Source organism: Syngnathus floridae, chromosome 5 (genome assembly GCF_059516105.1).
Source record: "Syngnathus floridae isolate MCC-2025c chromosome 5, RoL_Sflo_1.0, whole genome shotgun sequence".
NCBI lineage: Eukaryota > Metazoa > Chordata > Actinopteri > Syngnathiformes > Syngnathidae > Syngnathus > Syngnathus floridae.
Genome location: NC_142417.1, coordinates 13,892,577 through 14,387,182, shown reverse-complemented (window position 1 = coordinate 14,387,182; position 494,606 = coordinate 13,892,577). Strand labels below are relative to the sequence as shown.

At 41.4% G+C, this 494,606-nt stretch overlaps 35 protein-coding genes and 4 long non-coding RNA genes across 72 annotated transcripts; 21 read left to right on the top strand and 18 right to left on the bottom strand.

Moving 5' to 3' along the window:
- Nucleotides 1-21,508: 21,508 nt before the first annotated feature.
- ncaph (non-SMC condensin I complex, subunit H) lies at nt 21,509-37,134 on the top strand. The gene is made up of 18 exons (XM_088376590.1): nt 21,509-21,671; nt 22,538-22,760; nt 23,600-23,690; nt 23,802-23,894; nt 24,935-25,052; nt 25,207-25,346; nt 26,635-26,824; nt 26,958-27,040; nt 27,971-28,161; nt 28,334-28,479; nt 28,867-28,973; nt 33,219-33,338; nt 33,708-33,815; nt 34,373-34,510; nt 35,064-35,174; nt 35,288-35,364; nt 35,608-35,683; nt 36,592-37,134. Exons 2-18 carry the CDS (start codon nt 22,543-22,545, stop codon nt 36,649-36,651), a joined length of 2,067 nt encoding a protein of 688 aa, XP_088232716.1. The 5' UTR covers nt 21,509-21,671; nt 22,538-22,542; the 3' UTR covers nt 36,652-37,134.
- Nucleotides 37,135-40,007: 2,873 nt separating this feature from the next.
- vamp8 (vesicle-associated membrane protein 8 (endobrevin)) lies at nt 40,008-51,019 on the top strand. Its single transcript, XM_088376591.1, has 3 exons — nt 40,008-40,205; nt 47,852-48,019; nt 49,359-51,019. Exons 1-3 carry the CDS (start codon nt 40,191-40,193, stop codon nt 49,542-49,544), a joined length of 369 nt encoding a protein of 122 aa, XP_088232717.1. The 5' UTR covers nt 40,008-40,190; the 3' UTR covers nt 49,545-51,019.
- Nucleotides 51,020-57,634: 6,615 nt separating this feature from the next.
- vamp5 (vesicle-associated membrane protein 5) lies at nt 57,635-63,320 on the top strand. The gene is made up of 3 exons (XM_088377057.1): nt 57,635-57,851; nt 61,098-61,238; nt 62,761-63,320. Exons 1-3 carry the CDS (start codon nt 57,849-57,851, stop codon nt 62,902-62,904), a joined length of 288 nt encoding a protein of 95 aa, XP_088233183.1. The 5' UTR covers nt 57,635-57,848; the 3' UTR covers nt 62,905-63,320.
- Nucleotides 63,321-64,868: 1,548 nt separating this feature from the next.
- Nucleotides 64,869-86,153, top strand: gcn1 (GCN1 activator of EIF2AK4). The gene is made up of 57 exons (XM_088377166.1): nt 64,869-64,936; nt 65,633-65,735; nt 65,821-65,884; nt 65,976-66,107; nt 66,260-66,368; nt 66,676-66,774; nt 66,873-67,007; nt 67,096-67,273; nt 67,347-67,421; nt 67,503-67,631; nt 67,768-67,818; nt 67,894-67,992; nt 68,130-68,303; nt 68,387-68,539; nt 68,634-68,726; nt 68,816-68,891; nt 70,064-70,223; nt 70,309-70,498; nt 70,591-70,715; nt 70,867-71,045; nt 71,145-71,238; nt 71,311-71,424; nt 71,502-71,700; nt 71,785-71,937; nt 72,193-72,371; nt 72,471-72,551; nt 73,664-73,807; nt 74,002-74,126; nt 74,343-74,532; nt 74,622-74,692; nt 74,810-74,975; nt 75,093-75,287; nt 75,644-75,890; nt 76,296-76,417; nt 76,567-76,681; nt 76,773-76,952; nt 77,601-77,821; nt 77,905-77,973; nt 78,043-78,181; nt 78,265-78,461; nt 78,973-79,115; nt 79,205-79,322; nt 79,457-79,672; nt 79,778-79,942; nt 80,032-80,193; nt 80,332-80,424; nt 80,499-80,642; nt 80,706-80,975; nt 81,056-81,169; nt 81,242-81,472; nt 81,565-81,758; nt 82,480-82,594; nt 83,157-83,253; nt 83,498-83,646; nt 83,845-83,955; nt 84,894-85,115; nt 85,206-86,153. Exons 1-57 carry the CDS (start codon nt 64,919-64,921, stop codon nt 85,329-85,331), a joined length of 8,013 nt encoding a protein of 2,670 aa, XP_088233292.1. The 5' UTR covers nt 64,869-64,918; the 3' UTR covers nt 85,332-86,153.
- Nucleotides 86,154-86,607: 454 nt separating this feature from the next.
- rab35b (RAB35, member RAS oncogene family b) lies at nt 86,608-93,586 on the top strand. Its single transcript, XM_088377246.1, has 6 exons — nt 86,608-86,933; nt 88,578-88,628; nt 88,997-89,120; nt 91,153-91,277; nt 91,814-91,938; nt 92,020-93,586. The coding sequence occupies exons 1-6, from the start codon at nt 86,882-86,884 to the stop codon at nt 92,146-92,148; spliced, it is 606 nt and encodes a 201-aa protein (XP_088233372.1). The 5' UTR covers nt 86,608-86,881; the 3' UTR covers nt 92,149-93,586.
- A 1,577-nt stretch (nt 93,587-95,163) lies between these two features.
- bicdl1 (BICD family like cargo adaptor 1) lies at nt 95,164-113,309 on the bottom strand. Of its 2 annotated transcripts, XR_015858772.1 has the most exons (11): nt 112,488-113,309; nt 111,140-111,355; nt 104,615-104,731; nt 102,699-102,845; nt 102,254-102,433; nt 101,960-102,178; nt 101,185-101,328; nt 100,723-100,853; nt 100,490-100,610; nt 99,928-100,044; nt 99,135-99,283 (listed from the first exon to the last, which is right to left on the bottom strand). XR_015858772.1 is itself a non-coding variant. In XM_088377219.1 (10 exons), the coding sequence occupies exons 1-10, from the start codon at nt 112,860-112,862 to the stop codon at nt 99,107-99,109; spliced, it is 1,827 nt and encodes a 608-aa protein (XP_088233345.1). In that variant the 5' UTR covers nt 112,863-113,306; the 3' UTR covers nt 95,164-99,106. The 2 variants fall into 2 exon arrangements, 1 of the variants encoding a protein (XP_088233345.1); XM_088377219.1 differs by lacking the exon at nt 99,928-100,044 and having other exon boundaries at nt 95,164-99,283; nt 112,488-113,306.
- Nucleotides 113,013-150,643, top strand: citb (citron rho-interacting serine/threonine kinase b). 6 transcript variants are annotated; one of them, XM_088377168.1, is made up of 44 exons: nt 113,013-113,769; nt 116,449-116,501; nt 116,704-116,902; nt 117,573-117,723; nt 122,879-122,971; nt 123,463-123,606; nt 123,749-123,868; nt 127,180-127,350; nt 127,507-127,560; nt 127,650-127,703; nt 128,889-129,029; nt 129,597-129,722; nt 130,118-130,213; nt 130,358-130,474; nt 130,674-130,783; nt 130,945-131,119; nt 131,640-131,837; nt 131,923-131,976; nt 133,645-133,842; nt 135,902-136,095; nt 137,201-137,336; nt 137,427-137,531; nt 137,729-137,869; nt 138,524-138,643; nt 139,153-139,390; nt 139,609-139,767; nt 139,906-139,929; nt 140,746-140,907; nt 141,637-141,805; nt 142,054-142,142; nt 142,226-142,330; nt 142,778-142,947; nt 143,273-143,317; nt 144,264-144,344; nt 144,437-144,572; nt 144,668-144,807; nt 144,887-144,979; nt 145,316-145,424; nt 146,509-146,637; nt 146,913-146,993; nt 147,068-147,146; nt 147,216-147,389; nt 148,545-148,833; nt 149,826-150,643. In XM_088377168.1, exons 5-44 carry the CDS (start codon nt 122,963-122,965, stop codon nt 149,847-149,849), a joined length of 4,959 nt encoding a protein of 1,652 aa, XP_088233294.1. In that variant the 5' UTR covers nt 113,013-113,769; nt 116,449-116,501; nt 116,704-116,902; nt 117,573-117,723; nt 122,879-122,962; the 3' UTR covers nt 149,850-150,643. The 6 variants fall into 6 exon arrangements, with proteins under 6 accessions (XP_088233294.1, XP_088233295.1, XP_088233293.1 ...); XM_088377169.1 differs by lacking the exons at nt 113,013-113,769; nt 116,449-116,501; nt 116,704-116,902 and having other exon boundaries at nt 117,456-117,723; nt 138,536-138,643; XM_088377167.1 differs by lacking the exons at nt 113,013-113,769; nt 116,449-116,501; nt 116,704-116,902 and having other exon boundaries at nt 117,456-117,723.
- A 54-nt stretch (nt 150,644-150,697) lies between these two features.
- On the bottom strand, nt 150,698-174,938 carry mtmr3 (myotubularin related protein 3). Of its 6 annotated transcripts, none has more exons than XM_088377195.1 (21): nt 174,915-174,938; nt 173,622-173,685; nt 172,520-172,579; nt 170,734-170,823; nt 169,914-170,030; nt 167,761-167,843; nt 166,955-167,121; nt 166,771-166,867; nt 166,383-166,496; nt 165,913-166,103; nt 165,006-165,137; nt 164,781-164,892; nt 163,872-164,067; nt 163,550-163,735; nt 162,577-162,747; nt 162,322-162,467; nt 159,243-160,806; nt 159,054-159,164; nt 157,560-157,648; nt 156,644-156,670; nt 150,698-153,032 (listed from the first exon to the last, which is right to left on the bottom strand). In XM_088377195.1, the coding sequence occupies exons 3-21, from the start codon at nt 172,520-172,522 to the stop codon at nt 152,873-152,875; spliced, it is 3,756 nt and encodes a 1,251-aa protein (XP_088233321.1). In that variant the 5' UTR covers nt 172,523-172,579; nt 173,622-173,685; nt 174,915-174,938; the 3' UTR covers nt 150,698-152,872. The 6 variants fall into 6 exon arrangements, 5 of the variants coding, with proteins under 5 accessions (XP_088233321.1, XP_088233320.1, XP_088233322.1 ...); XM_088377194.1 differs by lacking the exon at nt 174,915-174,938 and adding an exon at nt 174,753-174,850; XM_088377197.1 differs by lacking the exon at nt 174,915-174,938 and adding an exon at nt 174,753-174,850 and having other exon boundaries at nt 152,881-153,032; nt 156,649-156,670.
- Nucleotides 174,939-176,275: 1,337 nt separating this feature from the next.
- cux2b (cut-like homeobox 2b) lies at nt 176,276-258,775 on the bottom strand. Its single transcript, XM_088377173.1, has 22 exons — nt 258,373-258,775; nt 225,857-225,967; nt 225,009-225,056; nt 204,262-204,340; nt 196,329-196,469; nt 193,653-193,806; nt 192,228-192,304; nt 191,099-191,165; nt 189,274-189,322; nt 188,604-188,708; nt 187,227-187,415; nt 187,081-187,139; nt 186,946-186,994; nt 186,727-186,826; nt 185,442-186,065; nt 184,482-184,583; nt 183,538-184,367; nt 182,724-182,883; nt 181,481-181,792; nt 181,219-181,407; nt 180,862-181,138; nt 176,276-180,307 (listed from the first exon to the last, which is right to left on the bottom strand). The coding sequence occupies exons 1-22, from the start codon at nt 258,433-258,435 to the stop codon at nt 179,500-179,502; spliced, it is 4,593 nt and encodes a 1,530-aa protein (XP_088233299.1). The 5' UTR covers nt 258,436-258,775; the 3' UTR covers nt 176,276-179,499.
- LOC148398322 (uncharacterized) lies at nt 211,514-212,780 on the top strand. The gene is made up of 3 exons (XR_015858781.1): nt 211,514-211,567; nt 211,648-211,784; nt 212,648-212,780. It is a non-coding gene; the product is annotated as an uncharacterized LOC148398322 (long non-coding RNA).
- Nucleotides 258,776-261,185: 2,410 nt separating the features above from the next.
- LOC148398320 (serine/threonine-protein phosphatase PP1-gamma catalytic subunit A) lies at nt 261,186-265,620 on the top strand. Its single transcript, XM_088377244.1, has 7 exons — nt 261,186-261,587; nt 261,799-261,930; nt 262,046-262,276; nt 262,624-262,728; nt 264,296-264,519; nt 264,607-264,741; nt 264,982-265,620. Exons 1-7 carry the CDS (start codon nt 261,533-261,535, stop codon nt 265,069-265,071), a joined length of 972 nt encoding a protein of 323 aa, XP_088233370.1. The 5' UTR covers nt 261,186-261,532; the 3' UTR covers nt 265,072-265,620.
- A 2,086-nt stretch (nt 265,621-267,706) lies between these two features.
- pptc7a (protein phosphatase targeting COQ7 a) lies at nt 267,707-276,416 on the top strand. The gene is made up of 6 exons (XM_088377247.1): nt 267,707-268,266; nt 269,697-269,876; nt 271,389-271,587; nt 274,002-274,125; nt 274,204-274,333; nt 274,549-276,416. Exons 1-6 carry the CDS (start codon nt 268,065-268,067, stop codon nt 274,605-274,607), a joined length of 894 nt encoding a protein of 297 aa, XP_088233373.1. The 5' UTR covers nt 267,707-268,064; the 3' UTR covers nt 274,608-276,416.
- Nucleotides 271,331-274,138, bottom strand: LOC148398319 (uncharacterized). Its single transcript, XR_015858782.1, has 2 exons — nt 273,816-274,138; nt 271,331-271,607 (listed from the first exon to the last, which is right to left on the bottom strand). It is a non-coding gene; the product is annotated as an uncharacterized LOC148398319 (long non-coding RNA).
- Nucleotides 276,133-280,791, bottom strand: rad9b (RAD9 checkpoint clamp component B). Of its 4 annotated transcripts, none has more exons than XM_088377234.1 (11): nt 280,638-280,791; nt 280,325-280,395; nt 280,110-280,241; nt 279,895-280,009; nt 279,701-279,800; nt 279,175-279,281; nt 278,928-279,034; nt 278,005-278,069; nt 277,774-277,899; nt 277,259-277,412; nt 276,133-276,756 (listed from the first exon to the last, which is right to left on the bottom strand). In XM_088377234.1, the coding sequence occupies exons 1-11, from the start codon at nt 280,669-280,671 to the stop codon at nt 276,634-276,636; spliced, it is 1,134 nt and encodes a 377-aa protein (XP_088233360.1). In that variant the 5' UTR covers nt 280,672-280,791; the 3' UTR covers nt 276,133-276,633. The 4 variants fall into 4 exon arrangements, with proteins under 4 accessions (XP_088233360.1, XP_088233359.1, XP_088233361.1 ...); XM_088377233.1 differs by having other exon boundaries at nt 277,238-277,412; nt 280,638-280,774; XM_088377235.1 differs by lacking the exon at nt 279,895-280,009 and having other exon boundaries at nt 277,238-277,412; nt 279,701-279,768; nt 280,146-280,241; nt 280,638-280,774.
- A 621-nt stretch (nt 280,792-281,412) lies between these two features.
- Nucleotides 281,413-286,616, bottom strand: LOC148398316 (ubiquitin-conjugating enzyme E2 G1-like). Its single transcript, XM_088377252.1, has 6 exons — nt 286,436-286,616; nt 284,797-284,899; nt 284,624-284,721; nt 284,323-284,501; nt 284,115-284,220; nt 281,413-282,949 (listed from the first exon to the last, which is right to left on the bottom strand). The coding sequence occupies exons 1-5, from the start codon at nt 286,476-286,478 to the stop codon at nt 284,134-284,136; spliced, it is 510 nt and encodes a 169-aa protein (XP_088233378.1). The 5' UTR covers nt 286,479-286,616; the 3' UTR covers nt 281,413-282,949; nt 284,115-284,133.
- Nucleotides 286,617-287,280: 664 nt separating this feature from the next.
- Nucleotides 287,281-295,702, top strand: LOC148398315 (uncharacterized). 2 transcript variants are annotated; one of them, XM_088377227.1, is made up of 3 exons: nt 287,281-287,523; nt 293,077-293,180; nt 293,716-295,702. In XM_088377227.1, exons 2-3 carry the CDS (start codon nt 293,084-293,086, stop codon nt 294,972-294,974), a joined length of 1,356 nt encoding a protein of 451 aa, XP_088233353.1. In that variant the 5' UTR covers nt 287,281-287,523; nt 293,077-293,083; the 3' UTR covers nt 294,975-295,702. The 2 variants fall into 2 exon arrangements, with proteins under 2 accessions (XP_088233353.1, XP_088233354.1); XM_088377228.1 differs by lacking the exons at nt 287,281-287,523; nt 293,077-293,180 and adding an exon at nt 293,203-293,594.
- A 789-nt stretch (nt 295,703-296,491) lies between these two features.
- On the top strand, nt 296,492-300,065 carry LOC148398314 (uncharacterized). The gene is made up of 3 exons (XM_088377245.1): nt 296,492-296,658; nt 298,174-298,283; nt 298,366-300,065. The coding sequence occupies exons 2-3, from the start codon at nt 298,181-298,183 to the stop codon at nt 299,181-299,183; spliced, it is 921 nt and encodes a 306-aa protein (XP_088233371.1). The 5' UTR covers nt 296,492-296,658; nt 298,174-298,180; the 3' UTR covers nt 299,184-300,065.
- A 417-nt stretch (nt 300,066-300,482) lies between these two features.
- anapc7 (anaphase promoting complex subunit 7) lies at nt 300,483-305,441 on the top strand. The gene is made up of 11 exons (XM_088377221.1): nt 300,483-300,765; nt 301,210-301,396; nt 301,743-301,862; nt 302,096-302,207; nt 302,311-302,464; nt 302,653-302,795; nt 302,966-303,083; nt 303,333-303,529; nt 303,593-303,817; nt 303,895-304,045; nt 304,631-305,441. The coding sequence occupies exons 1-11, from the start codon at nt 300,665-300,667 to the stop codon at nt 304,818-304,820; spliced, it is 1,698 nt and encodes a 565-aa protein (XP_088233347.1). The 5' UTR covers nt 300,483-300,664; the 3' UTR covers nt 304,821-305,441.
- Nucleotides 305,442-305,483: 42 nt separating this feature from the next.
- Nucleotides 305,484-326,407, bottom strand: atp2a2a (ATPase sarcoplasmic/endoplasmic reticulum Ca2+ transporting 2a). 2 transcript variants are annotated; one of them, XM_088377208.1, is made up of 21 exons: nt 325,861-326,406; nt 325,081-325,098; nt 324,925-325,007; nt 322,612-322,716; nt 322,077-322,215; nt 315,472-315,552; nt 314,913-314,998; nt 314,337-314,801; nt 313,310-313,398; nt 313,118-313,220; nt 312,347-312,478; nt 312,153-312,272; nt 311,859-312,077; nt 311,120-311,455; nt 310,731-310,951; nt 310,453-310,655; nt 310,295-310,380; nt 310,072-310,205; nt 309,888-310,005; nt 309,161-309,281; nt 305,484-306,055 (listed from the first exon to the last, which is right to left on the bottom strand). In XM_088377208.1, the coding sequence occupies exons 1-21, from the start codon at nt 325,976-325,978 to the stop codon at nt 306,042-306,044; spliced, it is 2,991 nt and encodes a 996-aa protein (XP_088233334.1). In that variant the 5' UTR covers nt 325,979-326,406; the 3' UTR covers nt 305,484-306,041. The 2 variants fall into 2 exon arrangements, with proteins under 2 accessions (XP_088233334.1, XP_088233333.1); XM_088377207.1 differs by having other exon boundaries at nt 305,484-309,281; nt 325,861-326,407.
- Nucleotides 326,408-327,017: 610 nt separating this feature from the next.
- ift81 (intraflagellar transport 81 homolog) lies at nt 327,018-340,266 on the bottom strand. Its single transcript, XM_088377214.1, has 18 exons — nt 339,823-340,266; nt 339,609-339,712; nt 339,334-339,514; nt 339,163-339,252; nt 338,924-338,989; nt 338,506-338,616; nt 336,529-336,613; nt 336,132-336,295; nt 335,967-336,062; nt 335,457-335,603; nt 332,355-332,504; nt 330,809-330,937; nt 330,625-330,714; nt 329,915-330,001; nt 329,731-329,802; nt 328,245-328,330; nt 327,935-327,980; nt 327,018-327,812 (listed from the first exon to the last, which is right to left on the bottom strand). Exons 1-18 carry the CDS (start codon nt 339,964-339,966, stop codon nt 327,630-327,632), a joined length of 2,031 nt encoding a protein of 676 aa, XP_088233340.1. The 5' UTR covers nt 339,967-340,266; the 3' UTR covers nt 327,018-327,629.
- Nucleotides 330,314-333,790, top strand: LOC148398311 (uncharacterized). The gene is made up of 2 exons (XR_015858780.1): nt 330,314-330,965; nt 333,377-333,790. It is a non-coding gene; the product is annotated as an uncharacterized LOC148398311 (long non-coding RNA).
- A 743-nt stretch (nt 340,267-341,009) lies between the features above and the next one.
- LOC148398309 (breakpoint cluster region protein) lies at nt 341,010-368,501 on the top strand. Its single transcript, XM_088377189.1, has 23 exons — nt 341,010-342,739; nt 354,945-355,114; nt 355,750-355,854; nt 356,020-356,205; nt 357,213-357,320; nt 357,493-357,553; nt 357,634-357,686; nt 357,760-357,900; nt 360,344-360,465; nt 360,627-360,792; nt 361,051-361,170; nt 361,315-361,390; nt 361,473-361,577; nt 361,667-361,741; nt 362,005-362,102; nt 362,261-362,392; nt 364,666-364,725; nt 364,861-364,970; nt 365,177-365,316; nt 365,530-365,664; nt 365,742-365,847; nt 367,186-367,348; nt 367,424-368,501. The coding sequence occupies exons 1-23, from the start codon at nt 341,434-341,436 to the stop codon at nt 367,511-367,513; spliced, it is 3,828 nt and encodes a 1,275-aa protein (XP_088233315.1). The 5' UTR covers nt 341,010-341,433; the 3' UTR covers nt 367,514-368,501.
- Nucleotides 368,502-369,920: 1,419 nt separating this feature from the next.
- Nucleotides 369,921-389,734, top strand: specc1la (sperm antigen with calponin homology and coiled-coil domains 1-like a). Of its 4 annotated transcripts, XM_088377200.1 has the most exons (17): nt 369,921-370,110; nt 371,617-371,798; nt 374,963-375,122; nt 375,215-375,353; nt 376,508-378,129; nt 378,252-378,459; nt 379,655-379,728; nt 380,767-380,942; nt 381,118-381,281; nt 381,455-381,576; nt 381,721-381,811; nt 382,877-382,966; nt 383,043-383,205; nt 383,288-383,390; nt 384,591-384,707; nt 384,805-384,864; nt 387,021-389,734. In XM_088377200.1, exons 3-17 carry the CDS (start codon nt 375,000-375,002, stop codon nt 387,108-387,110), a joined length of 3,342 nt encoding a protein of 1,113 aa, XP_088233326.1. In that variant the 5' UTR covers nt 369,921-370,110; nt 371,617-371,798; nt 374,963-374,999; the 3' UTR covers nt 387,111-389,734. The 4 variants fall into 4 exon arrangements, with proteins under 4 accessions (XP_088233326.1, XP_088233325.1, XP_088233328.1 ...); XM_088377199.1 differs by lacking the exon at nt 371,617-371,798; XM_088377202.1 differs by lacking the exon at nt 371,617-371,798 and having other exon boundaries at nt 369,922-370,110; nt 383,046-383,205.
- A 1,593-nt stretch (nt 389,735-391,327) lies between these two features.
- On the top strand, nt 391,328-397,307 carry adora2aa (adenosine A2a receptor a). The gene is made up of 3 exons (XM_088377231.1): nt 391,328-391,491; nt 392,587-393,234; nt 395,643-397,307. The coding sequence occupies exons 2-3, from the start codon at nt 392,897-392,899 to the stop codon at nt 396,616-396,618; spliced, it is 1,314 nt and encodes a 437-aa protein (XP_088233357.1). The 5' UTR covers nt 391,328-391,491; nt 392,587-392,896; the 3' UTR covers nt 396,619-397,307.
- A 1,883-nt stretch (nt 397,308-399,190) lies between these two features.
- Nucleotides 399,191-402,536, top strand: c8h22orf15 (chromosome 8 C22orf15 homolog). Of its 2 annotated transcripts, XM_088377250.1 has the most exons (6): nt 399,191-399,313; nt 399,430-399,516; nt 399,819-399,941; nt 400,224-400,295; nt 400,395-400,502; nt 401,825-402,536. In XM_088377250.1, the coding sequence occupies exons 1-6, from the start codon at nt 399,289-399,291 to the stop codon at nt 402,013-402,015; spliced, it is 606 nt and encodes a 201-aa protein (XP_088233376.1). In that variant the 5' UTR covers nt 399,191-399,288; the 3' UTR covers nt 402,016-402,536. The 2 variants fall into 2 exon arrangements, with proteins under 2 accessions (XP_088233376.1, XP_088233377.1); XM_088377251.1 differs by lacking the exon at nt 401,825-402,536 and having other exon boundaries at nt 400,395-401,644.
- A 1,263-nt stretch (nt 402,537-403,799) lies between these two features.
- LOC148398305 (uncharacterized) lies at nt 403,800-409,324 on the bottom strand. The gene is made up of 3 exons (XM_088377222.1): nt 409,149-409,324; nt 406,333-406,442; nt 403,800-406,169 (listed from the first exon to the last, which is right to left on the bottom strand). Exons 2-3 carry the CDS (start codon nt 406,433-406,435, stop codon nt 404,821-404,823), a joined length of 1,452 nt encoding a protein of 483 aa, XP_088233348.1. The 5' UTR covers nt 406,436-406,442; nt 409,149-409,324; the 3' UTR covers nt 403,800-404,820.
- Nucleotides 409,325-410,268: 944 nt separating this feature from the next.
- On the bottom strand, nt 410,269-422,926 carry LOC148398302 (uncharacterized). The gene is made up of 4 exons (XM_088375348.1): nt 422,881-422,926; nt 421,631-421,702; nt 410,792-411,325; nt 410,269-410,626 (listed from the first exon to the last, which is right to left on the bottom strand). The coding sequence occupies exons 1-4, from the start codon at nt 422,924-422,926 to the stop codon at nt 410,310-410,312; spliced, it is 969 nt and encodes a 322-aa protein (XP_088231474.1). The 3' UTR covers nt 410,269-410,309.
- Nucleotides 412,958-417,058, top strand: upb1 (ureidopropionase, beta). 5 transcript variants are annotated; one of them, XM_088377241.1, is made up of 11 exons: nt 412,958-413,371; nt 413,851-413,944; nt 414,466-414,679; nt 414,745-414,832; nt 414,901-414,995; nt 415,170-415,328; nt 415,399-415,568; nt 415,930-416,011; nt 416,124-416,166; nt 416,344-416,498; nt 416,640-417,058. In XM_088377241.1, exons 3-11 carry the CDS (start codon nt 414,491-414,493, stop codon nt 416,721-416,723), a joined length of 1,065 nt encoding a protein of 354 aa, XP_088233367.1. In that variant the 5' UTR covers nt 412,958-413,371; nt 413,851-413,944; nt 414,466-414,490; the 3' UTR covers nt 416,724-417,058. The 5 variants fall into 5 exon arrangements, with proteins under 5 accessions (XP_088233367.1, XP_088233364.1, XP_088233368.1 ...); XM_088377242.1 differs by having other exon boundaries at nt 412,959-413,371; nt 414,508-414,679; XM_088377239.1 differs by lacking the exon at nt 413,851-413,944 and having other exon boundaries at nt 413,002-413,018; nt 413,150-413,371; nt 414,508-414,679.
- On the bottom strand, nt 416,967-420,688 carry gucd1 (guanylyl cyclase domain containing 1). Its single transcript, XM_088377249.1, has 6 exons — nt 420,306-420,688; nt 419,706-419,790; nt 418,876-419,041; nt 418,614-418,705; nt 418,250-418,491; nt 416,967-418,149 (listed from the first exon to the last, which is right to left on the bottom strand). The coding sequence occupies exons 1-6, from the start codon at nt 420,310-420,312 to the stop codon at nt 418,058-418,060; spliced, it is 684 nt and encodes a 227-aa protein (XP_088233375.1). The 5' UTR covers nt 420,313-420,688; the 3' UTR covers nt 416,967-418,057.
- Nucleotides 422,927-424,733: 1,807 nt separating the features above from the next.
- zbtb26 (zinc finger and BTB domain containing 26) lies at nt 424,734-429,610 on the bottom strand. The gene is made up of 2 exons (XM_088377229.1): nt 429,492-429,610; nt 424,734-428,359 (listed from the first exon to the last, which is right to left on the bottom strand). Exon 2 carries the CDS (start codon nt 428,330-428,332, stop codon nt 427,016-427,018), a length of 1,317 nt encoding a protein of 438 aa, XP_088233355.1. The 5' UTR covers nt 428,333-428,359; nt 429,492-429,610; the 3' UTR covers nt 424,734-427,015.
- A 143-nt stretch (nt 429,611-429,753) lies between these two features.
- susd1 (sushi domain containing 1) lies at nt 429,754-439,029 on the bottom strand. 4 transcript variants are annotated; one of them, XM_088377209.1, is made up of 18 exons: nt 438,912-439,029; nt 438,445-438,612; nt 438,204-438,335; nt 436,953-437,108; nt 436,713-436,865; nt 436,453-436,632; nt 435,003-435,182; nt 434,736-434,915; nt 434,448-434,627; nt 433,728-433,907; nt 433,390-433,554; nt 433,219-433,313; nt 432,895-433,081; nt 431,878-431,971; nt 431,043-431,289; nt 430,930-430,969; nt 430,513-430,606; nt 429,754-430,220 (listed from the first exon to the last, which is right to left on the bottom strand). In XM_088377209.1, exons 2-18 carry the CDS (start codon nt 438,497-438,499, stop codon nt 430,202-430,204), a joined length of 2,337 nt encoding a protein of 778 aa, XP_088233335.1. In that variant the 5' UTR covers nt 438,500-438,612; nt 438,912-439,029; the 3' UTR covers nt 429,754-430,201. The 4 variants fall into 4 exon arrangements, 3 of the variants coding, with proteins under 3 accessions (XP_088233335.1, XP_088233336.1, XP_088233337.1); XR_015858768.1 differs by lacking the exons at nt 431,043-431,289; nt 438,912-439,029 and having other exon boundaries at nt 438,445-438,854; XM_088377210.1 differs by lacking the exons at nt 433,728-433,907; nt 438,912-439,029 and having other exon boundaries at nt 438,445-438,847.
- On the top strand, nt 437,232-440,847 carry LOC148398299 (uncharacterized). Its single transcript, XR_015858779.1, has 3 exons — nt 437,232-437,516; nt 439,415-439,506; nt 439,942-440,847. It is a non-coding gene; the product is annotated as an uncharacterized LOC148398299 (long non-coding RNA).
- Nucleotides 440,848-444,772: 3,925 nt separating this feature from the next.
- On the bottom strand, nt 444,773-447,777 carry LOC148398298 (uncharacterized). The gene is made up of 5 exons (XM_088377243.1): nt 447,530-447,777; nt 447,300-447,463; nt 446,477-446,698; nt 445,469-445,681; nt 444,773-445,365 (listed from the first exon to the last, which is right to left on the bottom strand). Exons 1-5 carry the CDS (start codon nt 447,775-447,777, stop codon nt 445,184-445,186), a joined length of 1,029 nt encoding a protein of 342 aa, XP_088233369.1. The 3' UTR covers nt 444,773-445,183.
- Nucleotides 447,778-447,906: 129 nt separating this feature from the next.
- Nucleotides 447,907-449,006, bottom strand: LOC148398297 (immediate early response 3-interacting protein 1). Its single transcript, XM_088377253.1, has 3 exons — nt 448,840-449,006; nt 448,345-448,446; nt 447,907-448,246 (listed from the first exon to the last, which is right to left on the bottom strand). The coding sequence occupies exons 1-3, from the start codon at nt 448,928-448,930 to the stop codon at nt 448,191-448,193; spliced, it is 249 nt and encodes an 82-aa protein (XP_088233379.1). The 5' UTR covers nt 448,931-449,006; the 3' UTR covers nt 447,907-448,190.
- Nucleotides 449,007-449,716: 710 nt separating this feature from the next.
- LOC148398296 (SMAD family member 2) lies at nt 449,717-456,919 on the bottom strand. Of its 2 annotated transcripts, none has more exons than XM_088377225.1 (11): nt 456,727-456,919; nt 455,515-455,880; nt 454,992-455,081; nt 454,632-454,825; nt 453,601-453,735; nt 453,378-453,452; nt 452,555-452,608; nt 452,256-452,468; nt 452,001-452,138; nt 451,407-451,551; nt 449,717-451,162 (listed from the first exon to the last, which is right to left on the bottom strand). In XM_088377225.1, the coding sequence occupies exons 2-11, from the start codon at nt 455,748-455,750 to the stop codon at nt 451,039-451,041; spliced, it is 1,404 nt and encodes a 467-aa protein (XP_088233351.1). In that variant the 5' UTR covers nt 455,751-455,880; nt 456,727-456,919; the 3' UTR covers nt 449,717-451,038. The 2 variants fall into 2 exon arrangements, with proteins under 2 accessions (XP_088233351.1, XP_088233352.1); XM_088377226.1 differs by having other exon boundaries at nt 455,515-455,876.
- Nucleotides 456,920-459,491: 2,572 nt separating this feature from the next.
- LOC148398295 (uncharacterized) lies at nt 459,492-463,102 on the top strand. Of its 2 annotated transcripts, none has more exons than XM_088377224.1 (8): nt 459,492-459,802; nt 460,263-460,381; nt 460,465-460,571; nt 460,791-460,912; nt 461,446-461,996; nt 462,072-462,157; nt 462,337-462,520; nt 462,634-463,102. In XM_088377224.1, exons 1-8 carry the CDS (start codon nt 459,742-459,744, stop codon nt 462,781-462,783), a joined length of 1,380 nt encoding a protein of 459 aa, XP_088233350.1. In that variant the 5' UTR covers nt 459,492-459,741; the 3' UTR covers nt 462,784-463,102. The 2 variants fall into 2 exon arrangements, with proteins under 2 accessions (XP_088233350.1, XP_088233349.1); XM_088377223.1 differs by having other exon boundaries at nt 459,499-459,802; nt 460,263-460,408.
- Nucleotides 463,103-464,392: 1,290 nt separating this feature from the next.
- lrp13a (low-density lipoprotein receptor related-protein 13 a) lies at nt 464,393-471,380 on the top strand. The gene is made up of 21 exons (XM_088377188.1): nt 464,393-464,551; nt 464,705-464,851; nt 465,030-465,242; nt 465,344-465,538; nt 466,086-466,301; nt 466,382-466,608; nt 466,685-466,817; nt 467,025-467,215; nt 467,291-467,477; nt 467,844-468,056; nt 468,130-468,304; nt 468,376-468,577; nt 468,669-468,833; nt 468,989-469,186; nt 469,289-469,838; nt 469,951-470,070; nt 470,180-470,287; nt 470,355-470,588; nt 470,686-471,043; nt 471,139-471,244; nt 471,315-471,380. Exons 1-21 carry the CDS (start codon nt 464,491-464,493, stop codon nt 471,333-471,335), a joined length of 4,020 nt encoding a protein of 1,339 aa, XP_088233314.1. The 5' UTR covers nt 464,393-464,490; the 3' UTR covers nt 471,336-471,380.
- A 1,316-nt stretch (nt 471,381-472,696) lies between these two features.
- Nucleotides 472,697-482,072, bottom strand: LOC148398293 (C-type mannose receptor 2-like). 3 transcript variants are annotated; one of them, XM_088377205.1, is made up of 27 exons: nt 481,115-482,072; nt 479,011-479,207; nt 478,829-478,929; nt 478,572-478,684; nt 478,429-478,482; nt 478,188-478,349; nt 477,994-478,076; nt 477,570-477,663; nt 477,412-477,459; nt 477,145-477,309; nt 476,606-476,725; nt 476,423-476,539; nt 476,326-476,358; nt 475,941-476,143; nt 475,767-475,867; nt 475,531-475,646; nt 475,408-475,461; nt 475,177-475,332; nt 475,013-475,077; nt 474,801-474,903; nt 474,491-474,724; nt 474,272-474,391; nt 474,045-474,158; nt 473,862-473,969; nt 473,759-473,791; nt 473,555-473,689; nt 472,697-473,292 (listed from the first exon to the last, which is right to left on the bottom strand). In XM_088377205.1, exons 1-27 carry the CDS (start codon nt 481,173-481,175, stop codon nt 473,048-473,050), a joined length of 3,135 nt encoding a protein of 1,044 aa, XP_088233331.1. In that variant the 5' UTR covers nt 481,176-482,072; the 3' UTR covers nt 472,697-473,047. The 3 variants fall into 3 exon arrangements, with proteins under 3 accessions (XP_088233331.1, XP_088233330.1, XP_088233332.1); XM_088377204.1 differs by having other exon boundaries at nt 472,699-473,292; nt 477,549-477,663; nt 481,115-482,067; XM_088377206.1 differs by lacking the exon at nt 472,697-473,292 and having other exon boundaries at nt 473,320-473,689; nt 477,549-477,663; nt 481,115-482,066.
- A 910-nt stretch (nt 482,073-482,982) lies between these two features.
- Nucleotides 482,983-494,190, bottom strand: LOC148398292 (C-type mannose receptor 2-like). 3 transcript variants are annotated; one of them, XM_088377178.1, is made up of 37 exons: nt 493,320-494,190; nt 491,207-491,403; nt 491,025-491,125; nt 490,768-490,880; nt 490,623-490,676; nt 490,382-490,543; nt 490,188-490,270; nt 489,764-489,857; nt 489,606-489,653; nt 489,339-489,503; nt 488,800-488,919; nt 488,617-488,733; nt 488,520-488,552; nt 488,135-488,337; nt 487,961-488,061; nt 487,725-487,840; nt 487,602-487,655; nt 487,371-487,526; nt 487,207-487,271; nt 486,995-487,097; nt 486,685-486,918; nt 486,466-486,585; nt 486,239-486,352; nt 486,056-486,163; nt 485,953-485,985; nt 485,751-485,885; nt 485,348-485,488; nt 485,088-485,219; nt 484,849-485,003; nt 484,651-484,780; nt 484,515-484,569; nt 484,376-484,442; nt 484,184-484,317; nt 484,073-484,113; nt 483,837-484,010; nt 483,601-483,746; nt 482,983-483,537 (listed from the first exon to the last, which is right to left on the bottom strand). In XM_088377178.1, exons 1-37 carry the CDS (start codon nt 493,378-493,380, stop codon nt 483,391-483,393), a joined length of 4,212 nt encoding a protein of 1,403 aa, XP_088233304.1. In that variant the 5' UTR covers nt 493,381-494,190; the 3' UTR covers nt 482,983-483,390. The 3 variants fall into 3 exon arrangements, with proteins under 3 accessions (XP_088233304.1, XP_088233303.1, XP_088233305.1); XM_088377177.1 differs by having other exon boundaries at nt 489,743-489,857; nt 493,320-494,188; XM_088377179.1 differs by lacking the exon at nt 486,239-486,352 and having other exon boundaries at nt 489,743-489,857; nt 493,320-494,187.
- Between the last annotated feature and the right edge of the window lie 416 nt (nt 494,191-494,606).

Sequence of the window (494,606 nt, the reverse complement as noted above, 5' to 3'; positions counted from 1 at the left end):
TCTGTCTATCTGAATTCCAAATAATACCGTTATCCTGTATGACATGAGTGGGTGCTATTATGTTTTCATTTCCTTCAATAAGGTAGCAACAAAACAAACGTCGAACCGTTTTCTACGGCACATCAGAGGTGTAACAGTCGAGCTTTAGTAGGAATTATTAGCCTGTCCTTTTTCACCTCTTGCCTACCACACAGCTGTCCTCTCCACATATTGAGATTATTATGGCAGCGTCAAAGTGGTGAAAGGGAAAGTAGCTTTCAACACAACGGGACTACAGTGCTCAACTGAGACTCTCTATTATTCTCAATCAACTCAACCTTATTTATAAAGCATTTTAAAAACAACCACAGCTGCATACAATGAGCTGTAAACAATCAAAACAATAAAACACAAAACAATGGCGAGGCTCATGCTGCGTTGAAAGCCAAAGACTACAAATGTGTGTTAAGACAACAAATGACGGTGGTGTCTGGTGGAAGAATGCTGCACATTGTGAAGGTGAGTTCAATTGAGAATGTAAAGCTCCAGAGTTGTGTGCCCCCAGCGCTTCTCAAGCTTATAAATGTCTAACAAAACATGTAACCACAATGTTACCATAGAACGTATCAATCTGGCTTGTAGGATTCATCTGCCTTGCTGAGTTGGCGATCTGATATCAGGCAGAGGATTTTTTTTTAATTCTGACTGAGCTGTGAAAATTCCAGCATTTTTTTGTGAAACTTAAACACATCACTAGTTGTAGCACAACATGCGCTAAGCGGGTTCCACGTTCGCCCTAACTGAAGAGAAACATTAGTCCTCTGTTATACCGAAAGGTTTTTTTCGCCTTGTGTGGTGGGGATGGCTCGTGCTCTTTATGAAACTCGGGGGTGACCCCTCCTGTCCCAGTACCATCTGCGCCCATGTTTATATCATAGGTCACAGAAATGGTTTAAAAAGTTTGGAAATTGCCAATGATAAAAAAAAAATTCTCAGTCTATTTTGTTTATATAAAAAAAAAAAAAACAAGCAACTTTTTTATATAGGTATTTTTTTTGTACACATACAAATTTGTGATAAGAAATCCCAAGAGTGAGAAAGACAGTGTACATGCATGCATATGTGACATTAGCATACATTAGCTCCAGTATGCAATTGCCTCTTGGGAGGTAGTTCACATACGTACTGTATAAAATTAGGAGAGTGGTTTGTAAGTGAGGCATGATTTACTCTAAGTTCCTTGATATGAAGATCAGTGCCGTGGGGTGGCATGCACCAATGACTTAGTGAAAGTGAATAAAAAAATTATACAATATTTTCAACAAAGTGCAAGAGAGCTGCCAGGTGACAACCGCACAAGCTGGCTATAGCACTAAAACTACCACGGTTCTCAAACGTCGACGTGCTGTACCTATTATCATTGTTCCTGGCCTTTTGACCTTTAAGGTCTCTGTATATACACCATTCCCATGCCTCATTCGGGAGGTTTGGCAAGTACAGGATGTATTACTTGGCCGTGAAGAAGAACTTGAGCAATGAGCATTGGAAGCCATAGCCACTGAAGCTTTTTCACGTAGATGTGTGTATCGCTCAATTTCCGTCTAAGCGACCAAAATATGTCAAATTGTTTGTCAGTCATGTGTTTCCAGTATCAGTCATGTGCTTCCAGTATCACGTAGGGGTAAGCTACCAGCTCATGTTAGTGAGGAAGGTAAGCAAATTGCATTTCGGTTTCATGATTTGTTTAGTTGCATTTAATTACTTTTCATAGTGAGATTTTTCTTTGGGAGGGGGGGAGTGAGGGGGGCTGGTTCAACCTTTTGTTAGATTAACTACAGCTTAATAGTAAAAGGACTAATTGTCAATAAATCATTTTTAGTAGAGACACTTAAGTGTCGCAGTGCCTCCTTGGCAATTGCAGGAGCTGGTGACCATCTTGGAATAATAAACATTGGAAGTAAGTGGAATATTAATATAGACTTCTTAGCACCACTAATTATTGTCACTATCAGCTAGGCAGGAGATAGTGACGGTGCATTCTCTGCAGTAGGACCAGAATAATGGTCAATACTTCCTCTCACTTCATTTCCAAGTCCATAATTTCTGGGGCTCTCTGCCTCCCACTGCTTAGTTCTTTCATTCTGAAGAACAATACAACAATAGAAACAACTTTGAATTTAAAAACTTCTGGCAGAGCTTTGGACATTGATTTGTGCAGTGTGCTTAGTCATCATGACTTTTAAGTGAGTACATTCCCAAAAGAAATGGAGAGGCTAGTAGAGGACATAGGTAAATGTCAGGAAGACAAACTACCACACTCTCAGGGGCATTGCTGAATCTGTTGTTAATATGATGAGACCACAAATATTGAATATTTCCAACATAAAATTTGGCCAAAATAAACTGTGTTTTCAGTTTACTTGTGTAATTTATAGTAAATAATCATGAACGTAAGAATGATGCTGTTTTATGAACACCATATTACTAAATTGTTGACCAGTTTTTATACTGTATCTGATTTTGGATACTGATACAAAAACCGTAGACCATAGCATACATGACATCCTCTATTGTAAAGCTGTTAATAACAACGTTATATAGAGCATTGTGAAACAATGTAATAGATTAAAAGCTTTTGCAACCCCCAGCGAATACAACTTTTCTATTTTCTCAGTGCATTTTATTGCTAAGAAGCACTCTACTATGAAGTTATTCAAAGAGAAATAGTTTTCCAACTGAGATGATAACACAACTTGTGTGGTTGTTGTATTTGTTACGCTACTACTGAAATCCATATGGAATACTTTACTTTCAGTTACATTCGAAAGTACTCGCAAATATATTCAAACGTACTCACAAAAACATTTAAATGTACTCGCAAACACATTTGAACATAGTTGAATGCGTTTGAACGCATTTGCCTGTCAAAAATCTTTAGTCCACATTGATGGTTTCATGACTCTGTCGTATGAAAGCATGCTCGCGTGTCACTTTATAGTGTGTGTGTGTGTGTGTGTGTGTGTGTGTGTGTGTGTGTGTGTGTGTGTGTGTGTGTGTGTGTGTGTGTGTGTGTGTGTGTGTGTGTGTGTGTGCGTGTGTGTGTGTCTGTACGTGTGTGCGTGTGACTTTAGTGTATGAGGTGGGAAGTAAACGTGGGGTATATTTTTAGCTTTATTTATATTTCCAGGTATTAGACATTCTCCATAACCACATCTTAAAAAGTCATCTCGTGTGCTACATATCACTGTCTCTTTACAAAGATATACTGTTTGAAAGATTAGTGGTGCTTACAAGTTATTGGCCCATCAATCTGTTGTCATTATACAACAGCCCATAGTATATTGCCATCCCTATTATTATGCTCTTACAGATTTAAATCCAATCTTGCCTAGAATTGTGAGCTTTGTTTCTGTATTTATTTCAATATTTTAAAATATTAGTCATTTGCTTGCCTGCTTTGCATTGTGTTGCATTCTTATACCAGCAACAAATCCATCCAATAATCCATCCAGTCATCCATCCATCCATTCTAGGTAGTGCGCTCTTATCTGGTGGCAGCAACTTTAGCAGTGAAGCTCCCTCCAGCAACTTCATTCATCTCTTCCGGCGGTGTTCTCAGGCCAGCCAGAAGACGTACAGAGTCTCTCCAGTGTGTCCGAGGTTATCCTTCTGAGACGTGCCCCAGCAAAACCTCACGAGGGAGGCTTCCTGATCGGATTCCTAAACCATCTCATCTGGCTGGTCTCAATCCAGGGGACCAGCAGCTCTGCAAGTAGTGAATGCAGTTTCATTCAGGGTTCTTTCAAGGTCACAAGCAGTTTTGAACAAGTTCCCAACAACAACAAGAGCTGTTTGCAATAAACTGGTGGCGAACAGACTTATAGAGCTTTTCTAAACATGCAAAGAAAAAATGTTCAACTACATTTGTAACAAAATCTTTCTTTATGCCTCATGAATTAAAAATTTGGAACAATGGTTTGTTAAAATAAAAACAAGCGTGTCTGCTATCAAAAAACAATTATCATCTTTTTGCATCACCGTGTTTTATCCAGGCTAATCTGTCTTCATAAAAAATGACCCTAAATAGCACAACGGCAATTTCTAGTACTCCCAATCTCCCATTTAGTTAGTAATTTCATGCAATTTTCTAAAAAACTCTGCCCCAAACATAATTAAACCTTTTGATTGGTGGGACCAATTTGGGCACTAAGATAGATTGTTTGGCTACATTGAGGATACATTTTGGATACATACGTACATTGAGGGATTTGTGCTTTTTTGTTTTCTCCAGTCCCCTGGTCTGGTGGTTGGGCAAAGCCTCCAGGCAGCACCTGCTCATAAATATTGAGGCTTTTAGCACCCTAATTTTGATGAAGGATGGTGCCAGGACAGGCCAGGGAAAAAAGTACCTTCGAACCATTTTGTGATGAGGTCGCCCTTTCATCTCGGGTAGTGATGTCGCTCATGCACTGAGTCACATTTTCAGCCTGTGACTCTCGTGTACATACCAATAAAGAAAGTTGTTTGCATTTTCAAGCTGGAGATACAGTCCCTAGTGAGTTTGTGACAGTTTAAAATACTAAAATGTGTTGTACAGTATGAACTGTAAAGAGTGTTTTTTCTGGAGATTGAAAACAAATGTATAAATTCAAAGAACATTTGCAGTCGCAGCACAGTGCATCATTTAGTTCTACCATGTCTTTTGAAAAAAACACTGCTTTCATTTTATATTATATAAATATAGAAAATTATGTATGTTTAGTGAAGTCTAGAAACATTTTTGTTTTTCAATGAAAACAAGTAGGGCATTTATGTTAAGTGAGATCCAGAATTACTTTTTTTTAATATGAAAGATATTAGGGCGGCTCGGTGGGGCACTGGGTAGCACGTCCGCCTCACAGTTAGGAGGGTGCGGGTGCGATTCCACCTCGGGCCCTCCCTGTGTGGAGTTTGCATGTTCTCCCCAGGCCCACGTGGGTTTTCTCCGGGCACTCCAGTTTCCTCCCACATCCCAAAAACATGCTTGGTAGGCCGATTGAGCACTCCAAATTGTCCCTAAGTGTGAATGCGATTGCAAATGGTTGTTTGTCTCTGTGTGCCCTGCGATTGGCTGGCAACCGGTTCAGGGTATCCCCCGCCTACTGCCCGATGACGGCTGGGATAGGCTCCAGCACACCCGCAACCCCCGTGGCGACTAAGCAGTACAGAAAATGGCTGGATGGATGGAGATCCAGAATTACTTTTTTTTTTATATAAAAGACATTCATGTGTATATATTTATGTAGAAAAGGCTGTCTTTATTTTATATTTACTCTATAATAAAGACCTTATCCTTATAGTGTACTGTTAAAATACAACCTGTTTTCATTATTGTTATGATGTTAACCAGAATTGTTGGCCTCTGAGAAAACTAATACAATAACCTGTAATCTAACTTAGTTTCTGATCAAATCACATGATCAGTAAAGTAACGAACTTTTTCAAGAAAGCTGTAGAAACACTGTTGCTAAGATACAGCCCATTCTATCCATAAGTGACTCTGAGGCAATAGTCGAGTTGTAATATTTTGCTTTCTCATCCTCCCAATTCTAATAATCATGCGGCACATTAAAAGGAACGAGAGGATCCACTTTGGTTGGAAGCAAACACATTGCACAACGCTTTTTTTCACCACTCAGGTCTGCAATTTTGAAACAGCCAGTCCAACCAATCTGCATATAGATTTGCGGTGCGGCTCACGCCAGACTTGCACCGGTCACCAAAGTAGATCTCTCTATATCATCTGGGATCAAGCATAAGATGAGTACACTTTAAATAGCCATCCAATTACCATAGAGAGTAATTGATACATGCTGACCGAGTAAATTAAATGGCTGGAACCTAATGGCTTAGGTGATATAATGGAAGATTTCTCTTGCTGACCGCTCCGTCCTGTATCTTTTAGCAAGATAGTAAACCACCATTCACTTTTCTTGCTGTGTCATCTGTATTTGAAATTACTTTGCTTTGACTCACTCAAGCAGTTTGGAGCTTTTGGAGCAAATTTACTATAATGATATAGGAATGCATTAGCGATGTTTTTGCAGCATCTACTTTGATGGTCAACATGGCCATCAAGGGTTCATTGCAGGGCATACAAAACTGATCCACACGCTGTTGGTTAAGAATAAATAAATCATAGAAACTGACCCAATTATTCGAATGGTAATGGCTGTTGAGAAAAAGAACAAGATCCTGGACACAATAAGGTTGAATGAGTTTACTCTGCAGGGTGTTCGCGCTCTCCAATATTGACAGGGAGAGAAACTCAGTCATCGGGAAAGAGATTCAGAGCAGAGCCACTGCTCCTCCATATTCAGAGGAAGGAGCCAGATGAGGTGGCGTTGGTATCTGATCAAAGTACGTCCTGGAAACCTCCTTGCTGAGGTTTTCCAGGCTTGGTCAACCAGGAGGAGGAATAATCTATTTATAGGAGAAAATAATCTATTTCCCTTATATTACTTTTTTATTCAGAGGTTCTTGTTTTTTCAGCAAAAGGATGATAATCGGCACAAGTGCGCTCGGTATAAAAGTACTAAAATTGGCCAACGAGCATTCAACAAACTACTACTAAACTGAATGACCACAGAGCAAGTGCATCATCTTTAATCTAAAGCTCAAGTACCGTAATTTCCGGACTATAAGCCGCGACTTTTTTCCAAAATTTTGAACCCTGCGGCTTATAGTCAGGTGCGGCTTATATAAGATTTTGTTCGTGATTTTTGTGATGACTTGATCACTTTTATACACTCGTAAAAAGGCTGTGGACCACTGTTGTGCGGTATCTTGAAGAAAAAAACAACAACAAAAATACTATTTTGAAACACTACTATGGCTGCTGCTTATTCTGCCTGTGTTGCTTGTGACTTTTATGAGCTTTAGTAGGAATGCACGCTAGGTGACCTGCGTCAAAGGGCTCTAAACCCTTTCTCTTACTCTGCCATGTGACTCAGAAATTACACAAAGCAGTGGCGCTGTTTGGACCATCTGCATTGTATTAAAACCCAATCAATCAGGATTTAAATTCAATTCTTCTGACATTTTGCTTACCAAAAACAAGTTGTAATTAATGTGAACTTTTAATGCATTTTATTCAGAAGGTTACTTTGAACCCTGAGGCTTAAATGGCGGCGCGGCATATTTATGGATTTTTACGGCTTTCTGTGTACTGTCTTTCTTTGTAAAAAAAAACTCATGTGCTCGTGCGGCTTATAGTCCGGTGCGGCTTATGTAAGAAAAAAACTAAAATATCCCTGAATTTTAGCTGGTGCGGCTTATAGTCCGGTGCGGCTTATAGTCCAGAAATTACGGTAAATGAAAGACTCCTCAGCCTTTGCCCTCTTCTCACCTTTCCTGCCCTCTCCTGGCATACACATTAACGTGAGAACACGACTATCAAGGTGCTGACCTTTTTACTGTCAAAAACGATTGAAGGTTCTTGTACATCACACATATTCTATGTGCATTTTAGTTCAATACTGGCAGAAACATGACCAAGGAACTACAGACAAGCAAGAGTGCACAGCTTTAAGTGTATAAAAATGTTATATTAAGCAATGTTCACAGTGTAATTGTAGATGAGTACCAAAGACCAGGTAGAGGAAGCTTGAATGAAGAGTCTACTCTCCACATCAGTGATTAAATGGCATTGAGATTTCATACATTATGAGGAAATGATTAGGAATAAGATGAGAGTCAATTAATCAACCTATTGAGTTGATGAAGTTCCCATGCCACTCACCTGGCATACAAATGACCGTGACTGTGTTTTTATTTCAGCAAATCAAAGTCCATGTGTTCCATCAAGAACTGTTTAACTCTTGAGGCAGACTTTGCTCCACTTTAAATGTTAAGTTAGTGCTTTTTTTTTTATAATTGACTATATGCTGTGAAAGAATTTGAGTTGATTTTCCTTGATGCAAAACTATTTAACACACTTGCCTATGCCTCTGTTTGTGTCTTGGGAAGACAACTGAATGAAACACTTGGTCTGTAAACAAATTAGATTAAAGTGGAAGTCAATCCTAAGATTTTTTTGTCCACTAATATGCTGTATGCGCCCCCCCACTAGTCTAAACACAGCATTCTGGTGAATATTGTGTTTGTGGAATTTGAGTTGAGCAGCGAAATTCTCCCGTTAATAGCCAGGGCACACCAATCACGGTTTAGCTTCAGAAAAGACACTTATTTAAGCGCACCTCTCCTGTGTCAGTTTTTCCGTGATCCTGCCCATTTACTCACACAGACTGAGTCCCGTTGCCGACCTTGCCCGCCTGTTTTTCCGACCATTCCTGAACTCTGCCCAGCCTGACCCACTACCTGTTCCTGATCACACTTAACAACAACATGCCTGCCTGTTTGATCGATCTGCTCCGAACTCTGCCTGGTCTGACCTCCTGACCATTCCCGGCCGCAAATTCGTCTTGCCCCTGTCTGATTCATCGTCGCATGATGCCTGCTTGTCTACCAATCCGTCAGCCTGCTGGGTTGCCTGTAGCTGTGCTCAGGCACCAGTTGTCCGCCTGCCTGGCTGCTGCTTCATTGCTGCACCTGCTCTGCTAGAGTTCCATTTTCCCCACTTTCCTTTGCCCGAAATTCAATAAAAGCCTCATGCTGCACTTGGTTGCTCTGCCTGGTTTGTCACAGACAGCAAGTGGCAAAATGGCCGCCCTCTGAGAGGGATAAAAGCAGGTGGATTTTGCCTTCAAATTCCAAAAACAAAACACTGATCAGAACACTATCAACTAATTGCACTGCACAGAACGTATGACAAAGGAAAATTTGGAGGTTGACTTCCCCTCCTCTCTATATAAGACTCTCTTGCTTAGCACATAGTAGAGTTGAAATGAGCCATATTCCAGGCATCCATTATTCTTGGCACTGTATGAAATGAATAACCTGCTTCCGTCTGGTGGTTGTAGTGTATTTACCAAACCTCAGTCATGGGAAGTTAAACAAAATGGAAAATCAGGCCTGAAAGCTGGCGTAATCCAGCAAAATAGTAACAAACATACTTTTTCCTGCAAAATAATCTGAGATGAAATGCGAAGAACTCAGTAACGGAAAGTTACACACAGAAAGAATTTTAGTGGTTTTTCAATGCAATGATTCAATTCTATGCAATTTGCTAGCTTTTATTTCAAATTTCCAGTAACTCAACAGTTACTCTAGGTTAGAAAAGAGAAGACTGGACTCACAGTGTGGCCTTGTTGCATGTGAACAGAGAGATTGATATCACACGGCGGCTGGCTTGAACACACTTTCCTTCCGTTTCTATTGTATCAACACTTGTTAAAAAGCAGTGATGGGCTCTGCATGCTCATTGATATTTGTTCCAAACAAACACATTGCTGTAGTACAATAATGGTCTCTCCTGCGGAGAAATTCAACGTTCCCGAGTATACTTGCCAAACACAGTAGTCTTTTATTCTTTCACTGTTTCTGTTCCTGTTGAGCTCTTCAGCAGCATAAACTCCTAGGTTGATGTCAAATGTCAACATCTTTCCGGAAATGTTGAGAGAGGTTGACAAGTTGTTTTAAAGCTAAATGAAAGTATTTATTGGTGTTCAACCATTCACTCAAAACGTTTAAAAAGTTCTGTAAACATCTATTGACAGAAAGCATATGTTATTAGTGTTTACCAAAATCACAGAAGGGTAGCTCATCCAAAATGAGTTTGAGTTCTGATAGATAAAAATGAAAGTCTTTTTTGAAGGGATACAAGTTTGTTTCCTGACTACTACAAGATGCCTTTGAGCAAGGCATTAAAATGCTCAGGGATGATGTTCCACAATGCAAAGTAACATTCTACTTAAGGTCCATTTGGAACTAAAATCAAAAGGCTCATTTTGGTCAGTGAAAGTTTAATATGGCACTATGTGGGAATGTGTCAGGATTGGAAAAATATCATTATTGTTTAACCATGTTGCCTTTTTGTGCTGAAAATCCCCCCTTGGATTTTGATTGATACTGTTTATGTTGATTATTTAATTGATGTAATTATGGGCTAATTTAATCTCAAGTCATATGAGCTTCAACAAGCAACCACCACCTGAAATCATTGTAATAATAATGATGATCCACGGATTATTATTTATTTAGTTTGAAGGTGAACATGATAAATTGTTGTCTTTTAATAAGGTATAAAATGTAACATTTTTATCCCGTGTGGTAGGTAGAGAATAAAGATTTTCTTCAAGTAACTCTGCCATTCAGAAAAATGAATTTAGGATGCTTACTGAGTGTGTTACAGCTCATAATATTGTCTGGCTGTTAATCTCTAAATGCTTGTGTTTGTAATCCGTGTATGCCGATCCTCAGATGTGCTGCCACCTCCAACTGCTCCTCCCAGATTGATGGTCCCTCGTCACCAATTTGAATCGTTGTTAAGGAAAATAGCCTGATGGATGATGGAAGCCGAGGAAGCTGCTCCACCCACAAGCTGCACTTGTTACACACCATTAAGTTATAAAATGACTCTATTTGTGTCTCATGCTGGCTGGTAATGTGAGCAGGCAGACTCTTGCATGTAGATAGTTACTGATGCTTCTGTTGTTCAATGCAGCTGAGTGGAGAGATGGAATTGGTATGAGTATTTAACTATTCTTAATAGGAAGCATGTGTACTGTAGTCTCTTCTGCGTGTCATGAGTCGTCCCCGGGATCTCCTGCCGGTGGGACATGCCCGGAACACCTCCCCGGGGAGGCGTCCAGGAGGCATCTTGATGAGATGCCCGAGCCACCTTATCTGGCTCCTCTCAATGTGAATGAGCATCGGCTCAACTCCGAGTCCTTCACAGATGACCAAGGTTCTCACCCTATATCTAAGGGACAGCCCAGACACCCTGCAGAGGAAACTCATTTCGGCCGCTTGTAAAGGTTTTCATCCTAAGTCACGACACAGCTCAAAAGTATGGTAGGCTACGCTAGCAGCTGCGGGGTTTTGTCAAAAGGGATGTTGACTATTTGGGGTGCATGAGGCGTTACTGAATCTGTGTCCACTGATAGTGTTTCAAACGTGTGTAATCGCCCGGAGAAGTGGCTGCTGTGACAGATGAATGACTTGCTGTGCAGCGGGGGCACATTGCGGATGAACTTTAGTTCCTTCTGTTATACAGGTGAGTAATTAGGCCCATTCATTTTTATTAATTTTAATTAATTTTAGATTTTAATGGCATGTAGCACAAATCTAGCCTGATATAAAAGAAAAGTCAAGTCAAAACATTTCTTTACAATATGTTCTATGTGCCCCCACTAGTCTAAACATGACATTCTGATTAATGTAGCATCTGTGAAATAAGAATTGAGGAGCAAAATCCTCCTGTTATAATCCATCTGAGGGGGCGATCATTTGGCCCGTTGCTTGTAGACTAAAAATGACATCACCATGCTGAAGAACTCAGTCAGTTTACCAATCACAGCTGAAACCCAGAAAAAAGGTGAGCTGTGCTCTGACTATATCTGGCAAATATATATGTGGGGATAATTGCTTATCACCACTGTAAACATCTCCAAAACATTCAAGAAACTAGCTAGTTTTGCTTGACATATTTCTTCCTATTCCCATGTAGAGTTAGAGAATAAATGTTTACATCATAAAGCTGCATCGTGTATCATGTGTGTGTGAGTGTGTGAATGTGTGTGTGTTTTCAAAACAAACTCAAACTCCTTAACTATAGCAGCCTTAAACACCTCTTCAGACGTTTTAAGCCACAGGTGTCAAATTCAAGGCCTGGGGGCCAGCACGGCCCGCCACATCATTTTATGTGGCCTGCGAAGACAAATCGTGCATCAAATTCGTGTGTCATTACTAGAATTGCAAATGTCTTTACTTTTAATAATATCTTTTTTTTTGTAAATATTTGACCAGTTTTCACTCATCTAATTTGAAAACAAGTTATTTGTCAGTCTGTTTTGTAACTTTTACTGTAATATAATATGAGGTGTTCATACATTTATTTGGGTTGACAGTCATAATGGCCCTCCGAAAGAAGCTATGACTACAATGCGGCCCACGGAAAAAAATGAGTTTGACACCCCTGCCTTAAAAACACTCAGATGCTCCTAGTGGTGGTTGAGTGTACTTCAGGCAGTAAAATTCCACCGCAATTAATTAGTTGGCATTTTCATTACAATATGTATTTCTGATGGAACGCTATGCATGATTTTAATGCATTTACTGTAAAATGTATGACTGATGGGCTGGAGAATTATTGCCTACGTCATTTCCAAGTAATGGCAAGCCAACAGCGGCACTTTGAAGATGAAACTCATGCAAATGCACCATAGACCAAGCCAACAGCAAACCAGTGTGAAAGCAGAGGACCTGCAGGTGGGAGACAAGAGAATTTCCGAGACACTTTTTTTTCTCCCCATTGTGAGCTAGTCGAAGATTTATCCAATGCTAAATGAATAGGATTTGGGGAATTTATTGAACATTAGTATAGAGCTCTACTTATGTCGATGTTCTCTTGGTAGGTTAATTCTCCAATACTATGCTTTAGCTCTTAATACAGAAAATCAAAAAGCTTTGTTAAGGATGCTTTCTTTGCGATGAGAGGCAGGAATTGGACCCAAAAATGGACACTGACAACAAAGTCACAATACATAAGACTCATTGCACGAACAACTAAATCACAAGGGTCTCTTTTTTGTACTGCCACTATTATGCTTGCATGTATTAATGACATTACAAAGCCTGTGGTCTAAAAATACCTGAATATGAGCAGGCGCTTCAGTTTAAAACGTTCCCTCCAAACATGGCAGGTCACATTGGGACAGGTCACATACTATTAAGCTCATGCTTAATAGATCTTGAGGGTAGAGCATCCTTTTTTCTCCGTGTTTCTCCTCAGTGTCGAATAAAAACACCATGTCACGACACAATCGAGCCCCACCTGAAATAAAAACATGACATTTAGCATTAACCACACCAGCTCAGTGGCCTAGTAGTAGAGTGTCCGCCCTGAGACTGGAAGGTTGTGGGTTCAAACCCCGGCCGGGTCATACCAAAGACTATAAAAATGGGACCCATTGCCTCCCTGCTTGGCACTCAGCATTAAGGGTTGCAATTGGGGGCTTAGATCACCAAAATGATTCCCGAGCGCGGCACCGCTGCTGCTCACTGCTCCCCTCTCCCCCAGGGGATGGATCAAAATCACATGGGGATGGGTTAAATGCAGAGGACAAATTTCACCACACCCAGATGTGTGTGTGACGATGATCATTGGGACTTTAACTTAACCACACAATTTTTTTTTCCATGATGGGCTGATAGTTGGTATATCATGAAGAAGAGGAATAATCTTCACACCATATCCTAACTTGCAACCAAGTTTTGACAGTTGTCAGCATTCTGAGGTAAAACGCTACTCCTTTGCAACAAGTTGGACATTGTGTACACGCTGACGAGGAGTCTTTGCAAATGTAATGTGCAATATACTGTATTTTGCCGTTCATTCTGTTACTAACACCCCGCCCAAACACACACACACACTACTGATTTAATAAAATAGAGTTTCAAGTTAGGACATACATGAAATAAGAAGGCACAACATCCCTTAGGCCATTATTGGCAATCAAATATGTTGATGAAAAGAAAAGATGGATGGATGGATGGATGGATGGATGGATGGATGGATGGATGGATGGATGGATGGATAGATAGATAGATAGATAGATAGATAGATAGATAGATAGATAGATAGATAGATAGATAGATAGATAGATAGATAGATAGATAGATAGATAGATAGATAGATAGATAGATAGATAGATAGATAGATAGATAGATAGATAGATAGATAGATAGATAGATAGATAGATAGATAGATAGATAGATAGATAGATAGATAGATTTGGTTTTCCAACAGCATTCATACCGCAGAGTGGGTATATAAAAGACATACTGATGACATGAGCGCAACTCAATAGGCTTCTAGAAAAGGCTGCCACTCACAACGGCGCCACAAAAGAAAACCAATAAGTGCGACAAAAAGAAAATGTTGATTTTTGTGATTCCCTGGTTGCAGTGATATAGAATTACAGTGCAAAATACCAAGAGGAGTTTATGACCCTGGAATGATGCATTGTGAAGTTTTCAGGTCGCTAGCTTCTTCTCCTCTTTTCACCTCAGCAATTAATGGTCAAGTATTGTCTTGTGTAGACAAGTCGACAATACCTGCCTTTCTCTGGAATACACAGTTTCAAGTTAGGACATACATGAAATAAGAAGGCACAACATCACTTAGGCCATTATTGGCAATCAAATATGTTGATGAAAAGAAAAGATGGATGGATGGATGGATGGATGGATGGATGGATGGATAGATAGATAGATAGATAGATAGATAGATAGATAGATAGATAGATAGATAGATAGATAGATAGATAGATAGATAGATAGATAGATAGATAGATAGATAGATAGATAGATAGATAGATAGATAGATAGATAGATAGATAGATGGATGGATGGATGGATGGATGGATGGATGGATGGATGGATGGATGGATGGATGGATGGATGGATGGATGGATGGATGGATGGATGGATGGATGGATGGATGGATGGATGGATGGATGGATGGATGGATGGATGGATGGATGGATGGATGGATGGATGGATGGATGGATGGATGGATAGATAGATAGATAGATAGATAGATAGATAGATAGATAGATAGATAGATAGATAGATAGATAGATAGATAGATAGATAGATAGATAGATAGATAGATAGATAGATAGATAGATAGATAGATAGATAGATAGATAGATAGATAGATAGATAGATAGATAGATAGATAGATAGATAGATAGATAGATAGATAGATAGATAGATAGATAGATAGATAGATAGATAGATAGATTTGGTTTTCCAACAGCATTCATACCGCAGAGTGGGTATATAAAAGACATACTGATGACATGAGCGCAACTCAATAGGCTTCTAGAAAAGGCTGCCACTCACAACGGCGCCACAAAAGAAAACCAATAAGTGCGACAAAAAGAAAATGTTGATTTTTGTGATTCCCTGGTTGCAGTGATATAGAATTACAGTGCAAAATACCAAGAGGAGTTTATGACCCTGGAATGATGCATTGTGAAGTTTTCAGGTCGCTAGCTTCTTCTCCTCTTTTCACCTCAGCAATTAATGGTCAAGTATTGTCTTGTGTAGACAAGTCGACAATACCTGCCTTTCTCTGGAATACACAGTGAGGTAATCAGTGTTTTCATTTTTGACAACACTCAAACACGCTTGATACTTGGGTTTGCCTAGCCCGGATCTCTAATATCAATACTTCTATTCTACTAATGTACTTTTTGACACATCTGCAACTGAAATCACACTCGCAGTATCTACTGTTCTGATATATTTTCTTGTGTTAAGAGCGATGAACAAGAAAAAGGAGCCTGCTCTATTCTGAGGAAATTACATTTGTATGTAGCTTAGACATCACAAGCAAAATAAGTCTTTTTAGTTGCTACTAACTGCAGCTGTTTTGTACCCTCATTCTAAGGGAGGAGGAAAAGGTTGCTTGATGGATTATAGTTTTATTTTTCACAAAGGCTGTTAAATGTCAAAAGCGAGGGGTGTGCTTGACTGCACGGAGAATAATTTCGTAAAACTGCGAAGATGAAAGAAAGCTAGGATGCAACAAGAAATTAAAGGTAAGGTCAGCGAAAAAAATGAGATGGCTCAACAATTCATTAATGTACAGTTTACATTTTATTGTAAAACAATAGACCTGTTAAATTTCCCAGTGGCAGGCCCTCTACAGAAAAACTTAATGTACAAATGACTCCAAAATGTATTTCATATACAAAGTACAATGTGTTAATTTCATTCATAGTATAAGTGCAAACCAAACTTCCTGCATGACAAATAGTAAGCCTAACTTTAGCATGTTGATTAGACTGTAGGCTGAATAATTTGATGCTAATGTTCCAGTTTGCGCACAGATTTGGAAGCTGCTTGTTGATGGGCAGATTTCATTGGGCTCAAAGCCTTTCTTAAAATTACACCAGACAATAAAAATCCATGAGAAGCTGGCAAAGGAAAAGAGTACCCAGCAGGACACACAAATGTTTTGCTCCAAAGGTAACACTGAGCAATTTGGGACAGGTTCATTTAAATTTCCAAGCACAAAGCAAAGTGAATAACTATAAAGCAATAGACACATCAAAGTAGTTTGTGTGTGTGTGTGTGTGTGTGCGTGTGTGTGTGTACGTGCGTACATTCGTGTGTTTTTAACCACAGCTCAACTGCCACAGTGCAGAATCAGCTTAACTTTAAAACTGTTAATATACAATATGTATAATGAGTTCATGTAATGATTATGACCCCGTGAGGACGAGCGGTATAGAAAATGAGTAGGTGGGATTAATGCACAATTATAGCACTGTTTTAAATCAAGCAGATGTGTGCCAGGTGGATGATGATGGTCTGCCATGTTTGCCTGATGTTGTTTACAGCATACTGTTGGATGATGTGACCAGCCCCCCACCTTTGAGAGGAAATATATTACCTTCATTGCTGAATGTAATCTGGTCTAGACATAGTTGTAAACGGGGGGGATACAAAGACTGTTAAAAAAAGGTTGCTCCATCTGTTTTTTTTTTTCCTCTGATGCAGTTATCCATACCAGTATTTTGCCAAGTTTGGATGCAGTCCACCTGATGAACACATAATTTGCAGTAACATTTGTGTTCATTTTATCAGAGCAGATAATGACCATACAATTCCAGCTCATAGCAGATCGAAAATGGTAGATGGTTAACAGGTGGTGTTTATACAACAGCATAAAAGTGACATGGCAGGACAGTCCCTGGTGCATGCATTAATCTTTCTGCTTTCAAACCTTGACATACAGATGCCAATGAACTGGATTGAATTCAGGAACATTAAACATGTGATTTTTCGAAATTAAGAAAGAAATGTGCTCAGTGCAAGGTAACACTTCCCATAGGTGGATGTTAACTTGCACAGCCTTTTTTTTTTTTTTAACACATTTCTGAAGACATGCTGATAATCACTTTATTGGAAACTGAAACTGTACAAAGTCCCACTCAATGAGTCAGTGTGTTGGGTTTTGCATGAGCTTATGCAATGACTGATTCCAAGTGAACGTCATATCGTTAAAATTAGCAAAGCTTCACAATTGGAGTACCAGGCCAGCTAGGTGCATACTTTAAAGCGGGGCGGGGGGAAGTCAATGGGGGCAGGTTGGATATAAATGATTTTTCAACAGTCTTGAAAATAAAATATGATTTTCCTCTAAAACAGTAGTTTGAGGAATCAGATCAATATTTGGAACTCCGCCACCTGTTATATGAATATCGATCCATCTATATTCACGAGATCACTTGGGTCATCAAGATGGAGATGACTGAACAGAGTGGGACCAGTATGTAGTGTGTTTGGTGTATTCTCATTTTAGAGGATTCACTTGTCAGATAAGCACGACAGAAAAAAGTTATTCTAAAAATAATGTGCCACCAATCGCATGATTAGTGGGCATAATTCATTTTACATATTTTAGCAGAAGAGAAGTTATACACAAAATGGCAGTGGCACATTGTTAGAAAACCACATTTTGTTTTTGGTTCTTACCAGTTGCGATGCAGTTGCTGTAATATTTAAATGCTTCGTCATTTCATTATGTCACTTTTATTCTGTCATATAGGCCTAATGTCTCACAATACTGGTACATAAACTCGAGTTACAGAGTGAAAAGCTGTCAGTATGTTGACTCGTCGAGATTTCTTCCAGGTAGAATGTCTAGCTGTGTTCGCTATTGTTAGATTTCTGTATATAAAGACTTTGACTTTTCAACTTCCGTGTCATGTCTGCTTCTGAGTCCAAATTCTGAGCCTGCAATAGAAGAAAAACTGTATGACTGGTGATACTGAAAAACAATGCAAAACTAACTACAGTGGGACCTGAGTTGAGATTCAAACACAGAACCCGAAAACTGTGAGACAAGTGTGCTAACCACCATAACACCATGCTGCTTCTTTTGGATCCTCCTCTAAACAAGAACAAACAATTCACAAACAAGAAGCCTGGAGCTTTAAGTCAAATTCACTTTATTTGACACAGATGATAAAAGATCATTCCCAGCCATTGCGCCAGTACTTAACTATTGCCAATCACATTCCCAGATGAAAAATGAACGGTTGTGTCAGGAAAGTGATCCAGAGTAAAAGGTAAACAAATTATGAGAGTAAAGACTGCTTACGGGAAAGCCGTAACAATAACGTACTTTATGTTATTAGTATATTATACAGTGGTGCCCTTAGATATGAGTATCTGGACTTTATCAAGATACAAGATGTCACTTGGTAATTTTTTTTGTCTTGAGACTCCAGCTAAATTTCCGATACAACCGACCGTCTCTAGATGGCGGCAGCAAACTTTACAACACAGAGCCACCATCAATTCTCATTGGTTTTCTTGCAATGGAAAAAGACAACATTGGCTGGGTTGCCAAATGCCAATAGACAACAGCAAAAGAAGAAGAACAGGTGACTTCGGGCTGGACTGGACTGGGTCCAAAGCCCACATGGGTCCAAAATGGATGAGGTGGTAGATTGTTGTGTTTATAGAACTCCAACTCAAAACTCTATTTGTCACATCTTACCTCTTTCACAACATGCTGTATCCGGTTTCAAACAAATTATTCTTTTGGAATTTTACTTAAAATTGTATAATGACAAATTTGTATAGGAACTACTCATTATGGCAACTATGTAGCTGGGGTTTGTGGTTAATTGGCTTAATTAGATGTCTGTTCAAGCACAAAGGTATTGGTAAACATTGTATCCTCATTGAGCAGCTGAAGAGAGTAGTATTTCTCAGAGGAGATCAATAAGGAGCTCTCCTATTGAGTGGATATTGACCTCACATTCATCAAGAGGGAAGAAACATGGTCTCAAAGGCATAGGCCACATATTTTCTCTGTCACCTCATCCACATGGTATTTTGTCATATTTTAAACCTCCTTCAGTTGTCTGCAAGTGCCCAAAATTGACTAACTTTATTAGTTAGGATCATGGTAGTAGTCACTTTGCGTTTACTATAAAACATTACATTTTACATTACCATTTGACATATCGTATGCAGGGGTCATTGGTTGGTAGTGTTGTGGTTCACATCACGACCTTTCATGCAACTGACCTTGGCTCAATTTCTGGTCAATGCTGCACAATCACCCAGTGATTGACTGGTAATTAGTTCAGAGTGCACCCTGACTCCCAGGTGACCTGAAACAGGACAAAAAAAAAGAACAGATCTTGGACAAACAGATGGCTCTGTAATCATCCTTTCTCTTCACTCTCTCTCCCAAAGATCTGGATTTTTTTGCAAGACCTAATTGCAAATAACAATCTATTCAATGTCTCCTGTCTCTAGTCCTGATTAACAACACACACACACGCACGCACGCACGCACGCACACACGCGCGCACACGCACGCACACACACACACACACACAATATGAACCATAATCTTCTGCTGCCATCTTGTGACAGCAATAATCACAACATCATATTACTTGTCTTTCGAGGCTCGCGAGACTGGTCGCTCAAGATATGTAAATTGTAATATTATAAAGCCATCAAAACTATGTATATAATTAATTTTCTTTCACAAGCCTGACGTTTACAGTATTATTTATGTGGGATCCTAATCTTGCTGCTGAAATGTTCATTATCCTTCCAAGTCTGTCTGATCGAATGTACATTTTTGAGGAAATTTGCACTAAGCTAAATTGAATGTTATCAGGAACTATAGGACCTATGCTAGAAATAATTTGTGACTATTGAGCAGAGGTCTAACCAAATAGTGATCAGAGATCACTCCTTGTCTATAGTAAGACAGAGGGTTACTGGCCAGGTCCCAGTAGTAAAAAACAAAGAAAGGAAAACATTGACAAAATGCAGCCACCAGACTTTTATGAAAGGAGATTCCCCTTCCAAACTATGACCACTTCCCCTCGCACCTCATCTCCGCCTTCAGTGCCTCATCAATGTCAAGGTATGTAGATCTTGAATTTACCGTTTTCATTATGTTTCTTTTTTCACTTATATTGCATATTCAACTCTATGCATTCTTACTCCACAATTGTGATATAAAAAGGCAACATTAGGGTAAAAACTTGCTGATTGAGAACGGATTATTGCGTTTTCAGTTATTTCTAATGAGGAAAATTGATTCAGAACTCAACGGTTTTGCTTCTCAACGTTCTTTCTGTGACAAACTAGCATTGAGATCCTAGTCGGTTCCACAGGTAGTTGTATGTAGTAATAGTATGTATGTACGTAATTATTTGATTATTATATTATATATTATTATTTAACCTCAGTACCAGGCCTCTCACCCAGCAGGCCTACTGTTAGTGGTGGGGCAACATGTTTGTCCTTTGTGATGTTATGCTCTCTTTGTATCTTTGATGAATTGTCTCTAGCCAGTAGCCACAGTTGTTGTTGTCAGACATTAATGGAATAGAGACGTGTTCCTCCCTTTTGCCACAATGGTATATTTCTTTGTGTCACTTTTTGTCCTTTCCAGACTATGCGTGAACATGGAATTAAAAATAAAATGTATGTCCCATTTTAAAATGTATATCATTCAAACACGAGTTAAGTTTATATATGATCATAAACGGGGACGCGAGTTATCTTGTTCCACATAAAAAAAAAAAAAAAATCAACAACAGAATGACGTAGCTACGCGTTGTACTGTCACGTAAACACGGACATATATAAATACGGATTTGCTCGCCGTCGGTAAGATTGAAGCCATCGGCGTGCATGTTACGTTGCCAATCTCTACGCTTGACGAACACGATTTTTCTCCGGCGTTTTCACGTTATTCTTTGTCTTGACAAAAAAATAAAAAATAAATAAAATCCACTGACTATGACATGCAAGTGTATGTAAGATGATGAAGAAGAAAAAGGTTTACATGATTCTGACTTTCTTTCTCAGAATTCTAACTTTAAAGTAAGAATTCTGACTTCTGATTTATTAATATTGGAATTCTGAGAATAAAGTCGGAATTCTAAGGGAAAAAGTAAGAATCTTGTCAACCTTATTTTTCTTCACTGGCCCTAATCCTCTTCCATCTATATTTACCGACAAATCTGGGAAAAGCACCGCATACATAGTTCATCAGTGAGGATTTGATTTTAAATTTTCTCTTTTAAAAATTATACTCAAGTATTTGGCCACACCATGTCAGAAACATCAACAATGAAATGAACAAATTCACTGCACAATGTAAACCTAACAAACGCTGTCATGATATCGGGGTAACATACACTGATGTCGATGCAAAGAGTACAGTTGTTGCTAAGAGGCTCTCGTGACTCCATACAGGGATCTAAGCCTGAAATGCGCACTTAAAATTTTTAGCTGAAGGGGGAAAAATGAAGTCAGCGTGGTGGCAACGTAAAATGGCTGCCGCCTGGCTTCAACCACGAGGAGTCTTCCGTTGGTCCATTCATATTTGCGTCCGTGCAATAAACATTTCGGCGCAAAATTCAAACGCTTGGCTGCTAGTAAGCATTGTGGTGTGTTTTTACCATTATCAACCCGCACTGGATTTTACACATTTCAGAATACCGTGAGGAAAAACAACACGTTTTATGGTAAGGTTGTGCGTAAAAGTATGTTCCTTCGTCCAATAACAGAATTTGAACCGTGCATTTGTTTTTACAGTGCTAAGCGTAAAGATTATTGAATCGCACCGTCTGAAATGCTTGAAACGGATTTAGAGTGAATGTAGCATTATGCTAACGCTTTTTGTGTTTCTCCGAAGTCGCTATATTAGCTCCATCACGTTTACTATATCGTGATTTCTCATTCTGTAATCTTAACATAACCACTTTTTTTTCCTTTTACAATCCTGTTTGACAACGTTTACGTCGCGTTCAGCGAACTGATTTTTTTGTCAAGTATGCCGTCAGTTATACCTTGCACCAACACTACAATTTTACATTTTCAAAATAACCCTCGACATGAATTAGTACAAGACATTATTGGTTAATGTGTGCAAAGTAAATTACTTAATACGTGACTCTCAATCAGTGGTATTTATAAGTACTGTGCATTCAAGTGCAATAACAAGTAGGAAACAGATGAGCGTGGTGTCGTCTGTATAATACACATGAAGAAAAACTCTATGTTGCCTGTACAGTACTGCATTCAAAAAGAAAATATACCTTACTTACTGCATTTAATATTGTTATAACATTCTGTTTTAAAACATTTTGGTAGCAACACATTAATAGCACAGTCCAGTCATTAATATAAACGTACATGGACTTATCGAAATTGCATCCTAATTGACACGTGAGAGAGTGAACGAGGATACAGTTCATACATAAAAACAGTCTGTCAGCCATTCATATGGGCATCAGTATCAGCATCTTACAATGGTGCCCGATACATCTAAATAAGTCTGGTATCGGACTGATACAATGTACATAGTTTCTAATTTGCTCTCTGTATTTAGCCAAGATGAGTGCGGCCAGCTCACCTGTCTCGCGGTTGCACCAAGGATGGATATCGTCATCCATGAAGCACAAGGGCGTATCGCCAGCAGCCTGTAGCACACCATTACTTGCAGCCTTCCCCGGCAACGATGATGAGAAGGAGCGACGTCAGCGCCGACGCTCAAGAGTAATTGACCTTCAAACTGCTTTGGATTCCTCTTTGAATGACTCTGCACAGCACAGGTAAATTCCAATCAGAAGTGAAAGAATCTCCTTTCCTCGGGGCTCAGGGTGTTCTGCAAAAATCAAATGTGTTCATTCTTATTTTTAGAAAACTGTTTTATCCATGTATGCCAGCAATCTTTGATGTTCAAGTGAGAAGATTACATTTTGCGCACCCCCAAGTCTCTGTCATGACTGTAAACAGTATTATTTGTCTTGAAAAGCATTATTGTTATGAGTATACTTCTGCATAACATTAGTCTTTATTAACATTAAAGAAAAGAAAAAATATAGATTGATTTAATTGAACAAACTGCTATCCTTGACTTCTGATTTCAAAATTAGTAATCTATCAATTTGTTGTGTATTATGTAATAAGGCTTTGGGACAATTAAGTATTTATTTGCTTTCACTGTCATGATGGTCCTAATGAGTTTGAAACCCCTGCTCAAAATTGTCCTTAAGTGCTCCGCCTCTTGCACCAAGTCAACTGGAATAGGTAAACACAATGGATCGATTAATTCACACATACGGCCGCCAGTCTATTATACAAAGCATGTGGGCGAATGTTATCACTCGAAGTAAGCAATGTTTAGCTCCTTTTCGTATGGCCCAATAATTCCTTTGGAACTGTTTTTGCATGTTTTTATAATGCAACAAAGTACTGATCAGAAAAATCCAACTCAATCAGCTGCACTTTATTTGTGTCCTAATCAGCGTCTGTTAGTTATTCCAGAACATCAAATCGCTGTAGAACACAGGGTTTTTTTTGTTCTTGTTTGGATGATTAGTGGCTATCACATGAGTTGCAGAGAAGGTATAGAATGCATACTAATTGAAGCTGTCAAAATTGTGTCCAGTGCTGCGGGGACACCTGCCGCCGTGCCAAAGTTGTCCAATGCTCAAATCTCAGAGCATTACTCCACCTGCATCAAACTTTCCACTGAGAATGTAAGTGGAGCATATTTTTGCGCAGACCTTAAAAAGGCTCAATTACAGAGAAATCGCTCAGTAATTGTTCATGTTTTCATCACTAACGCACAGTGTTTCTTGTTTTGGTAGAAAATTACAACAAAAAATGCCTTCGGTCTACATCTTATTGATTACATGGCTGACATTCTTAAACAGAAAGATTCGGAGCTCACTAACTTCAAGGTATGTTCGAGGTTTGTCATCTTGTTCTTACATTGTGTGTTTTGAAAAGTAGTCTTTAACTTATTCAATTGTTTGTATTTGTCTAATATGATGATTAAAAAACTGCTAATTTGAGTTTAGTCACATCAGCTGCAGTAGTAATACTGTACTGCAGTGTTTGTCAAACCTATTAGCGTCTCAAAAGTTTATAAGGATAGAGCTGCGTTTAACAGCTCATTTATTACGCCACCAAAAAAAAACCTGATGTGTTGCCCATAAAAGGATTTAAACGGTTTACCCTGCTGCTCCACTAGCCGTATTAAAAGGTGTCATGATGGGCTCGTTTTATTTAAAAAGAAAGCTTGATGGCCAAAAATGAAACATCAATTTAGGGGGAAAAAAAACCCACTGTATTATGTAATATTTTATTAATAAAGTTGGTGAGAAAATTGACAAATTTCTGTCTACCGGTGTTTAATTTTTAGGTTTATTTGTGATCTCATTGGATGTGTCAACATTGAGGAGGTTCTTTTGTTTACAATATGTAGGACATTCCTCTCTATGAATGCGATATGTAACTTGCAGCAAAAAAGATGAATAATTTAAGCTAATAGTTACTTCAAAGTTGATTTTAATTGTGATTGATCCAGCTGGAAGTGAGAGGAACGAGATGACATAAGGAAATGTTGTTGGTTGGTATCCAATTGTGCTAAAAACTAGTTGGCTACAAATATAAGACCAAAATGATCACACACCTGAAAAGCCTTTTTTTGGGGGGCTCCATATCACAATGGCTTGGAGGGATGATTTGTGCTTCGAGCTCCTCTGTGGCAGCGGATGAAGCAACTGTATGTGTCATGTGGCTTTTTCTTAAAATGATATGTGCACTGACAAAAGGGTTTGGCTAAATTGAATCGATGAGCTTGATGCATTGGTGTTGCCAGACCCATTACCTTGATAATGCAATCATACCCAATTTACAGAATTCCATTCATTTTATTTTACTCGTCACGTGTGAATATGTATATGACACACAAGCACTGAGTGTTTTTTGCTTCTAGGTGGCAGCTGGGACACTGGATGCCAGTACCAAGATCTATGCTGTGAGGGTGGATGCAGTTCATGCTGATGCCTACAGAGTACTCGGTGGCCTTGGGGCTGAAACCAAACCCGGAGATGGTCAGTGCTTCATTGCTGTGATTACATGCATTTTGAATTATTTTTAAACAAACAGCTACTCCCATAGCTGTCTGCTTATGATTTTTGCCAGAGTAAAAAAAACAAAAAAACACCTAAAGTAAAACATCTTACTGGTCTATGTGTGCAACCATAGACAATGGACTCAAAGAGGAAGAGCAAAATGAAGATGCTGAAGTAACAACCAAGCAGCCAAAGAAGAAAAGGCCCCCTAAGAAGACAGTGGAGCAGAATCTGAGCAACTTAAATAGTGCTGAGTCGGAAAGGAAGTGTGAGGTACTGCCATTTGCTGAATCTGTTCAAATGGCATTCATAACTGGAGATTTTTCTTGTGTACATCTTGTCTTTGGACATTAACCAAAGATGTTTTGAAGTTATTATCGGTACAGAACAACACTTGCACACAAAAGCAAGAAACGCTCATAGCATAAAATCATTAAAGCAGAGTTGCACAATGTTAAGTCAAAGTCAGCTTTATTGTCAATTTCTCCACATGCCAAAGACACACAAAGAAAACAAAATTTCGTTCCCCCCTATCCCACGGTGACAAGACATGGCCCACAACAGACAAACATGTATAACAACAGTGTGTTGAATAAAAAATGAACAAATAACACAACAAATAAATAAATAAGAGGAGCAAAAAAGGAGCAAGTGAGCGTACAGCAGACATTCCAGAAAATAGCGCAACAGTGCCGCACGCTACGCAGAAGGGGGTAGCGAGTTCAGGGTCCTAACAGCCTGGAGAAAGAAGCTGTTGGCGAGTCTGGTGGTGCGGGAGCGCAGGCTCCTGTACCTCTTCCCAGAGGGCAGAAGGTCAAACAAAGAGTGAGCCTGGTGACTCACATCTCTCGCAATCGAGGTTGCCTTGCGGGCGAGACGGGAGGTGTAAATGTCCTTCAGGGAGGGGAGCGAAGCACCAATAATCTTACCAGCCGTATTCACTATGCGCTGCAGGGCCTTCAAGTTCTGTTCAGTGCAGTTACCACCCCAGACAGCGATGCAACTGGTGAGGACGCTCTCAATGGTGCCACGGTAGAATGTAGACAGGACTGCCTGAGGAGCACATGCACGCCTGAGCTTCCGCAGGAAGTACAGGCGGCGCTGAGCTTTCTTTGCCAGTGACGAGGTGTTTGCGGACCAGGAGAGGTCCTCACTGATGTGCACCCCCAGGAACTTGGTGCAGCTCACCCTCTCCACCACAGCACCGTCGATGATAATTGAATTCTTTTGCATTCATCAATAACGTTAGTGTTGATGACTGTCAGTAAATTCAAATTTAAAGCTGCAATTTCCACATCCTTTTGATTAGTATTATGCTTTTTCAAAATAATTATATTAAAGTTTTGTTATCTCATTGTCATCGTTAAATGCCTTCCTTTCTTAAATGCTCTCCTCCGAACTGGAGCTCTTAAGAGGGAGCACACAATTGCTGATGTATTTCACCAGTGAACTACTCACCCTAAAGTGATTTCTAAATATTTTTTTGTCATTATTATTAGAACAATGACTTTTCTTAGCTTTAACGTTTTTTTGTCTTGACTGTTGTATCTATCCCCTCTAGATAGACCCCATGTTTCATCGCATGGCATCATCCTTTGATGAAAGTAGCACAGCTGGGGTCTTCCTGTCAGTTCTCTTCAGTGAAAACAATCGCTGTGAGCTGCTCTTTCCATCCCTCATGACCCTTTTGCAGTCTACATCCTCCTACTCTCCCCCACCTGCTATGACGGTCCCTACGTCCCCATTTATGGGTAAGAAAGAAGAAAAAGAACTAGTTCAACCTTAGTAATGTTTCTTTGCCGCGCTTGTATGTGGTATTTGATATGTTTCAATTGTTGTGTAACCTGCGGTTCAAACCATATGTCTGTGATGTGATTTTGAAAGCTGGACTGCAGCGGTCTCAGGAAAAAAGCGACATCTGCCCCTCTCTGAAGGACTTTTCCTTCACAAGCTGGAACCCTGAGCAGGTCAGAGAATCGATTATCGACCATTGTAGTTGTAGTTTGCAGTGAAGTTCAAGTCCACTACTAAATACAACCACAATAATAATATTGTTGACAAGCAAAGAATAATTTTGATACCTGTCATCATTTGTAAATCGCTTATTTAGGACAGAAATAAATGAAATAGAAAGTTTATTTAGTGTAACTACCAATATAATAGCATATTCAAGAGTTCCTGGAAAACTGTACCTTTTTCCGTGTCAATATAATGGCCCAAAATAAATATCCAGGTCAGCAAAAGAAGAGTGTTTTTGAATTCTGTTGAAAATCTTTAGAAGACCTGAAGAAAGTTTTATACATGAGATTCTGACACCATTTTCACAGAAAACTGGACAGATTTTACCAAGTCAAGATATGCCACACTGACTGTTTATCAGGGGTGTTAAACTCCAACACATCAATGCGTACTCAGAATGGGGTGTAACATCTTGTCAACCAGGCTTGAAATAAGAAATTTTGGATTCCAGTTATTAAAGGGTTATGCCATTTTCAAGGGTGTCCGAATGTCCAAGCAAAAATGTTGGGAACTCACAATGCACTTGGAAAAGTAATGACCATTGATGTTGTTGATGTTCACTCAAAAGTTGAAAATAGACCACAATGCATTCCGAGCAGGAAAACAACACGGTGCAAGCGCCAATTGTGTTTGGGAATTGGGCAGACCACACCACACCCAGGTTGTTTTCTTCTACCCGGCCTCGGTGCACCTGACAATTTGGTATATGAAAGCAGACTAGACTTTAGAGAGGGTGAAACCAGCTAGTGGATAGCAATGCTCACGCAGTAGTGAAGGTATTATTTTTCAGAAAACAAATGAATAACTGAATATTGTTGGAGTGGAAGTTTACACATCCAAGCTGCAATCGTGATTCAAGCATTTTTGTCCTCTTATAGACAATGAACCAACTTTTGGAGAAAATGAAGCAGGGTGAACACGTTTTCGACGTCAATGCTGAGCCTGAACCAGAAGCTGATGAAGATTGCCCTGAATTTGATGGAGACTACGAAGAGGAGCAGGGCGACTGTGAGGAGGGGCCAAAAGAACATAAAGACGGTTGCGAGCCTTTCGTCTCTGGAAGAGGACGGTGAGAGCAACAAGCAAGCAGTTTTGTCTTCTATTCAATGAAATCTTGCTGCTTACAGAATTCTGTAAATGTCACTTGTTTCAAGGAGATTGTTTCACCAGATACCACAAAATATTTATTTCTTCTCTGAAAGAAAAAAAAAAATCCCATTCACTTTCTTTTGGTGTTATAGCGGTGTGATACCAATTGGAGAGGGAGATATCACCACTATGTGTCTGCAGCTGTCCTCTCAGCCCAGGGAGTATTCGTACTTCAGCCCAAGGACAATGGCCGCGTGGGCCGGACCGGGCTACTGGCAATTCAAGCCAAAACACAAGTGTAAGTAATTTCAAATCAGAGAAAAACAATTACGGTTATGCAACCCCCCCAATAATTGTCAGATGAAACCAACTTTCTTTGGTGCAAATTAGCTTAAGTTATTGTTTTAATTTGTCCTTTTAGAGATCGTTTGACTCTGTTGGCTGCAATCTATTCTTACCAATGGATTTCAACTGTACAGTAGTGCGAATGACACGTCAAATGTGCAATATGTTCACAATATAATTTAAGACTATCTTTTTTTCTTGCATGCTTGTCAACAAGCTGGTTTGATAAAGTTGATCATTTCCTTATCATAGATGTCAGTGTTAGAAGAGTTTGTCATTTATACTTTTACACGTTTGTTTAAAGCACAGATTAACTACTTTATTTTATTTGTCCCACCAGTGGACCATTTACCTGACAAGGAGACACGAAAAAAGAAGCCCAAAAAGGCCTTTGAAATAGACTTCAACACGGATGTCAACTTTGAGACCTACTTCCGTACCACAAGAGTAACTATTTTCTCTATACAGTATTTTCCTTACAAATGTTTCTTGTCAAAAGTTACCATTTGTCTCATCGTCAAACTGCAAAAAAATGCAGCAGGCTATGCTTAAATGTTATTAAGCTACATATTTCTATTATAACTTGTGAAATGCAAACATATACCTAAACAGTTGCAAGGAAAAAAATACGTGAACCCTATGGACTTGCCTGTATTTTTGCATAAATCTGACATTTTTTTAAAATATAGTTTTCCTAAATAACTAATTACTAATTACACAACTAATTACCAATGTTTCTACTGAACACAATATGTAAACATTTGGACCAGCACAGCGGTTCATCACTCTTCCACTACTAAGCAACCATTAGCAGACAAATAGTTTTGAGCTCTCCTGAAAAATAAACTGGGATTGTAACTGTTCTATTAATGATAGTGATGCGTCCAGGTAGTGTGGTTCGACGACTTTCCAAACTAATCTTAGAAGAAAAATCGCTCTTATTTTGACTTTAAATGCAAAGGAGGTAAATTTGGCTGAATGCATGTTGTATGTGTGTACTCAGCTTTCGTAATACCTTATTCAACATTGTAAAAAAAATTATATATATATATATATATATATATATACGGCTGACTAGCTCAATCAGTAAGTGACATGACTTACAAACGGAAGACCCGGGTTCGTTTCCCGGCAGGGGCACAATATGAGCAATGAGCGATTACCTTACCAACAGTCAGTGTGGGTCCTTAGGCAAGACCCTTAACGATACCGCCTACCTCAGAGATAATGAGAGTACAAGAAACGAAAGACATGCCGGCTCAGACGTCGCCCGGACAAACAAGGTCTGCGTCAGGTGCTGGGGAACCAGAGCACCCTGATGAAAAATGGGCTACTGGAACAAGACACAAATGGGCGAGATGCGAGAATAAGGATCTGTTGGAATGCTACTACTCCAGCAACCCGAGCGAGAGGGGTTACATGCGGAGAATGCGGGAACAATGGCAACTTCAATACCCACAGTCAACACTATCGGCCAAGCAACTAGTAGCTCAATGTTCCAATATCCATAAACGGCACCTGCTATCACACCTCGAGATTGATGAGATACAACACAAATGCCATAGCGAAGGCCAACCAGAGCACCAGGTCAGAGAAGAGTTAAATCCATGTAAAAGCCCAGAGATTGGGTACGAAACCCCAATAAGCACAATCAAGCTGAACGAGGCAGCAACTGACCTGAAGAACAAGATCACGGTGAGAATGAATGCTCGGGAACCTAGATACACACTGCAGAGGCTAAGTGAAGTACCCTCAGAAAGTCTCCTAGAAGATGTGAATGCAGCATTGACAACAATTCCTACGGCTACCATCACTGAAACCAATGAGCTGATATACGCCTCAGCAGCAGTGATCCTAGAAACGCTTGGCTACAAGAAGAATGACCATATGCGACCACAACAGTGACCACCATGGAAGAGAAGGCTGGAGGCCAAAATCAAGATAGCACGGAGAGAAGTGAGCCAAATGACAGAGGCCCAGAAAGGTGCAATGAAAAAGCAAGTTCCCAAGAAATACAGCCAGATGCCCATACCTGAAGCACTCGAAACTGCCAAACAAAGACTCCAAGCCTTGGCCAGCCGCCTAAAGAGGTACACAAGAGAGAATGAAGCCAGACGAATAAACAGGTTGTTCACAACACAACCAGCGAAAGTGTACGCTCAGTGGCAGGGGAATAATAGCAGAGCAGACCCACCAAGGCTGGAAACTGAACAGTACTGGAAGGATATATGGGAGCGGGAGGCATCACATAAGAAGGATGCACAGTGGCTGGTGGCTCTGAGAAAGGACCACAGCAAGCTCCCTGAACAGAACCCAGTAACCATCACAGTGGCAGACATCCAGAGAAGAGTCTCAGGAATGAAAAACTGGACAGCACCAGGCCCTGACATGATCCACAGCTACTGGCTCAAGAAACTTACAACTCTCCATGAGCGCCTGGCAGCACAAATGAACCAGCTGCTAAGGGATGGGACTCACCCTGAATGGCTAACCCAAGGGCGTACGATCCTGATCCAGAAGGATCCATCAAAGGGTACAGTCCCATCCAACTACCGGCCAATCACCTGCCTCTCCACAACATGGAAGCTGATGTCGGGCATAATATCAGATAAGATCAGCAGGCACATGGATCAATACATGAGCACTGCTCAGAAAGGGATTGGTAAAAATACCAGAGGAGCAAAACATCAACTCCTGGTGGATAGAACAGTCACCCAAGACTGCAGAACTAGACGTACCAACCTGAGCACTGCCTGGATTGATTACAAGAAAGCATACGACTCAATGCCACATACTTGGATCACTGAATGCTTGAGGCTGTACAACATCAATGGGACTCTGAGAACCTTCATCGCCAACTCGATGAAACTGTGGAAAACCACACTTGAAGCCAATGGCAAGCCACTTGCACACGTGACCATCAAATGTGGTATATACCAAGGAGACGCTCTGTCCCCAATGCTGTTCTGTATAGGACTGAACCCCCTCAGCCAAATAATCAACAAGACGGGCTATGGATACCAACTCAGGAATGGGGCCACCGTCAGCCACCTCCTCTACATGGATGACATAAAGCTGTACGCTAAGAACGAGCGGGACATTGACTCCCTGATCCACACTACCAGGATCTACAGCTCTGACATCGGAATGTCATTCGGACTTGAGAAATGTGGCCGCATGGTGACTAAAAGAGGAAAGGTAATCCACACAGAGGGGGTCTCACTCCCAGAAGGAACAATAGCAGACATTGAGGACAGCTACATACAAATACCTTGGAATTCCACAGGCAAATGGCAACCTTGACGAGGAAACAAGGAAAGCAGCCACAGCCAAATACCTCCATCGAGTAAGGCAAGTCCTAAGAAGTCAGCTCAATGGCAAGAACAAGTCCCTAGCCATTAACAGCTACGCCCTACCAGTAATCAGATACCCTGCAGGAATCATACGGTGGCCAAAGGAAGATATACAGACCACAGATATCAAGACACGGAAGCTCCTAACCATGCATGGAGGGTTCCATCCCAAGTCCAGCACCCTGAGACTGTACACTAGCCGTAAAGAAGGAGGCCGAGGACTAGCGAGCGTGAGAGCCACTATCCAAGATGAAACATCCAAGATCCATAAGTACATCAGGGATAAGGCCCCAACGGATCACGTGCTCAGTGAATGTCTCAGACAATGGGCATCAAAGGAAGATGAGGTGCTGGAGGGACCATCATGGGAGGACAAGCCCCTACATGGGATGTACCACCGAAACATAGCTGAAGTAGCTGATATCCAGAAATCCTACCAATGGCTAGAAAGAGCTGGTCTGAAGGACAGCACAGAGGCACTGATCCTGGCTGCACAAGAACAGGCCTTGAGCACCAGAGCAATAGAGGCCCAAATCTACCACACCAGACAAGACCCCAGGTGTAGATTGTGCAAAGAAGGTCCTGAGACAATCCAGCACATAACTGCAGGGTGTAAGATGCTGGCAGGTAAAGCATACATGGAGCGCCATAACCAAGTAGCTGGAATTGTGTACAGGAACATCTGTGCAGAGTATGGACTGGAAGTCCCAAGATCCAAGTGGGAAACACCTCCAAAGGTGGTAGAGAATGACCAAGCCAAGATCCTCTGGGACTTCCAGATCCAGACAGACAGAATGGTAATGGCGAACCAACCGGACATTGTGGTGGTGGACAAAGAGCAGAGGAAAGCCGTTGTGGTTGACATAGCCATCCCAAATGATGGTAACATTAGGAAAAAGGAACATGAGAAACTTGAGAAATATCAAGGGCTCAGAGAAGAGCTGGAGAAGACCTGGAGAGTTAAGACTTCAGTGGTACCTGTGGTCATTGGAGCACTAGGGGCAGTAACCCCCAAACTGGAGGAGTGGCTGAAACAGATCCCAGGAAAAACATCTGACATCTCAGTCCAGAAAAGTGCAGTACTAGGAACAGCAAAGATACTGCGTAGAACCCTCAAGCTCCCAGGCCTCTGGTAGAGGACCCGAGCTTGAAGGGAAAAAGAGACCACCCACGGGGGGTGAGGAAAAGTTTTTTTTATATATATATATATATATATATATATATATATATATATATATATATATATATATATACATACACATACACACACACACACACACGTATAGAATTGTAACGACAGTAAGTGTGAAGTCAATCTAATGTCGTCTTCCATTTGTAGGCTGCTACCACTATCACCAAGTCTGCCCTCAGTTCCAGCAACAAGAAAACAACTCTCCCTGCCGACTTGCAGTTTCATCCAGAGGCTCTCTCCCAGCTCAACCTTAAACCGTCCATGTCGGTGAGGCCATACTGCTAGTCTCAGCCAACACACATACAGATATCTTATTTACAGTATATGCAAAAAATACAAGCGAGGTGTGTGTGTGTGTGTGTGTGTGTGTGTGTGTGTGTGTGTGTGTGTGTGTGTGTGTGTGTGTGTGCGTGCGTGCGTGCGTGCGTGCGTGCGTGCGTGCGTGCGTGCGTGCGTGCGTGCGTGCGTGCGTGCGTGCGTGCGTGCGAGGATTTAGAAAAAAATTATTTGACCAGATTTAACATAATTTTTGTTTTTATGAGCATTATTCAAATGTATTCCAACCATCCCCGTGATGGATTTGAATTCTCATTAGTACCTGAGCATAATATTGCATTGAATTTTGTTTCATTGTAGTTATGTCAAGAAGCACAGAAGAGGCTCTCGGGGGAGCTTGGAGAAGGCATTGGAGATTACGACTACAACAATCCCAATGATACAACCAACTTTTGCCCTGGTCTTCAGGTATGAAGTCCCATTTTGAGTTTGCTTCTCCAAAACGTGCCCTGAACTTGTCCCGCTTCCAGCAGTATTGCATTCTCATCTATTTTTAGCTTCTATTAAACTCATCAAATAGTTTTTTTTCTATTCATGAAATGTCAGATGACCTCCATGTTCAGGGTAAACGTTAACATTTTTAAAATAAATCTGCACAGTTAGGCATTTGAATTGGTATTTAGCTCTGCTGTGCTTGTGCACATAGAGCACTCAATCTAAACGAAAACGGGACAGATTTTTTTTTGTACATATATGTTCTTGTTCCATCAGTATGACTGTTATTTTACTTAATGCTGTTTTTTTGTATTTTACATTATATGTGAAAAGAATACTATATTTTGTGGGTGCAGCTTATTTTCAGGTTCATTCAATAGACTGAATTTTCCAGTAATACAAGAAATGTGACCATGATCAGTGATATCATTTACTTCACATCTTAGGACTGTCATGTCAACATTTGTCTTGCTACAACAAATGAACCCTCCTAGTGTTTACATGCAGTCTTTAACCATCATCCTCTTCAGGCTGCTGACAGTGACGATGACATGGAAGGGTTTCCCGACAGTGACGATACCCAACCTTCAGGCGAGAATTTTCCACCGCTCTCACAAGAAGACATTTCAACTTATGGCGATGGAGATCTTGTGCCTGAACCACATAGAGTATGTGATTATCAAGCGTCTTCTCACAATAACTAACTTTCTTTGTTGACCTAAGGTTTCATTTTACAAAGGTGAAATGGTACGAATCATAGAATCAGAATCATAATAAGCAAAATGATCATGGTACTATTAAAAAAAAAACACACACACAAAAACTATCAGACTGCTGTGGTGTCTGACACGACAGGTTATCCATTAGCAAAGACACTCGTATTTATCAGTCACACACTTGCACATACAGACAGTCCCCCATTCCCACGTACACACACTGTGAAGTTTTATGTTTTTAACCTTGCGAGGCAAAACAGATCAAATGTGTTATTTAGTTGCCTCAGGGTCTCGTAAGACGGAAAAGTAGCCGAAAATTCCATGCACCGTCGACAGCAGGCTTTAGTTCCACCGATGACATCTCTACTTGCTCGCGCCTCCTTTACCCTCCGTGTTAAATCGCAGTTTTTGCAGTTAGCAAAATGTTGTGTCAAATCGCAATTATATTGCAATGATGGTGTATACTGCAAACAGAATGTAAATAATAATTTCTTTCTCCATGAAGGTCAACAAGATAGAAATCAACTATGCTAAGACAGCCAAGAAAATGGACATGAAACGACTCAAAAGCAGTATGTGGACTCTTCTAACTGATAGCCCAGAAAATCCCACTAAGGTAAAGTTCCCTGATAGATTGCCAATGGTTCACCTTTTATGTATTTTTTTTTCTCCACATTAATCATTTTGCATGTTTGTTCGCCTGGTTATATTTAAATAATTTCAATCTAGAAAGTGGATGTTGCAGAGAAACCAGAGGTTTGTGGGGAAAAAGTCTTCAGCCAGACCACAAAGACATTGCTTCAGAGGTAACAGACCTTTCTTACACAGTTTACCTGCCTTAAGGAAGGAAAAATATTCACTGACTAATGGTTCACAAACTACTTTTTTATTACTCTTTAGTTTTTACTGAGTAACACGAGTCAATGTTAAATGTGTTGTTTGTACAGTAGTGAAGAATACACACAGTAAGCAATTTGCTCTGATGTAACTAAAATCAGCAATTTTAAACATACTGTATTACTAAAGACTGAATCTTTCTGCTGGTCTAGATTACCCAATACAATGGCTCAGAACTTGTCAGTACCTTTGGCGTTTGTTGCTCTGCTCCATCTTGCAAATGAAAAGGTGAGTATTTCTTCCTAAAACTGACCTTGTGATTTCTTCCTAAAACTGACCTTGTGGTGACTTGTCAATTGCGGGGTCTATTTTGTATTTAATCCACACATAGGGCACACCACATTATAGGGCGCATGCATGCCTTGACTTACAGTAAACCAAAAAAAAAGTTGTGGGAGCAAGACAGTGAGTTTGGTTGTACTCTATTCTACGTTAACTATGTACTCTACTGTATTCACGTTATTGTTAATCGATATTCATACGCAAATCTGCCCAAGTCCTCATCTTCTGTATCCAAATTAAACAGTTGGGCAAGTCCGCCATTAAACATGCCAAGTTCGTTCTCGTCGTTGAGACGTTGCTCTTCTGCAATGATCCTGGCTTTCCAGAAATCTCTAATTGTGCCTCGTACGCATGTCTCGTTGTCTCTACTATTTTAGAAGGTCCTAATGCTATTTTCTTTGCACAAACAATGTTTATTTATCAATGGCGGCGGAGGTACATACTCTACATGGTACGCACAGAATTCTTATTGGGTTTTTTTGCCCCTACTTAGTACATAAAACACAATGTCCTCTGATTGGCTCATGTGGCCTGTATAATACGGAAGCCACACAAAACAACAACTTTACAGATTTTAGAATTTGGGCACACAAAAGGCTCACCTTATTAAAAGGCCGACCTTCATTTTTGAGAAAATTAAAGGCTTTTAGCTGTGCCTTATTGTGCGGAAAATACGGTTTGCTGTTTGTAAACAATAATTGTATGTATTAAAAATAATATAGAAATCAGGGCCTATTTTATAAATACTGGCCTAGAATGGATCTGCTGTTCTGGATTTGTCTCAAATTTCCCAACTATTCTATGCCCCTGTTCCCATTTGACAAAATGTTTTTCTGTATGTTCTGTCTGTGCAGAATTTGGAGCTGGAGAAGGTTGATGACATGTCAGACATTATCATTAGGCAAGGCCGTTGAGGAGAAACTTATTTGGAGATAAAAGGTTTTATGTTGAATTATTTTATGCTTTTATATAACGCTTAAAGTGTATAACTTGTGTTTTTCAGCAGCAAATATATTTTGTTGGCTTCCATAGATTTCAGAGAAATGTAACTAGTTTGGATGATGTGTGTTCTCTTCAGGAGAAAAAAAATGGGTCACAGTATTCATTGAATCAAGTTTCATTAGTATTGCGGTTGGCGGTTGATAATCGTCATTATAGTAGAGACAGGCTTTGGCTATGAATAGCATCGGAGTTCATGCTTTGTATAAAATTTGCGTAAGATCTTCAAGGCCACTTAACTGCCACCATGTTGCAATCAATTTGTGAAAACTAAAAATCTTAACATTTTAATTTGGCCTGTATCCTCATCTCAATCGAATACTGTACTCGGGCTTGGAAGTTTAAGTTCCTGCAACTTATTGAATGAATAAACGAAGTTGTTTCTTTTTTCAATCTGATATTTTTAAAAATTGGCTTTTATTCACTCAATTTATTTTTTGTTTATGCCTTGCTACATCAAATGTCAAAAGATAGATAGTAACACATTACATTCACTGCAACAACAACAAAAGTAGAAAAGGGGGTGCTCACATTAGTGTGGCAGTCAGTGAGTTCGTAAATTTTGTGGAGCAAACAAGTATGGATCAGGTCTCCCCTATTTAAGGATGAAGCCAGCACCTGTTGAAACATACATGTTTCTTTGAAAGCCCAAGGAAAACATAACATTTGATTAAATCGCCGATTGGAGAGGAGCAAAAATAATAGGCTGTTCATCTACAATGATCTCCAATGCTTTAGAATGGACCAAAGAAACAACAAAAAACAACCATCAGAATGGATTGAAGAATAACCACCAGAATAACAGAAAGATCAGCTCCAGGATGATCAAAAACAGTCTCGAGCAGTGGTTCTTAACCTTGTTGGGGGTACTGAACTCCACCAGTTTCATATGCGCATTCACCGAACCCCTCTTTTGTGAAAATAAGATTTTTTTTTTTCAAATTCAAGACATAGATGTTTTTTACTGGTGCACAAAATGAGCCGTGCATGGACATCACCTTGTTCAATGAACGAAACCAACACAAACTCACATGAACACAACAAATGACACACCTGCAAATCAGTGTGACTTCTGCTGTTGCCTTTGCGAGACCAGTTCAGATATGCGTCATCACGAATTTACACGATAAATTAGGTGTGTTCCGACATCTGCAGTGGAGGCTCTGCCGAACCCCTGAGACCAACTCACCGAACCCCTAGGGTTCGATCGAACCCGGGTTGAGAACCACTGGTCTAGAGTTACCTGTAAGCGCTGTGACAGAAGACACCTGCGAGAAGCTAATTTATTTGCAAGAATCTCTCGCAAAGCAAATTCAAGCCACAGTTGACGGTGAAGACAGTGAAGCATGATGGTGCAAGCATCGTGATATGGGCATTTTTCTCCTACTATGGTGTGGGGCCCATATATCACATGCCATGTATCAGTTTGAATATGTCCTCATACTTGACGAGGTCTTGTTGTCTTATGCTGAAAAGGACATGAAATGCCCTTGAAATGGGTGTTTTAACGAGACAGTGAGCCCAAACAAACAAGTAAACCAGCAAAAGCTTGGTTCCAAACTAACAAACTTCATGTTGTGGCCTGCCCAATCAGCAAACCTAAATCCAGTCCAGTGGGGTGACATCAAAAAAGGAGAAATTTGAATGAACTGTGGAATGTCGTTAAAAATCTTAGCTGAAATGTGTGACAAGACTCCATGCCTTGCAGATGATAAGAAATCTAAAAAAATAAACTGTGGTTATACAATTAAATTCTAGTTTAGTGATTCACAGGATTGCTACTATTATGTATTGTGAACACCCAGGTATTCCATTTTCTGGCTTTAAGGGGACGTTTTTTTCCCCCTGCTTCGAAACAAATAGTTGGAATCCTTCCAAATTCTGAGTTGACAACCCTCAATTGTGGAATTCGATATCCAAGTAAATTATCACAGTGTCCATTTCCAAAAATGTGTCTGAGTAATCAATTTTGATTTGAGCAACGGTCAAATGATGATATCTGACAAACCATCAAAGCTAAAAGGTAAGCAGAGCTGTAGAAGGTTTCGTTGAACGTACAGATTAGCATTAGTCATCAATATAGCAATGAGAAACCATATTCTTCATTGGCCTCCTGTGGGGACAGGGCGGGTCATGCAGTGGTGCATTTGCATGAAATGACCCCATCCTCAAAACTCAGTGATGTCAACCCAGGTTAAAAGTCTGTTTTCATTCTTGATCCTTGGGTATTTTTGACCGACGCATGTTACCAAACATCTGGAATCTGTTTTACTTTGGGGAGTTGCAGTTACAAAATATTTGTATTGACTGGAAAATAGCAAAAAAATAAAAATGTTAATAATTTGGCAGCTTGTAACATATTGTGTTAAGATCAGCCTGAAGCGGTCGAGAACAAATTAACTAGTGAAAATCCACCAGCACCTTCCTACATCGGTAGAACCGGTTTGTCTGGGCAGGTGCTAGTTGCTGGGTGGAATGTGACATAACGTCAGTGTGCACAGGTACAGGAACTGTTGTAATGAATGTCCAACATTCAACAAGACGAAGTTGTGAGAGACAACCTGGTGTAGGGTTATTTTTAGCGGCTATTGGGTCAAAATGTGTAGGCTACCCATTAGAGTTCTGTAAAGAATGGTACATCTCTTTTTCAATAGTTAGTCCTGATTTCCCATAGCTGGAGTTTTGAGTTTTTCCTTGCCCTCTTGGGAGTTTAAGATCTGGGGATGTTTGAGAATATCTTTCGTTCTTCACATGTGCTGAGTGTTGTTGTTAGTCACCTAAATGTTGAACAGAGGCTGTGATTTACCGAAGTCAAATTCCTTGTTTGGCACGCTCAAACATGGCGAATAAAAAACTCTTGAATCTTGAATCTTGATGATTGTCATAACGCACGGTGGAAACAGCGTAGTATGACGTCATTGGGTTGTACCCCTGACGTCAATAAAGGAAAGCCACAACAGTGCCTTCAAAATAAAAAAAATAATATTCTTTTACTTGCAGCCAAGATAAATTGATTTATCGTTTAAAAAATGTGACGTGTGACAATGAAGAAGTCAGAGAAATGTTTTGGAATTTGATGACTGAAAAGCTGCTACTTAAATGCCAGTACTGCACGTTGCAACCAGACGAAATAAAATGGGGAAATGAACAATATGAATTATCTATTTGATTCAGGGAGCAGAGAAGCACTAAAGCGGACTGTGATGCTATTTTCTTTCAGTAATAACACACAAACAACCAGTGTCAGTCAGTGCGTAATATTGCAAACTTGACAGTCGGGTCGAAGGAATGAAGTTTCAAATGAGACGGAAAAAAAATAACACAACCAGGAAGTTCAACAAGGGGAAGGGTGCTGTTCTTTCGTCAAGTAATTCTGCCGCTGAAGAATTAAAGCTAGTACGAACTGTGTCAAAGTCTCGCTTGTGTTTGGTGAAAACTGCGCTTTTGCTACAAGATGGACTATGATCCGGTAAGGAATATTTGACGCTTGACTACTCCGGTTAAGAAATTGGGTTTTGTACGTTGGCGTTATCTGCAATTGTGTGTGTTTGTTTACAAACGCAATAGTTTATTTGCTTAACATGTTTAACAGTTTGTTCGAAACAAGTTTCCGAGCCGATCTCTTTATTCGCACTCAAGTGAAAGGTCATCAAAATAGCTGCGTTAAAGCGCCTGTTGAGCGTCATGTTCTCATTTCCTTGTCGAGAAGCAAGCTATTTATTTGATCGTGCTAAACTGACACTAAATTAGTGTTCTGGACGTGGTTACGTTCTAAGAATCGTTGCCCGAGTTTCATTTGTCGTCTTCATGTATGATTCTGACATATAACTTTTGTTAAAGTTTGTCTTTTTGATTAAATTGTTTGTACTCCCGTACCTGGGCCTCAGGACGCTTCACTACCAACCGGAGCATTCAATTCTACCCGTTAAACTGCACGTCGGAACTTTTTTTTTTTTTTTTTTTTTTTACTAAATTGTTTTTAAAACATAGCTTCCAAGTAAACACTATCATCTTTTTGTTTTTCTTGAAAACGTCCAATAAGGGTCGATAATCAGTATGGAACTAAGTCAATGGCATTGTTTTATTGACTAGTAAACAATTTTGTCATTTGGGGAAAGTTGCAGATGCACCCTGGGCATATTTTTTAGGCCTTTTTTAAAATTTTTGTAATAAAGAAACTCATAACATAGTGAGCCAAACTGGTCGTTCCATGATGCCATTGGATGATGATGCAGTGTGTCCTGAAGGCATGAAACACTGGGTGATGGATGGCCCAATGATTTTCAAACTCAAAATGCCTTTTGCCTTTTGTATCACTTCTACAGCAGCACATGACTCAGTCTGAGAGGCATGTGCTGTTTGAAATGTTTCACATTACAAAACTCTTCAGAGAAGAGGGATTGAGGGAGAAAGGAGAATGGCAGATTCCTGTCGTCCCACATACAGTATGTGCTATCTGCTTTGTTTTGCTGCCTTTTGCAAGCTGTACTGGATGTGCACTGACAGATGGATGTTGACATGTGCTACCAGGGGTTTCAAACTTATTTTTGTTGCGGGCCGCATCGTCATCATAGTTTTGTTCGGAGGGTCATTATGACTGTCAACCCAAATAAATGTATGAATGCCTCATATTATATACAGTATAGACGACACAACAAATTGATTAACTCGTCTTCAAATCTGAAACAAGTAAAACATGTTCAAATAGTTTGCCAATATAAATGCTAGCAATGTCTATTTTTTTTTTAAAGTGAAGACCATTTGCAATTTTAGTACTGACATGAATTTGATTTGTCTTCGTGGGCCACACAGAAGGATGTGGGAGGCCGTATCTGGCCCCCAGTCTTTGAGTTTGACACCAATGTGCTAGGTCAGGGGTGTCAAACTCCTTTTTTTTCGCGGGCCGCATTGTAGTCATAGCTTCTTTCGGATGGCCATTATGACTGTCAATCCAAATAAATGTATGAGCACCTCATACTGTAAAAGCTACAAAATAAACTCATTTTCAAATCAGACGAGTAAAAACTGGTCAAATATTTTCAAAAAAAAGATATTAAAAGTGAAGACGATTTGCAATTCTAGTAATGACACACGAATTTGATGCAAAATTTGACTTTGCGGGCCACATAAAATAATGTGGTGGGCTGTATCTGGCCCCCGGGCCTTGAGTTTGACATCTGTGTGCTAGGTGATGAAAAGCAGGGTTGCGATTAGAAACACCGACAAATTGAAAAAAAATTGGGCATTTACAATATACATTCATCAAATTTTTGCAGAGCTTGTCCTCAGTTGGGTGGGCCTATGTCCAATTCTAAGGCTGCGTTTTCGACTGCATGATGTCAGTTCCAGCGCGAACCACTCCCACCTGGTTTCCAAATTCTGGAAAAACAATTAGCAGGCTGGGACTTACAACGGCTTCAAAGGCTCCTCTTCGTGTAGCCGCCGCAGACCGCATAAACCGTGGTCATTTTGGACGGGCTTTATGTATTTTGACACTAATCACCAGCCGAAATAAACGACCATTGCAGGACGCAGCCTGTGAATTTGCACACAGAAAATGCTGCACCCTCGATGAGATCTTGTTTTTCATTTTTCACGTGGCAAAAACCAGTGCACACCCTTAACTTGCTGCTGACAGATCACAGGAGTGGAGTTGGGCGTATCATAATTACATTAGGCTTCCAAATAAGTAGAAATACTTGTGATTATGCTGAAGTACCATCTCTGTGTATGTACCACGGTGGAAATTATTCACAAAAAGTATAGTGATACTTGAATTTTAGGTGACGTTAGGATAAACAAAATGGTACCTATACATGTAAACATAATTTAACTTTCTCTAAAATTTCAATACATGTCTAGCTGTACAATTCTTCACTAGGTTTTGCCCAACTTCTCTCAGAAGGAGCCTAAAGTCGTAATGTACATGTTTGATTGACAAACTCACCGATATATTTCCATGTTCAATTAAAATTGGTATTTAAATGGTCCTCATTGTCGTTCTGTTCACATTTTGATATGAGACCATCTGACAATTGATCAACCTTACCATACATATATTCAGCGAAATGGTTCAAACAGGATATCCTCACAGAGAAGTGGCGTCTGACCTTAAGGTGTCAGTGTGTCATCAGCATGATGCAACAGAGAGACAATGAATTAAACAAGTCTTCACACCACTGTTCACTTACGGCATTTTGTATGAATCAATAAGAGACCATTAAGTCACTTGACTTCACAAACTGTCTTCACTCCGATTAATTAATGGCATATTTAGTGCCTCGGAAATTCATTTGTGCCCTACTCTGACTGAGACCTTTGATCAAAGCCCTATGATGCTGTACACGTTTTTGTACTGTAAGATGGGAAGTATAAGCATACTAGAACATTAGAAAGTGAATTGGGTTTATCAATCAGTTTATCAGTCACTAAAAATGGTGGCAGTTATGAGTTGACTCCCATTTAACACAAGTTTCAATCGGAAAAGTCTGAACTCAGCCATATTATCTCAATGTTTTATTTTTATCTCCCTTCTCTCTTTTTATGTTGCGTATGATAGACTTTACACAGATCTGATCAGATTGGCAGATATATTGCATTTTCATGCAAACCATCTATGATTGGTTGTAATGTCATTATTTGCAGATCGACTCATGATCATGGATCTGTAAAAATATTACAGCAAACAGTCTTCTTGACTCCAGGGACAGGGACGTTCTGTGCTGCTATCATAAATAATTCAAGGCAGGGGTCTTGAATCCTGGTCCCCAGGGTCCGGTTTCCTAGATGTTTTCTATAACAATCTTGATCATTTGAATAAGGTGTGTGTTGCAGCAGGGAGACATAGAAAACATCCAGAAAACCAGACCCAAAGGACCAGGATTCAGGGCCCCCTGATCTAAGGTTTTTCAGTCTTGAGGGCTTTTTTCTCCTAAATGTTTCAGGTTTCTTTTTTTTTTTATTTTAAATAATTTAAAATATATATATACATATATATATATATGTATATATATATATATATATATATATATGTATGTATGTATGTATATGGCATGCCGTTCAGGAAATTAATATTTGAATATATTGAATGAACCTTGAATATATTGAATGAACTTCGGAATATATTGAATGAACCTTGAATATATTGAATGAACTTCGGAATATATTGAATGAACTTCGGAATATATTGAATGAACCTTGAATATATTGAATGAACTTCGGAATATATTGAATGAATTTCGGAATATATTGAATGAACTTCGGAATATATTGAATGAACCTTGAATATATTGAATGAACCTTGAATATATTGAATGAATTTCGGATTATATTGAATGAACCTTGAATATATTGAATGAACCTTGAATATATTGAATGAACTTCGGAATATATTGAATGAATTTCGGAATATATTGAATGAACTTCGGAATATATTGAATGAACCTTGAATATATTGAATGAACCTTGAATATATTGAATGAACTTCGGATTATATTGAATGAACCTTGAATATATTGAATGAACCTTGAATATATTGAATGAACTTCAGAATATATTGAATGAATTTCGGAATATATTGAATGAACTTCGGAATGTATGAATGAATTTCGGAATATATTGAATGAAACTTAATCCGAAGTTCATTCAATATATTCAAGGTTCATTCAATATATTCAAGGTTCATTCAATATATTCCGAAATTCATTCAATATATTCAAGGTTCATTCAATATATTCAAGGTTCATTCAATATATTCAAATATTAATTTCCTGAAGGGCATGCCATATATGTATATATATATATAGATATAGATATAGATATAGTATGTATATATATATATTTTTTTTTTTTTTTTTTTTGTTATGGAGTTGGTCGTAAAATATCATGTCTGCTGTACAAGGAGACCGGTACAGTCACCCAAAAGCATAGAAGTTGATGTTTATGGAGATGTATTATTTGATTCATAGGTCAAACATTTTTGTCTTTCTGAAATCTCTTGGAATCTGAAAAGTAGTGTAGGTGAGTTTTCCATGGATAATTCAAATGTTTGTTGTTCTGCCCCAATGGCACTTCAGTGGAAAGCAGTAAGAGTAAATATGCATTTAGACTGTGGAACTTTTGACCATGTAGAATTGTTCTCGACGGAGTGTAAAAGTTGACATAATGACTAATAAATGAAAGGACATGAACAAGAAAACTGGGCGAGTTGGAAAAATCATTGACAGGGAGGTAGAGAAAGCTGTGGAGGACAGCAAGTGATGCAGCAAAACCTGTTTCCTGGAGACGTAATGTTTACGGTACAATGGAGACTCATGAGACTTGGTACCTGTCTGTATACAATGGAACGCCAGACTGCTATCATATTTCTGCTCTGTAATCGCTCCATAGTTGTGTGAGGTCACTGCCTTACTTGCTGTCGACCCAACCTGAGATGGCATCAGCATGTCTACATTGTCTACATGCCAAATGGTTCATTTGAAAGTGTTTTTGTCAACCAGTTAAAACAAAGAACGAGCTTGCCAATACAGGGTTAAAAACCCTGTTGTGAGATTGATAAAGTACAAAACACACATTAACCTCAAAGGTAGAGGGCAATCCGTTCCACGATGCTAGTGGACCTTTGTTTTGTAATTCTAAACAATGTTTCTCATGACAAATACAGGAAAATAAAATACATCCTTGAGACAAACTATCTCAATAATAACTGTGCAGTTCTTTTTTAACATTCATAAAGATTATTCAAGTGTAACAATAAGTTAACCATTGTTGGCATTAACCCAAAAAGAACCAGTTAGTGTTAAGTTTGATGACGAATGACAAAGTGGCGCACATCCGTTTTTGGGATTAACATTATTGAAACGCAAGTGTAGTTATGCACTATAGAACGTAAAACTACTGCTGCCTTAAGTTGGACTCTGATTAAATACCAAACCTCTGGTCTATAGTTGGACCTGCCATATAATAGATTTTTTTTGCTGATGTTAATACTTATTTGGCAAAATATCTAATCAATTATGATTCATAAAAATAGATACCTATATACTATGTAGTATGTGCTGAGTTATAAATAAAGTTAATAAAAAATACAAGATAGATTGTTGAGAACACTGCAGTGACCAAACCCGAATGACCGGTACAGGCCCAGACAGTGACCTCGGTCCATTGTGAAACTCTCTGCCGTGTTTGATGGTGGAATGAAACTAGCTTAATTTTATTTTGTCTATGCCCAGTGTGTGTTATCAGTATCAATTCATTCACCCTTGATATTTAAGTTTTCGTGCCATCCATGAACATGGAATATGGCAACAATTTGCCTGTATTTGTTTTAAAATCACTGTATGGCATAAGCACAGGAGTGGCATATTAGCTCTGTTTATATCCATGCTAATGATGTTAATGCCAGTCGATTTCTTGAATGCATTGCATGACGCAATGGAATTGATAAGGAGCTCGTCAAATAGTTAATTCATGCTGCACTTTATTTTTGTTTTTGTTTTTTTCAACAAACCGTGACTTCAGGTGATTTTTTTTCCCCTTGGAGTTGCAATCTCACAAGAACATTGCATGTGATAAATATTAGTTCAAGACTGAGCAGACCATTCAATGGCTGCATTTAATTAAGATTCTCTATGTACAATATTGTTAATGAATATTTTGCAGCAAGGGGGAAAATGGCAACTTGCCAATGATAATAAAGGGCTCGTCTTCTTCTAGTCTTCTCAATAAATAGACAAATTGGATGGTTAAAAATTGTTCAGACCAAATCAAAATCATATGCATTTATTGATGCATTCTCAATACTGCTTTTGCTCATTCGAATTGTGGCTGGAAAGGCAGGGTGCACAGCAAATCACCAGGCATAAAAGGACAAACAACAATTCAGCCTCACATTCACACCCAAGGACTATTGAGGTTTCACTGACCCTTATCATGCTTGTGTTTGGAATGTGGGGGGATGCCGGAGTACCCTGAGAAAAAGCATGCAAGCAGTGAGAACATACAAACTCAACCCATCTGTCTGTCTCAGTCGACAAGTATAATAACACGGTTGTATAAGTTCCCCTACTTTAGTTGGACTTTCGTCTGTACATCGCTAAGATCGACGCAATGTGCTAAACTCCAAGTATCATGAAACTTTAATTTAGGTCCGGTTACAGATTGTAGGTCTTCAGAGGGATTTATTTATTTACTTGCTTGCTTGCTTACTCACTTACTTACTCACTTACTTACTCACTTACTTACTCATTTATTTGTGATGCAATATTCAATATGAGGGGAAAAAACATTGAATGGAGAACCATTCTCGCAGCATCAAGTGTTAAAAAAGACCTTGTTTGTATTTGAGTTAAAAAAAAAAAAAGTTGTAATTCTTCTCTTACGAATTCTCCGGAACTTTTTATTTCCTTTGATTGCTTTGAAAACATCAAACAGACAGTTTTTTTTGTTTTGTTTTTTAATTAAGAAGCATTGTGATTTAAGGCTATATAAATAAACTTGACTTGACTTGACTTGACTTGACTTGACTTGAAGCAAACATGATTTAAAAAGCCATGCCATTACTTGCTCCATGGCTGAGGTCAGAACACTCTTTAACACTCCTTGCATGAGTGTAATTTATAGAAGCATCTGCATACATTTAAAAATTCACGTTATTACATGTTTTGGGAAGATCATTTATGTACAGGGAGACTAACAGGTGACCAAGTATTGATCCTTGCGGCACACCAACAGAGACATCCAAGACTGATGATTTTACACTGTCAATATATACACATTTTCTTGAGGATGATTTAAGCCACTGAATTGCCTCGGGCGAGAAATTGAAGTCTATTAAGAATTTCATGGGTAACAGTATCAAAAGCCTTTTTCAGGTCAAGGAACACTGCACCAACACAGGGATATAGTATATCCAATTTACGTTTCAGGTTCCATTGTGTTGAGAGGTGGTTCTTACGAGAAATCATCTGCGAACATAAATCAGAGTAACTATGACCTAATTGGCTGGTAATATGGAGATAGTAGAGCTTGGGTGTGAGAGCATTTTAACATCAGCACTCAAAACATGATGGGCCAATTTCAATGTATGACTAACTTTTTTTCCTACTCTGTGCTTAGGAGCGAGGGGGTGATGTTCGAACACCAGAATCATTGGATAAAATGGCCGTCTTAAGAAATGAAGTAGATGGCGTGAAAAACATCATGACACAGAATGTGGACCGAATCCTGGCCCGAGGAGAAAGATTGGATGAACTTGTGGGCAAGTCGGAGGACCTGCAAGATGGGGTCAGTCTTTTTAGGATTTTTATTCTAGAAATAAATTGATGGGTAATTGCTTTGTGGACTGTATTCACAAACAAAGAGGCCAGTGACGACAGTGATTCTTATCAGCCAAACCTGAATTACAAGTCAACAGAGCCACATATAACTGCATTTGCATAGACCTTCTTTGTTTTTGGTTGTAGAAGCCGCTGAACACCTTACAAATTAAAACTATTCAGTGCCTCTTTTCCTGCACTTTTTATTATACGGTATAGAATTGAAACCGGAAGTTTACTGACGTGAAATCAGACTAAATCTTTCCAATTTTATATCAGTTAGGAGGACGAAAATTATTTGCAAAATGCCAGAATAACGATTTTTCAGACAATTTTTCATTAGGTTTTTCGGCCATCAGAAAGTTACATAGATTTCATGAGCATTTGGTGGTAATTATTTCTATTTGCTGAATGCCAGAATGATGATTTGAGGATTTTTTTTTTTAAAGACACTTTTTACGGAAGAGGGTTAGGGCCAGTGAAGAAAAAAAGGGGGTGACAGGATTCTGACTTTTTTTCCTCAGAATTCTGACTTTAAAGTGGTAATTTTGACTTTAAAGTCAGAATTCTTTGAATAAAGTCAGAATTCCACTTTCTGACTGTAAAGTCAGAATGACTTTAAAGTGAGAATTCCCACTTTCTGACTTTAAAGTCAGAGTTCTGAGAATAAAGTCAGAATTCTGACTTTAAAGTCAGAAAGTGGGAATTCTCACTTTAAAGTCAGAATAGTGGGAATTCTGACTTTAAAGTCAGAATTCTGAGAAAAAAAAGTCCGAATAGTGTCACTCCACTTTTTTTTCTCATCACTGGCCCTAATCCTCTTCTGTACTTTTTCATTACTTTTGTCATCAGTCAAAACTTTACATACATTTCATGAGTATTTGGTGCCATTGTCATGTAACTTGTTGATACGCACCATTTTGATTCATGCTTTGTTTCAGAAATATGAATTAAATGGGCAAAATCCACCTGTTTTTATCCATGTCAGTAGGTGGCCATTTTGCCATTCTCTGTTGACTGAAAATAACATCACAGTTGCCAGATAACGGGTTACAACCAATCACGGCTCACCATTCATCCATCCATCCATCCATCCATTTGGATGGATGGATGGATGGATGGATGGATGGATGGATGGATGGATGGATGGATGGATGGATGGATGGATGGAATATTTTTACTGTCCATGAAAACAGTGCATCAATCACAATTTTAATTTTAACTGTGATCTTATTAAAGGAATTTCATACACGTAAACGTAGACGCTGTCACAGCATGAAATGTGTGGGGTGTCCTCCTGTGTGCAGGCTAAGCACTTCAAGCACACATCTCATAAAGTGGCTCGCTCCTACTGGTGGAAGAATGTCAAGCTGATCGTGGCCATCGTGGTCGTCGTCCTCATCATCGTGCTCATCATTATCCTCCTGGCCACTGGTGTCATCCCAGTCAGTGCCCCAGTGCCGCCTATCATCGAACCCACGCCCAACCCATAAAAACATACTTGAAGTAATTGTACATACTGATATAATTTAATCATTGAGCACATTCCTGTTGCACGATTACAAAATGATAGGACATATTAAGCAAATTGCTTGCTGTCTGTTGAAATGTTTGATATTTTTTTAGGCTGAGTCTAACAGTGACTTTCAGTTTTTATTTGATTGTTCTTTTATTATTTGGTGTTAGTAACTTTATTGACCCTTTAACATATGTCAAAGTATATTTAATGCGGTTGAATAGGTTCAGCAGAGAAATTGTTCAAACCTGAATGAGCTCGACCCAGTATTTGTATCGAAATATCAATAGGGAGTCCTTTGCTTTCCTGATAGTTGTTTGACTTGTTGAATGTATAGATGTCATTTTACTGAAGGTCACAGTGAAGGAAGGCTGAAATATTTTCAAATGTTGTAATTTTGAAGCCAGACAAAGTTAGTTTTTCAAACTAAATATCCATTTAAATAGTCTCCAAATTACACTGGGAGTTTTTATTGTTGAAACGAGCTCCTCTGGTTGGTGAAAAGCATGATGTGACACTTGCGTTATTGAAAAATCACATCAGTGTTGAAGTGGTAGCTTTTCTTACAAACATCTATTCATTTTAGCATACACGGAATCGTAAGCTTGTGCTTTGACGCTTGGCAGTTCTTGCCTATTTCTGTTCTCATTTTTGTTGTATTCACACTCTCTCTCCACTCATAGCTGCTATCCTGACTTGTTTCTTTGCCTACTAACCAAAGAAAAGGAGCGGTTTTCACTTAGCCGTGCCCTCCGTCAACATCGTGAAGCATGAAAGCCCAAACTTGGTTCACAATGCCAATCGGTGGACCAGCAGGGTCAACAACTTAGGCTCCTCTTGCTCTGCTTATGCTAAACTGATATCTGTTTGTCTTAAAGCTTGTAAGATGATTTGTGAGAGATGACACCCAAATATTAATGTGCAAGTGTGACGATGGAAATCTGCCACCCCACTACACTGTAAATCTTGAAGGTCAATTTAATTCCCTTTAACTGTATATACTCGAAATATTCCTCAGTATATACGGATGACTGTCTTTCAGCTTTATGTTAATGAGTGTCTATGATTTAGGGGTATTTATTAAATACATTATGTTGTCAGTCTACTTTTTTTTAAAATAAATTTTGAGCTGCGCTTGTATCAAAGACAATTAGGGTCATACATTTATTTCTAGAAAAAAATAGGCTGCATATACTTTTTTTTTAGTCTTTTTTTTTTTTTTTACCCTTGACCTGTTCCTCTTGTAATTTTTTTTTTTTTAATTCTGTTATAATGTTACCGCGTTCACCTGGCTCAGAGTATGTGAGTCTCAGAGGATCCAGCCTCACCTGTTACTGTTGTGATGACCTCTTGAGCGTTGATCAGCTAACCAGCTTTTTCAACTCAACATTACTTTTATGTATTGGTTTTAGTTTTCTTATATGAAATAAAGACATTTTCTTCTGAAAATTATTATGTGTTGTCTTTATTTCTTACAGAAAATCAATACAGGTAAAACGCTTGTTACTTTTCAATCGAAAACAATTTTCACAGCTAGCGGACTGGGGTGGTTCATTTGCCAATGCACTGTCAACCAGTTAGTATCCCCCCCATGGTCTCTCTCATTGTCTTCATTTAGAAACCATTCATGTAAAATGTGCATCACCCCAGGATTATTATTACTGATGGGGATTTGATTGTGTTCATTGTTTAGTGTAAAAACATTGCCACGTCTTTCTGAAATGCATTTGATAACACAGTATTACACTAAAATGCATGACAAGCCTTCACTTTGTAGTCCACTAGCTCCTAGTGATGCAATTTTTGAGTACTTTTGTTGACTGACAATACAACATTTCAACATTAATAAAGCATTACTTGCTTTTGAATTTATGTCTCTCCATGAGATTTGCAGGGAAAGAAAGTCTTATTTAGGAAACGGGCTATTCTTTGGCTACAGACCTGAAATAAATTTTGTTCCACTTTGTTTGTGCAATGAGCAAACAATGTAAAAAAATATTTTCAGTACCATGTTTTTCCCCCTTACACTGGCTATGAGCTGGTATTTCTACTGGCAATCAAGAAAGCTTCCTCTTATAAAAAAAAAAAAAAAAATCATGGTCGACCGAAGGTATTGTATTTATCCATTCGTCCATCCACTTCCTCTATTGGTACTGCTCATGTAGCAAAACTGTCATTCATAGTTGAGCAGTAATGCATTAAATGCCTCTTTTGGAAAGAAATATTACATGAAATTGTTCGTGGAAAAATTTAAACATTTATGAAATGTGGTGTGAATTCCAAAAAGTAACATAAATGGTTGCATCTAGATTCCCACTCATTACCTCTAATTAGCTGTTTGGATAATTGATGGGTGGCTGTATGACAATGAATTTAAACATGTATTTTCAGTAGTTAAGTTTTAAGTATATTAAGTAACTTCAGTAATCCCTCGTTTATCGCGGATAATTGGTTCCAAAAACCACCCGCGGTAAGTGAAATCCGCGAAGTACGGTCACCAACAAGAAGTACTGAGCAGGCTAACGAATTAGCAGAAAGATGCTAATTCGCAATTGTGCTAACACGCGAAAACGGACTTCTAAAGGAATGTAAACGAACATTTGGAGCAATGCTACATTGTCCTGAAGGTTAGACACATGTTTCCTCAACTTAGAAGTTTTATTTTGACTTTTAAATTTGTTTTTAATTTGGAAAAAAAATCCGCGATGTAGTGAAGCCGCGATAAACGAAACGCGAAGTAGCGAGGGATCACTGTATGCCTAAAATGTTCACTTTGATGTAAGCAGCATATTATTGATTTTGTGTATTGAAAAAGTTGAGGTTGGAAATTACAAAATCAGAAAAGAAAAAGTTCCCAGCCTTGAGAAATTGCATTACATTTGCATTGGAACATCTTGAATAGTTCATGAAAAGGAAGTGAAGTGGCCACATGGCCAGCGTCAAGCCTGGAGTGTGATTTGAATTTAAATCCATTGAGCGACAACACTGCTCTTCAAAGTAGAATAAAAATAATAATAACACACGCCGCTAATCAAAACATCTGCACACACTTGAGTTAATTGGCTGTTTATTAACATTCACACAAAAGCAGCATTGATGTGAATGCTTGTCTTACAGCAATGAATGCATGAGTGGACAGTCAGTAAAATAAGGAAACTGAGCATGATTGTATGTTGTCTTCACCAAGCTGCTCGACACTTTGAGTAAACTCTTTTGTAAAGTGAATTCCTCCCAGTCAGAGGCAGTGTTTTTCCTTCACTGCTTTTTGACCTGGCCAGTATCAGCACCCTCATGACTTGTGGGAAACACATCTTTTGGCTGTTCAAGCTGAGAGAGATCATTTTCACCCCGCCAATGCCACCATCGTGCACTGGGATAATAAAACAGATATACTGTAACCCAAACAATAATGGAACGCATGCAGTGCATATAGTTCATGTGAAAATGGACAATGAATGTCATGGCAATGATTAGATGCAATGCTAAAAAAATCTGTTGAACCAAGCTCCCCTTTGTTCAATCCATATGCAAGAGACACTGTGTAAAATGACTGCACATTTGATGACAGGTTTTTTTTTTATCCATAAAAGACCTACAGTGTGTGTGTGTGTGTGTGTGTGTGTGTGTTTTAACTATTAATGTTACCTATAACTTGTAAAACTCAATTTAAAAAAAGAAAAGAAAAAGGACTGTGTGACCCTGCAGCACAAGATCAATATTGGAATTATTATTCCATTATTAAGAATTAAACGATCAGCTGCATGGCTGTGAGAGGCTGGGCACTCCCTGGCCTGGTCACTGGACGAACAACTATTTACACAAATTTTTCACGCCTATGAACTATTTGGAGTCTTCACTTGATCTATCCTGCTTGTTTTTGGAGCGTGGGAGGAAATTGGAAGCATGAGGAAGAACATTCAGTTCTATTCAGAAGATTTGAAATCCGGACTGAATGACAGTGGCAAGTAATCTTTTTTTATATATATATATATATATATATATATATATATATATATATATATATATATATATATATATATATATATATATATATATATATATATATATATATACATATATATATATATATATATATATATATATATATATATATGTATATATATATATATATATATATATATATATATATATAAGAAATGATTGAAAGTGTTTAGTATTGTTATGCTTTTACAAAACACAAGATGGAGACAGACTCCAACTGAGAAGACTCACCATTGTTCCTCAAATGACCAACCAGTAACCAGGAAGGAAATATGACGGAAATATTTTGCCATATTTTGTTTTCTGTTTAGTGTGGTACTCACTAATAAGTCCTCATATTTTCCCACAGCACAGAAAAAAATCTATAGGTTATGTCTTAAATGTTACATGTATTTTAGAAAGGGTATTAACATGTGAGGATAAGTTTAAAGAAAAAAAAGTCATGTGGCAGAGGTGGAGTTCTACAAAATAATGGCCCATAATAATTTGGAGCCAGCATGCCAAAACAGTGAACTCATCTACAAAGATTTTCAAACTGAGATAGATAATGTGAATGTTTTTGTTTACTGCCAGTCACCATCTTTTCTTGGATGTTCTATTTTTTTGTGGGGGGGTGAACAATAATTTTGCATATTTTATTTTTTCAATTCACTTGAGGGGAAAGCATATCAAACCAAAGAAATAGGATATCACAAACAGGAAATCCCCCAATTGCCCCAGTAAGCTAATTATATTTCAAGATCACATACCAAGCAAACAAAAAAGGAGGAATCTGACCAAATTTGGAACAGGCTATAAAAGGCCAACCAGTTGTGTTGACTCAACAGTGAACCACTACAGCATGTCCCAAATGTTTTGTCAACAAATGATAAAACTTAAGGTTTTAGCCTGGAACAAGACATGAGATTTTGGGATAACACAGGCTCTTAGCGGGAGGAAAATGGCTCTTTTGTTTCTGCGAGAGCTCAGACTGTCATGCGGATGCCAGTCAAATACCCATGGATGACAATTAGGCAATTATGGGAAAACACGGTGGTCGGAATGCTGACTATGGGCCTTTGTACTTCTGTTGCTTTTCCCAGAAAAAGCCTTTTGTATGCTGGGTCTTTGACCTGCTCGGTTCTGGGCAGACTCATGTTCGTCTTCTGTTTGAATGATAATCAGCCTCTAATTCACTGTGATGACTGCTGTATATTGTCACACTTGTTGACGTCATGGCCCAAATATTGGGACATGGACACAATTCTCACCTTTTTGCCTCTGAACACCACCACAATGGATTTGAAATAAAACAAACAAAATGTGCTTGAATTGCAGACTTCAGCTTTAATTTAATGGCATTTACATTCAAATTATGTAAACAATGTAGGAATTAATGCAATTTTAACTCAATTGCTTGGTGACGCTTTGCCAGGCCTTTACTCCAACTATCTACAGTTCCTCTTGGTGTTGCTTCCCTTCTGTTTTCTCTTCATCAATCAGATTCAGGTCAGGTGACTGACATAGCCATTGTATAACATTCCACTTTTTCTCATTCCAAAATGCTTATTAATGTAACAAATTAATCACCTTTGGTTGGGGCCTCATCATGCCCTAAAACTCACAATTTTTGTAAGAGGTCCTCAACACAACCCCCAGTTCAAAACTCCAACCCCTGAAAAGTTAGAAAAAAAAATAGCCATACTGCTTATCATAACAGGTCACACGGAAATATTTCAGTCGCTAATGCAGAGCATTGAACAAAAAGTTGGCCATTTTTGTTTTGGGTGAATTCCACTGCAGGTAGTAGTATAATGTCTTCCATCAGCCAATACATTTTCTGTCATGCTTGACCTCATAGGTTTGCGAGTGAGCTGGAGCGGATCACAGCTGACTTTGGGCGAGGGGGTTGAACTTGGGTCGAAGTTGTGTGGAGAAAACCCACACAAACATGGGGGAAAATATGCAAACTAGGAAGGCTGGAGACAATATTCAAACCCAAAATCTCACAACTGTGAAGCAAATGTGCCGCTTTGACAAACCCAGATGATTTATTTCCTTACTTACTTATATTTGATTAATTTGCTATCACATTGGGACTGCAAGGACCTGTTTTCAGCTTTGTAATTGTTACTAAATCAGAATGCTTTGGATTCACAATGGCATTTCATAAGAGTACCAAATGTGTCCTTCATAGCATGTGTTTCTGCTTATCCCTCAACCCATGTTGGATAAATCAAAGACAGCAGGAAATAATTTGAATTGTTTAGATGAGTGACAGAGGTGTTCAAGGGTGCTGCCAGGGGGTTTGGACCCCAAGAAAAAATATTCTTTTTTGGCAACTTCAGAGCCACAGATCAATAGTATTGTAGTGCAGTACAGTTGAGTTGTGTGTGTACTTGATCAGATACTAACTTCTACTCACAGTTATTGTCAAAAAATGTTAAGTGACTTTACAAGTTGCGACAAGACAATAAATGGGAATTCTAAATTTCTACTGTACGATTATTGCAAATAATCCCACGCAGTCACCAAAATTACAACTCAAAACAAACACAGTATGTGTCCGTTAAGTGTAGCAGTAAGGTCAAAGTGAACTCATCATTTTTCTACCATGGACGCCGTGGGTGTTTATATAGGGAATTTGTATGACTCTAAAGGGAGGAGAGGCAGCCCCCTTTGGCAGTCACGCGCTGCACATAAGTGGGGAACACCCATTAGTGGTCACATATCATGCAATATTCAGCAGAAAGTCAAAGAGGTCTGCTGCATTTCAAGATTCATGGCATGTTTTAGCGATTTGAAAAATGCACGTAGCCTATATAATGCAAACATCGTATGCACTCTCACAGTAAAAAGTTTCGAATGTTTCATGAGTTATCCCCCTTGATAAATTTTCAGCTATATGACAGAATTATGCAAAACTGTATTTCATGTGGCGGCTCAGTGGAGCACTGGGTAGCACGTCCGCCTCACAGTTAGGAGGGTGCGGGTTCAATTCCACCTCCGGCCCTGCCTGTGTGGAGTTTGCATGTTCTCCCCGGGCCCATGTGGGTTTTCTCCGGGCACTCCGGTTTCCTCCCACATCCCAAAGACATGCTTGGTAGGCCGATTGAAGACTCCAAATTGTCCCTAGGTGCAAGTGCGAATGGTTGTCTGTCTCTGTGTGCCCTGCGATTGGCTGGCAACTGGTTCAGGGTGTCCCCCGCCTACTGCCCGATGACGGCTGGGATAGGCTCCAGCACTCCCGCGATCCCCGTGGGAACTAAGCGGTTCAGAAAATGGATGGATGGATTTCATGTTGGACAGAAGACCCTTAATAATTGAGCAATGAATGTCACAAATAACCTTGAAACTAAAAAACAATTTGCTATATAGGGCATACTCAACCACTATAACACATTTCTATTATTTTTACTATTTGTATGTGCAGAAGTTATGGAAAATATTGGGATTTGAAAATAAGAAAGGATTTGAAGGAGTAATTAATCACATTACTTGTAAAAGGTTTTTGAAACATATAGTCTACCCAAAAAAAATAAATAGGACGAAACACGAAGTAGACACACTTTCTTTGGTGGACGATAAAAATCATAAAGTGGTCCATATCTGGCCTCCAGGCCTGTCTGCTGAAGGAATGTCAGACTTTTCACTGATGCGTTAAAGTACCCCTGGAAATATCGAAGGCAACATTGTCTTTGGCTTCATAGTGGTAGACGCGCAGTTTTCTCTGGCACGTTCGTCAGGCTGTTTATAGGTTGTTTTCAGAATCCATAAATCCGCAGTAGATTATGAAAGACTGTTTGAAAATAAATCTTACCCTGTGGTAGCCATCTTGAACAGACCCTCATTTGAACTACCTTTAGCTATTTCACCTATCTTCAGTCGTATCACAAAATAAAACCGTCATTTCTCCGACCTAATTATATGTACTTCTATATTTATGTCACGAAAAAAATGTTAAATTATAAAAACAAAACAAACGAAGGAACGACCAACCTCTTTTGAGTGTTAGGCCTATCGCAAGAGAATATCCAAATTTCCGAGGTTAGATGAATGCATCCAAACAGTCTCGGGTGTCAGCAAGGACTACTGCCCGAACAAAGTTAAGTAGGCAGACCTCCGAAAGAAAGTTGAGCAGAGGGAAGGGGAAGTCGTGCGGTCTTCGTAAAACGCGAGTTTTGTGCGTTACTTCCTGTTCCCAGGGCTGTTATAGAGCTCCTCGCGAGCAATAAATGCAGTGGATCCGGTGACAGCTGCCGCATCGCCCCAGCCACCACGCACAGACGCGACAGACGAAATGGTGAGTGGCTGTCAGTCGTTTACAGGTTGCTGTACCTGTCGTCTCACGCCAAGGACACTTCCGTTTGTTGGGGAAAAACTGAAAGGCTTCCCAAGTCCCTTCGATGGCTATTAATCTTGATCTTAATCTATTAAGAGTAACATAAATTTTAAAAAAAATTAAACTTGTTTTTTAACAATAGCGTCATCGTTTGGTATTTAAACTCATTAAAAAGAGAGGACTTCAAGATTCACTGTAAGTGTTCGTTTTGTATTTCTAATCTTAATAGTTAGTTCTCAAGCATTTTTACACCAATCGTCACCTCAAAAATACTCAGTTCTTCAACTGTCATAATAGTGGTCACACATATAGTAACGTAGTAGGCCTAAGTGCTCGTCATCTAAACAGTGCTCTTATGATTAAATTCAAATTTAATTAATGTAATTTAATATTTTAAAACAACCCGTTGTTAAAGGATGTTAAATATAACTCGACATGTTAAAAACAATAGCAATTATCTAAATGCTGCAGTAATGATTTAATTCAAATTTAATGAATATAATCCAATATTTTAAAACAAACCGTTGTTAAAGGATGACACATTAAAAACAACAATAACAATAATCTCAACAGTGTTGTCATGATTAAATTCAAATTTAATGAATATAATTTAATATTTCAAAACGAACCGTTGTTAAAGGATGTTAACTAAAACTCAACGACACATTAAAAACAACAATCACAAGAACAACAAAAATACAAATACCTGCATTCTAATGAATTTGATTGAATTTTATGTTTCAAAAGTTTTACATTTGATTTGTATTTAAATCAGTCATTCTTTCTCATACCACTGGAGAAAGCCACTTATGGTACACACACCACACTTTGATATTAACTGTTCTAAAAGGATAGAAAAAGTTGGCTTGCAAAGTCTGATGTGCTTACTTTCAATGTTTTTTTTTTCTGGCATTTGTACTTGGCTTGAGATTTTTTTTTCTGATTACTTTTTTCCCCTTGTAGTCACTCATTTGAAATCATATATGTATATCATATCTCAAAACAGACTTGTCGCTTTTTTCAACTAACACAATGTTGGAAAACAAAAAAGTAAATAGCGAGAGGTAAAGTCAATTGTAGTTGAAATCTTGATTGGTTGCGTTTGAATGATTGGAATCTTGGGAACAAGGCAACAGATACGATGATCCAAGATGATCCCAACCATAACCTTTTGAGGAGAATGGTTTGACGTGTTCGGTGAGTTATCCGTGACGACAAATGCAAAAATTCTCTAATCTGAAAAAAAAACAAAATTACAACTTTTTTTCCCAATTGTGATCATTGGCTAATTCAGCATTTCTTTGTTACTCGTTAACGTTAGCAAAGCTATGTCTTGTGTATTGTGATGTTTTTTTCTTCTCGGTATATGACCTGTTTGAAAAGAGAGAAACTATTTTGCGTACCATTAAGTTGGAGCAAGTTATCCAACTGGTTGTTGCATATAATTGACAGCAGAAATTCATTTTTACTTTCGATTTTCTACTTTGTTTTTTACACAAATACCATTTACTTCTACTTTAAGTCGCATGTGCGTACTTTTGCCACCTCTGCTTTCATTCAAGAATGAGTCTTAATACTGTTAAGTTATAATACTGACAATACGAGTCACACTCAGATAGTCACATTCCATCCCGTCAGAGGCATGAAATAACATGATGTGGGTGTGGTTTCCCCTGGACTCACAGAATTATATCAGGTAATGTTGGCAGAATTGAGCAAGGGAGGAAGGAAAGGAAGGAAGCAAGGAGGCGAACTGGAATGGGCAGCAGTTCCCATGTTAAGATGCTGCCAGCTTCAATTAAAACAAACTATTGTTCTTTTACTGCCGCTATTTGGCTACGGTAACCTAATGGGGAAAAATGGCAACATGTGGGCTTGGATTCACGCCATCCTGACAGTCGTAAGCGTCAGGTTTACTTGTGTTGGCCGGTGCCGTCGTTTTTTTGCAGGAAATGACACTGAATTATGAACTGTTTTGCTGCTCTAGTTTCCTGTCACTGTCAACTTCTAAGATGTCAGCTTCCTGTCTTTCTCACAATGCAAATGTCAAAGGTTCCTTGTACTAATTACACTTTCAGTGCAAGTTTTTGGGAAGACACAGCAGCCCCTCACCTGTTGTTAACATTGTGCAGGGGTGTGAGAAAACTAATTTGACTTCATTTTGGTTTGATGACATTACTAGTTCCTTTTAAGCTTTACTTTTTAATCAACATTAGTAAGGCCCAACAGTACCTCAACTTAATTTAAAACCCAACACGGGGTAAATAAAGTTATCTCAGTCTGAATCTGAATTATGATTGCGGCTAAGAGAATTCCATCCATCCATCCATCTTCTTCCGCTCATCCGGGGTCGGGTCGCGGGGGCAGCAGCTTTAGGAGGGACTCCCAGACTTCCCTCTCCCCAGCCACTTCATCCAGCTCATCCCGGGGGATCCCAAGGCGTTCCCAGGCCAGGTGAGAGACATAGTCTCTCCAGCGCGTCCTGGGTCGTCCCTGGGGTCTCCTACCGGTGGGACATGCCCGGAACACCTCCCCAGGGAGGCGTCTCATCTGATGGATGGAGCCTAATTTAGCGACATCATTGTCTGGAACATTCTTGAACTGTTAAAGAATAAAGTCTTTTTTTTTTTTTATCACACATTGGATGTTTCAAAACGGCTTCACAATCTAAAGGTTTGAATCCCAGCTCAAGCCTTCATGTACAGAGGACCAAAAGTGCTAAAATTAAGTAACTAAATACACCATGAAATATTTAATTAAAAATCATGAAGTCATTAATTCATTAAATGTTTCATTTCTTAATTAAATAGGGAATTAAATAAATTGAGCAAATAAATAAGTGCCATTAAATATGCCATTAATTAATTAGATCGATGTCTCATTAAATAAATGGTTAATGTCAATAATTCAATTTAATTAAATATGGAATTAAATAAATCAAAGGTGTCATTAATTAATTCCATTTCCAATGATTATAGGGAAATGTGTGTGTGTGTGTGTGTGTGTGTGTGTGTGTGTGTGTGTGTGTGTGTGTGTGTGTGTGTGTGTGTGTATATATATATATATATATATATATATATATATAAAATAATTTCTCTATTTCATTAATAAAATGTTCATGTACCGTGTTGCAGTGTGTTATTTGTCAAGTGAGAAGACTAACCTGCTGTGTGTCTCTATCGCCCACATTGTGTGTTTGCAAAACAGAATGGGAAAAGCCGATTGCAGCAGGCCCAGGAGGATGCGGAGGAGGTGAAGGACATCATGCTGGACAATTTGAACAAAGCGGATGAGCGATCTGAAAAACTGTGTGACCTGGAGGACAGAGCTGATGAGCTGCTAAGAAAGGTTGGCAGGCTGTGTTCCCAAAAGTCGCCACTATTTATTTTGATTCCACTTTTCATGTGTGGAATCCTATTGGTTAGTGACAGGGATCCAAAAGGGGACATGTCAAATTGATTGTTTATAAATACACCTTAGGTGGAGCAAGAGAGGGAAAACAAATGTACAATTTACATCCTGATTGTGCTTTATGGTGCTATTTTTGGAGAGGTATTTCCTTTTGTTGAGATGAATGAAGTGACCGGGTCTCCCTGGGTATAACCGAGCGAGTGCAGGACATGCCATGAGGCCGGTGTTTGTCCGGGGGTCAAAGTGAGGGTCACATCATTCCCACATAACCATGATAGATGACGTTATGTCACAATATAGGACGAGGTAGATTTGCTTTTACACTTAAAGACTCCTGGGGATCTTACCCCCCTTCAACTCTGCAGTGGCTCCAATAACTCTTGTTCACTGGTATTATTATTTTAGAATAATCTCAGCACCAGGGCATTGCAGTAACTTTACTCAACACTTGTGTTTTTTTTTTTTTTTTTACAACTAAAATCAGTTCACAATGTGTCTTGGTAACGTGTGTGAAGCACCATATTTCTTACTGACTGGAATTAGCCCATTTGAGAAGGTAGCCCTGTCTCATGCCTGGAGAGCTTGCTCCTTAAAGTTGTCAGCCAATGGCAAGCCCGGATATTGTTACTATGACGACCAGGGTTGGGGCTCGACAACTTTTTGTGGTCGCAAAGCCAAAGATATTAAAAGCTGTTTCACATGTGGAGGTATCATCTCACATATAGTGTGGCTCTCCTTGCCAAACAGGTCAGGGCATTTCAGAAGAGAATAAAAGAGAGCTCTTGCCTATTAGTTAGTAGATTTGATCAAAAGCCTAACTTTGAACGAGTTACGATGATGATTAACCTCAAACTGTATAATGACTTAAGATAAACTCAAGTTGCTCTTTAATCTGTTTCAGACTTTTTAATTTAGAAGAGTTAATCATTTCTTTAAGCATGTCTGTAAAGGCAAATCTGTTCTGGCCCTTCTGTCCATTTTTGGTTTTATAATTTTTGTCTAATATGAGTAAATTTGACAGTTGTCTTCTGTGCTCATACATCAAATCATTGGCCATTGGTATGATATACAAGATGAACAATTGATTCCGGGATGGGTGGGTCTGTTGGTTCAACCTGCTGAGGGATTGGAGTTGGTACAATGTGATTTAGGGCTGAAAAACTTGCATTGTTATTCATGCATTTGTTTTTGAGGCGGGGGTGGGGGGGTATCGTATTGATCTGTAGCCTATCGTCATCTTCAACTGCTGCGCCCGGTAAGAAAAAAATTCCCCGGTCGGAACATCTTTCATTAGATTTCCCTTCAATTGTGTCAGACTGTTTCTGGTTAAATGTTGCACCATTTTTTGGTCAAAAGCCCAGTTTGTGTGCTTTCCCAACTCTTCCAGCAACAGGTCTTTGTTTATTAGCCAAATGCAAAATAAATGTAACATATTATGTCTCTCTCTGTTTTCATCCAGAGTAAAGCTTTTGAAAAGAAATCCAACCAGGTGAAGGAAAAAACAAGATGGAAGAATAAGAAGGTGAAAATAGTGTTAATTGCAGTTCCTGTTGTGGTGGCCCTCATCGTAGTTGGACTCATCATATACTACAGCACAACATAACACACGCCTGCCTGGCTAGGCAGAAAGTGACACCGTGGGACTGCATAACCTGAATGTGGACTAAGATAAAAAGTCCAGAAGCTTTTTACCTGAATGGTGAAGTCTGCTTTTTTTTAGCTTAGGTGTATTTATGGGACTGTCTATCAGTCTCACTGTTTGGTAAGAGATTATGGTACCATTAAGAGCTGCTTCTTTTCTTCTTCCACAAGTTGTTTCGATTACGTTACATCCAGTCCACATTGAAAAGAAAAATGCCAACCCTCATTTGAATAATTTAAGCATTTTTTTGTTACAGGCCTGCCTGTTTCAATTGCCCACACTTATGTAGAAAGCAGATTTGTGTTTTGAATTAAACACAATTAACTGAGTTTTTGTAAGGTATCAAATGACTCGCTGCATAAATTGTTGACAGCAAACTCGTAGCAGTGTTTTCATTTATTTATCCATTTTTTTATTTAAATATTGAGGCCACTGTTTTTGGGACATCATGACAGTGACTCCTGGTGGCAGATGTTCATACTGTAATTTATTCAAATGTTAAAAAAAAAAAAAAAAAAATCGTAATCTGTTTACGTGAATTAAATTAGAAATGTTTTTGAAGAGCGACTTGTGCCAGGGTGTATACAGGGCTCAAAGACCAAGTAAGGATCAAAAGTCACATGTGATAGTGCCGTCTTGCATAACTTTCAGTTTTCAGCTGTTTGATTATCTGGGTGATTGTGGTTGAAACCAAAAGCATGTACATTGTAGTATGTTAGGTTCGAGTTAAGAAAGCTTTAGCTACACAATACTGGTAGATGATGAGAAAATATGTATGTATTGTGTTCATTTTCAAGTGATTAAGTAGTAAAGTTTTTAGGGTTGACTGGCATGTACTATTGATTGCCACCATCACTTTTTCCTTCGCATGCACCACAATTGGGTGAAAGAAACGAAGCATACATGCTGGAAGTGTGAACAATCAAAGCTGCTTCAATAATTTATTTAAGAAAAAAATAAGGAGGTTATCAGGCTTCTGCCACAAAGTTAAACATTGTGAGGGATTTAACACAAAGCACACATCCAGAGTAACCAAATAATGACTCCATCAGAGGATTTTAGAAAGTGCTGTTTCCACTCCATACCTAAATCTGATTGAACATCTGTGGTGTAAGTTGAGGATGGCTCTGTACAAAAAAAAAGACTGGCTAAGTATTACAACATCAAGAAGTGTTACACTGATACATAACCCTGCCCCAAAAGACCGACCGCTGTAAAAAAAAGTGCCGCAACTTAGTTTGGGGGTGTCTATATATGCAACTTGTACCCTCCCTTAAAAGTTTCGGTTTGTTTTTCCATTGTAATGTACACTTTATAGGTCAGGTAGCACTGTGGAGCACTGGTCAGCATGTCCGCCTCACAGTTCAGCGGTTGTGGGTTCAATTTCACCTCCGGCCCTCCCTGTGTGGAGTTTGCATGTTCTCCCCGTGCCTAATACTTTGACATCACAGCCACACTGTAGAACTGGTGAGACAAACACATATATAAACTTCGATTTACAAAACGTACACATTAAATACAATAGTAAAACATACATACCAATTTGGCCTGCCAGTAAATAACCGGGTACTTTACTTAACCTATTCAACTTATTATGGCAACCAGTACGGAACGGAAAATGAATGTTAGGTCGTTATAGGTCCCATTGTTTACCTTGGTTGTCTACTTTTTTTTTTTTTTTTTTTTTTGTATATCACAAATACTGACTTTTGAACAGTATACTTTTTTGGGGGGAAAAGTAAACTTTAAATAACATTGAATTGGAACCAAATTTAATTCAAACTTGTCTCAGCATTGAAAAAAACACAAAGCTTGCAAATCTGTTATATAGCTGGGCTTAATATAATAATAATTATCATCATTGTCATTATCAAAATGTAATTTACAAGAGAAATCAAGTCGAGGAGCGACAACCAGAACGAGTCCTCAACCGGTAGTGACGTCACCAACTTCTTCCGCTGGTGAGACCGGCAACATGGCAGCGGACATGCAGGTATGTGTGGCTGGCATTTTGCAACACGATTAACTATTTGACAATGAAATGTAAGTCGCTCATCCGTCAAATTTGGTATAGTCTTAATATTTTTTTGTAATTTAAAAGAGTGTGTTGGCCCTTAAAGTGACACGTGGCCAGAATTTGTTTAGCTTAATGGCTAATCGCTAAGTGCTACGTAAGCTGAGAATGCCTGGCTTCTATCAACATCTGTCCTGCGAGTAACAATAGGCAATTACTGTCGGCCATGCAACCATATTTTTTAAGAATAAAAAAAGACAACTGTATGAACAGGGTATTTAATAATAATAATTTTGGGAGCAGTATGTTAATTACTAGACACAAATTAGCTGACTTGTATACACACACACACGCTCCGTCTCTCTGTCAATTTTATTCAGTCGATTACGTAAAGTGTGCCCCCGTTATCTGCCAGAGCTTGGAATTATTTAGCCCCAACAAACGAGACGATGTAGAAATAGGAATTCTTTTCTTGAATTTCAATGACATCTTTGGCGATCACCAGTTGATTTCGCACACGGCGAGGAATTTAGCATAGACTTCCGTTTCTCCCTATTAAAATGTGTAAAATGCAGATGGACCTTTGTTGTGTGAATTTGACTTTGCAAATGTACATCTACAAACATGTTTGATTTTCTAAAGCACAAGAAATGCTAAATGTTATCTGTTCTCCAGGTTTCCGAGACGCTGAAGAAATTTGCTGTAAAGGTGACTACAGCTAGCGTGAAAGAGCGTAAGGAGATTTTCGGAGAGCTGAAACAATGTTTAAAGGGTAAAGGTGAGTCTGGGTGCTTGTGTATGTGTTGGTTGTAATAAATAGAGATCCAGTCACGCTGATGATTTTGGGGTGCTATTTATTGCAGAATTACCAGAGCCTGCCATTAAAGGCCTTTGCAAGCTCTTCTGCCTCACTCCTCACAGATATAGGTAACCTTGTGGTCTTATGAAAGATACCTGCATTCTTGGTTTTAACATTTTTTGTATTTTCTGTTAACAAGTAATTGTTTGTATTTGTCAGGGATTCTGCATCCCGCCGAGAGATCCTCTCTGCCATCGCTCAGCTGGCTGAACGCCAGCCTGACATTCTGGTGATGAGCCTCCTCCACTGCCTTCTCAACAGTGGGGTTGTCAGTAAAAATGGAGAGCCGGGGTATGTATTTCATATAACTGTTTTTCATTGTGTGTGCGACGGAATTGCCGCTTGTATTTTGTTGAGTTGCAGCAATGGATGTATAATTCTTCAGATGTCAGAAATACCTGACATTAACTGAGTATTAATGATGGTGTGTTTGTTTCTTCCAGGAAAAGCACAGGCTCTGCTGCCTTCATTGCCCTATCTTGGACCTGCCTTTTAGTCCCTGCAGTCTTTTCTGCTCCGGAGAAGAGACAAGGACCAACCTGGAATAAAATGGTAAGTAATTTTAGGTTTGTCATTTTTATACAGTTCAATTGCATGTAATTTATCAAAAATACATTCCAGATTCATTTGTGATAGGTAAAGGCTGTGATTTTTTTTATGTAGTTTTACCCCTCCAGCACACTTTTTAGTACCTATTTAGAACATATTTGAACTGAATAAAAACCCAATTTCCAAAGTATTCTTTAGTGAAAGATAAACAGAGATATAACAATAGTTTACTGTAATTTTCTGAAAGGATTTGCTATTGTTGTTTGCCAACTTTGTCACTTGAGTTTGTGAATTGGCTGTTGTCACTCAGGTTCACGTTCAGAGCCTGCTTGTGGCCGGGGTTGTAGGTGGAGCCAAATCTACTGCTCAGAAGTCAAGCCTGAAGAATCTCACCCATCTTTGTGAGGAAGTGAGTATAAAGCTTGCAGAAAGGAGTCAAACGTCATCATTTATAGCAACTTGTACACTGGCATCTGGAGAAATCTGACATTTTGGCTTCTTTCGCAGAATCCGGGTTTAGTTGAGCAGTACATCAGCACATTGTTGACTCTGGACCCATGCTCTACCACCCTAGCCATGCTCGGTGTGTGTTTGGACTTCTGCACAGCTCACAAGGACAAAGCCACAATTGACAAGCATAAGGTGAGTTCTTTGCATCACACCATGGAGTGGAGATTCAGTGCTTTCTGATAAAAAAAAAATCTTGACTCTCAACCTTGCTGCTATCCAGAGCGCCATGTTGGACCTGTACATAAAGACGGTCCTTATGAGCAAGACAAAAACACATCAGCACATTCTGGACAAAAGTGGCTCCCTGTTGCGCCACGTCTCTCACTCTGAGTTCAAGGACTTGCTTCTTCCCAGCATTCAGAAAACAATGCTGCGAAGCCCGGAGAATGCCATGCAAGGTGGGTGTCATGAATAACCGCGCACTTATTCCTCAATTCCTAATGGAGTGTCTTCTAATTATTCTCTCACCAGCAATTTCCTGCCTTCTTTCTGCACTGACTATTGATCTCAGTCAGTATTCTATGGATATTGGAAAGGCTATATCAAGTAAGGAATTTGTACAATGGTCTGCTCAGGTGTATTTTATTCATGGAAAAAAAACTAAGTTACCAGTATTTTTATTTTAAGGTCAATTGAAAGCCAACAATGCCCAGCTTATGGAGGAAGCAATCCAGGCATTACAAAACTTGGCTCAACAGTGCAGTGACACCAATGCTGTACAAGACATTGTCACGCACCTTTTCAAAATTCTTGGAGGTGAAGTAACTATTTGCACTCCAATTTGCTACATTTGATGTAATAATAATAATCAATCACTTCCATTTTCTGAACCAGGTCATATACCAGTAATATTAATAACGTTGTTTTAATGTTGCCACGCTCATGCTTACAGGATCTGAAGGAAAGCTTACAGTCGTCACCCAAAAGATGAGTGTTTTGTCAGGTATGAGACATTTTATTTCTGCTAAAGTGAGGAAGGGACCATTAAGTTGTAGTTTATTGAATTTTCTGATTTCAGGGATTGGCAGCTGCAGCCACCATGCAGGCTCAGGAGGCTCAAGCCAAACTCTGAGCTCTGCAGTCACAGTGATGTTCATTCCCTTTTTGCAACAGGAAGGTATCCTTCATTTTGTCTGTAATAACTTAAGTGTGATTGCTTAATCATCCTCAGGAAATTGCCAAGACAATGCATGTATTGGAGCAGTTTGAAGGACTCCAATTTAAATTTATTTTTTTGCTACCCCCTCAATTTAGTTCACGAGGGCACCTTGGTGCATGGAGTGTCAGTGCTCTCCCAATGGAGCAGTCGCCTTACTGTGCAGATTCCTAGTGCTCTGCTAGCTTGGTTCCAGAAGGCATTCACCCTCAAAACCTCCACCTCTCTGGTTCGCCACGCCTACATCCAGGTCATGCTCGGGGCCTTCAAAGGTCAGTCCTCACAAGGCAAATCCCCGACAATGGTCCCCATATCACACTTATTTGTTTGCGTTTCTTCCGTATTCTCTTTTCAGGTGACACTCTGGCCCAGGCATCAGAACTTATACCCTTGCTGCTCCAAACAGTAGAAAAAGCTGCAGCACAAAACACACAGAATGCTCTGCTTTCTGAAGGTGTGGCAGCTTCGGTTCTTTTGAGTCGACTGTCCCTGCTTGAAACAATGACTGGTGATGTTCACTTTTTTGTACCCACATTTTATTCATGGAAACTGGTTAAAAAAACAATTGGCTGTAGGATTAACTGTTGACACACTTTCTACAGAAGCAAGATTTTCCAGCTTTTGGAACTTGATCTTGGATGACAAGAAACCACTTTTCACAACAGAGAAGTTCCTCTCCCAGGCCAATGATGAAAGTGAGGCAATCGTTATCGATTACTGTCAGTCATCCTGATGAGTAAATTCAATATGTGAAGCAATGTTCCTTTTGTTGGTCTGTTTTTAGCTCAGCTGACTGTGCTGCTGCTCTGTGAAAGACTTTTCTTGGATCATGCCCACAAGCTTAACACCACCAAAGCTCAGTGAGTTTATGTTCCGTAGCGTAATGAATGAGTGGTGCGTTGGCTTTAAGTTCCGCATGTGCTAAACCAGTGGTTCTCAAGTGTGGTCACCTTGTGACCTGCATTTTTTTATTCTAAGTGGAGACCCACTTTTGTATAAGTTAAAAATATTAGTTACTGTTAAAATATTAATTCATTCTTCTGAACCGCTTATCCTTGGGAGCGCCATCCCAGCCGATTGCAGGGCACACATAGACAAACAACCAGCTGTTTTCACGCCTACAGACAATTTTGAGTGGTCAGTTGGCCTGCCATGCATGTTTTTAAAGATTAAAGTCCCACTATTGTCACACACACAACTGGGTGCGGTGAAATTTGTCTCTGCATTTAACCTATCCCCGAAGGGAGCAGTGAGCAGCAGCGGTGCCGTGGCCGGGAATCATTTGGTGATCCAACCCCCCAATTCCAACCCTTAATGCTGAGTGCCAAGCAGGGAGGCAATGGGTCCCATTTTTATAGTCTTTGGTATGACCCGGCCAGGGTTTGAACCCACAACCTTCCAGTCTCAGGGCGGACACTCTACCACTAGGCCACTGAGCTGGCTTTGGAATGTGGGAGGAAACGGGAGTTCCCAAAGGAAACCTACACAGGCACGGGGCAAACACGCAAACTCCACACAGGAAGGCCGGAGCCAGAATCGAACCCCACACCTCAGAATTGTGAGACAGATGTGCTAACCAGTGCTACACTTTGCCACCTTGTTAAAGAAATTATTTTTGAAAATTAGCACTAACATAGCAGTAGTCATAATTACAGTAAATACAGTATTTATATGGAAAAAATACAAATGTAAAACATCAAATGAAAAGCAAAAAGTCGTATGTAGTTACTGTCCTAAACCAAGGACCTGTTATAATTTTTTCCTACCGGTACTTGTCCATGACCCGCCTATGATGGAACCTTGACCCAACATGTGAAAATCACTGTGCTAAACATAAGAAAATATTCTGACAGTCAAGGGCAAATGTGTGAATTGCCGTGTTTAACCAATGTTTAACTTGTCCAAGCTTAAGTGCCACAACACGAATGACTACTGTTTTTTTTTTTTTTTTTTTTTTTTTTTTTGCATGCATGCATGAACATGATTCTTAAAGAAATAAGTTCATCTTGGTTATATCTAACCACTCTTACAGGATGTATCACAGTGCCACTGTGGCAGTCCTGCTGTCTCAGAGCTGGCGTGTGAGGAAGCGGGCAAAGCAGACAGTCAGAAAACTGCTTTCTTCATTGAGTGGCTCCAACTTCGCCCAGGGCCTTCTAGGTGAACTCCGAGCTGTCATCAACAAACACAAAGTATGGGCCACAAAATAGAATTACTTACCATATCTTGGTTCTGCTTCGATAAATAGGTCTGAATTGCTTTTGGTTGTTTCATCAGGTTATGCCCCAGGATGTCTTGGTGTTGGAGTCTGGAGAGCTGACTGAGCTTGGTCGCTACTACATTCGTCCACGTGTACTGCTTGATGCTCTGCACGTCATTTGCACCTCAGCCAGTCAATGGAGTGACCCTAATGAATTGGAGAACTTGGCTATGGAGATCCTCATTGTTGCTCATCATCCATCCCTAGGTACAAGGAGGAGCAGTCTTGTGTTATTCACTGCCCTATTTAAATGTTTCTTGTGATTTACATCCGAGCTATTCTGTCTGCATCTCTCTAAGTTGAGGCTCGCAGTGGTCTGTGGCCATCCCTGCTCTCGTCCATGAACATAAAAGCAGAAGAATTTATAGAAAATAATCTGGAGGCTATTCTGCCACATCTGTTGGAGGTCAACACTGATAACCAGGTGAATACCTAATATTCCTAATAATATCCTGATTTTATTTCAGAAAAATAAAGAGTTAAGTCAGTAAAAAGATTGTTTAGAGTCCATGAATGCATAGCATTAATTCTAAAAAAAATTATCCTGAAGAAAATTATAAATTGTTTTTCCTCAGGCAGTGAAAAATGCTGTTGGTGCCCTCTGCGGGCTTTCTCCTGACAAGCTGCTACCTCGTGTCATCAGTCACGTAACAAAAGAGCTTTCCCAACCTGCTCTAGTTCTTGTCACCAAGGAGGAGTACGCTATTATGCAGACTCCTGAGGGGGAACTATATGATAACTCCATCATTGAGAGGTAAAAAAAACAAAAACAAAAACATTCCAATAGGTTTGTCATGTCATTGGCCTGTGGTAGTTTAATGGCGCACCTCTTCCTATCACTTTTTCCCCGCAGTGCACAGAAAGAGAACATCAAGAAAGGGAATATCAAGAAAGAGAACAAGGTCTACTCCTACAAGGAACAGATTTTTGGACTTGAGTTACAGGAGGTAATTTAAAACCAATTTTCTATGCTATTTTAATTACTATATCTGTATCTAAATGTAATTTTGATTTCACAGGAGATTAAGAAGAAACGAGGCATCAAGGATGACGTGCAGCTCACCAGCAAACAGAAGGAAATGATTGAATTGCAACGTGTGAAAGAGCATTCTATTCGCAAAAGACTTCAAGGGGTAAGAAAACAAAGCAGTTACGTGACTTTTATTCTTCTAACCTTGTTGACTTTTGACATGGTTGTCATTTTGTCCAGCTCAATGAAGAGTTTCAAAGTGTGGTGGGTCTCCTAGCAGCTGCTCTAAAAGAGAGACCAGCTCAAATGACCAGAGAGCTACCATCAGTCCTCCAGGTTTTGTTGCCTCTGTTGCACTCACCTCTGGCTGCTCCACGCATCCAGCAGATCTTCTTGGACATCGGAGAGTACCTCATACCCCATCACCTCCATCATCTCGGTACCCGACCTGCTTCATAGTTGTAGCTGTAGATGCAGCTGTTCAATTTCAGACGACTGTATTGCAATGTATGCTTTTCTCAAGGTGCTCTTGTGGGACATGTGACTTTACGATTGCTGAAGCCTGAGTGTGAACTGGATGCAGCCTGGGAGCAGGAGGACCTGGACAAAGCAGTTACCCGCACTGTACATCTGCTACATCAGCACACTGTCCCTCAGAAAGCTGGCAAGACTAGTGGTAAGGAGAGTCATCATTCTCTGTCAAATCCAAATCAGAAATGCCTCCATGAAAACAGGCAGATTATATTTGTGTTCAATCATAATAAAACATTTGTATTTACTTCGGAAAACAACGATGAGCATTTTTGCCTGTTTTCCAAGATGTTACAAACCAAAACAGTAACTGAATGAAAATACTTCATGGGATTTGTATCACTGACTGTGATTTGGGCCGTTCTATCTTTTGATTGTTTTATATCTTATTTTCTTCCAGGTGTGAGCCCACTACCTGCCCCTGCTTTTTGCTTCTGCTTTCCTTTCCTTAACGCCACTCTCAGAGAGTCCTCAGGCAGTACAGACGAGGCAGAGAGCAGAATGACTAGATCTTTGCAAATCATCCATGAGCATTGTCAGCTACGGGCTCAGACAGATGAGTCAACCATTATAGATGAGGTACAGTTTGCTTTTCATGCTGAGCTTCAACCTATCTTATTTCGTTGTTCTTGCTTACAAATTTGGCAAGACTACTTTAATTTTTTTATACCTTCTCAGAATGGCCCTGAGCTGCTTCCACGTGTTGACATGCTGATACTGCTGACCAGAATTATTTCCACTGCCGCACCAAGACTTCAGGTAAACTTTGCCAATCCAAGCATTATCCTTATGCCTGATTAGTGTACTCGAAGAGAGTTTACAAGTTAAAACTGAACTCTGCAGGATTTTGCCCCCAAATGTCTTTACAGTAGCCTTTCCATTTGACCGTTCATGAATCACACTTTTTATAAATAGCAGATTAACATTAGCTGTTTATAATGGGTATTCTTGCAAGCCTTTGTAAAATAATTTTCACACTTGAATCGGGTTTGAACTTCCTGTGCTCTTTTTGTGGATACGACACCATGCACCTTCTCGTGTTAGCTCACTGTCACAACCGGAAGCTATTATTTTGCCATAATGGATTCTATATTTGCTCAGAAGAGATTGTCCCCACCCACAATTTTTCAGAGTACGTTAGTCCCCAAAAAAAAAAAAACATGCACGGGAAGAAAAGAGCGTTTCCAATTTATTTTTACAGCCACAAGTGGCTGTAGCTATTAGAAACTCAATATAGTTCTGCGGCTTGCTTGAGGCCAGTGGTTCTTAACCTTTTTGGAGGTACCAAACCCCATCAGTTTCATATGCGCTGTCACCGAACCCCTTGTTAGTGAAAAATATATTTGGTTTTAAATTCAAGGCATACATGTTTTTTACTGGTGCACAAAATGAGCCGTGCATGGACATCATGTTGTTCAAAGAACAACACCAACACAATGCATGAGCTCACAACAAATTACATACTGGCAAATCAGAATTTACACAATGAATCAGGTTTGTTCGGACCTCCTCAGTGGAGGCTCTGTCGAACCCCTGAGACCGACTCACTGAATCCCTTGGGTTCGATCGAACCCAGGTTAAGAACCACTGCTTTAGGCATAAACAGCAAGCCATTTTAGTTTTAAGTCTTTGACTTCAGACAAAAATCTTTTAAACAAAATGATCACAAAACAGCAACTGAACAAAACAGTCTCTATATGAATGTAAAATTTGTTGTACATTATTATAGTTGAGTGTATGTAAACCTTTGTGTACATAAGTTGTAATTTCTTCAATATTTTGAGCCAAATGTGATGATAGCATTCTTTTCTGTATTGATGTAGTTGTGGACTGTGCAGTTGTTTGACAAGCAATTCCAACTTTTGTATTAGGTTTTGGCGTCTCAGTGTCTAACAGCACTTTGTAGCAGTGCTGGAGGAGGTGAGGGCTGCACAGTAGCAGAGCAGTCAGAGATAGATGTCCTGCTCAACGCCCTCCTTTCACCTTGCTTCTCTGTCCGTGATGCAGCTCTCAGAGTGAGTTTCAAATAACCCCATTCCATTTTAAGTTTGCTCTTTGCCTTATTTCCTTGTGAAGAAGTTCAATTATTCACCAAGAAGCCCACAAGAATTGGACAAATGCTACATTGAATACAAACTAATCTTTATAGTTTGTCCTATTTATTTGTTTGTTTATGTGTTTATTTTATTTTTCTGACGCCGTTGTGCAGGGACTGTCAGAGATGGAGTTTGCTTTGTCGACGGACCCCACAGAGCAAAGTGGACTGAGTTTGCTGCGCAGACTCTGGGTCGCAAGGTTTGATGTTGAAGAAGAGGGACGGGATTTTGCTGAAAAGTATGTACTCTGAGTTATGTGTTTCATTTTTCTGTTTGTCTTTCGAATCCTGACGTTACATTTTTTTTGTCATAGTATGATACTTACACGTAGAGAAAGCAGTAATTACTAAGTAGTATAACCATGTTTGTCAATTGCAGTAAAAACAAGTTTATTATTGTTTTAAGTGGGTGATTTTGTGAAAAAAAAGATAAGCAATTTTTTTTGTCTTCTTAGACTCTGGGAGTCTCTTGATCTGGAGTTGGTCCCAGAGCTCTGCTCCCTACTCATTGGAGACATCACTCACCATGAAGAGGCTGTTCGTTCCGCTGCTGCTGAAGCACTGTCAAGTGCAGTTTCTCACTATAGAGAGCAATCTGCCCCTGTTCTTGGACAGCTAACGGAACTCTACCACAAAAAACTTTATGTAAGAGACTACATACACTATACCAATTATCTAAACAAGACCAACAACTAAAGCAAACAAACATGTATTTATCCTCATCTTTATTAAAGAGGCCACCCCCTGTGCTGGATACATTGGGCAGAATCGTCTCTGAATCTCCACCGGATCAATGGGAAGCAAGGTATGAGAGAGAGAAAAAAAATCATCTCACCATTGTATAGGTCCAATGTGGCAAAATCAAAAAGTTCAACTCAGTTCACTCATTCATTTAGCACTTGTTTGTCATTCATGGCTCTAGGTCTGGCATTGCTCTCACTCTAAACAAGCTGGCCCAGTACTTGGACGAATCACAGGTGACTCCCCTCTTCCTCTTCTTTGTTCCTGATGCTCTGAACGACCGTCACACTGAGGTGCGGCGCTGCATGTTAGAAGCAGCCCTCTCAGCCCTCAACACTCATGGAAAGGTGAGGCTCGCCTCTTTTTTTTTTAAACATTCCCTGTGGTTTTCAATGCATGTGATATCATTTGTGTTTAAATTTTCAAAAGTTCACAGGTCTCTCTGAATGTCATGTGTGTTATAGGACAATGTTAGCTCCCTGCTGCCAGTGTTTGAGGAATTTCTGAAGAATGCCCCCCAGGATGCCAGCTACGATGCTGTCCGTCAAAGTGTGGTCATTCTTATGGGCTCCTTGGCCAAACATCTGGATAAAGATGACCCAAAGGTCAAACCTATTGTGGCCAAGCTCATTACAGCCCTTTCTACACCAGCTCAACAGGTAAGAAACTTTGGCTAAAAACTCTTAATAGTTTTAATTATTTTTGTTTTGTGGTTGTTGCTTAGATTTAGTATCATTCAAAAGACAAGTGACGGTGAGACTTTTTTCGTCACACGGATAACCTTTTATCCCACTGGAATGTGTCTTGAACAACTTGAAACAAAGAATGAATTGTGAACAAGTGTGCTGCTTTCTTTCAGACTTTTTTGTTATCTGAATTGTTCACCGATTTTCAACCAAGACTTTATAACACAAATCAATAGAAGAAAAAGATGAATTGTTATTGAATCTTTCAGACAATAAAGGAGACATATTGTGTTCCTAGATATAACGGTTTTGCGGTCTTTGTTGTGTAGGTTCAAGAGTCAGTGGCCAGCTGTTTGCCTCCTTTAGTGCCTGCCATCAAAGAAGATGCGGCAGGGATTGTAAGGAATCTGTTGCAGCTGCTGCTGGAGAGTGACAAGTATGCTGAGAGGAAGGGAGCCGCCTATGGGCTCGCGGGCCTGGTCAAAGGGCTTGGTATCCTGGCTCTCAAGCAGCAGGAGATCATGGCAACGCTGACTGATGCCATTCAGGACAAGAAAAACTTCAGACGGAGGGAAGGTGAGTAATCACTCACCAAAGAATTAAACTCCCCTCTTGACAAGCTACTGGGCCTCAACCCCACTAAAACTCCATATAGCACAAAAAGCACACAAGATTGTCTGTTAGTTTCTCTTTTTAGAAAATGGCAGTCTTCAACATTTGACTTCTGTGAGATTTCTTCTGCTTTATCCATGCGTAATAAGTAGACTTTACACAATCTGGAAAAAATCTGATTTGAATAGAAAACATGTATTCATTAACAAATTAGCAGAACTTGATTGTGGGGTTCATTGCCTCCAACAAATTTAGGAGCCAGTTCATTAAAGTCGAACCAAAATGCTAGTTGGTTAATTTGTTTTTCTTTTAGTTAATTAATCGATTAGTGGTTGCACCTTTAGAATATTAACGTTTGTTCTTTTCCAGGGGCACTTTTTGCGTTTGAGATGCTGTGCAACATGTTGGGCAAACTGTTTGAGCCATATGTTGTCCATGTACTGCCACACCTCCTGCTCTGCTTTGGAGACGGAAATCAGTATGTAAGAGAGGTGAGCGAGAAAATCAATTCATAATGTGTTTTTTTTTTTTTTTTAATGTTTTATTTATTTATTTATTTATTTTCATTTAACATCAAATCAGTTTCACAAACAAATGCACAGAGTTTTGTGAGTTAATGGTTCTTTCCTCACTGCACCAGGCTGCTGATGACTGTGCGAAGGCTGTGATGAGAAACTTGAGTGCACATGGTGTGAAACTAGTTTTACCTTCTCTGCTAGTGGCCCTCGAAGAGGAATCATGGCGGACTAAAGCAGGTCTGCTCAGACAACATACAAACACAAGCCCTGAGGGTATTGAAACAATCTGCATTTTCCAACATCTAATCTTCCAATTGTGCTTTTCAAGGCTCTGTGGAGTTACTTGGTGCCATGGCTTTCTGTGCACCTAAGCAGTTATCTTCCTGTTTGCCAAGCATTGTCCCGAAACTGACCGAAGTGTTGACTGACTCTCATGTGAAGGTGCAAAAAGCTGGTCAACAGGCTCTTAGACAAATTGGCTCAGTCATCCGTAACCCTGAAATTCTCGGTAAGAAGGGTGTTGTTGTTTTTTGTATGTTTTGAAATATACAAACACATTTACAACAGCTAGTTCTGCAATCCTCAAGACTAGATGATTTAGAATGCTCATCGGTTTACTAGGCTTGGCATATTACTTAACTGTTACTGTTTTGCTGTATCAAATTAAGATAATTTATTTACTTCCAACGCTGATTTATGTGTTTAGTCATGCAAAACACAAGTCCAGTTCCATCTTCGAGCCGTTCTGTGTGGAGTTTAAGTGTGCTCACCAAGGATAAAGGACACTTTTGGGTTCTTTGGTTTCAATCAAAAACTTCTCTCAAATGAATTTCCTCTTAACTTCCTTTAGCCTAAGTCCACTGCTCTTTCAAGTTCAGCATCTGGTCCCAAGGTGTGCCACTTGGTGGCTTCCTGGTCCAGAAAAATGCCTTAAAAGCTCACAACATATTTCACAGTACAAGTGCTTATAAAAAATAAAAGTACTGTCCTAGGTGTCCCCTTATGTGCTTAAGCGGGGGGGTGACCATTTTTTTGTTGAGGTCTCCCATCTCTCGGTCTCCCATCTCTCGAGGTTGATAGGTAGAACTGCCAGCTGTTAGTGGTATGTTGTAACATCTCATTCATAATGACTTTTCATTCATGATCCCTTTCCCAGCTATAACGCCCATCCTACTGGATGCTCTTACTGATCCATCCCAAAGAACGCAAACATGTCTTCAAACTCTTCTGGACACCAAGTTTGTCCACTTCATTGATGCCCCCTCCCTTGCCTTGATCATGCCTATTGTCCAGAGAGCCTTCCAGGATCGTTCCACTGACACTCGCAAAATGGCTGCTCAGATTATTGGCAATATGTACTCCCTTACCGACCAGAAGGTATTGTTTATCGCTATACAATTTAAGCTTGTCTGCATCATATTCTATGAAACAATCTGTGGAATGTTTATGTTGGGTAATAGGATCTGTCACCGTACCTGCCAAGTGTCATTCCTGGACTGAAAACTTCTTTATTGGACCCAGTGCCTGAGGTGGGATAGATGAACAACAAATAACAGCAGTGTATGTGTGAAACTGATGCAGTAGCTGCTTCTCTTCAGGTGCGTACAGTGTCAGCCAAAGCCCTGGGAGCCATGGTAAAGGGAATGGGTGAATCCTGTTTTGACGACCTTCTGCCGTGGCTCATGGAGACGCTGGCCTCTGAGCAGAGCTCAGTAGATCGTTCTGGGGCAGCTCAAGGTCACTAACCTTGCTTAGCATTTCGGTCGTTCTAAATCAAACGAATCAAATTACTGACAGAGTTCCATTTCTGGTGTATTCAGGACTGGCTGAGGTGATGGCCGGGCTTGGAGTCGAGAAGCTGGACAAATTGATGCCAGATGTGGTGCAGACAGCTAGTAAAGTGGATATAGCCTCCCATGTCAGAGATGGCTACATCATGATGTTCATCTACCTGCCTCTCACATTTGGAGACAAATTCACTCCCTATGTCGGACCCATCATCCCCTGTATTCTAAAGGTAATTGCCCCTCTGGTTGGAATGTTAAGATTGGTCATCACATTATTCTAGTTGTGTGATCACTACAGTTGGGCGCAGAGTGTGAAAAATCGATTGAAACCAGGACGAACGTTCCGGTTCTCCTGGAATCGTTGTCATTTCAAAATTCCATTTCCTTCTTTCGGTTCCTTGTCCATCAACCCAAAGAAGTGTTGTGTAGAAGTTAATGGAATCCCATGTCTGACAACCCCCCGATGCAGCATAGTTTTTGTAATTTTTTTTTTCTATTCAAAACCGAATAGGAATGACCCAATTACCTGCAATACTTAGACATAACATAGTTAATACAATAATCATCTAGACCTTTTTAATTCTGCAATGCCATCTGTAAAACCTTTACTCCTTAACCTCACTATATGCCTGTATATAGTTTTTTTTTTTTTTTAATGCAAATACAGATTCAGTCTTTGCACAATACTTTTAGCGTTTTATTTGACTAGATTGTCTTAACTTTTGTGATGTGATTCACTAGGCTCTGGCTGATGAAAATGAATATGTGAGAGACACTGCGCTACGAGCTGGCCAGTGTATCATCAGCATGTATGCAGAGACTGCAATTGCACTTTTGCTTCCTGAACTAGAGCAGGGGCTGTTTGATGACCTCTGGAGAATTAGGTCAGCAAGACTTTCTCTCAATAAAGTATTTAAAGATTGGGTAGACGTAGCTTGAATAACTGCACGCCCATGTTTGTGTTGCTTTACAGGTTCAGTTCTGTCCAGCTGCTTGGAGATCTGCTATTCCATATCTCTGGCGTGACAGGAAAGATGACCACAGAGACTGCATCAGAGGATGACAATTTTGGAACTGCTGCATCAAATAAAGTATGAACATGTATTTTAACCAGCAAATTACTTGTGATAGGATCAGTGTATCCTAGTGTGTTTTGCATAAAAATCTCTATCTTTTAACATTTGATGTTTTTGCCAGTGGCTAACTAGAATTGTCACACTTCTAGGCCATCATTTCAGCACTCGGCGCTGAGCGGCGTAACCGGGTTCTTTCCGGCCTCTATATGGGACGTTCGGATACCCAGCTGGTAGTTCGCCAGGCATCTCTTCACGTGTGGAAGATAGTTGTGACCAACACACCGCGAACCCTTCGGGAAATCCTCCCGACCCTCTTCAGCCTCCTGCTCGGCTTCTTGGCCTCCACCTGCCCTGACAAGAGAACTGTAAGTACCTGATGCCTTTTCTTTTTGTTTTTCTTCCTTTTTTTTCCCACCCAAAAACCACCTTCTCATTATTTTTTTAATCACTGCATGTGTGTGTGCTTTCAGATCGCTGCCCGGACACTGGGTGATCTAGTGAGAAAGCTGGGTGAGAAGATTCTTCCAGAGATTATTCCCATTCTGGAACAGGGTCTGCGTTCTGACAAGAGTGATGAAAGGCAGGGCGTCTGCATTGGCCTCAGTGAGATCATGAAGTCCACCAGCAAAGATGCTGTCAGTCATACAAATAAATACATTTTCCTCATCATGGGTCAAGCAGGTCATCACTATTAAATCACCGAACGTATGGTATTGTTCCATAGGTCCTGGTCTTCTCCGAGTCTCTGGTCCCCACTGTAAGGAAAGCTCTGTGCGACCCACTGGAAGAAGTCAGAGAGGCTGCAGCCAAAACATTTGAGCAGCTCCATGTAACCATTGGTCACCAGGCACTGGATGACATCCTGCCTACTCTGCTGAAACAACTTGTAAGTTCGAAAACGATGGAAACATTCTATGCAACATTAACAGTAGATTTGCCATGGGTTGGTTTTTTTTGTTTGTTTTGTTTGTGTGTTGTGAGTTTTTCCCCCCCCAACTCAAGCTGTGCTAAATTATTTTCTCAGGATGACGAGGACACAGCAGAGTTTGCTTTGGATGGCTTGAAACAAGTCATGGCAGTGAAGAGTCGATCGGTGCTGCCCTATTTGGTGCCAAAGGTAGCAGTCGATGACAACAATCGCCATAAGAAGTGGAATAATGTGACTAATGAAAGCAAATCCTGTTCTCCCAGCTGACCGCTCCTCCTGTCAACACTCGTGTATTGGCCTTCCTGTCAGCTGTGGCTGGTGATGCCCTGACCCGACACCTCGGCGTCATTCTCCCTGCCCTTCTCTCCTCACTTAAAGGAAAACTAGGAACAGAGGATGAACCTCAGGTAACGCATTTGCTGATGCTGTTGCTTTTTTTTTACGCTGCTGATGAATGCTATTTGCATCAGGAATTATGCAGTTGTCAAACAGTGATCCTCTCCGTGGACGATGAAGTGGGCCAACGCATCATTATTGATGATCTGTTGGAGGCAACTCGAAACTCAGACGCTGGCCTCAGACAGGCCGCTGTTACCATCCTCAATGCCTACTTTGCCCGCACCCGCCTGGACTATAGTGCTCATACACGCAACCTGCTGTCAGGCCTCATCCACCTCCTTAATGACACCAACACAGAGGTTCTGTCTCAGAGTTGGGACACAATCAACTCCATCACTAAGGTGCGTTCATGTGAAGGGGTGTTTCCATTATATTCTGCTTCTAGGGTCATGAACTGACTCTGGGTTTTTTTTCTCCCAAGAAACTGGACGCAAGCAGCCAGCTGGCTCTAATTGATGACCTTCATCGAGACGTTAGATCAGCAGCTGCTGATGTAAAAGGTCAACACTTACCTGGATTCTGTCTGCCCAAAAAGGTAAGAAGTTTCTATTTCACAATTGGAATGTGAAAAATAGAACCTACTCTCACTCATCTTTGTGCTTTCCAGGGTGTTACTTGCATCCTGCCTGTCTTGAGAGAAGGCGTCCTTACTGGTAGCCCTGAGCAGAAGGAAGAAGCAGCCAAAGCCTTAGGAGGAGTTATTAAATTGACATCCCCCGAAGCGCTGCGGCCCTCTGTGGTCAACATCACTGGCCCCCTTATTCGTATCTTGGGTGACCGCTTTGCCTGGACAGTGAAGACAGCTCTGTTGGAGACTCTTACTCTTCTGCTGGCAAAGGTCTGTTTAAAAGGTTCTCTTCTTCAATATCAAAATTTCTTCGAGATGGAGATGCAAAGTTTCACTCATGTATGTGATGTTCCACCTTGCAGGTGGGTATTGCTCTGAAGCCCTTCCTGCCACAGCTGCAGACCACCTTCCTAAAGGCCCTGCAAGACTCGAGCCGTGCGGTGAGGTTGAGGGCCGCTGAAGCTCTTGGCCAATTGGTTTCCATCCATACCAAGGTTGATCCACTTTTTACAGAGCAACTCGCTGCCATTCGCAATGCAGAGGACCCTGGAGTCAGGTGGGTGCACTCGTTGGAGATTACGGTTACTTAAGTATCATTGATCTCTATGTGACGATAGGTTCTGACTGAGAAATTAGTTTGCTTCCAAGTTACTGTGTACATGTGACTGTACATGCATTAATGTACTCCACCAGGATACTTTGTATGTGTGGTATAGTAATTCGCCCTGTCTGCTCAGGAGCATTTTTGTGTATCATAATTATGTTCATAAGAATACTTGGGATCTCAGCAGTGGCTTTTTTGTAGAAAATGAAGGGTAAATGAGTTCCCTAACTTCACCACCAGGTGGCACAGCTACACTGTCGCCGGCTGTTATGTAATTATAGGTTCTGTTGCTTTTTTTTTTTTTTTTATAATTGCAACAACAAAAAGGACAAAATGGCACATGGAAACTGTAGTCACAGTCACTGTAGCTTGTTAAGCCACGGCACGTTTTACTTAATTCCATTGGTCAACAGCAAATTTAAATCAGCAATCTTAAATACACATGTATTTACACGTGTACGTGTTTATATGTACATATGCATATACGTATGTACATGTAATATGTATTTTCTAGTGAGATTACTATTTAGTCTGTAAATGTCTTTGCATGTTTTGTGGCACAATGGTACTGCATTTAATTTCTCACACACAAATACAACTATTACCAGCAGCATGTGATTATATTGTTTTGGTGTTATGTTTTACATTTGTTATTACACTTTGTCTTTGACAGGGAGACAATGTTACAAGCTCTAAGGTTCGTCATTCAAGGGGCTGGGTCAAAGGTGGACCCAAACATCCGCAAGAACATCACCACCACATTACTAGGCATGCTGGGACATGACGAGGTATGACATTTGGAGCGTGTAACTTGAAGCATTTAGCAAGGTTGAGAAGATTTCCTGGAGTGAAAAGCCTTTGCCTCCTAATTTAACAATTCAGTTAAATAAAGTGTAACTGTCAAAGCTTTCCCAAACAGTGTTTTGTGGTATTAGTATTTTTCCTGTGAGCACTGTGATGAAGCGGACGTCTGTGGTAGACAATGTCGTTTGATCAAAGGTGGTTTTAAGCAAATAGGGCAGCAGTCTCTCATCTTGGTCTTAGAAACTGCAAGGGGTACTGTTCAAGTCTCAAAGAAATTTGAAGTAGTTGATGCATACATAACACGCAAGGCCTGGACCTCAACAATTTTGGGGGGCCACGTCACTTCGACGTCTCTCCGTGCATGCCAGCATGTAAGGTCTATCTCTATGTGTGGTGTGCAACAAAAATTTATTGAAGATTGAATATGATTTCCTTTTGAATCATTTATTTAAGCATAATGCATTGTTTGATTAAAAAAACAAGTCAATATCTTCTTGTCTCTGTCTGTCTGCTCTCTCATCTCTCTGTGCGCGCTTACACAAATAGGATGCAACTCGGATGGCTTCAGCTGGCTGTATTGGTGAGCTCTGCCCTTTTCTGTCAGAGGAGGAGCTGAAGAGTGTGTTGCTTCAGCACGTCTTGGGTTAGTATCTGCTGGAAAAGGCAAAGTTTGTCACAAAGTTGGGATTTTTAGTTTCTTAAAAAACAAATTTGTGAATAGCAAATTGTATGCAGGGGCTCACTGTATTGGTGAAGTGATACATCTCAATGTAGAGACAGACTTCTTTGTTTGTGAGGGAGTGGACCTTGTCTGTGTCTTTTTCTAGTCTATATGATTAGTAATATGGTGTATGAGAAAACTAATACCTGTTTTTCTCCGGCTGCAGCTGATATGTCAGGGGTCGACTGGATGGTGCGTCATGGTCGTAGCTTGGCGCTAGCCATAGCTGTCAAGTGTGCGCCTGAGAAGCTGTGCGGGAAGGAATACTGCGACACCGTGATGGAGACCATTTTGAACAACGCCACTGCTGATAGGGTGAGCAGAGAGTTTGCTGCCTGTCTGCATGTTCTACTTATGCTTTTTGTTGTTCCGATATTTCCATAATTTTTGTATCATGTAAAGCCTTGATATTTAATACTGTATTGATATATAGAAAGCATCTTGGGTGTTAATTACATTCTATACCACCAGTGTAGTGTATGAGTCAATTATTTGACCTGGTTCCTCTTGCAGATCCCCATTGCTAGCAGTGGGATAAGAGGAATGGGATTCCTGATGCGATATCAGCTTGGCGTGGATGGAGGCAGTAATGTTTCCCAGCGCTTCATCACACAATTTGTCAAGGTTTGTTATGCCGTACATAATCAGTCAGGAATTTATATATAATCCCGTTTTTTTAGGCTGCAATGGTTTCAAATGACATAGATTTCCATATGAATCTGATCTCAATCCAGAAAAAGAAAGAAGCCGTTTAGTGTAAACTTGAAGCGTCTTGAAATGGGGAATTTTACAAAGCATTTACAGGATATACTATACTGTATATTTGATTACATTTTTTTTTCCGTCTTTATGCTATATGCATATTGTTTCCCTTTTCTCACTTGAGTTGGTATACCATTTGACCAAGCCTTGCTACAAAAGCCAAAAATCCATGAGTAATTAATGCCCCTATAGGCTTTTAAAATTGCATATGGAAGGCCCAAGATGATGGCAAATGACTTTGTTTGAAACGAAGCATCCCAACTGACTTTGAATTTTTTCCTTGGCACCAAGCTGTCACTAAATGGCACCAAGGTTATATTGTTATTGCTTGGGCCTGAGCACAAACACTGCGTATAGGTGAGTTTTTCAGTAAATAGCAGAGAATAGGTGAAATAATGGGAGTATGTGGAGGTCACTTTACTAGAATGCCTCATCATACTGAGAAACTACAGTCTCTACATAATTTGTAGAAATAAGAATCACTACCATAGAGGCTGAGCCTAATGTGATTTTTTTTCTCAATTACCCTTTCAGCCAAACTCTACACTTGAGGAATCTTAAATTATTAACCCTTCATATTGTACAATGCAAGTTGTCAGAAGAAATTCTGTGTGGTATGCCATCTTTACTTAACACATCTTTACGTTTCACAAGTTGCGAACACGTTCTAAAATTCCATAATGAACCTGCTGGATTACCATAGCATGTATGGATTGTCAATCATAACAAATTTGAGGTTTGAAATGTGTAGTAGGATTGTAGTGTTCCTTGTGACACCTGCTGTCTGTGTGACCTCGCAGTGTCTTCAGAACCAGTCCAGTGACATCAGGCTGGTATCAGAACGGGTGCTGTGGTGGGTCTTCAAAGAGCCCGCGGCACCCACCATGGAGGCGAATCACATTAAGGCCCTGCTGAAGACTCTGTTGGACAACACCAAAGACAAGAACACCAGCGTCAGAGCTCAGAGCGAGCACACCATCGTCAACCTACTACGACTCCGCCAGGGAGAGGAATGCATGCAGGTCAGACCACTGGCACTTAATATGGCGTGTTAGGGATGGTGCAAGTAGTTGACGCAAGAAGTCACTCCTGTTGTACATTGTGCGTTTCAGACGATTACAGCCATTCTGGACTCCGCAAGCAACGACCTTCTCTCAGAGTGTCATCGCCGTTCTTTGAAGAAGATTGCCAGTCAGCAAGACTCCAATGAAGAGATAGATGACACCATACTCGTGTGATTGAACAGACTGAGCTATTTAATAATGTCAGCCCAAAAATTGATTGATTAATGTGGTCTCCATTGTATTCTATGAGAGCTCCACACACGATCACCTGCTCATGTTGCTCTGTTTTCCAGCATAGAAACTCAGGGTACTTGCCAGCTGACAAAAAAAAAAAATGCAAGACCAGACCTGTATTTCACCCAGTCAACTTTTTCACTGCCCCTTTTCAATGCATATTCACAATTTGAGAACAGTTATGCAATTACATCAATTTCAGCATTAATTCAATGTTTTTGTCTCCCCCCCAACTTTCAGATGATGTTTTCTGATTTAGCAAACTCTAAATTATTGTCATTTTGGTAATAGTTGCACTGGATTACTGAGAAGTATTTTCCAGTCTAATCTGGTAGTGTTTTACAGGGATTTATACAAAAGCTGCATTTGAGTCTGCCACAAGTTCCTGTGCTGAGAAACAACTACTGGTTAGTATTCCAATCCCAAATCCACCTTCCAACAAATCTTACTTAATTATTTTAAAGGAATTTAAACCCTAAATAAAAAAAACTTTTAAGTGATCACTTTTTTCTCATTTTTTTTTTTTTATGACAGTGAGGCCAATTCTTTTGCAAATTTTCACATTTGTTCTCCTACGGTTTTTACTAAAATGATTTGTGATGCCACTGTGATGGCATATTGCACAGATCCTTTATGCTTTGTTGTTGATTTTTCATCTAAGAGATTTGGGGGAGGGCAGTCTCTACGGCAGCAGATTCTTACCCCATTGATGTGGCTGTAAAAAGGAAAGACACAATAAAATTGTAAAGAAAAAAAACTTGATTTCATACTGTAGACTGAGTGAATTATTTGAAAGCATTTTTACACAAGGCCATGATAGGGTTTTTATGGTCTTTGATAACTTTATTCTGGCATTTGGTGTTAGTATGAAAATTACCATTTAAATGTGTTGAACAAATTTATTTTCCCAATATTCCATGTTTACAGCTTTGTGGACACAATTGCACATTGTACTGTTCGAAGATACTAACATGGCCTAACATGCATGGTTGGGTGAAAATTAAAAACTTTAGAGTTGACCTCAACCCCATCAACCCTTAAATTTAAGCGACTGAGATCTCATAAAGTGGGAAACAACGGCAAACGTGAACCTTTACCGATTGTCGTCAACCAAGGGACGGTATGTCTTCACGTTGTATTTATCAGCTTTATACGACAAAAGTGTGAGGCAATGTTTTTGAATGATACGAGGCGGGCGGGCTTGCTGCTGGAGCCTGCGCAGTGCGGCCCGATCGGAGAGAGTCGGGTGGACCAGTAGAGGAGGAAGCGCAGTTTCCGGCCGCTGGCAGCAGAGGGACAGAACCCCCGAGAAGAAAAAAACACGCCGGCTCGGGAAAACGCTTTCCAGCACCGGTAGTGGCTTAGTTTCCCCCCGGCAAAATTGGGGGGCCCGAGATCGTGCCTTTTTTTTCTCCTTAAGAAACAAGGGACTTGTGCCACAAACAGTGCAAGAAGCGACACAAGGCGGGGGTGAGCCACAATCCACCGGCATGGCCAGGGACTACGATTACCTCTTCAAGCTGCTCATCATCGGTGACAGCGGTAAATCGACGTCGGGGATGTAGCACGGGCAGTTGGCCTGTCCTGTTTTTACACATGGCTATGTGTGCTAGACCCGCCATGCCACCATGTTTTGTTTTCTACTCCTTGTGCATTGATTTTAGAAAACATTTGTCAAGTGTAATTTACTCGGCCGCCATGTTACTGTTAGTGACAGGGCGGAGGTTGTGCGTCCGGGCTCGGCATGTCTGTCGATGAGGCCGGATATCGCCCCCACAACTGAAGAGTTTGTCCCTCGAATGTTTTCCTCTTCTGTTCACGTTACAGACAAAATACGTAAAACGCCTAAAGTCGACCACACATGATTCACTGGAGTGTTACAGGACCCAATTAGACCGCGTTACCACTTGTTTTTGTGTCATTAGCTGCGGCAGCTAGCATGAAATTAGGCTAGCATGTTTTTGCACGGGCCATGAATCTGTTGTGTTTGCTTGCACTAGCCGCAGGCTAAGGTGATATTACAACAAGGTTACCACAACGCTTAACAACTGCTGCAACAACTTATTGTTATTTAGATTAATGTAGATTGGTATCCTGATTTGGTTAAAGGAAAGCTGCACTGCAGTTTGTTTAGCATTGCGAGGCAGTCACGTTTAAATGAAGTGTTGCTGTTTTACCGTAACTCCGTGAAATTAATCGTTGAACTGCCCAAGGTCAATGACTATTTCTTTGGAGTTATTTATTCGTTGAATCCACAAGTTATCAAAATCTTGTTATGCACCCCCCACGTTAAACACTCTACTCTCAGTACTGGACCGCTTTGTGGGGTCTGAGTCTCACATCCATTGTCCATCCAGACACTAGCACAAGCGCATCAGGGGCAGCACACTGATACCAGTGTTCCTTCAGCTGCACTGGGGAACCCCAACTGACTAACACCATGCTGTGGTAACGAGACCAAAACGCAATGACTGCTGCCTATTTTCAGAACAGACACACACTAGCGCCCTCAAACTTCCACTGTGGTGCTGCTGTTGAAAAGAATTGGGTGACTGGTCAAGGATGACTGTTCAATTCGCTCCTTGTTTAAATACTGCTTGCTTAAAGTGCTGCGCGTTAAAATAAAGATGTCTCGTTGATGCCAGGACAAACATTTTGGAGCTTATCAATACGTATTCTTCAAGGCCTCTCATTGTTTGGAGAAAATAATGGGAGGCCGAATGAGTCTGATAACTTTTACGACTAGAGCTATAAAACACCACCTGACAATGCACATTAGGTAGCCGATGGCTTGAACCCACTCCAGATTCAACAAAGGAATTTCATAGCCGACATCTCATTTTCCTTACTCTTCACTCTCGCTTACACACCCTTCTCTTCTTTCCTATGGTATGACGGCCTCACCTGATTGGTCATCAGTTTGTTTTCCACCCATCCATTTAATCAGACTTGTATTTTTTCGATTTGTTTTAATAATTCAACACGAGAACACCTTGTGTGCATGACTTTTAAGTGCAGGATTACTGCAGTTATTCTTATCGACATTATATTTTGGGTTTGTATTTGTGCCATGCTGTTGTGCTCGGATTCCCAGCCAATGCGATCAATGGATGTTTGTTATGAGCTCACAAAAACAGTGTCGTTGACTCCCCTGAACCTCATGCTGTCCTTCCGTTTCTTCGGCAGGAGTGGGGAAGAGCAGTCTCCTGCTTCGTTTTGCAGACAATACATTTTCAGGTGGGTGACTCTAAAGTCAAGTACAGTTTCGGGCACAAATCAACTGTTGTTAAATGGAATCTAATTAAATAGTTAATTCTAGCCCCATCGGATTGCCACTCTTAAAGCTTGTAGTCATGCTGCATTTTAATTTGAACTTTGTGCTTGTATAAAAATAGGTTCCCCATTGTATGTTATGGTAAGAGTAAATTAAACTAAAATTGCTCACACAGCTGACTGCGGCGTGTGCTACACTTTACAATAACTGTGAAGTTTAGCTGTCATTTTAGATGCCCACTAAAGTGAGCCCCCAACATCATATTTTGCTCCTCACAAAATTACAGAGGCTGGTCATAAAATCTGATGCAAGGCTGCATTCATTTTTGCAGGTAGCTATATCACCACAATCGGCGTGGACTTCAAGATCCGGACGGTGGAGATCAATGGGGAGAAGGTGAAGTTACAGATCTGGGATACAGCAGGACAGGAGCGCTTTCGCACTATCACATCCACGTGAGTCAATGAACACACAAACACAAAAATGTCTCCGGTGAGGCTCTGGTTTTAAATAAGAAACCAAGAAATGGCTTTTGTGGTCTTCAAATTTAATCCAATTAGATGAAGCAGGCATCCTCATGTCTCAGAAAAGTTTTTAAACAGTTTCAAATATATATATATATTTTTTTTGTAACCTGTTAGAAAAAAAAATGTGACAAAAAAAAATGACGTGATTCATTTGTCTGTCAGTTGCCTGCGTTTCACTACTACTCACCTTTTCTATACTTTAAACAATGTTATCTAAGATTGTATTTAATAAAACCAAGTGGCTGCTGGCAACCACATTCCTCTCATAATGTGGCAGGAAATTACTAAAAAAATTAATGCAATGCTGAAATTTTCCCCTATAATGATTTAATTTCTGGCTTTGCTAGAAAATTGATAATAAATAAATCAATAAAAGAAAAAGAACACAACTCTTTGGATTTTGTTTAAGGTTTGGTGTGACGTGGCTCAAATGACATTGTACGACCTGAGAGTATTCCACTTTAGAGGTCCCACTGAACTGAGTCGTGTTTCTATGAAATACTATATTGCAGTTTCACTATAGGACTACTCAACCTTCACTTTAAGGAAATGTGTCATGCTATTTTAAGACTTCTGCAATTAATTAGCTGCATGTATGTGATTATATATGACTTTTGTTGCAGGGACAGCTGCTCTGAGAACATAAAGAAGCTAAAAATGTTTTGATGGATCAAATTTTTTTTTTAATTCATAATACATGAGCAACATATCGACATTTTATACATATTTACAAGTCACTCCAAATACACGCGGGGCTGCGTGAGACTTTTTCTCAATAGACCACTGACGATCGTATTTGCATCTGCACAGTTATGAAGAGTAAGAGTTGATCATTTTTTACTTCAATTTAAACCCACAAACAAAACACAAAGTGGACATATGTATGTGGTGCTAGTAATAACTGAGCCACTCAGACGGTTGATGTGTGACATGAGTCAATGGCCTGGCGTAAATCTTTAATTGCAGTCTTTGGGAAATGACATCAACAATGGACAGTGGTCTTATTTTTGCAAACATGTCTCCCTTCAATTTTTTTCTGTCAGTCTCCTCAGTGGTGTCTCATGTCAAAGGCACTAACATGTAAGCAGGGGCACGACAAGTGAGGAAGTTGCAAGTTGAGAAATGAAATGAGCTCCTACACACAAGACCACATCAAAAGAATATTTGGAGTGATTCACTCAGCAAATATTATCAGACGAGCACATGCAAAGTTGTTAACGATGTAACCCGGAGAACGAGCGTATAAATCGGAATTGTGTTATTTGATCTGTTAGTGTTGCACCGCCAGAAAGACGCGAATGAAGTGGTGGCATCATTGTGCCGATGAGATTAACTTTCAACAATTGATGACATTTTGAGGTATCGTTATGTGACGATCATGGTTCTGAATATGAGAGCAGGCTCTGAGATGACTTTTGGACACTGGTTTGGTCCATGTGTGTATATTTGTGTGTCAATATGTGTGCATGTGGGCCGTTCAATGGTTCCTCATTCGCGTAGCTCTTAACAGGCTGCTGACAAATAGCCAGTTCTCTTTCCTTTGCGGTTGTCTGCACCACTCGAGCTCTATATTGTAGGCATGTTCAGACAACTCTGTATGCCCTCCGCCGCTGACATGCCACACACATGCGCGCAAACATGATGTGGACAAAAGATTCTTTGTGCTTGTTTGGCGCTCTGCAGCGACACTGGGGCCGGCTTTCCGTTTGAAGCTCCAGCTGCAGGTTTACTTTCGACCGGATTGGACTTGACTCTAATCATTTGTATACCACAGATGCTGTCACTCTAATCATTTGCATACCACAGATGCTGTTCCAAAAGTCTTGTTGTTTTTCCTGGCAATACACATTACGTGTGTACGTGCACTGTTGGTGAAGTACACTTTGAACATTTGTTGTATTTGTTGTCAGGTGGGGTTTCATTTTCTCCATGCTATAACTCTCCTTTTCTGTGTGTTCAGGTACTACAGAGGAACACACGGCGTCATCGTGGTCTACGACGTCACGAGCGCAGAGTCCTTTGTCAACGTCAAACGATGGTTACATGAAATCAACCAGAACTGTGATGATGTGTGCCGAATATTAGGTGAGTGTTAGCATCGAGAGAATAATTGTTGTTTGTCCAGTGTGGAGACCGCATACACCCATTGGCCGTGACTTGAAATAATGTCCTTGTGATGGCCAATACAGGAGCTCTATAATAAGAATTCTATACACATTTGAAATATGTTAACCCATAACATGCCATGATTCCTCTGAGTATTAAAACAATAAAAAAGTCATTAGATTTGCTGCTACGAACAAGGGCCTTAGTTTTTCCTCCACTTCTCTCCAATATTCGGGATCACGGAGTCCGTGACTTTGCTGAACTCAAGTGTTGACATATGATCTGATTCTTTGGACACGTTTGACTATAAAGATTGCCTGCCCTGATAAAGACCCTGCAAAATGGAAACATGTCTTGTAAATTTGACACACCATAGAGAGTTTTTAACAAGCTTGTCAAATTTGCATAAAAAAATCGCCTAGTACTCAAGATGAAATCAGGCTTTCTTTCAGTATTGTTGGATGTTAGAATGTTTGGCGTATTGTTAGAAGACTTCTCGTGTGTTGGCTTTTCAGTGGGAAACAAAAACGACGACCCCAACTCCAAAGTGGTGGAGACCACCGACGCGCAGAAGTTTGCCGAACAAATGGGCATCAACCTATTTGAGACGAGCGCAAAAGAGAACATCAACGTGGAAGAGGTAACGCCAGAGGAAATAGTTTGTGGGAAACGGCCCCCCACTCAGTGCACCTTTGCTTTTTTTTTTTTTTTTTGTGCGCAGATGTTCAACTGCATCACGGAGCTGGTGCTCCGAGCCAAGAAGGAGGTGCTAGCCAAGCAGCAGCAGCAGCAACAGAACGACGTGGTCAAACTCACCCGGAATAGTAAACGGAAGAAAAAGTGCTGCTAGCGATCGTCGCGCCTTGATCGCAACCGGATGGGACTCACAAAGTCAAAATTAAAGATTTACAAAATATACGCTAAAGATTAAAGAGAAAAATATGCGTCCCTTTTGGACTAAGTAATGATGAAGAAATATATGTACAGATTTTATTATTGAAAAGGTCTGATCAAAAGTCTTATTTGGAATTGAGCGGCAGCGCCTCCTTTATATCAAGGGTCTGCAACGTGACAACTGACTGCCACAACGCTCCTGTGTACATCCCCTTCATCACACCATTGTCAGACAAGTCCCGCGTCTCATCCTTCCTCTTTCTCTCACTGCACAGGACATTAAGCACTTGAGGAGAGGGGCTTTTTCTTTATGACTTTTTGTTTCTTTTTCTAGATGCATTCTTTTGGGCTGGGGGAATATTGGGAGATGACGATGGGCAGGGGACTTCGCTTTAGCACAGATCACGCCAAGAGATCAAGATGAAATTGCAACATGTCTGATGTGACGGCCGTCAAATCAAATGATTGCTAGTCTGATTCATCGGACAAAGCCAATTTTTTGCCAAGGTTTCTTCTAACCGGGACTGAACCGACAATCCTTTTGATTTGACTTATATCTCCTTTCTCTCTCTCTCTCTCTCTCTCTCTCTCTCTCTCTCTCTCTCTCTCTCGCTCTCTCTTTTTTTTTCTCAAAGTGCAGCAGAGGTGTCAAGCGGCTGCAGTCTTAATCCACTTTCTGGTGTCATTTTGAATTTTCCTCTCTTTTTTTTATTTTTTAAAACCGTGATACAGTTCAACGGTGGCGGTGCGCCTCATTGTTGCCATAGTAACGCCTAACGTTTTCTATGGCAAGTAAGTTTGAGAATATAATATTCTACTAGTTCACTGAATTATCCTTGTACTAGTAAATCCATTGTCTTCCCTTGTAAGAAAATTTAGTGCTTTTTGTCCAGTCACCCACTCATCAGCGCCTCCTATTGGTCCGTCAGAAGCCAATCAGTCCCCTTGCCTGTTGGCTGCTAGCCCATCATTTGTGAGGGAGTCAGTCCTCCTTGTGCTTCCTCTTATTTTTCGGAAGATGGACAGAGGTGCAGCCATTACGTTCATCTGACACAATGCGCTCAAACCCCCCCCCCCCACTCTATTATTATTTCATTAAGTATGTATATATAAATATTTGTGTTTATATTCAACATCACGGGCATGCGCTTAACCATGCCCCATGTGTTCTTTTTGAACACACATCAGCTGTGGTTTGCTGTACACTGGAGAAAAAAAGACATACCTACTATTCAGTTTGCCCTCAATGAATCTAATCTGTAATAACCATTTGAAAAGGAATGAATATTTGACACGTAACAACTGAGTTCATTTGTCAGTGACTTGTGGCCTGACTTCATTTTCAACCTGTGTCTATTTTTGAATTCTGTGAATAAAGTGTGGGAGGAAGTGGACTCTGGTCTCTTATGGGAGGATCATTTGTAGTTTCTTGTCATGTAGTTTTACAGTGGGGCAAAAAAGTATTCAGTCAGCCATTGATTGTGCTATTTCTCCTACTTAAACTTGTGATAGGGCTCATAGATACACTCCAACTGTAAGAGACGGGATGTGTTAAAAGAGTTTCGGAAAATCACATTTTAGGATTTTTAGAGAATTATTTTGTAAACTATGGCGGAAAATAAATATTTGATCAATGACAAACATGTAACGTAGGGGTTGTCCAACTCCAGTCCTCAGGGGCCGCGTTCCAATATGTTTTCCAAGTTACCCTCGTTATACACACCTGCGTGAAAAGATGAATTCATTTTCACGGTCTGCAGGAGCTTAACTTTTGACACAGGTGCACTTAATGAGGGAATCTTGGAAAACATGTTGGAATGCGGCCCCGCGGACTGGAGTTTGACACCTGTGACCTTTGACCATGATATTTCCCTAATAAAGTGGCCTGTTATTAGGTACACCTGAAAATGGCGGTGTTCCTAATGGAGTGTCCGAGAGATGTCACAGATCAACCAGCCGATCAGAAAGTGGGGGTGAGGGCGGGTGTGGCACTTTGCACTTTCAGTTAAACCAGGGTTGTCGAACTCCAGTCCTCGGGGGGCCGCGTTCCAATATGTTTTCCAAGTTATGCTCGTTATACACACCTGAGTGAAAAGATCAGTTCATTTTCACGTTTTGCAGGAGCCAAACTTTTGACACAGGTGCACTTAACGAGGGAATCTTGGAAAACATGTTGGAATGCGGCCTCGAGGACTGGAGTTGGACACCCCTGATGTAAAGGCTTTTTTGGGGTTTCACGCAAGATAACCTCTATGGGCTAGAAATTATGACAGTGAGCAACATTTATTACATATACATTAGTTCTCCAAACAACTCATTTTAAATGGAAAGTTTTGGTTCATTACTAAAATACACTCCCCACTATTTTAATTCTAGTTTTCAAATGTAGCCTATTTGTCTGAACACAGTGCCAGCTTCATCATACTAATGCCTAAAATGGTACCATTGCTAGTAAATATGCACAGACATGGATGTCATGGGCTCTGATTGGCTGACGACAAATTGAAACGATATAGAAAATGGATTGCTAGATGACTTCATAGTGGATTCTGTTTTTTGTCAATTTGTTATCCTTTAATGGCTTCATGTAGACCGGCAAAAAAAAAAAAAAAATTCCAATGGAACACTGTGTTTTTTTATTATAGGCAGACTATTTTGTGTTGATTAGAGGAAGAAAATTCTCTGAAAATTTCATGAGAAATATTTGGAATAGTTGGAAGTGTTCTCCAAGTGAAAGCGATGCTGTTCGTGGGTAGTGAATGGAAAGTCTCATAGAGCACAATAGACCCAGCAAAATCTCAATGGTGCGCCTGTGTCACACACACAATTACCCGATTGGTTACACATCACGCAAAATACTTCGTAAACAGCTTTTGAAAGGGATAAAAATTCAATAAGGAAATGACTCAGAAACTCACCAATGTTATAATTAATAACAACGCTACCAAATCAATTCACAAAAGAAACATGACAAGAGTGACTGGCATTTATTCTTTGAATGTTCCACCCGATGTCAAATGTTCAATGTATTGTAACATACATGACTATCAACAACAGTGCACTTTTTTTCTTTTTTTTATAAGGCACTCTTCATATAGAGTTATTATGAATGGCTTTATCAACATAAACAGAGCAGACAGAAACCAGTATTCCATAAGGATGATGCTACCATTGTCATTCTGAACCACTAACATTATATCACACCATTAGCATAGCACACTAAAACTCCAACTTATAAAAAAAAGGACAAAAAAACTAATGAAAAAACAAACAATGCAGGATGATTGTAGCGCAAATTACATTCAACTTTGAGCTATTTTTTTCTTTTATTCCAGTGTGCTTCGCTATTTTGTCATTCACTTCCACACTGCTAATCTTATTCCCCAGCACACACACATGTTCTCAGAGCACCTTGACCTCAATGCACATGCTGACTCAAGGAAGTCAACAAGCAGCTTTTGTTGACAGAGGAAGAAGTCAGGGCCTTAGAAAAAAACTTTTAGAAAAAAACAACTTGTGTTCAACAAAAAAAAAACATTGGCCAACATTTTTTTTTTTAATTATTCAATCAGAGATGCAAGTTAAGTTATTGAGAGAATTTTTTGGGGGGGATGCTCCTTCCAAATCTGCCCTCATTTTTTTCGATCGCACATCAAGCTTTAATAATAATCATAACATTATGATATACTAGCAGTAGTGTATTTAGTAATAGTTACGAATTAAGGGTTTGGTTCAGAAACAGGTGGATTTGCTTTTCTAAAATGTCATAGCTGTAAATTACAATGCATGATAAACACCGTATTCTACAAGATTTTATAGGTCAAACTTCAACACACAAACATGAGAATACCTCAAACAACCCGATGCGATAGAAAAATAGACTCGATTAAATCAGCATCCAAATACAGAATAATAATGACTTGAGTTGTTGACATGACACTTTTAATGTCAATGTTTTCTTTCGAATAAACATTGACTGGCGCCCAGTGGCTAAAATGATTGAGATCATTCGGATTGGTATTGAAATATCAAATTTTTATGAGGCCATGATTGTGACTATAGTTCCTCTTTCTGCAAATCATCAGTCCCTCAAGGAAACACAAAACATTAGAAAAAAAAGTTTTACGTAAAATGTTTTGTTGTTGAAACAATATAGAGTTTCTCTTTAGAAATATTCACTTCATCCAGACCTAACGAGACCTTTTTGTTTTTAAATATAATTAAGTATACTATATATACTTAAAAATAAAGAAATCCTTCTTTGGGTTTCTCCCTCAAACAACCGCCTGAGATGACATGACGTCTGCATAGGTTTTGCACAGCTGTTTGAGCTCGCGGCTCAAACTCACTCTTACACACACATGGACAAAGAGGAACACGGTAGCGCATAGACATTCACATCACCACACATCACCTCAACGGAAGCCCAACAGCTTAGTAAGAACTCAAAGTGCTCATAAAGTATTGAAGCAGTGAGAATGGAGGTAGACTCCCATGCCCTGCCCCTCCCCTCCCTAAAAAAAATAGTAGTCTATGTAGGGTCTTTCCATGATATGAAATGTAACATTTTGTTGTCCTCCTTCTCACACTCATGTAAACATTGGAAGAATTTGGTTACCTAGGAAAATGTGTCAAATAATTCGAGAAGAGTGTCTTCTCATCAATAAATACATGATTGGGGATATGAAACTCGCAGGTTCATACAGACCGACATCAAAGCCTCCCTTTGAGTACTGACAATGGAAAGTAGCCAAGCTTAAGTGCTGAAGAAGAACCTGTTTGGATTAGCTCCACCAAGGAAAGCAGTTTGTCTTGTGGCAGGTTAACACAAAGCTTGGTTGGAAGTATTGTCATCGTAAATGTAGGTCAATCAAAAGACAGAAAATGACAAAGTGCACTAGTGCTAATGAGAAAATCATTTGTGGAGCTTTCCAACCAGTACGTTGAGAGAGATCATCAGGTGTGCCACGGGGAAAAAACCCAATTTGATTTGTTTTCACAAAAATGATCATTTACGAAAACTATTTTTTCTTTTTTTCATCCATACCAGTGGTGTACAATGACAGGCAGAAAATTCAATTATCTTCCACTAGATGACCGATAATACATTTAAATCAGGGATGGTCAACTGGTGCCCCGTCTACACTCAGAGTGGTCCTTGATCAATATTTGAAAACAAAAATGGAGGTGAATCGTTTCAAATTGTAATAAGATAGCCGCACCCCCCAAATGTGCCAAATTAGGTCCAGAAAACCTTTCTTTCTCTCTATCTTGATATAGAGAGAGAGATACACCATATGTAAGTTCATTTATTTTCCAAAACATGCACAAAGGGATATTTGGCCATTAGTATCGGTTGAAGTAGCGATGAATTCAAGTTTGCTTCATGAACCAGTTGTATTTTTTGACGCCTCTAGATGGCACTCTGTTTTACATTGGCCTGAAAAGCACACTGATTTGTCATTTCTTTCACCCAGAGGATTCAAAAAGTACATCAACAGGTTTATGAAGCAAAGTTAAAGCTTTGTTTTGCCATCACGACGCAGCTTTTGTGCCATGTTTGAATGGGAATTTTTGATGCTTGGGGGAGAATAAAAAAACAGTATGTGGTTATTCTTGGTTTGTTTCAAAGCCTTTGTAGTTGATGTGTGGATGCATTTGAGTATGAAAATATTGTAAGGTATGTTTCTGTGCTTGAGTGGGGGGAAAAACACACACGTTCATACGTTCTCCTTGTTTAAAATGGCATTTTTGTCATTTATACTGGTCAGGAAGCGCGTGGCCCTATACATTAGCACTAATGAGAAATTGTGGCCCCTGCAACATTTAGGTTGCCCATCCCTGTTGCTATTCATACAGTATAAGGATGGGATTTGTTTTGATTACCAGATTTCATGCTGAGCAAGTAAACTGAGAGGGGATCATCATTATTAGAGTATATGGGGAACCCCCACTTTCACAGCAAATCACTATTCAATGTCCACCCATTGCCTTTAGATGCCTCAAGATGATGGCAAATTATTCTGATTAGAAAAGGCAGTGGTCTGAAAATGAAGCTCCTCTCCTCACTTCAACATAATTCCTTGGCTCCAAAATGCCATAGGATGGTACCAAAGCAGTTTATTTATGTTTTTTATTTACACAAGAGCTTTGGCTTGAGGTTTCTCGGAAATACCATGTTTCAACCCCAAAAATCCACAAATAGGTGAATGAATGCCCAACCACAAATATGCCAGGTTGGGGATCACTGTATGTATACATGTTTTGGAATAGTTTTGTTTGGTGGCTTGCCTTCATATTTTTCCAATGTAAAACAGAAATTGGAGTGGCTTTTTATTCTAACATTTCTGAATGAACTCCTAAAGCAATCAAGTAACAATTTGGGTGCTGTCACGGAAGCATCACCATGATCCAGCTGCTCCGCTATGGCGAACATACGTGTCATTAGCTGGACACAATGGGTGCAAACAGTGACCATTGCTGCAGCATTTAAGTTCCTAACAGGCTCGGCAGTGGGAAGAAGCGATGGGTCAGAGGCACTACAAGGAAACCTTCCTCAGTAGAAGTAAACGTTTGGACCCTGATCATGTCCTGCAAGTGGCCTTTTAGAAGATCTGCTGTATGTGGCATTGGGAGCCAATCATCAGAATTAGACAAGGAGCATTGGGAAAGATAAAGTGCAAAGTACAAACCAAGCTCTCCAAACCGCTGCATGTGTGTGTGTGTGTGTGTGTGTGTGTGTGTGTGTGTGTGTGTGTGTGTGTGTGTGTGTGTGTGCGTGTGTGTGTGCGTGTGTGTGTGTGTGTGTGTGCGCGCGTGTGTGTGTGTCCCACTGCCTGTCTTTGGCTGTGTCGTATGTTGTTGTGTCGCCCTTTCTTCTTCACGCAATCTGTTGTTGCTTCTGTTTCCTGTGCTCAGTTCTTTTTGAAAAAAGAGAAAAGTCTTCGGTCCCGGTCGGAGAGGCGGAGAGCTCGTCTGGAGGACTGAGCTCCGGGAGCTCTGGACGACCTGGATGCGGAGGATGGGGTGGTGCGCCACTCATCCTGGTGCTTGTCCATTAATTGCTGGTCAATCACTCTGTGCATGTCGTCCTGCAAGAACAAACAGGATGGGCAGTGAGCAACAGAAAGCACTCATCATTTAAATTGTATAAACTACTCACAAATAGTGACCTTTCCAGGTGAGCTTGAGGTGACCTTCTCTAAAACTTTGAATGCCAAATTGAGAATTACTTTTTCGATTCCTACCCCTAATTATTATAATTATTTCTGTGACAAGAACCACTGCGCAAGACCTTCATGGAGCTTTGAGCGGCAGTTTTCTTCTAGAATGACATGGAACTATTGTTGAAATTAATCTAATTAAATTAATTAATCTAAACTAGGGTTGCAGGCGTGCTGGAGCCTATCTCAGCTGTCGGGTTGTTTATACCCTGCAAATATTTAGTGCTCAATTCCTGATAAACTATTGGTGCAACCCCAGGATCTGGCCACTAGGAGGCTCTTTACACAATAACGTGTCATCGCTGGAAGTGAAAACTAAACAGTCAGACTGATTATTCAACCTTTTTTTGTGAAGATTTGCCTTTGTTTAAGACAATCTTGATGATGTTTGAGGTCAAGGGTGCAGGTTCACTTAAAGTGGTGACAGGTGAAGACAAAACGATGGGTTACATAGTTTCAGCTGGGTGGCGTTAGTGCAGGTTGGAATGATGGGATGGTGCAGGTGGGCTCACCTCTAAGGCAGGAGAGGGTGTGTACCACAGGGGAGAGGAGGGTGGTACGGAGTCTGAGAAAGGCCACTAGATCAGAAACCACAAGAGCCATACTGTAAAGAGCCCTGAGGATGCAAACTGTGGGCAGGAGGGTGAGAAGAGGAAAGAGCCAGTAGTTACAGAAGAGGAAGGAGTGGCCAGGGACAGAACCAGTGTGACCACAAGGCAGGGTTTAAATGATTAAAAAAAAAAATAAAAAAAAAAAAATAAGGGAGGGGAAAGTGCTTCTTAAGCAGGGTACACATATTAATAATCAGTCTTTTTTTAATCTCATCTTCTGCTACTACTTTTATAATCTTTCTTCTTCTTGTTTTTGACAACTCTAACAGTCTTTATACTGAATAGTTTTGTTGTTGTGAGGCGAGTGTTCGTTCACAAAAATCATTGCATGTGTACCCAACTTGAGTGAGTTCCTGTATGATTCTTACCACATTTTTACCACAGAGCAGGAAGAGACGTCTTAATTGCGGAGGTGATGGAACGCAAGGTTTTTAATTGAAACATCTCTATTATGACAACTCACCTGCCAGGCCTCCAGCTGCTGTGACAGATTGAGTTTCTGCTGGATGGCATCCAGAAGCTGACTATTCAGAGACATGATGTCTATTTTACACTTGGCCAGCTCCATCTCCACTGCCTTCTTCCTGGAAGACACACATAGTGACAATATGGTGATGGTGACAGACCAAAATACTGAAAATAATATTTTCAAGTAAAATTGTTTTGTTGTAATTGTTTTGATCTGGGTAAGCCTACTTGGCTATGGCATCATCTCTGTCTTTAATGGCACTCTGAAGCTGCTCGCTGGGTTCTCGGACCTCCGCCATGGTCCTCATCCGCTCCGATTCCTCTTGGAGGGAACATATTTCTACTGAAAGCAGCGCCATCTGTAGGTTTGATGGGGAAATGACATGGACATCAGTGGGATTCTGCTTTGTTTTTTAATAGATACTTGCATATGTGCTGTACATGATTAGGCATGAATACAGGGTGCTCAGAATGTCTATTATTTAAAAAAATGAAGGGTTGAGATATGTTTATCAGGTTTGTCTAGTACAGGGGTCACCAACTCCGGTCCTCAAGGGCACCAATCCTCACCAAAATGAAAATGATTATTGGAAATTTGTAATCATTATGTTTGTTTGTTTTTAAGTACATAATCGTGTAATTAATCAACACTAGTGTGAACAAGTAATGGGCCTGACTTTTCACAAATACCTGATTGTGCAGCTGTAGCAACTCTTCTTTACTATTGTGCGTCTTGTCCTGCTCAGCTTCATACAGCTCTCGAACTTCTCTCAGCTCTTCTCCCATCTTCTTTACTTGTTCCTCCAGAGCTTCCTCGTCACTGCGCCGAGAACCCTTTCAAAAGTAAACGCAAAAATATGGGACTCTGTTGTAATATATAGCAATGATGTGACCCACAAGGTTAATTACTGGACTTTAACATTGCCTTTTCTAAAAATCAACTTTAGTGTCCAAATTAGATCCTTTCTCAGTTTCTATTGGACCGCTAACTGACAGTACATAATGCTACAATCCATTTTAAACATTGTCAACCAGGAAGACATTTTCTTGGCATAAGGTTTTGTTGTTGTAAATTAAATCTCCCAAGGCACCACATGAATAATTTATAGTATATAGCAATAAATATCCAAAATGTAGACGGTAGGGTCTGGGAAATTAAGCTTCAAATTTGCTTCATGAATCAATTTCGAATCCTGTAGATGGCACTCTCTGTTCTACACACCACATTGCCATCGAAAGGAGTCAAAAAGCACATCGACTGGTTCGTGAAGCAAATTTGAAGCTTTAGTTACCCATCACTACAAAATAGTACGAAGGATCGAATCCATCTAACCACCCATATATCGTTCTTATACTCATTAAGGTTGAGGATAAACTGGAGACTCTCTCAGCAATCAATTACAGGGCAAAATATACTACCCATAAATAAAAGCTGGTAAACCATTGGTAAACTCTCCATAGGTACCGTTGACTCGTTGCCATCTAGCAAGTTCTGTGTTAGTCTGCGTAGTTCTAGCAAGCTGGCATGAAGACTCCCAGTTGGCACATCCTTGGCAGAGGACGTCTCCGAGGATTCGTCCATGGAAGAATCTGTGGATAGCGCCGAGTCTGTGACATCATTCCCTCGAAGATGGGAGCACAGCGAGCGCACCTCACAATAAGCTTCCCACAACTGAACACGCAGCTTTGGATGGAGAGACAAAGAGACAAAGTAAGAATCTCAATTGTTCTCGGCATCTGATATTGGAGTTTGCTTTACCTGCTCCCGCTCCTGCTCCTGCTCCTCTTGCTCCATGCTTTGCTCTATCTCGCACATCAGGCTGGACTGGTGGGGGGTGAGGCTATGCAGGCTGGTCTCCTCCGTTAGCTCCTCTAGCCGAGCCGTTAGCTGCCTGTGCGACAACTGAACTTCCTGAAGCTCCACTTGACTCTGCCGCAACTGAACATACATAACAACAACTAGGCTTAAAATAGAAAAAAAGGATACGTATCTTATAGCAAGTACAGCGAATCCTCCAAAGTCAAACCATTGCATGTTGCAATGTTTTGTTGTCTCAAGTGAAAGCATGCTTGATCGATGATTTGAGGAGTATATAATCCACCAAATACTGGTTAAATTCCAAATTTGACAACTCTTTGGAAAGTCCAATGTACAAACACAGAAAGTCAGTGCAACGCGACTCGGGTGTTGTCGAGCTTTGTACCTGTAGGTCCTTTTCGTGACACTGCTTCTCCAGCACTAGCGTCCTATCTCTGAGGTCTTCCACAGTATTCTTGAGCACTTCGTTCTCCTCCAGCATGGCATGCACCCGCCGCTCCAGCTCCATCTTCCTCTCCGACAGCATCGTAATCTAACGCGTTCGGCATCAGTGATTAGAAATGACGCCCCATTTAAAAGGTCTATGGGTACAACAAGCCAAGGATTGCCTTGATTTTCAGGGTGAAAGCAGCGAAAAGCGTCGTCAGCAGACTTGATTAAAGGCTAAATATTGTGCTGTCCCGTCTGCGGGCAAAGCGGGATCTTACACGAGATTAAAAAGTACTCCCACCGGTCTTAAGAACGCCTGTTGCCTAGCACAGGCGTAGGCGGTAGCAGCCACCCTCGTCTTAGGAATGTCTTCCTGATAGGGTAGCGCCTACACAAAGCTTGAGATCAGCTTACTCAGCAAGTAACGACCTTCAACATATTCTTCACAGTGGGATTTGGATTGTTTTTGCCTGAGCAGATATAAAACCTTAAATGAACAACAGTATGGGATCATTTGATGCCTTCTGGATTTGACCTACATCTGATAACCTACTTTACACTGCGGCAACACTTGCTTTTGCTACTTGCGATGTTCTAAACATTTAGAGCCACAATAGTCTTTTAGTCACAGAGATCGAATTCCAGCAGTTGTCCTCATGTAAAATCGAAGCGGTGGAAAAGTGGAAGCAACCAGGCATTGCAGCGCCTCAGGTAAAAAATAGAACACACTCTTTCTCCCAATTACTGTACAGGCTTTGCAGTCAGGGTGTTTTCCCTGCTGTCACTTAGGGATTGACAATCCTCAAGACAAACTGAAATTTCATGCAAGTAGTGCAGAAATTCATCCTTGGCTCCTTCCCCCCTCAAATTCAACTCAAATTCAAGCCATCATTCAAACCTTGTTTGTATACTTTTAAGGAAGATTCATGCAGCATGCAGTAAGGCCAAACAACACTTGCTAACCACTCACTTCGAGTCCTTGCTGCTCCAATCAGGAAGGAGGGAAGAATAAGTGAGCAAGATACAAAGAGAAAGAGGAAATAATGAGAATTACCTAGCATGAGTTTTTTTTTTAATTGCATTACTGCAGTCAGTGGTTACAAACCTTTTTGGACTTTTGTACCCCTAAACCTTTTTTGTCATACCATCAGCAACCGCTCACTCATACGTGTTGATGATTCTCCGTGTAGAGTGTAACAACTGAACTGATTTTAATTATTTATTCATTTTATTTTATTTGTGTTTCCTCATTTTGAACATTTAATTCTTCGGCATTGTCTTCTTTTTAACTCAATTAAACACAAATAAATAAAATAAGTGCTATAAATAAAAAAATACGATAGATTACTCTTAGCTTGAAAAATAATGTCGGACAATATGTGGCCCTTGAATCCTTCAATTTGTGTGGCCTTTGAAAGAAAATGTTTGGTCACCCCTGTCCTGATTGGGAATCCCTGACATAAGTGACAGCCAATCTCTGACACAGAGAAAATTAGTTTCGCTTTGGTGGCATTTTCTTCATTAAAATCACCAGAAACAAATTGTGCCAAATCATGAGCTTCATATATGGTGTGTCAAATGACTCCTACAGTGAGTTAAACGCATAGATGGTTTATAAAAAACACCAATCCAATCTTATGTTTTTAAAACTGGCTCACAGTAGCTGGCCAGAGCTTCAAGTGAGTTAGTATTACAGACAGTTTTATGGGTGTGGGTGGAATAAATGAGGTTCACATCCTAAATAGAAAAAGTAGAAATGACTAAGATAAATAAAATGATTTTTGACAGTATTGTATAGCTTGGGCGAGTGGAACAATACATGCCAAGTGTAATTTTCATTGAGGTACGTCGCCCGCGCTGATAATGGCTTACTTCAGCTTGGAGCGTTTCTAGTCGTGTCATGTGCTGGCTTGTAGACGTACTCTTCTCCCTGAAGTCGTCCCGTAAGGAATGCACCTGAGTGGATAGCTGCCTCTCCACGTCTGCAGCCTGATCAGACAGAGATTATTAAAGTGAGAGAAAAACTAACAATAATTCAAACAAATACACACACACACGCACACACACACACACGTACGCACGCACGCGCGCGCACATTGCACGCAATCAACAACAACTTGAGTTCTTCCCCCTGACGGGAAACTCGCTGGGTTGTTTACACTATGTGTCAATCCTCCCACCTAAGTCTGTTCCTGTAAATGTTATAACTATTCCTATGAAAACAGTTTCCCAAAATGTCAAACTGTAGAGTGAATCTTTCCTCACTGTGACCAAGTTGGGCGTAGCTAGAGGCTTTATCAGTGTTGCCAGTTAAGCTTCCACTTTGGATTTGGTAACAATGCCAAGGAATTTTTGTGCATTTTCTTGTTCAAATTCTAGAGCTGGAAATGTTGAACCCTCTTTGTCGAGACTGCAGGCTTCACTAGGGCAATGCAATTAATTAAAATTCAATTACAATTATGAATATTACACTGCACATTTACAATATGGCATAGTTATGAAAATGAATTATTAATTACAAAAAACGAATAATATTATTAATCCAATTCACTATTTTTGTTCATACAAGGAAACTATACTTGAATTTTGTATTTTGTAGATTGTTTTTTTTAGCTAAAGAAACTTACATGATTATAGCCATTCAATGAAATGTGTTATAATATTTTAGTTATAACATTTTCTTGTTTTGTATACCACGCAAAAATTAAATGATCGTTGGAATCATTACCAAAATAATCACGATGAATATTTTTTTCATAATCAAGCAGCCAGGCTTTGCCATAAAGCTCTCGCTCACCTCCGTAAAAATTTCATTGTGGGAGGAGCCAAGGTATGAAATAATGCATAGTCAACTGCTTTGCACTGGCAAACACTGGTTTCACGGCGATTAGCATTAATATGTGTGTAGCAAGTGTCACAATGTATAAGTTTGATTCATGATTTCCAATCATTTTTACAGCATTCTACTTCAGTCATAAGAGCCAGCTACTGAACAGTTGTGTTCAGTCAGCTACAGAACTGGGACATAGGCTGCTGCGGCGACGGCATCTGTGACAGGCTGACAGCTGCATGACGCTCTCTGCTTTATGGAGCAACCAGATGTGCAATCTGTCATGGCCACTTCAGGGTCAGATCACGGGAATAAACTTTAATGACATGGTGACAGACGGAGATCATGGCTGACTGACACATTGTCTACTCACTTAATCTGCCAATTCCTCACATTGCTCGTTTTCATCATGATGCGGAAAACATGGTGAAAAAAAAAGTGGTAGTGAGGTGGTAGGCAGGATAAAGAAAAAAAAGTTGGATGGGTTCATTTTCCAGTTTTGGACTGTACTCAAACTTGCATTAAATGCGGATCACTTACAAACATAATGCTTCAAAAATTCACACTTTATTTTTTGGTAACATTCCTTTGAAGAAAGAAAATCAGCAATGGAAATAAGTTGGAACTGACAGAAGTAATAGTAAAAAAAGACTGCAATGGATTTTTGTCAATCAAGAAAATTATTTCATAATTCAAACAGGCATGGACAAAATGTATGTTACTCACAACGAGAAACACAATTCACTCTGGAATGTCTGAGAACAGGGAAACTCGATAGAATAAATTTCCCATCAGTTTTCAGTTTGCACGGTTCTGCAGTTGTTATAGCAACCAGAGAGAATTAGGACTGATCAATGAGTAGTGACCTCAGCTCTTTTGGACTTTTCTGGATGGGAAAATGGACCTTATTTTCATAAGTGGGGGCTGACTGATTCACTGAAAGTGCTCAGCTAAGGCAGAAAAATGAGGGCAAAGTCATTTAGAGTGCAGTGCATTATCACCATGTAAGTACAGTACACTACCAATGGAGACACAGGCATTAAAAGCGTAAAGTTATGTATCTGTCCTGTATTATTTGGGAACTTAAAGGAGAAGTCAAGCCCAAAAATGTCTTAACAATAATATGTGGTATGTGCCCCTATTAGCCTAAAACACGGCACTTGGATTAATATTGCGTTTGTGGGATAAGAGTTATGCAGCAAAATTGACCCGTTTTTATCCATTTCTGGGGCCGGCCATTTTACCACTCGACTGAAAGTGACATCACAGTTGCCAGGTCACAGGTCACAACCAATCACGGCTTTTGTTTTCTGAAGCTGATACCTAGCAAGTATGATGTCATTTTCAGCCGATGGCAAGTGGGAAAATGGCCGCCCCCTGAGATAGATAAAAACAGGTAGACTTTGCCTGTTTAATTTAATTCATATTCCTCAAACGAAACATCAAACACAACACGGTATTTCTTACTTGCTGGGTTACACAGAACATATTATTACAAAGAACATTTTGGGGTTGACTTCCCCATTAAAAACGGGTTCAAAACCAATAAAAGTAAAAACAGATACAATACTTTTGACTCAAACAATTTTCTTCTTCACCGAAATCTCTGACGTTTGCCTGCAGACATAGACAGTGTCAGGGTGACAGCTGTTGTGAAAGCGTTATATGAATAAAGATGTACTGTTCTGGTACCGGTCCGTGGATCATTTGGCATTGGGTAGCAAAAGAAAGAATATATAACTTGCATTACTTCTGTTTTATTTATCTGAGTCTGACCGATCTTTTATTATGAAAAAAGGACTGGATTCTCTCCTACACCTCGGTGACATGAACATAACATTACTAAAGTTATGTTGTTGGTGCGATGTTAAGAGGACGCTGCTCAGTAAAGTTGCATTGGAGTACAATAGTGGATTTACGTTTATTATTATATTATATTGTGGTTTTCGCAAACAGAATTCCCCATGGAATTAAGGGTTGAAGGATGTATAGACGATATGCACTGACGTCACAGATCGGGGCAGCCATTATTGTTTGGGTGGCAAAAGCCTCGTCCGCTGCCACTTGACTCGTGAGGATGGCGGCCTGGGTGGGTGTTGTGAGTGTATATTTCGTCCAGTTGGACCAAGAAAGCCGCAATAAATACATCGAAACGTTGAATAAATATAACATTCGTGTTGATCCGCTGTGTAAACCAAGCAAGAACGCCACTAGCTCAAGCGTAGCAGGAGCTGGGACAGCAAGCGTTTGGTCCTCTGATAAGGCGACTTTTCCGCCAGTAACATATCCAGACATTTACAACTATTTGATAGATTGTTCAAGTCCATATACCAAGGAAGACCTCAGAGCCTACAAGAGTTTGCAACGATATCGCTACCTGACTGCTGGTTATGTCCATTCGGTTGAATCACAGCCAGTGGAGCGAAACGGAGACGCCAGCCATGGCAGTACATAATATAATAATAATATATTATAATTGTAGATATGTGAACAATTTAATTATTAGAAACTAGCAATTGGACAAACATACTGTAGTGAAGCTGTGTAATTATGCATTCCTTAGGTCATGGCCGAGTAGCAGCAAGAAAAAGGGAATATCCGAGCAATACCCCACAGATGAATGTTGACGTCAATAAAACAAAATTACGTACCTCCCACAAAGTGATCTGAGCAGATGTAAGAATAATAGTTGGCTTCCAAAGGTTGGATCTGTTGTGGCCATGTTCCGCCCTACGAAGCGCCGCCACCCAGCTATCCTTTCTGGTCTGGTACCCAGGGAACTGATATAACTTCTTGGTATCGCTTTTTTGGAAGCGATAGGCGCACCCTATGGCACAACAGCTCTTCACCATTGTTTAAGTTGCCTACGAAACAACTCTGCCACGATCTGCCACCGATAAAATGCTAAATAATGCTCCAGTACCAGCCTTGGCCCTATTAGCGTCCGCCGCTTTTTGCCACCCAAACAAATCGTCGGCCGGTCTGTGACGTCACGTGCATATCCCCCATTGGGACCGTGGCATTTACGTGGTAACGCACTTCCGTTGTTATTCTTCCTATTCCTCGTTCTACGAATATGTCCATTAAAGTCTTTTGCGACACACCACCTGCGTCTACTTTCCTTCGGCACCACAATACTATTTTTTTATGCCTGTCGTATCATTTTATTTTGTTGCATTTATCCACCACACTATAAAAGACGGCCCTTGAAAATATTCTGTCAATAATCCTTAGTTCTAAAAAGGTTGCGGATTGCTGTTCAAGCACATGTGCTGAGGTCTTTGATGAAGCTATTCATTCTGCCAGTTCCTGTTTAGCAATTCATGTGGTCTACACACAAACACACACTTATTTGGATGAAAAGGCTATTCATTATTTCTCTGCAGCTATTATGAATTAAAGGACAAGTGGTTTGCAGAATGTATTGTGAACTGCATAAATGCAGCACACGATTTACCAAGACTGAGTATGAACGCGTTCAGCAAGGAAAGACCGGAGTGGGATTTAGGCCGACCAAATCAGGCCAGAAATAAAGGCAGAAAAGTGACTATTTAGATGTTTCCCCCTCAATCTATACCTGTTGATAGTAACATGAGTGAGGGGCTAAGTTGTTTTGCTTCCCAACTCAATGCATATGGCAAGGCTATTACCACAGATTATAGCCTAATCTCCTTCTGTGTTGCATTTTCATTTCCTTTTGAGTGCTCTGCTTCCAAGACCATCCATTTGGAGCCACCATTATTCTAGGGGTCTCCCTTTAATTATTGCCAAATATTTACCAAAAGGAGGTTCTAGTCATTTGATCGCCAATGAAAAAAAATGATGCTTTAGCCTATTGTTTCAGAGATGGAACTTAATTGGATCCTGATCAGCAGATGTTTTTAGATTGTTGGGACAAAAGAAAATAGCATGTTTCCATCAAGCAGTTCCCCAGGGGGAGTTTATGTCGCGCCATCCAATCAGACTTGTAAACAGTTGACATCACTTACTGACAGCCCATTGCTTAGTAATGAAGGACAGGAGGGAGGCAGGGGTGCGGTGTAGCAAGCTAATTAGAAAAGTAGAAAGGAGGTGGAACAAGCGAGTAAGCACTGTGATTGACCTCATTTGTTCTAGTAAGCGAGATAGTCATCTTCTTGCGCAAAATGAAATGGATCGTGAGATCTGAGTCGATGGAGTAACCAACTCTTAGGAATGCCACAACAATAACATACAATATGTTTCCCCCACATCATCAGAAAAAGGCGTTGAGTGCATTGCTTGAGAGCTTCACAACAGATTGTTCTTGCACTCTTCTTCTAATTAAAATATGATGATGCCATTGGGGCAGGTGCTGATTATTATAATAATAATCTGATCAAGATGAGAGGAAACCCAGGAGCAAGACGCAAAATATCGGTCATCTCTTATCAGCATGTGCGAAGCAGCAGGAGGGAAAAGGATCAATGTACACCATTGCAAAGGGAGATTAAGACGTGCATGTCAGCTTTTAGGTGTAAAGCTAGTCTGAGGCATCGGGCCATGTGGCATTTGTACCCTTTACTGGCCTCACTGCCCTGCTAAACTATTACGTTAAACTATGACATCACTCCTTTGCTCTGTGATAGATCTCTTTGCAGAGTATTTCGACACATAAAAACACATGACCACTGACTAGACAGCAGCCTGGTGTAGATTAGACAGCGTAGGATTACAAGTATAGTGAAATGCCCCTAAAATGTGACAGCTGAGAATTCCACCAATATTTTGCAGCATGGTGGTTAATACATGTGGCTCACAGACAGTTGAGGTTCAGCATTTACGTCTCGGCTTCGGCCTTCCCATTTGGAGTTTTAATTTTATCTTTGTGCTTGTGTGGGTTTCCTCGAACTATTGCGGCTATAACATTCGGCATTACTGCATGAGGGGTTACTGACTAAACCTAGTTTAAAGGACACATATGATGGAAAATCGACTGTTTAGGTGAGATGCAAATTTTAGTACTTCTCCTAGCATGTCATTACAGTCATTGTTGATAAAGATTTTATGATGGCCACAGCTTGACCCTGAATATATGTTTCTCTTTTTGGCCTGGTATACGCTTCACTCTAGTATATGTTATCTCGAGCCGGTCATTAAATAACACCAATTACTGTCAGTGTCCGGGTAGGGACCATTTCCCACTAATGCAATTGATAATGACTGCCTTGAAATACCTGTCAATTATGCAGAGTGGTATTGCAGGGTATTCGCTCGAAATTATTCAGCATGAGAAGCTTCAAAAGCACACCTTTCACATTGGTGACTGAGTGACGTATGACCCAGAGGCTGAAGGCAAATTATCACCCAGTGCAACTGGCTGAACATCGTATTATGCAGGCAGACTTGAATTCAACCGAGAGACCTAGACAAGTTACAAACCAAGGAAGAAATGAACACGTGTATTTTGTTTGCATGCGCTTTTCTGTAGCGTGGAAGAACACTTAAGGCCACGTGACACAAAGCCCACACTAATTAAATCCTCTTTCTATGCTGCCTGAAGCTTTAAACACACTGAAACACACTCACACGCATGCACTGTTTCTCACCCTTCTAAGTTGTTCCAGCAATCTGTGGTTTTGTTCAGATAGCTCACTAATGGCCTTAGTTTTGTCCTTGTCCGCCTCCCTCAGCTGGACCTGATGTTGCTCCAGTTCTCCCTGCAGCTGCTGGACGTCGGACTCCAGCTCGGCTACGCGGCACTCCCACTCCCCCTCTCGATTTTCCAGACGCCAACGCAACTCATGCTTCTCCTGCTCCAAGTGCTGCCGGAAGACAAGTGGTACAAGATTAGATATTCTATCAGTACTGCCAACATTCATCGAAACACTGCATTAAAGAATTAAAGATGGGATATCACAGGAAAGAGAGGTACATCACCACTGGAATATACCTAATAACTGCACTAGAAGTACAGTGTTATTCAGTTTGACCTTTTTTTTTTTTTTTTTACAAACAGAAGTTTACTTTCAAAACAAATGCTAAACACTCATTTCATACACAATTAATGTTATATGACTTGGCTTGTAAGGAGAAAAGTGAAGGTTTTTCTTCCTTTAGCCATTTCTCAAGCCTTTGTATTGCGTCTCTTTGTTTAATTTATTCTTAATTAATCTTTGATTGAGATAAAGATAATCAAAAGCAAATTTCATGCTTGTCTCCTAATAGCTGTGACCAGTAGGTTAATTTGCAACTAACAATGGCTATAATCACACTTTAATTCCATCAAGTTGCTTCTTGGATAAAATTGAGTGGATGGTAAACAAAGTATTTTAAAAGAACAGGCACACCAACACAAGTTAACACCAGAAACAACATCAATGGGTCTGATATTGGGAAGCAGCTTAATTCTGAGCTGCATCATGAGGATGAATATGGATCAAAGGCCTGAACAGATGTACAGTAGATTCAGGCAGCTTTATACGGTGAGGAGATTAGTCTCGTGTTTTTTCTCAGGCCACATGTTGGGTAGTGTAAAGGACTTCCTAAAAAAAAAGCAACATGGTGTTTATTGTCTACAGTCGTCTAGAGTTGGGCAATACAATTCAGTACAAGATTGACCAGAAGTTTGACCAAAGTTATTATGATTTATTTCCTGCAAGTTAGGCCTACTAGTAAATTAAAACAGCAAAGCACACCATGAAAAAGTACCTTGAGATAACTTTTGTTGTGCACTGGATGAAATTGAATGACTCGAATTAGGAGAAACTTGAAAAGAAATAATCCCATTGGCCTTTGAGATAGTTTAACTGTCCTGAAAAAGTACAGTACCACTTAGAGGACAATAATTCCATGAGGCCTGAATGATACTACCCAATTGTTTTACGTTACAACAAATCTTTGCCACTATAAGTACATAAATCTAAGAACATTATTTCTTGATTGATAGCTTCTTACCTCTAATTTGTTGTTGAGGTCTTTGTGCATTTTTTCATATTGCTTCGTCAAATCTTGGTTTCTTTCTAGTAAAGCTTTGCCCAGTTTGGCAGCTAACACCAAATCCTTTTCCTTCTGGCGGAAGAGAGACAGCAAGTCGGCGTTATGGTCCAACGAGAGCTCTCCCGCTATATCCTGCTCATCGCTGAGCATGGCCAGTTCCTCCTCCAACGCCACGCCAAGGCCTCCGGAGCCGGCATGGTGCAGCGGGTGAGCCGGGCCGCCTCCGTGTTCGTGAGCTGCGGGTTTATAGCACGGGTCCATGGAGTCGCTGTCCAACTCCAGTGGTGCTGAAGCCACGCCAGACGTGCTCAGGTCGAGGCAAAACGCAGACATGGTTCAACTCAAGGACGAGTAGCCAGATAGAAGCAAACGGCTTTTCTTTTTTTTTCTTTTTTCACACCGAATGAAGCCACCCCGCTCGGACCGGGTTGGGCTGACCGCACCGGCCTGTCATGGAAAATTCATCCATCCTTCAACGATTCTCCTTACTCGTCGTTAACTTCCAGCCAGCTCTGCTTCGGACTGAATCACAGCGAACAACGCCTCCCTCCTCTGCGGCTCACTCACCGGCTGTTGTTAACACGGACGTGGTTGCTAAACGTGAGAAACAATCAATGTTTAATCATGGTATAATCCACATCAATGAGTTCTCCACTGCGGTCTGTCGGTGAGCGCCACCCCGTTGCAGGGCTTTGGGTCCTCCATTTTACTGACGCTCGGTTACTCAGGAGACATTAGTCTGGCGATAAGAAGATCTGAGCGCCTGCTCAGTCGCGTCTCCTGCCCTTCTTAAATGCGCGCTCCCGCCGCGCCAGTGACGTCAGATGCAACCTGTTACAAGCGAGTATCTCATTGGCTGACACTGATAGCGCCATATTTTGGTGCCTCTTCTCACACATTTGTATATGATTTCCTCCATTAATGAGCACGAGGAACAAATGACGCGGACCGCTGTCCGCCATAACAGCATGGGATACATGCGTCTGAAAAGTAACGGGACTCATAAACAATTTATTTCAAGTCCAAATAACAGTTGACATGGTTTTAACCCCCCTCAAGTATAATGCACTTCCCCATCCTTCTCTGACACGCTTCAATGCACTGCTGAAAGGAATCTTCTGGAATGCTCTTCATCTCCGTCGTGACTGCCTTCTTGATGGCCTCCATGTTTTCAAAACCGATCCTCTTCTTGATGACCCCATTAAGCTTGGGAAAAAGAAAACAAGTCACATGGAGCAAGGTCAGCTGAGTAGGGATGTTATTCGGCCATGTTCTAATCATCATTCAGGAGCCTTGGCACCATTTTTGCACAGACTTTCTAACCTTTTGTGATAATCTTCCAAACACTATCCTTTCTTATGTCCAGCTGACTTGCAGTCATTCGAACAGTCAACTGACGATACTCACGCACAATCTGCTTTACCCGCTCGACATTCATTTTAGTCCTGTTCGTTGAGGGTCTCCCATTCCAGGAGTCATCTTCCACCTGCTCGCATGATGGGTTATCTTCATACATTTCAAGTGCTTTTGACACTTTTCTCCAAGCAGACTAAAAATGTCAGGTTTGTCCGTTGCTCGGTGTTCATCGTCTGTTTCTCAGTGCTCATCTTTAAAAACGAAACATAAGCAATGAGTTGTATACAAAAGCTTTTAAAAAATTTAAAGTGTGTACAAATACTATGAGTTTAAAGTTACAGACTCGAAAGATTTCACATTACATGATAACACAATTTGCTAATCCCATAGCTCATACAGCACACACAGTGCCGTTACTTTTCAGACGACCCCGGCTTTGCATATCAGGTCATTTTGAAACTTTGTCGTGAAACATACTTTTTTTTAGGCTTCTGCAAAAATAGGAAATATTGGCCTCACTCTTCCAATACTTTTGGAAGGAAGTTTCGGTTGTGATTAGATGAAGAATATGCTATTGTGACAGGTCCTTAAAAATATACAAGTCAACATAATGGTTGCTAAATTTATTGACAGAAAAGTGATAAAAGCACCAATTGCAGTGTGTGTGGGTGTGTGGATGAAGGGGTAGGGATGAGGTCAGAATGTGGTGGGTGAGCACTGTTGAATGATTACAAACAAAGCCTTTTGAGCTGATGAAGATCACACAAAAGAAGTGGGTCACTGCCTGCTGGTCTCCCGTGGGGGGATAGACACAGAATGGGTGATTTCCTCTGAGCTCATCTAACGCACACATTATACTCATTAGTTTAATGCTTGATGTGCTATGTAGATTAAAGTAAAGGAGAGAAATGTCAACAAAAACAATGTTGATTGCACTTTATCCCGAGCAGATCTATACCAACAATTGAAAAAAAAGGGCAAATACACACACACTATATTTGATGTCAAGAAAAAATATGTTTCTATATAAAATGTGATCTTACTAAGTCACAACAATAGGCAAAAACAGCCTGCTTCACACAAAACAAAAGTTGGTTTAGGACTGGACGGTTTGCTGTCTGAACAATTATTTTTTTTCGATGCAGTGGCATGACCCATCTGAACCGAACAATTATTTTTTTCCGATGCAGTGGCATGACCCATCTGAACCGCTTATCCTCACAAGGGTCGCAGGCGCGCTGGAGCCTATCCCAGCTGACTTTGGGCTGTAGGCGGGGGGCACTCTGAACCCGTTGCCAGCATAACACAGGACACACAGAGACAAACAACCATCCGCACTCACGCTCACACCTACGAGCAATTTTGCAGTGCTCAATGCATGTTTTCGGAATTTGGGAGGAAACCGGAGGAAATCCATAAACATGGAAATGTCAGGAGTGAGTGGATTAGGGTGACCAAATGCAGCTTCGACCAGGGTTTATTGAAGGGACAAGGGTTGGGGGTGGGGGCGTGGGGGACAAAGACACAGGCTCATGGACAGCGGACAAAAAACAGAAGTCCACTGGGACCAGGAACAGATACAGGACACTGGTTCTTGCTGCCAAATGTGGATGGAAAATGAATGTGTATAATTCCAGTCCAGTTCAGATATTTTTCTTGCCATTGCTATTATACTGTGCACTGTCAGATCTCATCACATAGAGTGTGCTCCTTCAAAAAGAAAACTGCCTTAATAATGGTACAGATTATAATGTTGATGTTTACATTAATACATTAGTAAAAAGAAATGCTCACAGTATTTTTCACAAAGTGCCTGAGGAGTTTCCTGTTTGTGTTTGCAGCTTGTTTGCAATATCGAAATACTTTTGTAACTTTGTGTGGCCGATAGTCATTGAACAGCAAAAAGGTCCCACGTAACATAGAGCAGTGTTCCAGTGCTTTGTGCTTATGGAACAATAAGCCCCTAAAAATAATAAAAAGTTATTCCTTTTTGGGGGTCTGTTTTATGACAGAAGGCCCCTTACAACTGATTGTCCAACAAAGCAAAACAACACAACATATAGGTATGTTAGTGTCTTACCCTAAGGTGGCAGTGTTTCCATATTAGTAATTTTGGTAGATACAATTTTGTTGGGTGTGACGCTGCAGAGCATTTTAATAAAAATACAATATGTATCATATTTGCCAAAACTGAGAGCGTTAATAGCTAACATTAAAAAATTGAAGGTTCCCAATGAACACCATCCCCCAAATTATTAATCGAGAAAAAACAGTATAGTAAGATTTTTTATTAACACTCAACACAGCTTAATGAAATAGGGTAAATCAAACTATCAAAATGAATAAGTTGATTCATAACAGAAAAAATGAAAGCACTTAATGGATGCTTATTTTTTCTAAACTCTAAATAATTGAAATAAAAACAAAGCATCAAATCTATCTGACAAATACAACCATTAAAAGGAGATGACGGGAGCAGGACTGTTCAGCTACAGTAGAGCAACCCTCTTGTCCATCTCTTTGAACGTGACCTCACTTTGGTTTATTTGTATCTCTTTGTCAGTGGCAAACGGGAAACGGTCAGAAAATCTTTCACAAATCACTAACCCACTTAAGGTAGGTAACACTTATCGTTACAATAACATTAAATTGTCATTTTAATAACTGTTTTTCATTTATATACAATTTTCATATGCTGCTCTATGTCATATTTTGCTTCTGCATACTGTATTAGTTTGTAATTACCAAGCAAAAGTATTCCTCATTTGTAAACTTAACATTTTATATAATTGCTTAAATGAAAATATCTCCTTTACAGCTCCCAATAGTGAACTTTCCGGGTTTTGTTGATTATGGCGTCGCCGTGTGGACATAGGCGGCAGTGTTTTCCTTGAAGTCGCCCGAATTTGCATGAATGCCAGCACGCAGTGTCGTGAAAACCTGCTCCCGCTTGCCTGCAGTTGGACTGAATCACATTTCTCTTTCCAGTGGCTGTGTGAAGGGTGAATAGTGATGAGGTGATGAATTTAATTTTGGTTTCGTACCGTATTCGCCCACCCCCAATATGTAGAAATTGGAGGTAATAATAAAATCAAATTCTTTGGTTTTATTTAGAAATTCTGAAAAAATGTGTATTTTATTTAAAAAAACAAATACTGTCAAAATATTGCATTATTATATTACAGTAGTTTATTGAATAGCTTCCCTAAATTACGTTTTACTGGCAGCAGTGATTCAGCAAAATACCATTCCAAAAAAAATGCAATAACTGGATGTAAATTTACAGTACTATCACACTGAGATGCTGTAACATACTATAAAAAAATATATCAGTGCTCTACTGGATCACTGCTGTCACCAAAATCAAATTTTCTACAGTAGTTCGCAACTCATGGTAGCTTGCAGCTCACTCAGTTTCAAACTGCAACATGAATATGAAATTATATTCATGTACTGTATGCAGCTTGAAACTCTGAGTGACGGGTGCTGCAGCATGGAGAGCAACCAAGTTGTGTGACAGGAGGAGGTGTGAACGGGTGAGCCAGTTGACAGGAGAGAGAGTGCGATCCACCTCTGTGATCACGGATCTGCTGCATTTCTCTACAATGCAACCCCCCTCCTCTATATCTCTCTGAAAACGGCGCTCACCAGTGGAGCTCACTCTCTCCTCTCATCCTCTCTCCTCAGTGAGGATGTCATCCACAAATTTGATGACCCAGCAAAGCTTTCAGTCTAGCTGGTGGCTTCTGACAGAGACCCCACATGATCGGGTGTACCGGACAAGGAGGTACCGTGTTTAAGGAGCACCGGGGAAAAGATTTCAGCTGCAGCATTCCAAGTAAGTGCTGTGCTGTTTTGCTTAAAATAGACAGCTGAAAAGCAAATTCATGTTCATTGAATTCAGCTGCAGAGCATTGTCTTGTTTACCAACCCAGCATGCCGTATCTATTGCCTGATGGATTGAATGACTGACACCACTGTTTATTGATCACTTAGTGCCGCATCAGCCCTGTTGTTTGAAGAGCGTGCTCTCCTTTTTGGTCACGACTGAGATGTGCTTCTTAGCTCACTGCTCAGCTTACTGTTGCGTGCACGTACACAGATTGCCATCACTCCCGGAGGCGGCATTTAGACTGCCTCCACTCTGTCAGTTGGATCTCAAATTACACCCAACAATGAGAAGACGGTAGAAGTTTTGACAGGAGGTGAGAATGGAATCTGTCTGTCACACAGCAAGATTCCAAATAAGTAATTATGTACAGTTATTCAGCTGGCTTTGCAAAGTCTGCAAAGTGACATGCTGAAGACTGCTGTTGGAGGAAAGTATCTCTATGGTAACAGTGGGATTGCAAAGGGTAGTGGAGATCGAGCTTGCTGCTTCTCTGATGCTTATTCAGCATGATAACAAATCAGTACCTTTTCATTCTGAGTGAAAACATTTGTGTGGGAAAGTGACACGTGTCGATATAATGATGAGATGTTACCGTACGTTCACACATAGAGTTCCTGTATTTTATTTAAAACACGTTTATTTGATTGTGCATTGTTTCGATTATTCCATTCCATGTTAATGGTATGAGACATTTACTCCTGCGAGATGAAGGAGAAAGGTTCTTTGTTATTTTCTCCAGCGTGTATGGTAGAAACCAGGGCTTGTCCCATTTTCCATTGGATCTGCTGGGTCTTTTTTAATTATGTACTTTGAAGTGAATGCTGAATAGATAGATAGGTAGAGAGATAGGTACTTTATTGATTCCCGGGGATAAATTCAGGAATAGTGGTTCATTATCTCTGCAGAAAAAGTGTTTGGTCAGTGTAGTTATTCAAAAACTAAAAACGCGCACACACGCATACACGCACCCATGCACACACGCACACACGCACACACGCACACACACACGCTCGCACACAACGACACACACGCACACACACAGCAGTCAAGCAAACAACCATATATTAGAAAGCTCGTAAGATAATTCATTTCTCCTGTCTTGCTATTTGAGTATGCCATGCCATTAACACTGACTGGATCACATAGAATGGATACGAAACAAGTCTATAAAAGTCTCCACTTGCAGGTTTGTGTGACGTTGGCACTCTGAGGGTATCGAATCAATCACAACTGACTGTTCCGGGTGTCTTAAAAAATGTTTTAGCTCTCATTTGAGCAGCCTTTTCGATTCAAGCATGATAACCTGAGTGCTGATGTGGAAAACCAACTATTAATTCTACAAGTTCGAGGCAGAACCCCAAAAAATGCAATAACTGATATCACTCTTTTGGGATACAAAACAACTACTAGATGCGTTGCGGAGAGGCCTCTGCCTGGCAAAAGAAGTTGTTTGGGTCAGGGGTAGGCAACTCCAAATTAAACTCAATGAAACTCAAATGTTCGGCTCATCAGCTAGTTTGATAATGATCCTGATCATTTGGAACAAGTGTGTTAAGGAGGATAACTTTTGGACCGGAGTTGCCTACCCTCGTTTTGGGTGGATTTTACCTTTGTCAATATTACATCAATTCAGTTATTGTTGTTGTGGTTTATAAAAAGGTCAACTGTGGCTGTGATGTTGTTTTCATCTTGAGGTGTCATAATTACTTGATTAATTGATCATCAAATGAATCAAAAATTATTCTAATAATTAATTCGTCATTTAGGGTCACTGCCCGAATATTTAGTAAAAATGCTCAGATCTCAGCCTCTCAGAAGGAAATATTATCTGCTTTATGAAATCCTCCATGATAACAGGCAAATGATCATTGATGTTCAATAAAAACGATACATTAATAAACACCTGCTTGAACTTTGGAAAACAATAATAAAAAACAATAATAATCAAAATATATTCTAATATGTTATTGACCTAAGCAAGCAGTAACTGAATCATTATCTATGGCTAAAAATGAAAACGAAGAGGGTGTGCACATTTGTGCAACCACATTATCTCACTTGTTTTTACTTCCCTTTTTCAAAAATGGCATTGTAAAGGTTAGAGGTTATGCTGGTGGTGTATAAAGTTTTGAAATGATTTATCGGTCTTAAATAAAAAAACTGGCATTTGATGAGGAGTGTGTTAGATTTTTTAAATCCACCTGTGGCCATAATGTGTGGTAATTCGGGCATGGTAATTGGTTTGCATATAATAGGAGTGAAAATAATGTCCGTGTCAGATCTTCCCTAACTAAAAGGTATGTGCAGAGGGCGAAGTGAAAGATCAAACTTGAGTATCCAGCAGGGGGGCTGTTTGCACAGCCTTTGGTATCTATCAGTGCAAACTACAGTATTCTTCGATCGACTGTTGCCTTTACAGCCCAAACAGAAACACAGGACTTGAGCCACACAGCAGAATGGGATGTAACCCTTTTCCACTTTCCTCCTCCTCGCCATCTCTGACTCACACGCCAACACATTATTCAACCCACCAAAAAGACCTCCTCATCAGAAGCTACGGTGAATGTATTTGTTCAGTTGTTGATGGGATCTCATAAACAAACTGAGGAACCTTTTATGTGCTGCAGTTACATCACCTGCATATCCAGTCAAGTAACTCTATCTAGTCTTTTTGCAACAAGGCTAGGCCACAGTCAAGCCCAAAATTATTTGTATTGTTAGGAGATTAATATTTTTGGGCTTGAATGTATATTACCGTATTTTCCGCACTATAAGGCGCACCGAATTATAAGGCGCACCTTCAATGAATAGCCCATTTTAAAGCTTTGTCCATATATAAGGTGCACCGGATTATAAGGCGCATAGAATAAATAACTCAGCGTTACTCAAACGTTAATGCAATCACAATATAGTAACACTCGAAATAGTGAAAACAATAACAATATATCAATAACTCAACGTTGCTCAAACATTAATATCACACAACACACAAAATAAACACGTAAAGCTTACTTTAATAAATTAGTCCTCATCCACAAACCCATATTGGTCCATATATTAGGCGCACCGGATTATAAGGCGCTTTATAGTGCGGAAAATACGGTACATAAAAACAATCAAGACAAATGGGATGCATGGGCCTTGGTCCCAGTCAAAAAGGCAAACCTAAAATCTCACGATTGTTTGAACCATCATCCATTAGCAATTTAATTTCTTTCTTATTGGAAGTGTTATGTAATGAAAAAATCATCCTAATCTATTAGTCAAAGAGGGATTGTCCCCATTATACCAAGACAACTGCATTTCAATTGCCCTTCTACAGCACATCGTTATGGGAAGAAAGTTAACCTGCAGCAGAAAAGGTTCTTTAGTGTTCGTCAAGATGTTTAGCAGCGGTGAATGTATGCTTTTCTGTCGCATGTCATACATCTTTAGCACGTTTTGTGATAGTATTACTGATCACCAATTCATTCTGCAAAGTGCATCTAGTCTTTTGTTTTGACACAGAGGCCACTGCCTGTGATCGTCTGGACTGCATGTTGTTTATCTCCTGCTGGTCACAGACGGCGCACAGAAGACTGAACACATGCACTCAAAGAACACGGTCAAAAACAGATACATTGCTTTGGAACAGCCAGCAACAGCAAGGACAAACGTGTCAGTCCATTTCTACAATGTCCTTGTACTTTCTCGAAGACTGAGATGAGCATGTTGCTGTTGGGAGAAGTGGGTGGAGAGCGTGTGCTTATAATATTCTGTTCATCATTCCTCTGCCTTGCTCTTGATCACGCATCCTGCTAAATATATCCAGCGGTGGTATAAAACGCTGTTTTGTCAACATGAGCAACCTATTCCTAGCATTTCTGAGCTAAAAATAGGAACTTGTTTGTTTTGCCAACTCAATAGGGATCTCTTACAGAACACCAAGCATCACTAACCAATGTGAACAACTTAACTGATGTAATTATTTTAAATATGTCTTAAAGCTAATAAATGAATCCATAAAAAATACTTTGTTTTTTTCAAATATTTTTTTAGGGGGTGTCAGTGCTGAATAGTGAATATGTTGTTTGGGACATAGTCAATTGTAACATCTTTTTCAATCAGCAAATCACATGCGCTATTCATTGCAAAAGTGCTCAAAATCTGTCATATGGACTCTACTTTGTGCAGCAGTTTGGATTTTGTCTGTGTTTCGACTGGGTCGTCCCAAAATGATAATAAGCAATTCTCTTCAAAACAATATATATGAAAATATCCTTTGAATTTGCTTAATTTGAGCATCAGTTGGATGTGATTAAAATGTGTCACTCCTGCAGAAGATGATCAGCGGGCAGCCAGCTGGCCGAATCCAAACCGTCCAATCTGGGCCACAACTGGATATTATAATCATAAGAGAAAAAACAGCATCACCTGAGATTATAAAGGGAAGGGGGGGGGGGGGCACTTTGAGGTGGACTGACCAGTGTGAGACTTTGGTCTCAAGCTGGTTCTCAATTGAAGCGGTGTACTTGAAAAATTAGTGAACAGTTTGAGCCATAAATGACAGCAAATTCAGATTCCTTGAAAAGACTTTTTCATGCAAACAACAAACTGCATGCTGTCTAACTTAAATCATTAAATCAACCCTTTTTTATTTGTTATGCATTAACCAGGGCAAGATTGGGATTTTGATGGCATGGGACCTTTAAATGAATTGTCTTGATACCAAAATAATTCTTTGGTTATGTAATGGTCAATACACCAGTGGAAGTTCAAAATGCTTTTTTGCAAAAAAAAAAAAAAGCAAAAAAAAAAAAGCTTTTTGCTAAATATTTTATTGCTAAAATCTAATCCACTTTATTGGTGATTGGTAATCTTCAGGTTGCCAGTTTGTTTCATTTTATACATTTATTTCAAACTTTATTGATATAAATAAATAAATAAATAAATAAATAAATAAATAAATAAATAAATAAATAAATAAATAAATAAATAAATAAATAAATATTTTTCTTGGTCTTGTCTATTCAGAATAGCCTTGCATTTTAACAGGCTTTTGTAGGCTTGGTTACTGATTGCCAATGTTTGTTCTTTTGTGTCTCATCTTCCTCTCCATCAGAGCAGTGACAACAACTACCGGGTCTCCATAACAACACCCCCTTTGGGACCATCTCTAAACAAAACCATCAGAACTACTGGACACATGTCACAGGTATAGTTTTTTTGCTTGATGTTTCAGAGAATAAAACTCTCCAGTTATACAAAATCTCTCTATAATAACCAGAAAAATTAATGGACCAGCCGTTTTGGAAATTCCCGTTATCTATATACTTTATGATTGTATGACTTCATAACTGTTAGTATATGGACAAAAATAGTCAAAATGCATACTTTTACATCTTACCACAAATGTGCTTTCCAAAGTTAGACATGGAGCTTTTGTAGGCTGAAATTTCTATTTTTGGGCAGACAGACAACAACGACAGAGAGCAAAACTGCCATATTTCATACACTTAAATGTAGTCGTTGCTTATTGTGCCTATAGCTAATGGAATCTTTGGAATAGCTGTCTCCTATAATGTTAGTATTCTGTAGCTATCAACCTGTAGGAGCCAAAATCATTAAATGCTCCACGTTTCAATCAAAATGCATGAAATGTAACTCTCATGGTAGATTATTTGGGTGTCCTTTTCTTATTTTCAGGTTGAGCAGGAAATCTTACTTGTTCAAAGGAAGATGTCTGACCTTGAGTCAGTACTGCAGCAGAAGGACATTGAGTTGAAGGCCTCAGAGACTCAAAGGACTATCCTAGAACAGGACCTGGCCACCTACGTTACGGAATGCAGTGTATGTAGATAAAACGTCACTGTATAAACTCTCTCTGCATGAGTGTACATGAACAGTAGTTTTTGATAATGAGTGTAAGTCAAAATTTATTGATTTTGTTTATATCTATAAGTCTATCTTCATTAGTGTGTCTCACTTTCAGAGTCTAAAGCGTAGTTTGGAACAAGCTCGAATGGAGGTGACACAGGAGGATGACAAAGCATTACAGCTCCTCCATGACATCCGCGAGCAGAGTAACAAGCTTCAGGAAATCAAAGAACAGGTCAGATATTATCCAGTCATTTTGTCAATGTTTATACTATTGTGGGTTTTAAATGAAGTACAGTCCAGAAGCATTTAGAGGTTTTAGGAATTGACCTTTAGAAGCACCTCCTCAGTACATTTGAAATAAAATTAAAGACTGCAAATTCAGATTTCGCAATATTATGTCATTTACCATTTTACAGTTATGTACAGTCATTTTATGCAGATTAACTCAATTTCCAGGGAATTATTTAGAAAATGTGCCTATGGTTGTCAGATGTCTGGAGTTCACAGAAACCAAATTCTGAATTTTATCTGCAGGCATCTTAAATTGCAGCTGATTTGTGGGTCATTATTGTCCAATGATTTGGGATCCAGGCAAGACGACCAAATTGATATGACTGTTGAAACAGAACATTAACTCAAATTAACTGACTGCAGTACTTTTTTCAACTGCTTACATAAGTATTTATGCTTGGGCCACTCAGTGTGCAAATCATTAGGACATTACTGTGTGATACACATTACGTGTAATATTTATGAGGCTTTTAATTATCAAAATTAAATGTCTTCAGTATGTGTCATGTACGTTGACAGGTTTATGTATCTACGGATGAGAGCAGAAATTTAGTTGGCACACTGACGATATAAGGGTATAATAAAATCCCTACTTTTTTAAGGGTCAACAGTTTTAGAAATAGCAGCCTTTTTTCATCCAGCTCGACAGCACTGCACCGAATACATTGTGCAGCGGTTGCCATGGTGATGAGAGCCCTATACCGACGAGTGAAGAGAGCTCTGATGCAGTGGGCAGGCCGGTCGTGATGAGATGCTGGGTTTTAGTTCATACTTTTTCAGAAACATAATTTTCAACCACTTCTTCATCCTTAAATCAGCCAAGATATTCAGATATGACTGATAAAGTGTGTCTCACATTTAATCTGTTGTGCTGGGCATATACCACTGCACCACAGTCAAGTGAAGCTTTGTCAGTATTAGCAACATTTGCATTTTTTTATACTACTGTTGACACATTTACCTGGAGTAGTGTCATGCTTACAAATGACTAATTTTTAGAATTTGTTGATGATCAATAGATGCTAATATACTGAATATCGTGTCTAACCAACACTGTTGAAAGTCAAGTATCACTTCTCATACTAATGTCAAAATTAAATTGGAAGTTAACCCCCAAATTTTCTTTGTAATAATATGCCCAACTAGTCGGAACAGAGTGCTCTGATTAATGTTTTGTCTGTGGAACATGAATTAAAGAGGCAAACTCCACCAGTTTTTATCCATCTCAAGGAGCCGCCATTTTGCCTCTTGCTGTCGACTAAAAATGACATCGCAGTTGTCAGGTCACAACCAATCACGGCCCATCATTTCTCTGCGGCTGAGCCGTGATTGGTTGTGACCTGAGACCTGGCAACTGCGATGTCATTTTCAGTCGACAGTAAGTCGCAAGATGGCCGCCCCTGAGATGGAAATTCCACAAGCATATATTAATCAGAATGCCGTGTTTATACTAATGGGGGCACATACAACATATTATCCATCCATTCATTTTCAGAACCGCTTAAACTAAACTTAAATGTCTTAAATGTCATTAAAGAAATAATATCTTTGCCAGTTCAAGAGAAGAAGAGAAGATGTGAGCAAAAGTTACAGACTCCTAAGCTGCAAGTAATCTAAAAAGTACTCCACATGGTGGTGTCATATCATCAGCAAAACTGTGACTGAATAAAATGGGATGTTAGAACCAACCCTCTTTAAACAAACAATAATTTGTATTCAAATATATGACTCAATCTTTCTGTTCACTCAAGTGCTACTTTGCATCGTGTACCCATTAGGGACTCTTAGACTGCAATTCACACCTGCTAAATTCAGCGTCTCAACTTGAAAAGCAGCTGTCTCCCACGCATGTCATTTGACAGCAGTGTTTGGCATTTTCATGCAAAATCCATGCAGGATTGCATCAACAAATAGTGAGGATAGATTTATTGCAAAAAGAAAAAAAAATGCAGTGTTCACTGAAGCCACTAATATCTGTAACATGAAAGACAGACATCGTTTTATTCTAAGTTTAGCAGGTCCATCATGTGTGAATAGATTTGTCCATTCATCCATTCATTTTCTGAACTGCTCAGTCCCCACGGGGGTCGCGGGTGCGCTGGAGCCTATCCCAGCCGTCATCGGGCAGTAGGCAGGGGACACCCCGCACCGGTTGCCAGCCAATCGCAGGGCACACAGAGACAAACAACCATTTGTACTCGCACTCACACCCAGGGACAATTTGGAGTCTTCAATCGGCCTACCAAGCATGTTTTTGGGATGTGGGAGGAAACCGGAGTGCCCGGAGAAAAACCACGCGGGCCTGGGGAGAACATGCAAACTCTACGCAGGGAGGGCCGGAGGTGGAATCGAACCCGCACCCTCATAACTGTGAGGCGGACGTGCTACCCAGTGCGCCACCGAGCTGCCTTGAATAGATTTGTTTTTATTGTAATTGTACGCTTAAGTGTAGTTTGTCAAATACCGTTACTTAAGATGCATTAACAGAAAAAAGTGTGTAGACAGAAAGACAACAAAAAGTATCCCCAAATATGAGCTGGCTGTAAAATCATAAAGGATCAACAATATCATTGAAACTAGCAATAATATTTGGTTTTCTCCTCAACTTTATTAGCAATTTTATCATCTGCGGTTGCCAGCTTCATTCGCTCTATTCTGTGTTGAGCCTCTGAGTCAGGAGATGCTACTTTTTATTAGTGGGATGAATGTAACAATGTGCCATGTAACCTGATAAGGAGAATGTGCCACTTGTAATTAGATCAAGGCTGTGACCAATCACTTTTGAACAGACATGTGAGTTAAGTGACTTTGGCGCTTCCTATTTACCCCCAACATTACTTTCTATCAAAATGTTTGACATAAACAGCCTTGAATTGAAGGGTTTCTACTGACTGCAAAATGGCTGAATGATTACTTCCCCACTGCCTGTTCAGTAAGAACGTAGTGTGCAGCATCACTTATGTATGTATCTGCTAACATAAATGATGCAGAAGTATCTAACAAGAACTTTTATTTCCAGCTGGATTCAGGTCAAACAACACTGGGACTCCCAGTAATCCATTTTCCAATTCTATTTCATGTTACATAAGTACAACTGTGAATTTTGTGACATTTTACAAGTAACCAGACCGGACCATTATAAAATAGTGGACGGGCTACTAAGTATAATTATCTTATATTTGGACATGTCTAATTTTTCTGGACATCTTTAAACACTTGCTATTTTTTGACACTTATTTGGTTCTGATCCAGGAATATCATGCCCAGTTGGAGGAGATGCGAGTTTCCATCCGACAACTGGAGGAGGACCTGTCCGCTGCTCGTCGTCGTAGCGACCTGTACGAGGCAGAGTTGAAGGATTCTCGACAGAACAGTGAGGAATTGAAGAGAAAGGCAGGAGACTATCAGCATCGATTGCAGAAGGTGTTTCATTCTCAGTTTGGACCTTTCATGTCCGAAGAGTTGGGTTGAGAAAAATGTTGCTATGACTTGCCTTATTTTTTTCAAATGGTAGTCTTTTTTTGTTTTTTTACAAGAAGCTCACTGACTCTTATACATGTTTTTTTTTTTTTTCAACAGGCCAAAGAGCAAGGAAAAGCAGAGGCAGATGAGCTAATCACCAAGTTGGAAAAGGTGCTTTCACAAGTCTATATACATCACAAGACTAGTTTTGGAAGAAAGTCAGAAAATCTGCTTATTACTAACTGTGATTTTGTTTTTAGACTAATTTGGAGCAGCAGGCAAAGCTCCATGATCTTCAAGAGAAGCTTGCCAAGGTAGAAATGTTTTATTTGGAAATTAAGAATTCATGCACCGTAAACAAAAGAAAGAAAACATCCCTACGGTCTTCTTGATGACTTTATAAATGCTTTGTTTGTTGTAACTGACTCCATTCTTTCTCAGGTTTTCCCTTAAAATGTGTCCTTTATGTCAGATTTGGAACATTTTTGCAATCAGAAAGCTCTCCCGTTGCTCATTTCTCAACCAGAATCAATATCTTATGCTGTGTTATACCAGCTCTAATTCAATCAGTTATGAACCAATATAGAAAATGAGCAACCTGTATATTCTCTGTGTGCTCACAAGTGTCACAAGGAATCAGTGTCTCAAATGGTTTGAGCAGTTTGTTTGAGGGCAGTGTTCGCTGTAAAATGCACAGAAAATGCCCAGGCTTCTGGGAGATATTTTTCCACATGCATAAGAGGGAGAGGTGCAGATTCTGCCATCAACTTGAAGCTGTAATTTATGCATCTTTATGAAAGCGCTGCACTCTGACTGGAGCAAGCCTAAAATATGGCCGTACCTTGAGAAATATTTCTGTTAGTTCCCATCTTTTGTAGACTTTTGTGTGGGGGAATGTGTAAAAGGAAAGTTACAGTCAAGGTGTCTCTAAAAAGGACTTCCAAGTGAACAGGAGAACACGACCTTCTGTCCCTAGATACCTCAGAGAAATAGCCAACCATCATAAACCACATTTAGTGTTATCTTATCTTTACCCTCGTGCTGCTTCCTGTACTCTGAGTGACACCTTGCTATATGTTAGCATACCAAACACATAGCATGTTCGCATTTCGGCTATTCTCTTAAAATAGCACCTGACCACAGGGTAGAATGAACTTGTGGATCCAGTGTGAGTGCTTATATGCTCAGGTTGCTATCAGGTACTGTTATTTTTGTTGTTGTAATGTTAGTATGGCAACGGTGGCATTTTCACAACTGGTGTTCAAAATTGGACCATTGTAAGATTTTACTTTTTGTTGACACCAAATTCTAAAGCCCAACTCACAATACATTCTTCATAAATGTGGGTTTCGGACTTGTGAAAGTTAGCTGGCCCATTCAAAAATTTCTTGGTATTTTTTCTAGTTATCATGTGAAATGTGCAATGATTTTTTTGTGCTCAAAGTACTCTATTCACCATAAGGAAACAAAATTAATTGAAATTGAGCATTAATTCCTAGGCATTAAAATCCAGTTCAGAAGCTGCAGACCATCTCCATAGCATGAAAATGGCCAAAGAACGTATGGAACGAGAGCTAGAGAGGCTACAGAATAAGGAGGAGTCCAATGACAGTCTCCGAAGACGTCTCCGTGAGACTGAGGTACACAAACAAACAAACAAACAAACAAACAAACAAACAAACAAACAAACAAACAAACAAACAAACAATATATATGAATATTATATTAATATAAGAGAAAGTGGTGTAGTTTTAAATTGGATAATTTTACTTGATAAAGATGAGACCAACGACCCCAAAACTGAAAAACACAGTACAATAAAAATCATAAAAGAAATTGTGATTTCAGCATGTAAACCTTACAAGATTTTTTTTAGCAGATCTTATCTCATGTTCAGCTATGCATGTCAAACCCAAATATTTCGATAATAATCTCCTGTAAAAGAAAAAATGTGGCCTCACTGTTCCAGCCCCTTTCAGAGGTGTGTCTTGTTGGCTTCTTGTCCCATTAACAGCACATGAAATACAGTAACTTACATATGTTAAATATCAAACAATTAATCTCCAATAATTTAGTTTGAACTGTTCATTTAAAACAGGCTGATATAGTGATTTTGTACAAATAAGGATGCACCCAAACTGCAAAAACTGCTCCAACCTCTGTGCCAATATGTGAAATGATGTTTGCATTTGTGTGGGTGTATACAGGATGGTAGAAAGACACTTGAGAACCAAGTGAAAAGACTTGAGATTGTTGAGCGCCGCGAGACCAAAATGAAGGATGACATCCAGAGCAAGGGCCAGCAAATTCAGCAGATGGCAGATAAAATTCTGGTAACCCATCTTTTATCTCTAAAATAATCATAGGAGGTGTGAGATTTATTTTTGTCTTTTTGCAGAGAGAAGGTGCACATTTCCATTACATCTCCAAGAAATCATTTCAGATCAAAAAATTTGACATACAGTATGTCCTTAAAGCTTTTTTGTTGTAACTGTCACACCGTAGAAGGACGAATGTGCCTCAACAGCTCAACAGATTGACGGTTAGCACATTCTGAATTGGGGTTTCAAAAGAGGGCCCAGACATGGTCCTAAAAATTTAAAATAGTTGTAGAAAATGGATGGATGGAGGTATAAGATATTCATTTTGTCAGAATGACTCCGAGTTAGCCTTTATCTGTGTTTTGCAGTTATGTGCACTGACTATCTAATCCATTACTTTTGGATAGGAACTTGAGGAAAGTCTGCGAGATTCCCAAGCCGCAGCACAGCGGTTGGAAACCCATCTCAAACAGAAGGAGAAGCTCTATGAAGACAAGATTAAGGTCAAACCCACTGTGCAATGAAACACAACCATAGAAAACATGCCTAGTCAAGTCTTGCTTTCGTCAGTTGAGCTGTGGGTGTGCGACTTCTCACCATCCTCTGTCCAGTGAAGTGACATTCTGGTTTTGTGGGTTGCATGGCAGGTACTGGAATCACAGATGAAAGCAGACATGGCTGATAAAGAAATGTTAGAGTCCAGTCAGAGCAAATATGAGGAGGAGGTGCGGGAGAAATGCAGCATCATCAGTGAACAGAAGGCGGTAAGAGTTGACTAGCTAGGAAGTGACATTATTTTGGCCATATTTTCATATTTATCACACTGGCCTGGATTTTTTATTCAGATTATCTGGGTTTGTTCATTGTAAAGGTGCAAAACAGTCCAGTCCTTAGGTCCATGTTTATAAATATTTGCCTCACCGTTATTATTTTAAGTTCTATTGGTAAATATTTTTCATCTAGACCATAAATGCAATGGATTCAAAGATGAACAGTCTGGAGCAGAGAATTGCTGAGCTGTCTGAGGCCAACAAACTAGCTGCCAACAGCAGCATCTACACCCAGAAAAACATGTGAGTAGCTAATGCTGTCTATATCCCTCAACTGTGCTCTGTACCATAGGCCCTCTTTCTTGAGCATTTTATTTCTAGATTGTTTGTGTATGAAATCAAATCTTTCAGAAGCTCCATCTTTTACTGAGCTTTATATACCTTTGGATATGTTGTAATGGCAGGAAAGCCCAGGAAGAGATGATCTCAGAGCTTCGCCAGCAGAAGTTCTACTTGGAGTCTCAGGCTGGCAAGTTGGAAGCCCAGAATGCCAAACTTGAGGAGCATCTTGAGAAAACAAGCCACCAAGAGCATACGCACAAGAGTCGGGTCTTAGAGCTGGAAACCAGGCTCCGAGAGGTATGTATTGAATTATTCTATCATCAGCTTGCTGGTGTATATTTTTCAGTCGATAAACTTAAATATTAGCAACTGTTAAAGATTTGCCACAGGTCAGAGAATAAATGAACGAAAAATAGATTTTGGGATGGATGGATGGATGGATGGATCGATGGATAGACAGACAAACAGATGGATGATAGATAGATGGCTTGTTGTGTCAAAATATTTACCTAACAGTGCTAGAAAAATACTCAATGCGCTGTGTTTAAATAACCCAGCATTAGCTCTGTCCCTTTTGGACAAATTTGGGTGACTTTTGACCCAGCAGTTCTAGGAGTACATACAGACACTGGGCACTTGGCAGGTTGCCAAAAAAATAGTTCTGTTTCTACAACCACATTACTGATGTTTAATGTCTTGGAATAATTGTAAATGCACAGTAACTATTAAAGTTAATGCAGTGAATAACATTTCCAAACATGTTCCGGAAACCATGCTCTTTCCTAAATGTGGATTTTCCCTCTCTCTACCTTCATAGATTGGACTTGAGCATGAGGAACAGAAGCTGGAGATCAAGCGTCAGGTGACAGAGGTGACATTGTCATTGCAGGAACGCGAAGCCCAGATCACCAACCTCCAGGCAGCTCGCCGCGCTTTGGAGAGTCAACTGCAGCATGCCAAGACTGAGCTGGAGGAGACCACTGCTGAGGCTGAGGAAGAGATCACTGTGCTCAGAGTGAGGAAACTAAAGCTAAAGTTTTCTTCAATGCCATGTGAGGCAGGTGCTGAAATGTGACTGTCTCTTTTGTCAAATCTGTCAGGCTCACAGAGATGAGATACAACGAAAGTATGATGCTTTGAGGGACAGCTGTGCGGTAAGCATCCCAAAATATTTCAGTGTTTGCATGAATCTACTAATCAAGGTTTTTGTTTTGCATTTTAATGTGCATAAAATACTACACAGTGAATATCTGGAATGGTACTACACTGAGGAAAGGCTATAGCCCCAACAGAAATCTGTCCAGACCAGCTAAGCCTCGCTAGCATTTAATTTGATATTTTAAAATATATAGAATTATTTTCTACCCCCCTCCCCATTGTATTGGTCAAGCCACTCTTTAGCCCTGGTAGAGAGAAAATCCTGGAGCTGTCCGTACCTGGTGGATATAAAAATATGGCCTTATTCTAATGCCTTTTGGAGCTTTTCACACCTTTCCTGTGATCTATAACCCGTATATAATACAATTGGGGAAAAAAGAGAGAGAAATGAATAACTGATACGATGTGGTTGTACAATTGTTAGTGGCTGTGTTCAGAATTTGCGTAATTTCTGGACTATAAGACGCACCTGAATATAAACCGCACCAGCTAAAATTGGGGGGGAAATCCTCTTTTGTTCATGTAAAAGCCACACCGGACAATAAACCGCAGGTGTTTTAAATGAATGTCCACATTTCTATTACCTGTGTATCAAAACAAATAGTTAAAAATAATCCATAGATAAGCCACAGGATTCAAAGATTGTGCAATAAGTAGCGTCTTATAGTCTGGAAATTATGGTAATCAATCACATTCAGGGCCGTGATAAATGGGAATCAGCTCGCCGGCCACTTAAAGTGCCTTGGACTAACCCCAAATAGAGTTCAGCATCTCGGAGGCTTTTCATTACATACTATTTGTAGTCACATCTTTTAGCCCAAGCAATGGTCCATAGAGTGCTTCCATGGCATCAGAGGGATTTTTTGTTCAAAGTTTTTTTTATTTTTTGTTGTCTGTGCTCCCATACCTTTCCACAATTGTGAGTCAGTCGTATGTAATCGGCGCTGGTGAGGATGCATGCCAGGGGAAGGAATTTAAATGAAAGATTCTGCAGATCAACAAAGCATCCAATTCACTTCTACACCAAGACTCAAGTATTCAGATGCTGGTGTCAGTCTCCTGCCTCAGGGGGAAAGATGTTCTGAGTCAAAACACAACAGTCAATTCATTTATGCACATAAAAGTGTTTCTTATGCCCTTCTCCTGCCCGTTTGAAGATATGCATGGTTTGTGGTCCCCTGAGAGTTGAGGGTTGTTAGCATGCCCCCTCATCAGACTCGAACCATATCAAGAGGAAGCATAGTGAGCATGGATGATTGGAGTAGAAAGACATGATGAAATGATTATGCTATTAGGCTATTATGATTCTCAAACCCTGGATACTGGGCACAAATGGTACATTTTTGTGTTACTGGTAATCTGAGTGTCAGCTCAGTGGCCTAGTAGTAGAGTGTCCGCCCTGAGACTGGAAGGTTGTGGGTTCAAACCCCGGCCGGGTCATACTCAAAGACTATAAAAATGGGACCCATTGCCTCCCTGCTTGGCACTCAGCATTAAGGGTTGGAATTGGGGGGTTAGATCACCAAATGATTCCCGGGCGCGGCACCGCTGCTGCCCACTGCTCCCTACGGGAATGGGTTAAATGCAGAGCCAAATTTCACCGCACCCAGTTGTGTGTGTGACAATCATTGGGACTTTAACTTTAACTTTATAACTCCCTTCAGGTGATCACTGACCTGGAGGAACAGTTGACCTCACTGACCCAGGAGAATGCTGAGCTGAACCGCCAGAACTTTTACCTGTCTAAGCAGCTGGATGAAGCATCTGACGAGCGAGAGGATCGACTGCAGCTCAGCCAGGATGTGGACCAGCTGCGTCGCGAGGTGGCTGACCGTGAGATGCACCTCAACAACCAAAAACAGGTAAGGAAGACGCTGGCTGTTTTCTATTGGTAGCTATTCATTCATTCATTCATTCATTCATTCATTCATCCATCCATTCATTCATTCATTCATTCATTCATTCATTCATTCGTTCGTTCGTTTGTTCGTTCGTTCGTTCCTTCATTCCTTCGTTCATTCATTCATTCATCTTAGTGGGGTGCAAGGCAAATATGTTTCTTTTAAAGGGCATCTTAAAGCTAAAAAAATAACACGTTTTACAAACAGTAGTTCACTGTTGCAAATAAAAGATATAATCTGAAGACGCATTTTCTTTTTTTTGCTGATGTACTCTTACTGATGTGCTACTGCTACTTTGCTGACTGCTGCTCCTGTGATTTATTTGAAAGCACTTTTAGTGAAGTTTCTTGCCATTTTCTCCAAGCATCCCACCCACATTCTCTAATGTATCACAATACAATAATTGCATGGACAATCTCGCAGCTTGCTGTAAAGCGACAACTGTCGGAGTCAGTCAAGCAATTATTTAGTCTGCAGGTTTGGACTATTCTGTGCTGAACTGCCCCAAAAAATGTGTGTATGTATTTATATCACCCAGCAATAATTTTTCAGTTCAGTCTGCTTTCTCTTTCCACCTCCCACTCAAAGCCAGTCAGACGTTGGGTTTTCGCAAGCATGCATTATGTGATATCTGCTCAACCTGTGACAAGAGACCAAGACACCTCTCCCAGCTCTGACAGTGCAAAGTGTAAAACAGGCACCAGAAACTCACTGAATAATTCTGCATTGTAATGTGCAATATTCTGGTTGGAGCTAAGCAGCAAGAGAGCGAGGAGGCTGTGCGATGTGTGCTCGGCTCCTGTGGGAGGATGTGTGTGGGCGTCCAGTAGCGCTCTCGGTCCTGCCGGTTGTGTAACCGGCAATGGAAGGGAATAGACGAGGGATGGGGTGCTGTGTGGGAGGGAGGAATGTGTCATCCCCATCACTCCCAGGTCGTGTCAGCTGCGGAAGCGTTGGACTACAGAGAGCTGCGGTGATGCTGCAAGACCAGCATGGGCTATATTTATATCACGACATTTAAGAACAGCTCTTTGTGTGGGCCTTATGATGCAAAAAGCAAAATGCCCCGTGTCAATATGTGTAATTTAAGACACCACACAGGTATTGATGCTATTTCAGAACATCTTTATGACTGCAGTTTGGGGTTGTTTCATTATGTTAATGGCCTTGAGCTTTTTGTGTTTGTTAAGAATTTATTTTAGGCCCCGTGTTTTATTTTTTAACGGAATAATGGAATGGAAAAATACCTTCTGTTGAATAATCTCGAAAAATCATCATGTTGATGCCTCTGCGCATACAATTTTGATGTTATCACGGCGTCGGCATGGCACAGCTAGACTTGGTTTCTTCATCTTTCCTTGTCTCTGCCTAGTTTGTTTTCATAAATTTGCTCTGTAGCAAATGTTGCCCTTAATCTTACAAAACCGACATTTACAAGGGTTTATAATTCAATTTGATGCTTTTTATGCTTTTAGAGAGTGACTTTGTTTGAGATATGCTGGATGTGCTCCACTCATCTGTGTCAGCATTTTGTTTTTTTACTGCCCCAGTGATGGCAGCTGTTTCCACCCTAAAGGTCTTAAGGCCCACTGAAAATAGCATCGCTGGACTTCTTTGGCACCTTATTAATTAATTGAGACCGACCAAAACAGATGACCATAACTCAAAAGCACACGCAATGATTGATGAAGTCATGACATGATGGGGCCAAAAGTTACCTTAACTGTGCCATCTTCTCAAACTGCTGCCCCTCCCTCACCGGACATTCCAATTTGTAGTTCAACCAGTAGGCAGTCATTAGCGATCAAATATGTAAATGTTACACCATCTTTTCATCCAACATGAAAAATCCTGAAGATTAAAAAAGGTTGGGTGAAGGGGGGTAAAAAATAAAGTTCAGGTTTTTATTTTTGGGGTACAACTTACCTGTTTGAATTTTACAGTTCTCTCAAAAGTCAGCTTTATCAAAGTGTAATAATCAAAGTGCCTATGTTGACCTTAATCTCTCACTTTTGTTTAGAACCTCGAAACACTGAAGACCACATGCACCATGTTGGAGGAGCAAGTCCTGGAACTTGAGACGTTAAATGATGAACTTCTGGAGAAGGAAAGACAGTGGGATGCCTGGAGGGCAACACTTGAAGATGAGAAGAACCAGGCTGAGAGGAGGACAAGGGAGGTCCAAAGAATGCTGGACACTGAGAAACAGAACAGGTTAGTTAAAATTTTTTTGACAGTAATCATCATTATATATTGAGGCAGTGCATCCATTATTTAGAAATGGATTCAGTAACAAAAATATCCAAAAGGAAATAATGCAAATTCCACGAAGCTTGATTCAAAGGAACTAAAGAAAGAACAATCACACTCAACTGACCAACAGAAACTATGATCTGACAAAGACTGAAAGGAAGCAGGGTACCAATGCTGCATTCACGGAATGTGGGAAGTTGGATGGATCCAACATGGATTTTCCCACCTCTCATCTCCAAGTGCTCAAGGCGAATGTAAACAACAAACATGGCTGATTCTGATAGATTGCTTATCTCATTTATTATGATGACACATTTGACCTCCAGAAAACCTTCAATTTTTTTTTATATAAATAAAGGAATGTCTTTCCTTCAAAGCATTTCATCCATTTCACCATAATATCGTCTTCATGCAGCGGCACAGTCAATGCAAATCATGCTGTGTTACATAAAGTTATTTTGAATAACTGAATTGGTGTAATAATAAATCAAGCCAAATGAATCTTTATAGTCTTGTAAATGAAGTTTTGAGATTCCCGCATTGGTCTCCATGTGGTTGCCGTTTTTGAGTGATGTCACATTGTAGTTCGTCAATGAACTCAGGGTTCTTTTATTCCCTAATTTTACAATTCGGACCATGAATGCAGCATAAATATAAGCAATCGGAGGAGCAAACGAGGAATACCTGGAGTGGTATGAGGGAGCTAATTTGTTTACACGAGGAATGAGAACAGCCCTAACAGGGCAGATAAGATATGAAAAATATGAAAATGTAATAAAACTAAATCCAATCAAAACCACATAAACACAAATCATGACACCAACTTCAATAGGCCATGATCTAATCTGATCACAATACCTGTTATATATTTTGAAAGAATAATAAGTGACCTCCATCTTGGTAGGTCGCGCTTGCTCTTACTGTTGCTGCTTGCCTCCACCTACGTACATTCACTGGATACCTATGGTTTATTTGCTCAAGGGATTATCTCTTGGTTTTTTAAGTCTAAATAAAAAGCTGCATATATATAAATGTGGGCAAATGAAGGCAAGGCTGTTGTGCCCAGACTCCGTGCTGAACAGCGCAGCTCAGAGTCTCGTCAGGCTGTGGAACAGGCTGTGAAGGAGCACAAAGCTGAGATGTTGGCGCTACAGCAGATTCTCAAAGACCAGAAACTCAAAGCTGAGAGCCTTGCAGACACTGTGAGTGTTTCTGCACTGAAGCTCAAGTGTTTAACGCCCTCGGCGGTTCGCGTATGTTGCAATGAACACATCTTGTTTTCTGTCCTTCAGTTGAATGATTTGGAGAAGAAGCACGCCATGCTGGAGATGAATGCGCGTAGCTTGCAGCAAAAGCTGGAGAGTGAGAGAGATCTGAAACAGCGGCTGTTGGATGAGGTCCATTCAGTATTTTCACACGTTGTGATCACAGCTCTTTGATGACATATTTACGTTATTACCATAACATATTCTCACTGCATTCTGATGATTTTGCCTTATTCAAATTGACAAAATTAACACCTTTGGAACCTCTAAAGTCCTCATGGTTAAAGTATTGGATTCAGATAATGTGCCGTCTGTTTTTTCTTTTGTAGCAAGAGAAGCTTCAGCAGCAGATGGATGCTCAGAAGGCGCATATCTTCCGTCTGACCCAGGGCCTGCAAGATGCCCTCGATCAGACTGACCTTCTGAAAACTGAGAGAACTGACTTGGAATATCAACTGGAGAACATCCAGGTGCTGCTACATAATCTGTACTGGACACACTCTTGCAAACTGTATGTTGCTGGTGTCATGTCAAAAGTAATATTTTGGTGAATTGGATATTTTTTCAAAAAATGATTACTATTGGTCAGTCCACACGTGTGGGTGTTATTTTAACTTACCACTGATCAGTTTAAACAGTTGAAAATGACTTGCTTAATGGTTTGAGCAAACTTTTTTGGGTCAATAAATTGTATCCTTTGTTAATGTGTATATCTTCACAAAATCATCCTCGGGTAAGGTAGTGATCACCACTAGTGAATTAGACTGAAAGAAGAATATTTCTGTGTTCAATTTTATAATGGCTCACAAATTATTTAGTTACGCGTGTAGCACTCCTATTGGAATTCAAAAAGGCCCTCCAGACAGTACGGAATAAGCAAACGTTGGTTGCCGTACAATCTTTTCACTTCAGTGTTTTTCTTTTCTCTAGTGTTATGTGCTGTGACTACTGCACAGGTCATTGAAGCATTGTTACCTGCTTTCTATGGTGTCCTTGTCCTTGAACGTCAAAAGCATGTTCTGTGTCACACTCATTGTTGATCTTGGCCCACATTTTGCTTTTATTTCTCTGAATGACGCCAAGTATTTGAGGAGAAATTCATGGCAGTAGTGATGTTCACTTAGCTCCACCTGCAGGCTGTGTACTCCCATGAGAAGGTGAAAATGGAGGGGACTATCACCCAGCAGACAAAGCTCATCGACTTCCTCCAAGCCCAAGCTCATGGTGGTTCGAAGAAGAAAAAGGTCAGGTGACATTGTTTCTTTACTTAAATGATGTACTTGATGTAAAAGTACATTTTATCCTGTTCGAAACACAGTGTGTTCATTTTATGTTCAGGGTTGCCAAACTTGCATGCCTCTGAATGTTTCCGCACATAAGTAACCATCGTGTCAAACTTTCACAGGCCGGATAAAAAAAAAAAAAAAGAAGGTAAAAGAACAAATGTATTCTTAAATTATTAATTGAATTTGAATCAACAGATTGATTGAGTAGATTCTTTTTCTGTGCTCTCCACTTATCTGATTGTGCATGCATAATTTTTTTTTTTTTTGAGAACTGGTAATTACGTTATTATAAAGGTGAAATCTGGGGGCAATGAAAAATGAGTCATCCATTGCATAAATTGCCATTAAAACTCCCACTAACCTCTCTGCACGTTCATAATAACTTTTAATCAAAGGCTTGGATACAACCGTTGCCTCTGCTCTCTGGTCTCATTCTACACGTCCTTTCGCTGTGTTTATCCTTCCAGGGACTCTTTGGGCGTCGGCGTGAAGATATTTTGGCTGCCATGGCTGCTCAGGCCCAGGCGCAGACCCAGGCCCAGGGACAAAGTCAAGGCCAGGTCTCCCCAGTGTCCTCCATCCAGCCAGTTCCCCTGCAGTACAGCGACATGAAGTTAGCGCTGGACAAAGAGCGAACTCGCTGCTCTGAGCTTGAAGATGCGCTTCAGAAAATGAGAGCAGAACTGCGATCTCTAAGAGAAGAAGGTAAGAACAGTTCATCGGCTCTTGTTTTGGAAAAGCACAAAAAGTCCATTAGACAATTAGGTCATTTCTTTCTGCGCCGTACTGTTGCCGTAGCAACTGAGAATGCAATTCTTATTTTCATGATAAGAGCAGAGAGGCAAGTCAGCATGAAAAAAAAAAAAGCAAACACTGTAGTTTTCTGCTCCAGGATGATAAAAGCAATGTGATTTCCATCTCAGCACTCCAATACAAAGATCACAGCAGTTCCACAAACCCAGCCGCAGCACGACAACAGATGATGATGTCTGCCATGGTGAAGTCTCCCGATCACCAACAAGTTCCAGCCAGCCTGGTACCGTCCAACTCGGGGCGCAGGAAGGAGGTTGCAACACCTGAGGGTGAGTGAGGAAGTGACGATATCTTTGTTCAAGAAGCCACTAATGGATTACAACGCTATATTGAAAATATACCGGCCCTTTCCTACACACAAAAGGATGCTCTCTTACCATCCTTTCTCTTTCACACACACCTTTCAGAAAGAAGGAGGGTCACTTTTGAAAGTAAGTTTCCCAAACTCACGGTTCCCGCAGTCTTTTATCCCTCGTCTCCTTTTGCCTCACCCATTCCTCAGAAGGCCAGGTTTTTTTTCAAACTTGTGCATGTCTACAAAGTGACCACATCTCAGCAAGTCAAAAGAACATCTTTGGTTTTGCAGTGCACAACTTTGGAAATCTGAAGCATGGTTATCTTGGTTGCTGAAGCTTAGCCAGCCTCATTTGCGGAACTCCACAGTGTTTATCAACTCACCACAATCCCATTTGCGCTTCACATCGTACACTTACTCACCAGGTTGATAAACACTGCAACCACACTTTGTGTCACGTAATGAATCCCAATCTAAAGGTATTATTCAGTCACATCATTGGGCATCATTAAGTCAAAGTTGCATCATTTAAGATGCGACTGGCTTAATAGCTTAATATTGCAAATGGACACAGACACAAGCTTCAGAAATGAAGAGCAAAGCCTTTCGGGTAAAGCAAAATTCAAAATTAAAGCTGCAGTGAAACTGTTTTTTTTTTTCGTTGTATCATTGTGACAAATTCTTGTCATATGCTCACCAAGGTATGCAAACTTTGTGGCGTCTTTAAAATCATAACATTGACTGCATAATGCCTTTAAAATTCATCAGCCAATAGCCACAATCACAGGGATGACCTAAGTTGCAGTTTTATGCCACTCATGTCCTCAACATCCTTTGCAACCACTTTTTTGTTGAAGTGACTTCATAGATGGTACGGCATGATACATCGAGGGTTTGACAGAACAAGAAATAATAACGGAGCAAACTGTGACCCTGCCCTTATTGTATTCAGAATATAGCCGGCGAATGAAAGATAGTCAGAGGGAAAGAGAGAGGGAGAGGGTGCACCACCACACCGCTCACCGCTTCACAGTGGGACTCAACATGCGTGCCGCCAAGTGTACCGTTTGCCTGGATACGGTTCACTTTGGTCGACAAGCCGCCACCTGTCTGGGTGAGTGCCACTTCCATCACACGAGCAGTATTTGTTTGTCAGGATCACTCTCTTGTCTATTTGCATCTATACAAACAATCAGTACAAAACAAATCAATGGGTCTACCTCTAACATGGGGGGGGTGTAACGCTGCACCCTTAAAACTGCTGGATTAAAAGTAACCCAAATTGGGTGAAATAGATAACCTGGCACTGGGTCCAAAAGAGACAGAGCCAATACAGCATATTCAGAATTTTAGCATTCAGCATTGTTCACTCGTTTGTTTATCTTCTCAGATGGAAAAAAGAAATATAGTCTAAAATCCATCATTATGCGCAGTACAGTGCTCAAGTCTTCTGATTTGAAATCAAACTAGAAAATAATCATTTTAAACTAGTATCTGTAACTGGTCTCATACCTTTGTCCATATAGTGTAAACTACTAACTTATTATTCATAAATGGTCAATTGAACGTGCAGTTAGTAAGATGTTCGCTAGTTAATTTCCTTTCTCTGATCACAGGGGGGAAAAAATATGCCATCTTAAGCCATCATGGCATTTATTTTATGACATAGTATATAATGAACCTTATAATTGTTCCTGAGTGTCTTTAATAGATATTGACCCCAAAACAAGATTATAAAAGACAATGTGGCAAGTTTATATCACTATTACACAATGCTGGTCTATGTTGAGGAGCCACAACTTTATAGGCCATTGCTATTTTTGTGATATTTTCCCTCTTTCAGAATGTCACGCCCTTTGCCATCCAAAATGCTCCCCGTGCCTCCCAGCGACGTGCGGCATGTCGAGCGACTGCTCTCTGCATCTGTCCGAGGGCTTTTGTCGGGAGAAAGGCCAGCAGCTCAAAGACGCCAGTGGACACATGCACCTAGAGGGATGGATGAAGCAGCCTAGGTTAGCTGTAGTGTCACTCACTCACTCACTCACTCACTCACTCACTCACTCACTCACTCACTCACTCACTCACTCACTCACTCACTCACTCACTCACTCACTCACTCACTCACTCACTCACTCACTCACTCACTCACTCACTCACTCACTCACTCACTCACTCACTCACTCACTCACTCACTCACTCACTCACTCACTCACTCACTCACTCACTCACTCACTCTCACTTTGTGCTACTGGCTTTGCAGAAATGGAAAGCGAGGCCAGGGCTGGGAGCGGAAATACGTGGTCCTTGATGGAACTAAAGTGTCCATCTACGAGATTGAACCCAGAGAAGGTTGCTTGAGTGTTCGCTTACTTTTGAGAGTGTATGTCTTTTGTTTATTGAGCTTGAGTCTGGTAACTTGTGTTTTGACTCAGATTCAATCAAGCCATTGGAGGAGTTTGACTTGTGCATGTCTGATGGAGAGGTTGAAGTTCATGGAGCAGTAGGGGCCACTGAGCTACCCAACACAGCCAAATCAGGTATAATTTAACTATTTGCATGCGTAACAGCAACAATATTTAAGGGAGACCAGAGCTTGTCACATGGGTAAGTTGTCACGTTGCAATTATCATTTCCACTAGCGGGCAGAGGTGGACATTCCGCCAGACGAAAGGAAATGGCTGTCACTGTCGGATGTCCATTTTGCTAAACGTTGAAAAAGTTTTTAAAAAAATGCCAGACTATAAACGGACTGGTGAAAATTACTGATGGACGCGCCAACAGTTCCCAAGGACTTTAATCCAGTGAATGTCGCAAAAATATTTTATGTTAATATTTTTTCAGTGGCTATATTCAACCGATTTTTCAAGCTCAAACATTTTAGAACCACTGTTGTTATTTTGTTTCCTTAATATTTCCTAAATGTTATTTGTAGTTACTATTTCATAGTTATTAAAGCCATTGTGATTGTCCTCCTTCTATATCAGATGTTCCATACGTCCTGAAGCTGGAGTCGCGTTGCCACGCCCCTTGCTGGCCTGGACAGTCCATTTACTTCATGGCTCCCAGTTTCCCAGACAAGCAGCGCTGGGTGGCAGTCATGGAATCTGTCGTCGCTGGGGCGCGAGTCTCTCGGGAGAAGGCTGAGGCGGACGCAGTGAGTATCTCTGCACTCTGCTGACTTGTACCCATCCGCTCTTTTTTCTGGACGTGATTGGTACTGTGGGGCTCATTCACCAGAGTAAATTGACTCTCTCCTTTTTAACATTTTGTCTTTTTTGATAATCTCTTGTTTCACTTTTCTATATTATTAATTGTCATCTTCTGTGCTTACGTCTCTCCCTCATTCTTTCTTTCTTGGTCTTTTACAACCTGGTTTGTTCTGTTTCCATCATTCTCATTACATATATGTCTGCCATATGGGCATATTTTGTTGATTTGCTGGATTTTGCCCATTTCATTGAGTATCTTTGCAAACATAGGCTGCTGTGTCCAAAAGACAAATGCTTCTATCACCTTTGGTCCAGGTAAAAAAGTACAGACATAAGACTTCCTGACTTTCCACTTCCTTCCCTTTCCTTTCTGAGCCCACAATGATTTACCAGCCTGCTCACCCCCCACCCCCCTCACGCTTACTGCAGCACTATAATTTCTTGTGAAAACCAATGGCAAAAGTTTTGATTTCATCTAAATAAAAAGGTGCCCTTGAGTTGAGAAGTTACCAGAATTTCACTCCCTACACTCTCCCGTTGCATGTTTTTGATCACATTTTTGTCACAGTGATATGTGTGTGTGTGTGTGTGTGTGTGTGTGTGTGTGTGTGTGTGTGTGTGTGTGTGTGTGTGTGTGTGTGTGTGTGTGTGTGTGTGTGCGTGTGTGTGCGTGTGTGTGTGTGTGTGCGTGCGTGTGTGTGAGTGAGATGTAGCCTGTACACAGTTGGATCACATTTTAATTGGAGGCAACAATGCATTATATTAAAACTAAGAAGAATAGATGTTGTTCAGTAAATGTAGTTCCGATCCTTGTGTTGGTTTTTTCTTGTTAACTACTTTTGTTGCTTTTTGTTATATTTCCATAAGCATCAATGACAACTTGCCACAACGCCAAAGAAATAGGCTAAAAAGAGTTCAACTGCTATCAACACTGTCAACAATGACAACCTCATTCTGTTCCTCTCTCTTTGATTGATGTGATTTAGTTTCAATGCTGGTTGACTATCAAATGCAGCTCCCGCGATATTCTTGACCCTTGAACGATGAGAGGAGAAAATGAAAAACTGAGCGTTTTTCTATTTTTTCAAAGCAGTTTTGAAAGCAGGAACTCTCAAATCTTGTATCCAGCCGACATATGTACAGTGCGAACTTTAAAATCTATGGAAGAGACACTGCAGGCATCGCCCTCTTTCCTTTGCGCCTCCCTGACCTCATATTAGACGAGTGACCTTGTTGACTGTGAATGTCTTCTTGATTTTAGAAGCTCCTAGGAAACTCTCTCTTGAAGCTGGAAGGAGACGACAGGCTTGATATCAACTGCACACTTCCACTTACTGATCAGGTCCAATAATTGTCTCACATTTCCATTATATGGTCACATGTTGTGTATTAAAACCCCGCATGGTGATGGCATGCTCTTGATTGCGCTTGCAGGTAGTCCTGGTGGGCTCTGAGGAAGGTCTGTATGCCCTCAATGTCATCAAGAACTCCTTGACTCACATTCCTGGCCTTGGATCCGTCTTTCAGATCCACATCATCAAGGAGATGGAGAAACTGCTGATGATTGTTGGTGAGAACTGCTCCTCTGCTAACACCTGTATGGACTAGTGAGAAGCAGATGCGTTTAGCATCAGTTGCCGCGTGACACCGAGATGTGTGCTGCAGGGGACGAGAGGGCCTTGTGCTTGGTGGAGATCAAGCGAGTGAAGCAGTCTTTGACCCAATGTCACCTGCCCAGCCAGTCCGAATTGACTCCATACATTTTTGAGACGGTGAAAGGATGCCATCTGTTTGCTGCCGGCAGAGTAAGTCTTCTTTTGGATAAGTTGGAGAAAAGTGACTGGACAAGTTGAAGACATGCTTGTGTTTGTGTTGTCTTCACAGATAGACAATGGCTCCTGCATTTGTGCTGCAATGCCAAACAAGATCACCATCCTACGTTATAATGATAATCTCAGCAAATACTGCATTCGCAAGGTGATGTGTGACCCTTCAGTCCTCCAAGCACTTACTTCACAAAGCATGTTGAGATCCAAGTGTGCATCTAGCATGGCACATTTAAAAGGAACAAAAAGAGCCAATTTGATCTGCCATGAAGTCGGTTGACTCTGACCATTCCCACAGCAGCGCAGCCCTCCCTCCCCTAGTCAGATCTGATGGCTGAAGTTACCTAACCTGCCTCAGCACTCACTCTATGATTTCACAGAGAACTGACTAGTAGTACTATATTCTGGAGATCTCTGATATTGTTCTCATTATGCAACTGTAAAATGATGTCATTTAACCTCCCCCCAAAATATCTTCAATCCACAGGAAATTGAAACTCTGGAGCCTTGCAGCTGCATTCACCTGACAAGCTACAGCATCATTCTTGGCACCAACAAGTTCTACGAGATTGAGATGAAGCAGTTTGTACTTGAAGGTGTGCTCATCAGGAATTCTTTCTTAGGTTGCTTGCATTTCAATTGTAATTTATTAACCTCATTTTAAACACTCCAAACTGGGCTCACTTTTTGAAACAGAGTTACTGCTTCGCTACTAAATAATGCAAAAGGCTGCCAGTTGGATATGAACTTCTAAAATAAATTTCCTTAATTTACCTTAATGTATTACTATTAAAAATTAAGTATATGCATTTATTTGGAAACCCTGATCACGTTATTTCTCACAATAATCTCATGAATCTTAAATCTCTGAATGAAGATTTTCAAATGATCACTTTTACAACATTCTTAGAAAAGTACATTGCCCCATCACTGATGTTTTTCTTTTTTTTTTTTTAATCAAATCCATTCCAATACAATGCAACTTTATTTATATGGTGCATTTTACAACAGGGAAAAAATGGTTTCCAACAGCTCTGATTTCATATTCATCATGAAGTTTTAATGGTTCATTTTCCCAACATAAACGTATGATATCAACCACAGCTTCATGTAAATACTATACATCTATAGTTAAATGCCAAGATGTATTTTTTTTATGACATTATGCTGTTATAGATGATTGAGGCAATTGAACAAAGAATTCAAGAAAAACAAAACCACTTAAATTGCATTCTCTTTCTTGAAATGTGGGCTTCCTGCTCAAGCAGTTGGGCTACCAGTCCTTTTCCTTTGGGAGCACAGTAGATGACGGAGAAAACAACGTTTATTGGCTAATGGCCTTTATTGTCAAAATACGAGTTAAAACAGGCCCGTTTTTTGGCCACTCTGCCGTCGCCAAGGAAACCAACATATCCAAGCTACACCACACAAGAAGCGCCTTAAACGAGATTTGAATGGCAACTGCCTTGCTGCCCTTGTTTAATGATTTGAAATACTATGTAGGCCTTTTATTACGTTTGTTTTGTTGTATCACTTACAGTGCGGTCTATGAATTAAATCACAAGACTAAGCTCAATTCTATTTGAGTGATTCAATATTCATGAATCTTGAAAACAATATGTAATATTGAGAGAAGTAGACATCTTTTGTAGGCCATGTCCTGTGTTTGGTCTGGCGCAGAGTTCCTGGACAAGAACGACATGTCGTTGGCCTCCGCCGTGTTTGCCGCCTCATCCCACAGCTTCCCCATTGCCATCATGCAGGTGGCCAGCAGTATGCAGAAGGAGGAGTACCTGCTGTGTTTTCACGGTAGGTAGCGAAAGCCTTGAGCTCCAATGGGAACACAAACATACATTAAATCTGGTTTTCTTTTTTGTGGGACAGTGAGCCCTACCAATTAATAACTGACACCTTGCACAAACTACATAAAAGGAACAACTAGAAATACTCCACAAAGTAAATTTAATAAGTGGTCACGACACACTTCAACCACTGCCAATGCCATCATGAAATCGTAGCTGGGATTGGACGTGACCCTCCACTAAACTTTTGAGTTGGCATTCTGGCCTGTCTTTGTCTTGCAGAGTTTGGTGTGTTTGTGGACACGTATGGACGAAGAAGCCGCACCGAGGACATCAAGTGGAGTCGCCTGCCTTTGTCCTTTGGTGAATATGCTTTCTGAAGCATTATTATTATTATCTTTCGCAATGCCTCCAATTGTGTGTGTTTTGTGGCACAGCGTACAGAGAGCCCTACCTTTTTGTCACCTACTTCAACTCACTGGACGTGATCGAGGTTCAGGGTCACGCCGCTTTGGGGTGAGCCTCACCGGTGTTGACTTGAAAGTTCATGTCAGACCTTCATTTCTCACACTGTTGTGTTTTCAGTCCTTCGGTGCTGGCCCACCTGGATATTCCCAGCCCTCGCTATCTGGGCCCAGCCATCTCCTCCGGGGCCATTTATCTGGCTTCATCTTACCAGAACAAGCTGCGGGTCATCTGCTGTAAAGGGAGCCTGATCCGAGAATCGGGAGAGCTGCAGAGGACCGGCTCCAGCAGAGGGTCAGCCCCTCCTCACTTGTCTTGTGACATTTTGCCCTGGCAAGTCAGCATGTACTCACATGTGTGTGTGTGAGACACAGCTTTGCCAAAACACCCCAAGAATGATCCCATATTTTACAAACTATCTTTTTGTCTAGCTGAACTTAAACCGTTGAAGCAGGACGGCCTGTCTTATGCAAGTGAGCCGGCCCTCCACCCCCATCCACCTTGTACTTCTGTGCCAATGGCCGTATGGATTCCGTTACCATGACAACTAGGAGCAGGTCTTGGAGTGGCTGCACGTGGAGCCCTGAATTAAGAAAACTGACTCTAACGCACACGTGAACTCACTCCCCTCTCTGAAGACAGCATAGATTGGAATTTCCCACATGGAGTCGGCACCGCGAAGCTGACTTGAATTGCCAATTGCTGCAGGTGGTGCAGGAGACATCGCCAAACATGAATACGCTCCCACGCCACCCACTTCACATACGTAGCAATCGTGTATGTGTTGCTTCTCAGAAGCCAAGCAGCTCTTAATGTCGCAATACTCGTGCGCAAAGCCACTAGTGACTTATTTAAACACAATTGGAGTCTGGATATTGCTCGACAAGTGGCTCTGAATCCTGCTGTGTTATATAAATTAGCATGTCTTGTAGCGACGCAATAATCGGGTGTAAGCGCTGTGCTAGAGCGACTTGCTCTTCAATTTTACACTTGAAAGGTGGGCAGGCTCGTCAGAGATTCAACCATGTGTATATGAGCAAATTACGTAATATATCCCCTTTCAAGTTTGAGCCTTCAAATAGTGTAGGGAGAAGCTTAAGTTGAAAGTAGGCGCGCGTTTGGTTTTGACAGACCTCTGCTGTCATCTGCTGATCATAAGATGGACTACACAGTCATAAAACATTCAGTGTAGCTTTGAATTTTGTGCAGATTACGAATCACCTGATATCAATTGCTACAGTCCAGTTGCGATTAATTCAGTGACCTGCATGACTGAGGAGATTCACAGGTCTGCATTGCAGAAAAGTGAATCTAAAGAAATCTGGGCACACGCTTTCATTGGCTATTTTTTTTGCAGTCACTAAGCAACCGTATTATAAACCCCCTCCACTAAATGACTTTTGTATTCAACAAGATGACTCCTGCTTGGCCTTGGCTTTGCTTTTCCAGGAGTCCCAGCAAGCGAGGCCCTCCCACCTATTCGGAGCACATCACCAAGCGCTTGACCTCGGGCCCCGGCAGCCATGACGGTTTGCATCGAGAGCCGAGCACCCCTCACCGCTATCGGGAAGGACGCACCGAGTTCCGGCGAGACAAGTCTCCGGCGCGCCCCTTGGACAGGGAGAAGTCACCCGGCAGGGTGCTGGACAGCCGCAGGGAGAGATCTCCCGGACGATTCGGGGACAACAACCGACTCGTTGCCGGTTCTGTGCGCACACAGCTGGCTCCTGTTAACAAGGTAGCGTTGATATTGTCTGACCAACATACATGTTCTTCTTGCATGATGAGGGTCATTTGAACCAGCACATGAAAGAGCAATTGATTTTCATTCCGATTGAAGTTGTATTTTCAGCATTGCAGACAATTTCACACAAGGTGAATGACAACTAATGAAAAATGAAATTTAAATTGAAAACATTTTTGTTCATGAAATAAAAACAAGAGTTTTTTTTAATGAATGATAATTGAAACTATAATTTACATTCCTAAAACTACCAATAGAGAATATTCCATATTCAAATAACTAATACTACATAATACTAATACACAATAACTACATGACGCGCCTTTGGGGAAGAAAACTAACAAAACAAACAAACCCACTCTAAAAAGGAATAAACCCGTATTGACAAAACAAATGCCAAAATGAAATATAAAAAACAGAAGCTATGATAAAAAAAAAAAAGTTGCTCTTAAAACACATGCTCAGTAAAGCATATAAGTAGCCTCTCAATTGAAAACATTCATTGACATCAGCTGGGACCTTTTTCCATTTTCACCCATGTTAGGAATTCAACACTTCCCCAGTCACTCCCAAGTTTCAGAACTTAATAAGAAATCTCTCATCTTATCAGCTAAAACAGAAAGTATTGCAAAAAATACAGCGACATTTAACAGTTGAATATGTGCATTAGAGAAAGCAAAATGAAATTTATTTGTAGAGGTTACATAATAGTGCATTTAGGTTTTGTTTTTGGAGTAAAATGTCACTCAGTATCACTCATTTTACGAGTAACACAAATAGCAACCTATTAAAGCATGCCAACTGAATATCTTACATAAATTGATAGATTACAATTAAAATTGGTCTTCTCCTTTTGGAAAATTAAGAGTCCATCCTGCTGAATATAATAACTGGATCATCATCATGGAAAACCAAGCCAGGGTCACATGTACATTGCTCCTCTTACCGTAATTTCTCATCAACGTTGCCTGTCATTTGTCTCGCAGGTGTGGGACCAGTCGTCTGTGTGAGAGAGAGTTCATCTGCGCTCCTTTTGAACAGGCCAGTGACTCACACTTGACTGACAAACGGCCATCTTGCCTGTAACAGTCACACACCTTCAATTTGACAGCACAAAGCCAAAATGTGCTTTTTTGGGGGAAGCGTATCCCACAGTAGAATCGGTGGCAGGGAAACCGCGTCGTGCATCTATCTTATGACAGATCACCGGCGTCCATGTAAATAGAGTTGTGAGTTTTTATAAAGGGAAAAGTCGGCCAGTGAAGCCATGTCTATTTTTTTGTAAAATGAGAATTTCTATAGAAGTTGCAGGGAGCCTCACGCCATATTATTGTCTTGAATTCACGGTAGTGAGGGACAAGTTGAAGCAATTTGCATATCAGTTGGATTTGAACAGGATGTAAGAAAAACTTTGTTTTCCACACCAAACGTGACGTCCTCTTTCTTGTTTGTATCTCCTTTGATATACTGTACACCCATTGCGTATAGAAGTGCTTCATTGAGAACAATGTTGCCTTGTGTTTCTTCAAAAGCTCAGATTGCTGCCTCATCTTGCTCTTGTTGGTCTACAGCATTCCGTGTGTGTGAAGTGACCTGCAGTGGATGTCAAAGGTGTTTCTTTTGTGCCCGTTCGACTTCCTCATCAGTGAGCATGGCATGCGGTATTTAGAGCAGTTTAATTCTTTCTCTTGCTTATTTTCTGTCAAACTCGCGTTCAATAATTAGACTTCAATGTTAACGCTAACAGAAAAAAATTCTGATTTTTAGATATCTGCACAAGATATTAAAACAGGATTGAAGCCTGCTTTCTCCCTTGTATCTTTTCAGAGCAGGTCACATGCATGCACACACACACAGCTGGTTTGTCTAGTTTATTTCTCCTTAAATTCTACAACAACAAAACGCCCTTAAAATAAAAATAAAAAAAAAGAAAATCCAATGAACAAGGCGCACTTGTAATTACAGGAAATAGCTCTATGTACAGCTACAAATTCGACTGACAAGCAGTTTCAAAGTGCTTTTCCAACAGGAAGGAAACAGATGGGGGCGACGACAAAAGCACATGTGATCTTGTGAGATCTGAAATAAAACAGCTTGGCACCCATCTCTCGCGGGAAAAATATGCACACACGCACACACACAGCCCCCAATGCCTAATCCATTCTCATTCTCACAAACACGCTCTCACGTGTGGAAAAAACCCAACGAAAAGATGCCACCCTGTCAGACTTGAGTAGTAGGGACAACAGCTCTCCATCTTTGTTTTGGTCACGTGTGTGTGGCACGGTCTTGCGGCTGTCAGGCAAACCAGTGTCTCCTCTCATCAAGTATCAAGTTGATACTTGATGAGATGTGCACTGTGCGTGTGTGTCATAGAATTTTGGTACTGCTCAGTTCGAATAATGAGCTGTGTCCAATAGAACTTAAATGACGGATGGGTACGCTGGTCATCTCCGATTTAATTCGCAAGGATCTACCTCTATTGCAGTGGACAATTGTGAATAGGAAGGTGATGTTACAGCCATGATCAGACTTGTGTTTTTAGTGATAGTCCTTTGTCTTGTTCGCCCTAACCGGCCTGCTAAAAGAATATGACTGAAAGAGTCAATATGCTCAAAAGCAACAACCAACAATGGTCTTCATTGAAGAACAAGGTGCAGTTGACAAAGGGAACCCTGAAAGCCAAAATTTTGAAGCAACTACAAAGTGTGCGTAATGAGTGTCTGGTAAGAGGTAGCGTTTGTAGGTGAATGGAGTGTGTGCATCATTGGGGGGAGGGGCTTCTTTTGGACCTCTGTTCCGTCTGTGTGTGTGCGTGCATAGACTCGTCACTCCACTGCCACAAGCATGTCCAAAACACTGATTATCACGTGGCAGCTGAATTGTCAGAATCCCCCAAAAAAACTCCTTAAATGAAATAAATTATATCATCTCATTTAAAACGGAAAAAAAAAAAAATCAAACACTACAGCATCCAAACAGGACACCCTGCGCTTCTATAATCCATATTTTAAAAAAAAACAAAAACAAAAAAACCTGTTTTAACGTGTTGAAAAATATAGGTACATTTCTGCAATCCCCCCCCAAAAAAAGTTGGAAAAAAAAAAGAAAAGATTTTGGTGACTAATTTACAGAGAAACTAGTCTCGCTTCTATACATTTTGTACTTAAATGCTATAGTTGTATCTGAATATATTATTGTATTCTTTCATTTTACAAAACAATGACTGTGTGCAAGAGGAGGTCATTGAATGACTGACAGGCAGCAAGGACCATTCTGTGAGCTCAGAGTCAAAAATAGAAGGAAAATCAAAACGGTGTCTCCAACTTGTCCAGTCAAAGGTAACAAAGGCAAATGCCATAACAGGTATTTTAGGGGAGGGCAGCAATGGGAGTGACAAGTGTGAAAAGATCACACTTCATCTTCATCCATAAGTGCTTATGTGAGAGGGGGAAAGTCACTTCAACCGTACTTTTGTCAATTGAATCTGCTGCCAATAAAAGGGCCAATTCATCCAAGTGGATGATAATCTCCCATTGAAATTGTTTTCAAAGGTCATTTTGAGGATTCTTGAATATTTCACATCACATCTTTACCTCTGGGCACACAGCAGTAACCAAACTCAAACAGTCCAAGCTGGGCCCAGAAAAGTTGGGAAGTGTGCATCAGCGGCATGGGCAGGGGGCATGATTGAAGTGGATTGAAGCCCCTTGACTAGAGAACATGCAGCAAGTCGGGCTTCCTCCTGGTTCGAAGCACCAGGAAGTCCATTCTCGCTCCTCAGTGCACGGCCATCTCGCCAGCGCCACCGTGTGGCCGACCAGGAACTTACTCCAACACGCATCTTCTTTGCAAAGCTAAGCGCGCCGAGCAAATGCGCCATCGCATGGACACGTTCCGGTCCACTTGTGCAGCACATACACACTCACACACACATAGACACACACACACACAGTCTACAGGACATTCTGTGGAGATTCTGTTGTGGTGGTGGTGCCCTCCTTTTTGTCAATGTCCGCCTCCTCTCTGAGGCTCAGTTGGAGCTGGCTGCGATAGGTTTGTCCAGGGGCGACGGGCCGAGCCGGAGGTTGCCGTAACAGCTCCTGCACACCCGGCTGGGTTCAAACAACTGCTGGCTCGGCACTGGGATCTTCTGGTCACAGCAGCTGGCGCAGAACACATTACCGCAGTTCCTGTGGGGACACACCAAAGATCAGCGTTGGATTCTCTGCATACACACAAATTATGCACATTTCACTGGTCAGGATTATTATTGCAATTTCTGTCATTTATTGAACTGTATTACGCCTTCACACCATAAACTCTAAAGCAAAACCGTATTGTAACAACAAATTATTTTCTGACATATTAAACAAAATGATCATTTCCTATGCCACTCTGATTTAATGAGCTTCACTACAAAAGCATTCTCAAACATTGTTTATCCCCTTTAATAAGGAAGTCAGTGCAATAATAAACACACTCACACATTAGTGCCCTAAGATCCCCTGTTTTAACTCATGTTGCATGCATCATCAAGTTGAAAATTAAACACAGGCGCAAATTGTCTCAGAGGTCTTAAAATACTAATGATATTAATAACACACTAACAATGTGCTATCAAGCAAACACAAGGCAAAGAACGTAGCCTTGACTACAAAGCGTAATTCAAATTAAATTGGGAACATATGAAAAATGTAAATAAAAACAGAATACAATGATTTGTGAATCATTTTCAACCTATTCATCTATAAACATACAGGCATTGAATATTCGAATTGAGGAATGCCTCCCCAAATTTTGTTTCTTTTTGAATTTGATTCCTGAACCCAAAAGAGCTGAGACAGAGGGCCAACAGGGGAAAGTTGAGGAAAGCTCAAAAAACACCTAATTTGAATATTCTACAAATATCATTAGTGACCGAGAGCGCAAAGTTCTATTCCCCGCTTTTAACAGTGCCACGGGCGATTTGGAGGAACATCATGGAACCGATAGTTTTAGAACATTTGTCAACGCACGATTGCAAATAATTTAGGGATTTCGGTCCATAATGTCAAAAGATTCAGAGAATCTGAAGAGACATCTACATAAAAGCGGCAAGGCCCCAAAACCAAAATTGACTGCCCTTTGATCCCTCAGCTGGTACTGCAAAAAAAGGCATGATTTTGTTACATTTGATTTACTGATACCCGTTGCAAAGATTGAACCCAGAAAGCTCTGGTTACCAGCCAGCCGTGACCTCCGGCATGATTTTTGAAATGAATACCACAGTTAGTTCCTACATCTACACATGCAAGTTAAAACAACCATGCAATGCAAAACCCATAGCAAAACCACCAAAAAAAAACACCGCTGGCTTCACTGAGTCTTGACTGCGCATTGTAGAAGAGTGTGCTATGGTGTGTGTGATGAGTACATTAAATCATTTTTGGACATCAAAACTGTTGTGGCCTCCAAGACAAAGTGGCACATGCCGCCATTCAAGCAACGTCTTTTTCAGGGACGTTCCTGATAAGACGTCAGGTCTCACAACGAAGGATTTTATTGTGGTAGGGGTGGAAAGTTGCCGAGTCAATCGCCTGACCTTAACTCACTAGAGCAGGCATACCTTCTGGAGAGGCGGCGGAAGCAAGAAACCCCAAGAAATATACAATAACTGAAAAGGGCTCTAGTAAAGGCCTGGAAAAGATTATATAATAAAATGAAGAATGCAGCCGTCTAGTTGTGTCAATGCCACCAAACATTAATGTTCACATTAAGTTAATTTAATAATGCGTGTTTCAATACTTTTGCTCACTGGCAAAGTGGGTGGCTTATAACAAAAGTTTCTCTGTCAGGAGTTTAATATTACATGTAAATACCATGAAATAAAAGCTACAATTCTGAACTTTTATCTCCTAACCATCCTTTCATCAACCCAAATGTCTTCAGTATATGACAGCAACAAAGGAGTAAAGCTTTCTGTTCCAATACTTTTGGCCCAGCTGGAATTCAGGGTGTACCCTGCCTCTCGCCCTAAGCCAACAGGGAAAGACTTCAGCTAACCTATTGTGACCCTAATAAGAACAAACGCAATATAAAAATGGAGGGATTGTTTACTTCCATGTTGTAGCTGCCTCGTGCAGCCTGCGCATGCGAGATATTTTCACGTGTGCAGTATCACACAAGTACGACACTCCGCAGTTTTTTGCACATTTTTTGTTCTACCTTTAAATGGCACATCAGCGAAGAACTAACACTTTGCTTCAGCTTGTATGATGATAAGGATTTACATACTGAGGCTACCATAAACGACTATGCTATCTAAGCTTAATTGTAAATCCATCCAAGAGCTGAATGTAATTCTTTGCGATGTACTTGAATAAGAGCTAAGCCTGCAGCAAGCCTGATGGGTCAAACCAAATCGCAGGTGAACCTCAGTGGTGATCATGCTGACACCTCAGTGCCACATGCCAAGGTCGCGGACGGCATCAGAGGGGTTATTTTGTCTACTATAGAAGCCGATAAAACGTGTGATGGCCCACTGGGCGGGATAGACATGCCGGCGTCCAGATGGAAGGCCATGCTTACACCAGGCCTCTTGACTGCTCTGCTCATCGGCGTGACACAAAACCTATTTTGCTCTCGTGATTATTGCACACCGGCATGGGGACCGGGGATAGTGAGGTTAGAGCACAGCGCCACAGCTGGCTGAGTGGCAGGTGGGGCAGCATGCTGCCAGGGTGAGAGAGGTGGCGGAAGGGGTGTGGCAGCCTTCAGCCAATCACAGCTTATAGACAGCACAATTGCTCACACTCATAGCCAATGAGTAAAAAGACAACTTCCCCGCAGTAATCACACTCGAAATGATCTTCAAAACAAAGGATTTATCTTAGGAACTGCACACAAGGGCAAATAGATGCAGGGAGGGGTGGAGGGAGGGAGGGAGGGAGGGAGGTGAAGGATGGATTAGGACCACAGTGAACTCCCACTAGATTGCGGTTCACCTTTGGCATCCCCAACAATATATATCGCTGCTTTTAAGCCATCGTTTGTTTCATGGGTTTTTACAGTACTGCATAGAGACCATGAACATCTGAATTTAATTAGTCTGAATTTTAGTTTGTCTGAATTTTAGCCTTCAGTGCAGTACCATGTTCAGCAACTGAACTCTATAATAATTAAATGAGGCAAACAAGCAGAGAAGGACCCTGACAAAGCAGCAGTGATTAAATCTTTGCTTATGTGTGATATTGCTGCATGTGTGTATAACTGGCATTTTTGGAGGAATTATAAATAATGCAACATTGATACTACACTCATCTCAATTAGCCCACCTAGGGCGTTTGGAATTAAAAGGGAAAGTCAGAACAAAAACAAAAATCTATACAGTATGTTGACCTGTCTAAACGCATTTATTGCCAGAAAAATCCACCCATTTTTAAATCGGTCTTAGTAGGCTGCCAATTTGACGCGTACTGCCATTTGCTATCGACTGAAAACGATGCCACGGTGCTTAGAACGTCACATGACCCAACCCAGAAAACAGGTGAGCCATGATGCTAAGTGAGTGCCGACGTAAAAATATTTTCAAAACTGTTTTTTTTTTTTTTTTTATACCTTTGAGTATGTTAAAATAACGTTAAAATTGTGTGGGAGAGGAAAAAATAATGTTTTTTTTAAATAAATATGGACATGTACGTGGATGTGTAACGTATTCCCCGCAATAAATGGGGGTTCACTGTTGCAGGGAAGGTGCAACAATGCCAGAGTAGGGTGGAGTGGAGGGTGTGGGAGGGGAGGGGGCAGAGGAGCCGGATCTCACCAGACCTCCTGGACAGGCTCTCTGCCACTGTGGAGGAGAAGGGCAGACAATAGAGAAGAGCTGCCTGAACAGGGAGGACAACATGACACACCACAAGTACAACTTCACTCACGTAACAACTTCCTACCACAGATATTCTAAGACAACATGGCAAGTTTTGGAACATGCTGTCAAACGATTTTGAAACGGTGTCCAGATAGTGTGTCAAACACAGCGTGCATGGATTCCACTGTGAACCTCACACCAAAGGTCTTCCGTTCTTACGGCAGACTAAAATCCAACCTTATGGCGCCTGTGCACTTCAAGAGTTCACCATCTCGGTCAAACTGATGGGCACCTTTGAAATAACCACGTGACAACAAGAGCAAACAAAATATGTACGCCCCTATACTCAGCATTTTCAAAGAAAGTTGATCAGGTATGTGACCATATGAAAAGCTCCACTTTTACGGCTCAGGTTTGACCCAATTAAGCAATTCTAAATAATTTCATTGTGTTATTAGAAATTTTTTGGGGGCTAGGGGTAAATTTCACCTATTTTTTTTTTTTTACAAATCCACATTATTGGTCACATGGGTGTTATTTTTTTATTTTTTTTTTTACAAATTATTAACCAATATAAAGTGATGAACATGGCTTGCTCGCTTAAACAATGCAATGTTATTGGTTGAACAAACATGAAAATTTTGTTTCGGTTGTTTCTTCATGTTGAACAGCAACAAACCCTCAGGAGAAATAATCTACTGACCCCAAACATTTTTTTTATCTAACTTCTATACACAATCGTTGGCTTTAAGTTTTCGAGAAAAAGCAATGCTGTCGTATCAATATTCTGTCATCCCTTTGTAGGATTTGCAATATCTTATTCAGTTAGAAAGTGAACAAAGGTCAAAGCAGCTTTGTACTTAGTGCTTACCTGCAGTGATGCTTCCTGGTAGCGAGCCAGAACCTGCTCTCACAGCCGTAACACTGGGCAGCCAAATGATCAGGGTACCAGCGGGTAACCTTGAAAACAATCATAGCAAATGTTCTTTTTTTTTTTTTTTTTTTGACAAAACTAGGAATAGCGGAAATTTGTTGTTCTGAAGTGTGTGCAGTTCTGCAACAAGTTTTCATGTTATAAGTTCAAATGGACGGCATGGGATTACCGCAGGGGTGGATGGACGGTTTTGTTATGCACTTTGCATTGCTTTTGAAGTGTGAAATGTTGCTCTGTAAGTAAAAAAAAAAAAAAGGGGCCTCATTTATCAGACTGCCGAGAACAGGTTCTAAATTAAATTGTGCGATTGAAATTTTAAGAGTGTGAGTACGAATTCGTACAGACAGCTGTTGCGTGGACACCAGGCGGTGATGTGTGTTGATAAATCCCATCTGTTCTAAACCGCCAAGCTCGCGCACGTCTAGCCTCATTTGCGCTGAGAAACACCTCCTGTTGACTGTATAAAGTAGCAGCAAGCCCTTTAAGGAATCCAAAAGCATTGAAAATAGGCCAGAGAGCATCTCTGAGACTGACATTGAGGTACTTAGAAGTGGAAACAAATAAATACTGTTTGGAACAATTAATGCAAGTGTTAAAAGAAAAAACAATATATATAATATTAAAAGAAAAGAAAAAAACAAATTGCCATGAATTATGACCCAAAAATGCAGAAATAAATGAATGACAACAATGTTGTATGAAAGGGGACGAGCAAGTCTTTTTTGATCACCGTTTTACAAGCTGGCGAAACGTGACATCACTACTCTATACGCACGGCCAGCCCAAAGCTTCTTATTGGAAACGCACATCTACAGAGATTTTTAGGTAGAATGAATGAATCGTGCGTTAATTCCTCCATGTCATGTCCAATTGGGTCACGTTTGCCCGCATCACTGTGGGCCTTAAAGAAAACGTTGTATCATGGGGTTGTGATAACGTTTGTGTGCACCTCGGCCACCACAGGGTGGTACAATAGGAATTGATATAAAACAGCAGATTGTCTAAGCAGGAGTATTATAAGCTATTTAAAGCTTTTCAACTGCTACATTATCCTCGCATGTTTCATTAGCCAGTCTGTGGCATTTACCCTCAAATATTACCATTACGCTAGCCGACTAAGAACCGTTATTGTGTTTGGGTTAATACACAGCGTATAATTATCTTTATTTTTTGTTTCACACCAAACGTCAACTGGGAGTGTCATTAGATAACGAAAGTGATTTCCTAAAAGCGTTATTGTCCAAAGTCTCATATCTTGACAGTGAGGAGAGGCACATAGGTATACTTTAAAAGGTGTGTTGCAGATTTGTGTAGGTCAGTCTGGAATGGATTCCTTGTGATAAAGATTTAGAATTTAAGTCAGGAAAAAGTAAGGCGTTAGAATAGGCTTAATGGGCTGTGTTAGTCTAAGCCAAATGTGGTGAGACCCACCTCAGTGTCCTGCTTGTCCACCTGCTCCCAGCTGGCTTCGGAGAACAGCTCTGTGCTGCAGCGTGACAGGCAGTTGGGGTCCACGTTGTATTCAGAGTCTGTCATCAAAGTCTGTGAGAAAGAAAATCAAGCCCATTTTTTTTTTTTACTGGTCAGGTAATCTGGTGATTAGTCGCACTAGCTTCTTACCATTTCATCTCCCCCGTTTCCATTGACCCGATGCGAGCCGGCGTGCTGCTGATTTTCCAGGCGACTCCACAACTCCTGTACCTGCTTCTTCAGGGTCTCCACTTCCATCTGGTGGCCAGCTTCAATCTGCCTCAGCCTTTGCTGGATGGCATCTGTGTGCAGCATCAGCCCGTCGTCATCCAGGTGGCTGCGAGACGGCTGCTCTGGGCTGGCAGCGGGCCGGCCCAGTTGCGCGTGGCACCAACGTTGTTGTGAGCAGCTGCCTCGATGATGGAGATTTAGGGAGTTGCAGCTTGCTAGGGATACCTGGCGGCTCAGCGGGGCCCGCTCGCCATTCGCTTTGACCGAGTGAGGTCCTCCCATAGGTTCCCCGTCGGAACTGTCACCGTTGCAAAGTCCGTCGCGGGTGAGGTCAGCACTCGCACACTGAAAGGCACTGACAGAGGATCGCTTGCTGCCCTCGTTGAAAATTCTGGTAAAGCTCTGTTCAACAGTCTCCAGCACTTTGTCCTTGGAGGAATGCGGCGGGCCCTTGCCATTGCTGCAGACCCGATAGCTCTGACAGAGAGGAGGAGGCTGTGCGGGGAGTTCAAACCTGCTGCAGACCTCCTCTGTTAATGTCTCTGTGGAGCTTTCCATCAGGGAGGCCCTCTTCTCTGCCTGTTCCCCTGACTCCGACAAACCTCTGTCAGGGTCACAAGCAGAGCAGGTCTCCTCATCTGCCTCAGTTTCCTCAGGTGACCGGTGAGCAAAGCCGTTCATCAGAGTTCTTTGAGTTGCAGGTAACTCCGGCTCACCTGAACTTGATTCAAAGTATTCATGAGCATGCTCCAGCTGCTCAGAACATTTCTCCAGAACCTGCTTCGTCACATCTTCGGGTATTTGGGCTTCAGCATCTCTCAGGTGCTCCAGCTCAACTGCTGTCTGTACAGGTAGAGCAGAAGACTCACTATTCTCTTCAGCCTCTGCATAACCATTTTCTAAATGGTGTCCATTAGCAAGCACTTCTCCTGTGTCGTTCTTCTTGACAGACTGATCACCGTTGCCATCAGTAACATCATCATCAATATCATCATTAGTGCTTGAGCCTGTCACCTCCTCCCCAACAGCTGCGTTAATGACGTGGGTGTCAGCACCACTTCCAACTCTCTGAGCATCTGCTCCCATGTCCTCCTTGGTAGCTTCTTGAAGAATGTTTTCCATCTGGCCTTCGGCCACACCCACTGCCACAGACAATTCGGCCTCCTTGGTTTCCTCTCTTGTGGTCGCAGCGTGCATGAAGGCTACCTCTGCCAACTCAGAGGGTGAGTCCCGTGGATGCGGATTGGCATCCATCTTAGCGTCGTCCACTCTGTTCGAGTGAAGGCCCAATCCATTACACTGCGCCTCATGATTCTGGTCCCCGTCTTCATCTGGCCCGACTGCCATGTTGAGATCCAGAGAGCGCCGGTGGTCCTGCCACTTCTCATTGAGGTTTGGGTCGCTGGAGCGGCGGTTAGGAGCCAGTGAGCTTCCCAGCTCACAAGCACTGGGCAAATTATCGAAGGAGCGTGTCTTCGTACATCTAGAAAGTAATAATGGAAAGAAAAGTTATTTTTAATATAACTGTACATTATAATTACTCATGAAACTTTTTAAAAAAAAATCTATTTACATCACCATGCACCAAGCTACCCAATGGTATTTGTAGCAAGCAAGCAAGCAACCCCAAACAGTGGGATTAAAAAGACAACATTTATTACAGGTCAAAGTTATTGAAAAGCCTAGTTTAAAAAGCAGACCCTTTGAGTTCCTGTGGTCTTTCCAATGACGCTGACACATAGATGGTAAGCCATCACACAGTTTTGAAGTGCCTATTTGGAAAGGACAATCACCGCATGTATTAAAGGGGGTGTGCAAGACACTTAATAGACCTTAAACCACCATGCCACAGCATATTAGGATGCTGTAAAAAATCTTCAGGTGTTGGGGGGGATTAGCCAGTGTAAAATTATTGTTTATTTTCTACAATGAATGTATATTTGCTATTTTTCTTCCATTAGATGGCACATGATACAATAATTGCCCTTTATGAAACATAATAAAGTGGGAGGAAAAGTTGGAGGAAAATCTTTTCTTAGATTCTCCAAAAATTGGTCAGAAAATATTATCATCTAGAACAAAAGAACAAAGAGCATTTGGTTAAAAGGTAGAGTGTGCAGTCTTTGGTGGTTAGCGGGGGGTGGCCAAAAGCAAAAGTTGTCATTAAAGTTAGAACTGCCTGTATAAGCAAACAGAAAAATATTAAAATGATTTAAAAAATCATCCATCGGGCCCCACCTTATGCCTCTAATTTTAATTTTCAGTATCACCCCACTAGTATATAATATTACAAGGAGGCCTGTGCCAATTAAGATTATTCAAATGTGAGTAAGACAAGATAAAATTGATAAACAATTAATTAATTAACATGGTTACAGAAATCACCAAGCGCAGCAAATATTACCATATTCTCCAGACTATAAGAGGCTACTTTTGCACAAAATTTGAACCCTGTGCCTTATAGTCAGTCTAGTGCAGCTTATCTATGTATTTTTCATGATTTTATAACATTGTAAGAAGATTTGTTTTGGTGATACAAGTAATAGAAATGAGCACTTTTAATTTAAAACACCTACGGCTTGTACGTACGTATATGAACAAAACTGAATTTTCCACTAATGGTTGCGGTTTATAATCAGGTGCATCTTATAGTCCGGAAATTATGGTAGTTGTAAAGTAAAGTGGGGCTATATACTAGCTAGGGCTACGGACTCTAACAATTTAAAAATCCAATCCTATATTTTGTTTCAACGATTAGGGGTCAATAGATACACGACATGCAGAAACAAGTTAATAGTATAACATATGGAACAAATCCCAGTTTCATTTTCCCACTACAGATGTCATGAGAAATGAACTAAGCATGCAGTGTACAATTGTAAATGCCCAATGAGAGCAGAGTGTGCAAAGAAGACCAATTGGCTTTGGAAGCTCTCGACCAGAGTTTGTCTTACATTAGAGAGGAAGTGGGGGTTCTGTGCCAGCGTGCCAGGCTCACCTGCCCAGAGGGGCCTCCTCAGGGTTGCTGCCAGGTAAAGGATATGGCGCACAGGAATCGTCAGAAGGGGTGGTGGGGGAGGAGCTGGGCAGGTAGACTGCTGTCCAGAGCATCAGATTGCGCACATGACACACTGGGTGGAGAACCTGCAATAACCGATGAGGTAGGTTTGAAGGTCATCGAGTTTAAGGACTAATAGAGACAACACGACTCTTCTCCCTCAAGACCAAGGGGTGCGTCAGGTACTGTACGTACAGTCTCGGAGTGTGAGGAGTACAGCATGTTCCGCAGTGTGCGGTTGGCTGGTCTCAGAAGGGACCACACTGAACAGGTCCTCTCTTGAACATGCCGGTCTTCCCTCTCTTTGCCGCTGTTACACAGGAAGGTGCCGAAGAGGCAGGAGTATGCGTGTTGCACCAGTTTCACCTGCAGACACACAAGCACATTAAACGTGTTGAGACTTGTGACCACAAATTAGAAATAAGAGCAAGAGCTACAGAAGAGTCCGTGGGTTATATATCAGTGTTCGACGTTTATGAAAGTATTCTCTGTGCTATACTATACGTACCTCCTATGACTCCCAATTTCACACGCACAATGGCATAAAGGACTAAGCATGGATCATTTCTGTTTGGGCGGGATGGCGTGCTAACCTTTGGTGTGTGCTATCGATGGCCATGACATACACAAAGTCCCAGACGAGCTACCATCTTAGTAACAATGCAGGCAGGCACGCAGCTTCAAAAGGAGCATGTCGTATCTCGCTCCAGCAAATGGTATCCATATCTGTGGGCTCGTGTTGACAGCCCATACTATTAGCATACCAACGTAAGAAAACTTGCCTTTACACAACATGAGAAGTCCCAATCTATCGAAGTACTATGCAAATAATAGTTTTTATATCAGCAGATTGCGGGAAACGCATTATACACGAGTAGAGAGGGAAGAAATGCTTTTTAAGGGTGATGGGGAGGGTATTACATTCCAGTTCACATTATACCTGAGAATTTATGGTATGCTGCGTCCAGGCACATTTCATGGCTGATGACTTCGTTGTAAGCTTTCACACATGAAATTTTTGGCTTGTCAGCCAATCACGTAACGTAATAGTCTTAAACTATTCAAGTTAAAGTACTCACATTGGGAATAACTTAATTGAATCTACATATAACTCACCCAGCTATCTATGAACTTTGACTGGAATAATTTAGTTGGACATAGTACGCACCAGGAAGGCCTCGTTAAACTCAAAGGAGCAGGGAAATTGCCTCTGCAGCTGGTGAACACAGTCCAGCCATTGCAGGAAGACGGGACAGCGTTCATTCACATCCTCAGAGTTTTCTCCGTGGCCACATCGGTCAGCAAACTTGTGGCCAAAGTCCAACCAGTCCATCTCAACCAAAACTTGGAAGCCCTACATCAAAATATGTGCAGATAATGGAGCTTACTACACACACTTTCTTGAATTATATCAGTCTTAACAAAATATGACCCTGGGAAAAAAACTAATGTAAGCCTTTCTATTGCAAGAATAACATTTCCAGTTGTACCTCTATGGTGCGGTAATATGGGTCAAGAAGCAGCTTGGACAGTGCAACAATTTGAGGTGTCCGGTCCCAGCCGTCAGAGCAATGCACCAAAACAGGCCTTTGGTCTCGATCCACTGCGTTGACCACCAGCAGGGCCGCCTTCAGCAGCAGGGACAGGTGCTGCAACCACTTGGTGCTCTCCAGCGCAGATAGCCAGCTGCAGACAAGCAAATAAGAGCAGAAACGTTTTAACACATGGCACAATAACAACATGCGTCACGTGAATTTTTGCAGCTTTCCCACTTCAATGAATACGATCATCAAACAAAGGAACATATCAGACAAAGAACTAAAGTAACCATAAAATGCAGTTTTTTAATGGTGACTTTAATTCATAAGAGGAAAAAAAAGTACAAAGCTAACTGGCCCTGTGTGGAAAATGTACTTGCCTCCTACAACAAATAACTATTTTGTTTTTCCTATTTTGGCCCCAAAAAAATTATTAGGCAGTTGATTCATGATTTAATAAAGTTAATGGAAAGGGGGTTGCGGGCAAATACTTTTTTCAATACTGGTATGAATAAAATGACTATTGAAAAAGTGCTTCTCACATGGCCTTGTCACATGGGTATGATTACTGTGATTGTTACATTACAGAAGTTTCAGACTTTATAAGACACTATTTTCAGCTGTATAAATGTTAAAACAAAAAAAAATCTATAAATAAAACAAATTGCTTTTATCCAATGAGTTTATAGAGTGCATTAGATATCCCAGTCTGATTAAACTCCTCATTGTATGACTTATTCTGAGAAAAAAGAAGGACGGGACACAAAGACAGACATATGGCAGAGATGAGATTCACAGTTAAAGTTGGGTTTAGAGTTTGGAAGCCACCAGGTGACAAAGATGTGACAAGGACAATCGTACTTTGCTGGATCCGGCATCTGAGTGCAGAGGAAACGTAGGGACTGGAAACTCTTGCGTATGGAGTGAATGTTGGCCATGCCCATGAACACCACCTCACAGTTGGGATAGTATTCTACAACACAGGAAAAAATAAAAACAAAAAAATGAAATCAAGATTCAAGGCAAGTTACGCAATCCACTGTACACACGCATGCACAGAAAAAGTAAATAAAAGACAAGGCCTACCAGGACATTCACAGCCTCCCCCCTTTGCCCTGTTGGCTACAGCTGCAGCGTAGGACCTGGCATCTAGAATCAGTAACTTGTGTGGCTGGATGGCCAATTTTTCCACCTCTGAGCTGTTGGTCATTGAAGACTCTGATACAGTCATAAACACATTAGAGTTACATCTCTGGACAAATCAGAATATACTGTATTAAACGAGAAAGGGGGTTGGGTCAGGTAGTTGGACAGTATGAAAAGACTAACACGAAACTATTCCGCCAAAATCATACGGTGGCTTAAGAGATGGATATATGTAGCTTCATTTCTACGGGAAAAAAAAAAAAATCCAACAAAAGTGTGCAGCACTAAACCTGACTTATTACTAAGTAACAAATTCTGAAACTGAAACACTCTCTCGCTCTCTCTCTGCCTAAAGATGTTAAATGTTTTGTGTTCAAATGTTCTGAATGTATTTTAATGGTTTCATATGTATTCTAATTAGTTTTATTCTAGTAATTTTTTGAACTAATAAAAATCTAAAGAATTTGAAAGCTTACTGTTTTTTACTGACGTTTTGAGTCTTTGCCATCGGTACCGGTAATTAGGAAAATACAAGGTCATTTAAAAGGTATTGTCAAATCTTTATTGCGACAGCACTAGTAAGAGAGGTGGACATACTGTGGTAATCCAACTTCCCTCCACTAATGTATAGAGTAAAATGTCCTAAATGAATGAGGGTTTGTTTCGAATGTATGTCAGCCTGTTGCTTCAGGCCCAGACAGGTTGGATTGCACAACTTTGCCTACTCCAAACTCATTCACCTCAAGAGTCGAGGAATCTGCGTCGGTTCAGATAAAGGTCAATGTGTGTGTTTTGTGTCTGGTAGTGATTGTGACAAGAAATTGTCGCAGGCAAACTGAGTCCTCACCAAAATCAGTGTCAGGCAGTTCAGACCCATTGATGGAGGTTCCATTGGACAGGAGCTTGTGAGAATTGCTGTCCACGGCACAGGCCTTCCCAATGGATTGAACTAAGTGCTCGTCATCAGCATTCCGCCAGCCCCACCAGCTGACCTCTGGCTGACCGCAACGGGCGATCACAGCCCCTGTGCTCAGGTGCCTGAATGTATGAATAGTTATATGAACAAACAAGACGCTAAAACAATTTGATCAATGCCGCTTTACTGTGCTTCTTTACTATAATTACTTCAAGGTCAAACAGTCATTAGTAATCGCAAGTCTTGGCGGTGGTCGTGAAACTTTTATATTTGTCTACTTGAATACCGAGCCCCAACCATAGAAATGGAATATTTCTGGCCAAAAGCAAATGCGGTAGCTCAATAAGCCCAGGAAGCTAGAGTGTGCAGTATGTCATTGAAAGAGAACCGAACCAACTGACCGATATACCACTGCAGGAAACCTTTTCCAGGAGCGGAATGCTGCCACATTGTCCAGCTCCTTGTCAGTGATCCAGGCTGGTACAAGAAGCTGCTGGGGATAGCTGGGGCAAAGCCTGGCAACACCGAGGGGCACAGAGAGAGGTGGTTCACGCATTGCATAAAAGAAGGCTTCGGACCTGACTGAATGCATTAGCGAAGGCTCAACAAAACGCTCTGTCGACAGACATCTAATCCTGGGCGCAGCACTGGTGGAGAACAAAACAACACTCCGCAAAAAACCTCTCACACACTGATCTGCGCTGCACACCAATGAAAGCAAAGGCTCAAATCAGAAAGACAAAAGCATCAACAGAGCAAAAGGGGATCTGTGAAGCAAGCTGCCCTCACCTAAACTTGCAGTTGATGTCAGATATTCTCCAGGCATTTTGGGTGTCAAAGCCCATCCTCTCCACCTCATTCTTGAACCAGGAGGTCACATGTTCACCTAAAGATCAAAGGAATCCGATATGATCAGAGCGCCTACCTAGACTAATGCTGTTATTTGAGGGTTTCACTTTCAAGTCTAGGCTACCTGGTCTGCAAAGCTCTCCGTGCTGTTCCTTCTCGCCAGCGTACACATCCATGCACCAGGCATGAAAGGCGAAGGAGAAGAGATCTTCCAAGCGAGAAGGGGGGCGCACCACTGCACTGAGACGCTTTAGCCATTCCTGACATTGCTCAAATGTGGAGAATTGACACCTGGGAATTAAAACACAACAAAAGCATACTTTTCAGTTGGTTTCCTTGTGGTAACTGCACAACAAAAGTGTTTGCTGCTTTGGTGCTCCTTCAAATAATCAAGAAATGTATAATGAATCCATGGTTCAGGTCTGTTTTCTTTAATGTTGTCAAGTCCTATTTGTTCAAGTACAGTCATACCTCAACATACAATTGCCTAAACATACACATTTTCCAACATAAAAAGTGATATGTATATGATAGTAATAGACACGAGAGAAAAATGTGCATTTTAGCGTGACTGTATTCTTCCTGGTCCCTGACATCATCTACAGGGCACTTCCTCCTGCTGCTGGGAATACCACCACCAACTCTATAACAATGTGTGACGTTGGAAACATTAGTTTTCTTGAGCAAAATAGCCATTTATTGAATAATTATATTAGCTGGAACCAATTAAATCATTTTACATGTATTCTTATGGGGAAAAGTGTTTCAACGTACCGACTTTTCCATACGAACAACGTCCCGAAACAAACTAATTTCGTATGTAGAGGTATAACTGTATGGCCATAAATGGTGAACTATTGTTTTGAGAAGCAAGTGTTACTGCTCACACTGGTTTTGGGTTACATATGGGTGTGTCAGCTCTTGTTTTACCTAACAACTTTACAGTCTTTGCAGGTGACATGCAGCTGGAACATATCACGACACTCCACACTTTCAATGAGCTGCAGGGGCACCTATAGAAACACATACAGTCAGAGTGCACATAGAAGCCTACAACTAATAAATAAACAATGTAAAAGCTCAGAACAAAAAAACAAAACAAAAACAATGATCTGTAAAGTCATTCACCCACTTGCATTAGAAAAACTCATAGATTAGTTGTCACTTTGCATTTCCATTATGTTTCACATACCAGTTCCCAAAGCACTAACACACAGTCAAGCTAAATATGGAGGCAATAATATATCCCGACAACCCTGTGTGTTGATTTCCATTTTAGCCTTCAGCCATACACAGAGTTCGAATAGATCAGAAATACACAGTTGTTGCACTGACTGTAGCACATGCTGTATGAAAATACCTAGCCTATTTTGAAATACAATTTGTAAATTTATTAAAAGTACTTTTCGGCCGCACAACGGGCTCAGGCTGCTCTTTTGCATGCGGTCGGGAGTCATGCATGACTGACATGCAGTCATCAGTTGGCCACATTTCTGCAGCTACACTATGATGACAGGCTTTTAGTCTGATGGAGGCTTTGTTGATCTAAATTATTGTTCGAGACTTGCATGGTTAGAGTTCCCACGCATCAACTGTCTCCTTTAATTAAGTTCTTGGAGCAAAACGTGGTCAATAACAAAGTCAAGCAAGTCTAGGTAGCCAGCGTATTTCATAAAAGGCACACAAAAAGGCAACCACCCCACACCGTGCATCTTGCTTTAATACTTACTGACACCTCACAACAACAACTCTGATCCAAGACAAGACAGGAAAAAAAATGTAAGCAGTGCTCGATTGTTTTGGTCAGTTACGATTCACCAACTACAAAGGGCTGTAATCATGCCACATACCGGATGTCCTTGCATCATGAGGTCACAATTTAATTCCAGCTCTCAAATCTAAATCGCTAATCTGGACGTCATCAAAATTCCAACGCTGCTTGCTCTCTTCCAGCACTTCCTACCGCAAGCTCAACAGTGATGCGGACTAAAACACATTTTGTCTTTGTGTCTGGAGACATTCAGCATGTTTCATTATTCTTTCACAATTTTTTCCTCTAATTTCAGATAATCTAGCCACCCTCCATATAGATTTTGAAGCACAGTGAACCTTCGTAAATTTGTGGTTCAGAACCAATACTAGAGTAATTCAACATTGGTTTTCACAATGCCTTTTGTTCTCTTTAATTGGGAACTAGTTTTCGTGATATTGAGAAGGAGAAGTGCAACAACTAAAAAAAAAAAAAAGATGTAATTGCACAACTTTCCGGCTGTGACAAGTTGGCGGGAAGGCAGGCGGGTTATCTGAATGTAGCATATTTGCTTATCTTGTATGCTCACTTGCTTCACACTACAAGTGTGGACAAAATTTTAAAAAAAATTAGAGTTGTATGTGCTGCCAGACAAATGAAATGAGCCCAGTCACAGAAAAATAACGGGTATAAAATGTCGACATACATCTTTGTAGTGGCACAAGAGGATGTATTGTGGAAAGTTTCAGTGATTTGGTAACAAAGTTAGGTCTTGGTAACTGTTGAAGTGAGAGCGAGAGAAAGAGAGGGTGACTGTTATAGATCCCCTTTGGCATGACTTCCAGCCCTGGAGACAGCTAAGCCAGAGAGTGAATGTACAATTTGAAGTGAAGCTGCTGCTAGGACCGATCAGCTCTGAGCAGCTTGGTCACAATGGGCCTCATTCATTAATAGATTCCTCGGAATATAATTTGTATAATACCGATGTCATTCATTTTTAATTATGTCGGAACTTAAAATAACGAATGCTGTACATAACAAATGCTTGGACAAATTAATTGAGCTAATTATTGAACAACCACTAGACTGTACGATTTTAAAATAGACCGTAATGAATAAATATGGCACAGCTAAGAGACATTTGTGGTCAAAAGAATTCATTAAATTAGTGTTGGAACTCGCGACAGAAAATACACGCAGCATTGGCAGTACTATATTTGAACGCTGCCTAATGTTAAACAAGGGAGACTTTTTTTTGTCCAGGTATGGTACTTTGCTTATCAACTATCAATTGAGTATCTTGTCAACTCCTGACTTTTCTGGAAATACTTACATTGACAACAGACTGTTTGAACTTGATGTGTAGGCGGTAGTTGGATATTGCAATGATGGCATCCTCTGCCCTCCCCACGTACTCTGTAAACTCCCCGTGCAGCTCAGGAAAAGGCACCTAGCGACGGCAGGAGAGTCAGCATTTCAAAGACTGCAGATCATAATGCACACGCGCACAGCAAGAGGACCGTTAGATACAATGACACTTGATTATTTTGCCACACTTGTGTACGTGTTTGAATTCAGGTCATTGCATTCTATTAGTTCATCACTAGATGACACTAAATAATAACAATATCGGTCAAGAAAAACTTCAATTTCATCTTTTCCTAAAAACGTTCAACCCAGGTTAGAAGCAGAAGTTTGGTATCCAACCAGAACTAGTTTGCTGCTGACATGATTAGGGAATGGGGATTTTGTGTGCTAGTCTGAGTTCTTTCATTCCTGGTCTATGTTTCTGCAAAATTAATATCTCCCAGAAATGCCAGCTACAATCCAGTGGGAGTGATGGGGTTTTTTCCTCTTATTTATGATGAATATTTGGACATTTGCCACCCTGGAGCAACTCCTAGTATGAAATATGTAAATTTATGTATTGTATTTTTCGGAGTTGATATTTTGTTGCAAATTATTTCCTTACGATAACAACATTTCAACTAGCGACCACCGAGATCACCAAACTTACAATTTTCTTTTGCAATGAATTTCCGTAGTGGTTTATATAGTCCCCCCTTTAGCATGTAAAATGCATGCTCTATTGAGTTTAAGTCTGGACATAAGACTTGAGCAGAGTTGATCTGGGCTGTCAAATATCTATTTACCTGCATGTTTTCTTCCTCCAGGACAGGAGATTTCTTTGGGAAAATTTGATTGGCCTGGATACACTCTGATGTCTTCTGCCCCTCCTCCTCCTGTACACAAAATACTTGCGCTTACTAAACGGCCGCCCACGTAACAGGCACAAGCTTCTTTCAGATATTTATTAGGTTTTAATATGGCTTCTGAAAGGCTTCCCACTGAACACCTGGCAGACTCACTGACAAAACTGTTGGGGCTCATGAGGTTAACTCAAAATTAAATTGGCCATCACTAATTTGGAATGGAAAGGGGAGCATTATTACACCAAATTCTTTGGCCTTGATGTTTTTTCAAGATGCGGCTAAATGCAACAATTTTGTTATCTCATACTTGTATAGTTGTATTTAGTTGAATGTTTGTGGTCACTCAGTGGCCTTACGTCAGGGGTAAACTTTCAAATAAATAGCCTGTTGACATACAGATGCAGCAGAGAAGCCTTTTCATTCTCGAGGACAACAAAAAGAGAGGCAGTGTGCTCTTGTGAATAGAACTCATGTCCCTCATTTATCCAGCATATTGTGAAACAAAGATGAAAGGAGTCAGAAAGTCAAAGCTAATGGCCTCCGTTTGCTGTCTCAGCATAAAATGTCACCACATTTGAACCATACTCCGGCTCGAGGATCAAGAATGCTGAGACTGGAGTAACTGCAGAGAAAACAGGAGCCCGAGAAGCCACCCAAACAGTTTTATCACGCACATGTGCTCTTGATGTGACGAAACTATGCTTACAAAAACCAGCAGTAGCTTCTTCCACTTGACATTAACTTGCTCAATAGTTGACTCATAATTCCATCATGGCATTTTGCCAATTTTACAACACTATTACCATGATCATCTTTGTAGTCTTGGCACTCTGCGTTATTTACATATCTAACTAGTATTGTTGATGACTATTCCACAATGCTTTCCACATCATTTGCAAAATTGCCACTCGATCATAGTTATTACAATGCTGCTCACTTATCATTGTTTAACAACTCTCTGCACTTATGTCCTAAAAATGAATTTTGTTGGAGTTGTTTGTTGCTAGAGTGGCTAAAAGAAAAACAGACTAATACTGTGTGTGTGCGTGTATGTATTTGTCATTTGTGTATGTGTCATGTAGTCTTTCTTGTCCTACATGTGGGCCCTTTGTGGACTTTTTTTTCGAGCTTTTAGGGCGTGACATTCCTCGAAGGACCAAGATCTGTGCTTGAGTGGCAAGGGAGTGTCCCTCGAACTGCGAGTCAGCACTAGGAATTGCCACCTTAGTCGTGGCAGACGTGTGTGACGACATGCATGCTGTGACCGTGGTGCCTCTGACCCACTGGTGAAAGGAGACTTTGAATGTCTCCGCTTTCATCTGTAACCGCTTCAAACAACAAGGCATATATAGGAATAGTTGTTTATGAATGTATTATTACAATTGATCGATGTTCTGTAAAGTGCTTTGTTACAGCGAAAAGCGCTTTGTTACAGCGGCAGCTTTTGTGAAAGCGTTATATAAATAAAGCTGTATTGTGTTGTATTGTATTTGGCCAATCAAGATCATTCTGATTCTGAACAGGATAACAAATCACTGCAATAAAAAAAAAAAGAAAGTTGCCCAGCTTTGACAAGAGCCTAAGGCAACCTTTGACCCAGTCGTAGCTGACATAACTGTCTGGCTTTGTGGTAAACAGCCAATAAGTATTGGAAATCAATAGAGTTTCCAATTCTACAGACTGGATGCAGGATCTTTCACAAAGCAGTGAAGAGAAGAAAGGGTACCATGGCCTCTGTGAAGGAGTGCAGGTCACCCGACTGGTAGGAAGCCTGGCCTGGAGCAGCCTATAGAAAGAAACTACATGAAATCATTGCGCAATATGGAACAAACAATTAAAAATAAATAAATAAATACACATCTGTCCTTTTACAAGCCTTCACTCGGTGGAGGAGTTCTATTTCTTCCTTATCTTGCATCATGTTTTGGTGCATGTTAATAGGGGCGAAGTGAGAGTGTAAATTGACTTGACACTGAGATGTTAGAGCTAGGAGAATTAATTACTGTGAATGGTTGTCTCTGTTATTCCTCTAATTGACAGGTGATCAGTCCCGGGTGTTCCCCACCTCTCAGCCTAAGTAAGGTGGGAAAAGCTCAATCTTAACTAAAGTATTTGACTTTTTTTTTTTTTTTTAAATCAAAAAGGGGCTTGGTTTGATTTTAAAACTGTTGACTGTGCTTTGCTAACTTGACAATTAGCAGAGCCACAAATGCTCATCCTCTAAAAGACTCTAAGGTGGTTGAGTTACACTTTATAAACACTGACAACTCGTAATTATTATTATTTAGCCTTTTAAACTGAGAAATTAAAATAACAATAATGTGCATATAAATATGTGATCATGTTCAATGTGGTATGACGGCAAAGGTAAAAGTGTAATCATTAATCTAAAAAGGCAATAAAATCTGTCTTTCACTAAGTCACATCCTATATTATATATGATAGAGATATGGGCCAAATTCAATTTGAGCAGAACAATTGTAATAGAGTAGGAGACAATTTTAGGAATGAAAACTAATATCAAACTGTAGTTGCAATATTAGGTGCGTGTGTGTGGGGTCACAAGTTGTTTTGGGGGTTTTTTTCTTCAAAATTGCTCTGCTCAAGTGGCAATGGGTACAAAGATTTTATGAGGCTACAATTTTTAACTAAATACAGAGCATTTTTCCATTCATTTCCCCAAACTACTTATGTCGTGGGCATGCTGGAGCCTATCCAAGCTGTCTTACTGCGGGCGGTAGGTGGGGTACACCCTGAATTGGTCGCCAAGCAATCACGGGAAACACGGAAGCGAACAAATACAATAACATTATATTGTTTGATCTTACCACAGTCACTTAATGAGTAGCCCAGATGATCTTTTTCTAAAGTTCACAACTAAGACATGGAAATCTATGGAAAGAAAGGCAAACATTCAATTGGATTAGTACAAAATGTTTAAGCAACTAGTGGACTTTGTGATACCACAAGCATTACATCTTAAAAGCTAAATGGCATCAATTTCATGACAGCAAGCAACATTTTCGTCTGAGGAAGTTCATCACAGATTATTTTGAAAGAGCCCTACAAATAGTTATTGTGGGTAAGAGACTGAAATGTGATCTGCGGAGGTCAGTGAGAGTAGATCACGCCATCCAATCAGAAAAGCAAAGGAAGAGCACGAGCCACAAGGCCTGGTGGTGTGAGGTGGCCAACGTAGGCCGGTCAGTGCTACTGGTGCAACCTGATAAAGCCTATCTGTCCGGCCCAACACACACGACTTTGTTTACTGCATGGGCTCATGACCCGTGGCTGCGGCTCAGTGCGGCCCGCGGAGTTCAGTCACCCAGCTAAGCCCCTTAGAGCCTTAACGGCGCTGTTGTCCCGTGACATGCCACAGTGCATCACAGGCTGCGAAATTAACCAACAAACAGGCCACACATACCAACTAGTTGGAGAACTTTCGGTAAAACTGTTGATCGAGGCGATTGAATGCACATTGCTTTGCAACGTTGACAGCTCGCCTCAGTGAGTCCAGCGGCAGGATTAAATCACGCATATAGCTCATATTCAACGGAGGCTCATATTACAAGTCAACAAAACATTTACAATAAGAAAACAAGACCGATGCACTGTAGCGTAACATTACCATTACACGGGAAAACTATTTGTAGGCAAAAGAAGTAATCGCTCTGCTTGGTTCTGATGAAGGCTTGTGCTGAGAGTTCAGTGCAAACTACTCGTGTAAAAAATGGCTCACAACAACAACATTATACCATTCCTGTAGATCTCGTTAGTTGATATTTACATTTATTCGGAAAGTAAGCGTCGCCGGGCAAGCTGGGATACGACCGTAAAATTGCTCATGCTAATGAGCTAATGCTAACGCCCATCTGGCTACGCGGATCTTAACAAGACAGCCGCAAAGACAACTTTAGAAACAACATTATGTCATATCGGCCGGCGTTTGTATTTCTTACACGCGGCTGTGTTCCGCCAGTGAGCTGCTTCGCCTCAAATAGCTACTTGTGCCAACGCAGCTCCGTGCAACTGTTATTGTTGTTGTGAGATGGAGGGCGGACCCCAAAGCCAAGGCCTCCGTCAAAACACACCGCCGAATCACCACAAGCCGGCACACTCACCAGTGAAACGAGTAAGGAGACGCTTCAATGCCACAAAATCATCCGAAACCCGTGCAGTTGATGAGCAGAAAATAAACCCGCAGGGAATAAACATGAGTCATGTCCGAGCCGAGGCTAGCTTGACTGTGCCCCTTTGCAGCGCCGAGCCATCGTCGCCATTATCGCAAATTCTCCAAGCCCAACTTTACGTGTTTGTGACGTCATCACGCTATAGCAATGGCAATGGGCGGGGTTGAGGCGCTCTCTCGTACCATGTGCTGCAATAATGTAAACAGTGACAATATTCTGCCGGATTTTCAAAGATCATGCTCGCCGTTGATTGACAATGTCAGAGAGCTGTTTATGAAATAGAAAACTATTGCGCTGCACTTTGCGGTGGTGTGGATGTAGTGCATTGTAATGGAAGGTGCCCCTAATATTTGGCTACCCCAATTAGTTAGCGCATTCGAGAATATCATATTTTATCATTTCAATTTTGTAGGCCTAAGCAAAGCATCACCATAGGCCCCCAGTGACCACTAGGGGGCACACATAGCAGCTATATCAAAAGAATAGTGTACATATTTTTTTTTTTTTTGAGGAAGAACACCATAACTTGGAAAAAAAAAGTTGGATTAGAGTTCACCATTATTTGCATGACAATTTGTTGCTTATTTTATTTAATGGTCGTTTTTAAGATGCATTTTCATATATCAAAGTGATTGTATTTGCTCTTTCACTTTATCATTCTGACTGTTGTCATGTGGCGGACCTCAGGACCAGCAGGCCTTTCACCCAGCAAGCCTGCAGTTAGGGGTGGGGTGATATGTTGTCCTTTGTTTTCTTTCTTGCTTTGATGACTTGTATTTAGCCAGAGATGTTGGCAGACAGTCATGGAATAAAGACGTGTTCCTCACTTCAGCCACAGTCATTCTTTTAGGCCTCAATATTCCATCTAGTGCTTTACATGCTATGTGAATCAACCAGTCAATTCTCACATTGTATTTTTTATATTTATTCCTTATTCTCGTCACTTAAGTGGAAATTTAACAAGGAATTATTAATAATCAGTGTGGCAGAAATGGGGTGCCCCAAAATCAAATTTTGCTTAGTATGGCTAGTATGATGCAATACATTTCTACACCACTGGTTGGTGTCAAATACAACATACCAAATGAAAGATGCTGTGTGACGGAAGAGCGATAAAAATGACCAAAAGCCACTTAAACAAGGCCATTAAATTTACAGACCACGTGTCGTAAAAACAATAGCAAAATAATTCTGCTATTCTGGAAATTTTATGGTGTTCTGGAAATAGAATATGTGCCGATTTCTGAAGGGTATCTATTTGTTTTTACAGAAATAAAAACACGACACGGCAGTGTCTTAAAACAATTATGTATTGAATGATGGCTTACAACTTCATTGCAAGAAAGTACCTCATCCACTCTTAACATTGAATAGCATGACGTGAGTTCTTCTTGACACATGGTTGACTTTCAAGGGATTTTTCAACAAACCTTTAATGTCTTGTCATTATCATCTCCATATCGATAACTGGGTGAAGTATTACATTTTTGAGGACCAATTCCATCCATTATCTGTACTGCTCATCCTCAATCTATTCTTCATTCATTTAGTGACTATTGTCAGTTTCAATAAAAAAACATGAGTAAATACTGTTTTACAAAAAGCTTTGCTTTTGTAAATAACATCGTTAGAAGCCCAGACGCTCTTCAATCACACCTTTTTACCAGGCATTACTCCTCTGAGGATAATTCACTGGGTACGTAGATGATATGTCACAAAATGATTTAAATATTTATATGACAGCAATGTTAAGAGGGTAGCTAATGATTTGTTGTTAGAGTGGATTCATGATGAAATTGTGCACCAAATGTATCAGCTGCACCATGCATGGACTTCACTATAGTAAAAAGACTGATAAAATGTTGCTGTGCAAGAACAACACAAAAACACAGCCTACTACCCCTTTGCCATGTGACCTAAATGAAATATTTGCATGCAAAACTGAGATTTTCATGAGAATAACCGCCTTGTTAAATACATTTCTTTTTCTGCCACTTGCCCATGTTTCACCACAACCCCCCCCAGCATAACTATACATTATTTTATGCAAAAAAAAAAAAAAGACGGTATGAAGACCAGAAAACATTTTAGCGGCTCAAGAAATATAGAGCGCAAAGTCGAATGTTTTCCAAAACGCCAGCCATTCACGTCACACCGGTAGTTTCAATCTGAGATTTTTGATTCATCTGTACACAGAATTTAACTGCAACAACCGCTTCCTGAGAAAGTTGCCATTCCATATTCTTACAACTTTAACAGGTCGCATAAGTTATTCCCAAAAAGACATATTGTATTTGTTTGTCAGACACAGAGGAGGAAAACTGTTTGAAGAAAGACTACCCTGAGAGAATGCCTTAAATGAGGGTGAGCTTGTTAGACCAGCATTGGCATGGATGGGTTTGGTTTATTAAACCTCTACACTCTAATTAGAATCAGCACAGTTTGCTCCAAGAATTTAAGATGTTATTCAGAGTAATTGTGTAATATAGTTCTCTACATAATACAATCCAAGTCTTCTGACCTGTGAAGACATGTGCAAGTGTTTACTACCAACTTCAATAATACAGTCGAGGCAAAGACTTGCAGACACTAAGGATAACGTTGATATTTGACTTTTTTTTTTTTTGAGTCCTCACAATTATCAAAATCTAAGTGCTGTAAGTAGTTCATACACAGGGTAATGAATATCTAATTATGGTTCAGAGTATCAAATAGAAGCAAAATACATAAAAAAAAAAAAAACATTTTGCAAGCATGACCCAAAAAAAAAATTGACTCACAAAATACAAGTGGGAAAATATAACATACGGGGATAACTGTAACTGTGTGCGTCCCAGGATAAAATGTGCTAAGAATTTTTTCCCCCAGATTAATGAGGTCATACCAAAATGATCATGCTCTCTGTAGTGTCATAACATGCGTTAGAGGTTGTGGTGTTTCATCAAGTATACATTATTACTCTAGCTACAGTACAAGATCCATTTTGAGAAAGTGCACTCAGTCAGGTGTTGGCTGTGAAGAGGATCAACGACAAAAAAATGAGCTCCTTCCATTAAAACAAAACTTGATACTTGTTTGCATTTCAAATACACAAATAAGTCAAATAGGTTGTTCCCCTCCATTTAGTCATACCAGCGTGCGTTATGTTCATATACGGCACATGTCAGAAAAGTTCCAGGACCGGTGTCACAAAAGACATTTCTCAGCTGGTGCGTCTTCCACCTATACATCTTCAAAACGAGTCTTTAAATTTCTTTGGGTGCTCCTGGTTGCCTTGTGAGGCGTGTTGTCAAGGAGAAGTAACCACAAGCTGTCCAGCCACAACTCCAGCCTCTTTTCTGAGCGAGGATGTCGCGATAGCAAACACTGGTTAATCTCGCCCAGGAGGAAAAGAAAATTCATAGCCTGCATTTTGGTTGGACTATATATCTTTTGCGACACTAGTCCTCTAACATTTCTAACCCACCTTGTATGAGGATTAAGCACACGGTCCTGGCATGGTGTGCATTTAGATAATCTGAGGTCAACCTTGTCTCGTGTGTCTTGGACACTCTTACGTCTGAAAAAGTGTGTCTTGGATGGACAAAGAGGGCATTGTGAAAGAAATAATTGTGTAAACTGTGCTTGTGCGTAGTGGATGTCAAACTGGCTACCCTAAGCACCTCAACAATAATCTCAACAGTCGTTTGAAGAAAAAGGGGAAAAGAAAATAGTCAAAAGTACTCGACTCGTTACATTTGTCACTTCCTTTGTTGTTTTTTGAGGTTTTCAACATTTTTCTCTCGTTTTCACTCAAGTATAAGCAGCGCACAGGAGGACTAACTACAGAGAATAACAGGGTCAAGTGAGTACCATGCTACATCAGGTTTCCAGAAGGCTATTGCAGACAATTCTACATCATGTACAACCACATTTTATACGTGTGTTACAAATAGTTTAAAACATCGCTAAGGAATTAATTACAAGGTATTGAATATTTAGAGTCTTAAGGGACTATTTCTCAGTCAGTGAAAGGATTACATGTTGCTTGACTTATCAGTCCAGTCTTAAAGACAAAATTTGAAAAATTGCTATTCAAAAAGTAGCAAATTTGGTCGATGTATCTTTTCAAATAGTTATAGTGCTTTTAATGGCTTTAAGACAGGGGTCTTTTTAATCTCACCCAGTGGCAATCTACAGGATTTCAGCGTACATCTTTATGACACCATAGCTGCAAAAGTCTCCACGTCAAGTCCAGTAGGTAAAAGGACAGCTTGCTGTCATACATAGCTCAAAGTAGTACGCATTAAAAAAGAATGAAAACAAACACATATTTAGAAACGTTTCGTCCCCCACATTCAGGTCTTGTGGGGAATTTAGCATAATGTTTGTTTCCATTTTCAACAAGTTTTCACTTGGGAAGGGCAGGACTTTCAGGAGCCAAGCTCCATTCCAAGTCTTCAGGGAAGCTCTTATTTGTTATGCTGCAGCACAATTAAAAGCTCAACAGCAGCACTACAAACAAGTGAGCGGAGACCTAAAACTCCCATTCCAGTGTTTCCTCTCGATTGGCTGCTCTCTCCAACCTGTGGATGATATTATTGAGGTTTGCCATTTTCTCATTGCGTCTCTGAGTGCTTCTGTTGATCTTCGGGCTTTGGAAAGGTGGGGGTGCATTCGGGTCCAGGCTGTGACTGGTGCTTGTTGAGGGCGGGTTGGGCAGCGAGGGGGATATTGGAGCAGAGGAAGAGGGCACAGGAGAGACTGACATCATGAGACCTGGCGAGGACGCAGCAGAGGGCGAGTTGAGGGAGACCTCCAAGCTGCTGCGGCAGGCTTCCGACGAAGCCTTGAAGCTGACCGGGTCAACGGGCGACTTTCCAGAGTTTTCCCCCTCGTGCCTGGACTGATTCACTCTCTGGGGGGCATCAAGAGAGGTGGTGCTAGTGTACACGGCGTCCTGACTGCTCAGCCCCTCTTCCTGCCCCGCGGTCTGGCCGTCTAAGAGGGGCCCATGACAGCCAACGGCGGGGTCCTCATGTTCACTTTTAAACGGTGGGAATTGCACTGCAGTGGAAAAACACTGAGCTCTCGTTTGTCTCACGGAGCCCTCTTCCCCCACTTCCGCCACGGTCTCTCCGTCCGCTGCCTCCTGTTTGATGTGAGGAAGTGCAGCGTTGCTGAGAGGAAGGCTGGAGTGGTTGTGTCCTGAGGGCTGCTGCAGCCTCCTCTCCTCGCCGTCAGAGCGAGGGCTCCTTGTTAGTGAAGGCGAGTAGCTGTGATGCTCAGCATCAGTGTCGTTGTCCGGCAGACCCTCCATCAGCACTTCACGTCTCATCCTAGACCTGCATAAAACACCGCAATTAGTCTGGAAATGTTTCCCTTGCTGACAATTTGGGTCTTAAAATGAAAACGTTTGGGAACCCTACTAGGAAAAATAATATCAAACAAACAAACAAACAAACAAACAAACAAACAAACAAACAAACAAACAAACAAACAAACAGCATTGATCAGCTGGTTTTTGCTCCGAGCAGGACAGATTCTTTTTGTTGCCTGGCTGGTAGCTGGTGAAATCAGAAAGACTCCAGCTTGTCACCACCTATCGCCAACTCCTCCATCAACACGCTGGCCCTACTCGTGGGCAGGCTGCACAGTGACTAAAAGTTCGAATCTGGGCTGTTTTGTTTGTTTTGCTGGCAAAGCCAAGCAAAACACAACAAAGCCATACAGGGCTTTGCTTTTTTTTTTTTTTCAAACAGAGAAAGACCTTTTCAACAGACACCATCCAAAATCTTGCAAATCCATATTTTTGTCCAGCTTTCCTATATCCGCTTGTGTAGTTATGACAAGTACATGAAAATAGCAAAGGTCATCAGAAAGAGTTGCATTGACTGGCCTGTAGTTGTGAAACCAGTTGATAACAGTGTTGGTTTTGAGATGGAGCTGGGCAGCTAGCATCTCAATGGTATTCTGAGAAGGGTATGGCTCCAAGAGGTAGACCTTCCTCAGGGCTTCTTTCTCCTCTGCTCCCAACACCACTCGAGGCTTCTTCACCTGACCATAGGAACACAGGTCCAACGAGGCTAAGGCTGGACTCACACACTCGGAGCGAGTACTGGGTGAGTCACTATCTGAGCCTGTACTCAGTAACCCATAACGCCTCTTCAGGTAAGCTGCGATGGAAACAGAGAGAGAACATCAACAAAAAGAGACGTCATCATGACATAATGGAGAGAAGGAAAAAATAGGTAACCTTTTTTTTCCATCTTCTTCATAGCCCTCAACTTTTCCACATTGTGGGGATCATTGAGCCACAGTTGCATGCGCACAAATGGCTCTCTTCCTTTGAGGCTAAGTTTGTGCCAGGGTTTGGGCCGAGACAGGAGGTCAGACACAGAGCCTTGAGTGAGACCCAGAATTGTCTCCCCAAAGAGACGTTGGCCTGTAGGGAAACATAAAAACATACCTTTGATAACTGCAGTACTTTGGATGAGCTGACTATCTAATAGACTCACCTAGGTTATTGTCTGTTAACACCTCTTTTACTTTTTTCGTGATAGCGTAGGTGTCCAGCTCAGAGGACATGGCTACCAGCTCCTGGATGCCAAGTGGGTTAGCGGGGTGATGTAAGGCTATGAGGCTGGAGGTTGACTTCCCGCCCTCGGGCTGGGGAGGTAGCCCCAGGACCAGACTCTCAGGCTGCTGGTTCTCCTTGCTGCTCTCAAGAGAGAGGCTCACCGGTTCAACCAGTGGACTCGGCTGACCCTCTGCTGGACTCAAGGGTGGGGACGGTGAAGACTGCGTGGTGACTGGACTTTTATCCGAGGCTGATAGACAGCAGATGTAAAAAAAAACAGTTATTCAAAGATGCTAAATATTCTGATTTGTCTGTAGTTTGTTACAGCCAATTGCCATATATTTCGGTGTTACGGCTAAGTCGAAAATGTTCCAGAGATCTGTGACAGAGAAGGTATCACACGTGTAGTCCAAAGTATTGTGGGTAATGGTTGATGGACAATATTTAGAATATACAAACTAAGTGCGTTTTTGTTGATGATGTCATCATGTTTTCAAGCGAGTGTAACGACTCACTTATCATCGCCCCGTGGTGGCGAATAAGATATACTTCACACAAGATTCCTTTTTACAAAACGAGAACAAGTAGTAATAAACAGGAGAGGACTGCTAAGCCATAGTTAAAAGTAGTCTTGAGATGCCAGAATAAGTGCCTGGTGCAAAAGTGAAATTCTCACTGAATTATTGATAAAAGCACACACACAGGGAGTAACCAGTAACAGTATATTAATGTGTCTGGAACTAAAATATAATACACAGACATTTGCAAAACAGTCTGAAAAACGGAGATAAACGAATACATTATCGCATATGTCATCCAAGGGGAGGGGCCTCATACCTGAAAAGTACATTAATACATAGTATATTAAATATTTATAATATTAGTGATGTTAATTATTACATTTCCAGGGAGGAATTTTGATGTCTTTTGCGTATTCTCAAGTGGGCCTGAAAATGTCTATCGCTGACTGAGGTGGTTGTTTTGCATTTGACTTTTGAGATACACACAATAAATGTTTATTTAACTCTAAAACAACAACTATGGTTAGCTCAAGGACCATACTACGCATAACAAAATCAAAATGCTCCCGACAAACAATACAGAATGTCTCTGATTGCTGATGATATGGGCACATTCACAAGAGCTGTTCAATTGAAACCGGTCTTTGAATGCAGACTTACCTTGACCCTGGTGCGGGGCCTGGTTGAGGGTCTGACCTAGCTGGTCAAGTAACCAGAGTTGCATGCGGATGAAGGGTTCTCTGCCTTTCTGAGTCAGCTTGCTCCAGGGTTTGGGCCGTGATAGCATGTCACTCACGCTCCCCTGAGAAAGCCCAAGCACCTGTGCAACATATAATTTTTTTTAATATATGACTCCACACACTGTATGAAAGAGTAAAGACGTGCCAATTGTGTATGTAGCGCATCGTTTAAAAGTGATGCAGCTACAAAAGCAGCCACTAGAGGTCAGCACAACACCAGAAATACGGAAAAGCGCTTTCTAATTAGGCCATCAAACTTGGTATCGAAGTAAGAAGCATTGAATAAAAAATATCAAACATTTAAAATGAGAGCAACAATCAATAAAGGTCTTTGTACTAATAGGCCAAGTTCAAGTTGAGGGTTGAGAAAAGTTTTTTTTTTAAACAGTGATAATGATCTAATTTGCCACATTCGTAATTAAAGACTGAATAACCCATTTGATTGGTGTTTGGGGCCAGATGAGTGAACATGTGCATCTTTTATTAAAGTAAAAGATCTGAAAATGGTACAAGCGTGGGGAAAAATAAAATCTTCATTTAAAAAATCTGTCCATTTGCAGTAACAATAAAAGTATAACAATGCAAGTCTTGCTTAGACCGTAAAGTAAATCAAAACAGCTTTTTAAAACCGTTCCAAGTGTGTAAATCCATGAGCAAGCGAACAATCAAGCAGCTGAAATGTATGTGAAAAGAATATAAGTTTTTGGATTTTTTAATGATTCATGTGAACTGACCTTTTCTCCAAAGATCCTCTGGCAGATGCCATTCTTTGCCAGCTTCTCCTTTACTTGCCTGGTCAACTCGATGGTATCCACCTCCCGGTACATGTACAATTCGTACTGTTCTGGAGTCAGCGGTGGGACGGTGGGCTTCAAAGCTCGTGGAATGTACGCTGGATAGTAAGAAAGGCGGCCGGGACTAGGGCCCGGGGACTCGCCACTGACTGAGGTGTCCGACTCCACCTTCACCTCCATGGGCCGGCCCAGCCCGAGCTCTTCTTCAGCCGCAGAGGCCTCTTCGCTGAGACAATCACCGTTCTCCAGGCGAGGCCAGGGCCGGGTCAATATGGAGGGACCGGAAGAGGAGGAAGACACGGAGGGGGAAATGGAGTTAAAGGGCCGGGAGCTTCCCACCCCGAAGCCCATCGACCCCCGCTCCTGGGACCAGTGCTGGTCAAAGTAAGTGCCAACCTCTCCGATCTCTGATTTGACTTTGCGGATGATATTTTGAACAAAGACAGCTGGGGAGAGAACGCTGAGGGGTGTCTGGGGACTGCTGATGGAATTGGCCATGCAAACAGTAACGCAGCCCCCCTCCTCTTGTTTAATGGAGATGGGCAAAGGCAGGCCTTTGGATCGCTCATGGGGCCCCAGACGTTCCACTTGGACTCCTGTGCCAACTGTTGAGACTCTTGCGCAGCCTTCCATATCCATCAAGACCTGTTGCTGGGACTCCATCTCCCTCCTAGCCTGCTGTAGGATGTTCTTAATGGTTTCGTCAGAGCTGTTGCCTGCCCCGTTACTGCTTCTGCCCAAGGAGGTGTTCACGGGTGTCTTGCAGTCCCCTGACGAAGAAAGGCAGTTGTTCAGACGATAATACAAACTCACTGCATCACTGCATTTTCGCTAAGATAGGTGAAATAATGAGTCTCAAGCCTGATTTGTGGTTCTAGACTCACCTCCCCTCTGGGATTGGATCTCCTTCTTGGCCTGCTCCAGGATATTCCTGATGGCGTCGTCTGACCCAGTTTCTGGAGTTCGGATGCGTGGAGTGATGCTCCCTGCCATAAGGGGTAGGAGGAGAGACAGCAGAAAGGAGGGGTGAGTGGGATGGTTGATCAGAGAGCAGTTTCAAGGCTTTACTTTTGACTGGTAGATCAATGGCTGCCTTTGAGTGTGTGCTGTCTGAAGGTTCTGTATACGGGAAGCTCAACTTTCAAAAGCTATGAATCTAGGGAGAAAACAAAGTTGAAAAGCAAGACTACAAACATGGCACAAGAAGTCAAGGATGAGGTCCAAGTTGATTTTAAGTATAATAAGCCACCAATTGACATTTTGGGTATAGTGGCTGGAATCTATCTTGCAATCATTGAAATGATGTGGACTTCTGCTAGACAATAAGCAAATTATTTTTTTAAGGGAGGCAATCCCTGTTTTTATGTGGAAAATGCTTATTGGTGGCATATTTCCACTTATTCAAGAATTTGGCGGGGGGGTTAAAAAAACAGATCGATCTATAAATTAACTGATGAATATTTTTAGATTCCATGACACTGTTTACATATTGTTTAGACTGAATATACAGTACCAAATGGTGCAAATTCTAATCTTTTTGGATAGTTACATTGATTACCTAGCATTCCACGTCTCAGTAGCTCTAAGAGTTATAAGGGTTGGTCACGTCTGCTTTGGTCTCCTGATATTCTGGGACTGGGCTGGCCCACAAATACTGAATCTGTGTGTAACAGACAGCCATTGCCGTGTGTGTGTGTGTGTGTGTGTGTGTGTGTGTGTGTGTGTGTGTGTGTGTGTATGTGTGTGCATGTGTGTGCGTGTGTGTGTGTGTGGGGGGGGGGGGTCTTAAACAACATGCTAATAAACAATGTGTTACTGTTCATTATGTGATGTCTTCCACTCACCTCTTTGACGGACCTGGATGGTCCTGAGTGCCAGGATGTTCTGCTCATCAGAAAGGAACTGCTTCATTTTAATGAAGGGCTCTTTGCCTTTCACAGTCAACTTCCTCCAGGGTTTGGGCCTGGCCAGGATCTCACTGACTGAGCCTTGCGAGAGGCCAAGCACATAGTGGCCAAACACACGCTGGCCGATATTATGCTTCAGCAGCTGCTCCTTCACCTGGAACGCGATCTCCGCTGTGTCGACTTGGTCGTCGTCCCCCGCAGTCGAGCCACCACTTTCGGACTGGTCACTAGGCAAGCCTGCGTCACTGCTGCCGGACCCTTGAGTGGCTGACATGAGGGCCACCTTGGCTGCGTAGAGTGCAGTGGGAAAAGCCATATGGCCTTCCTTTTTAAAATGTGGGGAGAGAAGATGCTTGTGGAGGAGGTGGTCTCCTGAAAGCCGGTCACCAGAACACGGTGACATGGAGAAGGGACGAGGCAGATCGTGGCTGGAGGATGACCCATCCAGTGTGGGAGCACCAGGACTAGGGGAGGCGTGACCACCATCCACCTGAGAGCATGACGAGTTGGAGCCGGGCGGCCTGCCTGTCTCGCGGGCTCCATCCTCCGACTGGTCATCATCTACAGATTGACAGTGACATGTTCTGCTTTTATTGTACACTGTAGTATGTACATCTCATTATAACAATCTCTTAAAAATGCTAAAAATGGCTTATAGGTTTTTTTAATGACCCAAAAATGTTTTCGACCATCTTATAATTATACATTTTTATGAGCTAGGTCATTTTTCAATAACGTTTTCTTAGCTAAAAAGTCTTTCTACATTTTACAGCATAGACAACTTAAATATTGTTGACTGTAGACATTAGTCAAAAACAAAAATTATTTGACTTATTGAAAAGGTCATTGAATTTTTTTATTTTAAGTATGAGTGATTTCTAAAATTGTATAATATCAGATGTAAATTACATTTTATATTCATGGTTCCCTGTCACAGTACTTGTAATTTTTAGTGGTTGTAATTATGATGTTTGGGAATTGACAAGATGTAAAAAAAAAAGGTTAATAACATATTGACCATAGAATAAATTAAATACCTAAAAAGAAAAATCTATTTAACCAGTTCAGAAAAGTGTTCAATCTTAATTTGTAGTTTATTGTGCCCATGTGGTATTTCTAGAGTGCTTTGATTTTGCATTTTGCAGAGCAGAACAAGGTTGGCCAGTGGTCACCTCTGGTTTGCCAGCTATGAAAACACTAATTATTTAAACGGCACATTTACCAGTGCTGTGCGATAGTCTGGCCTTTTCCATCAGATATTTGTGGGAGGGAAGAAACGCCTCTTTATCCAGTAGAAGTGCCTCTGTGGCCTTGGCAGAATCCTGTACACACAAACAGATCGAGCAAAACTGTAATTAGGTGATGTTTTAAAATAATATTAGAAAGACAACAAAAAGTATTTGTAAAGGCTGAGTGGAATATGTGAAAAAAGAACCCATACCTGGGATGAGCTGCCATTTGCAGAGGCCAGCTTCATTACCTTTAAGATACTATGGGCAGAGACACAATAACTTCATTAATTCATTCATTTATCCAATAAGCAATGATGTGGATTTGCTCCACAATAAATTGTCACCTGAGTTCAGTTTTAATCTCTTCATAATCCATTTGGGATTTCAGTTTAGCTTCTAATCTCTGAAAAGAAAAGAAAAAAGATTTTATTACTATAAATATAAATAAATTATCAGCAGGACAATCATTTAACATGTCAGTGCCACTCACCTCAATAGCTTCGGTTTTGTAGGCCAACTGTCTTTCTAGCTCTATGATTTGATTGGCTGAGGTCTCTTTAACCTCCTGTAGCGTGAACTGAAGGCGCTGAATATTTTCAAGGAGACGAATGATTTCACGGTCTTTCGCAAGGAGAGTGGCCTCCAGTTTGGAAGGCAACGCTTCACATCGCTCATTCTCCTGCCAAGTCGAGGTGATATGAGAAAAAAAAAGAGATGTGGATATGCAAGAGTGAGATTAACAACATCCATAGTTGAGTTTACATTGGAAATCATGGAAGTATTGTCTACATTCAAGTCAAACGGGACTAGCTCCACCGATGGTGACTCCGGGAAGCATTCGCAGTGCTGTACTTTTTCCACATTTTCTAGTTAGAGCCGGCATAACGTCCTCATTGCAAAGAGTATTGATTCCCCCCCCTCCTCCAAATTCCCCAAACAACATATGACCCCAACAACATGAGCATAGGGATTTCTATATTGTATCCAAGCATTGGAAATGGCTTTGTACCTGTTTACAGATCGATAGCTTGAGATCACATCATTTCTCACGTGTTCTTGAGTTTTCTTGGATCATGGCATGATCTGGTCTTTTTTTTTTATTTTTTAGATCCTCTAGTCTATTTCACTTAGTCCAGTGATTGTCAACCGGTAGTCCGCGGTCCTCTAGTAGTTTGTGGTGGTACTTCAGGTGGTCAGCGAAATTGGAAACGGAAAATTTACGGTAACATTTTTAAAAATAAAATTGATTTATCATTTAGACTTGATTTAGTTTCCATCTAATTTTGTGAATCATTTACCCATCTAAATTATGTCAAATGTAGCTGAGATTCCCAAAATAGACATACAGATGCAAATAAATAGCCTGTATAGGTCTATCCTGCTTCGGTGCAAAATAAAATAATATTCCGCCAAAGCAGTGGTGCCCGAGTTGCTTCTTGGTTATAATGGTGGTCCCTTGAATAAAACCAGTTGAAAACCCCTGACTTAGTCTAATAAGTACAGTATGAAGTATGTATTTAAGTGATTTTTTTATTCAACAAATCTGGCAGTAATAATGACAGAGCTTTGACTGACTTAACAAGTGAGGCAATTACTTTTTCACTTAGGGCTAGACATGCTAAGGTTACACTTCGCTAATCATATCAAATCACAATCGCCTTGCGGTCAGTCCAGGTTTATTCCGCCTTTTGTTCCATGAATGTGAAGACGCTAAGCGAACACTGAACTACAGAAATATAATATAAAAAATGGATGAACCCATGTTCAGTTGTTTTAAGTTTTTTTTTGTTTGTTTATAGTGAAATACAATAATGCGCATTGTCAGAAGCTAGAAAAGAAAGTCAGACAAACAAGATGGAATTCTTACCTTACTAGTGCCATCTTGTTGTTGACAGCTCGCTACAGAGGCATTTGGCCCAGTGACTAGCTGCTCCTTTAGCCTCTGCACTTCCTTCTGGGCCACTTCTGCTTTCTGTGAAAACATTTGGCTCGGTTACAGTTGTCAAGCATCTGGATGATAATAACAATATGATAACGGGGGGAAAGAGAAGAGCCATCTGCTACAATCGCTGCCAAGTACAGTGCAGTGTAGTCATTGGTTGATTCTGCTAATGCAGCTGTTGAGTCTGCTGACTTGATATTGTGTTTGCTGCTTTGTCACACCTTTCCAATTATTGATCCATTTTGAAAATGCAATCAGTAAAGACATTCAACAGAAGCCCAAGTAGTAGAAGAAAGGGGGCATCACCAGGAAACCAAAGCAATGAAAAAGAGTAGCGAGGAACCCCGGTGTTCAGAGCTCCGACATCAATCGAGCTCCGCGGTCTCCTCTGTTGAGTGCAGCCATGCTACTGTAGCGCGCCCACCAACGGGGGTTTAGGATTACATTCTCTAATCACACGCTCAGGGGAAGGGAGGAGGGTTTGGGCAAGGGGGGGCAGGACAGAGGGTGTCTTAATTAAAGCCAAGGCATGATTACGGACGAAAGTGATTACCCTAACAAAGGAATGTCTCAATCAGGGACGGGAACAACTTACCTGGTTTGCCATCTCAAGTTTGGCCATGATAATGTTGACTTCTTCAATCCTGGTAAACACAAAAAATATGTCGTTAAGAATAATATTAAATGCTCAAATCTGATTCTACGCATATTGTTAAATGTGGAAAAAAATTCATTTGGAGGATGCCAACAGTGTACTTAAGCTTGCCTGGATAGTGTCTGCCCTTGTTTTTATTTAAATATGTTTTTCATATCACCAGTAATTACCAAATTGAGCCTACCTTGAAATCATTAAGCTGAATGAAAAAAGTCCTGCAAAATTTTCCCAGGTGACCAGAAATATATATTTCTCAATTTTGCATGAGCTTTTTAACCTGACCACATTCAACTACAGTATCAAACAGACTCATGAATTGATGATTTTCTTTATCATTAGCACAGGAAAATGATTAGAGAGATTTTAATTGCATGTTACAGATAATAAAATGTAACCTCCAACTTGTCTCCCTATATCTGATAATTAGTCTAATTTAACCAGGATCTCAGCAGGGTTATTCATGAGGTTTGTTTGAAGTTCAGTTGTTTCTTTTGCAATGTAGAACCTGATTTTCAAAAGGTAGATAAGAATGGATTAATATCAAGGATCCTGCAAGGGAATTAACTATGCACAAGTCTGATGTTCCGACATATAATGCTGCTAGCCAAAGATAGACTTGCTCAAAGATTTCACTGAATTGACCTAAAATGTATTCTTGTGCTCAATTGAATGTTTGCAATTCTGACTTTTCAAGATTTAATCCTTTAAGGACCTACTATTTATAATTGCCTACGAAATCCAGTGCACTTATTAAGTGAAAAGTACACAACAAACAACATGGAGTTTGCTAGACCCAACAGCCATTCTTGGCGTAAACAATCAGTGTTGTGTGGCAAAACCCCGGTTTGCGAAAGTAGCGGTTTTGTCAGGGTCCAAGAATAAGCTTGGGAAAGACAGCACTTGGCTGACAGCAAGCACTAACAGGTGTCAGCTCCACATTAAATGAACTTGTGCAGTGCAGAAAATGTTTTGTATTGATTGGCTGCTCAATTACTCAAGTTGGAGCAGACGCATAGTGGTTTGTACGTACAGAACTTGGCAGTGAGAGGAATAGAGGCAGGGCCAGAGTTTAGAGGCTTTTGTTCATGGAAGATGAGGGTCAATAGCGCTGCTGTCATCTAAAAGGAACGTGAACCCGGAAAACAGCCGCACTATGTCCACACACGTGAAATACTACCAACTACCTGCTGGACGCCATAAAGAAAAAAAAGTGCCCAGTCCAAGAAAATAGACGGCAGTGGGTCTTGAAACATCTGTACAATTGTGCCTTGGATTAAGCCTTGGAGAAAATCCATTAGCAGGAGCTGACTGTGCTCTGGAGCACAACGTGAACAAAAGAGTGTTTACTTTAAATGTCTATCGACATCCTTCATACAGGCTCAGATGCTTTTCAGGCAGGCATGCAGTGTATACGTAGCGTTCAAAAACCAAGACATTGTAGCGGTTTTCTGAAGCAATCTTTAAATGGAGCAATTCTTCTTGAGGGCTGTCAAGGCCCAACTGCCGGTGAAGGCAAACACAGAGCTCTCTCATCGACCTGCCTTAATGGCTGAGTCACTCTCTTGCACAGCTGCTACAATGGCATTCCTCAGCTTTACACACCAAGTGAATTTATGTAGGCAAAATAAAGTCGAACCGTTTCAGCACTTAAATTGCTTTAATAACCTGCAGTCACGAAGGACACAGAAATGGCAGTGATGGTGGGCTCCAAGTTGGATGAAAGGAGATTCCACACGGAAGTGACATATTAGAAGCTGATTCTTACTTGTTTGTCATCTCTTGGTTATATTTACACCGCAGGTCCAGCAGCTCAGTCTGTGAAGTATCCAAAGCTGTTCGGAGGCAAATAGTGACAAGCGCATGTTAACTTTTTTTTTTTTTAAACTCTTTTTACCCAATTTACTGGTATCCAGGCACAAATATTTAACTATTATCTGCATGGTACTTTGATAGATTGTGATTTCCCATGTTGAGAAACAAATATTTTTAGTGTTAAGAGAAGTTGTTTAACCTTGCTAAAGGTTTTAACACTCGAGGCCTCTGATACTATAGTTTCTGAACAGTAGCTGGACAAAAAAAAAATGGTCTCCCGCTTATTACTTTTATGAAAACCATTCAGACATTGACAATCTCTGAAAAAAATCAAACCAATAAACTTTAAAAGTATGAACTTTGCCTTAATTATGTGCTGGCTTTTAACAGTTTTATTAATAAAAAAGGCTAACGTCACAAAATCACTTAAAGGCCATGAAAATTAATTGGCATTTTGATAAAGTATCTACTTAATTAGCGTTTACTCTGTATTAAATCCAATAGTTAGTATTGCATACCACTAGCAAATAACTCCCACACATTGATACGACATTAACCGGTTGCATCTGCGAATGCGTCTAATCATAGATTATTTTTTAACCTATCCTGTCTGCAGAAAAAAAAGCCTATTTGTGATTTTTATAGCAAAAAAAATAAAACAAAATTGAGAAACAGTAAACAAAATATAAACAGGATGTCTAATATTAATTGTGCTGTTGCATCTTTTTGGTGGTCAATGAACAACCTCTTTAATTTAGACAAGTCTAAACCAGATTTTAGCATGATGGATTGCAACACTGCAAACCATCCAAATATGAAACCTTGTGTTAAATAAATATCTCTTTGAGAGTATTCAATTAAAAAAAAAAATGTATCAAGGGATTGGCAAATGGAGTGATAAGGCTTATTTTGATGTGTAGGTGTAATTCATGTGGCTGGTGGGTGTAATTACTTTCTATTTGAATGACTACTTGTATTAAGGAGTTACACACAATGCTGGTGCTCATAAATTAATATCTAATATTAATGTTTCATAAGTTGTAATTAACATTACAGGATATGTCAGTGTTTCAAGCACTCACATGCATGCAGAACCTTGATTTTCTCTTCTGCCTCTGACAGCTTGCCCGCCAAACTAACGCCAGCATTCTCCTCCTCCCTGAGAGAAGAAACCATGTGACACATTATCACTTCAGCGTGTGTACACAACTTTATGCCTCAATATGTAAAATGTTAATAACAGAGTAGTTCCATCAATAGACAAAAGTGCTGTTAAGTGCCATTCAAGCATTTTAAGAGAACCTTTGAAGATCCACCTCAGGTCATTTATTTAAATGAACATGTGAACCACTTCAATTTCTCCTGTAAAATCTCATTCTCACTGGGAATATTATCAATGAGGAAGTCTCATCAAAGTTTTCATCAGTACTATTTGCTCCTAATCAATAGTTTTGTGTTGTTTTTGTAATACCCAAAGATGCCATCCATATGTCCTTCTCATTTTAAATGTAAGAAGGTTATAATGCTCCAGGAAACAGTAAATCTCACTTTTCACCCATACGAGACGACAAGGGACAATAAAACATCGTTTTTGCTGTAGGCCTATGCAAACATTTGAAAGGCAAACAGTTCACCCTCGCCCTCACTTGGATTATTAGACCACGATCTCGTGCTGTGAACACCTCAGTATGTTCCTGTGGTTCAAAGGCTTCCTGCAACCAACCACAAGGGTCATTAGGAGATGAAATCAGGAATCTAGTGACACATTAAGCAGCTGCTTCGAGTGCACAGGAGGCAGACGTGCTCTGATTCACATAGGGACGACATTGAAGTTCTTACGCACTGCATCATAGGATACATTAACTTCTGAGACCACATCATCATTCCAGCCAGGAGTGTTTGCCGTTTCCTCAACAACACTCACATTCTTTGAATTGTACAGTGTCTCAAATAGCATCCAACCTTTTCTGGCTCATAGAATATTTATCCGACATGCCCCAGTTTGTGGGCTTGTGGAGCACCCTGTCGGATGTTGAAGTCAGTTATGCTGGGACACCACAAGGGACTGTCTTGTCTCAATTTCTGTTCACCTTGTACACCTTTGACTTCCAAAGCAATTACGCAACATGCCACCTGCAGAAGTTCTCTAACAACACTGTGGTGGTGGTGAGGTGTATTCAGGACAAACAGGAGGCAGGCAGGTGGACAATTCAGAAATCATTCAGTCTTAACACGGGCAAAACTAGTTGTGCACTATCGGGATAATCGGACCCACCACTCAGTCTATTACCAGATGCTACAACAGTAAATGGGGCTTAATCAAGTACGCCTGATCACATTCAAGAACTCTTTTAAGATGAATTTGCAAAATGGAATTGCCTTTCACAATCTTAAAATAGGGGAAAAAAAATCTTTTTTTGATGGGTACCCTTCAGGCTGGTTCAAGTACAGACAGCTACCGAACATTTTGTGTTTCTGGAAGATACATGATTATTGGCGATCCTCACCCTTGTCCCTCAGTTTGGTCCTGGTAGATCTCCTGTGGAGAGTCTGGCGCTCCGGGTGCTGGCGTGCTATTGGGGGTCATGTCAGGGGCTGGAGAGGTCGAGTCAAAATGGTCTCCAGTCTCTGCTGCGTTTGCAAAACCGTTGTCTGTGGGTTCTGTGTTGAATAATAAGGATATGAAGAAAATGGGAGAAAATGATTCACTTGTAGCAGAAATAACAGTATTTGAATGTGGCTGTCCCAACCAGGTGTATATGAGTAACTGAACCATTGTTAGAAGCAGACAAGGGGTCTGAATTAGTAAATGTCTGTGTGTGCAAAAATAGGCAAAAAAAATATTGTGTACACAGACAGACGTGGAAGCTGATTTGCACAGAGGATTGCGTCTGCCAAATGTGCACAATTTCTGTTCAGTTCATTTGGCACGTTCCGGGAGGAGTATGTGCAAATAGAATTATTTAGCACATGCAATGTAGTTTATCCTCCCTGAGACAAATTGCGGAGGCTGACTTTGTGTCTTTGAATAAATGAGAGGTGACATGGAAAATTGATCTTTACTACTCATGTAAACATTATTTGAAACTATCACGACCAATTCGCGTTTCAGCAGTGTAATTTTGGAATATGTGGAGGATTTAAAGGAAAGTCAACCCCCAAATCTTCTTTGTAATAATATGTTCTGTGCAGCCCAGCTAATCAAAACACTGATTTTGTTAGTGGAATATCAATTAAACAGGCAAAATCCACCTGTTTTTAGCCATCTCAGGGGGCGGCCATTTTGCCACTTGCTGTTGACTGAAAATGGCATTACAGTTGCAAGGTCTCAGGTCACAACCAATCACGGCCCAGCTTCAGAAAACTTGGGAGCCGTAATTGGTTGACACCTGAAACCTGGGCAACTGTGACGTCTTTTTACCTAAACTCAAAACCATCTATTAAACATAAATCTCCACCACATTAACACCTATCATCAACAACTTAAGCAATCTGTTGTAACAAGTGAACTCGCAATTAGCGCCTGCTATTTAGGATTTTAGTCCATCAGGCCCAAAGAGTTATCACCACTATCATCATTATCATAATTTTACTCATTTTAATTTAATTCACACCGTGTTCTATATTTTTGTTGCAGTCCACGCAGAAAAACAGCAAACACACAAAGGGCATGCAACAACAAATTACTTTCAGAGAGGTTCTGCTTTGTCCCAGGGCCACCTTGACAGTGGCCATGGTGCGGAGAAGCACCTTTGCAACACCTAATTTGATCTGTTCACAGTGGGATTTAAATCATGAACCTCTGGTTTCACAGTCCAAATGTTACCCATTAACACTCATGTAAAGTAGCTTAGTGGAATATGAAAGCATGCATTACCATGTTCAAGGTTAGTATACAAGATCTTGAATGATCAGACACCAAGGTCCTAAACGCACCTCAATCAAGGAGTCTTGTGCACTGTACTGATCAAAAAGTGTTTGGCAAAGCACTTCATAGTAAAAATTGGATTTGTTATGGGCTAATGAGCTCTCAGTAATAGAATGAGCACTTCAGCAGCACATTTTATCACTGGGAATACGTTTCAGAACCATCCTGTGATAAAGAGAAATTACAGAGTAAAAAACACACACAATGACTCACACTTTTTAAATGAACACATGATAAACATATTGCTTTATTTGTCTTATTTGTCTTATTTCTGTCACCAGGGCAGCATCCAATCAGCCAAGCCCAGACTTCCCTCTTCCTACCTATTTCATCCAGCACTTTGGGAAGGACACCGAGGTGTTCCAAGAAGAAAGAGTAGGGTGTCTCGGCTCGTTCACAGGGCCTCTGCCCTGTGGGTCATGTCCAGAACACCTCATTAGCGAGTGTCCATGGGGCATCCTAACCAGATGCCTGAGCCATCTTTACTCTGAGCCCATCCCAAGCTTCTCACCCTCTAAGGGAGAGCCACACACCCTGCAGAGGGAACTCATTTTGCTCGCTTGTATCTATAAACGCATTTGTGTTAAAAAAAAAAAATGCAAGTATAACATGTATTGAAAACATAGAGTAGGGTCTGTGTTACATTGGCCAGAGTTGGTGGGTGAGTGTGTGACATCAGCAAGTTTGCGTGTGACTGTCTGGGTGAGAGCTGTGACTGACAGCAGCTCCTGTGGGAGTGTTTTCACTCTTAATGTTTTCGATTGAAAAGGGGAACTAAAAAGTAGTGATGTTCGGACCAGGATTTTTTGGGCTTCCCATCCATTTTTTATAGTGCATTCTTTCTGATACCACACCACTGCCACTTTTCTTTTTTTTAACTTCAGCCCTAAGGTGTGGAAGGAATCAAATACGGATTAAAAGGATGAGTTATGTATTTTGCTACACTTACAACACACATTGAACTGAAGTGTTTAGCTGTTTTTAACAAGCCTAAATCGAAAGCCCAAAACAAAATAATATATTTGAATCTTTTGCATCGTAAGCCTTAGCAAAACAATTTGAACTATACATTGATATGATTTACGCCAGCCGCAAAGAGCGTCAACGCCGGACAAAACACACGAAACAGGATCAGCCCTATCCTGTGATTGAATCGGATTCTGTCCGATACTCACAAAAGAGCCGGATCAGGAATAATAATGATATTGGAGGGGGGGGTAAGATGAATCCTAATCATGCATGTTTTTAGTCTGACCTGTCTTTTCAAGGCACTCCAGGTGTTTCTTCCAGTGCCTACTGATCTCCTTCACCAGTGCCCCGCTGTTAGGGGCTGAAGTTTGAAGCTGCTGCAGCCTCTCCTCCAACGTGTGTGAGGCCTCCAGTACAGGAGCTGGATCTGTGAAAACACACACAAAGATGTGAAGGAAGAACTACAACTAATCACATGGTGTTGATACTTTTTGATTCCCAAGCATAAGACTGCACACGACTTTTCTCAACAGAAGTAGACTATACCGATGTTTTTTTTTTCCCCCCCAGAAAAGTAACTTTTCACACTCGGGTGCCTTTGAAAAATATACAGGCTGGACATAATGCTAAATACCAAGTTGGAAGCCTTCCCCTTCTAATGAGTATTCGTATAAGCGAGTAAAGGACAAAGACAGAGATTGTCACAAAAAGGTGCCAAATATACACCTAAACAAAGTGTTGAAAAAGTACGCTCCTGAAGAGGGGGGTAAAAAGAGAAAGGGGGGGGGGGGGGAACAGGATTCTTTAGCACAACAGAGGAGCTATTTTGCAATGCATGCGCGGCAGCACTGGGCCCATGGGGCCAACTAGGAGGCTGCTTCTCAGCTAACAAGTCTCCTCTGTATCATTTGATCATTTAAATTATTATGCCAGGAATTCTCAGGAGGCAGCTCGGCACTCCACATCACAGGGCTGTTTTTAATCTTCGCCTTCCCTTTCTTCCCCTCCCGAAAAGTTCAACAGCTCAGAGAGAGTGAGCTGCTCTTGTTGTGTACCTGCCTGCTGAACACCAAAGGAGGTGACTTCTAGTGCCAAAGCACAGAGAAGGAAGCTCAGGGGAGCTCCTTGACAAGGGGGGCGAGGTGGGGGTGTCGAGATGAGGAGCCACGCTCGCGCTCACTCACATACACACACATACACACACACACACACACACACACACACACACACACACACACACACACACACACACACACACACTTGAACGCATGCCTTTAAAAACTCTAAAAGAGGAAAATGGCTTCTTTGCTCTACACAAACTTTTTTTCTGGCAGCTTTCATCCGCACATCTTATACTTGTGTGTCTTGCGTGGGGCCCGGACTGCCGTGACATTTTATGAGCGATGGAGGCGCAACTTTGCCATAAACTCCCAGCAAAAAAATAAATACTCATCACAGACCTCCAAACTTCTGTGGTGTGCAATTTTTTGAAATTCTGGCTGTGCATTGCAGCGCCTTCTATCCCCTTTTTCATCAGACGAGCATTTTGCACCATTTAATTGATCGAGCTATTTTTCCCAGGACCGTTTACAGTCAAACATTGTCTGCATTCATTGTTGCACCAACTGTGGAGATATTGCATCAGTCACAAGGGACATCACTATTAAGGGAAAAGCTCTTCTAAGACAAACAGGAAGCGCTGCTATGCTATCGACCCACTGTCACAGAAATCACTTTATCTGCCTCTTTCCCATATATCCTTTCAACTTTTTGTGATCAAAGGACAGAGAGATTATACTCGTACATGGATAAATCAGGATTATCAATCATTGGCACGGGAGGCAGTAGGCAAGTCCAATAGAAAGCCACGGGAAATAACCCAAGTCTGTAAACAAAAGTAACTTGAGTTGAAGTAGAGATGAGGGGATCCGCTCAAAAGGCTGAGAGATTTACACTTACTGAGTCCGGAAAGTCAGTGGATAGCTAATTTTGTGAAATGTACCTAGTAATTGGTGGTATTTATGGACGACGACAATGTGATGGTAAAAATCTTCACATTAAAACAAGCTCACATTTCCATTCATTAACACCACCAAGCCTTTTAAAATACGGGATACTCGCCCTTATATACACAGCATACTCAAATGTTATTTTTTTTCTGCAGCTCTTATATTAGTTTGGAGGAAAAGGCATTTCTATTTGAGGAAATGAAAAAAATATATATATTTTTGGTTAAAAGCGCTCTAACCAAGAAATCTATCAGTCCATATCATTTTATATTATCTTGGCATATGATATTGATAGTTTTCCTTTAAGTCATTTAATTTACTGTTCGTACCCATTTCATGTTTACAACCTGTGAATGAAATATTGTTGTTCTCCTTTTTTGACGTTACATGATGTCACCCCGTTTCCATACCTGAGCAATAAAAAGTTGCTCGAAGAAGTCATTTAGCAGCTAATTTCATTGTAAATTAATTAATGATTACTGATATTAATATTTTCATGTAACCTATTGATGCATCATTCTAACCATTAGTATGAATAATTATTTAATAATAATATTCATTTTAAAATGTCCCCCAAAAAATTTTTCAATCACTGAGTGAGGGTGTGGAGTCTGACTTGCAAGCTCATTTCAAAAACCGCACTGACAAATAAATGCGGACTTTAGCCTGAAGAAGGAAACGTAACAGAAAACATTTTTCGGGTTTTGATCTTGACAGCCTCACACTGCTACTTTGACTTTGAAATTTATGAATGCGAATTATTGCAAAAGAGGTTAAAAGAGTGTGTGTGTCTGGATATGTTTTATCTCGGTAGTGCTTCAAGCCTATGTAGGTACTCAGTCTTTTAATTATGTTTTTGCACAATTGCAGCTGCATTGATACAGAGTTTCATCATTTTGGATGCGCAGTAATGAGGATGCCATGATGTACTGGCTGCTTCCCCGTGATCACTGGGTTACCGTTTCTAGGCTATTGCATGCCAAAGAAAAAGGCGTTACGAGACTCAAGGAGCAGAAGAGAAAAAAACACAGGTAGACACTGCCTTTGGGGTCTAGGTGGGTACGGGAAGGGCGAAGAGTTTGCGCTGCAAAACAAGCAGGTGTGTCGGCTGGTTCGTCTTTGCCACGTCAGCGATAGACTATCATTAGGTGGCGTGGGCACAGTAGGGTGTACCATTTTGTCTCTCAGGGCCCTGTGTAATTACGCTCTGACATAATTAACCCAGCAAGCCCATTAGCCAAGCAGTGGCTGGCTGAAGAGAAGGGGGGGTGGGGGGCTATAATTATTTGTTGTGCACATGTTAATGAGGCCAGCTGTGTTCCCATCATACAACACGAACAAATTAATTTACAAGGCTGCGCTCAAGTTTTTTTTTTTCATTCAAAACAGTGTTGTTGTTTTTTCTCTCCGGGAGTGGACTTCAAGGTCCATAAACATCTTCTGCTGCTGCTGCTGCAACAAACAGTAACAGTGCTGTAATAGTGCTGTCAAGGACCAAAATTAGGCTGACTCAATTTTGGAGCTCCATTTTCACCTTCACAAATGTAAATTGATGTTAAGCATTTACTGTAATTGCTGCCTTCACCCCGCTATGAGCACACAATTTATTTTGATTGGAAAACCATAACACGGCATATTCACAGAGAGGACTCGATTTTCTGTGGTGCATTTGAAGCCAACATGCATGATATGGATTTAGTTTAAATGAACTTGACTTGCGGAACGATTGGCCGTGCATTTGAGAAAGAAATGGAAAGCAACATTTTTTGAAAGAGAAATGTCTTCTTTTTCCACAGAAGTACAGAGAGGATCGAGAGGATCCTACAAGAAACACACAGCAGCCAGAAGAAACAAGTTCAGACGCAAACTAAATTTGACGGAACAAAATTATACAAGCTACACGTTTGTTTTTTTGTGGCGTGCAGTGAAGTCGTAAGAAATAAGACTCATCCAATTCTTTTGTCTTCACATTTGGGAACGGCACATGCACACAAACCTGCATTCCTACAGACACACTTGTTCTCTCTCCTGGTCCCTCTGGGTGTCCTACTCCACAGGGATCAGTTGGAGAGGCCCAGCTCTTTTATGAACATAATGCATTATTAAGCACCTCAAACATCTCCTGGGCCTTTGTTTATTACTGCTCTTATTAATCACTTGTGCATAATCACGTCCCACCCAGAGAGCTTTCATTCCCCATCAGCTTTTATATGCCCTTATTTTCCAACAGACTGCCACAAACATTTACAGCATTCCTCCTCCTTGCCTGACTGTAGGTACTCAGCTGCACAATTACAATAAAGGCAGCTTGCTGTGCCTTGCAGGCCTCTCTGCATGTGCCTGTTTATGTTTGGTGGGGGTTGAAGAAGGACAACCATTCTTAATGCATTTGAATGGCTTTGAACTACTGAGGTCAGTGCTTTCTGATTTGATAATTTCATAGCTGGAGGGAGCGTTGGCTGTGAATATAGAAGAGATTTACAAGCCTCGTAGAACAGAAAACGGCACGCAGCACATCGTAACAGCTGACCCCAAACATTAGCAAACGAAGCGGCTGCTTGGGGTTCCCTGGCCACTAGAGGCTCGCATGAGGACTATTTTTTCTTATTTTTGTTTAACAAATTCAACACATAAACAAGGTGGGAGGGGAGCCCCAAACCAAATTCCACTCAGGCTTGTAACAAAATTCTGCTCTTTGCTCTGCCCTGCAGTTCTATTTGTCACCACTAGCAAGCGCTGTTGCATTGTCAACTTACCTTTGTGCGCACACGCATACACACGTTTACACACTTAGTGGGGTGTATTCGGAACAGAATCTTCACAAAGTCTGATGAGCTCCCCGCTCAGATGAAAGCAGCTCTGTTCTAAAAGAGAGGTGGTGGGCTGGACCCTGAGGGAGGCGCGCGCGTGTGTGTGTGTGTGTGTGTGTGTGTGTGTGTGTGTGTGTGTGTGTGTGTGTGTGTGTGTGTGTGTGTGTGTGTGTGTGTGTGTGTGCGTGTATGTGTGTGTGTGTGTGTGTGTGTGTGTGTGTGTGTGTGTGTGTGTGTGTGTGTGTGTGTGTGTGTGTGTGTGCATGCATACATGCGTGCATACGTGCGTGCATACGTGTGTGCATACGTGCGTGCATACGTTCCGTCATGTGTGTACGTGGATGTGCTTGCATGTGCGTGAGAGGAGGCGAGGAAGAGCAAACACCTGGAGTGTCAGTCTCTGGGCTACGCCCCTGGCGACAGGGCCTCGCTGATCTCACAGAGGCGGCAACAAACGCTGACGTTCAAACGACAGCACACACATTCCAGGAGGAAAGAGAAGAATGAGACAGCAAGAAGGAAAGGTAGAAAAAGACGTGGGAAAAGTTAGATGCCTCTCTGCGAAACTGATGAACTCCGGCAGAAGCTGACAGAATTTTTCCAGCTCTGGGTGATCACAACGTGTTTATCAGGACTGATCAAAACAGTGCGGAGGTGATATAAACATTGTTTGGGAAACACTGTTAACAGGCCCCTTTCAAGACTCAGACTGGGTTAGTGTGCACAGCATGAGAAGATGTCACAGGCAGATCAAAACATAGCACACTAATGAAACGCTCCAGTGGATTGACATCTCAGCTTAGGGGCCTTCATAAAAGGCAGGAAGGGATGGAACAAAAACAAAACTCAATAGCTTTCTCCAAGAAGTTTTCCTGTCGAGAGGAGCTGATTTCTGCTTAGCATTTACCGCTACATTCAAGGTGTGATTGCACTGCAGCATTATTTCCAAAGCATATCATTATCTCGCTCGCATCAAACAAACCAACGGGATCGGTATTCAAAGAGTGAAAGAGCTGCAAAGTGGATAACTCATATGTGACCAGATGCTAATGATGGCCACGTAGAACAGGTCACATATTGAACAGATGTTGTCCCCTACCTCCGTGTTGTTCATTAACTGCGGCCTGCTCTGATTGGACCGACAGCACACAAATGAGCGCACAAGCAAATACACTCTAGGGGAGAGACACTGTCAAATGAAATAATAAGAAAGGGGGGGGGGGACATCCAGAGTTTCGATTAATGAGCATGTCGAGTAAAGAATGATTACATCTGTCAAAGAATCAGAAACACACGAGCTGTACAGCGTTGAAGCGAGGGGGGGACGGGTCGCTGAGTTGTTTTTGAAAGGCAGGGAGAAATGAAGTAAGGCCATAGCCAAATGACTGGCCTGCAGTAAACCTGGAGCCATCCATTCTCAAGTAGGATGGGACTTGTGACCTTGGATACCTGTAGCAGTGACAAACAGGCACAGAATAATGTAGGCAACATCGCACACCAAAAACAGGAAGAGCTCCCTGCAGAAAGACCTTGCTCTGGATTCCCATTGGTCATATGACACAACCGTCTGTGTGTGTGTTTGGCATGGTAACTGCTCGTTTTAGGGAAATCCTGCGCCCAGTGATTGATGGGTGATCAGTCCATCCATGATTAAATCAACCGGGCAAGGCTTCAAGCGGTCCCGTGTCCCTAAATATGATGAGCAGTGTCAAACCTGTACACAGACTTGAAATGAATAAATAACCATGATGATAATTGCCTAAACATTTATGTTATATTATAGCCGGACTTGCATCTGAATGTTGCTCACACCCAGAGAAACAGGATAACAACACTAAGGTTACAGAACGAAAGAAAAAAACGAATCCGCCACTGTTTATTCTATTCGGTGATTCTCTAAGCGTGGTACAAAGGGTGGTTAAATGGTAAAAATGCACAATGTTGCAGTTAAATGAAGTTATTCGATGGAAAGAAAATTACAATTATATTATAAATACCTGAATTGGGATTAGAGCTCAGAGAGCACGCAAACTCCCCGTTCACTAATAGCGTTGACTGTCTGTGCATTACCACCAACAGTTATGCACCAAAGGTCTTTGCCAACTGTTAAAAAAAACCTGAAAGAATGGAAGGAGACAAAAGGAAGAAGACAAAGAAGAAGTAGTAGTCCACCTTCGTAGCATGTGAAAGAAGGTGGCGGTTATATTTATATCCTATGCCTTCCGCCAAAAGAAAGTAGAAGAAATATTTTTTTATCAAAAATGCAACTTTACATCTGGGGCAACTCACATGTTTTATTCTTCTTTTTGATGCATTTTTGACAGGTACAACTTCTACTCGAGAGTGTCGTATAGTCTAAAGAAATACGGTAATGGCGTGGTGCATCACGAAAAATGTATTTCACTGTAAAATAACGTTCCACTTTTGACTTTTTCTAATGGGACCTTTCTTTTCATATTCTTCTCATCTCTAATGAACTATTTACTAGGTTACTTGGCAAAATGTGCTCCTGTGTTTAATCCAGGGGCTTTGACTTTCATATTTATATAGACAAAAATGAAAGTTACTATTAGGTGAAAAATAATGCAATGTTAAGGAAATGGCTTGTGAATGAATTATTTTTTTTGGGACGGTATCATGTAGCCAGTGAGAGCGAGAGACAATATTGAGCTGGAGACCTTTTAACGTCAGCTGCAGACTTTATCTTTCATTCATTGAATTAGTGACCAGCTTTCTCTACTCTTGCCACACGTGTTTCTTTGATCTGGAATAAGATTGGACCATATTTTGCCGCAGTATCCGGCGTACATATGGATGGGCACTGAAATTAAGATCTGCAAAAAGTCTTTCCTCCTCTCTAAGCCTTCACCCCCTCTCTTGCTTTTCCCCAATTGGCCTCATCAGGCCCCCGTTCCACACGAAGCCAGACTTCAGTGGGGATTTTAATTGGCCCTCTACAATCATCAGCCAAACTCCTCAAGGATGTGTTCGCTCCTCAGCCATGTTAAGCAGTCTCAAGGACCTAGGCTGGGTTTTGAAGTGGCCTCACGCAGAGTTTTGGAAACCACTCAGATCATGGACTTGACATAAAAAATAGATAGAAGCCACAGGGTGTGGAGCTTTATGCATCTCATATCAATGTGCAAGCTTACCCCGTCGTATCACTTGAGCAATATTTTGGGATTTGTTGATTCCCCATTTGTTGATGTGTTGATTGCTTCGTAGACTTGACATGAAGTAACCATAGTTCCCCACATTCGAGATAAGAGACGATGGGGAATTAATTGATCTTGATCGAAGAAAAGATATTTGCCGAAATGAACCATTTCAGTGTGGGACTACTGCTTCTGCTGGTATTGTTTGGGAAGATAAACATCTACAGTCTTGGTGGGAGACTCACCTGGGGCCTCAATAAGCTGTTTGTAGATTCCGAGGAATGCAGACTCAGCTTCCTTACTTCGCTTGTTCAGAGCAACCACCTGCAGGGACAAAAAATGCCATTAAGTATCGGTGGATATAAATTTGCGGCGCATGATAAACAAGCATGGGTGGACTTTGAATACTTTCACTAAAAGAAGAAGAGCCACGTTTTGAAGAGCAATTTCTATAAATCAAACATTCATCCTCATACAGCAGGACAATACTCAATGCCCCAAATCAAAATGCGACTGAAATGATGTCGAAAAAGATTCCAGTTTAGCAATTCTCAATGTGACGAGCATCTAAGTATCAGCTCAGGGTGTGCTTTGATAGGAGGCACTTTTTGGGCGTTATGTGAGGATGGTAAGAAAGAAAGTGACAAAGTACTTTCCAGCATGCTTGACACGGTTTCTGCGTGTAATAAAGGAGATGTACGAGCGAGGATGTGGAATTGTTGTTGAGCAAGAGTAGTGATATGGAAGATTGCAGTCCCATTCCAGGGGTTGACCATCGGTAGGCAAGGGAATGCGTGGCTCAGAAGCGAGTTCAGACTATGGATTGGAATGTCTCTTGTGCTTAAAGGTATATTGCATTTATTGGTTCTTCTTTTTCATTTTTACTGTGTGACACAAGTGGATCACAGAGCCACTTTGCGTGGGTCATGGGCAGCAAATGAATGAATGAATGAATGAATGAATTCATTAATCAGTAAACAGCGATTTGAGATTATAATATACACGTGTTTTTAGAGGATAGTTTTTAAAACATGATTGCAGCGGCAAGACAATTGTGAATTTTGCGCACATAGAAACTAATTTTGTTCCCCATTCTTCCTTGCAAAAGAAGCTCTAGCTCAAGTAGATTAGATGGAGAGCATTTGTGAAGAGCAGTTTGTGGATCCTCCCACAGATTCTTAAAGAGGAAATCAACTCAAAAATATCCATCCATCCATTTTCCGAACCGCTTAGTCCCCACGGGGGTCGCGGGCGTGCTGGAGCCTATCCCAGCCGTCATCGGGCAGTAGGCGGGGGACACCCTGAACTGGTTGCCAGCCAATCGCAGGGCACACAGAGACAGACAACCAATCGCACTCACACTCACACCTAGGGACAATTTGGAGTCTTCAATCAGCCTACCAAGCATGTTTTTGGAATGTGGGAGGAAACCGGAGTGCCCGGAGAAAACCCACGCGGGCCCGGGGAGAACATGCAAACTCCACACAGGGAGGGCCGGAGGTGGAATCGAACCCGTACCTTCCTAACTGTGAGGCGGACGTGCTAACCAGTGCGCCACCGAGCCGCCACTTAAAAATATTCTATATAATAATATGTTGTATGTGGCCCCTCCACTGGTCTGAACCCGGCATTATATTGTGTTTGTGGAATATGAGAAAAATTTAATGGGCGGTCTTTTTGCCACTTGTTGTTGACTGAAAATGACATCACAATTGCCAGAATTCATGTCACAACCAATCACGGCCCAGCTTCAGAAAACTGGTGAAGCGTATGAGAGGGGTCGTATTTTTTTTCTTCTCTAAATCACAGATGATTGTGGTACATTCCATGACTTCCAACAGAAAATATTTTTGTTTAATCAACTATTAGTCATCAAAAAAGCTATGTCCTTATCCTCAGCATTTTTTGGGCCAACAGACACCTTGCGAGCTGATATTTGGCCGAGTTCCTGTCGGCCTACACAAGGCAGCTCACGAATCGGCGCGAGTGACGGTGGCCATCCTCAGCAGCACCTGCTATCCACTCTGCTCGGCGGGTGACGCAAACCAATTAACAATTCATTAGGAGGGACAAAGAAAGTGAATTAGCTGCCACCTGGCTCCATGGAAAGAGAAGCTGCACTTGTGAATGTGGGCTACACTGCGACTAGCTCCTGCTTACTAAGTCAAAAGAAGAGCAGAAGGTGCTGCCTCCAATTCAAATTGGCCTTTGTATAGTAGTCGCATTTCTTACTGTTGATTACAGCCCTTCCACAAAACAAAAATAATAATAATTTCACAATGTCTGTAGACAATAATGGTCATGGTACACAGGGACTGTTTATTGGGGTCATAAATTAGATGTGTGGGATGAACAAAAAGGCATCAGGATCCTTTGATTTACTGGATATGGCTGCCGCCTTGTCTGGGGAGGCATAACGACAACATAATGTTTAAAGAAATATCATGACGATCAAGCAACCACTTCCTCCCCATCACTTCCACTCAAAGCAGCAGCTCAGAGGAGTTCATGGAAAATGTAAAAGGCCGGCGCCCAATCAATACCGATGCAATAGTATGTTGCTTTCAGCCATCTCCCAGCCAATACATTGTGTTGTTTCTTTTCTCCGCTCTACCTCCATTTGAATCTTTCCCACCTACCAATGCCCTCCAGAAAATGGTGTAGATGTGTCAAGCTGCTCTACAAGTACTCCAGAATTGGGAGGGGTTTTGTACGACAAAAATACACACTGCGCAAAACAAAAAGGAGGACATAATTAGCAGAGTGTAACTTCAAGTCAGTCACACATCCAGGTTATCAAAATGTTTGGTTGGAAAGCACTAATGAGTGTGAATCGAGTTGTTGTCCAAATGAGATGGACAAGTGGAAAGGAGAAAAAAAAAGAGCAAAGCGCTCGATGAACGTTCTGATGATAATTTTGTTGGTGATGTCTTCAAAAAATGTCTTTCTTCTTGCGCCCTTTGGCTGATAAAAGGCCATTTTGCTTTTTTTTTGTCTTAGTGGCACGAGTAGTTTGTTGAGGAGGTAGTTACACTCATTTTTGGATGACGAAACAAAAGGACTGACTCGAAGACCTGGATCTTATGGATTGTCTTGCACTTTGAATTGTAATATACTTCTGAATGGAGTCCTCACTGGGTTCATTATTTGGGTTTCGACTGACTGTTGTTACTGACTTGTTATTTCTCATTGTTACAATAAAATCAATGCAGATTTTCATATGGATTTAATTGATCAAGATTTGCGATGTGTGATTTGTATAAAAGTTTCTGATGTGTAATTGGTTCCTCTATGGTTTGTCATTTCAAATTACATCATAATTAAGCAAACCATTGTTCACTTTACAATTGTGAATGCTCATCCTCCACAGGTTGCTTGATGGCCCTGAGAAGAATGAAGATCATGTCACTGAGATTCCCAAATGTATAAAAAAAAAAGCCTACAACCATATTCTAGTCCCTCCATCATCGTTTAACAAGCAGCAATCACACCATTAACCTGCTTAGAGAAGCAAGTAGACACATCAATCACAGGCAGCATCCGCTATGCGTGTAGATACCACACCCATGCCATCATCAAAGCACTCCGAGGGGTTGATCAGGGAGTCATTGTCATCCCCGTGATAATCCAGCGCCCGCCAAATACATGGGATTCCCCAAAAAAATAAAGTCTCACACTGAGACGCACATATGGTTGCTGATGAGAGAGGCACGGCTCTAGGACCTCCGATGTTGCCAAAGCTCGTCTGCCATTTTGGCTACACAACACAGCTCTGGCGCTAGCTGGGGCTCAGAGCACATTCTGTGCTTTTCGCCCGTTTTGTGATAGAGGATGAAGCCACCAAGGGAATGGGCTTGAACACAATTGGAGTTTACAAGCAAGAGTGAAGCCTGGGGTAGAGCACTGAGAGAGAGAGAGAGCCAAAGAAAACCTGTTAGCACTCCCCCATAACTCTTCACACAGCTAGCAAGTGGGCAGTGTTGCAGCCCCTGGGACAAGGCTGCTGGGAAATACATACGGTTGTATAAACCTTTGAGAATACCACCCTTGAATGAGTCTCTGTGCATTTATCTCCGTTTTCGGACAACCTACAGTAGCATGCTTTGAGCAGATTAAAAGGAAGCATGCAAATGATCAAAACTGTACAGGGAGCTTCACAAATGGCTATATCCGAATCCCAGAAAGAGCAAAAGCAATTATGCAGTCATCAATTAGAGTTATCACAACTAATGATTATGTAATTATCGCTTTAAATTATCCCCCTTCTGCCTTATCAGTTGGGCACACACATTTGCTTGCATGAGGCAGGGTTGGAATGTTCCAGGTGATTATTGTGTGACGTGACGTCAAGGCCAACCCTTCCTCATTGTGTTAGCGAGTATGCATATGGAGGCTTAGATCGTTTTGAACTTCATTTGCCGCATGTGCGGGTACACTCCCACCTGCACAGCGTGCACACAGACATATTTTACACCTCAAGGTGAATGTGGTCGGTGCTGTGGCTAGAATGGGGACCGCAATTGTATAGTTCCACATTCCCTGAGGTCTCTAAATTACCTGTCATCTTCCCCATGATGCAAAGGTCAGTGCACAATCATAGGGAGTCCATCCTAGTGTGGCGCTTACAGAGCGCCGGTCCAGCCCACAGGCTGACAGCATGTCACAACAGCCCCCGTCGCACTCCATGCTTATTAGACAAAAACTGTGTGAAGTCCACTACTACCCCCAGTCAAAACACCTTAGAGAGAGGAATCGACTGGATCTTTGCTCTTGCATGTTAATGTCAGAGGCACAAAATGAGCATTCACTGTGGTTACGGATAATGTTTTGACAAAGACTAGAGCTGATTAAAAAATATATATAGTAGTCCATTTCCCCCCCCCGTAAAATTACAAGAACCCAAGGAAAGCATGAATGTCAGTAAGCATAATAATACAGAATTTATTTGTCAAGGATCTCTTATTTTCAAATGTCATTGCTTTATAATGGTAAAATGTTTTAGATTTTAAGACTTAACTCAAGCCCCTACAGGAGTACATCCTTATGTACGCCAGTGTATTTTACACATAACATGCAAATGGTTTAGCATTAAAACATTAAAGACACACATTTCTCAATGCAAGCACAAAAACACAAGCACAAAATGAAAAAAAAATGAAAAAAACCCTTCCTGTTCTCTCACACATGCCTAAAATGTCCTTCACAAAAAGGAAATGCATTAACGTTTTTTCAAAGAACGGCTGTCGCCACTGACTTTTGTTTGTTTGACTGTAGGTTCAAAGGCGATGATGAGTTGGTGTGGATTGACAATGATGTGGGTGGAGGAGCGGGCCAGTGGTAAACTCTATTGCAATATACAGTAGTCTTGATCGTGAGAGGCCTTTGTGTCCCGCTGCACACACGCACACACTTGAATCTGGGAGCATACACACCCACACAATACACAAGCGACGTTTGAGGGGAGATTTAATCATGGTGACATGCATCGCAGAGCAGGAGTAGCAACATGGCGGTGGCTGTGCCCATCTCTGGGTGCAAAGTGAGATGAGCAGTCAGCACCCTGACACACATCTCGTCACTGCGTCAATTCAGATCAGCCCTGCCTGTCAATCAAAGCCCCACTCTCACAAGTGGCTGATGCCACTTCCACTCAGTCACAGGAGAACCGGCCCCTCAGACAAAAGGCAAAGCTGACCACGTCACTATTCCTTTGTAGAATAATAGCAATCCACTCGAATACAAACACATGGTGCCATGATAGCAGCGGCAGAATCTCCTTTATCTGCGACTTTCTTGGTTGTCGAGCCCCAAATCTGTTTGTGTCTTCTCTCTTCTCACCAGTGATGCTATCGAAGACTCAAGAAGCACAACAGAAAAATGAGGAGGGGCAAATCAAAGTCAAAGTCTGCTTTATTGTCAATTTCTTCACGTCAAGACACACAAAGAGATCGAAATTGTGTTTCCTACTATCCCACGGTGACAACAAACATTCAAGTAAACAATACAAAAAGTACAATGAATAATAAGAGCAATGAATAAATAATAAATAAATAAATAAATAAATAAGAGCAACATGGTTGAAATGGCTGTTACTCTTCATAACTTATATTGTGTTTGTGGAATATGAAATCAAAGTATTAAATTAAGGTATTGGTTTTATCCATTTCAGGGGATGGCCATTTTGCATCTTGCTATGGTTGTGTTGCTCAGGACTCTGGTAAAGACCAATCACGATCCATCTTGCAAACATCACATGACCAAACTCAGAAAACAGGTGCGACGTGATTGGTCGTTACCTGAGCCCTGAGCAACAATGATGTCATTTTCAGTCGACATAAGTGGCAAAATGGGTCCCCACTGGGATGGATAAAAGCTGGTGGATTCAGCTGCTCAACTCATATTTCACAATGCTGTTTTTACACAGGCAAGGGCACATAGAACACAAAATTGTAAAGGAAATTTGGGGGTTGACTTCCCCTTCAAGTCCTGATCCATTTACGATCCAGCTGGGAGCTTATATGGCCGTTTTTATACATCAGAGTTGAGGAACTAAAAGTCTTGTGCAGAGGATACACCCCTGGTTGCTCATTATAGCTCCTCTGTGGAGGCTCCTTGATACTCACTTCTCAATGCTCCTTTAAGATAATCTAGATGCTCCTTGATGCAGCAGCGTGAGAACAACCTCCGGGTCACGGTTGAAGAACTGAGGCACGAGGAGCTAGGAGCATTGCAATTAACAGTCATGAGATCCACCCCATGACATGTTAAGAGTGAAAATACAACTTGATCCATGGAAGTCTCATGAGAATGGTTTTTCAGGAGCTTTTTCCATTGAAAGGACCCTAAGATTTTCAAGGCAGATGGACGCCAGAGAATACAGGTTTCTGATCCCACTAACCCTAACTAGCACTTTACAAGTGAAGGAAACAAATAATCAACAACTAAATTACCCTTAGAGAATATAGACTGTTCTGTTGTTTTTAGCTTAATATTACTTTTTTATTGCAAACAAAAATAAAAAACGTCACTACGTATTTTGTTACCTACTTCACTTATTTTGTGATATATTTTCTTTCTTTGTAGTGATTAAAACATAAGTGGGCCACAGTCAACCCGAGTTGTACTACGCTGGTCTCTCCATCAAGCAAGAGCAGTTTCTAGGTACACCTTTCAAAAGAAGAGACGACAGAAATGCTATGATACTCTCTTGTGATCAAAACCCAAAGTCACAGCAAAGTCAACAGCTGAGAAGATACAAATGGGGGTAGTCAATCAAATCTTTTCTGAATGTCTTTGTAGTTGAAAAGACAAAAGTTGTCATTTTATTTGAGCGCAAACTTTCAAGTGTTTGATGCAGCAAATGACCTATACCTTGAGGAAAGTGCGTCTTTCATACATATCTCGCTTTGGCAGGATGGGAAGGAATGGGGGAGGGCTGAAATTGAGATAAAGGCACAAGCTGATGATCTGAAAGAGTGTGTAGCGAAAAGTATCGTAATGAGAACACCTGCACTAGATTTCATGGCTGGGAGAAGCATTAAAAGGAGAAAGGTAGGTAAGGGCTAATTATAAAAATAAAGTGTCCCCGTTACCTCGGCACCGTACAACCCAAGTGAACAAACCTCCGACAGATGGGGTGTCATGGGTAACTGTGCCAGAGTGAATCAAAGCCCTCCAGAGTGATCAGAGCCTGGCAAGCGCAGATCCATATCTCAACCACAGACACGTGTTGACACTGCTTCTCCAGCTCTTCCTCATACCAGTCAAGGTGAGACAGCGTGACACGAGCAAGGGGGCTCCACAGTGATGGATAACTCTCCCCACCCTCTTTTCCTTGCGCTCGCTCTTACAAGCCTGGTGACTTTCCAGTGAGGCAATTATCATTGTGAATGCATAATAGCCTAATTAATTACACGTGTCAGTGCTGCCTTTGTTTCAGCGAGGAGGAACATTCCAAAGAAGCGTACGCGAAATAGAACAACACCACTGAACGATTCTTTGACCGCATCCAGAACACAGCTGAGAGAGAACTGCGGAGACAATGTGCCAGACAATGTGCCGTTTTATGCTGAGAGAAGCAAAAGTAATTAGGTCAATAATCGCTTGATAAATAAGTCAGTCTCGATTGTAGTACTCTCAGTCAAGCCTCGCTATGTATCACACATCACAGACCAGAACGTCTCAGGTGGCAGTAGATTCAACAATGGCAAACTTTTCTTACGCGGCCTCACTGACAAACAGGGCATATCATTTGTCCTGTCAGATTTGCCAATTTTTATTCATTGTGGAGCAGGAGAGTCGAAAACAATTGCGAAAGAGGAAGAAAAAAAGACCTGCAAAGGAGGGGAGTGAATGATGGGCTAACCAGGGAGGAGAGACAGCAGATATTCCAGCTATCCCCCCTGAAGAAGACAAGCATGCGTTGCATTGGGACTGTACGCGTGTACCGTTCAGCATGTCTGTGTCTTTCTGTATGGGGCGGGGGGGCCTCATAGCGGTAGGCTGATAATCCCTCCACGCCTCCAGGCAGTAGGGGCTCGTTGTAGAGTACATTGAGTCTAATAAGAGCGGGCGCCACAGTCGTGCAGCTAGGAGAGTTTTACATAATTAATGACTGTTGATGTTTTCCAGGTAGTCGCTCGGCAAATTCACTCGAGTCCGCTGCCACCGTCATGGGCTCCACGGAAAATGAGGGACAGAGGAACAGACAGCTTACATTTCAAACTTGAGTGAGGCAATTTTGTAGTGTCCTCAGACATTACAGAGACAGGGGGTTCCGGGCCAATCATTTGACTTGTGTTAAAAATATGCTCAGAAAAAGCTTTGCAGCGTCGACAGAGACTTTGCGCTTTAATGTTCTTTTTTTTTTATGATTCTTTATGTTGTGAGAGACACAAAGACCGAAGCGCTCAAGATAACAGCTGATGGCTACTGATGATCATTCATGTCTGTATGAATCAAAATGTCGATCTTAATGTGTGAGCTCGGTGGTTTGGGTTTGGATGTTCCAGACGGCTGATGGCTTTGGAATATTGGAATATCGCTGGGAGGCAGTCCATATTTATACTAGAGCATGTTAAATTAAACATTTAAACACGGTACCCAGGGAAGGCTATTTTTTACTGCTCTTAGCCCACAACTCATTATTAATTTGTAATAACCTTTAAGGCTTTTTGATGTCATGCATATTTTACAGAAAAATATCACTCCCAGTCAGGCTCGACGCCATTGACAGGTCAGAGCGCCAGCCAAATGGGACCTCGTTCACTGTTGTAAGAGACCAGGTGAACGAGACGGATAATAATGGATCCTTATTTAATGCGTGCTGACTTCAACCCCTGTCATTTTTGAAGCAAAATATATTATTTCTCCTAACTGAAGGTTCCCACTTCAGTAATGTCCACAAATAAGCCTGAAACCCAAATGCTCCTGCTTCCTTTGCTATCAGTGCACGTCATATAGTGAGTGATCAGAACAAGTTCTTGACTCATAGCTTACGTATTTTTAGAAGTGTTGCACTTTACCATGAGATTGTCCTCATTAGAGTCACGGCTGAGCTGGATACACAAAAGGTTATGAGGACACAGCACTGGTAACCATCCAACCACAGGGTTCTTATAGACAACATGATCCTGATTCTTGAGTGAGTCCTGTAAGCCAAGACTAAAAACCAAAGGTTTTAGTTTTTAAGCATTTTACCACCTATACCCACCCAACACCGCATGTTAAATCACATTGAAGGTGCTAGCTGTAAATATGATTTACACCGATTGGCACGTTAGAGTCAATTCACCTCGCGTGCTTGCTAACAGGTACGCTCCACACAGGAAGGCCTGCGCAGATTTGAACTCAGAATCTCAGATCTTTGAGGCAGATGTACAAACAACATGTCCACTGTGCTGCCTGCATTGAACCAATTATTATTATTATTATTATTAGATTGTTTAGACCGCAGGGGTGTCAAACTCTTTTTTTGTCATGGGCCGCATTGTACTCATAGTTTCCCTTGGAGGGCCATTATGACTGTCAGTCTCTTCTATATTTATATACAGTATAGGCTACACAATAAACTGATGAATAACTAGTTTTGAAACCAGAAACTTGTAAAAAAAGAATGCTCTAATAGTTTAAAAAGATGAATGGTAATAAAAATTGCTAGCTATATCTTTAATTGCAAAAAGTGAAGACAATCTGTAATTTTAGTAATGACACACAGTCAATGCAAAATTTGTCTTCTCGGGCCACAAAAATGATCTGACGGGCCGCTATCTGGCCCCTGGGCCTTGGGTTTGACACCCACTGTTAGAGTAAAGCAGAAAATTTCAGGTCGGTGGGAGGGAATTAAGGGACACCCGTTAGTCTCCTTATTGCGCTCTTAGAGGGCTGGCCAAGTCCCATCTTGATACGCAGTCTGCTGGGAGGCCTTCCATGCCCGCTGGATGCCAGCCTAAAGCTCATGTACACTGGTGCCAACACGCCACTAAAGCTGTAAAACAAATGAGCTCTGTTTGGTTAATGTACACTGATTGACCTCTGCTGCCAGGCAGTTGCTGGCATGATTGTAATGACCTGCTTTCATGGTAACTAGACAACGTGACAGATGTGAGGGGCCATTTCAATTTGAGTTATGGGTGAATGCATTCTGCTGGGACAATACAAAAACGTGGTGCAATTTGGAATTGGAGCGCCATTAAGGCAGTTTTGAATTCCCATCATGCTTCACGTAATGGAAGACAAGCATGTGCTACAAGACTTTGGTGCTTCTCCCTCGAGACCTCAGTTCATCAAACATTTGCATGCGTTGCTTTTTTCCCCATAGTTTAGTCATCTAGTACAATGAATATAGAAGTAGCTATTTATATCCTATTTTTGTATGATATTTAAACATTCTGGGTGGGTTGTTTGCAATAAGTCAAAAGATTTACTTGTGATTTATATGTGATATGAAATTCAAAATTTTCAAAACGCAAGCACCACGAACAACTGTCTAACATATTTATTGTTAACTTTGATGAAGGAATACACCACATAGCTCTTCATACTGTAAAGTCGTAGTGATTTCTCCCAGTTGTAGTTATGTCATACGTTGGATAATACTTTTTTTCAATTGATTTATACAGCTTAAAGGTCACATGGGATTTAAAAATATATATATTTATCTTAGTCTCCATATTTCTAATACCACCAAACACTGGGGTTTTAACAAAGGTGTGTCGGTGTAGACTTATACATATAAATATATACACACTTATGCACATATCTATATGCAATAGCGCCAATAGATTTCATTTAGATATTTAAAAAAAAATAGATTTTTATGTTTTGTTTCTAGGGCTGAAACTAATGGTTAGTTTAATAATTTATTAATCTGTCAATTAATTTGTTAATCAATGAATCAGAAAAAAAGATGACATTTCCATCCTTTGCTGAAAAAACAGACTATTTTTTTCAAACTGACATTGCAGAAAATGCAAACAAGTTTTCCAAAGTAAAAGCAAATGTTTTATTTATTTACCTTCAGAGATCCCTACAAGAATTGGAGGATATTTTCCATTGAGTAGCTGAAATTTTGATCATTTGGGGGAAAAACAATCATTAAAGAATTTGTCAAAACAATTAATTAATTAGCAAAAATAATTATTGCTTAAAGTGATAATTAATTAAATGTAAAGATGCACTCTCAAATGTATTTTGGGGGGTAAAAAATGCAATGTTGCCAACATGATAAAGAAGACGTTTTGAAGCACTAAATCAATACAAAGCAGCTTTGGAAACAACTTTTCAGCAAGCTTATTTATAGGATCTGACTTTATCTCTTGGCTGCTGATGGTTACATAACGTACCATATGCACAGAGTGTAGGACAATTCCGTGAGGGTTATAAATAAAGAAACCTGACGCACTACTGCAGCCACTGTGGTTTGGGCAAAGTCTCACATGGGATGTCATAATTCTGCAGCGTTAGCCCCTGTGCTATTTAAGGGTCTGCCTCGTTAGAACATCCGCTGAAAGCTGAAAAAAATTAACAAACGACATTTTATTTAGGGGAAAAAAAGGGAAAATGTTCATGGAGGCGCATTGCATTGCTAAACCCGATGCATTAGCAACTTTAGGGGTGAAGCGCAAACACACAACTCAAAAGTGGGTCGAGGTTGGCCGCCGTGCTACTGCTCACACAAGTGTGGTTGTGTGTTTGAGCAAAGAGGCCATAAAAAGTACACATAATATGTTTGCCTATCATGGGGATTGTGCGATTTTCTGTGCATGCTTGCAGAGGCCCTCTAACGCCACAGTCGCTGGCTGATTTAGTTAGGGAATAACTGCCTGTCCTTCAGGTGAATGGGCAGAGATTGGTCTCAATATTAGATGTAATAAAACAAGCCCATCGTTGAATCTCATCACACCTTCAGCTGTCCTTCATATGTCACCCAGTGGGAGAGACATGCTCACAAATAACTGTACTGTACACACACACACACGAAGAAGGAGAGGAGGGGCATTTATACACAAAGCTCAAGAAAGCCTTTAAGATTTCATTCATTCATCTTCCAAACAGCTTATCCACCAGTGTTTGAGGTAAATAAAGGTTTACAAATATCCATCTGTGTGACAGCTTTGTTTGAAAATAGTCCATGTTATAACGTGCAGACCTGCAGCCAATGTATGTATACGTTTATTTTTATGGCTTAATCGGGTGCATTTTGTACTTGTAGTCCAGAACTGATGGGAAATACAATGCCATTATGTAGCGTATATATTAATGTTCCCTTGGCTTCTGAAGAACATCTTTTAGGTAGCTTCTAGCGAATCGCTTACTCTGCATGATTGGTCGTTACCTAAACCCCGAGCAACTGTGATGTCATTTTTAGTCAACAGCAACTGGAAAAAACAGGTGGATTTTTCTACTTAATTCTTATCCCGCAAAAATATAATACAGTGCATAAACAAGTGCGGGTACCTAAACACATTATTGTAAAGAACATTTTTGGTTGGACTTCCCCTTTAAAGAAGGTCAAATGAAGCTGACCTGTAAATGTTTTTTCTTTTAAGATTGATCTGGATATTTCAGATATTTTGCACGATTCATCTTTAATTTTTACAATTCCAATGAGTAGCCTTATTAAGGCTCCATTTGTCCTTCATGACAGTCCAAGCGGAATAAAAACAGACGGCATATTTACCAGTAAGGATAAAGTACACATTGCAATGTTAAATCTTTCTCTATAAATCTTTGGTAAATCGATGGGTAGAACACCAGCAAATTGATTATTACTGATGTTACCTGCCTTAAGTCTCTGATGGATTGCAAACTTATACATACTGCACATTTAATTCAAACATTATTTTGGTGGAGTCAATGGCGAGAGAAGATTTCTCCCTCAAAACGGGAATTTGGATTCATCTTATTGTGCCTGTGCCGTATGTCTGATTTTATCTGGTTATCACATTTCCCACTACTGGATTGTGTTCAACGGGGAGACCATATTTTGCTATAATATACATGTGATCTATTTAGTTATTACATTTTTGAAAACGTTTCCATCTTTTCATCCATTTATGTTACAGCATATCCAGGGCTAATGTGAGAATTCTCAATGTCAATTATCACCCATTATAAGAATCAAAGTTGCAAGATTCAATATTTTGATCCACCTGCTCATCCTATTTGGCTTCAGTTGACCTTTGAACCTTCCAATTGTTAGCATCCAGAAGCAGGCAACTAAAGTGCTTTAGCTTGCAGCGTCCCCTTGCTCCTCTCCAAACTGAGTCCCCTTTAGATTAAGAGCCACAGTCCTCCTGCCAAATCCAGTGAGACCCAATTACAGGGACTTCAGCGAGCACAGATGTAAAGTTACTGCTTTAATTGAGGGTGTCTTTAACACTCTCCTTAGGCCACTATGACCACTTTATGGCTCTGAAGAAGAAAAAAAAACAGAGGGCTCAGCAGTGGCACTCATAACGCACGTGTTTGAGACGAAAGCAAAGCATACTCTGATCTGTGGGCTTCCATCTTAAAAGGGTAGAGTGTAATTTAGAACATCACATGTCCAGTGGAGAAATTAGAATGAAAACGAGCGGATGTCTGAACAAAGTAAAAAAAACTTCGGTGATGAGTATGTCAGTAGAGTTTTCGTGCTCTTGCAGTGTCTTGTTATAATGAAGACACATGTTAATTAGAATTGCAGTTAATCCTATATTAGAAGAGACCCAAACTGTCAGGTCAAATTATAAAGAATGGGCCCTAATGTTGGCGCATGTGACATTTAGAGCTGCTATCTCTTCAAGCAAAATGCTCCCTAGGTAGCTTGGCCTACTTCATGCTGTCTTTATTTAAATTCCCAGTTTCTTTATTATTTAGGAAATGAGCCTCAACAAGCACCATTTCCATAGAGCATAAGCTCACAGAGGGGGGAACGCTACGTGTTTTTCTGCAGTGGGACAGCAAAATCTGACAAATACCACCATCTGTAAGATGCCGGACTCATGGCCTAAAAAATACACTGTAGAATTTGAAAGAACAAAAGTTCAGAGACTTAGCCAGAAGCAAGTTTAACTTTTTTCCTCGCATTATTAAAGATAGGCTCCATCATTTTATCAATTCATCGATCACCCACAAGGAAGATGAAAATGGAAAAATAATGAGGCCGATGAATGCGGTGCAAAAACACAGATGTGGACAATTAAATTACCTATCCTGGAAAGAGGAGAAAAATAGCAGACTGTTTTATAAAATAAAATTTAAAAAAAAAGAGAAAGCGAGCAGTTAATTTTACTCGCTGCATATTTTTAATTACCAGATCAATCATAACTACATACTCCAGCTCAGCAGAAATAAAATTGCAAGTCTCAATGAAAGACAATAGATTTGCTTTAAAGTCACTCTATTGAAGTCTAAATTAATATTCCAGGTGCTTTTGTGAGAGCTTTCTTTAGAAAGTTTGGAGATTTAATTAGCCGTGTTTAGATTTCACTACAATGAGAATTTCAGAGCCGAGACCCGAGAAAAAAAAAAGTCCAATTCTGCGTCAGCACCAAAACAACTCCTAATGCATCAGCTGTCCTCGCATTCCGTTTTGATATCGGAAAACAGCGCTGGAGAATCAAAGAATCGGCTCCCCTGTTCCATCTTTTCCTCCTTGTGCGAGTTTTTCCTGATTTTAGGAGCACTGACGTTTATTTCTTTTGGCATGTGGTCGCCGGCACCGAGCCACCGATTTCGCACATTTATAGTGGGTAATTTGACTGTGCTCTTGCCAGAAGCGGAGCGTGAGGAGCAGTGCGAGTGACTAGTGTCTTTGCATGGATGGCAGCAAGACGATCGACGGAGGCCAGCTACGTCTGAGATTAGTTACTGTCTGATGTCTGGAGGTGTTTGGTGAGAGGTCAGAATGGGGAGGGGGCGTGATTGCATGTCTCTTAAGGTGACGGGGGTTTAGGAAAGCAGATGTAAAACAAGTCCGATAGCCAACAGGAGCGGTGCAGACAGCAGCGTGCGTGCGTCCATTCTGCAAACATGGCTAACATTTGCACAGCAGTGGCAGTCAGGCGTGACGTCTCCAGGCTCTGAGGTTTGTGCTGTCAGGACGGTAGAAATTAAACCTGGCACTGCCGAGCACAATGTGTTGAAGCTCATCAATTCCACATGGCTTGAGAGACAAGTGCCTATTTATAACAGCCCTGGCTTCTTTACCTGGTGTGCATCGCTGGCTCTAAACATGCGTCCATAATGATGAGCACACCAAACTGGGACACTTCGACGGGGCATCACTTAGGACAGAAAAACAAACAGGCCAATAAATACTACATGCGCACACACCGTCAGATCACACAGCACTGCAGAGAGCGGATAAGATGATACTAGGAAAGCTGATGTAAAGCTTGACAAATCTTAGCACAACCCCCATCTCCAGACAAATGACAACAATCAGTCACCACAGGTAAAAAGAAAAAAAGGAGTAATCTGAAATAATAAATTACGACTTTTCAGGCCCAATCTGAAGGTGGCATCAGTCTGCCAGATGGATTATACAAAATTCATCTGATTTTCACACAACTTGACATCTTGCAGTTGCAGTGCATTGGCAGTGGATGATGACACTAAACAGATAGGGTCAACTTTGTCAACTCGTACGACTAAAAATATGGCAGGTATGTTAATTCAGCATAGAGCACTGTAGTGTACAGTAAAAGTTCAGGGAAACCATGTTAATTAAAAAGTACAAAATTCTAATAATAACCGCACATCGACAAAAGCACAATATTAAACCAGTAAATAACGATAACGTTTTTCTGCTTGGACTCGGGTGATTTTCTTCCCACATTCCAGAAACATGCATGTTGGGCAAATAAAGGCTCCAAATTGCTCGTAGGTGTGAATGTGAGCATGAATGGTTGTTTGAATGTGTCCTGTGGCTGACTAGCAACCAGTCCAGGGTGTATGCCACCCATCCCCCAAAGACAGCTAGAAAAGGCCCACTCTCCCCTAATGAGAGTTATGGAACCGAAATAGCTGGGTAAGAAATGAAATTGACAGGTTAGTTGTAAAATCTTTGGAAGAGAAGCACTGTATGTGCAAAGTGTCGGTGTAGCTTCTATCATCAAGCGCACAAGTCGATATGTTTAACTAGAATCTCTGGATGCAACTGAAAAAAGCATTAACTTTGGGGGGAAAGTAGCTTTGAGTACAAGTTAATAACAGATGAAGACATTCACCCTCTGGAGAAGATGTAAACGGCTCAAGGAAAGTATTACCTTAAGTCCAATTACCCTCCTCTGTTCTGTCTCTCTCTCCCTAGTCCTTACTCTGAAGAGGGCGCTAGTGATGAAGCCGGAGCAGAGAAATGATGGTTTACAAGGCTCAGGAGCCCATTATGTTGCCCACAATAGGCTGGAAGCCTGGACGTGCTTTGATTACGTAATGAGCTGAAGAGCCTGGAAGTGGCTCGCTGCTCATTGAGCACGAGACAGTCGGTCGGTCAGGACACGAGCATTAGCTAGACCTGAAGCCTACCGGTCTTAGCCTGAGAGAGAAATGGGACGGCTGGTGTAAATGTCCCTCTTAAGGGACAGGATACAACATGAATTAAAAGACAAAGGGAGCATTAAGGCAAGGACCTGGTTTAACGGTGCAAAAATATGGCATTGAAACATTCAGTCTGCTTTGAAATGGATTTTGATGCTCACTCATTGCGAGCCCACCTTCCCAGGTTTGCCATCCACTTGAGCAATCTGTGGCTAATAACCGCAATGTTTAGGCCATCATGAAGATCTGTCTTCATTGAGCTGGAAAAGCTGGTGTGCATCGCCAAGCATTTTACCTAACGGCGCAGTCCCTCATCTATGAAAGTGCCATAGAGCCCCTCAGACAATTAGGCACGGGAAAGCTTTATGACCGTTGGACTCACTCAGTGCGCACCGCTCTCACCGCCAGCATCGCCAGGAGCACTGGCTTGTGCAGAAAGGTAATTACGGAGCCTCTCATAATGACACGGAGGAAGCTTGCGTCATAACACCCACAGCCTTTTATCATAGCACTGTAATTAATTATCATTCCTCTACACTTGGATTCATTCCACTCTTCATACCGTATTCATACATTCAAGAGAAATGATCATTTCCTTCAGGAATTAATCAAAAAGAAGGAAGAACTGTTCGTCTCTCGATGGATGATCAAAGATGGTGTTTGTCTGCCTCACCGCACCGCACCGCATCGCATCGCTTCGCACGATGGGGGCAAGCTCAGGCCAATGCAACGCAGTTCTCTGAAACACTTTCCGACATCAAGACTCAGGTCAAGTCAATAATCTGCACTCTCCATAACAAGAATCATCCATCATCCATCCATTTTCTACACTGCTTATCCTGGTCCGGGTCAGGCGGAAGCTGCAGCCTGTCCCAGGTGTACGCCCTCAACTGATCATCGGGCCATTGCACGCCTGACACACAGGGGATGTTTACACAATTGACATGAGTGTGTGTGTGTGCGTGTGTGCATACGTGCGTGTGTGTGTGTGTGTATATACACACATACATATGCGTACAGCGTATAGATAGATTTCAATCGCTAAACAATACCAAATAACAATTGGTTCACATTTTGTGGCACACTTTATTGCAAAATGGAATTGTATTCCATTAATCAATGATATAATCAATTTTAAAAAAATGTTTAATAGTGACGACCCTACAATGGACAAAGCCATCATTCACTGTGTGCCTATTACCCAGAAAAAATAAATCTTAAATAGTAAGTAAAGAAGACTATGATTGCCCATAACCATTTAAAAAGCCACCCATTCAATTATTTGAAAACATATTAATATATTAAAAGTACCAAATGTGTTAACCAAAGTTTGGCTTCTTTGTCCCTTTTCCAACAGCAACTGAGTCCTTTTGGGAAGTTGCTAAGTAGCTCTCGTGGAAAACAAGCAACAACAAAATACAGAAAAACACTGCCCCCCCCCCCCCCCCCCCCCCCCCCCCATCCTTCCCCAAGCCCAGGGGAAGAAATGGCACAGTTAGACTCATCAACAGGTGTCCACCAGCCCCCACCGCTGGTCGCAGAGCCTTAATAGCACTTTGATGTTTTTTGATGTGTACTCAGCTCCACGGTACCTTGCTGGTAGATAATGAAGGCCAATAATGATTCCTGAGCTTGAGGGGGTTAATGGTATGTAACCAATAGATCTGCTAATTACATGTTACAAACTATTTATCAGACTGTCCATCTGCACAACTCTCATTATGAGCTCTAAAATACAACACACGGATTATCACCGTAAAGCAAGTTTCCGTGATTACGGAGCCATGTACATTTTTCTGAGCGTGGACAAGAAAAATGAAACACTTGTTAATTTGAGGCTGATATTCACATTGCTGGCAATAAAAAAAAAAAGAGAGAGAGATGAACGTGTCATTGTTCTGTTTCTACACCTAACAAAGGTTTTTTTCCCGAGGGAAGCTTACACTCAAAAGTGTGAGGAAGGTGTAAATTGTGTTGAGAAACCTATACGTTCTTGTTGAATCTTGGGTGTGACTGTACTTTGGGCCAAGTTGTCATCATCAAGAGGTCCAGCGGGCTCGAGTCTCCCATCATCGGGTATTTGATAAATACAGTAACTGTCATATCGTATAGCACCCAAAGGTGCACCTAAGACTAGAGAGACAAGCACCATGTATTCTTCTCAATACATTTTTATTAAACTTACCTTAATTATAAAACAGTGTTCATTATAAATCCAAAAACGCCGGCCTCCAAGGGCCCAGTGGATTAATAAGGACCGCGGTGTATTTTAAGCCGTAAACTCAGCTCCTCACTGTCCTTAATCTCCTTCCTACTTCACAAGGCCAAATTAACACCTCTCCTCAGCTCTGACGGGACCTCATTAGCAAACTTCTAGGGAAAGAAAGAATAGCAGAACGAAAAGAGGAGAAAAAGGAGGGAAGCGACCAATGACAGTCACCAGCTCTGGGATTAACCCTTTCTCCTCCTCCACAGAACTCTACAGAAAAACTAGGTCGGGTTTCTAATCAGTCGCCTGGTTAGCGATAATTAGACGGCGAGATTGGACGAGAGCAGAGAGAGAAAGTGGGTGGGGAACACTGAAATGAATAAAAAAAGAGAGAGAAACCTGTCATGTCGCAAACACTTCAAAGGAGTTGACTTTTCCTTTAGAAGTGGCATGATGAGGGTCCAAATACCACGAGGCGTTCCTCTGGGCTTCCCAACTGGGAAGTGGCGGGTGTAGAAGCCAAGGACCCAGTTCTAGATTCATTTTCACAAACACTCCAGGATTTTTATGTCCTGGAGCACCTGTACGGTGCAGCTGCGGGGGAGCATCCGAGCGTCCCTAAGCACGGAGCCAAACAAGCCCATCCGGCTCCACCCTGTCGTCACAGTCTGCCCCTGCAGCAGCAGGTCGAGGTCCCAGAGCTGACGCCGAGGTCGCAGACTACCGCTGGGTAAAGTTCACAAGCCTCTGCAAGCTGTTTGACATTACCAATACGGTCAAAGTGTATCAGACAACACTTGAGGATTATGGCATGGCACCTCATCATCAAAATAACAGCTGAAGCCGCCTCTGTCAACAAGCAGAATATAAGCCAGTGAAAGTTAAACAAGAGAGGCACCAAAGGAGGCCTGCAGCAAACAAGCAAAAAAAAAAAAAAAAAAAAAAAACGGGGGGGTCATGGCTCATTATCAGCAATTTACTTTATCTACTCTGGAACAAAACCAGGCTCTCAGTTGTCAGACATCAATGGCGCTTATTGCTCAAATTAATCCTATGGGTTCCTGTTTTCACAATAAAGATATAGAAGGCCGCTTCTGATATTTGTGCAATGTTGTGGTAATTCAATCAGCAGACAAATCATCCAACATTGCCGAATATAGTAGTATTGAACGTGATAGCTCTTGCCAGGGACCGTAGTGGTTTGAACATCGGCAATTCCAAAGAATCAAAAAGAAGCTGCTTCCAAGAGTGGCGGACAAGGCAAGTGGTATGTTGTCATGCTGGCGATGGGGCTTTCAGGTTAGCAACCAGCTGGAGGAAAGCAACACTGGAAACATATTTGTGGTATCATTTCCATAAGTGTCTGCTTTACGGACCATAACGCAGCACACAAATGTGATTTATGACCTTGGTTTAATGGCTGGAGCAGAGACATGGTAGGTATCAGATGACTTTTTCAATATGGCACCGTCAGACAGGGGGCACAGTGAATGCAGCATCACAACAGGAAATGAGGCCTTGTCTCGGCAAGAAAATATGAGAAGCAAGATATCTGATCATCTAATGGCGGATAGATGCTACTTCACTTTGACAGAAAAGGCATCGGTCAATAAGCGCCCACAGTACGGCATGGATTCGACCATTTGATTCAATAATTTGCTCTAGATGGTGACGTTCAGGGATGATTTTTTAATCAATTTTCCAGGAACAAGTAAAAACATACACAACGTTTGTTTTTGTAAACTGGAAATTTTGACTCACCTGGGCTTGGAAACTCTTGAGGACTGGTGCCACCATCTCCCGGACTTCCTATGTGCAGAGAAAAATGAACGCGTTTTCATCACGGTATATTGTCAGTTCTATTTTCTTTTATTATTTCGCCTCACGACATGTGTGAGAGTGGTGTGCTTATTGGTGGCTGAATTTACAGGGTTTGAGCAAACGTTTCAAAAGTGAGGCTTTCCAGCTACTGCTTGTGTTAAAGCTCAGGACCCAGACTGTGTGAGCTCCCACAACACCAGGTAAGGGGATTGGACTGCCAGTGACGGCAGGCTGATCCCTTCTTAAATGCCTGTATTTTACTGAAAAGATTACGGTGCAACACCAACGTATTTGGTCTGAAAACGGGGCGTGCGGTCGAGTGGAACCACAGCATACAGTTCTATGTAAAAAAAAAAAAAAAAACACCCACAGACGCACACAAAAGAAAATAATGAAAAATCTTTTTTTTAAACTGTTTTATATATATATATATATATATATATATATATATATATATATATATATATATATATATATATATATATATATATATATATATATATATATATATATATTTATATTTATATATATATATACATATGATTTTATTTTTTAAACTGTTTTATTATACATTCCTATAGTTCTTTCTTTGTTTAAATGTCAGTTCTGCCTGGTAGAAGAGCTATGGATTAGGAGGGCACTATGGGGGTTGCCTTAACCCTTGTTGCTCACTAGTATCGCTAAGTGGCAATAAATACTGAATTAATGCATCTTTTACCAAAAAAAACCTCCCCGTACAAAAGAGTTCGTGTGGCACTGACATCGAATTTCGTGTGTTTGTGTCTCACCTCAGGTACATTTCTCCTGAACTCTCTGCTCAACTCCAGCAGATGCTTATGAGAATGTTCACTGTCCTCTTGTCGACCCGCCAGCTCAGATGCTACAGAGTTTAGCTCCCTCTGCAAACAGACAAAAGACAAGCGCAATGGTGAATAGAACAAAGTGGAGAGAGCGAGCGAAAGGGCAATTTAGCCTGCCAACCCTCGTCCGGTAAAGAGCGTACATAAATCTGTAATGCAATATGAAAAGAGAGTGAATATTACTATTGTAATAATAATCATATAGTAGCATAAATACTTACAGGCAGCCCTCGCCCATAAATAATTAACTGAAATAAATCCGAAGTAGTAGCACAAGGCCTTTTAGATAATCAGTATTTGAAATAATCAATATACTTGCAACCGCTATAGAGCAAGCGCCAGTGAGCGGCTGGGCAGAAAAGAGACGGTGGGGGTTGAGTCACGTGTGGAAACCAAATAACCTGACAAATACCCTTATCGAGAAATAAAGCTTTCTCCTCAATTGAAGGACTGTTTAAAAGCCCAACTAAGATCTAATTCAAACAACACACCAATATGCTAACGCAACACATATATCAGCACAAAATGCTCAATTATAAGTCAAATCTATTTTCATCTCCGACCCACCAATCTTTATATTGATTGTGAACAGATTTTCAATACTTGGTAGCCACTCCCATCACTTTACCCTCCAGCTACGACTGCCCTTGCGATAGATATTTGATTATTGTCCCTGCGCATTGCTTGTTTACATGCCAGTGTTATAGGAAAGGAGTGCTCCACGCAGGCAACATGTCCGATCCACTATTCAAAGTTGTCTGTGCAGCAGGCCCTTCATCAGAACCTTGCATTTATGCTGGACTCGGCTGCTCTGCACACCATCCGCAAATCCAATATTATCGACCAGTCATCCAATTCCTGGCTCTTTCAGCAAAGTATAAAAAAAGAAAAAAAGGCAATTCTGAAGTCTACTCCCCTTTACTGAGTATCGAGTGGACAGACAGCTGTATGTTCACCTTTTCTTCATTTTTAACTGTGATTCATTATAACTGATGAGGAACTTTTCTTGTTACTGCTTGGGTCCAACAAGCGTAAGGGATCCTATTAACTTTGAATTTATATATGAAGCCAGGATAATAAATTGACAGTATTTTAATTAATGAATCCACAGTCTTACTTAAAGGCAATTTAATAAATCATCACACAAGGAAAAGGGGAAGAAAAGGACGGGATGAGACTTGAACTTCAGCAGCCTCTTGAGATAGTAGCAGAGTGCCGGTCAGAGCTGTTAATTGAAGGGCTACTGGTTCAAGTCCCTGGACTGACAAGTCACTGAGCAACTTGGAGGACTACGATCTGCGCTACAGCTTTTAACTCAAGTTGTCACTTTTACAACTTGTCAAGTGAGTTTCTTGAGACCTCTAGCAATTGTTTTGCACAATGCCAATTTGTGAATTTGTTGCTAACAATGGTAAACAGCACAAGATTGAGCATTCTGCTGTTTGCCAACATGTTAAAGTTGCAAGATAAAAACATTATTTCAGCTTTTTAAAATAACATGAACATTACAATGGTTATGTTAAAGCTGTTGTCTGACCAATTGAAACTCCAATCTACTAATTTAGAAACGTTATAGGAAACATTTTCCAGCGACTTTGCGTAAGACTAGCAAACAGGCAGAGCAAAGATCAAATACGAATCATGCTAGTGACGATTCAGGAGGGGCTCATGTCAGCCTGTTTACAGCGCTAATGCTAGCGTTGATATTGCTAGTGCTGCTGTTTTGTAGAAGCTGGATATACATTCTCTGTGACAGTTAATCCTGACTATGCACTGCTCATAGTTCGATGCCATTATGAATGGTCATGCTTGAGACTCGTACTAGTGTACGTCAGTGGGTTTGATAAAAAAAACTTAAGGATTTGTGAGGTGAGGCTACATTCAAATAGTGCTACCATTTTTAGTACCAAATCAGGGGTCCGCAAGCTCCTGAAAGTGATCTGTGTTTGACATCAGAGGCTCCAATGTACATCCAAGATGGCTGAAGGACAGTCGTGTGATTTGATTTCATGGTAATACAGGAAAATGTGGACAGAGGAGTAAAATAAGAATGGTATGCTTTATATTCTAAAGGCCAGACCATACGTAGATAGTCAAATTGATTAATTTCTCCATAATGTAGGGGACATTAGTGAGAACATGAGTGTTTTTGTATTAGTTGTACGTAATTAGGATAAAGACAAGTACTAGAAGTTCATACACTACTGCTACTCTTACTCTACACCAAGTATGCTTCACATGCATGAATTTGGCCATTCCTGGAAAACTGTACTGTAGCTATAATGAAGACCAAAGCCATAAAGGATAAGATGACAAGAGTTCTAAGGTTCTGTTGGTTATTACAGCCCATCTGGGATGAGCTTTTTTGAAGATTAGGGAGTCTTTTAGAAAGTTGCGAACCTTCACTAGATTTCAGTGGCCCCAGACCAACTAATCTTGCCAAATGTAAATTCTTCATGAAGTGATTGACTGGATTTTATAAGTATTTCAGATAGATGATCTTAGTCCACCAGTGCGCCTTCAGTGGTATATTAATGGCTTTGTTGTATTAAAGACAATGATGAATAGTCACACTGCATGGTCAGAAAATAGTCCAATGACCATGAAGCTGCTTTTGTTGCTCATTAGAAGGGAAGCGGTATAACAACCCATCAAATGAAACTTTAGAGCTTTTTTCTTACTCTTTGTTGAGGAGAGCAGTCTCAGTCAGGAATCATACAATATGCAATACAGTACAGCGATTGTGAGTCAACTCAAAATTTTTCTTGACAATAGTATATTGTATATACGGCCCCGCTACTCTAAACATGGTTTTCTGCTTATCATTGCTGTGCGAGTTGAAACTCAACTACTTGCTTTGACTCGCTCGTGTGTTATTTTGGCCACTTGTTGTCGACTGAAAATGATATCACAGTGCCTAAAGGCTCATGATTGGTTGTTACCCGAGTCCTGAGCAACTGGGATGTCATCTGAAGTCAACAGTGGCGAAATGGCCGACCCCTGAGATGGAATACAGAGAGTGGATTTTGTTGCTCAACTCATATTCCACAACTGCAATATTAATCTGAATATTGTGTTTAGACTAATAGGGCCGCATAGAACATATTGTAGTAAAGAAAATGCTTGTCTTAACTCCCTTTTTAAGATAACCCTTTGTTAAGATATTTCTTTATTGATCCTCACAGAGGGCCTTCGAGAATAACATGTTAAATTACAATTTCAAATGATAATTGATAATAAAATGGAAAATTAACTTTTCTATGTGGGCACAGTCACACTTGGTGCAATAAAATGACTTCTTTAGCATCGGAACATTTCATTAATTGTTCCGCATTATTGGCCTTTACAAGAAACAATGATTAACTCCTCTCTTAGCAATGTTGTGACTCATCACACAAACAAAAGGAACCCAGATGCATCAGACAAAGCAAAAATTATAAACACATTATAAAAATGTTTTGATTAGCCATTTAAATGGGCTGTTTTAAGAGCATAAAGGGTCGAACACAAAGATAAAAAGTGTTACTTAAAATACATTGGGACATTATCAATACCTGTTGTTGAGAAATTATAATAATCATTGTTATAATAATAATAATAATAATAATAGTAACAGCTTAGATTTATATAGTGCCTTTCAAGTACCTTGATGATAAATATTTAGTCTCACCCCTGATAGTGATCCTTTATACTCTGTGGGGAATTGCAGAATTTGTCACTAGCCCGAATTAAACAACTACGGGTTGTAATCTTATAGAATAGTCTAAAATAGACCTATATGCTTCCAATGTCATCTAGGATGAAAACGGAATTCAGCATGCCATAAAGTTTCTCTTTAATCATTTGACAGGTTTTTAAAAAGGGCACGAGGGACCAAATTTTGAGTGTGTGGCAGTCGGGTCAATACAGAGATCCTGTCATTAAGCCTGTGCCAGTCAAACATCCAGCCATAATTGATGAATGTCCCCCTGGGAGAGGAAAGCTGTCATCGGGGCTGAAGGGACAGGAAAGAGGGAATTTGTGCACAGATTCAGCGCTCGTGTCCTCAAGTCAATCTGTGAGGGGATAGCGCAGTGACTTCTGACTCTGAAACAAAGACCAAGAAGCTAGAAGCTTATTGGCTTTAGTAAGATAGACCTGAAGCCCACTGAACATCCGGAAAGCAGGAAAGTATAACCAAATTTAATCATGAGACGTGTCCTTTGCCTTAAAAAGGAAATGTGCTTCTCGCAGACACTGTCCAAGTATGGACCCAACCTGCACATAAGCAAGCTCAACTTGAACTGACTGAGCTGCATTCATTAAGGAAGAGCACATTTACACGCTTAAGTGTAGGGTGTGGTCCCTACTACAGTGTACTGAGAGAACTATGGACCAGAGTGGTCAAAACGTATCGACAACAAATCATATTATTTGACAACTATCTTACTAATTAAGTAAACACTGTTGTTAAACTTGAGATTGTCAAATTCCCTAATGTCAGCCTCTCAACATAAATGATTCTCTGATTTCTATAGTCTTTCACAAAAATAGGCTGATCAACACAAGATGTTTTCAAACATCTTCTTTTACTTAGGAAAACAATTATTCAACCAGCAACTGGATCAGTTTCAAAAGGTTTGGTGATTATAATACCTCTCATTTAATATCGCTTGATTGTTATTTTGTTATTTTCTGTTTTAATCATGAAACAACACCAAATAATAATTGATTGAACATTTTGGAATACACTTAATTGCAAAATAGAATTTTATTTGATTAATCAATAAAATAATAAATTCTAACAAATATTTGATAGTGACAACCCTACTATGGACAAACCGCCCCCCAAAAGACAGACAGACAGACCAATGCTTGTATGAAAGCTCAGGCTTGAAAGATTATGACATCAGATGATGGTGTCTCATGTTGCACCAGGTATGATGGATATATGTTTTGTCTCAGGGAATAATCTAATTTTAAAACGGGCAAAGAGGACAGTATGATTTTCTGCAAGTGGAAGAGTTTTAGGCAAATTACGGAATTCACTAATGAATTGCATAGAGGGGGTTTGACATTGATTCATTAAACTAGGTTTGGCTTGATTACATCTGTAGTAGTAAGCTTTTTTGGGGCCTCTCACAAAGACAAAGCATGGTGGAAAATGTTGACAAGTGAGAAAAAAAAATTCTACCAAGGTACTGCGCTGAGGTGGACTGAGTTAAAATCACTATTGTACGCACGGCTTGGACAGCACAAATTAAAGAGAGAAAAAGGGGAGGAGGAGAAGAGAGGGAAAACGCAGATGGGGTATTATTTTTCTTTTTGTATCCCATCTAATTGCAATCATAGGCAGATGTTGGAAAGTGTGACAGCATCAGCAGAATTGCTGCTGAGAGCACAGAATCTTTGTCTAAAAATAATCAGACATTCTGTGTGCTGCTGTTTGTTATAATGGTAATCGATGCTGGAGGCTTTGAATTCCATCAATTTATAGATCCACTCTGTTCTGCCTGGTGACTGTACCGCTTCACAACCCCCACCGCGGCGAGTCCGAACACACAACTGCACGTTAAGGTCTCGCACAAAATAGCGCCTAGGCACTCGCTTGTGCAGAGACGTGTGCTGGCATCTGCACATGCAGCAGAGGGAAGCGGAGACCAGTATGTGATTTAGATAAGTGTATTTTCCTTTCATATGGGCCTTATCACTAGCCATCCTCTGTCAGACACATGATTGTCCGTAGCTGCCCGAGATTAGCCGTACATCTCAGACGCCAATTTTAGAAGCAGGACTGATCAATAAATCAAAGTGCCACAATCAATGGGCCCAATCATTGCAGTCTAGCCTGGCCTCAACATTATCACAGGCAAAAGCCCAACCTCGCCACCCCACCCCCAGGCATTGGGCTAGGAGGGGGCAGAGTTTTTGGTTGTTGTCAAGGCTCTGCGGAAGAGTGCGTACATTTGTGTCTGTATGACTGAACCATAATTAACTCTTATCTTTTCTTGCGATGCGCACCCATTTTGAAAGAAGAAAAAAAAAAGATAAACAGTGCGAGGGTGTGCGTGCAGACGAGGAGGAGGGGTCTGTGACCTCTGTGACCTGGTGCTCACGATGTGAGCTGAGCATGCGGCTTCTGATAGGGAAGGACTGGGGCGCTGCTATCACCTGCCATCTCCCTCCATCTGTTTAGCCCAGACTGCTGTTCCTTCAATTTCAGTCTCTGTCAATTTGGCTCGAGCTGCTCCAATTCACACGAGCATCGCATGAGCAGACTTTGCAAAACTTGCATTAACGCTTCTTTTTTCTGTTCTGTGGAGTGGGAGCTAAGCAGAGATACCACCATAAATTTCCAGTCGGAATAGAAAGAGGAGAGGGTTCACCTAAGACCGAGCCACCGTGATGCAACACACCAGCTACTGTTGGTATTACCAAAACCAATCTAATTCTGTGATTAACGAGACAATGACTTTGTGGTATCTCACTAGCTTCGTCTGCACACGTCTATGTTCGAGTGATTCAAATCACCTATAGGTGGAAACAAGTTCAGAAGCCGCCTCCCACCGCCAGTCCTCAATTTTGTGGACTCTGGACTGCAATGTCTGATGAATCATCCAAAACAATTAATCCGAGCTACGTCGGAACGTCTTCAAACCACATGCTAAATCTTACAGAAGGAAAGAAATGTGGATGAGCGTTTTGAACATCAGCAAAAGGTGTGACCAGTGTTGTCAGCCATTATTTGTCATACACTGCTTCATTTAAGAGATTTTTTGGCACCCGGCGCGGCTGACTACAGCCGACTTGTCAACAAGTCTCTCAAATTCAATTCCAAATAACGATTCACATGCACATGATCATGCGGTAATAACACCATTAATAATTGTGTAGAGTCTAATCTAGGCCTTTTCAAAGATGAGGCAAATATTTTCCAGAATCCTGTACCTGTTCCGAATTTAATGACTGTTGTACATCGAAACGTCCCCCCAACTAGAAATTGTGTGCACTCCATACAATTTACGACATGAATACTCCAAATGAAGGGGCCCAGTAGAACAACTTATCATCATTAGCGCCGACTATTGTTCTCCTCTTTTACAAGTGTGCGGTTACAATCAGTGTGGCTGTTGTCATTGTGTGGTGGGTGGATTCTCTCGGACGAACTACACAGTCTTATGATACATTCGCAAACTAGTAGGGTGATACCTGAGAAGACAAGGAATTAAGTCGTAACAGACCAACAAAAAACACAAACTGATGAATGCAATAAAACCGGTAGCTTGAGGGGACAGTAGGCGGGTGGGGGTGGGGGGGGGTAGTGTGTAGCCGGTGCTCGACTTGAACAGTTAAAGACAAGGTTTCTTTTTTCCTTTTCCTATTCAAGTGTGAAAGAGTATATTGGGGTTGGTTTCTCTTGCTCCACCATTCAGGTCACTTGGTAAGAGAGGCTGTGGAAATGCAGTTGTCACTGCGATGGCCCACTTTCACCAGCAACCAACGGTGAGCTGGGGCAATTCAACACAGCTAACCTGCAATTGTTTATTCTCTCTTAAGAAATGTCAATCTGTTCACTCTCAGGTGTGCTGCTCTTCCTCTTGTTTTTGTTGTTTTCTCCCCCGTACTCTCTCAGTTTTCCCCTGTCGATTGCAGCGAGATCAAAGCTCCACTGCTGGAAGAATCTGAATATTTCAGGTACGGAGAGGCGGCCACGTTTCGCACCACCTGTGTAGCGCCGAGAGAGGTCCCTCCTCTCACTCAGACTCAGTTATGGGGCCCTTGGGGGCCGGCGACATAAAACTGAGGCCACCTGTCTGAGAGATAGAGGGAATGTTACTTTACCCTGCTTCTCTCTGTGGTACTTTCATTTTACAGCATTTGAGCCAAAAATAAAATGAATCTAAATAGAGCGGTGAGAGTGGGAATAAAACTAGTGCTGACAACAAGCAGCTTGGTGCTTTTGAGTCCTGTCACAAAGGCTCCAAGATCTGTACCAGTGCAGCAGAATGGGAGCAGACACTTAAAAGGGCAGTTTATACATGAATCATTTTGGAATGTGCCCAGTTCTGTGGCATTGAGTAGTGTTTTAAAAAAACGAGCCAAGTCAAGAGAATATGTTATAATATTTTACACAGTGTTCAATAAAGGTTTGTACAAATTATGTATTATCAGGGCATATACGTAAAAAGCTATTACCGATGCCATACTAACGTATGATGCACTTTCCTGACACAAGTGAAAATGCTATGTGTGTGTTTAAGAAATGACTGGAGAGGATGCATACACACGTGTGTGTTGGGGGTGTTACTGGCGCACGTTCCACACTACCAATTCGTAGCCTTGTCTCTCAAAAGGGCCGTTAAGTCTTTACAGCAAATTCCTTACATTCATCTGTGTCAGGGCACTCGGCGCACATTAGGCGTTTACACAAGAGGAAACAAAATCTATTTGATGCTACACTGAGCACGCGTTGGCAACCCTCCTCCCCGTGCTGGAGATTCTGTGTTTAACTTTCATTTCATATTCTGAACAGGCAGGCGGACAAGCAAGCGGGTGGAGAGATTGGACTCCATTTTACTGTAAATCAGCATTTAAACACTCGCCTCAATGTAATCTGGGAAGAGTCAACAAGCAGCCTCGATTACGGTGCTCAAAATGTTTGTTATGATTCACTCTGGAATGTGCCATTGATTTTTGTGATTCTTCCTAATGATCTATGCAAACGGAAGACCAGAAAAGTCACACTTCATCTTTTTGTCCCCGACTGCTGCTGCTTCCCATATTTTTTACTATCAGTGGTGCTTATGAGAACAAGTGGAGGTTAATCTGGAGCAGGTCATTTGCCAGTCTGCTCATTGGAAATGTCAGCCAGGACACGCAGGTATTTCTTAATACCACACTAAACCAACAAGGGTGACGGGACCAAGATGGATGGGTGACTGGGAGGTGTCCTTCCCCCACCTCTCACCACCATCACCCACCCAGCCTGCTGCAGAATACCGTATCAATCAATCGATTTATCGCCATAAATCAGGCTAGGATTTGATTGTATCAGCAAGTCGCGCGATCAATCAATTAGCCGAGACCTAGAAGCCCAATTTGCCTAGGGAAAGATGAATGCTCCCTAACATCACTCATTTGGTTGTCCGTTTACCCATCAAACACCTGCTGTTGAGTCTCAGACCCAACAAACATCCTTTTTATTGATTTCTGCAGATTAAATGTGCAAAGGAATCAAAGGACCCTTAACTGACTGGGAATAATTCTGCCTTCTTCATTTGTAGAGAGCTATGTCCTGTGCTCTCCTTTTATAGTGCTGGCTCATATCATCAAAACAAGTACAGTACATAAACATTAGGATCCGAGATATTACTATGACTCAACAAGCACACTGAGGGACAAGCACAGACAACTCGAAGGAAGAGCATCCAGGCAAAGAAACATGGAGTCACACGGAACAAATCACAGTTTATTATAAGCCACCCCCAGCTAGGTTTTGATGACGAGACATGGGGGACTAGCTAGGAAACAGCTGGGTGAACAAACTGTGAAAAGCATACGTATGATGGCACATTTGTTTCATATTTCATCCCAACAGTGAATTCCAATCCACGTTGTGACACTGGCTTCCTCGGTCCAGTGCCTCCCATCTGTAACTCTGGTGTCAGGATGTCTCCCAGGACAAACTTGAAAACTACAGGGACAACAAAAACCGTCAGGAGCAAGTAGAGCACAACAGAGTGTGCTGCCGGAGCCTCAGCATGCCTCAGTATACCCAGTGTGGCAGCCTGCATAGCAGCCATGCATTGGAACATGCAGGAGAACATCTCTGTTGGGATTCCAGACTGGTGGTTGTTTAAAACCTCCAGGCCCCTGCAGTGTTACAGCCACCCACTTCTCAAAACCACTGGAAAATGTGAAAAGACACCCTAAAGTGGTCGGCAGTCAGTCACAGGGCACGCGAAGGGACGAACAACTAGGAACAGAACCTAATTATGTCAATAGGTGATTAAAATTATAAACAGTATCAGTTTTAAACCTAATCAATAAATCCCACAGACAACTAAAACACTGTCCTGGATTTGGATTTAATTAAAAAGCAAGCTATGAGTAAATGCAGACACTTAAAAGACCTGTAGTTTTGACGACCTACAACCTCATTGTACCAAGTAGCTCCAAATTAGACATTTTCGTCTCTCAAACTCCATCCAAGCAAGCAAAGGAAATTCAGAGAAGAGCAGAGAAGGGACTCTACTATATTCAAGACACACACAATTATACTATGGAGGGGATCCATTATTCATCTCTGAAACATTTTTCATTTAAGAGTGGGCTGAATATGAGCAATGATGAATGCATTGGCCAGAATGCAATTTGTATGTAAAATAACAGAAGATTACAGACTATGTTTTAAGAGCAAATGGAGTTTGTTGCCATTTTAGTGCAAAATACATTCCTACAAATGGGAATAAGACCTGAACCTCCTAAAATCACTTAGCCCATAGCAATGTTGCCTTGCAAGGTTTTATGAAGGGTCACAATGAGAAGTTCAAGTGATGAATGAGCTGACCAAAATAGATTTTTATTCATTCAATACACACCATCTTGCAGGGCTGGGTGATTATGGGGGAAAAAAAATCACAATTATGTTGGGTTGATTTTGACATCAAGAACAATTATGCGTTGGTTTTATTTCTATTATTTTTATTTTAAACTTTATTTAACTACCAAAACTCAAACCACGCAAGCCCTTTTGGGGTTTTCATTCTGCTGCATCCACACCTTTGTTGTATTACATTTTTCCACACAGTGAAATACGCATGCCCCTTATTTCTTTATCGAATTTAAGTTACCTTATTTTGTTTCTATATTTCTATTTTTAGTATTGGCACCTACTAGGCTAACCTCGGACCTCATTTATCATATTTCGTGCCATATTGTGGAAATGTGTGTTGATACGACAATAAGAATCCCGACAATTTTTCAAAACTCAACTGGAAGAGCAAGAAAGAAATCAATATAATAATAATATACATAAACGAAAATAAGAGCAATAAAAACAATAAATAAGAATAAATACCATCTGTTCCTGCTGTGTGTTCATTGGCCTCTCTGGGACAGTGTGGTGTCGGTCATGCATGGCGTACACACAATGAGATAAGAGTAGCAGAAGAGAATCTTAAAATATCTTAATTTTCACAAATTAGGAAGAATATGTTATTTATACATATGTGCAGGAATATTATTTGAGAGAATATCACGCTCTTAAATTGAGGCTAATTTCCATTAGCATGCCAATGGGATTCTACACTGACTTTAGCATTAGCACTGGTGATGTTTCTAAAACAAAGCATGTCTTGGATTTAAATATATGTGTGTAATTCTTCTTGCTGTGTGTTTTTCCAATTGGGGGTCATTAGTGATCTTAAAGCAAATTTAATAAAGTTGTAGGCTGTCACATCCACATAAGACGCTTGCTGCGCAAGTAACATTCAGGGCACTTTCACAACATTGGAACTTCCATACACACAGCATTATTTGGCACATTAGGTTTTTCTTGGATTTATGTTTTTAAGAGCAAGAGAAACCAAAATCGAAATCCAGATTAAATTTTGAATAATAGACCAACACGACTACCGAGGCCAATTAAAGATGTGTGATGATTAAAATGGACAGGCAAGGTCAATTTTAGCCTAGGAGCTCACCCATTTGCAGCCAGTGAGCAACAGCAGACGTACAATCAGATACATGTCCGCACAAGAGCCTACAAACGTACCATCAACAAGTTCGTCTGAAGGCTCGCTCCTCTCATCAGCTTCGCTCGGTGCACCCCGTTTCAGTCCAGTGCCTTTCAAGACAGACAAAGTGCATTCCCCGTTCCCTCTATTCATAGCACAAAGATTGAACACAGCCTGCTAACACAAGACATTCCCACCACAGAGCGTGTAATACAACTCATTACAGGGCTTGGAGGGTGCAGAGGGCTGTGATAGGAGTGACAAGCACAACAGACCGAGCATGGGGGGGGCGCTACACATACATCTCAATCATTCCTTCCAACCAGCAGAGCTTTAAAACCAGCCTTAAAACTAAAGCAAAGCAATCGATTTTTGAGGGTTCGCTTGTAAATCCTCTTATGGTAGAATTGAAGAGAAAACAAAACACACCATTAACACATTGATTTGAAAGTGCCTTGAATCTTCCCAAGGATATTGCTACTTATGATTGATAGCATACAGAGAAATATTCATGTCCTCACTGAAACATCTTCTCCTCGAAATTTTATTGTTCCACTAGTAAACTGTGGCTAATCACTAAAGTGAGGAGGGGCAAATGTATCTGGGTCAGTCACATTGATCTGAGCTGTACAGCACCGCTCTGGGGTCACACATTTACGGGCCGACGTTGACCATAGGTTTTGTTTGGTTCTGGAGAAAGCAGTTGGTAGGGGTCTGTAATGGTAGGTGAGGAAATAGGACTGAGCTGCAAGTGGCCTTATAAACTTTTCTGAACTGCAGGGCAAGTGCATCACTTAAGGCAAACAATGTTTAAAAAGACAAGAACTTCAGAGTGCTGGAGTTTCAAGCATGCATTTCTTTTTTTCTTCTCAGCACATAGAGTTCATTTTCCTCTACCGGGGATTACATGGACATCTGTTTTTCAATTGTGTTAATGTCAACAAAAGGAAAGACCGGCAGCACAAAAACGATGAAAAAAATGAACAAAAGTTTTAAGACAGCATTTGAAGGAAGGCTAAAAACAGCTTGGGGAGTCAAGAGATGGGAAAGGTTGTGAGGGGTTGTCAGCATCTCCCTTTCCGTCCGTGTGTTCAGACTGAGGGGAGCAAATGGGCCTAATTCACACAGGCTGTGCTGCGAGTGTCTCTGCTGTCGAGCAGTGTGAGCGGGAATTAGATCTATGGTTTGCAGCCTTCATCCCTTCCCAGACAGACTTGTTCCGGCTCAGAGGCGCTGCCTAATCCGCACCTCTCTCCCGCTTGCACTCCCGGAAAATGACTTCACACAGCTGCCTCAAACGCCGCGCAGCGATCCTCGACTGACTGACTCACCCCTCCCAAAAAAAAAGCCTTAGCAGACCTCCCCAAGCTCGTTTAACATACCAATTCTTCCCAAAAGCTTACCCTCGGAGACGAAAAACACCAAGGAAAACAACTACAGCCTCACTTGATGATTTCAGGGGCTTTTTCTTCCAGAGAGGTGTCAAAATATGTATTATGTAGTACACTGGGAGGAATTCAAAGAACAAGGAGTTTGTGCAGTAGTCGTAGGATTCCGTTCAAATTATCACTATCAAGGTACTGTGTGACAGGTACAAAAACAACATTTGGCATTTATAGCGTTTCAGTCGTCCAATTAAGTTGGATGTCAATTCATCGCAGGGTGCTGGCTTCCTGGTCTTTATCAAGGACAAAAACTACACACATCTGGGCTTCATCTGGAGTACTTCTGCCTTTTGGGGTCAGAGAGGTTAATTCCCAATAATGCTGTGGTCACTTGACCTGGGATTGAGTGGTGACTAGTCCAGGTCAGCTGGGACACAAGTGAGCAAGCAAAACGGTAGAAATGGAAAAGGATAAGCGGTAGAAATGGGATGGATGGATCAATTTTACCCAATAGACTGCATATCTTTGTCTATCTTTTCCCATTTACACCTACCAAGTCTGCTGAAGTAAGTGAAGATCATATGATTTGAAGAAAAGAAAATGTGTGTCCTAAACATAAAACAGGTGAATAATGTCATACATGTGTTCAAAGTAAATCATAATCAGTCAAGTGATGCTGCAAGAAATGCACTGTGCTTCCCAAGTACTCCTTGGGCAGCGGGGAGGAAAGAAAGTGATATTTCTAGAAAAAGGGAATGATTAAAGCCAAATATGGCATGGAATAGCAAGAGGGGAGAGGGGCGATTTATCCCTTCACGGCCTTTTGACACTAAATTAAACTGTTGAGTTCATCCCCCCCGTGCAAGCTAGTTATCTTTCCGGGCTAATTTAACACTATAATTTACATTCCATATAAAATAGATCCTGATGGGGGGCTGTCGAGGCTGTACATCATTTGCAGAGCATGCTCCACTTTTAGAGAAAAAGACGGAATTAGATCATATTCATGATGCAATTAAACACTTCAGTGGGAATCGATGTAAAACCGATGAGCCCTGAAAACAATGCATATGGCTGGGAACATTAGAACACATTACCTACCCTTGGTTCCCTCAATCTGCAGATGCAATTTAAAATCCTCCACTCCACTCTCCATCGCTCGAGATTCATAACACACGGTGGTAATAAAATCATTTTTCTGAAAATTATTCAACAACTAAATTGCTCATGCTAACTGAGTATCAAATGAATGTGATGTGAATTATTGAGTAGGGAAAGTGTTTGTTCTCACCATGGGTGTAATAATTGGCCAAATGAGGAGCACGGCACAAGAGAGGCGGGTTACGGTTCAAAACAGATCACACCTTAGACATTGGCGTTGGTGTAAAAAACGTCAAACCTCCATCTGCTGCTTGAGTGTCCAGCTGAGTTGATGTTATCGAGTCGACCAATTTCCCAAGATATTTGGGGGGGTTTCTTATCCGCACAGACATGAGAAGATTATTTTGCATTGTTGCATATCCACATGTACTGTAAACTTCAGACATTCTGGAAGACAAACCACCGCAAGAGCAAACTGAAAAACCACCTTGCTGCATTTTGCATAATCCACAAGACAACGTAGCAGACCACATATGGATCACTTCAACTACCTGTCACAGTCCTCTGCACAGCCATCAGACTTAACTCAGGCTTAGAGAAAGCTGACAAACAACAAGCAAAACAAATTAAAAAAAAAAAAAAGAATCCTACCTAATTCAGACTTTTTTTTTTTCACCGTTAGTCATCATTTGATTTTGCCATCGAGGTCAAATCTTTTTTTTTTTAAAGGCAAAACTGAATAATATTTAAACGAAAAGACCCATACAAGTGCCAGAGGGGCAATCATTTCTAGCAATTTCTGAAAGTAAGAGTTGGCATTTCCTACTGAAACAACAATTACACCTAATGGTCTTTTAATCTAGCCATCAGCTGGGAAGGTGAGCAATTGGGTCCGCCTATAAGCTTTACTCTTCTTCAGGAAACAATCAGGAGGGTAAAAAGGTACATCAGCACCCCAGGACACGAGCTATGTTACAAAAACGTCAGACTTTCACAAAAAGACAACTTAACCATAAAATTAACATCAGAAATTCAATCGCAAAAAATTCTGAACTTTAACAAGCTTTTCCGAGCATATCAACTGTTCAATACTGTTAAATAATTTTAAAAGGCATGTATTAGGGGTGGTTCTCAGAAAGTGTGGTCCAACTACATGGTCAAAGGCTCACTCACTTTGACTTTCTTCCCTTGACAATCAATTACCAGATTTGCAGACATACTGCAGAGATAAAATAAACAACTTGATTTCAATGTGTGCTGTCATTTATGTGTTCATTTTTAGTGGTGAAAAATAACCATTGTGGCCACTTCCTGTACGTAACATGACAACACATGCATTCAAGAGCTCTTTCTACCCTTAAAATGCAACAGCTTCAAAGACAGTTATTACCAATTAATCAAGTCCCACGCTGTCCATAATTGATGATATGTCGCCATTAAAATAGATGGTGTCCACCCATTGTTTCCACAAGGTGGCATTCATGATCTACTACTGTATATTTCCAGCGTAACATCTTCAGTAATTCAAACCAGGGGTTCAAGTCATTTGCTGCGAAATATGATTTAAATGTTTTTTTTTAAATACAAATATATAAATCTATATTTTTTTGCTTCATTTTATGAGGACCAGGTACGCCATGTGTCAAGTGTCCTTTTTTGGTAACGAACATGAAACAAAATAGATCGATAATTGTTTTTACGCTAGTTGCACGTGCTATTTTATTAGTCTATTCTTGTGCGAGTCAGCAGGATTTATACCACATGGATGGAAGAAAATGAGCAGTGGAGGAGCTGGGTCTATGGCAACTGAGATGATTAAATAAAGAAAAAGTGGACTGAGCTGAGAATTCTGCATATTCATGCCTGGCAGCGTGCCATCAATGGCATCTGTAACTAGTGGGTACATTTACTAAAAGTGTGTACACAAGGGAACCCCTGGGTCAATTCCTATGTATCTTGACAGAACGTTACGAATTGTCTCAATGACCGGCACTCCAAAAAATCCAGAGGGAATGAATGTATGGCACGAGGCCATTTCCAGTCGTTATAGCAAGGATACAGAGCTCATACCAAAACAAGAGAGAACAAATGCCAATTTTGTCTACCCCAGTGTCATTTGTACTCAGCTCAGGCAGGTGTGGCCATTTCAGAACACAGCAGATACAAGTCCTAACTTCAGCTATGCATCTTGTGTATTTATTATCATGGACCATCGTTCTCCTTCACCATTTCATAGGCCCCAGAGATGAGGCGGGGTGGAAATTCACTGCTCGACCTAGTCCTGCTGTCAACACTCCACACAGACTTTACCTCCACCTCGTCACATCGATACAGAGAAGTGACTGCCGTTTGCTTTATGATTGTCTTGGTTGATTCTTGTAGCTGCACTTTTTCTCCTCTACTCACAGCTCTAATCAAACCGCCAAGCTTGGACAACAGAGCCATTGTCTCTGTAAGCGGAAGACGTAGTGGATCAGTGAATTCTTCCTTTGCCCCACTTAATTAGCCTAGCAGCACTTTACTGTTTATAGCTACGAGCGGGTATTGTATGTTTGCTGAGAACAATTACAATGTGACAAATGATCAGTCATTGCCATCTATCAGGTCATAACTGACAGGAATCCTATAGACAGGGCAGCCATTCGTCCCCTGCTCCCGATCTCTGGGGGTCCCATGCCTTCGTATCCATGACAACGCGCAAGCCACTTGCCACGCTTGCCACTTCACAGTGAGAGATGAGCGCCGTGAGTGGCTTTGAAAATTAGCCTTTGACACAGTGTTCCTCTGCTCTTCCACCCTTCTTGCCTAGAGTCCAACCCCTTTGGGGGGGCCTCACAACATTCATGGTCCTGTTTCACATTCTGGCCTACACAAACACAAAGGCAGACACACAGTTAGACTCTTGCATAAAAATATCTTTCTGCATCCACGAGTATCAAATTTATTGAGCCTTAGATATACCATTCAACAATACCCCGAGATAACGTTACAAATCCGGCACTGGAAAAGGCATGGCCCACATAGATAAAAAAGTATATATAAAAAAATAATGCCTTGAATGCACATGACCTATTTGAAAGTGATTCCACAAAAGATTTTGTGCCAAACAGCAAAATATGTACCGTCAAGTTATATTCAGTTCATCATGTCTCAACAGTTGTCTTGGTGATTTTGTGTGGTTAAAAATCTATAAATCTTGGACTGAGGCAGGAATTAGACCTTTGTAAGTTACTTTGAAGACAGATATCATTTCTTGCACACTCGGTTTTATTCTATTTAACCTCAGACGCACCTCTATGGGGTTGTGCTTATACCATAAACTGCACTTGGCAGCTTTGAATCGGGATTGAAACAAACAAAGCTGTGGAAATGCAGTACTCTGTCAGAAGCAATGGGTTCACGGTGTGTGATTAATCATATTTGGAGAAACATTAAAGGGAAAGGAGGTAAGGGTGTCAACTGATATAACCCACCACTGACATCAAGCAGAGCCAGCTCGCTCATTGATGTGGCAGCGTCTCATTTTCACCAAGCAGACAGTTTTGCAGCGCCTTGCGGTTCTTAATTATCCCCCGACTTTGTCTAATTCAATCAACACAACTCAGATCTGGGTGCGAAATGGCACTCACATCCCCTCAAGCTCAGCAAGTCAAAAAACACTGAATAAGTGGAACAGGCAAACTGACAAAATGGCATAGCACATGAGAAATTTGAGCTATTTTGTCTCCGGGGCTGAGACTTCATCCACAGCGGCCGGGATGAGGGGGAAGTTGACAGAGGGACCAATCAGCTTTTTGTTTTAAGCTACAAAGCTGCGTTCAGCGAGGGACACGGGAGTCAAGCGCTTTGAAGGAAATGCAGAGGCTGCTTTACTCAGTGAGCAGCGTGGGGTCAGCTGGCAGAGTTTCCTCTTCAGGTCCCCCCCTCCATTGACGCTTGCTGCCGGACCGTATAACCCACAACGCAATGGTCTCAAATTGGCTGCTAAACATTTTAATAGCCCACAACAGAAGATTAAACGATGAGCCATAGTGTGAGCATATGTGTAATGAGGGATTAAACTGTTTGCCAATTTGGAGTTGAAAAAGTACCGTATTTTCCGGACTATAAGGCGCACCGGACTATAAGGTGCACCTTCAGTGAATGGCCCATTTTAAAACTTTGTCCTTAAATAAGGCGCACTGGACTATAAGGTGCACCCTTAATGCATCATGTCAGATTTTTAATCCAAATCAAATCATTCTCCATTTTATCTTTTTCATTTCAACTTCAGACGCAGCAAATGACTTTATAATCACAAAATAATGATCCATAGTCTTTTTGATTCATGATTCATAGTCTTCAGCGGGCCACTTATGATTGATTTCATGACACAATGCTTCAGGCCAGTTTAAATTTAGGAATTTGGTCCATATATAAGGCGCACCGGACTATAAGGCGCACTGTCGGCTTTTGAGAAAATCTTCGGTTTTTAGGTGCGCCTTATAGTCCAGAAACTACAGTAAGCGACATAATGAGAAGAGGTGGGATGGCTGGGCGAAGAATCCCTTATCCACTGGTGCCTCCACCTAAATCCAAGAACCACTGCATCATTACATTTAGACAATAATAGCTTAAACAACATGGAAGTCCCAGTGTCATTCTAAACCCTTTACTTTGCCACTAACTGCCGGATATGTTTTGCACTTGATACACACTGCCAAACCTAACAATGGCAGATTAGTGAAGCCCGTCTCCTGTTGCAGCAGAGGTTAATTTAAAGTGACAGGGCTAAGTCGGCTACAATTATGCATGCAGAGAGATATTATGGCACTTTGTTACATCAGATCGTGATTGGATTAAACTGTTTCCACAACAATGAAAGTTTGATTCTCATTTTAGGCAGTGGCTGATAGCAATCCTGTCAGAACAAAGGGAGTATTACAATGCATTTTTGTTTTTGCTCTTCCCATTGATATTAATGGAAGAGGGCATGTACTGTATAATTCTTGCTGATGATGTCAGCCCCCCCACCACTACTATCAATACAGGATATTAAAAACCAAGAAAAATTCACCAGCAATATCCATGAAGGCATTGAAAGTTGTTCTTATTGATGCTGCTTATTGGTAGCTCAACAAATCTACTCCAAAATAGACTTGTTAGCTGGTGTTCTATTGGCCCTGCACAAGGTCACGCCGTCTGACCAATAAGCTGCATTTAATTCTTACAGTCATCCATTAGCCCGTGCCATTTTTATTGCCCTTGTTTTTATGAGACAAACGAATCGACTGTCTATATGTGCCTGAAATATAGATTTCTTGATCCGAACCCCGGGCCGGGCTGGGCCTTCCCTCCACTCGGTATATGTCGAGGGCCAGGTAAAGTGAGCCCAGGCGCTGGAGAAGGGGGTGGAGTGAATCTGCCAGTCTCCTGGGGTATTCCCCACTGTCCCGTTAACTTCGATAAATCTCAGTGCTTTACGATTAGGTACATAAAATGAGTCATAGATCTAGACGGTAAATAAGAGCTTGTCAGTATGGCTGACGCCAGGTCCACCCCCTCCTCTGCCAGAGAGTCCCTCTGTACACTGACCATCAGGCTGCTGCTATTGAGCTAGGGTTAAAAAGGTTCTCATAAATAACGCTAATATTTCCCTCAGGGCAGATATGGTGCCACCCAGAGTCGTGCTTGCATCAACCGATCAAACCAAATTGTGCAGAATTATAGGAAGAGGACTGTCTAGCTAGAAGCAATATTTCAGGTCCTTTTTTTTGTGTATCTTTTTTAAAACTGCCAGTGCACTCTGTGTTTCCAATTACTTCATCGAGACAGGAAAGGCAAGAAGTTATCAGATCAATCCATCTCACATATCTTCAAACTGTATGCTGTACTCCAAGACACTGATGTCTTTTAATGGACCTTCAATCCATACTGGCAATTAAGCATGCAAAATCTCCCATTAAGTAACTCCACTTACAGTATATTTACTCCAGTTGTTGTTTAGGTGCTTTTCAGAGTCAGTTCTCGACAAGATGTGAGCAACAATAAGACTTGGGGCGTGGGAGCGTCGAGAGATGAGCACGGCTATGCTCCCGATGTACTAACAAAATGATGGACACTTCCTCAGCAGCGGCAGATAATCATTGCAGCCGATTGGTTTACACTGGTCCGGAATGACTCCCCAAATGACCACCTTTGCATATTAAATAGACAAACAGACAACCCAGATACACAAGGTCAGAGGACGAGAGAACAGCGACATATCAGCAGTGCCGTCATAGAGAATAAATGAAACCACAGCTGGTGACTGGCTCCTAATTGTTCATTCCTAATTCGACATAAAAGCTAAGCGCTGATTGATTCAGCATAAGTGCGTGATAAAGTGAACTACATGTGTTTGAACCCAAAACGAGGCTATTAGAGGAAGGGAGAGCAGAGGTCAATTGACACCCTTGAAACTACCGTATTTTCCGGACTATAAGGCGCACCTTCAATGAATGGCCCATTTTAAAACTTTGTCCTTATATAAGGCGTACCATTAATGCATCATGTCAGATTTTTAATCCAAATCAAATCATTCTCCATTTTATCTTTTTTATTTCAACTTCAGACGCAACAAATTACTTTATGATCACAAAATAATGATACATAGTCTTTTTGATTCATGATTCATAGTCTTCAGCGGGCCACTTATGGTTGAGTTCATGACACAATGCTTCGGGCCAGTTTAACTAAAGGGTTTCAAGAAACAGAATTATGACTACTTGCATTATCAAATGATATCTGAGATCATATCTAAGTGACTTTACATAAAATGTTGACAGAAGTGAAATAAATTTCACAATTGCAAAAGTGTGACTCCGGTGCTATATACAAATAGAATACCTCAATACAACAATTCGATAAATCGTAACATCTGTATTTTTCCCATCTTTGCTAACCATTATTCAGCATCATTTTAGCATTTTCTTACACATATAATTTCAATCTCTGACTTTTGAAAATCAAGACAAACTGTGTTTCAGATTTTAATTGCTTTTTTGCAACATGCTAATGGACTGCAATTTTCAGTGTCACTGATTCAGTGTCCCCAACAATATTTTTGGACAGTTTTCCACATGGAGATGACATGGAAATATTTTGAATATTTAGGATGGCTTGTTTTCTTATTTCATTATTTAACTAATGTGCTTGTGTTATGTGTTGTGATATTATTGATCTATACTTTTGACTTTGATAAATGATTTACTCCCATCAGGACAGAACAGTATTGATTTTACACCATGTTGCATTATTTGACCTTGCTCAACATTTTAATGCTTAAAAGGACACCGTTTTGTTTATGTATATATATATATTTGCAAATTCATTTTTAAAAGAAAATTACATATGTGAGAGACATAATTTTGATTTGCTGTATAATATTGCCCAATGCATACACATTTATTACAGTGTGAGACTTACCTCAGAAATGACTTGGTTGTAAATTCAGGCGCTCGTCTTTATTTACAGCGAAGGGGTATTCTTACAGCCGCATGAAAAAAGAACATTGGCACTACAGCTGGTTTAGCGCCTTACTCATATTACAGATGTGCATGCAAATGGAGAAGCCATATCTCTTTAGAGCAATGCACAATTGCACAGGAAAATACCATGAGTAATCTTCTAAATGTCGTCAGAGAAAAGCACTGAAATTGGCAGATGTGATGTCACATAAAACTAAATAGTAATTACATAATGGCAAAAAGGTAAAGCTCTCGTGGTCTGAGCTCACTGTTTCTTACCTCTGCCGTTCTGAAGTGTAAAAAAAGCAAACATTCCAGCAAATAAAGACAGCTGTCCAGCAACGGTCTTCCCAGCCACGATAGTATTGACCATAGTCAGATGCTCCGCTGATTAAAAATTGATCCATTTTGAAAAATCTAATCAACTGAATAGGGTTGTTTCGTAGGTGGGGAGGGGGTTGGTGTATGGTCGGAGATGGGGGGGTTGAGCAGCTACCGACAGACCTGTTATTAACCCCTGTGCCTCGGTGGAGCCCCTGCACCCCAGTTCACATCCCCCTGTGCCCTGGGACTAGACATTGCCCAGACGTTTTGAATTATTCAGCAGTCTGAGAGATGCTCCGGCCACTCGGCCTATTAAAGCCTACGGTAGGGGCTAGTGGCGCTAATGGACGGTCCAGAGGAGCCCCAGCTCCCTGTGGACAAGAGGAGCTTCTGAGGCTAGACTTCAGGGGATGTGAGAGCCAATTCAACAGTGGGAGAGGTCGCAGCAGGTTAATGACGCCGCACGTCTAGACGGACGCTGGACACACAGCCGTGGCCAAGAGGCAGTGGGGGTACAGCAATATAATTTTTGAATGAAAACCAGTTCTGTATTATTATGTATCAAAGACCAGCACTATAACCTGAGGCCAAGATCTGCAAATGACATGACAATCCTCCCTAAATGAACTAGATAAATATCCAATCTTTAGATTCTGGGGTCAAACATAGCAGAGCGGCAAGATCGTCCATACAGCACAACTTTGATTTGTGCAGAACAATACAAACAACTGGAGAGGGCCCTCAACTCCAGCACAAAGTCACTCAGTAATCAGGGCATCTCCCCCAGAGAGAGTGGATGGAAATCAGGGTGGGACTCATTTGGGAGCAGCTCAGTTACCATGTGTTCAATCGCCTTGGTGATCATGCGCATCCGCCCGAGGTCTCTAATGATGTAAACACCATAGGAAACACAGAAGAGAAAAAAAAAAAAAAAATGACCCCCGGGGTTTATCCCGATTTAGTCAGCAGAAGCAGAATGCACAAGTTGGATGTCTACCTGAAGGACTCCTCAAAGCAGAAGCTCATATATATATATATAAAAAAAGGTAAACCACACAGATATTGTGAGATTACCCTATAAGATTATCCTTCTGTCTGAGGTATGTTGAGAGTGCATTTATCCCAGTAATACAGACCCGAAGCAAGTCAACCCGACCCTCATAAATATTAAACATTTAAAATTTACAACCAAAACTCTTCATGTGTGTGGGGAAAGGCAACTACTGTCGAGCCAACTGAACTATGACGCGAATGGAATGTAAGCCAATAAAAGAAGTGCTGACTTACGAATAAAGTAGCAGCAGTAAATAAAACAAATTAAGCCCTACCTAACGTTTTTTTTAAACAGATGGCAAGAAGTATTTTCCAAAGAAAGTCTTATTGAGGACCTGGCCATTTTACAACATTCACACCTTTGGTTCTTTTCACTCGGGCAACATTGTCACATATCCTGAAGTGTCTGCTCTTTGCCTTACAGAGATGAGGTGCAAAAACGCTGCCTCTTTCGAAATCAGTGTTGATAATGGTGATCTGTTGAGATGATCGGAGCTCGCCACAAAATATGACCAAAACTGTTAAGTGCATTTGGAGCCCGTAGCAGATAAACAGTCTTTTGTGCATAGAGCACAAGAACATCCAGTCATCATTGTCGAAGAGGACAAACAGGCAGAGGCAGGACCATATTCTTATTACCAGCCAATGGAGATTTATGCACTTCAAGGTTGACTTCTTTGAAAGCGAAGGCTCGATAAGTTTGATGAAGCGGAATGAGTTTAGCCTTCAATAAGTACTATCTGTGCTGGACTGAACTGCCACACTCTTCCTTATCCGTGATCTGATGCCAAGCACATTTACTCTTGAGGTCAAAAACACTGCCATGATTGAACAGAATCAAGGGCATCCTGTGGAAGGCCACTGAAGGGACACAGACACGCCCCAAACCTTTTACACAAATGTAATCTCTGCAGCTCCCTTAACTCAAGGTGACCAGGCACATAATTTACAGATCGTCATGAGATGATGCTGCCCATGTTTAAAAAGACAGCACAAGCAACATCATCCATTCAAACCACAGAGTAAAATGCTTCCAAAAGTTTGGAGGAAGCAGAAATCCACATGAATAGCAAATTACTTTGGCTGTACGGAGCAAGAGTGTCTACTTATCATACAGAAGTACTGAGCACAGTTTAAATCAGCAATTTGAGGCCCGCGTGCCACATGCGGCCCAGAACTGACCCCCGAGTGGCCCAGCCTGACTGAATTGAATCACATTCTAATATTGGAACCACATGAATTGGGTCATTTCAAAATATAACATCAAGTTTGAATTAAACACTGGAAGGCTAAACATTCCAATGAGATCTGTTCAACGCTATCAAATTTACATGACTTTCCACTGCCTAACCTGTTGTTTATATTTTAGGTTGACCCCCACCCCTCAACTCTCTCCCAAATTTCAGTTACTTAGGGCACACCGCCACAAGCCTGGAGCAATGTTTAGCTAAACCTGCTGTCTATGTAGGCAGGGAGAGTCCCCGGAGGGCTGAACAATCAGACAATTTCAAGATCATGAAGCATTAAACCAATCCCGGCAGGGTACACTAATTAAACAGCCGAGCCCAGCACAGCCAACCAATCCCCACAGAGCAATTAAATCCATCCCCTCTAAAACACTGTGGAACCTGTCTGGGGAAAACTGCTGAGGAGTGAGAGAGCAAGAAATGGGAGAGCGGGAGAGGGAAGAAAATATCATAAAATTCATCTGGAAAAGACTACAGGAGGATTGCAACAGGAGGCTAACGAGGGAAATTGGGGGTGTGAAAGGTCTTGAATTCAGTTCTTTGTTCCTTTTTCACCTTTTGACAAATATATAAAAATGTCTTAACAGTCATTCATTTGTCTTGGAGTGTTTTTGTGTATGTGATGGGCGCCTCTATTACCACACTTAAAAGAGAAAAATAGTGACCCGCTTACAGTCTTCCCCTGCATATTTAATTAAGCTTACAAGGTCTAGAAAGCACTCATGAGACCAAGCAGGACTAAAGAACAGCCTGGAGGTCTATATTACACGCCGGCAAAGCTAACAGATTCAAACCCTTGTCAATATACCATAGCCCAAACGAAATGAACAGGTGACAATGGAGACATGACATTGGTGTTGTAGATTTGAGGAACAACAAAATGTATTCCATTGAAAAGCTAGGGGAAGAGATTCATTATACTCCTTTGCATACCATCTGTTAGTATTCACCGACAGAATTGCTTACAATGACTACATAATGTATTTGTGCATTTTTGCGAAATCCTGCGTGGCAAAATTCTCCCATTCTCTCCGGGAATTTTTTATTTTTTTTTTAGATGAAACAAAGGGGTAATTTGGTGGAGAGGAAGCAAGAATGTGGAAGGGCAAGAATTTGAGTGGGAGTGCCTCATAACAAGGACGCAAGAGATAGTGTGGACTTGCTCTTTTCTCCACCAAACGAGTCGACATATAAATCACAAAGCCCCGCTTCACGTCTTTACTTCCTCTTCCTCTCCATTAAAAATGATAAACTATACCTCTTGAAGCCACTCGCTCGCTTTAGGACCCCAGTCTACACCTTTCTGGTGAAGCAGCACGAGTGCATGACTCAGATTTATTCTATGCCCTCACATTGTTGGAGATGAATAAAAGAGTAATTAGCTGTGTGACGGGGTGGGGGGGGACTGACACAACCCCGACCCATCCATCAGTTTTTCGCCGTAGCACACTTTCTGTATTATACTGTAGAAATGCAGCTTTGTAACAATAATAATAATAAGTGGACTACACACAAAAGACCATCATGCATCTTGCATACATGGCTGGCACGCACCGGTCTGCTTCTCCTGTATGGGAAAGGAAACACACTCCAGCACCAACACATAATGAGAGCAGCCGAGGTCCCCAAAGACAACCTGGAGAGGGTTAGAGAAGCATTGATCTCATGAGTGCACTGGGCCCAGGAGTACCCATCACACTATGCTATCATGCGTTACATGACAAGCAACATAAGAACACACGCAGCCACGACTCCCGTTTTCAGTCAGAAAGAATGAAATCGCCTAAAATGAAAATCAAGTGGAACACGGTCAGATGAGGCACGGTAGGTCGTGATGTGGCGACACAATGCAGGTGGGGTGGGGGTGGGGGGGGCTTTTGTTGGAAAGCCTGTGATATGAACAAGAAAGGACTGGTGCTCAATATGTGTGCACTGGCGTCAGCTGGTAAAAACAAATAAAGCCAAGGCCGCGGTGGAGAAACACAGCTCGATATGAACTCGCCGGGCAGGGGGGCCGGCTGTCGACAGGGAGAGAGGGCACAGCTTTATACTCATGCCGATGAGCCATTACCTCTCTGCTGATGCTTCCTACTGCCCGTGTGTGAGGGAAGAAGAGGCCGCCCTACCACTACAAAGCAATCCTCCCGCAGACTAATGTGTCCCCTAAGTTTTGTTAAAGCTGGTTATTTACTCCTGCAGAGCAATCGCTTCCGCCTCAGGGCAGCAGAAGACTGCTATAAAAAATTAGGCATCTCAGTGAACCACCGTCATCTACCAAGGGTACGCTTGAGCTGGGCGGGGGTTGAGCTACTGCTTTGAGACATCGGAAAATATGGCAGACCATTCAAAACCAGATCATCAATGTATTCAAATCAGTGATATGGAATGTAAGAGTATGCCAACTAGTATGCTCTTAATTATTTTTTAAATTTTCAAGTCATTAAACAGCAAAGTAATGGACGGTCATATTAACACATTCCAAAAACCTTAAATAATCTTGATGTAGTGTATATTATATAACAATCTTAAGCCAGACAGCCGAAAATACTTATGAAGATGAAAAAGATGTAACCTTTAGTAAACGTTTAAGTATACGGTATTTGTAACTAGGTTGTTCTCAGAAATAGTGGTCAGCTGCAGATGGTGACCCAATTTGAGAGTCAATACTTTTTTTCTCTTTAAAATCAATCACCAGATTTGACTGATTTTGAGGATCTGCCACAAGAAATTCTCAATTTGCACACATTGCAAGACGCTTTTGTACTACCTCCAGCTTCCACATTTAAAATATTTCCATACTGTAGACATTATTGTTACATGACGCTAGCTGCATGTTAGCTTCCTACAACAACGACCGGAATATTGCCCCACTGGCTGTGCTTACTCTTACGGTTCCGGCTGTGTTGCAATGTTGCACAGATGAGCATCAACAAAACAAATATCGTTCGTTGCCAGGAAAAAGGTAATGACAATAAAGCTGATTGATTGATTGATTGATTGATTGATTGATTGATTGATTGATTGATTGATTGATTGATTGATTGATTGATTGATTGATTGATTGATTGATTGATTAATTGATTAATTGATTGATCGATTTCCATGGCTGTGCAATCAAATGTTCATTGTTCAACTGATTGCACCGCAAGAGCAATTGTTCAACACCATCAACATCATCACCATAACTGTAACTGTATGAGTACTACATGTTGTGTATGTATATAAGGGTTTGTATGTTTGAATATGATTGCATGCATTTGAAAGGCTATTAAAGTGACATATTTATGATAGACAATTCTGGCTTTAAGGGAGAGTATCAATTATTTGCATAAAATCACAACTCACAGTAAAGCTCAGTCCCAGTCCCCCTTATTTATTGGTGAATTCATGAATAGCAAACAGCAGATACTTGGGTATACCGGACATTATATTGCAAAGCGGGAGCTATACCTTTTAACAGTCTTTGCTGAACTGAGGTGTTTAAAACTGTGTTTAAACATGAACTGTGTAAATATGACTTGTGAGAAATGTGGCCAGTACGATTTCAGAAACAATAATGTCACAGCGGAGCTTATCAAAACACCGCACATACAGCAGCGTGAAGACAGGAGTAGAAGCATGGCAAAAAAAAAAAAATGGATAGGTATGGAAATCTACTTGAAGGAAGGTCAGAGTGATTAAGCTGACATTAATGACAGGCCTAGTCTTCAAGTGTGAATGCTGAGCGTAGCTCTCTCTAAACCCATTTGTCATTCGTCTTCCAACGCTCAAGCATCTGCTTTGAAGTCTCTACCACTAATGCTACACAGTGAGGTTAAACAGCTTAACGCTAAAGTCTGTTTCACTCCTCTCACGCTCTAATGTTCCCAGTTTTATATATATATATATATATATATATATATATATATATATATATATATAGAGAGAGAGAGAGAGAGATATTTAGATATACTGGGGTTATTGCTCCTGGATTTCACATCTCAATTTGCCCCAGATGGTTATGTAAAACTCCACTTCCTCGTTTTCCTTTGTTGGTAATGTCAAAAGAAAAGAGGGCCAGCCCAAAGGATGCCAGATTGTGACAGACATGGCCCACCCTTGGAGTCAAATAAGTAGTGATGATAGTGAGGGGCCTACATTTATAAGAGGACTCGAGCCAGTGCGTTTACATTTAAAAGCAGCATTTAATCTGCGACACATTCGAAAGACCTGCCAACATGAGACAGTTGTGAAGGATGGATTAAAAAACACAGTACGGTACCCACTTTGAGGCTTTTGAGAGCCAGCTCAGCTTCGAAACCAAACGATACAGTCATTAGGACAAATAATACACGATCGGAGGAGCTCAGACAGATTTACTCCCCACTACAATGAGATTACACTGAGACATGTGACATTAACAGTATCTGCAAACAAATATTTAAAGCATGAATGAATGAGAGACAGACAGTGATTTTCACAGCCAATTTGAGATTGGGACATTGTGTGTGTGCATGTGTGTGTGTGGAATCTACTGGCAAACAGCTCACAGAGCGGGCTGGCAGCCGAGGCATCCAAGCTCACAGGCAGCAAAGCAATTTCACTGTTTGGCAATACTGTTGTCTATGTGTGTGGATTAGAGCTGACACCAGAGCAACTGAGTCATGCTGAACGTAGTACCTACCGCTTTTGTTTGTGGTCTAAAAGAACCCCCCCCCCCTCCCCCTTGCCACCTCTTAAATTCATGGAAGAATGGAAACAGGGTCAAGAAATGGTAAGAAATTATTGAGGCATTATTTCGCCAAATGAGCACAGCAGGGCACACATCAGGAGAAACAACAGACGGCTGGATTTGAGTGAAAATAAGGGCAGGTACTGAGCGCAATGCGTTTTGAAATAAATGCTGTATTTCAAATCCTTTTACTATCTCAAAACAATGTAAATACTGTACATGAATGCAAACAGAGCCAAAAAGTCATCAAAAGTAAAATGGACCACACCCTGTCAGCTTTAGAAATGACTCGCTCTCCCGCTACCGCACTGGCCCAGGGTTCTTCCCTCGGCCTGGCAGGAGAGACCCTGACCTGTCCTTTTCATGCCCGCCCACAGAAATGCCATCTGGCCGGTGTGAATGATTACCACAGCAACGGCCGGGTGACCTGAAGCCAGCGGGAACCAAGGTCACCCCACCTCAGAGCTTCTCACTCTCAGTGCCCTCTTTTCATCAGCCTGCAGGTGAATTATTCATCCTAAACAACTCAGAGGCACAACTCTACTGTGCCAACACTTCATATAATGAGAAAGTAAATGTTGCGGCGTTAACTGCTGATATAAATAGCCCCAACTGTCATGCGATAAACGCAAGAATGGCATTTGGGGTCGTGCAATTGCTGTAATGATTATGCATGTGGTGAAAAAATAACAATAGACTCAAATTTAACTGCAATAAAACAATGTGCTCAAATCGTACACTGCCTGAGCTATCTTCAAATGGTTTGTGAGAATAAAGTCTTCAAATTGTTCACGCGTCAGTGCAAGAAAACAGCTCAGTCATGAATTCAATTTTAACAAACCTTAAAAGCTGATTGTGACAAGGGCAACGGTTATTTTCATTCCCAAGGGCACAGAGTGTTTGAATTGCACTGCACAAAAGCTTTTTAAACTAGTTTAATTCATATTATACTTCCACAGCACGGACTACAATTTTGAAACTCTCCTGACTCATAAAATGATTAATAAATACGTTTCTGAATTACAACCGACACTCAACAGTTACAAGTGAAAGTCCACAATTCAAATTTACTATATTTGTTGTCCTTTTACCATGCTGCTTTTACCACTTAAAATGATAGTGACTAGTAAATGTTAGTATTACTAGCCTCTTCTTGCATCAACCATATTAATGAGTACATTTCTCTACTTGGCAAAAATGAGAATAATAATAATCCTAAATCATTTGTAAATCTGGATTCAAACAGTTTTACAGTGGGGATTTTTTTAAAAACAATAGTAGAAGGACACAAGATACTGTAATCATTTTGCACTCGAGTTCCCGCTTTAGCAGTTACAGTACTTTAAGTCTGTGAAGGGAGAGACAGATGTCATGCATTACAGTTGCCGCTTTGGTTGAAAAATTTCAGTGATTTTATTTACAAGAGATGTTCATTGAACAATATGCTTATTATTGCAGTTATTTTTTTACAGTGATGATGATGAGTACAACTACTCTGCATCAAAAATGACATGCGACAGGGGGGAATTACATGTGCCTCACAGAATGGAACATAGTTATTTTCCACTGCAATCATTCACGTCTTAAATGTAAATATGGCTAACGGTGTAGAAAAAAAAACAAGACTGAGGAACGCTATAAGACTTTTTTATACATTGGCATAACACGAGGTGCACAATGTTGTTTAGTAGAGATGTATCAAAAAATATCTTTGCAAGAACAATAACGCTATGTTTTCAAAAACACATTTGCTTATCAATGGTTATTATTATGGTTGTAGTTTGATAGTGCAGTATTTCTAATTTTGGTTTGGCCACTTCATGAGACAACGCATTTAACACATCTCCCAGTGTACCAGAGTAATTTCTGCAAACCTTAACAAAGATAATAAACAACCTAAAATAAATTTGCATTATTATCATGGCAAGGCAGATTGTTTGATGCAATTTTTGTTTTTTGGTGTTTTATCTATCTATTTAGATGCTGCAAATGCAAGCGAACATATTTTGGCCGATAGGTGAAGCTCCTGTACAGGATTAGGTAATGTATGTTTTGTAGGGATAATTAAGGTGATACTATTTTTGCAGACTGTCATGATAGGTTGGGGGATCTGGGGCAGCTGGGAATGTCGCTACGAGGCTATTCTGTGTTTTTTTTTAAAAAATCGTAAATGCTGATGAATACTTCTTGGTCCTGTTAGGTGAGAACCAGCCACAATCGTGTGACGGTGGCCCGGAAGAGAGGGCGGTCCAGCGGCCAGGAGCTGCAACAACACTCGACACCAATACACACCAGATGTGATTGTTTCTGCCCGGTAGGCTTTGGCGAGGGGGCGGGCTGCCATGCTCCTGTCATTTGTCATGATACACGACATCAGTCAGACGGCGGAGATGGTGCCCTTGCGCCGGCCGAGGCTGATTTACAAACATTAGCAGGGAATACGATTACACAGCCCCCACCGACCCCCCGCACGAGCAGCCCTATGCGGCTTCGGGGGAGCGGGGATCGAGAGGGAGGGCAGCAGAAACCACTGATGATTTCAACCAACACTGCTTTCTTTAAAAAAAAAAAAAAAAAGCATAAAACAAAACCGCCTGGTATTGTGGTTCACCAATTCAACTTTGCGTCTAACGGTGTGGTCAAGCTATAACGATATGTCAGTCTGCAATAAAACAAACTAGTGCTCACCTGCCACATTCCCCACGCTAGCCGATAAGACACATTTCTGTGCCGCAAAAGTCCACCAGATGATCGTTTGGAGGCTTCAAAGACGATTCCCCCAAATCGTGTTTGTTTGCTTATTGATCAATGGCAAACCTCGATGTCCAGTCCTCGCGTTACGACCAACGTGCTTCCGTCAAATGTAACAGCACAAGCAAATGCCTTCGTAAAGACAAAAATAAAACTTGCAAAAAAAAAAAAAAAAAAAAACTTGTCAGCTTGTAGGCTGCAAGGAGCTAAAACGACGTTAAATTTGGGTTAAAGCTAAAGACCGGTGCAGCCACCAGCACCGCGACGTCCGTCAACCCAAACTGCATAAAACACGAAGCTGTGTGAAAAGTTACCATGCAAGGAAAGCGACTCAACGGCGCATTAAAAGTTTCCATACATGTGAGCACGGCGGTGCAAGCAGCTCACGGTCGAGATTTTAGCAAAAATAGCAAAAATAACAGTGCTGTCCACGGTGCTGATCCCAGATCGGTGTGGCTCGCTGAGGCTGTGCTGCTCCGCGGTCGCTCCACGCTGATCAATGATTGAACCGAACAAAGGCAGAACACGGATCAATTTCTAATAAGTAGCGATGCAAAGCACGCTGCTTTCACTCTCACGGTCACCTAAAAAGATCCGTGACACTTCCATGCACAAAAGAATAGTTGCCACCGGAGAAATAAAGCGAGAATGAGGAAAATAGCACTAACCTGAAGCCGCCGTAGATCAAATTTCTTCCAATATTGAAACATCGATCCTACATCGGCGGCCATCTTGGGGGATATTGAGGAGATTTTTTTCAGTGGCTGCAATAAATATGTGGGCTGGATTCCCCCCAGTTAAAGCGCCTTTATGGGCACGAGTGCCACTTTGACAAAAACACACAACACGACTCCGCCGATACGTTTGTCATCACGTCTGATTCGAATGTTTGGAAGTCGTACGAAAGGGGGGTAAAGTAGATTTTGGCAGCACCACTTTAAAAGTAAACGCCGACTGATTGGGCTAAGCCCCCGTCCGTCCACAACATTAACTGGACAATTGAACTTGATTTTGCTTTGGCAAAGTTATCAATACTGACGTAAAGCCCGTGGTTAATCGATGGCGTCTGAAGAAAGGAGAGAAGGAGATGATGAGTAGATCAGTGCAGTTCAGGGAATTTAGCCAAGCCCACTTGTTTCTCTAGAAGCTCACTTTCTACATGGGAGTAGCCAATAAAATACATTATTGACCCGTCCTATCAAGTAATAGCCTATAGTTAGCGTAATTACAAAAAAGTATTAGTTTGCTTATCAGTTTAATTGTATTTTACAGAATAGTGTCCCTCCACAACAATTGATCATTTATACACCGTATATCCAAAATTTCAATTAAATAACATGACTAAAATGTTGATGTGAGTTTTCATCGTGCAAATCTTCGAATTTGAAACTTCTGCTTAAAAATCAAGTGCAGATCTGTTCATGGATTGCAAAACAGACACGCACGCACGCACACACACGCGTACACGCACGCGCACAAAGACTTCATATTTCCAAAATCTCCCCTGTATGGGATGAAATGTTTTGCAATCTGATCACTTATTTAATGTGTATTAGTATTAATGGAGCATATCCGATGTTTGTATTTATTAGCTGAATTCACACCCTGGCAAATAAGCCTGATTGCACAGTTAAATTATATGTTAATTGTGAGCATAGCCGGACAGCTAACGTTTTGTCAAATTATTCACTTAGGCTACAGGGGTTTCCTTCTTTATTGCTCTGGACATGCGCTGCACAAATGATAGGTGCTCCCCCTGCTGATACCACAGGGTCAAAGGCAATGAAATGTACATGACGTCTAGTGCCATTACTTTCATTAAAACTTCAAGAGAATATTCATACTAAAGTTAGTTTTATTGATTTACACTTCCTGCCCATGTTCTGATCACCAGCCACGCAGTTAACCCTCAACTTCTACTTGATATCCCATTTGAAAATAATGTCCTCGTGAGTAATATTTTATTATCTTGAGCGACATGGGATCAGATATTCTGCTACAGACAACACCAAGGAAAGACGTGAGAGGAAATTGTTAGTATTACATGTTTTTTCCCCCATTATTATTTATAACTCCAGGGCAAAGCTAGAGTGAAAGATTTAAAACTAATAGGCAATTGATGCATCAGGGACGCTTACATTAGTCTTAGTAAAATGACTGTCAGCAATTTGGCAAAAATGATAATTGAATTGGTTCCTATAGTATGTTTTGATAAGTTCTGCTGAAAACAGCTGTCATTCAAAGTCAAGCATTAATATCATTTATGTTTTAAAATGATATGCAGTGATTTGTATGAACACGCAGTGTTTCTTTGTGAATATATATATATATATATATATATATGTCCCAGAAAACAGTCCAACAAAGGGGTGAAGGGGCCATGTCAGATGGTAGTGAAGCAGATAATAACAAACTATTCTAGGACATTGCGTTCTCTCTCTTCTCACTGTCTCTGCTCGGGACACCCTTTTCAGCAAAGTGGCTGTTATTGACAATATTTACACACTCTTCATAGGAACATTAAGTTCTGGAAATGGAAAATAGAGCAAATTAAAGTTCAACAGCATCGGTTTTCAGAGGACATAACCACTGCCCACATTCAGAAACATGAAATTATTCCAGCTTCTTACACTATTGATGAAAAAAAGGCAAAGCAACCAAGCATTGGTGCATTGTTCCTTTGTAATCTGCAAAAACGTCAACTTTTCTGTTGTATGCTAGGACCCAATGGTATATGTAATGTTTTTTATACGTTCAAGCATGACCTCTGATTTTAAGCAGAGGTTTGCATCCCTACTCTGAAGTACTTTATTGAAGAAAAAGAGAATTTTCTTTCTCATGCAGATTTATTTAATTATTGTCTAACTATACATCCTATCAAAATAATGTTTCGACCGTTTTCGACTGGTGCTAAATACTGTTGGCTGGCGCTATCTAGTGGCCAGTATAGGTACATTTGAAACCTACCCGACTGAACGGGCTCACGTTTGAGTATTCATGTAGAGTCCTCAATCATGTAGAGTCTTCAAAGATTTCACTTTAAAGTAAACTCCTCCAAAGTTTAAAAATGTGCAAAGATATTCAAAATACTTTTTAAATGCTCAAATTGGATGCATGCATCAGCATGTATCATTGTGGAGAGGGCAGGGGTAATATTGAGGGTGAACACTGCCTTTTGTCGGTTTACATTTCACCTTGTTTATAGTACTGTGCTGGTCTGGGTAGATGGAGACACTATGTTGAAGGTTCATGTCCATGCTCCTGTTTTAATGGGGCCTCTCTGATTTGCATTAACAATAACAAATTGGTTGTTCACGTAAAAAGCAAGTGTATTCTTTTTCTGCACTTTTTTGGGAAGTTTTATGTCACTCCTGTCATTAGCTAAACATATAATTACAGATACAATGGTTTTACCACATCCTACCCCGAATACCTATCGTTGCATGTCGTTTCCGTTTTATGGGCTCCGTTCCAGTAGGGGGCAGCAGAAGATTGGCTTGCTTCTCGAAAACTGCTGTCTGGCACTTTCGACAAGGTGCGGCAGTAAAAATCAGTCAAGGGATCTTTGCGCAGTCAAATAATCGTACACAAAATTTCACCTTTCCCAGTGAAATTTAATAGTTAGATGTAGACATTTTGAGAGCTACGCGTATCGGTAAGTTGTTCAAGGGTGTTCGAGTGGCTACTTCGAGACAGGCTCAAACCAACGCATTTGCCCTCCACCGGAAAACACACAGACGCTAACGTTTAGCGCTAATGCTAGGAGAGCTCGCAGTTACCCCTGAGACCTAGATTCTATACCGTCGATATTTTAGCAGCAACACCACGATGGCCGATGTCGACAAACTCAACATAGACAGCATAATTCAACGTCTCCTAGAAGGTAAGTCTATTTTGTCAAGAACTGTGTTAACCTGGTCGATGATAGTCGCGCCGTTTCGGCTAGCCTAGCATGTTTGCCAACAACTGGAGAAGCCTTCCAAATCAATTATTTTGCGACATCAATGTGAACCACTACACACTTCTAACCACCGATGCGTTTGTTTCATATAGCGAGCGCGTCATATGATGTTTTTGACATATTTGTGTACCAGTGAGAGGAGCTAAACCTGGGAAGAATGTTCAACTGCAGGAGAATGAGATTCGTGGATTGTGCCTGAAATCCAGGGAAATTTTCTTGAGTCAACCCATTCTTCTAGAGCTTGAAGCTCCTCTCAAGATCTGCGGTATGATATCCAAATATATTTTCTATCAGAAAACACATCCATGCTCAACCTAAGGATGCGTTGTTTCTCACTATTAACTCATTCCAATATTGATCATTGTCTGTTTCTCTGTCAGGTGACATCCATGGGCAATACTATGATTTGCTGAGGTTGTTTGAGTATGGAGGCTTCCCCCCAGAAAGCAACTACCTATTCCTGGGAGACTATGTGGACAGAGGGAAGCAGTCTTTGGAAACCATCTGTCTTCTGCTTGCCTATAAAATTAAATACCCCGAGAACTTCTTCCTGTTGAGGGGGAACCATGAGTGTGCTTCAATCAACAGAATATATGGCTTTTATGATGAGTGTAAGTCATCTTGTATATTGTCGTCCACATAACATATAATTGTCCAAGTCATATTTTAATATTTTTCAAGAAATGAACACAATTTTTTAAAACACACTATTTTCCCCACTCGCTTGTCAATATCAATTTAAAAAAACAACAACAACAATCTCTTTGCTATTTATTTTCTTCTTTTTCAAGAACATTGGAATATGACTTAGGCAGTTATGCCATGAGGTCAACAAATGTTTAGTGAGGTTAATGTATTGTTTTTTTCTCACAGTGGAATCACCTCACTGAATTTTGTGTTCTGATTTACTCATTTGACTTAATTGTTAGTTGAATTTGCTTGCTTTTCTTTGTTCTAGGTAAAAGAAGGTACAACATCAAGCTGTGGAAGACTTTTACAGACTGTTTTAACTGCCTCCCGATTGCCGCCATTGTGGATGAGAAGATCTTTTGCTGTCATGGAGGTGGGTTTTTGTCATCTGAGCCAAAGAAAATATTCATAGAGCAGACTTGGATTCAAGAAATAAAATGACTTCCAGATAACAGGTCCTTGCAAAGTATTGACCTTTTTACAGTGAGGAAAGTTTGGTAAAAAAAATATTCTTCAGGGCTCTTGTTTTGATAGCGTTTAATAATTTGGAATGCACCAAACATTCAGCCTAAATATGTCTTTAAAGGGGCATTTCGGCGGGCAGAAATAGAATATGGTGATAATGCTAACAAAAACTGTTATGCAATGTTGCACCAACCATCCTATACGTTCCTACAGTGCTTTAGTGTCTCCCTCTAGAAATTGCATCATATCCGCATCTTCTGATCAGACTTTTGACTCGGTGGAACATCTGCTTTAACATCTGCCATCATGGCCACCGCGGGTCCTTGGCTGAATATGGCATTATCATAATACAAATCGCCCTGAGGAGTTTCCTTTTCAGAATGATGACTCGCTGTTCTGCTGTGACCCTGTTAATGGGCATTCAAAGGTTTTGTAAGCTGGTGCTTACACAATCAAATACCCTGAGAACGTCTTCCTGTTGAGGAGAACCATGGGTATGCTTCATTTAACAGAATAGCTGGCTTCCATGATAACTGTTGACTCCATTCAGGGAAGTCATACTTGAATTGCTGATTCCATTGTTCGTGTAGTCCCAAGGCTCGAAATAAGCGATTTCATATTGCTGGTTTTGCCTCAAAATTAATATTTTGCACTTCTTAAATACATATTGAAGACCAAAACTGAGACTCAAATGCTGATCGTTAAAAGTGTACTGCGAGCATTTTCACGCTCACTTGAAAGAGCAAGCACGTGTTTGTCAATAGTCACAGGCTGCACGGAGCCAAGTCGCACCAGTAAGAGCTCGCAGAGGAGAGACGAGCGATATAGGAATAGTGAAGAAAATGAAGACACACAGATCAGATGCTCAAAGAAGCCGCACTTAGTGTTTTTTCTCGTTGCCAATTTTAACTAGACACAAGTTATATGAATGCTGTTTTGCTTTTTGAGTTTTTTGTACTCTAACTTGTTTTGTAGCTGTACGAATAGTAAATAAAGGAATGATTAAAACTTTCTATAATTACATTACAGCATAAATCATTCTAGCTTTGCTTCGAGACAAAGTAAAATAAAAAAACACAAAGTAAATTTAAAAAGAAAACTGTTGAGTTTACGTGCGTGTCATATCGCTGGAACTGGTACACGGTGCTAAACTAGCCTGCACTCTTTGCCAATCAATCACAGGGCTGAATTGTATTCCTCCTTAGTTTTAAAACTGTTTTCTGAATTTTGTTAAATTGTTTGGACATAGTCAGCTGTCTCTTCTATGGAAAAGAAGCAAAGCCTTTTGAGTCCACCGCCTTGGCTGTGACAATTTCTTGCAGTGTGGTTTTAAAGCAAACAAATTTGGTAGGTAGTTTGACGTCAGTCTTTCATTTGTCCTTGACTGAGCTCTGTGCAATTTGGCAACTGAAGTTAAAAAAGCACATTGGCAGTATAGCAATGTTTATTTGTGCTGGTCTGCTCTTTTTGTACAGGACTTTCTCCTGACCTGCAGTCCATGGAACAAATCAGACGCATCATGCGCCCCACTGACGTCCCCGACCAGGGTCTGCTCTGTGACTTGCTCTGGTCTGATCCGGACAAGGACGTGCTAGGTTGGGGGGAGAATGACCGAGGTGTATCATTTACCTTTGGCTCAGAGGTGGTGGCCAAGTTTCTGCATAAGCATGACCTGGATCTGATCTGTCGTGCCCATCAGGTCATTTTAAGACTGTACAAATGTGATTTATTGTTTGGCGTAGTGTATTGAACAAGACTTTAAAATCTCCATTTGTCTTTGTTGCAGGTTGTTGAGGATGGCTATGAGTTTTTTGCCAAAAGGCAGCTTGTCACTCTGTTCTCTGCACCAAATTATTGTGGGGAGTTTGATAATGCTGGCGCAATGATGAGTGTTGATGAGACCCTCATGTGTTCTTTTCAGGTAAGGTGCTTTGGCATTTTATATTTATTTTAACCCCCCGCCCTGTTTTTTGTTTAGTTTTTCAAAAATTTTCTACAATACATTTTTTTATATAATGAATTGATATTTTTCTTCATTAACAAGATGTAACAAACCAGTTGTGTTTTTTTGGGAGGGGTGGAATGCACTAGTGCTCTTCTAAATGCCGTAACATGCCATGTTAAATTTGCCCTCATACTTCTTTCTCTTTTGAACTGATAGATTTTGAAACCAGCTGAGAAGAAGAAGCCTAATGGCAGCCGCCCCGTCACTCCTCCTCGCAATATGGTCACCAAGCAAGCAAAGAAATAAAATAAAACGTAGGCTGTACATGAGGCAGCCACTACTATTCTTTTGTCCTTTGCATTTGAGAGATTGGTTAACCTTAATGTTGCCAGTACTGTTAAGATGTCCACTCCCACCCTTTGAAAGCAAAATATGTTGTTGTTTTGTCCACAGGGGTCAATTGATATGTCACCATGAAAACCTCAGGTGTTTTGCACTCCATTTTGCAGCTACTCTTTGCCACATATGACTGTTGACTCATGAAAATCATAACAAAAATGCTACGTATGCACAGGAATGCCTTGTTTATAGCTGTGCACAATTTTATCAGTTTATTCTTGTCATGTTCCCCCTCTTGTTCTTTTCCATTAATGATTATTAAAGAGCGTTAACAATATAAGCAGCCACAAACACCACTTTGCTGTAAAATTCAAAGTCTATTTACAGTCAGTGTCTTGGAACATTGACTCATCGTATCACCTCACATTTTTATTGAAGTCTTGTGCTAAATGACATGACTAAACAAGATCTCTTTTAATGTAAATCTTTCTAATAAACTGAGTGTATTTAAGGGGATATTGATGTGATTGTCTTTTTATGCATTCACTTTCAGATGTAATTACACAAGTGTTATCCATATACATCATCTGGAGCAATTAAAAAGCTCCTGCTCACCAGAGCTGCTGATTATTAAATAAGTTCAAATATGCAGAATGCTACAACTGTGTTTTGCTAGGCATGCTCTGACCAACCAGAGGATAGAAAAATGTGACATTATCAAGGCATGAGTTTAAGGAGGGATTTGAAATCACATTGCTAATGTATAGGTTAGGTTACATCAGATGATTCTGAAGGCCTGGCCAAATTGATTTGATAGATTTTGCTCTGTAAGATGGTGAAATCAGATTGGGAAAATGAAAAAACAAATGGACAAAAGTACTGAAGCAATGCAGCCAAGAGAAAGCATGAAATGAAGAGAATAGGCTCATGAAAAAAAAAAAATTTAAAGAATACGTATTGGAATTTACTTCCGATAGAGTTTAGACCAGCTGAGGCCTTCATAAAATTGAGCAATAGGGCCTCTCCAGACTGACCAAGAGGCAGATGCGGTCTTTAAGAAAATTCATTTCATCCATTAAAACATTTTCAAAGAATTCTTTGATGAAATTCATTTCCATATTGTTATGGATATATATAATATATACAGCGTTTGTAATGTAGCAGTTTTCATCTGTGTGTGTTACATTAGTATATTACATTGCATAGGAGAACAATACACACTTTATAATAGAGTTCACAATTCAATAGCATTGTTTCCAATTAGATTATAGATGTCCATTTCACATTTTTTGATACGATGAAAGCTGCATAATGGAAGGAAGGAAGGGGGCGGGGTGTTGTGGGGGACTTCAACCTTGTATTTATGAAACATCCTCCATCCTCTATACCGCTTATCCTCACTGGGGTTACAGGCTGGAGCCTTTTCCAGCAGATTTTTTTAGGGGGGAGGCAAGAGGCGTGGTACACCCTGAACTGATCGTCAGCCAGTCGCATGCACATAGGCCATGGATAAACAACGAGTTAAACTCAAATTCAGACTTTTACAACAATTTAGAGGGCACGTCCAGCTCGGGTCTCCAAGGGCTGCTGTAGATTCAAATGATCAACTCACCAGCAAGGTCTGACGACACTTGATAATGATCCTGAAACAGGGGGGACAATGGGCCTTGAGTTTTGATACTGTTGCGTGTTGTTTGAGATGTCCATTGTTGAGCAAGGAAAACAAAGATGTGGAGTAACAGTTGGTTCTTTATTGGCAAGATCTTGGGTTGTTTAATGGCGGCCAGTACATGAGGCATGGCAGCAGATGAAACAACAACCCCCATTCTCCAAGTCAGAAGGTTTTATACTGTCCGGAAAAGGCGGGAAAGCGTCACCTGACCATTTGGTACCTATGTGTATTGGGAGGTTACTGCCCCTATGTGTGTCTCTTGATTGAACAGTCATGTTTATATATAAAATAATAAGAGGATTTACACATACCTGAACATGAAAAAGTATATGAGTTTGTCTAACCTAACAGAATATGTACACATTGCTGTTTCACCCACTTAGCGGCCCGGTACCAAGTAACCCACGGAGCGGTACCGGTCCGCGGACCCGGGGTTGGGGACCACTGGTCTGAACGACAAACTAATGCGGAGTGTGATGTGGAAAGATATAGTACACGTATATTTAATTGTTTTTGAGGTGCTCATTATGAAGGTTTTTATGATTAATAATCCACAAATAGTTTTTGCACCACTTCTGGTTTGAATAATAGATTACTGGTTTGATTTGATATTGTTGGGGTTGTCCAATTGTGACAACGCTCTTTGAGACTTCAGATGGGGGCAGCACCTGAGACGGGAGCGCGGGGGGCTGTCCTCTAAACTGAGGTCTGTTGCTGAATTAATAGACTAAAGAGTAAGCCAACTTGAGTTACTTTAGTTTAGTTTTAATTAATTAATAATAATGAATAGAAAAGGAATAAAAGCTCTCAGCAAATGCCCCCCAGGTCGAACTTTGGACAACGCAGAATCAGACAAGCTCAAAAAAATAATGCGGCTGTAATGACTCCTTATATGGCATGGAAGGTTGCGTAAGGATGATGACGTCAAAGAAGTCACAAGACCGCGTGGGTTGAGCTGTGTGCGCGAGGCCACAAAGCAGCTGCATACACTGTGTCTAACGTCTTCAAAGACACAAGTAGTACCATGGCTGCGGCGGCCAACGACGGACAGCACTTTTGGGGCGGAAAGGACAGCGCTTTCCTGTGATTCCCTTTGCGTTCTCGTCGCGGGAGGAAAGCGCCGCCACACCGAGCTCATTCTCTCCGCTTTGTTTGTTCTCCACGCGTGCAGCTCGCATCTCTAGCAGCCTCCAACAGGTCAACATTCGTGAGCTAACGTCGAAGCTAAGCTAGCGCGACCGCTAGCTTGGCTTGGCCGCCTCCGAGGTTGGCAGCTGCTTCGTGGGGAATGTTGTCCGTGCTGTCGTACGGGAGACTGGTTGCCAGAGCTGTCATCGGCGGACTCTCTCAGACGGACGGCCGCGACTACAGCCTGGTGACAGCGAGCTGCGGCTTCGGCAAGGATTTCCGTAAAGGCATTCTGAAGAAAGGAATGTGCTATGGGGACGACGCATGCTTCATCGCCCGACACAAATCTGCCGATGTTTTGGGTGAGTCACGGGCTGCATTGTCTTCCTTTCTTTCTCTACCACTTTGCTACGCCACGAACGCTTTACAATAATGCAGCACGAATGTTGGAGTTGTTTTCAAAAATCCTTGTGGAAATCAGGAGCACAACCCACGGAACCCTTGTCACCTGCAAAATCATAACAGACCGGATTGGCCCACTCAACGATCTGAAGCTTGTCACTTTGGAATTACAATTGCAATTTACATCAGTGATTTCCAAACTCTACTGAGCCATGTGCACATACCCCAAAGTAATATGTTCCGATACGGATAAAGATTTAAAAAAAAAATGTGTACACTTAGTGGAGACCAGAGTCCAAAGCAAACATGGTGAAGCGGCATGTAACTGTTATGCTGCACGCAAATGGAATAAGATGCCAAAACAAGTAAAGGGAAACCCAAGTAAAATGCTTTTAAATTTACGTGATAAATGTTTTTGTCCCACATTACGTTTGGGTTGAGGTGGCGAGAGCGCTTTGAAGGACAGGGTTGTTACCACGAGTAAACAGGATAGAGGGGTTGAGCACCCAGCAGAGGGACGAGAGAACAATGGGAATACCAACAACCGTGTTAACCTTCAACAATCATATGAAAAAAAACAAAGATCGCTAATGTTTTTGTGAAGATGCAGCCTACATTGGACCAAGTAGCACCATGAAGGCAGATGCAGTCGTACAATTGGAGAGCTGAACTTGAAACTGCAGATTGTTTCTTTTAAAAAATAAAATAGTATACTTGGTCAAAGGATTATGCCGTCTTGATACTGAGTGTGACAGATGCAAATGCATAACCACCTCTGTGAACCTTGGGTTGAATCCAGAGAGCCCCCAACCCCCCTCCCCGAGCCTGCAAATCTGTCTTGCTTCAACAATGAGTTGTTCACTACACAAGACAAGTTGAGAGTCAGGAGGTCCTCTCAGAAAGATGTGTTGTTTTTGGCACTTTGTTGTAAAACAGACCACTGTCTGTTTCTGGCAAACTCTGAGCAGACTTGAGGGCCCTCCATGTATGGTCAGAGAAGTCACTTTTGGGAGTAACAAGACTCCATCTTCCCTTCTAAGAAAACTGTGAGCCGCAAACATAGTAGTTCAGTGGAGCCTCTCAAGTTCAACCAATCCGCTGCAGGATGCTATTTTTATTGGACACTTTTTGGATCAAATTATGAAATATGGAAACTGAACCAATCTGTTTGAGACTTAAATATAATAAGACATGTATTAATGGTTCAGATAATTGCTCAAGTATTGTTTGTCACACAAGTGTAAAGAAAACATGAATTGTTGATTGACGAGGTGACAAACTTGCAAAGTTTACTTTGGTAAACTAGATGCTCACCAAGATTTAGTCTCACAATATTTTCTCAAGTCTAGCCAGATAATGAGTTGACATCTGTGCGTGCGTGTGACTGTAGGTGTGGCTGACGGAGTTGGAGGCTGGCGAGACTACGGCGTGGACCCGTCGCAGTTCTCCAGCACTTTGATGAAGACATGCGAGCGCCTGGTGAAGGAGGGCCGCTTTGTTCCCAGCAGCCCCGTCGGAGTCCTCACCACCAGCTATTATGAGCTGCTGCAGAACAAAGTGCCGCTGCTGGGTGAGCGGAAGCACACAAACTCAAGGCAGTGATGAACATCTCAGAGTCCTCTGAAAGGGATCCGTCACTGTAATGACATGTTTGCTTTGTAGGATGGATTTGGTCGTAAGATCAAATCTTATCTCCCCAGACGTTTGTGAAACTTGGTGAAAAACAACCGAGAATGGACTCCCTGATGCCTAGCAAGTCTTCACTCTGTGGAAGCAAGCGGCATAGGGTCGCCAAAAACGAATGAAAATGACCAATTCTGCTGTTGCCTTTGCAAGACCAGTTAGGTTACGCATTATCGCGAATTTACACGACATTCAGGTGTGTTCGGCCATCTGCGCGGGGGTGGGGGTGGGGTTAACATACCAGCTCTGCGGAACCTCTGAAGCCGACTCACCGAACCCCTAGGGTTCGATCGAACCCAGGTTAAGAACCACTGGTTTAGATGGTGGTGATTATTTTTTTTCAGTCTATGACCTGTTCCATGTCCTTGTTCAAGTTGACGTCCACAGTTGCCGCTTCCTGACAAAGATTTGTGTCAAAACATGTAATATCGGATGTTGAATAGTAGTACTTTTCCACTCCATTTTCACATGGGCAGTCTTGTACTGTTCAATGTTCTTTTTGGGCTACAGTGTGCCTTGTATTGTGGTTGGAAAGAGAATGCGGGAGTGAGTCATAAGTCCTTTTTGAAGGTTGGTCCCAGAGAACACATTTCAGTGTGTTCGTCAATGAGTCACCAACGGGGTGTGGCTTCGTTTGTCTCCACCACAGACTCATGTTTCATTGGATCTCTAGAATAGTGGAACCACCACATTCTCACATTGGACTGATTAGTGTTGCTAAAGTTTATTCCAGTGAAACCTTTTTCTGGACAAGGAGTTACATGGCAATGTTAAAGAATGCAATAGCCAAAGCTGCAGTTTTTTTGGGGGAGGGGCTTGGTTTTGGTTGGTCAGTCGGCTGTTTTTTTTTTTTTCCTTCCTCCACAGTTACTGCTAATAAATATTTAATTTGTCATAGGATATCTTACTGAAAATTTTATCAAATAATCAGGTATTTAAAAAAATCTTGGCTAAGTAACAATTGTAAAAACAAAAGGCAAAACCACACTTCCACATTATACTAAACATTTAGTACTTGCATAGAAACTGCAAAAAAAAATTGTTGCTGCAATGAGCTTGACTTACTTGTTCCGACAGTGTTACACATAAATAAATACTCGGGGCGGAAAAAGCGAGGCACCCGTATTACTGGAAGACTTGTTTCAGCCCTATATATTTTATCTGTTCGTAGATATAGGCTCTATAACTTGTTTTGGTTGCATTAATATTTCAAGGATGATAATTAATATTTTAATATTTATCATAATGTTGTTGCCTCATAAAGAAAACATTGTATTCATCCTGCTCAGCTAAGATGTGGAGAATCTTAACTAAGACAACAAATACAGATCATGTTGGTTCTTGTGATGTTTGCATTGTAACTATCTTTTCTTGGTATGTGTGTTTTGTGTTTCTGCAGGCAGTAGCACAGCCTGCATTGTGGTGTTGGACCGCCAGAGTCATCAGCTGCACACAGCCAACTTGGGGGACTCTGGCTTCCTGGTGGTTCGTGGGGGGGAGGTGGTCCACCGCTCCGATGAGCAGCAGCATTACTTCAACACGCCCTTCCAACTGTCCATCGCTCCTCCCGAGGCCGAGGGGGCCGTCCTCAGTGACAGGTATGCCCAAAGAAGTGCACCTTTGGCAAAAATCCCAACAGTACTTAATCAATGAATTCAAAACATAGAAATAATATACGAAATACCTTTCCCCTTGGTCATTGTAGATGTAGCCTTAAGCCTAGTATTAAGGTTAGCCTGTCAACCTATGGTAGATGTTTTTTAAATAAAAAAAAATAATAATTGAAACAGAAATTTGCATTTATAACAATAACAAATTCCCACCAAAATGTCCAATTTCGTCTTTTGATTGTTATACACGAGCTTACAGTCGTTTGTGTACGTTTCTCCTGTGTTCTTTCTGACCAGTGCTTAGCAAAACAAGTTTGTTCCTCATTAGTCAATGTACTGTAGTATCAGAGTGCCAGGGTCCATGGACTGCTGTCTCTCGTTTGCCTGCCGAGCAGGCTTTGGATGATCGCCAAGCTTTCCCTTTCACTGGGTCAAAGTCTGGGCGATTAAAGGCTGGCAGGCCAAGTTCACAACCAATCCAGCCTTAAATCACTCTGACTGTTTAGACACAAATGTCTTCCCCTTGCAAAGGCGTAACTTTTTTTTTTTTTTCTATTTTTAATCATCATTTAACTTGCGATACACATTTTGCTTCCTTGTGTCCTACAGCCTACGGCGTCCATTTGAGTGACAGTGTTTTTCATATAAAAAAAACCTGAACATTAAGATTGTTGGCAAACGTTTGCGATCTAGAACAAACCTGGAGGATAAAACATCTGCTACCTGCGCGCACACTTGGGTGGGCTCAGGACTTTTCAGGGCTGAGCAGTTACAATAGAAGAGTTTTTTAGAGCCATCTCAGGGGTGGTTTTAAAGCACCGGCCGTCATGCAGCTAGGAACTGTCCTTTACCAAAAGTAACATAATTAACCAAGCACAGTACCTACATTAAACACCGTAATGTTTGACAGCAACGCTGAATCATATTATACATTTCATATTTACTGATGGATGTATTTGGTGAAAATTTTCATGAGCAAACGCACCACTTGCTTGGTGGGACTCATTCTTTAGAATGGGAGATCTCCAGCAGCAGGACAGAGGCTCACCATTCGCCTTGCCCGACCGTTGCGTCAGCACATCATGCACCGGCAATCCTCATTTTGAATCGCTCCAAAAACAGTGGCAGAAACACGCCACTTGTTAAATGTTATGACACGCGAGTTCGCACAGTTCAGTTGATCCCACAACGCGCCTGTTGTAATCTGTTGTGGAAAAAGCAAAAGAGGCCGTGTAGTGGCAAGTATAGCGTGCTTTGCTGCTAGTGGAAAAGCGGCAGATCGGATTCTGAAACTTAAAGGCTCTCCTAAGCGCTGGCACACCAGACACTTGTTCTCGCTTTAATGGTTTGGCCTTCACACCGGCTCAATTGTGCAATTTGGTGACATCAGGATTTTGACACTGTAACTTCTGACCTCACATTAGGCATGGGCTGATTACCAGTTTACCGTGGAAAAGTCAAGGTTTCAATCACCGCTAAAGCTGGCTATCGCCGGTAATGAGCTCTTCTCTTCTATTTAGAGGGAGACTTCTAAGTAGGGCACAATATAGCTAACTGGCTGCTTACATTGTCTGTTAAAGTCCCGCCTATTTGCCTTCATTGACCCCCCCCCTCCCCCCAATTCTCAGTTAACACTTATGCACGGAGGAGAATGGGGGATGGCGGTCCTGGAGCAGTTACTTTTGCATTATTTTGATGCTGTATGTGAAGAGTTTTCTTGATGATTAGTTAGTGGTAAAATATAATGACAGCAGTGTTTTGAGACAAAAGTTTTTGCAAGGGTGTGTTCACACTAGGAAAGTCGTTTGCTCTGCTTGTTTTGTCTGAAACAAAAGCACACTCGTATTTTTTCCCCCCCCCCACTTGATGCGGTTCGTATTTACTCTGTACTCTTTTGCAAGTGAACTTATTCTATCATTGACGCGTGTGATGACCGGTGCCCCCCATTGGGCAGAAATGAAAAGGGCGGCATGCAGAGCACCAAGCAGGAAATAGAAGAAAACATGCAATTCCTTGCAATCTTCGTGCTGTTGTTAGAGCTGCAAAATAATTTGGTCAATAGCAGTTCAGTCAATGCCATTTTTGTGAGTCTTTCTAAATTTTGAAACGTCGTCGGTGAAAGTTGCTAGCAGGAGCATGTGCTCTGCATGTCCTGACCCACAACATGCTGGCAGCGGCGTGGCTAAACTGAAGGGTCAGCTATAATAAATATTTACCATCGGTTTTGGCTGTGGTATGAATTCAGACCTGAAGCGAACCAAATCGAGGCTGAAGAGAAGCGGAAACAACTGTGATGATGATGTACAAAAGAGGAATAACTGAACACTGAAAATAAATTAGCAATGCACTGTTTTCCCCTGCCTGACTTAGCCGTTTTTGTGTGTGCGCGCGCCCCTCTGCAGCCCAGATGCAGCTGACAGCTCGTCCTTTGACGTTCAGCTGGGTGACATCATCCTCACCGCTACCGATGGCCTCTTCGACAACATGCCTGATTACATGATCCTGCAGGAGCTGAAGAAACTCAAGGTGACTTGCCTAAACACGCAGTTCCGCAAGTGGGTAAAGAGGCCCCGCCTCTAATTCTTGGTTTCTCTTTGTGTTCAGAGCGCCAACTATGAGAGCATTCAGCAGACTGCCCGCAGTATTGCAGAGCAGGCTCACGACCTGGCCTACGACCCCCACTATATGTCACCTTTTGCACAGTTTGCCTGTGACAACGGACTCAACGTACGAGGTGAGTGCATCCGTAACAAAATGCCACACAAACCATAGCCGTGGACCAGCCTACTGTGGACACACGGTAATGGGATTTTGTCATGTAGTTTTCAGGATGAAAAATATCATGAATTGACGCATTTTGTGGCCCTGCGTCTAGTTTTATATGATTACAATTGAATTTGATGAGTACGTTTTTAATTTTGCATGAATATTTTTGGTGTGTGTATCCAGGAGGGAAGCCGGATGATATCACAGTGCTGTTGTCCATAGTAGCAGAATACACTGACTAGGTTCAACATAAGGCTGTGACTGGATGGACTGCTTGGACTCCTGCTGGACAGGATGGAGGACTCAGGATGACATCAGATGTTCATTTTTTTTCCCCCCTCCCAGCATGCTGCAGCTGTTCTTTACACCCAAACATAAGATGACCAGGTGGATGTAAAAACAGCAGCAGGTCCTGAAAGAAAAAGCAGCAACTTTGCAAACCGCAATGGTCCCTGGGTTATTGCCAGCAATAGAAGCTTTCACACGATTGAACGTCTTCGAGTATTGGGCAAACAGGGAGGGCATGTCCATTCAGTTGAGTTGTTCCACTCTTGTAAATGTTAGAGCAGCTTTGTTCTGGGCTGCCAGAAGGAACGGATACACTTCCTCAGTCGTGTTGAGAAAGGAGCTTGCACTCTATAGGCTGGTTAAATGAATGTGTTCGGGTGGGATTTGTGTACTGTTGGGAAAATGAAGTTTCAAGATGCTTCATGAACCAGTTGTTGTGCTTATTGATACATTGAGATGTCACTCTGTTCACCATAGCACACTGATGACATTTTTTAAACCCCCTTACAATGTTATGCAGAGGTGTACTTAGTACAATTTTATAGACAAATGTAATCACTGAGGAGAGTTGGTCAGAGGGTGTAAAATATAATATAATAATGAAATAACACAATTGACAAGCACTGCTTTAGTGAAATCTAGGGTCAATTACAGTGAGTCTAAAAATACAACTGGTTCATGAAGCAAAAATGAAGCTTTATTTTCCTATCACTAGTGTTGCTTTCAGTGGCAAATTTGTCCATGGATGCAGGGAGCAGATATTTTGGTTGTTGTAACTATTCCCCTAACCCTTCCTTCCAGGTTGAGGTTGAAACAATCTGATTTTGTGAAGAAGCAGCCACCTTTTGTATTTGTAACATTTAACACTGCAAGGTTCCGACATGCGTACGTTATAGTCCATCAAGGAGGTGGTTTCCCTTTAATCTCATGGCTGCTGTGTTTGTGTGTATGAGGAGAAATTGTGACAAACATGGAAGAGGATGTGAATGCCGAAGGCGCTGCAGGGCAAAAATCGTGTGGCGGCTTTCAACGCACAAAAGCTGAAGAGAAAGTGTATTTTTTTTTATTTTTATTACTTTAACCAAATAGTTTACTTTAAACCGACTCAAAACATAATTGGCATTTCTGATTTGTTGCTGGAGCACCATAATATGCTGCTTCTTTTTATATGCATCACATATTGCGTATCGTGACGACCACACCTTTTTAGTCTAATAATTTTCCGTCGTTTGGTAATGATGTGCCTTGTATCCAATGTTGATACTGGCAAACATAATTCTTTAAATTCCTGACAGTGTGCCAGTTGGTGAGCTCAAAGCCTCAAACTGCAAGTAGCCATGAGTTAAAATGTCCCCATCTTGCCCCGCAGTCTTGAAAATTAGTTTTACCTATACTTTGCTGAAATTATTTTGCTCAAGTCAGTCACAAGTTCTGAGTGACAGTGATAAAGCCATCCATATAAGATTCCAGTTTACAAGATTGCACTAAAGAACTGTTTCTTTAATTAAGAGAACATTGGAAGACAAAAGGGAGGCAGAGAAAATCATGGAATGCTATATTGGAAAGCATTATTACATGTCTGAGGGCAATCTTAACGTGACTCGGCAATTTCCTGCTTGGGTGGTACGGCTACTCTAGACTACTTCCACCAAGAAGAATTTCTTCGTCGTCCTCCAGACAAGCAAGAGCATGTCTGTATATTTTGAGTGTACACTTCAATGCAGATCTGCTGTACAATATTTAAATAAAGATAGTATTTATTATTCTCTTGTATGAAATGACTAATGCAATTCATTTGCAGACCAACTCATATGCTAAACATTTCCTTTTACTGTTAAATGATTTGAATTACAGATGCAATAAATAACCCAATACTTCCTCTTAAGAATTTGAGTGAACAAGCGGGTTTGTAATTAGATAAATGAGGACTGTGAACAAGTAGACAAAGTAAGTCCAGATGTAACTAAGTCCAGATGACCACTAATACCGGGGGGTCCTTCTATTGTCTCCATCTTCCTCCTCCATGTCACTGTCACAAGCCAGAACAGTTGCTCCCTCATCATTCTGCTCTGATGACAAAGCCCGGAACAGGAGGGAGCAAACCTTTGGAAGCAAAAGTGTGTTAGCTAATCCAACTCATGCAAATGAGTTATTATAAAGAACTCAGTATTAAAGAAAGAGAGCGAGAGATTGCACTCCTGTTGTCTGGATGGCATGTTGATGTGGAACATTTAATGTCACCTTGTTTGCCTCCTTAATAACTAACCCAACAAGATGTCAAAAGCACTTCGCACTAACACACCTGTTAAGTCTGCAAAGCATGGGAAAACCCATATAATGCAGCAATTATTACTATGAATTTATAGTATTATAGTATTAATTTATTCATAGTTTCAAGGTACTCAAGGCACTTCACAACAGTTAAGTCATTCACACATGGCAGCCTCTCTACCACCAGAGTCCTGAATCATGGTCCCCAATCCCAATATGAGCCCAAACCAGATGAGACATAATTTACATTTGATTTTTAGTGCATGGTTAAATATGCTGCATTTTTCACTCATGTGCTGTTGGGAACATTTACCATTGAGGAGGCGCCACTCACAGTCGCATCGGGGGTGCCAATTGTAAGAAGGGTGCGCTTGTGAAGCTCCACCAGAGGAGTTGATGGGTTGATGGGGCTACCCTGGCTGGATGCAACCACTTCCATGCCAGCGTGACGATTCGAGGGTTGATCTCGAGCTGCAACATCTGTGTGCCTGTCAACTCATACATGTTTCATGTGTCCTGGAGTGTAAATCCAGTGGAAATCATAGTGAGGGATTATGGTACATGCAGTCAAGTGAACCTTACACCACAGGTCCCTCAATGTGCCCCACATCTCAGTCACAGACGCAAGACTGACTGTAACAAGACACCAACTTAAGAAGCTAAAAGGAGCCAATGAGAGCCCAGTAGGAGTGAGTGCCAGGAGAGCGGCTCAGGTGGAAAGAGTCAATTAAACCTGCTAATACGCAATCGCAGCAGACCAGGACCAGAATGAGCGTAATCACTTTTAAGTACCACAAATTATCCGTCGCACAGAGAGGTTCACGGCTGCATCTCTTCGAGTGAGGTTACCTGGTCTGTGAAGTTGGGTCTGGGGTATTTGTTGGTTGGGACTGGGAATGGGCTCCACTGTCTGTCAAAGTAGACAACACCACAGTGGCCTCCAGGACCATGTCCGCCACAGAAAAGCACACAGGCCTACAGACGCGGACGGGGCAATGGCCGTTCTCAGAATTACATTCATGATAATTTAGCCAGAGTGTATTTAAATGTGTGTTGCAATGTGTTTGTCTTGAGACTTACATTCCTGCAGCACCAAACTGCACAGAAACTGGTAGGCAGTGCATCTCCGCAAAGGACAGCAGACCCTTAAAAAGATGGAGATATACGTATGTCATTCGAGAGCTCGTAGTTATATGTGATGAATCTGACATAGAGAAAAAGAAAGACACAAAGCAGAAGGTTGGCAGCGGCAGTGCCGCACAGACACATTCCGAGATTACATTCGGGATGCAAGTTGTGGCTGTTAATGCAGGTCAAGTCCGCTTAATTGGACTAACCCCGTGGCCGTTTATCCAAATTTCCAGAAGGCCAATCAAAGTGCTTTTGTGTTTTGATTCTGTTACAAGTGAATCCCTCTGTAGTAGGGTTGAACAATTAATTGAATTCAAATCGACATCACAGACTAGCAGAATGCAAATTTAATTTCTCCATCCATCCATCCATCCATCCATCCATCCATCCATCCATCCATCCATCCATCCATCCATCCATCCATCCATCCATCCATCCATCCATCCATCCATCCATCCATCCATCCATCCATCCATCATATCTATCTATCTATCTATCTATCTATCTATCTATCTATCTATCTATCTATCTATCTATCTATCTATCTATCTATCTATCTATCTATCTATCTATCTATCTATCTATCTATCTATCTATCTCCCACTGAAATAAGTTAAATGTCAAAACGGGCAGCGTACAAAGAGAGACTGGAACAAACAGTGTCCAGATTTTCAGAATGTGAGCCAATCACATGCACATACCCCACCCGCACCCAAACATTTTCTCTCTCTCTCTCTCTCTCTCTCTCTCTCTCTCTCGCTCTCTCTCTCTCTCTCTCTCTTTCTCTCTCGCTCTCGCTCTCTCTCTCTCTCTCTCTCTCTCTCTCTCTCTCTCTCTCTCATGTGACGGGCGTCCGCAAATAGCCACGTTACCCTCAGCTCCTTCAGACAGAAGGTTATGGCCGAGTCCCCTCCGCACAGAAAATTGTCAAACTCGTCGGGGTGTAAGGACATCTCAGTGAACATCATCTTCATGTGATCTGTGACGGAAGCACAGTGGGTGGCAGTCGGGCTTTTGTGTCAATCGAATCTCTCACGAGGTCATCAGAAAGTGATCACGTTACAATTTGGCTTAGTCGAGAGGGCCACAGATAGAGCACAAAATGTAACATTAGCTCACCATTTCTTCCATCGTGGTAATTTCTCAGAATGACTTGGAGAGGAGTTATCGAGAGGGTGACTTCCTCCTGGGATCTTTGGAAGTGCATCACCATATTTGCAAGAAGCCTGCAGAGAAGAGCAGAAGAAACTTATTACAAATGCCACAGCTTTGGACATTTTGCTTAATGCTGTTACTGACCGCCACAGATAATTCAATTACGACTTCCCATTTGGATTCTCTAAAAGTCAACTCAAAAATGCTTTTTGCAATATGGTCTTTGTGCCCCCACGCATCTAAACACGGCGTTTGGGATTAATAATATGTTTGAGGAATATGAATTAAGATGCCCATTTTTATCCATCTCAGGGGATAGCCACTTTTGCAATGGTTATTACAAACGACACAGTGAACTAGTTTTTGTCCCTTCTATACAATAATGACTTTAATAATGACTTTACTCCCATATTAGCTTGGTTATTATTTGGTGTCATATGAGTGGAATTTGTTGGTTGTAATCTGAGAAAAACATGTATGTATGCCTTGCCTGGCAGGACCCTTTAGCACATTGGGACAGAGATGTGAATCAAACACTGCCCGCAGAGCTGTACTCTCCTGGTAACACAGGTTATGGGTTTTGGTGATGCCTAGGGAAAAAGAGATGCTGTGTACTTTACAAGAAAACACTGCCACCCCGTGGTGAAAACTTTTAATTGCGGCATATAAGAGACGATATCCTACCGTGCCGACAGACAAACTTTATCATTATTTTGTCATTGGGAGTACTGAATGAGATCTGACATCGCTCCACATTTCGTTCAATAGAAGTCAAACATCGGAAAAGTGGTAGCAAAGACTTCAGAGCAAATGAAAAACAACATAGAATTTGTATTAGTCTTGATGGGGGGAAATATATGAATTTGTTTTCTATCGATTCTCTCGCGTAATTGCTTTACCTTCACGTAAAGCTTGCATTTAATCAATTCACTCGCCTGCTCTGATGCCAGGCTGTAGTTGTGGAAGAACATCGTTGAGAATAAGAAGCAGCCATATGCAGACTGAGAGGAATTCACTGATCTCAGAGCCAGCTGTTAAAATAATAATTTAAAATATATATATATACTTGGAGGAAAAAGATGAAACAGGCGAACTGTTAAGGAGCCGCACTAACCCCTTTGACGGTGGGATCCAACCACAGCTCATCTCCAATTCGTGAAAGTGCATGAATGGCCTTTCCAAACACTGCAACGTTACATACAATATAATTTTTTTCACAATTACAATTTGTTGGTGTCAACTAAGTAGTAAGCTTTACACCACAAATTTGAATGAAACGGGTTGTGCTAGCATGTTAACGCTGGAAAAGGGTTAAGTTGCTAAACTGAGGACAGCTCGTATTAAAGAGAGCTTCAAGACAGCGTTAAATCCACGTTTGACAACTGTAGTCATAACATTTCACTCGTTTTGACAAAATACTGTATTACCTTTTATACAGTTTCCATCAATGGTACAATTCATCCTCACAAAATGACTGCTTGTAGATTCACGAGGCTATGCTAACATTAACCAAGTGTGAACGCGTGCTCAATAACTATGTAATAGGGCATCACGTAATAATCTATGCTATTAATTTAAGTACATCTAAACAAGCTCTATTGTGACATAGTACGTGGAATTTGCTTGTTGAGAACAATTTTGAAAGGATTTTCAGCATTTAATTGCATTGGCAAAATCAGAAACTATTTTTAGTCCCAGAATATTGAAGTTAGTAACTAAAACACATTCACTGTCATTTTAAATGATTAAAATTGAAATATGATTGAATAGAAAATGTTAATACCCAGTTTATAGTCATGCATTCCCCCAGACGTCATTGCATCATCTTGCAAAGCATCAACATTTGTAACACAAATAATTACAATAATATTGAAAGTGGTATTTGAGTTGATATCCTGCAATATTGAGACATAAAATTACTGACAAATCCTGCAATATTGAGACATAAAATTACTGACAAATAACATCTTGAATAACATTTTTCTTGAAAATGTTTCATGAAAATATTGCTAGCGTTGGGTGAAAACCTCCTACCTGTATGTCAAAGTCTCACATTTGCCACTAATCTATACTACAAGTCATTTTGTCAAGTGTTGGAAATGACAATGCAATGTTTACAGTTGAACGAATTGTTTCCCTTTTTCAACAGTACTACAAATAATGCAGGCCAAAGCCTCATCCAAAGGTTTCAAGAAAAAAACACTCATTTTACATATTTTATTGAGCATCATGTCCAATATACATTGCATTGACACAAAATGGAAAACAAAACAAGTAGTAGCAACGTTAGAGGGTGGATTACCTGGACACCATTTTCTACACGTATTGCTTGATGACATTTGAAGGACGCACCAAATCTGTGCAAATACAGTGAACACCGGTCGGCGTAGGTCAGAAAATTCTGACGTAAAACATTGACAGCAGTGACATGATCAACTCATTCAACTCTGCTTGGATGTGTTAAAAATCAGTTCATATTGGTATTGATGCCATGGCTTAATCATTGGCAAGTTCATTATTTAGGGGGAAACAGCAGGTTTTTTGGTTTTCAAAGTAAAAGGAGTAAACAGGATGATGTCGTTATCCAATGACAAAAAGTGTTTGTGTCAACTTCACACGAGAAAAGAATAACAGCCCAGATCCTAACCATAACGTGATACATGTTGGCTAAATGTGCACCGGGAATAAACTGAAGATGGAAGGTTTTACCTGTCAATCTACCTACAGTCCTCAGCATTTCTAAACCCAAACAAATATGAAACACATTACCCACAGAGAACACCAGATGTGCAACAAAATACTAACAGCTATTCCGAGTCAACAATGGAGCTCCGAAACATCCCCGCATTGAGAACTCGACAACCAAATTGAGGTAAATTCAGATGTCACAGCAAAACGCACTAGAATTATCACAGCTTGAAGACCTTTCTCCATCCTCCATGGATCGTTTTTGGTTGCAGTAGTTGAAAGAAATCTTAATTGACTAAGAACGGCCATGAGGAAGTCCATCCCACCAATTGCTAATTGCAACATTGCAAGTTTAATCCTGAGAAGTTGGCACAAACCTCGTGTTAATGTTCACCATGCATGTGCAAGTCAATATATGAGGGGATGGTGGCTCCCAAAGCAGAGTAAGCCGTTCCGTTCACAACAACAAATTGCAACAAGAGAGATTAAAGGGATCATGCACGTTTGAGCCATTGCTAGACCCTCGCATAGATAGCAAACGCTAGCAGGTGGCAAAAAAAAAAGGTGTTTAAGTGCCACAAAAAATATCTTATGATCGCTTTTTAAAAGAAGTTAAGCCAATAAAAGGCAATAGAGAATCAATGACGGTGTTGAAAACCACAAGCACATTTATGATGGGCTGACATGTACAGTATGTAGTTGATTTGGCAAGGGGGTGACGTAAAGGATTTCATTTGTTCGACTCAATCCACCACTAAATTGCATAAGAAACCTGGTCGTATAAAGTAGAAACTGTTCAGCAGCTGATTAAAAAAAGCAAGTTCATTTACAGTAGTGACATATTTTACATCATTAGTTTTCCAAAATAAATAAAATTAAATATACAATTCCAGGTAGGAAGAAAGGGAATTTCGCTGGTAGTGTTCTCAAATTTGCTCTTCTTGTGACAAACGATTGCAGAAACCAGGTTGAAGGTCAACCAAGTCCTTTTGTCTTGCAAAACAAGGGGTGCACAAGTCGCAACATTTCCCTCTGGAGGTTTTTCCTTAAACTGGGGAGGGGGGGGAAGACAAATTACAATCATGTCCTTAGTTACATCACACAGGATTTTACACGTCATATTTTTTTTGCTCCCTCATTCCAAAACGTGTGATTGATTAAAGGCTCTAAATCACGGGTGTCAAACTCAAGGCCCGGGGGCCAAGTACAGTCCGCCACATCATTTTATGTGGCCCGCAAAGACAAATTGTACATCAAATTTGTGTCATTACTAGAATTGCGAATTGTCTTCACTTTTAATATCTTTTTTTTTTTTAAATATTTGACCAGTTTTTACTCGTCTGATTTGAAAACGGGTTATTTGTCAGTTTGTTTTGTAGCTTTTACTGTATATAATATGAGGTGCACTTTCATTTATTTGGGTTGACAGTCATAATGGCCCTCCGAAAGAAGCTATGACTACAATGCGGCCCGCGAAAAAAATTAGTTTGACACCCCTGCTCTAAATTGTCCATAAGTGTGATTGGAACTGTGATTGGTTGTTTGTCTCTGTGTGCCCTGCGATTGGGTGGCAACCAGCTCTGCCTATTCCTTGAAGATAGCTGGGATTGGCTGCAGCACATAAACAGTTTGGAAAATGGATGAATGAAATCACTGCAGTGACACAAAAAGACCACCAGATGGTAGTATATTATAGGATTTGGTTGACAGTCTAACTGAAAAGAGTTAATTGTATTTCTGTCAATGTTCTCTCATAAATGGGGTTTTAGAAAAAACACTTGAATTCAGTCTCCTTTGCCACTTCCAGCATTAAGAACCAAACTTGTTTTTTCATTTTAACATTCACATTCAGTCTGAATGTACAACACATGCGAGAAATGGAAACCCCTATCTTTGGCAGACTTCCACATTAGCGTGCTGAAACGATCAGTCGGAATGGCCCTTGAGAGAGGATTACAGGGATGGATGAAAACCCACTTATGTCAGTCCTCAGTCCGTCCTTTTTTTAAATAAAAATGTCTCCTCCCCTGTCCTTTGTCGGCAAAATGGGCATCTGTCCAGGACAGTGCCCACCTCTAAGTTTTACAAAACGTGAAGCATGACAAGGTTTTCATCGAGCGACGATTAGTTTTAAATGGCACAAACAAGGGAGATTCAATTTAACTACAAAAAAACAAAAATAACAACAAGTAACTTGAACACTTTTTCATTCTTACCCTGGACTTTACGACGCTTCTAGTCATAGGCCATCTCTTGACTTTTTCTTACACAACGAGCCACTTTTCTCTTGAATTCACCGTTCGGGTCCTCCCGCCACTCTTTCTGTAAACAAAACAAGTTTAATAACATGGCAATGCCGAGGATGACTCAAAGCAAAGGGAAGATTGCATTTCCAGTGTGAGGAGTGTACATAGTTCAACTCACCGCAGCATCTACATTAGCTGGCGAATCGCTGTTGGGGTCTGCCAACATGGAGATGACACTAATCATGATTGTCTCAACTGTGTGGATGGGGAGCCAGCGCTCTTCGGGTTTCTCATAGCCAAACTTATCCTCTCCGGGCTCATGCAGAATTGAGATGCACACGTCCCCATTTTTTGCAACTGTTTGGATCGGGTACACACATCGAAACAGTCTGTGTAAGGTTGACTTAAAAGCTTTAGTGTGACGTCATGGGATGATATCATTCAATGTTAGTGTGCATTTGTGTCTACTGAGCATCTACCGTTCGGGTGCCAGATTTCAGTGATGAACTTCATCTTTGGCGGTCGAAGAGGATAGTCATACGGGAAGGTTAAATGCGCTTTAAAAAAACCTCCTTCGCTGCAAAAGACAAGAGGACAAAGTTAAATGTTTTAAGAAAATAATGGCAAAGGTGTCTTGGAAGTGATGGCTTACAAAAGGGTATCTTGGGGACCAATGATCACAACTTCCCATTTATATATGTCGTCGTCATCTATTAGACCTGCCGAAAAGCCCTCCACGGGGTTCTTGTTGAGCTCTGAAATAAGAGACCAGGGATGTTTTAAATGAATAATCCAGATAAACAACACATTTAGGACAGTTGTAAAAATGGCAGACACCTGTCATAATCTGAAGTGGGTCAATTTGCACAACTTTATACGGGACCGTGGAATTGTCAATGTGGAGTAAGCGTTTGGCAAATACAAACATACTCACTAATCAAAAATATTTACTCCACATTGGCAGTTTCAGGCTTGCGTGATTGTACCATGACATGCAAAGAGCTGTGCGTTTGCCTCAGTTGGGTGCGAACGGTTTTTGATTATGATTAAGAATCAGGCAAGGCCAAGTTATGGCTCCCATATGAGAATGGTTGGCTGACAAATACAAGAATAGCTTAAATTTTTCATATTTTTCATCAACAAAAGTAAGCTTGTTGGTGGTATTGCAGTAGGGGAAAGGTATATCTGGAACTGGCTTTATTGTTTTGCATTTGCGATTTTGAGTACAGCAGTCCAATCACACTAGACTAGACTCAGTGTCCACTTAATGTTCTTATCTTTGTTATCTTAACCAAAGGGAAAGCATGATCTGCATTCAGTCAGAACCAGTTTAGTTGTAGTCCAGACGTGAATCTGATTGAAACGATGTGGCATAATCTTTAAAAGGCTGTGTATGCTCAGACAGCCTGCAGTGTTGCTGAATTAGAGTAATTCTGAAAGGGTGAGCCAGGATATCTCCAAAGAGATGTAAAAGACTCACTCAAATGGCTTCCGTATACAACAAAAACAAAGGAATTGAGCTTGCTGCCAATTTTTGAAAAGGACAGTACATACACACACACACAAACACACACACGCGCGCGCGCGCGCACACACACACACACACACAAACATCAAAATTAATTAATTTATCAACAAATAATTTACATTCAAATTAATACAGTCTATTAATTAAAGATGAGGACTAGCAATAATTTAAGGTTAAATTGAAGTATCCAAATCCTCTGATTTAAGTCTTCAAAAGTACTTCCTCTAGTCCTTTGTGAAAGCAGAGTGATTAAGACATTTGCAAATACGTATACTGTTTAACTTTGAAAAAATAATGACCAAAGCAATTGTTGCGCGTGCACACACACGCGCACGCACACACACGCGCCTAAATAATTGGTTAATGTCATTTGAAAAATGGACACTACAAAGTTCTACATTTAGAAACGCAATGATTTGTCATCCTATGTTACGAAAACATGATAAAAGTTAATCGTTCCCTGTACTGACAATTCCTTTGTTCTGTCAGCTACTAGTGACGAAGTCGCTAGCCCGTTAGCAAGACTACATTAGGATTCTGGTTGTTTCCTAAATCATTATTCAGCCGATGTTGACTAGGAATTTCAGTTTCTCAACAGACGCCAATAGCTACAATTGTATGCGTCGCTGCAACCATCGGCCAGCGCGTTGAATTTACCTTTCTAATCTTAACCTGATAGCTTTGCATGGCTAAAACACAAACGTAGCTCATAGCTACGTAAACTTTACATTCGACTACTTTCCCATAGCGATAAACATTTTACCTGCAAGTTGTTTTCGAAGAAGTAGAGCTGATTGTTCGGTCATGGTATGTGTGCGTTATTGATAACTCTGGTTTTATAAACACTCCCACACAAATTTAAGCTAGCCCCAGATCTGCTGCCCGCTGCCGATTTCCCCCTATGTTTTGACACAAGGTTCAGCTGCTGGCTTTGGGTGAATGCGCATGCGTGCATATTACTGACAGATAGCGAGTGCCCAACCGTACAACACTACTAAACACATATACATCCATGACAACAACCTCGTGATTTTTACATGGAGTAACAATGCTAATAAATAATTCAACCCCAGATTCTTTGGATTTAACATATGGCATCCAATACATTTGTAAAAAAAAAAAAAAAAAAAAAAAAGACGCAAATCAGATGTATGTCGCTGTATTATACTTGATTTGTCGACTTTTACATTGTTTTACTTGAACACAAACAAAGCCAGTCAATCATACTTTATCCTGAATGACTCACGTTAGGTCAAATCATTACATTTGAAAAGAAAGTGAAGATCACTGCTGTAGAATTGTTTTGAGTCGAGATTGAACGAATGAATGTCTGAATGAATGAACCCAGACGAAGAAAGTCGGATACTTCTAAGTGTAAGTAAATGCACCATTCCCATTTTGCGGAAGAGGAGCCGTATCGCCTTGTTTGCTGAGCAACAGCAACTTTAAACGTCCCACAGTCCTTCGCTAGAGGGCGCCCGGGACCTCACTCAAATGACATCATAATTACGTGACGGGAAGTAAAGTGACGACAACAAAACCGCGTTTGGTATAAAAACTCAAACAGGAGCGGCTGCATCATATAAACACGCAACTTATGTGGTGAATCAGTAATATCAGCTACGCGACGACCGCAACGACGAAAGATGTTGTGTATTTTGGGCTAACTCATGTTCCGTAATAGGAAAACTCAGGAAGTGGGAGGGGCAGCTTTGGGGGACGTTCAGTGTTGTGATGTACGCCCTGTGAACTCACTGTGTGGAAGGAATAAAGCAGTAATCCATTACGTCATTGTCCGAACAATTCTTGCTACATAAGAACCTGGAAAATAGTAAGGATATAACAAAAGAGGTAAGTTACGACAATGGACCTAAGTTATCATGTTTGCAACGTTATTTGTTGTACTGCTTGGTTGCAGTACCGAAGTGCGGGCCGCTTTCATTAGCATGATACTGAAGAACAATGCTAACTTTATGATATCTAACTTGATTATCCTCGACGATTGTTCGATCTCAAATGAGCCATCATCACGTGCTGGTTCTTGCCTGTACCAAGAGTAATACTGTACTGTGGAAAACCTCAAAGTCGAGGATTAGCAGTGATGCTTGCAGGCAGGCATGCTCCCGATTTTAAATCTCACAGTTGGTTACAGTTGGTTCGTTATTGGCAAGATCTTGGGTTGTTTAATGGCGGTCAGTACAAGTGGTACTACAGCTGATGAAACAACAACGCCCACTCTCCAGGTAACAAAGTTTTGTACTGCCCAGAAAAGGCGGGAAAGCAAAAGTCTACCGAGGCCATGTGTGGCCCACAATGTGAAATGAGTTTGGCACCTCTGATCTAACAAAACACTAAATGTCCATCCATCCATCTTCTTCCACTTATCTGGAGTCGGGTCGCGGGGGCAGCAGCTTCAGGAGGGACTCCCAGACTTCCCTCTCCCCAGCCACTTCATCCAGCTCTTCCCGGAGGATCCCAAGGCGTTCCCAGGCCAGCTGAGAGACATAGTCTCTCCACCGCGTCCTGGGTCGTCCCCGGGGTCTCCTACCGGTGGGACATGCCCGGAACACCTCCCCAGGGAGGCGTCCAGGAGGCATCCTGATGAGATGTCCGAGCCACCTCATCTGGCTCCTCTCGTGGAAGAATAGCGACTCTACTCCGAGTCTCTACCGGATGACTGAGCTTCTCACCCTATCTCTAAGGGAGAGCCCGGACATCCTGCGGAGAAAACTAATTTCGGCCGCTTGTATCCGGGATCTCGTTCTTTCGGTCACGACCCATAGCTCGTGACCATAGGTGAGGGTAGGAGCGTAAATCGACCGGTAAATTGAGAGCTTTGCCTTTTGGCTCAGCTCTCTCTTTACCACGACGGACCGGTACAGAGTCCGCATTCCTGCCGACGCTGCACCGATCCGCCTGTCGATCTCGCTCTCCATCCTCCCCTCACTCGTGAACCCCAAGATACTTACCGTATAAGCCGGTGTATTAGTCGACCTTTTTCGATCCAAAATCGACCGAAAAAAATCGACCTCGACTTATACACTGAGTCATAAAATTTAACTTTGTATTCATCGCTTCAAATGTGATTCAAGATTCAAGAGTTTTTTATTCGCCATGTTTGGTAACCAAGGCCGTTTCTCATGCATCTCATTGTGCGTGGGTGTGCGTCCGTCAGGCTCATCAAACAGCGAGAAACTGAATCATTATAAAGCGTTCGTCGCATTAACACGCATCCTCAGCAACAATTTCAAATATTCTGACCTCAATAACGGACATCGAAAGCCAGGCAGCGACGATGACTGCTAGGGGGAAGTACTGGGTATTGAGCGAATGTGCGAGTCATCGCGCGTCAAGCAACGACAATAACTACCGGTACGTAAACATTCAATCGCCATGTCTAAGTGAATGTCGTTGGCACTTAGAAAATATTCGCCAGACTTCCAGGGGAAGAGGCCGAATTTTCAATTGTTCTGGCCGACCGGAGGAACCAGCCGAGGCGGACACTTTACGGCGGTTGAGTCGTTGGCACTTAGAAAATATTCGCCAAACTTGGCCGGACTTCCAGGGGAAGAGGCCGAATTTTCACTTGTGGTGGCCGACATGGGGAACCAGCCGAGGTGGACTCTTTATGGCGCAAGAGCCGTTGGCACTTAGAAAATATTCGCCAAACGCTCTCGATGGGACAGAAGACGACCTTATCTGGGAAGAGGAGGAGGAAACTGAGGATAGAGAAGACCAAGAAGATGCCCTTTATGACGACAAACTAAACGAAAACGAATGGAACGAGCTTTTCGGAAATAGCGAAGATGAAGACGAATTTTGAACTCTAAGTACCGGCAATCACTTTATTATTATAATTTGTTGTTCCTTAACTAAAAATAAACCAGTTTCTAAGAGTGTTCATTGTTGTTAGTCTCTCTCGGCGCGTAGTATCACAGGGTCATGAAGTAAATAATATTTAAAATGGCGTATAGATCGCTCGCTACAAACTCGCGAATTTGAACACATTTCGTCAATAAATTTCGCATATTTCTGATTGAATTTTGAAATTTAATATAATGCAACAATTGAGCTCGACTTATACAAAGGATATATCATAAAATCGTAAATTTCCGTCGAATTTTAGGGGGTCGACTTATACACGAGTCGACTTATACACCGGCAAATACGGTAAGCTCCTCCACTTGGGGCAGGATCTCATCACCGATCCGGAGAGGGCATTCCACCCTTTTCCGATCGAGGACCATGGACTCGGATTTGGAGGTGCTGACCCTCATCCCGACCGCTTCACACTCGGCTGCGAACCGCTCCAGTGAGAGCTGGAGATCACGGCCTGAAGAAGCCAACAGCACCACGTCGTCTGCAAAAAGCAGAGACGCAATGCTGAGGTCCCCAAACCGGACCCCCTCAACGCCTCGGCTGCGCCTAGAAGTTCTGTCCATAAAAATTATGAACAGAATCGGTGACAAAGGGTAGCCTTGGCGGAGTCCAACCCTCACTGGGAACGAATCCGACTTACTGCCGAAAATGCGGACCAAACTGTGGCATCGATGATACAGGGACCAAACCGCCCTTATCAGTTTGCTCGGCACCCCGTACTCCCGAAGCACCCTCCGCAGAAGCTCCCGAGGGACACGGTCGAACGCCTTCTCCAAGTCCACAAAACACATGTGGACTGGTTGAGCGAACTCCCATGCACCCTCGAGGATCCTGCTGAGGGTGTAGCTGGTCCACTGTTCCACGGCCAGGACGAAAGCTACACTGCTCCTTCTGAATCCGAGGTTTGACCTCCCAACGGACCCTCCTCTCCAGCACCCCTGAATAGATCTTACCAGGGAGGCTGAGGAGTGTGATTCCCCTGTAATTGTCAGGGTCGGGTGGAGCATGGAGCAGGACGACCAAGTGCAGCTTGGACCAGGGTTTATTGGTGAACTCAAAAAAGGCAAACTGACACGACGTAACCACAATAACATGGATGACTGACCGGGACGTGAAACCAGACGACATCAGGACATGGCGACAGCAAGACCGGACGACAACAGGAACCAAAAAAGACCTCATGACAGGAACACACAACGTAAGTCCAACACCGAACAACCACAACCAATGATCCGACAGGGAGTGAGGGGCAGACAGGACTTATATACACGACAGGTAACGAGAGGCAGGTGGGAATAATCACACTGATCATGGGCACACAGGAGTGGAGGGGCGAGCACACAGACAGAAACCAAGACAACAGACACATAGTGGAGCAGTTGGGGACGAGACGTGACAGTAATTGGAACACACCCTCCGGTCCCCATTCTTAAAGAGGGGAACCACCACCCCAGTCTGCCAATCCAGAGGTACTGTCCCCGATGTCCACGCAATGTTGTTGAGGCGTGTCAGCCATGACAGCCCCACAACATCCAGAGCCCTTAAGAACTCTGGGCGGATCTCATCCACCCCCGGGGTCTTGCCACCGAGGAGTTTTTTAACTATGTCAGTGACTTCGACCCCAGAGATTGGAGAGTCCGCCTCAGAGTCCCCAGGCCCTGCTTCCTCAATGGAAGGCGTGTAGGTGGAATTGAGGAGGTCTTCGAAGTATTCTCCCCACTGACTCACGACGTCCCGAGTCGAGGTCAGCAACACGCCATCCCCACTGTTAACGTTGACGTTGCACTGCTTCCCCCTCCTGAGACGCCGGATGGTGGACCAGAATTCCAGACCAGAATTCTCCATGGCCTCGACAAACTCCTCCCACGCCCGGGTTTTTGCCATCCGATACCTGTCAGCTGCCTCTGGAGTCCCGCAGGCCAAAACGGCCCGATAGGACTCCTTCTTCAGCTTGACAACATCCCTTACCGCCAATGTCCACCAGCGGGTTCGGGGATTGCCGCCACGACAGGCACCAACGACCTTACGGCCACAGCTCTGGTCGGGCGCCTCAACAATGGAGGCACGGAACATGGTCTACTCGGACTCAATGTCCCCCGCCTCCCCCGGGACGTGGGAAAAGCTCTGCCGGAGGTGGGAGTTGAAGCTCTTCCTGACAGGGGATTCTGCCAGACGTTCCCAGCAGACCCTCACAGAGCGTTTGGGTCTGCCAGGTCGGACCGGCATCTTCCCCCACCCTCGGAGCCAACCCACCACCAGGTGGTGATCAGTTGACAGCTCCGCCCCTCTCTTCACCCGAGTGTCCATAACATGCGGCCGCAAATCCGATGACACAACTACAAAGTCGATCATCGAACTGCGGCCTAGGGTGTCCTGGTGCCAAGTGCACACATGGACACCCTTATGTTTGAACATGGTGTTCTTTATAGAAAATCCATGTCGAGCACAGAAGTCCAATAATAGAACACCGCTCAGGTTCAGATCGGGGGGGCCGTTCCTCCCAATCACGCCCTTCCAGGTCTCACTGTCATTGCCCACGTGAGCATTGAAGTCACCCAGTACAACGATGGAGTCCCCAGAAGGAGCGCTCTCCAGCACTTCCTCCAGGGACTCCAAGAAGGGTGGGTACTCTGAGCTGCCGTTTGGTGCATAGACAACAGTCAGGACCCGTCCCCCCACCCGAAGGCGGAGGGAGGCTACCCTCTCGTTCACCGGGGTGAACCCCAATGTGCAGGCGGCCAGCCAGGGGGCAATAAGTATACCTACACCTGCTCGACGCCTCTCACCGTGGGCAACTCCAGAGTGGAAGAGAGTCCAGCCCCTCTCGAGAGGGCTTGTACCAGAACCCAAACTGTGCGTGGAGGCAAGTCCGACTATGTCGGAACTTTTCTGCCTCGCACACCAGCTCGGGCTCCTTTCCAGCCAAGAGAGGTGACATTCCATGTCCCAAGAGCCAGCTTCTGCAGCCGAGATCAGACCGCCAAGGTCCCTGCCTTTGGCCGCCGCCCAGCTTACACTGCACCCGACCCCTTTGGCCCCTCCCACAGATGGTGAGCCCATGGGAAGCGGGACCCATGTTTCCTTTTCGGGCTGTGCCCGGCTGGGCCCCATGGGTGAAGGCCTGGCCACCAGACGCTCGCCTTCGAGCCCCGCCTCCAGGCCTGGCTCCAGAGCGGGGCCCCGGTGACCCGCGTCCGGGCGAGGGAAAACGCAATCCATTTATTTTATTCATCATAAGGGGCTTGTGAGCCGTGCTTTGTCTGGCCCCTCACCTAGGACCCGTTTGCCATGGGTGACCCTACCAAGGGCATGAAGCCCCAGACAACATGGCTCCTAGGATCATAGGGTCACGCAAACCCCTCCACCACGATAAGGTGACGACTCACGGAGGGGAAAAAACACAAAATAATATTGCAAAAATACAGGATAACCTATATTCAATTACTTCAACAAATGGCTCGCTCGCCGCTGCCCAGGAGGCACTTTTATTAGCCAAACATCGTTGAGCAAGTGTTGTGATTGCAGTGTGAAAATGTCTGCAAGGACCATAGCAAAGTGCGTGGAGGAAAAGGACCGTAGTCGTCTGGAACATCTTTGGCTGCAGCCTTATGTTGTCTTGTGCAGAGAAGGTGAGTACACGTCTAGTTTCTGTTATGAATCCTCTTCCAGTATTTATGTTTAGTAGAATTCAATTAAAATCATGTGTGATAGGCAGATTGAAAAAGTCCTTGTATCCAGTATTTATTTTTCGTAAAATTCGATGAAAATCATGTGTGATAGGCAGATTGAAAAAGTCCTTGTATAGATTTGAGTTTTCAGCTCAGTGGCCTAGTGGTAGTGTGTCTGCCCTGAGACTGGAAGGTTGTGGGTTCAAACCCTGGCCGGGTCATACCAAAGACTATAAAAATGGGACCCATTGCCTCCCTGCTTGGCACTCAGCATTAAGGGGTTGGAATTGGGGCGTTAGATCACCAAATGATTCCTGAGCGCATCACCGCCACTGCTGCTCACTCTCCCCCAGGGAATGGATCAAAATTACACGGGTATGGGGTAAATGCAGAGGACAAATTTCACCAAACCCCGATGTGTGTGTGACAAAACATTGGGACTTTAACCAGTTTCTCTTCAACTGCAACTTTCATATGTGTTTGTCTTGTTTTGCAGACATCAATGAAGGTATTCGTCGTCCTAAGCAGCCGGAGCGCAGTTGCATTAAAGAGGAAGATGTAGGCAAAGAGGTCCATCACTTCAATGAACAAATGGAGCAGAAGTTTCTTTGCACCATAAAAGAGGAAAAAGAGCCTGAGCGGCCTTGTAGTAAAGAGGAGGCTGAGGAGTCCTGCGACATTAAAGAGAAGGAGGAGGAGGATACCTGCAAGATGCCATTGACTGGTGTTCCTGTGAAGAGTTTAGATGAGGGTCAACAGGTGAGCAAAGGGGCGGAGCCTCCAAGCTGCAGCTCAAGTCAACCAATGACCGGAGAAGGTGATAGAGACTACTGTGGAGGATCACGAGCAGCTCCACCATTAGATAGATTAAATGTGTCGTCACATGTTCCTGCTGCTGCTGATGATGAGTCTCAAAACAACCACAGGCAATGTTCTCAGTGTGGGAAGTGTTTTGCTAAGAACCATCTTTTGAAACAACACATGAAAATCCACACAGGAGAGAAAAACTTTTGCTGCTCAGTTTGTGGCCGAAAATTCTCTTGTAAGGGAAACTTAAAAAGTCACACAAGAATCCACACTGGCGAAAAACCTTTTTCATGCTCAGTTTGTGGCCAAAAATTCAATCGCAAGCAAAACGTAAAAAGGCACACAAGAACCCACACTGGCGAGAAACCTTTTTCATGCTCAGTTTGTGGCCAAAAATTCAATCGCAAGCAAAACGTAAAAAGGCACACAAGAACCCACACTGGCGAGAAACCTTTTTCATGCTCAGTTTGTGGCCAAAAATTCAATCGCAAGCAAAACGTAAAAAGCCACACAAGAACCCACACTGGCGAGAAACCTTTTTCATGCTCGGTCTGTGGTAAAAAATTCTCTTATCAGGGATCCTTGAAAACTCATACAAGAAGTCACACTGGTGAGAAACCTTTTTCCTGCTCAGTTTGTGGCCAAAGATTTTCAGCGAAGGGAGCTCTAAATTTGCATACAAGAACCCACACTGGCGAGAAACCTTTTTCATGCTCAGTTTGTGGCCAAAGATTTTCATTGAAGGGAGTTCTAAATTTGCATACAAGAATCCACACTGGCGAGAAACCTTTTTCATGCTCAGTGTGTGGCCAAAAATTCTCTCAGAAGGGAAACTTAAAAAGTCACTCAATAGTCCACACTGGCGAGAAACCTTTTTCCTGCTCAGTTTGTGGCCAAAAATTCAGACAGAGGGTAAGCTTAATCAAGCACACAGTAGCCCACACCTAACCCTGTTGCCTTCTCAGTCACTTGTCAAAGAGTATCTATTGAAAATTTTGAGTGTGTTGGGGAGATGAGCAAAGATCTGTGAAGGTTTCACCTTGTATTTGAGCAGACTTCATGAGTTTTTGCGTCGATGATGATATATAGTTAACTGGCTTCCGGATATCTTTGTAGTTTTATTATACATGGTGTTAATTTTGGTTTTGGTTGTGGTTTTTAACAGTAAATACATTTAATTCATATTCAAGGCAAGTTGCTTAGTTTTTATCAGTGTAAACACCGGGTTTAGTTTTGTTCAGCATTTCATGCTCACATATTTGTCAAGACTTGTTAGGAAGAACAATAAGAAGCAAGCAAGACATTTTTTCTTCTTCTTCTTGCGCTTGTGTGGCGATTCAGCCCTGCGCTCTGCACCGGAAAAAGCTAACCAATCAAAGAGGGGCCTGACAGCATATCTGAGCTGCACAATGATTTAAACTCTCCTCCTAAAGTGAGGCCAACTCCTATCATTTTGCAGTAAAAATAGATGAAGCAATTTGTGAATGACAAAATACGAAAGCATGTGGAATGCCATGGAATCATTAAATAAAATGAGTGAATTACGACAATTGAATTAATGATAATTCCGCAATTTGTGTAGAAATGCTGAATGACAAAATATGAATGTGGAATCATGTGGAGAAGTATTGAATCATATGGAATTATGTGGTATGATATTAAACGATGACGAATGACGACATGCATTATGTGTATTCTTAAGGCTTGAGAAATCGAGATCCATGAAATGTGAGTATTTCCCAACATTTTTTGACACAAGTAAGGTAAGTATTATAAACAGCATATCATGTGTGCATTTGATACCACGGCATTAACTTCAAAATAATCTAACAGATCAAGTACCAAACCTCATTTTGACCATGAAGGCTTTGGCCGTCAGTGTGCGTATGAAACCTCGCAAGCTTAACTTTTTTGTGAAGCACGTGGATGGAAAGCTTCGAGGCTTCATCTGCGATGTGTCCTCTCTGCATCCATTGCAGCCTTGTCATCCTGGAAGAGGGATCCTGCCATCTGTGGTCTCTTCTCAAGGTTTCTCATTTTCCCTAAAATTCGTTTTGAGTTTTTCCTTGCCCTCCTGGGAGTTTAAGTTCAGGGGTTGTTCGAGAATATTTGTCAATTTTCGCAATTGTCCTGTGTGTTGTTAAATGTTGAACAGAGGCTGAGATGTACCGAAGTCAAATTCCTTATTTGGCATTCTCAAACATGACCAATAAAAAAACAAAATCTTGAATCTGGCATCAATGACGGGCGAGCGGCTGATAGAGTTCAGGTTAGTTAACGCTAGTGTTAAACAACACACATACGACAAACGCACGCCGTAAGTATGCTATTAAAATCTAGTCGAGTTTTTTTTTTTTTTGTCTGTGTGGAAAACTTCGACTTTTTTTTTTGCACGCCACCTTGGTTAGTTTGCTGGGCAACAACAACATTAAACGTCCCATGGTCCTTCGCTAGAGGGCGCCCAGGACCTCCTTCAAATGACGACATCGTAAAGCGACGACAACAAAACCGCGCTTGGTATAAAAACTCAAATGGAAGCGTGTCGCCTTCCATTTGGCTGTATCAGATAAATATGCAACTCATGTGGTGAATTGGTAACATCAGTTACACGACGACCGCAACGACGAAAGAGGTAAGTTACGACAATGGACCCAAGTTATCATGTTTGCAACGTTATATATTGTACTGCTTGGTTGCAGTACAGAAGTGCGGGCTGCTTTCATTAGCATGATACTTAAGAACAGTGCTAACTTTATATCTACCTTTTTTTTTTTTTTTTTTTTTTAATTTCAGCTTGTACACAGACATCATCAAAGTCACACTTTCTTTACAAAGCTTAGAGTTCGTTTCGTACTTGCCGAAAACAGAACGGGTGGAAGCAGTCTTGCTTATCGAGTCCCGTCCCAAAACTTTCATACAAAGATTTTTCGTGTTTTCACAGATACTTATCACACAGCAATTTCATGAGAGTCTTCACAGATATTATGTAACACATTAATTTTAAAATAGTCAACATAAAAATTTCTGGTTATGTATGATGCTAATATTTGTACATTAGTGCATTTACACATTTAGTTTCAAAATAGCCAACATCAAAAATGTATGGTTATGTATGATGCTAATATTTGGAATTTGAATGATTTGTATCGAGTGTAACAAACAGCTATCAATGCTTTCGTCCCAGGGTTGCCGCGGACTCAGCTTACGTAATTTGATATGAGAGAGGCTCTCAGTTTTTTCTTGAAGTCCTTGAAATTTTCGGATAGTTTTAGGTCAGAGTTTAGTTTGTTCCAATTTCTTACACCGACAACCGTCAGCGATTGCCCTCCGAGTGTACTGGACACTTGTCGTTGGTCAAAGTTTAATAATCCTCTGAGGTCGTGTTTTGTGTCCCTCAGGGTGAATAGGCTTTGAATATTTGCTGGTAGCATACATCTAGAAGCTTTGTACACATTTAACAGTCCTGCAAAAGTGATTAAGTCTTGGAGCTTCAGTATTCCAGTGTTTATAAAGAGGTTGTTTGATTATCCTCGATGAATGTTCGATCTCAAATGAGCCATCATCACGTGCTGGTTCTTGCCTGTACCAAGAGAAATACTGTACTGTGGAATTAGCAGTGATGCTTGCAGGCAGGCATGCTCCCGATTTGAAATCTCAATGCCACCAGATGGTAACGCGTAAGCACGTTTGCTAAAACAGGTCCGATGTGTCGTTTTGTGTATTGGGTTAGTTTAAGTTCACGTTGTAAACCAAACAAGTTGAAGTTGACATCCGTTGCGTGTTGTTTGACATGTACGTCGCTGAAGAAGAAAAACAATGATGTAGAGTTAGTTGGTTCGTTATTGGCAAGATCTTGAGTTGTTTAATGGCGGTCAGTACACGTGGTACTACAGCTGATGAAACAACAACGCCCACTCTCCAGGTAACAAAGTTTTGTAGTGTCCGGAAAAGGCGGGAAAGCAAAAGTCTACCGAGGCCGTGTGTGGCCCACAATGTGAAATGAGTTTGGCGCCTCTGATCTAACAAAATACTGTTGCGTAAAGATGGGATAACATGTATTCAATTACTTCACCCAATAGCTCGCTCACCGCTGCCCAAAAGACACTTTTATTTGCCAACCATCGTTGAACAAGTGTTGTGATTGCAGTGTGAAAATGTCTGCAAGGACCACAGCAAAGTACATGAAGGAAAAGGACCGTAGTCGTCCACAAAGGGAACATCTTTGGCTGCAGCCTTATGTTGTGTTGCGCAGAGCAGGTTAGTACATGTCCAGTTTCTCTCATGAATCCTCTCCCAGTATTTATTTTTAGTAGAATTTTATCAAAATCATGTGTGATAGGCAGATTGAAGCTGGAGCGCACTTGCATTAAAGAGGAAGATGTGGGCAAAGAGGTCCATCACTTCAATGAACAAATGGAGCAGAAGTTTCTTTGCACCATAAAAGAGGAAAAAGAGCCTGAGCGGCCTTGTAATAAAGAGGAGGGAGAGGACTCGTGCGACATTAAAGAGGAGGAGGAGGATACTTGCAAGATTCCATTGACTGGTGTTCCTGTGAAGAGTTTAGATGAGTGTCAACAGGTGAGCAAAGGGGCGGAGCCTCCAAGCTGCAGCTCAAGTCAACCAATGACCAGAGAAGGTGATAGAGACCACTGTGGAGGATCACGAGCAGCTCCACCATTAGATAGATTAAATGTGTCGTCACATGTTCCTGCTGCTACTGCTGGTGATGAGTCTCACAACAAACACAGGCAATGTTCTCAGTGTGGGAAGTGTTTTGCTAAGAACAGTGTTTTGAAACAACACATGAAAATCCACACAGGAGAGAAAAACTTTTCCTGCTCAGTTTGTGGGCAAAGATTTACAGGAAAGGGAGCTCTAAATTTGCATACAAGAACCCACACTGGCGAGAAACCTTTTTCATGCTCAGTTTGTGGCCAAAAATTCAGACAGAGGCAACATTTACAAACTCACACAAAAAAACACACTGGCGAGAAACCTTTTTCATGCTCAGTTTGTGGCCAAAAATTCAGACAGAAGGCACATTTAAAAAGTCACACAAGAATCCACACTGGCGAGAAACCTCTTTCCTGCTCAGTTTGTTGCCAAAACTTCTCTCACAAGGTAAGCTTAATCAGGCACACAGTAGCCCACACCTAACTCTTTTGCCTGCTCAGTCACTTGCCAAAGAGTCTATATTGAGAATCCCAAGTGTGTTGGGGAGATGAGCAATGCTCCGTGAAGGTTTCACCTTCAATTTGCGCAGACCTCATAAGTTTTTTGCATCGATGATCATAGTAGTTTTTATTATACTTGGTGTAAATCTTGTTTTTAGTTGCATTTGATTCGTATTCAGGGCAAGTTGCTTAGTTTTTATCAGTGTTAAGGGTTTAATTTTTTTTCTTCACCTTTTCATGTTCATGTTAAGATTTTTGCCCACATATTCCCAAGTGTGTTGGGGAGATGAGCAATGCTCCGTGAAGGTTTCACCTTCAATTTGCGCAGACCTCATAAGTTTTTTGCATCGATGATCATAGTAGTTTTTATTATACTTGGTGTAAATCTTGTTTTTAGTTGCATTTGATTCGTATTCAGGGCAAGTTGCTTAGTTTTTATCAGTGTTAAGGGTTTAATTTTTTTTCTTCACCTTTTCATGTTCATGTTAAGATTTTTGCCCACATATTCCCAAGTGTGTTGGGGAGATGAGCAATGCTCCGTGAAGGTTTCACCTTCAATTTGCGCAGACCTCATAAGTTTTTTGCATCGATGATCATAGTAGTTTTTATTATACTTGGTGTAAATCTTGTTTTTAGTTGCATTTGATTCGTATTCAGGGCAAGTTGCTTAGTTTTTATCAGTGTTAAGGGTTTAATTTTTTTTCTTCACCTTTCATGTTCATGTTAAGATTTTTGCCCACATATTTTTCAAGACCTGTTAAAAAGAAAAAGCAGAAGCAAGCAAGACTTTTTTTTTCTTTTTTAAGCGGTTCAGAAAATGGATGGATGGATGGATGGATGGATATTAAACGATGACGAACGATGACACGCATTATGTGTATTCTTAAGGCTTAAGAAATGGAGATCAATGAGATGTAATTCCCAACATTTTTTGACACAAGTAAGGTAAGTATCATAAACAGCAGCATATCATTAGTTCATTTGATACCACGACATTAACTTCAAAATTATCAAACATCACATTTACAAATACCAGACCTAATTTTGACCATGAAGGCTTTGGCCAACAGTGTGCGTATGAAACATCACAAGCTTTACTTTTTTGTGAAGCACGTGGATGGAAAGCTTCAAGGCTAAAATTTACTCGAGGTTTTTTCCTTTTTTTGTTTTGAAAACGTTGACAAAACTTGCATGGAATGTTGATTTGTTTGCTGGACAACAACAACATTAAACGTCCCACGGTCCGTCACTAGAGGGCGTCCAGACGTCACTCAAATGACATCACCGTTACGTAGCAGGAAATAAAGCGACGACAACAAAACCGCGCTCGCTTAAAGTCGAGGACCATCGGGCGCCATTTTTAATACACCGGAACTCGGCTAGCAAAGTAGCATTAGCTGTTTATCAGCTGAAACTTTTAAATACGAATCGTAAGCCAAAATTGACTCCTCGGCTTCAACAAAAATGAATGTTGTGGATCACGTGCGCGATATGGCCGCTGCTGGTCTCCACTCCAACGTCCGGATATTGAGCAGCTTGATGCTGACGATGAGTAATAACAACCCGTAAGTATCGAAAATTTGGTTCCGTCTATTTACTGAATTGCCGCTCTCTCATCTTCAGTTATGTCTCCACTACTATAGTGCGTTGCTGATTGGTTAGCATCTGACAACTCAAAATCGCAAATGTTGTTGATTAAAGCCAATTAATTACTCGGTAGCAAGTCCGAAATGTAAACATGTCTAACGAAACAAATTATGTGTTGCAAGACTTGCATGTGAGAATATATCCGTATTACGTACCGTTTATAAACATGAGTGTCTTCGGTGACGTGACGTTAAATCTCAAATATGATTTTAAAAGGCTATTGCGCAAAAGGAACGGTGTATTTTCTACTACTGTATTTGGAATTTTAATCAATTAATTTTCAATATTATTTTCACTGTTGTGAGGAATAGGGATGTCCCAATCTCAAGATGTTGACTCGAATTTGTCTGTTTGACTCCAAGAGAGCTTTTCTCACCTGCTCAAAAGTACCAGCTGTTGGTTTACCATGCGGATGCCATCTTCCACGATAAAGAGTATCGTAATGCTGCCTGTAAATACAGTATGGCACTGCAACAGAAGAAGGTGCTCAGCAAAACATCCAAAGTTCGAACCTCTGCTGGTGGAGCTGCGGCAAACGTCCAAGCACAGGTATTGGAGACAGCATGTTACTGATACAGAATTACTTTGGCTGGATTCCCCATTTGTAATTTTTTTTTTTTATCTTAATTTTGTGCAGCACACATTTCCAATATGACTGTTTACACTCGCTGGACATATGAGATAACTGCTCAAGAGCTTGCAGAAAATACATACAAAATAATACAAAAATGCTTTATCACACAAGAATCACCTCTTGGATCGTAACTGAAAATAAATAGTAATTATTTTTCATTTAATGCTCATGAGAAATGGCAATTGCTATTTCTTCATAGTAGTATATTAAGCTTCTCTAGTACCAATGTAGAATTCTAATATTTCCTTTTTTTTTTTTCAGAGTCTACCTTCAGAGATTGAAGTGAAATACAAGATAGCTGAATGTTATACTATTTTGAAACTGGATAAAGATGCCATTGCGGTGCTTGATGGGATCCCATCTCGACAGAGGACTCCAAAGGTAGGCTTCTTGTGTAAGATTGTTCAAAACACTTTCACATAAGTGAGACAGCGCATATTGGTAATAAAATGAAGAAGAGCCACATAATACAGTAAACAGAGCTCACCATCCCATCATACTGCAGTTACCCCTGATTGAAGGGTACCAAAAGTGGCATTAGTTAGGGTTTGTGTGTGTGCAAAATTTTGTTCTGGATAGTCTTTTAAAAATTGTTTGTTTCCATCGGACCCCAGATCAACATGATGCTAGCTAACCTGTACAGGAAAGCTGGCCAGGAGCGCTCTGCCGTGACCAGCTACAAAGAAGTTCTCCGACAGTGCCCCCTCGCCTTAGATGCAATCATTGGTATGCGTGACCACCTACCGTCTGCCCTCTGCCACCCTGTGCGTGCGTGCTCACCCAACCACCAAAGTTTGCTTTGTGAAAATGGGTGGACTTGTTTTTGCAGGTCTTCTGTCTTTATCAGTCAAAGGAGCTGAAGTGGCATCCATGACCATGGATGTTATCCAGAGTGTCCCCAACCTGGACTGGCTTTCTGTTTGGATCAAGGCGTACGCCTTTATACATGCAGGTGATAATCAAAGGGCCATCAACACCATATGGTAAGCAAAGATTACTTAAACTGATTTTGAAACTAATTTTTCCCAAATGGGTCCCCATTAGCAAAACTAACTTAAGAATAGGCAGATATTGTGTGGCTGTCATGCAAGTGAATTTATTTTCACTTTATGCACTCATTTGATCACTAAGCAATACTGCTTGTCCTCTTCTCCCTTCCTTTGACTTTCAGTTCTCTTGAGAAGAAATCTCTGTTGCGGGACAACGTGGATCTCCTCGTGAGCCTAGCAGACGTCTACTTCAGGGCAGGTGACACCAAGAATGCCATCCTCAAATTTGAACAGGCCCAGATGCTGGACCCGTATCTCATCAAAGGTACTGCTAGACATCATTGCTTTCCCTCACGTATAGACACCTTTTAGCTTTGAATTGTGAAGTGGCCATCTGTCCAAATTCTGAACAGTTCCATTACAGACACATTTTTGTAACTAGGCAGCTACGAAAAGTTTTACTCGGTTGAACGGTGCTGTGATGCAACCTGACAGGGATGGATGTGTACGGCTACCTGTGGGCCCGAGAAGGACACCTGGAGGATGTGGAGGTCCTCGGTGGACGACTGTTCAATATCTCGGACCAGCATGCAGAACCTTGGGTGATTTCTGGGTGAGCATGTGTGCGGCAGGACGGCTAACTGGATGTTGCATTCATTAAAGTAGGAGCAGAATGTTCAAAAATACCAAGTCCTCCATAGTTCCACCATAATGATCAATATTAACTTACAGGTGCACTGTTGGCAAAGTAGTTGTACCTCAATCAATTTCTTTAGGATGCGTCCTTTAGAAGTAGAAAAGTGCCAGTCTGAGCCAGGAAGCATTCTGCATGCTTTCTACTGATGCAAGTGTGTGTCGTTAGCTGTCACAGCTTCTACAGTAAGCGCTACTCCAGAGCCTTGTACCTGGGCGCCAAGGCAATTCAGTTGAACAGCAACAGCGTGCAGGCGCTCCTCCTGAAGGGGGCGGCGTTGAGAAACATGGGCCGTGTCCAGGAAGCTATCATCCATTTTAGAGAGGCAATGCGCTTGGCGCCCTGTCGCCTCGACTGCTACGAAGGTACTTTCATTTACTGCCGTCGGTAATCGCCTCAGCCAGCTCGTAATAGCCGCTTCATCACAGGTCTGATTGACTGCTACCTGGCATCCAATGGCATCAGAGAGGCTATGGGGATGGCCAATAACATCTACAAGACCCTGGGGGCCAATGCTCAGACTCTGACCATTCTTGCCACTGTGTGCCTGGAAGACCCCGTGACGCAGGAGAAAGCCAAAACCTTGCTGGACAAAGCCTTGGCTCAGAGACCCGACTACACTAAGGCTGTGGTCAAAAAGGCTGAACTACTGAGTACGTGCAGCTTTCAAAACAGGATCATCATTGGGCTGTTATGTTGAAAAGTGACACGTGTCCTCCTTTTTGTGAAGGCCGGGAACAGAAATACGAAGAAGGAATCGCGCTGCTTCGAAACGCGCTGGCCAATCAGAGCGACTGTGTGCTGCACAGAATGCTTGGAGATTTCCTAGTGGCCGTCAACGACTACCAGGAGGCTATGGATCAGTACAGCATCGCGCTCAGGTAGCCTTTAGCTGTACTTGCTCTTATTTTCCTCGACTGTTTTATAGTCATGGCCTCAAAGTGGTTTTAATTCAACTATTTTCTGTAGTGTTCTTATGCATATTTGCAGATTTTTCCCTCGGGGGCAACACTTCATCGTTCACTGAAAAACTCAGATATCTTTATACTCAGGCCAAAGCCTTGTCAGATATTGAAAGAATACATGAAAATATTGCTTTGGTGTTAAGACTGGTGAAGTGAGGGGAAGCTCTTCATTGATTCATGCCATGGCCTTATAGAAAAGTGTGACTTTGTCTGTATGCAGTTATATACCATGGGTTCCAATTATTATTTTCAAGTTGTTTACCTGCATTTGTTAGAACTCACATTAGATTGGGATTTTATTACTTCGAAGCAAAAACCCAAGTTTGTGCTTCTTGATGAGAAAATAATCTTTATTAAACGGCATCCAGTATTTAATGAGTGCAAATATACTGTGCATTACATGTTGTGGTATAATTGCACATTTCAAAGCATATTTTGAGCGATTTGCAAATGTTCAAATGGTCACTTCACATCTAGTATTTCCTCTCATATCCCCACCAGTCTAGATCCCAATGATCAGAAGTCCTTAGAAGGCATGCAGAAGATGGAAAAGGAGGAGAGTCCCACAGACGCCACAGTGGAGCTGGACGGCGATGACATGGAGGGCAGCGGGGAAGACGGCGACCTGGAGGGCAGTGACAGCGAGGCCGCCCAGTGGGCTGACCAGGAACAGTGGTTTGGTATGCAGTAGCCAGGGCAATATGATCAGTGCCGCCCCCTGGGCTTGCACACAGCAGGAAGGCCTTCGGTCACCTCAGCATTGAGCTGTGGACCAGAACGCTTCCCTTCGTGCTGTTCGAGACTGATCAAGTCAGGATCACTGACCCGCAGTGTTTTGTTTGTTCCTTCTTCCCAACTCATGAGCCCGTACCTCCCCGCCAAGGTTAGATGTATTTATTTTTGTTCTGGAATAAAATAACATTTAAGAAATGAATTCTCGGTTTGCTGAAATAAAGCTTACATCGTCAATTTGTTGAAACATCGGATGAAGCTGTTGCAAGATTGGCTGGTGTCTGCTTCAGTCCAGGGCTAAGACTTTTCTTTTTAATTGTGACTGACTAAAGACGAAAGTGGACGTGGAAGTATTTGAATTCATATATATAAAATATTACACATTCAATTTCCCATGACACATTTAATGGTATCAAGCAGTCGATGATGGTCTTTATTTTAATGTTGTCTGTAAAGCCAGTTTGTAACAGTGCCATGTTGGAATGCATCGTGTAAACGTTACAAAAATGTCTAAAGTGTATTTTGTAAATATTTTTTAAAATGGACAATTAAACTCAATAAAAAAGTTTGTTGAAGAGCATGCAATCCAGTTTCTGTATGGTTCACTGACAGAGAGAGAGCATTCATTAAATCTATTTTTATTTACCTGAATCCAAAGGTCATGTGACAAATTGAACAATTTGACAAAAACCGGTACAGAAGCAAAATGACTGACTTGCCGATGCTCCTGTTGTACATCACTACATCCGCTCCAAATAGCTTTGATTTGTAATCATCCCATAAAAGCATTTCCTTAGGAAAAAAAATCAACTGTTTTTGAGCTTATCTAACACTTGTATCGGGTAAGTAACCTTTAAGCAGTTCTTGACAATCTATTACACAAGTCAGCAGCTGTAGCGGACATGCACCAAGGAATATTATGCAACTGAATGTACACAACAGTACTAAGATCTTCAGATAAAGCCTGGCATGAGAGCTGTTGTCATTTTTGGCTCTTCATGCACAAGGGTGGAAGGAGCGATGAGGAATTTGATTTATGGCCATTCTGTCGAAACAAACGAACAAGCTGCGCTGTCTTCTCTTAACTTTTCTGGACATGCAGCTCTTCAACTTTAAGTGTGCTGTCCAAAACACATGCACAACACTAAACAAAGCCGAGGAATTTGGAGACGAGTTGAGCCTATATGGCCTTCGCTGGGAAAAGAAAAGAGAGGGAAGAGAGCCATTAAAATCATATTCTACCTCGTCAAATGTATCCACTTTCCATTCCAGTGTGTTAAACATATTTGAATGTACATTACAGCATACAGACGAGCTGCACTGCTAAGGATTACTTTGAGTGAAAGTTAGAAGGCAGAATAACACGGCATTTGTTATGGGGTGGGAGAGACTGTCAAGTCTGCCCACTTTCCAACAAATACATTCTGTGCCAGTTTAAAATGTCAACCATCTGAACATCCACTGCAATTTGCATCCAAGAGGCCATTTGAAGCAACCCCACATGCTCACTGCCTGATTCAACTCAAGTAGTGTTGATACCATGGTTTGAAAAGCTTATTAATAAAATCTTGAGAAGCTGTTGTATAAGCAAGCACAAAGAGCAAAAAATTGGCAAGTGCTGATTGGCATGCAGATCAAAGTGTAATCACGCTGCATCGAAACGCACAGAAGGCCTTGAAAGACAAGCTGAACGGCACTCGGTGGCAAAAAGCACTCATGTCAAATATTTGAACAGCAACAATAAAATCTAGAGATTCTACTTTGTGTGCTATGTACATATACAGTACACACATCAGGCCCACAGAGGTGAAAACCAGGCTGTTCATGTGATGCAACATATACAGTGTTTTCAAGTACAGTATGTGCACATTTTACATGATGTATATATATATATTTCAAAATAATTAACAAATAAACAGAAAGTCATCACTTCACTAAGATGAAAAGAAAGTGTGTATGAAGGCTTTGGGTGCTTCAAACCATGTGTTGGTCGTGGAGACAAATATGAGTCGTAAAGGTTCTAGAACAGCGGTGAGGTAGCTGTGCTCTGCCTAATGCAGAAAATAAGAAACGCAGACACCTAAATCCTAAATTAGCATTCTTCTTGTCCCCGGAGACCCAAAAAGACACATGACCCATGTTTATAAAAGTTGTAAATTCTCTCTTTAGATCAACACACATGCAGAATCATAACACTGGTCAACTCTTTTTTTTTTTTTTTAAAATCAGAGGCTAGTAAACTTTGCTAGATTGTTTTTTTGTGCTGATTCCTAATCTAATCCTTGTTTTCTCTCCTCTAGCACAGATTTTTAAAAGAAAAAAATATAGAAGACATCTATCCATTCTCTGAACCACTTCATCCTCACCAGGGTGCTGGAGCCCATCCCAGCTGACTTTGGGCAGTAGGTGGGGGACACCCTGAACTGGTTGCCAGCCAGTTGCAGATACAAAATATTAATTGAACTTTTTGACACATCAGGCTTCAAACAAAACATATAAAAATTGAAAAAGTCCAAAAAAATTATGGGTGAATAATCAACACCAAGTGTGATCCACTCATGAAGTGGGAAAAAATTAAAACTCAGTATTTCAAACTTTAGGTTTTTTTTCTTACAACCAAAAACCAGGGGCACAGTGGTTAGCACATTCACCTCACAGGTCAGAGGGTGCGGGTTCGGTTACACTTCCGGCCCTCCCTGTGTGGAGTTTGCATTTTCTCCCCATGCCTGCGTGGGTTTTCTCCGGGTACTCCGGAATCCTCCCACTTCCCAAAGGCTGATTGAGCACTCCAAATTGCCCGTTGGTATGAGTGTGAGTGAGCATGGCTGTGTGTGTGCCTTGCGATTGGCTGGCAACCGGTTCCCCCGCCTACTGCCCGAAGTCAGATGGGCTACGCTCCAGCACCACCTCAACCCTCATGAGGAAAAAAAACATTTCAGAAAATGGATGGGAAAAACAAAAACCCATTAATTGGAGCCTTCAGCTTCCTTTACTGTCAGCGCAGTCAACTGACTTCAGATGTTCTCTGATAATTTCGGAATGATCCAGTGTTGACATATACATATGACTGATGATTATACATAAATAGTTCACCTATGTGTAATCTTGTCCCACTATAGATACACATGATCTGTGATGGACCCAGCGGGCTGTTAAAAAATATATGGAAGCAAACAGCACCATGAAGCTCAATGCACACAATGCAGGTCCGGTGTAAAGTTGTGGAGAGGTTTAAAGCAGGATTAAGATATGAAAAGAGTCCACAAGCTTTAAACATCTGCCGGAGCACTGGTTGATCACTCGTATTGAATAGAGAGACTGCCTCAAACTTACTCAGACCGGGCCGTCCCTTTTCTTTTAGTTTATATGAGAGCACAGATCAGCGATGCCACCAAAATGGACCCCATCAACCCTCTGGGTGAAGTGCAGTGATCCACGACTTGAGTGAAAGACTCCGTCCATAGGAAAACATTTACTTGCACTGCACACAGCTATCCTTTATGGAAGTGTGGCAAGAGAAAAGCCATTTTTGAAAGACACCCTGAAAAAGTTCCACTTGCAGTTTCCCAAGCTAGGCCCGGAAGAAACGACTGCTCTGGTCTGATAAGACCAAACTTGAACTTGTTGAAGAAAAACTTTAAAATATCATATGAATTTCATTCCACTTCACAATTGTTTCCCAATAGTTTCACAAGCCACTCTAGTATAGCTATGAATTGAGTTAGGCTCGGCGACAATTGGATTTTTTTTTTCTGAAACATCATAGCTATTACAATTACAATGCATGTTAAAATCTGTATAAGTCAAACCTAAAAACAAAACAATGGAATGATCTCAAAAAGATGATGTGCTAGAAGAAAAGAGATATTTGAAATCAGCCTCAAAGATATGTTTTGATAAAAGCCATCTTTGATTAAAATTTGTTGTTGACCAGTGTAGTAATAATACATATAAAAACCTGGGTTATGGTGATTGCAGCCCCCCCCTCACCCCCCCACAGAAATGCATTGCTAAAAATGTCCTAAACATCAAAGATGGGTCTTTTTATCAGACCAGGAGCAAGTGTAGACTGGAAGTTAATGTTTTTTTGTTAGATATGTGCACGTTAATGTCCACTCCACAGCGGTGCCCGGGAGGTCAGTCAGGGCCACAACACGGCAGCCACGTTAGTGTCAGTGCTGTAGATCCACAGCACCAGAGGCAGCGAGATGGCCACAAAGGGCCACGAGATGCCCTCGGCGCATGCGGAGAGAGCGCGTCGCCCTTTGTGACCCGCCACCGGTTTCTCCAACTGTTTACCCAAGTCCAAGTGGTGCCTGGCTGTAAACTTCAGCAGCTCGTCCAGCAGAATGACTGGCACAGAGATCTTCAGCACCATCAACCACTGGGTGGCATCCAGAGGGGTGATCTGGAAGATGACCTGAGAAGCCGCATCGAGCCATTAATTTTAGAGCGTGATGGGGTACAGTTTTACACAACTGCAAACTCAGGGTGTATATAACTCAGGATAAAAAATAAAAAAAAAACAGAAGGGTATAGGAAGGCCCTCTGCACCCACGAGAGTTGCAATGCGGTGAAATGCGCCATCAATTTATTGGCTTCTTAGGTGTATGCTGAAAAAATTTGGGTTTCAGATCAAATGAGGTATTTGAGACAAAAGTTCATAATTCCAGATTTTATTTCATGGTATTTACATCTAGATGTGTTAAACAACCCAGGATGAGAGGCCCTTGAAGCCACATACTTTTAAAGTGAGTTAAAGTATTGGAACAAACATTATTCAATTAACTTAAAAGATATTTACACTTAATATTTGGTGGCATAATCTTTACTTACTACGTATAATTGTATCAACCCTGCGACCCATTAATTATGAATACCACAAAATCCAAGCTTTTGTTTCATATTCATCTTTTGATCTGAAACCCAAATGTCTTCAGTAGACAAAAAATAAAGGAAGACTATACTGTGTGCAGCGTTTTATGACTCATCCGGTGTTGTTGTTTTTTTTTTACTTCAGACTTACTGGCAGAGGTTCCACATAAAGGATTAGGAAGTGTAGAGACATGGAGAGGCAGATAGCCCCCAGTAGCCAAATGTTTTCCCAAGGGGGCATCCGCAGCAGGGACTGGTTCTCTGACAGACTTTGGACAGAAAAAAAAAAAGAGGATCAAATGTTGTTTCTCCACCCTCGCTAGAAGCTTTTGTACCTATTGAGAGCGTTGCACATCTCGATGGTGACAAGGACAGAGAGTGCCATGGTCATGGGGTAGGGTGACTCAAACACCTCGCAGTCCAGGTTGTCAAAGTCCGGGTTGTCTGGGGTACACTGGAGGAAGTGACTCTGCAGAGAAAGATGAGGTAGATCAGCCGTGGACGCCAGAGTGGAGGTTCGGGTCAGGGGTGCGGCTATTGATTGTTGCGCCCGCCTACCAGCTGGTACAGCGTGACCTGGGGTCCATCTTCCGAGAGTGTAAACCACCAAGCCGCGGCTCCCACCGTGGCGGCGCCAACGTAGCCTGCGAGCAAAGCGCACGTGCGGCCTCAGACGATTTTCGGCGTCTCAAACCCCCCACGGCCATGACACCTACCGCCAATGGCCAGATATCGGAAGAAGAGCCATCCAGAAATGAGTGGCTCTTTAGCATTGCGGGGAAGCTTCTCCATGATGTCGAGGTCCGGAGGGTTGAAGCCGAGGGCGGTCGCGGGGAGACCGTCGGTCACCAGGTTGACCCACAGCAACTGAACTGGGATCAGTGCCTCGGGAAAGCCCAGTGCTGCAGTAAGGAAGATACTAGCAGGAAAGGAATGCAACTTCACCATGGCTGAATAGACGACAAAAAGTTGAAATGGGGCGTTGGCAACTCACCAGACGACCTCTCCTACATTGGAGGATATCAGGTATCTGATGAACTGCTTCATGTTGTTGTAGATGGCGCGGCCTTCCTCAACAGCAGCCACAATAGAAGAGAAGTTGTCATCGGCTAGGACCATCTCAGAGGCTGACTTGGCCACGGCAGTGCCAGAGCCCATGGCGATGCCTATCTCCGCCTTCTTTAAGGCAGGGGCATCGTTCACACCATCTCCAGTCTGTGGAAAAACAAGATATGGTTTCATTCGGAAGGTTTGCGAGAAACAAAGTTGAAGAATGTGAGAAAAGAAAAAGCAATTACGGCAGACAAACCAATAAACCTCTTGCTATGGATACATGTCATTTTGTATAATTCATCATGTTAGGTGACAGTTTTGAGAACGTACCATAGCTGTGATCTCATCAAATCCTTGCAGGAACTCGACGATCTTGGACTTGTGTGAAGGCTCCACACGTGCAAAGCAGCGCGCGTGGGTGACGGCCTCACGCTGTTTGTTGGGCTCCAGGTCGTCAAACTCTCGTCCGGTGAAGGCCATCTGCTCCACGTCGTCATCCTCGGAGAAGATGCCGATCCGCCGGCAGATAGCCACGGCTGTGCCCTTGTTGTCCCCAGTGATCATGATGACGCGGATGCCAGCCTGGCGGCACAGCTTGATGGACGCCGCCACCTCTTGTCTTGGAGGGTCCAGCATGCCGACGCAGCCCACAAAGGTCAGGTCCGACTGGACATAAGGTGACCACAATGTTTCTACTGTGCAGCAATATTTTTGCCAAATTTTCCTCTCACTTTATTGGGGATGATCATCAATGAATTCTTAAGATTTTGGCAGAATTCTTAGCAACAATTGTGGGTTTGCTGAAGCTAATTGTAGTTCCCCACAAGAAGAATGATGCGGGTATTCAGGATATTCCAGATAACCCTGAACCTCCCAACATTGAGTCAGACAGCTTAACTGCTGGTCCACTGCTAGCTCATACACTAGATTGAATTTAATAAAGTACATACTAACTTGCAACCACTTGAAGAAATACAATTGAGTGAATTCAACTATTTTTTTCCATTCTGGTCAATCCAATAAATTCAGTTAAATGTTCATCCCTTGTTGCTAAGTTTCTAGTAGTTACCTCATATTCGGAGAATTTGGAGGGCTCGGATAATATCATGTCGTCCATCTTGGGCGGGCTGTCTCGTGTGGCCAAAGCCAGACATCTCAGCGTGTCCCGACCGGTCCCGTATTCACGAATCACAGACATAATCTTTTCCTTGATGGCTTTGTTTAAAGGAACCTTGCTGTTACCCACTCTGACATGGGTGCATCTCTCGATGACGCCCTCTGGTGCTCCCTGTAAGAGAGCTTCAGATGTTTGCAATGTGGAAGAAGACATAACAGGTTATTTGCATGCTATGTGAAAGTATACCTTGACAAACATTTTTCCCAAGGAAGAACGGGACTTATTGGGGGTGCAGTAAACAGACATGGACTTCCTGTCTCTAGAGAACTCCAGAGTGCACTCTTTCTTCATCAGTTGTTTGATCACCTGAAGTCCCCGAAAAGATCATAAGAAAACCCGCTGCGTACACCGTGAGGATGGAAGAAGTTGGTGTCACTCACTGAGTTACAGGCATTAGCCCTGTCAATCTTGGACAGGGTGTGGATTTGGGTGTCAAAGACGTTCATCTTTTCAACCAGACAGGTCAATGCAGTCTCTGTCGCTTCGCCGACCTTTTCATACACACCTTTCACCTAAAACATATTTAATATTCAAATGAGTATTTTTCCAGAGGATAGGTCACCTGCTTAAAAAATATTCCAAGAACAAGAATTACAACCATACTGCACCACAGAAAGCTCTGCCTATATATATAAATCCAAATTTCAATTCAGTCATTTGACTTCCAGGTTTTGCTGTACTTGCCACTGCTCTCATTCGATATGAAACTTTATTGGTCTTATTTACACCTAATATAAACCTGCCATTTGTATAGGCTTGCTCTCTGTGTGATCACAGGAATCAAGGTGTAGTGTGCCAAACAGTAGTTTTACTTTAGGGAGGAAAAAAATAATGAGCACAAAAGTGTACATAAAGTTTACATATTCAACATCCGGGAATAATTTGCGCTGCTGGCAACCAAAGGGAGAGGGGCGGTATTTTTTGTTTTGAATCAATTCTGCTCCATGTTTGACATCAGCGGAGATCTGTGTGCTCACATTGAGAATGTCGCTGTTGAGGAGAGGGATTCCACAACACACTTAACGCACTCAGATTACAGATAGATGGCAAAAAGGGAAATATTTTTTTTTAGTTGTCGCCAACATGTGTGCACACAGCAAGCATCGTCTGAATATTACACATTTAAAAGGTGAGATGGATGCATTTCAGACCTCATTGAAGTCCAGCGACGAGTCATTACACAGGGCACAGATGGTGGCCAGTTCCACCAGAGCATCATACTGAGAGGATTTCACTTGTTTACCTTCCTGGTATCTTTGGAAAATTGCAGTACATGCACATCAGTCAGCACATTCATTCTGTCATCGCTGGAAATTAATTTTGATTTCCCTTGTAATACTCACACTTCCCCCTCTGGTGCATAAGTAGAACCTGTGATGGTAAACTCAGATAGAGAGCAGCTCTCACCTTCGGCTTTGTCGATAATGAACATCTGAGAAGTCAAAAGACTGCATTAACATAGCACAAACACACAACACAGCATTTCACTTGACACGACACAGGAGCTGGCTGGTTTCAAAGTCACAGCAGGTGGCAGCAGAAGCCTCACGAATCCCAAGTGCACTTCAGAAGCAGAGCTTCTTTGAGTCTGTAATGTTACAGAGTCAGTCTCTTTTCAAGATGGCCTGCTGCCAAACATGAGACAGAAGTAAACACAGCCTTATGGCAGGGACCCCGCGGAAGGAGAAATGGCCTTGAGAAAGGTACGCCACGCAGAAAGACATATCATCCTCCCTCTCACACAAACATTATTCAAACAAAAAGATAAAAAGAAATTGATTATAATAATAAACTAGACATACCGGTTGTTAAACTCTATCATGGCACCTGGGAAAACACACACACGCATGCGAGTGTGTGTGTGAGTGTGTGTGTTTGTTTGCATGTCATATTTTATTATCGGCAGTGGCTTCATATGAAGTTTGTTAGGAGTAATTTGCAGTTAAATGTTGCTAAATGTTTGCACAGTTCAACCGCTTTTTTTGGTCAGAGAAGCAAAACAACTTCTAATGACAACATTTGAGCTAAAATGAACTACTGAGTAAGCAAGTGGTGTTCTTCAAAATGACAATGATGAATATCAATGTTATCCCATAGAGACAACGGAAGCACTGTTTGGCTGCTTTTCAACTTGATGACGCAAGGTCAGTTATATAAGAGAAGCAAGTCATCCAACTGCTTCATGTCAGCAAGACAAGTGCCTGCATGTTGCCTTACGGCTAAATAACCTGCGGCATGATCACAAGGGGAACAGCATTTGCACGGTGTTACTTGAGCAAGCCATAACGGTCAGGCAACTTAGCATCTTGTTTAAACATCAGAGAACAAAACACTCCTAAACCAGTTTGTTATGCACGGTGTGATACTTACTCTGCAGACAGACATCTGATTGGTGGTCAGAGTTCCTGTCTTGTCAGAACAAATGACAGAGGTGCAGCCCAGAGTTTCCACAGATGGCAAGCTGCGGACTATGGCATTCTTCTTGGCCATGCGGCGGGTGCCCAGAGCCAAACACGTGGTAATGACAGCAGGCAAACCTTCGGGGATGGCGGCCACGGCTAGTGCCACCGCAATCTTGAAGTAGTAGACAGCTCCGCGGATCCAAGAGCCTCCGTGCACAGGGTCATTGAAATGGCCGATGTTGATAATCCACACCGCAATACAGATGAGGGAAATGACCTTGGAAAGCTGTTCACCAAACTCATCCAGCTTCTGTTGCAGGGGTGTCTTCTCCTGCTCAGTAGCTGCCATCTCGTCACGGATCTTACCGATCTCTGTATTAACACCTGAGGCCACCACCACACCCACGGCCTTCCCGGCAGCAATGTTGGTACCCTGAAATAATAGGTAATATCGGGTCAAATAGAGCAACCAAGAGAGATATTTTATTTTCAGGGACGCTTACTGACAAAGGATGTTTCATGGATGGTAAAGAAGGATACTCACAGAGAATAACATGTTCTTCTTGTCTTGATTGACAGCACGTGGGTCAGGCACAGGGTCTGTATGTTTGATGACAGAAACAGACTCTCCTGCAAAGACACACGGCTTTTATTAAACCAGCAGATAAATTGGAATAAAACATGGGATCACTTATCCAAACGCAGCGGGCGGTGAGTTCAATTTATGTATATGTCTACTCTTCTATCTATTCCCTCTGCATTTGTCAAATTACATTAGAATGGCCCAAAGATGACTCATCAATAATTACAACCAGAGAGGTGTGGAGTGTGACTAGATTGCCTTGAGCCAAAATACAAGAGTAGAAGAGATCAACAGTGCCAACAGAAACTTAAACTGCTGCAACGGGAATTTAACAGATGGAATGCGATCTACTTCAAAACAAAACTAAAAAATGAAAAACAAAACAGAGTCTACAAGAGTCTTGAATTCAACAGATGGAATGTGATCTAGTTCAAAATAAAACAGAGTCTACAAGAGTCTGTCGATAAAATTTCAGTCAGACGTCTCCAATTGGATTGATCAAAATAGTTTGTCAACTTACCAGTTAGAATGGACTGGTCCACTCTCAAAGTTGTTGATTTGATTGAACTTATACGGATATCAGCAGGCACTTTGTCTCCAACTGAAACCAAACAAAACATGTCTGTAAAGAAAACACCAAGGACATTTCCTGTAGAATAAAAACAAAACAAAACACTAGTGGTGATTTAGATCACTCCACAACAACTCTTATGTAGTGCATGCAGCCTTCTGTGTGTGTACTAACTAAATAAACCAATTACACAGATCTGAGCAATATATTTCAGGTGGTAACTTGGTGTTCATGTAATCTAATTGGAGGAAGTGGAAGCTAAATGCAGAGGGGGCTGTCAGAAGGCCTTTTCTGCAGTGCTGACTTCAGTACAGGAAAGGAGATAGAGAGCCAAAGAAAGGAGAAAATGGAGGGCTTGAGCCATAAATGGCTTGTCCCAAAGGAAAAGACCAATTTGGCATTGTGGTGACCCAAATCATCTTCCTAATGCTGCATAACATGAAACTGGGGAAATGGCTCAAGTTCAAACTATGCAAAGCATAAGGCTATACTGGCCCCATTTCCAACAATAAATACAAGACCTAAACATTTGCATGAATGCCTTGAAGGCATGTAGACATCAAGACAGTGCTGTGAAGAAAAAAAAAAAGGGCCAGATCAATTAATCGTTTATGTTAGGAGTTTTTAATGATATCCCCCTGGCAAATGACACTGAAGAATATGTGTGTGTCTTGTTTTGTTGGCTCTAACAGCAGCGTTCAGTACAATTGCTGGCTCGTTTGATGGACCAGGTTGGCAGTAGTGGTACAGTTACCTAGTGGTTAGGATCTTTTTGGCTTGCAGGACTTTTTATGTTAGCCTAGGTCACATTGAGTCCTTCCATTGTCCATCACCGTTCCTTTCTCAACAGCACTTAGAAACAGTAACCCACACCTTTGGTACATCTCGGCTAGACAACTGGAATGCACTTTTATTTTACAGTCAGCCAGTCCTCCCTCAAAAATCTCCAGTTTGTCCAAAATATAGCTGCTCGCTTCTTAACTGGAGCTCGTAAGAGGGAGCACATAAACCCAATTGTCACTGGCTCCCAGTTCATTTTAAAATACTTCTATTTGTTGTCAATCTTTAAATGGCCCCGCCGCAGTTTACCTCTCTGCGCTCCTCCACCTCTATGCACCTGCCCGGTGCCTCAGGTCCGCAGACGAGACGCTACTGGAAGGGCCGAGGATTAAGCGAAGCCTCAGAGGGGATTGGGTGTTTTCTCTTGCCAATGTTAGACATTTTTATTTGCTTTTTGGCCCAACATAAACTGACATTGTTCTATTGCTTCCTGGTGTCTTATTATAGATGTATTTGTGCCATTAATTTGTGCTTTCATTTACTGTTTTCACTGTCACTGTTATATGCAAAGCCCTTTTTGTCAGCCGCAGCTATTTAGTTGTATTGCGTACATCCTGGATGCATGGTGTTGGTGCTTGCTGATCATCTTGTGGTATATACGTGCAATTACAAACCCATTTTGGGGAAGCAAAAATTATTTGGAGGTTCTCTGTATTTGTGGAGCTCGCATGACCCCCTTCAATAGATCAGGGTTCACTGGACTTGGGCCGTGTTTTTGAGATGTAAGAATTGGCTTTGAAATAATGTACATGTGCTATTAAATAAATAAACAAATAAAATCAGAAAGGAGGAAAGTACGCTGTTGCATATGATGAGCCTATGGAAGGAAAGCACGACTGTAATATCAAACCAATGTGACCTTTCGAAGGAGGGAAGGGCCCAACAATGCACAAAGCCAAAAATGGAAAAAGTATTCCAATATCTTTCCCAATGCTCTGATCAGGTTTAACTGTGGCCGTATGATGGCAGCTGTCTCCACATCATTGCGACAACACAAGAAGAGACAAAAGGACAAGCCCTCCTACTTGATACTGTACTTAGAATACAAACCATCATAATACATTCTATTAAGAGGCCGGTGTTTGTTTTCACTGTTGTCACTGTCTGTTTTCAGCCTTTTTACAGTTCCGTGCACTTGAACACATGGGGGCTTGGTGCTTCAGTTATGATCCTTGGAGAAGGTGGCTAGTGACTGGCAACTCATTAAGTGCCCTCAAACTGGTGCCAGAGAGGTTGATCTGTCAGCAGCAGCCATTGTTCAATCCAGACAGACAGCGTTTCTTAGAAGCACTGACGTCTAACACAGTAGCATCCAAACACAGAACCACGGGAACAATAAAAGCTTCACTTCTGAGAAGGTCACTAATCCTGGCACGTACATAGGTCGGTCACGCTACTGTACCAACACTCCAGGTTGTGACAAGGATATACCGTCCCAATCAATGTCACTTGCATACAAAGTTCCACTTTCAATTTCAATGTATACTACCTTGAGCTTCATCACAGAAACTTAATGTTTCACTTATATGCCATTTTTTGCTAATTCTCTGTGGTTATGCAACACTTCCTGTCTTCGAGTCATTATTGACGAAAAACTGCTTCGACTGACTTTCTAACAATGGTGCCTGCAGCTGAGCTTTGGATTTTTAAGAAATACTGGGATTGTCCAGGGGCTTTGTTACACTGCAGGCCTGCTTTAAGTAAGTGCGTGTGTAAATCAGCTGTCATTTTGTGTCAACATCCTGCTTGGGAGCGGTCCAAGCATCTCATCAGCCATCCACACTTTTGCACCTCCGTGTTTGCCAACAGGTGATGAGGTCCTTAGAGTTCAGGCTTGGTGATGAGACATTGTACCCACTATGACTCACAGAGGTGCCTTTTAAATAGACCTTTCGACAGTAGCACAACATAAGCTGGCAGCTTTAACTGGCACCTGCCCCTGCCGTGTGTTAGGGTACAGCAGGAGGTTTAGCTGGCCAGGCTTCCTCAGGGGCAGCCAGGAGGGTCCATGTGCTGATGGCAGCGGCACAAAAGGTTGACATCCTGTCAAGTAAGAGGGCCATTACACAAGAGTCAACATGACAGCCCTCCAAAGCAGCCTTTCTTAATAGTCACCTGAATAAAACTGCTTCACTTCATTTACGAACAGAACGAGCTGTTTGTAAGTGGATTTTTTTGTAAATTGAGAGACATTAAAGTTTGATTTAAAATGACATTTGTTCTAAAAAAGATTAATGACAAATAATGAAATACATTAAATTATATACAGTATATACCGATTACACGCATATGGTATTAACAAAGTAAAAAAAATAAATGATTTTTTTTGTTTGTTTACACAGCACAGTAATGACCACCTTCATTTTCATGGAGATTACCTGACATTCCTGGCATTTCTTACCGCGACCATTATCATCACTTGTCTTGCTCTTTTTGACGGTGCCACCATCACTGATCATTAGCTCTTGCTTTATTGATATCCACTTAAAAATGTAATATGGCATTTTATGGAAATTAGTCAGTCTTTGTTCATATCTATGAACGTTTGTAATTTGAGGACTATTTGTAATTATTTCTTGAATTTACATTGTGCAGAGCAGCAACATTTATTTCCTTGTCCAGGAAAAAAAAATGCCAGAGAGGCAATTACAACCCAAAATTTACATCTCAGTTTAAGATTAGCATATTTTGTATCAAAATATGAAATTAACTGACACGAGCATCCAGCATTTTGGCATGCTACATTATACGGTACTTTCAGCTTAGACCAAATGTCTACCGGAATAAGAAAAAATATTAATTTTCCGATTAGAAGTTTTGCAAGTGTTCAACTTAAAATGAAGACACTCAAAACCAGAGAGGAAACAATTCAGTATTTCCTTAACTTGACCAAAACCTACCTGTTTTGGCACACAGCCCATTTTACTTTTAAATCCTCTCTGACTGCCTTTGTCTCATTTTTCATCCACATGACATATAGCTAAAAATCTAATTATTAGCCCATCCAGTTTACAACTTGATGGCTCTTAAGTAGCCTGAATGGTCAAAGCACAAGAAATCTGTATTTTGCTAGATAGATTGAAACCATATTGAGGAAGGTAGTACGTATCATATCTGATTTAGACATCATTCTGAATTGAACCAAACACAAATCTGTTTTCGACTGTCCGTGACATCACTGTAAACGACGCAAGACCCAATCCGACAATCGAAGTGCAGAGCGGTACAGAATGGAGCACGTGGAAGAGCCCAGGGCAGAGGAGACCTTAAATGGTCTGTGGGCCGATAACGCCATACAGTCATGCAAAGCTTGGGGGTATGCATCAAAACAAGTCTATTTATGAAAGTATTTTGTGTGCTTACGCTGTTTCTATTAAATGACGCCGAACACTGCGTGTCGGACGATGCCTCTGTTATGACACATTTGATTTTTGACTCGCAAATTGTCATGCAAACTTGCTTATTTTGAGCCTTGAGAGAGCATGAAGGAAGAGCAGATATCTTTATTTGCTAAACAGGCGACAGAAAATGTGGAATTCCAGGTAACTCATGCATACCAAACATTTTGATTCACGTTATATTAAGCATCCCCTATTGAGTAAGCGGGACCATGTCTCCAAGGAAGGTGTCCAAGGAATATAGTGCACAATGTGGAAGACCAAATTAGCTCATGGCCAAACCAATTGCATCTAACACTAGCTATACTTTAACAACTCCCCAGTAAAACCTAGTATACAGCTGATAATATGACTGAATTTCATCTCGTGTTGACTCTCCTACGGAACTGATCAGACTTCTGTTATGCAATAACAGCACAGTCTCCTTGAGATCTCTACTTCGCCTTTTGCCGTTATGAATCTTAAGCAGCCGCCAGCTCAGCCTTCACATAGCATGCAACTGTGTTGCGGTTCCCATGGCAACAAAACCTAAGACCACAGAAGCTTTTGTCAAAATTAACTGGGTTTTTGGCAAACTAAGGCAAACATTGTGCAATCCAGTATACAAAATGTTAAGCTATTTGGACTACAGATATTTAACACACATTTAAAATGACGTGACTAGGGAAAAATCCAAAGAGGTTCGCGTCTACATCTACAAAAATATTATCATTTTAATAGATAATTTTATGGCATGAAAAAGAACATCAGTCTTGTTTAAGTGAGAACTCCCACTTTGATTCTCATTTTATATTCCTGTTATGTAATAGTAATACAGCATACACCCATAAAGTATTTGCTAATTTCATGCAACTTGTACCACCTTTTTCCACTCATTTTGGCTGATGCCTACACAAAGTTTGAGTTTGTAACGCAGACAACCCCTTTCAGCAAGATGTGGTCATTTATCTCAGTCTTGCTGACAAGTCATGACTATTTGCCAAAAGGCAGTCCCTCGGTGACACTGGACGCTTGGCAGACCACACTGAAGGCCACATACTATCCACGGTGTCTGGAATCCGAGTGGAGGGTGCAGTGCTGATGGGTAGGGTCACTGTGCATTGAGCAGGCCGGGGTAAGCTTCACCACAAAGTACTTCCGTATAAGGCCATCTATCTCTCTTGGATACAATAGGAGCAGATGAGAGCCTCCCCCTTGGCACCCTTCTCACAGAGCTGTACCACCCACCAACCCAACAACCTCACAGCTACCTCAGAACAAATCTACTGTGATCTGCTGCTCTGCAAAAGGACTAAAGCCACCACCAACAGCAAAAAATGCAACAAAGTGCAACCTGTGTTATGAAATGACCAAATTCAATTAGAAACATTATCAGCTATTTTCTCCAAGCCTTGTAATATAGCATAATTTATTGGCTATGTTTGTTAAAAAAAAAAAAAACATGGAAAGAATAAATATCAAATAGAAAAAAAAAAAATGCAGGGCAGCGGCCCTCAAGAACCGAAGCTGGACATGGCTGGTGTACCCCAATTTCTTTTTGCCAAAGGTTAGCTGGGATAGGCTCAGGCCACTTAAAATATTGACAGTACAAGTCTGGAAAAGTAAGTCGTTACCTTGGCTTGGAAGCTATCTGAACAATTGTCAGACAAGGTCCAGGAAAAACACTATTCATGAAAATGAATGTTGTAAATATCTTGAAGTCAGCAGAGCTCTGTCAGTTGTTCTGCGTTTTTATTATGTCTTAAGTTGCTAAGAGCAAAGCCCAGTGTTTCTACATGCATCTACGTACATCTAACTGTCAGCCCAAAAGCAAATGAACTGGATCACACAATAATGTACAAAACATTTGCCCTTGTCAAGGTTACGACAGATTCATGTAACCCGCCGTGTGTGCCAAAAACTAAACAAAGGGGCATATAGTACATGGTTGAGATCAGACACCTGTCATCTTCACCAGTGCCTGCTATAAATATGGCATTCCATAATCCAAACCATCTATGACTAGCTATAAATAAAAGCAAGCACTACACACAGAGGTTCTGCATCACTTCAGAGGCGAAGGGTTAAAGGCATTTCCAAGATAATACTAGCGCTCAAAGACTCCAGCATTCCACATCAGTCAATTGATGCTTTTGTAAGAACTACGGAAGGGTTGCCTGGACATCAGCAGTTCACATTCAGCACAAGGGTTACGAGGTCTTGTGAGCATGCAGAGTCATCACGTGACGTGAACGCAAACAGACAAACAAAAACTAAGAATACGGGCACTTTTTCCATACGTATTGTACATGAAGGTGGAAGGAGGTGTTTCCCTACCAGCAACTTCCACAATATCTCCAGGAACAATGTCTCTGGCCTTGATCCTCTGGACTGTCTTTCTGTCCTGCCGGTACACTTTCCCCATCTCAGGCTCATACTCCTTCAGCGCCTCAATGGCATCCTCTGCATTACGTTCCTAAAATCAGCATAACCTCAAGTTAGTGCACAAACTTCTTCAACACTTCACAACAGTCTGGGCTGACAGATTTAAAATTTAAGGAGTTTGTAGGCTGACCACTCAGGCATCCATGACATTATAATAAACCAACAATTTACAGCTATTTGGTCAACATTGTCTTTTACATCAACAAACATTTGGAAGTATGTTTACGTTTCAGCTGATATTCTTACTAAATTGTTAGTGTTTTAGAGTGCTAATGTTCACAACAGTATTAATCAATATCGCAGTGCGGTGGAGACGGTAGCATTCAGTTGGTGGGGAAATTGTCATCTTACTAAAATGACGAGACGAGGTCATGTGGGATGCCAAATTGTAACGCGATTGAGAAGTGAATGTGTGAGAACTACTTACCTGCCACACCCCGACGATGGCATTGGCAATGAGAATGAGTAAAATTACAAAAGGTTCCACAAATGCAGTAATAGTTTCTTCCCCCTCCTCAAACCAGGCCAGGACCTAAAACCAGCACACAAAACATATCTTAAAGATACAGATGATAACCAAAGGTTAAACATTAGGCCTGAACACTCTCAACAGCAAGGACCCAAATTTGGTCTTGAGCGGGACTCTGTCCCCTTGTCACAGAACAACTACTGACACCTCCATATCACCTGTCTGGCTGCTGTACACTGCATACCAGATCCACACACACACTATATAGACATCATCCTATGCATGAGGTATTACTATAATTTTTGTTTTGCACACCTCTTACTCTTACAGAACACTACAGTTTGCATTGACATACACCTGCAAAAATTACTTAAAAGACTTGAATACAAAGTGCATCTGCCTGCACCAACAGTTTGTCCTCCTGGGCTAGCTTCGTTGGGCAGGTCAATCCCAAATTTCCATCAGATTTTTTGTCCATGCAATGTGAACAGGCAGCATACTTCGCATTGTCATGTAAGACCCAAGTCTCTTTGGATATGTATCAGACGCCACTACAGTGTGGACGCGTAGGTTGTGCGTTCGAGAAAACAGGCGGCGTGAAAAGGAGAAGAAAATAGTCAGAGGCAAAAAAAAAAAAAAAAAAAAAAGATGCTTTATCACTGATCAAAATCAGAAAAAGGGGTGGAGAAAATTGGGAATTCCAACAGTTTGTATACATGGCTCCCATTTTTAAGGGGAGGGGCTAGCTGCATGATAGCATTGTCAAGTTTCTGTGATAATCAAACACCTTTACGACATAGTGATTTCCAGTGAGTTGTAATTCAGAGTTGTCAGTTTTATGTATCAGAAATCTTGTAATGGAGATATTAAGACTAGTCCCAGTGTCCCAGTGAAATATCCGTGTTTGATGACATGTTGGCATTGAACTCACATCAGATCCCCACGAGGGTGGCTTATGATGATGATGCTGCTGCTAGGTCCCTACGAATTAAAAAAAAAAATTCCAGGCAGGACACGCCAATATGCAATATGAATGGGTGCGTCATTGATGGAAGAGTATGATGTCGTTTTCTGCCTAGAAATGTGAATCATGACATACTGCTGAAACTAGGGATGTCCTGAGCCAATATTGGATATTGGTATCAGCTCCCAATTCTGACTTTTTTTTTTTTTAAGAGTATCAGACAGAATCTGATTCACTCACGTCAACGCGCTTTAGGGCTGCCGTAAATCCTATTGCCAACATGCCAACATGGCTGTTTTCACCACATACAACAAAATGATAGTCAAACAGCCTTCACCATTTTTTTCCAAACATCTTTTACCTCCCCGTAACAGCGTAACAGAATAAACCTGCCCGTAACAAAATATGGCCAAAACAAAACACTTGGCAACCTGCAGAGATGATACCAACCAAAAACTACATCTTCTACCAAAAGCTTTGTTACAACATATAATCAACAGAAACACATTTCTTTACTATTTGTGCTATTTTTCTGTACAATCAACACTAATCAATCTGCTGTTGATGTTTAGCAATGCCAACATTGGCGATTGCTGATTACTATTTTCTTTGTTTACATGATGAATTGAAATGACCCCTTCAAATCAACTATCAAATGTTTGCTAATTCAGGCCACAAAATTATGTTTGCAATGTTAAAGAATGGCCAAAAAAAAGGTTTTATGTTTGCCTCCCCAAAACTATTCCCATTACATGAAATGCATGCAAAAATTTAGTTAGCTTAAGAATTTACATCCAGACCTAAAAGACCTGACCAAATAAAGTGATATCACTTTTGTGGACTTATTAGTAATTAATTATATTATTAATTATAATCATTATTACATTTACATCTTGAGACTGGTGTTTTCCATCACCAAGTTAACTCAGACACAACTCAGCTGCTGTTGTCACTATTCCACAGAAGGATTGCAAAAACCTTCAAAGGTTTAACTCCCCGACATGGCTATGTAACTTCAGACGAGTTAAGCAAACTGAAGACGTTCAGATGTCAGCACCATGCGGTGCCTACACCATATCCCGGGCATTCATCACACAGGGCTCAACGCTAATACCATCTGAAATTTTCACTGGCATATGGACACGGCTTCAATAAGACACGGAAAGAGGAGGCTATTTTCAGGATGCAAGGCTGGCTCCTGTAAGTGCTTAAGACTACAAATGTGTGAACAACAGGCAAGGGTTAGGATGATAAACATCAGAAGGTCATGACTGGACTCAAGCAAGGAAAAGAACTGATATACTTACAAAAGAAATACAGGCAGCCAGCAGAAGAATTCGTACGAGTAAGTCTTCAAACTGTTCAAGGACAAGCTCCCATAAAGATTTCCCTGCAGGTAAGAGAGCATAATTAAACAATCATTCAAAGAATAGAATATAGGAGTAGAGTATTGATGAGATTACCTTCTTCTGCTGGTAATTCTTTTTTGTCAAGGGGAGTAGGTCAAGGTTGGAAAAGGACAAACAAAAACAAAAAAAAAGAAAGAAAGAAATATGTCAGATATTTAGCCAGATGGACATGTGACTTTTACTCAACCTAAAAAAAACAGGAACTTCAAGTACATCTTAGGGACATTATGGCATAGAGAAGTGACACCTAATGAAAGTGAGCTGACAAGACTGTCATTTAAACAAACTACTTTTGCTTGATTATATGTATGGCCATGCATTACAATAGACTATTTAAAACGACACCAAATAACACATATATTACTAGATATAACACTGTGCCAACAGTTTCCAATAACATTTAATGTCACAATGGAAATTATGGCCAACTTGCTGTATTAAAATCCATTCCTATCAGAGACGTAAATTGATTTGGTACCTATGAACTTAACTGCAATAAAATGAACCTGATGAGACATATTGATGCTGTGACAAGTACTGTCAGATGCATGCATTGCTGGGGGCCCACGCACGTGGACCAAGTTTCACCAGAAACACAATGTATGTGACTATTTCCACGTGGCCATGACCAAGCGAACACAAATCTTGCACAATATGAATGCGGTGATTCCTAAGTAAGAAGCGGGGAGCCCTCAGGTCACCTGTGATTACGTCGCTTGGGTAACCCGGCCGACCGACCAACCGACCGGCTGATGTTGACTTCTAGATCACATTCTAACCCGATTCAATTCATTCACGGCACCATAGTGGCATTAGAAATGTCGAAGGACGTACCGTTCGGGCCCCATTTCTCTCGCTGCCGTTTCACTTCGTCCAGAGAGAGTCCTGTGCTCTCATTGACGCAGAAATAACTGTAAACTTCCTCCACACTCTTGGTGTGAGCGTTCTCCATGGCGTACTTGTGGCTCCTTCCCGTACAGCTTCACACTTCACGCCGCACCGGAGTCACGAATGGACAATTGGGAAATAATGGAATAACTAGTTTATCAACTAAGAGCGGCGCGTGTGGGCAGCAACCGAAAGGGTAACGAATGGATTGTCCCCCTTTGCCCTTGTACGACGAGTCTCTGTCACGAAAATTGTTAAGGTGAGCCAAATTGTCGCTGCCCCGGCGGGATGAAGATTAGTCTGAGCGTCCGGTTATGTCCAAAAAAGGTGGGAGGCTGTCTACTACAGTGTCTTGCGTGTGGCACCGCATTCGCCCAGACTGTGCCTGTGTGTTTAGTGGCTGTATCCCGCCTCGGTTTGGCGCAGCTTCCTGTGAGAGTGTGAGTGAGCCATTGCGTCGCTGACAGCTTGCCTTTATCAAAGCGCTGCTCCGCGGTTCTGCATGTGGACTCGTCTAATTGGACGGGCGCAGTCACCTGACTTCAAACCAGGGAAACACAAAAATCCGGAAGTAAAAAGTCACGACACATTCACGATCCAAAATGTGTTGCTAAAGATGACATCAATTTTCACACCAACACATTAAATCTGTAAACACACCATGTTGATGATGAACATTTTAGATGACCCTTTGCCTCAGATGTGCTCTTTAGTGGCTTCCTAACTTGACAGGGATGACGTGCATCACCTGTTTTCACAGCTCAATAAGGCCCTTGAACGAAGATGCTTTAAAAATAACATGATACTCCACAGTTGGACGTCAACATGCACGCAGTCTGTTTGGCACGAGAGCCTAATACGCTGTCAACAGCAGATTAGAAAAAGATACCCTGAAACCTCGCTCAAGACATTACTTGGAACATGAAGCATAAAAGAACAAATCAAGCTGGACACCTGAATTTAGTCCAGCGAGTACTTTAGAATGATAGATGATAGGTGTGGATGTCAGTGTGAATGAGCTCTGACTGGTAATCATTCCAAGATGTACATCAGCTCATACTCAATGTCAGCAGAGATGGTCTGGATGGATAAATTGAGAGAAATTATTGGATCTTGAACATTTTAATTGCAAAACCATTATGGTTCCTCATTACAAAAGTCAAAATCTAACATTCGTTGACATTATTCTTGCACATTGTAATTTTAAAACACACATTACCAGTCAGAATTAACATGACATTATAACATCCTATAAAACACAGAAAAATAACCTAGTATAGCTTACATTTTCAAATTTATGAAAACAATATTTCTACAAAAAAGAATAACTAGCTAATTGCATACACAGCAACAGTTACCTCCAAAATTGGCAAGAAACAGTCCAAGGTCATGCTCTTCCTGCTAAAAATAGTTGACCATTGCCACCGGTACTCCATTATGTGTGCCGTGATAATCACGAGACACTTGGATCGAAAGTACATTAATCACGTGTCAAAACGTCTGGTGGCTCACAGAGAGTTAAAACATTGTAAATCTCAAACCTTGTCATGGACGGTTGTGCTCATGTAAGAAAACTGTCCCCCAATGTTAAAACATAGTTATTCAATGATTGATGAAATTGTGCTTTTAATACGTTTTCATAAAGCCATTAAACTAAATAAATTAAATAACAAGACAGTGGGGTTTAAAAGGAAGTACTGAAATCATGTGAGCTCTCACAGCACCAGCCTATCCTCTCCTCCTTCTTGGATAACCTGACCGACAGATGCCTCGCTTTGCACTCTTATGAAGCACTGCCTCTTGCACTCCATCAGTTGCTCCAAGTCTTGCCACATCTTCATCTGCTCCATGTTAGTAGTGTGGCTCTCCCGCACCAGCTTCTGTTTCTCACGCAACTTCTGCAGTGCACGTGGGAGGGGGAAAAAAAAGCTAACATGGCATATTCATCTTTTCAAACATCTCACCTCATGTATCCACTGAAAATAATTTCTCGAAAAAATGTACTGAGTAAATAACTCACCTTGCCAAGTAGCTCCTGCTCTGCAATGTTCTTCATGTACACTTCCCTACAAACAAGGGTATTATTCACATGCAGGCCATAGCAAATTCAAAAGAGCTCACACACTGTTTTCAAAGTGGTTTCTCATATACCCTTAATCCATATTTTGGTTCCATCATAAGTGATTAGGAACTCTCAGATGCCTCTTTGTGTGAAATGAAATAATGCGGGTGCAGCAGCTCAACTGACTATGACGTAAGAGGAGCTCCCAGAGGGTATAAAAGGTTATTAAACTTTCAAGCGGCTGTTTGGCCAGACTCAGCGTGCTCACCTGATGGCCTTTTTCCTCTCCTGGACATCAGAGGACACGTAGGCCTTCATCTCCTCAGCCGCCCGCTGTATTTGCATCTCAATGACCTGTGAAAGACAGAGATGAACTCATGAACTAGCAGGAGCCTAGTTGAAGAGGCTGGGTTTACCTTCTCACACAGCTGTTAAAACAATCCGGTTCATTTTTAACATATTGCAACATGTTTTCTGGGCTAACCTTAAAGGTATCAAACAGTCGCTGCTCAGATGACCAATCACATAGACGATACCAGATGAGAAATGTACCGTATACTAAAAGAATGTTTGAGCAAACCAGTTTGCAAGAGGAAATAAAAAACTCAAAGGTTTTTACAAAAGAGCAGTTTAAATGGAGTCAAATTGTTACATGATAATAAAGTAACCAAATTATAAGAAATTGATCATATTTTATAGATTACAAAATTGAAATGAAAGGATAATATGGAGCGTTGTTAAAAGACCACCTACTGATCTCTTTGGACTCACATGTCCATCTTATTAGTGCTGCCAACAGCCCTTTCAAGAATTTTAATAAATACAACACCAGAAAGCATGAAAAACCATATGCCCTCTTCTAATTTTTTATTGTGGGTTCCCCACTTTAATGTTTAAGATCATCAAACAAATGTAAATAGTGTATCAGACAATCATAACCTAAGTCAAAATTAAAAAAAATGTGGATTTTAAATAGTGATTCATACTTGCCCCCCTAAACTCCTTGCAGAATTTTAAAATTTAGAAAAAAAAAAAAATCAGCAACACTCGAGGGTTTTTGAGCATGAACAGACTTTTTAAAGGCCATCTCACAGCATTTCAATCAGATTCGAGTCTTGACTAAACTTTGACTAGGCCACTCCAAAACCGTCACTATATATTTTTAAAGCCATTCAGAAGTTGACTTGTTTGTGTGTTTTGGATTGTAGTCCTGCAGCAGAATCCAAGTCCACTTCAGTTTGAGTTACCAAACGCGCTAAGGATTTACTGGTAAAGAATGGGATTCAAGGTTCCATCAATCACAGCAAGTCATCCAGGTCCAGAATTAGCAAAGCAGTTCCTGAACATCACAGTACCACCACGAAACATGATTGTTGGTATGATGATCATTTTTTGAAATGCTGTTACATTTATGGCAGATTTAACAACACGAACCTTCCGACCAAAAAAAAAAAAAAATCCTCCGACATGTCTTGGCAATCTTTATTTTTTATATCTGTGTGCTCATGCTTTACTGTCATTATGTTTCATGTTGAGAAATGTTTGACAGTTTGTTTATCTAGTTCTTTTGGCCACTTTGAAGAGGAGCAGTTGAATCCAAGAGAATTATCATTTGCGCCTAACACTTGGCTTACTCTTGACTAATTTGGCTATGCCGCAGTTTAGTGAGTGGGCAGGCCTCAGAAAAAGGCTTCAAATTTACTGCTGCAAGAATTGTGGAAGTCGACATTTGGCTGCCTGCTCCTTATTCTTACCTCAGACTTGCAGTTGATGTAATGATATCGATTTTCCTCCTGTGCCGTCTCCTCTCTCAACGCTTTCACCTCCTGTGAAGAATACAAATGTTATTTGCAATACCCAGTAAAGAAACACGAGTATGACTTTGGAAAAAGAAAAAAAAAAAAAAAAAAAAAAAAGCAACGACAACAGAAACAATACCTGCTCCAATTTTGACCTGTTGCTCTCTAGACCAGCAGCACAACTTTCGTATTGGGATTTCTTTTCTTCATATTCCTGATTTAAAACCTGGAAAAATATTGGAGCAGAGAGTCAGTATTCCTCTCACACAAAACAAAGCTCACTTTTCTGTACAAAAATCATTCCAAGACAATTTCAACACTGTCCAATTATAGTACCACTCGAAACACAGAATCACTTTGAGCAACTTAACCAACAATGGCCTCTCTTACAAAGTCTATTTCTGTCCTTCGGTTGCAGTGTTTCATTGGTAGACATTAGCCACTGAAGAGGAAGATGGAACACATGTAGGAAAATTTAATCCTCTGCCTTTACCGAAGCAATGTGGGGGGCTTTCCCTTCAAGCATTTTATTTCTGGAGCGCGTAAAGGATTGCTAAAATACCAGAGTGTCACAATAATAGACGATACAGAAGTCCAACAGGAATCAGTAATAATTTTATCCATTTGATCTCACACTTAAGATGGACTAATGTCTCATCACAGTGGCTACCTTGATGTACAATGTTTTCCGATATTTCACATTTACTACTGCATCAAGTCATTGCAGTATTTTGTATTTTTAAAGAGAAGATGGATAGTGTTTTTTCCTTTTGTAAAAATTAATTATTCAAAATAATGATGATAATAAAGAATGGCATCATAGTTGCATAGTAAAACAGCTATGCTCACCTGACACTGCTGCCTCAATGACCTCAGCTCCTTGATAATTGGAGCGAGAGCCGACTTCTTTTCCGCTATCTGTGAATTTAATTGCTTCGCCTATGAGAAGAGAGACAACAGTCACAATGAGGATTATTTTTTTCTCTAAAGTAAAATAGCAAGATTCATCAAATTCTATCCTGAGTAATGTTACCATTTCAGACATGTCACCCAGTTTGCGGCCCTTCTTTTCATCTAGCTCGCTCTTGATGGCTGACATCCTCTCGAGTTCCTCCTGAGTATTGCTGTAGCCGGAGATACCCTTCTCAGCTTCCACAGTTTGCTTCCAAAACACAAGGGAGAGAAATCTGGTAAGTTAATGACCCAATGTAAGGCGGAAATAGCCAGAAAATGTTCAACTTACTATTGTACCGAGTATCTTAGTTGGAAAACAATTAATTTTCTCAATTACCATTTATTCAGAATTAATTGTGGGTAATAGATATAACACATGCTGCATAGATTGTGTGCAGCTTTTGGATTTAATTAGAAGACAAGAGTCAACCTTGATAAAAAGAACACAAAAGTAAGTTTTTCACAAGTGCTTGGTGTTGGGTGAAAAAAAAAAAACACCCTCCAGGGTAAGTACCAAACCAAATGGATCATGAGGATATCAATGCAACCATGAATAAATAAATAAACTGCAAATAAATAAAATGGTACAGCCTGCCAGTCGCCACCATCTTATACTCAGTTTAAACTGTCTAATATCATGAAGTAGGAGGAATGAACAAGGAGGTGGAAAACCATATTTTCACACAGTTATTAATGTTTGAGACTTGGCATAGGTCTGCCATATAGATTCATCGTAGTCATCGTCAACTATGGTATGAAGCAAATGTTACTCAATCTGGGAGGCGTTAAACGGGACATACCAAAGTTGAATTGCTTTAACTCAAACAAATGGGTCTTAGTAACTCTAAAAGTGCACAGCTAAATAGACGTTTTGTTAGCTTTTTAAAAAATGTTTCCACAAGTAATACGCTTCCGCTGTCACAATTTGTCTTTGGTTTGATAAATCACAATACTCATGCTGAATTCCTCTATATGCAAACACTCCTTCGACAAGATGCAAAATCAACTGCGTAGCAGTTAAATATTTGATTGTGGTTGCACCCTGTAGTTGATTTTTGCACAAGGCCCACTGTCTTCAAGGGGGGAACAGTTTCCATCTGTAGCTTACAAGAACTACTAACCCGTCACATCCAAAGGATGAGACTGAAAACTGCCATAGCTTAACAACTCCCAGTGAGAGATGCAGAAAGAGCAGGGGCGGCAGATGCAGCTGTCAAAAATAGCAGCTCTGCATGGCTTCTTTCAGACAGCCTATCAACAAGTCAGGCGCTGGGACCACAAAGAGGTGTGAAGCAATTTCTAGGAAGCTTCCAGAACGCCAGTGTTAACACGGCCAGTGTGAATGGGGAGATCAACTGAAAACAGAGCGATTGGAGGGAGCCAGCCGATGCGCGGCACCGAGGGAACGGCTACTTGAGTGCCTTGCTCAAGGGCAGTTGATAGAACAGTTCTCGCACTGCTCCATTCATATTTTACCCTTAATGCTGTGTGCCGTACTAATCAGTAGCAAAAAAAGACATACTGTAAAAAGGACTTTACATTCATGTGCAGTCCTTTGCAAGAAATGATGGAAGTTACCCAAAAACAAAAATTTTGCTCGGGTTTTGAACTCATTTGTAGTTTACCAGTTTCTCTTGGACAGCCTCATGCCTCTGCTTGAGAATCTCCTCAGTCCGTTGTAGAACGCCATACTCAGCCTTCAGCTCTGCAATTTCCTGACGTTTCTTCTTGTAAACTGTACCCTTGCTTCGCAGTTTCACCACCAAACGTTTCAGCTAGGAGGGAACAGAAGACAATTCAAGTCAAGAGTTGATACCAGCCAGAATCTTTCAGTTGGAAATAACACAAGGGTCAAATGAGGTTAAACAGTTTCGAAATATATTTAATCTTTGATTGTGTTTTTTTCAATGATTCTCATTCCTGATTTCAAAACTCTGACAACAAGTACACACAATCTTCTGCTGGTTCCTGGTGTCTTCTATCACAATATAGACGCATGCTGTCCAATGCCTTGCTCAAGGTCAGCAGAGGAAAGGATTTCGAAAACAGCAGACGGGGGGCCCCAGGGCCCGTGCCCTGATCCAGCACAGTCACTCGATCTGTTCAGGCATGCTACGTCCAGCAAATAGCTCCATCTGGCAGAATCTCAGCTGCAAGTGGACGTGGGCTCGGGCCCCAACCCGAGGGTCTTTCTGTCTGTCTGTCTATCGGGACACACTGAAGCTCCTCCACAATGAAGAGCAGCTATAAATGAACAAGGACACGAGAGAACAGTCCCAGAAAACACAGAATGTGCTTCACGTCCTTTGGGGACCCGAGAAGCTTGATGTGAGACACAGTGGGTGGAGGGACGGTTCAGAGAGTATATTCTAGGTGTATTTTAGGACATCAAGGGCAGTCGTAGCTGAGAGAGGACTTAACAGAGAAGAATAATACTCCATAGTGTTCCTGACAGTGTGTTCCCACAAAGGAATCCTGTTACCAACAAGCAGCTCACTCATAACACGCTTGACCACGCTAAAGTGAAGTACAAATACGAGCGGAGCAGTGACACTGAGAGCAGAATATAAAATGGAGATCCCCTCTTCACTGCAATAGTACTACTATATTTAAGCTGTGTGATGTGCTCAGTTGATAAACTTGACAGGCCAACAAGATGCAGTCGTCCCTCTGCAGCTGATGGGTGGCAGGTGATGCGATGACACAACAAGCAGAATGGAAAATACCGCTGATAAAGTGATCATCTCCACTGTGACTGAGGAGGAGCCTGCTAAGCAGTGCTGGACAAGATATTTTCCATTAACTTATACAAGCAAAGGACCCTCTTTGTTACTACAACTGATTGCTTATCAATACTCAAGCCATAAATGGAAGAAGGTTGCATACTTGATGAGTCCTGTATGACACTAACCAACTAGTGCATGTTCATATGTACACTTGTAGCTGAATTCCTCTTCTGTATGAGTGAAATAAATGGGGGGAAGAATTATGGAGTCCTTTTTGTCCACTGGATTGTTCAATTGATTACTTTCTTATAACAAAATAAATGTAACGAGACTCATTTCAATCGCATTTGTATTTTTGTCAAAAGTGGAGACAGCAGCTGTTTAATTCTGAATGCCAAAGCATCTGATTTGTTCCAGTATGAGTGATGTAATGTCTCAGAGATTGCTGAAACGCATGCTGTCCATCAGCTGTGTCTGTCAACTTGTGACAGATGCTACACCTAAATGTTTACCATGCCAATTTAATGACAGCAAATCACCCTCTTCTGCCACAGTAGCAGGTCAGAGAGGTCAAGGGTCACAACAGTGTACAATCAACAAGTAGTGACAGCATCCTCTCAGCCAAGATCTGTGGACTCCTGAAGAAAGGATAAAAAGTACACTTTGGGCTGTACCACTTCAATGTGGCAACAGAAAATTCTAGGACCCCTATGGCCTTCACTTTTCTTCTGTTTACAGATCACAGAGAATATCAAGAAATAGCTGTTGCTCTTTAAAGGGGAAGTCAATCCACACATTTATTTGTAATAGTATGTTCTATGCAACTCAACTAATGGAAACACGGTGTTCTGACTTCATTTGTGGAATATGAATTGAACAGGCAAAATCCACCTGTTTTTATCCAGCTCGGTGGATGGCCAACCAATCACGGCTCACCAGTTTTCTGAAGCCAAGTCATGATTGGTTGTGTCCTGAGACCTGGCAATTGGAAAGTTATTTTCAGTCGACATCAAGCAGCAAAATGGCCACCTCCTGAGATGGATAAAAACGAGAGAATTTTGCTCCTTAACTCATATCCACAAACGCAATATTCATCAGAATGCCATATTTAGACTTGTGCGGGCCCACACAATATATTACTGAACAGAAAATTTTGGGGTTGACTCCCCCTTTAAGATTTATCAGACAGACTGTAAAATCGCCTGCCACATTTTGGCTGCAGCGCCGTCCGTTTTCATCTGTCGGTGGCTCTCTGCTTATAAACAACATTCTAAATAGAGTCGATAGATCTGTCAAAGCTGTCACGGCATATAAAGCCCGTTATCTTATTCCGCCAGTTCCGTTGACATGATTGGAATCCACTTGCTGACCGCTGCATGCACCATTATGAGTATGTTTGTATATGAGTTAAATGGAGAGAACACGAAACAATATTGCACCTTCCCTTTTGTGAGATTACAGAATGAAGAGACCAAAGCTACAAAGATTACCTCCTCAGGTTTTAGTTTCCTTGTCAATAGGAGTATTTCTCAAGAAGACATCAAGAATGTTTGGAAGTCCCTTGCTGTTTGATCAAATGAAGATCAAACCTTATAGGCCTCTAAAAGTGTTTTGTTGAATTAAGTGAGTACAAGGGAAAAGGCAACTTCCAGGCATTTTGGTCAGTCCAATTTCTTGTTCTGGTTCTTCTCAGTTGGCTTCTATTAATAGATCTTCATGAATATGCGGGGGCGAGTGGGGGGAAAAGGATGAGTACTGTTAAGACAGTAAGCAGTCTGTGTTTGGATAGGACCATAAATAGCATTTTGTGGGTTTTTGTGTGGTTTGAATATATACATAAGCACAAGAAAGTGAGTGATCTTAGCAGTCTATGTCAACAACAGAGACTGATACAGATTAGTTGATTTAGTATATTGCGCAACTCTAGCCCCACAACATTGGGATTGTTTTTTTGAATGAGTGCATGAACTTGTGACTGCAGCAAGCAAACAGACTTGGTACCTCATCACCCCGGATGATCTCTTCCCCATTGGAGGCCAGTGCCTGGTTTGTCCTATGTTTCAGTTCTCGCTCTGCAGCCGCTAACTCCTCCCTTGCTTCCTGCAGCTCTTCAGCTTTTGCTTCCTTCTTACGGATGATGATGGAGGCCTGCGAGAGTCAGATTAGAATTGTTCTTGCAAATGAGCAATGTTCAAGGGAAAAACTTGAGGCAATGAAGATGAGCGAAATGACATCACATAATTAACAAATGCTTCAGGGATTTCCTCTGAATTGGATGTCTTTGTGGAACACAAGACATTTTGGAGTAATTTGTTTCACAAATTTTAGCACTATGAAAGGTTTTAGGCTCCATTGGTAAGTAAAGTGAATGTTTCAATGAATAAAGAACCCAAGACATGAAGACACAGAAAACTGGCATACACGTATTTGGCATTACATATTAAGAGTACCAGGATAAGTCCACATTAAAAGAATAGAGTCAAAGCCTCCAGAAAGCAAATCAAATCTCACCTGCTGCCTGTATAGAGTCAGCTTGTCATCTATAGGGTCACTTCTCATCATCTTCTTCTCAATCAACTGATTTATCTGAGAGTCAACTTCCTTAATCTGGAAAAAAAAGATGTGAAACTTAAAAATAAAGTTAAATGCATACAGACTTGACAGTGGCATCCTGACCTTGTTCCCCAGCTCAAGGAGATCACCATGACCCATGGCGGGCTCTGATGCCACTTTCTGAAGGTACTGAACTGTACGTCGGAGGATCTCCAACTCTTTGGGGAGTTTTTCAGAGACCATGTACGAGTTGATCTTGATCTCCTCCTCGAGCCTTTTCATTAGGCCTGGGGAAGACAACCCTCAATACATTTGGAAAATGATTGCATTTCAAATGAAACCTTTCTAAAATTGGAAAGTTGCTCCTCTCTTGGGACCACGCTCACTCACAACAAACACTGTGACAAGAACAAAAATAGAACAAGGTATTTGGACACCAGATCATCTTATCTTATAGCAATTGTTTTGATGATCCTGTGACCCTGTTCTGTGTCCTGCTGAAGCAGAGAGCAACACTTACTATCTGGACTGGAATCAGCTGCAGCTTGCCGCATGTCCTTTAACTGTTGCTGCAACCTCTGCAGCCTCTGCTCTGCCTGAAAAAGCTAAAGGCAAGCAGCTGATTATTAGCACAGGCCAAGGACAAAATTGGTATAAATTACCCTAAATATACACTACCGTTCAAAAGTTTGGGATCACCCAAACAATTTTGTGTTTTCCATGAAAAGTCACACTTACTCACCACCAAACGTTGTGAAATGAATAGAAAATAGAGTCAAGACATTGACAAGGTTAGAAATAATGATTTGTATTTGAAATAAGATTTTTTTTACATCAAACTTTGCTTTCGTCAAAGAATCCTCCATTTGCAGCAATTACGGCATTGCAGACCTTTGGCATTCTAGCTGTTAATTTGTTGAGGTAATTTGGAGAAATTGCACCCCACGCTTCCAGAAGCAGCTCCCACAAGTTGGATTGGTTGGATGGGCACTTCTTGCGTACCATACGGTCAAGCTGCTCCCACAACAGCTCAATGGGGTTCAGATCTGGTGACTGCGCTGGCCACTCCATTACCGATAGAATACCAGCTGCCTGCTTCTGCTCTAAATAGTTCTCACACAATTTGGAGGTGTGTTTGGGGTCATTGTCCTGTTGTAGGATGAAATTGGCTCCAATCAAGCGCTGTCCACTGGGTATGGCATGGCGTTGCAAAATGGAGTGATCGCCTTCCTTATTCAGAATCCCTTTTACCCTGTACAAATCTCCCACCTTACCAGCACCAAAGCAACCCCAGACCATCACATTACCTCCTCCATGCTTAATAGATGGAGTCAGGCATTCTTCCAGCATCTTTTCATTTGTTCTGCGTCTCACAAACGTTCTTCTTTGTGATCCAAACACCTCAAACTTGGATTCATCCGTCCACAACACTTTTTTCCAGTCTTCCTCTGTCCAATGTCTGTTCTTTTGCCCATCTTAATCTTTTTCTTTTGTTGGCCAGTCTAAGATATGGCTTTTTCTTTGCCACTCTGCCCTGAAGCCCAGCATCCCGCAGCCGCCGCTTCACTGTAGATGTTGACACTGGTGTTTTGCGGGTACTATTTAATGAAGATGCCAGTTATTAAATTAAATTAAATTTTAAATTAAGTTATTAAATTAATGCCTCATTTGTACAGGGTAAAAGGGATTCTGAATAAGGAAGGCTATCACTCCATTTTGCATGCCATACCCAGTGGACAGCGCTTGATTGGAGCCAATTTCATCCTACAACAGGACAATGACCCCAAACACACCTCCAAACTGTGCGAGAACTATTTAGAGCAGAAGCAGGCAGCTGGTATTCTATCGGTAATGGACGTTGCAACGTATTCTTAGCAATAATATGCTCTGTCTTGCCCCCACAAGTCCAAACACTTTATTCTGATGGGTTGTGCGTTTTTTGAAAAATAATTAAGCAGATTCAAACCTTTTCATCTGGCACATACGACAGAAGAATTTTTGTACCATTTTTTGTACCACAACTTGTGGGAGCTGCTTCTGGAAGGGTGGGGTGCAATTTCTCCAGATTACCTCAACAAATTAACAGCTAGAATGCCAAAGGTCTGCAATGCCGTAATTGCTGCAAACGGAGGATTCTTTGACGAAAGGAAAGTTTGATGTAAAAAAAAAATCTTATTTCAAATACAAATCATTATTTCTAACCTTGTCAATGTCTTGACTCTATTTTCTATTCATTTCACAACGTTTGGTGGTGAATAAGTGTGACTTTTCATGGAAAACACAAAATTGTTTGGGTGACCCCAAACTTTTGAACGGTAGTGTATATATACATATATACATATACATATATATATACATATATATACACTATATATATATATAAACATTACAGCACTTGTTTTGCATAAATTACAAGGAAAATAAAGGAAAGACAGATCACACCATTAACTGATGCATGATTTAAAGTTGATATTAAACAGAGCAGTGAGTGTTTTACTTGGTTCTTTTGTTCTTGCTTCTGATGGGCCAAATGCTCCTCTCGCTTCTTCTCAATTCTCAGCTGTCTGGCCTGCTCCAGCATCTGCTGATGGTTGGACACTGACTCCACCTAGTGGAGGAACCAATGCACACTGTCATGATGGAACATTATCTGAAGGTGGACAGCGCCTCTTTTCCATATATAACCGTGCGACATAGGGAGTCTGGTTTCACCTTTTGGAATGACTTGGGTGCCAGATCAACAGCTCGTTAATTTGCTGGTGTGTCAAAACATCTTTACAAGCTGTCACATACCTGCTAGGCCTTCCAAAGCAGGTGCTAATACGACAAGGGTTATGTTTTCATTCCTCTGTGAATCTTAAAATCCTCCGAGCATTACAAGAGCAAATGGGCCCCTCTTGAGGGAGTTGACTTACCCGCTTCTTCAACCTTTCCACACGTTTAATAAGTGGACCCTTCTCCTCCTCCATTGCACTGATGTCCTGTTGTGAAACAACAAAAATACAGTTAAAAAAGTTCAGCAGGTATAGTGTTGATTTCAAAAAGCTATAAACATAAATAAATACATTGAAGATAAGAATGCATTTATTTATTTGACAGTTACAATTTCTATTAAGAGATGGGTTTTTTTTTTTTTTTTTTAAATGTTGTTTACCCTTCTGATTTCTGCTGTGGAAAACCCTGATGTCCTGAGCTGCTCACATTCCTTATGGTTGGTCTTAAATCCTTCCACCAGTTCTTCATACTAGCGCCATACATGTATGTGTGCATTAGTACATTTGCTGTCCTCATACATAAGTCAAGTGAAGTTTGGTGCATAAAAAACCTGGTGATATGTATCACTGATGACATCATCTGCCAAGAACTCTGCAGGAACATCAAGTTTAACAAGAAAGCGAGCCAAGTAAGCTCTCTTCTTTAGTTCTGGGACCCTCTGCAGAAGCCAGTGCAGGATGGGATGCACAGCAGGTTTGCTGCCAACCACAAGACCCTGTCTGAAGTTGCTCCTGATAGCAAAACATTGAGTCAGAAATGGCCCACACAAACACAAGAGTGCTTTTATATCAGTTATTTCATTTTACGGTAAACATAGCAACTTACAGCTCTGATTGGTTGCCAGGTGGTTTGTATTTCAGCATTCCAAGCAGAGTGCACATTCTCTTGGCGGTTTGTTCGGGCATTTCCTCGCGAATATCAATAGCTTGCTGAAAATAAGATTGTTGACTGATTGATTGGAAATTGTCATAGCATGACAATCGTGTTTGGAGTATATTAATATAACACCAAGTTGGGTAGGAATCTGCACGTTGCTTACCTTTGGGTCTACTTCAGCTAAAACGTCATTTAAAATCTGGAGCAGCTGCATCGGTTCGAGGGAGTCAAACGTGATTAGATTAAAGTTTTTCCTAAACGGATCTTTGTTCAGTTGTTCGACAATAAATTTTAGTTGCTCGCTCATCGTGAAGTGATTCTTAGGTTGTTTGTATAGTCAATAGAAACCCCTCACAAATTAATACTCAGTCTTTTGCTAACCTAACTAGCATAGAACATCCGCCTCAAGACTGACGACGCATTTAAATGGCGTGAATAAATCGGAAATTCAAGCTTTCTGGTACCGGAGCTATCTTACCTAAATGAAATAATCCCCTTTGTCCTCATAGACCATTTTCATTTCAATACCATACGTTGAAAGATGCTGCCTCCCCTTTGGAAAGTCTTTAGAAAGAAGAGTTCACGAAATACAGGGTTGTTCAGACGCACAGACAAACCAACAAGGTCGTTACAATGCATATACAACATACCAAATGCCGTAGAAATTACATAGCTATATATGAACAGAGCTCTGATATCACATCTAGATATACTGTAGTTACAGTTTTCACAAAATCTGACGAACAGGCGCCCGTTTGCTTTTCTATTTAGTGCTCCTGCAAAATTCCCGACTTTCAAGAGTAACCTGAATGCATCGTTAGCTGTTCGCGTTAGTGCAGTTGCCGTGGCTACACGAAACGATTTCCGGGTCAGTAGCCAATCGGATGGAACCTCCAAATAATTTTAATGCGCATAATGTATTTGAAAAAACCTCGCAAATAAAATCAAACCATATGCAATCCGTACACTACATATAGTATACAATAGATAACTGAGACTTCTGCATATTGTTGAGGTAGTCATTGAACACTCATGCTGTTTCCCTCTGAACTCTTAAACCGTCAGGTGGCGATGTTGGAATTTTTTTCTTGGTTTTTATTTGGAAAGATAAGCTTTAAAATTGCAACACAATGACCTTTGGAGTACCAAGAGTAATCCGCATGATGTGATGTTGTTTCCAAATCACTCGAAAAACTTTGGAAAAGGGTTATGGGAGAGAAGGGTTAGGTGAAAAGTTACTTTTTCGACCTCGACTGATAACAAAGGCCAAAACAACACACTTTGCCTCTGCCACACTGCTCAAAAACTCGCGTGGTGTTTTAACTGTTTTCCATAACGGTCTTATTTGTTAAGAAAACTAACTTTAGCATTCTCGTCTTTTTTAATGTGATGCGTGATTTGTACACGGTGCAGCAATCACACACGGATGCCCCGCCTCTTCTGCTGTGGTTGTTCTCGGACGAGGAGCCAAAACACTAGTGTTGCCAGTCAGTCTGACAGCAAATACAGAGAACAGAGGCTCTCGAGAATGAACGAAAGAATGAGCACAAGGACAACGATATATGCTTTTGGACTTGGATTTTACCAGTGATGTTTTTTGGGTGGAGTGCATGAGTCTGTAAGTAAAGACTGAGAAGATTTTCTCAATTGGAAAGTGGAACTAGAAAATTTCCGCTCTTTTCACAGGATCATGGAGATTATAGAACATACAAAATTTGCTTCACATTTTGTTTTCGGGGATTTTTCTTGTGAATAGAATTTGTCTAGCTTAACAATGGTCGAACCAATTGGATTTATGGAGGCTTGGAAAGCCCAGTTTCCTAATTCTGATCCACCATGCATGGAGCTGAACTCAATGGGAGATATTGAACAGGAGCTGGACAAATGCAAGACATCCATCAAACACTTGGAGAAGGAAGTAAACAAAGAACGCTTTAGGATGATTTACCTGCAGACTCTTCTTGCAAAAGAAAGGAAGTCTTATGATGGACAGCGATGGGGATTTAAAAAGATTCCTCAAGCAAGTGATGAACACCTTCACAAAGAGGAAGTATCTGTAGTGCAGCCACAGTCAGCACCTGGCAAGACAGATAAGTGGGCACCATATTCAGAGATTGTGGGTGCCAAACAGAAGGGCGAAGATACACCTGTTGTGCGCCAAGAGTCCGACATTACCGAATTTCCAGTGGGGCCGGGTTCAGTGGCGGCTCTGAGATCCAACTTTGAGCGCATTAGGAGAGCCAACTCAAACACAGCTGGAGATTGCAGAGGGTTGTCTGCGATGGGAGGACCAGACAAACCCTTCTATGTGAATATGGAATACCATTATGAACGAGGACTGGTCAAAGTTAACGACAGGGAAGTGTCAGACAAGATCAGCACGCTTGGCTGTCAGGCCATGCAGATGGAACGCAAGAGGTCTCTTCATTCTGTACCAGGGAACCTGTCAGCCACCACAGGGGACTTAAACAAGTGTGTTCAGCGGGGTCGATCCACTGAGGGGAACTACAGTTATAATGGGTCATATGCCGAACCAGAGATCACCTATCGCTCCCTGAAAGACAGCGTGATCCATTCCACAGAAGGAAAATCTGAGACACAGGCTGAGTGTCAACCATACACCAGCGTGTATGTCGGGGGAATGATGACGGAAGGAGACACTCGAGTGATCCACATAAGAGACCACAGCATTGATGAGAACACGCATCTAACATGGCCTCGGCGCTCCTGTTCCCCCGGCAGCTTTGATGACGACGGAGGAGGAGGAGGATACACTCCAGACTGCAGCTCCAATGAAAACTTGACATCCAGCGAAGAGGACTTCTCCTCAGGCCCGTCCAGCCATGTCTCCCCCAGTCCCACAACCTATCCAATGTTCAGGGACAAAAGCCGCTCACCTTCCCAGCAATCGTTTGATAGCAGCAGCCCACCCACACCTCTCTCCCAAAAGCGTCTGAAGGAGCAGGTGGGGGTTACTGACCAGATCAGAGTACATAAAGCAGGCCAACCTTGGCCCAGTGATGGGGAGTCCACCACATCAAGCAGGACCTCCCATGACAACAGTGTTCAAGGCGATCTGGGTAAGTGTGGTCCTGGCATACGCTCTTTTTTTTTTTTTTTTTTTAAACAAAGAGTAAGTGTTTATAAATTGGATTTGTGATTGACCTTTTACTGGGAAATATTATGGTTAATTTAGTGTTCAATGTGGACCATTTAATACCTTATCATTAGACAGTGGACCCACGTGATTCCTCTCACATATGATAGCAGTCAACATTTTTCATGGAATATAAAAAAATCACATTTTTGACAGAGGCATCAAATCATGTCATTGTGTTTTTGGATTCACATATTACACTAATTTTATTCATTTCTTTTCTATGAAGGTATTTTCTTTTATTGTTAATTGTAAATCAACATAAACAAATTCAACATTCTCCATAAAATATGCAATATGAAAGACGTCAGTTGGACTGTCTATTTGTTTCTTTGGTACGGCTTTGTAGAAATGTTCTTACATTATTACTACTACTAAAAGTAGAATTTGTTTTGCATAAAAATGTGATTTTTATCAGGATTTCGTCCCCCTCGTTGATAGAAAAAGCAAATGGCATTGACAAATTAGAAACAAGTTTTGCTTTCTGGGATTTTCCTTTTGAGATTTGCTTTATCGCTCGTGTTAACAAACAAGCTTTGAAAAATCTATTCCCTCAGCAGTAAGTTTCAAACACACTTAGCAAGATATAAATGGGGCACCATGTTTTTAACAATGTTTAGCGTGATTGACTCTGTGACTGCCTTCCACTGGGCTCCTTATTTGTTATAAACAAAACAATGCCAAAATTATTCTGCTCAAGTTGTCCAGAGGAATTAAATTAAAATGTATTACTTGATATACTCTATTACTCACCCAGCTTTAAGTAGTAATCATAAATAATAATGGCAACAAGAAAATCTCCTTTTTTTTTTTTTTTTTTAAGTTACTTGGTTTTTTAACACAAACGGTTCTTAGGGGAACAGACTGAAACAAAATTACACATCACATGTTGGTTGAATCTGTGTCAAATGTCAATTAATCAAATGATTACCAATTCACTTTCTGCTTCTAGTATCCATGATAGTAGGTGCAGCAACTAACCCTTACCGGGCCCGGTAGGAGGGGAATAGAGCTACTGGCAAGAATGTTAAGATAAAGTACTAAAGAGTACACTAAAGTTGCACAAGTGTCCTACTAAGTTGCATTATTGCCTAATGTAACTTAGTAGAACACCCGTAATCTGTTTAAAGAAATCACAGCCCAGCACACTAACTCCAAACCAATGATAACCTTTATTTTTAACACATGATGAGTTTAACCTGCAGAAATATAATGAGATGACTGACGTGACCTACAAAAGCTAGGCTAGAAATAATGAAATGCATTTTCTTCACACAATAATGAGCAGTAAAAAAATAAAAATCTCCTCAAAGCTTGGTAATGAATGTTAATTCTTTGCAGATTTAATCAGCTTTTGCTAAACACAACACAATGCAGGAAAAATGTTTACTTGGTTATGTCTTGCAAAAAAGGTGACGTGCTTGATACATGCTTGATCACTAATGTTGATAATTTTTTTTTTTTTTTGCTGACCTCCACGCTTTTCGTCCCCCCTGCTTGTGGCCCACTGAGTGCTAGAATGTGGTCACAGGAAGACTACGACAGAGGCACCTCCTGCCCCCGGGCTTCCCACTCACTTCGGCCTTGTCCACTCTGAGTGTTTTATGTGTCAGCGCACATCAGTGTTGTTGTCCTTAGTGCCGAGTAATTAACCTAAAAGCGGTTTGTCTAGCGTGATAAATTTAGGGAGTCTCTTTTGTCATGGAAGGTGGGTAGAGAAAAGACTTGACTACTCACTCAAAAAAGAGGATTGAACGACTTAAAAACACGTCACACGGCTTCCAATCGAAATGCTGCCCATCAGTGTTTCCTGTTGTTGTGTGAACACAATAGCAGAATCTGTCTTGACATGGTAACAATATAACACCGTTAAGAGAGATAAGCAGAGTGGTTTGGCCAATTTGGGAATGTCGGGAGTCAGGAGATAGTTAAGGACTTCTGTTGTGGCGTTTCTGCAATTCCCCTTATATCAGGGTCGAAGCCAAACTTCCTGCAAAGAGGGATTGGGATCCAGGAAATTGTTTGCCTCTGCCCCTTAAAAATCATCCAATGTGAGTTGGATTAGGCAGATGCACAGAATGTGGTGTTATGTAAGGTGATTCAGTCCAAAGCTCTTTGACACAAAGCATGTGACAAACAGCCCGATCGTGCGTGACGTAATCGTCATGAAGTGTATGTTAGCATGCCTCATGGATGACTGCAATGTCGCATCCATCAATCTTCTTGTGTGTCTGTCTTCACTCGCATTTGTCAGTCAGTGCTGTAAACACAAATAATTCATTTTACAATGGCAAGTTAGTTGAAATGATTTGTAAGACGTAAAGTAGTCTAATCTTGCACATGGAGGAAACAATGGGTCAGTCGAGGCCAGATTTGGTCTTATCCGGGCCACCCCCAGTTTGGCAAAATAAAATGTAAAATATCTGTAATGGTGCTTTTATTTTGAAAGTGTTTTTTTTTTCTTTAATCACAAAATGCAACTCTGACTTAAGGGAGTAATGTGAGGGTTGTCTTGTGTGTTTTTATAGAGTTTACTTGTGTGGTTGGGACAAGCGTGCATAAGGAAGAGCGCTTTGTTTGAAAGCAATTGCTTGTGTCCTCATGTTAGCAACATCCTTATTTCTTGCATGAGAGGAAATTTGCCGTCAGAATGATTTGATTTGTAGTTGGTACTCAAAAAAAGTTAAAAATTGCTGCACATGCTAAATGTGTTTTTTTTAATGTTGTTTGGTGTAATACAGTACATGCACATACTGTATTAACAAAACTGTATGCCATTTAAACAAGACGTGCTTGTAATTTTTGTTAAGGTGATCTTCATTGGTCCTACAGTGGGGAAATGTGCAATTATTTCTCTCTCCAAACAAAACTTAACTAAACTTAATTTTTAGAGATATTGTCCATTTTTGGGTTATGATCAAGTGATCAACATATGTTATGACTGGGAAAGATTTTATAACTTTACTTACAACTTGATTGAACAAAGTAATGACTTTGCTTGCCTTGCTTGAACCTTGACTTGACTTAACTTGCTTGATTTTTTTCCCCCCCTCTATTACTTGGTAATAGTCCATACATGCTGCACCACGCCATGCTTCTCATTAGTCACTCAGGGATGATAAAACAATTGTGAACCCTCACCAGTCAGCTGCAGTAACTGAGACTTGAAGATTACTTGAGATTTACATATGACTTGTACACGTGAATTACTCCCACATCTGTCAGATTGTACGGAAGACAACTGAGTTTAGCGTGATGGAGTGGCCCTCAAAAACCATTTCAGTTTCACACATGGGCCCATGGAAAAAAAAAAAAAAAAGAACTGTTAATCTGTAGTTTAATTGCATGTTCCTAATGGCACCATGTGGCTTCTGTACACCTCAGCTGGAAAACGGGCTTTTACAGCAATAGTTTCATTTAGCAGCCTGTTTTCCTTTTGAAAATTGTCACCTGCAAGTCGGAGCAGCCCCCATGACATCACTGAGGACATCGCCTGTGTTGTTTTTATTAGCATTCTGTAAAAGGGCTCACCTCCCTACCTTTTCTAAGCGTGTTCTGCTACATTGAGTCTTTTTTTCTAATCTTGCAGAGGTGATGTTGGACTTTTGAGTGCTTTATTTGTCTGAAAACGATTTCTAGGCGAGCTACAGTATAACTTTATACAGTGTGCTTTATTCACTGTAAGATGCTTTTGTACAGCTAGAGGAAAGTTGTGACTTGTAACTCAACCACACCTTATTTGACACTTACTATTGAATATCTTGGCGCTACTAGCTTGGTGGGTAGGGTAAGGGGTTGACCAGAGGAGACTAAGTGCTGACATAGTAGCACAGCTGTTTCATGTCAGCCTTGTATGATGAATTACCAGATGTCTGGATTCACTTTGTGATGTTGTAATATTATTTGTGCACACGTTGCTTGATTAAGATTTGGGCAGGAGGTTGGTGTGGGCACGTTTCCAATAAACTGGCCTTTGTTGTGGTTAGGGACTTGCAGAGAGCAGTCACAGAGCTTTACTGTTGCTCTTAATTATTGTGGTTAAAATGCATGACACCCTGCAAAAAAGCATTGCTACCTTGATCTCATTGTTGTAAAGACTCTTTGTATCTTGCTTAGTTGAGCATGATGTAAGTATTAGATTTGCCTGCTTGAGGCTGTCAAGGGTTTATTGTGGAACATACATAGGCCATGCTTTTTAGTAGTCACTCAGGGATGATGAAACAATTGTGGTCTGTCACCTGCGTTGCTGTGTAACCTTGTCACACCTCTCTGGGCTTTCCCAGCTTTTCTTTTTTTGTTGTTATCTCCTTGTTTCTGGTTAACTGGGGCAATTGTTCTTCCAGGGTATAGATGGAGTTTCTGATTAGCTATGGGCCCTTTAAGGAGGTCAGCTCACTGGTGGCTCATTTTTGCCATAATTCATCGTCATCATGACTCTTAAATGCGGGTGACAAAAGCTTTATGTATGGCGGCTTGAAGAAATGTCTCAGTGAGTGGACTTTTTTTCAGTTCTGATTGCTATGGGGCAAACACTTCCATAATTGCAGTTGTGTGTTAATATAGTGTACAGTATCTCATTGCCTCTGCCAAGTACAAATGTGCTATTGTTTGCTGTTGCTTTGTTAATTGCTGGGATTATAATCGATTTTCATGAGAATTTGTGGATGGGTAGCATATGCACAAAAAAACGTAATAACGTTTCATCCCAATGAAAATCCGGTTAAATTTGTTGCTATACTTAAAGAGAAAATCAACCCCATTTTTTGGGGGGTGGAATAATGTGTTCTGTGCAGCCCAACTCGTCAAAACACAGTGTTTTGATGAATGTTTTGTTTTTGGAATATGAATTAAACAAATAAAATCCACCTGGTTTTGTCCATCTCAGGGGGCGGCCATTTTGCCACTGTCTTTCAATTGAATATGACATCACACTTGCCAGGTCACAACCAATCACGGCTCATCGATTTTCTGAAGCTGAGCCAGGAATTATCTTAGATGTACTTGTACATGCATCTATTATATGATAGGAGGATAGCATACCAGTAGAAGTTTGACCTCAGTGTGCGTTGAAGGAGCCACTGCCACTGGAATGTTTCCAAGTCATGTTAGATGATAAATACTGGGGATTCCCTTGTCTAGTCTTCATTCTGTGCTTCATTCATAGCCCGTAGATGTGGGCCATGTCAGTCATCTGATTGCAAGATCCAGTGAGTCATTGAATCAAGCTGTTGTTAATACTGTGTATGTGCGTGTATGTGTGTGTGTGTGTTTGTGATTGTGTGTGTGTGTGCATGTGTGCGTGTGTGCGTGCGTGCGTGTGTGTTTAACAGGCATATTTCAGTATTCTCATGAAATTTCTGGAAGAATCGATCATGTTTTTACTGCGATTAATAACAGTGTGTCATTGCCATTCCATCAACTAATTGCGATTTGGATATTTGTGATACTGTGGAATAATTGGAACTGCAACTGACGATGAGTCTGACGTCAGCGATGTAGCAGAGGAAGCCCCACATCTATTTCCGGAGTGACCGGAGTTGTGTATAAGTGACACAGAGGATGAAGATTTTGATGGATCTAATGATTTGGAATGACACAGATGGTTTGATAAACTTGTTATTTATGTTATAGTTATTTGAATAACTGTTAATATGATACGTCAGGCACGTTTTCAGTTCCTCATTTATGTGTTTATGTAACGTTAGCATACCGTACCGTTCAGCCTGTTGTTGCCTACGTTCTTGGTGTTGAATTTTGTCAAATAAATTTCCCCCAAAAATGCCACCTATACTCCGATGCGACTTGTATATGTTTTTTTTAATTCTTTATTATGCATTTTATGGCTGGTGCGACTTATACTCCGGAGCGACTTTTAGTCCGGAAAATACAGTACAATTGTTATACAGTAAATACGTATGTAACTCATCCAAGCCATTCTTCACCATGCAGGAAATCAGAATGTTGCTAAAATTATGACCACTGTTGTCATTTTTACCATTTTCTTTTTTGGAAAAATATTTTCTAGAGGATTTGGAAAAGACACAAATGATGCAAAATTGACAACACCACAGAGAAGACAACAGTCACAGCTATCGCTTGCTCGCTACCTGTACCAAATTCCACATGTGCACACAGAACAAAAGCACTGCCTACGTTTCCTGTTTTATTATGATTTTATGATCACTCTAAGGACCAGTCAGAGGCTGTAGGCATCCTGGCCGCACAGCTCTGGTCTTGAGGGTGGCACAAATATTTGCTGCATCAGCCGGTTTTAGACCGATTCTGATTTCCTGTCAAATGCACTGTCATTACTATTTGAGGTCCCTCAAAATAGCCCAGACAGACCTATCATTGTACCAGGTCACCAGCACCTTACGTGTAGTGGTGGTCATGAAAGCTAAAGAATGCAGCCTCTCCCTTTCCTAGAGTAAACGTTGGCGCACCGGAGGAAGTGCCCGTCGCAGTAAGTAAGATACACCTGTTCCTTTGTGCAGCGTGTAGTGCACAGTAGTCAAAAACTGGCAAGCCTTCACGACAGCAGGTCCGGCATCGCCAGCTGCTCTCAAAGAAATTCCATGAATAGGCTCCTTGTGCTGCCTTATCTGGGAACTTGTAGAAAGGAATTGTCAGGTTGTGTTCCTAAGCCAGCTCAGTACTTCTTAGCTCACTCAGTTTGCTTGTTTATTCAAACACTTTGCTGTAGATAATTGCAAAAAATCTTCGGCATGTTTATGAGCTTGTGGACCCGAGTCCCCTGGCTCAGTGGTCCTTCCTCGTGCTCCGCCTCAGCGTCTGTAGTCCTGCAGTCTCAGCGCCCCTCCTTGGTAACACTCAAAGGGCCCTCTGTGCTGTTGGCTAATGGCAGGCAAGTACCAATGGAATGTCTCAGCTGCTCGCAGGGTGTAGGGGGCAACGAATAATGAAATGTTAAGTGTGGTATGAGTTCACCTCTCTCACGACAGCCTGACCTGTGGCGCTTGTTGCATTACTAGTCAACACAGTTTGTTTTCGACGCTGTTTGGCGTGAGGAAACGGGGAAACGAGTGCATGCAAAACAAGCAAAGGCAAACTCTTCATTTGTTCAGAACTAACAACTAAACTACCATATTTTCCTGACTACAATGCGCACCGGACTATAAGGCGCACCTTCAATGAATGGCCCATTTTAAAACTTTGTCCTTATATAAGGCGCACCGGACTATAAGGCGCACCATTAATGCATCATGTCAGATTTTTAATCCAAATCAAATCATTCTCCATTTTATCTTTTTTATTTCAACTTCAGACGCAACAAATTACTTTATATTCACGAAATAATGATCCATAATCTTTTTGATTCATGATTCATAGTCTTCAGTGGGCCACTTATGATTGATTTCATGACACAATGCTTCGGCCCAGTTTAAATTTAGGAATTTGGTCCATATATAAGGTGCACCTGACTATAAGGCGCACTGTTGGCCTTTGAGAAAATTTTAGGTTTTTAGGTGCGCCTTCTCGTCCGGAAAATACGGTAATGAAAAACTAGCAAAAAAGTGTGCAATAAATCAGATGGAATAGTCAAGACAAATGTATTTATGTTACCCTTAATCACAGAAGACTGTCAAACAAGTCCACAATTGACAAATAAATTCCTTCCTTTCTCTGGCTCAATAACACTGTTATATCTACTTTTGTGGTTCAGTTACCATGAGCAAACTATCATATATTTATTAGGAAGATTGTTTGCTAATTCTGTTAATTGTCTTTTTAACATACATTTTTATTCAATGGGACCTCTGAGGAAAAACATGTATTTTAGTTTAGTTGAGGACTCCAAGTTGTCTGTGAAATGTGAATAAAATGGAAACCATTCCAGGATGTGCGCAAACTCTTAGCTAGGAGAAGCGACTATTCTGACTTGTAAAAAAAAAAAATGGAAAGGTGACTGTATTTCAATACATTTTTTCCCTTTCAAAACTAATTCAGCGTCTTTATTGGTAAGTTAATGTGGTGTACTTGGTAGCATTCCCCAAGGGAACCCTACCAGGTTGCATTTACTATAATGTAAACATTAATTTGCTCTTGCCCCCCCAAAAAAACACACTCATACCCAGCGTGTGTTTTGCTACAATGTTTTCACAAATTGGAATTACTGGGTTTAATTATTTGTCTTATGCAGCACATTTCAGGCAGTGGTCTCACCACTGCGCTATTTCTACGCACTAATTAGTAGGTGCGCTGGGCAGAGCGGCCTAGTTCTAACCGATACTGTTCACTGACTGACTGGCACTAATTTTAGAGTAGCAGTAGAGTGGCGTTTGCGGGTGGCCCTCGCTGCTTCCCCAGGCCATGTGGCTAAAAAGCCTCATACTGACGTATTGATGTTTTGGTTAATATTGTAAGTTTGCCACAGCACATTGGAGACTATTGCATTTGCGGAACCTCCAGCTGGAGGACATTCTAGGTACACTCCAATTAGTTTCTGTCAGATTCCATTTTACTACCCTTGGCATTGCACAGCTTGTAAAAAAAAGTTAATCTTTCATGTCTTCACAGACTGGTCATGTCTCATATAATGATTCAAGTGACATAAACAGTTGTACAGCGGTGCTAATTCTGATGGCCTTTGCTAGCCTGGATAGACACAAAATTCACTTTTCATCTGTTTGCAAGGTCACAATGGAAAGATTGGAAAACTGTGAATCTTCAGAAATTTAATTCCCATTCTTGTGTAGAGCATATCTTCATAGATGCTCAGATGATTTACCACAAAAGAGATCTGTCTGGTTGTAGGTCAGCATTGCTTAGCCAACGTCATGTTGTTTTTCAGGTTATAAAAATAGTCAAATAATGCACTCTTTTCCCCCCCCCCCTCAATTGCTTCAAGGCACCAGTAATAATCAACCATAAATTCCACATAATCTGCAGAATTTTCAACAATCCATCCATTCATTTTCTCTTGCGCCTGTCTTCATTTGGGTTGTGAGTGAGCTGATTAGCTGAAGCCTAACCCGGCTGACAGTTCGACCCAAATGGACGGTTACCAATTGCAGGGCACATTAAAACAACAACAGTCATGTACACTTTGCTACATTCACACCTATAGTCAATTTAGAGTCTTCAATTAAACTAACACTCATCGTTTAGCAATGTGGGGAAAAAGCAGGAATGCCTGGAAAAAAAAAAAAAACACTCAAGCTCAGGGCAAATACATGGGAGGAATGGAACTGAGATCTGTACCTTGGCACTGTTGAGGCAAAAGTTCTAATCTCTGGTGCACCATGCGGCACTTTTTAATGAACAATGAGTAAATTAGATGTCTAGTCCTGATAAATATCCATAAAACAACCACAGTGTTCTATGCTAACAAAGATTTCAAATATTTTTGCTCTTTTGTATTGATTATTCAGACAATCAAATGAGCTGACAAGCAAATTGTTTGAACGTATCCACTTCCTGTCAGCCATTTTGAAATTGACATTATCATTGGATGCAATGGCAAAGCTAGGATTTTTTTCTCCTTGGTGGGGCTATGGGATCACATTTTATTTTTTACATATACATACACACACACACACACACACACACACACACACACACACACACACACACACACACACGCGTGTATATATACACACTTCCATCCAAAAAAGCTGATTGCACTTTTGTTTTTTTTCTCAGTTTGAACTCAACAATGTGTAGCAAGATGTCTGCATCTTTGTCAGCACCCATTTCACTTTCAATCCAAACGCTGAAAGACTGTGAAACTGAATCTCTGATTTTGTAACAGTCTCAGATGTACATCTGTCGCTGGCCGCTGCCGTAGTTTATCTCCATGGATTAGGATTAGGGATTTCACTATTTTTGCTTTGTCATCAAAAGCCTAAACTGAAATACCACCTTTCATTCCTTTTTTTCCACATTCTTAAGAAAACAAACCTGTTTCCTAATGACTGATAAACTTCCAGAAAGGGGAGTGGAAACTTGGGTTTCTGATTTAGCCTTGAAGACTTATTTCTGGCATACTCAAGGAGGAAGTGTGGGAAAATCAGCAATGTCCCGGAATAATTTAAAGCAAATTGCAGTCCTATGAAATTCTTGAAAAACATCAAATTACAGAGTTCAGGCAAAGCCCGAAGCAAATACGGCTTCACTCTGATCCACAGCTGGTCGGATCAGCGCTTATGTAAGGTCATTAGAGCGTATTTATTACAGCTTTATTGCATGGTTGAAACTATTATGAGCTGCTTTAGGAAGAGACAGGGAAGACCTGTCTATCCAGCTTTGTGATCCTGTCACTGCAGACCCTGCTAAAATTGCCCAATATAGACTAGCATAAATGCTCCCTGCAAAGATCAGCACAAAAAAAAAAAAAAACAGCAAAGGTATTTCGTATTTTTTAAGTAGGGGAGTGGAATCTGGGAAATGTTTTTCTTCAGTGTTATATCTGTTACACATCAGTCAGCATTGAGATTTGTAATGTTAGCCAATATTTTTTACAGATTAAAAACAAAATTCCTCAGGCATGAATAATTTTCTATGTTAAGTAATAAATAAGCCTTCTCTCATTTGGAAAGGTTCACAAAGAGCAAAAGATAGGTAAATTACAAAAAAAAAAAGATGGCAGAAATGTTTTAGGGGAAACAAAACTGAACTACTACGATGTGCAATTTGCACTACAATGTGGATGAAATTATTGAGACGGACAAAGTTTTTTTTATGGTGGGGATCAAAGTTAGCTGTACTGTAAATGTTGTACTTGATAGAACACGTTACAGGAGTGCCGCCTGTTTATTCAAAGATGACCTTGCGCAGAAGGCCTGTTTCCGCTTTAATGTTGACTTGCCCGGACACTTCCTCAGTTGCAATTCTTGTTATCCTGACTGCAAATAAAATCCTTTTTTGTTTGATTTCTCAAAATGTCACATTAGAATGATCCTGAAGTTTTTAGAAATGACCCTTTTAAACCTCAGTTTGGGGATGATTGAATCTCTAAATGTCTCCTCTTACTTAGTGTGGAAGAGATGCTTTTTGCCTCTGAGGCCGCTGAGAGGATGTGTTATTCATCCATTGGCAGAGCTGATGTATAATCTTGCTGGAACACAGAGTGGCCTTTCACACAGGACTTCCCCTGTGTACTAAAGCGAGCTGCTTGGCCGGTACTCATCTCTTCCTCAAACACTCAATACATGTCTCTCCCTCTCAGTTGGGTTTGCTCTGTTGGTTGGAGTCCTTTGTCACATTGTCTCTGTAGCTGCCACTGTGTTAAATGCGCTTGGTTTCCCCGATCTCTCCAGGGTGACTCAGCTCTGTCCTCTCTAACTTTTTGGAATCCTCTCTTTCCTGTTTTTAAGAATTTTTTTTGTTTTGTTTTAATTAACTTCCCTTTACAAACTTGTCACATCTTTGCTGGATGCACTTTTTTTCTTTGCTTCATGGGATCCCCTCATAGAGACATCAGCTAATGTTGATCATTCACTGATGGCGACTTGGTGACTCAGAGACGGCTGTCAGTGATTACAATGTCTGTTGCGCTTCATTTTTCGGGTGTCCCACAAATGGGAAATCACATTTGAGACACGTTCTTCTTCCAGGTGGTCACTGTCAGCCTGTTCTTTATTTTCAAGTCGCACCCTGTATACTTAGAAGACCATTGTAACCCTACGCTGTACATAGTTTGGATTCGGTAGCTCTTGAGCTGATGAAGTACTCGACACCCGGGCAACTGAGATCATTGTGTATTGTGTTTATCCACTATCCGCAAGTTCTCAGTGCCTGGCACAGACTTTGGGTAGATTTGTGCTGGGCACAGGGTTGTGGAAGGTTAAAGAGGTGACATTACCAAGCCAAAGCACTTCAAGTACAGTACCTTCCATCATCATGAGACATGGTTTGACTGTTTTGGTTACCACGTTCAGATAAATGAGAAGGATATTTCAGTATTTGGGTTCTCTCCATTCTGGAGTAGGTTTTCTCTGGACACTACTACAGTAAATTGCCGATAAGTGTGAATGTGAATGATACTGGAATCTTCAGTTGCATTTTTATGTTATGGCTAATGTATCGAGTACATTATTTATACCCCATCACTTATTAGCTTCTGATGAGAAATAACATGGCTTACATTTGTGTTTTGTTTTTGACAGATAACGAGGCCCCGCCGTCATTTACGTATGACTTGGAACACTCGGAAGAGCAATCCTGTCACGATGCTCTGTCCCTCACTGGCTCTCCTTCTTCATCACCACACCTGCGTCCCAAAAGTCGATGCAGCCGAGACACACAATCGTCTTGTTCCTTGGAGTCGACGCTGTCGGTAAAGTTAATGTTAATTTTATATAACTGTAGCTTTTGTAGAAGTGCCATTTGGTGCCTTTAAATGTGGGTGAAGTACAGTACCTTATAATACTCTGAAAACCAAATGAGGCAGATATAGAATCCCTTTGTGGAGTTTGCATGGTCCCCCCGTGTCTGCGTGGGTTTGTTTTGTTTAACTGGCTTTGGGACAGGCCATGTGTATTAAGGCATTGATGTTAAGAGACCCCACTCCTCTTCTTATTTCTGTTTTCATCCTATGTGTGTGTTGTTATTCTCTTCTGCTGTGTACTCTTGGTGGTCTTCAACACCAATGGAAGGAATGTAATTGGTGAAACTGTAGCTCCAACATGATAGCCTAAGCTGAGATGACTGATGTCTTTGACCTGTTGAAATAATAAGACCTGGTCTACAAACACATTTATCTTCTGGAAGATACCGTTAGTGTCTGACTAAACCCCAGTGGAATGTAAAACTCCTACAGAGTGTAATTAAATATGCTGTGCAATTGATCTTACAACAATCTTTGTAGCCACATGTGTGCGGTCAGCTCATAACACCACACATCCGTCAACAGGAGACTTGCTTTATCCCAAAATGACTGTTTTCTCTCGGTCATGTCCATGTTTGTGTCAGGTTGAGCTGGATCAGGAAAAAGGGGTGGAGATGCGGAAGTGGGTTCTGTCCGGAATCCTGGCCAGTGAGGAGACCTACCTCAGCCACCTAGAAGCACTATTGATTGTATGCACTTTTCCCTTTACTGCAAACTGTTGACATCAGTTCAATGTGTGGCCGGCACATGTATTTGTTTATCCTTCTTTAATCTCTGAATGACAAATGATTTGAATTTAAAACTCTTGTTTGTTTACAGTTTATTAGTTAACGTTTGTTTTTTGTTCTTTAAAGCCCATGAAGCCGCTAAGGGCCGCCGCCACAACATCGCAACCAATGCTGACCATCCAGCAGATCGAGACAATTTTCTTTAAAGTGCCAGAGCTCCATGAGATCCATAAAGACTTCTATGATGCTTTGCTTCCTCGTGTTCAAGACTGGAGTTACCAGCAATGTGTGGGAGACCTCTTCCAGAAACTGGTATGATCTCATTTGGAAATTTGCCAATTTTGCTTCTGAACTACTCTATTTTAAAGTCAAGATTTAAAAGATCATAAACGTAAAATATCTGTCATCGAATAGGAAAATAGTCAAGTCAAACATGTTCAGGCACATTATCTAAAACCTGTTTTTCTCCTTCTTGTAATTTAACATGCATGCAGTTGAAATAGAAAACAATGCAGTCTGGAAGTTAATTTTGCAGAACAGTTGACTTTGCGCTTCCTCTGAATAAAACCATGGGAATGAGAATGGCATTCCTTCTCGCCTTAACAAAACTGAGCCCTTCCATGGAATAAGACTGCGTATGGTTTGAAATGCACACGTGAGTCGACTGCCTGGGGCCATCTCTCAGCCCCATAAAAGCATCGTCTCACCATATGACACGCAATAAAGGAGAACATAAGGTTCTATAGGAGGTTGCTGGATAAGAGCTTGTTTGGTGTTGTCGCAAGATGAAAAACATTCATACATGGTTTAAATATAGACACGGAACAAATCACTGAGTCTCCCTCACTTGCTTTGCTTTTTCTTGCCAAATCAAGCTCGCATGCTCTGACATGGCAAATTTCCAGTGATTGTCATCTATCTGGTTTTAGAGGAAAGTCAAGTTTTGTAATGCATGCTTTGTAATTGAATTCCCCCCAAAATCCTGTTTACCCTAAATTTACTTTGCTGCTCCTTCCTTTGTTACTTTGTTGCTTGTCTGCCTCACACACCATTTGACAAAGGTTGACAGCGCTACCCTAAACCTGATAAAGGCAACACATTAAACACTGTCAATTGATACTCTTGCTTTAATCAGTGACCTCTGATCATCATCATCATCCAAGATTTTATTTTAACCATAGCTTCCTGGAAGACAAGGCTGTAAATTAGAAGCTGGTGACGACATCAATCCTTGCAGTGATTATTAAAGAGGAAGGTTTTTTTGTTACCTGGAGTATTTGCTTAGTTCAAACTATTTGGATTCTCCTCATGTCCTGCAGGCCAGCCAACTCGGAGTGTACCGGGCCTTTGTGGATAACTATAAGGTTGCTGTGGCGACAGCAGACAAATGCTGCCAGGCAAACACACAGTTTGCACAGATATCTGAGGTATGCAGCCACACTACATACAGCAGTCGAGCGTTTGATGTGGTGCAGCTGCCCAGGACAAGTGATGACGGAGCACTTTTTTGCCGAAAAGAGCCACAAAGCTATTTGTGGTGTTTTAATTGCACAATGCTATGGGGCACTTGCTAATGTTGTAATTGTGTCTTACTGACAGAACCTCAAGGTCAAAGGCACAAAGGACAACAAAGACCAGTCAGCAAAGAAATCCCTAGAAAGTGAGTGCTGAATAAAATGACTGGCACTCACAGATGGTGCTTGAGTCATAACCACTTTTAAGCCGACTTTTTCTCAACAGCTCTTCTCTACAAGCCTGTAGACCGAGTCACCCGCAGCACGCTTGTTCTGCATGTAAGTCAACTTGTGGAGTGGTAATGCAGATGGTTGTGGGCATGCACTAAAATTTTGTTTGTTTTTGTTTCAGGACTTACTGAAGCATACGCCGTCCAGCCACCCTGACTATCCGTTGCTACAGGATGCCCTGCGCATCTCGCAGAACTTTCTCTCCAGCATTAATGAAGAAATCACCCCTCGCAGACAGTCAATGACAGTTAAGAAGGGAGAGGTCAGTTTATCACTTAACATAATAATAAAGATAATCTAAAGGTAACTTTGAAAATGCAAAATGAATATTCAATAGTGAGCTGCGGGCAAGGGGTAGAGGAGCCTGCTCTGCTCCTCGACAGTGGATATTTGACGCAACGCTGGCTAATAACTACGTTAAAGCTTTTTTAAATTTGATCCTAAAATGGTTGAGCTTATCTAGAATTCAGTGGAGCATTTCAGTCAACAATACAATCAAACGACTTTAACCGCTTATGGTCATTATGAAAAACTAAGGTCGGTGGCAATGACGGCTCCTCTTGCTGCTTCTTTTTCTCTTGGGCATCGTCATCTTCTCTCTTCTATTATGAACAAGAAGAATTGCCGACAGAAGTAGTCATGGCAACATAGGCAACTTACGCTTTGAACAAGAACATCAACGAAGAGTGCATTAATCCACATCAATTGCACTTTTGGCTAACGATTACAGTTAAAGTAAGATGCCAAATTTGAACCAAAACTTTAACATAGATATTTGCCGATGTTTCATCGTTCTTGTCCTGCTGTCAGTGACTAAGGTCTCCCCTACTCCTGAACGCAACTGTTTACTGTGTGGCTCAACTGACTGACTCAATGGCACATTTGAATACCGTTCTGAGTTTCCGAATTAAACTTTGTTCAAAAGTGCCCTTTGGTTATTCTGAGTGCACCAAAAACAGAGGCTCCGCTGTAGGTGCTCCAGACGAGGACGCGGTGCACTCCAATGGAAACTGTTCAAGCAAGAGCTGTTGAAGAACACATTGCGGGAATGAATGGATGGATGTGAGATTTCTATAAAATGCTTTGAGCACCATGGTGTAAAGGGCACGTCGCTTGCCGTTTACCATTCCAACTCTGGATAAATAAATAAATTATAAAGCTAAAGCCATTCTTATATACGTACCCATTGGCCACAATATTAGGCACGTCCACTCGTCCACAAATGGATTCTTACATACGAACTATATCAGAAGATGCTCAGCAATATTCAAACATACTACTTCATTGTCATGTAGTATAGATTTCATGCTGCTTGTTTGATTTTGATTTTTGGAAAAACCTTACAAATACAACTTGTTCACACAGCTTGCTACTTTTCCAAATTAAATGAGTGGAATATATTCCACTGACGCAAACGCCTACGAACCCCTGACACCTGCTCCATTTTTTTTTCTATTTAGCTACCTTTCTTGCACGCGCCCCTTGTATGAATCAAGCTAGACTTCTAAAACTCTCAAATGTAAACATAATATGGAAAATACTCCTAGCAATAGGCACACCTTAAAAGGACTACACAGCCACTTTTGTAGCTCTGTCAAAATTATTTGGCGCAGTGCTAAATGTTGAATTTGTAGCTTGTTAGGAAAAATGACCTTACAGTATTCAAGATTGCATCATCTTTTTGACGGTAACAAGGCAAAACATAAGGTGTTCGCAAGCTCTCATAAAAGCTGGCCACTGAGTCATCTCTGCCTTTCTGCTTTAGTTGTGAAGGAAGTGGAGCAAAAGGAAGTGTGTGACTAAGCAGTGCAAACACAGGAGGTGAGGGTCTCTTGTGTTGCAAACGAGGAAGGCTTGTTGATTAGCTTAGCAAAGAGTTCCCTCCCATCCTTCCCGGCTGCCCTGTCACGTTTGTGCCCTGGAATCAACCTGGAGTAGGTCTCATCATTGTACACGAGCCCAATGTCCTGAGCTTGTAGCACCTTAACCCTGCTTGCTGGAAGCCAGCAGAGCTGAAAGTACGCATTGAATGGTGCTCAATACTCAATGTCATTGTAGCCATTGATTGAAAACTAGCAGCTGGTTTTTCCATTGGATTATTGAGCAGTTGCCCTCCCTTTGAGTCATCAAAGCAATAAACGGATGTCATCCCACAACATTTGGAAACCGGGACAGAGCCAGACATAGATTGGAGTGCTTCTCGTCCTGCATGGATTTCCTTCTTTCTTTTCAGGCCGCAGTCACTCACATGGGGCAGTGTCACAATGTAAACAACCTCCACCCAGAGGTCAAAGTGCTGAGAGCTAACAGCCGTATAGTTCTCAAACAAGAAGAGTAGGCTCTAATTTTAAGATTCAGTGCCCCACCAGAGCCAACAATATTTTTGTGTCTAAATAAGTACTTGTGATTTCTATGTGAAATAAATTGTATACATAGTTTCAAACCGTCCACGAACTGTAGTGCTGCTTTAGTTTGCCTGTCTTACCTCCTGTCCTTGATTTTTGGAAGAGGATTGGAATTGAAATGGTAATTTTCAAAAATCCTTTCAAATTATTACAAGTTTTGATTTTCTTTATATGAAGGAATTTAGTATACTTTATTTTATCAGTACTGGCAGACAGATGTAAAGGTATTTATTCAATTATGAAGTCCCACTACTTGTTGTAACTTGTGTAGCTTTCGTAACAGTAGCTTCTTGTTGGTAGAATCGCCAGCTTCTGAGGGACCGCTTCGTGGTGGAGCTAGTTGAAGGTTCCAGGAAACTCCGTCATGTCTTCCTCTTTACTGACCTGCTGCTCTGCACCAAGCTGAAGAAACAGGCTGCAGGGTGAGTCCGACTCAATACCTTGCCTGTAACTTGACTATTCCACTGGTTTGTATATTTTGAAAAAATCTAAAATGAATGTTCAAATTCAGGTTCAATTTGTAAAAATATTACAAAACATATGGAGGTGAACATTACTGCATTTGTATTCTGCTTGTTCACAGGAAAGGACAACAGTATGACTGCAAGTGGTACATTCCTCTAGCCGATTTAACCTTTCAGACCATTGAGGACTGCGAGTCGACCCCCATCCCTCTAGTCCAGGACGAGGAAATCGACGCCATGAAGATCAAACTGTCCCAGATTAAGAATGAGATCCAACAAGAAAAGGTAATGATTCCCAGAGAAAGACGTGGGCTTTACTTTAGGAGCACAAGGTTCAAAAGCAGACCTGCTTTCATACACTGCCATAAGTGCTGTTGAGCACAGCATGGAGCCCTCTCAGTCATAATTCTTCTCCATGCATATGCCTTTGTATGCATGTTAACTAAGGTATACTCGAAACATTGATTGCACTTTAGATGGTAGTAATTTGATCACGCACCAATTGTTAAAAGCAATAACCCCTGCCTTTTGTTTTTTCTATAGAGAACCACCAAAGGACCCAAGGTGATGGAGCGACTGAGGAAGAGGTTATCAGAGCAGGAGTCTCTGCTTCTTCTCATGTCACCCAACATGGCTTTCAGAGTGGCCAACAGGAATGGCAAGGTCCAAAATCCCTGTCAAACAAATTAATCCCTTGTGTTTTAGCTGAAGTATCGTTGTAATCGCTTTATGCTGCCCTCTGCTGTTGAAAGCTTGTCATTGCGTTATTTAACCACATTAATCATCAAGTCCGTTTGTGCCGTTCAGGGTTTTACATTTCTGATCTCGTCAGACTACGAACGTGCTGAATGGAGGGAGATTATTCGTGAACAACAGAAGAAATGCAAGTTATCAAATCACAATTTAAAATGAAGCCATAGCCTATTTGTACCTGATGTAAATGTGTTTGAACTTTTGCCTCATAGGCTTCAAGAGCTTCTCTCTGACATCTGTTGAGCTACAGATGCTTACTAACTCATGTGTGAAACTCCAGACTGTCCACACTATTCCAGTGACCACAAACAAAGAGGGTGAGGTCCACAAGTAGTTGAATTTGTCGTAACCATCTAAAACACACTTGCAGACTTTTAACGAACGCTCATTTTTGATCCCGACACAGATGACGAATCGCCAGGATTGTACGGCTTTTTGAATGTCATTGTACACTCTGCATCGGGTCTCAAACAAACCTTAAGTGAGTGCCGCCGTCTTCTGTTTTTGACTTTATTAGGTCCACTAATGTGATGTAATTTTTCATGCAGTAATTTCTTCTGTGTCACTGAGACTGTCAGATGGAAGAACAGCTGTAGGGGGGAGGGAACAAGAGGGATTAGTTACTTTCTCTTCTCATTGTTTGCTTAAACAACACATTTATTGAAATGATACTAGTAGAATTATAATAGAGATTTGCAGGAGTGTTGCATCTCTAATTCCAATATTTGGGCTTGTATCCATCAGACCTTTACTGCTCTCTGGAGGTGGATTCCTTTGGCTATTTTGTCAACAAAGCCAAAACGCGTGTGTACAGAGACTCTACTGAGCCCAGCTGGAACGAGGTGAGAACTTTACAGAGGAAAACACTTCTTGGCAGACGGCTTTTCCATTTCACGCTAATTTGTCATGCACTAAGTCTGTTGCATTCCATGTGTATAGTATGTGCATGGTTTGGCACCATATGGATTTTGACCGGGTTGTCCTCTTATTTCCATGCAAGGAGTTTGAGATTGAGTTGGAGGGCTCCCAGACTCTGAGGCTGCTCTGCTATGAGAAGTCTTGTAGCAAAGCCAAGCAGAGCAAAGAAGATGGAGAGATGACAGACAAGATTATGGTCAAAGGGCAGATAAAGGTACTGTATGTTGCTTCAAATGGAAAGCAAAATGAACTTTACAACAACATCCAGACCCAAATAGTTACATTTTTTGAGTGCTGTAAATTCTTGTTAAGATAAAAATTCGCCAGTTGGCCAGCCTTTACCTCTAGATTTCAGTCACATGCTGTCAAGATTTGACCTGAGCGTTCATAAATTATGTCCCCATTTGTAAGCAACACAAATGGGGACAAGTAAACTTATAATTGTCATAAAAAGAAAAAAAAGTATATATTTTTCCCTCTAATTAATTCTGTAAAATAATAAGAGAGAAAATATATGCATTATTGAATCCCAAATGTCCAGTTTAACTAATATTATGGATTATACAAAAAAAAAAAAATTCCTTTAACCCTTTATTTATTGCAATAACATCCTATGGTGATCTCCATTGCTGCCCACTGGCCCATTTTTGCCTAATCATGCCGGTGGGACATTCTTTTTTGCTGTTCATAAAGAAGTGGGGTGTGTGTTAGCTCATGGGTCACGTCGGCTTGACCTCTGATAGAGTGTTGTGACAGAGGGTGGATTAGACTTTGGGTTGACCAAATGTAGCTGTTGGTGTTAGTATGCTAGAGGGAGGAAGACACACAAAGCAGTCTTTGATAAACCAGTGAAAGGCTTTCCCTGCTGCTGCAGAGAAGGGTTAAAACACTTCAAAGCTCTGAGGTGAAAAAAAAAAAACGCCATTACTAAAATATACCCATTCACTCAAATGGAGCTCAAAATGTGGCTGGAGTTAAAAAAATAAATAAATAAAAAGTGCTTTACTGTGAATTGTACCCTAGGATATGCTGCAGCACCCCCATGACACAAGTGAGGACAGTACCTGTAAAGGTCAAGTGTCAAAGGTGCAGACTTTAAATGTACTACATCTCAATAACAAACTAGTTTTGCTAAAAAGTTTAATGATGGGCTTGTGGGACTATCAATTCAGCGTGAGCGTTATTTATCAATATTGAAACAAGGTGGCAGAAAACTGAATAATTGCTTTTTCACATATATAATTAATCAGTGGACAGTCATTCTGTTTAGTTTATTGCCAAAGTGGCATTCAGTACTTGCGGCAGTGAGAAGTAACAGCAGGCGTGAGCACGTCGATAATGAGGGTAGGAGGGGATTCTCGGGAGTTAATCCCTCAAATCCAGCAGTAAAGTAGAACAACACAAAGGCAGCGTGGTCAGCAGGCTGCATGGCTTTGTTGCTTTCTCGGACTCCTGCTGGAATAAGCATGTATTTAGAGAGTTTGAGAAGAATTTGCCAGCAATTCATTGATGAGGATTTTCAAGACTGTCCAAGCCAAAGGAGTCAGTGGATGTGTGTTGGGCCAAGATGGAGCTATGACTTTTGTTAGTGTCTCTTTGTCTTTAGAGCAGGCTTGTTGTTGTTTCTTGTCGTTCTGCCCTTCCTTCGTTAAAGGGACGTTTTAGAAAGGGTTCATGTCAGAAAAGATGAGTGAGTGTAATTCCAGTGAGGATGGAGTGTGTGAAACAATCAATGCGTTGGAGGAAGAGGCCCCTGAGAAATCCCCAAGCACGGGGGCCCGTCTTTGGGACAGAGTTCGTAGCAGTCTGCTAAGACCAAAGGTATTTACAGAATATACAGACAGAAGTCTCAAGGTTTGAGTATTAAAGCAGATTTTATTTCATTAAGTGGTACATATTTTGCTCTTTTGAAATTTGGATTTGGTCTTTGAAAAACGTTTTTTTTTTAAGAATGATAGTCTTTACAAAACCCCAAAAGTAGTATTTTGTGTTAAAAAAAATCATCATTGTCCATTGTCATTTAGCTAGCTATAGCATACGAAATTAAAATATTTCCTCCTACAGTTGATATTCTCTTTATTGTTGACAGTGAAAATAACGAAGTAACATTTTGCATACTGTTTACAATACAGTGATCCCTCGCTACTTCGCATTTCGTTTATCGCGGCTTCACTACATCGCAGATTTTTTTTTTCCAAATTAAAAAAACATTTAAAAGTCTAAATAAAACTTCTAAATTGAGGAAACATGCGTCTAACCTTTAGGACAATAAAGTATTGCTCCAAATGTTCGTTTACATTCCTGTAGAAGTCCGTTTTCACGTGTTAGCACGATCGCGAATTAGCATCTTTCTGCTTACTCGTTAGCCTGCCCAGTACTTCTTGTTGGTGACCGGACTTCGCGGATTTCACTTATCGCGGGTGGTTTTTGGAACCAATTATCCGCGATAAACGAGGGATTACTGTATATGCATTATCTTTTTTACAGTTGGATCCTCAGAACTTGCAAAACAAAGACTGGCAGAGGACGGTCATTGCTATGAATGGGGTGAGTAAGGCAAGAGGAGCAAAAATAATACAAAAACGTACAACTGCCACATGAACGTTGTTGTTAATCTGACATCAGACTTCTTACGCTAATTTAAAAGTGTGTTCCTCTCCCTTCTCTACTCTGCTGTTTCAGGTCGAGGTCAAGCTTTCCATGAAGTTCACCAGCAGAGAGTTCAGTCTCAAGCGCATGCCTTCGCGGAAACAGTCTGGCGTGTTTGGGGTGAAAATTAATGTCGTAACAAAGTGAGTTGATCGCACGCCACGCATTTCGGTAAAGGAGTTAAGAAGTCGAGGGTGGAATGAACAGTTGAGACTGAATCAAACTGTTTGATCTTGTGTTTATACACTTAATGTTAGTCAGTCTCTTAGGTTTGTTGACTTCTCGTACCTACTTACTGGTTTGCTGATTGTAGACTGGACTTTGCTGTTGTTTCCACATGTTTTACCAGACGGGAGCGCTCCAAGGTTCCCCTGATTGTGAGACAGTGTGTTGAAGAGATCGAGCGACGAGGGATGGAGGAAGTGGGCATCTACAGAGTGTCTGGTGTCGCAACTGACATCCAAGCTCTTAAGGCCGCCTTTGATTCGAGTGAGTTTCAGCCTGACTTGGTTGGAACGGAAGCCATCGCCAGATTGCTCATTTAATGGGGGAATCTTTACATCTTCATCTCGCACATTTTTTTACTCGTTTCAAGTTGAGATGCATGTATTTAGTGACACGTGTTTTCCTGCACTGGTGAAGAAACGTTTCCTTTCAAAGCTGCTGAAGTCACCGATCAATTTTATGTTCTCCTCCTGACAGACAACAAAGACGTGTCTGTGATGATGAGGGACATGGACGTGAACGCCATCGCCGGCACGCTGAAGTTGTATTTCCGCGAGCTACCTGAGCCTCTTTTCACTGACGAGTTGTACCCCAACTTTTCCGGAGGCATTGGTCAGTCACAAATCCAACTTGATGTGAATATTTTTCTGTACATCTTCTGTAATCCACAATAATGTGTCGCCATACAGCGCTTTCTGACAGCGTGGCCAAGGAGAGCTGCATGCTCAACCTACTGCTGTCTCTGCCAGAGCCCAATCTGGTCACCTTTCTCTTTCTACTTGACCACCTGAAAAGGTAAAACACGCTTGTTGTGTTCTATGTCAGGGGTGGGCACATCTCCATTCTTTAATCAGGCTCTCAGAGGCTTTCGATATGGTGTCACCAACATGTTCAACAGCTTTAACCACCACATAGGTAGCCCGTTGGCCTTTTCTAAATTTAGCTCACCAGTCATGGGACATATTGATGTACTTGATATACTTTTCAATTGTTACTAAAACAGCGTCAAAATCCATTAAATGAGATAAAGCGCCGCAGTCACCTCAGTTCTTGTTCCAGTCAGTGGGTGCATAATCCATACAGCATCAGGTTCTGTTAACGCCACCTCGTCCCCTCTCCAAGGAGGCAAGGAACGGTTGAGAGAGGAGAAGCGGCAGTAAAACGGGCCTTCAAAGAGTTTAATGAAATGCCAGAGTGTAAAAAGTACCGCAAGTGTTAATTCAAGTTTGAAACATTCGGACTGAAATAAATGCTCCAATTTCCTCACTAATTTGCAGAGAACTGAAGCCTGGATAGAGAATGCTCTTGATTAGAACCAGCAGACTTCTTTTGACTTCATTGACATGATCTCTGTCCTCACATTTATAAATCTTATTAATTATTGAGACAATACTAACGAAAAGTAATTTGAGTAAATGTGTTGTTCTAGAAAGGTGTATCCAATTGGCAACCCTTCATATTATTCAGTACCCAAAATGTCAGATATAAAAAGGTTCGTGATTGATTTGGATTCTCATATAGCAATAGAAGTTACTTTATTGGTATTATTTGTTGCATTAATGTAGCCTTTTCCTACCTAAAATCAGTCAGGTAAAATGCATTTATTGATGTTATCTTTATTTTTATTTAGTTATCTCAGTCCTCAGTATAATTGGTTAATCAATTCATAATAATAATAATGTAATCAATTTATTGATAAGATGTAAAGATTTTATTTGGATGTTATTAAAATGGAGTTTTACTGAACAATTGGTTCATGTATTCTGATTGAATTACTTATAAATGAGAAATAAAATAATATAGATTTGTTTTAGTAATGTGCCTAATTAATGCTTAATTATTTAATTCAGTACAATTCAGCAAATATTTTGTGACACCCTTTGAGACTCTTGTGATTAAGGGTGATACAAATAAACTTGACTTGACTGGAATTTCATTAGTTTTAAAATGATCGGCTATAAAAATGAGTGAATTATTTAAATATTTAACTCAGTTTCACATTTTTTCATGCAAATATATATATTTATTTAACATATGCAAACATCTGGTCCAATTTTCTGTTTAAAATAAAAACTGCCATGTGCTCAATCAACACAAATATGAAATCTCCATCTTTCTCTCCTGTACTGATAGGGTGGCTGAAAATGAGGGCTTCAACAAGATGTCTCTGCACAACCTGGCTACTGTTTTTGGTCCCACTTTGCTTCGACCGTCTGAGAAAGACAGCAAAATCACAATCAACAGTTCACAGCCGATCTCCATGAATGACAGCTGGTCTCTGGAGGTCATGGCTCAGGTTCGAACTTGGCAGCACAGAGTAAAACCTCGACTGCCGGTTAATGTGTGTTCACTTGTTCCTTTGTCTTCTCAGGTGCAAGTTCTACTCTACTTTCTTCAGCTTGAAGGCATTCCAACACCTGATAGCAAACGACAGAGCCTTCTATTTTCTAGTGAAGTATAACAGGATTTTCTTTACATGATAAAAGCGGTGTTCAGAACGAGGAATGGATGATGCGCAAACTTGCCACTAGATGGCGGAATCACCTCATCAGTCATAAAGCGCAAGCTTTCAGAGGCTTAGTTTGGATGAACATGAGCGTTTATTATTGCCTAGAAGGTATATGCACAAATTGTATCTTGACGAATTGTATCTTTTCCAACACGTTTTATAATTCAGTGACGTTTTTTTGATGCCGTTTGCTGCCCGTCATCGTGCACAATAGTCGTATGTTCACAGAGGGTGAATTTGTTACATTTGTCATTGTTTTAAGCATTTGTCACTGGCGACTGTGGATTGTTGGAATATAAATCACTCAAGGTTTTCATGTCTACTCTGTGTTGCTTGTGCCACAGGTTCATTTTGTGTTTACACAGAGATGGAAATTTGCAGGTTGATTCCAACATGCAGGCATGTTGACCTGAAATAAACTGGAAGGTTTTAGTATTATGTGTAAAACATCAGTATGTTTTGGTGGCATCTACACCGTCCCTAGTAGAAATATTTTCATGTTTTCATTAAATGTCAGCATTTTTTCTTAAAGTTCCTTCATATTTTGTCCCTATTATTTTTGTTAATTTCCATTCCGTTTGATTTGTGTAACTAGAGTTGCTGTTTTGGTGTTTCTAATTGCGTTCCTTCTTTGGGATCCTCCCTTTAACTTGCAGTCGTTATGAGAGCAACTTAATGGGTTCCCTTAATCGACCCATTTTCAACACTCCTGGGGTATTAACAGGGTTATCACCCTCCTGCAGTATTCATTTAAAGATGTGTGGAAATACAACAGTGGAGTTACTTTCCAAATTATTGCAAGTATTGAAATGCTTGTTAACACAAACTGAAACACTTTATTCTTGTGATTTGTGTGTAATACACCATTGCTTCTGGTAAACACTGACCAAATCTGTTATGTATGATTTCTATAAATAAAAACTTACTTGACAACCAAAAATCATTGTCACAATATATTTTTGCAGATGTGTATAATAAGGGGTGGGCGAACCAGTGACGCACTGGTCAGCATGTTTGTTCAGAGGTTGTGAGTGTGACTCTGGCCCTCCCTGTGTGGAGTTTGCATGTTATCCCTGTGCCTGCGTGGATTTCCACCGGGTACTTCGGTTTCTGTCCACATCCCAAAAACATGCATGGTAGGCCGATTTAACACTCAAAATTCTCAGTCGGTGTGAGTGTGAATGGTTGTTTGTCTCTGTATGTCCTGCGATTGGCTGGCAACTGCTTCAGGGTGTCCCTCGCCTAATGCCCGAAGTCAGATGGGATACGCTCCAGCACGCCTGCGACCCTCATGAGGAAAAAAAGTTTCAGAAAATGGATGGATGGATAATGAGAGGCAACATTCCCAACTTTAAAGGGAAAAACTATGTATATGGTCTACCAGAGAACTTGGTGTACCACTAATTATAACAAGAGCGTATTCCTCTCAACTCAGCGTGGTGGTCCAGTCTCACTGATCCTATACATTCACCGTTGAAGCCACACATTCCTGAGAATATAATGCTGGTTAAAAAATAGGGAGCAAGGCAGGAACACTAAGAAGCCTGAAATAATACTGTAAATATTTGATAAATAATCAAAAATGTGTGAATTACTAGCACGAGAAACCAAAAATACATATTGGTTCATACTGTTTTCAAATGTTTAAAAGCTAGGTTGGCTTGACTTGTGCGATCAAAACAACCTACACTGCAGTGATTTAAATCACAAAAATGCTAATTTGTATTAAGAAACTTGTATATTTTGTCTATAATTGTTTTTTTTTTGTGAGAAATTCCTTCCATCTCCAAATACAGTTCGTTTTCGTTCCTTTATTATTTGTCTATAAATGCTGTTTATTTTGTCGGATTAGAAGAAACATTGAATGAGAAATTCCTTCCATCTCCATATACAGTTCGTTTTCGTTCCTTCATTACGCGCTGTACCTATTTTTATTTATTATTATTATTATTATTATTATTATTATTATTATTATTATTATTATTATTATTATTATTATTGGGGGGGCTCATAAACGTCCAAATCTCATTCAATCAAGACGTCAACTCAGATCGATGTGACTTTTCTCCGAGTTCTCATCTGTTTGCAAATATAGTCGGTAAAAATAAAACGTTGTCATAAAAATAAATAATGAGAGATGCCAGAAAAAATGATCACTTGTACTTCGTTACTTCCTACCACTGCATTTGAGACCAATCTAGTACTGTTATATAGTATAATCGTGAGATGCAGCGCAGACTCGTAAATGATTAATATAAACAAAAAGCCAACGTAACTACAACAACACTGATTGTATAAATCTGAAGAAATGCAGACAGGAGAAGCGTACAATGCACTTTCCCATCCGGCGAGGCGTGATGCTGAGGTGATGCAGATGCAACCAGAAGAGGGTGCAGAGGATCATGTAGCTGCTGTCAGCAGAAGCGACTTGACTTCCAAAACTGATGCTGCCCGCCTGCCTACTCGCGGTGGGATTAACAGCCGGCGTGCCACCACCACCCCGGAGATATTTAACAATCCATCAAATTGGAAAAATAGAGGAAACGCAGGTGTGTGCATTTTCTTTTCTCGTGTGCAGTGTGCTGCTTGTTTGCCGGCTATGCTAACATGGTTAGCTTCGCGATCGCTTTAGCAACCTTAGCATTGTCACAGTTCTGCTCACAACGAAGATAAAATTCATGGCTGGGTGTACACACTTAGTTCACGTTTTACTTTAAGCATAACCAGATGGATTCTCGTGTGTACGTGCTGTCCGTTTCAAACAATGTATAAGTCAGTTTTTCCCCAATATTTTTCCAGATTTGTAGAACAACTGTCTAGTTCGTGAAAGTATTTTAGATGTGTCCTGAGGATTATTTCAAAATAAGCTACGCGACCCATTTCTGGGTGAAAAATGTGGTATGTGTATTTTGTTTTATGATCTGCGTCGATGCCCAATTGTATGGCGTTAACTTCACCTTGTTTCCGTCATTCGTAATGATCGCATCACTCTATTAGGACAGTAAACCTTTAGGTTTTAGTTTTAGTCCAACTTTAGGTCATTGTCAGCTCTACTACTGCTCAACTAGATGTAATGCATTTTTTTTATATATAACCAGTGTGCACATATTGGTTACAGCTACAACCATGACTACGTAGCAGTAGTAATACTTTATATGTTGCATTTCAGCCACTTTGTGCAACTGTATGTCAATATGGATATTTAAGACAACTTTTCAATTCAAATGCTGTGGAAGCTAATGACTTGCTTTTGTTTTGAAAGCTATTGTACAAAAAGGAAGCTAAATTACTGAAATTCTCTGCATGCCTGACCCTGTAGCTAACTCGTTAGATGGGGGTCCCTTGTTGGCTTTATATGGTCATTTGGCTTGAAACTATTAAAATGTTAATACTGTGTCGACCGTGGTGAACTACTGGAAAGTAAGTCGTTTTTCTGTGTAACTCAAATATTCAAACGCATGCTTTAAACGTTTGAATATTTCAGTTACACAGAGTTAATAATGGGCGTTAGCTGTGGTGCTAATGTTGTGGGTGTGCCAAACGCAAATGTCTGCCTGCTCCCCATCTTGAAATAAATCAGCAGGGAACTGATGTTGCCTAGGATCCTCAGGCCATTTGACTGCTACCCCTGTTTAACACACTCAGATCCCTTTTTATATTCATCCCCAGGATGTTTTGGAAGTTTCCTTGTAGTCTAAAATGAGTTTCATTTCTCAGCATTCTCAATGACTTTACCTGATTATTGCTTTGCTGCAGAAAGTGTGTGCATGTGCATTGCTATCCAGGGATGTGTAACAAGAGAAAAATGAAATGTTATTTCCTGGCAACCTTAGACATAGCACATCAATTTCCAGTACAGCGCTGCAATAGGGGAGGGGGTGCTTTAAAGTATGGGATGTTCTATGTTTGAATAGGGGTTTCATTCTTTCCTTTTTTTTTTGTATATTGTGTTCAGTCAGGAATAATTTATGGTTGCTTCGTCTTTTGAATCAGAAGTCGAGCATATTTTAGCATGTGACCTGAAGCTTTAATAGTGTCTGTTCTCTCTCAAGCAGACTGGTGCCTGCTTGTCCACAAGCACACAGTCTGCCTTGTAGGGTTGTTTCTTTGGAGACGCCATCACAGGAAGCTCTTGTTATGGCAAGGAAGGGCCTCCCTGCTGTTGAAGCTTCAATAAGGAAAGAACGCAGCAAAAGGGGGTCTTTATGAGCAATTAAATCACTTCTATCATTAGCAGGTACTAATTTATTTTTTGCCACTCATCTTTGCCACTCAGTCTCTTATTAACGACTACCAAAATCATGGCGTGGTAATCTCCACAATAAACTTTTAAGTTTTTTAAGATTTTAGTCCAGCTGCTTGTTGGCTTGTTTGTTGGCCAGTCAATTTTCAACTATAGCTCCAGAGGTTTTCCACTTTCAACAATATAATATATAATATAAAAATTTAAGTTCTTATGATTTTTCTGGGCAGTGTTTGTAGTATGTTGCTAATTTTGCTTCTGAAACATTTTGGGGATATTGGGATATAGTCCAAGCACAGATACAACTTGCTTATTTGTTTACAGCTCGTTTCCAACTTAGACAAACAAAGCAGAGAAAGAAGAAAAGAGCATGGGACTTATTTTTTTATTTTATTTGAATATGGGGAATTTTATAATTTATAGAGGAAGCCAGGGAATTCCTGTTTCCCACGCTAATCTTTTTCCATGGCGTATTTGAAGGTTTCAAACCTGGAGCGTCTGTTAAACTCTCTGCATGCTAATATTAACAGAAGATTATGGAGAACTTTGCAAATAATTGTGTAACTCAGCTGAAACAAACTTGAGATGATAATGTTGCATTTTACATTAAATGAAAGTTGGATGAAAGAAAGTTTATACAGTTACTTCCAAATGTGTTGCGATTTTTCTTTTTTTCTCCTTTATATACCATGATAATTGGTTTGAAATAATAAAATATGATTTTTGTAGACAGCTGGAGGACATCATTTTCAGTTTCCTGTCTGAAATTTGCTTGAAACCTCACTGCCTGCCATCCATTTATACATTTATACAAATTGTAAAGCTTTTTTTTCTTTATCAAATTCCATCATGTGGAAGTTTTTCCAACCTTAGGGAATTTCCATTTTGTAAGCGAAGAGGAAAAAAAAAAGTTGTAGAAAATTGTTTTGACCCTAACCGGTCAACTTCAATCATTAACGAAGTTGGTAGTTTCAATTTCAGTTAAACACCAATCCATGTCAAATCCAGGGGACACCCTATTTTAATCATGTAAGAGTGTTCCAACCTAGACTACACAGGCTGTTTTTTTTTTTTTTATTACCGGGGTGTGTTGATGCATTGTCTTTGACACTGTCCCTGAACTTTTAACACTGGCGGATTTGCAGTGTAGCTGTGGTCAGGTAACTAACATGTAATCAGTACTGTTCTCTGAAACCATAGTTTTTAGTTTCATCAACATAACAGTACTTTTGCTTCTTTAGAATATTCAAATACTCGTGCTATATTTTTGTTTTAAAAGGTGCAACAATTAATGGATTAATTGGTGACTAATTGATGAACAAATTAATCAACAACCATTTTGATAATCAAATCATTGTTTGGAGAATTTATGTAACTTAAAATTGTCAAAATCCACTGAATTGTAGCCTCTCACCAGTTCATATTCTCTTATTTCTGTCATTAAAGAGAACAGATTGATTATATTTATGTCTCAGCAAAATATATATTGTTTACATTGCTTTTACTTTGGGAAAACAATGATCATCATTTTTATGGATACAACACAGAGCAGTACAATAAGTAATAGTAGTTACTGAATCACAATCAATTCATATTTGGAAATTTTATGTTACGGGAAATTAAAAGAAAGGCTTTTTATTCGATTCATCAAACAATTGAAAAATAATCCACCGTTTAGTTGATTATTATTGTTGTGGTTTTAGTTGTTTCATTTCTAATCTATTGTATTGCATGAGGGAAGAAAATCATCAAAATTCTACCATTGTTCAAAACCATGCAACTTTGTATACACGTGCCACAGACGAGAAACATGGAACAGAAAGTGAAAAAGAGTACAGTATTTGAATTGCCTGACCCATGAGGTCATGAGGATTATTCCCTCTGTTTGCGCTGTAATCCCACACTCAGTTGTCAACAATATGGTGCTGTGTGACTTGTAAAGTATTTCGTGTCAGCAATAGTTGAACAATGTTTCCATGCTTTATAATTTGAGCATTACAGTTTTCCTCATCACGTTCTTTGTGTTATGTTTGGTATGTTAACCACACATGCTCCTTTTTTGCTTGGATTTCTAATTTTGTTTCATTTTGTTTGCGGGAGTTATGGCTAATACAACTTCCAGTCAGTGAGTCTTATCTTAACTGTTTATTAAACAGTTCAAGCTGCCTGCAAAACAACAGAGATTGATTGTTGAGTGACTTCCTGTGTAAAATAAATCACTTGGACACACTTTTTTCCCTTTAGAAAGGCTTTGTGCAAAAATACATCCAAGTTTGTGCTAAAGTACTTATGCTATGCTTCCAGCTGTGTCCCAAATAACTTTTCTGGCTATCGTGGCATCAAGAGGTTCTCCTCGGACTTGGATGAAAATCCTGCTTAGCACAAAGTCTCGAGTTTTCCTGCAAGACTGGTTTTCTCAATTTGGCCAGGATCAACATTTGAGCCATTGCCAAACGTTACTCCTAACAACTTGTTGCCTCATCTTGGTTCTAATTTATTAATGCCCATTATTTGCTACCATTCAATATAATAAATGCTTCCTTTAGTTTCAAGCAAACTTTAGGCCCGGGGACCAGATATGGCCCTCCACATCATTTTATGCGGCCCGCGAAGACAAATTGTGCATCAAATTCGTGTCATTGCTAGAATTGCAAATTGTCTTCACTTTTAATGATATATATATTTTTAAATATTTGACCAGTTTTTACTCGTCTGATTTGAAAACGAGTTATTTGTCAGTTTGTTTTGTACCTTTTACTGTATATAATATGAGGTGTTCATACATTTATTTGGGTTGACAGTCATAATGGCCCTCTGAAAGAAGCTATGACTACAATGTGGCCCATGAAAAAAATGAGTTTGACACCCCTGGTTTAAAGCAATGCTCTGCTTAAACTAGGATGCAGACTTTTGTTGATGTTCATATCATGTTTGTATTTTCTATCGAAAAAAAAAAAATATTCTAGAGAAGAGCAAATTTTTCTAGTGCGCAAGTTAGAGTGCAGTTCTTTTGGACCTGCTCTGGTTTTTTTTTCTTTTTTTTTTTTTTCTTTTTTAGGAATACCTTTTATGGAAAGAATTCTCCTCCTATGGAAAAGTGTGGCGATACCACTATATTCTGACATGTATTACCTTTCTCCCCCCTCCTGTGTATGCAGACTGAGCTGTAAATGTTTCGGCACCAGAGAACTCAGTATGAAGAAGTCAGTCCGGCCTGTGGTGAGTAAGGTGAGTACTGATCGAGGGAAGGCAGAGGCCGCCGCATCTACCACTGGAAAGCCTGCAGCTAAGACCAATAGTGCCGCACCTCTGTCCAAGGTAAGATGCATCATCTTGCTTCATGACAGCTTTTGGCAAAGTCGCTGTGTGATCCAGATTTTTTTTTTTTCTTCTCATGTTTGTATTCTCAGGTGAAAAGCAATGATGATCTTTTAGCGGCAATGGCTGGAGGGAATCCTGCATCAAGTAATGCTGTTAGCAAAACTAAGAGAACTTCCTCAATCGGGACCACTGCTAGCAGCGGTGACAACAAGCAAAAAGGAGTTGTGGGTGTGTACTGTAATGTGCTGCTGTAGTTGTTCACAAGAGATATGTGTTTACTGCTTCCTCACGTTGCACGTCAATTGGTCTTCATCATAGTTGTCCTTTTAGCCGAGGCGTCACAAAAACTGTCATGGGGAGAAAAATTATGATTATTCTAATTGACAATTATTGACAGGAGGCCTTGAGTACTGCTTGTATTTTCAATTTATAATTATAATTTTTTAGTATAATTTGTATTCGTAGAAGTGTAAAATAAATTTCAGTATGCTACGTACATTGATTTTAAGTTTGGGCTCTCTTCACATTATGTACAAAAAGGTGAACAAACTGCTTTTCTTGCTGGAACAAAAATTGATTTAATGACATTTGAAATGAAATCAGCAGCTAAAATCTTGTCACTTTAGGAAAGTTTTCGTTCTATTGGAAAAGCCAGCTGGCAACTATTTGGGTCACTCCTGTTTCTCTAGTGTCTAATTGGCTATTTTTATCACGCTGTGACAAGTTTAGAAATAATAATTAAATGTGAAATTACAGGCTTAAGATAGGGACACCGAGTGGTGATTTATTTTTTTAGATCATTTTTATAATGTTCTACTCTCAGGCCATTATGACAGTTTGAACATGTATGACAAAAAGTGTTTTGGTAAAAATGCCAACTCTCCCTTTAACAATGCAGACCAGGATAACAGTAGCCAAAGACTATTATTTGTTATGCTCTAAAAACATTGATAACATTTTTAAGAGCTTTATTTAAATAGCAATTTTAGACCATGTTGTTAGCTTGCCAGAAGCTGAGCTTCACTATATTTGTCTGCAGGAAAGGTTTTGTGGCAAGTGTGAGGCAGTTGCACCATTTTTTTTCTTTTCTAATATGTTCTGTGTTCTAATTATTGCCCCGGTATATTGCAAAATTGCCCCCGCTTGACATTTGTGCTTAACATATTTCCAGTACTGATGTATGCTGACATCGTGTGTCGCATCATGTAAAATGATGCTAGACCTTATTTTGTTTTGGTTTTTGAGAGGCTCATTTTTCCTAAGAAATGTAGCACGTGTCAGCGAGAGATTCTACTCTACATTGATTTTAGTACAATTTGCCTGTTTTTGTTTTGAGAAAAATGTAACAATATTATGGGGTTTTTTTTTTGTCTCTGAATAAGGTTCCTCAACCAAGCGTATGACATCATCAACCCCAAAAGAGCCAAATTCTTCACGAGACCGTCTTCGGACATCCAGGACATCAGCTAATAAGAAACAGCTGGTCTCAGGGACAGCGGCAGGCGATGCAGCCTCAGGGAAGCGCTCTCGCAATCAGATCCCGAGCGAGCCCGAGAGCCGTATGAGCAAGTCAAGATCCGATGGTCAGATCAGCGATAAGGTGGCACTGGAGACAAAAGTCAACGACCTGCTAGGTCTTGCTAAGAGCAAAGATGTGGAGATTCTGCACCTTCGCAGTGAACTGAGAGACATGAGGGTCCAGCTCGGCATGGAAGGAAAAGACTCGCCTCCTCAGGAAGGAGCAGAGGAGGGGGAGAAGGCACACGTCTCCGCCATCACAGCAGCTGACGTAGAGTCCACGCTGCTTTTGTTACAAGAGCAGAACCAGGCCATCAGAGAAGAGCTCAACCTGCTGAAAAGTGAGAATCGAATGCTCAAGGACCGTCTCAATGCGCTGGGCTTCTCCCTAGAGCAGAGGTTGGATGGCTCTGACAAGTTGAGCTACCTGTCGTTGAGTCCGGACTTGGCAGCGGGTAGTGGGCAGAGTGAGGGCGGAGCCACTCTGACTTCCTCAGCGGAGGGGTCGGCCCCCGGTTCCTTAGAGGATCTGCTCACCGGTCACCAGCACGGCGGCTCGGCGGACAATCTTGATAGCGAATCCAGTGAGGTCTATCAGGCCGTCACCTCTAGCGACGATGCGCTGGACGCCCCCTCGGGAGCCTCTTCGTCCTCCGAATGCGAGTCTGCTCCCAGCAGGGAGCGCTCACGGAGGGGCAGCAGCGGAAACGCCAGCGAGGTGTCAGTCGCCTGTCTCACAGAGCGCATCCATCAAATGGAGGAGAACCAGCATAGCACTGCCGAGGAGCTGCAGGCCACGTTGCAGGAGCTGGCCGACCTGCAGCAAATCACCCAAGAGTTGAACGGGGAGAACGAGCGGCTCGGCGAGGAGAAGGTCATCCTCATGGACTCGTTGTGCCAGCAGAGTGACAAGCTGGAGCTCTACGGTCGACAGATTGAGTACCTGCGCTCTTTGCTGGACGAGCATCATATCTCGTACGCGCTTGAGGAGGACATCAAGAGCGGCCGCTACATGGAGCTGGAGCAACGCTACGCCGACCTGGCAGATAACGCCCGCTTCGAGAGAGAGCAGCTGTTGGGGGTGCAGCAGCACCTGTCCAACACCTTGAAGATGGCTGAGCAGGACAACGCTGAAGCCCAAGAGGTTATCGGAGCCCTGAAGGAGAGGAACCACCAAATGGAGCGCGTCCTGGACTCGGAGCGACAAGAACGAGCGGCCATGGCAGCTGCGCTTGACGAATACAAAGCGGCAGTGAGCAGCGACCAGGCGGAGCTGAGCCGCTGCCGAGCCCAGTTGGACCAAGAGAGGCAGAGGGTTGCTGAGCTGTACTCGCTTCACACAGCAGGAGACAAAAATGACATCTGCCAGCTTTTGGAAAGTGCGCGACAGGGGAAGGAGGAGGCTGAGGCCAAAGCTGCAAAAGTGCAGGATGAGCTAGAACAAGCTCACAATGACCTTGCCCTACTGCAGGACGCTCTCAGTAAGGTCCGTTTGGGAGAGAAACTCTTTGTGGCTCTTGTATGAAAGCTCAAAGTAGTGAAGAAAATATATCTAAAAACTCTTTGTTGCTGTTTGAATGATTGACCTCCGTTCTTCTGTGCAAACAGCTCGACAGGGAATATCGAGACTTCCAACAGCAGGTGCAGCAGCAGATGGCTGAGCAAGCGCACATGCTCGAGAAACAGCGTGTGGAGCTGCAGGAAAAGGAGACGGAGATCGTCGATATGAAGGAAACCATCTTTGAGCTGGAAGACGAAGTGGAGCAGCACCGAGCTCTAAAGCTGCATGACAACCTCATCATCACCGACCTTGAGAGTGAGCAGCACGCACGGCCACATGCACACGCGCTGAACTGCAACGTCATGTTTTTTTTTTTTCACCGATTTTACACAATGTGCTGTCTGTAATCAAGGTCCAGCCAAGTACAACATTAGCCTTGACAGTAAGTATGTGTTGCTGATTGCAGAACTTGCTGCTTGCCATCATGTGATAAGATAAACACAAGTACATGGCAAGTTACAAGTCTTTTACTTCAGGTTGAATGAAACCTGGCAGTATTTGGCTTTCCACTGAATAATATTCCAGTTTGAAATTTGACAGCATTTTATAGAGACAAACCCATAAAAACACCATTTTCTCCATTAACGTTCTTTTCATGAAAGCAGAATTTGGGATCATTTCCACCGTTGTCAATTAATAAAAAAACTCATGCTTTCATCGACCCTCAAACACACGTCAATGAACGGATGAAAGGACAAAGCAAATATAGTTCAGAACTTTTAGAGGACATGATTCCGTCCATAAAAGAAACGAGACAAGGTCATAGGAAGAACCAATTGATGAGCGGCGAGGGTAATCAGGCTAAAAAAGGATACCATAAAACAATATTGATTGTAAACTTAAATGCTGTTTTCCTTTTTTAAAACTGAAATGAAAAGTGGATTAGCTGCACTCTCTATCTGCAAGAATGAAACAGAAAATCTGGAAGTTATTTCCTAACTTTCTATAAGAGTCCGTGTCGGGGCCAAGCATGTGGTAGAAGGCTGTCGTCAGACCACTCAGCGAGACGCAGCGTATTGTTTGTGCAAAGAGGCAGCTTGTAGCTGCGAGGAGATAAGGGTGGTCCGTTTATGTTACATATTAGCTGAGCTGAAGTTGTCGCTAAATTCCTTGGCTGACTGCAAATGAGCAGGACTTTCGCATTTATTTGATAAATAGCTTCAACTAGACACTCACTGTACTGTGACATTTACAACCAAACAGGTTTTCTTTTAATACACTGTTAAATCGTATTGATCCACCCTAATGTTACACACAATTTACAAGTTAGTCTTTAAAGCAATTACTATGTTCAAGTGCACTGTGATGATGATAATAAATAAAAAAGAAAAAGAAAAAAAAATCCCGTATGATAGCACATCAAAATGACACACCCTCACACTGTCGCGTTTGTCCAACTTTGAAGATCTTGTCTACCAGCTCATTGAATGCATCTACATTCTTTTTACAGACTCTGTAAAGAAGCTGCAGGACCAGAAACACGACATGGAACGAGAGATAAAGATCCTTCATCGCAGACTCAGGGTAAGTCAGCCATGGCTCCACTTTGAAATGGCCAATAGTCATGTCAAAATAGTCCAAGAATAATGTACTGTTTTGAGAATAAACTTGTACTTTTATGAAAAAAGGCCATCATTCTTTGGGGATAGTTTTATTAGTATAGTTTTATTTATTAGCTTAAAAACATGTTCAGAGGAGAATTGTTGAAGAGCTTGTCAAGTCACGCTTTAGTTTGGCTTTCACAAACAAAAATGATTACTTTCCCCCTTGTTAAACACGTATTTAACAATATCCCATATTAATCAATAAACATGAATAGAGAGACACTCGACTGCTCGTCTGTTGCGCTTCGATTTGTGTTAAATTAATTTACACTTTCTCTGAAAAAAAAAATAGAACATGAAACACCATTTTCTGGTGATTTTTAGATTGAACACTTTGAAGCTGAACTGTGAGGAAATTTACTTATTGATTTTAATTCCTTAGCATGCATTCCATAATACTACTGTAATTACTAGAGTGCTGTAAATTTAATTCCCTACTCTGCGGTTGATTTTAGTAATCAGTAAATTACGTCAGATTGCAACAATAATGTAAACAAATCTGTGGCTTTATCACTTCAACTTCTGAAGTGTCATGACATATGAAAACACACTTCTGCACTTCTTGCAGCTTTTGCAATTTGAAAATTGCATTCTACAAAATTGCAACGTGGATTTTAATTGGATTAATTGTAAGGTTAATTTGCAGTCATTACACACTTGTGTCATCACACAAGATCTGGATGCGGTCCCCGGCTGTGATACAGTTGCTGTCTTATCAACAGTGATGGTTAAATGTTGAGAGGGAATGTTCTAATGAGAGAAGGGCAAAAAAAGGGAATGAATGAACAAGTATTGCTATTCAATGTACCTTTTGCGTAACTTGGTAATCAATTTTGAAAAAGTATGCATTATCTGCATCTGTGAAGTATTAAGCAGTATGCGTTCTAGAGCTGTAGTTCAATCTATCTGCTTTTCTAGACACATAATGCCTAAATGTTAAATGTCACTTGCCTCACAGGAGGAGTCAATGGAGTGGCGTCAGTTCCAAGCAGACTTGCAGACGGCTGTGGTCATTGCTAATGATATCAAGTCAGAAGCGCAGGAGGAGATTGGAGACCTGCGACGCAGACTGCAGGAGACCTTGGAAAAGAATGACAAGCTGAGCAAGGAGCTGGATGAGGTCAAAAGCCGCAAGTAAGGCACACAAACTATTTGGCCAGATTTGGGCTTCTTGTATGTTCAGCTTCTTTTGGGTGACACTGTCACAAGATGTTAGGGATAATGGTTTATGTACTAAATCTTTAGGTCCATGTCTAGTTTCCTGTTGTTTGAGTACATGGTTGATACTAAGTGGAATATTCTTTCCCAGGCAAGAGGAGGAGAGAGGCCGAGTGTATAACTACATGAACGCCGTGGAGAGGGACTTGGCTGCACTCAGACAGGGGATGGGCCTGAGTCGTCGATCTTCCACCTCCTCTGAGCCTTCGCCAACTGTCAAAACACTCATCAAGAGCTTCGACAATGCCTCCCAAAGTATGTACCGCAATTTAATTTTGCCTCATTGTTTATGTGTTGCTCTAGAAACCCCTTTAAATTTTCGATATCGGGGACTGCAGTTTTGAGGAGACATTTCCCCACATCTGACATATTGCACTCGAATGAAATTCAGTCGCATTCAAGCAGAGCTGTTTCATTTGTTCTTGAAGCACCACCACCCTCCAGTACTGCCACTGTGACTCCAACAGCGCCAGCCACCCCACTACCACGCACACCTCTCAGTCCTAGTCCGATGAAGACTCCTCCGGCTGCCGCTGTATCACCTATACAGGTATGGGATGAAAAGCGATGTTGTGTTTTCTGTAAATAGAACTTGAAGCCCAAACGATAATATTGAATAGGCTTCCTTGCTGGATAGCCACTTTTGCAACAATTTAACCAGCAATTAATTTGACAAAGACTCTTTCTCTTGCAGCGTCACACTGTATCGACGTCACTGTCAGCTTCCAAGCCGCTATCCTCCCTCGGTGACAAGAGGACCAGCTATTCCGACATCTCCATGTCATGTGAGGCAGTTAAGATTTTTTTATTTTACCATATTTTGAGAATCTGTTGCGCTCAAAAACTAATCATGTGACGTTCTGTAATCTTGTTTAAGCCTGGAGGAATCAAAGTAGCACAACAAATTGTTGCAGTACTTAGTTGAGAATTAAAGATTAATATTAAGAGCAAACAGCATCTTAATCATCTGTTAGGATAAAAACAAAGAATGATTCAACTTTATGAGAAGCTGCTCTTGTAATAATAATGTTTACAGTTTCCCTCCAGTAGCCAAATGTTTTATAAACAAAAGTGACACTGTCCATGTTATTGGTGATTTGATGTTTCCCTCTCGTGCTTATCATATACAGTTTGTGTTTCTGTGGTCAGGATATCCTGACACACTGCACATGGGGTTTTGAAACACAACTACAGGTTTAACTATTGCTCATTTTCTCTCTGTTTAAAAATACTGAATGATGCACCTGTGTCAATGTGTTTGGGTTTGAAAAACAGCCTTCACATAAATTAGCAGTGTAGTTTTGATCCTAAGCTATCTATTTGGAAGGTAATTTCTCAGCAAGACATTCATGGTAAACGTGTATTTGATAACAGACATACATAACTAACGAGCCAATAATTCTATCAAGCACTAAACTATGTGACCATGGCAATGACTTCAATGCTGTTTTCTATCATGAGCCAAAATTATTTTTTTAAGTGCATATTTCAATGTGAAAGTAAAAATCATACTGTGTTATTGCTTAAAAGGCCATATAGTACTTAAATAAGTCGACTTATGTTCATGATGTTGTTTATGTATGAATAGCGGGTTTGAATAGGGCAAGTTACTTCAGACTGACAGAGTTAAATTATTTCTAGAGTGGTATAACGAACCTCAACATTCTTAGAATTTTGCTCAATGAGTTCAAATGTTTGATGTGAAGATGTGTGTGCAGTGCCAAAGCCGGTTTGATTTGGCCCAACATTTGCTACTAATTTGTTTTTGTTTTTTTTACACACCTGAATGTGACTTTTTACTGAGCTTGTAAACAGTATGTTATGTATATAGTGTAATAATGTATTTACAGCTGAGCACCTCCTCAGAGGAGCCCCAACCAGTCGACCACCTTCTGTCCTCCAGAGGGTCTCCAACATGGATTCCACCAAGACAATTTCAGGTTGAAGAATGTACATATTAACCTTGTTGTAATTGTTCATTTTCCACATATCACTCTTTTTCCCCATGTTCTTAAGTAGTCTCCCGCCGGAGTAGTGAAGAGATAAAGAGGGATATGGCAGCCCAGGACGGAGGCTCCTCATCGTCACTGATGGCCATGAGTGCCGCCTCCTCTCCGCTTTCACTGCCCTCTTCCTCTCCCACGGCCTCAGTCACTCCCACGGCGCGCAGTCGTCTAAGGTAGGATCCTAACCACCCCTTATTAAAGGTATAAACATTAAAGAAAGGTTATTTAGCAAGCATGCTCATTTTTTCTTTAAAGAGAGGAACGAAAGGACCCACTGTCTGCACTGGCCAGAGAATATGGAGGCTCCAAGAGAAACGCTCTGCTGAAGTGGTGCCAGAAGAAAACTGAGGGCTATCAAGTAGGTTATTGTCCCGAAACCATGTCAAAAGCAAAATATGCTGTCATAAATGGGTGTTGTGCTGTGACATAAATGAACACGTTAGAACAGATGACCTCTTATGGCAAGCAAGACGAGATCAGAGCATAATCCAATCTGTTGATGCACGTAACTTTAGTGTTGCCAGATGTGCAGCAGATACTAGAACGAGCATTTATCTATTCACCTACTTCTTAAGTGAGGTCATGCTTAACTGAGTTATGATGATCTCTGGTTGTCATGGTACCTAAAGTCCTTTCCAGGAAGTATGCGACATTGAACAAAGTAAACAAACGGACGAGGCGAGTACAGTTTACTGTATAGCACCACCAGTTTTTTGCTTTGAAATTACAAGTAATATAAAGTGCATTTTGTTTTCATGAGCTTTTAATGTTGACTTGACCCAATGAGGGAATTTACAAATCCAGAAACAGTTGAAAAATATAATGATGCAAAAGAAAAGAAAAAAAAACCTAATTTGTACATATGTATGTTCTACACCCGCACCTGTTGAGCCTTGGACTATTGCTCTAGGCATTCAGGAGAGAAGCCAAAACATCCCCTCCATATTAAAGGCATTTTTCTTTCATGTGTTGTACCTTATGTCGGTTTTTTAATGAGAAAAATATCTGGCACTCATAAAATTGTTCCTATGGCAACATTATTGATGCATCTTGTTTTACTTGGGGCACATTACAATACAGTGCTCAGAAGAAGTTGGGGATGGTTGGCATTTGGGTGAAATCACAATATGAACTTAAAATGCGCTGCGCTTATTGCCTTTAGAGGTGAACCTCTCTCTAAACTTAAGAATGCACACGCCAAACATGTTTAAGATTAGGTGTTTGTAGCCATATTATTTTTGATTAGTGTGTAACTGACTGATCAGTCTGTTTGGAAGAGAATAGAAGTGCAACGATTAATTGATTAACTAACAATGAATCGATAACCGTATTAATCTATAAATATTATGAATAGTCAAATAATCATTAGATATCATTTTAAATTTAAAATTGTACGAATGTTCAAAAGTTTCAGCTTTGCAGAAGTAAGTATTGTCCAATTTCTTTTCTCCAACATGATCGCAGACTGATTATCTTTGTGTTGAATCAAAATTTGATTCAAATGTGACACAACCACTACAAGATTTGCTTTATATTGATCTGATGCCATACGTTCCAGAACATTGACATCACCAATTTCAGCAGTAGCTGGAATGATGGGCTGGCATTCTGTGCTGTGCTTCACACCTACTTGCCGGCCCACATCCCTTATCAAGAATTGACCAGCCAAGACAAGGCAAGTACAGATTGGAGGGAAAGCCTAACCTTAAAATCAGTAAATGCCTAAATAAAAATAGTTGGTCTGTCTTTTTTTTTTTTCTTTTCTATGACAGAAGAGGAACTTCACCTTGGCGTTCCAGGCTGCAGAAAGTGTCGGGATCAAATGCACTTTAGTAAGTTTTGATATGAAAAGCAAAGGATTAAAACAAAAAAAAAAACAAAAAAAACCATTTTGTGTCAAGAAAAGTGAGCCTCTGGCATATACTGTTATATCAGGTATTAAGTCAATCCCAATAAGCATTTTGGCTACAGGAAATGTCACCTGCCATTGAAAATATTTTACATGAAATACTGTTTAATAGTGACAAAGTCCCAATTACAATACAAAATATTTTTAGTGAAATTACTCATAGGCCATTTAAAACAACTGAATGAAAACCATGAAGCACAACAGCAACTGAGATTTTTAACCAACATGACAACAATTTTTTTATGCCGCTGAGCGAACTAGATCATTTGGTGCCATTTGTCAAGTTGGTACCATTGTAAACCAAATTATATTCCAAACCACAAATTGTCTTTGTACTAATCTGTTCTCTGCAGCCCCATTAGTCTAAACACAGTGTTCTGATTAATTTTTTGTTTAAGGAATATATGAATTAAACAAGCAAAACCCACCTTATCCATCTCAGAGGGCAGCCATTTTGCCACTTGCTGTTGGTTGTGGTTTAATTTTTTTTAATATATTGGACTATTGTCAAATCTTGACATAATTAAAGAGAAAACATATAAATTTGAGTCTATGTATGTGTATTTAAGTATGTATATGTAAACATATGTAGTTACAAGGGGTAGAGGCTGATAAGTTTAGGCTTCTTTCTACTCCTTTTCGAACAAATATGAGTTTTTTATAAAGGGGAAAATTATAATGCAACATCATTCTTTTTTATGTTCTATTGTACTATTGAGTTATCATTTTCTGTATTTTACTTTTTTCTTGTATTTCCTTTTTTTTTTTTTAATGTTCAAAATGAAACATTCATTCATTCATTCAGTCATTCATTCACTGATAATGACATCACAGTTGCTAAGTCACAACCAATCACAGCCTACCAGTTTTCCGAAGCTGAGCGGTGATTGGTTGAGACCTGGCCACTGGGATGAAATTTTCAGTTGACAGCAAGCAGCAAAATGACCGCCTCCTGAGATCGATAAAAATGGATGAATTTTGCTGCTTAATTCAGGACCAACAGACTGCTGAACTTCTTTTTTGTCCCTCAAGCCATCAAACTGTATAACTCCTCACTTGGGGAAAGGAGGCGATAGGAAGAAGGGAGACCTCACATAATTGGCATACCCAAGTGCAATGACCTTCAATTATTTATTACTCAACACTTTATTTATTACTCAACACTTTATTACTCATGTGCAATATTCTCTTTGTACTATTTTCTGTATAAGCTACTGGAACCAGAATTTCCTTAAGGAGTAATCCCAAGTGATAAATAAAGTTGAGTCCAAGTCTATTCCACAAATACAATATTAATCAGAATGCTGTGTTTAGACTAGTGGGGTCCCGTACAACATATTATCGTTAAGAAAATGTTTGGGTTGACTTCCTCTTTAAGAGTAACTCAGTCCACTTATTCTTTATTTGATCATTTGCCCTCAAGTTGCCATTTTTGGCGACGTGCCTAATTTGGGAATTACTTTTTAAGTCTTCGAAATGGTTAAAAACATGGGTTTTTAGCGGTCAGACCTTCATCTGGTGATTTGGAATGCTGGAGTTGACAAGCTCCAAATGTTTTCTAGGTGTGGACATGGACTGAGATTTTATTTGGAAGAAAAAAAAAAAGTTGAAATTGCTTTTCAGCATGTGGTCTTAGCCAGTGTTTCCCAACCTACTGAGCCAAGGCACATATTTTACATTTGACAAATCTCACTGCACACCACCAAACAAAAATGTTTAAAGAAAAAAAAGAAAAAGTGATCCGCTGAAAGAAAACTCTTCTCGTCTCAATTTACTCACAAATACTCACTGCCCATGCAGTCTGGCCTTCTTTCTTTTTTGTGTTGTATGATTTTCTGCCGTTTTATAGAAGAGCCATTCTTCCTGTCACAATATCTCCATGGCATGTGTAGGTGAACAAACATACATTTGTCAATCCAATTAAATGAAGCTGGATTGCTTCCTGTGGCACATTTGACAATCTTTCACTGGTATGCTGTGGCAAAGTAGTTGTAAATCACTGGTCTAAGGCCAACTGCCTAGTATTCCCAGTTTGACAAAACCACTGACTCACAACTGTCCATTTTGTGGCTTTTATAGGACATAAATGAGATGGTGCACACCGAGAGGCCAGACTGGCAGAGCGTCATGACTTACGTCACAGCCATCTACAAATACTTTGAAACCTGACCAAAGTCTCCTGCTACTAGTTCTGCACCTCAACCCCAACATCACAACCGTACCTCACCCTGCCCTGCATAGCATGTTCAACATCGTTTTCAGTAGCTCGCGACAGACCTCAACCTGAGAGGAAAGGCACACGAGTATTGCTTGTATGCAGTGTCATGATGAAGTCAACCAAGTATAAACTGACTGCTGATGCTGAAGAAATGCGCCTCAGTGCCTTCTACCTGGATTTTTCTTTCACAAGCAATTCATTCTCTACTTTGTCCTGATGTCTGCTCATTAGCAGGCAACAAAACAAGTGTAAGGCCCAGCTCTTCCCTGTTTTGACAGTGAATGCTTTTAGAAAACATCTGTTACGGATCTCTGACATATCAGTACAGTTTGAATTCCCTCAATTGTTTGATGAGAGCTCAGGCAGTTTTTTTTTTTTTTTTTTTGCAATGTTCCAGATGTTCATATATGCTTCAGATGCCTTTGTTTGAGAGGATCAAGTGCCTGTGTGATGATTGATGCCTGATACCAGCTCAGCTCCCCTGAGAGCCCAAGCTTGAACAGTGTCTTTTTACTACAGCATGTGAAAATGAAGAGCAGAAGTTGTCCAATACTGTATACTATGTTGCAGAGCCTTTTTTTTTAATTTGTTTAATTTATAATGGTTGCCGTGTAGGATGGGCTTCTGTCTCATTTTAAAGCATAAAAAAAAAGACATTCAAGCGCCAATTCTCTTGCGGGGTTTTTTTTTCCCCCCATTATTAGGGTCATGAAATATGTTAATGTGTGGATTTTATTCTAACGTTGACACTGCATAATGTTTGGTTGTGAGCTTTGAGATGTGATGTGAATGATGAGATTAACTGTGCTGAAAGTACTTATGCAAGATCGTGGAAACCTCGATTGAACTTAATGGGAATATATTTGGAATCTCATTTTGGCCTTTTCTGTGTGGGGATTTCATGTTCTCCCTGCGCCTTGGTGGATTTTGTCTGGGTGCCGACTTCCTTCCACCAGTTGTGAGCTGGGATATGCTTCATGTTATCCAAAATCCCAATGAGGCACACATGAAGAAAAATACATGGATGTAAGAATTTACAAAAAATTGGACATTGGCAAACTTGAAGGGCCATAAATAAGAACATTTTTAAAAAATTAATTGATCCCAGTAGTGTCCCTCTCTTCCCCAGATAAATTTTCAGTGGAGAATTTCCAGAAACTTTATATGAATAATTTTTTCTTTCTCCTAACCCACATATTAAATGTTTAGGTACCTGGGAAAACGCATGTAAAAATGAAGTTAGAGCCAGAGGGTGTTTCAGCTAGTACATAGCTTAACCACATTACTAAAACGCTAAGGAAACAAAGGAGTGCAAATTTATGAAAATCCAAGGGGCAGTGACACTGATCTAATTTGTGTTGTCTGCACAAAAACACCAATTCAACAACATTTTCTTGAAGGTGTAGAAAGTAGCTGTTTAACTGTGCTCACTGAAAGCTAAGCTAATAACTCATTTTGATGGATGAATTGTCCACGACTAGCTCATTTACACACCTTGATGTTCGGCGTGTTGGAAAACATTTTGTTTGTTGAACTTCCTACTGTGACTTAACATTATTCTTAAGATGCTGAGTACACATTGGTGTGGCAATGATGTCCATTTCGCCTGCGACATGACTGCTTGGCTGCTGTGTATCAAGTGTGCCTCAGTTTACATGTTGAGTGTATTTATTTGGATGTTTCCAATCACTGTATTATTATTTTCATTGTATTATATTTGTTGCAACTGCATAGATTTGTTACATATGAGGCTACACCTATAGCAAACCATTTGCGCATTTGTCCTAATGTCCCACCTTAACAGTCAAGCTTTTGACCATGTTTAATTAAACTTGCAGTTTTCTTTCGCCTCAGTGTGCAAAATGGATGACCGTGCCTCTGGGAGAAACACTAATAAGGTCTTTTTGCAAGGCACGTTGATTTGATCAGTGTGTTTGGTGTGCGTCACTGTACGCTGATTTGGGTCGGATGAAGCTGCCAGCATTGTTTTTATCTGGGATGCTTTTGTAAAATCCACATCGCTGCCATCTGTACAGCTGCATTATTCATCCAGTCATTTAGCACAAGCAACTTTTTATGTATGTATAAATATGGAGTATTTAAGTGCATTTAAAAGCATCAGGGGTTATCGGCCAACACTTTAATAGTGTGCTGGTAAATTCCATTGCTTATTATTCCCACTTGGACTGTCCGGGAGCGACAGGAACAATTGGATCCTTTCTCTTGCTTTAAGCGAAATATGTTTGGTCTTGCTTATTTTCGGCAACTGATGAACATTAAATCTAGCCAGCAAGGGCGCTTTATTCCACCTCCACATGTTTCAGCCACAAAAAAGAGAGAGCGTGAGAGAGACTTGATATCGCAGGGCCTTTTGTGTGTAATGGCCTCGAGGAGTAGGAAAGCAAATGTGAACAGTGCTTTATTTCTTTACAGTATCTGCATCATGTTTTGCTTGCCTTGGTTTACTTGAAAATGCTCTGAGAATGCCACTGAACCTACTTTAAGTTTTTTTTTTTTTTTTTTAAACTCCATGTTTCCAATAAATCGAATATTTTCTTTTCCAGTTCATACCTTACCCTTTTTAGTGTGGAATATTTGTTATTATGAAGAGACACTGATCACACTCCATGTTGTACCTCGTCTTTTGTTCACGTGTGAGAGAGAAAGAGAGAGAGAATACAGGGCACAAGTTATATATTCATGCTTATTTTTTGTTAAATTAAAACAGCCATTGTTACTGTATCGTCACAATAATGTGGCCATTCAGGTATGGACAGTTTCATGATTTTGCTATTCACCATAAAGTTTAAATTTTAAACTTTATGGTGAATTTTAAACTTTAAAATACTAAAATGGACATATTATATGAGGATTCATAAAATGATTTTGTGGTCATTTGAATTAATTTGATGCCACTTTGGAATTCCGCTTCAAAGAATGGATGTATTTTTATTTTTTGGATCAAGGGTATGAAACCCATGTACAGAAACACATTTTGAGATTCCTCTCTGAAGATGCTTGTAGTACGTTTAATGAGGAACCCAGGTTAAAAAAAAAATCTTTACCATGTGTCGAAACATGGCAATCTGATAAATAATGCATTTATGCAATATGAATTGAGCAATAATATCCAGACATTTTTTCTATCCATCTCAGGGGGCGGCCATTTAGCCACTTGCTGTTGACTGAAAATGACATCATAGTGTTTCAGGTAACGAGCACTTGTTTTCTGGGTTTCGCCATAGGGCGCTCACAAATATTTTGGTTGAAAATGAGCAAACAGACAGTATAGTTATATAGTTACTCATGCATCACAGCTCATCTGGATACTTCTGTCAGCAGTGACATCAATAAATTCCATTAAATACCAATGCTGTCAAGTTGCCTCCCCATTGGTAAAAAAACAAAAAAGATGTATGTTTTGGATCTTAAGCATATCCTTTTGCCATACATTTATTTTCCCATGGAAGCTAAATTGACCTGTGTCGCCCTTGAATCTGAGTCCAGAACATTGGAGGCTTTTAAAGACAAGGATAATCTGTCTTTCATGTACTTCACTGTTAATGGTGGTTCTCATATTTGTCATTTTAAGAGAAAAGTGAAGATGACAAGACATAGCTTGGAAGGCCGAGCAAAGCATTTACAGGAAGAAAACTCCATCCACGTTTTAAAATGAAGTTATATTTGTCATTTTGCCCGCATATTTAGGAGTACCTGAACATACAGTCAGCATAAAATAGTTATACCTCCTCAATTGTAAATGTCATATTGTTGTGACATTTAAAGCTTGAAATCAACTTCAATAACATCTTGACTATTGTGTTGTGTCGAAGAAAGCAAAATAATAAAATCTGATTCACTGACCAAATACTTGTGACCTAAATTGTATATTTGCCATGACATAGTATATTTGTCCATTAAGGATCTTGTAATCCATTTAAAGTAAAGGTCAACAGATCTCAATGATCCCAAGCCATGAGCAATTGTAAACAATGAGATAAAATTTTCTATTATGGTTTGGCGTCCTGGGTAAAAAGCATGTCTGCATGACTCGCTGCCCGTCTCAGGTGTCACACTTTAATGTGTCATCAAGAGATAGGCCTACATCTGTCCACAGAGCAGGCTTTTAGCTGCTCCTTGGCTGAACAACAAACAGCCACTCATCACGCTGCATGTAAAGAGGGTGTGCCTCTTCTGTTCGAGTGATAAAAAAAAAAAAAAAAAAAGCAAAAGCTGACGCTATTGAACAGTAATATTCACGTTGAGAGCAGGAGTCGGCCGAGATAAAGGAGACAAGAAACTGCATGGACAAGAATTAAAGAATTAAATCAGGTATGTCGCTTTTATTGATAGAAATTTGGATGAGGAAAATCCATCAAGGCAAAGGCTGAACATGAGTGTGATCAAACAGACACTCAGACAATTTGAGGGACACCAAAATTCATGTTATGTTCCAAATACTCAGTTGGTTCATTCAATCTGTTGGTTAAACTTTCACAGCAAATACAACAAACATGATATTTGCAGCTTCAATAACACCAGCAACGACGTGCTATTTTAATAATTCATTTTTAATTTAATTTCAACAATAATTATTTTGCTATTTTGTGCTATGAGGATTGGATGAGCATGTGAAAATGTACCTAATGGAGTGTCCGAGATACGTCTTCTAAATTTAGTTAGGGATTATTTATATATATATATATATATATATATATATATATATATATATATATATATATATATATATATATATATATATATATATGTACATATATATATATACGTGTATATATTGTCCGTAAATTCCCAATATTGCACAGCCCCAACTTTATTTTATTCTAAATTACGACACTGTAAATTCAAAATTGAGACAGAGTAATTGTTAAGAAGAGCATGTTTCACGGATAAACCGACAAAAAAAATACAATAGAATGAAAGAGTGCTTATCACAAGTGATTGTGCCAAAAACATTTGCATTTATGGTGTGGTGAACCACAATGAGAGGCAGCTTGCTTTTGTTCCTATCCACTTCCTATGGTAGACCTCTTGTTTCATCTCTGTGCAACTCTGCAAGCTGAAGTAACTTTGCTTGCCATCCATGTAGTTGTTTTTGACTTGTGTCCATTTATATGTATATATATATATATATATATATATATATATATATATATATATATATATATATATATATATATATATATATATATATATATATATATATATATATATATATATATATATATATATATATATATATATATATATATAGTACATATATAGTACATATAAATGGACACACACACACATTTGAGTATTTGTAACTATCATCATTATGGTATTTCTCTCCATACTGTATATGTCATGCAAGCTCATGTGGTACACTTCCTTCATTGTAAGAGCATTTCTTCCTTCTCTTCTCTGCAGCAACTGAATGTTCCATTGCTGTGCGTTGCTGGTAACATCTCAGCCCCTCGAGAGATTCATGGGAAAAATCCACAGAGGGGAAGGACCTGCACAGATCTGGAGAGCAGAAGAGCTTTTGGTGGGAGAGGATGCAATTGATGCTGTCTCATGTTTTCAGCAGTTTGAATTGATCAAGCGGGAATGAGTGTTGGCGTTAGATGCCGAAGCTTAGAGGTCAAGATGCTGAGCTCAGTGGTAGCCAGGCCGTAACTATGGTAGTTGAGGTGAGGCCTCCTCCCTCCTCACTGGTAAAATATCCTCTTTTCTCATCATGCTGGAAAACCCCGCCGCCTCTGGCATTTACATCACGGTGGAGCTGCTGATTGCCATCTTCTCTGTGTTGGGCAACGTGCTGGTCTGCTGGGCCGTGTTCCTCAACAGCAACCTGCAGAGCAACACCAACTTCTTTGTGGTGTCGCTGGCTGTGGCTGACATCGCCGTGGGCGTGTTGGCCATTCCCTTCTCCATTGTTATCAGTATTGGCTTCTGCTCCAAATTCTACGGGTGCCTCTTCATTGCATGTTTCGTGCTCGTTCTCACCCAGAGCTCCATCTTCAGTCTGCTGGCCATTGCTATGGACCGCTACATTGCAATCAAGTTACCTCTCAGGTCAGTTTTGGTTCATCTCCTTGATACTAACACGGCCCCAATTGCTTGAAAAGCTGCTGCGTGTCTATGTTGGTTTGGAAGCTCTGAATGTAGTGATCACATTTCTTTAAATGTAGCTATAAAGTGAACATTATGATGGTAATATATGAAATAAAGTTGAAATAGACAAGGAGTATTCTCAAATGAACACTTCTTCGTTTTCATCAATTAAGACTGGCAATCAACCTGGTTCAGTTTTATTAATCACAGTAAAAGTCAAAGCCAAAATATGAACGATATTTTGTATATTGTCAAGCATGTTTTTGACAAAAGGATTTTTGGTTCACATTTGTCGTAGTAAATGTGTTAGTTACATATCATGCGTTTATCTGAAACAATGATCATTAAAACAAAAGGGGACCAACCAGCATCACAAAGTGCTTTAATGCCGACTTTCAATTAAATAAATAAATAAATAAATAAATAAATAAATAAATGAATAAATAAATACGTTCGAAAGGATGTAGAGTTAAACCTAATTTTTAGTTTTTTTAATTTGGTAAGTGGTAACATCTTTATTTTAGTTTTTTAAATGTAGAGTCTATTATAATATTAAGAACATGATGCCAAAAATTACATCCATTTTTCAGAGTTGCATTTTAGGACTATGAGTACATTCCCAAATGTTACCAACAGGTAAATTGTCAAAAGCACTTTTTTTGGTCATTATCTTGTGTCATGTTTAGCTGAAAAATATCTGCTCAACAATTAGGAACAGTATTCATTTCAACAATATTTATTCAACATTTTAGTCGTTGATGGTGATGTCTGCCCCAGGCAGGAGTGTCAATAACACATATGTACTTGACAGCGCAGATGTGACATTTGAACCCTAAAGTCACAGCTGAGTGTGGCCAGAAATGGCACCCCCCAGGAGGCCGTGTCTCCTCGGAGCAGTAAAATGCATTTAACTCTAATTGCTTCCACAGACTATACTAAAAACTCGTCCCTTTGCATGTCAGTGAAGGTATTGTTGGGACACATTTCAACTGTGACCTTTGTAACGTCTGAGACCACATTGTGTTTCCTGTTTCCAGGGCACACGCATGCATGCACGCACTGTTTCACACAACTGAAACCACTTGACAGCATCTCCTCCTTTGGCTTTTCTTGCAGCGGAGGAGGGCTGTTGTTTTGACATTTTGCACTTTAACATCTGCAGAATGTGATCGAAACAAACCGATCGTTTCAGCTGCTCTCCCACACTGCGGCATGCACCCTGAAAATAGAAGTACTTACAGACTTGTTTGTTTATCCCCCTTTCCCCCTCTTTAAGCCCAGGAAGAGACCTTATTGTGATTCATACCAAACTTAGACATTTGGAATGACAGTGCTGTCCTCAGCAGTCCAGAATCAATATTTATCAAATAACATGACGCAAGAGTAAAACACTAAATGATTAGAGACGCTGATGATTAAACAGACGCTGAAATACTACATGAAATACAGTTCCCTCAGAAAAGGAATCATGGTTTAGTTTATTATTATGAAAAATTCTGGGCAAGATTTCAAGATGCATTTAATGGTTTTAAGTATCTGAAATGTACCTAAAGTTTATGCATGTCAATTTAATAACCTATTTTAAATACCTTTGATTTGAGTAATTAATGATGAATGAAAACGTACGTACTATACTCGTTCAAAAGTACTTTAAGCACATTGGATTTATTAATGCCGAATACATAAATCTGTCATTGTTTATTCAAAACATATTTTGTTTATTAGTGGGATTTATTAATGCCGAATACATAAATCTGTCATTGTTTATTCAATACACATTTTGTTCATTAGTTGTAAACTGTCACTTGTAATTGTTTCATCTACTTTGGACTGGCAAATTTACAGCAGCACATAAAGTTTATTGTCATGTTACTTACGAATTTCTGTGACTGTGCGGCCAAGAGAAATTCCACAAAATTAAGAGACTAGACCTTTGTGTGTGCAACACATTGACAGAAATCGTATGGAACACATATTAGAATGTTGGTTGTAGATTTTGATCAGTCCTTCATATGCCTAGCCACTCGCGGCGCTAGACAGGCAGCCGCGGGGGCTACGACCCCTCCCCCCCGAAATAGGCAAAGATGCAAATAATAAATCTTTATCAGTGTTTTCTGATAATTTTTTTAATGGTTTTTCAAAAGATTTTTTTTGTTTTGTTTTGAGGACCACCAAAGAAAAAGATTCTAGCTCCGCCACTGGACCTGGCTGTTCCTGACTTCCTGCAACTCTTCATCCATGCAGACATCTGATGATGATGATGATGATGATGATGATGATGATGATGATGATGATGATGATGATGATGATGATGATGATGATGATGATGATGATGATGTTGCTTATCAGGCTGTTGTCTCCCATTGAAGGTACAACAGTCTGGTGACGGGCAAGCGGGCACAGTACATCATCGCCGTCTGCTGGGTTCTCTCAATTCTCATCGGTCTGACTCCCATGATGGGCTGGCACAAGTTGTCTGAGAAGGAGGACAGCGAGTGCCCACCGGGTCTGATGACGTGCCTCTTTGAGGAGGTGGTGGTTATGGATTATATGGTGTACTTTAACTTTTTTGCCTGCGTCATGATTCCCCTGCTGCTGATGCTGGCCATCTACTTGTGTATCTTTATGGCAGCTCGCCACCAGCTCAAGCTCATTGAGGTCAAAGCGGTTCACGGTGAAAAGTCACGCTCCACTCTCCAAAAAGAGGTCCAAGCTGCCAAGTCTCTGGCCATCATAGTGGGCCTGTTTGCCGTCTGCTGGCTGCCCTTACATATCATCAACTGCTTCACTCTTTTTTGCCCCGAGTGTCAGCGTCCGCCGCTCTTCATCATGTACGTGGCCATTATCCTGTCGCACGGCAACTCGGTGGTCAACCCGTTCATCTACGCGTATCGCATCCGGGAGTTCCGGCAAACCTTCCGGAAAATAATCCACCGCCACATCTTGGGTCGGCAAGAGCTGCCGGAGAGAAGAGGCAGTAAGCGCAATTCGCTTCACAGCAGCTTCACCGACTCCATCAGGCTCAAGGCCAACGGCCTCAGCCTTGACCTTTGGTCTGAGCAGGGCGACAGCATTTCCGAAAACTCCGCTCGCGTCTCTCCTGTCGGAGGCGGTCTGTTGGCGGTATCCCAAACACCACTGTCGCTTGTCGTGCCTAATGGTCCCAAATTGGATCCCATCAGATTGACTCAAATACCCACGTGTCATCAACGGCATTATTTGGCGGCATCGGCGGGTGTGGAGGAAAGTAAAGAAGCAGGGAACCAGAGTGTCACGCAGGTGGAACCACAGTTTAACAGGCTGAACAGAGAAAGCAGCCTGAGCGAGCTGACTAAAGTGTCCTGACACGCACAGCGCAGTCATCACCATTACTCTGGTCAAATGTTTTTTTGAAATCCTTGTGTATGCCGAACAGCTCTTGAAACCAGCCACTGATGTGCCGTGACAGGTATTAGTCATCATCATCAGGGGTGGTGCAGAAAATTATTGCGAAACATATTTATTTTCTATAAATCGTGTATCTTTGTTCAGTTTATCCTTGGCAGTGATGCATGGTGACAGGCACAATAATGAAATATTAAACAATCTGTGTATCCATCTTTGTGTTGTCTTCCTCTCTTTTCTCTAAAACAGCTCTGCTCTTTTTCTTTTGACAATGCATTTACAGATTTTTTTTTTTTCGAGCCATAAAAGCAGTCTGAGGGAGACCTGTGAGCAAAATTACTTGGAAAGCTGTGGTTTAAACGCAAACAAAAAACGCATGTGTGAGTGACGTAGAAATAGAAAGTGTAGTCACTCAGTCTGATGATCCAATATATAGTAACATATTCAAAAATCCAAAGTGGCATGCCCAGCTGGTAACTGTGTAAATTGTTTTGAGCCTCTCTAAAGTGTGTTTTCTTCTAATTTAGGAGTGAAAGACATTTTCATACCACAATTAGGCAATTATGTTCTCGCAAAATGTTCTTGTCATGTTCATTTCATGATACCTTACTGTTGTCTTGAAAGCAAAAATAAAAAAATGACAAACACTCTCATATTAAATGATTACATTTGTTTCGGGGGAAATGATCATTTGCAAAATATGGCACGGTTCTTTTTGAGGGGAGAGTGACTATGAAAAGAGACACTGGTTTTTATTTACATTACATCACGCAAGATCCTAACTTTATTGAAATTAGGGTTTGCAGTTGGACTCATCTCTCATATTAGATTTGGAAAATCTGGTTTACTCATCCTGGGAAAATCATATTTAATCGGTCAGACTATCTTTGGAGCTCTTTATTTTCCCAGCGTTACTTTCGGATCCCCTGTGAGTTCCGGTTAGAGGAGTCAGGACCTACTTCTGTTTGAAATGTTCCCCGGGGGGCAAAAGTACTTTTCAAACATTTACCACACAGACTACCAGGGTCTTTGTCCTCGGTTTCTATCTGGATGGGGTTGCTCAGAGGGGTAAAATGCATCTCATGTTGCAACAGTAAAACATAAGGACAACATTTTTGCTTGCTGCTATTCACCATTCAGACCAGGGGTGTTAAACTCACTTTTGTCGCAGGCCACATCATAATCATAGTTTCCTTGGGAGGGCCATTATGACTGTCAACGCCATAAATTATACACAGTATAGGCCACACAACAAACTGATGAATATCACATTTTGAAATAAGAGACGAGTAAAAACTGATCCAATATTTTAAAAAGATGAATAGTAATAAAAATTTCTAGCAATACCTTTATTTTGTGAAATTAAGACAATTTGTAATTGTAATATTGACACGTGACGTTGAAGCACAATTTGTCTTTGCGGGCCACAAACAAATGGGGCGGGTCATTTCTGGCCCCCGGGCCTTAAGTTTGATACCTATGATTTAGAACTATATCAGACAAGCTCTCAGTCGTTCAACACATTTAATAAACATGCTGTAAAATGCAATGCGTGATTAAATTTCACACTGCCTGCCCTACTCTCTTTTAATTTCAAGATATCATGATTTGGGTCCTCTCTCAAAAATTATAATGGTTTGGCCACCACGCAACCTTCCACAATTTTGTTAATTTGTACCATTTTCGCTGAGGTTCGTCATGGAACAGTGCTCGTGTACATATTGTGAACAACGACTGCAACCTCGCCCGTACTTTCATTACAACTCCCTGCTGAGTTCAACTATTCATTGTCAAGAGGGGAAACCGCCAAGCAAGACTTCCCCTCTCACCTCCCAACACTGACATCTGCTGGCAAATTTTGCAAAGTACACCTGATCTGACACTGATCAGTATTTAATTAAAAATAGAAGTTGCACGTTCATGTGTGAGTGATTTTTTATTTACTGAATCCATTTTCTACACCGGTTCAATTCAACGCACTCACATCTTTTAAATCAAAATTGATTTTCCGATTGAAGTAATTTTTGGTACACTAAAACACAATTTTATTTATTTCTATATGAAATAACTGTTGCCAATGTTGCATATGTGTCAGTATGTTTCATTACACTTCATCCTCTGTATTTTAGGTTTTATGACATTACTTACAATGATTGTTCTGTGCCGGAACAAGGAAAGTGGGCACTACAAATTTAGACACATCAATTTCTATGCTTAAGAATAAGATTGCTCAACTAGATGAAACTTTTTTGTTCAGAATTTTGTGGCAGACCATAATATATGGCTCTTTCAGAGTGCACAGTGCCTTTCTGTCTCTGTGTAGAAAATCCATGGAGACCGACCACAGTGATCCCCCCTTTTCACGCATTTAACAAGATCTGGATTTTACGGGACGCGATGGCGCAATGCATGTGTGTGTGTGTGTGTGTGTTTGCCATCTTTGTATCTCATTCATACAGTGTCTCCTTGCAAGCTAAGTCTTTGTGTGGACCACAAAACCGATTTAACAGCCTCCATTGTTGACCTCTGCATGTTGGTAACTCCCTGGTCCCTTTGACATAAGCACATGAGGCTGGAACCTGACAAGATCTCTAACGACGGAGGAAAATAAGCTTTGAATCAGAAGGAGAAATGTTTGTCACCGTCCTGTTTGGAGGTTAGAAATATTCACATTGCCTATATTTTAGCCTACTGTAGTCATCATTATTTTATTTGTGATTCTGTACATATGTTGCGTGTACCACTTACAATCATCTTTTTTGTTCCTTCTAGAAAGCAAAATGGAATTGTTTAACATCAACTGCAAACTGATACACTTTGTCCACAATTTAAAGGAGCGCTGTGGTGTGGGCTTGAATGGTATTAATTAATGCTCTTATCAGTTGTGTGACTATTTTCTGGTTCTTGCAACAACCATTTTAGTCATTTGTAAACTCACTAATTAACTTTATTTGCATTTTGGGCTTAACAATGAGTAAAGGTACACAGTACAGAAAAAATACTTGTGACCCGATAGTACGTTTCTTCTGTTTTTACAAAACACTGCATGACATTCGCAATATGAAACGTGAAAAGTAACAGCATACAGGGAGAAGACAAATATAGAGATTTTCAAAACCAATGGGTGTATTTCACAAAGACGGTGCTGTTGTGTCCGACAGAGTGTGTGGACCTGATGAGCCGCAACGGGAAAGTAGTGAATTTAGAAACCAAGCAACTCAGTGTGGATCTGGCAAGCGGCCTGCTGGCAGAGAGACAGCATTATGTCCTCCTACAAGTTTGTCGTGAGTCCTCCTCACCCTCCTGTTCCTTTCTGAAGAAATACAACCTCATATCAGAATCTGGAAACATATTTGGCAACATAGTTTGAGATGTTACACAAAGCGATTAAATCCCTCTGGGATGCATTAAAATGGGTGAATTTAACTGTTTTACTCAGTTTCACAAATTACAGTGTTGGGTTGACCTCCCTTATAAATTGAGATGTATCTTATCCCTCCCATTGATTTTGAAGGACACAGTACATACTAACACGACTCAAATGTACGTGTACTTTTTCACTTTAGGAAATGATGATGGAGACCAGAAGTATATTTCCCTCTTACGCAATGTCGGCCAGAGTCATCCGGAATTAAAAGGTGATTTAAGCTAGCAAGTGATCGCCCCCTCTCTAAAAAAAAAGACAAAAAAAATCGTATGAAAAGTACAAACTGAATTTGGAAATGATTTCTCTGCAGAGCCGCTGAGGAAAGTGTGCAACCCTGGCCAAGAGCCAGCCAAGAAGGTCAATTCTGTACAGAGAGGGCACGCACGCAGGAGAGCTGCAGCAAAAACATCTGTCAATCGTGAGCACGGCCAACATTCATCCAGCACCCGTCTCACCTCTCTTCATATCTGAGCACTTATCCTGCTCAGGGTCATGGATGAAGCTAACTCTTACACTTTTGTTTGTAAATGTTTGTAATGTTTTGTTTTCATTAGTGATGCGTCGGCGCATGTGTCGAGCTCATAGAGCGAAGCCCCGTTTCGGTGCGCGTATCGTTTAAAAAAAGTCACGTGACCGAACGAACAGCAGCGTAGTCTGTCACGGAAGCAAGCCAAAGCTCTGTTAAAGGAGGCGCATTTCCAACGGGACGGATCTGTCAAAACAATATCTAATCTTTTGCCGTTCATCCTCGAAGTTATCAAGAATTATGGAGCAGCCTCAAGTCAAATACTGGGGCAATCAAAAGACCCACTACACTGCACTCCTGCCTCATCTGATGTAGACAAACGGAAGGCGATACGCTTCTGATTGAGTTTTTAGACCAGGGGTGGGCAAACTTTTTGACTTGCGGGCCGAATTGGGTTCTAAATTTTGACCAGGGGGCTGAACAAGGAGCAGATGGATGTAGTGTTTGTGTGAAGTAATATAAACGACTTGTAAAGGTCATTGCATAAAAGGTTTTGGCCTTTAGTAGGTAGTAAAGCGTGGATATTCAAAAAAAGTTTTTTGAAAACAAATGCATTTATTAACAGCATTAAAAACAAAATCCCTAAAAAACTGCTATCAGTGATTCTCATAAAATACGACACTGTTATTATGAATAACAGTCTCCATCACTTCAGTGCCTGCAGGTCAGATTAATGAAAGATGTTTATCTTATGAGATCACATCAAACGGCAAACATTCTGACCAAATATATTATCTTGAAGAATCGGTGAAAGCATACATCTAAATAAAGTAATCAAAACGGCAACACGGTGAGGGGTATCTGAAAATCAGAGCAGAGTTTTAACTCACAAACACCTGGTAACAGAGGTGAGGAAACGGGAAACACTTCCTTAAAGTAAGCCTTAAGAACTTTACAGGTTAAGATTAGTCACAAACAGGTGGTGCATCAATGTCCTTGAGCATCCTGCATTGTTTGAAAATGAAAATGGTCGCTAGTTTCAATCCCTGCTATTTGTACAGATCATATTCAAAATGCATTTTTTTAACAACAAACTTGAAAGCCTCCCCTTCATTTTAAAGGGAAATGTGCTTTCGGCAGTTTGCAAACATATTTTTAAGGTTGTGTTAAACTTATAATCATATTAATATAATATCTAGTATTGGAGTGCTCGTGTGGATTGGTGGGTGGCGAAGAATGTGGAGGCAAACTGCATGAACTTGTTTTCTTCGAAGTGTTGTGGAATAGGCCCAGACAGGGAGTACCGGACGAGAACACCTCAAGGTCGGTGAGAAACGAGAACAACAGCACGTCTATGTGGTCGGGCTTCGCGGGGAAAATCCAACCGCCTGACCTCAGCGATAACACCGACACGGGGAGGAGATGGCCATCGACCAATCATCTCACAATGTTTTGCATGCTTTAATATTCATATTGTGTTTCTTTAAAACTGGGCAACCCGGAAGAATGTGTCGTCTTTTGGTGGTCACAAAAACGCACGAGTTTTAGTGTGAGGGACCCGGGACCCAGGTCTGTATTAGTGCGCTTTGTCAGGAATAAACAATTGGTAAATTTGGTCTGATTGATCTACTGGTCTTCTCTTTGACAGAACAAACTCGCAAAATTGTTAGGTGCGCCAGTGTGTGGATTAGGACATAGCAATTTATGTTTTAAGTGTTGATCGCAATTTGGAGTCAGATCAGCTCAGTGGCCTAGTAGTAGAGTGTCCGCCCTGAGACTGGAAGGTTGTGGGTTCAAACCCCGGCCGGGTCATACCAAAGACTATAAAAATGGGACCCATTGCCTCCCTGCTTGGCACTCAGCATTAAGGGTTGGAATTGGGGGGTTAGATCACCAAATGATTCCCGAGCGCGGCACTGCTGCTGCTCACTGCTCCCCTCTCCCCCAGGGGATGGATCAAAATCACATGGGGATGGGTTAATTGCAGAGGACAAATTTCACCACACCCAGATGTGTGTGTGTGACGATGATCATTGGGACTTTAACTTTAACTAAAATCCGTAACCTAACAATTTTCAGAGGGAACAGTGTTGTTTGTCTCCCTTTTTTGCTAGTGTGTCATAGTCTGGAGTAAAATTTGTTGTGGCAATTCTTAGGAGAGATCCGAGGTGTTGGTCCGTTTACCTAGATCTGTGACGGGTTGATGTTGATGTTCATGTGGCTGAACGTCACGTCGCGTACGTCGAGCCAAATTGGCCACTCTTTTTAAACACTCGGCACTCAGTGTCCACCTTGCTTTTCCTTGGGCGACTCATTTTAATGGAAGGATTCCAGGGGAAGGTTTGTGGGTGGCTTTAGCGTAAAACTGTATCCGAAAGCTCGGCGCGCAAATTACAAGAATGCTGTCGTCACAGCCCACGCTCTAAATTTGGCAGATACAAATGAGCGCGAGTGCGCCATTTCCGTACTACTGAGTACGTACACGCACTTGTGCGTACCGAGCTTTCTGACACGGCTTCCGGTAGTAAATGCGCAGGCGAGTGGTTCCCCATCTACTTGGGAAACGCAGTCATTGCAGGCAAAATGACCGAAAAAAAAAGTTTAATAATACAATTTATTTAGGGTTGGCGGGCCGGATTAAACGGGTCGTAGTTTGCCCATACCTGTTTTAGACCAAGCGCGGGTTGTCGACGTTGTGATGATGTCATTTGAGTGTGGTCCCGGACGCCCTCTAGCGAAGGACCGTGGGACGTTTAATGTTGTTACCCAGCAAACAAACCAAGGTGGCATGCAAAAAAAGTTTTCCACAAAAGAAAAAAAAACTCCCAATAGATTTTAATAACATACTAGCGTGCGTTTGTCGTGTGTGTGAACACTCGTGTTAACTAGCCAGAGCTCTTTCAGCCACTTGTGCGTCATTGAGGCCAGAAGCAGCCTTGGCGCTTTCCATCCATGTGCTTCACAAAAAAGTAAAGCTTGTGATGTTTCATACGCACACTGGCGGCCAAAGCCTTCATTATCAAAATTAGGTCTGGTATTTGTATATGATCTGTTTGATTATTTTGAGATTAATGTCGTGGTATCAAATAAACAAATGATATGCTGTTTATGATACTTTACTTGTCGTAAAATGTTGGGAATTATTCACATCTCAAGGATCTCCATTTCTTAATGTCAGATTCAACGTGCTAACTGAATATCTGAATAAAAGAAAAGGATCAGCGGACAAAAAACAAGTGAGGCAGAATATTGAGTTTTCTCGCGAGGAGTGATATACAGATTGCTTTCTACAATCTGACTACACTAAAAAATCTGTTTACACTCCTCGCTCTTTTTGTTTGGAATGCCCTACCCACAGTGTGAGACGATTAGCCCCTGAGGGTAAGGGGGAAAAAAGATTGCGGGCTTCGTCTCGTAAGAAAAGAAACAAAAAGTAATGCACAAAGTGTTGCGCGCAGATATGGCTATATCAGCAAAACAGTTTAAGCAATATTCCGAGAGATAAAGAGAGAAAGTGACGTTCTTTAAGGAAGATCAGAAGGTTCATGACGCATCGTTTGACGTGTTGCTCTGTTCTGGTGGACACTGAGATGTTAGTAATATCTTGTTTGACACAACCGTCATCTCGCCCCTGACCCAGCCGTAATCCTTCTGTTCTGTTGCACAAGATAAGAATAAGCAAGGCAAAGCAGCAAGCATACTGAGCAGTAACATTATTAATAAGCACTCATTAGAGAATGCATGATAACATATATATACAATTTTTCTAACACTTAAGGTGCATCACATAACGTCGTCATTTGTCATCGTTCAATATCATTCCACATAATTCCATATGATTCAATACTTTTCAACGATTTCACATTGTTCAATGTCATTCCGTACAATTTACTCTCATTGTATTTCATGATTCCAAGGCATTCCACATGCTTTTATATTTTGTCAGTCAGCATTTCCACACAAATTGTTTCATCTATTTTTACTGCAGAATGAAAAGAATTGGCCTTACTTTTTCCAGTGCAGAGAACAGGGTTGAATCACCGCACAATCACAAGAAAGGAAAAAAAAAAGTCTTGCTTTTTTCAGTTTTTTTTAATTTTTTTTTAACAAGTCTTGACACCCCAGTTAACTATATCATCATTGATGCAAAAACTCATGAAGAGTGCTCAAATAGAAGGTGAAACCTTCACGGATCATTGTTCATCTCCCCAACACACTCGGAATTCTCAATAGAGACTCTTTGGCAAGTGATTGATTGAGCAGGCAACAGTTAGGTGTGGGCTACTGTGTGCTTGATTAAGCTTTCCTTGTAAGAGAATTTTTGGCCACAAACTGAGCAGGAAAAAGGTTTCTCGCCAGTGTGGACTCTTGAGTGCCTTTTTAAGCTTCCCTTCAATGAAAATCTTTGGCCACAAAATGAGCATGAAAAAGGTTTCTCGCCAGTGTGGATTCTTATGTGCGTTATTAATTGTCCCCTCTGTGTGAATGTTTTAGCACAAACTGAACATGAAAAAGGTTTCTCGTCAGTGTGGATTCTTGTATGACTTTTTAAGGTTTCATTCTCTGAAAATCTTTGGCCACAAACTGAGCAGGAAAAAGGTTTCTCACCAGTGTGGTTTCTTGTGTGCCTTTCTAAGTTTTTCTTGTGACGGAATGTTTGGCCACAAACCGAGCATGAAAAAGGTTTCTCGCTAGTGTGGATACTTGTGTGATTTTTTAAGTATCTCTTTTGCCTGAATTTCTGGCCACAAACTGAGCATGAAAAAGGTTTCTCGTCAGTGTGGGTTCTTGTATGCAAATTTAAAGCTCCCTTCACTGAAAATCTTTGGCCACAAACTGAGCAGGAAAAAGGTTTCTCACCATTGTGGATTCTTGTATGAAGTGTTAGACTATGATTCGCTGAAAATCTTTGGCCACAAACTGAGCATGAAAAAGGTTTCTCGCCAGTGTGTTTTTTTGTGTGACTTTGTAAATGTGACCTCTGTCTGAATTTTTGGCCACAAACTGAGCATGTAAAAGGTTTCTCGCCAGTGTGGACTCTTGTATGAGTTTTCAATTGTCCCTTATAAGAGAATTTTTGGCCACAAACTGAGCAGGAAAAGTTTTTCTCTCCTCTGTGGATTTGCATGTGTTGTTTCAAAACACTGTTCTTAGCAAAACACTTCCCACACTGAGAACATTGCCTGTGCTTGTTGTGAGACTCATCTCCAGCAGTAGCAGCAGGAACATGTGACGACACATTTAATCTATCTAATGGTGGCGCTGCTCGTGATCCTCCACAGTGGTCTCTATCACCTTCTCTGGTCATTGGTTGACTTGAGCTGCAGCTTGGAGGCACCACCCCTTTGCTCACCTCCTGTTGACCCTCATCTAAACTCTTCACAGGAGCACCAGTCAATGCTATTTTGCAGGTATCCTCCTCCTTCTCTTTAATGTCGCAGGACTCCTCAGCCTCCTCTTTACTACAAGGCCACTCAGGCTCTTTTTCCTCTTTTATGGTGCAAAGAAACTTCTGCTCCATTTGTTCATTGAAGTGATGGACCTCTTTGCCCAGATCTTCCTCTTTAATGCGAGTGCGCTCTGGCTCTAGGTGCTTCGGACGAATAGCTTCACTGATGTCTGCAAGACAAGATAAACACATATGAAAGTTACAGTTGAAGAGAAGCTGGTCAAACCCATACAAGGACTTTTTCAATCTGCCTATCACACATGATTTTGATCGAATTCTACTAAAAATAAACACTGGGAGATGATTCATAATAAAAACTAGACGTGTACTAACCTGCTCTGCGTAACACAACATAAGGCTGCAGCCAAAGATGTTCTTGTTGTGGACGACTACGGTCGTTTTCCTCCACATACTTTGCTGTGGTCCTTGCAGACATTTTCACACTGCAATCACAACACTTGTTCAATGATGTTTGGCTAATAAAAATGTCTTTTGGGCAGTGGCAAGCGAGTTATTTCTTGAAGTAATTGAATATAGGTTAACCCGTATTTTTATCCCTTATTGGCCTAAATAGATGACCCCCACTTTTTCAAGACTCAAGTTTGAAAAAAAGACTTATTGAACACCAAATTTAATTTTTATACAGAAAATAATCACATCTGAAACTAGCTATAATATCAATATATTCGAGAGAAAGCACGTTATTTTGCCTCATTCAAATCGTGCAAAAACTGTCTATCACATCTTAATATTTGAACATTTAAATATGTAAACTAAAGTGCAATCACATTTGTAAATGAATGGCTTCTGGTTTTTGAAATGTAATTAAACCAATCTACTGTTATAAGACAACAAAATTGCAATATCTGCATTAACCATCAAAGTGAAGTCTAACTGTAACTTTCTGTAGTCTTGAAACAAATCTGAATAAGGAAAAACATTCCAATAAAATAATGCAAACTGCTACGGCTATTGTTGGGGAGCCTGAGGACTGTATAGGGGGTTGGCTTGGATGGTTATGCTCTTTTCGCCCCCGGGTGTCGGTCAAAATACAGGAGGGGAAGAAGACGTGGTTCAGTTTTGATTGCTTTACTAAATTATTGGCAAAAAACAAAAAAAATACTCTCGGCAACACACCAAACACATCATCGATCGTTAGTTTGAGAAACATGATAGTTTACAGAGGGCTCATTGGTTATTGGCTAGTGGATGCATACCGCAACCCTAGTCAACCTCAGTTTGTTGCAGTACAGCTTCTATTTTATGCGCCTTTTAGTCCGCTGCGCTAAATACGATTAGACATTAAATCGCTCGCTGGAATGAAGAGGAGAAGACAACCAGAACAGGTTTACTCACGAGGAGAATGATAGAGAAAGCAATCTCAGTTACAACCTCCATCAGTTCTGAGTCCTTACTCCACGTGCCCCTTGTTGGGTTGACAACATTTATCTGAAATCAATCTCAGAGACGGTAGGTCTTTTTGGCTTAGCGTTTTCTTCTGCGCAGAAGGACGCACCCCAGACGCACACAGCAAGTGTGGCTGAGATCCGTGCGTGCTCTTCTCGAGTTTAGCCGTGACTTTTATTGAGAAAGAAACAATTGGGCAAGTGTACATGATCGGGTAGGTTCCCAGACAGGAAGGACATAATTATATCTCATTACCACAGAACAAAGGGGATACTCTTATGGACGGAGCAGTATGGACGTCTCATGACCATTAGCTTAACAAAGACGGAGTCTTAGTGCCCCTGGGAATACATCGCTGTGCCGTACTCATGACTTCAACTTAAATAAGGCCTTTGTCTGCTTCAGCCATTCCATGACAATCTCATGATCTGTACATGTCTAGCTAACTGTGGGGCTTATTGTATAGCGCGGCTAATGACTCCAGTCATTAGCCGGCCATATGCCCCCAAGTCATTATCACGAGGCCAGACTGTCACATACTGCGGAGAATCTTGCACACAAAAGTAGTTACATAGAATCCAATGATAAAGAGTATATTTCTCCCAACACCCCTCTTTTTAATGTTATGGTTGCCCTGGTTACAGAGGCGTTGCTACACTAAGGGAGGGGAGATTGTGTCTGTTGCAACGCTGATTAGCTAAAGAATGTAGTGTGGTGTGAATTAGCACTTCATTGTTGGCTCGTCCTCGACTGTGATCAAATACCTTGAAGCACATTGATTGCCGCTTTGCTGTGGAACAAATGCAACTAAACCTTTGCTAACTTTATCTACTTGGTAAATTAACACACAATAACAATAAGTAACTTGTCCTAAACACTTCAACACACCTTAAGCAAACGTGAGGTAACTGGTATGCAGTTCCTTAAACAAACATTGAGTAAATATGGGATAACTTTTAAGCAACTACTTCTAACTGTATATAACCCTTAACAAAGAAAAACAGGTCTGATAAACTACAATCTATGAACCAAACCTACAGGTAAATGAAAAGGAATGAAGTTCCTGTGAATCAAACAAAGAACATGTCACCTATGCAAATAAGCCCTGCCCATTGTTAGTGAAGGCCTCTTACGGGTACAAAAACACACAGACAACATAAGGGCAGGAAGGATACAAATGGCTGACAGGGATCAAAAGACATCCCTATCACTAAAAAGGAAGAACCTAGATCAAAGGAAAGATAAACTCGTAAAGGCGAGGCCTCCAGGTCTGGCAGGCCAAAGCTTCACTTAAAATTATTCCAACACTAACCAACTGTAATCCCGCATCTTTGTTCATCGACGGACATCTCAAACAACACGCAACGGATGTCAACTTCAACTTGTTTTGTTTACAACGTGAACTTAAACTAACCCAATACACAAAACGACACATCGGACTTGTTTTAGCAAACGTGCTTACGCGTTACCATCTGGTGGCATTGAGATTTCAAATCGGGAGCATGCCTGCCTGCAAGCATCACTGCTAATCCTCGATTTTGAGTTTTTCCACAGTACAGTATTACTCTTAGTACAGGCAAGAACCAGCACGTGATGATGGCTCATTTGAGATCGAACATTCGTCGAGGATCAGCTAATATCTACCATGCGAATGAAAGCGGACTGCACTTCTGTACTGCAAGCAAGCAGTACTACAAATAAAGTTACAAACATGATAACTTAGGCCCATTGTCGTAACTTACCTCGTTCGTCGCTACGGTTGTCGTGTCGCTGATGTTACTGATTCACCACATAAATTGCGTGTTTATCTGATGCAGCCGCTCCTGTTTGAGTTTTTATACTAAGCACGGTTTTGTCGCCGCTTTACTTCCTACTACGTAACGATGATGTCATTTGAGTGAGGTCCTGGGCGCACTCTAGCGAAGGACCGTGGGACGTTTAATGTTGCTGTTGCCCAGCAAACAAACCAAGGTGGCGTGCAAAAAAAGTTTTTTTTGTTTTTGTTTTTTTTACGTTTACACTGTTGGCCAAAGCCTTCATTATCAAAATAAGGTCTGGTATTTGTATATGATGTGTTTGATTATTTTGAGATTAATGTCGTGGTATCAAATGAACTAATGATATGCTGCTGTTTATGATACTTACCTTACTTGTGTCGTAAAATGTTGGGAATTATTCACATCTCATGGATCTCCATTTCCTCACGTGCATCACGCGTGTCGTCCTTCGTCATCGTTTAATATCATTCCATATAATTCCATATGATTCACTATTTCTCCACATGATTCCACATTGTCCAATGTCATAATTCACTCATTTTATTTTATGATTCCAAGACATTCCACATGCTTTTAAATTTTGTCAGTCGGCAGTTCCACACAAATTGTTTCATCTATTTTTACTGCAAAAAGTATTGGCCTGTTAGAGTGGTGCTCACTAACTTATTTTTGCAAGAACCATACGGGAGACAGTATGCTCTTTTACGACGTTGTGTAAGACAGGACAAGCTAGGTTATTTATTACATGTTACATTCCAACATAAGCATACTACTAATCTAGCTAGGTTATTTATTACAAGTTACATTCCAACATAAGCATAGGATCAAACTAATCTATCAACCGTGACATATATCAACCCTAACATGGCCTCACTTTTTCTGGTGCATAGAGTAGGGTTGAATCGCCACACAAGCACAAGAAAGAAAAAAAAAAGTCTTGCTTTTTTCTGCTTTTTCTTTTCTACAAGTCTTGACATGCCAGTTAACTATATCATCATCAATGCAAAAACTCATGAAGTTTGCTCAAATAGAAGGTGAAACCTTCACGGATCATTGCTCATCTCCCCAAAACACTCGGAATTCTCAATAGAGACACTTCGGCAAGTGGCTGAGCAGGCAACAGGGTTAGGTGTTAGTAGCCACTATGTGCTTGATTATGCTTGTCTTGAGAGGGAATTTTTGGCCACAAACAGAGCATGAAAAAGGTTTCTCGCCAGTGTGGACTCTTGAGTGCCTTTTTAAGGTTCCCTTCCTTGAAAATATTTTGCCACAAACCGAGCATGAAAAAGGTTTCTCACCAGTGTGGATTCTTGTATGCAAATTTAGAGCTCCCTTCACTGAAAATCTTTGGCCACAAACTGAGCATGAAAAAGGTTTCTCGCCGGTGTGGACTCTTGTGTGACTTTTTAAGTTTCCCTTTTGATGGAATTTCTGGCCACAAACTGAGCATGAAAAAGGTTTCTCACCACTGTGGTTTCTTGTGTGGCTTTCAAAGCTTTTCTTGCAACTGAATTTTTGGCCACAAACTGAGAATGAAAAAGGTTTCTCACCAGTGTGACTACTTGTATGAGTTTCCAATTGTCCCTTATAAGAGAATTTCTGGCCACAAACTGAGCATGAAAAAGGTTTCTCGCCAGTGTGGGTTCTTGTATGAAATGTTAGACTTCCCTTCCGAGATAATTTTCGTCCGCAAACTGAGCAGGAAAAAGGTTTCTCGCCAGTGTGGGTTCTTGTGTGCCCATTTAAATGTTCCCTCCGAGAGAATTTTTGTCCACAAACTGAGCAGGAAAAACGTTTCTCGCCAGTGTGGGTTCTCAAGTGAGTTTTGAAGTTTCCCTCCAGAGAGAATTTTTGGCCACAAACTGAGGAGGAAAAAGGTTTCTCACCATTATGGATTCTTGTATGAAGTGTTAGACTATTCTTCACTGAAAATCTTTGGCCACAAACTGAGCATAAAAAAGCTTTCTCACCAGTGTGACTTCTTGTATGAATTTTCAAGTATGCCTTAGAAGAGAATTTTCGGCCACAAACTGAGCATGAAAATGGTTTCTCACCAGTATGGGTTCTTGTATGAATTGTTAGACTTGCCTTCACTGAAAATCTTTGGCCACAAACTGAGCATGAAAACGGTTTCTCACCAGTGTAGACTCTTGTGTAAATAGGCTGCTCCGTTAAGGTTTTGAGTAAATTCATGGATCGATATGGAAGGGAAACACAGGTAAGCAGTACCAATGTGTCCGATCATTTTATAGGAGATTGTTTGAGAAATGCGATCGTTTACACTTTGCTGAGGTTCATGGGAGTCTGCGAGCTGAGGCTCATGGGACTTTGCGGGTGGCTAATGCTATAGTGAAAGCTGCTACACGCACGAGGCTATTTCATGTCAAAATAGGCTGCTCTGTTAATTTTTTGAGTAAATTTACGGATCGATATGGAAGGGAAATGTTGGTGTTGTGCTCACTCTAACTTATTTTGCAAGAACCACACAGGAGACAAGTAAGTTCTTTTAGACACCTGCAGGTAGAGAGTCATCCGTCGCTGTGCATACAGCGATGATCAAATGAGGTCTGACTCAGGCCTATTGCAGGAGCATTTTTATTGAGAGAAACAGAGTGGGGGTGAGAGTGGGGGTGAGAGTAGACAGGATGAGGTTGAAGCCCCTAGCCTGCTGATCAAAGCATAGCAGGGGGTCTTTTACAATGTTGTGTAAACAAAACAACTTTGATTGCTTCCTCTGCAGCTAGTCAATCAGTTCAAAAGATCTTAGCACTTTGTTCTACTACTTTTGTTAAGACAGGACAAGCTAGTAATTATTAGTTAATTATTACAGGTTACATTCCAACATAATCATAGGATCAAACTAATCTATCAACCCTAACAGGAAACATAGGTAAGCAGTACCAATGCGTTACATTGAACTTCAGTCAGTTCTGATCATTGTATAGGAGATAGTTTGAGAAACACAATTCTTTACAGAGGGCTCATTGGTTATTGGCTAGTGGATGCATACCGCAACCCTAGTCAACCTCAGTTTGTTGCAGTACAGCTTCTATTTTATTCGCCTTTTAGTCTGGTGCACCCTATATATATGAAATAATTTCTAAAATAAAGAAATTCAATGAGTGTGCGCGTTATAATCCAGTGCGCCTTTTGGTGCAAAAAATACGGTACTCACTTCGTGTCAAAGGCGCACACAATCCCAGCAACATACTGAGTTGATACGAGCAACCTGCGCACAAGTGAAAATGGATATAATGTTGCGTGTTTATCTGATGCAGCCGCGCCTGTTTTGAGTTTTTAGACCAAGCACGGTTTTGTCGCCGCTTTACTTTCGGCTACGTAACGATGATGTCATTTGAGGGAGGTCCTGGGCGCCTTCTAGCGAAGGACCGTGGGACGTTTAATGTTGTTGCCCAGCAAACAAACCAAGGTGGCGTGCAAAAAAATACCTTTCACCCACGTATGCGTCATTGGTGCCAGATTCAAGAATTTTTATTGGCCAGGTTTGAGCATGCCAAACAAGGAATTTGACTTCGGTACATCTCAGCCTCTGTTCAACATTTAACAACACACAGGACAATTGCAAAAATTGACAAATATTCTCCAACATCCCCTGATCTTAAGTGTTTTTCTTTTCTTTTGTGTGGTAAATATCAAATATCTGCCAATCAAAAGGCTGCATGTCACAAAGGGATAGTGAAGCTTTTTGTGACTCAAGCATTAAAGATTAAAGTCCCAATGATCATCATACACACATCTATCTGCGCGTGCTGAAATTTGTCCTCTGCATTCAACCCATAAAGTCCTAATGGGTAAAGGAAGCAATATTGAAAGGTTTGACAAATGTATTGACGTCAAATCATTAACTGGGTCGTCCCTTGGACCCACCACTTGCTGTTTAGTAATACGCCAGAATGCTTGCTTATGAGTTGAAATCTGTCTTTTATTATTTTCTTTCTAATTAGGAGGGGACCATAGGGTAGGAGGGGAAAACACAACAAAAAAGCAAGCCAAGAGTGAGATGTCGGATGGATTTATTTACTTTTCATCAGTATCGACTCTGGAAAATTGTAAGAGTTATGCCTATTTGTCAAGATCTGACCAAGAAAAGCCATCTTAAAACTAGTAGGTGGCCAAACCAAGATGGCTGTCAACACGCTACGTGCCCAGGGTGTCTCTACAAAGAGGTGCGTAGAGCTCTTTTTTTGCTTGAATAAAACCAAGGTAACCAAAAGTGCGTTTGGATACAGTTTTTCTTAATGAACCATCCATATTCTGCCTTCTGTGAATCACTGCTACACGTTAATCATTAAAAGTTAAATAGTCTGTTAAGTTTGTTTGTGCTGGCTGGATCATCTCAACTGTAAATTCTGTTCCAAAACCCAGCACAAGATCAATCATTTGAATTGCATAACATGCAGGAGTGATAACAAAATCTGAATAATTTTTTCACTTGTTGAAACTTTGCAGGGCCAATTTTAACTTATTCCAATGATTGTTACTGCATATGAACTAAGAGACTCCAAGTCAGTTAATAAGCAACTTTAGCAAACAGAAGTGGGAAGAGTCAATGTGACGCAGTACTGGCAATGATACATAAACTAGTAGAAACTGACATTTCACTATACTGAATCCTGAAAAACCAGAGCCGCAAAAATGTCTGCAGGCCAATTTGAATCGTTGGAGACCACTTTGGAGACTTACATCCCAAACGATGAGCTGAAAGAGGTTAAACGCATCTTATTTGGCAAGGAGACCAAGTGAGTTAAAAAAGTTTGCTGCCGTCATTTTCTTGGTTTGCTTGTTTTTTTCCTCCTCTTCTGTTCGTGGTCAGCTATTTATTCAGATGAGTAAAGTGGACTTTGCTCAGTTGGATTGTTGTGCTGCAGTGTGACCTTCACCCATTTCTGCTAGATTAAAAAGTTTATTTTGCACAAGGCAAACATGAAATGTCCATAGTGAAGCTTAAACGTTAGCAAAACTTCCAAGAATATCTATCCTACTCAGTATTGGCTCAAAATAAAGTCAGAATTACTCTCTGTACACCATAAAGGAAGCCAATTCGTAAGATATTTTTAGATGCCACAAAGTTGTTGTGATATTTTAGATGTCTCTCTAATAGTAGTTGGACATCCATGTTGTATGATGCAAAAGTTTGTCCAAATTCAATTTTAAGCAACATATCAGGGAAAATATGACCTTTTAGAATCAGTATGAGAATACGTCCACAGGTTCTTAACCCAATCACTGTAATGTTGCCTTTGTCATAAATATGTTACAGTTGCATAGTGAGTTTCCAATGAGGAATGTCATCAAAATATAGGATGTTGGAGCTCCCGTCGGACGCCCTGGAGGCTGCACGGCAAGGTGACTTTGAGCTGAAAGGCTATAGCTTTGAGGCAACTGAAGAACAGCTGAGACTGCCCAGAAGGATTCGAGTGGGACTGATTCAACAGCACATTGTTCTACCCACAGATGCGCCCATCCTGGACCAGGTCACAGAGCAAATGGGAAAAAACATATTTCCCAGAAATAACACTAAACTGATCCTTGCCAACAGGTCAATGCTATGCACAACCGGATCGGGCAAATAGTGGAAGTAGCGGCCAAGTGCGGTGTGAACATTGTCTGCTTCCAGGAAACGTGGAGTAAGTGTGAATATGATTTTGTCATTGGAAAAAACATTTCTGACTAACCTGCATGTTGCTGATTGCAGCCATGCCATTTGCCTTCTGCACCCGTGAGAAAGAACCATGGACGGAATTTGCAGAATCTGCCGAGAATGGAAATACCACACGTTTCTGCCAGAAGGTGAGCACACAGATAGGGCCAAAAGTATTGGGACTCCTAATTTGATTCATCAATCAGTGAAATTGAAACATGAACAGTTAGAGGCTCTATGAACGAAAAGACCCAGTGGAAGCGCTATTTAGTAATGTTGCTCATGCATGAGCAAAATGAATGATATTGTGATTCTCTCGCTAGTTGGCCAAAAAATACAACATGGTGATCGTTTCTCCAATTTTGGAGCGGGACGAGATGCACAACACTCTGTGGAACACGGCGGTGGTGATATCCAACTCTGGAAATGTGCTGGGGAAGAGCAGGAAGAATCATATCCCGAGAATTGGAGATTTTAACGAGGTCAGAATGCCATTTATTTTCAATTAAACTGTCCATTTTTCCTGAGACGGTCTTTTTCCTTTGCTCTCAGTCGACATATTATATGGAAGGTGACACTGGCCACACAGTGTTCCAGACACAATTTGGGAAGATAGCCATTAATATCTGCTACGGGCGCCATCACCCCCTCAACTGGTTCATGTACAGTATGAATGGAGCTGAGATCATCTTTAACCCTTCTGCTACCGTTGGTGCCCTAAGGTAAGCACTGATGGAAAGCTGTACTTAAGAAGATTATTTGTATATCCATGAATACAAGATTTTACACACTATAAATGGGTGAATGGATGGAAGGGTGCGTGCCGCTATTCTAGTATGCTTTTTTTCAGTGATGGGAAAATGAAGCTTCAAATTTTATCCATGAACCAGTTATATTTTTGACCCCTCTTTCGGGCATTGTTGGTTTAAATATAAGGGTTTACGAAATGGCAAGGCAGTGTACTTTCAGCTCAATGTTGAACAGAGATTGCATCTAGACTAGTGAAAAAAAAAAATAATCTCTTGAATCAATTTTGAAGCTTCATTTGCCATCAATTAATATTTCTATCTATTCTTTTTCTAGCGAACCCATGTGGCCTATTGAGGCCAGGAATGCAGCCATAGCAAACCACTGTTTTACCTGTGCAATTAATCGAGTTGGGACAGTAAGTCAAGTCACCTGTCAACTTTTCTTTAACTTTGTATTTGATGTGATTTGCTCCATATTACTGTTTGTAGTTAGGGCATGATCAATAATACACCTTATAATTCATGCAGGAGCATTTCAAAAGTGAATTTACATCTGGTGACGGACAAAAAGGTAGGATTTGACTGGCATTTCAATTTATTTACTATTTCACTCTTTCTCAACCGAAGAATGAAGTCCAAAACATACTCGGTCTTTATCACTCACAACATAAATACAACCCTGAGGTCATTTCAAAAGAATTTTGCTTTTTTTTTTAAACCTCAATAAAAGCATTGGTGGTGTCTGCAGCTCACCATGACTTTGGACACTTCTATGGATCGAGTTATGTGGCCGCCCCCGATGGAAGCCGCTCCCCGGGGCTTTCTCGAACTCGTGATGGACTATTGGTAGTTGAAATGGACCTCAATCTGAACCGTCAAATTAGTGACAAATGGAGTTTCAAGGTAAACTATCTGTGGATAACCACACAGCTTCTTTTAAGATGTTTCTATTTTCTTTAAATGAACACAAGGTGGTTATATGGTAACAAGTTTATCGTAAACTTCTGGAAGTCATCCTCTGATATTAATTTTTTTTTTCTGTAGATGACTGGGCGTTACCCTGAGTATGCTGAGGCTCTCACCAACGCCGTCAGACATGACTTCCAGCCAAAAATAGTGAAGGAATAAATGAAAAGAGAAATCTAAAAATTTAGGATCAAAATCGAAAAACTTTTACCCCTTTTTTTTTTTTTCCAGAGGACATTAAGAAACTGAAAATGAGCCCATTTCTGACTTGACAAAATTATATTTTCTCAAAGTATAAGACGAGCCTGACATCTGATGCACGTAAAATAGTTCTATTTTCATTTCTGGGACTTATAATTACAATTACAACATATGTTCTCTTAAAAATCACAAGCATCACAAATGTAGGATTAAATGTTTAATTTAAACAACATAATTGTACGTGAAAAGTGTAATGCAATGACATTCGCAAGAAAATGGCAATGCAAAAAATCTAAGCATGCTCCAGCTGATTTGTTTCCACAAAACAAACCTTCTACTGAAGCTTATCTTAACAGAAAACATGAACAACACAGGTAAGTTACGGATCTTCAAGCATGTTCTTCTTAATGGCAGTTTCTGTTTTGGATCATTTCATGGAATCTAGTTTCCCTTTAGAAGGAATAAAATCTGAGATTGGTTCATAATATATATACTCAGAGGACACCGCATTGAGGACACCTGAATTTCCGTCGCAAGATTCAATCAATGCAATTTTATGGTCTCCTATACATGTGTTATGAGAGATACTTTCAATGCTAATCATAAATTAATGCTCAGTTTGAGTTTATACCACTAATGAGGTGTTTTTTAGATGAAAAAAAAGACAAAATATTAGAATAACAATTTGTCTTATGATGAAGTGCAGTTTTACATCAGCACTGCAAATAAGAATTTATAAACATTGTTAAATGAATAGCCCACTGACAGCATCCTTCAAAACTGCTTTTGATCTTTGTAAGGCTATTTTAATTACCTGAGACTTTCAAAGCCCAACTAGTTTCCTTGTCGCATGTGAACAAAATGACAGAAGTTGAGTTTGGACTTCAGATAATACTGGTGACTTAAAAACACAAATATAGGAATAAAAGAAATCCCCAAGACCTGAATGATGTGCACACCACTTCGTGAATACTCCTAAACTAGGTCAGCATTAACCACAATACCGTCTGTTGTTTTCTTAAAAAAGCCAGACATTCAAAAATCCAAATATATTCTTAGTAAAATGATTTACTCATGTAAAAAAATAAAGCATAATTAAAAACAATTGAGCATCGCCTGTTGAGTACTTCCCAAACAGGCTGAGTGGTGTTGGTTGTAAAAGAGAAAATCCAAGTGATGAAGTCTTTTTCACACGAGCAGCTAGACTCATTAGCACCAATGAGGGGAGGTGGGGAGATGGGGCCAAAGCAGGATGGGGACCTGCTGAACAAGTCCACGGTGAAGTCAAATCCACATCAGCTCGCTTTAAAGATGAAGAGAATGTCCTCATCTGTTCCGTAGCTCCGACGTGCCTCCTCGAAGTTACTGACAGTGCTGCAGCACACCCCTACATTCACATGCACACAGACACAATGTAAAATGTATGCCACATATGCTCTAAGGCCACAAATTGTTCTAATTCCTGAATTGAAATAGCCATCACTCACGGTCAGAATATGCAGGGTTATTGTACAAGATGCAGCCGGTGGTCCTGTTGAAGCCGCGCAGCACGACAAAATGCCCTTGATACTCTGGTTTCCTGCAGAAACACTTCTGCCCCACAGGAAGGAAGCAGCAGTATTTGACAGGTGCAGAGCAGAGTTCGCAAGTGAGGATGACAGCGTTGATGAGCACGATAGCAACGTGGCTCTCTTCTAGATGAGACTCGATTTCCTGAATGGACACGGAGCTGTGGGCACAACAATCCAGAATTACTCTTGATTTTGTGTGTGGAGCTTCAAGGTGAAACCTTCCATTTTGCTTGGCCTGAACATCGGTTTGCATTTTTTGTATAAATACTAAGTTACATACCATTTCTTCACAACCACACCTTTGCTCTCTGCTTTAAGGAAAAGCTCATTCACTCGATCTTCTTCAGTATCAAAATGCTTCTTATAAAAGGACTGCAATGAAGAGAACAAACATTACCAAGTCAGATCAATGAATGACTGCAAATGCAATTTTTTTTATTCATTCAATGCCATTGATGCGTACAGATGTCAAAGGTCTACTTTTAACTGGGCTGGCAGTGAATTGAGTTAATTGGATTTAATCCCCATGTGAAGAAAGGCACCTGATTCCTAAAGCCCTTATCAACTCCCAGCGTCTGTGTGCAGAAACAATGCTTGATCCCTAGATGGCACATGAGGTAGGCCAGGTCAATCGTCCACACGCTCTCAGTCATTTTCAGGTCCCAGCAGGCTCTCTGAAACTGCTCATCACTGATGAGCTGCAGGTACCTGCCAGGCCAGAAATACACAAGCTCAACCATATGGTTCTCAAAAACAATCTTTGTGCGTGCTTGCAGGAGTCTTGCATTTTGAGTCGCTTTCAGTGTTTTTTATGATCATCGCTAGGCATGTTGTAGAAGTGCATGATGGGTTTTTTTAGCATCTGATTTTTTAAACTCTACAAAATAAAACATATTTTGGAAAGTATGCTTAATATGATCGTTTGCAATCATTTGACACCATACTAAGAATTCTAAATATAATTCAGAGAGGCTGTAATATATTGTTTGTGCCTTCTTGTTTTTACTTTTTGTGTTGTTTACTTGTATGTATATTGTGTACTATGTCTTGTCACCGTGGGATAGTGGGAACGTAATTTCGATCTCTGTGTGTCTTGACATGTGAAGAAATTGACAATAAAGCAGACTTTGACTTTGCCTTACAGTAACCTAATATAAAAGCCAGGAATTAGTATTTATTACATTTAGAAGTGACTCATCCAACACAGTATTGTAATCAGCTCTTTTTATTATGCAGATGTTACCCTCCTGTTTAGCACCCAGTATACATCGGATATGGCTGATTTTCAATCCCAATCAAAAGATTCGTTCAGATGCGATGTTGGTTTCAACTTGTAAGGGACAAGCAGAAAATGATGGCATCTAATGCTTACTTGAGTACCATCCTGGAGCAAGCTAAACCACAGTCCCAGTGGTACAACTGCTGAATGACAGGCACATCCAGTAGGAGGGCATCATCTGGGGAAAACAAAACAGACAAAAGTCTTGAATTTATTGACAATGTGATGCTAGGGTTGCCATCTGCCCCCAAAATAAATAGGAGACACCTGATCGGCAGAGACCGCCGGCCTGATTTCCTTCACCCTTCTTGAACTTGCAGAATTCCAAGGAGTTTTATTTAGAGTAGCAATATAAGATGTTTGTAAAAGTACTTTGGTCGGGGATCTGGGTTGGTCTACTGTCCCATGGAAGTTCAGCACGTTTCTGTGCGCATTTCTGAGTGAGTTTGCATTCTCCCTAGATAAACTGGTTGGCAGACCGCAAAGAAGCTATTTTATTATTTGTGTAGCTTTTATTTTGAAGGTAGCCAAGGTTGATCGCTGGCGTCGTGTTACTGTAATACACATGATTAAAATCGAAGTGGAACCTGACCTGAGTTCGTCTTCAAGTGGAGGCTGGCCTGACCACAGTACACTGCCCCAGTGCTAGTCGTTATACACCTACGTTGTTGTTGACATGGAGGTGTCACTCACCTGTCATTCTGCAGTCGTGTCTCACGAAGGAAGATCCGCCAACTAGTTTTCACAAACCAAGACGGGTTGTTTACATTAGCTAACTAACTGATGGATTTCTCATTGTGGAGTTTTTGTCGAGAAAAACTCTTAAATTTACCGTTAGCTTGCCAGGCTAGCAGTGTGGTCGCAGAATTACTGCGTATTCAACCACCAAAGTTAATGTACGTACTTACGCTGATAATTGAAAATGAACACGCAAACCCATGTATGTGACGAACATATACAAATTGGAACTAAATAGAAATGACGGTCCCTTAATCCAGTAATTTTTCTCCGACTTGCCGTAGCTCTTTTTTTCCTTTTCTCCTTTTCTCTTCTTCTATGGTGTATTTGTGGGAGATTACAAGCAACAACATAGCACGTACTGACATCTAGCGGAAGCGCACTTTTACTTTTGGGGATACAGATCCATATCGGATTAAAATTTGCTGTTGACCAGTGAATTTTTGGACATCCATCCATCCATCCATCCATCCATCCATCCATCCATCCATCCATCCATCCATCCATCCATCCATCCATCCATCCATCCATCCATCCATCCATCCATCCATCCATCCATCCATCCATCCATCCATCTTCTTCCGCTTATCCGGGGTCGGGTCGCGGGGGCAGCAGCTTTAGGAGGGACTCCCAGACTTCCCTCTCCCCAGCCACTTCATCCAGCTCATCCCGGGGGATCCTAAGGCGTTCCCAGGCCAGCTGAGAGACATAGTCTCTCCAGCGCGTCCTGGGTCGTCCCCGGGGTCTCCTACCGGTGGGACATGCCCGGAACACCTCCCCAGGGAGGCGTCCAGGAGGCATCCTGATGAGATGTCCGAGCCACCTCATCTGGCTCCTCTCAACGTAGAAGAATAGCGACTCTACTCTGAGTCTCTACCGGATGACTGAGCTTCTCACCCTATCTCTAAGGGAGAGCCCGGACATCCTGCGGAGAAAACTAATTTCGGCCGCTTGTATCCGGGATCTCGTTCTTTCGCTCGTGGCCATAGGTGAGGGTAGGAGCGTAAATCGACTGGTAAATTGAGAGCTTTGCCTTTTGGCTCAGCTCTCTCTTCACCACAACGGACCGGTACAGGGTCCGCATTACTGCCGACGCTGCACCGATCCGCCTATCGATCTCGCGCTCCATCCTCCCCTCACTCGTGAACAGGACTCCAAGATACTTGAACTCCTCCACTTGGGGCAGGTTCTCATCCCCGATCCGGAGAGGGCATTCCATTCTTTTCGATCGAGGACCATGGACTCGGATTTGGAGGTGCTGACCCTCATCCCGACCGCTTCACACTCGGCTGCGAACCGTTCCAGCGAGAGCTGGAGATCACGGCCTGAAGAAGCCAACAGCACCACGTCATCTGCAAAAAGCAGAGACGCGATGCTGAGGTCCCCAAACCGGACCCCCTCAACGCCTCGGCTGCCCCTAGAAATTCTGTCCATAAAAATTATGAACAGAATCGGTGACAAAGGGCAGCTTTGGCGGAGTCCAACCCTCACTGGGAACGAATCCGACTTACTGCCGGAAATGCGGACCAGACTCTGGCATCGGTGATACAGGGACCGAACCGCCCTTATTAGTTGGCTCGGCACCCCGTACTCCCGAAGCACCCTCCACAGAACCTCCCGAGGGACACGGTCGAACGCCTTCTCCAAGTCCACAAAACACATGTGGACTGGTTGGGCAAACTCCCATGCACCCTCGAGGATCCTGCCGAGGGTGTAGAGCTGGTCCACTGTTCCACGGCCAGGACGAAAGCCACACTGCTCCTCCTGAATCCGAGGTTCAACCTCCTAACGGACCCTCCTCTCCAGCACCCCTGAATAGACCTTACCAGGGAGGCTGAGGAGTGTGATTCCCCTGTAATTGGAACACACCCTCCGGTCCCCCTTCTTAAAGAGGGGAACCACCACCCCAGTCTGCCAATCCAGAGGCACTGTCCCCGATGTCCACGCAACGTTGTAGAGGCGTGTCAGCCATGACAGCCCCACAACATCCAGAGCCTTTAAGAACTCCGGGGGGATCTCATCCACCCCGGGGCCTTGCCACCGAGGAGTTTTTTAACTACCTCAGTGACTTCGACCCCAGAGATTGGAGAATCCGCCTCAGAGTCTCCAGGCCCTGCTTCCTCAATGGAAGGCGTGTAGGTGGAATTGAGGAGGTCTTTGAAGTATTCTCCCCACCGACTCACGACGTTCCGAGTCGAGGTCAGCAGCACGCCATCCCCACTATAAACAGTGTTGACGTTGCACTGCTTCCCCCTCCTGAGACGCCGGATGGTGGACCAGAATTTCCTCGAAGCCGTCCGAAAGTCATTCTCCATGGCCTCACCAAACTCCCCCCATGCCCGGGTTTTTGCCTCAGCAACCGCCGAAGCCGCGTTCCGCTTGGCCATCCGGTACTTGTCAGCTGCCTCCGGAGTCCCGCAGGCCAAAACGGCCCGATAGGACTCCTTCTTCAGCTTGACGGCATCCCTTACCGCCGGTGTCCACCAGCGGGTTCGGGGATTGCCGCCACGACAGGCACCAACAACCTTACGGCCACAGCTCCGGCCGGCCGCCTCGACAATGGAGGCGCGGAACATGGTCCACTCAGACTCAATGTCCCCCGCCTCCCCCGGGACGTGGGAAAAGCTCTGGCGGTGGTGGGAGTTGAAGCTCTTCCTGACAGGAGATTCTGCCAGACGTTCCCAGCAGACCCTCACAGAGCGTTTGGGTCTGCCTGGTCGGACCGGCATCTTCCCCCACCATCGGAGCCAACCCACCACCAGGTGGTGATCAGTTAAGTCAAGTCAAGTTTATTTGTATAGCCCTAAATCACAAAGAGTCTCAAAGGGCTTCACATAGCCAAAAATTGACAATTATTCTCAAAGCATCCCCTGATCATAAGCTCCCAAAAGGGCAAGGAAAAACTCAAAAAAAAACCCTGCCAGAGGAAAATGAGAAACCTTGAGAAGGGACCACAGATGGAAGGATCCCCCTTTCAGGATCACCAGGTCTTCACCCGAGTGTCCAAAACATGCGGCCGCAAATCCGATGACACGACTACAAAGTCGATCATCGAACTGCGGCCTAGGGTGTCCTGGTGCCAAGTGCACACATGGACACCCTTATGCTTGAACATGGTGTTCATTATTGAAAATCCGTGTCGAGCACAGAAGTCCAACAATAGAACACCGCTCGGGTTCAGATCGGGGGGGCCGTTCCTCCCAATCACGCCCTTCCAGGTCTCACTGTCATTGCCCACGTGAGCATTGAAGTCACCCAGTACAACGATGGAGTCCCCAGAAGGAGCGCTCTCCAGCACTTCCTCCAGGGACCCCAAGAAGGGTGGGTACTCTGAGCTGCCGTTTGGTGCTTAGACACAACCAACAGTCAGGACCCGTCCCCCCCACCCGAAGGCGGAGGGAGGCTACCCTCTCGTTCACCGGGGTGAACCCCAATGTGCAGGCGCCCAGCTGGGGGTCAATAAGTATACCCACACCTGCTCGACGCCTCTCACCGTGGGCAACTCCAGAGTGGAAGAGAGTCCAGCCCCTCTCGAGAGGGCTTGTACCGGAACCCAAACTGTGCGTGGAGGCTAGTCCGACTATATCTAGTCGGAATTTTTCTGCCTCGCACACCAGCTCGGGCTCCTTTCCAGCCAGAGAGGTGACATTCCATGTCCCAAGAGCCAGCTTCTGCAGCCGGGGATCAGACCGCCAAGGTCCCTGCCTTTGGCTGCCGCCCAGCTCACATTGCACCCGACCCCTTCGGCCCCTCCCACAGGTGGTGAGCCCATGGGAAGGGGGACCCACGTTTCCATTTCGGGCTATGCCCGGCCGGGCCCCATGGGCGAAGGCCCGGCCACCAGACGCTCGCCTTCGAGCCCCGCCTCCAGGCCTGGCTCCAGAGGGAGGCCCCGGTGACCCGCGTCCGGGCGAGGGAAAACTAAGTCCATTTATATCAATCATCATAAGGGGCTTCTGTGATCTGTAGTTTTGGACAGATTAAGTAAATTCCAGTGGCACCCCAGATAATGTTGTTACACCAAATCTTGATTAGGAAGCACCGGTCTAATAAACCATGAGTCATTATTATTTACTTTTTTAAAATGTATTTTAATGTGTGATGTTTCTTTTCTACCTTGTGGGCCAAGAGCCTGTAATAAAGTTCATATAAAAAAAAATATATATATATATATATATATATATATATATATATATATATATATATATATATATATATATATATATATATATATATATATATATATATATATATATATATATATATATATACATATATATATATATATATACATACATATATATATATATATATTTAGCAGGGGGCAGGGACAGCTATGAATATGAAACCATCAGTCAATCCTTGTAAGGAAACAACTACATATTTAAATATTTGTCATTTTATTGAACAACAATTGGAGTCTACATGAACAATGTGTAGAAGAAATGACATTGTACTGTAACTACAGTAATAACAGTGTTTCAAGCACAGTATTTTAATGTTTATTACAAATGTTTTGGGCTAAGCGTTTTTTTTTTTACAAAAGAAGAGAGAACTGTTAACTGCCTGTCAACTCTTCAAATCAAACAAAGCAGCGCCTGGTATTTATTGTCTTAACATACTTGTACACAGAAAATGCTACTTATACATAAAGAGTATATATAACATACTGATATGTTTAGGGTTTTCTGTTCAGTTTAATTTGTTTCAATGCTGAGCTTTCAAGTGCAGAATGAATGCATCTACAATATGATGAAAGAAGTCCACAGTGATAAAGTGATACTGAAACATCAACCAGTTATTCCCTATAAAGAAGCCAAGGTTAGCAAGCACTGAGACATACACAATTAAGTTAAATCAGTCTTTCTTGAAGAGACGTAAAGTCAGCAGCATCCCTTTTGTAAGTTTTAGTCATTTTGTAACTATCATGAAAATCACATCACTGGCCTTGAGTTTTTGATAAAAAATAAAGTTATCCACATTTTTGGCATAAAGTATATCACAGTTGCAGACAACAAGCTGTACTTTGACAACAGTCTACTATATATGGAAAATGACATTCTTAAAACTTTAAATAAAAAACAAATGAAAGAAAAAAAACGATTAAAGCTAATATAAGCAACACAGCAACCCAAATCATACTGCACCACTTGGACAAGTTAAAGGGTGTCCCAAAAGTGATATTTCATCAATTGTCATTGGAGCAGCACTGCAAAATTGCCAGTTTTCTCTCCCCACCTACAGTTCAGCGCCTGTTTGACAAGCTTTATGGTCGTCACAATGCTCCAGCGTTAAGTACATTTTACGTTATCTATTGCAAGTTACAAAAACAGGATAACTGATGACCTGTCACTAAAGATAATGGCCTGAAATAATTTTCCAGTTTTTCCAGAAAACACAAAAAACTGAATCACTTACTGATTATAATTTCATTTCAGGGTTAGAATTGAATAATCTGTCTAACTACTAAGGATGTTGTTGATATTAGCAGATGTCATTGGTATATTTTTTGGGAAGGAGGAGTCAAAATTTGACAGGTTGATTTTCAAGAGGGTAACGATATGTAATTCTTAAGATCGTCACGGAAGTAACTGCCCCCCCCCCCCTCAGATATTAAGAAGTGAAACTGCAGGGAAAATAATAAGACCATGAATATTCATAATGTGCAAATCGTATCTGCTACTTTAAGTGCAATAATACAAGTTTTGAAACACGACCAACATTTCGCATCAGCTGGTTTTTTTTGTTTGGAAAGTAGTGTTACATCTAATGCACATTGGGTGAATACAAATGTATTTTGAGTTTATTAGTATACAGCTGTCCAAAATGGCGGTAGATGTACAAATGCAGAGTTGATTGGTGGCAGAGAAACTTAACCAGCAGAAGAAAATTCTCTTCATTGGTCACTACGTCTTTACAAATTGTTTTCGTACTTTAATTATTACCCAATTATTTTAACTTGCAGACTTCATGCATGCAACAAAAGATTGCTTTTCAATTCCTTCCTCAAATTCTTTCTTAAAATGGGAGTCAAGTCAAAAAATTGCTTGACAATAATGCTGTTCTGTAAGCCTCACCAGTCTAAACACTGCATTCTGATTAATATTGTTTATGGGATTTGAATTAAGCAGCAAAATCCATTAGTTATATCCATCGACGAGCACGGCCATTTTGCCACTTGCTGTTTACAGAAGATATAGTTTCTCAGGAAGGTAAGGACCAATCACAGCTCAGCTTGAGAGATTCCATTGCATGGTCATTTATGGAGGAAGCATTTCATCATCTTGACAGTTAATGTAGCAAGGTAGCACCTGACATTGTCAAACACAAATACCCCACACCTCACATCACTAACTTTTCAGCTATACTGGTGAGACAATATTAATGAATACTAATCTGCGCTTATACCACAGGTCTGCTTTTGTGTCGGCTTTGAGATGATTGGTGCCACGTCAAAGTGGTTTGTTCTTTCTGGAATGTCAGCCAGCCTTGACTTGGTTGGTTATTAGCACCCCTGTTTTATAACAGAGCGGCAGAAGTGCACAAGAGGTGGCTAGAAGACACATTTTTAGAATTTGGCAAAAAAAAAAAAAAATACAATTTGACTTGGTTGTTTAATTTCGCACTTGATGGATGGACAGGCATCAACTATGTGTGTAGAAACATTAAAAAGTCAATTTTCCATAGTATGCTTCCTTTAGGTCTTTCTCATAATTGTTCGAGTGAATGAAAAAGGACCCGGTGGTGTCATTCTCCTCAGGCCCACCGTCATGCAGGTTACCTTCGTGTGCGTTGTCAAAGCTGTTCTTGCCGTGGATCTGTTTGAGGTGCTTGCGGAGAACAGGCTTGTGAGCGAACATCATGTCACAGTAGTTACAGCGGTGAGGCTTGTCCCCGCTGTGCAGATTCAGGTGATCCAGTAAAGAGCACTTTTGAGTGAAGGTCTTCCCACAGATTTTACACTGGAAGGGTTTGATGCCCGCATGGACGCGCATGTGTCGATGCAGGTTGCCCTTCTGCGTGAAGGTCTTGCCACACAGCAGGCACATAAAGAGCTTGTGGATCTTCAGGTGGTTGGCATATTTTTCCAGCTGCCGGAAGACACGGCTGCACTTGGGACACTGGTGGTACCACTGGAGGGGTTTGTCATAACTCCTCTGGTGAACACCGGGTCTCTCTGCAGGATTGGACGGCGAAGAGGGACTGGAGGGGTCATCTGGCAAGCTAGGAGGCACCATCATTTCGCTCCCTCGACTGTCTACTGTGGAATTGATGAGCGAATGTTGGGGCTCGGGTGAGCGCAGGGCAGCTGGAGAGCTGCTGGAAAAGGTAGGCTCCATAGACTCCACCTTGACTATGCTTATGTCACTCTCTTCCACATCATACCTGGGCGGTGCGTCCGAAATCAGAGGAGGGGATTTGGGCTGTATAATGACATCATCTTCATCATCGTCGTCATCATCGGTACTGATATCATCCTCTACGGGCTCCGCCTTCTGGACAGTCTGCACCTGGCAGTTTTCCTGTTCTTTCAAAGCTTGCTCTCTGCTTGCCCTTCTCATCTCACTATCTTCCAGCCTGTGGGAAGGTTGTGGCTTGATGAACTTATTTAGTGCTTGAGTACACTGCTCAACAATGTGGCCCATTTGGAGGAAGCTGGCCACTGTCAGGTAATTGACCAGCTCTAGTTCAGGAAACTCAAGTTGGCCCGTGTAGCAGGACAGCAGCAGCTGCTGGCCAACCTTTGCCTCCTGAATCATGGAGATCTGCACTTCATTGGAGTCCTGCTGAAGGATGAATTGGTCTCGAAGGAAAGATGAACCAGCGGCAAAAACCACCTTATGACCGGGAACTGTAAGCTGGTTGATGCGTACAGTGACGTCACAGAAGCGTTTCTGGTGTCGAAGGAGGCTCATCTTCTGTAGCATGGAGTCGCCAAATGTGGCAAAATGAAACTGCAAGATCACCTGGTTCTGGGCCATAGTGAGCTACAGGCAGCGGCAATACACCTGTTGATGATAATAAGTATGAACACCATCATTAATTTTATATGCAATAAAAAGTTTATTCCAAGTGCAGTGTTTAATAAATTACATAGGTGTCATGTGACAGTGAGTGATCCACATAGCAGCCTCATTTCAAAATCGAATACCTTTTTTGTGGGTAGCATTTTGCAGAAAAAATATTACATTTTGGGATAAGGCTGTAACATAAAATGTGTAAAAAGTGGAATGAAGATGTACTTTAAAGTATATGGAAACAACAGCAGTGACTGAGCAAGTGTGAGAACACACTGTTCTCAGGGTGGAAATTTTTTTTCCCCAAAATTAGAAAATCAGACACAAATACTTTGTCACTGCGTTACAGTAAAATTTTCAGGTATCGGCACTTGAGTATTTATTTTCCTGATGACTTAACTTTATTCCCTTCGTGTACTTTCCACTCCTTTGTCAAAAATCGGCTTGTAACCTTTTTCAATCTTTCTGACAGCACAAGATAAAAAGACAAATAGAGGGAGGGAAAGTGAAATTCTGCCAAGATTTTTACTGACTGAGAGCCCATTGAAAGTTCTTCATTTTCATTTTGTACACATTTTGTTTAAATTTTACTTGCGTTAAGGAGTTGACTTTTCTAAAGAAGTAGCTGTACTTCCACTTTAGTATAAACAGTATGTGCTTTTTTTTTTTTTTTTTACTCGAGTTATACGAATGAACATGAGTATTTAAAATCAGTCCGTCTACACGAAAACTATTGCACTACGGCAATGATTACGGCAGATCAAATTACATTAAGGACATTTTCGAAATATAATGACTATTTGTGAAACAAATCATATGTATGTGCCGTGAATATAACGTTCTGGTTATACACACATAATTTGTTCTTAAGAAAGATTACTTGTATTATATAATTGCCGTTTTAACGAAGTTGGGCATGTGGACAATGTGACATTATTCAAACATCAACGAAAATTTGGCTTGTTGAATAAAGTGATTCGCCATGTAAACCACGGGCTGATGCTACGTGCTAACAATGAAAGATTGCCTGTCCTCTTGCGCTACTTGAACCAACCTCAGCATCACAACAGACTGCTTAGTGGCTGGCTAGGTATAATTGCATTGATCATTTAAAAACACTCACTGTGTTGTTTTAGGTTGTCGCCTCGTAAACAAATAGTAGTGGGCAGCTTCTTCCTGGCCTGTCGTCTCCGTTATGATGAAGCCCCCCAAAAAATGTCTGTCGATGTCACACCGCCTCCCTCTGCATTGGAGTTTAATTGTAGTTTTCTTTTTCACAAGAACAATTGGAGAATTGCGTAGCATTTCATTCATTTGGTGCACACACAGTTTTCAATTTTTACCAAAATGATTTTTTGTTTTAATAATCACCCACAAACACAATGTCAAAACTTAAAGCACATTTCGTGCTACTTTTATTATCAGTATCATATTTCTTGATTGTTCTGGATTTTGGACAGGAGTCACACCTTAACAGTTTAATTGGATCATATTTAGCATATTAATACAATAATTTTCACGTCAGTAAGCTTTTGTCATTGTCCCTCCAAGATTATTTTTATTTAAATCGTCATCAATGAAATTAAACGCGTTTACAAAAAAATACCTTAAGGCTGTCACTGGCAAATGCGTATTTAAAACATACAGATTAAAGAGGTGTATGACAGACATTGAATTCTACGATAGACAATTAACAGTTGAAATCCACCATCCTTGCATGCGAACATGAATAAAAAGCAACATCAATACAATGTTACAAGCGAATAAAAAAATACATATTTTCTTTTATTTTCAACATACTGAATAGCACTCCATTTATTGAAGTATTTATAGTCATTTTTTCTTGAAAAACCTGGAAAAGAATAAAGCAAAAGTTGATCAGCAAAACAAACGGGCACACAAAAAACACACAAAAAACAATCAAAACTAACACATCATTTGTGATTACAACTCAGTGAATATCAGAATTTGAAATATGCTATTATGACACACACATCATAATTCTAGAAATACTTGCATAACCTGAAAACATCTCAACACGCACACTCACACACACGCACGCGCACGCACGCACACGCATACACTCGAGCGTCATAATTCTAGAAATGCTTGCATAACCTGAAAACATCTTTCACCATCCTTACCAGATGTAGGTGTATCCAAGCAAAACTGCTAAAGCGATTACTCCTACTGAGGCAGCAGCACACAGCGAGAAAATCTTCACAATGTAGGATGTGCCTATAAAAAAATGGAACATGCTAAACATGTGGTTCCATTGCAACAAACTCTTATGGGCACCAAACACTATTATAAGAATTATTTAAAACAATTGAACTTACTACTACTCATATAGCTATCATGGTGTATTTAGGTGCTTCCGTACTGAAGACACACTTTGAGTCTTTCGATGACATTGACAGTGGCAGAGGACATAACAGTTTGGATTGATTTGAATAAAATTCAATTCAGATCTTTTTTTGCAATTATTGAAGGGCGGGCAGAAATGATTTACTAGAAAAAAAATGGTTAAATGTCTTAATCGCCATATTTTGCCATAGTACCTGTAACTTTAGCCCAGAGGACACAGGAACTTTTTGAATCCTACAACACAGAAAATGAAACAATGCTCAGTCCCCAAGTCCCTGATTTTTATTTTGTACTGTTTTGCATTCACCTTTTTCCACTGACTGACAGCACGCAAGATGATGTAGTAGTTTCTGCCTTTCTCAAGGGGCGCATTGAAAAAGCCTCCATAATAGTGACCATCTCCCACAGTGAAATGAATCTCTGTTCCAACATCTCTACTACGCATTTCAGCTGCAATGTGTCCCTGTGAGGAACCACTTTTCTCTCCATTCACAGGTGAGGAGCAGTCAAACATCATAATGCCTTCGATAGGAAGTACGAACACTTGGTAAAAACTGTCAAATGGAAAGAATGACAACATCTGTATCGTAATAGACATTCATCAATTATACTGCATGTTCACTGACCAGATCCAATATTACTGCTTACATAACCTAATGAGATGTAGCACAAGGTCGTTTTTAAGTATTTCTTTAAAAAAAAAATGTTAATTTGACAATATGTTAATTATTGGATGTGTAATTTTCAATGGCAATTTATTTATTTATTTATTTATTTATTTATTTATTTATTTATTTATTTATCTACTGCGTATCTGATCTTTTAACCTCCCTTGTGTGCCCACTCTTAAGTATCTATCTATCTATCTATCTATCTATCTATCTATCTATCTATCTATCTATCTATCTATCTATCTATCTATCTATCTATCTATCTATCTATCTATCTATCTATCTATCTATCTATCTATCTATCTCTCTCTCTCTCTCTCTCTCCCCCATCCATCCATCCATCCATCCATCCATCCATCCATCCATCCATCCATCCATCTATCCATCCATCCATCCATCCATCCATCCATCCATCCATCCATCCATCCATCCAGCTATCTATAGCTCAGGTCTCCCTGCTGTATTTTTTACCTTATTGGGTCAAGAGTACTGGGTGATCTGTGAAGCTTCAGAGTTGGTACAGGAGTCTCATATTCTCTGTAATGGACATCTGGTACTGCAGGTCCTGTCAAATGGTGCCATGTGAATGAATATTATAAGGTCCAATCCAATCCATTACAAATCGCTAAACACCAGTACAGCAATTCCAGTTCCAAACTGAGAAGTCAATGTATAGACCGGATGCTGATAATTTAGTAGACGAGTGCAGGCCATAGGCTCTGCCAGAAGGAGGATTGCACTGCTGTGGGAGTGATCGCTGCAAAGTTCAATCATGGCTAATCAAAGCTGCTCCTTTTATTCCTTTTAAATGTAGAGAGGCAGTCGTGCACTAGTCTCCACAAACAGAAGCACAATCAACACCCTTAAGTCCACAAACAAACTTCTTTGTTTGAGGGAATACTAGCAGTCATTTGTGATGACATTTTCTTTGCAACGCTGCTGAAGAAATTGGCGGTAGGCTTGAGTGTGGTCCCTCTGAGGCCGTTTCGAACTTAGGTTGTTGCATTCTAATGATTGACCACTGAATAGCACTACATTTTAGACATTGTCCCTTTAAACCAGTGATTGTCGACTGCTGGTCAGCGGCCCTCTAGCGGTCCGTGGCGGTATTGCAAGTGGTCCACAAAATTGAAAATGGAAAATAATTGTTACATTTTTAAAAATAAAATGAATTCATTATTTAGACTAGATTTATTTTCCATCTAATTTTGTGAATCATTTACCCATCCAAATGATGTCAAACGTAGCTGAGAATCCCAAAATAGACATACAGATGCAAATAAATAGCCTGTATCTGGCTATCCTCCTTTGGTGCAATATAAAATATTATTCCACCAAAGCAGTAGTTCCTGAGTTGCTTCGTGGTTATAATGGTGGTCCCTTGGACAAAACCAGTTGAAAAAAACCCAGCTTTAAACAATACAAGTCACAAGACTGGTGTGTGTATGGAGCGCAACGGGCATGAATTACAGGTAAGGTAAGCGCTACCTGTTAAACTGGTATTAATAGTGATGGTGGCCATGAATCCGACAGACAGTGCAGTGATAGAGATGCTGTAGTTTGTGGCTGGAAGCAGGTTGAGACAGACCTCCGGCCAGTCTGCCTTAGAACTCAGAAACCTCTTCCTTTTTTCAAAAAACGCCCTCTCATAGTCTCTGGATCCTATGTAGCTTACCTGAGAGTTAAAGGTAAGAATTGATTGTTTTGGCAATGGTCATAGTTTTCTGAGTAAATTTACATTGTGGTGATGAATGCTTATGTTGATCTGAGATTACCAGATGATCAGAAGGGTTTAAATTGGTTTGGCATTACCTTGTACGTTTCTGTGTCTTCATCATACTTCTCTGCTCTCCATTTCAAACATTTTTCATTCGAAACAAATAGGTGATGGATGGGTGGCTTGATTTCTGTGAGCACAAACACATTTTTACTATATTTGCGAAATTTTTTCAGCTGCCTGCCCTCAGTAGGAAAACGGCTCACCTATGCATTTGAGCGTAGCGGTCTGCCACACACCAGAACTGCTGCATGTGGAGACATTGCTGCCCCTCCAGCTGTGGTAGCCATTCGCACAGCGATGGATCACAACACTTATGTTACGCAATACAACCTCTGAGTTGGCAAGGATGGGGATCGGACCACATTTTGCTGGGAAAACAATGGCACTTATTAAATACACGGTGCAGCAAAACAATCTGGGCCACATACATATTGCATCTATGTGTGCAAGAATAGGAACACAGTAAAGTTCTATGCAGCGATTGTTTTAGGCTGGAAAATCATAATGACAAGTGTTTTCCAATTTTTAAATTCTATTATACCTTTGCAATTTAATGATACATTCGCCCACTCGCCTGATGTTAGACATGTGGAAATATTATCTCCATTCTCCTGGTAATATCCTTCCATACACTCATATAGCACAACACTGCCAGGACTAACGGAACCATTCCACAGGAGGTTAGTATGGGGGAGGGTTTGTGGGGGCCCACATGTTATTTCTGCACAAAGACATGGATTAATGAGACAAAAGCAGATCAGGGAACAGACTTCAACACCCATGTCTAAAAAAAAAAAAAACAATTCAGACATAAATACCATAAACCACAGGTGTCAAACTCAAGGCCCCGGGGGCCAGATACGTCCTGCCACATCATTTTATTGACAAATTGTGCGTCAAATTCGTGTGTCATTACTGGAATTGCAAATTGTCTTCACTTTTAATATCTTTTTTTTTAAATATTTGACCAGTTTTTACTCATCTGATTTGAAAGCGAGTTATTTCTCAGTTTGTTTTGTAGCTTTTACTGTAGGTGTTTTACTGAGGTGCTCATACATTTATTTGGGTTGACAGTCATAATGGCCCTCCGAAAGAAGCTATGACTACAATGCGGCCCGCCAAAAAAATGAGTTTGACAACCCTGCCATAAACTAAACAGTACTTAATTGTGGCATTCTATCATTGTTAAACTCACAAAACTCAACACTAATAAATATTTGTTTAGATTGAGCAAATACAATCTGATCTTCAAACATTGCACCTTCACACCAAAGATCAATCTCCTCCCACAGTCCGTTCTGTCCACATATTGAGAAGTTCCTCTCACTCCTTGTGTCATATCCTTCATCACATTCGTAAATAACCGTACTGCCAACATGTGATGTGCCATTCCACAGTCTTTTACTGTGCGGTTTCAAAACAGGCTCCTGACATCTTATTTCTATAACAAAACAGATGGCAAATCATGACATATCAGGGGTTAAGCCAAAACAGACATAGGAATTACGTCTTAATTTAGATTAGGAATCACTTTCTGCAACATTTTCACCTTGACAGTGCAGAGAGGGCTTGTCCCATTTCCCAGTGTCAGTACATACTGTTTGATTTATTTCTCCAACACTGTAATATCCAGATTGACACTGATAAGCAACCTGAGAGCCCACAGTGGAGATGTGATCCCATAACAGGAGTGAATGAGAGATGTCAGGAGGAGAGCCACAGTCAATTTCTACAGATATGGACAATGATGTTACTTGATCGTGACATCACTTCTGTGTGCCAACATCAGAGTAGAAGACCAAATCTCTGTTGTTACCTTTGCATGAAATGTTTGGCTTCGTCCATGTACCAGTAGATGAGCACAGTGATACTGCACTGCCCTCAATGTGATTAAATCCTTGATTACAATAGTAGTTTACCATGCTTCCAGGGGTGGAAGTGCCATTCCACACATGGCCAGTGTGTGGCACTGTATGGGGTTTTCCACACGATATCTCTTGGAAGATTCAGGGAAGTTACACACTGTTACGCACATTAAAATTGTAATACATTTAGAAACATAATATAGCGTAATTTTGTATATAGGTCCCTCGAGATAGCGGATGAGGACTACTTTTGTCTCAAATTTAAATCCGCATTTAAATGAAATGAAGTACCTCAATTTGTAACTCTCAGCAGTGAGTTGCCACTGGGTGACGCCAAAGCGATACAGAGACGAAAACGGCCTTCAAGGACTTTTACACTTGCAGAAGAAGCATATTTTTAATTGCGAATGTCGAAACACATAACGTAATTCGGAAGAGGATTAGGGCCAGTGAAGAAGAAAAAAACCCGAGGGGTAACAGAATTCTGACTCTATTCTCAGAGTTCTGACTTTAAAGTCGGAATTCTGACTTAAAAGTCAGAATTCTAATAATAAAGTCTGAATTCGGAGAAAAAAAGCCTGAATCCTGTCACCCTTCATTTTTTTTTTTCTTCACTGGCCCTAATCCTCTTCCGTACATAAATGTGTTCGATGTACCGTACCCATTTGGACTTTTCCAGGGCTGAACTATTGCCAAATTGCGTCTGTCAATTAATTTTTTTTATCAAATTGGCCACTCCTCAAACGGTAAAAATCATATCCTGCATGTAAAAATGACTACTGTGGGGAGAAAAAAAAACCATTCAGCAGTGGCTACAGACTTTAACACAATAAAGTACATCTTGTTTGAATCATCTTTGCAAGGTGTGATGGGATGGTGAGCTCATGATAATTTCTAGTTTTGCTTCGTGGTGCAGTCAGGCGTACAGGGGTACAGTTCTGGACCTAAATACAGAATCAAAGATAATAGTATTGGTGTAGGATTTTGAGCACCTGCCCTATGCCCCTTTTATTGAGTCCACCTGCTACACACATTACAACACGGTGACCACACTCAATTATAATGTTGTGATAGCCCGAGTTCATACAGAGCCTCATGCAGTGCCCACCCTGGAACTCGTATTTCATAGCATATGTGAGTGAGCGAAGGTGGGAGGAGAGCCACAATCAATCACTTAATCACACGACAGTAGCGGCATGCAATCGCCATTAAAATTAACTGATTAAATCAAAGCGTATCCATTATATTCCATAATCCAATATCATGGACAATGGATCTCACTGTCTAATGTACAGAAGATCATTGGAAATAATCATAACTGGATGAATTGATGATGAGTTAATTGTGGCGTTTGCATCAACATAGAGAAGAGGGTTGGGTCTTTCCCTCGTCTTTGGTTACCTTCACAGCTCATGTTGAGCCCACGCCAAAGTCCGTCAGCCCCACACAGCGAGGTATTGCTTCCGTTCCTCCAACGAAAGCCCTCGTCACACTCAAATGTAGCCACACTGCCAAATGTCGTCCCTGTTGCTGACAGAAGTACCGTGTCCTCCTGCGATGTTGGCAGACCACAGTCCACCACTGAATTGGGAGACCAAAGCTATTGTAGGGCAAATCATAATTGACACTTTACGGGAACTGTTTGAAAACTGCAATTTGACCTTGACAGAAAGCCTTGTCTTTGTGAGGGTGAACGTTTTCTGTCCCATTCCGGACTTGATATCCCAGCTGACAGCTGCAGTCAAAACTTCCATCCAGGTTCCAGCACTGACCTCCTTCTCCACAAATGCCCACAACGCTGCACTCATCTATGTCTGCGTAGCCAACAGAAAGCAAGCATGTCACGCAACCATGACCTGTAGATTTATTTTTCACTTCATGTTTTTTGGAGGTGAATTTACCCTGGCAATGGGTTCCATCATTTGGAATGAAGACTGGCATGTTATTGGAAGCCATGTATCCCGCCACACAGGTGCAGTAGTAGCTGCCGTATGTATTGTGGCATTTTGTGTGCTGCCCACAGATCTTAATGGCTCCTATCTGACACTCATCTTTATCTAGATGGAATAAAACCATAATGTTCATCAGTATTCATTACAACTGCACAATTAGTGAGATTAATTAGCTAAAATGACTTCACTGATGTCATAAAGCTCCATTTTGATCAAATTGAATTTAAATGCATCAAACTGTCAAAAAATTCTTGTTTTTGTTCCCTAGAACAAAACGTACCGTGATGTTTTTAGGCTTATACAATTTCAGTAATCCCTCGTTTATCACGGATAATTGCTTCCAAAAACCACCCGCGATAAGTGAAATCCGCGAAGTACGGTCACCAACATGAAGTACTGGGCAGGCTAACGAGTTAGCGGAAAGATGCTAATACGCGATCATGCTAACACGCGAAAACGGACTTCTAAAAGAATGTAAACGAACATTTGGAGCAATACTACATTGTCCTAAAGGTTAGACACATGTTTCCTCAATTTAGAAGTGTTATTTTGACATTTAAATGTTTTTTCAGTTTGGAAAAGAAAATCCGCGATGTAGTGAAGCCCCGATAAACGAAACGCGAAGTAGCAAGGGATCACTGTATATTGTTAGTACTTATCCCACTTGCAACCTCAATTGTTAACCTAATTTTTATCATCTCTGATGATGCCAATCAAACTTTTTGTGTCAGACAAAACTAATGTAATTTTATTTTGATGAATCTTTTTCACTTGATCTCATAATTCCCTGATGAGTATGTCTTCTTTTTTCCCCACAAGACAATGATTTCAGATTTACAAAATATGGTAGGAATATGCTAAAAGAATTCAATATCATATGATTGGTACTGTACATTGGATGTCAAAAACACAAATAAAAGTTGAAAACAATATAGACTTTTTACAATCTAATTTTTAGCTTATCGGTGTATTAATATGTGAAACTCATAATGTGATTGGAATGAACATTTAAAAATTGACTTGACTCCATGTTTTTTTACACCACAGTATTTGCTCTCGTTTAAATGTACATTTTGACACTACATGATTACTTATCATAAAAGTCAACATTATTTAAAATTGCATCAGCCAATAGAAATCTTTGCCAGGCAACCAAACTAGAAACTATAAGAAATATTTCTCATGATGCATATTTCCTACCTTGACAAAAGCTTCTTCCATTTCCTACAAAACCATACTTGCAGTTGCAAACTTTTCCCGAGTCATCAAGTTTGTCATCACATGTGGCGTTAATGTGGCAGCTCGCGCACACATCCAGAGTGTTTGCGGCAGCTGACAGAGGAAAGAACATCCATCACTCGCTTTCCTTCTTGAATGGGGCGCACTACTTTGTATTGAACGTCACTCCTCAAAAACAACAATTTTGTATTAGTCTGCTCACCTGAAGCCACACCAAAAAGAAAAATCATGAACACAGTCTTGCTTTTCTTGTCCATCTTCTATTTAATGTCGCCTTGCTGTGACCTTATTTCATGTGAAAGTTATCCTCCTCGTTTTCACTTCTTCTTTCATTTTGAATCTTCGTATAGAGAGCGCCCTTACTATGTCACTGCAGAACCGAGATAAGGTTGAGAAAATTCAAAATTGCCAGCGGTATTTTTATAGCTGTTGGTTTTGTGGTTTCATCTGCTACAATATTCTGACACATTCAGTTACATTTCACATTTGATACAATCATGTCATCATGCACACTCCTCGTGTGGAAGTTGATAACAGCCAAATTCTCACAGTGTGGTCATTTATTACAGCGTGTAAGAAATTATTGACCCAACTCCTGCAGAATTGGTAAAACTTGAAAATGGAAAACCCATAAAACCAAGGTAGCTAAAGGAGACGATATAAGAATACCTGATAGTCTTTAAACTTGCGACTCAAAGATACCTCATGTAACTGTCCTTCAATTTTAGTAAACCATCAAGCATTTGGGTTTGTCATGGTGACAGGGGTTTAGGAGGGGGTCCGTTCATGTGCAGTGGGAAGGGGAGATAAGTTGCAAAAAGTCTTATCTCCCCATTCAGTTGACTTTTCCTAATTGGTGTCTGTCACTCAAACCGGTAAGCTATTGCCTCACACCAATGTTGCCTGCTCAGGACTGATTAAGCCCACACAACTATAAGAATCCGTAAATAACCACCGAACAACACTGACCAAGACATTGTTAATTTTTTAAGTCAGAAACGTCATCACTCCTGTCATATCCTATGAGAATAGAATTACTGTTAACTTCACCCCTCCAAAAATAACTATATATAATCTTTCATTGTGAAAATATATTGTAGGAGTTTGAATGAACAAAATCCATGCAATTGTGTAAATGTGCCCAACATCGCTTTTTTTTTTTTTTTAAATAGTTCTTAACCAGTTTTCATTCACGGTGACGGGGAGCTGGACCCTGATTCTGGATGACTGGTCACCAGAAAGTCTCATGGCATGCATAGAGATGGTAATGATTCACTCAGTATTTTGCCTTCACAGTGTCACCAAGGGGAATTGAGCCCAAGCAACATGACACGATCAATGGCATCCATTTGAGTGGTTTTCTTTGGTGGCCCACCGCATTTTGTACTAAATCAAGGCCACATCAAAAGGTCACGAGAAAAAACTGAAAGAGAGCACAATATTTTAAAAACAAACATTTAAAAAGTTGAATATTATAACATCTCACTTTTGAAAGTAAATTCAATTCATAAGGTAAAAAAACGTTATCTTGCATTTTTGTCTCTATAAAGGGAAATGTGCTTTCGGGAGTTTGCAAACATATTTTTTAAGGTTGTGTTAAACTTATAATTATATTAATATCTAGTATTGGAGTGCTCGTGTGGATTGGTGGGTGGCGAAGAATGTGCAGGCAAACTGCATGAACTTGTTTTCTTCGAAGTGTTGTGGAATAGGCCCAGATAGGGAGTACCGGACGAGAACACCTCAAGGTCGGTGAGAAACGAGAACAACAGCACGTCTATGTGGCCGGGCTTCGCGAGGAAAACCCAACCGCCTGACCTCAGCAACACCTGGACGGGGAGGAGATGGCCATCGACCAATCATCTCACAATATTTTGCATGCTTTAATATTCATATTGTGTTTCTTCAAAACTGGGCAACCCGGAAGAATGTGTCGTCTTTTGGTGGTCACAAAAACGCACAAGCTTTAGTGTGAGGGACCCGGGACCCAGGCCTGTATTAGTGCGTTTTGTCAGGAATAAACAATTGGTAAATTTGGTCTGATTGATCTACTGGTCTTCTCTTTGACAGAACGGACTCGCAAAATTGTTAGGGGCGCCAGTGTGTGGATTAGGACATAGCAATTTATGTGTTAAGTGTTGATTGCAATTTGGAGTCAGATCAATAACTAAAATCCGTAACCTAACACTATTATTTATTTATTTATTTATTTATTTATTTTTCTGTTCTTATTTAGTTTGTATGTATTTTTAAATACTGAAAGAGATCACAATATTTTTGAAAACATTTAAAAAGTCAAATATTATAACATCTCTGTCATTACTGTGCAATAACATCCCGCTTTCCACACCTTTTTTGTCTGCACTGTTTGTACTATGTGTCCTCTCTGCATCCATTGCAGCCTGGTCATCCTAGAAGAGGGACCCTCCCATCTGTGGTCTCTTCTCAAGGTTTCTCATTTCCCCTAGCTGGAGTTTTGAGTTTTTTCTTGCCCTCTTGGGAGTTTAAGATCAGTTTAAGATCAGGGGATGTTTGAGAATATCTTTCGTTTTTCACATGTCCTGAGTGTTGTTGTTAGTCACCTAAATGTTGAACAGAGGCTGTGATTTACCGAAGTCAAATTCCTTGTTTGGCACGCTCAAACATGGCGAAAAAAAAAAAACTCTTGAACTCTTGAATCTCACTTTTGAAAATAAATTCAATTTATAAGGTAAAAAAACTTTATCTTGCATTTTTGTCTCTATTATTTATATATTTTCCTGTTATTTATTTATTTTGTATGTATTTTTTTATTTTATATACTATATTTGCATGTTGCAAGATATATATTGTTGGTAACCTGTCAGAAAATACAAATCAAACAGTAGTCACAGAAATAATTTGAATTTGACAAAAATGACAAGTAATGAAAGTTTAATGAAAAATACCTATGAAAATCTGTCGTTAAGTTTGAATTGCGGCTCAACAAAATTATTTATTTAAAAAACATGAAAGAAGCCTGGTTGGATGGTTGAATGGACAGATGGATCGATGGTGAATTCACAGGCTGATATGCAGATTCATAATTTTTTGTCATCCTTATTTGCGAAGACCACACATGTGAGAGTGTATTGTACACCCGAGCTTACTGCCTACTAGTGAAAGAGCATTGTTGAAAAAAAACCTCACTAAAACATACAATAATTGGTGAAGTGAAAATGTATGTCGGTAATAAATGAGCGAAAGCAGGAATTGTGCTGTACAGATTCAAGGTTAACCTATTTTTTTCTGCTTCACCAAAACGTTATTTTAGCAAGACAGTATTGCCCAGATACATTTAGGCTATTGTCATATTTATACATACAGTACGCATATGTTATCACCGCCTGATGTGTGCTGACAAAATGCTGTTTGATGAACATGCACATTTTCAAAGTATCAAAGTTATACATGAGTTTACATCTGTTTGCATTTGAAAATTCTTCTGCAAAATCTACAATACAGATGTTACAGCTTTTTACCCCACCAGAGAGATTCTGGCATAGATTCCTTGTGATTAAAACAACAATATCTTTATTCGGATTACATTACAAAATTTGTGTGTACAAAAAGTTGGGCTCTTGTTCCGTCAATTAGTAAATTTGTACCCGAGCCGAGTGCTTCAGAACCACGGCACTAAGGGTGACTTCACAGTGCAACTCCAGATCCTGTCATAAGATAGCGCAGGCGCAGCAGTGTTGATTTCCACGCGAAGGCCCGGGCTCAGGAAGCGGATCTTCCGGCGACGACAAGTCACCCTTACTTTGAAATCCATAAACGCTGCAAGTGTTAACCAATCTCCCACACACCAGGTCTGCAGCTTTCCCATCCATGACAGTCAAGTTGTTGACTGTTTTCTCTCTCAGTGACATGTCTCCATCATCGTCATCATCTATAAGCACAAACTCTCTCAGGTAAACCATTGCTACCTCATGGAGAGTATGATTCTCTCCTTGACCCTCCAAGGTGTGCCCGTCAACAAAGTTCAGAGTGGAGGTCTCTGTCAAGGTCTCGGGTGGGTCTGTGGAATTGTCTTCTGGACCTGAATAGGCCGGTGTGCTGGAATTCACAGTCCACATGGAGATCTGTTGAGAGCTGGCATCCCTCATACATAATTTTTGCTCATTGCATGATGTATTGTCTTCGTTTGTGATCTGCTCCCTCGTGGCGGAAGAGCCATTGTCTTCAGCGTGGCCATTTTCATATTGCATTTTAAAAGCCACCTTCTGGTCGTCATGGTACACTTGGACAATGCTGCGCCCTGTTGGCGAAGAGACGGGATTGCTGGGAGACGCACCTTTTCCGAGTGTCTTCATGTACTTTTTGAGCGACTTTACGCTGCAAAAAGTTAGAAAATGAGTCAAATTAATGATAGCAATACAAAAAAAAAAAAACAGGTGATTTTTTTTTCATTTATGTAAATTTTTGTAACTTTCCAACATGTGCAACTGAGATATAAAAATACCGTCAAACATCCTTTCACTCTAAAGATAATATTCAATGTGCCGATACGGTTTAAAATAATTAAAATATGTGTATATACAAAAGTTTGAGGTGGTAATATATTTTTAAAACAAAATTTATCCATTGTTAGGGCAAACAGATCTTAATAGTGCTGTTCTACTCTGACGCAAAGTCCAGAACATAATCACGTTTTAAATGAATAACTCTTAAGTACAATAAAAACAATACAATAATAATAAGCGGCACGTCAGAGGGGATCGGGCTTTTTCTGTTGCCGGTCCTTCCCTCTGAAATGACCTCCCCTTGGATGTTAGGCGAGCCCACTCACTGTCCATTTTTTAAAACTCGTTTGATTTTTTTTAGTCTTTGGCATTTGTATTTCAATTAACTGTTTTCACTGTCATTGTGGTTGTCCCATTAATATATGTGATGCACTTTATTACAGCTGCAGCTATATGGATAAAGTATTATATTGTACTGGATTGTAATACAATACAATAATCTCTCGTGCCTTGGGCATTTCTTGTGTTATTTTATGATCACAGTAGTCCTCACAAGGACATTTTAAGCAGAACAAACTGTCTTTTACATCTGGCCTCACTGAATAAATAAATGGCAGTAGTACTCTTAAGAGAAGCAAAAATAACATAGCTCCCTGAGGATGACTTCTTTGAAAATGGAGACTCGAAAGAGCGAAATAATGGAGACGGTTGTTCCAGCCATAAACACAAACATTTTTGGGCTTACATTTAACAAAAGACCATTCCATTGAGTATGCAAAAAGCATAGCATTCTGTGACGTAGCACCACACACTGACCTTCGTTCACTTGACTGATTCATAACCATGACAGAATCAGGACTCTATGAATAAATAATAACAACCATGTGCATGTTAAAGCCTGCCCATCTCTACCTTGTGGTTAGGGCTGAGCAACAATGGCGACAATAGCTAAAAGATAAAAAGGATTTCAATGCACTTGATAGAACACTTCATCAGTTTGAATTCACCAGGTCTGTTTTTGTTTTAGGGATGAATGCAAGAAGCTTTGCTAGTACCAAGGCATGAAATCTTCATTTCACAGTGGTAATATATCTAGCAAATTATATTTGAAATAATCAACATCTTGATCTTGTGTAGCACAGCAAAAAGCTCTTACAAAATCCTCTTATTCAGCAAAATCTATCACAACTTGGACAAAATCATTCATGAAGCAGCATTAGAACATGACTTCAATACAATTGCCATACGCACCGCAATTTGAGAAACACAACAACAGATCAGATTTCAAATATTACAAAGTTTTAAAATCAATTCAGGAAATTATGATCTTTTGAAATCTAGTTTTTTTTTTATGCTAAATACATTTGTGAATAGCAACATAATAAAAACCCTCACATCTGACCTTAAACACTTCCCAGCTGTATTTGTAGCCTCCTTTCAAAAAAATAAATCATAAATTCAAAAATAAGAAACTCACCTGGCTCAGCAGGGTGCGGTGTGCAGCTCTTGCAGTGCAAATAATGAAAATCACTTTCTGGTCTCGGCAACAGAGATTGTCTGTACCCGCCCTCATTTGATCCAACATCACTTAGCATGGCTCCCTCACTGTCATAGCAGGATGCTCCAATGGTTGACGGATGATCAGTTGCAATGCAAATAAAGGACAACTAGTGAATTAGAAATATTGTTGGATAAAATCAGGGTGAATATTGACATATCTAATAATTACCCACATTTGCAAAGAGTCCACAACTATAGGAGCACGTTTCTTAAGGGGTTAATCTGTTGGTATTTTCCAAGTTGTTGGAAGTGACCCCTATCTCTGTTGGATCCAGTGATGGTGACAACAAAAACTGTAGCTGTTCATGATTCCACCCTTTCTTTCAAACCTGGCAGAGAATTGCCTGTAGTTAGAAGACGCAGTTCTCATCTGCCACTGCCCCGCCCGAGTTAATCCTTCCTTCATCTGGTTCCTGTATTGTAAAACAACACAATATTTGTGATACACTCTAGTAAATAATAATTTCAAGAAATGTTGGAACAGTGCAGGGAAGCATGAAAATCCATTTATTTCTGTTCTACTGAGTGAAGGTGTTTCACTAAATTATAAAGGACGACAGTCTCTTACATAGTACATGAAAAATTCAAGCAGCTTTATGAGATCAAATATTGAAATGCCTCCCATCTGACATGGAATGAGGCCTGAAGTAGAGAAGTAGGCTGCAGTTTATGGTCAAATGTAAAAATATCTCGGGGGAAAAATGTGACTGACACTGCCAATGAATAAATATTATAATTATGCTCATAGGTTTCCAAAGCTACGAATCAGACCGATTTAGAACATCTATCGACCATGGTGAAGACAGTTGCTTTATTTTCATGATGCAGCACACACTAAAATAGGAGAGAAGAAAAGTTCCAACATATATTTGGGGATATGACTATTTCCTGTTTCAGTCAGGTCCTGGATATCATTCCTGCTAAGTGAATCTTGCTGCCTCCGTGTTGCTGCATTTGGAAGCTGAGGTCTTGGGTAGATGACTGACATCTCGTGAATGAAAGAGTCACTTTGCTTGGTGCCAACAAACAATCCTCAAAATGGGCCATGATGTTCAGTGGAGATGTGATGACTCCAAACACTGGTGATGCAGAAAAAAAGCAAAGAAACAAATCCAACCTATAAGTGCTACAAAGCCATTATAACTTCGAACTCAACCACAAACTCAGTTGATGTTAAGTTACCATTGTGCTTCTCTATTTCAGCCAAGCAGACAGACAACATCCACAGACTTGAGATGGTCCGCAACTTGAAGCCAAACAGACTGGCTGGCAGATAGAAGAACCAATAGTCCAAGAAGGACCAGGCACACAGTGGACTAGCACTTAAGGGAACTCTGAGATCCACTTGTTTGGCGTGCTGGAGCGCAGCTTCATCCATTTGAGCGGCCATTGCAACTGCACACAAAAAGATTCCACTCAGGTTGCTGTGATTAGTACTTGAGTCAAAAGAGAATTTACATATTGGTGTTTTTACACAAAAATACTTTTTCACTATAAAAACAATAATGAGTCTGTTGAGGATCTGCGACATCACAACTAACTATAGGACAATTAATTCCTGATGTAAATGGATGCAAAATTATTTCAGCTAGATTTTCATTAAAAATAGGGACATTAGAAAATTCATCTACACAGTTTTTTAACAGCCATCCATGCATCTTTAAAATCTGCTATACTAGGCATCTCTTACTTAATTTTTTTCCCAGCAAGGTCTGCAGCGATATGCTTTACAGTTCTAGGTGATGAAGTCAAGAGATCTTTCTGGATTTTGGGGTGGCTAGCAACAGAACCATAGTTCTATATTCAGAGCTATCTGTACACAGTACCAAGATGAATTTATGGAGCAGAAAGTGGACCACCTTAGGCCATCGCCAGCCAATCACAGGGTGAGTGTCAAGACCTCATCAAGTGGCAGCCAATCCCTGTTGGCTTTGGGAGAGATGCGGCGGTACACCCTGGATTGATCGTCAAGTCAATTGTACTTTGATGCCTACACAGGATAGGTCATTTAGAGTCTTGACCCTTATTTTGTAATGTGCGAGGAAGTAGTCAGAGAAGACCTTCATAACCCAAACCACAGAACTACAAGGAAGCTTAGCCACTAGTTTACCATGCTGCTTAAGGGCAGTTTCTAACGTTGGAAATTTTGAACGTGAAAACAAGACATTTACAAAAAACAGAGATGCTCACTCTCATTTTTGGCTTGTTGGTACTTGTTCTTGGACATCAGTGTTAAGATGCTCTCCCACACAAGACTCTTGGAACGGGAAGTGGCAGACAGCAAGACATCCACTTCCACACCGACATCCAAAGTTCTGTACACGAGGACTTGAACTTGCAACGTAAAGGGACCTTTCTTCAACTCATCAACTGGCTGATGGGTTTTTATGCTCTGGCGCACACAAACCAGACCTGAAAAAGTCATTCAGACAAATAACATTGGTAAAATATCAAACATACAAAAGAAAACACTGCAATGTCATAATAAAAGAGCTTTGGAATGTCCTACTCATAGATATCAGAGCTACAACCTCGGTAGAAGCATTCAAGAAACGATTAAAAACAAATTTCTATGCTGTTGCCCGTGATTCACCTCCGCTGGCTGATTTGGATGCAGTTTGTGCTCTTTCTCCTTTTTGTGTCAATTCTAGAATTGACACACGAATTTGATGCACAATTTGTCTTCGCTGGCTACATATAATTATGCGGCGGGCCGTATCTGGGCCTTGGGTTTGACACCAGTGCCTTACATTATCAGCAACTCACCCGCACCCTAAAATGGGCAAAAATGATGGGGGTTTGCCACTTGATTGATGTATTAATATTATATGCATTAAGATTACATGTTTTATTATTCTTATTAATCAAAATAACATTGTTTACACTGGTAGGGAAGCATAGATGTTAAAACAAACTTACGCAAAGTAACTAAACTAAAACTAAAAAAAATACGCAAATATTTGCAACACGTGTAAATCTTCTGTAGGAGTTCATCGGGGAATAATAAACTTACCAACTGGGCTCAGCCGGAAGTTGTGATCAGTAATGGCCATGAGCAAAAGTGTGCGGCACAGAACCTCAGGGAAGCAGAGAGGAATGTCTCTGTATTCGCTGTCTGGATAGTCCCAACCATAACCGGTAGCACCGCAAAACCTCCTCAGAAGCGCTGTGTCCATTCTGAAAAAACGATCATCAGTCTGATGCTCCACGGAAGCATTGCGAACAGACAGTATATGATCTTACCTGCAGTTGGAGACGGCGTAAAATACGTCACATCCCTTCTTTGGGCTTGGCTTGTACAAGCAGCCCTTTCTCCAAATAAGAGCTTTGGTCACATATTTCAGAAACAGGTAGGAAAGTTTTGGAAGTCTCTCCCAGCAGAGTGTATTTGTTTTCAGTAATTTATGAGAACAGTAGATGTGCACATAGACGAAATAAATGCAGGGTACAGATAGCAAGGCCAAAATATAATTCTGAAGGCTTCTCATCATTTTATTTTATTTACATTCAGCTTAACAAATACAAAACCTTCAGTCTTGTTTGTAACAGGAAGTTGTGGTCGGGTGACTCAAGTATGGTAGCCACAATAGGACAAAACAGAACTAAAAGGCAGAAAGAAATTCAGGATGGCGTCACATAAATTCTTTATTATGAAGCACGTTTACAAGACTATAAAGGATTTCATATTTAATTTACATTGATCAAACTAAACCTTTTAGACAATTGTGTTCATCTTAAAGTGAAATTCACTACAGAAGAGAGTGTTAAACCACTGCAGAAAAGGCATGGCTTACTTACATAATTATCGATCATTGTCACCCTACCGATATTAAATGTTCTGTTAAGTCCACAGCTTCCTGAGGTTGTGAAATTGGAGGTAAATGGGCTTTTCCATTCGTTTTCTTCATCCAAACAGCAGCAACAAAACGATACACACTGAATTCACTGCAATCAAAGGCACTGCGATGGCAAGACAAATATGTGTCAATGGACTTGTGTTGAAATGCTCCATGCATCCCTTGAACAGGTTTTCCTGGCAAAATGTGGTTGGGGCTCACCTCTCATGACGGTACGCACAGAGCGAATCAGCGTCATCATCTGAACTTTGATGCCTGGTTCATCACCAAATCCTCCAACGCCCTGGTCCACGCCCCATCCAACTACACACAACAAATATTTTTAATTCTAGATCAACCTTTTATTCCAACACAAACACATTAGGTATAATAACACCATCAACTACAAGTCGACAAAAACAAAATAAGACATCTACACAACACGGTAACAACAATCTTGCACCTGTCATTCATTCAAGCGCAAACGTTCACGTAATGATTGTATGAATCTAAATTCGAAGTCGCTTGAATCGAGGAGAAAAACTAAAACGTTTTAATAGTGAACGTTTCTTACTATCCCGTCACTGGAAAGGTTATTTCAACCTGGGTCAAGCAGCATTACTTCTTGCCGTTGGCAAGGTAGCTAACATTAACCGTATCAACGACAAAACAATAACGTTTCCGTATACTGAAGGCAATGTAGTCATCATAACTTACTTCTACTCAGAAAACGTTCTTCGTGCAGTACTGCTACGGCATTCACGCAGAGAATTGCTGCTTGGATCAGTGAGTAAAGAGTAAATGCCATGTTCCCTCAATGAACAGTTAGCAAGAGCAATTTACGTCTGACGTATGCTATGGCAGCCTGGGAGGGAAAAACTAAGCTTCGTGAGCGTTAAATTGTCCATATTACAAATTATTTGCGTATTAATACGAGGGAGAAACAAAGCTGAGGTAGCGCTAAATTATTTACAATACAAATTGTTTATCAAAATAACTATGGGAATAAATTTATTGACTGTTAGGTATAAATATTTTTAAGTGGGTCCCACTAAAAATGCGATTAAATAAAAAACCCGAAAATGATTTTCCAAATTTGTTCGACCACAGAAAACCCAACATAAAACTATAAGTCAAAAACATGAGTCATGAGAATAAAAATATTTATTATTAGTGTTTTATTAAGTCTGCATAATATGCCCCACGCCTGAGAAGCTTATGGTCAAGGGGTGGAAAAAAGCTCTAATAATACCGCCCTCTACTGGTAAAACTGCAACATCTACTGTAATGACTGCTTTGCAAAAAGATAACTGTTAAATACACACGTTCTACTATTGTGCGTCTGTATGCATGGTCCACATCAGTTTCTGAAAGGTACGGTTTCACATTCATATGTTGGTGGCCAAAGACAAAATGATGTAACACTGGTCCCTCCTAAAACATGGTTAATTTCCCCAAATCCAAATGTCCCTAGGTTCACTTCAAGTACAATCGCTAGTGCCTCAAAGTGAACACATTTACATTAAGAGGGAAGGGCACATGTCAAACTTGCACCAGCAACATACTTATGGACAATAAAGGAAGAGCACATAAGTATTGTTTTACTATATTTTATAGACAGAACAAATACAATACACTTAACACCAACAGTCCCAGTGAGGGGGGCACATTAGCACTTTTCTTTGGGAAGAAAGAAAAGCAATCTCCCATGTTTTGAGAACACTTCGAAAGCTAGCTGACATTAAATCTTGATGAAGCACAAAAAGGCTAATATCGTGGTCGTTGTAAAGAGATGAAGGAAGGGGCCATTGCAAAGTAGCAAATACTTTTTTTCCACTGAAGCAAGGAGTCACAGATGGAAGGAAATTAATGTCAGCTGAACCTTTCAGGCCAAATGAAGGAATGATCCTCGGCCCCCAGGTTAGTTTTGCTGGCAGCTGTGTTTTTGAAAATATCACTCTATGACAGAACATTTTACATAGATTCATATATATAAAAATACATGAGAATACAAAGAAGTAGCAAAACAATTGGGATATAGGCTAAAACCAATGATGAATACTCATTGATAATTTCAATTGATCCTGATGTGACGATTAAATGCCTCTTGGAAAGTGAGACAAAAGAAGCTCTTGCTAATAGCTGATATTCTCTGGTCCCTGCCAAGTGCAACCCTCAAAGCCTCATTTGTAAACCAGGCTGGATGTTGGGATGCGAGTGAACTTCACCATGGACAAATACTGCCATATAATGACAAAGAAATTAACAAACACACTGAACTTTCAGTTTGTTTAAGGTTTGGGATTTTTAAACCAACATTCCTATTTGTCAGTTAAGTAGTATGTCTTATAACGACACAAGTTTAAAAAAGAAGAAGAAAAAAAAAAGGGGGTAGGGGATTCAAGTCTAGCATACAGTGAGGTTGATTTCATTATTTTTTTGTTTTAAAAAAAGGTTCCACTCCATGGCTACCTTCAATAAGCTCCCTGAACCCTGACAAAACATGGGCAATATTTCTTTGAGAAATGAAAACACATGCTCAGAACAATACTTGAGAGAAGGTCCAGAGCAAATATCTTAACACACAAGCCATGGAGTGAAAAATATTCTAACATTTTTGGTATTTCGCCTACTTCCTGGACAAGAATAGTTTACATTGTATTTGTACCTCAAATAGATGTAATACACGATTTGGGAAGAAGCAGTTGAACAAGGTGCATGAAAGATGACTAACAAAGTGCCAAATTCTTCTGTTTCTAGGGGAGTGTGCATGTCGTATTGAGCTCTGTGGAGAAGGGGAACAAATACTATGCAATGAACACAAATTGTTTTGCTGGGATTTCTAAGATGGGACTCAATTGAAATTTGATCTTTGTAACCATTTTCTTTCAAGGAGTGTGGCGTTTCATCCTTGTTTTAAGACATACTGGAGCAGCGTGCAGACGGGGAACCCATCTGGGTCAAGACCTTGTCTAGCCACTGTAGAGGACCATTCAAATGTAACTCGATCCAGCACGGAGTGCTCGTAACCGTCTGCCTTCTGTGAAACAAACAAATAAAAATAATGAATCAAACTACCGTGTGGATACTTGGGTTCAAACTTTTCACACATTTTCAGATATCAAACTAGAAATACTGTATGGATACATCAGTGTGGAACTGGTTACTGATTGATTTGAAGGTAAAATATAGATTACCACATTATGTCAACAAACAGTTAGAATTCTCTCAATGTGCTCCTTTCAACAGCTTCTATTGATTGACACGTAAAGTGATAGGATCACCTGTACTCTGCTCCCCAGCCTTTGACGAAGCTCATACGGATGGTACACATCCGAGTGAGTTGGTACACCGCTTCAAAGCCCTGGTTAACAGACTGGGCTAGCAGAGCTGCAAATTCTTGATTGTTAAAGATTTTTAAATTACAACCTGAGTGGGGGGTGAAGAAGAGGTACAGAGGGAAAGTAAATGGACAAGAGTTTGTGACATGGGAAAACAAACACTTTTCTTTTGTGATTGATGACAAGAAACTAACTTATCAAGCAAGACTTGATTTACTAACAGTACATTTGTGAGAAAATTGAGATTTTTTTTCTGTTCCGCAATATGCATCTATCAAATCAATTACATTGTAATAGAATTAATGTGTTCCAGTGACCCTCAAAATCCATGGAAAAATTTAGGGGTGTTTCAATTACAGAAGAAATCGCTGTGCTGTTTAAAAATTTAATAAGAATTGCAGAAGATCTAAGAAGATACAACGGTACGCATTGAACAGCAAGTTTCGTTAAATGTCTTGCATTTTGACTAACATGGAAACTAAAGTACTTGCTAAAATGCTGCAAAGGATAGTAGGACAGATAGCTTTGGTATGTTACCTGGCGGAATTTTACACACTGTTGCTGGATGCCATCCATACCGCTGATTGCAGTTTGGACTCTGGACAAAGATGGCACTATCACTCAGACACTCAGCAAACACTTCTCCACCAATGTAGTAGAGTCTAACACCTCTTCCTGTATATCACACAACAAAAACACAATTCTCATAGAATCACAAAATTGTGATCCAAGTTTGTAAAACTGTTTTTCAAACAATGTCACATTATCCTTTGGAAGATAATTGATTCTTACCTATATGCCTTCGCGTCATCTCTACAGTGGCATTTCTGTTGACATTAGACAGCAGACCTAAGCAGAATCGCTCAGAGTTGGATGGATCTGTAAATCCATCGACAGTCAACGAGGGCTGTGAGGCATGGAAGGTCTCCCCAACACGTTGGTTTAGCTCATAGTAGGCTATTGAGCACCAAAAAGCCGGTTCTGAGTAAGTCACCGGTTGCAGGTCTATAGAGATAGACAGTGTAATCCTCATTCAGATGATGTATTGTGTATGCCTTGATAACCTCAGTTACAATGAATTGCTTTCTTACCCATACTGTGATTGACAGGTGACAGAGTGCTGGGAGACATCTCTGCTGGAGAACCTGGCAAAAGCACATCAAATTTAAAGATTGGTTTCACAAAAGCAACAACAAGTGGCAGACAAGTAGTAAGATGTGTGATGAAAAAGATGAGAATAGAGTCAAAAAATCACAGAGAACTGGAAAAAGAATAAAGCAACTAATGCACAATGACAATAAAAGACTCAGGTCAATGAGCTCCTATTTGGGACACAAAACTTTCATAATTATTTTTGCCCCAACCAGGATCTGTTTTTTTATCTACCATCCAAATGGGGTGAAATAGATCAAGGAATAATTTTTCAAAAAAGTTGTGGAGTCATATCAAAACATTTTTTCTTAATGGAAGGGCGGAGTTAGTGCCAGGGGGACACGGACCTCAATTTTCTTGTGGAGAACCCATATTGGAAGTATACCAGCGTTTTTTGAAGATTTCATCTATATGTTTACAAAAATGTGCCACATTTTCTCAATGCATTTCAATAGGGGGCAATTACTCAAAAAAAAACATTGCAATGCAAATCTATATTGTGTACGCTTTTTAGGTCATTTATTTTTATATCAGCATAAAATGTTAAGGGACACGTGACGACATGTTTGGTAAAAAAAATGCTGTTGACCTGTGTTATTCAGGGCCTTTTTCTATTCATGGACCAGAACATATCTAAAATGATTTTTTTCGCCTCCAATATATTTGGTCAGGAAATGTGGCCCCTAGTAGTGAAAAACAAACAAACAAACAAACAAACAAACAAACAAACAAACAGTGTCTTAAGACCCGAGTCTGTGGTACCTGTATCCATGCTTTGATTGATCTGTTGATCACTGGCCTCTCCATCCTCACTGATGTAACCAGGCGGAGGCGTTTCTGTTCAATTGAGGGCATGGCAGAACAATGAAATGGTATCTAGCATGACTCGAACCAGGAATGCACTTTTATTCATTCACATTTATTCACAAATTCATTTAGGTCTTCATTTACTGACTTCCTTCAAGTTATACGACAGTAAGCGTACCTGGTATGTAGTTATTTGGAGGATCAATTCCTGCAGGAAAGTTTGTGTTCTCGGGTATGGAATGAGTGTAGTCATCCAGAGGTGGCAACTCTGTCAGAATTTCAGAGTGTCTTGGCACAAGAACTGGAGGCAGAACTGTGGGGAAATAGTCAAGTTCCGTAGAGTTCAGTTAGTCTCAACTTAAAGCATCATCAAATTTGGCTTACATGTTAACACACAATTGTTATTAGTGGAAAAACACACCATCACTTGGCTCACACATTGTTAGCCTCACTCGGCGCTTCTGCCCCACTGTTTGAGAAGGACTGCGAAGTAGTAACATTAAATTGGATCCAACTGTCCTTCATCATGTCACAAGGCATGTATAGGTTTAACACAACTTTGTATTTATTGGAAATAAACTCGGAGGACACATACAACACCTTTTCTGCCTGTGAATGAAATATACTGTGCTGGAGCTGTCCAAAAACACAGTTTTAGGTCCTGTGTTTGATTTTGTTTGACCACACTGTGATTTTCAAAGTTGAAGTTTATACGTTTACATTCTCCACTGAAATGTAGTTCAGGTTTTCAAATTTGAATTTCACAAATAGTACATTTTTGGGGAAAAGAAACTTGGTAAGAAATTTGGTAGCCCGACTTTTTACCAACACTACACACTGGAAAATCGTGTACAAAATGTATGTTGGCCTATCAATTTGTTTGCATTTGATAGGAATACTTTCAAACAAGGGTGATTTTTTTTTTTTTATGCACTTGATCGTCTCGACCAGGTGTCTCCAACACAGTATCAGACCACTTTAAAAGCTGGCCAAGGAGTCAAAAATACAATTGCAGGAATTTAATATTAACTGCCCTCTGAAACAAAAGCATGTGTCTCACTCCCCCTGAAATTTAAAAAAATATTTGTGAAATATTTGTCTGACATTAGAGGGGGAGGAGAAAGCAGGTCCAACCAGGGAGAATTTAAAGATTGAACAAATAAGTTGTTTTATGCAAGTTTGAAGGGTTACAAATGAAAGCCATCTTACCTGGAGTCTCGACCCTCTGATAATGGTAGGGGTTGATGCAGACCTCATCCTTCTTGAGATGAAAGGCATACTCACAGGCCTCAATAGCACGCAGTTCATGGTGGCTGTGGAGATCCGGCCACCGCCACAAACGGCAATAGATAACATGGGGAAGCCCCTTCCTGTGGGACCCCTGCAAGTGGCCATCAAGGGATCTTAGAGGGCAGACGGATGACAAAGGAACAAGATGGAAACAAGCGAGGACAGGAAATTAATAACAGATCAGACCGTGTTGTGATTATAATGAAATCATTTGTTGTAATAATTATCACATGACAATGATGTAAACAATGTCGGTCATTGAGTGATGAGAATGTTCACCTTGTTTGGTCCGAATAGCTGTAAAGGCCTGATGTGTCCCACTGCTCTATCGTATTTGGTGAACTCAGTCCCCATATTTCTGAGCAATTGCTGCCCCCCCCCCAAAAAAACAGAAAAGTGTCAATGATTTTTTTTTTTTTTTTTTAAATCTACTCATTTTAGCTTTATTTGTCCGAGTCAGGCAATCAACAACAATTTTTCATTTGCATTTACAACTTTGATGACAGACAGCAAATGAACACAAATGAAAAACGTCACACGTCGCAGAAAAGAAATTCATCCACACTAAGGCAGCCACTGTACTTCTACAAAGACAACAGTGAGTGAGGTCTCGAACAATTCTCAGGCGATAACTGAGGTGTTATCTCGAGACATACAAACATCTGAAATGGTTTTTGCTAGCCTATCAGTGTTCCCACTGAACACCAGTCTGGTCATCAAGGTTGCAAGTTGACACAAGGAACAGCAGTAAACAAAAGTTTTACATTTTTCTTTTACATATTCTTGAATGATGCCATCATACCTGGGGATGGTGACACACTTAGTGTTGCAGTTCTGCGTGGTTATAGCTTTCTCCAGCTCATCCAGCTGTCCTGTCTTCTTGAGCTTCTTCACTAAACTCTTTACAGCCTTTTCGCACCATTTCTCCTCCTGGCCATTCTGTTCTCCGCCACCCGCTCCACCGGGTCCGTTGGTTGACTTCTTCCAGCCCAAAAGCCTCTTCACCACAGGAGGAGTAAATGGCAAGATGGAGGACATCTTGGCTGGACAACCCAGGAGTCTCCAGAGGACTCAGTCAACAAGATGAAGGTCCCTATTGCTACAGTTTGGGCCCCTGCTCAGTGGAGCCCCCCTCAAAGGCCAAAATGTCACGAGAAGCCAGGTCTATCTGGATAGAGGACACAAAAAGACGCATACTAGTGTTAACGTAAAATATACATTGACGGAAAGCTTGTCTATAAGCTTACGTTAAGTTAACCATTACGTTAAGTTAGGGAAACTACTAAGTTAGCTTGCGGAGTGTGCCTCCGTCACGATCCCTACTCAATTTAACACATTATTATCATGTACCCTGCAGGTGAGCGTTTAAAAATAACAACAACTAAAAACGTTTACGAGTTTCAACGACCAGAGCTAACACCGAATATAGGCCGACCGCTAGCTACCTGGTGGGGGGGACCTGAAAGACTCCAAGCACAGCATTGAACTCCCCGTTAGCACCAACTTTTAAAATGTTAAATACTGTACTCAAACACCCTTTGGTGCAAGGAAAAAAAAAAGAACAATAACCGTAGACTCAGCAAAGCCGTTAGTCACCCAGTTTGCGTAGCGATTGGCATCTGGCTAGGTGAGCTAATGTTAGCATCACTGTAGGCTAGCTGCCAGCTTGTTATCAAAAACCCTTTTGTTGTCATCCGCGAAAACAATATGCGCAACAGTCCAGTATTCTTCTTGTAGTACCTTATGTCAATTTGTGAGCCAATGTATCATTGAAACGCACTTGTGTTATATATATAGTGTTAACGGCAAAACGATAAAGTTTTAACTCAGACCAGTCAATAATTGTTTGGGACTTTTGCTGGACTAGAGAAGCGGTCCCGAAATGGATTAGCATCCAAAACGAACTATTGCAAACTAGGCTTTTGGATCCTGCTGGCTAGCGGAGCTACAGCCCCCACACTTAACAATCAACCCTTTAAAGTCGAGTTAACAGCTAAAACATTGCATCACTCACCTATCGTGAAACTCCAACGACCCGCTGTAGTAGTGAAACAACAGACGCTCCAATAAACAATTCTCTGCAATACAATGGCCAGGGAATATGATACCGCTAGTGAATTTGACAAAAGCTTGACGGCTCTCCTCAAATTGCTACCAGTGCTACTGGTGCGAGTTAGCCATGTTAGGTAGACCGGAAGAAGAAACCAGATTTGATTGGTAGACAAAAAAAAGCCCACCTCAAACTCACTGAGTTGCGCGATTGGACGATTGCAGGATGACGTCCCCCTTTAAAAATATATAGAATGGGTCAAAACCAAAACTATTGAATGAGTCATTTTGAAAAATGATAATTCAAGCATAATTATTATTATTATTATTATTATTATTATTATTATTATTATTATTATTATTATTATTATTATTATTATTATTATTTTAATAAACATTTAAGTTATAACTTGTCTGGTGTTTTACTCCTTGTTTTTGTATTTGCCAATCAAAACATAAAAATCAGACATGTCCCCAAAATTGACAAATGTCGGCATAACGTTTTTTTTTCAACCTTTTATTCAAACTCAAACACATTCAATATATAATACCACCATCAACTACAAGCCAACAAAAACAAAATTAAAACATCAATGTCGGGATAAAGTGTGTCGGCATTGAACGAGTCGTTTGAACGAATCTTTTGAGTGAACTGATTCTAAATATTCAATTTACCTAAATGAACTGGAATGCACATCACTAATGTCATCACAGGTAGCGTCATCGTGAGCTTCCGTTGAGTGAGGAATTTACATATATAAATAAGTTAGTAAATTATTATAATTATAATTTAAATTATATATATGTACATACATAGAATTTAAATTATAATCATCAAAGTTGAAACTTAACTGTTTCAACTTTTCTTTATATGTGTTTGTAATTATGAGCTACTATGTTAGGAAAGCTGTCAACAATTCATGTAGCACATGATAAATACCTGGAATTCCCAGATGGATACAAACGAATGAATCACAATTTGATTAAAAAGTAAAAATTTGATTTGAATAAATGTTCTCAATAGATGACTGCAAAAGAAAAGTCAAAAAGTCAAAGTCTGCTTTATTGTCAATTTCTTCACATGCCAAGACACACAAAGAGATCAAAATTACGTTGCCACGGTGACAAGACATAGTACACAATATACATACAAGTAAACAGCACAAAAAATAAAAACAAGAAAGAAAACAACTTTTTGAAATGGCCAGAAGAGAGGAGGCACAGTACATTCCATTTGGTTGTGCAAATGCACACTTGAATCTCTTTCCAGCTACAGCCTGTTCCTAAACGGATACAGTTGTATCATTTTATTTAGTATTTAAAAGTATCAAAGTATTCGTGTTTCACTCTGACCTTGAATCTGCGGCATTGGGGAGAAACGGGAGCGTTCCTCGCAAGGAAGGTGCGCAGATGGGTGTCACCTCCACCCAAAAACAGGGAAAAACCAAATAGTTTGTAACAAGCTGTCAAACTCCTCCGCTGCATACCAACGTGTTGATTTCGTGTTGCGCCTTTAATGTGCAGGTTGCTGTCCCTGCACGGTCCCCATCTTAGAGGTTGCTGCTGCTGCTGCTGCTGCAGAATGCAGACAGGGTCACCTTCCCTCTGCTATTCGTGAGAAGCTCATATATAAATGCATGTATAATTTTGTTTGTTTGTCTGTTTATTTTCACATACAAAAACATTTCAAATGTACATCTATTAAATAAATGTGATGGAGAATGTTTAAAAAAAACCTCCGGGGGCTGGCTGACGAAATGGCATTCTCCAGAAATATGAGTACATTTAAGGTCAAATTTCAATGGATCGAGAAATATGGGTCCTAATACATGTCATACAGATGAAAGATAAAAGAAAAATGAGTAACAGGGATAAGGCATACGGCAATAGGGTAAAACACACCAAAACTATAACTCAAGAGAATAATGAATGGATCCGGGTTCATTTAGCATACCATATGGAAAATATTTATTGTCTAAGAGAAGTGATTTCAGAGCCTTCTTAAATTGGTGAGTCCCCTCGAAATAGTGGTAGCGAATTGTAAATCTTTGACCCTCTGTAGCCTATGTTACATACGGGCTATTGGAGGTCTGAGGTCATTTGAGCTGCGTATGGGGTAATTATGGACCTGAGAATTATGTCTAAATAGGTTATGACAGAAATAGGGGAAGGGTTCTCCCCAATGAGCTATGAACAAAGAGACCAATTTGAAGATAATTAACTTGAAAAACAGTGAGGATACCCAGCCGAGTAAAAAGAGGCTGAGATGAAAGTTTTGGATGTACACAACATATTACTCTTCGAGCTCGTTTCTGCAGACTATATATAGGCTCAAGTTTGGTCTGGTGAGTACTAGCCCAAGCGATATTACAATAGTTCATATACGGATAGCTCATTGAATAGTATAGCATAGTGGCTACCTCGGAGCAGATTAGATAATGGGTTTTACGTACAATACTCTTGGCCATTTTCGTGGAAATAGTCATGATATGAGATTTCCATGTAGAATCAACATATAGTGTCGTCGGCCTTTTGGTTCACAGTACAGGTTGAAAAAAAGAAATCATGAGAACACATAGCTTTAATGCATGTTTACTCTTTGTGATATATTTTTTTGCGCGTCTTAAAAGGCTTGTCTGAAGCTTCGAAATGACGTCACGCACGTCCTGTTCATTTATTCAAAGTCAGACTCCACACAGGCATGTTCAGTTTCAAGTTCTGTTTTTTCAGGGACAAAACTTAGGATCCCTCCCTCCCTCCCTCCCTGTCTAAAACTGCGCAAAGAGCATCATCTTTGCTGCGTGTTGGGGGCATGTCTTGGGAGGAGCTGACTGGCACACGGTCAAAGTGCAAGTTCAGCAAGCATCATCCACTGACACTGGCGAGCGAGCACCGACGACGCACCAGCATCTTAATTCAAGTCCAAGTGGTTTGCTGCTTTGTTTCTGACTGAGCTGGGCCCACCACATCCATCCCCACCATGCCGCCGTCATTCGCTGCCAGGCTATTGATGACCCTCACACTGTGTCAGACCTGCACTGGAGAGCAATTATTTGATAGATGATTGATATGTTATTTCAATAAGTGATTTGAACTGATCTTTCTTCATCTGATGTATTGTCTTCCACTTGGAAGTTTTGAATGTTTCCTTTTTTAATGGCACACTAGTAAAATTGTTGGGTAAAAAAACAACCCAATTTGGGTGAAAAATTGGAACCTCAACTTCCTGGTTGGTCCAATTTTGAGCCCAGTCATTTTAAATGAGCACGATCTATGTCATTGGAAAAACTAATTTGTAAAGTTCACTGTCCAAAAACTGCTACAAAGTAAAGAAAGATCGCATTAAAGCCGGTTTCTGCCTTTACTGCGCAGAAAGCACACAGAGAGAAGTGTTGAGGACATTATTAGACGACAAGCCATGCACCCCACCTTTTCTTTTCGTCTTGCAAGCCAAGTGGTTGATCATACGTGGCTCTCATCATGTTCTTGTTGTTGTTCCAGAGCTGTTCGGGTGTCCGACCGGATGGCCGGAATACAACAAACACTGTTACTTCTTCGGAAATGACCGGAAGACGTGGTGGGACGCTAGGCTCAAGTGTGCGTCGAAGGGAGCCCACCTGGCAAGCATTTTGGACCAAAGGGAGCAGGTACCACGACTCGCTCACCTTTCTCTCTCTCTCATTGAACTTTGTCTTTCTTGCAGGATTGGCTGCTATCTCTAAAAAAAAGTGCCACAGCCTGGATTGGCCTGCGACGTGAGACCACTGACAGACCGTGGCAGTGGGCAGACGCAACATCTTTCCACTACTCGTGAGTGTCCTTCCGTTGAAATCGTGCGACAGCTTGTGAGCCTCAGGCGGCGAATCGCTCAAAGGGTTTCTCTTGCGTACTTGTTGCTTTAAATGATGACGATTAACCCTGAAAAATACCTCATTATTCATGAACAAGAGCTCTGAAAGACGTCTTCTCATTGTTATTTGAGAAAAAATTCACTGAAATAGTTAGCGCCAAAAATGGTTTCTCTTGCAGGGCATGGGGTGGCGATGAGCCAAACAACTGGCATGGAAATGAAGAAAACTGCGTTGAAATGTGGCCCGGGGGTCTTTGGAATGACTTCCCGTGTGCCAATCTTATGCCCTACATCTGCAAGCGTGAGTACAGATCTTATTTTGTAACTGTAGCGTGTCACTACACTCCAAAAAATTAGGACTTGGTGATATTTACTTTCACATTTTGCCTACAACTTCGTGTTGGAAATAGTCCAAGTGGCGTGGTGTGCGTGCGTGCGTGACAGCCAGCCTGGAGAAAAAAAGGGGCCGACTCCCCGCTTGCAGAAGATGCCGCCACCTCCTGGCCAAATGGAGAAGGGCGTCACCTCCGTGGCACCTTCTCACAACCGCCATTGGCCCCGCGCATCAAAGCCAGTCTTGTCAAATTGATTCAATATGAACATTGGTCCACTCTCCCTTTTGAACGATTTTTGGTTTCATAATTGGCAATGTCTATCAAGAAACGATTACTTCTGTGTAGTTCCTTTTTTTTTTTTTTTTGCATGAATATGTTCACCATTTGATGAGTTTATTTAGTTCAAGGCATCTCTCAAAATGTGGCCACTGTTGAACCCTTTGCAGGACCCAAAAGCAACATTTGAGTATCTTCTAATGAGTGCTCTCCTTTCAAATAGGTCCTGTCAGTCCCACCACCACTACAGCCAAGCCTGTCACCTGTCCTACTCCTGCTCCCTGCCCCACCACCACGACAGCCAAGCCTGCCACCTGTCCTACTCCTGCTCCCTGCCCCACCACCACCACTCCAGCCAAGCCTGCCACCTGTCCTACTCCTGCTCCCTGCCCCACCACCACCACTCCAGCCAAGCCTGCCACCTGTCCTACTCCTGCTCCCTGCCCCACCACCACTCCCGCCAAGCCTATCACCTATCCTACTCCTGCTCCCGCTCCCACTACAGCCAAGCCTGCTACGTGTCCTACTCCTGCTCCCTGCCCCACTCCTGCCAAGCCTGTCACCTGTCCTACTCCTGCTCCCACTACGGTCAAGCCTGCCACCTGCCCTACTCCTGCTCCCTGCCCCACGACGACGGCCAAGCCTGCCACCAGTCCTGCCGGCCCTCCTCCGACCGATGGGGAGCTCGAGATGTGCGCAATCTCCACCAAAGACAAGGCGTGTTCCTCCCACAACGTGACATGCTCGTGCCTGCTCCCCATGATTGCCAACCCGGTGAGTTAATGGCTGAGCTGTCTCCAAAGTGCATTGCCTCGTTGTCGTCGTTGTTTTTTGTTCGGGTGTGCGCAGATGGGCGGATTCCAAGCTGTGCTCGACGGTCTCAGTGTGGCCCGGAGCATTGTCATCAGAGGACAATCCAATGCCAAAGCAAAGAGGTGATAACCCCCCCTTACACACACAAACACGCACACACACACACACACACGCACACACACACACACGCACGCACGCACACACACACACACACACACACACACACACACACACACACACACACACACACACACACATACTGTCAAAGAAGGCAGCTAGCAAAATGGCATTTGTGTGGCAGGCTGGTGGTCAACCTGGACGGGCGCGACGCCAACGGCAAGAACGCTACCGCAGTGCTGCATCTGAATATGGACTTGGAGAGCCAAACCTTCACCCTCAACTCCGGAGTGGACCGCAAGTGGGGTGACAAGCAGACCGGGGACCTTCCCCGCGGATGCCCCTTCGGAGCCGGTCTCCCCTTCAAGGTGATTGAAGATACATGACAAATTGAAGATGCATGACAAATGTGTTTTTGGCACCGCTTGACTGCAGTAGAAAGAGTCGGAGCGCTTACTGAGCCTGCCGCCATCTTGTTCAGATTGTCATCAAGTGCGGCGGGATGGGAACTTTCCACCTGGACTTCAACGACGAGCTCCAGCTGGACTTTGCAGGTCCTCAACTTGATATCGGGAGCATCAATTGGTTGGAGGTGTGGCAAGTGATGCTGAGCAGCGTCCAACTGATGTGATGACGCGGCCGTGTGACGCCGCTTCCTGTCAGGGCATCAGCATGCCGACGGCAATCAGCTCCATTCTAATGTATTGGTTTCTTTTCGAGCTCGGTTGCCACCACTTGTTTCCTTTTCAAACTAGATGTGTAAAATAATCTCACGGTACGAAATTTTCACAGCAAGCGCCTGCTTGCCTGCTCGTGTGGAAAATCGAGTGCCAGTCGTAAGAAGACACTTCAACTGAGGTTCTGATACGTTTTTTTCAGAATCGTATATAAATGTCACTTTATTCAACTCATGTGTTTGAAGCAAAATAAAGGCGTTGTCTTTCTCATGATTTCTTTCAGTCAAATCTGTAGCATCTCCAAATTGAACTGCCATGAGACTCTTATGAGGTTGGCCAAATAGATTGTCTGTTTTGTACATGTGTGTGGTGAGAAACATACGTGACCACAGGTGTCTGGAAGCGTTGCAGAGATCAGCAGCAGCAGCCAAAGTCTTTGATGGCATCTTTACCCAGGCGACTGTTCTGTGCGCTGTACCCAGATGCAGCTGAGCAGGACAAAAAAAAAAAAAAAAAAAACCCGAACAAATAATCGGACACTATTTCCTTCATTAGATTTGATATGCTGCCAATGAATGCGCATGGAATAGAATCGACTACTGTATTAGCACCTGTTGATGGGCTAAACGTGCGCGCGCACACACAAGGAACAAAATGTTTTACCACCCAGCATGAAACAAAAAATATGAACACAAATCAGGTCAGGTCAGGTATTAAACCGGGCGCAAACCGAAACAAATGTAGACACTGCTGTGGCGACCCCTTACGGGAGCAGCGGAAAGGGGTTGTCACATTCATTTCTGGCTTCATAATTCATATCCCAAGTTTTTAAAGGCATAACTATTTAACAAGAATAATACTAAATTCGTCACGTGCATCCTAATATGATGAGGGGAACAATCGATGTCGCTAACAGTAAATAATAATCATAACACATTTATCTTCTGTATTTTTCTTTTTCTCGTGGTATGTATGTATACACGGCTCCAGCGGGGCAGTTTTTCTCCGTGGCGAGTCATTATAGCGTTTAATCGGGTCCGTTTGAAAAAAAAAAAATAGAAAATTCCGAGATGGTTGCAATGTTTGCAGCGCTAGCTTAGCTTGTATTCGGCTCGGATAACACGAGAAGTTCTACCGGCCGACAACTGATAGTAAGAGATGATAGACATGGGCTGTGTTCAAATATATTCACTTATTAATCACAATAAAGGGATTTTTTACACTGTGAACTCGACTGTTCACTTATACTTAGGAGAAAATGTGTTTTCCAGTGCGACTTGAGCGCGCACTTAATACGTCATTATGTCGCATTCAGATGTCGCACGGCTCATTTTGCGCGCCAGTAAAAAACATCTGTGTCTTGAATTTGAAAAAAATAATTGTAGTTTTCATTAACGAGGGGTTTGGTGAATGCGCATATGAAACTGCTGGGGTTCGGTACCTCCAACAAGGTTAAGAACACCGATGTATATGTTGATAAAGCAGATCGAACTTCATCGTATCTCAAGTGATTATTTCTCACAATAAAATGCTCGATGATCCATTAGCTCCACCTATCACTCACGTGGTCAATTAGGATGTATTGAACACACCTGAAGGATTATAAAGCGCTTCTGTGTTGTGAGCAGCGCTGTCTGGTCCACTTTCTTTTAAATGTTGTGATGGCCGTATATTTGTATCTTTTTGCAGCGTTGTTGCAGTTAACAGCTCCTCAGCAAGCAGGTGAGATGTTTATGTTTCGCATATATAAAAGCTTTACATGAATTTTATTTCCCCACATTTCTGAATCCATATATACTTTATGGTCGTATTTAAACTTGGAAGGAAGTCTAACAGTTTGGACGTTTTTAATTGTTCTCCTGTTGGATGTTTCAGCTGAAAGCAGTCCTTTAAAGTGCAGCCGAGGCTCCATGCAGTGCAAGGATGGTTCTCTGTGTGTGCTCTATAGTCATGTATGCGATGGGGAGCCTGACTGTCAAGATGAATCTGATGAAGAGAATTGCGAACTAACTTGTAACGATGGTAAATCAACATTTTCCTAACGAAATTTCAAGTTTTCCCCTTTTATTAGAAGGATGATGCGCTCCAAAGTACAATTCAAAATATATTTTCTGTACTGATTTTTTTAAAAACATTTTTAGAAATTGGATTAAATTACGTATTGGCTCTTGTTGTGGATATTTCCTCTCTTCAATTTCAGACCAATTTCAGTGTGCCCATGGAAAGAAGTGCATTGACAAAAATGAAGTTTGTGACGATGTACTCCAGTGTCAGGACGGGTCGGATGAATTGCATTGTTCAAAACGAGACGGCTGTGTTCACATGTGTGACAACAACAATCGCTGCTTATCCGCACCCTTGCTATGTGATGCAGAAAAGGACTGTTTAGATGGAACAGATGAGGCAAATTGTGGTAAGTTTTTAACTAAAAAAATGTCTGGAATCATTTCCGTATCACATTCTCGACTGTGACTCGTGCACTGAAGCCATATGTTTATCCGTGTCATAAATTAGAGGGTGTAAATGAAGGGACCAGTTCAACCACCACACAGCCGGTCAAGTTTGTATCTGAACCGATCAAGTGCTCTTTGGGTTCCAAACCCTGTAAAGACAACAGCGATTGTGTCCTCTTCAACCATGTCTGTGATGGAGAAGATGACTGCAATGATGGCTCAGATGAAGAGGAATGCTTATCTACTTGTGGACAGGGTAATGCCGTGCATTTTCTCTTTGTACAGTTTCAGATATAATTTTGATAAATGTGAGGCTTTCTGCATCTGTAAGCACATTTTTCTTGGCAATTGACACTGGAGCAGTGCTGTTGAAATTGCAAAGGGCTGCACTGAAATTGCCTCAACAAAAGCTCAAGGCAGCAGATGCCTTGGAGCCTTTGAACAAGCTAAAGTATTGGAAAGTTTTTTTTTTTTTTTTAAACTCAATGAGCCACTGAATTGAGATTTTTGTTGATAAAGGAACTCCAGCCCTCTGACTACCAGGATTAATGTGAATCCCTGTTTTTTTATTTTTTTTATCAGTGGTAGTAGGTGGCCTAATGCTGTGACGTTGGTCAAGACCAGATAGTAGTTTGAGAAACTTAATACTTGCCTAACCTCTGTCCAAATTATACTGCAAACGAAATAGTAGTATAGAGTGACTTTTAGCACACACTGCAAGTAATTGACTGTGACCCCTTTCTCCAGAGCTGTGCGCTCTGTTAAATTAAGGGATGTGTAACAATTTGCATTCTCTTTTACAGACCAGTTTCAGTGTGCCCATGGTAAAAAGTGCATTGAAAAGAATCAAGTGTGCGATGGTGTACCTCAGTGTCAGGACCGCTCTGACGAACAGAAATGTGCCAAATACATGGAGGGCTGCTCTCATCACTGTGATGACGGGAGCCGCTGCATACCTGAAAGTTTCCTTTGTGATGGGGAGCGCGACTGTTTTGATGGCACTGATGAGACGGACTGTGGTATGTTGGAGAGAAAAAAAAAAATCAGCGCACCATTTTATTAGCCCTGAAACCTAATTTCTTTAAACTGTTTTCTGTAGTTAAGGACTGCAGTGGAAGAGAGTTTAGGTGCAGCAGTGGTCAGTGTGTATCAGCTACACTGCATTGTGACGGCCACCCAGACTGTTGGGATCGCTCGGATGAAGAAAGATGCGTCAAAGCACCAGTCTGCATAACCAAGCATCATTGCCCTCAGAGCAAAGAGTGCCTGGTTCAGCAGTGGCTCTGCGATGGAGAACAGGACTGCAAAGATGGCACAGATGAAAAGGTATCATATGCAAACGTGGTGCTACAACTTGACAACATGAAACAACTCCAATTGCTTGGTTTAATTTCTATTGCAGGATTGTCCCGACATTGGCCCCCTGAGCTGTGGTAATTATCAATGGTCATGCAAATCAAAGACTATGTGTATACCTGTGACCTGGAGGTGTGACGGCACAAAAGATTGTCCTGATGGAAGTGATGAAACAGAGTGTGAGTAGTAACTCAAAGAATTGTGTTCTGCGTAGTGTAAATACAACCTAAAATAATGTGTTGGAAAAGTTTTCTGGCATTTGACTTTTACCAGGAGCAATGTGAACACTAAACAGTATTCACTTTGAACTCCAATGGGAGGAAATGGCTGGTCTGAAATTGAAGTGTTTTTTGGAGAGCCTGCAAACTTCTCTTTGTGCATACTAGGTGGGTTGGTTGCATGTCTTCCTCACCTGTTCCAATGTGGCAGTCTGGAGTGTGTGGATCTCTCCCTGGTGTGCAATGGAATAAAAAATTGTGCAGATGGTTCCGATGAGGATGGGAGCTGTCAGATAAACTGTGCCGAAGCAGATATCAGTCGCTGCTCCCAGGGTTGTTTCAGCACACCACAGGGTCCGGTAAGAAACACTAAAGGCTTCTAAAAGTTTCCTCAGTTCTAGTCTCAGAAGTAAACTATTCCCCCCTCTGTGCAGAAATGTCACTGTGCATTAGGCTACACACTCCTTGAAGATAAAATGACGTGTGCTGATGTTGATGAGTGCAAAGACCACCACTCAGATGTGTGCAGTCATCTGTGTATAAACACCCTGGGCTCCTACAAGTGTGACTGTCACGGAGGCTACGTGATGGACGCCGATGGACACACCTGCAAAATCAAGGGTAAACTAAGATGTTTAGTATTTCCGGTAAGGGAATGTCCACGCGTGTTGATTAGTCTGCCTTCAAACAGTGCATTGTTTTCAATATATTTTATTTATCTATTTTTTTTTTTTAGTTTAATCAAAGTTTTAAGTTGTTGGTCTTTCTCAGCTGTTCGTTGTTACCATTTTGTCGAAGAATGCGGAATCCTGTCCATTGAGTAAAATCAATGGGTTTATGATATTTTGCTACTACTCCATGCTAATCACCAAATTAGTTCACACTTACGAGTATACTTAAAGTAATTTCATGGTCTAATGCACAAGTAATTTTGACTCATTAGGACATTACGCCTGTTTGTTCAATAACTGAAGGATTGTCCCGCAGGAGAACCCTTTCTGTTGTCGTCAGTCCAAACGGATATCTTCATGTATGGCTTGCGCAGTGGCAGTTTGGATGTCTTGTCCTCCTCTGCCAAGAAGATAATTTTATCTCTAGACTACGACTCGCACGAAAGGGTGGCGTTTTGGGTCAGCCTCGACACGGATAGTATCAGATGGTCCTCTCTGGAGCAAAAGACTACAGGGACGCTAATAAGAGGTACAGAAGCTCTTCAAGGATAAGAAAATGACTTCTGACCTAGCTACTGATGCCACCACACCCTCTTTCACAGGAGTGCAAGCAGATTCTTTAGCTCTGGACTGGCTTGGGAGAAACCTGTACTGGATCGATGGTGAGAATAGTCAAATTGTTGCCATGAAGATGTCTGCAGGCGGTTCGTCATACAGCGTTATCCTGGACGAAGACCTGGATCAGCCACATTCTCTTGCACTATTACCAGAAAAGGGGTATTTGATTATTTCAATGACTAAATTTTTCACCAAACCCAAGATGTTTATATTTCTCCTTTTTACCGCAGGCTGATGTTCTGGACTGACATTGGCAACGTGGTCAAGATTGAAAGGGCTGGAATGGATGGCTCAGAGAGGCGAGCAGTGGTTAACTCCAGTTTAGGTTGGCCAGGTGGTGTGGCGCTAGACGCTCTTGCTGAAAGAGTCTACTGGACAGATAAGAGGCTAAAGGCAATCGGGTCTGCAACGCTTGATGGAGATGACATTAGGGTAAAATTTTTGCAGGAAAACACTCCAGATTAACAGCTAATGTCGCATCGTCGTACTCAAACCCACACCCCAATACATTTTAAAATTTTAGATCCTCCAGATGAAAGAAACGGCCAATCCTTTTGCCTTGGCCGTGTTCAATGATATGCTCTACTGGTCTGATGCCGAGAGACGAGTGGTACAGGCAGCCCATAAAATGACTGGCAAAAATGTTCGTGTTCTCTTGAAGAGACCAAGACAACCATTTGGTATAAAGGCAAGTCAATGATTATCAAATCAGAGCTTGCTTTTTTTTTTCACACTGTACAATTTTGACCATTCCGCATAGATTGAAATGAAATTTTAACAGGTGACCTTTCTAAATGTTTTTTTTTTTTCCTCCCTCCCTACCCCCAAATTCCTGATCTTTAGATTATTCACCCCATATTACAGCAAAGAAGAAATAATCCTTGCAAGATAGACTGTTCGCACTTGTGTGTTTTGGCCCCTGGGCTCAAAGCTGTATGCAAGTGTCCCTCCAATCTTATACTTGCTGAAGATGGTCTGACTTGCACCAACTTGATTGACACGGCCTTCCTGTTGCTGTTATCTCCCTCCACTGTCACCAAGGTTTGCGTGTTTTTCCTTCTGTTTGCCGCTCCCACTTAATGTATAATACCACGAAGGTTTTTCACTGCATTCATGTGGCGTAATACATTTTATGTTTAACAGATTTACCTGCAGACCCGACACACTTCACAGGAGCTAAAAGGCTGGCCTGAACACACAGCTCTGCAGGTACCAAGTGTCAATGAAGCGGCAATAATGGACTACAGCCTCCATAACAACACCCTCCTTTTGGCTGATGATGGGACAACCTCCCTCCGTGCCTTCAAACTTGAGGACTTGAATTTGGCCTTTGAAGGTCAACTTCTTAAGCTTCGTAGTGACACAATCACCGCTATGGCCTTGGACTGGGTAACCTTCAATATCTATTGGAGCAGCAGCAAGCAACCCCGCTTGCATGTCAGCTCCAGCAGTGGAGTATATACAACTGTGTTGATAAAGGATGGGATCGGTGAGGTGCGGTCCATTGCCCTTCACCCACCGAGGGGCAGTGTGTGTTTCATCAATCAGGTTCTGCAAGATGCAAACCCAGTAGCTACTGTAGAGTGCGCCAACATGGATGGTGCTGAGAGAAGAGTAGTGTGGAAAAATGGTGTCCAACCAAACTCTTTGGTCTTCTCCACTGATGGCGCAAGTATTCTCTGGGCTGACACAAGTAAGAATTGGCTTTATTTAAGGTGCGGGTGGTTTGTTCAGGCAGAGATTCTGGATTTGCTAGTCATTTTAACCTAATCTACGGTGTAATCAAAAACAATTTTATTTTGAAGGTCTACATGTGATTGGGTCTGTTCAACTAGATGGGTCTGGGTACAAAGAATTAAAGGTAGCTGATGGCTTGGCTGCTGTTGCTCTCAGTGAAGACACGCTGATCTGGATGACTGTCAGTGGTAATGACTATTCCATAGCCCCTGAATTTCATTAGTAGCTCAAAACAAACTATGTAAATGTTTACAACTGCAGCTTTTACTTAACCCCCCCCCCTTTCTCTGTCAATAGATAAAATCAGGCTCTGGTACAATGATGACCAGCAGCAGAACAAGTTGTGGTTTGAGGTTGGCACCAAAGTTATTAGCATGAAGGCTTTTAGCAAATCTAGTGAGACTGGTATGTAAAAGTTGCAACAATGGCGTCGAACCTGGCATGGTCTTTAAAGTTGTCCTACCTGTGACAGGCTCTAACCAGTGTGAAGTAAAGAATGGCAACTGTCAGCACCTGTGTCTGGCCACCCCAAACGGTCGAACATGCAAGTGCACCCATGACTACATTAGTGTGAACGCTACCCACTGTTCTCCCGAGCAGCGCTGTCCAGCCGGAAGCAAGTCTTGTCTAGATCAACTTTCCTGCCAGTTTGAAGAAAAGTTTTGTGATGGACATGTAGACTGCTCTGACCATTCGGACGAGAACTGTAAGTCATGGTTTTAAACATTCATAAACTTAAGGGCTGTTCATTGCATGCAATGATGATGACGGATGCAACAGTGTGTTAAATTTGTTTCCTGCAGGTGTCGACTTAAAACCCAAATCTGGAGTCACGGTACCCGTGCCCACCCAATCAACCACCTCCTGGACTGCGACATCACTTCAGCCTCTCTCTGGTTTTAGCACGGCCACAAATGGCAGCAAACCACTTTTAAAGTTGAACGATCAAACGTGTAGCCAGATACGCTGCAGTGGAAAGGGGCACTGTGTTGAAATCAGTAAAGAAACAACTTGTGTGTGTTCAATGGGCTACAGTGGTGATTCCTGTCAGGACAGAGCCCTGCCAGTTCCCATTGTCTTTGGAGTAGCTGGCCTCTGTGCAGTGGTGATCATTGCTGTGACTGCCGTCATGATAAAGTGGAGGAAGAGTGCCCGCTCCAGGTATCCCCCACCACCACCACTCTCCTAAAACATGATTGTGAATGTATGGGTCTGTGGCCCTTTGACATGTGTATCGTCTGTATGCTATACTTCAGGAGGGCTAATCCAGAAGCAGCGAAGGAAACTAGTATGACTGATCTAGATGGCAAAACTGCAGTGACTCCAACAGAGACTTCAGTATCAGACCATGAAAAAAAAGAGGTATCTCTATGGAAATGTGAACCAACGTCATAGTTTGTGCTGACTGCATCATCTACTCCCTTGCCTCCAGGAAGCTGTGTCTGGGAATTAATGTGGTGTACAAAGAATTTTAAATAAAGCTTGCATCTTCCAGTTATTCCTGTTATTGTCTGACTAGTGTTTTACCCGTTTTGATTGTCAGGTCATCATGGGCATGAAACAACTATCAGAATGCAAAACAAATTAATTCTGACCTTCAAATGTTTTTGTACACTTTCCCTTTTGGTTTGTTAAAAAAAAAGTGTGCAAAAATATAAAAAATAATGTTCCAACGATGACCATAGCACATATACAATATCCCTTTTACAATTAACCCCTGCGTCTCCATTCATACTCAAATTTGAGCTATATATATTTTACAATCGAGGGATGGTAGGGTGACATAAAAATCTGGCCAAGGGTATTTTTATCTACTTCACTGTTGCATTCGATGGCGAGGCGATGAGCAATCAAGGTCTTAAATATTAAATTCGGATTTAGATTGAAACAATGCGTTCAACATTTTAGAATGTCTGTGCATATCCTATGTAATGTTGAGATGTCTATAGGTTAAGACCAGTAGTCCATTATATTTTAACTATTCCACCTACGTAGTTGCATGAGTAATACTAGTTGTGTACTCCACAAACATGAAATCATAACTTATTCTTGTGAGACTGCTGTCAAACCTCCTTGGCACCCTGCATTTCTTCTCTGCAGGTTTGTCATATTCATATTCTAAGTGAAGGTTTTTTTCCAAGTTAAGCTTTATCAGCCTCATTCTTGTGGGTTCTGCATCTCATTTAACCCCAAGAAGTTGAATAACCCCAATACAACCTAGAAAATAGTCTTCTTTGTACAAAACAAACAAGCAAACCCTGCTTGTTATTAATTTGAGTCAACTTTTAAGGTTAAATTAATAACCAACTGTTGGAATAATTTTAAGTGAAGCTTTGGCCTGCCAGACCTGGAGGCCTCGACTTTACGAGTTTATCTTTCCTTTTATCTAGGTTCTTCCTTTTTAGTGATAGGGATGTCTTTTGATCCCTGTCAGCCATTTGTATCCTTCCTGTCCTTATGTTGTCTGTGTGTTTTCATTCCCGTAAGAGGCCTTCACTAACAATGAGCAAGGCTTATTTGCATAGGTGACATGTTCTTTGTTTGATTCACAGGAACTTCATTCCTTTGCAGTTAGATATAGTTTTGGTTCATAGATTGTAGTTTATCAGGTTACATACAGTTAGAAGTAGTTGCATAAAAGTTATCCCATATTTACTCAATGTTTGTTTAAGGAACTGCATACCGGTTACCTCACGTTTGCTTAATGTGTGTTGAAGTGTTTAGGACAAGTTACTTATTATTATTATGTGTTAATTTACCAAGTAGATAAAGTTAGCAAAGGTCTAGTTGCATTTGTTCCACAGCAAAGCGGCAATCAATGTGCTTCAGGGTATTTGACCACAGTCGAGAAGGAGTCAGCCAACTGTGAGGGAAGACGGCTGAGGACGGTCTCTGCGGGGGTTCAAGAGCCAACAACGAAGTGCTAATTCACACCACACTACATTCTTTTGCTAATCAGCGTTGCTACAGACACAATCCCCCCTCCCTTTAGTGTAGCAACGCCTCTGTAACCAGGGCAACCATAACATTAAAAAGAGGGGCACGTGGAGAAAGGACTCAGAACTGATGGAGGTTGTAACTGAGATTGCTTTCTCTATCGTTCTCCTCGCGAGTAAACCTGTTCTGGTTGTCTTCTCCTCTTCATTCCAGCGAGTGATTTAATGTCTAATCGTATTTAGACCCAACACACACATTCAATGATCTGGACACCCGTCCCTTGCCGAAGCTCTTTCTGGGCACAACAGTAAGTGTCGGGATGTGAAGCCCACCTGTCTCTTCACAGCTGTAGACAATGTGCAAGTATATGGAGGAGACACCAGGGCAGGAATCTGAATCCGAAAGGTAAATGGTGCAATCATAAACGTTGTCACACAGTGTCTTGTAGAAAGAGAGGTGCACCGTGCACGTCCCTGCAAGTTACAACACACCGGCACCCGTTTAACACATGGGCACTTCTGATTTTATTAAGGAATCAAGGTATTTTCAATTGATATCAATCACGTGTCAATCGCAGGGCATTTTGATAATTAAGTATCCTAAGGCGTGAGTTGCAACACTTGTGAAAACCCAGCTACAGAAATGCTAAAGCTCGCATTCCTTCAGTCTGACCAACGCGGCTCCAGAACGCCAAGCCAAAGTCAAGGTCGCCACTCATGGATCCTTTTGTCTTACCATCTGTTGCGTTGCCATTTGGACAGACATCGCTACGCCTCCGCCCGTAGAAGGCTGACCGGATCCGGATGACTCGTTCTTCGGGACATTTCAGAGTTCCCCGATCCTCTTGGCAGACAATCTTTTTCATGTAGCCTGTGAGAGCACAACCTTGTTCTCTCTCTCTCTCGCTTCTATTCACAAAAAACATTTACGGCAACTTACCGTCATTTGGCGGCAGGGGTTTTGACGGTTTTCCTACAAGCGGGAACACGGATGGGGATGTCATGACACACGTGATGAGGGTCAGCGGAGCATCGCATCTCACCTTTTCCTCTTTTCTTGCACACGTAGCCAATCGTGTTGTCGCACGCGTCGACGTTCCAGTGGCCGCTGCCGGTGAGGAAGGAAAGACATTTGCCCCCATCGGTGTCACCTGGAGGGAGAACATCTGAGATCTAAGCGCCGGTCCATTTCTCCAAACTGCAGCCGACAAACATCCACGCCCGACCTGCACTGAAGTGGACGTCAAAGAAGGGGTCATCCCACTTGCCGCCGTCAAGCTCGATCGTTTCATTGGCGCCCAACGACAAAGCGGGACCGGTCTCCAGAGCCTTGAAGTAACCTAACAATATGGAGCACAATGGTCATTCAGAAATGCGCCTGGAGAGAGAACATCTGACATCTAAGCGCCGGTCCATTTCTCCAAACTGCAGCCGACAAACATCCACGCCCGACCTTCACTGAAGTGGACGTAAGAGAAGGGGGATCCGTCAGCCCACTTGCCGCCGTCAAGATCGATCGTTTCATTGGCGCCCAACCACAAAGCGGGACCGGTCTCCAGAGCCTTGAAGTAACCTAACAATATGGAGCACAATCGTCATTCGGAAATATACCTCAAGGGAGCAGAATGGCCAAAGACAGATGCCAGGCATAATCGACAAATGGCCAGCCTACCGTGTACAAAGTTCTGCTCGTGCGAGTCGGTGATGCTGAGCAGGTTCCCTTTCTGCCGCTGGCAGTCGTCTTGGGCCTCGTTCCAGGTCTTGGGCTTGCGGTTGATCAGGTAGCAGAAGTCGCTGGAGGGGTCGTCCAGCCACCAGCCGCATTTGTCAGTCCAGCCTGCGAGCGAGACGGACGGGGGCGGTGCCGGACGCCCACCTGGCAGCTGTCGAGGCCCTCCGTGCTTGGCTGCAGGGACGCGGGGCCAAATATGAGCATCGTGACACACCGTGTGTGGGAAATGAGTGTTTGGGACGTTTTGGACCTTTTTTGCAGAAGAATGGCCTGGTGGAACTCCGGGTGACATCATGGAGCTTTCCATTAGATGCCAGTCGTTTACAGTCCATGGAGCCCCACTCGCTGTAGTCCTGCATGCCAAGCCACAACGTTGTATGGTTGCAATCTATCCTCGTCACGTGACATTCTCGGTGCAACTTATTGACATGATTCATCTTTAGACTGCCATCATCAACTTACATGATATTTTCCGTTCACCCCCATCCTTTGTCCCACAAGAGGCATCATTGCTGATTGCTTGTGAGCTTGAGGAAAGGAAACAGAGTTTTTGAACCATCAGCGCCAAGCCCATTGAATGTGATCAGGGACCACCTCCGCCCTCGTCGATACGCGTTGGTGCTCACCTGCCAAAAACTGGGTCTCGCCATCTGAGTGGGCGCTGGCCAGGTGACCTCCCCACACACGGCAGAAATCTTCAGCTTCATCGCAGTCTTTTAGCATTTCCTCGTAACGATAGCAGTAATCACCATACAGGAAGTGGCCATCGTCGCAGGAGGAAGCTGAAGCCGCAAACAACATTTTGTAGCAAACCATGAGGGGATGGTGAAAGTGCAAACAAGCGCACTGCAACTCACTTGCCACGAGAGCAGAACCCCCTTTGGGTAAACACCTCTCTTTATCCGGGCAGACTGTAAACAAAGGCCCAGTTACGTTTTTCTCCTCTCAACGGCATCATTACGTCGGATGCTCAGGCTTACAGTCCGCCGGCCGCATGCACATGTACGCCAACGAGGAAGCGCAGGAGCCAGATCTCCACTTGCCAGGCTGCCTCCAAGCCCCTTGGTTGACGTAGACGCAGGAGGCAACGTCGGTGCTGTCGAGACAAGTCGCGAGAGACCCACGACCGACAATGGGCCGAGATGGAAGATTGGGCATGTTTTCCTTCTCTCGAGTGCCCTTAACAAGGAAAGCATGCAAAGTTGAGATTTCTTACCTCCCAGGTTGATTTGAGGCCCAGTTGGTGAGTGTCAGCATCTCGCCGTCAGACCAAGTCAGGTTTCCGCCCACAAAGTCACACCAGACGTCGTCGCAATTCTGGGCCGCGAGAACAAAAAACGATCAAGGCGGTCGCTCCAAGAGTCCACGGCCGCCAGTGCGTGCGTCTCACCAGAGTGGAGAGTCCCAGCCAGAAGGGGGTCTTCTTGCCCATGGCGTCCTTCACAAAGTCTTCCTCGGCCGAGGAGGTGATGGAGACCAGGTCGCCGCCCTGCCAGACGCAGTCTCGACGGGCCCCCAGCCAACCGTTGGGGGCCTCCACCTTCTTGTAGCACCAGTCTTCGTACTCGAGCCATCCGGGATCACAGAGCTTGGCTGAGGGCACAATTTGGGGATCAGGCGGACACATTTGGCATATGACGACAAGACGGTGTGACTTGAGCGCCCCGCTGCAACTTCTTTTTGCCAAGATCAACGGAGCAGGACATTTACTGGCCGTTGCAAGTGTGTGTTGTTTGAGGCGTATACATTGCGACGCACAGTTCAAGGCGACTTACCATGGAGAGGAAACGGCGAAGGTGCCGTCACTCCTGCAAGAGCAAAGACGGACGTCAACGCGTGATGACAGCCGGTGGAGCGTCACATCTCATTTACCCTTTTTCGTTTTCTTGCACATGTAGCCTCGCATGTGGGAGCACCTGTCGGCCTTCCAGTCGCCGCTGCCGGTGAGGAAGGAAAGACAGGTTTCCCGAGAGCTGGCATCGGCGTCACCTGGGGGGAGACAAGATCTAAGCGCTCCTCCGTTCCTCCAAACGACAGACGTGCTTCCGGACCGACCTGCGCTCGAGCGGATGTAAGCGAACGGGGATCCGTCAGTCCATTTGGTGTCGTCTTCAGTGATAGAGGTGTTAGCACCCAACCACAGAGAGGGCGCGTTTGCCAGAGCCTTGACGTAACCTTTGGAGCCGAGGCAAACAACGAACGGTTGGAAACGGCTTTCAGAGAGACACTTTACTCAGCGGCTCATTGAGCTTTGTGCTCGAGCCCATACTTTGCTTGAATGTGTTTTTGCTTTCCGAAAACGAGCGGTCGTGGCCGCCAATATGTTGTCCTCAAGCCAGCACACAGAACAAACGTATTGTGAGGTTTTGTTGGGAACGTCTTGGCAGAATGCCCTTTCGGAAAATGTTCCAACTCCCGAGAGGGCCATTCGTCCGCACGCTAAATTATCCCTACAGCAAAGGTCCGTAGGATCAATCATCGAACAATCGCCTGTTTGTAACGTCTCCAATCAATCCCAATGCGGCACATTGCCCAACCGGGGAACGACAGAATTCATTCATTCATGTGTGGACAGAAAGGAATGGCCAGCCTACCGTGTACAAAGATCTGCTCGTGAAAGTCGGTGATGCTGCTCAGGTGTCCTTCCAGCCGCTGGCAGTCGTCTTGGGCCTCCTTCCAGGTCTTGGGCTGGCGGACGATCAGGTAGCAGAAGTCGTTGGTGGGGTTGTCCAGCCACCAGCCGCATTGGTCAGTCCAGTCTGCGAGCAGACAGACGGCGGCGGCGCTTGAGATTATAGAGGCGCGCGCTTGGCCCTTGGGTGACAGCAGACGGCGTGTCTACCGGACGCTCGCCCACCTACCCGGTTGGCCAACCAATGGTGGCAGCTGTTGAGGTCCTCGGCGCTTTGCTGCAGGAAAGGGCGGGGGCAAATATGAGAGCGCAGCGCATGACGGGAGAAGGGTGCAAAGTGAGTGTAGGCGTGTTTGACGTTGGGACCTTTTTGGCACACAAATGGACCTGTGAAACAGGAAGACAAATGGACTGATTTCACATCCACACTTCCATCCACCAATCCACAGTCACCATATTTGGCTCCTATCCGGTTGTAGTCCTGCGGATGACATTTTGGACAGGACTTGAGCTTGCTGCATTTGATCTGGTCAGCTTCCCACCACCATCACTCACATGACGGTGTCGCCCTTGTACCTTCTCACATTTAAGATTCACTTTGTCAGTTTCAGTTTATCGGTGGCCAAACACTATGTACATTCAAAAGACGTACATTGTGCCCTCCCTGGCACTTTCAAAAACGGTCTCCAAGATGAGCGGTCAGAAGGCCAGGACTTTTACCTGCAAGTCTTGCACGTCCTGGATCTTATGGTGCCAGGGACCTGCCAACTCAGCTCGTGCAAAACGACTTTTTCAAAGGCATGTCACTCACCAAAGCTGTTCCGTCAGTCCACTCGTAGTTGCTGTTGTTCTTCCTCTTGAGTCCCACCCAAGCCCAATTGTCATACGTGTGACCTTGAGGAAAGGAGAATAAGAGCTTCAGTCCAAGAAGAGCTTCAGCCAAATGATGCCCGTGGTCAAACTTTGCGGGACTGGACGACAAGTGCGCTTCCCCTTGAGGCTCACCCAACATGAATCGGACCTCTTCCTCAGAGTGAACGCTGGCCAGGTGGCCTCCCCGAGCGAGACAGTACCTCTCGGCTTCCTCCCAATTTAGACGATTGGACCGTGGTGTAAAATGATAGCAAAAATCGCCATACTGCATGTATCCATCGTCACAGTCGGAAGCTGAGGCCACAAAAAAAAAAAGCAACATTTTGTAGGAAACCATGACAATAGAGGCGGTGAAAAGCGTGCGACAACTCACTCGCCACTACAGCAGCACTGGCTTTGCGGGCACACGTCCGCCCAGCCGGGCATTCTGGGGGGGGGGGGGGGGGGGGGGGGAAGACTTTTACAATTGCGCTTCTCTCCTTCCAAGGGCAACGCAGACGTGCAGTGCAGGCTTACTCAGCGGCCGCTCGCAAACGTACGCCAGCGAGGAAGCGCAAGAGCCAGACATCCACTTGCCAGGCTCCCAATAAGCCCAACGGTTGACGTAGGCGCAGGACGCAACCGAGGTGCTGCCGAAAGAATTCGAGTTAAGGCGAGACACACAACCAAAAATGGGCCAAACTGGAAGAATGGGCATGTTTGTTTCTCTCGAGTGACATCAACGTGTGCCCACCTGACAACGACAGCGTGCCATGTTGTGACTTCATTCTTACCTCCCAGGTTGAGCTGAGGCCCAGTTGGTGTGTGTCAGCGTCTCGCCGTCGGACCAAGTCAGGTTTCCGTCTTCAAAGCGACACCAGATGTCATCGCATTTCTGAGAAGGAAAAAACCCACAATCAAGCTCGTCGACGGAGTAGCGCTGCAGAGCCCACGGCCGATTGTGCTTGCGTCTCACCAGATTGGAGAGTCCCAGCCAAAATTGGGTCATCATGGTCTTCTTCACAAAGTCTTCCTCGGCCGAGGAAGAGATGGAGAGCAGGTCCCCGCCCTCCCAGATGCAGTGGTGACGGGCCCCCAGCCAACCGTTGGGGGCCTCCACCTTCTTGTAGCAGCTGGCGTCGTACTCGAGCCATCCGGGATCACAGCGCTTGGCTGAGGGCACAATTTGGGGATCGGGCGGGCGGACAGATCAGAGCACACTGATGGAATACTTTATGTAGTTCCACACGTGGGCGTTAGGTGGTACTATTGGGGCATCGCAACCAACTGCACATCTCGTCAGGGGAGACAACGCCCTTTGTCACCTTCTGGGTTCGAAGACCAAAAGAAACAAAAGCTTGTCTGCCCTTCATTCTCTGGTCTGTCGCCAGCAACCTGGGGCTAATTCTGTTAGCATAAAAGAAGCACTTTGTTTGTTTTGGCTTTGATTTGGATTCCGCCCCCCCCCCCCCCCCCCCCCACGCCAGATTTTGGTCAAAACAAAAAGGTGCAACTCAAAATTAGTATTGAGCCCGATCTGGGGGGGGGGGGGGGGGGGAATGTGCGTCAGAAAATATAAAATATGCATCTGAAAAAAATAATTGAGGTGAAACCTGAAAACAGTTTCTTCAAAAAAAATTACCAAGGCGAAGCAAAACTAGTTTTACCTCGAAAAAAACTTTGCATATTCAAATCTTGGAAAGTAAATTGTGGTGATTAAAAAAAAAAAAAAAAAATTGCAGAGGCAAAGCAAAACCATTTTCAACGCGAAAACACTTTTTATATAAGTATTTTTAATTTGAATAAATTGTTTTATTTTTCAAGTTGCCACATTTGCTCGGCACGTTGGTTTGCAGACTTAAGTTGTATTTTTTCAAATACGAGTTTCGTTTCTTCAAATACAAAACATTCAACCCCAATCGACCTTCATGGTCATCACACCTCTCACCACTGGAGGGCGACAGAGCACACCGCAACTCAATGCAACGCACAACATTGCATCAATCACCCTTCTTAAATAGACCCTTCTTATCTCAAGAAGTCCGTAAAAAAAAAGTACAAAGCCAAGCCTGGCTGGACTAAGTTTCACCGTGAAAGCCTTTTGAACTGTTGGCTCAATCAGGTAAACCGAAGCCCGGCCCCTCTATTGGACCCTATAAAATTCAAATACGCCCCGCGATTCACTGGGAGATATAAAAGACACACTGAAATTAGAGTCTCCTAATAGTCCTACTGAATTTTGGAACTAAATTAAAAGAAAACATCTTTGCCAAAAATGATTGCTGATGCAACTAGATCACTTATGACAGAAACATTACAACGAACAGTAACTGTGTAAAAAGCTTCTTTTCGTGTGCGTGCGTGCGTGCGTGCGTGCGTGTGATGAGAAAATCGACATATTTCTGCACAATAAGTTAGCGATATTGTTATGAAGTCTGCAACAGCCGTCAATGGTTTGCTCGCAGTACTTTATATTAAGTACTATGCCAACAACTAAGAGCCACTAAAAGCCGTCACTTGGCTAATAGTAACAAGACGATGATCATTAAGTAAGAGAACAGGATCCCACATAAATAAAAATAACGATTGAAAGCCCACGTTCACCTCTAAATGATTAAAAACTATGAATAACATGCCAAAGGCTCGATGACGTTTGAACAAGAAATCTACTCCGCCGCATGCACTGCAAAATTGACAACGGGATAAAGTCATTGCGCTTATCTCGTCCCGTTCCACTTTCAAGCGGCAGTTTACGTCACCGAGCTCCATAAGCACACTTCAACATGTTACTTTTGTTACCACAAATAAGAACAAAGGTTCTAAGTTGTATACAGCAACAACATGGTGGTTCTTTTTTTTTTTTTTTGGTGCTCCGAGTCTCCGAATAATCAGCGTTCTAAAATGTTCACAAGAGTCTTTGTAATTCACCCGTGTGATATTGCAATAAAGTCGTTCATCTCGGGCACCGGAACGGAATATAAGCAGATGCAGTTATGATAACTCAGTACCCGCCGACAGCGGTATTGTTTTAGCAACGAACTCTTCACTTTTTTATATTGACGAAAGATAAGATTGCTTACCTGAAGCGCAGCTCCAAAATATGCTCATTGTGAGAAGAGACCATTTGAGTCCCCTCCACATGTTTAAAGAAAATCGCTTCGCTGAGGGTCGGAGCGATTGCAGTCAGGAGGGGGGGGGAAAAAAAGATAATCCGCCTCACTGAAAGTCTCAGCTGGAGGAGAGGAAATGATGGACGTCCAGTCAGCCTGCGACAAGCCCGAAGCAGGCCGCTCCCTCAGATACGTCACGTGGTGGTCGGTGGATTCCAATTTGTGATCAAGACGAGAATGCAAAACATTTTACATTCAAGCCTCTCAGAATTAGTGTTGATTTTCAGGGAGCACAAAAGTTTGCCACATCATCTTGTGGCTCACTTTTTTCTTTTTTTTTTTTTACCAAGGCATGCTTGGCTTTCCCCCACGACAGTTTCAAAGTCACCCTCCAATATGGCAGAAAGGCTTCATGCACACGCGGCGTCCTGTGCTGCTTTTATGTTTTTTTTTTTGCCAAGAGTCGAAGCGGAAAAACATTGTGGTCCGACAGCTTCAAGGCTTCTTCCACAACGATACATTTGTTTAAGGAGCACAAAGACAGATAGTTGTTCACGGGCCAAACTGATAATGACGAATACAAAGTATCCACTTAGGTGGTTTGCCCGCCGCGGTCGCCGTTTACAGGAGCGACACTGGTGAACAACACAAGAAAATACGCATTTCAACTTTTGGTGCATAATAAAATTAGCAAACCGTTGCAAGCGTTAAACTCCACCGACATCATCTTCCTCTTCAGCCATACTACTTGTGTAAATGAACACACCGAATCGCCCGATACGAAGACGGTCCACCGCGACGACCCCGCCCTGCACCGGTGGGAGAACGTGGGAAAGATGCCGGGGCCCAACAACAACCTGCGAGCATCTGTGCTTCTTTTGCCGCCATGCACATGTGCGCGTGTAGAAAGGATATGTTGCTCTCATTGCTCCGAGAGTGCTTCGAATGCAACATCTAGATTTTCAATGTGCTGCGAAGATTTTGTGAGCTGTTGAGTGCAGATTCTTTGGGTGGGATTTTTGATTTGACGGTTTTTATTGCCCCAGAAAATAGATGTCACCCTAATTCAAGTGCAAACTTACTTGATGCATGGGAAATAAAACAGAAGAACGCACGGTAGATTTATCATGTTATGACACATTAAATCAAACAGAATGTGCTGAGCGTCTACTTTTCCACCAGCGAATCATCAGACTTGGTTGTCTTAAATGCCGATTTATTGACGAATGCCCTCAAACCATTGCCCTCTTAAGACCATCGTAAAACTGAAATACAAAAGAAAGAAAACACCGCGTGAAACGATCGTTAGCTTGTAGCATGTTGGCTAACGTCACTTCGACACGTAAATAAAATGAACATACAATCGTCTCGTGCTGAGTAAAACACTTACACCAAGCATCCACAGGAGGGCGGGCTTAACCATTAAATAGAAAATGACGTTTCAACACGAACCAAAGAGGGCAGAACAAGAACACATCAGAAAATCAAATGAATGACAATTATACCATCCGTCCGTCCCTACCGCTTGTCCGCACAGGCATCGCGGACATGTCGGAGCCTATCCCAGCTGTCATCGGGCAGTAGGCGAGTAGAGTTCAAGGATCTTGCGGTCTTGTTCACGAGCAAGGGCAGGATAGACCGCGAGATGGGTGATGCTACAAGCGGCCAAAATGGGTACACCCTATGTTTCTCGGTTGGCCTGCGAACGCCTTGGGATCGATTCCCCGGGATGAGCTGGACAAAAGGGGAGGAGGATGGGCGCCCGTCCTAAAGGTGCTGCCCCCAGATTTAAGTGATAGAAGATGGATGGGAAAATAAGAATGAGGTATGAACGGGAATTGTCTTTTAATTTTTTATTGTTTTTATGTATTTTTCACAACAGGATATGCATAATAAATTAAACAGAAGAATAACGCATGGTGAATTAATCATAATAGTAATAGTGAAAGAATGAAAAGAACGTATGGTAAATGAATCGGAATAATAATAATAACGCATGGTAAATTAAACAGAATAATAACGCATGGTAAATCAAACCAAAGAATAATGCATGTGAATAACTTTGAATGCATGATAAATTAAACAGAATAATATAAATGCATGGTCAATAACATGATTCATGGTCAATAGAACTTTAAATAATCAAATCAGAATATTTGTACTGAGACCACCAGCAACTTGGACTCATCGAGAGTCATTCCACACCCGGACACCATCACGGCAGGCTGCCACTCCAGATGCAAGACTCACTGAGAGTCATTCCACACCCGGACGCCATCACGGCAGGCTGCCACTCCAGATGCAAGACGCACTTTGATTGGATAACGCGCCGTGGGCATCTTACACACAAAGCTGTTGAGTCGCACGCAGGACATCTTTCTCCATTTGCCAGTCTGAAAGTCAAAATCAGATGATTTCAAACAGTTGGGCAGGTGTTGACAAATAACCGCACCCACCTGGCTCAACGTGGCCACGCAATTCTCCAACAGGCGGGCGGGATCTCCCTTAGCCCAGTTGGTGAAGGTCACCTTCTGGCGGTCCGACCACATGAATCTGCCCTTGACGACCAGGTCGTTCAGTCCGGTCCACGCGTCGCCCGTGCCTGCAGAGGACAGACAGCAACAGAGCTCTCATGCGCTTCCCAGATATCGAGTAGTTGTGACGGAAGACCGTCGGGCGTTGGCGCACGCACCAAAGTTCATGGCTTCTTGCAGCCAATCTCGCTCCGCCTCGGAGCGTATGGACACCAGTTCGGCACAGACGCTCCTGCAGGCGTGTTGAGCACCGTACCACGTCTTTTGATCATCCAAACGTTTGTAGCAGAAGCCCGCAAACTCCTCCCAGTCAGGTCCCAAGCATCTGGGCTCTGCACGCAAGATGCCGTCACATCAAGTGTGAAATGCCTTCTATTCTGGACATTCTACTCACCGTTCTCAGCAAAGGCGTAAGAAGCCGTTTTGCCACCGTATCTGCAGACAGTAAAGTGAGAATGAGCCGGGCCTCTATAAGCAGACTCGGCGGTGAGAGCTGACCACTCACGGAACTAAAGTGATCCCGTTCTCGGTGTAGATGAGGTCGGCGTTTTGTGGCGGCGCCTTCAGCAAAGTCACAGCTCCTCCGATCTCGTTCCGAATGATACCCGCGTGAATAGCGGCCGTGCAGATGTTTGAGTCCTGCACTCAGAAAACGTCTCAGACAAAGCCGCCGGAGGGTCGTTCAGTATTTACATACCTGGTTGTAGATCGATGTTCCGTAGACAATGTGGGGGGCTTTGCCGCAGCCCGGGGGGCAGAGGACCCTGCGGAAGACAACGTGGGAGTTGGGAGGGGAGGCTTCACCGCCAAGAAACGTCATGTCGGGTCTGACTCACGTCTTTGAACTGGCGAACTTGGTGAGGCTTTTGAAATTGCTGGCACAGGTGATGTCTGAGGGTCAAAAGGGAAAATCAAAGCACATTTGAAGCTGGTTTCCTCACAGCGCTCAGAGCGGCCGAGTGTTTGACTCACGAGCGGTGTCGTCAACGGCGCACCCCAAGACATCAAAGCGAAAGCCGTCATTCAATCTGTAGTCGACTGGCAGGAGGCGGACATACTGGGTGAACACAGGCGTGGCTAGTAGACGAGTCCCCAAACCAAACTAGAAACAGAGCACGTGCATGTTTGCAATGACAAGAGCATGGGTTGCCTGACCGGCCGGCTGCTTACCTGCCCGTCTGGGTGGGTATACCAAGTCTTTCCGTCAATGCTGATCTGCATCTCAAGTACGGTGTACCGTTTCCTAACGTCTGTATTACAGCTCTGGGTCACGAGGGCTGTCACCTTTTTCCTCTGACCGAGGTTCACCTGGATCCAGCTGCCGGCTGAACGAGGAAGGCATTACATTGCTTGGGACACCAAATCACACACAACTAAGGTTGACTTTTTTAACTGCTTTTTTAACTAACACTTTTCGCTCAGTAACCAGCACCCGCTGCCTCCGAGATGCGCTTTGTGAAGTTTGTCCTTGATCATAGAGGAAGAGGCTGAAAAGGCAGAGTCTGCGATGCTCCTGTCAGTTGTCAGACTGTCAAGACACACTGAGGAAAGACAAACGTTAGTTACATGGAAGGGATGCTCAGTTGACACACATTCAATGATCTGGACACCCGTCCCTTGCCGAAGCTCTTTCTGGGCACAACAGTAAGTGTCGGGATGTGAAGCCCACCTGTCTCTTCACAGCTGTAGACAATGTGCAAGTATATGGAGGAGACACCAGGGCACGAATGTGAATCCGAAAGGTAAATGGTGCAATCATGATCGTTGTCACACAGTGTCTTGTAGAAAGAGAGGTCCACCGTGCACGTCCCTGCAAGTTACAACACACCGGCACCCGTTTGACACATGGGCACTTCTGATTTTATTAAGGAATCAAGGTATTTTCAATTCATATCAATCACGTGTCAATCGCAGGGCATTTTGATAATTAAGTATCCTAAGGCGTGAGTTGCAACACTTGTGAAAACGCAGCTACAGAAATGCTAAAGCTCGCATTCCTTCAGTCTGACCAACGCGGCTCCAGAACGCCAAGCCAAAGTCAAGGTCGCCACTCATGGATCCTTTTGTCTTACCATCTGTTGCGTTGCCATTTGGACAGACGTCGCTACGCCTCCGCCCGTAGAAGGCTGACCGGATCCGGATGACTCGTTCTTCGGGACATTTCAGAGTTCCCCGATCCTCTTGGCAGACAATCTTTTTCATGTAGCCTGTGAGAGCACAACCTTGTTCTCTCTCTCTCGCTTCTATTCACAAAAAACATTTACGGCAACTTACCGTCATTTGGCGGCAGGGGTTTTGACGGTTTTCCTACAAGCGGGAACACGGATGGGGATGTCATGACACACGTGATGAGGGTCAGCGGAGCATCGCATCTCACCTTTTCCTCTTTTCTTGCACACGTAGCCAATCGTGTTGTCGCACGCGTCGACGTTCCAGTGGCCGCTGCCGGTGAGGAAGGAAAGACATTTGCCCCCATCGGTGTCACCTGGAGGGAGAACATCTGAGATCTAAGCGCCGGTCCATTTCTCCAAACTGCAGCCGACAAACATCCACGCCCGACCTGCACTGAAGTGGACGTCAAAGAAGGGGTCATCCCACTTGCCGCCGTCAAGCTCGATCGTTTCATTGGCGCCCAACGACAAAGCGGGACCGGTCTCCAGAGCCTTGAAGTAACCTAACAATATGGAGCACAATGGTCATTCAGAAATGCGCCTGGAGAGAGAACATCTGACATCTAAGCGCCGGTCCATTTCTCCAAACTGCAGCCGACAAACATCCACGCCCGACCTTCACTGAAGTGGACGTAAGAGAAGGGGGATCCGTCAGCCCACTTGCCGCCGTCAAGATCGATCGTTTCATTGGCGCCCAACCACAAAGCGGGACCGGTCTCCAGAGCCTTGAAGTAACCTAACAATATGGAGCACAATCGTCATTCGGAAATATACCTCAAGGGAGCAGAATGGCCAAAGACAGATGCCAGGCATAATCGACAAATGGCCAGCCTACCGTGTACAAAGTTCTGCTCGTGCGAGTCGGTGATGCTGAGCAGGTTCCCTTTCTGCCGCTGGCAGTCGTCTTGGGCCTCGTTCCAGGTCTTGGGCTTGCGGTTGATCAGGTAGCAGAAGTCGCTGGAGGGGTCGTCCAGCCACCAGCCGCATTTGTCAGTCCAGCCTGCGAGCGAGACGGACGGGGGCGGTGCCGGACGCCCACCTGGCAGCTGTCGAGGCCCTCCGTGCTTAGCTGCAGGGACGCGGGGCCAAATATGAGCATCGTGACACACCGTGTGTGGGAAATGAGTGTTTGGGACGTTTTGGACCTTTTTTGCAGAAGAATGGCCTGGTGGAACTCCGGGTGACATCATGGAGCTTTCCATTAGATGCCAGTCGTTTACAGTCCATGGAGCCCCACTCGCTGTAGTCCTGCATGCCAAGCCACAACGTTGTATGGTTGCAATCTATCCTCGTCACGTGACATTCTCGGTGCAACTTATTGACATGATTCATCTTTAGACTGCCATCATCAACTTACATGATATTTTCCGTTCACCCCCATCCTTTGTCCCACAAGAGGCATCATTGCTGATTGCTTGTGAGCTTGAGGAAAGGAAACAGAGTTTTTGAACCATCAGCGCCAAGCCCGTTGAATGTGATCATGGACCACCTCCGCCCTCGTCGATACGCGTTGGTGCTCACCTGCCAAAAACTGGGCCTCGCCATCTGAGTGGGCGCTGGCCAGGTGACCTCCCCACACACGGCAGAAATCTTCAGCTTCATCGCAGTCTTTTAGCATTTCCTCGTAACGATAGCAGTAATCGCCATACAGGAAGTGGCCATCGTCGCAGGAGGAAGCTGAAGCCGCAAACAACATTTTGTAGCAAACCATGAGGGGATGGTGAAAGTGCAAACAAGCGCACTGCAACTCACTTGCCACGAGAGCAGAACCCCCTTTGGGTAAACACCTCTCTTTATCCGGGCAGACTGTAAACAAAGGCCCAGTTACGTTTTTCTCCTCTCAACGGCATCATTACGTCGGATGCTCAGGCTTACAGTCCGCCGGCCGCATGCACATGTACGCCAACGAGGAAGCGCAGGAGCCAGATCTCCACTTGCCAGGCTGCCTCCAAGCCCCTTGGTTGACGTAGACGCAGGAGGCAACGTCGGTGCTGTCGAGACAAGTCGCGAGAGACCCACGACCGACAATGGGCCGAGATGGAAGATTGGGCATGTTTTCCTTCTCTCGAGTGCCCTTAACAAGGAAAGCATGCAAAGTTGAGATTTCTTACCTCCCAGGTTGATTTGAGGCCCAGTTGGTGAGTGTCAGCATCTCGCCGTCAGACCAAGTCAGGTTTCCGCCCACAAAGTCACACCAGACGTCGTCGCAATTCTGGGCCGCGAGAACAAAAAACGATCAAGGCGGTCGCTCCAAGAGTCCACGGCCGCCAGTGCGTGCGTCTCACCAGAGTGGAGAGTCCCAGCCAGAAGGGGGTCTTCTTGCCCATGGCGTCCTTCACAAAGTCTTCCTCGGCCGAGGAGGTGATGGAGACCAGGTCGCCGCCCTGCCAGACGCAGTCTCGACGGGCCCCCAGCCAACCGTTGGGGGCCTCCACCTTCTTGTAGCACCAGTCTTCGTACTCGAGCCATCCGGGATCACAGAGCTTGGCTGAGGGCACAATTTGGGGATCAGGCGGACACATTTGGCATATGACGACAAGACGGTGTGACTTGAGCGCCCCGCTGCAACTTCTTTTTGCCAAGATCAACGGAGCAGGACATTTACTGGCCGTTGCAAGTGTGTGTTGTTTGAGGCGTATACATTGCGACGCACAGTTCAAGGCGACTTACCATGGAGAGGAAACGGCGAAGGTGCCGTCACTCCTGCAAGAGCAAAGACGGACGTCAACGCGTGATGACAGCCGGTGGAGCGTCACATCTCATTTACCCTTTTTCGTTTTCTTGCACATGTAGCCTCGCATGTGGGAGCACCTGTCGGCCTTCCAGTCGCCGCTGCCGGTGAGGAAGGAAAGACAGGTTTCCCGAGAGCTGGCATCGGCGTCACCTGGGGGGAGACAAGATCTAAGCGCTCCTCCGTTCCTCCAAACGACAGACGTGCTTCCGGACCGACCTGCGCTCGAGCGGATGTAAGCGAACGGGGATCCGTCAGTCCATTTGGTGTCGTCTTCAGTGATAGAGGTGTTAGCACCCAACCACAGAGAGGGCGCGTTTGCCAGAGCCTTGACGTAACCTTTGGAGCCGAGGCAAACAACGAACGGTTGGAAACGGCTTTCAGAGAGACACTTTACTCAGCGGCTCATTGAGCTTTGTGCTCGAGCCCATACTTTGCTTGAATGTGTTTTTGCTTTCCGAAAACGAGCGGTCGTGGCCGCCAATATGTTGTCCTCAAGCCAGCACACAGAACAAACGTATTGTGAGGTTTTGTTGGGAACGTCTTGGCAGAATGCCCTTTCGGAAAATGTTCCAACTCCCGAGAGGGCCATTCGTCCGCACGCTAAATTATCCCTACAGCAAAGGTCCGTAGGATCAATCATCGAACAATCGCCTGTTTGTAACGTCTCCAATCAATCCCAATGCGGCACATTGCCCAACCGGGGAACGACAGAATTCATTCATTCATGTGTGGACAGAAAGGAATGGCCAGCCTACCGTGTACAAAGATCTGCTCGTGAAAGTCGGTGATGCTGCTCAGGTGTCCTTCCAGCCGCTGGCAGTCGTCTTGGGCCTCCTTCCAGGTCTTGGGCTGGCGGACGATCAGGTAGCAGAAGTCGTTGGTGGGGTTGTCCAGCCACCAGCCGCATTGGTCAGTCCAGTCTGCGAGCAGACAGACGGCGGCGGCGCTTGAGATTATAGAGGCGCGCGCTTGGCCCTTGGGTGACAGCAGACGGCGTGTCTACCGGACGCTCGCCCACCTACCCGGTTGGCCAACCAATGGTGGCAGCTGTTGAGGTCCTCGGCGCTTTGCTGCAGGAAAGGGCGGGGGCAAATATGAGAGCGCAGCGCATGACGGGAGAAGGGTGCAAAGTGAGTGTAGGCGTGTTTGACGTTGGGACCTTTTTGGCACACAAATGGACCTGTGAAACAGGAAGACAAATGGACTGATTTCACATCCACACTTCCATCCACCAATCCACAGTCACCATATTTGGCTCCTATCCGGTTGTAGTCCTGCGGATGACATTTTGGACAGGACTTGAGCTTGCTGCATTTGATCTGGTCAGCTTCCCACCACCATCACTCACATGACGGTGTCGCCCTTGTACCTTCTCACATTTAAGATTCACTTTGTCAGTTTCAGTTTATCGGTGGCCAAACACTATGTACATTCAAAAGACGTACATTGTGCCCTCCCTGGCACTTTCAAAAACGGTCTCCAAGATGAGCGGTCAGAAGGCCAGGACTTTTACCTGCAAGTCTTGCACGTCCTGGATCTTATGGTGCCAGGGACCTGCCAACTCAGCTCGTGCAAAACGACTTTTTCAAAGGCATGTCACTCACCAAAGCTGTTCCGTCAGTCCACTCGTAGTTGCTGTTGTTCTTCCTCTTGAGTCCCACCCAAGCCCAATTGTCATACGTGTGACCTTGAGGAAAGGAGAATAAGAGCTTCAGTCCAAGAAGAGCTTCAGCCAAATGATGCCCGTGGTCAAACTTTGCGGGACTGGACGACAAGTGCGCTTCCCCTTGAGGCTCACCCAACATGAATCGGACCTCTTCCTCAGAGTGAACGCTGGCCAGGTGGCCTCCCCGAGCGAGACAGTACCTCTCGGCTTCCTCCCAATTTAGACGATTGGACCGTGGTGTAAAATGATAGCAAAAATCGCCATACTGCATGTATCCATCGTCACAGTCGGAAGCTGAGGCCACAAAAAAAAAAAGCAACATTTTGTAGGAAACCATGACAATAGAGGCGGTGAAAAGCGTGCGACAACTCACTCGCCACTACAGCAGCACTGGCTTTGCGGGCACACGTCCGCCCAGCCGGGCATTCTGGGGGGGGGGGGGGGGGGGGGGGGGGAAGACTTTTACAATTGCGCTTCTCTCCTTCCAAGGGCAACGCAGACGTGCAGTGCAGGCTTACTCAGCGGCCGCTCGCAAACGTACGCCAGCGAGGAAGCGCAAGAGCCAGACATCCACTTGCCAGGCTCCCAATAAGCCCAACGGTTGACGTAGGCGCAGGACGCAACCGAGGTGCTGCCGAGAGAATTCGAGTTAAGGCGAGACACACAACCAAAAATGGGCCAAACTGGAAGAATGGGCATGTTTGTTTCTCTCGAGTGACATCAACGTGTGCCCACCTGACAACGACAGCGTGCCATGTTGTGACTTCATTCTTACCTCCCAGGTTGAGCTGAGGCCCAGTTGGTGTGTGTCAGCGTCTCGCCGTCGGACCAAGTCAGGTTTCCGTCTTCAAAGCGACACCAGATGTCATCGCATTTCTGAGAAGGAAAAAACCCACAATCAAGCTCGTCGACGGAGTAGCGCTGCAGAGCCCACGGCCGATTGTGCTTGCGTCTCACCAGATTGGAGAGTCCCAGCCAAAATTGGGTCATCATGGTCTTCTTCACAAAGTCTTCCTCGGCCGAGGAAGAGATGGAGAGCAGGTCCCCGCCCTCCCAGATGCAGTGGTGACGGGCCCCCAGCCAACCGTTGGGGGCCTCCACCTTCTTGTAGCAGCTGGCGTCGTACTCGAGCCATCCGGGATCACAGCGCTTGGCTGAGGGCACAATTTGGGGATCGGGCGGGCGGACAGATCAGAGCACACTGATGGAATACTTTATGTAGTTCCACACGTGGGCGTTAGGTGGTACTATTGGGGCATCGCAACCAACTGCACATCTCGTCAGGGGAGACAACGCCCTTTGTCACCTTCTGGGTTCGAAGACCAAAAGAAACAAAAGCTTGTCTGCCCTTCATTCTCTGGTCTGTCGCCAGCAACCTGGGGCTAATTCTGTTAGCATAAAAGAAGCACTTTGTTTGTTTTGGCTTTGATTTGGATTCCGCCCCCCCCCCCCCCCCCACGCCAGATTTTGGTCAAAACAAAAAGGTGCAACTCAAAATTAGTATTGAGCCCGATCTGGGGGGGGGGGGGGGGGAGGCGGGGGGGGGGGGAATGTGCGTCAGAAAATATAAAATATGCATCTGAAAAAAATAATTGAGGTGAAACCTGAAAACAGTTTCTTCAAAAAAAATTACCAAGGCGAAGCAAAACTAGTTTTACCTCGAAAAAAACTTTGCATATTCAAATCTTGGAAAGTAAATTGTGGTGATTAAAAAAAAAAAAAAAAAATTGCAGAGGCAAAGCAAAACCATTTTCAACGCGAAAACACTTTTTATATAAGTATTTTTAATTTGAATAAATTGTTTTATTTTTCAAGTTGCCACATTTGCTCGGCACGTTGGTTTGCAGACTTAAGTTGTATTTTTTCAAATACGAGTTTCGTTTCTTCAAATACAAAACATTCAACCCCAATCGACCTTCATGGTCATCACACCTCTCACCACTGGAGGGCGACAGAGCACACCGCAACTCAATGCAACGCACAACATTGCATCAATCACCCTTCTTAAATAGACCCTTCTTATCTCAAGAAGTCCGTAAAAAAAAAGTACAAAGCCAAGCCTGGCTGGACTAAGTTTCACCGTGAAAGCCTTTTGAACTGTTGGCTCAATCAGGTAAACCGAAGCCCGGCCCCTCTATTGGACCCTATAAAATTCAAATACGCCCCGCGATTCACTGGGAGATATAAAAGACACACTGAAATTAGAGTCTCCTAATAGTCCTACTGAATTTTGGAACTAAATTAAAAGAAAACATCTTTGCCAAAAATGATTGCTGATGCAACTAGATCACTTATGACAGAAACATTACAACGAACAGTAACTGTGTAAAAAGCTTCTTTTCGTGTGCGTGCGTGCGTGCGTGCGTGCGTGTGATGAGAAAATCGACATATTTCTGCACAATAAGTTAGCGATATTGTTATGAAGTCTGCAACAGCCGTCAATGGTTTGCTCGCAGTACTTTATATTAAGTACTATGCTAACAACTAAGAGCCACTAAAAGCCGTCACCTGGCTAATAGTAACAAGACGATGATCATCAAGTAAGAGAACAGGATCCCACATAAATAAAAATAACGATTGAAAGCCCACGTTCACCTCTAAATGATTAGAAACTATGAATAACATGCCAAAGGCTCGATGACGTTTGAACAAGAAATCTACTCCGCCGCATGCACTGCAAAATTGACAACGGGATAAAGTCATTGCGCTTATCTCGTCCCGTTCCACTTTCAAGCGGCAGTTTACGTCACCGAGCTCCATAAGCACACTTCAACATGTTACTTTTGTTACCACAAATAAGAACAAAGGTTCTAAGTTGTATACAGCAACAACATGGTGGTTCTTTTTTTTTTTTTTGGTGCTCCGAGTCTCCGAATAATCAGCGTTCTAAAATGTTCACAAGAGTCTTTGTAATTCACCCGTGTGATATTGCAATAAAGTCGTTCATCTCGGGCACCGGAACGGAATATAAGCAGATGCAGTTATGATAACTCAGTACCCGCCGACAGCGGTATTGTTTTAGCAACGAACTCTTCACTTTTTTATATTGACGAAAGATAAGATTGCTTACCTGAAGCGCAGCTCCAAAATATGCTCATTGTGAGAAGAGACCATTTGAGTCCCCTCCACATGTTTAAAGGGGGGGGGGGGGAAGATAATCCGCCTCACTGAAAGTCTCAGCTGGAGGAGAGGAAATGATGGACGTCCAGTCAGCCTGCGACAAGCCCGAAGCAGGCCGCTCCCTCAGATACGTCACGTGGTGGTCGGTGGATTCCAATTTGTGATCAAGACGAGAATGCAAAACATTTTACATTCAAGCCTCTCAGAATTAGTGTTGATTTTCAGGGAGCACAAAAGTTTGCCACATCATCTTGTGGCTCACTTTTTTCTTTTTTTTTTTTTACCAAGGCATGCTTGGCTTTCCCCCACGACAGTTTCAAAGTCACCCTCCAATATGGCAGAAAGGCTTCATGCACACGCGGCGTCCTGTGCTGCTTTTATGTTTTTTTTTTTGCCAAGAGTCGAAGCGGAAAAACATTGTGGTCCGACAGCTTCAAGGCTTCTTCCACAACGATACATTTGTTTAAGGAGCACAAAGACAGATAGTTGTTCACGGGCCAAACTGATAATGACGAATACAAAGTATCCACTTAGGTGGTTTGCCCGCCGCGGTCGCCGTTTACAGGAGCGACACTGGTGAACAACACAAGAAAATACGCATTTCAACTTTTGGTGCATAATAAAATTAGCAAACCGTTGCAAGCGTTAAACTCCACCGACATCATCTTCCTCTTCAGCCATACTACTTGTGTAAATGAACACACCGAATCGCCCGATACGAAGACGGTCCACCGCGACGACCCCGCCCTGCACCGGTGGGAGAACGTGGGAAAGATGCCGGGGCCCAACAACAACCTGCGAGCATCTGTGCTTCTTTTGCCGCCATGCACATGTGCGCGTGTAGAAAGGATATGTTGCTCTCATTGCTCCGAGAGTGCTTCGAATGCAACATCTAGATTTTCAATGTGCTGCGAAGATTTTGTGAGCTGTTGAGTGCAGATTCTTTGGGTGGGATTTTTGATTTGACGGTTTTTATTGCCCCAGAAAATAGATGTCACCCTAATTCAAGTGCAAACTTACTTGATGCATGGGAAATAAAACAGAAGAACGCACGGTAGATTTATCATGTTATGACACATTAAATCAAACAGAATGTGCTGAGCGTCTACTTTTCCACCAGCGAATCATCAGACTTGGTTGTCTTAAATGCCGATTTATTGACGAATGCCCTCAAACCATTGCCCTCTTAAGACCATCGTAAAACTGAAATACAAAAGAAAGAAAACACCGCGTGAAA

Coding starts and splice junctions, on each gene's coding strand:
- ncaph (XM_088376590.1), top strand. CDS start 22,543: ATGAGTGCGGCCAGCTCACCTGTCTCGCGGTTGCACCAAGGATGGATA. Junction 23,691..23,801: donor TCAAACTTTCCACTGAGAAT/GTAAGTGGAGCA, acceptor TTGTTTTGGTAG/AAAATTACAACAAAAAATGC. Junction 25,053..25,206: donor TGAAACCAAACCCGGAGATG/GTCAGTGCTTCA, acceptor GTGCAACCATAG/ACAATGGACTCAAAGAGGAA.
- vamp8 (XM_088376591.1), top strand. Junction 48,020..49,358: donor CGGAGGACCTGCAAGATGGG/GTCAGTCTTTTT, acceptor TCCTGTGTGCAG/GCTAAGCACTTCAAGCACAC.
- vamp5 (XM_088377057.1), top strand. Junction 61,239..62,760: donor CTGATGAGCTGCTAAGAAAG/GTTGGCAGGCTG, acceptor GTTTTCATCCAG/AGTAAAGCTTTTGAAAAGAA.
- gcn1 (XM_088377166.1), top strand. Junction 66,108..66,259: donor AGTAAAAATGGAGAGCCGGG/GTATGTATTTCA, acceptor TGTTTCTTCCAG/GAAAAGCACAGGCTCTGCTG. Junction 83,956..84,893: donor TCATCACACAATTTGTCAAG/GTTTGTTATGCC, acceptor GTGACCTCGCAG/TGTCTTCAGAACCAGTCCAG.
- rab35b (XM_088377246.1), top strand. CDS start 86,882: ATGGCCAGGGACTACGATTACCTCTTCAAGCTGCTCATCATCGGTGAC. Junction 86,934..88,577: donor GCTCATCATCGGTGACAGCG/GTAAATCGACGT, acceptor TTTCTTCGGCAG/GAGTGGGGAAGAGCAGTCTC. Junction 91,939..92,019: donor AGAACATCAACGTGGAAGAG/GTAACGCCAGAG, acceptor TTTTGTGCGCAG/ATGTTCAACTGCATCACGGA.
- bicdl1 (XM_088377219.1), bottom strand. CDS start 112,862: ATGTCTGCGTTTTGCCTCGACCTGAGCACGTCTGGCGTGGCTTCAGCA. Junction 102,434..102,698: donor GTCACGAAAAGGACCTACAG/GTACAAAGCTCG, acceptor ATGTATGTTCAG/TTGCGGCAGAGTCAAGTGGA. Junction 102,179..102,253: donor AGGAGCAGGAGCGGGAGCAG/GTAAAGCAAACT, acceptor CTCCATCCAAAG/CTGCGTGTTCAGTTGTGGGA.
- citb (XM_088377168.1), top strand. Junction 144,808..144,886: donor ATCTGTTTGCTGCCGGCAGA/GTAAGTCTTCTT, acceptor TTGTCTTCACAG/ATAGACAATGGCTCCTGCAT. Junction 146,638..146,912: donor GTACCTGCTGTGTTTTCACG/GTAGGTAGCGAA, acceptor TTTGTCTTGCAG/AGTTTGGTGTGTTTGTGGAC.
- mtmr3 (XM_088377195.1), bottom strand. Junction 165,138..165,912: donor ACTGCCTGACACTGATTTTG/GTGAGGACTCAG, acceptor TGACTGTATCAG/AGTCTTCAATGACCAACAGC. Junction 163,736..163,871: donor CATATTACCGCACCATAGAG/GTACAACTGGAA, acceptor ATTTTGATGTAG/GGCTTCCAAGTTTTGGTTGA.
- cux2b (XM_088377173.1), bottom strand. CDS start 258,435: ATGGCCGCCGATGTAGGATCGATGTTTCAATATTGGAAGAAATTTGAT. Junction 196,470..204,261: donor ACAGCTTATTGAGGCCCCAG/GTGAGTCTCCCA, acceptor GTGTTTTCACAG/ATCCAGCTCCTGTACTGGAG. Junction 187,416..188,603: donor AACAAGATGGCACTAGTAAG/GTAAGAATTCCA, acceptor TCGACTTGGCAG/GAGAATGAGCGATGTGAAGC.
- LOC148398320 (XM_088377244.1), top strand. CDS start 261,533: ATGGCCGATGTCGACAAACTCAACATAGACAGCATAATTCAACGTCTC. Junction 261,588..261,798: donor AATTCAACGTCTCCTAGAAG/GTAAGTCTATTT, acceptor TTTGTGTACCAG/TGAGAGGAGCTAAACCTGGG. Junction 262,277..262,623: donor ATATGGCTTTTATGATGAGT/GTAAGTCATCTT, acceptor TCTTTGTTCTAG/GTAAAAGAAGGTACAACATC.
- pptc7a (XM_088377247.1), top strand. CDS start 268,065: ATGTTGTCCGTGCTGTCGTACGGGAGACTGGTTGCCAGAGCTGTCATC. Junction 268,267..269,696: donor CAAATCTGCCGATGTTTTGG/GTGAGTCACGGG, acceptor GTGTGACTGTAG/GTGTGGCTGACGGAGTTGGA. Junction 274,126..274,203: donor AGGAGCTGAAGAAACTCAAG/GTGACTTGCCTA, acceptor CTTTGTGTTCAG/AGCGCCAACTATGAGAGCAT.
- rad9b (XM_088377233.1), bottom strand. CDS start 280,671: ATGAATTGTACCATTGATGGAAACTGTATAAAAG. Junction 280,242..280,324: donor TGGATCCCACCGTCAAAGGG/GTTAGTGCGGCT, acceptor TTATTTTAACAG/CTGGCTCTGAGATCAGTGAA. Junction 278,070..278,927: donor TCTGTCTGAAGGAGCTGAGG/GTAACGTGGCTA, acceptor CATCTTTTTAAG/GGTCTGCTGTCCTTTGCGGA.
- LOC148398316 (XM_088377252.1), bottom strand. CDS start 286,478: ATGACCGAACAATCAGCTCTACTTCTTCGAAAACAACTTGCAG. Junction 284,900..286,435: donor TCTTCGAAAACAACTTGCAG/GTAAAATGTTTA, acceptor CTCTTATTTCAG/AGCTCAACAAGAACCCCGTG. Junction 284,221..284,322: donor CAGCTAATGTAGATGCTGCG/GTGAGTTGAACT, acceptor TTTTGTTTACAG/AAAGAGTGGCGGGAGGACCC.
- LOC148398315 (XM_088377227.1), top strand. CDS start 293,084: ATGTCTGCAAGGACCATAGCAAAGTGCGTGGAGGAAAAGGACCGTAGT. Junction 293,181..293,715: donor TGTTGTCTTGTGCAGAGAAG/GTGAGTACACGT, acceptor CTTGTTTTGCAG/ACATCAATGAAGGTATTCGT.
- LOC148398314 (XM_088377245.1), top strand. CDS start 298,181: ATGTCTGCAAGGACCACAGCAAAGTACATGAAGGAAAAGGACCGTAGT. Junction 298,284..298,365: donor TGTTGTGTTGCGCAGAGCAG/GTTAGTACATGT, acceptor CATGTGTGATAG/GCAGATTGAAGCTGGAGCGC.
- anapc7 (XM_088377221.1), top strand. CDS start 300,665: ATGAATGTTGTGGATCACGTGCGCGATATGGCCGCTGCTGGTCTCCAC. Junction 301,397..301,742: donor CGGCAAACGTCCAAGCACAG/GTATTGGAGACA, acceptor TTTTTTTTTCAG/AGTCTACCTTCAGAGATTGA. Junction 302,796..302,965: donor GGACCCGTATCTCATCAAAG/GTACTGCTAGAC, acceptor GCAACCTGACAG/GGATGGATGTGTACGGCTAC.
- atp2a2a (XM_088377207.1), bottom strand. CDS start 325,978: ATGGAGAACGCTCACACCAAGAGTGTGGAGGAAGTTTACAGTTATTTC. Junction 314,802..314,912: donor AGAAGAACATGTTATTCTCT/GTGAGTATCCTT, acceptor CTATTATTTCAG/GGTACCAACATTGCTGCCGG. Junction 310,952..311,119: donor TTGATGAGATCACAGCTATG/GTACGTTCTCAA, acceptor GTTTTTCCACAG/ACTGGAGATGGTGTGAACGA.
- ift81 (XM_088377214.1), bottom strand. CDS start 339,966: ATGAGCGAGCAACTAAAATTTATTGTCGAACAACTGAACAAAGATCCG. Junction 336,063..336,131: donor TCCTTGAGCTGGGGAACAAG/GTCAGGATGCCA, acceptor TTTTTTTTCCAG/ATTAAGGAAGTTGACTCTCA. Junction 330,938..332,354: donor AGGCTGTCCAAGAGAAACTG/GTAAACTACAAA, acceptor GTGTTTTGGAAG/CAAACTGTGGAAGCTGAGAA.
- LOC148398309 (XM_088377189.1), top strand. CDS start 341,434: ATGGTCGAACCAATTGGATTTATGGAGGCTTGGAAAGCCCAGTTTCCT. Junction 361,391..361,472: donor TCGTGAACAACAGAAGAAAT/GCAAGTTATCAA, acceptor TTTGCCTCATAG/GCTTCAAGAGCTTCTCTCTG. Junction 362,393..364,665: donor TGGTCAAAGGGCAGATAAAG/GTACTGTATGTT, acceptor TCTTTTTTACAG/TTGGATCCTCAGAACTTGCA.
- specc1la (XM_088377199.1), top strand. CDS start 375,000: ATGAAGAAGTCAGTCCGGCCTGTGGTGAGTAAGGTGAGTACTGATCGA. Junction 375,354..376,507: donor CAAGCAAAAAGGAGTTGTGG/GTGTGTACTGTA, acceptor TCTCTGAATAAG/GTTCCTCAACCAAGCGTATG. Junction 378,130..378,251: donor TGCAGGACGCTCTCAGTAAG/GTCCGTTTGGGA, acceptor CTGTGCAAACAG/CTCGACAGGGAATATCGAGA.
- adora2aa (XM_088377231.1), top strand. CDS start 392,897: ATGCTGGAAAACCCCGCCGCCTCTGGCATTTACATCACGGTGGAGCTG. Junction 393,235..395,642: donor GCAATCAAGTTACCTCTCAG/GTCAGTTTTGGT, acceptor CTCCCATTGAAG/GTACAACAGTCTGGTGACGG.
- c8h22orf15 (XM_088377250.1), top strand. CDS start 399,289: ATGTTTGTCACCGTCCTGTTTGGAG. Junction 400,296..400,394: donor GAGTCATCCGGAATTAAAAG/GTGATTTAAGCT, acceptor ATTTCTCTGCAG/AGCCGCTGAGGAAAGTGTGC. Junction 400,503..401,824: donor AGCAAAAACATCTGTCAATC/GTGAGCACGGCC, acceptor TTTTCTTCGAAG/TGTTGTGGAATAGGCCCAGA.
- LOC148398305 (XM_088377222.1), bottom strand. CDS start 406,435: ATGTCTGCAAGGACCACAGCAAAGTATGTGGAGGAAAACGACCGTAGT. Junction 406,170..406,332: donor TGTTGTGTTACGCAGAGCAG/GTTAGTACACGT, acceptor CTTGTCTTGCAG/ACATCAGTGAAGCTATTCGT.
- upb1 (XM_088377237.1), top strand. CDS start 413,841: ATGTCTGCAGGCCAATTTGAATCGTTGGAGACCACTTTGGAGACTTAC. Junction 413,945..414,507: donor TTATTTGGCAAGGAGACCAA/GTGAGTTAAAAA, acceptor ATCAAAATATAG/GATGTTGGAGCTCCCGTCGG. Junction 416,499..416,639: donor GTGACAAATGGAGTTTCAAG/GTAAACTATCTG, acceptor TTTTTTCTGTAG/ATGACTGGGCGTTACCCTGA.
- gucd1 (XM_088377249.1), bottom strand. Junction 419,042..419,705: donor TGCTCCAGGATGGTACTCAA/GTAAGCATTAGA, acceptor CTGGCCTGGCAG/GTACCTGCAGCTCATCAGTG. Junction 418,150..418,249: donor TAACCCTGCATATTCTGACC/GTGAGTGATGGC, acceptor ATGTGAATGTAG/GGGTGTGCTGCAGCACTGTC.
- LOC148398302 (XM_088375348.1), bottom strand. CDS start 422,926: ATGTTCCGCGCCTCCATTGTCGAGGCGGCCGGCCGGAGCTGTGGCC. Junction 421,703..422,880: donor GGCCGGCCGGAGCTGTGGCC/GTAAGGTTGTTG, acceptor TGCTTTTTGCAG/ATGACGTGGTGCTGTTGGCT. Junction 410,627..410,791: donor ACCTTTTTCATGCTCAGTTT/GTGGCCAGAAAT, acceptor TTTCATGCTCAG/TTTGTGGCCAGAAATTCCAT.
- zbtb26 (XM_088377229.1), bottom strand. CDS start 428,332: ATGGCCCAGAACCAGGTGATCTTGCAGTTTCATTTTGCCACATTTGGC.
- susd1 (XM_088377209.1), bottom strand. CDS start 438,499: ATGGACAAGAAAAGCAAGACTGTGTTCATGATTTTTCTTTTTGGTGTG. Junction 433,555..433,727: donor TGTATCATTAAATTGCAAAG/GTATAATAGAAT, acceptor TTGTTTTCCCAG/CAAAATGTGGTCCGATCCCC. Junction 430,970..431,042: donor CTGTCAGTCAGTGGAAAAAG/GTGAATGCAAAA, acceptor TCTGTGTTGTAG/GATTCAAAAAGTTCCTGTGT.
- LOC148398298 (XM_088377243.1), bottom strand. CDS start 447,777: ATGATGAGAAGCCTTCAGAATTATATTTTGGCCTTGCTATCTGTACCC. Junction 446,699..447,299: donor CTTCCGGCTGAGCCCAGTTG/GTAAGTTTATTA, acceptor TGACTTTTTCAG/GTCTGGTTTGTGTGCGCCAG. Junction 445,682..446,476: donor CCAACAAGCCAAAAATGAGA/GTGAGCATCTCT, acceptor TTTTGTGTGCAG/TTGCAATGGCCGCTCAAATG.
- LOC148398297 (XM_088377253.1), bottom strand. CDS start 448,930: ATGGCATTTACTCTTTACTCACTGATCCAAGCAGCAATTCTCTGCGTG. Junction 448,447..448,839: donor AGAACGTTTTCTGAGTAGAA/GTAAGTTATGAT, acceptor TGTTGTGTGTAG/TTGGATGGGGCGTGGACCAG. Junction 448,247..448,344: donor TGTGCGTACCGTCATGAGAG/GTGAGCCCCAAC, acceptor TTGCCATCGCAG/TGCCTTTGATTGCAGTGAAT.
- LOC148398296 (XM_088377225.1), bottom strand. CDS start 455,750: ATGTCCTCCATCTTGCCATTTACTCCTCCTGTGGTGAAGAGGCTTTTG. Junction 453,453..453,600: donor TCCAAATAACTACATACCAG/GTACGCTTACTG, acceptor TCAATTGAACAG/AAACGCCTCCGCCTGGTTAC. Junction 451,552..452,000: donor AGTGTGTAAAATTCCGCCAG/GTAACATACCAA, acceptor CCCCCCACTCAG/GTTGTAATTTAAAAATCTTT.
- LOC148398295 (XM_088377223.1), top strand. CDS start 459,742: ATGCCGCCGTCATTCGCTGCCAGGCTATTGATGACCCTCACACTGTGT. Junction 459,803..460,262: donor ACTGTGTCAGACCTGCACTG/GAGAGCAATTAT, acceptor TTGTTGTTCCAG/AGCTGTTCGGGTGTCCGACC. Junction 460,913..461,445: donor TATGCCCTACATCTGCAAGC/GTGAGTACAGAT, acceptor CCTTTCAAATAG/GTCCTGTCAGTCCCACCACC.
- lrp13a (XM_088377188.1), top strand. CDS start 464,491: ATGGCCGTATATTTGTATCTTTTTGCAGCGTTGTTGCAGTTAACAGCT. Junction 466,609..466,684: donor AAGATGGCACAGATGAAAAG/GTATCATATGCA, acceptor TTTCTATTGCAG/GATTGTCCCGACATTGGCCC. Junction 470,071..470,179: donor GATCTGGATGACTGTCAGTG/GTAATGACTATT, acceptor CTCTGTCAATAG/ATAAAATCAGGCTCTGGTAC.
- LOC148398293 (XM_088377204.1), bottom strand. CDS start 481,175: ATGTGGAGGGGACTCAAATGGTCTCTTCTCACAATGAGCATATTTTGG. Junction 477,310..477,411: donor ACCATTGGTTGGCCAACCGG/GTAGGTGGGCGA, acceptor GTCTGCTCGCAG/ACTGGACTGACCAATGCGGC. Junction 475,868..475,940: donor GGCTGGGACTCTCCACTCTG/GTGAGACGCACG, acceptor CTCGCGGCCCAG/AATTGCGACGACGTCTGGTG.
- LOC148398292 (XM_088377177.1), bottom strand. CDS start 493,380: ATGTGGAGGGGACTCAAATGGTCTCTTCTCACAATGAGCATATTTTGG. Junction 484,570..484,650: donor CGCCGTTGACGACACCGCTC/GTGAGTCAAACA, acceptor TTTGACCCTCAG/ACATCACCTGTGCCAGCAAT. Junction 484,114..484,183: donor AACGGGATCACTTTAGTTCC/GTGAGTGGTCAG, acceptor TACTGTCTGCAG/ATACGGTGGCAAAACGGCTT.